Consider the following 549773-nt stretch of genomic DNA (forward strand, 5'->3'; position numbering starts at 1 on the left):
CCCATGTAAAGAAACAGTACAAGCACATATCTCCACCAATTCAAATGTTGAAGTCCTTGCCTCTAATGTGATAGTATTTATACGAGGCATTAGGGAGATAATGGCGTTTGGATGATGTCACAGGTTATGGCCCTCATAATAGAATTGGTGGTCTTATTCTTGTAAGTGATACCAGAGCTTGTTCTGTACTGGTGACAACCATCTGGAAGCAAGCAATGGATTCCTCAACAGGTCAGGAAGAGAATCTCTGTTGAACACCATCATGCTGGCACCCTGATTTTGGACTTCCCAAAACTGAGCAATAAATTTCTGCTTACCTCACCTGGTTTAAGGCATTTTGTCAGGGTAGCCCAAACAGATTCATGCACTATATAAAGACAAAACTGTTCAGACATTCTCCAAGGCAGTTTCCAAGGAAACAATGGAATTCATTTCTACTTTTATTTCCAGTTGAAGGAATTTTTGAGACCCACAATCAAATACAGAAGCCACCAGACACTTGTGTCTCTGGGTCACTTCCAATTCCATTGCTCCAAAATGACTTATTCCAAAAAACAAAACACAAAATATCTCATCACAGTATGTGTCCTTCATTAGATGTTGAAATATTAATACTTGAATATCTTATTCTAAATAAGTTATATTATTAAAATGAATCTTATTTGTTTCTCAATTTCCAAAGTGTGGCTATGATGATATTCAAATTAGGTATGTGATTTGTATTGCATTTTTACTGGACATTGTTGCTGTTAAGATTTCTGAGGTGCAGTTAGGGAAATTGCTCAGTGGGGCAGCATTTCATAGCCACTTGGTTTAATCAACAGTACATATACATGCATACACACACACACAAACATGCACACACACACATTCTGAGATACTCTGCACTGCCCATTCACTTGGCACTGTGTTCCCTCCCTGACTATAAGCATCTGTATAGTCTGGGTACTAGTCTGGCTGCCAAACCTTCTCCCTGGGCAGAACCCTCCAAGAGCTAAAAGCACACACCAAACCAAGGCTTCTATAATTAATAGGAAAGAAATTCAATCAACCTCACATAATTAAGGTTATTGAATTGTTAAACAATTTAACATATTGGATTTTATGCTAAAAACATTGAAAAGTGGATGGGAATATTTAAACAAAACTTTGCTGCTGTTCTCTGGCAGAGGGCTGGCTTCCTGGGTGTGAGAATGGGGATGCAATACAATAAATAAGTAGTCAGGACCTTCACATGTTAGTTTAAAATGAGTGTATAAGTCCTTTTGTGTTGCTATAACTAAATGCCTGAAACTAGAAGGTTTCAAGAGAAGCTTTTACATAGATCAAAGTTCTGGAGGTCCAGAAGCAGGGTGTCAACATCTGCTCAGTTTATGGAAAGAACCTCATGGCAGTTCAACCACTAGTGGAAAAACAGAAAGAGAGACTCTTAAAGGCCCCACTACCTCTCATCACCATTAAACCAAGGACCACAGTCAACATGAATCGGTGTGAGAACAAGCCATGTCAGAATCACAGCACAGAGAATGAGGAATGTGGCCACCTAAACTAACATTTATTGAATTAGATTCGAAATCCTCAGGACACCTTGTGTGCTAGGCACTATTATCAACCCCATTTGACAAGTAAGAAAACTGAAGCACATGAAGGTTAACTAGCTGGTTCAAGGTCCTATTACTGGAGATATAACGAATCAGAGCATAGAAGGCAGTGCCCTGAATTAAAGATATAAATCATCTTTCAGAGGGTCTGTGCCCAATCTCAGCCAATCCCAGCTGATCTGGGAAGTGAGTGTTTCCACACCAGTGACTCCTGGCTGCCATGAAAATCACCCCTGGCATGCTTAAAGACATACTCCTTCCTACACCACTAGCTAGAAGTTCCCACCCATTGGTTGGAAGGCTTATCTGTAAGTATATGGGTGCTCCCAGGACTTCCAAAACAACTCCTATTTGGCAGATAAATGAAGGCAACTCTGGGAAACATACTTATCTGGCTATTAATGGCTAGACTCCAGCTCTATAAATTAAGCAGGACTTTCCCCACAATGACACAAAGGAATTCCCAGGCTGTCTTTTTTAAAGGTAAGTTCTGAGACAATCTGGCTGGCTGGAACCTGAGCTTCTGTAGTCTACAGTGAAGGGTGATGCTGACAGCCAAGAAGTAGACTTCTGGTAACACTTCACCTGGAGGCTCTGAGCCGGGTGAGTTTTCTTGGCCTTCCAGAGAGCCCAAGAGTTCCTGGCTTATTGATCTGGCCAGTTTATTTTGCTAGGGTGCCTGCCCAGCCTCGCGATTCCTGAGAATCCAGGCCTGATGCCTTTGCCACCCACCCAGAAGCCATTTTAGAACGAATGCCTTGGATGTACTTATGGCCCCGAAGCAGAATGGGTTTCCTCTCCCTGAAGCTTAGCTTCAGCCTCTCCGCTCTCAGGAGTCCTTTTCAGCTCCATCTCCAGCTGCTTGGAAGTGCAGAGACCTGAACAAGCAGCCCCGCCCTCCTCTAGCTCTCAGACAATGGGGATTCAAGCATTCCGGTGTGCACTCTCCACACCCAGCGCACTCTCAACAGACTCCCTCTGTCGTGCTCCTGTTTTGGCAACTAGGCAGTTGTGCACGGTTACTCTAGCCCTGCTCAGGGACTTGGTGTGAATGCGTTTGGGAGCCGAAGTTCACACCCACCGAGAGATGAGGACTTTAGATGGACAGATGGACTCAGTAAGCAAGCTGTTTTTTGTTTGTTTTGCTTAGGAGTCTCACGCCTGGCTGTGGCTCTTTCATCCCATTTGAGGAGCTAGTGTGGCCTTCCTCAACCTCCCAGGTGGCATCTCTCAGATGAGTGGATGCCAAGACCCATTCCCCTAAGCGACTGCTGCTCAGGACGCTCTTGGAACCTTAACCGCACTCAGCTGGGTAAGGGTCATGGCTCAAGCTGTGCCAAGAACAGAAAAACTGTTTAAGGGGTGGATCTGAAGTCTTTTTTAAAGATATGTCTCCCTCCCTGCAGAGAGAGAGAAAGAGAAAGAGAGAGAGAGAGAGAGGGAGGGAGGGAGGGAGGGAGGGAGGGAGGGAGGGAGGGAGGGAGGGAGGGAGGGAAGAAGGGAGAGAGAGAGAGAGAGGGAGGGGGAAGAGAAAAGAAAGAAAAGAAGAGAAAAAGAAAGGGAAAGGGAAAGAAATCAGAGCCCTTAGGAATGACCCAGCCACTCCAGGTTCCGGCCCATCAAGTCTGGAAATGAGATGATCCATCAGCACCAGCTCCCAGGAGTGGCACTGGCAGGGTATGCGGCCGAGGCTGCCGCATTTGTGCGCCTGGGCATAGCCGCAGGGGAATAACAGCAGCCGTGCGGGGCTCAGGACCTGGGAGTGACCTGCATTCACTGGCGCGCTTGGCTGGCTGCGGCTTTGCTGATTTGGGCCCCAAGGGCAGTATAGCTTCCGATGAGACACCGGGCTGTGGACGACCACCATGCACACAGACCTGGCGTTTCATTAGGAGGACGGAGGGCAAGAACAACTGAGAACATCCTGAGAGGACATCGATTTGGGCCTGAAGACTGGGCTGGGCAGGTGCCCACCCCGGGCTGCTGGGACCAGAACCTCTTGTACCAGACAGAGCTGAGGTAGCAAACGCCGTAGGAGTCTCACAGGCAGGACATTATCAAATTGCTTTTGAAATAAAAATAATAAAACAAAGATGTGGTCGTCATGGAGGGAAATAAAAATCCAGATATGAAATTTACACACCCTTATTTGGAAATATATATGAATATATATTTATAAATATATATGTGAAATATATATAATCTACATATCATCTCTATGTTATATATAATATATAATATATATATTTATAGTATATATATAATATATACATATACATTTTATATATATATATATATATATATATATTGAGAGAGAGAGAGATAAGGAGTGATTTCATATTGTTTAAAAGGTGTTTAAAAGGGGTAGATCCCCCTCCCACACCAAGTTCTTATCTGCTCCATCCGAAGGGAGAAAGTCTGGACAGGTCACCTTTGGCGCCTGCTGGTTGTAAGCTCCCAGGTACCGCCAGCAACTGGAGAGGCTCCGCATCAGCCCTGCTCAGCTGAGACCAGCAGCCTGGCGCTCCCAGGGCTCCCCAGCAGTATAAGGCTGGAAAATTTTGGCTGAAAGGAGGGCCACTGCTTCTTTCCTGGAGACTCTAATAAAGTGGAAGATCGGGTTTTTCTTTTGGTCGGAGAATGTCCTCTGCTCCTATATTCATCCCCTAGCTATGGCGGCGGGGTGAAGAATGAAATCCTAACTCTCCCGCCCCCAAGCTTCAGCCCCAGAGCCTCCTCTAGCCACGTCTGTGCCCTGAGCCGTCCTCACGCGCTTAGAAACTTCTGCAGTCTCTGCTTCCACCTCCTCTGAACAGAAGCATCTGTTCTTTTGGAAAAGCTCACCCGGGGTGTTCCTACGCACCTGATACTGCAGCGCAGCATTCTCCCTCCTTACCTGGAGTTCGACCATTGGTGTACTCAGGGAAATTCCTAGAGGTAAGGACGGGCAGCTCTGGCGGTTTGGAGTGAGGGAGGAAAGAACTGAAACTTCTGTAACCCAATCTCTTCCTCTCCTCCTCTCTAATGCCCCTAGATGCTTCCTCCTCCCAATCTTCAGGACTTTTCTCCTAGCAGAGGATGGAGAGGCCAGAGACCAAAGAGCTGGGAAGTTGCTTCCCCAATTCTTCCAGCCCCAGGGCAGTTTGTCAGGAGCATAAAACTCCAAAAGAATGTCGCTGAGGAGCCAAGTTTTCTGCCAAGAACTTTCCCCCTCTTATTTCCTCCACGGTGACTCCCCACCCAAAAGACTGTTGGTCCTGTAGCCACCACTGGAACATGGCCCTTGGGAACTAACCTCTCTCCCTGGCCTTGGAGCCTCATGGATCTCACCTTTGTCACTGGCCGAGAGCTTTTTGTCTCCTACCTCTGCACCTGGGAGTGCACAGGTCTTTCCAGGCTCAAGACTTGTCCAGCTGAGAGGTCAAGATGCAGGTTGCAAAGCGCATCTGCCTTCCATGAGCAGGAGCTGTAGAGCCTAGAGTTCACAGGGGTCATAAAAGGGAGTGTGAAGCTTCTAGGCTGAGAATCCCATGCCCAAAGCAATCAGGCCCTCCTAGAGTTGTGAGATTCTCCAAGGTAAGACCATAGACCACAGTCCATGTGCTCTGGCCACTACAAACTTACTTGATGCTCAGTACGTTTTCATATGAAATGCTCAGTACTTTTTCCCTAGAGGAATTGCTCAATTTAAGTCCTTACTAAGGCCATTCATAGATATGGGACATTCAGGCCTGGCAGCATTCTTTAGGAAAGGCATGTGAAGTCTGGGAAGGAAACGCCATTCTTCTTCATTGTTCTTGCAACTAGAAAATAAAATTGTAAGTAACATAAAGCTTGAGGCTTCTCTTCCTGTATCCTTTCTAATATACTCTTTCCCCCTTTCAATGCTTCTGTTGTTACTAGAGCATCTTGCAATGTTTTCACAAAAACAGTCATAAAAAGACTCTAAAATTTCATCATGGAGTACATGAGGTACTTCTGGTCTCCAGCTTCTGGGTCAGAACTGCTTCGGCCACAGCACACAGGCTCTCAGCTCCACTCTTGCCCTCCCTCCCAAGGCCATTGGTAGTATGTTTTCAAGGTAATATATAAATAACTTCAAGGTTCCCTAAGGAAACAACATCTAAGTTTTTAGGTCCTTGAATTATCTCAGAGGTGAAATAGCAACCTATTTTAAGTGAGACAAATATTTCATTCTTGAACTGAGGTCAGATTGTCTAACCTCAGTCCTATAGTGTCATTATTTCTTGAAGATAACTTCCTAAAGGATAATATGACAACAACCTCCTTTAATCCTGGTTTTAACTCTGCTTTACTGAAATGTCTTTTTCCCCAAATGAACAAAGATTTCCTTAAGGCTTCCTTAAGAAGCAGTGTGGATTGTTTCCTACCACCTAAAACCTTGTACACTGAAACTAGGTGCCCCTGAACCCCTCCCTACTTAAGTCAAAACTAGCCAGGATAGATATCTAATCATTAGACCAAAGCTGAAATGATTCCTTTGCTCCTGAACTCTTGGTGAATTGAGCTACTTGGCCTCTCACCCTACACTCGTTCAGCTACAAGGCTCTCATCCCCTCTTCCCCCTGTGTTGAGGGTATTTGTTTTAAATGAATTCATAAAATACATCTCTTCAGGACTTAGTGTAGCCAATGAAAATACCATTATCCTATTATCCTGGTGTCTGATTACCCTCAGCCCTTATTTCATTGGAATTAATGTGAGAAAGACCAAAGACAGTGAGATGAAGGAAATTATACTGAATAGGAATACTGAGTGCATCAGAAGCCCAACTTTGAATTTTTTATTCTTTCCAAATATTCTGGCATTTGGCACCATAAGTACAAAACATTGTATGCACATTTATTTTTAAATTTGTTTTTATTTTGTTATTATTATTATTTATTTTTCAAGGTAGAATCTTTACTCTAGCCCAGTCTAACTTGGAATTAATCTCAGGCTGGCCCAGAACTCACAACAATCCTCCTACCTTAGCCTCCCACATGCTGGGATTAAAGGTGTGTGACACTATACTTGGCTTAACTTTGAATTTTTATTCCAAAGTGTTTTCTGTCCTAGAAAGAATTTAAAAGGCCTGTAATAAAATGAGATAGTTTTTCTGTGATGGGCTGAAAAAGAAAAAATATTGTTAAATAGTTGTTTTATGTATAAACATTTGAACATCTAATTCCATTTCATTGAATTACCTTGCTTCTGCGTGAACGTGGTGGATGCATGAGTAGTGCTGCATTGCACGGTTCCTCTATACGGCTCTGCAAAGTGGGCCAAAGCCATCAGTAATCAAATCTCAAGCAGAACAAAGCCCAGCCTTTCTTTGAAATACAATGATATATCTTTCTAATTAGTTATGTATTCTGAGTTTAATAAGTCTATTTTTGACTCAGCAAGTACAAGTGAATTATGAGCTATCATCTAAAAACTTGAAAAAATTAATTCTATTTATTTTTTATTTGTGTCTTTATTTATTTTGCAATGCCCTATGTGGCTAAACTGACAAAGAAATCACATAGAGGTTATGTAGTATGCAAAGCACTACAGATATGGGGGCTTAATTTCTATTTTATTGCAAATTCATAAGCAATAAAATGTGAAGAGTCACATCTTTGCATGATCTCCCTTATTCAATAGATAGTTTCTATCTGCCTTGTCTTACTTTGTCTTCCCCCTCAAGATAATTTGTTACTTCTGTCAAGATCCACCTTTTCCAAGAACCCACTTGGTCATTTCTAATGTCCATTTTCCCTTTCCCTAAACATTTATGTATATATTGGACCATGACACCTCATCTTCATGTGTGTTTCTCCCATCCAAAGTAAAAGTCCCATATTTGGGCCTTTTCCCCAACTGGTATGATATAGCCATTATTTGATAGCATGAGGTTCACAAGGACTAATGAATTAGTAAGTGCACGAACTGAAAAGAATCAAGCAGGGAGTGGTGGCACACACCTTTAGTCCCCTTTAGTCCCAGCACTTGGGAGGCAGAGGTAAGATGATCACCAGGAATTCCAGGCCACCCAGAGACTATATAGTGAATTCCAGGTCAGCCTGAGCTAGAATGAAACCCTATCTTGAAAAATAAAAAAAAAAAAGGAATCCATTGAAGGATATAGAGAAGCTCTTAAATGTAGTGTGTGTGGCTCATACTTATCCGTGACATTTTGTACTGGCCACCAGCAGCAATGATGAAAGTTGACACAGCTACCATCCACACATGCGCATATGTTTACACCAGTTTTTCCTACCTTCTCATAGCTTCATTCTGAGGAAGTTTATTGCTAATTTAAAGTATTGTTTATTGCCATACTTTCTCTTTTCTCACATCTTTGGTTATTTTAGGAAACTGAATCTTTTACATTCTTAATGTAGGTGGAAGGTGCAACTTTAATGATCTAGTTCCTATTGCAAATAAGAGTCACTGGTGATAAGCTGAATACATTAATGGTTATCTATAGATATAAGCCATATTTAAGTTTAAGCAAAGAAATTTAAGTTAAGAAAAGGTGCAAAAAGTTTCAACTTGCTCTCTGGTGTCAAATAAGAATTACTTACATGAGGGATGAAAAGAAAATGGGGAAATTAAAGCATTGTCAAAGAACCACCATGCACGGCAGGTTAAGATCAACAGTCAAGGCGCCATCCCATCCAGTCTTTTATTATTATTCAAGCAGAGTACCATGAATTAATTCAGTTGATTTTTTGACAACTTATAAGGTGAAGATATCTGCAACAATGTTTCACAAAATAATCACTACACTCTTTTATAGGTATCTCTTCTACTTATATAAGGCTATTTAGCACTTGGCTTCCAAAACAATAAGCATGATACAAGTAATTGGCATTCAATTAAAGTTTATGGACTACTTGAGTTTGTTGTTGAAGTTGAATGACTTTATATTTATTAGCTTATTTGAACTAACTATCCATCCTTTAATTATTACCACAGATAAGGAAAACTGAAAACCTGCACAAGGTCACATAAGTAATGTACAACATAACCTAGTCTGAAATTTGCCTTTTCTTTCCTTATTGAAGCAGTAGTGTGAGGGAGAGAGGAAAGAGAAGAAAGGAGGTAGATGATAAATATTTTATTTTCTATGTTGTTGCTTTATAATTTTGCCAGTACTACAAAAAATAAATTTTACATAATCATTGCTAAAATGACAAAAATGTACGATTTAAATTTTATAACTTTCATTTTGAACTGAGACTTGACCTTGTATCAACCATAATTTTGCCTCCATTATTCTATATAATCATTTATATATAATTCTTGAGAAATTGTTGGGAAAATACTAAATGAAAATATAAAAATAAAGATGTAAAATGTAGCATCAATTTAGCATTTACTTTATAATTTGAATCAATAGTAATTTAGTTATTGATACAGATATGTGTTTCAAAGACAAAAAAAATCACATAGACACCTTGAAACAAATACAGTATCAGAATATGACTAATTAAATGGGTACTCTATACATTTTTAGGAATGTGAAGTTGTGATATTTAAGTTGCAGCTGGTTGTTTGGTCATTTAAAGAAGATTTTAATGGAAGTTGTGGTATGATATGTTTTGGAGTCAAAGCATTAGATAAGGAAATATGAAGATGATCCTTCCTTACAAAGTTGCAGCATGTGATTTTGCTATTTTGATTCTTTCTGAGCATGTGACATTTGGGAAGGTCATTTAGCTTCCCCAAGCTTCACTTTTTGTGTAGGTATAACAATTACCTGTATTTCTCCTTCTAGCATTGTGGAGAAGATCAAATTAGACAATGCAGGGGAAATATTTTGCATTTTGCCCTTTACTGTGACATTGGTTATGGCATTGTATTACCAGGGTAATGGCTGTTTATCCACCTGGTGAAATATCCTCTGATAAAAGAAATATTTGGTCATTATCACAGTGAATAAGGACAACATACCTATTCCCGCAAGAGGTGTATTCTGGTTTATAGAGCAATAATAAAAAATAAGCAAGCTACTCAAAACACAAATACAGGAATTATCCCAATAATGTTTGCTCTTCTGCCTCACTAGAGGCTTACAGTAATACCCGTGTGTTTTCCTTACATAATTCTGTGACACTACTTACCACATAATTCTAAAATTCCTGTCCTACAAAGACCCTGGTCAGATCCATGAACTCATCAGCCCCAGGTTCATTGATAACTTCCAGCAGCCTAATGAGTGAGGGCAGGTGAGCCCAGAGTTCAGTCCTCATGCACCCACAGAAAAAGACTCACAGAACAGTGGGTCCACAGAGATACACTCCACGCCCTGTTTGAGGACGTGTCAGTTTAATTTTAAAGCCTGAAGCTCCTTGCAAGCAGGGAAAGATGTCTCCGAATGCCAGAAACTGTTGCCATAGCATTTTCCTTCTCGGTTTCTGCCTAACAATCCTGCTCCAAGGCAAGCACAACTTGAGCTCTAGTTTTCTTTGAGGACCATATGCCTTTTCACAATTCAGGACTCCAGTGATATGATAGCTACTCCATATACTGACCTGCTGGGTACCTGGTGGGAAGCTTTAAAGAAGTCTGACGATGCCATTAAGTTTCTTAGGACAAGACTCATCTTTGAGGATGTAATTTGCAGAACAGAAAAAAGTCCCAAGGAGGATTTTTACTCCCCCACTTCCAATCTCATTGGCAGTCTAGACGAGCCAAGTCACAACCAGTCTTGCCACCCAACCTGGTTCCTTTCAGCACTCGAAGCGTGGACAGCTCCCGCGCGCTGGGCGCATCCTCCGCAGTGGGCGCCCAGCGGGCCCCCGCGGTTCCACCCGCGCTCGCTCGCTCGCTCCTCCCCGTCCGCCCCCGCCCTGCGCTCACTCCAGCGGCCACTTGGAGGGATTTCCTTTGGGGTGGCCTCTGCAGCAACACACCCGGCTTCATTCGCGGCGACTGTGAGCATGGATCTCCGAGGAAGAGCCCTCCTCAGCAGGGACGGACTTCGAGTTCTCCTGATGCTGTTCCGTGAGTGGTGTTTTGGCCACTGGGAGGGCGGGACGCGCTCTTTGCAGAGCAGACTAAAACCAGTAGCTTTAGATTTGAAAGGGTCCTTTCATATTTTGTAGGAGCTTTGTGGGGCGAATAAGGGTTGGGGGTGGCCTGCCTGTGGCAGAAAGGTCACCTGAGAGCCACACACCTGTATGGCATCTCACAGACAGAGTATGAGACAGATTGGCGTTGTGGGGACCACATTGGCAAGAAAGACTTGATTTTATCTCCCTTCTCCAAGCGTGTGTGTGTGTGTGTGTGTGTGTGTGTGTTTAAAGGCTAGCTGTGTTGCAAATAAGGATTTAAAAATTTTAAAAATTATTTGTATAAATGAATAGCAATGGAATTAGGCTCGTTGGCGCCGCGTTAGGAAAACAGCTTGCAGAGCACACAGCTTGGAGCCCGGAACTTTCCCACTCCCAAGTCTGCAGCACCCAGGCTCTGCGCTCTGGGTCCCTCGAGCATGGGGTCGCCGAGCCCTATCCTGATGGGCGGTTTTGCTCGTTCTGCAGATACAATGTCTCAAATTACGGCAGAACAAGAAGTGGAAAATCTTTCAGGTCTCTCCACGAACCCTGAAAAAGACATATTTGTAGTGCGGGAAAATGGGACAACGTGTCTCATGGCAGAATTTGCAGCTAAATTTATTGTACCATACGATGTGTGGGCCAGCAATTACGTGGATGTAAGGAACATTTCCTCCCCAGCTTGCTCCTAGGGCTCCAGGGCCAAAGGGCATCCTCCCTCAAGGCCCTGCGAAGACCTGGGTCGCTCGCCTCCCCCCTACACCCTTCCAGGCTGTTCCCGAATGCTGCATGGGGGTTCCGGCTTGTAACGCCTCCTGCTCGCCCTGCCTGCTTTAAAAGTCAATGCCCCTCTCTGCTTTCTTCCTGGCGGGGTCTGCACGTGAGTCTAACCGCATGTAAATTCCTGGACCCTGGAACGCTCACTAGCTCGCCTGCCAAGGAGGGAGCGCCCAAACGTGCAGCCAGCCCAGAGCTTGTGCAGGGCCCTTTGCAGCCCCGCGGGGCCGGGCAGGCTGAGCGGGCGCGGGGCGTGTGTATTCCCAGTTGATCACAGAGCAGGCTGAGGTTGGCTTGACCCGGGGAGCTGAGGTGATGGGCCGCTGTGGCCACAACGAGTCGGAGCTGCAGGTGTTCTGGGTGGATCGCGCCTACACACTCAAAATGCTCTTTGTCAAGGTAAAAAGTGGGTGCGCAGAGGGATGGATCCTAAACTCTGGATGGGTGTGGGTTGGAACCTCCCTTAGGTTGCCCCACAGAGAAACCAGCATTTCACCTGCGTCTCCCCCACTTGACAGGAAAGTCACAACACATCCAAGGGACCAGAGGGGACTTGGAGAATGAGCAAGGTGCAGTTTGTGTACGACTCCTCCGAAAAGACACACTTTAAAGATGCAGTGAGTGGTGAGTAGAGTTCAGCCGGGTGGGGACCCAGCCTAGGAAAGCAAGGCGCCGCAGGGAGCCCACGCACAGAGAACACACTCCTTGGGGTTCTGTAAACTCCTGGGCTTTGTCCACCTTGGGCCTGCTTGCTCTCTAGGACCGCTTGCGTCATCTAGGTCTCAGGCCATGAGGATTCCCAGAACGCCCTACCCTTGGGGGCTGAGTGAGTATTCCTCAGTCCCCAAACGTCGAAGGTGTCTGTGACTGGGAAGGAGCCCAGAGCTTTACTGTTTTCTTCTACACCAGGCTTTCTCCCTCGTGCACCAAAACAAGAGGACTTTCCCTTGAGGTCAGGACTGGAGGGCCGGATGGGCTTCTGAATCTTTCTGTGCACAGCTGCATGCTCTCCTCCTTGACTACAGCACAACAGAGCAGACTCTGCGGCCTGCATCTTGATATATTTGCCTTTCGTGCTCATCCTCCGAACTACTCACTCAGATCATTCAACAATATCACAGGCAGAGGCACATACATACCCTAAGTAACAATGTGCCCATCTACAGGCACTATCGAAAGCCAGATCGAGATTTAGCTTTAAAATAAATCATGTCACCTATAATGAGGCCTTCCATCACCCAGGCTCTGAGTTGGGAAATAATTTTTACTGAGGACATAAAAGCATGCCTTGTTTCTCTCTGCTTATCTGTTTGTTTTAAATCACTGCAGTAAAGATGTTTTTTTTCTTTTCATCAAAATACAGAACTTACCATTTTTCCTTTCAAAATAAAGAAGAAAGAAAGAAATTATCAATTTAATCCAGAAAAGGAGAAAAATGGGTTGTGAAATGTGGAACCCTAAATCATTGTTCTTTCTGACTTTAGAATCATTTTTTCTTTTTCAGTCAAAAGGGGTGTGTTTTCAGATATTACTCTTTTTTTGTTTTTCTCTAAAAGGATTTCCAAATTACTATTTAGGAGCACAGGCTCAGAGAGAAAGGTTGACTTTGACTTCTTCCTCCATCATCACGTGATGGCTTTGGCTGAACCTCATCCCTGGGCCTGGCAGCATAGGAGGGACCGGGCTCTAGGCATACAGGAGAGCCCGTTGGGTTGGGAGCAGTGAGGGCGCCTCCAAGCAAGGGCATAACCACTGTCCTGGGCCTCCCTGCAGCTGGAAAGCACACAGCCAACTCCCATCACCTCTCCGCCTTGGTCACCCCAGCTGGGAAGTCCTATGAGTGTCAGGCTCAGCAGACCATTTCTCTGGCCTCCAGTGACCCTCAGAAGACTGTCACCATGATCCTGTCTGCTGTCCACATCCAACCCTTCGACATCGTCTCAGATTTTGTCTTTAGTGAAGGTAAGTTGAGCTGGTTCCAGGAAGGAGCAAAGGGCGTGACTTCAAGGACAGGTGGAGGAGATGAGGGAGCTGCTGGGGTCCCAGAATGCAATTCCAGTAGAATACAATAACAATTTAAAAATAACACTTAAAGGCTGTAAGGTGAACATGTTGATTTTCTACACTGGTGCTTTACCCTGCCTTCCCCCCTCCCTTTTGCTTTCCTTTTTCACTTCCACATTGCCTCACTCCTTTCTATTAGGAAAGTTATTTAAAGGCAACTTGATGTTCTGTTTATTTCTCATGGGCAAAATCTGATATCTTTCATGTGTATCTTCCTGTGGGTTGGGGATCACCAGATCAATACATCTATTTGAATGTTAAGACTACTGGGGGATCACACCTATGTTGCTCATCATCATTTCTCTTTCGTTAAATACAGTATCCTCTCAACTTACACTTAGAATGTAGAATATACCCATTCCTCCTGAGTACTTATTCCTAAGGCACTTAACAAATCTGAAGAGAAATTTTCCTTGAGAGAAGGACTGGTTCCTTTCCTTCCTCCTTCCCTCCCTCCCTTCCTTCTCTAGATGGCATTTAGGCTGTCATCAGAGTGCTCTGAAGCCTAGCCCCCACCCCACCTGATCCTTATTCATTCGTGTTCTGTTAGCATCTAACATAGTATTTTACCTACTGCAGATAGACCGTTAACTGGCTAAATAAATGTTATTATATTCAATTGGTAGGGATTTGCTAATGCTTGTATGCAGACAAATCACAATGTAGTATAGTTAATAAAGCCATGCCACAATTACCTGCTCTTATGTGAGGATAGCTGTGCAGATAGGTGATCACATACCCTCCCTTACTTCCTTTTAGGGTATATTCTAGGAATTGAAACTAAGCTCTAAGTGTCAAGACCTAAACAGTTTTAAAGACTGACTTGATTATAGAATTATTAAAAAATGGAACAGCCACTGTATTTCTTAAACTGAAAATATTAAATGTTATTAAATATATATGACTTATTATGGTTGTTGATGATCCAGGGTTTCATTGTGAGAATACTGGTCCATATAGTATCCTTGCAGAGTGCACTGTAGTTTACATGGGAACTTTCAGTAGGGTTAGTGTTTAGTAGTATTTTCTTCTTTGCTGGCCAGCTGTCATCATTTCTCCTTTGTATCTTGGCACTCCTGGTGCTATAATTGATGATTTTAGAAGCTTCTTATTGCAACATCACCGTAGTTCATTCTGGGTTATTTCTTTTTTTAATATATACGTTCAAAGCAAATTTTATCCATCTCAAGTTTGTAGAAAGCTTTCTGGTAGACATGAAGCATTTGTAAGCACGTATGCTTTCTTAAATACAGATGACATGAGCACAAGCAAATTGCACTTGTCTCACTCAGTCTTTTCAAGCTAGTAATTGGTATGTTCTCCCCCGTGTGTTACCCTGATACTCAGGCCTTGCACTCCTGGGAGGAGGCAAGCCTCATTGAGAATCACTCACTGGATCTTTCACCTTTGTGTAGCAAATGTTCATTTGTTTTTGGCTCCTCCTCTGTGGCTCTTAGCACCTACCTCCCACTGTGTCCTAGAAAAGATCATTATATTCCATTTATTGGAAAGATTCCTTTTTGTGGTGCTTTCTTAGGGTCTAGCATTGGGAACTCAATTCCTTTGACAGAGTTCAAGGGTTTCTAGGGTGTTGTAGATGCCTGTGTGGTGGAAATGGAGCATATGGACTGGAGGAGGGGAAGTTTGGTTATATATCAGCACACCCACTGTGCTTTCGGTTGTGTGGGTGCACGTCTGTGTGTGTGTGTGTGTGTGTGTGTGTGTGTGTGTGTATGTGTGTGAGTGTGTGTGTGTGTGTGGAGTGGTGTATGGAAATGGCCACAGTCCATCACAGCACAAAGATTTTTCGTGAAAAACCATTCCCTTTGTAAGGTGATTTTACCTGATGGGTTTCACAGTTGCCTATTTTGTATGCTCTATGAGAGAAATGAGGAAGGGTCAGTGACATGGGTAAAAGTATGCTCACAGGGGCTGAAAGCAATGAGAAGGTTGATGTCTTTATTAAACATATCCCTTTAAGCACAGTGGGTTTAGCTACATCACTGATCTCCAAATGAAGGTCTCTTAGCTCAGCACATCCTGATTGTAATGTCACATGGACATTGAATTGCGCTGCACACAGCTGTGATGTTAATGTGCACAGCATGCTCCAGTAGGCCTGGAGGTGGAGCATAACATGCTCCATACCTGGGCAGGTGCCAGATGATGCTGATGGTTCATAGAATCCTATAGAAGGCCTGAAGAGTTAGTAGCAAGGACATATGGCTAGCTTTATGAGGTAGGAATAAGGACAGGGTTGCATGACAAGAGAAGGCCCTCACAGTATGACACAGAGGTAGGTTCATGGTGTGAGGACCACCATCCAGATGGAGACATGAGTGAGGGAGATCTGCATGTCTCGGTGGCATTGTTCAGTAGCAGAAGAGTGTGAGAGTGCACAACAGTGTTTATACTTCATGCAAGGGTAAATTCTTCAGTCAAACCTGAAAAGTAAAACTACATTATATTTCAGTGTTATAGAATGTGTAGACCAAAGTCAACTTTTCTGAATATTTAAACCAGTGAAATAAGTCTTCATTACTCAATTTTATATAGTAAATATTATAGATTATATGGCATACAAAGCATTTTGAGTAGTGTTGGCAATACATTAAAGACAATGTTGATGTCCAAATCACATTTTCAATGACATATTTTTTTTGGAATTTGAAAACTTTCAAGCATGAATTTAGTTACTTGACTTATTTCAATGTCAATAAAGTCTTGGTATTTAAACACTTCTTACAAGTATATTTTCTGAAAATATTGGAGGCTGTTATAGCTTAATAATATATTTTCATGCTTGTATGTTTTATTATAGTTTGTTATGCTCTATTTGTTTGAATGTATTATCATTTTTTATTATTCAATTTTCTTAACTATTAACAGATTTTATTAATTAAATGTACAGTTACCTTCTAAAAGGAAATTTCTCATGCATGCATTCACATGACATTTCTGTAGGCCTAAGGAATGGTAAATATTATATATGTCTTATTAAAGTTTTAAGGTTAGGCAACTAAACAAAAAGTATAGGAAGAGTTGGGGGGGTCTCTGGGTTAGTAAGTTTCTGGAGATAATGGTGTCTTGGGACCTTATAACTAGGAGGCTCTCTCTTCTCAATGGGCAACAGCTGTTGGGTAAGATTTCAAGAGCTATGCAAAACAGGTAGGCTCTGAATGGCTAAACATTTGCTTACTTGGGCTATTTAGGAAATAATAGGGTATGCAAAAATTTGAGTTTGGTACCAGCAGGATTTTGAGCTAAAAGGTCTCAGCCCACAGTGAAAAAATAAACAACCAATCTAGAGTTTGCCATTAGCTTGTTGATATTCCAAACACACTTTGAATAGCAACTATCATACTGTAGTTCAAGGTACCCCATGTTTCTCAGTTGGGGTTAATTAAGTTGCCCTTCTGCAATTAATTCATAATGTAACCCCTTGAGCGTCTGGGAGATTTCTTGCTGTGAAAGAATGGGAGATTCCTCACTAGAGGTGAATAAACCTGAGTATCTCAATAGCTTGAATTAAAAGAAAATTTGACATACAATGTCATAAAAATATAATAGAATATGAAGGCTGCCTCTGATCTCCTTTATTAAAGATCCAGGTTTAACAGACATTTAAAACAAATAGGCTGAGTGAGCCCTTTTTTTAATCCTCAGAGGAAAAAGTCAATCAAATCTATAGGAAAATTACTAATGTTTCCATGTGTATTAGGACACCTAAGGTCCAAAGAACCCTAAATTCATGAGTATTTATTCAGTGCTGGTAATGGAGCCCAGTCCAGCAATACTGGACATGCACTGTACCACTGAGCTATATGCTCCAACTCCTCTGAGCTTTTAATTACTTTCTCAGCAGCTGGATTGGGAGATGCTGCCTATGTGAGGTTGTGTTATATTTATTTTAAGTGAATACAACTTACCTTTCTGTATACATCCCCTACCCCTGGAGAAGGGCTTGTAGCATGTTGCCTTGTCACAAACAGAAGGTCTACAGATAAAAAGCATTGTGAAGACCTATGATTTACCTGGCATTTCCCAAACAAGGACCTTGTCATCAAGGATCATTACTCTTCACTGCCTTCAGACTGACTAAACAGCCAGCAGGAGGCAATCCAGGTGTGAACACTGCTGAGAACTGAAAGCAGCATAGGGCCATACAGATCTCGTATGCCAGGCTGCCTCTGGCAGCCAAGACCTTAGAATTTGGAGATCCCAGATGGGATGAGGGAACCATGGCATTTGTCTACCAATGCCATGCATCATTGACGGCTGCTTTGGGGGTATTAGCTCTCTGGGATTTCCACCCTCTCTTATCATTGAAGCTCACTGGGATGTGTGGGAATGGTGAGAGCCAAAGACAGAATGGACTCTGGGCTTGTTTGCTACACTTAGGGGCAAGGATATATGCCATGGTGGTGCTTACAGTCTAACGGGAAAGGGTATATACAATACACACCATGTTCCTGGCATATGATGGCTTCTAATAATAATTGCTTGCATTGGTTTTCATCCCAGTACTTACATCTTGAAGAATATGCCATTCATTTCAACAGCTTCTCAAAGAACAGAAGCAGTTTGCCGTGGTTACGAGAGTCCAGAGCCAGCTTGTACACAATAGAGGAAGAGGGCCAACCCCCTCACTCCAGCTGCTTTGTCAGACAACAAAGGAACACCCAGCTACTGAAAGGCTACCCTACTGTTCACACAGGAACAGACTGGGGGGTAGCAGAGCTCCAGACAGACAGTTTGGCCCTTTGCCCATCCAGCACTGTTCATTTGGGCATAATGAAGCACTCTTCATTGACTCTTAAAAAGTCAGTACAATTTTAAATGCTGTGGTCATCTAACCACATGTTAAACACATACTCAGAACCTGAGATTGGCATCATTTTGAGGGGTGTACTGAATTGATAGTTGAGGGGCTTCAGCAGCTGGGAACTGTAACAGAGGACCCCACATTGTTTATCTTTCTTCATCTGTCTTCTGTGTGCCAGAGCTGCTGTTACCTTTTCTACCCATATGTCATTCTCTTAGGTCCATGCTTTATATGGCAAAACAGGCATAGGGGCCCCAAATCTTGTAGAGGTGAGCACAGATTCTGAGTCCTTGAGTACCTGGAGCTAGATGTGATTTGGGCTGACCAAAGGATTCTTTTCCCCACGGGAAGAACTGTGGCCATTGTGTTTTCTAATCTGTGAGTGATATCGCTTCTTACACAGGATTTTATCCTAGGACTCCACAGTTGAAAAAGTGAAAAGTGTTCAGAGCACCAGTACAATTCACTGGGAAAATTTACATGTATTCCACCAAACTTTGGTTAATATTTAGCATTTCCTTTGGTTACAAATGAAGGCTATACACAATAGTGCTACACACAAAGGTAGCTGTGACTTTGTCACCAGTAGAAAACATTGATATTTTTATCTTAGTTTGTGCAGGTCTTTCAAAATAGCATCTGTGCATTTTAAAACCTGCAATCAGAGCCAAGATATATGTACCAAAACAGAAATGCACAAATCTGCAATTATTCAAAATATTTTGATGGGTGAATTTTGATTTTCTCTGTAATCTTCTACATCTTAAGTTTTGAATTCATAAGAATTGTTCTGAATATGTATTCATAGTTTCTTTTTTCTTAAATTTTTGATTTGTTGATTTTTAAAATATTTTTTCTTTTCTTTATTTATTTGTTTATTTACTTGTTTTAGTTTTAAAATTTTATTTATTTATTTGCAATCAGAGAGAGAGAGAGAGAGAGAGAGAGAATGGGCATGCCTGGGCCTCGAGCCACTGCAAACAAACTCCAGATGTGTATGCCCCTTGTGCATCTGGCTTATGTAGGTCCTAGGGAATCGAATCTGGATCCTTTGGCTTCACAGGCAAACACCTTAACTGCTAAGCCATTTCTCCAGCCCCTATAGTTTCTTCTGTAATACTTATTTATTTAAGAAACACAGAGAATGTATAGGTGTGCCAAGGCCTCCTACCACTGAAAACAAACTCCAGACACATGTGCCATGTTTTGAGTATGGCACTATGTGAATACCATGGAATTGAGCACAGGCTATCAGGCTTTGTAAGCAAGTGCTGCCTTTAACTGCTGAGCCATCTCCCTAGCATTGTTTCAAGTGGCAGAGAATTGAGTATAATTTATTATGTGTTGGCTTTTCATTGCTGAGAAAAAAATGCCAGAGATAATCAAGTTAAAAAAAGAAAATGGGGCTGGAGAGATGGTTTAGCGGTTAAGTGCTTGCCTGTGAAACCTAAGGACCCCGGTTCAAGGCTCAACTCCCCAGGACCCATGTTAACCAGATGCACAAGGGGGCGCACGCATCTAGAATTCTTTTGCAGTGGCTGGAGGCCCTGGCACGCCCATTCTCTCTCCTTCTCTCTATCTGCCTCTTTCTCTGTCTGTCACTCTCAAATAAATAAATAAAAATATTTAAAAAAAAAAGAAAATATATGAGTCTATGGGAGGACAGTACATCATGAATGGAGCATGTGGCACCTCTTCACTTTATAGTGGCTGGAAGCAAAGACTGAGAGACAGGAGCTGTCAAAGACATAATTCCAAGGATCCAGTTTCTCCCCTTTAAGGCCCCATCTCCTGGAGGTTTTATCATTTCTCAATAGCTCCATGATCTGAGGACCAAGTCCTCCATACTAGCCATTGGGGACATTCAAGATCCAAATGCATTAGATGTGGAGAGGACGATAGCATAAGCATTTGTTCTAGTTGTGTGTGTGTGTGTGTGTGTGTGTGTGTGTGTGCTCTGAACTGTACTGTAGAATACTGATTTTTTTTTTCCTATGAGTCATAGGCACAGTTTGAAAGTGCTGATTTATGCTTGTTGAATGCATAGCCTGCCTCTGTGGATTAATAATACTAAACTCATATAAAATTCTTGGGAATAGTTGTTCAGAATGCAGAATATTGTAGACTTTATGAAGACAACATAGTGCATGGTCCACATGTTATGTAAGACTCCAGCAGAGGGGCTGGGGTGATGACTCAACAGTTAAAAGCACTTTGCAAAGACTGATGGCCTGGATTCAATTTAACAGACACTTACATTTCAGCTACATGCAGAAAGTGACACATGTCTCTGGTGTGGCAACAGACCCTGATCTACCTCCCCCACTTGAACAAATAAATAAACAGTAATAACAAAGAGCCTCTGTAGCCATCATCAGGACATCTGCCTCCTTCAGGGAGACACAAGTCTTCATGCTGAGTAGGCTGAATGAGAACAACAAGCAGCCCAGCAGGAGCTGAAGTCAGTGTTTGCTGCCCCATGTATGACATAAAATGCATCTGATTTTCAAAGTCTGTAGGGCTTGGGTCAGTGGAAAGGGGCCACAGATTTAGGAATCACTTTCAATGGATCACATAGTGCATAGGTTGATAAAATGAGGTTTTGATATTTTTCATAATTCTCAATGTCCTCTTAGTCCATATTATTATTATTACTATTGTTGTTGGAGACATAGACTCTTGCTATATATATGGCCCAGGTTGACCCCAAACCTCCCAATTGCTCTAAGTACCTAGCCCACCCATGATTTTTCCTGGCATCTCCATAGTTTAATATTTTCTTATATTCACCCTTCTTGTGGTATTAATGCAGGGTTTTTCCAAAGTGACAAAAAGCAAATTTTGAGAAATCACAATAGTGTTTTAGCCGCCCCCCTACCCCTTCCTTTTCTCTCTTTCCCTGCCTTACCCAAGCTGTGTTGTTTAGTTCATATGAGGTTTCATTCCCTGGGCACAGTTGTTAGCCTCGTGATGCCTCCATTTCCTTGTATGAATAATGTGTATAACAATGCCGCTGTCCTCCTGGAACTGTTACGGCACTAAATGAGAGGCAACCTTTGTGTATGGAAATAAATGTAAGTTTAGGTACCATGAGGCAGGTATGGTGGTACACACCTTTAATCCTCCTGCACTTAGGAGGCTGAGGAAGTAGGATTATAAATTCAAGTCCAGCTTGGGCGACAGAGTGAGATTGTATCTTAAAAGAGAACAAAAAATTAGGAGGCTAGTGACATTCCTCAACAGTTAAACATGTTTGCTTGCAAAGCCTGCCTGTCTGAGCTTGATTCCCCAGCACCCTAAGAGCTGGACACAAAGTGGCACATAGGTTCATGTCTCAGTGTGCTTAAGACAATGGAAGACAGACCAGGAAAAACTGAAACTCATGGGTCACATAGAGTGGCATTGTCTCACAGAAGCAAGAGACTTTGCCTCCAAAAAGACAGAAGAGCCCTGACACCTCAAGATTGTCCTCTGACCTCCATGCACATGCCATGCCACACACATGCCCATATGCACACATATATGTGCAAACAAATAAACAAATACATAAAAATTAAAAAAAATAGGGACCATGCTGATTTTTAAAGCTGTATGTTTAAGTGAAATTTCTCATTATTTCTTTTTGTAAAAGAGGCAAGATTTTAGGGCTCAGGGCCAATCCTTCTGTTTTCTGCTTGTCATATACATGGTGAGAAGACAGAGTGAGTCTACAGGGATTCTAGAAAAGCCTGTAACACAGGAGAGATTCAAGAAATGTTTACTGGGTTTCATAGCATTGAGCTAGTGATTCATAATGAAAGGGAGGAATTTATAACATAGCATATGCAGAAAACTACTTACTAAAAGATAAAAAATTATATAAAGAAATGTTCATGGCTCCAAATTATATATCTATATATGAATACTACATTCTTTTGATAGTTTCACATCTTATTGTTGTATAGAATTGTTTATTTTGTATGAGAAATATAAAAAAGAGATATGGATATAAACTTGCAAAATGTCATCTATTATTGTATCTGTTGAAGACATAGAAATGAAAACCTCAAATAATAAAGAGAAAATGAATATTTAAAAAAAAAGAAATGTTTACTGGGACCTCGATTTGAAACCCTTGTCTTTCGGGAGAGGTATCTAAAGCCATCTAAGGAGACTATCAATTATCTACAAAGTGCAAGTTTTTTCTTGTTTCTGGGGATGAAGTTTCGGTCGGTCCTCCCAACTCTGTGCCCACCAGCAGGTCTCCTGAGAGGTTACCCTATCCCCTTCTAGCTTCATCCTTTCCTCTTCTCTTTTCTTTTTCCTTCCTTCCTTTTATCCTTTCTTTCTTTATTTTGGTTTTGTGTAACACTGGACAGCACAGGGAGCGTACAAAATGAAACAACTCTGGGCTAAGCCTAATACCTTCTCCCTCAGTGAAGACACTGGCTACATGGGGTATGGAAATGTGAATATTTATAAAGCTCTACATGGCTTAAAATATAATCTAATTTGACTATATTAATGTACATGGATTTTAATGCTCATATGTATCTTTAAAGTATAATGTTTAAAATGTAGAGAACTAAAAAAAAAAAAAGAATAAAATGTAGAGAACTTTAAAGCATATAGCACAGCATATCTTAACCTCTACATGAAACCATGTAGATGTCACTTAAAGGTATAATCAATTTCCATCACAGCAGAAAATTTTCTTGGTTGCCCTTCCTGGATATAAGCTCTTTTCTGACTTCTAGGACCATGGACTGTTTTACTAGTCCTTGAACAGATAAATGGATCATGCAATAAGTGCTTACAGAATGTTACTGAAATGCAGATATTTTGTAATGTGTAGCCACATCTCATTCATCTTTAACGTTGACTAATATTTCATTTTTGTGGTATGACTAAATGCAGTTTGTTGCACTTTGGTAGGAATTTTGACTGTTTCTAGTTTTAGACTATTCTCAGTAAAGCTCTATGAATATTTAATTTTCTGTTTCCTTGGGAAGATATTAGGGAGGGAATGCTGACTTATAGAGTAGGTTTATATTTATCTTTTTTAGGAATTACCATAGCATTGTCTACACTTATTGTATAGAGCTGCATGGCTTTAGATGTGAAAATGGTGACTCAAAATGATTGAAATAGATGAGACAACAGCTGAATTATTGACCTTATGATCAGCCTTTTTGAACACTGCATCTTTGTAGACATTTCTGTTATGCTGCCTATATATGATATACTTTAATAAAACATTGAAAATGGAAAAGGTTATAGTGGCTATATCTAATGCTAAAATGCTGGAAATTTGAATAATTCACTTGCATGGTTCTTCAGATAACTTCTAAGAATCTACTGAAATTGTCTTACTAAATTGATATATATATGTAATATATATGCGTATGTATATACTTCACATTATATAGAAATATCAAGGTTAAGCTTTGAAGTTTCTTGGGGAAGTATTATTTCTGGAAAGCAACAGTCCACAAATCCTCAAATGTACTTTCAGAGCCCTTTTCATGTGTATCTCTGGCCTGATTTTGATAGGAGAACTTATGATTCAGAATAGTTTGTCTGGAACTCACTACTCTGCTTCTTCCATTTCAGAGCATAAGTGTCCTGTGGATGAGCGAGAGCAGCTGGAAGAGACCTTGCCCTTGATTCTGGGGCTCATCTTGGGCATTGTCATTGTGATAACTCTCGTGATTTACCACCTCCACCATAAAATGACTGCCAATCAACTGCAGATCCCCAGGGACCGATCCCAATACAAGCACATGGGCTAGGATCCATTAGGCAGGCAGAAACCAAGTCCTGCCCCAAAATGGATCAGGTAGAATGACAAAGGCACTTTTCCACCTTGTATACAGGATATACCAACATAGCTACACTCCGGTAGGCCTGGGCATCTGAGGCTTGCCTGGCCTGTGTCCATGCTTAAATCCAGGGATGGGGGAAGAGCTTTGTATTTGTGGCATGAAGGACAGCTGTTTTCTCCATGCTGGGTATCAGGGGAGGGGACAGCCAGCCTTCATGCTCAGGGTGGCTTTGACTCTCTAAGGAGAGGGTCTGGACCTGATATTTAAGAACTGGGAACACACTCCCCTTGGAGAAGGCTTCCTTAGGTCCAGAGGAATGGGGGGGATGCTTTGTACCCTTGGCCTCTGCTGGCTTTCCTACAGTTTTCAATGCACACAGTACAACCTCATGCTGCCTGCGGCAAGACCCCTGAAAGTGATCCATGCTTCTGGCTGGCGTTCTGCATGTTTAGTGATTGTCTTGGGAATGTTTCACTGCTCCCTGCGCCCAGTGACTGCAGCACAAGAACCTGTTCAATGTAACTATGCACAGTTGTTTGGAATTCATAACATGGCAGGTCCAAGTGAAGGGACCTGAAGAACTAATCCATGTGACTCTGTTAAAAAAATGAATTAAAACGCACTACTCTCTGGCCTTTGGCTACTTTCTTGAAAAAAGAAAAATAAATTAAAAATACAATTTTTTTGTTATTTGGTGGGGGGAATCCAGAGGAGAAACAGGGAAAGGATGAAGACGTATTTTTTCATTTTTTTTTTTTTTTTTTTTGCAAAATACTGAAGAAAGGACAAGGATAAAATGAGAGGGCTATGTTAATTTTCCATCACTGTGCCAAATAAATAACTCACAAGAAGGAAATGTTTTGTTATTGTATAGTGTGCAGGGTTGTCTCCTCTGCCTATGAAAACAGTTACAGTACAGGAAAAAATACAAGTTTCAAGGACTCCTCCCGATAGGAGGGGAACTGGAATCCAACATCCTGGCTTTGATTAGGCGAGGGAGATGTTTCTGCCCTTTCTCCTGGTTGGTTAGCTCCAGCAAGGATGAAGGTGCCGATTGGTTCAAAGAGCATTTCCAACTGCACTTGTCTCAGAAAGCCTGCCAACCCAGCCCACTGATGGGAAAATTCACCCAAGAACCGGGAAGCAGTCCAGCCTTCCCATAATCTTGGGGCATAAGAGTTAAAAAAAAATTCTGTTTACCTCAGGGTTCATCTTCCCTGTCCACCTAACAAGGGAAACGACCGGGTGACCTGATTCCTGTGTTCCCTCAGTTTTCCTAGCTTGGGCTACAGAAAGCTTCAGGCCATGGTGACTTGTCCCTGTTGCTTTGGAAGCAGCGTGTCATGACAGAAGTGTAACGCAGAGGACATCTGTTGACCTCGTGCATCTGAAAAACAAATAGGAGACAGGAAGGGACACATTGGGGCCTCAAGGATGTAGCAGGTCTTGCATCTTAAAGGTCCCACTTCCTCCTGGTAGTACCACAGACTGGGGAACACATAATCAACACATAGGCCTTTGAGGGACTCTTAAAATAAAAACTATACCAAGGGAAAATTGGCTTTTCCAAGTGAAAAGACATAGATTTATTTTGGCAAATACATGCAATTTAATAATGTCACCTGTTGAATGAAAGATCTACTAATGCTTCATGGTCTTGAATTGGGCATCTACTTTGTAGTAAAATGCTGGATGGAACATGGTAGTAGGTTTCTTTTATTTTTTGACTGCAAACAATAATTTACTAAAATTTTTTAGAGGAATGTATATACTGTAAATTGTGTCTACTTAATTGTGTCTAGATAATTTTTTAGGGTCAATGGAGGTAGAGGAAATATTTTCTCTGGATTGTTTTCTATCCCCCATACATATAATCTCCAATAAATGTCCTCATGAGTTCATTTCCCTGTGTTCAGTTGCTTGCAGAGAGACACTCCAGAGGTTTACCAGCCCAAGAACTCTTCCTAAGTACCAGTGACTTACTGATCTGCTTTGGGGAAGATACTTTAACCATTCCATTTTGAAACTTCTTCAGAAAACATCTTGCATTTCTGAAAATTCCCTTTATTTACTATTCAACTTGTGTTCCCAAAACATATGCTCATTGTTCATTTTAGAATTGGCATGTAGTCAGCCAACAATGAGTTTAAATACCTAGTATTGTTTTGAGTATCTATTGGGTACAGGTTTAGTGGAAAGCATACAGAATAATCTTGACAATTTAGTCTGTAGGAAGAAGAATGTCAAGAAAACAAATAACATAAATGTGTTATTGTGAAACAATAGAGTTTCCTGTCTCTTTCAAGATGCTAGCATAGTGGCTAAATTCCTGTCTCTTGGGCTGGAGAGATGGCTTAGCGGTTGAGCGTTTGCCTGTAAAGCCTAAGGACCCCGGTTCGAGGCTTGGTTCCCCAGGTCCCACGTTAGCCAGATGCACAAGGGGGCGCACGCGTCTGGAGTTCGTTTGCAGTGGCTGGAAGCCCTGGCGCGCCCATTCTCTCTCTCTCCCTCTATCTGTCTTTCTCTCTGTGTCTGTCACTCTCAAATAAATAAATAAATAAACAAATAAAATATTTTAAAAAAATAAAAAAAAATAAAAAAATTCCTGTCTCTTAACTGACCAAATCTTCACAGAATCCAAATTCCTTAGTTCAAAAAATTAAGAGGTACTTTTTTTTTGCACCTGTAACATGGTATGAATGAGGAGCTGACACAGGACTTTTGTTTGGAGAGGGCTTGTGAACCCTAACTTGTAGGCTCTTGTCTATTTTAACAAAGAATGGAAAAAAAATGGACTGAGAAGGATAAATTATGAGTTATTAAATTTACTTAAGGTGAAATTATGAATCAAAGGAGGAGGCTGGAATGGGTGTATATGCCCATGTGGAGGCAGAATCTGAGATCCTATTTGTGAACCTGAACATGACAGTCGAGGGAAAATATGAAGAAGAGTCCTAGGGGAAATGCAAAGGGATCAGAGCTTAAAGGAAAACACATGTGTGCGCATGCACGTGCACACACACACACACACACACACACGGGAAGTGGAGCAACAGAGAGTAGAGGCTTTCTCCTTTGCATTAAAAAATAGTGGAAGCTAAGAGGTCAGTTAGTAAAGGACCTTAGAACTTAGAACAGAGTAACAAAATGAGAAGAATAAACAAGTTCCATCCCAGGCTGTGGGGATGGGGTAAGGCCTTACTGGACCACAGACCTAGAGGTTCTGGTAAGGAGAAGTGAACAGATAAGAAGAGCTCACCCACCTAGTTAAACCTTTCATAGCTTATTGGGTGGGCTTTGTTATCAGGCTCACTTGAGTCTGGGGGAGAGCTAAATGGTTTGGGCTCAAGGGGCTGGTTCAAAGGGGGCCAGCATACCTAAATACATCAGTGTTGTACACAGCTTCACAATGCTGGGATGATCTTCCAAACCAGACACAGTGTATGGAAGAAAGGGTTTATTTTGAACTTCCAGATCAGGGGAAGTTCTACTAATGGTGAAAGAAGTTCCTTCTGTATATCCAAGCAAAGAGAAATAACCAAATAGTCAGCAAGAAACAAAAGCAACAAGCACAAATTAGCAGCAAGCAGGACCTCAGAGTTCACACTGCTCTCTTACACCTTTGGGCTGAATATCTGATCCACCTCCTACAACCAGGCAGCTGGGCATCCAAGTTAAAAGCTTAATTAAACACCTGAGTCTATTGGAGACTTACATTTAAACTATCACAGTTAGATTGGGGAAGAAGTGAAGAGCACTGTAAGTGAGGGATGAGATTAGATCAGACACTGAATTCCAGTCTTGCTGAAGCAGGAGGGTTGACATCTCTTCTTTACCTCTCTTTGGGCCTTTCTCTAGTGGTCTACCTAAAAAACATACAAACAAAAAGCTACCTGGATCCTATTTCTCCCTCAGAGCCATGATTGCTATTTATTTGCTAATACTACTATAGTTACTTCCATTATTATCGACTTTGTCATTTTTTTTATCAGCTATCCCAAGATTAGATCTTAGACTAATTTCTTTTGAACTTAGCCTTATTTTCCCCAGCTCTGTTTAATTTTCATCATGAAATGAATGAGACCTTTTGTCTTGGACAGAAGCAGTGCTCATCTATTGGCATTGCTCAGAAAGTGGAAAGAGAAAAGATAAAACCCAGATGCTCAATTACCCCTTTAACCATTGGTTTCTGTTTTTGTTTTTTTTTTTTAACTGGGACTTTAAGCACAAATGCCTCTAGGTATGAAAGGATGCAGTGTCTGCCTGTCTGGGAGTATCAGGCCAGATGAACCACACACCGATTTCTTAGGAGAGAGTGACACTGATTTAAATTCTGCAGATGTGTCTTTGCGAAATTCCCCTATTTCCAGGAAACAACTTCCAAGGAAACTGCCTCAGACAGCAGGGGACAGTTACTTCTCACAGGAGACCAAGCAAGTCTTGCAAACCAGAACTACTTGTTTTTGTCAATGGATTAGTAAAGGCTTCGTAAAGCTTCAGGGTGTGCAGAGTGGAGAAATGTGGAACATGATGTTAGGAATGTCCACCTGGACTGCTTATCCCTGGTGGAGAGCAGAGTGCTTCTTGCATTGGGGGACTTTTTTTGTGTGTGTGCCAAGGTAGTCCACATTATCATATCTGGTCTCTAGACCTTTTCTGATTTGAGAATGGATTTCATTCCTCCATTCTTGCAAAGTTATTCAAGGATGTGTGAAAATCCTCAGCACAGTGCCTGGTACACAGCACACTGGGGTTGCAACACAAAAGGTATTTTAATGACATTTTTTTCTAGCACGGTTCTTAACATGTGTATTCCAGTTTCCTTACCAAAGTTCATGGAAGATGAAGGGGGATTAATTCAGGGTTTTAAAACATGGCATCAGGCTGGAGAGATTGCTTAGCAGTGGAGGCACTTGCCTACAAAGCTAAAGAACCCAGGTTTGATTCCCCAGGAGCCATGTAAGCCAGATGCAGAAGGTGGCACATGTGTCTGGAGTTCCTTTGCAGCAGCTGGAGGCCCTGCCACACCCATTTTCTCTCTCCCACTCTTTCTTTCAAATAAATAAATAAAAGCAAAATACTTAGAACTTGGCATCAACAAGTTTCTGTGCTGGGTTATTCTGAATTTAGAGAATGTTTCTATGCAAGGATTTTCCCTTGCTAGGAGGCTACTCAGGGCTATGTAAATGTCTGAGTCTATGAACTTGGATGGAAAAAACATCACCTTCATTGTTTACTTATCTTAAACAAAAGTTTATAACTATGAACATAGGTTTTCATCCATGGTAGGACTTATGAATTTATCATCAACAGAAACCATTATATCACACTTATATAAATCACTTATATTTATCATTTTAAAACTATGTTAATTATTAAACCCACCAGAAGATGATATTATGTAAAACATAACCAAAGTTTTAATGTTTTTAATCATCTCTGAAAAAGACATATTTTTCTCTTCTTTTTTTTGTTATAGGGTATATTTTTATTTTTTATTAGCTACTGTTATTAATCTGTAAATTAATTTTTACTGTAGCTAACACATGTAGAAAAAATTGTAGTATGTATACAATTTGGCACTGTCAACAATTCCAGACATCCCCACAATGGGATATGGTGTACTCTTTTAATTTAAATTAAATTTATTAGTTTTCTTTTCAGTAAATACAGGCAGTTTCGTACCATTATTTAGGCTCATCTGTGATCTACCGCCTCCCATTAGACCCTCCTTATTAATGAAAATGGGTCGTGCATTGTGGAGTTAGCCCCCAGTTATTGGTATGATAAATGTCTCTGCAAATCATGACCCAACATGTGACTCTGACATTCTTTCCACCCCCTCTTCCGCAAAATTTCCCTGAGCCATGTTGGGTTCATTTTTGGTCTGCTTCAATGCTGAGGTGTTGGGGGCCTTTGAGGCTCTGGCTCTCTGATTTGGTAGGAGTTGATTTTTCTCAGCGTTGATCTCCTTCCCCTTTGTGCTGGTATCCGGTTCACAGGAAAACATCACCCTTGCTTATTTCGCCAGTTGTCCTTAGTTTCAGTTGGGCCCCTTTTGAGGTATGTTGGGGCAGCTCTCTTCTTAGGATCTGCATCTATCTGGAAAAGAGAAGCAGATTCTCCAATGGAGAGTAAGTTAGCACCCAGAAAATTGAGATAACACTTACTTTTTTGATAGACAGTATGGTAGGTTTAGGCCCTCTTATACCCCGTGATTGATGGTAGCTTGATATTGTAGAGTGGGCTTGTGTTTGGGTATAGTTCTGACTTATTTCCCAGCTCCAGCTATAGGTCTAGTACCACTGAGTGGATCAGTTAGCCAAATCAAGAGCAATTGATTCCTCACCATGGCTGTGTACCACTATTGCACTTGTGTGAGCATCACATCTGGTTATTTGTTGCTAATTAGGTTAAACAATGTGTTGCTTGGACAGATCTTGGTCATTTCCCCCAGTCGCCTATGTAGCACCTTCTGGCACTAGACACGCTGACTGTCTGGGGACTGACTCTCTCCTGGCTTCCAGCCATGTCATTCCATTTTACGCGTCAGCTGCGTATGGAGTCTTCAGCAATAGGGTCTTACCACTGGCCTTTGGTGGGTCATTAAGTACTCTGTCAGAAGTCTGTCATTGTTTTGGGAAACCTTGTAGGTTTCTCTGATCAAAAGCTCATTGTGGATGGTAGGCCCAAGCTAGAAGTGGGGGTTACAGGTCAGTGTCCATTAAGAAATTGAGGAAAAAGATAACTAATATACAAGAGTTAGAGAGGAGAGAGATAGAGGGGAGAGGGGGAGAGGGAGGGAGGGAAGATGTAGGAGATTTAGGTCAGTCTTGATCCTACCCTCTCCAGTGTCTTGTGGTTCAGGTGTTTCCTGTAAGGGTCTAGTGAAGGTTCAGCCATTTGGTCTGTCTTTTAGGAAGGAAAATTTTATGGTACAATTGCCGTTTGGGTCCAGATTACTGCTTTCCACCCTTTGATTCCCTCCCTGCCCTCCCATCCATCTTATTGTCTAGTCCATGAGGTGCTTGCTGGGTATGTAAGGCATCTTGGGCAGATTCAGGTTAGGTGTTGCAGATGAGTGAGACTATGTGTCGATTTTTTTTCTGTGATTGGGTTAAGTTCGCTGAGAATGATCTGTTCCAGGTTCAACCATTTTTCCTCAAATTTCTTTATGTCATTTTTTCTTACTGCTGTATAGAATTCCATTGTGTAGATATACCACATCTTTGTTATCCATTCTTCTAAAGATGGACATCTGGGTTGATTCCAGCTTTTAGCTATTACGAATTGAGCTGCTACAAACATGGTTGAGCAAATCTCTCTGGCTTTTGGTTTGAAGGTTTTAGGGTAGATGCCCAGTAATGGTATAACTGGGTCTGTTAGTATTTCTATAGCCAGCTTTTTCAGGAGTCTCCCTATTGCTTTCCAAAGTGGTTGTACCATCCTGCATTCCCACCAACAGTGAATGAGTGTCCCTGCTTCTCCACATCCTTGCCAGCATTTATTTTCATTTGACCTTTTGATGTTGGCTATCCTTATTGGGGTAAGGTGGAATCTCATAGTTGTTTTAATTTGCATTTCTCTGATGATTAGGGATGATGAACATTTTCTTAGGTGTGTGTTTGCCATTTGTATCTCTTCCTCTGTGAATTGCCTGTTTAACTCTGTGCCCCATTTTGTGAGTGGGGTATTTGTCTTCTTATTGTTTAGACCTTTGAGTTCTTTGTAAATTCTAGAGATAAGGCCTCTATCAGTTGGATAACCTGCAAATATTTTCTCCCATTCTGTGGGTATTCTATTGGCTTTGCTTATTATATGCTTGTCTGTAAAGAAACTCTTCAGCTTCATATGATCCCAATGGTTGAGTGACTGTTTAAGAACTTGAGCCACTGGGGTTTTATTCAGGAAGTCTTTTTCCATTCCTATATCATGGAAAGTACTTCCTAAATTTTCTTCCAGTAGTTTTCGAGTTTCTGCTCTTATGTTGAGACCTTTGATCCATTTGGATTTGAGTGTTGTGCATGGTGAAATGTGTGGATCAAGTTTTAGTTTCCTGCATGTGGTTATCCGGTTTGTCCAGCACCATTTGTTGAAGATGCTATCTTTTTTCCAGTCTATATTTTTTGGGCCTTTGTCGAATATCAAGTAGCTATAGTTGCTTGGCCCAAAATCCGGGTCCTCAAGTCTATTCCATTGGTCTATACTCCTGTTTTTATGCCTGTACCATGCTGTTATTATTACTATGGCTTTGTAATATAGCTTTATATCGGGTATGGTGATGCCACCAGAGGTATTTCTTTTGCTGAGGATATGTTTGGATATGCGAGGCCTTCTGCCTTTCCATATGAAATTTGAGATCATTTTTTCTATCTCTGTGAAGAACACTGTAGTGATTTTAATTGGAATTGCATTAAATCTATATATTGCCTTTGGTAGGATTGTCATCTTCACAATGTTAATTCTGCCTATCCAGGAGCATGGGAGGTCTTTCCATCTTTTCAAGTCCTCCTCAATTTCTTTTTTGAGAGTTTTTATATTTTCGTTGTATAGATCTTTTACTTCCTTGGTTAACGTTATTCCAAGGTATTTTTTATTTTTTGTTGCTATTGAAAATGGGACTATGTCCTTTATTTCTTTTTCTGTGTCTTTGTCATTTGCATACAGAAATGCTACCGATTTTTGTGCATTGATTTTGTATCCTGCTACTTTGCTATAGGAGTTAATCACCTTCAGGAGTTTTGGGATGGAGTCTCTCTGGTCTCTTACATATACAATCATGTCATTAGCGAATAGAGCTAACTTAACTTCTTCCTTTCCAAATTGTATCCCTTTTATTTCCTGCCTTATTGCTTGGGCTAGGACTTCCAGAACTATATTGAAAAGCAGAGGTGAGATAGGACATCCCTGTCTTGTTCCTGATCTCAATGGGAATTCCTCCAGTCTCTCTCCATTAAGTATTATTTGGGCCTTTGGAGCTTTGTATATTGCCTTTATTATGGTAAGATGTGAACCGGCCATGCCGATTCTCTCCAATGTTTTGATCATGAAGTGATGTTGTATCTTGACAAAGGCCTTTTATGCTTCTATCGAAATGATCATGTGATTTTTATGTTTAAGCTTGTTTATGTGGTGTATTACATTGACAGATTTTTGTATGTTGAACCACCCTTGTGTTCCTGGGATAAATCCCACTTGGTCAAGGTGGATAATGATTTTGATGTGTTGTTGGATTCGGTTTGCGAGTATTTTGTTGAGGATCGTTGCATCTATGTGCATTAGGGAAATAGGCCGATAGTTTTCTTTTCTTGTGGCATCTCTGCCTGGTTTTGGGATTAGGGTGATACTAGCTTCATAGAAGGAGTTGGGTAGCTTTCCTTGTTCTTCAATTGTGTGGCACAGTTTTAGGAAGATTGGTTTGAGTTCTTCCATGAAGGTTTGATAAAATTCAGCTGGGAATCCATCTGGTCCTGGACTCTTCTTTTTTGGGAGGTCTTTTATTACTTTTTCAATCTCCTTGAATGTGATGGGTTCATTGAGGTGGTTGATCTGCTCTGAGTTTAGCTTTGGTAGCTGATATGCATCCAGGAATTTATCCATCTCCTTCACATTTTCCAGTTTTGTGGAGTAGAGGTTTTTGAAATAAGTCCTGATGATTCTGCCGATTTCACTGATATCTGTTGTGATCTCTCCTTTTTCATTTTGAATTTTGTTAATTTGGAGTCTCTCCTTTTATTGCTTGATCAAATTGGCCAGAGGTTTGTCAATCTTGTTTATTTTTTCAAAGAACCAGCTATTTGTTTTGTCAATTGCCTTAATTGTTTCCTTGGTTTCCAATTCATTAATTTCTGCTCTGATTTTAATTATTTCTTTCCTTCTGGAGCTCTTTGTGTTGGATTTTTCTTGTTTTTCCAATGCCTTTAGGTGGATGGCTAGGCTATTGATTTGGGATCTTTCTGTCTTTTTTATGAAGGCATTGAGTGCTATGAATTTTCCCCTGAGGGCTGCCTTCATTGTGTCCCATAAGTTTTGGTATGATGTGTTCTCATTGTCATTCAATTCCAGGAATTTTGCAATTTCATTTTTTATTTCATCCACTATCCATTTATTGTTTAAGAGTGTGCTATTCAGTTTCTAGTTGCCGTTGGGGTTCTTGTTGGTTTTTTTTGTTGTTGTAGTTGATTTCTAGGAATATAGCATTATGATCTGATATCATGCAGGGAATTATGTCGATTTTCCTAAATATGTGGAGGCTATCTTTGTGACCCAGTATATGGTCTATTTTAGAGAATGTTCCATGGGCTGCTGAGAAGAATGTGTAGTCTGTGGATTTGGGATGGAAAGTTCTGTAGATGTCTGTTAGGTCTAAGTGCTCTATGGTTTTGTTGAGCTCTCTTACTTCCCTGTTGAGCTTCTGTTTGGATGATCTGTCTATTACTGATAATGGTGTGTTAAAGTCCCCAGCTATGATGGTGTTGGTGGTTATTTCTGTTTTATTGTCAAGTAGGTTTTGTTTTATGAACTGTGGTGCCCCTATGTTTGGTGCATACAGATTTATGATTGTAATAGCCTCTTGATGGATTGTTCCCTTTATAAGTAGGAAGTAGCCTTCTTTGTCTTTTTTGATTGTTTTTGGTTTGAAGTCAACTTTATCTGATATTAATATAGCTACACCTGCTTGTTTCTTATTCCCATTTGCCTGGAATATTGTTTTCTACCCTTTCACCCTGAGGAGGTTTCTGTCTTTAGTGGTAAGGTGGGTTTCTTGAAGGCAGCAGATTGAGGGGTCTAATTTTTTGATCCACCCTGTTAGCCTGTGTCTCTTGATGGGTGAATTAAAGCCATTAATATTTAGGGTGATGACTGTGAGATTTGATTTGATCCCTGTCATGTTGTGGTGGTAGAGGTGTGTTGGCATTTCCATGGAATTTAATTTTTTTTTTTTCTATCTACTCTGGGTTTGGTTGCTGTGATCTGCTTCTTGTAGGCATTTGTGTTTGGTTATTTGTTTCTTCTCTGTGGAGAATTTCCTGGAGTACTTTCTGTAGGTTTGGTTTTGTGTTCATATAATTGTAAAGCTGAGTTTTGTCATGGAAAGTTTTCCTTTCACAATCTATTATAAGGGAGACTTTTGCCAGGTAGAGTAGTTTGGGTTGGAAGCCATAGTTTTTTAGAGTTTGGAGAGTTTCATTTCAGGCCCTTCTAGCTTTCAGGGTTTCCATTGAGAAGTCTGAAGTAATTCTGATGGGGTTTCCTTTGAAAGTGGTGTGCTGTTTTTCCCTAACTGCTTTTAGGATTTTTTCCTTGGTGTCAATGTTTAGAGTCTTAATGATAATATGTCTTGGGGAGTTTCTCCTTCAGTCTAGTCAGTTAGGAGTTCTGTTTGCTTCTTGAATCTTGATGGGCCTTTCTTTTAAGAGATGGGGGAAGTTTTCTTCAATTATTGTGTTAAATAGGTTCTCCATGCCTTTGGTCTGAAATTCTTCTCCTTCTGGTATTCCAATGATTCTGATATTAGGACATTTAAGTGTATCCCACAATTCTCTCATGTTCTGTTCACAGGAAATTTTGAACTTACTGAAATTTTTGGACTCTCAAACTGTTTCTTCCATCCTGTCTTCCAGATCAGAATTTCTATCTTCCACTTCGCTGACTCTATTCTTGAGAGCCTCTAGTGAGTTTTGGACTTGTTCAATTAAGTTTGCATTTTCTATACTTTCCTATGTATCACTTCCATCACTTTGTCCAGCTCCCTTTTTGTCTCATTTTCTGATTTTCTTAATGATTCTTGGAAATCATCCTTGCATTTCTTTATATTTTCATTTAGTGTGGCCAGCTGATTTTTAAGGTCCTCTTTTTTTTTCACTCTCCCTCAACTCTCTTAGCTCTCTTTGAATTCCTTCCAGTGTCTTATCATATTGCTCTAGCTTAGTGATGGTAGCATCCATATGATTATCTATCCTTTGTAGCTTTCCTGTCAGTTCTAGCAGTAGTTTGGTCAGGGTTGCATTGTTCATTGCTTCCACTTGATGTTCTGATCCTAAACACTCTTCTATGTTTTGGTTAGTTGTGATCCTTGTTGGACTGGGTGATTTTCTTCCATTTTATTTTTCGTGTTATTTCTTTTGTGCTGTGGTCTACCCATGTCAGTGTATGGGCAGGTAGGTGGGTGGGGCAGCCTGGGATCTAGCTTAATGAGAATCCAAGGCAGCCTGAGGCAGTTGCAAGCAGCCTAGGTTTTTGCTCACTCTTGCCAAAGCTGCCTATCTATAGCCTGACAGGAGCACCAAAGTTGCCTGAATTCTCACCCAGTAATGCACCTAAGCTGCCTGCCTTTGAGCTTGAAAGGGGACTGAGGTAGCAAGCCCTGAAGGTGCCCAGACTCTGGCTGGGTACACTGGGGTCTGTAAACAGTCTGTGCTCTTCCACCTCAGGGGAGTGGGGGATGGGTGGCGATGTACAGGTAGGGGATGGCACCTGCGCTGGCGCTAGTGACTCAGTGTGGACTTGTGTGGCTCTTGCTGTGGGAGTGGGCCCGCTGCACATGCAATTGTAGTGCAGAGGCAGATGATGTGGGTACGGAATCATCAGAGAACAAGGGTGAGGTAGGAGGTCTCAGCTTCAGTGCAGCAGGCTGGCAGGTGTGACTGGTGGGTGCCCGATCAGAGCACACCCACGCAGGACGTGCATTTTTCTCTTCTTGCCTGAATGCATGAAGGCAAAAACAGTATGGTGTATGTATGTATGCATATGCATACATGCATACATAAATATACATATATTCAAAGAACTTGGTAATGTACTCTTTAGAACCAGGAAGACTTAATTTAAATCCAACATAATGATACCAATGGAACAAAAGTTAGGAACAGCAGCACTGCACCTCTAGTCTGGGCCTCTAGTGGGTAGGCTCTGGCAGGGGGTCCTGGGGAAAAAGCCTGAGAAGGCTTGATCCCAGGAGGGGTCTATGGCAGTTAATCACTGGCACATTTCCTGAGATGCCCTAGTAATAAATGAAAAGGCCCTGAATTATAGGTCCAGCTAGCTGCCCAGGTGAGTCTTGGGGCATCACTGCACACAATGGGATGCTGACAGGGTATATGGGTAGTAAGTGACACCAGGGACTTCGAAGCCTGTGTACAGTTCTCTAGCCCTCTGCACTCATAACCCCCAACTCCCTAAACTAAATCCTACCACCCACCCTGGAGCCTGGAGATAAGATTCAAGAAACGACAATTTCATTTCATAAGGTGTCCTCTTACTCTTTTGTGTGTGCTCCTTTGACCCTGAGATGCATGGAGAGATAACGGTTATCCAGTGACAGCCTTTTACATGTGTAGGGCAGGGACGAGGTGAAGGGAGCTGGCACACTGGCGTTGAGGAAGAAGCAAGTGTGGGTTCTAAGGAGCAGCTGTGAAGCCCTGCTTGCCTTTCTTAGGCATGAGGTTCTCCTCCTCTGTGCTTCTCCTCCAAAGGTGCTCACAGTGCATTGACTGTGAGGTCTGGGCAGGCTAGGATCAGAGAGAGGCTTGGGGTGGTGTTCTGGGGACCCTCTGTGAGTATCCTGCTCCTCTGATGAGGTCATGGACCCTCTGTGCTCTCCCTATGGAGACAGGCTGGGAATGGACAGAAGGTCTTCCACTCAGCACTTGTCAAGAACCTCCAAGGCCCCTGCTGCTTCATGCCTCTTCAGGGAGGGAAGCTGGGGTTCTCTGAGGATTGGGGACCAGGAAGATCTGTGCCAAGAAGGCAGTATCATTCTGTCTCTGCTTTCCCTCCTCTTCTGGGCAGCATTTACTCCTTAAGGGGGACTTGAATAGAAGGAGCAAAAAGCTCAGTGTTTTTTTAAGGGGGGAAAAAATAAAAACGCTTCTTCCCTTCTGCAGAAACAAAGGCTGTCCTGCAAACAGAAAGGCTCCTCTGCTCCTCCTGTGTCCCAGATGAGGTGGAAGAGGCAGGAATGCAGCCCATGCCTGCCCAGTGGCAAAGAAGTCTGCTCCATGGATTTCTTTACCATATGTCCAGAGCTCACTGTGGGCCAGGGCCACAAACACACAGTACTGCAAACATGATCAGAGATGGTCGCTTGGCTCTACTCTTCCAGGACGTGGGAAGGACTAATCAGGCTGAAATTCAGTCACCCTCTTAGTAGTGGGGACTTGGGCTAGGTTGGGAAGGTATTCCCAACAGTTACTTCCATGGATGAAAAGGAAGTCCCTGCTTTCAGCCCTGAGGCAGAAGGAATCTGAAGGAGTGATGGTGCTGAGGGAGGTTGCTTAGGGTCCTGCCAACAGGTCTACAACATGGGAACTTGGGAAGTGCCCAGAACCCAACTTTAACAAAAACAAGGGCATGCGAACCTAGAATAAAGGTCTGTAGATCAGAAGTACTCCTCTTAGACAACTGACCCTGAACCTATGTATATATACAGCTCTTGGACAAGTGACCTTAAGCCTGTCTATGTATAAGGCTCTAAGGTTCCTGGAAACCACCATAACTGGGCATGGTGCTTTCTGTTCCCCACCTTCTCATTCTCCAGAAGAAGTTAAAGCCACCTTTCTGCTCTTAAATTGTTATTTTTGGCACTTTGATCACATTCACCTCTAGCCTAGGCTAGTGTTTGTGGATCTTTCTGCTGCAATTCAGAGAGTCAAAGAAAGATAGGAGGGAAGGACAAAAGGATGATATCTTGCAAAGGTGAAGAGTGATACAAAGCATCCACACCTTTGGGTGGAAGTGGTGCCCATAAAGATACCCAATCATTACTGTTTTCCCAGAGCATAGAGCTCTGCGGCTTGGGCCCAGAGAGACTGCATTTCTCACAAGAACAGAGCAATGTCTGCAGCCTCACAGCACAGCTACAGAGTCCTCTGCATGTGGCTCAGGTGCATAATGCATGGATGTGTTCTTTTAAGTGTCAAATAAACTCCCATGGCCAGTGGTTCTAAAACAAAAATACATGTTACAAAGACTCATAGCTCCTATTGGCACACTTGGAGGTTACAGTTTGAGGAGAACTGGGCTGCGTATATCTATGGCTCTCCATGAGAAAGATACTAAGGTGACTGAATGAACAAGACATTGCCAAGAACTGCTGATGTGCTCAAGGCCTGCCTTCTGGACATTATCCTAAGGTGATCTGCCAGACCAAGCTTCCCAATGCTGGAAGGAATTCAACTTTCTGTACTGTATCTTAAGAACCAAACAGTGAAAAAGAGCTGAGATCTGCAAGAGGATCCCCCCCCCCCCTGCACCAGGAAAGGCACCAAGGGCTTAGGAGGGAAGAGAGAAAGTCAAGCATTTACAGAGGGAGACCCACATGACAAATGTGGTGAAATGAGAGGCAGCAGGAATAAGTGAGGAAGCAGGGTCCAGTCGTGCTCCAGCTCCTCCCAGTGTCCCCAGGGAACCCTATGCTGGAGCTGGAACCCCTGCCCTCTGCCTAACAGGGAGCTCAAGGCCCTGGTGAGGTAAATGCCTTGGTCTTCCTTTCCAGGTTATGCTCTGAACATTTATCTGTGCTCATGTCAGAGGGGGAAGTCTGCTTGCTTGAAGACCTCATCTTCACAGTTGCAGAAAACAGTCCCCAATTTCTTTCCTGGGATTCTAATTCCTCCCCATGCTGCCAGTTCCTAGGGCCCAAACCTGGGGAAATGCTGCTATGCTGGTCCCAAATTCCACTCTAGGTTTTAAGTGTTTTAAAACTGCTAACAGCAATGGGGCAAGAATAAGTGATCTGAACATTTAAAATAGTATATTTTTATGTGGAAATCAGCAGCCGACAGGCAATCTCAAGTCTATGTTTTGTGTAGGATACACTATTTGAGTCTGTGGTAGTTTGAATGGATTCAGGAATTTTATTCAAGCTTGTAACTTGATGTCACTGTGGTGGATCCTAGGGTCCATCCCTAAGGTGTGTTTTTTTTTGGGGGGGGGCATCTGAATTCCAGCCTCAGGTATGCAGAGGGCTTGAGCTCAGCCTGGGCTTCCTGGAGTGTGCTTGCTTACAGTGCTGCTGGTGGCATGTTCTCTCTATGTGGACCCTCCTGGATCGGTGAGCTTCAGTCAATTCTATTCCTCCTATAAACCATGTCTGCTTTGGAGGTTCATCCCAGCAACATAAACCTGACTAGGACAGAGTCCTAACATATTCTCTGGTCCTTCCTGGAGATCATTTGCTGACAGTTCCAGTAGCTTCACTGGCCTCTCAGATAGAAGGAAGAAACTATACCTGTGTGCAGGGCAACCTGGAAGTTCTGGGAGTTGATGCCCCAGGGCAACTGTCAGCCAAAAATTGATAGGAGGTGGGTAAGCACCCAGTATCCTCATTGCAGAAGGAGTCAATATTCTTAACCCTTCTAGTAGTGTTTCCCCCACTTCTACAAGCTATTTCTGCTCAAACTCTAGAACTCTTCTTTTCTTGTGCTGTTTTACAGACACTTTTCTAAATCTGTAAGATACTCTAGGGTTAGTGCTATATAATGAAACATTTCTATAGAGGGATCTCTGAAGACCTTCTCTGTCATCCATCCTAAGCAAGTGCCAATATGGGATATTCAGCACCTAGGAAATACTAAAAGCCTAAATGTTTGAAATGTGCCATGTAGTATGAAAAGATTTCATCATTTGTGATGTTTCATCAAAAGGGAAACAAGGGCACAAGGGTATGAATTGGAGGCTCTATCTTATTGAGCCTTGCATAATCCAATCATTCCTCATGAGCCATCCAGCCTCCTCATTCTAGGGTGCTAGCTGGGGTGCTGCCATCTCCTGATGGGGTTGTTGGGGCTGCCCTGTACTGCTTAGCTTGACAAATGGCTCCAGGGTTGAGTGAGGTCACACTCTCATCTGCTGCTGCGCCTGCTACTAGAGGTGGCTTCCTAGTTCTGACACTCCCTGGGCCCTGGATGTGGCTGGTACCTCTCCACCAGCTGCACCTGGATGCTGGAAGCGTCCCAGTGTGGGCAAACAGTCTTTCCCCACAGTACACTCTTGCAGGGGAGAAGTGTACACATCATACTCTGGGGAGACAACTGCCCACCAAGACAAGCTTAATCTTTCTCACTTGTACCACTTTGTCATTCATGCCTTCTTACACTTCTATTGAACTATTGCTCAGTTTTCAAACTCTTCAAGAGGCTCTCTACACATTGGGTTTTCTATAAAATTTTCCCTAGGAACTCTGGTTTGGCACAGATTTTGATTTTGAGTGGGTTAGACAGGTCTCACCATCTGCTTCTTCCCTTTTCTCTCATTGTCTTACAAATGCTTTAACATCTTATAAACCCGATCTATTTTGCTGTCTAAATAATTCAGGTCCTCCAGAACCTCTCCTACTTCATAAAGATTATCATATCCTACCATGAGACTTAGCGATGTCATTAAAGACCTACATTGGTCCTGAGATCCCTGCTGGGCTAACTTAAATCTCCTTTGAGCATAGTCTTATGAAACCTGAAGAAATGAACATCAAGTATTCCCTCTTACATGTTCAGCTCTTCAGTAATGCCCGTCCTTTGTTGTCTTCCAGTCATTAATGGGGACCGCTGCTGGTGATAAGCAAATATCTCTGATGGTTTCTTTGAGACAGTTCATCTGAGACTGATTTCTTCACATTACCTTAAATTATGTAATCTTTATATATAGGCATTATATTACTTGGTTTATCTGCTTTCAGGTCATTCTGATCCCATTTGCTCTCATGTCTCACAAATCAGAATGTGAGAAGCTTTTACATTTCTTTTTTAAAACTTTTGATTTATTTATTTGAGAGTGACAGAGGGAGAAAGAGGGAGATACACAGAGAGAGAGAGAGAGAGAATGGGCATGCCAGGGCCTCCTGCCATTGCAAACAAACTCCAAAATGTGTGCACCCCCTTGTGCATCTGGCTAACGTGGGTCCTGGGGAATCGAGCCTTGAACAGGGGTCCTTAGGTTTCACAGGCAAGTGCTTAACCGCTAATCCATCTTTCTAACCCTACATTTCTATTTTTAACAATACTATTTTGTGAGCAGAGAGAGAGATGAGAGACAGAGAGATGGAGAAAGAATGGACATGCCAGGACTGCCAGCTGTGGTAAATGAACTCCAGATGCATGTGCCACTTTGTGTGTCTGGCTTTACATGGGTACTGGTAAAGAGAATCAGGGTGGTTATGCTTTGTAGGCTCGTTCCTTAACCTCTGAATTGTCTCTCCAGCCCTGGCCTTTTCATTTCTTGTTTAAAGGTCATTCCAGCTCAAGCAGTTCAGTAACAGATTAGCATAGATTTTTCCCTTTCCCTGTATTTAAATCAGATCTGAGTTATATCTTCTATCACCTCACTTCTACTGTGCTCTCTTCCTCCTCACTCTTTGTCTCCTCCCATGAAGTCTAAGTTTTTGGATGCCAGGAAAAGCTTTTTAGCATAAATCTAATTAGAACTCTTTCCCCTTATATCCTACCAACTGTTAGAAACGGCAATCTAACACCTCCACATTATCCTTCCTGTTTCCTGCCAAATAAGAGACTAATGCAGAGGGTAGAATCTACATGTCTTTGTCATGTTGTAAGTTCTCCTTTGCATGCGCATGTTTTTTCTGGGGAGTCAGAAGAGCCTGTTGCATGTCTAAATGCCCATAGCAAAGGCCATGCAATGCTGCCACCACAGTTGGCTTATAATCCCTTTTCATATGTACTTCTTTCAGGGTTGAAATATATTCTTTAGTCTACTAGCCACCTTTGGGGGAACCCCATATTCTTATAGTAGACTTCATTAATCAAGGAGGCATACACCTTAAGGAGAGGTGCACTCTAGGATTCCCAAAGATGATCCATGCTCAGATGGCTTTGCCTTGGTTGCATGCCTGATCTTCCATCACAGGGGCAAAGCAACTTCTCCCTCCCTCATCAGTGATCTTTGGTTCCTACTGCAGTGCTGAATATGTTGCCTGCTTTATCCTGAGGATACATGAACACATCTGTTTATCCCAGATAGGGCACTGATGACAGACCAAACAACCTATTTATCCAGGTCGAGCTTGGTGAACTAATGAGTTTATCAGGGTTACATAAGGAGCATGGATAGTTTTCAGACTGCTATATCACCAATAAGCCCCACCTCTAGCAAGGGTAATGAGTCATCAAAGCTGTATCCATTGATCTCCCTGCTCAACTTGCAGGCAGCTCCTCTTAATAATTTCCTTTCCTCAATAATTATTTATTACTTAAATAACCTTGGGAGACCTCTCCCCAACTCCAGTGTTATAAGTTTATCAGCTTCCTGAGTCTCATGAGCCTCTCTCTTTCCTCCAGCAGGGGATGTTTCAATATGGAGAAAATACATCCCAAGCATTGCCCTGTTTTTTTTTTTTTTTTTTTTTTTTTTTTTTTTTTTTTTTTAACTTTGGCATAACCCAAACTAAGACAATATAACCTAAAAATGGAAATACAACTCAAAACACTCACATAAAAATGAGCAAACTGACTGGCATCTTGCACATTCATGAAATGCTAAGGATTTGTAGGGCATCATGTCACTTTCAAAAAGCTCCCCTACTTGTGCATTTTGTGTCTACTTCAGATACAATCCACCTTTCTCCCTGAAGGTCATTTCTATTTTTTAATGAGACTGAGTTGTTCCTTTGATTAAAAGGTTTGAAATCACTGAGTTGTTAACTATGTGGAGTGATTTTATCCTTTCAGTAGTTGTGACTTTTCCATGTTGTGTGCTTTTCCATGTAGGTCATGGGAACACAACTATAACTTGCTTTCATTCCAGTTTCCTGATCCAGTTTTGAAAAAAAAAAGAATCCCATTCTAATTCAAAACTAACACACCTCTTGTCAAGAGTTCAAGGCCACTTTCTTCTTTTTGAAAGAGGAAGAGGTAGCCCAGGACTTTATTCTAGGCCAAAGACTGTCACTACCTTCTTTAATCCAAGTTTTAAAAATGTCTTTTCTGGAGAGGGTGAAAATCCACAGATAAATTCAACATCCTTGGGATGCAAAGGCAGAGTGGAAGTCCTCTTCCATATATCTGGCTTTCCTTGAACTTGATTTTCCAGAATTTAGCATTTTTGAAAATCTCAAGAGGGCATTTGTATTACAATAATACACTATTCGTAACCTCAGTGGATGGAAGTGCTTGTTTTCAGTATGTATCAGTGTGATGTTATGTATGACTGTAAACTAATTCATTTACATTCCCTAAGATCACAAACAAACCTATTTATCTAGTAAAACAAGTTCAGAAAACCACCAGAATTTCCAATCACATCATAGGGAAAAAGGCAAACATTTATTTTTATTTGCAAGTGCAGTTTCTGCCAATGGTTAGTGCTCACTGATCCTTTTAGGCTACAGTAACTTTTGGTAAACTCAACAAATACTTCAAAATACCCAACGATAAGAAAATTACAGAAAAAGTTTCAATTACACTGTCAAAAATGTTTGCATCCAAAATCCACTATTTTTCCTGAAATGGTTCTTAATGATTATTCTTGTTATAAAAGAATTTTCTTTTGCTTTTCTTTCTACTTCTACATAGTCCTGGTGAAACTATAAAAACCCATTTCATGAATTTTTAGGACTGTAATTTTCTGAAGTCAGATTGCTTTTTTCTTACATACTTATATTAAAACCTTGATATTTTACATACAACTTTGATTTTTCTGTGTTTTATGAAATAAAATTATAGATCCTCTTTCTGGTGATGCATTTCCAGTTTGGGGAAAAACTGAAAATATAACCAGAGAAGGTCATTTTATGCCCCTTTTCCCCTTTAAACTATAATAAATAATTATCAACCTATTAATTACAAAAATTCTTAATTATGCTTAGAGTAACCAGAGAATTTTCACAAATGCAATTTCATGTTTGTTACAGTAAAGTCATTAAGAAAAGCCTCTGGTTTTCCAGTTCGGTAACAAATGGCTTTTGTTTGATGCATAATAACAGAAACTAACGATGACTATGTAGCTCTTCTGGAGTTTTAAAGGCAAATCTACATTGGCCTACACATAACATGCAAATTCATCCAACAAGCAACACAAAATGTATTGTAGTAGTCATTCATTTTTATCAACATTCAAGAAGATCTAGACAGCAGCACAACTCGCCTATGTTGGAAATACATTATAACATGGTCACTGGTGAAGCCAGCTCTTACCTGGTAAAGTACCCCTTACTAATCCACCTGCTAGCATCAGTTCAGACTTCTATCATGATACATGAACAACAGTGATCAATACTGTGGTGTAAAGGTCAAAACAGACAAGAGTTTGGTGTGCTAGCATACAGAGTTTTTTAAATGGTGAGGAACAAAACCAAACATCTTGCCTTGTTTAACTCTCATTTCCCTTTGTGAGACAGGAATTCCCATGGTTTCACCAGAACATTCAACTTGGGGAACAGAGTCCAATGGTCCTAGCACTGAAATTGCTCCTTGGGAGGGAAATTTGGCCACAGGGGGAACATTATACTTATTTGAAGGTGGGCACCAAAGGGAAATATCTTGGTATACCAATATGATTTGGTACAAGAAAAAAGATTTTTTTTTCAAAACATTCAGCATTATCCTAAGGAATAGTTTGATGGTCTACTGTGGCTCAAATTTTATTTCATTATGTTTTTGGTTGGATATGTGAAATGTACACACCATCACCATCACTCTTAACTCTTCTTCCATCACATAAGACACTTGTTAAGATAAGAAAGATATTCTACTAAAGCTGATGGTGATTGAGAGTCATTCAGTATTCAAAGTTCCTAAAGAATTGTTGGTTCTCTGAAAGGGATTAAAAAAGTAGGAAAGGCTTTGTTCAAACTCCTGCTAGTAAACAAGTATTACTTCCACTGATACAATGGCTACATGACGTCAAATACTATAAATTATCAAAACTATCGTACATAAAAATTACAAATTCATTGCAAAATACATTACACTGCTACCATTAAGAAAAAAAGTGCTTTTTGTTTTCCTTTCTTTCTTTTTTTTTTGCCAGAAAAGTATTCTTTCAATATAGAAAATCCTATGCGGTACCCTGCATGTGGCTAGGAGATATCATAACGGAGTTTGTACTGAGTCCTTCTTATTTGCTGGATGAAGGGCTGAAAATATATAGTAGTGACTTGTTAAAGCCATGCTCCAAATGACCATGTCAGCTGTCAGTGGAGAGATGCCTATTTAAGACACAAGAAGATGCCCTGGTCTCTTGAACCCTGCCGGTTGTTGCACTGTCCCACCAGTCAGCTGGTCTAGAATGCACAGGCCTTTGGCATGTTCTGTGGTTTCCTCATGTTCTCCTGAATTAGTCTCATGTCCTTGCCTAGTGTTGTCTCCTGTATGAATCTCTGCTCAGTGATGCCTGTATTGTCTCATGAGGGGAACGATGCAAGATGGTGGACCTGCCAATTTTAAGAATGGATGTCCAAGGAGTTCCTGGGCTGTAGCTCTTTGAGAGGGCTCCCTCACCAGCATCAGATCTAGGAAACCTCGAAGCATTGAAGAAACCTGTGAAAACACACAGACGACATGTTGAACACAGAAACCTAGCCAAGTCTCCTGAAATGATGTCCAAGTCAATTCCATCAACAACTTCAAATTCTAGAATGTTACCTTAAAGAAAAAATGTGGAAGTGGAAGTAGGTATTAACTTCATTTTTTGCTTTCAAAGTTTTAAAAAATGGGATAAAGGATGAGGCTACAAATAGTGAAAACTTATTTACTAAGTAAAATAATAATGGTAAAACCACTGGTAGAAGCAACTATTGTGAAGTGATTATACAGGTGCTGGTCACATGTGTAATATAGTATAAGTATGGAGTATCTTGATTTTTTCCAGCAATGCAACTATCCAGGTTCTGAGGCCTTCTCTTTCATGGAGAGAAATAAGCTTCCACAAGGCTATCTGACACAGACATCATTTTTCTTTTGAATCTTTTGCAATTTACTTTTTTGAGGTATATTGTAGTTATACGCAATGTATATGTTCATAATTGAATAGCCCAGTGGAGTTCAATATAGGCATGCATCTATTTGTGGTTTCATGTATAACATTTCTAGTATTTCCAGAGGGTTATTTGGGCCTCTTCCTGTCAGTATTAGTCTCTCCAGAAAAGACAATGAATGACTCTCCTTACTGCTAGTATGGTAGATTAGTTTTTCCTGCCTCTGAACTTTACTGAGTATACTGTGAACTATTCTGAAGCTATTTCAATCAATACCGTGTTCATGTAAGTCATTTCTGATGTATATGACAAAGGTTTTTTTTTTTTTCATTGCTGTGTAGTATTCACTGTCCAGTTATGTCACACATTCTTTATCCATTTTGGAGACAATGTTGGGCTGTTTCTAGTTTTTGACTATTAGGATTAAGACACTCTTTTATATGGTAATAAGAATAGCAGAACTCACTTCTACTGGGTGTGGGGGTATTTTCATATGGCATTTAGTCATTTTTCTTATTTAAACTTAATAAACTTTAGTGACTAAAGTCTCAAACTCTTAGTGAGTTTTAATGGTTTTCTTTTGGTTGCAGGTCCCCACCACCTATATAAATGAGGCTCTGTTCCCTAAAGTTTAGGTTAGAGGAAAAAGGAGCCTGTGAAATTTCCAACTATTCTCCCTAGGGGCTGAGGAGATTGCTTGGTGATTAAATGTGCTTGCTTGCATTCTGCCCTAGAATCAGCCTCATGTTCTCTTCCCCTGTCATGAACTAGATCGAGGGGAAGCATGGTTGGGACAGGTTGATCTAGAAATGGAAATTTCTATCTAGAAGTGACAGACTAGCAGGGTGCTTCTCAGGCTTACAATCAGCCTGAGCTCAGCCCTCACTGGCAAATCTTGGAAAGTGGAATGGCCACACCAGTCCCCTTATATTTATGTGCCCTTTATCACCCTGCATGAGATCTAGCATGCACTTGCCTCTGTGATACATCCTATCCTTGCCTTCTTGCTATAGCATGACAGCCACCTTTCTTACCTTTAGGTCCTTGACCTTGATTTTTCCTCTTCCAGATCTTTGCATAGCCAGTGCCTTCTTTCTTTTCAGATCTAGCTCAGATGACCCCTTCTAGACAGATCTTCTTTGTTCTTCAATGTCCCATTTCTTACACACTCTGTCTCTTCAAGGTATGTTGTTCCATTTACAGAATGCCCCACTCTCTGGTATTATTTTGTGCATTGATTTATCTATGATTTATTATCTATAGCTCTACCTAGAATGCAAGATCTACAAGAATCAAGAAATCGGGGGCCTTGGGCTGAAACCTAGCTAGCAACTAGAAGTTCCCAGCAGGTAACAATTGCTCAGTGAGTGGGCATTGAGTGGGGCACATGTTTAACTTTTAACTAGCCCTTTAGAAGAAGAGCTGGTCATACTCCATTTGTAGACAAAAACTTTGGAACTGGGGATGCTGAATCATTTGTCCAGTGAATGTATAGAACAAAGATCTTGGCTCCTCCAAAATCTATGTCCATAGACCCGGACTTTTCTTCTCATTGGATTTGATAACCCATTCTTTAAATCAACAGAGAGGCTGAACTATCAAATAACAACTCTGGAACTACAAACACATGCTACTTCTTACCTTGTGTAGGTCCTTTACTCTTGGAGGTAAACTGTCCCGGATCCTCCGCATGGCCTGGAGTGGAGGCTCATTGAAGTAGGGGGGCTCGCCATCAATCATCTCTATCACCATGATCCCAAGGGACCAAATGTCCACCTGTTAGGCAGAACCCATTGGTTATGTCAGGCCAGAACACGGAAATGATGGCTATATCTGTAAATCCCACAAGATCCATTCATAAATTCACAAATTTGAAACTTGTCATAAATTACACTAAGTTGAATTGTGTTGCCAGGATTTTTACAAGTGGTCTTCGTTTGCTTTTTAAAAAGACAGCTTCAGTGAAAATTTATGAATTCAATAAAAATGTAAAGCTTAGGGCTGGAGAGATGACTTAGCAGTTCAGGTGCTTCCCATAAAGCCTAAGGACCCAGATTCAATTTGCCAGAACCCATGTAAGCCAGATACACATGGAGATTCATGCATCTGGAGTTCATTGCAGTGGCTAGAGACCCTAGCATACCCATGTTCTCTCTCTCATAACTAAGTGTAATAAATAAAAAATATGAAAATATGAATGATTTAACACTTTAAAGTTTAGAATTTAAAGTTTTATCCTGTTCGATTCTGTGCTTGAGTGTTTTTCAGGGCAGATTTTAAAAAGCTCAACATTAAAAAAATTATTGTTTCTTTTAATAAAAAGGCTGCACATACAGACTTCTTCTGTCCCACCCCAATTCTACTGAGGGTCTTCTGTGAGGTTATTGGTATTTATTGTGGGGACCAAGAAGCCTCATTCAGTCTCTGCAGGGATGGGAGAAATATGGTATTGCAAGCTATTTCCACCCACACTGAGGCTCTTGCAATTTTTCTGCTCTTTCTTCCTCACTACCCCCTGAGCCTTGGAAGGCAAGATAAAATCCTCCACTGTTATGTGATAAAAATAGAGAAAAAGGCAGGTGTGGTGGTGCATACCTTTAATCCCAACACTTAGGAGGCAGAGGTAGGAGGACTGCTGTGAGTTCAAGGCCGCCCTGAGACTACATAGTGAATTACAGGTCAGCCTGGGTTACAGTGAGACCCTACCTCAAAAAGCCAGAGAGAGAGAGAGAGAGAGAGAGAGAGAGAGAGAGAGAGAGAGAGAGAGAATAAAGTTGCATGTTAGCTATAAAGAATTGAGAAAAGTTTTTGCAAACTTCAGGGAATTACATTGTGCAATATAGAATACTTTGTGAAATGTTCACAAGTTAGGTTTTCGTGAATGTTTTTTTAAAATCCACTTCAGGGTTTTACACTTATGTTTTATCATTTTAGGGCAGTGTGCTTAACCCCCTGCTTTATAAAACTGTTTTCTGGAAGGGGAGGTAGGACGAGATGACACATAGGGTCTTTCCAATAAAGAATTTGAAGGCAGAACAATGAGCAGACATGATGAGCAGCTATAAATTCACAGTCTAGTCACTTTCTGTCATGGCCTCATCACCCCTCTTATCTGTCCTCTGCTTTACTGTTCTATGTCTTGCAGTGACCCTCACTGTCAGGTTTATCTCTTGGGTCACTAAAATGCTGATCGCATTCTCAGTGATACTGAGAGAAAGAAGCCTGGTGTTCAGGGGAGGTCACACAAAAGAGGGACAGTGAGCAGAGTCTATGTTAAGCACACAGACAATCCCCCAAGTCCTGGCCACCTTTCTCCATCCATCCACAAGATAATGTGTAAGCACTCCACAATGAGACCCTTGCTCTCTACTTGTGCCCATGTGCCTGCAAGAGCCTACTTACACCATTCCCTCTTTGGCAGGTCTCTTCCATTCTCTTTGGCAACTCATTTTCATATATCTAAATTCTTCCCCTTCATATGTAATGATTTCCTTCCCATGGGAAACAGAAATGAGTGCTGTAATAGTCACATGGAAAAACCATGAGTATTGTTGCCCATTTAAACAGTGCTTTCTATTCTCTCCAAGCCTCTTTCCTGTCTCTGAACACTATTCTAATTGCCTCACCTTGCACTGTGTAGCCTGTCACTGAGAGTGGGGTCAGCATTTTAGTGACCATTGCAGGGCCCCAATGAAGCTTCTGGATAAATACTGCAATATGGTGGCCAGTGTTCCTTCTGCCACAGCCTACTCTGTGCCAACTCAGTGAGTGGGGTCAATTACAGAGCCAAAAGTCTAGTCTCAAGGCCATTGTGTCTCAGCCACCCTCAAACAACAGCTGCTACCCCCTTACCTCTGTCCCATAAGGTAGCCTGGAAATCACCTCAGGAGCCATCCAGTAGGGGGTTCCCACCAGCGATTTCCGCTTTGGCACCTCTTTGGAAACTTGAGCACAGAAACCAAAGTCAGATAACTTTATCTGGAAATGAGAGGAAAACAATGAATGAAATACTTTTAAAATACTTCCTGCTAGATATAGAAATGTATACATAGACTTAGAAGATGGACAAGGGTTCTAAATCCAAATTCATTAACAGTCCTCAGAAGTATTGGTGAAGAGATTATCAGGCCCTTTTATTGACAAAATCATAAATTTATTTTAATTGAAAAGCTCTTCTCAAGAGTCTACCAGATTAATATTCATCTGTCTGAACTTGTAAGGAGTGTATCTTTTGAAAAATTAAGGGACAACCATTAAGTAACTATACCTCAAATAATGTATTGATTAAATATCAAACTCACAATGTCAAATTCATACCTGATGATGCTTTTAGTATAAGTAAGTTAATTGCTATTCTTCATGTGAATTTTATTTATTTACTTATCCTTCTGTTTTTTCAAGGTTGGGTCTTGCTCTATCCCAGGTTGACATGAAAGTCACTATGTAGTCTCTGGCTGGTTTTGAACTCATAGTGATCCTCTTACCTTTGCCTCCTGAAAGCTGGGATAAAAGGTGTGTACCACCACACCTGGCATCCATGTGAACTTTATACACATGGCTTCATTCAAAATTCTTTGGAGTTGAACACATTTAGATATCTATGTACCATGAGATGATTCAAACTGCCATCCTCTTTTCTGTATTTGCCATATTGCAAGATCTTCATTTCTCTCAGATGCTGAGATAATACTTTCGGTGCTGAATCTCTCTCTCTCTCTCTCTCTCTCTTTTTTTTTATCTCCTTTGCCCATGACAATCACAGTTGTCAATATGAACATTTATGTAAGTGGAAAGATGGGCACAGATACTTTGTATGAGCACTCGGCTATCAGGCATTTAAGGTGACTTTTTGAGGCACAGGGTATGTGTATATTATTTATCTTTGACAACATAAAATACCCTGTGTAGATCCTTGCACAGAGCTCCTGTGCTCTTGAGAATACACTTAAGAAGAACACACTGGTCTGCTTGATACCTGCTGGCTTATGCTTTCCAAATGTCTAGGACTCCATTATGGCTGGGAATTCTTGCTCTGAATTTCAGATGATCTCACTGGAGAGAACATTAATGGGCAGCTTACAGTTGTTAGTGACAACAGAATTCAAAGAAACCAGCAGTCTAGCATGGCTTAGCAATGGTTCAGAATGTCCACCTGAAAACTTCATAATTTTCTGAATTTCCTTCCTCAATCTTTCTTATCCCATCTCTCCTTCTGCTATCCACATCTTAAATATGGAATGTTCCTAGGATTCTAGTTTTAAGCCTCACCTCTTTTTACTAATTCTTGTTGGATACTCTTTTCCTTCTCATGCAGAATTCAGACTACTCTACTCTATCCAAACTTCTATTTTGAGATGGGAATGTAGCTCAGTGCAGGATGCCCAAGGCTTTGAGCTTGATTCCTATAGCACCACAACAAATAAAACAGCAACTTATTACTTCCAGCTAGTATGCTTTCATAAGGATGGCCAGAGAAACTTTCCATCAAACTCAGTACCCCCCCCTCTCTGTTCCTAACACTGACCTCACATTCATCCTACCTGTCCCAGTTAATAGCACAAACACCTTCCCAGGCACTGAAGCTGAACTACTGAGAATCAACCTTTATTCTTCCCATTTCTTCAATAAAGTTTTTTTTTTGGTTGTTTTTTCAAGGTAGGGTGTCACTCTAGTCCAGGCTGACCTGGAATTCACTATGTAGTCTCAGGGGGGCCTCGAACTCACAGTGGTCCTCCTACCTCTGCCTTCTGAGTGCTGGGATTAAAGGCATGAACCACCACACCTGGCTTAGCAAAGATTAAAAAAAATAATCTCTGTAGCGTAAGAGCCAACAATCGTGTTTAGTTCATAGTACTCAAAGTCAAGTGATTGAATGAATGGACAATCCTCAATCATAAGAAATGAAAGAAGCCCTTGGGGATGAAGGACGGATGAAGTAATGTTGCTCTAACATCAGGACTCCGCAGAGAGGGTTGACCTGGAGGCAAGATCCTCTACAACTCCAACTTACATTAGGAAAAGTTCCAAACACATAATGTGGTAGTTTGAATGTATGGCCCCATAGACTCAGCTATTTTGGATTAAGAACTGAGCTTGAAACTTGGGTCTCCAGTAGCCCATCTGGAGGAGGTGTCACTGGGGACAGATCTTGAGTCCCACCCTAAGGTGCTTGGAGAGCAGTTGGAGCTCTGGACATTGATGCCTGGTGGATGTTTGATATTGTCTTTCTGTTATGCATCTATGGAAGTGAGCCATCTTCTTCTACCATTGATGGTGCTTCCTCTGGAATTTGTAAGTCTGGTTGGGTGTTTGTCCTAGCAATGAGAAGCTAACTGTAACACACAGTAAAACTAAAAGAAATCAATGCTTTGCTAAGAGATTTATCATGCACCTCTCTGTCTCCCCACCCCATGTTATTTTTGAAGCATATCAAATATAATTGCTCACATCAGTATACTTCTCTCTTAATTTAGTAGTAACTAGAGTTTAGTGTTTGTTTACACCTGAGAGGAAGTTTACATACAGTAAAATGCACATATCTTGAGTTGTCACAAGTGCACAGAGTTTGCACCTCAAAGGTCTTGGTCACTGATCACTGGAACATACTTTAGCAGGACCTCAAGATGTAGGGGTGATGGAGAACCCCTGTTTAGCTACTGCACAGGAGAAGAAGCTGGTAAGCTTGGATGACGAAAATCAAAACATTACAGGAGACTACCAAGAAAGACACCAAGAAGGGAAAAGACAATAATCTGGGGACACAGAACAAAGCATGGCTCACAGCTGTGATGCAACAGGAAGATGAGAGCCATTTACAACTGGAGTTGCGACAATATTTGACAGGGAGGGTGCCATGCTTGTCTCTAGTCTCAGTAGGAAGGCAGGTCTTAGACTGGGTTTCAACCAGAAGTGAGATTTTGTGTTAATGTAGATAGAAAAATTCCTGTAAGTACAAATGTGACAAAAATGATGATAAGAATAATTATTACTCTACATGGGTTGAATAGTTGTCCTCAAAAGTAATGTCCATCTGGAGCAAAGAAGATGATCCTACCGGAAATATGTGTATACAGGCATGTGTTATATAAACACTGTTCAGCCAATGATGGGCCAATATGCAATGGTAGTCTTATAAAGTTATCTTGTCCAGTACAAAGTAGTGGGAAATTATACTCTAACTCAATCTCACTGAGTGCTTATACATGCCAGAAAATACTTCATATATATCTCATTTAACTGCTGACAGGGCTCCTGAAGAGAGAGGGATGGGATCCAGGACATTGCTATTTAAAACAGCAGTAGCAGCTATATCACCTGGAAGCTGGTTACATTTGCAGAATCTCAGCACCCCATCACCAGACCTGCTGATTAGACCCTCGGCCTTTGATTTGGATCCTATAGTTTAAAATAAAGAGACCACGGTTCATCTAAGAAAAGAGGAAGAAGTCACATCTTATGATCAAGTGTAGAGTCAGGGGCAAGTTTTTTCACAGGACTTCATCTCTTTGGCTTCATGACAAAATCTTTATCACTTTTGCCAGGCATGGGTGTGCCTTTAATCTCAGCACCCAGGAGGCAGAAGTAGGAGGATCACTGTGAGTTCGAGGCCACCCTGAGACTCCACAGTGAATTCCAGGTCAGCCTGTCCTAGAGCAAGATCCTACCTTGAACCTCCCCCCCCCGAAAAAAAATCTTTATCACTTTCACCATGTTTCTTCTCCCCATGGATGACTGGAACACACTGCAGTCCACCCAAATGACTTTGATTCAGCTCCTTCAGCATCGCCAGCCTCCTCCTTCATTGCTCTTCTCACACACTGCCACCTTTCCTAGGAGCCAAACGGGGTTCCTGGGTTGCAGGGATTTTAGTGCTAAAACCTGGAACGGTCTAGGCATTTTAGACAGAACTGGTCATGCTACCATCTGTTCCTAGCTTACCTCTGCTTGCATTTCTTACTGTATTTTCAATTTGTGGGTACAATGCTTTACCAAATCATGTCCTTGGGAATCTTTCTCCAAAGCCCATGTGGACCTCTATATTCCCAAGTTCAAGAGAGGCCAGCCTGCACTCAATCTTGAGCTGTTTCCTAGTGCTAATTGTGTCCCTGTACCTAGGACACTTGCCAGAGAAGCAGCACTGCTCTGGGATTCTAGAGCCTCAGTGTGGTTCTTAAGAGGGAGGAAAACAGTGGATGCTGGGAAAACACCTGCCACTAGATTATTTCATATTGAGGCACAGAAGAGCATATTATGTAGTAGAAGACACACTACCATAGAATTTCCCATGGGCTACATGTTAGTCAGGGATCTGTAGAAGAACAGAACCAGTGGAATGAATTGGTATTAAAAAGGGATTTATTGGAATAGGTTCTGATAGCCCAGAAATAGCTGTCTGTAGGTTTGAGAGTCAAGTGCCTGGCAGGATGCCTCAGCAGTTGTAGTTTAGCACTGAAGGCCTGGAGGATTCCTGGAGAGCGGTTGGTCTTCAGTACACCTTGGAAGGCTGAGACTTGGTTCGAATACTGATGAAGGATAGCCAAATAGGGTAGATATACGTATGGTTGAACATCAGGGGGCAGTCAGGTAAAAGGCACTTACCAGTCCAGGCATCCAGCTAGAAAAGGGGGACTGTGTCGTCTCAGAACTTCTATATAAATATATAGCTCACCAATGGGAGGTCCACACACTCTGGAGGAAGGACTTCCTCCTTCAGTTACTATTTCCTGGAAGCAATCTCAGAAACCTGTCCAAGAGGAATGTTTGTGGATTCCTAATTTGATCAAGTTGACAACAAAACTTAACCACCACAGGGTGAAGAAGCCCCAGTAGCTATGGTAGCTGGTCCATAATCCTGTTGCCCTAGTGCTAAAGGAGTGATTCAAATATGTGAAAACATTACAGGCCGCCCCTTTCAGCCTGGGACAAGTTGCAGAAGGGGAGGTGTGATGCTATTGGGCCATGTCTCATGTTCCTTATATATGTACCTTTTCACCAGCCCACTGAGATGATGATGGGCTTCAAAAAAATCTGTGGCATTTGTGCCCACACAAGCCATGGAGAGAAGGTCTCTGTGCAAGATTTAGAACAATTAATAAACACTTCAGATCAAACAAATCAGGATGTCATCATAAAGTCAAGCAGAGTCTTGGAGTTACTCTTCATTTTTTAATGAGGCTGGGAAAGGCTGGGGTGTAGAGGATACTCTAAGGACTTGAAGCAGTAGCCATAGTCAACTAGTGTGAAACTATTATAGTATTTTAACAGTGAGTTAACAATGAGATATACTGGGGAAAGGCATCGGAGCATGTTTTGGCCATTCCTTGGAGAGAGAGGAGGTGATGGTGGGAGTAGATGTGGACATGAGGAAGAGATGCTGACTTTCATAGTTCATGGCCTATGTTCAGGGATTCAGAAGTTTCTCCAAATCCCAATGAGGGAATGGAGACATCGCCTTGTTCAAGCTATGACTGAGATATGGAGTTAGCCAAAAAGAGAGCATTGAACATTTGGGGGAAATGGCTGGGTCTCTGGCATCCTACATAGGTGTCCTCCTGAACAGCCCAGTTGCTAAGTCTCAGAGGCCGCCAGGCCAGACAGCAGGCATACCAAAGCAAGAACTAGAGATGATAAAGAGGATGAATCTTGCCTCCTTCACCCTGAGATCCCACATGGCACATTCTTCTTCCTCCCAGAGGCCACCATGAGAAAGAGGGAGGAGCTAGTGGCAAGTCTGAAAGGCTGAGCTCTAAAAGTCATCAGCTAGGCTTCATAATAGTGTGGTTGAACTTTATTGACAATGCTTAAATTATTCAAGTGGCTTAAATTTAATTGACTGAATTCAAACAGAGAATTTACAAAAGAATCTAGCCAGTAGAGAGCTTTATGAAGAAGTCTGGGTAAGTTTTAGGAAACTTAGAAACTATACTCTCTCTCTCTCTGTATACTTGTGTGAATACATATACATGTGTGTGAGAGTGATTAGTTATTTCCAAAGCAAAATCGCTAGTATATTTACATCACAGATACAAGGGAGAAACAATCATCTCACTTGCCTATACATTTAATAAACTGGAATGATTAAAGAACATTTTGGTATTGACAGTTTTAAACTTCATTACTGTGGGTTACTTTTTGCTAACATGAAAAAAAACCAAAAATAACTACTCAAAGTCTGGCACCCTAGTAATTATCTCCTGAAAAAATGTAAAATAAGAACTTGAAACTAGACACTTGAAAGTTAGGCCTGTTCTTCTGTTATAGGTGTGTACGTGCTTTTGTGTGATTTTTTTTAACTAATCAAAGTACATAAAACAGACAATTTTCTAAAATAGTACAATTGCACACAACATTTGTCCAAATAAATCTGTAAGTAGATAATGCGAACTCAAGTAATGAGCACAATAAAGCAATGTAGGCATATTTTAAAAGCAAATCACACAGTTGCTGAGAGATGAGCCTTGTTTTAGATGGAATTGTATAACTTGGCTGCTTAGTAAACCAGCCCTTCCTCCCTAATGCAGCTATGCTAAGAAAAATGCAGTGAGTTCATTGTCTGCCCCTCAAAGGAGATGTCAGGTCTGTTGGTTTGTTACACAGGAACCAGATAAGGGTCTAGAGCTTAGAGTTTGGGCAGAACTGAGATCTCGGCCACCTCTAGTGTGTTTTAGCCAGGAAATAGGGACCCCGTGTGGGATGGAAGGTTGAGATATGGACAAAAGAAAGCCTATCCCCAGGACAATTTCAGGTTTGAAATCAAAATATTTTCTCTTTATGTTGCATACACTCTAAAGGATTAAAGGGTTAAAGTGATGGATGGTTGCTTTTGTGTCTAGTTCCTGGGTGCTTCCCACAAGTCATTCCTAATGTGTATGACCTCATCATCCTCTGCAAGCCTGTCAGCAGTGCTGACAGAAGGGGACCAACCAGACTGAATCAGCATTCCTGCAGCCTGGAGGTGGCACCAGGGAATAAGGTTTTTTTGTTTGTTTGTTTTTGCTGATATCCCCACTGTGTTCTGATTCTCACTAAAGTTTGAGAATGTCTGCTTTACTGAGCTCAGTGATCCAGAAAGAAAGAAATTGAATAGAAAGGGGCAGGCTGACGATGCAACAGTGCTTCCAACTCTACTTATGGCCCACCAACTCCATGATAAGAGGGTGTGTATCAGAGACATTAACTATGAGTTGTTCAGAGAACTCGGTTCTCCCAATGTCATTTGCCAGAGCACAGAGAGTGGAAAGAGCTTACCCAAAGCCATACAGCACCATTAAAAGAGAACAAAATCCTGGTCTCCCAACTTCCTGCAGCATTTCCTGTACTGGGACCAGGTCACTTTGTGAAAGCTGGAAGGGAGGATGGATGTGAGTCTAGAGGAGTGTTGGAGACTGATGGAGCAGAATGGAGTTTGGCAAATTATTTCATAGGCCCAATTCTCTTCATTTAAAAAAATGTGGTGGGCTGGAGAGATGGCTTAGCGGTTAAGCGCTTGCCTGTGAAGCCTAAGGACCCCGGTTCGAGGCTCGGTTCCCCAGGTCTCACGTTAACCAGATGCACAAGGGGGCGCACGCGTCTGGAGTTCGTTTGCACAGGCTGGAGGCCCTGGCGCGCCCATTCTCCTCTCTCTCCCTCTATCTGTCTTTCTCTCTGTGTCTGTCGCTCTCAAATAAATAAATAAATAAAATTTAAAAAAATGTGGTACTGGGACAGGAGGGATGGCTTAGTGGTTAAGGCATTTGCCTGCAAAACCAAAGGACCCAGGTTCGATTCCCCATGACTCATGTTAGCAAGATGCACAAGGGGGCACACACATATGGAATTTGTTTGCAGGGGCTGGAAGCCTTGGCATGCCTATCCCCTCTCTCTCTCTCCCTCCCTTTCTCTGTTAAATAAATAAATAAATAAATATGTTAAAATATGTGGTACTTGTGAGATGCTCTGCATTTAAAGTACTTGCCTTCAAAACCTAACAATCCCAATTCGATTCCCCACTATCCATATAAAGGCAGTTGCACAAAGTGGCACATGCAGCTAGAGATTGTTTGCAGTGGCTGGAGGACTGGCATGCCCACTCTCTTTGTCCCCCTTCTTTCTCTCCCTCTCTCTCTTTCCTTACAATAAAATATATTTTTTGAAAAAATGAAAATAGCCCTTGAGTAATAATTTTTCACCTATCTCTTAGTTGTTAGATGCTACTTATCTGAGAGACAGCAAAATAAAAGGGACAAAGGAAATAAGGCTAATGTTAATCATTTAAGTTGGCAGGTAGAGCTAATGAATGCCAGAGAGGAGCTCACACTATTGGAGAAGAGATATTGGTTCTAGCTGATTGTCAGCAACACAGTAAAGAGGCATTGGGGTGGTAACAAAGCCCTGATGTTGGTCTGTATCCATTTATCTTTTATTTTTCCTTCATCTTCTGTGGAAGATGGGGCACAAATGCATTACTTCTAAGCACCATGTTAGCTAGTAACAGCTAATTCCTGAGAAGCACATTTCAAGGTAAGGACTCAAGCAAGTTATTTATTTGGCAGATACAGGAAACCTGGCAGCAAAATACTTAAATATGATCAGGAAGGAAAGGCAGGGATTACCAGGCAATCTATCACTGTGAGCAATTGCATCTCAATGCTACAGAGAAGGCTTGGGTGATTATGCAGAACAAGTATTTCACAGTATTCCATCCAAGGGTGACAGAGCTGGGGTACTTAAGCACCAACTCCTAGCATGTCTCAGGGCTACTGGTATGGAGGTTGAACACTGACCTTTGGACATTCTAGCTTGGCTTGTCCTACAAGAGCAGAGCCCAGTGGCCAGGGAGAGTCCTCAGGCACACAGATGCAGGTGATGGCACTTGGAGTGGAGCTGGTGATCAAGAAAGATGGGGTTCCATGAAACTCTGGGGGGAGCCTTCATAGTACCTGCTATGAGGTATTCATTTATTACTGTACTTCCATTACCTCCATGTGGGAATTTAGGCACAGTGTGGCCAGACTGACTTTTCAAGGAAGATAGATAATAAATATATATACATAGAATCTCCCAAGTTTTAAAGTGTAGAAATAAATTTATAGTAAAAAATATGACATATAACAAAGTCTACTTATATGTATGAATTTTCAATCAATGGAACTACTAGGTCATGGGTGTGAATTCCATGCCATATACTTTGACAAAACTGAGTCACATGTATCTAGAGGCCCCTAAGTATCATCTCTTGAATGCAAGTTCCAGGCCAAGGAAAGATGGGATGATTCTATTCAACACCTACTTTCAAGGGGTAGACGCCCTCTGACTGAGCCTGTTGCCTGGTATCCTTCTGTGGGGCAAGGTTTCACAAATGACATCAATGGTTCTTGAGCTACCTATGTGATGATATTTATTTTCTTCTTTCAAACTTGATACCACACTGCCAAAGGTTACCACAAGTTACAGTCTCATTAGATATTATGCCCATCAGAGACAGTTAATGATTTAGTTGATAGAAAATAACTTATCTTGTAGTTTTGTATAAATCCAGGAAAGACTTGCCCTTTTTTAATTTCTTGATTTTTTTTTTTTTTTTTTTTGAGGGAGGAACTTCCTCTAGCACAGGATGACCTGGAACTCACTATGTAGTCTCAGGGTGGCCTCAAACTCATGGCGATCCTCCTACCTCTGCCTCCCAAGTGCTGGGACTAAAGTCGTGCACCACTACACCCAGCCATATTTTCCTTTTGTATCTGAGCAAGTCACTGATATTTTTTTAAACTTTTATTTTAAATGATGGCTCTATAAAGTACCAAGAAAAAAAATGGATCTAGCTCTTCCTACTACCAGTTTATACAAATGTAGTATAGAATCAAAACCAAGAAATTGTTATTGCTAAATCCTATACGGCTTATAAAGATTCACTCCATTATACACAATATCATTTGTGTGTATAGCATATGAACAGGTGTGTGTATGTGTGTATGTGTGTGTGTGTGTGTGTGTGTGTGTGTGTGTACTGAAATTTTATCATGTGTTGCCTTACAAAACCATCACTTCAACCAAGATCTCAAACTGGACCATCTCCACAATACTTCCCTAGCTTAACCCTTTATTGCCACAGATCCTCAGCCCTTGCCCCTGACAACTGCTTATCTGCTGTGTATCTCTGTAATCGTGTTCTTTCATGAATGTCATTTATGTGGAATCACACAGCATGTATCTTTCAAGACTGTCTTTTTGCCCCCGTGATCACAATGTTCCTGAAGCTCATCTACTTGCTTATATGTGTCAACTGTTTGTTCCTTTATGTTGCAGACTATGGATGTACCCCGTTTGTTTAATCATTCACCCTTTGAAGGATATTTAGATCATTTACAGTTTGAAACAATTGTGAACAAAATTGCTATAAACACTTGTATGAAGGTTTCTTTGTAAATTAAGCTTCCAATTTATCTGGGGTAAGTAACCAAGAGTATCATTGCTGTCCACAAAGTAATTTTGAGAGGAACTTTCAGAGTGGTGAATTTTTTATATTTATATCAGCTGTGTATGAATGAATAGTACTATCACTAGTTTTCATCCTGGACACCTGCAGGAGTGTAGTGATATTGCACTACAGTTTTGAAATGCATTTCTGTAATGCTAATGATATTGAACATACCCAACTGGAAGAGTCCAGTACTTCTTGAGAAGAAGGTAGTATTTTCTGACAATGCCAACAATTAATATCACCTGCATTGTTAATGAGTTCTTCTTGTATGGTGATTTGATTTTGCTCTCACTAGGGAGAAGTCTACCGAATCTGGAAAGGCTAGTGACTATTGTGAAAGTGATGTTATTTGGTTCAGAGGCTAAGTAATGAAAACACCATGTGCTTTCACTTTGTTGACAGACTCTTGTTTTTACCTTGGGACACACTCTTTGAATCAGTTATGATGTCATGAAGAAGCCCAGGTTGCCTGAAGAGGCCACAGAGTAGGTCTTCCAGCTAAGCCACAGTCACCTAGAAGCACTAATATCTAACATGTGAGTGAGAAAGATTCTACATGATTCTATGCACCTAACCACAGGCCAGAGACTAATCAATTCCCAGAGCCACATAGGACATTGTTAAAATGGCCATTGACTTAGGGTCTGAGTTTTGAGTACTTTGTAATAAAAGCTGATGATAATGAATAGTCTTCCCATTATATAATTCCATGCTCTGGTAGGTTAGTATAAAATAGTCACTGAGTCTTTTCTTGTAGTCACACTCCATCTTTGTCCTCTTTATGTTTTAAAATGTTTCCTTCCTCTGTAGAAACCCACTGGAAGCTATATGCATACTGTTCTGACATGAGAATCCAAAAACTTTGGGCAGTGTGTCGAGAAACTCAAAACCCACTTAACATGATGACTGTTCCCTCTGCCTAGAACACTTTTTCCTCTAATAGCTACAGACCCAATCTCCCCAGAGCCTCTAATGTTCCCACCTCTGAGAGGCCTCTTTTTTTTTTTTTTTTTTGATTGGCATCTATACCAGAGCTCTAGCCTCCTTACCTGCTCAAATTCATCACAGAAATCTTACCACTCACCAGCACTTGTCTGATAGTGAGCTCATTCATTTGTTTACTATCATATTCTCATCTGCTAAAAAGCTTAATAAAAAAGTGATTTTTCATCTTTAGAGCCTAGGTTTCTAACACATATCAGGCATATAGAAGGTATTTATTCAATGAAGATAAGAATGATCCAGTAAGATACATAGTATTTGCCATGTTCCTGCCTCTATAATGGGGGTACTGAGCTGCAGGAGATGTTTGAGACAAAGTTTCTGCTCTTCGGCTGGAGAGATGGTTTAATGGTTAAGGTACTTGCCTGTAAAGCCAAAGGACCCAGGTTCAATTCCCAGGATGCACATAAGCCAGATGCATAAGGCAGTGCATGCGCCTAGAGTTCGTTTACAGAGGATGGAGGCCCTGTTGCACTCTCTCTTTCACTCTGTGTATGTCTCTGTGCCTCTTTCTCTCAAATAAATAAATAAATAAGACATTTATTTTAAAAAGTTCTAGTCTTGAGAATGACAACTGAGTGATTTAGTAATCTTGTGTGTTGAGGAGAGTGAAAATCTTTAAGTAAGCTGATTAAACAATAACTCTATCTTAGACCCTGTCTGACTTTGAATCAGATATGTATGTACTTCAAACAAGGAAGCTTATATTACCTATCTCCAAGCACAGAGAGAGAAAACTTTATTTCCCTACAAGTGCCAGGCCCCAGAAGTGATTCACAGATCAGTTTGGTGCTTGCAAATTGTGCACTGTGATTGTGGGACTTTGCCTCAGTATGTTCTTAGGTAGGCCAGGGAAGGATTCTTACCCTCTTCCCATACTTCTCTTTCCCTCTGTGTAATGGGCATATATAAGCGAGGCACATTGAAACAGGTACACAGAAGGAGCACTGTCTTCATCCATCCCAGGGTCATTACCTCTGGTGAGATTCAAGGATGTTAAAAGAGTCTACACTGTGATAATCTATGATTCAAGACTCTTGTGTCTGGGCCTTCCTTGACATGTGAACTCACCAGTTTGTTATGTCCTATATCCTGGTGGCTTCTGCATTTCAATAGAATAACTTGTGCAGGTTCCCATGATAAGACACACAGAAGTCTGGGGTTGGAGGTATTTTGTGATTGAGATATGCTGTGATCCTTTTCTATCTGCCTTTTCAGACTTCCTCTTTTCCTTTCTCTGAATTTTGTGAGGTCAGTCTTCATTGGCCTCACTGTTGGCTTCTGGCTGGGTTGAGCCAATGGCAACTAGAAATTAGGGATTAAATGAGGCAGGGATATTTACTCCTCAGCTCTTTCTGCAGGTTCAATGTGGTCTGACATTGTCCCCAAATCAGAATCCCTGTCTAGAAAACTTGAGTACATCAATCTGTTCTTCCAGATTCCACTGGCCAGTCCCTTACCCCACTTCTTCAGGCATGGGGCAATGGTAGTCTATCCCAGAATACCACATTCATTGTAATGTACTGTTTCTTATGGCCTTCTGCATCTGCTTACACTTGGGTAAACATCCTTTTAATAATGTTTCATCAAATTACCTAATGGGAGTTGTTTATGTATTCCTTCAAGGGATGCAGAGGCTCTGAGTGTATGTGTGTGTAAAGGAAGAGAATAGACAGCCCTAAAACATCCAACTAAAAATGAATGTAAGTAAAAGGAAGATATTTCTACTGTTACCGTCACTTCCCACATTCATCTTAAAGGAGGCAAATTACCCACCAGTTTCAGGTCACAGGTAATTCTGAGTAACAGAATGACACAGAGGATGGGAAAGTAATTTTCTCTTTGTAGGTCCTGGGAAGTGTAGTGGGTGGCTTGTGACTAACAAAAACTATAATTATGAGAAAGTGTTTTTAAGCAAATAATACCATGACAGGAGGAATGAATGGAAGGGACTCCATGTGAAAACCTTACCCGGCCATCACTTGTCAGGAGGATGGAATCACTCTTTATGTCCCTGTGAATCACTCCTTGGTTGTGAAGGTAGGAGAGGGCTCTCAGAACTGACAGACAGACGGTGGCTATCTGTTCTTCATTCATTCTAAAAAGGAAGTAACATTTGAGGAGCAAGACAGGCTTAAGAATATCTTCCTAATGCTCAAGAGGTGCCACTTTCTGGAGTTTTGGGGAACTACTTTCTGATTCCAGCCCATGTTTGGAAAATTTGCAGGTAAAGGAAGGGAATCCCCCTGAGAGAATGATTTCCACTGAATAAAGCCTGAAGCTGAGCCTGGCAGGGGGCCAGCACAGCTCAAAGGAAAGTGACTTCACTTGGCAGTTTTTATGTCATTAATACAAATACACAACCATGGACTCTTATAGTGTTGATCCTGGAATGCCTGATAGGCTCCATTCAACAAGAATTGAAGAATTTTTGTCTCATAGGAGGTTTATTACACTGACATAAAAGTTTAATCCCCTGCCCTTCTCTTCTGTGCTCATTCACATAGAAATGGCATTCCCATTCATGATGATGAACCTGAATGCTATGAAGGTGATGGGAAATTCTGTTATCTGTTAGTAGACCTGCATTCTTGCTAGCTGGCTGATAGTTAAACAATGGGTAGTACCAACTGTCAAATTGTAAGATGGATGGTCATTGAATGAATGGCCTACACATGCATGAAATTATAATGGACAGCCCAGGAAATATAGTAGAAAGGGAAGTTGTGTGTGCTGAGTACAAAGTGCTTATAATTTATGAAGATAGTCATTGAGGTAGTACCCTGAATTATTTGTCTAGATAACAAAGAAACTTGCCTGGTATGAGTAACAATGTCTGTCAAGGCACCACCTTCTAGAAACTCCATGACCACCCAGAGCTCATCGCCAACAAGGTAGCTGTTATACATATCAACTACATTGTCATGGTGGTAATCCCGCATTATCACAACCTGGATGAATGAAAAAGATACAGTTTTATTTGTGAGGATGAAATTTGGCTTCTTTTCACTTGTGGTCGTATCAGCACTTCAGATGAGAGGTACTGATTGTTGTGGGGATTTTTGAGAACGTACTGTAGCCAAAAGGTACCAGGGTAGTTAGTAAAAATCAAAAGAATCAGGTTAGTGCATTTGTGAGAAAACAATAGGCTAAGCCAGACATTAGGGAGTACAGGGGAGAACAATGAGAAATACAAGGTTTGTGCCTAAGATGAAGTTTATTTATCCATTTAGAGGGACATAAGCAGGTACCACTAAGGGTCTTCTGTAGCCTGTACTATCCACATTCCACTGTGGGTTAGCCCAAAAGAGAGTCACCAACTAATAGTGAGTGAGTAGGCAAAGTCAAGTTATGAGAGGAAGTGCTACAGAAGACCCACTTAAATATGCTTGGGAAAAGTTTGGGTTGTATCTGAGAGAGGTCTGAATGCAAAACATATTTGGAAGGTAAAACAAAATTTTCTGTTGGTATAAAAAAAGCTAGCGTGAGCCTGCTTGTTGGAAATGGTATCCAGGCATTGCTGCCATGTGACTGCTTCCACTTTCAGAGTTCATGTTAAATAATAAAATACAGCGTGGTTTTTTTTTTTTTTTTTTGTCATCTGTGACAGATTGTCCTATCTACCCTAGAATGGTGACACTTGAGCCCACTCATTTAGAGGCATCTATGAGATTCGGAGTTTGCATAAGAGATGAGTATGTAATGACAACTGGAGATGTGGGGAAGCACTAGGGGCCACACATGAGTCTCCATGGAGAAGGTGTTAAACTATACTTGAGAAAATTCATAACATGGATGAATCAACTTTTCTAGATTTCTGTGAGAATGAGAATGCTTATAATATAAGGTGAAAGAGGTTAATCAGCAATAGGTCATTCTGGGAGGTAGGAGATGAAGATTGTACTGTCTTTTTCAGAGACTGACATACAATCTAACATCAATATCTTGACATGATTTTTGACTTCTCATCTGCAAAAACTCATCTTTTCCCCAAGTACTCTAACAAAATTCTTAAGGGGATATGAATCAAAAATTCTGTGTTTGCTGACACAGTTACATATGATTTTCCATCTATTTTAGTGCTTTTACATGACATATGTATGATGAATGGGCATAAAAAGGTTCCTTAATATATGTAGCTCACTTGTCAATAGAGATACATGATATTACCATAATTTAAAAAAATACAAAGGACATATGATTTGAGGAAAAATTGTAATAGTATAAAAATCAATAAATTTTGCTCCACTAATAATAAAATAGTGCTTAAAATAGTGAGATTGATTCATGTCTGTAAGATTAACAGAGAAAACATTACAGTATCTAATAATTAGTGAATGTGAAACATGAATGTTATTGATGAAAGTCTAAATTGGCACAAACTTTCTGAAAACAATATGTCATTTCTTTCAAAATGAGATTGACCTGTTTATTCCACTTCTATGAATCTAAGAAAATGGTAAAATATGAGGCTAAAGACTTGGTATAGCAATACTTATTATAGAACTATAGAATAGACCAACTGGAAACAGGAGAAATCAGAGATTGGCTTAGTGAGTTTGTTTCATAAGTATAGCTGAAGATTTTTAGGTCATTAAAATGATGTCTTTGATATATATTAAAATATATCAGTGTAATCATGTTAACTTTTATTAATCATAACTTTATGATCAAATAGTTCGTTTGCAGTGTCTGGAGGCCCTGGCGCGTCCATTCTCTCTCTCTATGTCTCTCTGCCCCTTTCTCTCTCTGTCTGCCGCACTCAAATAAATAAACCAAAAAATTAAAAAAAAATTATCAAACTACATGTATAAAATAATCCCAAATAAAAGATATGTAAATAGAATAAAGTAAAAATACTAAAATATGAATGCAATACTTGATTGTGGGATAAATGGGCTTAGATTTTCCATGCTTTCTATGAGAAGAATATTTGCTTTTATAATTAGGGAAAATATTTAAAAGTTCCTAAAGAGGGCTGAAGAGATGGCTAGTGGCTAAGGTGCTTGCCTGAGAAGCCTAAGAACTCTTGTCTCAATCTCCAGGTCCCATGTACAGCCAGACTCAAAAGTGACACAAACGTGCAATGTCGCACATGTGCACAGGGGGTTCATTCATTTGGAGTTTGTTCACAGTGGCTGAAAGGCCTTGGCATGTCCATTTTTTCTCTCTTTCTTTCTCTTTCTTTGTCCCTCTCTAAAATAAAATAAAATAAAATAAAATAAAATAAAATAAAATAAAATAAAATAAAGTAAAATAAAATAAAATAAAAAATTTCCTAAAGAATAGATTGAGGTAAGTGATAAATTGCCTTATTTATTTTTTTAAGAAAATTGACCAAAAGGGTTAGAAAATTTAGCTAAGATGGTAGAATGCTTGCTTAGCATGCATGAAGTCCTGGATTCACTCTACAGTGCCAGTAAACAAGGGGTAGTGGTACACGCCTGCAATACAGCACTCAGATGACGGAGGTGGGCGGACAAGAAGTTCAAGGTCATCATTAGCTATGTAGCAAGTTTAGGAATAGACTTGTCTCAAAAATGGCTGAGAAGGACATAAATAATATCAAAACTGTAAAACATATATATGATTGGCCCTTTGTGTTGATGAGTTCCATATTTGCGGGCCCAAGCAAACATATAAAGTATTTGTAAAAATGCATCTAGAGCGAATATATACAGACTTTTATAATCACTATTCCAAAACTAAAGTATTATAATAACTACTTACATAGCATTTACATTGTAATCAGAATTTTGAGTAATCCAGAGATGATTTAAAGTGCATAGGAAGACATGCATAGGTTAAATGCAAACACTACACTGTTGTCTGCAAAGGCCATGAACAGTATGGAGTCTGGCAGTAGCAGAAGATGGTGGCATCAGTTCTCCAGACATGCTTAGTGGTGACTGTTATTCCCTAAGGGACAGAGAGCATATGCCATCTGGAATATGGCAGATATGGTTTAAATCCTGGCTCAGCAGGCAACTTGATCTACAACCCTGGGCTAGTCATTTAACCAGTCTCAGTCTCTTTTTTGCAAAACAAAAAAAAAAAAATAATAGCTTATCACCTCTGAGGGTTGCCAAACTAGCTTGATGCTTAGCACTGAGGCTGATATGGTCGTTCTTCATACAAGGCCCAGCCATGCATGCCTAGAGAAGACTGGAGGAAAGATTATGGAGGAATTCTAGTTTTACCTGTCTGTTTGCAGTGTCATTATAATACCCTAAATTATACATGGCTGCACAACTATTTTTTGAATTGGGAAGCAATTGTTACACTTGTGAGGGACTCCGAACGCAGTGCTCACCTCATTAAACAGTAGCTCCCGTCTCTGCTGCTTTCGGAGGTCCATTTTCTTCACTGCCACCTGCTTCCCTGTGTGCTTCTCTGTTGCAATGCACACAATGCCTGTTGACCCTTCTCCAATTTTGATAAAGTTATCCAAGTACTCCCTGGGGTCACCTGGGCTGACTACCAGTTGCAGAGCAGCTCGGAACTGTTCATGGGACACCCGGGATGGCTGCTGGTCTGAGGAAGAGCCCCAGCTGGGTGGGGGGTAGGTGCTGGATGAGATGCTGAGAGAGCTCATATAAGAAGCACTGGAGATGTACTGTGAACTGGCTTGCAAGGAAGGGTGGTGGTAGAGGGTGGCTTTGTGGTACCCAGAAGGGTACTGGTGGCTGCTTGAGGAATAGCCCGCTTTGCTTTGACTTTGAGGTAGTTTGGCAGGACCCCTGGGGTAGGTGTCAGACCCTGACAGTGGAGGGCTGAAGACCATCTGTGCCCGATCGTAATCCACCTGGGAAGACAGACATGGATGGACAGCATTCACATATAGATTTGAATCTGAAACCTACATCTAGCAGAATGAAAAGTACCAGGTGTATCAAAGATCTGCTGGGACAGTCACAGTACCAACTTCCCCTACCACTTTCACCACCCAGGTGATAACTGTATGTGTGTCTTATCCAGCTGTGCTTTCTGTGTACGTGCTATTTTCTTTACCGTGAACAACCCCATAATGAAGGTCATTAGTCTTTGGCCAGCATTTCTGGGAAGAAGTTTCAGGGCAGGAGGCCTTCTCCCAGGTTGTGAACTCACTTATTTGAAAGTTACATGTACATTCATATGCATAACATAGAATATACTTTTATACAAGGGAAAACATGGATCATGGTACCAAGTGGGTTTTGCTTTAATGTGTACCATAAAGAAAATTTTCTTGTGTGTGAGTATAAAGGACATTTGGCCAGCATTCAAAGAGATTCCAGCAAAGATTGTTCTACTCTGATGGTGAGAAAAACTGGTAATAAGAAAGTGAGGGGCTGGCAGAGGAAGGTCAGGGATACCAGTGTCTGGGGGTAATCCCGGCATGCACTATTATGCCTATGTTCTCACTGAGATTATGTGCTCTGGCCTTCTCCAGCTGTGAGGTCATATGGACATGCAAGAACCCAAGGGAGAAGATCACATAGTAAGAAACTGAAGAACTGAATCCTTCCAGGGGTGAGCTAGAAACTGAAGTCTTTATCCAGTGGTTTATGAGCCATCATAGAAGTGGCTCCTCTATCCCCAGTCCATCCCTCAGAAGACTGCTTTCTTGGACAATCTGTTAGCTGAAACCTCCTGAGAGATTCCAAGACAGAATTCGCCCTGGGAGCCTTCCAAATTTCTGACCTACAGAAACTGAAATGTTAAGTGTTTGTTTTATAAGTCTGGGAGTAATTTCTTGAGCATCAGTGAGTTTTGTTTTGTGACATAGTTTGCTACAGAGCAATTTATAGCTGATACAATGGGATAATTGACTCAAGAAATTGAGTGAGACAATAAATGTTTATTGTTTGAAGCCCTGACATGTTGGGATTTGTTAGGCTGCAATAGATAATGAACACATGGGAGAGAATCATAAGTTCTGCTATGACCGCATTAAGTTTTGAGAGTTATTAGACATCATGTCTTTGATGGTGTCACATTTTGCTCAGATGGCCTTGAAGCATGGATAAGTTATTCCTAAACCCGAGTCCTGTCGTGGATACAGAGGACTGTTAGGCCTGGGTATTGATTCTCATAGTTTTAGTCAAATCACTTAGCCTCTCTGAGTATGTTTCCTCATTTGTAAAATGAAATAATATTAAAACATTAATATCTAACTTCTTAAGTTACAACTAAAAGGATGGTATACACATCAGATGATTTGAACAATGAGTGCCTCTTAAATTCTAAATAGTGCCAGTGTACTTAGCATAAGAGTGGGCATGTAAAAGTAAACAAGTAATAACTACCGTGCTATGGAACTAGCTAGCATTTGTTGAAAATGTACAAAGTCCCAGCAGCACATAGATTCTTATAGTTAATCCTCAGAGCAACCAGACAAATGACATTACTTGTAATGTATTAAACAACAAGCTATAGTTAAAATGCCATATTAAAATATAGGCTTTATATTTGTGCTACACAAGGCAAATTCTTGTGTGTGTGCCATAGGAGTAGAGGTAACATCACTATACACCAGGATTCTTGCTTTAGATTAAGCTACCATTAGCTAAGTACAGGCTAACCAGCAAGTTGGTTAGGCCAAGTGAGGTCTATAAGCTTCTATGTTTGAAAGTATGTCTTAATGCTATCATTTTGCTGTGTGTTTCATGAGGGAAATTTGCTCTTTTATTTAAAACAAAAATGCATTTAGTGCTCACAAGCATGTGCAACTGCTCTCTGATGGTGTACTGCAGACAGAAATGCTGTGGCCTGCCAGAATGGCGAACACCACTTCATAGCATTAGGCCCTATTCTCCCGTACCACCTAGGAGCAGCACTGTCATTGTTAGGGTCTCCTCTGAGCAGCCAGCTTGTGCTATAAAGAGGACACCTGCCGGCATGCAGAGGACAATTCCCTACCACAGGCAGAAGGCGGAATCGTTTTCTGAGAGAAATTAAGTCTTTTTGAGAAAAAGATGCAGTTGTCTTTTGTGGCTGCTGGTAAGAGGTGCAGACTCTTAAAGAAGCAACTTGGAACAACCACTACTGCAAGAGACACTTTAGTCCCAAACTCAGTTACTCAAAGAAAAATTAAACATCTGCCTCAGGCAAAGCAGCACATCATCTTTCCTTGGGGCTTTCACCCATCCATTCAAAGGCAAGCTACCAGGCAGACAGATTTTCTGAAGGAGAAAAGAAGAATGTAAGAAAGGTGGTCTTGTTGGAGCCGCTGTGTCACTTAACCATAGCCATCTTTGAGTTTAACTAATTGCAGGCTTCATGAAGATGGACGTTACTGGTCCATGCCTTTGTGAGATGCCTCATTCCTTTTTCCTGTGGGCATCAGGAAGGGTCCCTTTTGCTTGTTGGTCAAACTGAGCCACCTCGGGGAGATAAAACTTCTCCCGAGCCATCCAGGACCAATGGCCCCCTACTTCCGAGAGGACCAGAGGACCTGTTTCTGCTACTAAGATCTGCCCTTGGTTCCCAGTGGAAGGCTTCTACAAGTCCCAGCAGCTTAGCACACTGCACATAGGTCAGCTTTCTTGCCTGCCTTGTCATTTATGCCACTGCTTGTTGTCACCTACCCTATCTGTGTGGTCAAGAATGGGGCTCTTCTCATTTGAAGGCTCTGGCATTTTCCTGGGGCCACGAATGACTACTGTGACTACGCCTTGCAGGAGTAATAAACACTAAAGCATGAATAATATTTGTAAGGGATACAGCGACTGTTATAAGCAATCTATGTATGTTAGAGCTTTTAAACCTCAGTGCAAGCAATGGGCCTCCAGGTTACTGTTTTACAAATAAGGGGATGAGACAAAGGGCTGAAGAAGGTCAGGCAAAGACTTTAAAGCTCCTGAGACAGAAGAATGAGGTTTCATTTTATTACATGAGTCCTGCACAGTTCTACAGATGGACTTCAATGATAAGAGGAGAGGAGGTCAGAGCTGAAGAGAAGACTGACAGAGGGGTGAGCCTGGTCAGGGTGTTTCATCCAGGGCCCAGATGTCTGAGCAGCCTGGAGCAAGCTGTAAGAATTGGACCAGAAAATGATGGCTGATAAGGCCTATAGGGATGGGATGGAAGAAAAAATTTAGGTTGTATTTTTTTCTTCAGTCTTGGCTTAGAGAAATCTGCTCAAACATACAAAAAATATAGTTGTCACAGTGAAATGATCATCTATGTGCGTAAGCCATCGTTTTCAGTTTTGCTTTGGTGGAAGCACAATTTTATGTTTGGGGACACCAGTACACAAGCTTTCTTCTGTATACTCTCTTAAGAAGGAAAACCCAAGCTTTTTATGTGATGAGACCTCCCTCCTCACATGGCTCTTAAACATTTGCAATTATATAATTATCCTACTCTAAACTTGTTTTTCTTGTGATAGTGTGTGTTTGGGAGTGGGTGAAACATAAATGATGACTTTGTCTATATGTACATATTTTCATGTGTCTGATGTGTGTGTGTGTGTGTGTGTGTATGTGCAGGTACAGGTGTATGTAGATGTGTGTGGAGGCCAGAGGACAACTCAGATACACTGCTCACTTTTGTTTTATACAGGATCTCTCATTGGCCTAGAACTTGCCAAGTAGGCTAGACTGGCTGACCATGAATACCACAGATCCACAAGTCTCCACCTCCCCAGTGCTGGGAGTGCAGTTGTGTGCACTACCATGTTCAGCTTTTTTATGTGAGTTTTGGGGATTGAACTCAAGTCCTCATGTGTATAAGGCAATCATTTTACTGATTATACTATCTATCCAGTCCTGTTTATATATGTTTTTATATACACATGTTCATACAAAGGAATGAACTGGACTGTGAGATCTTTCCTAAAATGTAATCTACAAATACATTCTAGAAGAAAAAGAAATCATCATGGAGTTAATATGAGAAGGCTTCTTTAGTGCATTGTATCTAGCTATTTAGTACAACCACAGTGTAGTGGAATTAGATCAGCCAATGGAAGGACATTTAACAAGTGAATCCAATACATTTCTCATTGCCCATGCTCAAGTCATTTCCAAAAGATGTCTGCATGTAGCTTATCCCAGGAGATCTTTAGCACAGGATTTGGGCTATTGATCGTGGTGGAAAGCTGCATGCAGGGGAGAAACAACAGAGATACCACGGAGGTTTTCTCTTATTTCCTTTGTGCTTTGTGCATAAGTAGCTCCTTTGGAATGAGGTCTTGGTCCACAGATTATAAAGGGGGACTCCCATATGGCATCATGTAATAAGAAAAGGCTATCTCAATTATTTTGTCAATCAGCACCCAAGGCTTCCAAACTGCTTAGCTGAACTACAAAGATGTCTCTCATGGTCATTGAACATTGGATGCAAGTAGAGAGGAAATTCTCTGTGGAAATCTTTAAAAAATATAGACAGATGAAAGTCAGTCCTTTATGAGTAGTAGTTAGTTTTTAGTTTTTTTGAAAATTTTTAGTATACCATGTGCATTAATTCTCTAAAAATATGCCTTTTTATGTCTTTATTCAAAATCGCAAGGGAGAAAAGTCTCATTATATGGGAACACATAACTCTCAGTTAACAGTTCAGCTAGAATACCCTTCTACAATGAGTGCAGCATCTCCAAGGATAGGGTCAGACAGAGGCTTGTGATGTATCAAAATTATTAACAATTACAGCAATGAATTCATTTAATCAATCAATTTCAGCAGTGGTGCAGTGGGGTGGACAGGGCATAAAACTCCTCACAGCTATCAATTGCTCTGATTACAGCTGGCTGTCAGCCAGAATTCCCCTGATCCATGTTAGTTAAATGCACATTAATCTGAATTTGGCAGTGTAATCAAGGACCTAACTGAACTGTGAAATTGAATTCTGCAGTAGAACATCATTTGACCATTTTATGCCAAAGCTGGAGGAAAAAAAAAAAAAAAAAACACTTTGCTGAGGGGAGGGCAGGAGAAAGAAAAGGAATAAAATTTTCCTGCAGTTCTTTGTCACCATGGCCTTTTTCCCTGACACGAGGGAGGCCGAGGTTGGATGGTGTTGGACTGCAGGGTGCAGAGAGGCTGTGCCCGTGCCCACAGAATGGTGACTGTGTTCCATGATGGATGGTCAGTGACAGGGATAGGAGGTAACTGCTTGCAGTGCTGAAGTGTGATGCTCCAATCCACCTTTCCGGAGCACAATGAAACAAAGAGATTGCTCATTACAGAAAGGAAACCACGAGGCTGAGTAAGGAAACCACGAGACTGAGTGTTGCTTGCTTGCTCTGTGTAAATCAAACATGGGATAAGAAGGAAGTACAGCCCTCTATTATCTGATCATGGAAAGGACATCTTAAATTTTCCTGACCTAACTCAGAGGAAAATGTTAACAGGATCAGCCTTGGCCAGGGGAAGGGAAGATGGGCATCTTTAAAGGGTCCAGGACCAATAACTAACTTGTTTCCTGTACAAGGTCATTTGAAAGACTGGTAATTAGGCAAAGGTGGTTCATTTAGTCCTGTGCCCCTCTAGTTATACTCCACAATTTTCCACTGTGATGGGAAGGAAACAGTACTGGTGGGGAAACTGCTCCCTGCTGGATCTCATGTGGGCTGTACAGCCCAGCACAAGCCTGCCAGACTCACGCACCTCAAGCCTTGGGTTCTGGGTATCTGCTGCTTAAATCAAGGTGGTTGTGTTCTGGGAGCTCCAGTCTGCTTCAGTGCAGCACATTACGGGATTCCCAGTTGCATCATAATAACAGTCACTGTTGGCCCTGCTTGAGGTAAAATGTTCACTTGTGCTCAGCCAAGATTAAAGTCCTCCATAGTATTTGGTTTCACTTGCAAAAGGAAACAGCCCTTTTACATAGTGAACTTTTCACATTCTTACCGGCTGAATAACACAGGGGCATAGCACAGTGTCAGCTAGTGGCCAGTTTTGATAAAAGTGGCAAGTGTGCTTGACTATTACTGTCAAGGACTAGTAGTCATAAGTAAGTCCTGGTGACACCTTAGGGTGCTGATGCAGGGGTTTGGGAATAGGGTAGGTTCTAGAGGGATAGACATGCTTGTTGCATGTAAGAGGAGCTGGTTAACATGTAGGAGAAGCATATTGCCAGGGAATCTCCTAAAATTATTCCACATTGTTCACATTTAAGCCTGCAGGAATACATATCTCATGACAAGACCTCTGAAGTCATGCCTTACCCATCTTACAAAATATATGGTAACTGTACATTGAGAGAGTGTGAGCAACTGGCTCTGACCTCTGCAGATAGGTAAGGCTTAGTTCTAAGATTAAGTTCTAATGATTAAGCCTGTGATCAGCAGGCTCCAGTACTGTGTGCCACTAAATTGGCATATTCAGTTAACCCTCAGAACTTCCTGCTGCAAACTTGAAGACTGTGTTCTCCCCAACAGCAAGTTGTTCTGTCTTGCCATGCCCCACTACCTGCAGCAATGTGGAGGGACTATGAGTCTGTAAAGACTGGCTCTTTGCTTCAGAATATTGTCCTGGGAGGACTGGGGTGGACAATACAAGCTTAGATTCATGCTGCTTTAAATTTGGTAATAGAAAAGCCCACTCATAAGGACCAGAATACAGCTTACTTTGAATACAAGAGCATGTTTTGGGAGGTGTATGAATTCATATGTAAGACATATGTTAAAGTTGTACTGAATCACCTCTTTGTATTCTCATGGCCTTTAATGAGCATCCCATATGAGCATTTGGAGAAAGGAAACGAATTTAAAGGCAAGGATCATTATGGTAAATGAGTAAGCAACCTTCTTTCAATCCCTCTATTTTTCTTAGATTCTTGGTGCAGTCCTTCAGGCTTTAGTATTATTGTCATTTCATAACATACCAGACCCCTAATGGGTTTCAGAGAGGCATTGTACTAGGATCCTCGGTACAAAAGGAGCTGCTGTTTTCTTTCTGCAGCCATGGCTGAGTCTGGGCACTGCATGTGCCACAAACATAAAGAACAGCAAGTCACTGACCTCCTGATTCAGGAGGATGGAGCACACTGTTACTAGTGATATTTTCCTTCCTGAGAAAGCAAAGTGATAGCTAAGCAGCGAAAAGCATTGCAGGTGGCAGCAAGGCCTGGGGGATTTGTACTCTGAGCTCCTTAATGTAGCATCTGTTTGGGATTCCCAGGGCTACAACCTTGGTCACACCTTTGCTCCCCTGTACAGAGGAGATGGTGGGATGAACTGGTTAGAAATAAATTGGTAGTTCTCACAGTCTCTGGCTTCCATATGAGGGCTGAAAATTTCACTTTCTTTTTAGTGAATGAAGAAAACATTGAGTGGTGGAATTGAGGACCTCAGGCTATTTCACCTGTTCAGACTTCATATGGTATTGAAGAATTATTCTGGCCCTCTGTGACCCACTTCTCTAAGGTGAGGCAGTCATGGGCTGTGCAAAGGGACTGTGTGGGCAGATAGAATTTACATATATATATACACACATACATACTTATCACACACATATATATGTGCATATATATATGTATATGTGAATATTTATATATATATGTGATTGTCCTACCTCTGCCTCCAAAGTACTAGTATTAAAGGCATGTGCCACCATGCCCAACTCTACTCCTATATTTAAAAACTAAGTAAAAAATTTTCAGACATGATATTCCTATGAATGGCATCAGCACATATGACAACCTGTTTTCCAACCAGAAATATTCCTTGGAATAACAGTTGGTGCTGTTGGCATATGTTAAACTATTTTGTTTATTAACATTGCTTCTCACCATCTACAGATGAGGGAATTGAGGCACAGAAAAGATGGAAGATCTAATAAATGATCAATTCCAGGGGATCCAATTCTAGACCTTTTGCTCTTTTACTCTTCTATATATTGGGTGAAAAAATCTAGTTATCTCATCATCTTTTTGAACACTCAGATTAAAGCCATCATAGAGTCTTGGAGATCTAACTTTTCCTTCAGCCTGTGGTTCCAGTATTGACACACTTCACCAGGATTCCACCCTGCCAAGAACAGAGGGCATAAAGAGCTTTCCCTGCATATCCCAAGCCCATCCATGAGTTCTCACCAGCAAGGCAAGGCAAGGATAGCCTGCAGTGTGCATGTATAGGCTAAAGGGCCCCACATTCCAATTTTCTGCCCCACAGTTTTCTTGTTGGAAAATGGGAGCATTCTGGAAACATAGACATTGGAATCAGAGGGGCGTGATTGTGAATCCTGGCTTAGCCACTTGCCTTCATGTGCTTGGATGCTTGGATAAACATAAAGGCTCAGCTTCTAGGACTCTCAGCCTCAAATCTTGACTTGTGATGACTAACTTGGGATGATATCTGCAGAACACTTCTCACAGTGCTTAGAGCACAGTACTTCTTGTATCATAACCACTCTCTGTACACTTGCCACACAGAGACTGAAGTGCAGCCTACATGGACTAATACTGGGCTGTTCAAACTTACCAACTTATTTAACTTTCACACAAAATGATGAGACAGGGACTGCCATTATCTCCATTTTAAAGTGTAGGCATAGTAACTTGCTCACTCAGTTACTAAGCGGCAGTGTTAGGGTTCATACTCCTGCAGTTTATCTCCAAAAAAGAAAAAAACAATGCCACTAACTGTTAAAAAGTACCTGATAGATGTTAACACAATGGTGTTCATATGAAGTGTATTTTGACCTGCCCTGTCGATGAAGTGGGGTGATATATTTTGTTGTTGCAGAAATTTTGGTTATGATGAGTGAAAAAGGAATGCTATCTCTATCTCATTGGTACAACCCACCAATGCTCTTAAATACTCTGAAATACACAGGGCAACCCCTCACAACAAAGAATTACCATATACAAATGCGATGTGGAGAAACCTCAATGCAGAGTGAAACAGGGTGATGCAACCTAATTGTTAATTTAATTAATTGCTAATTCAACTTTATTATGTCAGTATTAAAACTTGTTGTACAAAGGTAGGTTGATTGTTTGCCACCCTCAGAAGCTGCCTCTACTCTGAGGAGATGCATCCCAGGTGATTTCCAAAAGGCTAGATCCCAGCTGAGTAGGAGCTGAATGAACAGGATGCTACTATAACTCCCAAACCCTTTTCCCTAAGTTACAGTGGGGGCAAGAACTCGATGGGGCTGTGCAGCTCAGTAAAGTAATACATCTATCCGATGTATTGCAAGTGCATGGTGAACCAGTGGACTGTTACTATGCCAGGACTTCTCGTGGATTGTAGCCTGAGCATGAATGAGTATGCTGGACTGGCACCAAGGTACATAAGGTGGCAGTGGAGTCCCTGAAGAGCATTGAATGAGCAGCATCAATTACATGGTGACAGATTCTCTAGTTAGGTCCCCTTGATCCATAGTAGACATAGCTGCAGGGAAGGGGAGAAAGCATTCTGTCTCTCCATTTGACAGTTTGTATAGTTTTGTGGAGGGAATAGTGTGATATTTTGTTAGGATTTTCTTTCCTTCCTCAATATTTCATTTTCTCCATTCCAGTGAAAAACATTTACAAGTACAGAGTAAATGTTGTATCAATGGAGTTTATAACACTGTTGATTCCTATCATTATGGCAGAAATATTAGATAGGTAACATCAGAGGAGTGTTTTGTTTGTTTGTTTTTGCTTTACTGTGAATTACCATTAATATTAAAAAATAATTATCAGGCCAAAATATAGCTGGGACCACACACACACACACACACACACACACACACACACACACACACACACTCTCCTCATTTTTGCCCCAATGGGCACTGTATATGCATGGGTTTTGGGCTTTCTTATTCAATATGAACATTATTTACCCTCCTCTAGAAATGTTCTTGAAGCAAAGCCAAGTTATCTGAGTCATGATCACTATTTCTTGCCTCAGCTGAAAATTCAAACATGATTGGTAGATTTTTAAGAGTGCAGTTCTAAAGGCACAGGCACCTAAACCTTTTGAGAGTGATGTTATATTTTTAATCAAGCAAGAATCCTAACTACCAACATGCTTCCCACCTACTACCCTCCCACAAAACCTGCTTATAAATTTCTTGTGGGTTTCCTGGGACATAAGAGCAACCTACTCCTTTGGAGTCATGCATCAAAAAGGTTCCCCCAAACCCTAAGCATTCTCATGTGTGACAATGCTGACACATTTTTTCTGACCAATGCTGGTACCTATGCTGTTCCTGGGTTTAGAAAGGCAGTAGGAAGTCAGGCTGATCTATCTTGACTTACTTTTGGAAGTCTGCAGACATGAAGCAAATCCTCCTTTTCTCTTCTTTCCTTCCTCTTCCTACTCTTGGCTTAAAGTTGGGGTTGGGGAGAATGGATATATGAAGGGTTTTATTAGCAAATACATATGAACCTCTAAAATTCCATATTCCCATATAATGGGAAGATGCTAGACTGGGAGAAACACCAGGCTTAGTTTCTTGACCCTGTTTCACAGGGAGCTGATTATGAAACTGTACATGTGTTGTGTGACTCTCAAGGCCTGGCTTTCCTCTTCCGGAACAGTCGAGATTGGGGTAGCTCTGTTAAATCCTCCAAGCCTCTAGGAATCAGATTGAAGAGAAAAATGAACAAAGTGGGCTAGACATGGCCAGTCCCAAACTGGAGAGCCCATGTGCCTTCTAAAGGGTAGCCTTTATCCCCAGCCAACTCTTTTCTAATATTATGAGACAATGTGAGCCCAGGGATAGTAGATCAATGCAATATTTTTAAAGAGAAGATTGAAATTTAAGAAATGAAGACTTCACAGTGAAATTTGTTGAATTTCTACTTTTCATGTTGGAAATGAATATTTTGTGAGTTAAAGATGTCAATGGGCCAAAATAGCTCCAGGGCTAAAAGATGCTGCCTTTGAGCAACATTTCCTCTGTGTGACTATAACCAAACCAGCTCCTTCAGCTATGTTCAATATACCACAAACTACAAAAATCCCCACAATTCTCCACTCCTTCTCTTCTTCCTCCTTCTCTTCTTCCTTCTCCTCTTCCTTTTTTTTTTTTTTTTGGCAATACTGAGGTTTGGACTCAACCCTTGCATAGCTTAGATATGTGCTCTACCAGTAAACCACATACCTATCCTCTTATTTACTTACTTTTTAATTTTGAGACAGTCTCACTAAATTGTCTAAACTGTCCTTGTGATCCTCCTGTCTGAGCATCCTGAGTGTTGGGGTTAAAGGAAAGTGCACAGCACTTTTTTTTTCACATATAGATTAAATAACCACCAATATTCAAAGCCTGAACACATAACTCAGTTAAGCAATAGACACATTAGCATGTTTATTTCATTCTAGAGCTATGTAGGGGTTTCCTCCACTATGGTAGCCACAGAGAGTGATGTGCACGAAAATTGAATGAAATTTCATGTGTGATGAGGCATGTATACAGCTTCATGTGGCTTTTGGCTACTTAGACTTCTTTCCAATGATCATTCTGGCAAAATGAAGGCTGTAAGGCATTTACTTATGAAACATGGGTGCTACATGCCTTAACATGGTGAGATGAAAAACACTGTGATTATCTGAACTAAAACTTCTCAGGATTTTCTCTCTCTCTCTCTCTCTCTCTCTCTCTCCATATACATATATATATATATATATACATATATATATATATATATATATATATATATATATATATGTATATATATATATATGTATGTATATACACTCACACATAAAATCTTGGAAACTAAAATCACACCTTTATTTTTTCTAAAGTATAGCTTAAGTCACCTAAATAGCTTCTCTTCAATATTTTGGATAAGGTTATTCTTTATGAGAAACAATCAGTGGGAAAAATGTTGAGTATCTATAATCAACAAAGGAGATGACTGAAGGCAGGCTGGCCTTCAAAGACTGGCTGTGCTCCCTAGCAAGCTGAGGATAAGCATTTGGTATGAATGTGGGAGATGTTCCTGTGAGTAGACATCTCCCACTAAGATTGATTTAAAACCTCCAGGTAATCCACATTCCACCCCCAAGTGCTCCATTTCCATGTCTGCCATGCTGATGAGACAAAGTCATTTGTAAGTAACATAAAAACATTACCACTTTCACCTTCTCCAAGTTATTTCCCAAAGACTTATAATCTTGTGGAAATTTCTGTACCTTCAATTGAGGTTTACATTTTCTCAAACTTTGGAGTGTTTTGGGCCAGCCAAATTTCAAAGTACATTTTCAGCAGCCAAAATTAATCACTAATTAATTAATTTCACCAAGAATAAAAATTAAAATAAAATCATAGCAAAGCAAATTTAAAAAATTATGCTATGAGGCAAGAGATGGGTAAGTGATAGAGTGCTGCTGAGCATAAGGCCTGGGTTTGAGCCCCAGCACTGATCACACACACACACGTGCACACACACACACACACACACACACGCACGCACGCACACACACACCCCACACACGAAAAAAACAGCATGTCTATGAACCAGCTACCATTATCACAAAATTTCATAAAATAAGTGCCATTTTAACACAAAATAGTAGAAACATATAACATCACAATTTTCAAAATGAAAGACCATCTATTGAGGTGAATTAAAAATTTCCTCCTTTCATAAGTTCACTTGGACTTTGAAGAATTGCAGAGCTTAGAATAGCCTACAGTTATTTATCCTTCAACAGAGAATTTAGTAAAATATGATTCCATAGTATTTACCAATAGTAAATCAGAAAATTGCTCACTTAAATAAGATACTCTGTATTTTTATCATAAATATTATAGAAGATCTCAAGAGACACTTTGAGTATAGTGTCAAATGGGCTTATGGGCTTATGGGCCTTATCATAAAGCCTTTGACTATGGGCTCATGTGTAAAACAAGGTAAGATTGTGATTTGGATTCTTACTGCAAAGGCAGCAAGCTCTTTCCAGTTCGTCTGTAGAAGAAGATGTACTAGTACCTCCTTGGCAGGGTTGTCACTCGGGAGAAAAGCAAGGGACATTACCTTTGGAATGCACATTGTGGGCTCGGACAAGCGAGGGTAGGTGTAGGAGTTGTATGAGTGTCCTTGAGGATGGGTTTTAAATGCACTTGCTCCGAATGGCATCGTGGGTTCCTGCAGCCCTGAGCCTGACTTGGACCTCTGCCGCATGGCCGGCTGAGGGCTTGTCTGATGCAGGTATGATGACTTTGGCCTCCTGTCAAAGTCATCCAGGCTGGGTCCCCAGTCACTTTCACTGTATGCCAGACTCTCCTTGGAGCACCTGCTGGTCCCTGCTGTTCTAGAAGGCGTTAGTTGGAATGAGTAATCCAAAGGTGAGCTACTGGAGGCTCGCTGATAACCCCACTTGAGGTCACCGTATTCACTTGTTTTACTCAGTGAGTCTAAGTGTGCATGATAATCGACTGGGAATCTGGCTAGGTCAGCTTTCAAAGGCTTCATCTCAGGGTAGTAGGCTTCCCCACGTTTCATCTTCATGACATGTCCATTTTGCTTGCCTGAGTGGCTGCTTCTGTAGTACAGATCCAAGTCATCTCCATAGAAACTCTTTTCTCTGTACTTCTCAGTTGTGTAGTCAGCAGTGGTGTCAGATTCACTGGAATACTGTGAGAAGGTGATGAAGCCATTTTCTTCTGTATGGCCTTGACTGCGGCTGGGAGCCCCTTGATCTGGGGTGGGTGGGCTTTCTTTCCGTAGGGAGTTGGAGCGAGTCACAGAGATGTTGTCGAAATCCTCTAGCAGGCCATTGATGGATGTTTCCTTGCAGGGTTTATTGCCTCTAACGATTGTCTAGGAATAATAAAGGGAAGAGTGCTTAAGAAAACATTTCATGCTTTAGAATTATTACCTTATTTAAAACCACAGAAGAAACCAGACACTAGGAACACTTTATTAAAAATTAAAAAAACTTTCTTAAAACAATTTTGTTAAAAGAAATAATTATCTGATTTTAGTGTCAAAATAAATATTAATTAATAATCTTAGCTCTCAGATTTGTGCTACCTATCTCAACAGAAAGATCAATTCAATATCAGATATTTACTCAGAAGACTGTGTAGACTATCATTGTCAGTGTGTAGTGAAATCAGTAGTCATCTTACAAGGAGCTGGTGATTGTAAATTGTAATAGTCCATAATTATTCAGTTATAAAAAGCAGATTTGTGAATTGAAAAGATTGCTCAGTGTTTAAAAGTGCTGGCTTGCAAGTGTGCCAGCCCTTCAGCTAGAGCTTGAGCCCTCCAGCATCGATGTTAAACTGGATGCAAAGTGACACATATATATCTTTAATCCCAATGCACCTATGGCAATAGGAGGAGGAGCCAGGAAAATTCAGAAACTTGTAGGCCTACTAGACTGGTGTGTGCAACAGCAAAACAATGAGAGGCCTTGTCTCAAAGGGAGGAGTGGATCAACAATCTGAGGTTGTCCTCAACAATCTGTGTGTCATCATACATGTGTACCCATACACACATTCACACACATAAATTAAAAAATTAAAAAGCATAATTGTTGATTTAAATTCATTAATTTTTAATGTCATTTGAATATTAACATAGCTTGGAAACATCTAATTGATGCTATGAGACTTTATAGATGAGGAAGGCATGGGGCAGTTTAATTTGTGATAAAATGTGATGCTATTGTTTTGTATATAAGTGTCACATTTGCCACAGCCACACTTCTGTATGTTAGCATCTCTGATTTTAGGATTGCTTGGGAAAGATGTGATTGTTCTTGGATCTTAGTGACAGATTGTTCAATTTAATAAATCTAAATAACACCAGACTGTGGGGAACAGAGGGAAATAGCAAACCATTTACAAAGCCTGTTAGCCATGCCTTGACAATGACAAGGGTTTGCAGAAAAATATGGTTGGGGTGGATAAAAGAACAAAGTATTGTGACTAGTGAGATTTTAAGAGAAAACTACCTTGGAGCATGCAGCAAGGAGGGTCATACTGTCTTCGTTATTACAATAGGGAACTTCAGTCTGGATAAGAATACTGAGTTATTTTGGTGCTTATGAACTATGGGCTAGTAGTTCTCAAACTATCCAAAGAGGGGTATATAGTTGGTTTTCAGCCAAACAGTCTTGGACTAATTCTATTGGTTTATGCTGTTCTGTTTTTTTTTTTTTTTTTTTTTTTTTTTTTTTTTTTTTTTTTTTTTTTTTTTTTTTGGTTTTTCGAGGTAGGGTCTCACTCTGGTCCAGGCTGACCTGGAATTAACTCTGTAGTCTCAGGGTGGCCTTGAACTCATGGCGATCCTCCTACCTCTGCCTCCCGAGTGCTGGGATTAAAGGCGTGCGCCACCACGCCCGGCTTTATGCTGTTCTTTTAAATAAAAGTTTATTTTAGAGTAATTTGAGATTGGCAGATAAATTAAAAGGAAAAAAATCTAGAGAGTTCTAATAGGCCTCCATTATCTAGTTTATCATGTAGTTAACAACTTTTATTACTATTATTGAAACTCTGTATTTATTAGGATTCCATCAGTTTTCTCCAGGAGTTTCAAGGCTCCATGAAGGAACTTTTAGTTAAAATGCCTTCTCTGATCTGTGACAAGCTTTTCTTGTTATTGGTGCCCTCAGCAATGAGAAGGTATTTTTCAAAATGTCTCTCAATTGGATTTGTCTGATACTTTTCTCATGGTATTCTTTTCCTAGGGGTGGGTATGAAGGCAATAAAACAGCCGTTTCATCACACCATAGCCACTGCACACAGAACTTATTACTGGTGATGTTACCTCCATCACCTAAGTGAGATACTCTTTGCCAGGTTTCTACACTAAGTTATAATTCCCTCCCTTCCAATTGGAAGCAAGTCACAAAATACAGCCTACAAACAGGGATGGTTGGGGTTGAGCCCTACCTCACTACAAGAAACATATCTTTATAAAGTACTTGGAGTTGTTCTGCAGAAAGATTTGCTTTCTTATTTTTTAAGAAAAATGTGGAATGCTTCACAAATTTGTGGGTCATCCTTGTACAGGAGTCACGGTAATCTTCTCTGAATCCAATTTTAGTATATGTGTAGCCAAAGAAATCATGATATTTGCTTAATGATGCCTATTTATTTAGGAAATCATTTATTTGTGTCAGAATGAACATAGGCACAGGCATTTTTTTCAGTTTTTGAGTCATGACCCAATGTTATGCTATTACCTTTGTGGCCCAAACTGCTGCAGCTTTTGTCACCAATGGTTTTTTCATGTTGGCTCCTATGTCCCTTTGACAATTCATCTTTATTTATTTTTTTCTGAGCAAATTTTACTCTCTACCACCATAAGACATTGTACATTCATCTTGCATTTTCTTTCCTCTATCCCCAAATCACACATTTCCCCAGGAATCCCTGGTTCCTTTTACTAAAGAATCATATCAGACAAAAAAGGGGGGGGGGATTTCATGTGTACTCACTCATTACTACTGGATTGTCATTTCTCTCAGGACTTTCCAGTGAGCAGAGCTAGGAAATACACACCTGTATACCAATCCAGGGATATGTAAATAGCTCGAACTATATCCATCCATCGGTATCTGTATCAAGGTACTCACATACCTTGATTAATTGTACTTAATTAATACTTAGGCCTATGATTATAATCTAATACCACTGGTTCTTCTAGCCATCTCTTGTATTTATAACCTCCTTCTTTAGAAAAACCCTGGATCCAACCATCTGCTATCCACTTATTGCTCAGTCCCACTGTAATTGTACAGCAGTTATCAAAGCTCTAAACCACTTTGCTATGGGAAATGCCTTTGCTAAGTATAATAGTGTGTAAACACCATTCCTTTTTTACTTTAGTCCCCCAGTTTCCATTTAAAACCCTGTTTCCCAGTGTTGCTTAGAGTTAATGAGTGGGTTCACGCAGACTTCTTTGGGATATTAGAGTATTAACTATTCCTACATACAGTTAACCTGTGGCCTCAGAACTGTGGAGCCTTCTGTTTCTACGCACTTGCCATGGAATAACCAAAGAGGTATACTTAGTTCACATGTAAAGTTAGGGAATGAACTCAATAATTGGAGTTTTATATGCTGTAATGTAGAAGGAGAATATCAGTATTGTTACGAATCAAATGAAATGCCATTTGAAGAAGTGATACTGTGTATTTGGGAAGGGTTACACAGATTGGGAAGAGGGGGGAGAAACAAAAGTTTATGCTATAATAAAACCCAATTCTCTGTATGTCTGTATGCTTTAAAAAAAAACTTAAAGAAAATATAATGATTGCTCATTAAGTAATAAAGACTTTGTTGTGGACCTCTATCCTTTAGGAACAGACATGCCACGGCCATTACTTTCTTACCTGTAAGAGGTCCTGACAAGCTTGGGGATGCTGCTATCCTCTCATGGATGCAGGGAGGGCAATGCACTAGGCAGTGCAGAAGGCACCGATCCACACTGAGGATCTTTAAACAGTCATTTCTGGGGACTACAAACAGTTCTCTAACAGCACAGCTGCCTGTACATTGCTTATGGTCCTTTAAGTAACCCCAATTAAATTCACTGGTTCCCCAAGCTAAACTTGGCAGAATTGTTTTTTTGTTTTTGTTTTGCATGTGTGTGGTATATATGAGTGTCTGTGTGTGTGTGTGTGTGTGTGTGTGTGTGTGCTCATAGATGTGTGGAGGTATGCGTGCATGTAGAGACCAGAAGCTGACATCTTTGAGACAGGGTATATTCCTGAACTCAGATAGACTAGCTAACCATTGAGTCCCTGTCTTCACTGCCTCAGTGCTGGGATTACAGGCATAGAGTCAAGCACTGCCATGACAGGCATTTTAATGTGGGTGCTAAGTATCTGAACATACGTCCCCATGATTGTGTGGAAAGCACTTTCCCATTGACCCATCTTCCTAGCCCCTGAAATCATTTCTTTGCCTTCTCAGAGGTGAATATGTATTTGTTCACAGATTCCCAGGAAAAATCATTTAACACTGTAAAAAACAATGTGGAATTTATTATTTTTGTTTTTATTTTTAGACTGATAGCATTTGTACTGTGTGACATGAGGCAAAATGGTTCACCTTTTAAGGGTCCATAAAATAGTGAAAATCCTTATGGAACTTATGTTTGATTTTTTTGCTTGATTTTATTTATCTGAAAGAGAGAGAGAGAGAGAGTGAGAGAGAGCGAGAGAGAGAGAGAGAGAGAGAGAGAGAGAGGATGGACATGCCATGGCCTCTAGCCTCTGCATAACTCCAGACACATGTACCACCTTGTCCATCTGGCTTATGTGGGTCCTGAGGAATCAAACCTGGCTTCTTTGGCTTTGCAGGCAAGTTTAATATGATATTCTATATAAAACAGTTGATATGATTCCTGACATGCAGAAAGCATAAATAAATTCTGGCCATTTTCTCAGTAAACTTTTAAGTCAGGAATTTAGGGGGAAAACAAGAAGCACCAAACAATAGAGATTCAATTGCAGTTGTCTAGAAAGGAAGAAACAGGTTTTAAGTAGCAAACAAAAGCTATGAGCAATTTAAGGAATAAACACTAAATTTCTTAAATCTAAACAGAAAATGCATCTCAGGTTAACTATATTGTGATAGAAATAAATATTCCTACTAGAGATAAAAATGAATGCATTCAAATCATAATCAGCATTCTACCTGTGTCCTCATAAATGTAATATATGAATCAGAAAATTCACAAAATTAGACTTTCAAGATTTAAGCAGAAACATAGGCTGAAAAAGAAAGAGTACTAGAAATATAACAAAATATTGACAGAAGTCTTTTCTGGATGGAATAATTCAGAGTAATTTATATTTTAGACCAGGGCTTCTCAAACATTCAAGCACATACAAATCACCCCAAGACACCACCTTTAATTGAGTTTCTGCCTCAGAAGGCTTGAGATTCTAGGGCTCTGTAAAGCTCTCCAATAACACTAGTGCTGCTTCTCTGAGATTCCCATTGTGTCAAAATGCAATTCATGTGCTTTCCAGACCTTCTGCAACCAGCGATACTTTTAAAATGAAAACAAAAATGGACCGAGATGTGAAATATGCTTTCCATTATAATAGAAGCCAGCATTATAAACACATACATGCATCTATTTACACACACATATACATCCATATACATAGGAGTAAATGTGTATCAAACTAACCATATGTAATATGGTGGTAAATGATTTATAGATATTGTTCTCTTTATACATAGAATGATATATGTAGTTTTAACATTACTTGAGGTATGGAGAGATGGTTTTGCAGTTAAGACATTTTTCTGTAAAGCCTAATGACCAGGGTTCCATTCCCCAGTACCCATATAAAGCCAGATGCACAATGGCGCATGCATCTGGAGTTTGTCCTCAGCAGCTGGAGGCCCTGGCAGCCCATTCTCTCTCTGTCTTTCTTTTCTCTATCATTCTCTGCTTGTAAATAAATAAATAAGTAAATCAATTTTAAAAAACAAACATTACTCGATGTTATAGTTGGGTTGAAAGCTAGTCTGTTCAGCACTTTCCTATTCACTAAGATGGTGTAAAGGTTTTTTCTGTTTAACCAAAAATGATGATCTTAATATTTTGGTCTTAGGTTTTACCATCTAGGCTCACATACTTCGTTAGCCTCATGGTCTTACTATGAATCTTATAAACCCAGCTACTACCAAAGTGAATGGATGGTTGCAGATATTTGAAAAGAGGAACTTTTAGTCTATCCATGAGAAAAAATATAACATACAGAAACCCAAGAAAAAGTAAGTATGCTCTAAGGCATTCCTTTTTCCTGGATCTCATGTTTAGCATCTGATTTTTTAATGAAATACATGTGTTATGCGTAACAGAAACACATGCTTTTCTTTGTTTCAATGAAAACTGTTAACCCAGTGTTTAACAAGCATGGTCTCACAAAATCTAAATGTTTGCTAACAACAAATTATTGGTCAGGATAAAAAAGTAAGAGAAGGGAATTATAACTTTCATTGATCAGCAAATTCAGTTAAACCAGAACCCAGGTTATATTTATTTTGCTGACTTGCATTCCACTTACAGAGTCACAACTAACCAAGCAACCATAATGAAATCCAGACAAGTAGAATTTTCCAGCACAGTTTAAATGAGCATCAAAACGGAAGAGCCACTATTCATTGTGTCAGCATTTGATGCTTATTAAAGTGAGATCATGTGGTTTCAGAGAGATCAATAACACAGTGACTGCAAGGGTATCAGTGAATTTTATGCTATGGAACCTCCAGGCGTTAAAAATCAATGCAAGCCAATCTATTTGGGTTTAAAGCTGTGGTTCTCATTGTCTCTCCATTGTACCCTGGACCAGCTCGGCATCTGTTCTGGCTGCCTGTGACAGTGGCCATATTTCATGACGCTCCCTCTGCAGGCTGGCGCCTGGTGATAAGCTCTAATGGGTCTGTCCAAGGGAACAGCTGTCTCCCCTTGTTCCCTGGGAAGAGATGAAAAAGTGCTTCTGTTTGCACAGTTTGTATTAATCTTGACAATAATGAAGTGTGTAATTAACAGCTTTGCCCTAATAGGACCTTGCGTTTCCTTTTCAAAAACCATATCTTCTTTGTACCTTTAGGATGTATTTCATTTTGTCTTTATGGGTAAACATTTCTCAGGAGGCCAAAAAGCTCACAATTCCCATGACTCAGGAATAATCCAAGAAGCTCTCAGCAAGTATCTACTTTTAAACTCCCCACCAAAATTCTTATCCTGCATATAGAGAACAAATTTCCCAGTTTTTATGAAAGCATGAGACTGGAAACATCTAGATCCAAGATCACAACAAAATTATTCTGATATACTTTCACTGTCCTGGAACCACCCTCCCCAGCTTGGTTTTATAACATTATAAGTCCTGTCATCTATGCTTTTTTCCCCAACATATACCTTTTTTTAATTAAAAATTTTTATTAACATTTTCATGATTATAAAATATATCTCATGGTAATTCCCTCACTCCCCACCCGCACACTTTCCCATTTGAAATTCCATTCTCCATCATATTACCTCCCCATTACAATCATTGTAATTACATATGTACATTATCAACCTATCAAGTACCCTCCTCCCTACCTTTCTCTACCCTTTATGTCTCCTTTTTACCTTACTGGCCTCTGCTACTAAGTATTTTCATTCTCATGCAGAAGCCCAGTCATCTGTAGCTAGGATCCACATATGAGAGAGAACATGTGGCACTTGGCTTTCTGGGCCTGGGTTACCTCACTTAGTATAATACTTTCCAGGTCCATCCATTTTTCTGCAAATTTCATAACTTCATTTTTCTTTACCGCTGAGTAGAACTCCATTGTATAAATGTGCCACATCTTCATTATCCACTCATCTGTTGAGGGACATCTAGGCTGGTTCCATTTCCCAGCTATTATAACTTGAGCAGCAATAAACATGGTTGAGCATGTACTTCTAAGGAAACGAGATGAGTCCTTTGGATATATGCCTAAGAGTGCTATAGCTGGATCATATGGTAGATCAATCTTTAGCTGCTTTAGGAACCTCCACACTGATTTCCACAATGGCTGGACCAGATTGCACTCCCACCAGCAGTGTAGAAGGGTTCCTTTTTTTCCACATCCCCGCCAACATTTATGATCATTTGTTTTCATGATGGTGGCCAATCTGATAGGAGTGAGATGGAATCTCAATGTAGTTTTAAGCTGCATTTCCCTGATGACTAGTGACGTAGAACATTTTTTTAGATGCTTATATGCCATTCGTATTTCTTCCTTTGAGAACTCTCTATTTAGCTCCATAGCCCATTTTCTGATTGGCTTGTTTGATTCCTTATTATTTAACTTTTTGAGTTCTTTGTATATCCTAGATATTAATCCTCTATCAGATATATAGATGGCGAAGATTTTTTTCCCATTCTGTAGGTTGCCTCTTTGCTTTTTTCACTGTGTCCTTTGCAGTGCAAAATCTTTGTAATTTCATGAGGTCCCAGTGATTAATCTGTGGTTTTATTGCCTGAGCAATTGGGGTTGTATTCAGAAACTCTTTGCCAAGACCAATATGTTGAAGGGTTTCCCCTACTTTTTCCTCTAGCAGTTTCAGAGTTTCAGGTCTGATGTTAAGGTCTTTAATCCATTTGGACTTAATTCTTGTGCATGATGAGAGAGAAGAATCTATTTTCATCCTTCTGCAGATATATATCCAGTTTTCAAAACACCATTTGCTGAAGAGGCTATCTCTTCTCCAATGAGTATTTTTGGCATTTTTATCGAATATCAGGTGGCTATAGCTACTTGGGCTTACATCTGGGTCCTCTATTCTGTTCCACTGATCTACATGTCTGTTTTTGTGCCAGTTCCATGCTGTTTTTGTTACTATGGCTCTGTAGTATAGGTTAAAATCAGGTATGGTGATACCACCAGCCTCATTTTTGTTGCTCAGTATTATGTTAGATATTCGAGGTTTTTTGTGATTCCAAATGAATTTTTGGATTGTTTTTTCTATTTCCATGAAAAAAGCCTTTGGAATTTTGATAGGGATTGCATTAAATGTGTAGATTGCTTTTGGTAAGATTGCCATTTTCACAATATTGATTCTTCCAATCCAGGAACAAGGGATATTTCTCCACTTTCTAGTGTCTTCTCCAATTTCTCTCTTGAGTGTTTTAAAGTTCTCATTGTAGAGATTCTTTACTTCCTTGGTTAGGTTTATTCCAAGGTACTTTATTTTTTTTTTGATGCAATTGTGAATGGGAGTGATTCTCTGATTTCATCCTCTGTGTGTTTGTTGTTAGCATATATGAAGGCTACTGATTTCTATGTATTTATTTTGTATCCTGCTACATTGCTGTAGGTTTTGATCAGCTCTAACAGTTTGCTAGTAGAGTCTTTAGGGTCCTTTATGTATAGAATCATGTCATCTGCAAATAATGATAACTTGATCTCTTCCTTTCCAATTTGTATCCCTTTTATGTGTGTCTCTTGCCTTATTGCTATGGCTAAGACTTCCAAAACTATATTAAATAAAAGTGTGGACAGTGGACACCCTTGTCTTGTTCCTGATTTTAGTGGGAAAGCTTCCAGTTTTTCCCCATTTAGTAATATGTTGGCTGTAGGCTTGTCATAAATAGCCTTTATTATATTGAGATATGTTCCTTCTATTCCCAGTCTCTGTAGGACTTTTATCATGAAGGGATGTTGGATTTTGTCAAATGCTTTCTCTGCATCTAATGAGATGATCATGTGATTTTTGTCCTTCAACCCGTTTATGTAATGTATTACATTTATAGATTTGCGTATGTTGAACCATCCCTGCATCTCTGGGATAAAGCCTACTTGGTCAGGGTGAATGATCTTTTTGATATATTCTTGTATTCTGTTTGCCAATATTTTGTTGAGAATTTTTGCATCTATGTTCATGAGGGAGATTGGTCTGTAATTTTCTTTTTTTGTTCTATCTTTGCCTGGTTTTGGTATCAGGGTGATGCTGGCCTCATAGAAGGAGTTTGGTAGAATTCCTTCTTTTTCTATTTCCTGGAAGAGCTTAAGAAACAATGGTGTTAGCTCTTCCTTAAAAGTCTGGTAAAATTCAGCAGTGAATCCATCTGGCCTGGGCTTTTTTTAGTTGGGAGATTATTGATAACCGTTCGGATCTCCATGTTTGTTATAGGTCTATTTAAGTGATTAATCTCATTTTGATTTAATTTAGGTAGGTCATATAGATCAAGGAAATCATCCATGTCTTTCAGATTTTCATACTTTGTGGAGTATATGTTTTTATAGTATGTCCCTATGATTTTTTGAATTTCTCTGGAATCTGTTGTGATGTTACCTTGTTCATCTCTGATTTTATTAATTTGTGTCTCTTCTCTCTTTCTTTTGGTCAGATTTGCTAAGGGTTTATCTATCTTGTTTATCCTTTCAGAGAACCAACTCTTTGTTTCATTAATTCTTTGGATTGTTCTTTTTGTTTCTATCTCATTAATTTCTGCCCTGATCTTTATTATTTCTTCCCATCTACTGATTTTTGGTTTCCCTTGTTCTTCTTTTTCCAAGGCCTTAAGGTGAAGCATTAGGTCGTTTACTTGCGACCTTTCTAATTTCTTAATATAGGCACTTAAGGCTATAAATTTACCTCTTAGAACTGCCTTCATTGTGTCCCAGAGATTTTGGTATGTTGTGTTCTCATTATCATTTGACTCTGTAAATTTTTTGATTTCCTTCTTGATTTCTTCATTGACCCATTCATCATTTAGTAGTGTATTGTTTAGTTTCCATGATTTTGTGTATGCTATATAGCCTTTCTTGCTACTGATTTGTAGTTTAATTCCATTGTGGTCAGATAGAATGCAAGGAATTATTTCAATTTTCCTCAATTTGTTAAGATTTGCTTTGTGTCCTAATATATGGTCTATTTTAGAGAATGTTCCATGTGCTGCTGAAAAGAATGTATATTCTGCAGCCTTTGGATGAAATGTCCTGTATATATCTGTTAAGTCCATTCCTTCTATGACCTCATTTAGTCCAGATGCCTCTCTGTTTATTTTTTCCCGGGATGACCTGTCAATTGATGAGAGTGGGGTGTTAAAGTCACCCACCACCACTGTGTTTGGTGTTATCTGTGACCTTAGTTCTAATAGTGTTTGTTTGACGAATTTGGGAGCCCCCATGTTAGGTGCATATATGTTTAGGATTGTAATGTCCTCCTGTTGGAGTGTGCCTTTAATCAATATAAAGTGTCCTCTCTTATCTTTCTTGACTAACATTGGACTAAAGTCTACCCTGTCCAATATTAGGATAGCAACCCCTGCTTGTTTTCTAGGCCCATTTGCTTGAAACACCGTCTTCCAACCTTTCACCCTAAGGTAATGTCTATCCTTTGTAGAAAGGTAAGTTTCTTGGAGACAACAAATTGTAGGATCCTGCTTTTTAATTCAGTCTGCGAATCTATGTCTTTTCGTTGGGGCATTGAGGCCATTGATATTAAGAGATATTATTGAAAGGTGTGTATTTATGTTTGCCATTTTTTTTTTTTTTTGTGATTCTGGTTCTACCTGTGCTCTCTTCTGTTAACTAGTATTTGAGTATTGCTTGCTTTTTCTAGGTTCCTTATATGTGTGCTTTTCCTTTTCTTCAGCATGGAGGATTCTATCAAGTATTTTATGTAGAGCTGGTTTTGTCTTCAAGTACTCCTTTATCCTGCTTTTCTCATGGAATGTCCTTATTTCTCCATCTATTTGAATGGATAACTTTGCAGGATAAAGTAACCTTGGTTGACAGTTGTTATCTTTCAGAACATGGAATATATCACCCCAAGCCCTTCTGGCTTTAAAAGTTTGTGTTGAATAATCTGCTGTAATCCTGATGGGCTTACTTTTGTAGGCAACTTGATATGTATCTCTAACTGCTTTCAATATTTTTGCTTTGGTGTGTGTGTTTGGAAGTTTGATTATAATATGGCGAGGAGAGGTTCTTTCTGGGTTTTGTCTGGCTGAGGTTCTAAAGGCTTCCTGTATCTGTATTGGCACCTCTTTCCCAATTCAGGGGAAATTTTCTTCTATGATTTTGTTGAAGACACCTACTATGCCTTTTGAGTGAAATTCTTCTCCTTCTACTATGCCATGAATTCTAATATTTGATCTTTTCATAGTGTCCCGAATATCTTGAAATTCCCACTCATACTTTTCTATAAGTTTGTCTTTCTCTTTGTTGGCCTGTATTAGATCTGCCACCTGGTCTTTTAGCTTAGATATTCTGTCTTCTCCTTCATCCATTCTACTGGTGAGATTTTCTACAGAGTATTTTATTTCATTAACTGTGTTCTTCATTGCTAGTAATTCTGACTGGTTTTTCTTTATTATTTCTATTTCCTTATTTATGCCTTGTATTGCCTTCTTTATTTCCTGAAATTGGTGTCCTGCATCTTCTTTGATTCCTTTGATTTCCTCTTTAAGTTCCTCTTTGACTCCTTAGATTTGTTCTCTGATTTCTTTGAACATATTTACAATCATTCTTTTGAAATCTTTTTCAGGCATTTCCTCTAACTCGTTCTCACTGGAGGTCATTTCTGATGCATTAATACTTTTAGGTGAATTTATATCGTCCTGCTTTTTAGTGTTTCTTGTGTTATATATTGTATATATTTTTGCATCTTGGATTAAGTTAATGCTTGGATTTTCTAGCTAGCTGGGTATTCTTAGATGTATCAATTGATTTGATGTTATATATTTTAAGGGTAGGAGCTTAAGGTGTTAGGTGTGGCTTTTAAGACTCTGAGAGTATCTACAAAGGTGCTCCTAGGGGTTGTGTTTCCCTGCTATGGGAGTATGCAAGTAGGCTGAGTGGAACAAAACACCTAAAAGTTAACTAAACACCGTACCCATTCAGTCAAAAACAGCCCCAAGTATGTATGCCAGAGTAGTTATTATAACAGCCAGATCCTCTATCAACACAGAGGTTAAGATTTCTGGTCTGTTGAGGGGTCTCAGTCCACTTGTGACCAAGTGAGACCCTTCCCTGGTGCAAACCCATTTACCTTGGATGATTTTGGTCTCAGTCAAGTTGCTGCCTGGGTCGTCAGGCTGCTGTTCTGATTTCTGGAGCTGGGCACTGGCTTTTCCTGCGGGGCAAACCAAGTCTGGCAACTGTGACCCTGCAGATCAGCACCCCCGCTGCTGGAATTGCTGCTGCTTCTGGGTCTGCTGTTGTTGCCGCTTCTGGGTCCACTGCTGCTGACGCTCCTGGGTCTGCTGCTGCTGGGGCTGCTGGTACCGGTTCCGGAGATGCCGATGTTGCTGCCGAACTCTGCTCCTATTTGGGTCCCGCTGTTGGCTCAAGTTGGCGTGGCCTGGTCCCGTGACGCTGCTCTGTTCACTGGAGCTGGGCTCAGGCAGTGGGGGAAGGTAGGGAGCCGCGGCTGCTCCAGTTCTCTCCATGCTCCACGTGTTCTTCTACCTTACGGTCTGCTCCTCCGCTGCTCACTGCTGCTCTCCCTTCACGTTTCCTGAGTTGCGGAGAGTGCGGTGTGAGGGGAAGCACCCGCACCTGGATTTTCCTGCAGCTGGAGCCGAGTCTGGCGGCTTTCTGGTGTGCCACCGCTGCCGCGGTTGGCGGAACTGCCGGGGCCACTTTTGCCGGCCTGTGCAGGCTCTGGATGCTCTGGATCTCTCCTACTTCTCCGCTGCTGCTTCAGTTTCCTATACACCTCACTTTTTAGTAAAAGTGTGTATTTTGCTGAGGTTTTTTGGTCTTTTTCCCCCCAGGCTGCTTTGGCGTGGTACCTACGGCGCCATCTTAACCGGAAGTTCACATATACCTTTTTTTGTGGGTAACCACTTGGTAATTGGGTGAGTAGATGAAAATTGCATTATCGTCCTCCCCATTTAAAAAAATGATAATTTGGGCAGAACATCTCAGTGTGGATGTAGTATTGAAGTTTTCTAACCAAAACCCCTTCCTAACAAGTAAGTAACAACAATAATCACATGCAATCCAAATAAACCAATTCCTTCATTGACTAAAACTTTGTAATTTTCTCACACAAACTTCATAACCAATACGTAACAAAGGTAATCACATGAAATCCAAATGAGCAGGTCCTTCCTTAGCTAAAATCATGCTGTTTTCTCATACATACTCAGGAATGTAGAATGCATTTATGAAAGGTTTTGTGAATTTTGTGGAAATAAAGATTTTTTCATTTATTAAAAAAGTTCTATTATTTGCCTTTTATTTTCCTGCTCCCCAAACCACAGCAATACCAACACAGTCACTGAGCAGTTCTGTAAGACACTGATCCCTGAAAGTGACTTTCTGTTCATTGTTATTTGGCAAAGCGAATGTGCATAGTTGATAGACCTGTAGGTCTTGCTGCTTGAAATATAAGGCTGGTGGACTAAGGTTACTTAGTTCATCAATGAATATAAATACCTCATGCTTGTGAATAAAGTCTTTCTGAGATTGAGTACTGGAGTTGGGAATTTAGCTATTATTTGTTTTGCAGATTTCTCCTTCATTGACTAAGAACCAATGAGGACTATGAAGATAACTCATTTCATTACTTTATTACATTCATTTGGTAAGACAATGTTTTTTAGGGGTAGGAAGTACTCCATGATTAATGAGACAAAAATTAACAATCAATATACCACTTAGTCTTTTGAAAACTGGGATGGAGTTTAGAGTGCAGTACAGAAGAAGGAAGCCTGCTCGAGGTTGTTGTAATTGGCTGGTGATCTGTGGCCAGTGGAGACCCAGTTCTTTTAGATTTGTGAGGACTGTGTCTCAGGATGGATCACTCATGTGATAAAGATGGATGCATTCTTCTACCTTCTCCTTTCTCTGTCTAAGAGTTGAGGAAAGTTTCCTGAACCATCATATAAGAGAACATAGGTAAATGGTGCAACTGAGGTGAGCAGTGTTTTTCTCAGCAACAGCTGGAGTAAAAGGGGTTGGCCTGGGGCTGGAGTGATTGCTCAGTGGATAACAGCATTTGCTGTGCAAGCATGAGGGCCTGAGAAAGCCAGATTTGGATCCCTGGCTTCCATGTAAAAAGTGGGCATGACCATGCACACATGGGAAGCAGACACAGAAGAATTATTGGCACTCACTGGTCAGCCAGTCTGACCAACAAAAAGTAGTCCTAAGTTCAGCAAGAGACTCCATTGCAAGGAAACAATGATGAAGGGTGAGAAGGATACAGGATTTTCAACTCTGGCCTCTGGAATGCATGTGCACAGGGCAGCACATCTGAACACACATGTGCATACAGTATGCATACACACACTACATGCACAAAGGATTGACCTAAAAGGAGATAAAATGGGCTGCAAGAAGTATCCAATACATTCTTTGAGACACATATTTCAGAATCTAAATAAATTTAAAATGGAGACAGGGATCTCTTCTGTCCAATCAATCCACATTGGAGCAGACAATGTGTATTCTCCTCCAATAATGTCAGTTTGCTTCTATATAAGGCATTTGGCCATGGGGAACCACGATGCTGTCTATATCCAGATGGAGCCATAGAACTCATGGAATGAGACCAGGATGTGATATGGCCCCATCAGCTGAAACTACAAAGAATTTCCCCCTCTTGTCTATTCTCCCATCTGTTGGCTGCATGGACAAGATACTTGACTGTATGCATGTAATCCAGCAGGACCCTTAGTTGCTAGGTGTTGCAGTCCGGTTCACATTGCTGTTAGAAATCACCCAACCAAGAGCAGCTTCTGGGAAAAAGAGATTTATTTTGGCTTATAGGCTCGAGGGGAAGCTCCAAGATGGCAGGGGAAAACCATGGCATGAGCAGAGGTGGACATCACCCCCTGGCCAACGTAAGGTGGAACACAGCAACAGGAGGGTGTGCCAAACACTGGCATGGGGAAATTGGCTATAAAGACCATAAGCCCGCCCCCAACAATACACTCCCTCCAGGAGGCATTAATTCCCAAATATCCATCAGCTGGGAACCTAGCATTCAGAACACCTAAGTTTATGGGGGACACCTGAATCAAACCACCACATTCCGCCCCTGGCCCCCATAAACTGATATCCATACATGATGTAAAATACAATGCTTTCAGTCTGACTTTAAAAGTCCTAGTTTTAATCAATCTCAATGATGTTCATACATCCCCATAGTTCAAGATCTTTTAACTGAGTCATAATACCAAAATATAACCTCAAAAAACCCATAATGACACAGAATAAATATTCACACTGCAAAAGATGGCATTGGGCATAGCAAAGAAACATTCAACCAATACAAGATTTAAAACAACCAGGGCAAACATCAAACTCTGTAGCTTTAAGTCCAGCAACTCTAGCCAGTGACAAGTCTCAGGCATTCCAATTCCACCCCTCCAGCTAGGCTACTCACAGTCCTGGAAACTTCATCCAGGCTGGCAGCACCTCGGGAGCCATCTCATGGTCCCGGCATCTCCACTGGGTCTCCACTGCAAGCCACGGTTCATCCTCATGGCCCCATCGGGTCTCTATGCAGGCAACCAGCAAACCCACTTCACACTGCCCATGGCCATTTCCAAAACACAAGACCGTGTTGCAAACTCAATGACCCTCTTTCCAGCATTTCTTATACTCCACGATACCAGGTAGGTGCCAATTTGTTAATCCAGGGGGGAATAAAGCAGACTTTGAAGAACAGGACACTCCTTGAGCACTCAGGCTCCTTCAAAAGAGTCGACATTATTCTTGTTGCCCCAACGCAGGTCAGCTAGCCCAGTCTCATAGGTTGTAATCTCTCAGTTGCAGCTGAACAGGCAACAGTTCACCCAAAGATTTTTCTTTCTGTGCCATATCCCTCTGCACACACCAGTTCATTTCTACTCAAAGCAACCCTGCACAACTTCTCAGGACATGGGCACAAGATCAAGCTTCTCACACAAGCTGCTAGCCCACTCCAAACAAAGCTCTTTCTCGCCCTCATAAAGCCAAACCTCACAGTCCATAGTTCTTACTGCCTTCAGGTCTTTCAGCTCTGACCAGGATAGACTATCAAGCTGTACTTACAGCACTGCAAAGCATCTCTTAGGCCAAAGTTTCAACTTCTTCCACTTTCCTCTTGAAAATCAGCTCCAAAAAGGCTGAAGCCACATAGTCAGGTGTCTAGCAGCAACCCCACTCCCGGTACCACTTTACTGTTGCAGTCCAGTTCACATTGCTGTTAGAAATCACCCAACCAAGAGCAGCTTCTGGGAAAAAGAGATTTATTTTGGCTTATAGGCTCGAGGGGAAGCTCCACGATGGCAGGGGAAAACAATGGCATGAGCAGAGGTGGACATCACCCCCTGGCCAACGTAAGGTGGAACACAGCAACAGGAGGGTGTGCCAAACACTGGCATGGAGAAATTGGCTATAAAGACCATAAGCCTGCCCCCAACAATACACTCCCTCCAGGAGGCATTAATTCCCAAATATCCATCAGCTGGGAACCTAGCATTCAGAACACCTAAGTTTATGGGGGACACCTGAATCAAACCACCACACTAGGGGATGATGGAGCTTTCTGACAAGGGAAGTCCACATTCAGTATGCATAGATGAACTCCTACTGGTTCAGTATACCTTGTCCAATATGTTTGGAACCAAAATATTTTCCCATATTAGGGCTTTGCATATTTTTAAATGTTTGTTTAGATTTTAATATTTGAGCAACTCTCATAAAACACCAAAAAAAAATCTGCTTTCAAGTTTGACAGTACTCTAGATTTTGGGGATAGAAATGCTCAAAGTGTATTTGGTTGGGCTGTTATCACTAGGGTTATATTATAAATATCCCCTAGAGCCTTGTGTGCTGAAGGCTTGGTTCTCAGCTGATGGTGCTGTTGACAAGAGAGGAAATAGAAACAACAGAATAAAGTTAGATTGTTGGGGGCATGCCTTTGAAGGGGCAATTAGAACCTTAACTACTACTTTTCCTCCTCATCTCTCTTTTCTGTTTCCTGGATGTTAGCATGTAAAATATTCTGTGATATCACATGTTCCCTACCACCTTGTTCTCTCTTGACACAGGCTCAAGGGCAATGAAGTCCACCAACCATGGTTTCAAACCTCTGAAACCATGAGCTGAAAGAAACAGTTCACATGGTCAACTGTTAATTTTTTTTCAGGAAGCTTGTCAAAATGATAGAAAACTATGATATCTTAATTAACCAAAACAACAACAATAATTATACAGTAATTCCAAAAGTAAAAAGCAAACCTAGAATAAAAAGCAAGACAGAGCAGTGATACCTGTAATACCAGAACTTGGGAGGCTCAGGCAGGAGGATCATGAGTTCAAGGTCATAGTTAGCTATATAGTTAAATCAAGGCCAGCCTGGGCTACATTATAGGACAAACAAACAGTAAGAGAAAAGGTCAGACTTTATCTAAGCATCCTATCAAGTAAACTCAATTTGATTCGCAATAGTTGGCATTGCCCAGGACTTACATACTAGCTCCATGGATGCCAAAGGGAACAGTTTAAATCATGATCCAGACAAGCACCTGCAGAACAAATGGGACAGAGTGCCCAGAGCCCAAGACAGCTCTGAGGGCTATAACTAGAAATGCTATCTCAGCTTAATTTTTAGGTATCAATATTCATGTGACCAGGTGTGATCAAGTGTTATGATTTTTAGCATTTTGTGATGAGATATAAGCATCCATGGGGTACTGGAACATGGTGTGTTCAATCTTACTATTTGAAATTAGTCTCCATGATAGATTACTTGAAAAATGGACACAAATGCCTCCCTCCACCTTTTCTACATGACTATAGTTCACTGCAATGGGAAGGGGTGATGGAGCACATATCCCTTTTGTCTGAATTTGATGGTTATGTAAAAGAAAGTGGCAGGAGTGGTATTACACAAATTCAGAGTCTAGATCTCAACTCTAGAAGCCTTGTTCTTCTCCTAGATCAAACAAGCTTGGTCTAGCCATCTGGGAGACTGAAGATGAGGTATTTCTTTTAAGGCCATCCAACATCAGCATCGACAAGGCAAATCTATAAAGGCACTTTCCTTCTTGCTGGCCAGAGCAAGGAGTACAGAAGCACAAAGGGAGAAAAACTAATATCTAGGTCCATTTAGACAAGGGCAGATAAACTAGACTTCCAGAAGGGGAAAGGACATGTGTGTCTGTTCATAGGGAATGGTAATATTTGATGTGGCTAGAGTGGAAACTCATTAGAGATGGATGAGTCCCCAGGCTGGGTTCTCTTGAGTTATGAGAATTATTCAGATATTTTATAGTGAGCTACTTTAAGCTATAAAGAATGAATCACCATAGAAAGTAAATAGGTCATGGCCAGGGCTTATGTATGAATTGGGTAAAATTACTCAAATTGGCACAATTTATGGTTACAAGCTATGTTCTTTTTATATAGGATACATAGTTAACCAATCACAAAGCATATTTTAATAATGATGCAGTTTCTATAGTCATTTATGAATTTTTAAAAAAATTATTTATTTTATATTTTTAAGAGAGAAAGAGAGAGAGAGAAAGGGCTTGCCTAGCCACTGCAACTGAACTCCAAACATGTGTGGGACCTTGTGTATCTGACTTATGTGGGTCCTAGGCAATTGAACCTGGGTCTTATGGCTTTTCAGGCAAGTGCCTTAGCCACTAACGCATGTCTCCAGCCCTTTTTACATTCTTAATTCTGACATGAAATGTCAGGTTTCTTTACCAAATTTGATTGCTTTATAAGGCATCTGTCCCTCCTTTTCCTCTTCTGTTTCCTTTCTTCCTCTTCCTTATCTTTTTCCTCTTCCTCCTATGTCTTTCCTTTTTCATTTCCTACTCCTCTTTCTCTTCTTCATGAGTCTTAAGCTTTCTTGATTTTCAAGAATGTACTATATTATGTTAAATGTAGTCACCATGTTGTACAATGGATCTCTTGAACTGGTTAATCCTATTCATTGAAATTTTGTATCCTTTGACCAACATCTCTTCAACTCAGCCTGGATGTCTGCCATCTGCTTGATGAATTTAACTTTAGATATCACATGTGAGTGAGTTCAAGTATCTGGCTTATTTCACTTAACGTAATGTCTTCCAGGCACATACACATTGTCACAGGTAATGGCATTTCTTTCTTATATTAAGCCTGAAAGTATACATTCCTATGCCTACGCCAGTATCTTCATTTACTAATCTGCTGATGACACATGGATTGACTTTGTATCTTGGCTATTGTGAAAAGTAAACACAATAAACTGCAATAAGCACAGAGGTGCACATGCCCCTTTAACATACTGATTTCATTTTCTTTGGATATATACTCACTACTGGGATTTCAAGGCCATATGACAGTTTAATCATTTTTTAAAAAATCTGTCCCTTTCTATAAGAGTTCTGCAATTTTGTATTTTAAAAGCCTTTACAAGATGAGAAGTCTTACTATAACATGAACTTAAAAAATTTTTTTTGTTTATTTTTATTTATTTATTTGAGAGTGACAGACAGAGAGAGAAAGAGGCAGTTAGAGAGAGAATGGGCGCGCCAGGGCATCCAGCCACTACAAACGAACTTCAGATGCGTGCGCCCCCTTGTGCATCTGGCTAACGTGGGTCCTGGGGAATTGAGCCTCGAACTGGGGTCCTTAGGCTTCACAGGCAAGCACTTAACCGCTGAGCCATCTCTCCAGCCCTAGCAAGAACTTTTAATAGCGTGGTTACTAGGGCATATAAAGTTAAACATTTATTTTGTATCTTATTTCTGTTGGTTAATATGGGTCAGGATTGACAAATTGTGGTCCATGGGTCAAATCTGGCCCCTTCCTGCTGTAAACAAACTCGAATTGACACACAGCCACAGAGGCACGCCACAGTGAAAGTCAAGTCATGGCGACAGTCATATGGCCCATGATGTGTAAACTATTTTCTGTTTGCCTTTTAGAAAAAGTATGTTAAACTCTGATCCAGAGTATTGCTGACTGAACTGACTCTTTGGGAGAAAAACTCTCATATGTTTGATACATGGGCTGTGTCAAAAAGAAGCCCTGTCGGCTGGTATGCTTTTGCAGTGGATGGAGTCAGTGGGGTGAGTTTTCAGTCTGCAGTCCTGAGGCAGACACTGACAGGCAGCACACGCCTTCCACTGTAGAAGCAGCTCTGTCTGTGGCCAGTTGACTGGTGAGAGAAACCTAGACTTGTTCCCAGAGGTTTGTCAAATAACAGTAGTGAGAGGCCAAGATAGCTGAGTTCTTACTGGGTGGGCAGCTGGGCCTTACACCATAGTAGATATGATGGCTATAAATAAGAATCTAGCAGCTCTCTGATTCTACAGTGATCTAAACCTGAAAGAATTTGTTTTTCTGTGCTAACATAGATGTCTGCCTCCAGTCCATGATCTGGTTTCAAAGAGCTTCCAGACAATAGCATGGATTAAACACTTACTATGTGCCAATGTTAGTGGAAACATTTCTCTCATTCCTAATATTCTAGACACTTGGATGCACATTGCTAATTATTCCTTTATACAAAGGAAAGACACAATTCTGAGAGGACAAGTAACTTGCCAATGTTACTCAGCTGGTAGGTGAAAGATGTGAAATTACCCCAACTCTTATCATTATAAAAAAAAATGCCTTTTAGGGCTGGAGAGATGGCTTAGTGGTGAAGCGCTTGCCTGTGAAGCCTAAGGACCCCAGTTTGAGGCTCGATTCCCCAGGACCCACATTAGCCAGATGCACAAGGGGGCACATGCATCTGGAGTTCTTTTGCAGTGGCTGGAGGCCCTGGCATGCCCATTCTCTCTTTCTCTGCCTCTTTCTCTGTCTGTCACTCTCAAATAAATAAATAAAAATAAACAAAAATATTTTAAAAATGCTTTTAACCTAATGTGAAAATATAGCACAACCGTAGCACCTTGAATACAAACACTGTTGGGGTGGACAGGGCAGAACATCTGGCAAGAGGTGGCTCTACCCACCGTGCGACACACAGAATGGAGTGTCAGCCTGTGCCATTGCCAGGTCATAGGAAATAGTTCTATCAAACAGTGTTTTAAAAAAAGGATGCTTACAACTCAGAACTTTATTGACATTGAGGAGAAACAAAGCTGTTTGAAATAATTAGCCTTTATAGCTCAAAAAATTTCTTGGTCTGGAGAGATGTCTCAGCAGTTAAGGCACTTTTCTACAATGACAAAGGATGCAGGTTAGATTCTCCAGTACCCACAGACAGCCAGATGCACAAGGTAGCTCATGAGTCAGGAGTTTGTTTGCTAGAGGGCCTGGCAACCCATTCTTCCCCTCCCCTCCCTCCCTTCCCCCCATGCCTCTTTCTTTCATTCTTGCTCAAATAAATAAATAAAATATTTAAAAATTTCTCTCTGTAAAAAGAAAACATTGTATTACACCCAATTTGCTAAATTCTGACACTTAAAAAGCTAATAAAGGGTCGGGCTGGAGAGATGGCTTAGCGGTTAAGCGCTTGCCTGTGAAGCCTAAGGACCCCGGTTCGAGGCTCGGTTCCCCAGGTCCCACATTAGCCAGATGCACAAGGGGGCGCACGCGTCTGGAGCTCGTTTGCAGAGGCTGGAAGCCCTGGCGTGCCCATTCTCTCTCTCTCCCTCTATCTGTCTTTCTCTCTGTGTCTGTCGCTCTCAAATAAATCAATAAAAAATTAAAAAAAAAAAGCTAATAATGGGGCTAGAAAGATGGCTTAGCAGTTAAAGTGTTTTCCAGAAAAGCCAAAGGACCTAGGTTTGATTCCCCAGAACCCATGTAAGCCAGATGCACAAGGTAGCACACGCATGTGGAGTTCATTTGCAGGGACTAGAGGTCCTGGTACTATCTCTCTCTATTTCTCTCTCCATCTGCCTGTCTGTCTGCCTCTCTCCCTCAAATAAATAAAAAAAAAATTAATAATGAAATAGGTAGTCTACATATCAGCTATCACTCTGCCCCTAAAACCAAGAAATTGAGTAAATAATGCTTTATACATTATATATATAGTGCTGGAGATCCAAGTTATTTGCTTTGCTTTACAGACTAAAAAGGTACGGAGCAAATTTATTTAAAATTTGATCAGCAAAATATTACATTTCAGTGTCTAAAACTTAAATTCCTATCACTTTCTTCTTCCAGTCTGACATTTCCAAAAATATTTACAAATGTAGAAGTCATCTCTTAAAGGCATAACAAATGTTAAGAAACTTGTGAATTTTGAAATAAAGCTGCAAGGTGGTTAAGTAACATTTTAAATTATAAAGGTTGCCCTGTAATTATGCATTCCATATTTTAAAAAACGATTATTTTTAGATGCCAGGATAAAAATATGTCCTATGGACAAAAGATAGGACAAAACCTGGGTTTCAAATTTTCCAAACACTTCAGAAACATGAAAGTTTCAAGTTTATTAAATACTAAGGTCACTTTTATGAAGCATTCCTAACAATTTATCATCAAGTTCCTTTCAGAAGCCAAAGCCAGAGTAATAGTTGACCCTACAAAAAAGAGTCCAAGAGAACTTTTTACCTGCTTTCAATACTTTTAAAAACATTTTCATATGAGCTGGGCGTGGTGGCACATGCCTTTAATCCCAGCACTTGGGAGGCAGAGGTAGGAGGATTGCTGTGAGTTCGAGGCCACCCTGAGAATTCAGAGTGAATTCAAGGTCAGCCTGGGCTTGAGTGAGAACCTACCTCAATAAATAAATAAATAAATAAATAAAAGTAAAAGAGAAATTTTATATGGATGGAGGTCACATGACTGTATACACATGCAAAGGTTCAGCAAGGTGTACCGTTATGAATTGTTTTTATTTATTTTATTTAATTTATTTAAATTGAATTTACTTATTTATTTAGGATGAGAGGCAGAGAGAGATGCAGATAGAAAGAGAGAAAGAATGGACACACCAGGACCTCCAGCCACTGCAAATAAACTCCAAACGCATGGGCACCCTTGTGCATATGGCTTACGCAGGTACTGGGTAATTGAACCAGGGTTCTTAGGCTTCTCAGTCAAGTACCTTAACTGCTAACGCCATCTCTCCAGCCCCATGAATGTTTTATAATGTATGGACATATTCCTTTGATTAAATGTATTGGGATGGCATCAAGCCCAATGTCACTTGACTTTTCCAGAAAGTATGCAGTAGCTTAAGGGAAACTCCTGAAACACAGACCCTTGGATACATCTCAGAATGGGTGTCTGTCAGACATTGCCATGGGTGTATGGCAGCAGGCAGGCACAGATCAATCTTGGAGACAGCCTGAAAAGCAGTTCTTAGAGGAGCCAACAAGTGGGCACCCTGCAGCAGGCCCAAGTGTGTGAGGAAGCACCTACCCCGTGAAGGATGAGCACCCTACCTCAGAAAGTCAACCGTAGATATGAGGCTCATCCTAAATTGGCAAATGCAAAGAAGCAAAACTATTCATGCTTTTATGGCTGGGTATCTCCCTTCATCTCCAGTCTTCCATTTCCACCACTGCTCTGCTCACTCAGAGAGACTTGCCTGCTTACAAGGCTCTCTTTCTGAACAGCAGAGTTGCTAACTCTGCAACATTTCTTTGATTTACATACATAAGTATAGAACAAAGTCAAGTGATTTTAATTTTCTTTGCAAAATAAAATTCATCTATCCCAAAGAAATTTGTTTATCTGGGACATAGGGCTCATATTTAATAGAGTTTTGTTTCTTTGACCTAATGAAAAGCTTAAGAATGCACACTGTTGTCTTAAAAAAAAAAAAACAAACTTGTAAGGAGAGAGAGAGAATAGGCATGCCAAGTCCTCAAATGAACTCCAGATGCATGCATCTGGCTTTTTACGTGTGGACTTGGGAATCAAACCCAGATCATTAGGCTTTGCAGACAAGCACCTCAACCACTGATCCATCACTGAGGTTTTCTAATAGCCCTGAGGAATGGCTAAGACTATGAGAGAGTCCACCCTATCCAGCAGATTCTACAACAGTTCTCATATTGTTACACATTTGTGAATGTTCCTGAAATCAGGACCTCTCCCCAGACATCTGGGCTGGTGAACCTGAGTTTATGTCAATGAGCAGCCAATTTGGGTCTGCATTGCCAGAATGTCTCCTCCTGGGCTCAAAATGAGCCCAGAGCAGAAGCAGCAGTACCTGGAAGCCTGTTAGAAATGCAATGTCAGTCCCTTCCACACTGACTCAGTCTGCTGAGAACAAGATGTCCAGGTAACTTGATGAATGCTGAATTCTGAGAAGCACTGTAGGCTATATGTCCTCAATTTACTCCTGAGATTTCTTTTTCCCAAACCATGCTCTGACATCTTAGAAATTTTGAAAACCAATTAATTCTTTCTGTGAGATATACAACGGTAATATATCTAATTGATCAATTTACATATAAAATTAAATACAGACATATCTTAATACATGTATATATATTTATATACACAAAGAAGTCTATTATCAAAGAAAAACATATTTCAGTCATCAAATGCTAATTACTAGGCACATTTTTTAGTTTATTTATTTTTAACACGTGTGTGTGTGTGTGTGTGTGTGTGTGTGTGTGTGTGTGTACAGGTTATACTTTTCTATCCCTTTGCCCTAGCTTCTGTTATCCTGGGGTCCTCAGTAGGGTTATGGTATTCACTGTGAGGTCAGGAAGGCCTCAGTCAGTCCCCCCTGGGGTAGCAGTGGGACTATATCTTTGGCTATTCCTACCTCTTTGTAGCTGTTACAATCTTCCCACCCCCTCTTCCACAATGTTCACCAAGTCAGTGGCAGAACTGTTGGCAGTCTGATTTAGGTGGAGTTGTGTTTTTGCCTCTGTATTTCTGCTTTGATAAGTTTTGATTGATTGACATATCTGTCACCATCACCCTGGGGCTGGTTGTCAGGCTAGCAGTAAGAGCAATATTCATGTCACAGATTCCTTTGCAATTTCTCCTGGGCTCTGGCAGATATGGTAGAGGTAGCAAGTCTTGTGGGTGGGCAGTCAGCTATCTTCTTATCTTATTGATGGATCTAGGCTGTCCTCCATTTTCTCTAACATCTCTAAAATAAAACAGGTTCTCCAAGCAAATGTAAGAGCAGCTTTGGTTAAAGGGATTTTGCAGTCACTTGAGAGATTTGGGGGGTACAAGTTCACTCTTCTTTTCCAGAGAGAAGTGGGGTTTTTCTCTGAAGTCTGGGTTTTCTGAACATGAAATTCCGTCCTGATTTCCATTCCCAGATATGAGTTATCTCCCACTGAGCAGACTTCATTTCCAATGAAAGAACAGTTGGTTTCCTGAATAGGTTGTGTGCCACTATTGCACAATTGTGTACTTCTTGTCCAGCTGGCTGATTTCATAGCATTCAGTGTACCCTGACTACTCATGCTATTGGTGACCATTGTCCTCCAGTGGCTTCCATAGCACTTTCCAACACAGGGTCAGCTAGCCAGGAGTGAGCTAGTTTCCATTATGGTTCCAGCATGGTATTCTCATGTCCTGTGACTTCAACCTGTGGAGTCTTCAATAATAGGGTCCTATCTATCTTGCCTCTTAACTCTGGCAGATAATAAAGTGTTGTAGCAATGGCTAAGATTGTTTTAGGCTCCTTAGACAAAAGCTCATTCTGTGCATGTGGGGGGGGGGTGGTCAGTTCTAGGACTGGAATTTACCAGCCAGAGTCTGTGGTCTTAAGGTTAAGCTTTTTTCCACCTTCTGTCTAGACTCTTTTCCTTCCTCTTTCTTGGTGGTTATTTCTTGCAGGATGCTAGTCAGACTGAGGATTTCTGTGGAACTTATTCATGTTGTCCTAACTCTGGTGTAATTCCCTCCCCACCATCCCTACCCCCTACTCCTGCAAGCCCCTCCCACCCCTGGTATTCTGTCCTTCCCCTAACCTGTTAGGTAACTCCTCCTCCCCTCTTACAGTATTTCTTTTCTCTCCTTGTTTCATTCTAGATGAGGGAGTACATGTAGCATTTGTCTTCCTGTGCCTGCATGACCTTACTTAGAATTTTTTTTCAACTCTATCCATTTTCCTGAAAATTTCATTAATCCTTACTGCTGAGTATAATTCTATTGTGTATGTGTACCACATCTTCATTTTCTATTCATTAGTTGATAGACATTTGGGTTGATTGCAGTTCCTAGCTATTGTGACTAGAGCAACAACAAACATGATTGATCAAGTATCTCTAGTAAAGAATGGAGTCCTTATGGTAGAAGCTCAGTACTGGTATAGTTGGGTCAAATGGTAGGTCTATTTTCATCTTTTATATAATCTCCAAACTGATTTCCATAATGGTTGTACAAGTTTTCACTCTCACCAGTAATGGATAAGGGTTTCACTTTTACTTTGCTGTCATTCAAATTTTTGATGTATGCCATCTTGACTGGAGTGAGATGAAATCTTAAAGTCATTTTAATTTGCATTTATTTGATCTAAAGATGTTGAACAATGGCTACTTGTATTTTTTTCTTTGAGAACTCTCTGTTCAAACCTCTGCTCCATTTTTTGATTGGGTTATTTTATTTTTTATTGTTTAGATTTTTTAGTACTTTGTAGATTTTAGATATTAGACCTTTGTCAGAGGTATAGCTGGTGAAGATTTTTCTCCCATTCTGTGGGCTGTCTATTAAATCTGTTGATGGTTTGCTTGTATATATATAGTAGCATCTTAATTTCATGAGGTCCCAGTGGTTGAGTGTTGATCTAATTTCCTGAGCTACTGCGGTCATATTCAGGAAGTCTTTCCCTATGCCTATCTCATGGGGTATCCTCCCTGTTTTTCTTCTAGTCATATAGTTTCAGGCCTTATATTGAGGCCCTTAATCCATTTGGAGTTCACTTTCATGCAGGGTGAGAGAAGTGGGTTTAATTTAATTCTTTTTTTTTTTATGTGGTTATCTAATTTCCCCAGCACCATTTGTTGAAGTTGCTGTCTTTTCTCCATTGTGTATTTTTGGCTCCTTTGTCAAAGATGAGGTGGTCTTCTATTCCATTGATCTCTGTTGTCTGTTTTGTGACAGTACTATGATGTTTTACTTACTATAGCTTTGTAATATATCTTGAATTTAGGTATGGTGATTCCTCCAGACATTTTTTTAATAGAGAATATTTTTGGCTATATAAGGTCTTCTGTTCTTCCATATGAATTTTGAGGCTATTTTTATATCTGTGAATAATGGCTGAAATTTTTATTGGAATTGCATTGAATTTGTATAATGCTTTCAGTGGGGTGGCTATTTTCATAATATTAATTCTCCCAGTCCATGAGCATAGGAGGTCTTCCATCTTCTCATGTCCTCTTCAATTTCTTTCTTCAGTGTTTGTTTTGTTTTCTTTATATATGTCTTTCATGTCCTTGGATACTGATATTCCAAGTTAATTATTTTTGTGGCTATTAAAAACAGAATAGCATCATTTCTGTCTTTTTTCATATGTTTATCTTTGGTGTATAGGAAGGCTACTGATTTTTGTGTATTGATTTTGCATCCTGCCACTTTATTGAAAGAATTTGTTACCTTTAGAAGGGCTGCTTTGAGTTCTACCCTGTCAATTTGTAACCCTTTTATTTGTTTCTCTTATTGCATGGGCTAATACCTCAAGTACTATGGTGGTTTGATTCAGGTGTCCCCCATAAACTTAGGTATTCTGAATGCTAGTCTCCCCAGCTGATGGAAATCAGAAATTAAATCTCCTGGAGGCAGTGTATTATTGGGGGTAGGCTTAAGGGTTTTATAGCCAGTTTCCCATTGCCAGTGTTTGGCACACTCTTTTGATGTTATTGTCCACCTTATGTTGGCCAGAAGATGATGTCCACCCTTTGATCATGCCATTGTTTTCCCTGCCATCATGGAGCTTTCCCCTTGAGTCTATAAGCCAAAATAAACCTCTTTTTTCCCACAAGCTACTCTTGGTTGGGTGATTACTACCAGCAATATGAACCTGGCTGCAACAAGTACTAAGCTGAAAAGGAATGGTGAGAGTGGGCACTCCTGTCTTTTTCCAGACCTTTCTGGGAACACAAAGTTTTTCCCCATTTAGTATGACCTGGGCCTTGGATACATTATAAATAGTATTTATTATGTTGGAATATGGTCCCCCATCCCTAGTCTCTCAAGTATTTTAATCATGAAGGGGTACTGTATTTTGTCAAAGAACTTTTCTGCATCTATTGAAATAGTAATGTGAATCTTGTGTTTAAGTTTATTTATGTGATGTATTATATTTACTTATTTCTCTATGTTGAACCATCCCTACATCCTTGGGATGAAACCTACTTGATTGAGATGAGGGTATTTTTTGTTTGTTTGAGGTAGAGTCTCCCTCTAGCCTAGGCTGACCTGGAATTCACCGTATAATCTCAGGCTGGCCTTGAACTGATAGTGATCCTCCTATTTTGATCTCCTGAGTAATGGGATTAAAGGTATGTGCCACCATGCCTAGCAAGGTGAATCTTTTGATGTGTTCTTGAATTCAGTTTGTGAGGATTATATTGAGAATTTTTGCATCTGAGTTCATAAGGGATAATGGTCTGTAACTTTCTATTTTTGTTGGGTCTCTGTCTGGTTTAAGTAATAGAGTAATGCTGGCTTCATATAAGGAGTTTTTGGGAGCAGGCCCTCTCTTTCAACTGTGCAAAATAATTTAAGTAAAAGTGGTTTTAATTCTGGAATGACAGTTTGGTAGAACTCAACAGTGATTCCATCTAGGCCTTGACTTTTTTGTTAGAAGTTTTTAAGCCACTTTTTCAATTTCATTAGAAATAATAGGTTTATTTAGGAAGTCTATCTGTTTTGAATTTAGTTTGGGAAAGTGTTATGATCCAAGGAATTAATCCATTTCTTCCAGATTTTCCAGTTTGGTGGAATACAGGTTTTTGAAATATGCCCTGATAATTCTCCCAGTTTCATTCATATTAGTTGTGACATTACCATTTTCATTTCTAGTCTTGTTGATTTGAGTCTTCTCATTTTTTCTTTTGATCAGTCTGGCCAGTGGTTAATTAGTCTTGTTTATTTTATTTTTTTTGAAGAGGCATCTCTGTTTCATAAATTTTTAAATTGCTTTATTTCCAATTCATTGATTTCTGCTTTTATCTTGATAATTTCTTCTTCTCTGGTGCTTTTGAGATTGGACTGCTGTTGTCACCCCAGTACCACCAGGTAGATATTTAAGTTATTTATCTGAGATCTCTGTTTTTGTATTGTAGATATTGAGTGCTACAAACTTCCCTCTTAGAATGGCCTTCATTGTGTCCCATATATTTTGGCATATTGTATTTCCATTGTCATTCAGGTCGATAAATTTTTGGATTTCTTTTCTGATTTCTTCAACTACCTATTCATTGTTTAATAGTGAGTTGTTCAGTCTCCAGGAGTTGGTGTGTTTTCTGTTGTTACTGTTGTTGATTTCTAGTTTTAATGCATTGTGGTCAGATATAGTGCAGGGAATTATGTCAATTTTTCTGACTTTATAGAGACATGCTTTATTCCCTAATAAATGGTCCATTTTGGAGAAATTTCCATGAACTTCCAAGAAGTGTTTTTATTCAGTAGAATTAGGGTGGAATGTTCTGTAGATGTTTGTTAAATTCACTTGATCTATGGTGTTGTTTAACTCCATCATTTCTCTGTGTATTTTCTGTTTGGAGGATCTATCTGTTGATGATGGTGGGGTATTAAAGCCCCCTATTACTGTATTGGGAGAAAGACAGATCCAGGTACAGATGGTGCATAGAACACCAAATAGACAGAACCCAATAAGACACCCGATGGCACACAATAATCAAAACACTAAACATAGGAAACAAGAAGACAGTACTAAAAGCTGTAAGAGATAAAGAACTCATTACATACAGGGATGAACCCATCAGAATTACCTCATTATTTTAAATGGAAACTCTTAAAACCTGAAGAGCTTAGAATAAAGTATTTCAAAAGAAAAATGACCATGGCTATCAACCCAAATTACTTCTACCTAGCCAAATTATCCCTTATAATAGAAGGCAAAAAAGTAAAAATAAAAAAAAACCTTTCACAATATAAACCAGCTGTATAATTACATGTGCACCAAGCCAGCCCTACAGAGAATACTGCATGGAACACTCCATACTCAGGAGATAAAACAACATACAAATGAGTAAGGAAAAAGAAACAATTAAAACTAGAATGGAAATAAAAACATGTAAAGACATAGAAAACATAAAACTCCACAAAACCTTCAACATGACAGGGATGAACACATATCTCACAATTATTACTCTGAATCTTAATGGGCTTAACCCTCCAATAAAAAGACACAGATTAACAGGCTAGATCAGAAAGCTGGGCCAATCCATTTGCTGTCTACAAGAAACTCACTTTGCAATTAAAGACAAATACTACCGTAGGGTGAAAGAATGGAAAATGATATTCCAAGTAAACAGAAACAAGAAATAAGCAAGAGTGGGTGTACTGATTTCTGACACAGCAGAATTTAAATCTAAAGCAATCAAAAGGTATAAAGAAGGCCACCTTATACTCATCAAAGGAAGAATATAACAAGAGAATATTATAATCATAAACTCATATGCACCAAATCCGGGACTACCTAATTTTATAAAGCAAAATTTACTAGACAGTAAAATAGATTTAAATCCCTAATACAATAATAGTAGGTGGCTTCAATTTTCCATTTTTTAGTTTTATACAAAAAGATACAACAATTTATAATGGAACATGGGGGATCACTGATTCAAAGCACACAGTGCACTCTGGGTTGCTATGTTTCTAGCATGTGCTTTGTTCCAATGATGGAGCATGTTTATACAATGATGATTTTGTTCCAATATCCCAGAGGGCAAATTCAAGTCCAGAGTGCAGGGATTTGCAGAGTTGAGTAGATCATCTGGTTCATTCCCTCCAGGAGAGTAACACAACAGCAAGGACCCTTATACCACCACCAAGAAACTTCACTTCTATATTACCTTGCCAATTGAAGCAGAAAGCGATTCTACCAGTCCACTATCAATGGAATATCCCAGATAAACCTGATACCCACATAACACACATACACTAGAAGAGACTCAAACAATGTTATCTTTCCTTCTTCCACAATTGTACTGCGTTGGTTGTGTTTTTTGTATATCTGACAGAAGATTTAACAACAAGACACTGAAACAAGAAATCAGATGTTGCTCTTATGCATATCCTCACTCTTAAAATGTGTTAATAATTTGCCATAAAATTATTATGCACATGTTCATTATGTGTTAGAGTCAACCTTTTGTGGAACATGGTTAACTTTTTTTTTTTTTTTTAATTTACAGTGCTGATTAAATCCAGGTCTTCATGTCTACTAGGCAAGGGCTGTACCACTGTTACATTCCCTGCCCCTGTAACATGAACAATTCCTCTCAATTATCAGTTCTAGTATTTATTTCATCTTTATCTCTCACTGTACTTTAAAATTCTTTTTATCCTACTTCTAACCCTAGAATCTAGAGCAAGTTCACAAGCTAGTCTTTCTGGAGGCTGCATTTCCTCATTTAAGAAAATACTAACCCAGGGCTGGAGAGATGGTTTAGTGGTTAAGTGCTTGCCTGTGAAGCCTAAGGATGTCGGTTCAAGGCTCGAGTCGCCAGGACGCACATAAGCCAGATGCACAAAGGGACACGTGTCTGGAGTTTGTCTGCAGTGGCTGGAGGCCCTGATGCACCCATTATCTCTCTCTCTCTCTCTCTCTCTCTCTCCCCCTATCTCCCTTTTTCTCTTTGTCTGTTGCTCTCAAATAAATAAAAATAAACAAAAAAATTTTTTAAAAGAAAATACTAACCCATTGCATGCAGGGAAAACCTGATAAGAAGATGCCAGCATCTTTACCACTTTAGGAGTAGACTACAGGGATGTGGTTTCTTAGGGGAACTGTCAAAAGTCCTTATGCTTCAGATAGTTCCCAAAAGCAAACTAAGAAGGATTTCTGTGGGGATGCCCGGGTAGCAGTGACTTTAAACTTCTCCCATGTGACCTCAGTGAGCAGTTACCATTGAAGTTTGCTATCCTGATGTGGTACATAAACTCTGCTTTGCACACAAATACCCTGGCCTCTCATGACACACAAACACCTATGAAACAGCTCTGGCATAGGCTTCTAGCAAACTCTCAGGTAAGATTGGTGTTGCTCTATGCATATGCACAGTTGCAAGGTCTTGATCAAGGTCATGTGGTAGCTGAGTGGGGGCTGCATGCTACAAAAAAAAATGAGATCATCATCTCATTGTAGAGAGGGCATGGGATTGTAAACTCAGCAATTGGGATTCTGGTTCAAGTTCTGTCATGGGCAACTATGTAGCCTTTGTCAAGTTAAACTTGCTGAGTCTATGGCTCCAACATTCTGCTGCTTTGAAAGCCATCTATGTCTCAGCTGCTCTGAGCAGCTACAGCTCCTACAGTGTGCTAAGTCTGCGATGTAGCTGGCCAGATTGCAAACTAAGCCAATGGAAGAGGACATGATATGATCTAACTGGGGTCTGTGAATGCTCTCCCTACCTGTTTCAACTCCTAAAAAAAGTATTAACCCTTTCTGTAAACCTGTCCTAGGTTAGATAGATGGTACCATACTACCACAAGCCATCTAATGTCATGACACACTCTCAAGGTCAAATTGACCAGTTAATGTAAAAATGCTTGCACTTTTCCTCTCCTGTGTGTTCAGACACCCTTTTCAACAAGACTCAATTCTTTTGCCTTCAGAAGATGGGGGCTGTTGGCCTTTCTGTTGACTTTGGGTTTAGCGATGTGGTGTTTCCTGACCACTAGGATCCAGGAAAAGAAATGTCCTGCCCATTTCAGCCTGTGCTTTGAGCCCTGTCTGGTTAGCATGTGAACATGGCTGTACTAGCTTGGTGACAAATATAAGACACATGCAGGCTCCAGCAGCTAACCTAGTATTTGGTCAGAGTCAGCACAGACCAGTCTAGAGCACTGCAGGCTGAGCTCAGACCAAATTACCACCTTGTAGGGCTGTGAGAACAATACATGCTTATTGCAAATATCTCTCTCTCTCTCTCTCTCTGTTTGTGTGTGTGTGTGTGTGTGTGTGTGTGTGTGTGTGTGTGTTCAGGTTCATATGTAAACATGTGTGTGTGGTGGTCAGGACAAATTTCGGTGTCACTGTTCACCTTCACCTTGTTTGAGTCAGCGTTCCTCACAGTTCACTGCTCTGTCTACCAGGACAACTAGCCTGTCATCTTCTCAGGATTCTCCTGTCTCTCTCCCCATCTACCTGAGGCATTCTGGGATTCCAGCTACTGTGCCAAGCTTTACATAGGTTCTGAGGATACAAACTCAGGCCCTTATCACTATGAGGCAAAGGCTTCACCCACTGGCCTATCTCTCCAACCCTCTGTTTAAAAACCATGATAAAATTTACCCATTTTTAATATTATACTTTTATGCATTTTGAAATACACAATTTTGTGTTATTAGGTGCATTCACATTTTTATACAACCATGGCCACTGTCTATTTCAGAACTGTCTTTTTATTATCCCAAATCAAAGCTCTGGACCCATTAAACAGTAACTCCCTGACCTCAGTCCCTGGCAACTCTAATTTACTTTCTATTTGAGTGAATTTTCCTATTCTGGGCTCCTTATAGAAGTGAAATCATATAATAGAGTGTTCTTTTCTGTTTGGTTTATTTCACATACGATAACGCTTGCAAGGTTTGTCTATGTTGTCACATGTGCAAGACTTTTATTCCCCTTTAAATATGAATAATATTCCATTATGTAAACATGCCACATTTTGGGTCTCCATTCATCTGTAGATATTTGGGTTGTTCCTACTTTTTAGATATTGTGACTCTGAGCACTGGCACAGATAATCTGTAAAGCTTTCATTTCTTGCAAATAAACTTGAAGAAAGACCATATGGTAAGTCTATGTTTAATAACCCAAGAAACCTCTGAACTATTTTATACACCAGCTGCCCATTTGACATTTCCACCAGCAGTATAGAAGGATTCTAATTTATCCGCATTACTAGAAATAATTGTTATTTTTCATTATCTTTTTAGAAGATACTAGCCATTCTAATGGGCATGATATGGTAGTATCACTTTTTTTTGTGTAGTGCTGGGGATCAAACTCAAGGCCTCATACAGGCTAAACATGTTCTACCACTGAGCTATATCCCCAGCCCTCCAGTCATGGCTTATTGCCCATTTCCTCAGTGACTAGTTATGCTCAGCATTTTTTTTAATTTAATTTTTTTTGTTTGTTTTTATTTATTTATTTAGAGTGACAGGCATAGAGAGAAAGAGGCAGGAGAGAGAGAGAGAATGGGTGCGCCAGGGCCTCCAGCCGCTGCAAACGAACTCCAGACGTATGCGCCCCCTTGTGCATCTTGCTAACGTGGGTCCTGGGTAATAGAGCATTTTTTCCTACACTTGTTGGATATCTGCATGTATTCTTTGGGAAAATGCCTATCCAGGTATTTTGCCCATATTTGAATTAGAGTTTTTCTTCTTGTTGATATATATATATATATATATATATATATATATATATATATATATATATATATATATCTTATCATACATATAAATTATAAATATTTATCCTTTTATGTAGCCTGGCTTTATATCATCTTTATAAGATTCTTAAAAACCAATTTCTCAAGTTTTTTGGTGCCAATACTTTTTGTTTCAAACCTAAAACACCATGCTAAGTCCAATGTGATAAAGTTTCCCCATTTTTATTATAAGGATTTTATGGCTCTTATGATTAGGTCTTTGAGGGATTTTGAGTTCATTTATATATATGGCCTAAGTTAAGGGTCAAATTTCATTCTTTTTCACATGGATATCAGCTTTCAATGCACAACTTGTAGAGAAGAGCTTTTATTACCAATAAATAGTCTTGGCACCTTTGTGGTTTTATTTCAACTCTATTTATTTCCATTCCACTCTATTGCTTGCAGTGCCTGTATTTTTCCAGTATCAAACTAGTTTGGTTTCTGCTGCAGCTTCATAGTAAGTATTGAGATGAGGAGTGTAAACCCTTAGTTCTTTCTCTCAAATATTGAGATACAAGTGCAAACCCTTAGTTTTCTCTCTCAAGTATTGAGATAGGAATGCGAACCCTTAGTTCTCTCTCTCAAGCATTGAGATAGGAGTGTAAACCCTTAGTTCTTTCTCTCAAGAGGGTTTGGCTTGTTGGGGTCATTTGAGACTGTGTATGACTTTTAAGATTTTTCTCTTTTTCTTCTCTCTCTTTCCTTCCTTCCTTTCCCTTCACTTTATTTATTTCCTTCCTTTTGTCAGGTGGTGTACCTATGACATATATCCTACCCAGGGTTGCTTTTCTAATTCTGAAAAAAAAATCCTCATTAATATTTCAATAGATATTGCACTAGATCTACAGGTAGCTTTGGGTAGTTCAGTTCTCTTCATATTATAAAGACTGTGAATCTTTGGATATAAGATATGTTTCTGTTTATAAATGCCTTGTTTAATTTCTTTCAGCAATTTCATAGTTTTGTGTATGTTTTGACCTCTTAAGTTTCAGAGTGCTTTGCTATGCTGAGTTATTGGTGATAATAGGTAATTTATCCACTATTGATATTAGTCCAAGCATTTTGACTCTAAGCCTATTAATTTCTCCACTAGCCAGAACGTTATATAGGTTATATAAGTTATATAGGTTATATAAGTATAGTTATATAAGTTATATAAGTATAGATTCCAACTTTCTAATTTGTAACACAAGTTGTTAGGAAAATTGCCCTTCCTCCTCCTTCTTGTTTCCCAGGCTTTTCTGCTGGAACAGTATTTCTGTCCTCTTGTCTCCTCTACTCACTTGTCTGCTGGTAGCAGAGGCATGGGAGGTGGGGGAAAGGAGAAAGGTCATTGCTCAAAGGATCTTTTCCTCAATGTTTGGAGCATTTTCTTGTCTGCATAGCCTGGGAATTATACTTCCACATGGCAAGGTCCCATGACTCATCTTTTAAAAAATATTGTACATACTAATTTATTTATTTGAGAGTGAAAGAGGCTGATAGGAAGAGAAAATAAGCCACCAGGGCCTCTAGCCACAAATGCATGCACCACTTTACACATCTGGTATTAAGTGGGTAATCCAACTTAAGTCCTTAGTGTGGTGGTTTGATTCAGGCGTCCCCAATAAAGTTATGTGTTCTGAATGCTAGGTTCACAACTGGTGTCAATTTGAGAACTGATGCCTCCTGCAGGCAGTGTATTGCTGGGGGCTGGCTTATGGGTGTTACAGTCAGCTTCTCCTTGCCACTGTTTGGCACATTCTCCTGCTACTGTTGTCCATTTGATGTTGGCCAGGAAGTGATGCTCACCCTCTGTTCATGCCATCATTTTCCCCTGCCAACATGAAGCTTCCACTCAAGTCTGTAAGCCAAAATAAACCCTTTTCTTTGCAATAGCCTCTCTTGGTCAGGTGTTTGCTGCCAGCAATGTGAACCTGACAGCAACAATCGGCTTTTCAGGCAAGCACCATAACCATGAACCATCTCTCCAGCCCACAACTCTTCTTTAAGAGGCCAGGAGTCTCAGTCTAACCAACACAGGCTGTCAATGCATGACTCATACTGTGGTAGCCTCAGTCAAGGTCATATTTGCAGAGCTTTCTCATACATAAGATTCCAGGCTGAGATGGAAGCACATGTTGTGTGAGGCCAATAGATGGGCTCCATAGTCATAAATCTGATGTCCATTCCCAGAGTCTAAACATAGAAAATTTCTACAAAGATAATATAGCCTCAACATCATGTGCAAATATCACAATTTCAATCAGTCCTTGGAAGACAGGAGAGCAGATAGGAGTTCCATGAATGTAGGAATTGGGCGAGAGGAGGTATAACCGGTATGATGAAAAACAGAGAAAAGATGTTTGAAGATATTAAGCTCCAAAACAAAAGGGTTCTGTAACAATAAAATTATTCTTATTACTGTGTGCTATCATCTATCTCTTGCTTTTGTTCTCTCTGACAGCTTAAGGAAACATGTATTATTACCATGCCTCATTTGATGAAGGAGAGAGGAGAAGGTACAATGATTCCCCTGGGGTTCCAAAGCTTTGTTGTGATATAATAGACTGAAAAGTCATTCACATCCCATCCCTTCTGACAATGATTACATAGCCTACTCTTTGCAGGTGACTTTGTAGCTCTTCCCTGGAGAGTATGTTTCCCTGATCCCTTCACCATGAGTTAATGATGAATCGAAAAAAGCCTGGGTTGCTATGTGCAAGGCTAGCTTCCTTGAGTTTATGCCATCTTCCCCTAGAAAAGCCTGTGCTGGTCCTTGAATAGTGTCAGGAAGCATCCAGAACAGACTGAAAGCAAAGAACTTGCAGCCAACCCAGGTAACCCAGACCTTGAAGGAAAAGAACCCAACCTGCTGCATACTCATAAGTGGGAAAAGAAATGTTGTTCTTAAAAGTAACTAACATTCAGAGTTTGTTTGCTGTGCAGATCTTCTTTGGCAGCCAGTTGACTAACTCATGGAAAAAGTTATACATTAAAATGCAGGGATGTTTGAATGTAGCAATCTTGTTCCCAACTTACATAATGCACAACCTGGGGGATAATACTGCCTATGGCTAGCCCTAAGGTGTGCAGGTAGAGTGCCGTGCCTCAGAGTCTGGGACGTGCCCACTGCAAATGCTCGCCTGACATGCACCTGTCACCTTCATGCATAGAGCCTCAGGCTGGCCTTCAGTCAGTTTCTGAGAATTGCAAACTTCCTCTTTTTGCAGCTTAGTATATCCTTATTGCTCTCCTCAGGACTTTTCCAGGCTACATCGGTAGCTAGTAAAAAATCTTGGTTTTCATGCAACGTTTGCCAGTGCTGAGATTCAAGGGTGCTGCAAACCATTCAAATATTACCACAACAAGTGAGCAGCATGCAAAATAGGTTTTCTTTATCCATTCAAGTTTGGTTTCTTTTAGGAAACAATTGGAACCTAATTTGTGTGCCTGGAAAATATATGAAATTGACATTAGAAGGCAAAAATACAGATTTATTCAATCTATTCTTTAACTTGGAAAAAACAAAAGGCAAGCAAACAAAACAAAACAAACAGCATGCCATCTTCTAAGTCACAGATGGTTGGGACAGAGGTAGCTTTGACAGGAAAGCAAAGTTGATTTATTTTGCCTCATTTTACCTTGGCACAGAACCCAGAAATCTACAGGGGATCATTGTCAACACAGAAACACCACAAAGCACTGCACATTGGCAGGGAGGGTGGAGAGAGGCCTGGAGAAGACAGGTCAGAAAAGAAAATGGTCAAACCTCCTGGAAGCTACCTGTTCAATGACATTGGTTTTCTGGGTAGATGGCACTGTCAGGAGCAATGGGAACACATTTGGCCTCTCCTTGGAAGTGCTTCTTAGTGTACAGGGAGGGCATGTGAACAGCAGCAAGCTTTTGTGGCTGGAATGAGGCAGCTATTCATTTCCTTGATCACCATCAATTTCTTCTCCTGATTTCACCCCACTGATTCTACAAGTCCCTTCTATGTGGCTTACTGGTTTCAGGTTCTGCTTAAATCTGAAAATCAGCCCCTCCTAGCACCTGAAGCTTTCAACCTCTATGGGAATGATCTCCAACTCACACAACTTCTGCCCCAGAGGAAAATTTATAACCATCTTTTCATACTGTTCTAGACCCCTGTGTATTATTAATCAGCTTAAACTGCTTGGAATGAACACTCTCTATGACTAGATGGAGACTCTCTGACTAGATGGATACTCTCTCTGACTAGATGGATACTCTCTATGACTAGATGGACATTTAATGACTAGATGGAAATTCTGACTAGGTCTTTCTATGAATAGACAGCTTCTGTTCTACATTTATTCTCCTAGATTTACAGATAATATTATAGTGCTTACAATGTAGAATACGGATGGCAGTGCCCTGTGTCTCAAAATACAATCTTTATAGCAAACCTACAAAGTCTATGCTATCATTATCTCTGTGTTGCTCATATGTAAACTGAGGACAGAACCAGTAAGTAGGAAAGCTATCCAATGCATGTCCTCACATTAATTAGAAAATTGCTTTAACTTCTTGGAGGTATGTTATATTAGTTACTTTCTAACTGTTGAGATGAAACACCTGACCAGAATCAATTTAAGAAAGGAAAGGGTTTGTTTTTGGTTTAAAGTTTTCAGAGGAAGTCCATCATGGTGGGAGAAAGCATGGCAGGAGCAGGAAGCTTGCATCACATCATCAAATCAGTGAGAGGAAAGAAGACAGAATGAGTGGGGCTGGGCTGTAATGCCTCAAGGCATACCCCAGTGACATGCTTTCTGCAGCATGGCTCCATCTCCTAAAGGATCCATAACCTTCCTCATCAGCACTATCACCTGGAGGTTAAAAATTCAGACATGTGGGTGTATGGGGGAATTTTACAATCAAACCAATACATCTGTTATGAAATATATATGAAATATATATATATATATATATATATATATATATATATATATATACATATACATATATATATATATGCAAATACATCTGTTATGAACTATATATAGTTCATAACAGATGTATGGTTTGAATATATGCATATATATATACATGCACATATATATGAAACTTTTGGTGTTTACATATATCTGATGTGTGTGGGTATGTGCATATTAATTTATGTGAGCATGGTTATGTGCATTCCATGGTTCACACGTGGAGCTCAAAGGGCAACCTTGAGTATTGGTGCTTGTTTTCCACCTTGTTTGAGACAGTGTTTCTCATTGCTCACAGCTGTTTGCCAGGCTAGCTGCCCCGTGAGCTTCTACATGACTCTCCCGTCATAGTTTCCGTTCTTGTCCTAGGCCTGCTGGGATTACAGAGACTTACTCTTTACATGGATTCTGGTGATCCAAACCCATTCATTCACACTTGTGTGGCAAGTGCTTTGTCACTAAGCCTTCTACCTAGCTCTATTTTCATAGTAAATAAACCTACCTTTTCCTCCAAGATGACATTCACACACAGATTTTATGCAATATAATTATGCACTGAGTATTTACAATTTTGAGTAGTACTTTTCTTCTGATAAAAAATATGTAAGTTTAAAATCTAGGTAAGCAATGGAGTCCTATCATTTGAGAATTGCCCTGTGTCACAGCTTAAAGAACCAGTCTTTAGATATAATTCAAACAATCAATCTGAGTAACAGTAAATGAAATTCTCTAATTTACTAGAAAAATCCAGTAAATTCAGGTTTCAGTTTAAATGTATTACACAAATCTATAAAAATATTTAAAATCTCCCTAAAAGTAAACAAGAAAGGCAAGCAATTCTTTGGAAAGAGGAACAAGAAGAATGGAATAAAGGAACATAACGTGAGCTCATAGGCCAGGGTAAGTTATCCAAAATACCTTTTAAACAACTCAATACTCTTCCCAAGAGAAAAACTGAAGAATGAAATAAAAATTCTATCACCCTTACTCCATTGTTAAAATCTATTTCAAAAGTGGAATGCAGTGTATCTGTGGGTCATGTAAGATTTTTCTGTCTCCTAGCTACATAGATGGTTTTTAATGACAGCTACATGCTCAAATAAGAACAAATGTGGATAGCCTTCACTGTCACAGTTATCCAACATCATTGTCCCCATTTCTTCAAGATGGCGGTCACTTCTTGGTACAGAATGACAGTTTCCACAGAAGATGTACTTTAAGGAGAAGTTAATTTTAGCCAAGTATCTTCTCATTCCAAAATTTTCTAAGTCTTGGCATCAGGGAACTCCAGGACAGGCGTTATAGCTTTTGCTATAGTCTCAGTCTCACAATCTATCATGCAATCACAATGCACTTTGTGCATATAAACTTGTTAAGAGATCCCTAGAGCGAGATGTCAGGATGGGTGACAACAGCAGCTGTATTACTGAGAAATCCCAGCCCAGCTTGGATAACAACCTCAAGAAAGTTAATCTACTCAGCAAACTGTTAAGAGTGGAAGAGTTATTATCTACATATGATGTGCAGAAACTGAGGTATAAAGTTAAGTCACTTAGTTAAGGTCACATAATTGTTTTAGTGGAGGAATCAGGTTTTAAAGTCAGATCTCTTTAGATGCCAAACTTTTCAACAGCTATAAATCAACATTCATTAACTGTTACATCCAAATCTGTGATCTTGGATGAACCAGCCCGCTTTGCGAATCCCTCAAGCAAACTCTACGCTACCCCTTTGTTAGCCACACACCCAACACCACATTTCTCTTCCTTTCTTGGGCATACTTGAGAGATGAGAGAAAGGTGCCTGGTGTTTTGATTCTGTTTTTATTCCTTAGAGGGGACACAGAACACCAGAGACCAGGCATTCTATGGCTGGGAGGAAGAATTGTAGGACTAAAAGAACCTCTTGTTGATGAGCTACCCAGTGCTGTAGCCTAATGTGAGGCTCTAGGTGTTTCTGTAAGAGAAGCTGCTCAGAAAAGAAATGGACTAATTTGAGTTCTTCTTAATGCAGGACCTGAGAAAGGTCTTCAGTGCATCCTCTTTAATTTTAAGGAGATTGCAGGAAGCTACCTCAAAGACAGATGGGTCCAATGTGAGATATGTTCATAATGGATGTACTGATGAGTTGGTTACCACTGGGAGAAAGTAATTCTAGACTTACTGAGGAGCCACATAGAATGCATTTCAGGATTGTCCCGATAAGGTATTTTCCAATAATCTCTTTCTGGTTTTATGAATGGTTTTCTGTGGTGGATTTAATGCCCTCGAATTTCTCAGAGCCTTTTTTATGCTAGAGGAAGACCTTGAACACAGGAAATATTCCAAGCTATTCTTGTCCATCAGAGCAGCCTACCAAAGCTGCAGGTCAACTTGAGTATGTTCAGAGAGATAGGAAGTAAGGCATCCATGTGACTGCTATAGTAAGCTTTGCATGAGAAGAGATGTAGGTTTAAATACCTGCCCAGCCACCTATGAACTCTAAGGTTTTACTCAAATTGCAGAAGCCTTTCTGTAAACATATTCCCTGCCTGCAAAAGAGAGATAAATATATATATTTCTGGGTTTGCTAGAGGAAAATCCAGTAGGACAAGGTATATATTAACATCTGTTAAAATACCAAACACACAGAGGGCAGTTACTGTTGCTTTCTCATTGGGTTAAAAATGAATGACATTCGCAGAGGTCAGAAGTCATATGCATACCTACCAGTACCAGTTCCAATGCTTAAAGGTTAGATATCTTGTAGGTTTTTGTTAAATTAATGAATACTCAAAATCTAGACAATGACTTGGGAGGGACCATAGCTACCACACAGTAGCATAGATGAAGATCAAAATCATAATCACAAGGAAGAACACTGGAGCAGATACTCTGTAATTCCATTCTAATAAAGTTCAAACATTGGCTAAATCTGTGTTATGGGTGACTGAGAAAGAAGTGAGCATGACAGTTTACATATCTTTAGATTGGAATTTTAAACTCATCACCACACCTTAGGGCTGGACAACCCAGTGACACCTCCTCCAGCTAGGTGGCTACAGATCCAAACTACAAACTAATAAAACATTGAATGTATTGGGGGCCATCTATTCAAACCACCACAGAGGGCAAATGCACAAAATAATTATAGCCTATAGTCTTCAGAAGCACCAAGATCCAAACAGACAAAGTAAGGCAAGGAAAAGTTCCAGATGCATCAGACCTGAGGAAACAAGACTTAATCATCACTAAATGATGAAATAGGTGATTTTCCACTGACTCTACTGAATTCTTATGACAATCTGAGACTTTACCAGGGCCTGTAAAATATGTAACAATCAAGTCTCAGGGGTAATGTCCCCACAGAGATTGTGGCAGATTGCTAGACTGAAAACACATCTTTCTGGTAGTATCCTGGCCCATGTTGGCCTGTGTAGTAGAATACCATAGACAGGGTGGCTTATCAACAGCAGAAATGAGTAAATGTGCTCCTTACCATTACAATGGCTGAGAAGTCCAAGATGAAGGGGAGAAAGCACCTGGCTCATTGACAGCTATCTTCTTGTAAACTCACATGAGGGGACAATGAGAGAAGCTCTTCTATAATGGCAGAATTCTCAGGACCCGCAAAAGGCCCCACCTCCAAGTAATATCACATTGGGGGTTAGGATTTCTACATATGAATTTTGGGAGGACACAAACATTCAGTCCAGAAGTGACAGGAAATACACTGTATGGTGTTCACAATGATGAATCACCTGTCTAATAACTCATTGTGACAAGAGGCCCTTACTACTTTTATGTTAGTTTGAGATAATTTGAAATAAAAACGTAGTTTCCATGAATTCTCTATCAAGAGGCTTCCAGAACCCATAAAAAAGATGATAGAAGAATGTGAGATGGCAATGCTCCTTTGCAGAGAGGATTTAAAGTAGGCTGACATGGTCAGATACTCATAAAATTTAGTAATGTCTTTTTATTTTATTTATTATTTATTTATTTTATTTATTATTTATTTATTTTATTAATCTAGTTTTCAAAATTAGGGGGAGATTTTTTTCCCTTTCCTTAAAATGAGTGTGTGTGTGTGCAGATTCATGTGTTCCTGTGTATGTAGGCCAGAGGGCAATGTTTTGTGTCTTCCTCAATTGCTTGTCACCTTTTTTTTTTTTTTTTTTTTGTGAGTTTCACTGAATCCAGAGTCACCCATTTAGCTACACTGGCTAGCCAGAAATACCCATTTTCTTGTCTCTACCTCCTCAGAACTGGGATGATACAGGTATATCCGCTCTGCCTGGCTCTTATGTAGATGGTTGGAGTCTGAACTCTAGAATGAATTAACTTGTTGAAGCTGTGAAAACACTATTTGAATCACTTAGATTAGGTTTGGTTTTCTGGGTGAGTCACTTTCACCATCCTCTGCTCTCAGTAGCAGACTGGGCCTGACACCCCTAATACATCATACTGTCTGGCAGCAGTTCCTCCTTCCATTCCACTGGAAATGACATGAAGGGTGAACGAAGACAGAGGAATGGCACCAGGGGCCAGACATAAGCTTCTGCAGAACAAGTGAATAAATGAAGCCTTTTCACTATGTCAAACCTGTGACTGCGGAAATCTGGACTCCAGCCCTGAGAGAAGGAGCCTGGATAAAAATGGCTTGCCTTTGCAGTCAGACCCCAGGGCTTCGTGTGGCAGGATGTTAGTCAGGGAAAGGACTGTGCTCTTGTGGTCTCTCCAGTATGAATAGCCCTTGTATCCCAACATGCAGGCCAGTGGCTCAGATGTGGAAGCTCTCTCTGGCCTTCATGTCAGGTCTAAGCCACAAGAATGAGACAGATGAAGAAGTCATGTGCAGCCAGGGCCCCATGGGTGCACCCACTTTACGTAATGGCAAGACTGAAAGACATCACAGTTAACCCTGCTCAAGAGTCCACCCACACATCCCAGCAGAGTGCACAGCAAGCCAAACGCAAAGCATTCCCTTCCCACTCAAGAAAGACTGATGCTGCTAGGGAGGGCCCAACTGAGCAAGAGCCCAGGAGAAAGAAAGCTCCAGAGCTCTGACCCCAGCCCTTAGCCACCAGCAGCCAAAGCCATCAGAGGCAGGGTCATAGGGCTTTCCTGCATTTGACCACTGGGCATGCTCTTCTAAAAGATTTCATACTAGCAACACATAAAGCATTACAAATGACTGCCTTGGCAAATTATCTATTCCAGGAACTTAAAATGATGCCTCATATACTAGCTATATATTTTCCTGTCTAAAATTCAAATGAATCCTCAAACATTATCCAAAGTGGGCAGGAAGAGACAGACAGCAGGACAGATGGACAAGTAAAACTTTCCAATCCATTCGCCAGAAGGCTGGTGATTATCTAATGTCAGTGAAAGAAATGAAATGCCAAATGGCAATTTTCTCCAGAGGTAACCATGTGTACTAGTAGTCGGGTAGCAGTATGTATGTGTCTGTGTCTGTGTCTGTGTGTGTTTCAACCTGGCAGTTGTTTCATGAGAACCACAGGTTTCAAAAAGACGCAAGTCTGCCCCCTGATGTACAGATAGGCGAAAGCAGCTACAAGCACTCAATAGAGGTTTGCCTTCAATTATCAAGGTAAGAAGGATGAACCTCACACTGCGGTATATAAAACTTACTCAGAATGATTTCAGAACTGGGGAGTCAATGTGGGGGACACAGAGAAATGACTAGTAGACACTTTCACTATCTCCTACCTGGAAGCAGTACACAAATGTGGTTTTTACATTGGCATGCAATCACTATCTGTGCCTTATTTCTCCTGATGTCTCCAACAATACTTCTCACTGTGGAGTGATTTTTGTTGTTGTTGTTTCTGTTTTTTGAGGTAGATCTTGCTCTAGCCCAGGCTGACCTGGAATTCACTCTGTAGTCTCAGGGTAGCCTTGAACTCTCAGCGATCCTCCTACCTCTGCCTCCCAAGTACTGGGATTAGAGGCATACTTCACCATGTTTGGCTTGTGGAGTGATATTTTAATGGTGTAGTGTACTTGCAACAATTTTTTAAAATGAGACAACCACCATGCCTCAGATTTGCAACATTCTTACTTGAAATTCATATAATTAAAATGTTTAATGAGGACTGGAGGGATGGCTTAGCAATTAAGGCACTTGCCCATGAAACCTAACAATCTGGGTTCAATTCCCCAGTACCCACAAAAAGCCAGATACGCAAAGTGGCACATGCATCTGGAGTCTGTTTGCAGTGGGTATAGGCCATGTCATGTCCATTCTCCTGTCTCTCTGTCTCTCCTCTTTGCAAATAAATAAATAAATCAAAATTTAAAAAATTTTGGGCTGGAGGGATGGCTTAGCAGTTAAGGTGTTTGCCTGCAAAACCAAAGGACCCAGGCTTGATTGCCCAGGACCCACTTTAGCCAGATGCACACAGTGGCACAGGCATCTGGAGTTGGTTTGCAGTGGCTGGAGGCCCTGGTGCACCCATTCTCTCTCTCTCTCTTTCTCTGTCAAATAAATAAATAAATGAGAAAAGATATTTTTTAAAAAGTTAAACATGTTTACTGGAAAAGCCAACAGGGTGTGTGCCTGATATTTGAATTATAAATAAGCAAGAATCAGTATAAACTCATGACATATTTACAAAATCCTACAACATTTATTTCTTGGTCTTTGCAGCAGATTCCTTTGACCAACTGCCTGGAGTTACTCTTCTGCCTCTGTCCTCCTCTGGGTTCTGTGTTTTGTTTCTAACAAACCACATCTATAACTCATCATTTTAGCATGAAAGAACATAGCCCTTTAAACTTTATGTGCTAGAACTTAACCCAAGTAATGTTGAGAGGTTGGGACTTTCAGAAGTGATCTTATAAAAACAATCTTAGGGCAGAAGAGATGGCTCAGCAGACAAGGCATTTGCCTATGACTCCTAAGCATGCAGGTTCGATTCCCCAGTACCCATGTAAAGCCCCATGCACAAGGTGGCACATGTATCTGGAGTTTGTTTTCAGTGGCTAAAGGCCCTGATGTGGTGCCCATTCTCTCTCCCTCTGTCCCTCTCTCTCAAATAAATAAAGAAAATATTAGAAAAAAACCACACAAAAACTTGACCTTCAAATGGTGAGAAGGAAGGAGACCCTTTCCCCATCATCTCTTCCTTCACTTGGGGACTGTGGTGGTTGGAAGTAAATGGCCCCTTAGCCTCAGGCAGTTTTGATTAAGTTTCCTATTAAGTATCCAGCTGACCAAACCCTGCTGGAAGAGGTTTGTCTCGGGGTGGATCTTCAGTCCAGCCCTAAGCTGTGCTCAGAGCCAGCCTCTGGCTGTTTGTGCTGCTTCTCTCTGCTATGGATGTGTGATGAAGTGATCCAGCTTCCTCTGCCATGATGAAGCTTCCCCTGGAATTTGTAAGCCTGAAATAACCTTTCCCTCCAAAAGCTGCTTCTGGTTAGGTATTTGTCCCAGCAACAAGAAGGTAACTGCAACAGGGACCAACCTTCAAGGCACCGTTTCTGAAGTAGAAACCAAGCTTTCACCAGCCACTTCCTTGATCTTGTGCTTTGCTGCCTCCAGAGCCACATGGAATGAGTTTCTCTTATTTATAAATTGCTTTGTGTCAAGAATTTTTGACATAGGAGCAGAAATAATCCAAGACATTTATCTGCAAAGGACTGTCCTTTGAAAACTGGGGTTATTTTGCCTGTACAGTCAGAGAACAAGAAATGCCTAAGGGTGTGTGCATTTCCTCTGGATCACGGTCCTCAGCCAACAACTCCTGGTTGCAGGTAAGACGGTCCAGTTTATCACCTGCAAAGGACATTGCTGTCCTGCATTGCATTCTGGGAGCCTAAGTAGGTATAAGCTGTAAGAGAATTCATGTCCCAGATTTCCTCTTAGAGCAGCTGAGGGTGGAAATTCACCCCAAATTGTTGCCTTGCTCAGCATCTCCTCTCTACTGTACATCTCTCTCATATCCTAATCCATTTCCCCTGGGGTCACTTCATTCATAAAGCCTTTGTTCTTGATGTGTTGCCCTAAGGGTTCCTTAGGGAGCACAGCCTGAGACAGCCGTGTTCTACTTTTGAACTTCTTTAAGCAGGTATGAAGACTGTTTGCCACCTTCAGGTACAAAGTGACTGGTTAATAATAGAATATGTGCCAGTGTTGAACACTAATTATTATTATTTTAAATTAATTAATTAATTTGCAAGCAGAGAGTCAGAGAGAAGAGAAACACACACACACACACACATACACACAGAAGGAGACAGAGACAGAGGGGGGGGGCATGCTAAGACCTTCAACCACTATAAACAAACTGTTCCACAATGGTCCATATTGTATCTGGCTTTCAATAGGTACTGGGGAATCGAACCTGAGTCATTAGGCTTTGCAGGCAAGTGACTTAACTGCTGAGCAATCTTTCCAGCCCTCACATGGTAATTAAACACGGAATCAGAATGGACAGTGCACTTCTAACCCCACGTTCTCACTGAGGTCCACTCTTTGGATCCTTGTGTCTTGGGCTACTATACTTGGCCACTTGTTTCCTACATTCATCTTTTTGTGCTTAATATCTCTTCTCTGTCTGGACAGCATATTTCTTAGCCACTTCCAGAAAGGCTCCTTCACCCCAATTCACATCTGTGCTGAAATGTCATTGTATCTTCCTACCCACCATGCCACTCTCCCTATTTGTTCTCTTTCTCTGCTTTATTTTTCTTCTTGACACTTACTACCATATGACCTTTACTACTTTTTACTGTGTCTTCCCCTTATTAGAATAAAACATCACAGAAACAAACTTTACATATTAATAGATAGTTATTACCCAGAACAGGGGGTTGTAAATTTTTTGATAAAAGTTCAGAGTTGATATTTTAATTATTTTGAGCCAGATGGCTCTGTGACAGCTGCATTACTTGCCATCACTGCATGGCTGGCATCCTAGAAAATACATAAATGAGTGAATGTGACTGAGTTTAAACCAAACATTTTTGTTTTTTTAATTGGGGATTTCTATTTCTGGTCTTGCACACTGAAAACTTGGAGGGAATGACTTCATTAGAGCAAAAAGCCAAAACCTGAACTAGCCAGGAAAAAAAAAAAAATTAAGGTTTCTTTTCATTTTTGTCTAAGAATTAAGGTCTGGGTTACAGAGATGACTCAGTGGTTAACAGTGCTTCTTTGCAATGCATCCTGACCTCAGTTCAATTCCTGAGCACCGACGTAAAAGTGGGTGCAAAATGGTGCATGTGTCTATGATCACAATGCTCCTACAACAATGGGAGGTAGAGCCAGGGAGAGTCTGAAGTTTGTGGGCAGCAGCAAGTGACCCTGTGCCAAAGAAGGTGGAGGTGGAAGATAAGCACAGACATGCAAATTTGTTTTAAACAAAGTAAAAAAAAAAACAAAACATAAAAATAAAGGGAAATAAGGTCACAAGAATAATGGCTGCTCCCAAACTGGAGCAGTAAGAAGACACCTGGGACCACAGCTCAATCCAGCCGAGGCCTCCACAAGAGCTAGCACGGGCACCCTGCAATTGTCGAATGCCTCGAGGGCAGTGTGCACAAATCTGAAGGCTAAAAACTGCAAGGGGAGTCATTTCTAAGAAAGGGTGCTGACACTTGTGGGAGTTTTACCTCTGGGGTTTAATCAGGTTTCCAGTGCCAAACAGAGAAAAATCCACTCTTGCTTCTGGCAGGCCACTTAACAACATGCCATAACATTCTGTTCTTAACAAGGGTTTTCTTCTAGAAATATGATTGGAATTATTGAGAATTTTAGTTTAGGGCCTAACATGGCTCAGAAGAGAAATACCAATTTCAATATCTTTTAGACATCTTCTCTCTCCTGAGTGGTGTGTTTGTTGGGGGGAACACAATCAAGTTCACAAATGTGCAGACTCACTGAAAGAGTGAGACCTATCATGAGAATATTTCTTGTCTCCCCACCCTGAACTCCCATATTATCAAAGACTTATTGGCCATAGTTCATTTTGTCCAGTACATAGAGTATAGTTAACAAGAAAAAATAATAAAGTATACTCTATGTAGTAGTTTGAATAAATTCCTCCCCCCAATAGGCTGAGGGGTTTATTAACACTTCTTGGATTTCTAGCCACCTGGCTGGAGGAGGTGTCACTGGGTGTATATTCGAGTCCAGCCCTAAGGTTTGGTGGTGGATTTGAAATTCTAGTCTAAAGATATGCAAAGTGTCTAGTTCCACCAGGAGTTCCTGAAGTGTGTTTGTTTGTGCCGTGGCTTTTGGGTTTTTGTTTCTCTCTCTGCTTGATCTTTTGGGAGGGAGCCAACTTCTTCTGATATTATGGAACTTCCCCTGGATCCGTAAGCTTCAATAAGTATCCATTCCTCCATAATGGTACCTGGTTGGAAAGTTCATCTCAGACCTGGAAGCTGTCTGTTATGCTGTATTAGTTATTTTTCTCATTGCTGCTATAAAATACCTGATAAACTCAACTCAGGGTAGGAAATCCATTATGGTAGGGAAGGCATGAAGAGGACAGGAACACCAAGCAGTTGGACACATTCCATCCACAGTCAGAAGCAGAGCGTGATGAATACTGATGCTGGGTTGCCTTTTTCTTTTTATTCAATCTGGGTCTGCTGTGTTTGGTAGAGAAAGGTCAAAGTTCCTGGAAGGAGGCCCTGTGAGGCTATTCTGTGAAGCTGTAAAGATTAACTTCCATGCAATAGAAACCCCAGGATTATGAAGATGCCAGGACTATGGTATACCACCAAGGAAAGCTGCTGCTTTGGGATGGATTCCTTCCAGGAAGCAAGCAGCAAATAGAAGGATGGAGGTCTCCAAGCCTTTTGGAGCCCAAATGATTTTACCACAAGACCTAGGTGCTAGAAATAAAATTTTAGGATCTGATATTTGCCCTGCTGGTTTTTGATCTTGCATCGGTTCAGTCTTTCCTTGCTATACCTCCATTCCTCCTTTTTGAAATGGGACTGTTTTCTCTGTGCCATTATATATTGGAAGTATGTGTTTGGATTCTGCAGGGTTCACAGAGTTAAGAGATTGTCTTGGGTATCAGGAAGAGACTTTAGACTTTAGAAAGGTATGGGGACTGGTAAAGACTATGGGTCCTTTTAAAGTTGGACTGAATGCATTTCTTATCATGAGATAGCCATAAGTATATAGAATCCAGAGTTAGAATGTAATAGTTTAAATATAAAATGTTCACCATAGGCTCACACATTTGTGACTAAGTCTCATCCTAGATCCTCAGCTGTTGGAGCCTTTGGGAGGTTGGGTACTTTCTGGAGGAGGTGTGTCACTGAGGGGTGGACCTTGGGTATTATAACCCAGCCCTGCTTGCGACACTTTTCTTACTACCTGCTGCTGTGGAACTCTGAAGCCTAGTCATTAACTCTTGCTGTGCTTTCCCTACATGATGTGTTGAAGTTGTCTTCTAATTGCTGAGATAAAACACCTGATCCAAAGCAGCTGATGGAAGGAAAGGGTATAGGCTTACAATCTCAGGGGCCATTTCAATATGGCAGGGTAAAGATGGTAGAACATAGGCTGACCATCAATTATTGCCACATTAGCTGGAAGAAAGCAGCAAGAGAATGAGCTGAACTCTTGGCTATAACACTTCTACAATCTGTCTCCAGCAACACACATCCTCTAAGAAGATTCCATCTCTCAAATTATTATTAGCTGGGGATCAAACATTCAATATAATTAAGTCTGTAGAGGACATGATTCAAACCATCACATTGTACCCTTGGCCCCCATAGAGTCATGACCATCTCAAGATACAAAATGCATTCAGTCCAACTTTAAAAGTTCCTGTGGTCTTTACCAATCACAACACTACTTTACTGTCCAAAGTTTCTTTTGAGACTCAAGATGGTCTTAACCATGAGCCTCTAAAATCAAAACATAAGTTAAATACACATGATGGCACAGAGTAAACATTCCCACTGAAAAAGAAGACATTGCAAGGACCAAGGCAAGGGCTAAAAAAGTGGTATAAATAGTCTTACAACTCCATATTTGACATCTGGAACATTTGATGGTATCTCTTCAGTTTAAATCTCACACCTCCTGATGGGCTGATCATAGCCGAGGGAAAACTCCATCAAAAGATAACAGCTCTCTTTGGTAATAATCTACATAGCCTTGGCATCTGAAATCCTGGGGTCTCCATTGCAATCTGTGGTTTCATGCAATGGCTCCTCATGGTGTTTATTCAGGGACTATGACCTTGCTCCATATTGCCTAAGGTCATCTCCAAGAAAAGTGCATTGCCAATTTAATGACCTTGTATTTGTCATAATTCTAAAACCAGTTATACTGGGCTATCAAATTTGTGTGTGTGTGGGAGGGGGGTGTTAGCAAAGCCTACTTTGAAGAATAGAAAAATTCCTTCAGCCTTTTTTCTTTGTGTTCCCTCCTTTCAAATGAGTCAGCACTCTTCCTATTGCCACAACGTAGAGGAGCTGGCCCCATTCACTGGTAACAATCTAGTAAACCCTTGCAGCCAAATTAGGCTGTAGCCTCAGGCCTGAAATTTTCATTTCTTTCTATGCCAAATTAAGTCTTTCATATCCTTCTGTGCTGTGCTTTTCCATGACGAACATATCAGTCCACTACAAGCTGAACTTTGCTTGAGTTCTCAGGACATGGTAAGAGCACAGCCAACATCTTACATGGACTGCCTAAGTCCACTTGAGGCAAAGCTCTCTTTACACTCATAAGCTGAGCCCCCCCAATCCACAGTTGCTTCTGTATTTTAGGTCTTTCAGCTCTCACCACAATGGCTCATCAAGCTCTGCTTATAGCACTGCAAGACTTCTCTAATCCAAAGTTCAAAATCCTTCTGTAGTCCTCCTACAGATTAGATCTAAAAAGACCAAAAGTCATATGGTCAGGTTTCTAGTAGCAATGACCCCACTTACCTGCAACCAATTCATTGTTGCAGTTATTTTTTCTTTACTGGGGCAAACCATCTGACCGAAAGCAGCTGATGGGGGAGAGGATTTACTTTTGCTTACAGTTCATGGGGAAGATTCAGCATGGCAGGAAAAAAATGGTAGAGCAGAGGCTAGCCATCACTTCTTACCATAGCATCTGGCAGAAAGCTTCAAGTAAGTGAGCTGAGCCTTGGAAGGGAGATCTGGCTATGACTCCCCTATGGCTGCCACCAGCAGTACACCTCCTCCAGCAAAGCTCCACTTCCCAAACTGCCACCAGCTGGGGACCAAGCATTCAAAACATATGAGCCTATAAGTTCTTCTGATTCAAACCACCACATGCTATAAAAATGGATGAATGGGGGCATGGCCAGGAAATACTGAGCCATGACAAAACTGAAACCAAGCAAGACAGGCACCAACTCCTATAGCTCCATGTCTGGAATCTGAACTTCATTAAGGCATCATCTGGAATCTGAAGGCCTTCTCTAGCTCTACTCATCCATCTACCTCTGCCACCTGTAGACTGCAAAGCCTCCCTCGTAGGCCAGCTCCACTTTGTGCCTACAGCTTTTCTGGGCAGATGTCCCATGGTCCAGGCACTGCCAACATTCTGAAGTCCCCACTGCAACTTAGGTTTCACCATCACAGCCTCATACAATGACTGCTCAAGGACCTTTTTGAAAGACTGACCTGTCACACCTTACCTGGCCTGACCAGCTTTAAGGATATTAGTGCAAATTCCCATCACTACCTCATTCATAATTGTATTGGATTCTATATGCTGAACCAGGGAAACACTTTTCTATATATTTAGCAGGGAACCCATTCAACTGCATCCTTAGTTTGGGCTCTCTCCCTTCAAATGAAATGAATGTGAATTTTCACAAAGTACAGCCTTTGACTGATGGGCTCTTGTCCTAAAGGCACCTTTCCTCCTTGCCCCAGGAAAGAGTGGCAGGATCTTCTTTAATGGTGCTAGTCTATAACAATTACAGCTCGTCTATAACAATTACAGCTCATCTCTGACCATTACAGCTCATCTCTGACCATTACAGCCAATCTCTAACAATTACAGCTCATCTCTGACAATTACAGCTAATCTCTGACCATTACAGCTAATCTCTAACAATTACAGCTAATCTCTGACAATTACAGCTAATCTCTGACCATTACAGCCAATCTCTGACAACTACAGATAATCTCTGACCATTACAGTTAATCTCTAACAATTATAGCTAATCTCTAACAATTACAGCTAATCCCTGACCATTACAGTTAATCTAACAATTATAGCTAATCTCTAAAAATTATAACTAATCTCTGATAATTATAGCTAATCTCTGACGATTAAAGATAATCTCTGACCATTACAGCTAATCTCTAACAATTACAGCTAATCTCTGACCATTACAGTCAATCTCTGACAACTACAGATAATCTCTGACCATTACAGTTAATCTCTAACAATTATAGCTAATCTCTAACAATTACAGCTAATCTCTAACAATTACAGCTAATCTCTGACCATTACAGTCAATCTCTGACAACTACAGATAATCTCTGACCATTACAGTTAATCTAACAATTATAGCTAATCTCTAAAAATTATAACTAATCTCTGATAATTATAGCTAATCTCTGACGATTAAAGATAATCTCTGACCATTACAGCTAATATCTGACCATTACAGCTAATCTCTAACAATTACAGCTAATCTCTGACCATTACAGTTAATCTGTAACAATTACAACTAATCTCTGACCATTACAGTTAATCTAACAATTATAGCTAATCTCTAACAATTATAACTAATCTCTGATAATTATAGCTAATCTCTGACGATTAAAGCTAATCTCTGACCATTACAGCTAATCTCTAACAATTATAGCTACTCTCTGACAATTACAGCTAATCTCTAACAATTACAGCTGTGACCATTACAGTTAAACTATGACAATTACAGCTAATCTTTGACAATTACAGCTAATCTCTGACCATTACAGCTAATCTCTGACATTTATGCTAATCGTTAACAGTTACAGCTAATCTCTGACCATTACAACTAATTCTGACAATTACAGGTAATCTCTAACAATTACAGCTGCTTTCTCTGCATCCTTCTTGTCCATCCTCATGTCCTTCGTTGTCACACTTCACATTTTTCTTATCTTTCTGCTCTCTCACTACATATCTGAATAAAAGCAGTGAGGAGTAGCCTGAATTCTGTCCTGTCTTAAAATTTCTTTCAACAAACCAATTAGTTTGTTACTATTTAATTCATCCTGTCTCAAGTTCTCAGGACATGAGCAGAAGGTATTCTTTTATTTTTAAACCAGAATATAATACAAATATTCTCAAGCCTAATTCCCAAGAATTCTTATTCCCCATGAAATCTCATGATCTGGACCTCAACTTTCACTTGGCATTATGGTCTACCAAACTTGCATCAGAATGGCCCATTAAGTTCTGTTTACAGAATCCTATGGGATCTCTAGTCATATGAAGAGAGAGAGAGAGAGAGAGAGAGAGAGAGAGAGAAGGTTTGATGAGAATGAAATCATTATAATCAGATGTGGCACATATGTTGGAATGATCAGATCAGGAGTTTCAAACAACTATGATTATTAATATGGAAAGATCAAAGATGAAGCAAGCAGATATATCTAAGAGCAAATGTATAAGAGCAGAGAAGAAAATTATAGGAAGGACGATGCAGATTATAAACAACCTTTAATGGGCCCATTAGTAGGGTGGGAACTGAAGAAATTTTGAGCTTGAGTATATCTTAACAAAAATATTCTAACCCAGAAAACAAAGAGAAAAAAGATAAAAAAATTAAACAAAAATTCCATAACTGAGATAACATAAAATGCATAACTAAAAAGTAATGGGACTACCAAAATTAGAAGAATTGGAAAGAATAAGAATTTTTTGAGCCGGGCGTGGTGGTGCACGCCTTTAATCCCAGCACTCGGGAGGCAGAGGTAGGAGGATCGCCATGAGTTCGAGGCCACCCTGAGACTACAGAGTGAATTCCAGGTCAGCCTGGGCTAGAGCGAGACCCTACCTCGAAAAACCAAAAAATAAAAATAAAAATAAAAAAAAAGAATTCTTTGAAACAACTATGAAGCAATAGTGAATTTGTCCATTTTGTAACACCAAAGAGGACAAATGCAAAAAAACTAAAACCAAACAAACATCTTGAGTCTACATAATGAAAAAAAGAACATCAAAGAAGGAATAAGAAGATAAAATAAAAACTTTCAACCTTGCTATTCATTAATTTAATAGATCATATTGTTGAAATTGCTAGTAATATACTAAATATGCACATACATACTTTGTATAAGGGATCTAGTAGATCATGTTATTGAAAATGATAGTAAGATACTATGTACATGTATGTTCATGCATGTATAAGGCATGTATAAGGGAAATGAATGACACAGAGTATGTGAGGGAAGAACTAGAATTATGTGTAATTGTCAGATACTCACACTTCAAGGCAGTATAGTGGGATTGTTTTTTGAAAATTGACATGGAATAGTTCTAGATGCATATTGTTAATACTAGGACAATTGCTTTAAGGTTTTTTTTTTTTTTTTTTTTCTCGAGGTAGGTTCTCACCCTGGCCCAGGCTGACCTGGAATTCACTATATAGTCTCAGGGTGGCCTTGAACTCATGGTGATCCTCCTATCTCTGCCTCTCAAGTGCTGGGATTAAAGGCATGCACCACCATGCCTGGTGCTTTAACGTTTTGAAAAAGTATAACCAGTTGTTTGAGAGAAAATAGAATTAGATTGATTGAAACCACAAAAGGAAAAGAAAAATCAGTCTTCATTTTGACATAAATGTCATTAAACTCCCAGTCAGGTGATGGGGAAGTTGTTTCTGAAGAGTGTACTCTGCCGGGTCTAGTTCAGCCTCTGTGGTTTATTGGCCTCATGGGTTCTTGGTTTTCAGTCACAATGGTGTCTTCTCTGTTCCACAGTTTGCAAAGCCTGACACCCTCGGGTTCAAATGCTCATTACTTATGCAAAGCTAGATGCATAAAGTGGTGCTTGTGTCGGGAATATGTTTGCAGTTGTAGAGGGTCCTGGCCAACCCAATATCTATCTCTTTCTTCCTGTGTTTGCAGATAAATAATAAATAAAATAGAAAGTAGAAATTATTAAAATGATATCAGACAGGGCAGACTTTTGAGTAAGGGAAGTGACAAGGGATAAAAGAGTGTATTACATAATAGTAAAAGGGTCAACACCCCCACAAAATACCAAGCCTTAACATGTATGAGCCTAAAAACACAGGAGGCAAAAAGCTCTATAACACCAAGGAGCAATAGGTGGACCCATTCTTTTAAATTTTTAAAATTTCAGTCATTCATTTTTTTGTGAGGAGAGAGAGAGAGGGACAGAGAGAGAGAGAGAGAGAGAGAGAGAGAGAGAGAGGGAGGGAGAGAGGGAATATGCCAGGTCTTCTTGCCATTGCAAGCGAATTCCAGATGCACCTCTGAGCCATCACCCCACCTCAATGAACCTATTCTTACAGTGAAAGCCTTTAATACCTTCTGTCCTAACTGGATAAGTTCAACAGGGAGAAATCAGTGAGGACACAGCTGGACTGCATGGCACCCTGAATCACTGGATATAATTCACATCTTCTGGCATTTCCATCCAACAGCAGAGTACAGTTACCAAAAATATTTACCAGATATACCTTGACAAATTTCATAAGAATATAAATCATGTAATGTTTCCTCTCACATAACATTGAAATCAATGCCACAAATATAGACGTACAATGCATAAATATCGAACAATGCAGGTCGAAGTAACACATGGGTCAAAGAAATCTCAAGAAAAACTTAAAATATTTTGAGAAAATTACATGAAAATATAACATAATTTGTGGGATACAGCAAGAGCTACGTTTAGAAAGAGATTTATATTGTTGACTGCATAGATTAGAAAAGAAGGCTCCAAAACACTAATGTTTTTAGGATACGACCCAAATGGGGGCAGGCATCCAAAATAATAAGAAGAAAACAAATAATAATAGTACAGAAACTCATAAAATTAAAAACTGAAAACCAGTGGGAAAAAATCAATAAAACTCAAAGTGGGCATGGTGGTGCATGCCTTTAATCCTAGCACTTGGGAGGTAAAGGTAAGAGGATTGCTGTGAGTTCAAGGCCATCTTGGGGCTACAGTGGGATCCTACCTCAAAAATAAAAAAAAAAAAAGATTGAAGAGATTATGAAATTGATACGCCTCTAGCCAGATAAGTAAGAAAAGGAGTACTCAAACTATCACTGTCATAAATGAAGGACTAAATGCCAGAACAACAAAGTGTGTTGCTGCTCTTGTTGCATAGCCCATGTCTATTTCACAGTAAAACCAAGCAAAAAGAACGGTTTCAATTTGGCTTCACATTGGGTCAGGAATTTGTCACTGTAGTCAGATGTTGACTGGGCCTGAAATCATCTGATGACACAAGGGACAAGATGGCCAGCCGGCAGTAGGTAGCCAGTATTGGCTGGGGCTCTCTTCTCTCTAAAAGGGAGGTTTTCTTACCGGAAATTTCTCTCATAATCCTTATTCTGAGAGAAACAGAGAGTAGTTGTGTGGCCTTTCCTCACAAGGCCTGGCAGTTCAGCAATGCCATTGTCCCTTTTTGTATGGTTAGGATGGGGTCACAAACCTGGTCTGAGTCAAGGGGAAGGGAAGAGAGACATGGCAACTGGTAGGAATCATATTAAACAAATATAAGCCAATATTGAAACTATACTCAATTAGACTTTTACCAGGCAACAGCGAGTAGATGGAAGAGAACCAGTATCAGGGAGAAAGTATCTCCAGGTATCACACAATTGCTTCATGAGTCAGTCTGTAAATATTACAGCTCTTCCCTGCACATAAGGAACAGACACTCAGAGGTGGAGGGGCCAACCCAATGCATATTTGGCATATTCTGACTCTAAAAGCCAGACCTGTCTGATGTCCATCCTTCCAGATTCTTCTGTGGCAAGAGGGCCACAGCAGAGCTGAGTGGCACTGTGGGAAGATAGTGGATTCTCTCTGGCTTCAAGCTTTGTGTTATTTGAAGTGGTCCTTCCCCAAGGTGAATGTGCACACAAATCACCTGTGCTTCTTGTTGACATCCATGTGCAGTGGCTATGGATGGGGCCCAAGAGAAGTTGTTGATCTGCATCCTGCAATTTGAGAAGCAAGACTACATGCACATTGGGATGAATAATTTACTGTGGTGCAAGGTTGGGCAAGGCCCCATGACCTGAGAAAAACATGCCAACTTTCCTGTGGGGCCTGATAACCCCAGCAATTTTCTATGCAGGCATAACTACAGGTGGGTGGTGGGCAGACCACTGCTGAATTCCTGAAGTCTACCACATTGCCTACAGGAAAAGAAAGGAATTGGAAATTGCTATTTTCTTCGGGAAAAGCCTTTTAATTTTTTTCCCTTTTGTTTTTCTGAAGTTATATAAAGTGTGGGTCATTGCACAAAGCTTGACTGTTGCAATTGTGTGTGAGCCAGAGAAAGCAAGTGGCATAAGTGAGTTGGGAAAAGGTTAAATCCTAAATCAACAGGGAGTGCAATCCAGTTATTGCCAGTGAGCTGATGGAATAATATTTGCTTATATCAGTAATGAAAATGCTTCACTAATGAAAATGCAAATCATTGTGAATTTATGAGCAAAATTACTGACAAGTAGAAGCTGCAACTTATTAAGTGGAACTATTTGATATGACCAAGTGAACAAGTTGACTCTAAGAGGCTGTACATACTGATCTTGGACACTAGGTGGCACCGTTGCATGCTTTGGGAAGTTGTTAAAGAGGACATCAATGCAAAGAAATGTAAATTCGAGGTTCTCAAAGACATGGAGTCAAGGATCTGAGGATTCTGCACAGGAAATTTGTGTTTAAATAATTCCCCACCCTAGTAATTGTGTTCTGTACCAGTTGGTCAATCTGCTGACTGTGGAAACAGTGGACACGGACACCCTTCATTGAAAAATAAAGAAACTGCTGGGAGTGGCACAAGCCTTTGATCCCATCTCTGTGGAGGCAGAGGTAGGAGGATCAATGTGAGTTCCAGGCCAGCCTGTGGCTACAGAAAGAGTTTGCTCAAGGTCAGCCTGGGCTAGAGTGAGATCCTATTTAGAAAGAAAGAAAGAAAGAGAGAGAGAAAGAGAGGGAGGGAGGGAGGAAGGAAGCAAGCAAGGAAGGAAGCAAGAAAGGAAGCAAAGGAAGGAAAGAGAGAAAGAAAGAGGGAAAGAAAGGAAAGAGAGAAAGGAGGAGGAAGGAAAAATAAAATGCGGAAACTGAGGTAATTTTTTTAAAACCTGCGTGTGCACATGTGTGTGCATGCTCATGTGTGTGAGTGTGGGTGCCTGCGCACCATGCATAGAGGACAGCTCTGGCTGCTAGTCCACTTCTTCTAGCTTGTCTGAGCAGAACCTCTCACTGTTCACTGCTTTGTTTACCAAGCGAGTTGGTCAGTAAGCTTCTGGCAAATTCTTTTGTCCCAACTTCCCTTCTTGCTAAAGGTAGACTGGGATTCCACACAGCAACAGGCTTTAAACTCAGGAATTCACACTGACACATCAAGAGCTTTATCCACTAAGCCATATCCTCAGCCCCCAAGAGATGTTTTTTACTCAGTCTGAAAAGACAGTACATTTTGTCTTGGTGAATTTGAAAGAAAAAATCCAAATTATGGAAAACAGAAATTAAAAATTTAAGCAAGTTTTGCTGTGAGGCATGAAAAATAGCTTTAAAGTTCTAATTGGTTTCCTAAAATCAAATTAACACAATGGAAGAAAATACTGAGCCTATAAAAAAATTAGGCAGCTATTTAACATTCAATTGAGCTAATACACTAAAAGGTAAACCTAGTTCTGAGATAAGTAGGCCTGTAATGTGGTTCTAGTATCGGTAGAGGGCAGCATGCTCTAAGGAAGGCACACACAGGCATACTCCCGAACAGTTCAAATAGATAAAGCTTTGCTGTACATAGTATGTACTGGATGAACAATACAACAAATTTAACTTTAACATGTAATATGTATGTCTAGTGTGTAGAGTTACTTTATGTACATCAATGAAAATTTTAAAAAAACGTGCCTTCCTTAACAGCCTACTAAATTGTTAAACAAATTGAAAACCCACAGTGTTACTTCATGTGGCTCCAATATTTCTTATGCTAAGATTCCCTGCCTAGTGTTTTTGCTCAGGCATATGCCAATACATATGACAATATATTATTAGCTGGGACTTATTTTAGTTGTCATTAAATATTTATTGAGCACCTGCTGGGCGACAGGCATAGTTCCCTAAGTGGAACATGCAATCCAATTAAAAAGAAGCTCAAATGAATGCTTTCATAACATAGCATATGTTGCTGAGCTGGAGGTGGTGAGGGGAGGTTAAGAAGGCAGAGGGTGGTTCTTTCTAGATTCTCTTTCTCACTGTTGCTTTACTTTTGGAAGATTGGAGAAAATAAATGCAAAAAAGTTTGAGAAACAAAAGCAAGGCTGTATTTGATTTTAAGAAACTTAGATGACAACTAGAGTTTGACAATAGAAAACTGAAAAATAATCCCATTTCTTTCTTCTGCTTGGAGGAGACAAAGCCCTGGTCGCACTCCAGCTCTCATGGGTGTCTCAGCCACTTTTTTTTAAGGGCACCCAATCCTTTACAAATACCCAGACTCCCAGTCCTTCCTGGCTTCTCCTACTTCCCTGTTTTCTGGGTTCAGGTCTCTTTTGTGTAAGCAGCTGGGTCAATACCCTGGCATTCCTAGAGGTGGTGTGCTCCGGGGGGGGGGGGTGGGGAGCACACACTGCATACACACCTGTGGCGCTGGGGTCTTTCTGTGCTCTCTCTACTTGGCACTTCCCATACCTCCTTCCAGGGAATTTTGCATCTCAAGGATGCTAAATTCTGAATTTATTTTCCCCATTGGGCAGCCACTCAGTGTTAGAAAAAAGCCATGCATGTCACCCTCCTCACCTGACAGATCACTAGTTCTCACAACTACTCCTCAGATTGCCTGTGCTCTAGACTTTCCATCTGGGACAATTACTATTTCCCTCTGATGTACTTACTAACCTGTGTCCAAGGATGACATGGGCTGAGATGGATGTCTCCAGAGCACAGGTAACATGGCAGGAGGTTTTGTTGTGACACCAAGATGGCTTTAAAAATGAGACAGAAATGTAAAGCAAAGCATGCTACTTTCCCACAGAACACTTTTTATCCCATCACAACACTCTGTAACTCTAAATCACAGCTATGAGCAATTCCTCTCTTGTATAAGTTACTGTAAGAAATGACTCACATCTGATTCATTCACTGCTATATCCCCTGCATGCAATACTGGGCTCAGTATATGGTATCCATGTATTGGAAGAAAGTGACCTGATATAGAAGAATGGAAATTCAAACCCAGGCCTCTTCAGAAGGACTGCTGGAGGCAGAAAGGATTCCTGACTCATTATAAATTGACGGTCTCAATTATATCTCCCCCATAAACTCATGTGTTTTGAATGCTTGGTTCCCAGCTGCTGGCAATTTGGGAGGTAGAGCCTTGCTGGAAGAGGTGTGTAGTTAGAAATGAGCTTATGTGTGTTATAGCCAGTTTACCCTTTCTAGAATTCAGCTGTTGTTGTCTACCTGATGTTGGTAATTTGGTGATGTCCAGTCTCTGCTCTACCATCTTTTCCCTGCCATCATGAAGCTTCCCCTCCAGACTTAAGCCACAAAATAAATCCTTCCTCTTGCTTGACTGCTTTTGGTGCTTTATCTCAGAAATGAGCAGGTAACTATGACATAACCCCAAACCAGCTCATTTCTTCCTGTTCAAATCCAATGGGTCTACTCTTTTTGGTCAAAAGGCTTCTGGGACTATGGGCAGATAGACATTAGCAAGAGTGGGACACGGAGGAAATCTGAACTCAGAGCTGGTGGGCTTGCTTCCTTTGGGTGGGGAGAGAGTCTGTGTTCTAGCTGTGCTTGGTGGAAGCAAAGGAAGATCCCACAAAGAGCAGCTTGAGGACCTGAGCTAGTGGATTTGGGCACTGTAGTCTTCCTGGTTGTTGAGCTGATCTGTAGAATTGACAAGTGTATAGCCTTTGCCCTTGTGGCTTGGTGAGTATAAGTTATATTAGACAATGAGACACTCAGTAACTCTGGGTTATTTCACTAGTCCTCAGACATAGTTCCATTTTGTCCCCCTCAAGTCATGGGACAATTAACCATGTCTTCTCAGAGAAAGAAAGAGCCAGATTTGGGCATCAACACTAGGATGAGGGCATTCTGAAAAATGAATCTTTAGGTGATGTGGCAATCATGCAGACATCATGGGACAGGCACACAGATCTCGATTGTATAGCCAACATGTATGTATACAGTTTATTGTGAATGGAATGTCTTTAGGTAGTGTTTGACTGTGTATAGTTTATCCCAACTAGGGAGGGGGGGAGGGAGGGAGAGGGAGGAGAGAAGAAAGGGAGAATGGTTCAAAACAAATGAAACTCACACCCTCACACCCTCACACCCAGCCAAGGGTGGTACTTGGAGAGAGAGGTGATAATATCAATATAAAAGGCAGCTAGAATATCTCTGATGATTCATGTATGGCGCGGAAAGTGCCAGGAACTGTGCAGTTTTGTGCATGGCGTGAGAGAAAGGAGGAAAGGCAAGCCAGGATGGGACATAGAACATGAAAAGTAGAGACATATCTTTGAACTGTAGAAAAATATAAAGGGATGCAAGTCATGAGGCAGAACAAGAGACTTATGCAGAATAACAGAAGTGACAAAAAATAAAAATGAGCAGATGGACGACATAATTTTACAAGTAATACATACTAGCTTCTCTGAGCTAAAAACTTAAGGATACATCTTCAAAAGCATCATTAAATTTAGGTCAGAAGTAATTTGGAAAAAAGTAAACTCATACATATCTGGGACAATTTAGCAACTCTAAGAATATATACAAACTTTTCATACTTTCAGGAAAGTAAGAATATTATCTAAACAACACTAAGGACACACTTATACCTAGAGGCTAGATTCTAATTAAAACCATATCTTTATCTAACCCTAGAACATTCTTCTGCCTTATTTTGCTTCCTTCTCTATGAAGAAAAGCTCTTGCATACTTCCAGGGAAGAAAGAAACTGGAGAGTGTTATTGAGTTTATCTAAAAACTTCAAGCTCTAGGGAAGTGAAGTCCTGCAGGGGACTCTGCTGGTGCCTGCCATATCCCTTTTAGCAGAGGCTGAATTTTGTGGTTAACAGCTCATAGCCATTGTCTTAGTCAGATTTCTGTGGATATAACTGAAGACTACAGACTAATAAATTTATAATTAATAAAGGTTTTCACAGTTTATCATCCTGAAGGCTAGGAGGTCCCAGGTTGGGAAGATGTATCTGTTGGGGGTTTTCTTGCTGGTGGAGATGACAGAGCTCCCCAGAGTGGTCTAGGGACTCACATGACAAGAGGAACACATAGACCCAAACTGGCGGTGACACCAGAACAGTTCTCTGGATAACCCACTAAGTTATGAATAAATGGCTCCATCCATTCTTGAGAGCAGAGTTCCCATGGCCTAATCACCTCTCAAGGGTTCCACTGAGTGCCAACTCTTAATACAGAACAATGGAGATTCATTTCCAGTGTGACCTCTGGTGAGGCAATGAAACCACAGTAGTCATCCCTTCTTCTTGAGCACCACCCTTAGTTATGTGGAAAGGACCCTTAGACTCAGCTCCTTGGGGTGCTACACCCTTTACTGAAGTGTCTTCAGACAAGGGTTGGTTCATAAATAGGGAATTAAAGGTCAAATCTGGGCTGGGGAGATAGCTCAGTTGGTAGGCGCTTGCCTTGCAAACCTGAGTTCAGTGTCAGATCCCATGTAAAAAAGCTAGGTGGTGAGTGCTTGTGATGGGGAGACAGACACTGGACGATCATTGCAGCTTACTGACCAGCCTTTCTACTTGTCTATTGGTCTTTTGGCAAGCTCCAAGCCAGTGAGAGAGTCTATCTTACAAAAGGTGAATGGAGTTCCCAAGGAAAGACACCTGAAACTGTTATCAGGCACTCACATGCATGCCTCTATACACATGTGTGCACACATGTATGTACACGTGTGGATGTGCGCACACACACATACACACACACATGAGTTCAGACCTGTTACCTCAAGGTGCGATACTTCCTGTGGTGCAATTCACATACACTACATCAGGGTCTGCTTGAAGCTAAGTCTAGTGGAAGCCACACCTTTGCATAAACTCTAGACTATTCTTCTGCCTTATTTGGCATCTCTTATACTATCTCTCTGGTCTCTTAAGAGGGCTGTAAGGATAAATCACATGCATGAAAGTTCTCACTGTAGGCTCTGACTCTAGAGAAATTAACCTGAGAATCTCTCTCTCTCTCTCTTTTTCTGTCCTCTTTTTTCAATGTATTATACACTGAATCTAGGGCCTCACACATGCTATGCAAGTCTATCCCCACCCCTCCACTGTACTTTTATTTATTTATTTTATGTTTTCTTTTTAGACAAGGTCTTGATAAATTATCCAGCCTAGCCATGAACTCCTTCAGTTTTCTTGGCAGGCCTTGAATTTGTGATCTTTCTGCCTTTGCCTTCTGAGAAAATGAGATCACAAGTCTATACTACCAGGCTTGGCCAGGTTGAATATCTCATCTGGTACCAGAAGTGTTTTCCATATTGGAGCTTTTCAGATATTTGAGTATCTGCACAGAGTTTATTGGTTGAGCATCCCTCATGTCCAAACCCCAAATCAGAAATGCTTTGAAAACCAAAACATTTTGAGTGCTAATATACATTCAAAGAAAGTGTTTCAAATAGTGGAGCATTTCAAATTTTTATATTAGGGCTGTTTAACTCATGTAATTCATATATCAGCAAAACCCCAACCAAATACATACATGATCACTTATCTTAGGACTTATACCAGTGGTCTGCTTGTGCCTGATGCTAGCTTCATCTGGATCTTTAATTTTAAATGAATTACAAGGAAACAAGATAGACTACCCAATTCCTCAATTGTCATTGCTACATTTTCAGAGCTTCACATTGCCATGTGTCTAAAGACCATACAGTTAAACTGCACAAGCATGGGAAATGCTCGAGACTGTAGCAACTTCCACTGTACAGTGCTTATCTACAACACTGGCTTCAGGATGAGGCAAACAAAAGGAAGAGGAGAAAGGCTGCTGTTGTTTGTCTCCCTTGTCCTTAATGGATGGGTAAGACTGTTTGGAATGATGTATAATGCGTTTGTTGATTAACAGTTTGTAATGGCTTAGTGGTTAAGGCACATGCCTGCAAAGCCTGAGGACCCAGGTTCAATTCTCCAGGTCCTACGTGAGCCAAATGCACAAGGTGGTGCATGCACCTGGAGTTGGTTTGCAGTGGTTAGAGGCCTTAGTAAATGAAATGCTTGCTCTTCACAGCTAGGGGTCTCTGTGACAAAATTATTGAGACACCAGAGGCTCTTTGAACCCAGAAAACTTGAGGAATACATGAGAGAGAGAGAGAGAGAGAGACAGAGACAGAGAGACAGAGAGACAGAGAGAGACAGAGAGAGACAGAGAGAGAGAGAGACAGAGATATAAAAATGTACAAATATTGGCATCAATTTTCAGTTACTCTGGCTGTGTGTTTAAATTATGGAGCAAGTAAAATGCAAAATTCAGTAGTAGGAAAAGAGAAAAACTACAGGTCCCTTTACTCCATTGTTTCAGTTTACTAAACTGTTTATGATGAAAAAACCATTATTTTTATATGGTAATAGAACAAGTTATTTATAAAAGGACAAATTGTGGACAAAACCATCTGCTGACCATATTGAAGGTTTTGGTTCTGGAGAAGGTTGAGCAAATCTCTCTGGCTTTTGGTTTGAAAGTTTTAGGGTAGATGCCCAGTAATGGTATAACTGGGTCTGTTGGTATTTCTATAGTCAGCTTTTTCAGGAGTCTCCATATTGCTTTCCAAAGTGGTTGTACCATCCTGCATTCCCACCAACAGTGAATGAGTGTCCCTGCTTCTCCACATCCTCGCCAGCATTTATTTTCATTTGACCTTTTGATGTTGGCTATCCTTATTGGGGTAAGGTGGAATCTCATAGTTGCATCTATTTTGCCCGACATGAGTAGTTCTGGCTATTGAACATAGAGATTTTGAAGATAGCTGTTTCTACAAGTGTCTTTCCTCGTTCTTATTATTTCAATTGCTTCTCCTTCACACAACACCAGCTTTCAGGAAGTGAACTTGGCCTTTGGTTTCTAGCCAATGGGGCTTTTCATCCTTATAGGTAGCATGTCCTGCTGATGAGGCTGGGAGGTAGGACTTGGGGATGTCACAGATGCTTCAAGGTCAACCATTTCTCTAGATACCAGCTTATTGTAGGAACCTTGGTCTGCAGCATCCCACACCTCTGAGATGAGAGGTATCATTGGAAATCTGCTCACTTTCCAAAGTACATCAGAGGTAGAAAGATCTGGGAAAGATCTGTTGAATGTCTTAGAGTTGCTTTTATTATGTAAAATTGCTCAGAAGAATATTTAAAATATAACCCAGCATACACATATAATCTTGTTTTATTGATCATAATAAACAACCCCTCAAAATACAGGTCTCATCCTTAAAAATAGAAATTTCCATCACATTTTGTATATGTAATCATTGGGTTTTCCCTATTAAATTTATTGACTACTAACATCACACATGTATTAAATTGTTCAATGCTGTGAACTGGTATGACTAACTTTAATATTAGTAGATCAGGAATCAAGCACCCAGAGGTTTGGTAACTTGCACAAGGTCACACAGCTAGAATAGCCAGATTTAAGATCTTGCATTTGGTTTATGTCTGACTCTGGAAGTCTTCTAAGGAAGAAAATTAGTTACATTCTCACATAGGGATATATTTTCATTAGGTGTGGCTATAGGATGCTTTTTTTATTAATCAAAAAACATACTTTTATGCATCAATTTCCTTGAAATTAAAATATTCCCTCCTAGAGAGAGTACAGATGGTCATAAGATTTGGGAAGTAAAGGAAACATACAAGATCCAGGAAGTATCTGGAATTTATAAGGCTTGAGAAGCTCCATAAAGTTCTCAGACTCATAAGGTCCCTTCCCATGGTCATATGTGCAATGACAGTTTATGGAAAGGAGGCTCTCAGACCAGCCAATCTGCCCCCACTTGTGTAGGGAGCTCCAGGATGCAGCCTTTGTGAAGTGTGGTGTGGACTTTTCACTGATGTAGCTGTCTGTGAGTTATCCATGCTGCTGTAAGTAACCTCCGTAAACTCATTAGCTCACTAACCTAGACTTGGCTGGAGTAATTTTTTTGTTCTGCCATTGGTGCTCTATTTATAGTGAATACACTTTTGATCATATCTCCCCAGGAAAAGTCAGATGACACATACCTTCTGAAAATGTTTTAGGAGATATAGATGTTCAAAAGTTCTAGAAATATCCTTAACGACCTCTGTTGAAATACTTGTCATGTTATATTATTTTAATTTGCACTTATAAGTCTGTCTGAGCCCCTAACTAGATTATAAATGCTTTAGAGATGGGAGAGGTTTCTCTCTAGAGGTTCATTGACTAGAATATAGTAAGTACACAATCAATATTTAGTAAGGAAATGAAAGCTGATATTTGATGGATAGCTGTTACCATCTGTGTGTGCTTTATTCACTCAGTCCACCCAGAGCTCCCCTGTTGACCTTTCTGTCTATGCTGAAGTTTTCTAGAGTCTGTACTTGAAAATGTATCTGAATGCTGATAAAAGTTTTAATAAATGTAGAGTTGTAAGGTGATTTATTCCAGGAATAACCTACCACCAGTGAGGGACTAAAGATAAGGGATAGGTACCCCAGCTTCCTTGTCCTCACAGAATCTATGCTGAGATGTTTTCTACAGTGTTTCAGAGAGTCCTCATCAGGACTGAACCTGGATCCTATAGCAATTGTCTTGACAGTAACAAACTCATTCTTGGCATCTTTTCAATCCTGGCCTCAGTACTATATTCCTTTAGAGCTACATGGATACAGTTTGCTAGAAACCTAAGTGAGCTTGCACATTGAACCTTTGGATGGGAAAAGAATGGAGAATCCTTATTTCAAAACATACTTATATTAGGGGTTAAAGCCTCAACATGTAAATTTTGGGAGGACATGACAGAGCAAATAGACCAGGAGTACAAAGTCAGTGACAAGTTAAAAGAAAAAAACATGCTAACAGAACATAAGAGATATGTGGGGTGCCTTAAAAAGACCAAACATTTGTATCATGGACATACAAGAAGGGGAAGAAGTATAGGTTGTGGTCATGAAGAAGGTCTGCAATAAAGATATCAAAGAAAAATTTCTGACTCTTATAAAAAAGAGTCCCATCCAGGTATAGGAGGCACAGAGAACACTATACAGACAGGGCCAAAAAAGAAATTCCTCATGTTAAATTATAGTTAAAATACTAAATACAAGAAAAATAAGAAGAGAGTACCATGTGTAAAGCTCATCAGAATTATGATTTTTCAGTGGAAATTCTAAAATCCAGAAAAGCTTGGAACAAAATATCTCAAATTTTGAAAGAGCATGGCTGCCAAACAAACTATCATACCCAGCAAAATTACCCCTCATAATAGAAGGTGAAAGAAAAACTCTCCATGATAAAATTCAGCTTTATTAATCTATGAGCATTAAGCAGCACTACAGATACTGGACAGAATACTGGATAGAATACTTCACTCTGAAGAAAAGAACAAAGCCTTAAGAGGATATAGGAAGAAAAAATTAATAAAAACTAGAACAGATATGAAAGCAAATGGACATAAAGAAAACACCAAACTACACAAAGTCTTCAACTTGATAAGGATTAACTCACACCTCCCAATTATAAATCTGCACAGCAATGGACTAAACTCCCAAATGAAAAGACATAGGTTAACAAGCTAGATTAAAAAAAAATTGGACCCATACATTTGCTGTCTACAAGAAACCCACCTTTGCATTAAAGACAGATATCACCTTAGGGTGAAAGGATGAGGAAAAAATATCCAAACAAATGAAAATAGGAAAGAAGCAGGTGTGCCTATACTAATATCAGACAAAATAGATTGTAAACCAAAAGTAATAGCAATTAGAAGAGATAAGGCCACTTCATACTCAAGTGAACAATTCTACAAGAAGGCATTATACAATCAAAAGCTTATATGCACCAAACACAGATACACCAAGATTTATAAAGCAAAATTGACTAGACATTAAAACAGAAAAAGAAAAAATCCCAGCACAATAATAGTTGAAGACTTCAATACCCCACTAGCATCATTAGACAGATTATCTAAACAAAAATAAACACAAGTAATGGGGCTAAACAATACCACAAATCAAATGGATGTTACAAACATCTACAGAAAATTCCACCCAAACTCTACAGAATATACATTCTTCTCAGGAGCTCATGGGAACTTCTTTAAAATAGATCACAAATTAGGGTATAAAGTAAGTCTCCACTAATTCAGGAAAATTGTCACAAATCATTGTATTATATCTAACCATGAAGCAATAAAGCTAATAATAAACAACAAGAGAAACAACAGAAAATACACCAACCTGTGGAGATTGAGCACAGTATTGAACAATGAAGGGGTTGTTGAAGAAATTAAAAAGGACATCAAAAGATCTGTAGAATTGAATGACAATGGAAACACACATACCAAAAGTAATGAATCACAATAAAGGCAGTTCTAAGAAGGACTCTAAATGCCTACATTAGTCATCAGGGAAATGCAGATTAAAACTACATTGAGATTCCATCTCACTCCTGTCAGATTGGCCACCATCAAGAAAACAAATGATCATAAATGTTGGCAGGGATGAGGAAAAACAGGAACCCTTCTGCACTGCTGGTGGGAATGCAATCTGGTCCAGCCATTGTGGAAAACAGTGTGGAGGTTCCTAAAACAGCTAAAGATTGATCTACCATATGACCCAGCTATAGCACTCCTAGGCATATATCCAAAGGACTTATCTCATTTCCTTAGAAGTACATGCTCAATCATGTTTATTGCCGCTCAATTTATAATAGCTGAGAAATGGAACCAGCCTAGATGTCCCTCAACTGATGAGTGGATAATGAAGATGTGGCACATTTATACAATGGAATTATACTCAGCGGTAAAGAAAAATGAAGTTATGAAATTTGCAGAAAAATGGACAGACCTGCAAAGGATTATACTAAGTGAGGTAACCCAGGCCCAGAAAGCCAAGCGCCACATGTTATCTCTCATATGTGGATCCTAGCTACAGATGATTGGGCTTCTGTGTGAAAAGGAAAATACTTAGTAGCAGAGGCCAGTAAGTTAAAAAGGAGACATAAAGGGAAGAGAAAGGAAGGGAGGAGGGTACTTAATAGGTTGATATTGTATGTAAGTACAATGATTGAGATGGGGAGGTAATATGATGGAGAATGGGATTTCAAAGGTGAAAGTGTTAGAGGGGAGGGAGGGAATTACCATGGGATATTTTTTTTTATAATCATGGAAAATGTTAATAAGAATTTAAAAATTAAAAAAAAAATAAAATAAAAAATAAAATAAATATCTTGGAATATACCTAAGGAAGGAAGTGGAATACCACTACAATGATAACATTAAAACACCACAGAAAGAAAATGAGAAAGACATGAGAAGATGGAAATATATGGATTAGCAGAATTAATATTGTGAAAATGGCCATCCTACCAAGTAATATACAGATTTGCTGCAATGCCAATCAACATTCCATCATCCTTCTTTACAGAAATAGAAAAATAATAGTTTTAAAATCAATATGGAAGTGCACAAGTCTTCAGATAACAAAAGTATCCTCAGCACACAGAATACTACTGATGATACCACCATACCTGATTTCCAGATATCCTATAAATCTATAGTAATAAAAACAGCATAGCACTAGTACAAAAACATACATAGATCAACGGAATAGAAATAAAGAGGCCAAAAATATACACTGGAGAAAAGTCCGCATTCTCAACAAACAGTGCTGGAGAAATTGGATAACTACATGTGGAAGAATGAATTTAGATCCTCGTCTCTCACCCTGCACAAAAACAATCAAATCCAACTGGATCAAGGAACTCGATATAAGACCAAAAACTCTCAAACAACTAGAAGCAAAACTATGGAGAACACTCCAAGACACAGGCCTAGGGAAAGACTTTCTAAATAAGAGTCAATTAGCCCAGGAACTAGACAAACATGTGACCATTGGTGTATGTAGGGCTGGAGAGATTGCTCAGTGGTTGTGGTGCTTTCCTAGTGACTGGGATTTGATTTCCCAGTACCCTTATAAAGATGACAGGTAGCTAGAGGCCCTAGCATGCCCACTCTCTTTTGCTCTTTCTATTTGCTTGCAAATAAAAAAATAATTAAAATTTTTTTTTTGTTGTTGTTCATTTTTACTTATTTATTTGAGAGTGACAGACACAGAGAGAAAGACAGATAGAGGGAGAGAGAGAGAATGGGCGCGCCAGGGCTTCCAGCCACTGCAAACGAACTCCAGATGCGTGCGCCCCCTTGTGCATCTGGCTAACGTGGGTCCTGGGGAACCGAGCCTCGAACCGGGGTCCTTAGGCTTCATAGGCAAGCGCTTAACCGCTAAGCCATCTCTCCAGCCCAAAAAATAAATTTTTTAAAAAGTCTATTGTACAGTTATGCAAACTATCAACAGAATCAATAGACAACCTGTGGAATGGGAGAACATGGTCATGCAACAGAGTTTTAATACTTAGCCTATATGAAGAACTTAAAAAATGAAGCACTAAAAATCAATCAATCCACTCAAAAAAATGGGGCAAGGAACTGAACGGAGAGTTCTCAAGGGGCCAAGCATGGTGGCGCATGCCTTTAATCCCAATACTCAGAAGACAGAGGTAGGAGGATCACTGTGAGCTCAAGGTCACCCTGAGACTATGTAGTGAGTTCCAGGTCAGCCTAAGCTAGAGCAAGACCCTAACTTGAAAAACCAACCAACCAACCAAACAAACAAAAAAAGAACAACAACAACAAAAAGAATTCTCAAAGGAAGAAATATAAGTGGCCAATAGTACCCTGTAAGGAACTATAGGCTTTGCCAGTAAACCCCACTGCCAGCACAGGGTTACCCGCCATAGTGAATTGCTGGCTAGGGAGGCACATGAAGCCTCTATCCCCCCCCCCAAAAAAAAAATAAAATAGCAGGCCATTGCCAAAGCACTTGATTACCCACCAGATCTAAATGCTGTGACCCTGTTGCTGAAGATACCACTTGCTGTGACTGAAGAACATTGAGAAATCATGCTGGACCTCAGAAAGTAGCCAGGTCTCTGTTAGCTAGCCCTCATAGTGCTGGGAAGTGCTACGCAAGCTGATGGTGGACAATGGTCACCACGGGGTGAATAAACAAGGGATGCTGCAAGCTACAAAATCAATCAGCCAGGAAAGATGTGCACACTTGTGCAACAGTGGCACAATGCTCTTAGGGTAATCAAATGCTCTCTAATTGGATAATGAGGCCTCCTCAGTGGGAGCGAGTTCATACCTGGTACTGAGAGCCAAGTCAGAATCCTATGTATAGGAATGTCATAGACTCTAGAGGGTAGCTCCCACTACTCTTTGGCTATGATAAGAGGGTATGTCCGGTCAAAAAGTCTTAAATGATTATGCTTATCCCCTTTGATCCATGCTGCATTCACTCTTGGTTGCAGCATCTGCATTTTAAAGATATATGTGAATATCTGGGAGGCCCGGGACTCATCAGTATGAGAGGAAAAGAAAGCAGACTGCCTGGCATGAAACAAATCATCTTGCCAAGGCCCAGGAGACATAATGGAGGAAATGGTAGGTTAAACATGAATTCTCTCTCACTGCTAGCCTGAGAACCTCCTCCAGGGAGATATTCATGGACACCGAGAAGTCCCGAAACACACCAAAACAGAAAAATCAGTGGATGAAAAGTTCATTGTGGGTGATAGCCCCATGCTGGTACTGGGAGTTACAGGTCAGCGTCCCCTAAGAAAATGAGGAAAAAAGGTAACTAACATATAGGAATTATAGAGGTGAGAGAAAGAGAGGGAGAGGAAGAGGGAGGAAGGGAAGATATAGAGGATTTAGGTTAGACTTGATCTTACCCTCTCTAGTGTCTTGTGGTTCAGGTGTTTCCTGTAAGGGCCTGGTGAAGGTTCAGCCATTTGGTCTGCCTTTTAGGAAGTAGAATTTTATGGTACCATTGCCGTTTGGGTCTAGATTAGTGTTTCCCACCCCTTTGATGCCCTCTCCCCTCCCCCCTCCCCATCCCTCCTAATGTCTAGTCCATGAGATGTTTGCTGGGTGTGTAAAGTATCTTGGGTAGATTCAGGTTAGGTGCTGTAGATGAGTGAGACTATGTGGCAATTTTTTTTTTCTGTTATTGGGTAAGTTCACTAAGAATGATCTGTTCCAGGTTCACCCATTTTTCCTCAAATTTCTTTGTGTCATTTTTTCTTACTGCTGTATAGAATTCCATTGTGTAGATATACCACATCTTAGTTATCCGAATGACAGATTTCTGTCAGAGTACTTGATGACCCACCAAAGGTTAGTAGTAAGACCCTATTGCTGAAGACACCATATGCAGCTGACATATAAAATGGAACAGCATGGCTGGAAGCCAGGAGAGAGTCAGTTCCCAGACAGTCAGCGTGCCTAGTGCCAGAAGGTGCTACATGGGTGACTGGGGGAAACAACCGATATCTGTCCAAGCAACTCATGGTCCAGCCTACTTAGCAGCAAATAACCTGGTGTGATGCCCACACAAGTGCAATAGTGGCACACAGCCATGGTGGGGATCCAGCTGCTCTTGATTTGGCTAACTGATCCCCTCAGTGGTACGAGACCCATAGCTGGAGCTGGGAAACAAGTCAGAACCATATCCAAACATAAGACTACTCTCCAATATCAAGCTACCATCAATCATGGGCTACAAGAGGGCCTACACCTATTAAACTCTCTATAAAAAAAGTAAGGGCTATCTCATTTGTCCTGATGATAACTTACTCTCTGTTGGAGAATCTGCTTCTCTTTTTCAGATAGATGCAGATCCTTAGGAGAGAGCCACCCCATCATACCTCCAAAGGGCCCCGGCTGAAACTAAGGAAAATTGGCGAAACAAGCAAGGGTGCTGTTTTCCTGATGAACCGGATTACCAGCACAAGGGGGAAGGAGACCAACACAGAGAAAAATCAACGCCTACCAAATCAGAGAGCCAGAGCCCCAGAATCACCTCATCACTGAAGCAGACCAAAAATGAACCCAACATGGCTCAGGGAAATTTTGTGGAAGAGGGGGCGGAAAGAATGTCAGAGCTACATGTTGGGTCATGACATGCAGAAATATTTATAGTATCAATAACTGTGGGCTAACTCCACAATGCATGACCCATATACCTCAACAAGGAGGGGCCAATGGGGAGGGGATAGGTCACGGATGAGCCTAATAATGGTACCAAACTGCCTGTACTTGCAGAATAGAAAACTAATAAAAAAATAAATTAAAAAAAATAAAAAGTCCATGTTCAACACTGAAACAAAAAAAAATATCAGTGGACGCAGGGACTCAACATTAAGGGAAACTTACAACATGCCCTCAAAGGCTCAGGAAACACTGTAGAAGTGGGAGTAGAAAGATCGTGAGAGCCACGGGATGGAAGGAACATCCTGAAGCACTGGCCTTGCCCCTGCTCCCAGACTGGCTGGTGCAGTTAGACCTGTCAGTGAATACCAATAACCCCACCGAGGAAGGCTCTCAGGGGAATAAGGGTGGTTGAGAGAGGGAACATAAAAGTATAACTTCAGAATATGATGAATATGCAATATTTTCACACAGTAAAGTTCACAATTAATAATAATTAAAAAAATAAAAATTCCATGACAAAATGGTAAAATATAGGTTGTAACAGTTTAAACAATGAAGCCAAAAGCTGCAGTTACAGTGTCCTGATTTCTATGCGATGCTAAATAGAGATAAGATTATATCTTTCAAGTTCCAAATACGAGTTGGAGTCACACAGAGCCACAGGAGGGCTTTCTTCCCCTTTGGATTTAGAAGGGTTATTTTCAGTTTAGGTCGTCACTACCAGGAGATCAGAGCTGGGGCCCATAAGGTGTTGCTGAGAATATTCTTTCACTTTTTATAGAATTTCTACTTATGAAAGCACAGCTACCCTCAACATCTGGTGGGTTCAGATGTCAGGGTACCTCTCTGGTCTGGACAGAGTCCAGACTGAGCCTTCAATATCATTAGTTCAGGGAGCAGCAAAGCTGCAGTGGAGAGGGGGCGGCTTGTATTTGAAGGTTTCTCATTTACCTTTCTGTAAATGCTTTCATTGGCATTTTCTGTTTAAATATTCTGCCCTAGTCACTTGAGGATACTGTGAATTACACACAAAATGAAAAACTCTACAGGCCCTAAGCACTCTGCAAGTCATACAGCGGTTGTCATAGGAAATCATAGTCAGGCAGTGTTTGAATGATTCCCTTTGTAGGCTCAAGTAAGAATTCACAGGCTAAATCCATGCTGTGACATGTCAGAACCAAAGGTGTCCCTTTCCCATAGAATTCTGATAATCATTTGTTCAATTTCCTTACGAAAAATTATGGTACCTGTCTGAAAACAAGTTCCAATATCTATTGGATGAAAAAGCAGGTCCAGAAAAGGGGGCAGTATTTTTAGTATTTTTTTCTGAGTGTATTATTTATGCATGTACTATTTTTTTATACTTCCATGACCCTTGTCACCAGAAATCAGTGTGATGTGGTGATTATAGACATTGGTTTTAGTTAGATAACTTTGGGGCTTAAATCTGGGTTTCCCTAGAGGTCAACTATGGTAGCTTTAACATATTCTCTTTTTGAGTGTGTGGGACAAGCCCTCATTCTGTTCCCTAGACTTGTTTTGGACTTGTGGCACCCCTGTATCAGCTTACCATATGGATGAAGCTGGGGAGCCTCTGGTCCAGGCAGTAAGGATGCAGGTGGTCTGTGATGATACACTCCAGGTGACCCTCACTCACATGGAATCTCTGAGAGCTTTCCAAGGCTTGGTTTTAAGAAGATGGCAAAAGCACAAATGGAAATCTTAGCTGTCCATTACATGCCTTGCTTCATACCATGCCATTGGCTATGCAAGCCACATGACCATACCCAAAGTCACGGTGTGTATTAGGAGGATATTTAGCCCTTCATGAGGCTGTGGAAAAAGACAGAGGAGGAACATAGAGAAAAAGAAAGGAAGGAAGGGAGATAAAAAGACAAAAAAAAAAAAGAAGAAAGGAAGGAAGGAAAGGAGGAAGAGAAGAGATGGAGGGAGGGATTGAAGATGGGCAAGGACATACAGCAACCAAGTGCAGAGCTGAGTCACACGCTAGAACTCTGTTCAAGTTAGAAATTTAGTGCAGTTGAACAAATCACTTAACCATACTGTCAAAGTTTCTTCACATACACAACTCATTTGACACTATTCATCTGTCATCATATGAATGTCACAAGTAATAAATATTAAACACTTTGTACTCTGTAAGACACTATTTAATATTTGTCACTGGTATTCTCCATTTTGGTAGAGCCTGTTCCTAGGGTATTGGAACAACCACTTTAGCTCCCTATAGATTTGATTGATTTTTCTCCCCCACCAGTCTCTAGCAGTGTGAAGTAGAGCAGGGGTAAAATAACAGGCTGAGGAGGCCACAAGACCCTGTCCATGTTCTCTTGAGAGGAGTCTGCTCTATCACTTCCTCTGGAGTCACACCTGCTGTGATTTACTATGGCAGGAATGCTGGGCAAGGCATTTTGAACTGTAGCAGGAAGTGTTCAGAAATGGACCTAACTATCTTTGTTATAACGCTTTTCCAAAGCAACCTTTAACACAACTGCATTAAAATGGCACGTTTAGTTTTTGTTGACTTTGGTCATAGGGTAATGGACAAGAAGTGTTAAACCTTCTGGTAGAGTAGCGGAAGACATGGAAACATTTCTTCATAGAATCAGGTGGTACAGTTTTAATTGTAAATCTGGGAGCAATGGTCTAGGATATATGAAAATCCAGTTATCAATACTGTTCCTCACTGAGCTACAAGTATAGAGTCACATTTATGATCACAGAACTCTCATACTGGTAACATGCTGAGCCTGCAAAGAAGCCTGGAGAAGGTATGTGGTTAGCCTCCCACTCTCCTGGACATGGAAGGAGAGTAGACAACTCCAGTGAGGATTTCCCTGAAAGGTACCTCCTGTCTTGAAAATGTCCACTTTTATGGCTGAGTCACAAAGAAGGCTAGTAGAGTTTAAGTTTGTTCAGACTTTGAAAGGAAATGTTAAGGTGGCATAAATAAAACACTGCTAAGAACTGCAGTAAAGGAAGATGGTATTTACAAATGGTTGATGTCAATTTTTACCTTTTCTTACCTTTTTACATTAAAGAGGGAGCTACAATTCCTCCCAATACATACCTTGACTTTGGGTATGGCCATGTGGCTTACATAGCCAAGGGCATGGTATGAAGCAGGGCATGTAATGGAAAGCTAAGATTTCCATTTGTGCTTTTGCCATCTTCTTAAAACCAAGCCTTGGAAAGCTCTCAGAGATTCTATGTGAATGAGGGTCACCTGGAGCATATCATCACTGTGAAATGAGTTGACATACTAGCCAGGTGTGCATGCCAAATACTAACATCATTGATAGAGTAGAAAACTACTGTGATGAGTTCCAGATCTAGGGGAAATCACAGAAATGAAGGCACATGATAAACCCAGGTTTCTTGTTTTCCTCTTACTTGAAAATAGTTCTATTTTACCCAGCTTCCTGGATTCAGGCAAGTGACAGATTTTTCACTCAGTCTCTATACTGGTGAGAAGGTTTAATAGGCATTTGGAAATTGAAAGGAGGGATTTTGGACAGTAACAGACATGGAGAAGGTCATGAAAGGTCAAGTCTATTGTCCTCATTGGTGCAAGAACAGAAAAATTAGAGACTGGAAAAAAAAAAACTAATAATATGTCCCCCAGGTGAAGCCTGGATTCTGGACAATTGGAGGCACCTGCCATAGTTCTTTAGACATCATATTTTTTGAAATTATTTATTTTAGAGGAAGAGAGTGAGTGAGAGAAAGAGTATGTATAGGTATGCCAGGGTCTCTTGCCACAAACGAACTCCAGATGCATATGCCACTCTGTGCATCTGGCTTTACGTGGGTACTGGTGAATTGAACCTGGGTCACTAGGCCTTTAAAGAAAGTACCTTTAACCACCAAGCCATTTCTTCAGCCCTAGATGTCATGTTTTTTTTTTTTATTTTTTTGTTCATTTTTTATTTATTTATTTGAGAGTGACAGACAGAGAGAAAGACAGATAGAGGGAGAGAGAGTGAGAATGGGCGAGCCAGGGCTTCCAGCCACTGCAAACGAACTCCAGACGCGTGTGCCCCCTTGTGCATCTGGCTAACGTGGGACCTGGGGCACCGAGCCTTGAACCGGGGTCCTTAGGCTTCACAGGCAATCGCTTAACCGCTAAGCCATCTCTCCAGCCCAGATGTCATGTTTTTAACTAGTAGTTTTAAAATATAGTTAAACCACCTGACAGGTTTAATTTTATAATTACATTCTGTTTTCAGTAAAATAAACTACCTTTAAAGGAACACAAAGAATATTTGTTTTGCTTAAGTATCTTTTAAAAAATATGTAAATATTTTTATTGACAACTTCTATGCTTACAACAAACCATGGCATTTCCATCCCCTCCCCTATTTTCCCCTTCATAACTCTGCTCTTTGTCATATCCCCTCCTTTTCTCCATTAGTCTCTCTTTTAATTTGATGTCATCATCTTTTTTTTTCCTATTATGAGGGTCTTATGTTGGTATTGCTAGGCACTGTGAGGTCTTGAATATCGAGGCCAATTTCTGTTTGGACAGTTGTATGTAAGGAGTGGTACCCTTCCTTTGGCTCTTACATTCTTTCCACCACCTCATCCACAGTGGACCCTGAGCCTTGGAGGGTATGATATTTCAGTGCTGGACACTCCTTTATCCCTTCTTCTCAGCACTATGTTGCCTTTTGGGTTATCCCAGTGTCCAACACCATCTGAAAAGAGAAGCTTCTCTAACCAGAAGTGAGAGTAGCATGAATATATGAATATGAACATTAAGTGTAGTGCTTTCAGGGCAATTTGATGAGAGTAATATATGCATTTATCCAGACAAGAGCAGGCTTTATACCCCTAAGGCTCATGACCTCCCCTGCCATAGGCTTTTGATTAGGTTTTCAGTACCAGGCATGTATTCCCTCCCATAGAGCAGGCCTTTGGTCCAATTAAAGAGCAGTGGTTTCCGCCAGAGCAGACATGCCACTAGTACACTCATTCAGTCATTTGGCTGGTCCCATTTCCTTGCTATTGGGAATAGAGCAGCAATAAACATGATTGTGCAAGTATCTCTAAAGTAGTGAGAAGAGTCATTAGTATATATGACTAGATGTGCTATAACTGTATCATGTGGTAAACCTATTTTTAGCTGTCTCAAGAACATTCACACTTATTTCCACCATGGCTGTACCAGATTACATTCCCACCAACAGTGTAGAAGGGTTACTATTTGACAGCATCCTTGCTAACATTTACTGTCATTTGTTTTCTTCATGGTAGCCATCCTGACAGGAGAGAGATATAATCTCAAGGTAATTTTAACTTGTATTTCCCTGATGGCTAGGGATGTAGAACATTTTTTAGATGTTTATATACCATCTGTATTTCTTCTGATGAGACTTCTCTATTTAGTTCCATACCCCATTTTTAATTGGGTTGCTTGATTTCTTACTGTTCTGTTTTTTGAGTTCTTTTTATATTCTGGATATTAATCCACTGTCAGATATGTAGCTGACAAAGATATTCTCCCATTTGCTAGGTTATCTCTTTGCTCTATTCACAGTGTTCTTTGCTATATAAAAGCTTTGTAATTTCATGAGATCCCAGTGGTTCATTAGTAGTTTTATTTTCTGAGCAATTGGGGTTATATTCAGAAAGTCATTACCTATGCCAATATGTTGAAGGATTTCCCCTACCTTTTCCTTTAGCAGTTTCAGAGTTTCAGGTCTAATATTAAGGTCCCTGACCCACTTGGATTTGATTCTTCTGCTTGAGAAAGAAAAGGATCTATTTTCATCTTTCTACATATAGATATCTATTTTTCCCAGCACCACTTGTTGAAGCTGGCTGGATTAACATCTGGGTCCTCTATTCTGTTCCATTGATCTATGTGTCTGTCTTTGTCCTGGTACCAAGTTTTTTTTTTTTTTTTTTTTTGTTACTATGGCTTTGTAATATAGCTTAAAATCAGATATGTGATACTATCAGCCTTATTTTTGTTGCTCAAAATCATTTTTTGGCTATTCCAGGTTTTTTTGTGCTTTTAAATGAATGTTAGGATTTTTTTTTCTATTTCTGTGAAGAATGGCATTGGAATTTTAATGGGGACTACATTAAATGTATATATTGTTTGTGGTAAGATTGACATTTTCACAATATTGATTTTTCCAATCCAAGAACATGGATTGTGTCTTCTGCACTTTTTCACTTGAGTGTTTTAAAGTCCTCATTGTAGAGATCCTTCACTTCCTTGGTTAAGTTTGGTCTGAGGTGCTTTATTTATGGATATATTTTTTTGAGGCAATTGTGAATGGGAGTAATTCCCTGATTTCATCCTCCACATGTTTTTTATTAGTATATAGGAAAGCTACTGAGTTTTATGTATTTATTTTGTATCCTGCTACATTGCTGAAAGTGTTTTTCAGCTCTAACAGTTTTCTGGTAGAGTCTTCAAGGTCTTTTACATATAGAATCATATCATCTGCAAATAGTGATAATTTGTTCTCTTACTTTCCAATATGTATCCCTTTTATGAGTGTCTCTTGACTTATTGCTACAGCTAAGACTTCTAGTACTATATTAAATAAAAGTGGGGACAGTGGACACCCTTGTTTTGTTCCTGAATTTAGTGGAAAAGCTTCAAGTTTTTCTCCATTTAGTATTATGTTGGCTGTAATTTTGTCATAAAGAGCTTTTATTATGTTGGGATATGTTCCTTCTATTCCCAGTTCCTGTAATAGTTTTACCATGGAAGGATGTTGGATTTTTGTCAAATGCCTTTCTGCATCTATTGAGATGATCATGTGATTTTTGTCCTTCAGACCATTAATTTATGTGATGTATTACATTTATTGATTTGCTTATGTTGAACCATACCTGCATCCCTGGGATAAAGCCAACTTGGTCTGGGTAAATAATCTTTTGATATATTATTGTATTCTCTTTGCCAATATTTTATTCAGAATTTTTGCATCTATGTTTATGAAGGAGATTGGTCTGTAATTTTCTTTTTTTTTTTTTTTCTGTCTTTTCCTGGTTTTAGTATGAGAGTGATACTGGCTTCATAGAAGGAGTTTGGTAGAATTCCTTCCTTTTCTGTTTTATGGGAAGGTTTGAGAAGTGGTATTAGTTCTTCCATGGAGGTCTGCTAAAATTCACCAGTGAATCTATCTGTGCCTGGACTTTTTTTAGTTGGGAAACTTTTTATAACTGTTTTGATCTCTGTACTTATTATAGGTTTATTTAAATGAAATGTTCTTTTGTTTGCTATTTCATTAATTTCTGCCCTGATATTTATTATTTCTTCCCACTTACTGGTTTTTGGTATGGCTTGTTCTAATTTTTCTAAGGCCTTAAGGTGAAGCATTAAATTGTTTATTTGTGAACTATCTTAATTTCTTAATAAAGGCACTTAGAACCAGAAATTTCCCTCTCAGTTCTGCCTTCATTGTGTCCCAAAGGCTTTGGTATGTTGTATTATCATCATCTTTGATTCTATGAATTTATTGATTTATTTTTTGATTTATTCAATATCCATTGATCATTCAATAGTCTGTTGTTTGTCTCAATGAATATCTGTATGCTCTGTAGCTTTTATTGTTGCTGATTTGTAGTTTAATCCCATTGTGGTCAGATAGAGTATAAGGGATTATTTCAATTTTCCTGCATTTGTTGAGATTTGCTTTGTGTCCTAATATATGGTCTAATTTAGAGAATGTTCCATGTGCTGCTGAGAAACATGTAAAACATGTATATTCTGTAGCATTTGGATGGAATATTCTGTAGATATCTGTTAGGTCCATTTGTTCATTGACATCATTTAATTCAGATGTCTCTATGTTTATCTTTTGCCAGGATGATTTGTCAGTTGATGAGAATGGGTTATTGAAGTCACTCACTACAATTGTGTTTATTATTATCTGTGACCTTAAGTGTAATAGCGTTTGTTTGATGAAACTGAGAGCCCCTATGTTTAGGATTGTAATGTCCTCCTATTGCAGTGTTCCTTTCATCAGCATAAAATGATCTTATTTCTCTTTCCTCAGTAATGTTGGTTTTAAGTCTATCCTGTCAGTTATTAGGATAGCAACCCCTGCTTGTTTCCTAGGCTTTTTTGCATGAAATACCATTTTCCATCCTTTCACCCTAAGGCAGTGTGCATCTTTTATTGAGAGATGAGTTTCCTGGGTGCAACGAATGGCAGTATCCTGCTTTTTAATCCAGTCTGCAAGCCTGTGTCTTTTGGTTGGTACATTGAGGCCACTGATATTAAGAGTTATTATTGAAAAGTTTGCATTTATTCTTGCCATTCTTCTTATTTTGTAGTGTTTCCTGTTTGCCCTTTACTCATTTGTTTTAACTGTTATTTCAATGTGGTTATTTTTTCTTATTTCCTCCTATGTGTGTTTTGTTTTCTCTTCAGCATTAAGAATTCCTTCAAGTATTTTCTTTAACACTGGTTTTCTTGTCATAAATTCCTTTAGCCTGTTTTTTTGTTGTGGAATGTCCTTATTTCTCCATCAATTTGAATAGATAGCTTTGCAGGATAAAGTAAATTTTGTTGACAGTTGTTATCTTTCAGAACCTGGAATACATCATTTCAAACCCTTCTGGCTTTTAAAGTTTGTGTTGAGTAATCTGCAGTTATTCTAATTGGCTGCCTTTTTAGGTGATTTGCTTTTTCTCTCTAACTGTGTGGTAGTTTGAATAGATGACCCCCAATACATTCAGTGTTTTATTACTTTGTAGTTTGCATCTGCACCCACCTGATTGGAGGTGGTTTCACTAGGTGGATCTTAAGGTATTGTGGTGGGTTAAGATTTCAATCTAAATATATACAAACTGTGTTTAGCTGGAGTTCCTGAAGTGTACTGTGCTGTGTTGTTTTTAGCTTGTGCTTCTCTCTCTTGGCTTGGACCTGTGAAGGCAGGCCAGCTTCTTCTGCCATTATGGAACTTCCCCTGGATCTGTAAGCTTCAATAAACATCCCTTCCTCCATAACTGTGCCTGGTCTAGAAGTTCATCTCAGCGAACATGCAGCTGTCTGCTACAAACTGCTTTCAACATATTTTCCTTGGTTTGCATGTTTAGTAGTTTAATTGTAACATGATGAGGAGAGGTTCTTTCCAGGTTTTGTCTCTTTGGTGTTTTAAAAGCTTCTTGTATCTGCATTGGCATTTCTTTCACAATTTTGGGAAAATTTTCTTCTATGTTTTTGGTGAAAACACTTACTAAGCCTCTGGACTGAAATTCTTCTCCTTCTATTATACACTGAATTCTTATGTTTGACCTTTTCATAGTATCCTGGATATGTTCCCATTCTACCTTGTCATTAGCTTGTCTTCATCTTTTTTATTTGTTCATTAAACTAATAACTTTACATTTTAATTTGAGAAATAAAATGGGCTTTCTCAAGAGAAAAGATTTGTACAAAATTGACCTTAACTTATAATTAAGGCTCTATAGGTACCAGACTTCTTTTTAAGTTGATATGAACATGGTAAACATAAGTGAATAATTTCTTTTATGTAGTAGCAAAGAGAGTCAATAATACTCTTAGGAAAGAGACTATTTCATTTCCTCCCAACTTGGATTCACCATAAACTCGATCCACAAATGATATCGGAACCTCACCCACAGTGCAGCCCAACTGTTGGGCTTTCACAATCACCTCCATCTGGAAGACATAGCCTTTAGAAACACAGCTTTCTATTATTTTCTGTAGGACTTCTTTTCGATATAATCTGATTAGTTTTCTTTTCAAATCCCAACCATACACATCTCCATTTCCTTTGTAGCGAGTTCCAGAGACAATATCAAACTTACCCTCCTTTTGCTTCCTGATGAATTCAGGAATAAATTTTGGATGGTGTGAAAGATCAGCATCCATAATAATGATGTAGTTTCATGTGGCAGGCTTTATTCCATGAGTGTACGCAGTTTCTAGTACCAGCTTTTTTCTCTTGGTCTTAAGAGAATTCTGTCTGACTCATAGATCTTTTCGAACTATTCAGCAACTTCTCTTGTTCCATCTGGGCTTCCATCATCTATGATTATAATTTCATAGTTGACTGCACTCTCCGAGAAGCTCTTCTCCAGCAGCCACATGATGAGTGGCAGGTTCTCACACTCCTTGTGGAGGTGGGCAGAAGCACCTAGTACTTGTCCAGTTGCCCAGAGCCTGCGGCATAGCACACAGACTCCGCAGACGCCATGGCAGAACCTTGTCTTCCTCTTTGTTGGACTGCATTAGGTCTGCCACCTGGTCTTCCAGTTTAGATATGCTGTTCTCTCCTTCATCCATTCTACAGGTGAGACTTTCCCCAGAATTTTTTATTTCACTGACTGTAATCTTCAGAGCTAGGATTTCTGTCTGGTTTTTCTTCAGCATTTCTTTTCCCTTACTCATGTCTTGTAATGACCTTCTTATCTCATTAAGCTGGTTTCATGTGTTTGCTTTCAGAAGTTTGTTTTCTTCTTTAATTCCTTTGTTTTCTTCTTTGATTTCTTTGAGTATATATTCCATCTTTTTTTATTTGAAAGATTTGTCAGGCATTTCATCTAAAGCAGTCTCATTGGTGGTCATTTCTGATAGATTTATAATTTTTGGTGGGATTACATTGGCTTGATTCTTTGAAATTTTTTATTATAATGTAGTGACCTTTGCATCCTGAATTGATTTGATGCTCTGGTTTTCTACTTATCTGCAGTGTTCTTAGATGTGGTGATCTACCTTTATATACTTTTAGAATATGAGTTGAAGGTGCCAGGTGTAGCTCTTGTACCCCAGTCCAGCTTCAGAAGTAATGCTAGGTACTGAGTTTGCTTGCTAAGCAAATATTCTAGTGGATTGGGTAGAACAATTCACTGGCAAATTATAAACTTCAACTAAGCAATACACATAAAAAAAAAAACAAACAGTACAAAGTATGCAGTTGGGGGGTTAAAACAAAAAGATAATCTTATAAAGCCCAAATCTCTAAGGGTGTGTGTTGTTCTACACCCTTGATCTTGTTAGATGGGGTGTAGAGATTTCTGTTCTGAATTGGGATCCAGGTGGACTTGCTCTTTGATAAGCTTCTAGCATAAACCATAGCCAGGGATAAAACGAAACAATGGTCTTTCAAATGGAGCAGCCAGACCTGAGATTTGCCTCTCTTAATTTATCTGCTTTCAACAAGATAGTTCTATTTTATTTTATTTTTTGGTGTGTGTGTGTAGGTATGCACGTGTCATGACACATGACTGTTGGTTAGAGGACAACCATCAGGTGATGGACCTTGTCTTATTTTTGTGGTAGGATTTCTCACTGTTCTTTCTTTCATTCACAGTAGCTACTGGCTTTTATGTGGGTTCTGGGGATCTCTGACACAAGCACTATACTTATTATTTTATATTTATATTTTTATATTTATTATATTTATTGAACCATGACCACAGCCCACAATAAACTAGTTTTTAATGCAGTGGTCAGTGGCACAAGATAAAAAGAGATGGAACCCTCACTTTGGATGTCATCTTGAAGATGACAGAGATGAACTAAGTTGACTAGTCTTTAGTGTTGACAGGATGACAACAAGGATGTTAAAAAGCTTTGAAGGCTAATGTTGATGAAGGATATTGTGTAAAGAATCCAAAATTATTAGGTTAGAGAAATTATATTTTATGGCAATTGAAAGGACAGGATATTATATTCCATATTCTTTGAGAAAGTTATACAGATTAGAACATTCACAGCCAACAAGAGAAGATAAAGGTCTCGATTTTTTATAAAAATTTAGGACAAAGTGAAAGTAAAATAAAACACAAAATGCATACTGGGTGAGAAGCAATCAGGAGAAGTCACAAATAATCAAATTTGATGTGAACCCCAAATGATGGTGCTCAAGCTTCTTAATTTCAGGAACCTTCACCTTTGTGCTGAGGACCCAAAGGACTGTGGTTCATGTAAAAATTTAAATAGTTATTATAGCATATATATGAGTACTGAGAAACTTTTAAAAGCATAGTTGTATAAAATTCATTTTCAATTAGGAATTAACCAGTCACATCATGACAACTTATGTAGCTTCCTGAAAACTTCACTGTACTTTCAGCAAATAATGAGTGAAAATCACAAGTTATTTCTCAGTATTATCATGAAAACAATTTGATCGTATAGACTTCCTGCAGAATCTGAGGTACCCCTGGGTTTCAAGGCCATACTTTGAGAATTGTGCCCAAAATTCATCATGGGCCCAAGAGATACGTTCACATATGTTCATGGCAATATTCTTTATTATAGCAATTAATAGATGGCATCCCTTAGTAGAGAAAAGGGTAATTTAACAAAATGTTACAATTTGTAAGAAAAGTCATGTCATATATTAATAAGAAATTTTATCTCAAAACAATAAGTAAATAGCAAGTTCAAGCATATTTACCTAGTATGACATTATTTATCAATATTTAAATATACCAAATATTTGCATGACTTCTATAATTTTTATTGAAGAAATAAGACATCTGAAGCAAATATTAAGATGCACTGATAGTTCATTTTAGGTGGAAGCTTTACAAAGATGTTTCAATATAATTCTCTATACATTTTTTAGCTTTTTTTTTTTCCCCAAGGGAGGGTCTCACTGTAGCCCAAGGTGACTGAGACCTTAGTCTGTAGTCCCAGGCTGGCCTCCAACTCACAGTGATCCTCCTACCTCTGCCTCTCAAGTGCTGGGATTAAAGGCATGCTCCATCACATCTGGCTCTTTAGCATTTTTCTAGAATGATTTCTGAGATGTAATGAAGGGAAAGAATACTCATTATGTTCTTGCTTCAGTCCACCGAAAACAGTGGTTTTCTTTTTCTCACTCTCCTTCCTCCTTTCTACTCTTCTCCCCTCCTGTCCTCTCCCTTCTCCCCTCTTCTTCCACTGAGATACGGTTTTGCCATGTAGCCCAGGTTGAAGATCACATTCCTCTTGCCTCTGTCTCTCAAGTGCTGGGATTACAGGCCTGTGCTCCATTCCCAACATGAGCAGTGATTCTTATAGTATATTCTGTCATTCATAAGCTACATCTGAGAGCTTGTTAGAAATGGGGAGCCTATTTAGGATCTGCTGAATCAGAATCTCTAGGATGGAGCTAAGTGGTATGAATTATAACAAGCCCCTCAGGAGATTATGATGAAACAAAAAATTCGAAATAAACAGGAAAAAACAAACCCAGTCTTTCCTTTATATAGTATGTATCTAATTTTGGAGTAATTTTGGTAATACTGTTATATTCTTATGAGCAAATGATATTAGGCATAAAAAGGAGTTTTACAAAGATATTTGTGGAATGCTTTATGAGGGAGTGCTAGAGATGGAGCCCAGGGTCTTCATGCTAAACATGTGCTGAGTCATTTTGCTGCACCCCCAAGCCCCTCTCAAATGTGTTAAAGGGACCTTCCCTTTTGTGGTATTTAGATTACCTAAATCCACATGTGTTTGGCTTTGGGGACAAGAGAATCAACTTCTTAACTGAGTTTAAACTTGTGGCTTCTAGTACAATTTCTGTATTTTGAAAATTTTTACCAGTATAAAGTTCTATATCTGATATATAAGGATGTCTTCATAACTATTTCTTTTGAGGTTTTCCAAGTCTGGCACCCAGAACCACCTGGAAACTTGTTAGAAATGACAATTCTTTAATCCCAGAAGTTCTACTAAATCAAAAACAGGGTAGAACCTCTACAACTATGCTTCATCAAGACTTTTAGGTAATTCTGAGCCTCTATATATTTGGAGATGTAATGCCACCAGTCTATATGTAATAAGCAAGCCCTGGTAGGTGATGGGTAAAACAGGAGAGCATGAGGTTCTGTGTAAGAATGGTGGAAATCCTCACCAATTAGAGAGAGCAGCAGTGGGTTTCCACTCAGATTAGCTTGCCTGAAGCTCACTCAAGTATTAAAGACCAAGTATTCCAGTATTCAATATTGGACCAGTACTCAGATCAGCACAGAATCCAGGACCATACACTTCTTTCCATGTTTCTTTTCAGGCCATGGTCTCTTCCGTCACTTCCTTTGTCTACTTGAAAAGACAGTTTGACCAAATTAGAACTGTTGGTTCTATCCAAGATAAATAATTTTGGAAAAATGACTTTAAGCCAGTACCCATGTACCTTCATCAAGTTTATATAAATTCATACATAACCCCTCATTTTAAAGACTGCTCTAACTTTTCAGATCTATTCTGTAGGATTTATATGTCATTTTAAAGATTCCTATGTATAGGGCATTTATTCTAAAACATGGGATCATCTAGATTGTGTAGCATATTTTGATACTTTAAGGTTTTTTAATTTTGCCTGTTCTTAGGAACTGACTGAGACAACACATTCTCTTTGGCCACTGATATTCTGCAGGGCCCATCAGCAATGCTAATTGTGCTCATGGTATCCGAAGAAAAGTAGAACCACTGTACAAGAATTTACACAGGTTATGGTGTACTAGATGTCCTTCAGTTGAAAGCCTTTGATCAACTCACTCTTCCTGGGAAAGATTCAACCAAGCTGGACTTCCTTTTGTCATTCCTTCTCTTCTTTCTTTTATTTGTCTCCATCATGCCTGAGGTCTTGCTATGGATCTAATGTGAAATGTCTCCTACAGGAGTTTGAACATGTGGTCCTTAGCTGGGAGTGGGGCTTGCAGTGGGGACCCACTGAGAACGTGAGTCACTGGGAGTGGGTTGTGAGCTTTCTTAGCCAAGCTCACCTCCTGTGCTTTCTGACTGTGGAGGCAATGTGCCCAGCTGCCTCAAGTTCCTGCTGCCATGCCTTCCCAGCCACTAAGAGTTGTAAATCAAAGCTAACCCTTCCTTTCTTAACTTTCTTCTTGTCAGGTAAGCATATAGCAAGGAGAAAGCAAACTAATGTGTAGGGCCCATTTGCAAAAATCCAGGGTTGGCTCTAAACTTGAGACATATGATCCAGTTACCACCAAGGGATAACTGAAGCGTCTCAAACAAATATTTTCACTTCATTCAGACAAAATGCTCACACATCTGGTGTTAAGGTTGGAAGACCCATCTAATCAGTAAGAGAAAGACATGGCACAGGAGCTAAGTAGTTAGCAAACCTGATCATCACTCTAATTAGATTGACAAAATTTGTCAGAGAGAAATAAGTCAGCCCAACAGAAGAAGGAAGAGAGATAAAGAAGGTTTCTTTTAGGGCTGGAGAGATGGCTTAGCAGTTAAGCGCTTGCCTGTGAAGCCTAAGGACCCTGGTTCGAGGCTCGGTTCCCCAGGTCCCACATTAGCCAGATGCACAAGGGGGCGCACACAGCTGGAGTTCCTTTGCAGTGGCTGGAAGCCCTGGCGCGCCCATTCTCTCTCTCTCCCTCTATCTGTCTTTCTCTCTGTGTCTGTCGCTCTCTAATAAATAAATAAAAATTTTTTTTTTAAAAAAGAAGGTATCTTTTAGTTCTATGCTCACTGAGCAAGATGGGAACTTCTTTCTTTATTGCCCTGAGAGATCTGAAATACCATGATAAAATAAATGACATTTAGTCCTTTCCCAGTAGTAAACATATTCTCTAATAAGATAGCATACATGGGTCTTTAGGTAGTGTGTCTTCTTTAAGAGTCTGTTTTATTTTTTAGAAAGTTATTTATCCAAATATATGGACTTCTGGTTAGTTCACTTGTAAAGGTTTATTTTATCATGATGAGCAAAACACAGTGTCCATTCCAAGTTTTAGGCTTTGTATAAAAAAATTGAGATATAAGGATACAATAACACAAAAAGTAAATTCATTCTAATATTAACTTCTTGTCAAATATGATACTATTGTTTTGACATCAGTGTCAAAATAGTTAGCTCTTCTATTAGGGAGAAAATTATGTTCAATCATAGGACATTGCATAGTGTTAACTAGTAAGCTGGTTAATTATACAGTTTCTATCAAGTTTTATTCAGTACCTGATCAAAATAGCTCATTTTGTTTGTAAAGATTTCCTTCCTAAATACCATCTTTCCTGCCCTGAACATTTTTAGCCATTCTGAAAAGTTTAAAAACTCATATCAAAAAATCAAACTTAGAAGATGTGGGAAGATAAGAATCTGTAATGATCTTTGGGTAGAATAGACTTACCTGTTCATTAGTAGAATAGAATATGAAACATACAATGAGTGATAACATCATAATTCTACTTCTAATTCAGTAAGCTCAAGTGATATAAGAATATCCTCTAATTTATACAACTATGGTCCTTTTTGAGCATCTTTGAAAAATTCTATGTATATGAACACAATTTATGCACCATTCACACAATACGTATCCTCATAGCACTGATGTCTACTAGTGTGATGTGCAACATGAGAATATGAGCTTTGTGCTTTGTCTGGATTAGAACATTCTGAATGCTCTATGGTGTAACATGATAATAACTTCTATGGTGGTTAAGTTCCATGGAGAGATTTTTGAAAACTTCATAACTTTTTATTCTGAAGTACAGAAAGAAGTGGCAATGCCTGAATCATCTTTGTAGTAATTTGGCATATTTGAAATCTGTTCAGTCTGCATTTTGTTGTTATGCAGTTACTTCCATTAGTATTCCATGTCAAAAATCTACAAGACATTAAGTGATAGTCTATTGAAGGAATCAAAGTATCTGCTACTTTTTGAAATGCCTTTCTCTTTGATAATGAATATAAAACTGAACATATATTTATTACATAAATGGTCTATATGTATGTACATATATGCATGTATTTATATTTTTATAAATATAATTTATGATTATTAAAATCTGTTTGTATTATGTTTTATATAATAGGTACAAATATTTTGAGAGCAAATAGAAAACCATAGAGTTTTTTTCTAATACAATACTTATCAGAGGTTATTATCAATATTAACCAGAAGAGGTCAGTAACATTTTTCAGTAGAAACACTTCAAACCACTATCTAAAGTAGAAATAAAAAATTCCTAAGTTATGGTTGAATTTTACATATGTGATTTTTTTATTTTAATTTTTTTTATTAGTTAGTTTTATACTCAGTGAATATAGTCAAGTTGGTACCATTGTTAGGCTTATTCACGGCCTACTCCCTCCCCCGGGCCCTCCTTGTTGAGGTATATGGGTTATTCATTGTGGAGTTAGCCCACAGTTATGGGTAGAAATGTGTCTGTGTATCATGACCCTAAATGTGGTTCTGACATTCTCCCCACCTCCTCTTCTGCAAAAATTCCCTGAGCCATGTTGGGTTCATTTTTGGTCTGCTTCAGGTGTTGGGGGCCTCTGGGTCTCTGGATATCTGATTTGGTAGGAGTTTATGGTTTTCTGCATCCATCTCCTTCACCCTTGTGCTGGTAGCTGTTTCACCAAGAAAATAGCACCCTTGCTTGTTTCGCCAGTTATTCTTAGTTTCAGCATATATGTGATTTTTAAAAAACAAGCAATACATGAAAGCTAAGTTTCCTTATTATATGCTATAATGGGCAATAAATGAAAACTAGTTATGGTTAACATACGAATGTTGAAAAACATTGTGTGATGTAATCATTTACAGCTTGACACTAAAGATGGCACACTTTATCAGATCAGAGCTTGTTTCATAAGCCAATCTACAAAGCCTCACATACCTTCATGGGTGCCAGCTGAATGGGTGTAATGCAGGAAGGGTCCACCATGGGCTTGGGCCTGTTGGCAGTGTCTGCTAACAGGCTGTGCCATTGCTGGGGAAGGCCAGTAAACTTCTGCTCTTGTGGGTCAAACCCAGTGTGAACCCTGTGTTCAAAGTTGGATGGGCCAGATATTTCAATCTTTTTCTTTTTCTTCCCAAACATGATGTAAAATTCTGTGAAATACAAATTGAAAGGAGAGTTCTCATTATATTATGCTGCTAAAAGACAAGAAAGTTAATTTTCATTTATTTGCTTGACTCTTTTTAGCTATTCCTCCAGATACTAGTTGCAAAAGACAAAATTAGATTTTTCAGGATGTGTAATTGATAATTTCATTTTACATTTTAGTCCTGGCCTTAAACAATCCCTGTGGAGTATAGTTGCCAGACCTGTTGATGCCGGATTTGTCCATGTGACCTGTTTTGACCAAGGGACTCTAGACAACAGGCCAGTTTGGGGTGGAGATGTGTTTCCACCCCCCTTGTGTTCTGGCCATTTGCCAGATACACAAAGTGGTGCATGCATCTGGAATTCATTTGCAGTAGCCGGAAGCCCTGACATGCCATTCATTCCTTCTCTCTCTCTCTGTCTCTCTCTCTCTCTCTCTCTTTCTCCCTTCCTCCTCAATGTGATGGTGCAGGACTTTAATCCCTATTAAAGGCAGGGGAAGGCAGAAGTAGGAGGATCACTGTGACTTCACGGTCAGCCTGAGCCGACATAGTGAATTCCAGACCAGCCTGGGCTAGAGTGAGACCCCACCTTGAAAAAATCCAAAAAATAAAATGAAATAATAACTCCTTTTTCTTCTTTTTAGCCACTTCTTGCTAATTTTCAGGCAGAGTTTGAAAACTGCCTTCCTGGTCTCTAAGTTTCTATCCCTTCCTAGATCTGGATATTCTTTCAGTGATGATCAGGTCCCAGTATTACCATCAAACCTGTCATGGCTTGGATCTGAATTGTCCCAAAAGGCTCTTGTATTGAAGGCTTGGTTCTCATATGATAGTGCTATTGAGAAGTGGTTGGATCTTGCGGGTACAGAATGGTAGGATATGCGGGACCTTACTGGAGAAAGAAGGTGATTGTGGACCTGATTTTAAAGGTGTTTCTTACTATAGTTCTCTTTTTTCTCTCTGCCTCCTGGCCAATATAGAGTGGATTGGCTCAACCATATGCTCTCAGCTTTGTTGTTTTCCCTCATTTCAGGCTCAAAGCATTGGGACCTAGCCACCATGCATGGAGCTGTGAGGCAAAAATAAGCCTTTCTTCCTTCCCCCATCGAGATGATTTTCTCAAGTATTTTGTCACCAGGACTGCAATGGTTAAGTTCTGTTGTCAGCTTGATCAGAATAGGAATCCATAGACATTCTTCTTGGACAAATCTATGAGGTTGCTTCCAGGAAGGATTGACTGAAGGAGGAGGTCCTTCCTTTAGAGTGAGCCCTTCCTCCAGGTGAGCAGCCCTTGTGGTAGGCTTTTTGTAAGGAAGCCCTGAGAGAAAACAGCCCCTTCCTCTCACCTGGCTGCCTATGCTGCCTGCTGGTGAGTACTTCACATGCATGTACATCTATCCTGTTCAGATATCCTTCCTGGGCATTGAAACCAAGTTTCCTTAGACTTCTAGTACAGACTGAAGACCAGAGGTTCTCCAGGAAACTTCCAGACCTTCATTGTTGGATTGGGACTGCTCAGGCATTCAGCCTCATTGACTAAGCAGCTACCAGTTCCTGGACTCTCAGACCTACAGACAGCTATTGTTGGGCTACAGTAAGCTAATCCAATAAATTTCATTTTCAATACAATTTATTCTATTGGTTCTATTCCTCTAAAGAATTCTAACTAATACAGAGACAGAGAAATTTGCTTAACAGAGAAATATCATCTTCTTCATCCTGGTTGTTACTTCAGATTAATCTGTACACTCATAAAAAAGGATAAGAGGGCTGGAGAGATGATTTTGTAGTTAAGGCATTTGCCTGGGAAGCCAAAGGACCCAGATTCAACTCCCCAGGACCCACATAAGCCAGATGTACACGGTGGTACATGCATCTGGAGTTAATTTGCAGTAGCTGGAGACCCTGGTATGCCCATTTTCTTTCTCTCTCTCTCTCTCTTTGTCTCTCTCTCTATAAGCCTATTTCTGTCCATCTCTCAAATAAATCAAATAAAAGGTTCTTTTGATAAAGGAGGCTGGAGAGATGGCTTAGTGGTTAAGGTGCTTGCCTGAGAAGCCTAAGGACCCATGTTCAATATCTCTCACTAGGTGACACAAGTGTCTGTAGTTCAGTTTCAGTGGCTTAGGTCCTGGCATGCCAATTCTCTCTCTCTTTTGCTTTAAAAAAAACAAGGACAAGCTCAAAACACTTTGCTATGTTTTCTGGCTTGGACAAAACAACAATTAAAAAGAAACTCTTTGTGGGATGGGGTGGTTCATAGATGGAACGCTAGCACTTGGGATGCTGAAGTAGGAAGATCATGACCATGAGGCCAGCCTTGGCTACAGAAGGAGTCCCTGTCTCAAAAAAAAAAAAAAAAAAAAAGAAGCCAAATAAATCACATGAAAAAAAACCAAACTAACAACCAAAAAGTACTTTAATATCCATACTAAGTTATGTTTAATACATAAAAGGTGGTGTGGTATATAATTAATAAATACTGGACGGTCTTAACACCTGGACACACACTCAAATTTTAAAGAAGCAAGTGAATGCAGGGGGAGCAGTACAAGGCAACACAGGACCACTGGGTCAAGTTCTTGGGTCAGCCACTCCCACACTGACTCTAGACTTGATAATTTGCTGTGGCCAATGGGACAGGAGAAAAAATGCAATGCAAGCATGCAGTGTGATTATATGTTGGGGCTTGACCTCTTGCTGTCTCAGAACCTGCGGTCTTCAGAAGAATAGACTATGCTGACTTTTAGGATGTAGTCATTTGTCACCCCAGCCAACAACCAGCTGAACTCCAGAGACAAGAGTTGCTTCACTGATCTGCAGCATTTACATGAGCAAGCCTGGCTGAGCTGGACCCTCAGGTTTTGACCTATAGAATCAGTATACAAATGCTCTAGACCATAATTATTTGAAGTAAATTACTGCATAGAGAGAGAGAGAAAAAGAGCTCAAAGTACCTATCATCTCATACCTTACATCTTCAGATTCTTATCATTTTTTTCTCAATTTTTAACTCTGTGAACTTTTAAGTAACAATGACCAATCTGGGTGACTAGATAAGCACAATCACCTTAACTCCAAGAGTCTTGATTATGGTAGGAATGGTTGCAGGCATGGAATGTTTTTAGTGGCAGCAAATTCAATGAAATCAGCAGCTCTTTGTATCTTCTTTATTTAGTGACCATAAAACACATCCAAAAATGCAATTTTGTAATTCATTGACTGAGTCAACTTGACATTTTAATAGACTTTAGCTATGACACTATTTGAAAAGGAGAAAATATTTCAGGAAGCTCATCTGGGAATAGTCCTTTTGCATACGTTCATACCTGAGCAAGCACTGAAAACGCTTGAGCAAATACTTTTGGAATGAGACTAGAAATGTCTTGTTTTCTTCCTCATCATGAATTTCCCAGTGGTTCTGGGCCATTAGTTGAGAGTATACAAAAGAAAATATCAGTGAACTAACACTTCCTGCTTTTAAATAAGGGGATTGTGGAGAGTAATCCCCCTGCTGAATTAATCTACCTATACAGCATCCTGTAACACTATGCTACGTAATTGAAGTGGTGACAAACACAGTTTACATGTTTACTAAGTCTGAGATAAGAGTTATAGAGAAGCAGCTGGGATTGGTGGCATATGCCTGTAACACAGCACTCAGAGGGCAGAGAGAGGCAGTATTGCCACAAGCTTGAGGACAGACTGTGCTACATACTAAGGCTCTGTTTATTTATTTCTTTTTTTAGAGCTGAGAGATGGCTCATTGGATAAAGCACGTGCCACTCAAGCTGGAGTACACAAGTTCAACAATAATGATAACAACAACAATAATAATAACCTTGAAGCTGAGGCAGGTTTCTACAATCCCAGCACACGTGAGGCTGATGCTGACACTGAGATGGGAGATGGAGACAGGAAAAATTTCCAGAAGCCCATGGGGGAGCACAGTAAATAATAACAGCAAATCAAGAATCCAAAGCAAGAACAACTGCCATGAATGAGGTGGAAAGGCAACCAGATGCCAGCTTTCCAAGGTCCTCTCCCAGCGGCCACACAGGGAATAGCTAATTCCAAGTGCTCTGGATGAGAGAAGTATCAGACACCCAGTGCCTGAGGGTTTTATTCCACATTGTTAACATAAGTACCCTTCACCCAAAGTTATGACTCTAGAAAAAAGGAAGGACTGGTGAAAGCCACAGTGTCTGTACAGTGAGCTGTACTTTCTAGGAAATGAATGGTGGGAAACCTTCCTGGGGTCCAGGTTCTCAGGTGCCAACCTTGCAAATAAGTTTTTCTAAGACTCGCAGTTCTAGGCTAGCTTTTCAAATTCTTTTTGCATAGGATGTGGGATTATTTCAAGTTTTACAGAGAGTAAACAAATGCTGAGAGCTGAGATTGCAAAGTGGCTGAACCAGAGATTCAGAATGTCAAAGTTTGTGGTGTTTTTAATCATCATACCTGCAGAGACCCACCTGATCCTTCCTGGGGAGCCCTGTGAGTGGGGATGGTTGGCTTTAGTGAAAGGAATTAGGAGATTCTGAAAATTTTTAGGTTTTTCTTTGTCAGTGGCAGTGGAGGGGCGTAGGGTGCATGGAGCCCAGCACTTCCAGGAGTAGCCTGGGGAGCTCTCCTTTTAGGAACCTCTACTCAGCTAATCCAGATGACTGACCATGCCAGAAAAAACTTCAGGACAAGATGGAATAAGGCAGAATTAGTGACTTATTAATTACAAATAAAAGATAATACATACTTTAGAGTTAAGGGTGGAGAGAGAGAGGGGGGAGGGAAGGGAGGGAAGGAAGGAGGGAGGAGGGACTCAAAGTATCTTCACAATGGCTATATATGTGATTTTGTGGCTTTTAAAGTTATATTGCTCAAAGAATTGAGTTACAGCAAGATTAAAGATTAAGCAAAATTTAAATATTAAATAAAAACTACATTAGTTGGTTTACTTATTCCTCTTGAAGACTTTCCTTTTTCCTCTTGTGGATGACACTGTCAGGTGGTTTGACGAGCTGCGCGGGTTAGAGACGATGCATGTACAGCGACACTCAGGCTCACAAACGAGCCTCCTGGCCCTAAGCAAGCACAGCTCATTGGACTTTTTTTTTTTTTTTTTTTTTTTTTTTTTGGTTTTTCGAGGTAGGGTCTCACTCTGGTCCAGGCTGACCTGGAATTAACTCTGTAGTCTCAGGGTGGCCTTGAACTCATGGTAATCCTCCTACCTCTGCCTCCCGAGTGCTGGGATTAAAGGCGTGCGCCACCACACCCAGCTCATTGGACATTTTTAACATCCTGGTTTGAGATATGTTTACGGAAACAGGATTATTTCTGTAGGAAATATTGGCTTGATCAGTTATGTTGGTTTCAGGGGCTTCTTTACCTATTCACCTTCCTTAAATTTTTTCTCTGTCGTGCCTTACTCTGAAGTCCATCCAGAGAGACCTTTCTTCATTTTTTTTTTAAAATATTTATTTATTTATTTGCATCAGAGAGAGATAGAAGAGAGTCAGACAGAGGGGGAATGGGCATGCCAGGGCCTCCAGCCCCTGCACACAAACTCCATATGCATGTGCCTCTTTTGTGCATCTGGCTTTACATGGGCACTGGGGAATCCAATCCAAATCCTTAGGCTTTATAGGCAAACTGTTGAGCCGTATATGCAGCCCTCAGAGAGAACTTTCTGTGGAACTATAGATTCTGTATCTGAGCAGGTAGAGAGGTTGTTGAAGCTGCACCCAGCCCGACTCTCCTGCTGGAGAATGAAGGGCTCTCACAGGGCAGCTTCTGTGTTACAGCATTTTTCTTGAGAGCCAGCAAAACTTTCAGAACAACTTGGTGGAGATTCTTCTTATGGAAAATTTGCCATTGGGGCTAGAGAGACGGCTTAGCAGTTAAGGTACTTGCCTGCAAAGCCAAAGGACCCAGGTTCAACTCCCCAGGACCCATGTAAGCCAGATGCACAAGGGGATGCACACATGTGGCTGGGGGCCCTTGCATGGCCATTCTTTCTTTTTCTCTATGTGCCTATTGTCCTCTTTCTCAAATAAATAAATAAATAAAAATAGAATGTTGAAAAAAAGAGAAAATTTGCCGTTGGTTTAAATGCTAGTTTAGCTCAGCCTTAACAAAAATAGATTCTTGAAAACAGCAGTGACTTGAATGACAAATTTGAGGGGTGTGTGTGTGTGTGTGTGTGTGTGTGTGTGTATGTTGAGGTGGGAAGTGAAATTACTTTCTTAATTAAGCTTGGAAAAAAAAATCGTGTGACAAAAGTTTCTTCTGTGGGGCTTTCCAAGATCTTTTTGTTATATTTTATAGGTAAGAAGGAAGATAGCAAACAGACCCCCAAGCCCATCCTTGCTTGTGAAGATTTCTTGAAAACTCAGAGCAAACCTTGCCTTCATGGATGGTCTCAGTATCTGTGGTGGTTTGACTCAGGTGCCCCCCATTAACTTAGGTGTTTTGAATGCTAGGTTCCTATCTGATGGAGATGTGGGAATTAATGCCTCCTGGAGAGAGTGTATTGTTGGAGGTAGGCTTATGGGTATTATAGCCAGTGTCCCTTGCCAGTGTTTGGCATACTATCCTGCTTCTATTGTCCACTTTATGTTGCCCAGGGGGCGATGCCCATTCTCTGGTCATGCCATTATATTCCCTGCCATCATGGAGCTTTCTCTCAAGTCTATAAGCCAAAATAAGCTCCCCTTTTCCCCAAAACATGCTCTTGGTCGGGTGATTTCTCACAGCAATGTGAATCTGACTGCAACACTATCTGATATTCTTACATGAAAGTGGAATCTTGGAAATCAAGACAAGGAAATCCAAATTTGCTAACTACAGTGTCTGTTTGTGCATGCCATGGTTTTCTCAACCTTCAAGCTGTCTTCAAGAACACCTCAGCTTTGGACCCTGCCTTGGTAGGTTGTCTCACTTTAAGCACACATCTAGTTTAACAATTCCTGGAGGCAGATGTCTCCCATTTCAGGCTCTGTTAGGAGGGACAGTGAGCAGAGACTCAGAGAGGAACCAGCCAGGTTAAGAAGTAGTACCTGGCACCATGTGAGTTGGTTGCTTGGGCTAGTGTCACAGCACCTTTCTATGGGTCAGAAGATGCCCCTGTGTATCTGGGACAAATCATGTGTCAGATAGTGCTCTGTGCATGAAAACTCAAATATATGTTTCACAGTGAGTAAGCCAAAGCATAGGGAAATTCAAGCATGGGATCAAATTCACATAAGTAGGAAGATGGGGTAAGATTCAAGGCCAAGAGTTCACCTCCTGAGGACAGGCTGACAACAAGTGTTCCATTACCTTGAATACCTATTCTGCCTTCAGTGTGTGACATGTCCCTAGTCAGACAGTCTCCCTGTGACTTCTCTCTAAAAGAGGCGACCCCAGATTTGCCTTGCTCCTGCAATAGTTGGGATAACTAAATAAGGTCTTAGCAGAACACAACAATAAGACACAATACAATTCAGTATAACACAATGCAATGTAACACAATACAATGCATGACAACAATAACAATATTAACTATCAAGAGGTGAGTTCTCTCTGGAATAAGACAATATCTGGTGTAAGGTTGATGGTCATTCTCTTGCGGAATCCTGGTGATTCCATAACACATTTATTTTGCAAGCATGGGATGAGGCTTATGAAGGTGAGCTCACTTGATTCCTTAAGGTTTCCTGGCTAACAAGTGAGAGAAATAGATTCCAATCTATGTCTACTTCATGCTTGGCTTTGAAGTGCTGTCCATGACTGCTGGATTGTAAAGTACTATCTTATCCTTTGTGTGGTATTACATTTACCTAAAAATAACTGTTATCCAATACCAATTATCATGCAAGTAGATCAATTTTGTGGTACACAGGCACATGAGGAGTGGGGGGTGGTCCCTAATATCACTTTATGTCACTGTTTGAAGAAAAAAAAAACACCAAAATATCTGCCACTTTGTAAAATGAAAGTGCTTTAAAAAATAAGTTTTTCAAACAGATCATTACAAAATGAGAAGTATAATAACTTTGGGAAAGACAGAGACTGTAATTGTTCTTGGCTCATCAGTAAACAAGGGGAAAATCACAGAATGGCAAATATAAGGCAAGAGATTGAGTAACAAAGCTAAATTCTTATTTATACTGGAAAGCTGAAAATAGAAATGTTCAAAATTGGTATGATATGGTGTGTGTATGTAAAATCCTCGAAAAAATAAATGCGAATTTAAGGCTCGGTCATGGTAGACTAGAAAGAACACAGGAGCTCAACATGGAGTAGGTCAGCATTATTATATTTCTCATACCTTTTGTAAACTATATGTGTGTACCTCTTTCCCAAAGTACTTTAAAACCAACTCAAACTAATATTTTAAAATATGAACATAATAAGAATATATTAAATACAATTTTTGAAAATTCATCAGAAAAAGATTTATTTTCATGCTTTGAAAAATATTTTCACTGTTTTGAAATCATCTAGCACAGTCACCCCCAGATTTCAATTGCTGCTATCCTTTGGGAAGTATAGCAGATGAGAACTTGGCCTTCCCAAAAGTAGCAGTCCACTAAAATTCAGTTTGACTGAAAGGTGGAAGCCCATAGAGATGAGTGTTCATAGATGTGTCTGAATCTTGTGTTGATTTCTAGTGCTGGGCTCTTCCCTATTTTTCCCACTGCTCTACTTTACTCACTAACACAACGTAGTACTGGCAACCTCCTCCTCACTGCAGTAGCCATGTCCACTGAAGTAGCATGCTGCTTGAGAAAAGAATAGCTCTTCTGAGAGTTGTACTGAACATTTAAAATTGCATAAACTGATGGAAACATGTGAGGAAACCACTGGACAAAAAATAATGCCACCTATGTCTGTCCTTTCTAGAACATGTCATAGCACACATAGGGTATGATTATGGAAGAGTAAACTTAAGGGCACTTTTTGTGTACATGGGAAAATGCACAACAATTTTACTCAGGCAAAATTTAAAACTCTACTTGACTTTAAGAATACTTATAGAAAATTAACTTAACCATTTTATTCTCCTTAGTGTTTCAGGACTATGAATTCAATTTGCAACTTTCTTACCCAAAGTCTGACTTTATATACATAATTTATCAGGATCAGGCAAAGTACAGGGTTCCAATAGGTAGCAAGAGGCTGTTTGGCTTCCAGTTTTTTCTTTAGGACAAAGGACTGACTGATCTGAATTTTGCTTCCCAGGTAGATGAAGGGACAGCTAACAGAGCTTATAATATCTGATTGGAGTAGGTACTGTGATGATCAATCTTGCCACCTTGATGAAATTTAGAATTACAGTAGAAACAAATTTCTTGGCAAGTCTAGGAGGAAGTTTCTAGACTAGGTTAACTGAGGTGGGATGACCCACCATGATATGGGAAGCAGCATGTCATGGACTGGTGTCTTGGACCATTTAAAAAAGAGGAAAAATGTTGAGGACCAACATTTATCTCTCTCTCCTTCCAGACAATGGATGCAATGTGAAGAGCCACCTCAAGCTCTGTTTCCATGACTTCCCCTATATGACGGGCTGTACCTTCAACCTGTGAGCTACAATATGTCAATCTTCCCTCCCTTTTGGCCCCCTTATCTTCTTCCTTCTCTCCCTCCCTCCCTCCTTTCCTTCTTTTCTCCCTTCCTTCCTTCTAGTTATTTTATCTGGTATTTGTCATAGCAACAAGAAAGGTAAGTAACACAGGTGCTTTGCTGATTTATTTTAGTTGACATACTATCACTTCTTTGTGCCTCAGAAGATGATTTCTGTAACCGTATCACCAGCATTTTTCCTTGCTTTTATCATTTCATTGCATTTGGCCAGTAAGCAGCCTTGGGTGGGTGGAGGTTTATGTTTGATTTTTATTCCTTCAGTTTTCTCTATGTCTTGCCTATATTCCCAAAGCTTGCAGCTTCTCTTGGGGCAAAACTATTCCCTCAATTTCTTCAGGTCCCTTTAGGGGTAGGTATGGGATGTTTTCCTACTGGTTCCAGTCCACAGATGCTTCTGCACTGGTAATAGTTTCTCTGAGCCTTGCTTGCATATTCCAGGCAAGCCCTTCCTGCTCTGGTGCTCACTGTGGTGGTACCCTTGTAGGATTTACGGCTTTCACTTATCAAGACTCATCAGAGATTAGAGAATGTTTACTTGAAGCCGCAAACTCTCCAGTATCCATTCAGAGACCTCTGATCCCAGTGTGTTCTCTGTCGTGATTCTATTTTTATTTTTAGTTGTTTTTTTTTTTTTTTTTTTCTGCTTTGATCTTTAACCCTGAGGCTTGAAGCTTGATGTGTTTTAAAAAGCAAGTTAGGCATTTTGTAAAACAGTTTTCTTTATGAAATTATCTAAAAGAGCAAAGATAAAAGAATTTTATTAAACATTTCTATTGCCCCTCAGGCAGCCCAATTTCTCACTTAATGCTTAATGTAGCATTGCAGTGGAAAGCCTGGCTCTCCACCAAGTGCAGTCACATCTGCCAATTCTGCAATTCAGGAAAGTCACTTTTCCTTCTATTTTTTTTTTTTTTTTTTTTTTTGCAAAAAGCTCATTAGAAAAATGGGACTAACAATAACCTTCCTCAGTAGGCTATTGTACGATGCCCGAAAAGTAAGACAAGAGTATATAATGTGAGCTTGGCTCATAGCAAGCAGTCAGCATTTGTTGCTTCTCTCAATTCTGCACTTGATGGACTAGGAAGAATTCTGAAAGGTAGGTAGGAGGTGGTAACTCCACTCTAACCCAGGCCCAACCAGTGCCAGGAGTGCGTCCGCTCATCACGTCAGGTGGATGGCACAGTTTACACAACATTCACTTGGGCCTTACCGCAAGTGATAGGTTCCAGCATTGTGGCTCTTTGACCCAGCCACAGCAGGTCTAAATGGCATGGAAGGTGGTGATGGTGCAAATATTGTCAGTGTACTAAAGGCCAGGGACCTTTGCATTTAAAAATGAACCAATAAGGTAAATTTTATGTTAAGCATATTTTAAAATAACAAAGACCATAAGACATAATGGTACATATATGTTCCAGGTCCTTCAACCTGTGTGAGAGGAAGGAGTTAGCTGACAGGGTCCACACTGAAGATAGGATGGACAGAAGTCAATCTATCAGACAAGTTTCTTGGACATTTCTTTTTCAACGTATCAATCAATGATTTCCAACTTGTGCCATTGACAACTAAACAGGATTATGTTTTCAATTCCTACAGCTGAAATAAGGAGCTAATATAACCATTGGACTATTAATTTTTCTAGAAACACAGACATCTGGAGACATAGAAAGATTAAAAACATAGACTAAAAAAGCATGCCTTTAATGTGCATCTTAAGACCGAACCATTTCTCACTCCTCCTTCATGAGAGGGTTTTTATTTTTTAGCCTCAGATTGAAAAACCTGGCATGTGTAATAATGGATATTTAAGTACTTCAGAAATACCCACTTGTGTTGAGATAATGCAGGTTTAATGGCTATCCTGTCATTGGTAAAAGAAAAATGGCTGTTTCAAAATCACATTACAAAGGCAAAAGTGTGAACCACACATCTCCTGGTTGAGACACAGACTTACCATAGCCTTAGAATCAAGAACTAAAGATGCAATGGGATTCTAGTTATATTAAAATATTAAAAAAATGTAAGAATACAAAATATAAAATCTAGGGGTGGGTTCATAACATAATCTAATAAGTAAGTTGTTTTCTAAGAAATGTCAAAGATGTTTTAACCCTTCCTTGGATTCTTTTAGTACTGTCTGTTAACTAGTCCCATAGGACAATTGTTATGTTCCACTGGGTTCTTCCCACCCCTGAGAAACTGCTTCATGGTTTTGGCTAATCAAAATAAATATTCTTTTAAAATTTACTTATTTATTTATTTACAAGGAGAGAGAGAGAGAGAGAGAGAGAGAGAAAGAGAGAGACAGAAACAGAGAGAGAAAGAGAAAGAATGTGCCAAGGCCTCTAGCCACTGCGAACAAACTCCAGATGTATGTACCACTTTGGGCAACTGGTTTAATGTGGGTATTGGGGAATTGACCCTGGGTTAGGCTTTGCAGGCAAGGGCCTTAAACACAAAGCTATCTCATCAGCCCCTAAATGATTATTCTTATACTTTGTTGCCATTTCTATTGCCCAGGCACTCTTGATCCATTCACCCTATGTTCTGCTCCTACTCTTCTGACTTAAGTTCTAATCCAGCTGTATCTGCCTTCTCTACACTGAAGTCCCCTTTCTTCTCTGTGGATTTGGCCCTGGCTTCTAAGCTCCATCCTTTAGAGGTGAACTCAGCCTTCAGAACTGACTCTTGCTTTTCTCACTTGGCATTTCTATTTTGAGAACTTTTTTAGACTTTAGATCCTTTTCTGTGGACACCATGGGATCCCACTTATGTAATTTCTCCTTCTCATCCAGACTTTCTGGTTTTCTTAATGCTGGAGGACGTAGCATGGTCTGATCTGGTACATTCACCCGTCCCACTCCATGTGGGGTGATTGGCATTACAGGACCTTTCTGTTAACTCAGTTCTTTCCACTGGCTTCAACCCATCAATCTCATTTTCCTGCTACCCAACACTCCGGAACAACAGAAGTCATTCTTTAAGGAAAACATAAATGCTCGGGAGTTCCTATCATTTTTACATTATCAGAATGATAAGTTAACACTGACGAAAGGATGTGTTCACTGCTACAGTTGAAAGCAGCTATTTCACCATAGTTTCGGCTTTGGAGTTTATATCCTCCTTAGGCCAGTGATCCAAAATATGGAGATAGAGTCTGTGTTCCTCTCCTTAGCTCCAGGTCTATTCATCCCAAACTTTTCTTGGATTATTGATTATTCCTGTTCTTGACACTTGGCATCTCCCAAATGGAACTTCTGGTCTTCCCATTGCTCCACCTGCTCTTGTTCTTCAGGTCTCAGGTCACCTCTCTACAGTATCATCTTACACCACATTGCTAAAGCCAGTTCTGGAAATGTACATTGACATACCCTCATCCCTCATTGTGTACATCCAGTGATCATCAATGCCTGTATGTTCCAGCCCCACAGGTCTATACTAATATACTATACTAATTTCTTCTTGTTGCTGGAACAAGCAAATTAACACTAATTTAGCAGCTTAGATCATATAACTTAATAGTTCTGGACACTAAAAATGTAAAGTGAGTCTCACTGGGTAAAAATAAAGGTGGGGCAGTGTCTCTTTCAGAAGGTTCTAGAGGTAACTCCATTTCCATGCCTTTCCCAGCATTCCTTGGCTTTTAGATCCTCACTCCATGTTCAAAGCTAGCAGCACTGCATCTCTCCTGATGGTCCTTGCACTGTTCACCTTACCTTCTGTTGTCACCAGGATCCATCCAGACACAGTTTATTGGAGGAAGGGATTGATTTCAAGTTTACAGATGCAGGGGAAGTTCAACCAGTGGTGGAAGAAGCTGGCTCCCTTTCACAATTCAAACAGAGAGAAGCCCACCAACAGCCAGCATCACAAAACATGAACAACCCAAGCTCAAACTGCTCTCCACATTCCTTTGGGCTAAAATAAAGACCCAAACCTATATACACCTAGGGCTGAACTCCAGTATTCATCCTCAATGATACCTCCTCCAGCCTAGAAGTTAGTGATCCAAGTTACAAACTTATATTTTAATAAAATACCTGAATCTATGGGGCCATACATTCACACTGTCACATTCAAATTACCATACCTTCTGACCCTCCTCTTGTAATTGTAAGGAACTTTGTTATTCTATTGAGCTCACTGTGATAATGACCTGCTATAATATTCATTTATCAGTAATGGTAGCCACAGCATCCTTATGTCCTTTTGACAATTCACAGGTCACAAGGGCATTATTTTGCTGCTGTGCCCACACTGTCAATGCACTATTTGTGTCACCATCATTTCTTGTCTGAAACTACAAATGTATGTTAATTCATTCAACTAAATTTGCATCCTTCTAAGCCTCTTGTGAATCCCAGCATATCTATTTCCTTATGTTCTCCCAATTCTTGTTGTATAACTATTGTGATAGGAAAAAGATCAGATTATATCTGGGGGCAGGAGAGATGGTTCAGCAGTTACATGTGCTTCCTGCTCAAGCATGAATCCCTGAGGGGGCCTGAAACCAAACTCACATAGAAACCACCATAAAACAGGAATGGCTACGCATGTTTGTTACCCCAATCCTGTGGGGAGCATTTCTAGCCCTTGAAAATGTTAGGCTTCAAGTCAGTATGAGTCTCTGTAGCAAGGACAGCACAGGTAGGTGAGTGATGGAAGAAGATACCTGATTTCTCTTCAAGCTGCTGCAGGTGAGCATGCAGGGCTGCAGCAGCACACACATGTGCATGTGCCACCCACCCCCACAGTACATGACAAAAAGTTAAAACAAAAGAGATTATTTCAAATTGTAAGACATGGACCCTTGCTGGCTGTGGAGAAGCCAAACAGAAGTACACAGAGTAGAAGTTCAAAGTCAATTACTCCATTGGCCCTATCACAAGACCCCAAGCTTGACCTTTCTCTGCTTAATTTTGTGATCCTAACACATAAACCAGATCTTCATATGGAATTAAGACTATACTATGTATACTATGTGGGATTTGCTGTTTTGTGCCATTTAAACTATTTAGGGTGTTACACATACAAACACACATCCCGTAAAAGCAAGTAAGCAACTATTGACTATCTTGCCATTCCAGCAGACATATTATAAATTCTTATTTTTTTTTAAATTTTATAACTCCATAGGGCTCTATAACTCATGTATTGATTCATATTTAAGGCTTGTTTTGCTCTTATAAACAACATTCCCATGAGACTCCTGGTGTATCTATCAATCTGCATATACGTGAACATAACTGGGGCATAGAATACCAGTTGCCAAAACAATGTGGTAAATGGCATATGTAGTAGTTTCTTAGGGCCACCTTTATAAAGTACCCTGAGTTGCTCAAATTGAAGTTATCTTTTCCCTCATACATCCAGAGTCTGGAAGTCCAAGATGAAGGTGTGAGTGGAGTTGGTTTCTTCTGAGGTCCCTGCTCCTTGCATGGAGATGACTGTGTTCTTCCTGTGTCTTCACATTCAGACTTCCTCCTTATGTCATGGTGTCCCAACTTCCCTTTCTTATAGCAGCACCAGAAATATTGCATTATGGCTCATTCTCATTAGCTGTTGACAACTAGGGCTTCAACATCAATAAATATTGGTTGAATGGTCACTGGGACAAATATTTACATGATAAAGCCAATCTGTCACTTAACCAGATTGAGCTTTTAAAGATATGATATTTTTTTTGGCCTGGAGAGATGGCTTACTGGTTAATACACTTACCTGAAAAGCCAAAGGACCTCAGTTTGAATCTTCAGTACCCATGTAAACCAGATGCACAAGGTGGCACATGCATCTGGAGTTTGTTTGCAGTGGCTGAAAGCCCTGGCACGCCCATTCTGTCTCTCTCTCTCTCTCTGTCTCTTTCCATCTCATAATTAATAAAATATTAAAAAAATAAAATATATTTTTATCAACAAATCATAATTTTTATACATTTGTAGGTATAATGTGCATATACACATTAAGTGTATATATGTATATACATGTGTGTGTGTGTGTATTTATGTATACACTTAATGTGACTTGAGTAAATTGGGTCATGCATATCCATCATTTTAGGTACTTCCTATTTTTGGGGGGAGAAATTTGAAATTTATTATTTGTTATTCTGAAATGCACAATGCATTTTAAAAATTTTATTTTACATACTTATTTAAAAATATTTAATTAATTAATTTATTTATTTATTTGAGAGAGAGAAAAAGAAAGAGACACAGATAAAGAGAGAGAGAGAGAGAGAGAAAGAGAGAGAATAGGCATACCAGGGCCTCCAGCTATTGCAAACAACTCCAGACTCATGTGCCACCATGTGCATCTGGCTTATGTGGGTGCTGGGGACTTAAACCTGGGTCCCTAGGCTTCACAGGCAAGTGCTTTAACAGCTAAGCCATCTCTCCAGCTCTATTTATTTTATTTTTTTGAGATACAGTCTCACTGTGTAGCCCAGGCTGGCCTTGAAGCTGAGATACTCCTGTCTCAATCTTCCCAGTCCTGATTAGTGGTGTGCACTGCCACACCTGACTTTATGGCACATGACTATTGACATACTCATCCGGTGGTTCACCCTTTTGTTGCATAACCTATTCTATGTACAAGTCTGTACTCTTTGATGGTCTTGACAAGAGGATAAACCACAGGGTGAGATTAGCAGCATGGGACATGCATGCACCAGAATCTCTACCTCAGGCTTCTCAGCAACCCTCATGAACATAGATAGAACTTGACAGCTGCAGAGGAGGATAAAGAGAACTAGGGTCTTTAAATTTTTTCCTCATATGTTTTCTTGACTATGTCATAAATATTTATTAAGAATTTACAACGTACCAAGCATTGCAAGCAAAGTAACAGTAAGTGTGGTGGTTTGAATGCAAAATGACCCCCATAGCCTCATTGTTTGTATAAGCCTCATACTTAACCTTATTTTGAGGAGCCTGCGGAAAGTGGAATATTGCTGGAAGTGGTATGTCACTGGGGTAGATGTGAAGGTTTCATAGTCTAGCTCCTCTCGTCTGAACCAGCTCAATCTTACTGCTGCCTTCCTGCTGATATATGATGACATAAGCCAGCATCCTACTCATTCTATGTTTTCCCCAACATAATGAAAATATTCCCTTGAAACTGTGAGCTGAAATATATTCTTTCCTTCCAGAAGCTGCTTCTTGTCAGGTATTTTGTGCTAGCAATGAGAAAATAACTGCAACAGTTAATGAGACTTTAAGGCATAAAGGAGACAAAGACAAGCATAGTGAAGGCAGAAACCAAGTTTGTTCAAATCCCTGCTCTGCCACTCACAGGGACAACTTGATCATTTCATTCCTGAGTATCTCATCAATAAAGTTAAGCTGATAATTATTATCTTATGTACAAAAGATGTAATATTTAATGAGTTAATTCTTATTAAACCCATCAAACACTGCCTAACAGAATAAACATTTATAAGTATAGATATTATTACAAAGAAAAAATACAGACATGGTGGTGCACGCCTTTAATCACTACATTCAAGAGGGAGAGGTAGGAAGAATGCTGTGAGTTGGAGGACAGCCTGGGTCTACAGAGCAAGTTCTAGGTCAGCCTGGGCTAGAGTGAGATCCTACCTCAAAAAACAATAAAGAAAGAAAGATAGAAAGAAAAAAGAATGAAAAAATTGCCTAGGTAAAGAGTCCATGGGATGGGATCTCATTATACTATAATGTGTAAAAGTCTAAAAAATTGTAATTTTGAAACTGTCATATACATTTTGGTCATTTGAAGTTGGATTTTTTTCCCCCAATTTGTACAATGGCCTTGAGATACATCCCAGTGGTTGTGTGTCTCAAGTTTATTCCTTTGTATTGTTTCATGACTACACTATTGAGGGACAGTTTGGTTGTTTCTAGCTTTAGGTAATTATGAGTAAAGGTAATATGAGCAGTATATACAGTTTTTTTGTTGTATATATTACTAATTTTTATATTGCTTATGGAGTAAATCACAGAATTATGGATAAAGTAAAATAAATAATTATAATTAATTTCATCTTTGCTGTGCTTTAAAATATGATTGATAAAAAATTTAAAGTTTCATATGTCATTTATGTTGCATTTTATGTCCAGCTTGATGAGAAAGTCACTTTTTTTTTTTTTTTGAGGTAGGGTTTCACTGTAGTCCAGACTAATGTGAAATTCACTATGTAGTCTCAGGGTGGCCTTGAACTCATGTCAATCCTCCTCCCTCACCCTCCCAAGTGCTGGGATTAAAGGCATGTGCCACCATGCTCCGCAAGAAAGTCATTTTAAGTAAAGTAATAGTCTATCTACTTGTGGTATGGTTATCAGTAAAAAATGCTTTGTGTTCAGTCTTTACACATAAGAAAGTGAAGGTCTTGTGAAATGTGAGAATGGATATTATAGGGAATAAGAACATTAAAGAAAAAGGGTCACAGGAGAAGGGAAACAGGTATGGCTGAAGCAATGCTGATTGAAGAGAGAATGAGCTTATCATGGTCGAGAAATGTTGTCTGGATAACTCCATATTCTCCAGTTTCCTTTTTCACTCTACCTCACTGGTGCTAATAAATATCACCAACCATTTTCTAAAGGTCATGGGCAGGCAAACTTGATGTAGAAAGTATTTTCCCTGTATGTCTTTATGTAGAGTATGATTTTCAAAATAGTTATCGACCCATGTTTTAATCCCGACAATACCACTATTGTTGTTACTTAAAACTCTCTAGCAGTGTCTAGAGGCCCTGGTGTGCCCATTATCTCTCTCTCAAATAAATAAATAAATAATTTTAAAATGGAGGGCTGGAGAGATGGCTTAGTGGTTAAGCACTTGCCTGTGAAGCCTAAGGACCCCGGATCAAGGCTAGATTCCCCAGCACCCACGTTAGCCAGATGCACAAGGGGGCACATGCATCTGGAGTTCGTTTGCAGTGGGGAAGCCCTGGCATGCCCACTCTCCCCTCTCTCTCTCTCTCTCTGCCTCTTTCTTTCTCTGTCTGTTGCTCTCAAATAAATAAATAAATAAAAGGAGCATAGGGTATAAGACATTTGTTGTAGAATATTAGTCTAGTTATAATTAATTTTGCTGGTGTGTATAAGACTCGAACCTTCTCAGTAGATGAACAGTGCAAAGTTGTAATGAGTATGGGCAAAGAATCATGGTTCTTTGATTTTTGTTTTAAACCATTGGGCTCTGTCTCTGGATTTGCTTTCTCCTTAAACAATCCAGCATTCTGATTAAACAGGAACTGCAGTCATGATGGTGGGTCACCTTCAACTGACAACTCTAGGCACAGAAACCACTTCATAGCGTGTTAGTCCCACTTCTGCCTTCTGTTCACCTCTGCATCTTCAAGATGGTAAGTCAGATGAGTGAGAGGACCATTGACAAATCAATTGTCCTCTGACTGTATCATAACTTTCTTCAAACCTGTAGCTTACTTCAATTGTCAAAGCTTCCAAGATTTTCATTTAATTGCCTGTTGCTTGAAGCACCCAAACCCCAGAAGAAACTGAGGGTGATGTTGGTAACAGTGGAACAAGGTATAACCAGAGCATTTAAGGCTCTCAAGATTGTAGGATGAAGCAGAGGTGCTGGCTGTGTGCAAGCAAAATGTAATTTGCTTTGCATTCTAAGATTAAAATTTATATTAGATTAAGATTATTTAATTTCTCCCCAAACTATTTTTATTGGGCATCTACTAGGTGCCAAGCACAGTCAGAGGTACAAAAGACTTGACAAGAAAGCAGAACACCCTTGCTACTCTAAAGGGGCTCCTGGTCTAGTAAGCAGAGAAAAACAATAAATAAGTAAATTGTTAAATATTCAATGTATTAGAATGTGACAGAGCCTGGGGAGGAACAAAACTAAAATGGGATCCTAGTGAGGGTTAGAACATTCATAGTCTGGAGTAAAATTTTTAAACTTTGGGGTCAAAGAAGAGGTGCTATGTAGTAAGGTGATGTTCAAGCAAAGATTTCAAAGCAGTAAGGAAAAATAAAACCACAAAGTGTATCTGGGTCATGAGTATCAGAGCAAGCAACAGCAACTGTGAAGACCTGACTGTGCCAGGTGTGTTTGGGTTAAGGAAGCTCACTAGTGAGGGGCCAGAGAGACATGCTGACCAATGCAGACAGGAATTCAAGCCACCAGGATCAGAGGTTCTTCAGTTGTGGTGGTCTCCATACAAGGACTGCTTGCATCACTAGGGAGCTCATTTAAAAAAGTCAGGTTTAGGGGAACCCACTACAGCTCCATTGAACCAACTACTGGGGTATAGAACCCAGCCATCTGAGTTTGATGATGTCATCAGGGTGACTGTGATGTACACAGGCTTGAGAAGATGGTGTCATGACTGCAGTGGCAGATGTGACTTCATGGGCTGGAGGGAATTTAAGTACTTTCTGACTTGATCTCAAAAAATGACAGGCTATGATGTTATGAGAAGATGCGATGGGTTCTAGGTATATCTATTTCCTAGACCACAAAGGACAGCACAGTGAGGAGATGGTAATTTAGGATCTGGACCTCTTTAGCCTATCCTTTGTGGGGTTCTCCTTGGTTCCTCTAGGTTCTGGGCAAATGGCAGTCCTGGAAGAGGGACTATACCTCTGATATCAACACTAGAATGGAAATATTGGTACCCTTTTTTGATTCTTGAATCACTTAATGAGAATTTTTTCCTATATCTGCTTGTTTACATTACCATAGAGGATTCCCCCTTATTGTTGAGGGTGACATTCGATGGCCAACAGTGGATATGAGAAACTGTGGTTATTACAGAAATGTGTCATTTCAGGTCTTTTTCCTCTTAAGCATCTTAAGTAAGCAGTTAATTAACATACACAATAGCTATAAATTGTGCAGCTTGAGAAATAACAGAAAAACTATCATGGGTATCTATTTTCTTCTGCACAATTTCATGAATAGATTTGTTTCTACCATATATTTTAGTAACACCATATTGTGATTATTTTCCCTTTCCTTACTAACTAGAGCATGTTCACCTTTTATTTAAAGGAAGTACTTTTCTTTGGCTTAGCTGAACTGCCAGAAACAATACTCTTGAATTTTGGGACCATTTCTAAATAAATTACTTGGACATAGTATTACAATATTGCCAGTCAATGTGATAACTGAGGTCTTCTGAGTGAGTAATGGGTGGGTAGCAGATATGGGGTGGATATACTGGACAAAGGGATGGTTCACATCCCAGGTGGGATGACGCAGAATGGCATGAGACTTCATGATGTTACTCAAAATGGCATGCAATTAAAAATTCTATGAAATAATTACTTTTGGGATTTTTCTTTTAACACTTCGGGACTTTAGTTGACATCAGGTAAATGAAAGTGCAATAAAGGGAGACTACTGTAATTTGGGGACCACAGCAAATTGTGGTATTAGACATGCATTGGGAATTGTCATTTGTAACCATGATCACCGCTGTCTTTTCTAAGATGACATGATGGACAGTTGCTATGTTCAATGCAAATTATGGGAAAGCTACTTTGGAATTAAGAACGGTAGTTAAACTGTCCACAGCATCAACACCACAGCTTTACAAGTTGCATGGATGCCACATGCTGCCCTTGATCTAACATGGAACACATTCTAAAAACTGAGCTCCCTGGGCATTCCCAGCTCCCAGTGTAGGCAGGTATTGCTGCTAACCCATTCTCCTGAGGTAAAGTGAGTCTTCTTCTATAACAAGGATTTCATGCTGATTCAACATAGAGAAGTCCAAAGGGGCAATGGTGTATCCAAGTCAAGGAGCCTGGGTCTTTGAATTACTACAGAGAGGAGACTTGCCAGTTGACCAGTTCAGTTACATGTACTGAACTCCATGAAAGCAAAACACATTCAGTATACTGTGTTGAGCTAATGAAAATTTGAGCCAATGAACCTCTGTGGGAAGCTCTGTGAGCATCAGCCTAATACACATGCTATTTTTCCTAAGCTAACATTATGTTGTTTGCAAATAGCATTAGTCTCACAGGGAGGAAAAAAAAAGTTGAGTATCACAAAGGCCTCAGGCCATTCAGCTGCATGGCAACAGACAGTGGACTCATGTACAACTCCACTGATTTCCAATGTGTAGCTTCACATTATGTTTTGTAAACAAATGCCCGAAATGCGAATATGAAGTTGTAATAAATGGTGATTATCAGCCACTATGCAAAAGTTTTGAGTAACACCATTAGACATGTCAATGAAGTTACTAATGAAACTATTATATTGTTTAGACAATGGACTCTATTGTAATATGTTATAGCAGCTTTTTCTCCTTTAACTATATAAATTAATAAAGGCAAAACCATTGCCATGGTAAAATCTTCAGTGTTTTTGGAACATTGTTTTATTTTCACCCAATCTTGATTTTAGTCTAGAAGCTTCATATTCCTGCAAAACCATCCAACTGTGCAGCTGGCAGCTTCCTGGCTTGGTAAGGAAACCTCAAGGAAGGGAACACTGCCAGAATAATCACTCTTAATTTCTGAGTCTTAAAGCCATATCTGAACTGCACTGAATATAAAGCTTCCAGTGAGGTTATTTAAATGGCATTGCTGTTTCCCTTTCTTTGTTATGCACAATAATAACTCTCTGAATTCAAATCTTTTGAAATATATCGAAATGTATTTTCCCTCCTCAACATATTGCTGCTTTTAAATTTAGGTAGGTTTGTTGGAAAATGTTGGAATCTGGGGGGCTGTTTTAGCGTGGAAAGTGTCCATTGTTCCTATTTGCTATAATGTCCGCATGAAATATGTAAACTCAGCAAAGACTGACCTTCCCTTTGAAAAGGTAATTATGGGCTACACTCTGGAGCCTATATCCATCAGATGTTTTCTGAGCTCTCAAGTAAAGATACAGTGCTTACATGATGACTAAGAGGGTTAATTTCAAAACATATTTTCCATGGGGGATAGGAGCTTTCTGACTTAAAGGAGCATTTAAAGCTATTGCTAAATAAACTACTTTTCTACATACTAGCTTTCACGGTCTACTTGTTTAAGAATTCCACTGCAAGTTAAGCACAGACCCACTGCAGTGGCTTGAATGTAAAATGTCCCCTATACCTTCATGTTCCCGAATGCTTAATCCCCAGCCCATGGTGCTGCTTGGAAGGTTGTGGGTTCTTTGGGTGGTGGAGCCTTGCAGGTGGAAGTGTGCATTGGAGATGAGCCTTGAGATTTTACAGTCTTGCACCACTTGGTATTTTCCCTCTCTCCTTCCTCCCCATTGATGTAGAGATGTGATGCTCATCTGTCTGCCCCTGCCTTGCTTTCTCTGCTACTATGAAACTTCCCCTCAAAACCCCTTTCTTTGATAAGTTGTTTCTGGTTCAGTGTTTTACCCCAGCAATAAGAATGAAACTGATACATCCATCACCAGTAGAAGACATCCATGGTTTGGACTATATGCCACATAGCAATGAGCAAGAACCATATAGAAATGTTTAGAGCATTTTACAAACATAAGGTTAATTAAAGGAAAGACATAGAAAATGAACACATATTATAGGGCTCCTGGGCTTAGTTTTAAAGGACTTGTATTGTAAAATTAGTGCACACATTTCCTTATTTTACAAATATGTCAGACACAGACAGAAAAGCCATATCTATGAAAGTCCCACCTTATAATGGAAAGAGCCCTAGATGGCATTTAAACTGCTTGACATAAAAAAATAAAGAGTCCTGTATTAATTATCCTATCTGTTCAAGGCTTAGAAAAGAGAATGTGTGCCTACTAACCAAGACCATTAAATTAACCAAAGTGAAAGTAACACACACTGTTGTTATCTCTTCAAATGATTAATGTTTTTGTATCCTTTTCTCTATATGAGTCAAGTGGTCACAGAGTGGTTTCCTACAGTAAATCAGATCCCAAACAATTCCTTCCGCTGCAAATTCTTTAATTCTTTTCTCTGCTGTGAATCAGGATATAGACAATTAATTAGGTTCTCTACTGACAGTGGCTATACAATTACAACATTATACAATGTCAACCACATAATCTACCCAGAAACACACATCTTGATTATATTGGAACTTTGTCAGTTCTTTTAAATCTTATGAAACATAATGTTGTTATTTTATATAGGAACCAAGACATTTACTGTTTCTGTTATTTTTAATTATTTAATCCATATTTTCTATAGTTATCATTTTGTCCCCTTGGTAATACCAAAGACAATAGTCATCTATGGATAATAATTGTGTCTTTAAAAATGGTCTTGACTTGAAGCTTCATGTTATGTATCATAGCTTTCTAAATATAGGGCTAAACAATATTTAACATCAGAAAATAATCACTAGGACACAGCCCTGACCCATAAAGGTCAAATAGCTTTCTTAAAGAAGATTTTCTCATAAATGGGCATGGGAGGCACATCTTCAGTATATATTGTTTGGCACAGAAGAGTGATTGGAGGAATCATACTCTTGTGTAACAGTTATCAAATCTGGAGTAAGTCTTTAGGGAAGAAATATGGCATATAATTCACTATCCCATACAACATCTCCATGCCCTTCAAAACTCTTCCTCTTGGCCACACAGATACCTGCCTAGAAATGAATTCCTAGACTCATTTGCGGCTAACTTTAACCACACCATTGAGATCTGTTGGAATTATATATGTGACTTTTAGAAGTCAAAAGATGTAGGGATACTTGCCTTGGTCCTAAGGTTTCCTTCCCAATTGCTTAGAAGTGGGAGACAATTTAAAGAACCTTGGAATTCACATCTTAAAGGCATCATCATAAGAGTCTCAGGTAGGCTGGATCCTGAATTATATTATAGAATTGAGACTACCTCATGTCCTAGGCTACTAAGAAAGATAAACAAACCTGTACTTGTTTGAGGAATTGAATGTTTTAGGACTCTACTAAAATAGCTTAATTAACTAAACTGCTAGGTTATAAAAAGAAGACAGGAAGGAGAAAAAAAGTAGAGTTCAGTACTGTTTTTGAGTAACATGAATGAGAAAGAAGTCAATATAATGTAATAAGGATATTTCTATGCGTGTGCATGTTTAGAGGAAATAGTTTTGAGTTACATAATCGATATCACTTATTTGTAACAAATATGATACAATATCCTAATTCCCCATAGGAAATTTCTAACAGTAAAGTTAGGCCAATGAGAACATTAGAAAGAATGAAGGGCAGGCATCATTCCCCAATATATGGAAGTTTTGGAAAAATAATCTCTTCAACAAAATTAAAATTAAACAGAAAAACTAATAAAAATAAATAGAGGCAGTGTTCTTAATCTCAGCACCTGGAAGTCTGAGGCAGAATTGCCACGAATTAAAAGTTAGCCTGGGCTACAGAGTGAGAACTTCTTGAAAAAATAAAACCAAAATAAAGTAAATGACTGAGATTGTGTACAATCTCAGCATGGGGCAGAAACAAGGAATTTAAGGCCCCCGAGGCCACAAAGTGCATAGGAGGCCAATATCAGCTGCATAGTGAGATCCTGTCTCAAAAACAAAATGGGCAAAAAATAAGATAAAAAAGGATTAGCTTTCTTAAGACTTATAGAATCAATAAACACAAAACATTGATTTTTTTTTTTGAGGTAAAAAATGATCTGATTTTCAACCAGCTTGAAAAGAAGTTCGTACTTGTGCCATAGTGGCACATAGTCTCTGCAGGTTCTCTGACTGAACATGGCGCCCTGTCACTGGGAGAGAAGTCATATCTAGTCCTGGAAACCAAGTCAGAATCCTATTGTCATAAAACTCATAGTCTTTAGAGAGAAGTCCCCACTGCTCTCTGGAAAAGAAGAGTGGGCTTACACACCAAAAAACATCTGTCAAATAACTTTGCATACCCCTTTAACCTAAGCTGCTTTCTCTCACTCTTGATTATAGAATCTGTTGTATTTTACTGGTGTCAGAGAACAAGGAGGAGAGCCAAGTTCATTGATAACTCAAGAAGATAGAAAACTTTCTACCATTAGACTTTCAACCTCTACCACATCTTCCAGAGCCCAGGAGAAATTACAAAGGAAGAAGTGACATGAATACTGCTCATACTGCTAGCCTGAAAGCCAGCTCCAGGGTGATCAATCAAAACCCATCAAAGCAAAAGTCCATAGGCTACAGAGAACTCAACACTAAATCAGAATACCAACAGGACAGTATGGTTTATAGAACATTGTGGAAAAGGGGGCCGAAAGATTGTAAGTGCTACAGAGTGAGTAGGAATCCCATGAGACATGGTTCCCCCACTACCTCACAGGGACTAACTAAGACATTCATGCCCCACAATGACACCATGGGAAAGGGCCCCCCGGGTGGCAGGGGCTGAGGTAAGGGGATGGAAGAGTATAACCTGTTATATATAAAATTAAATTTAAAATATATATTATGAAACAAGATTTGATTTTATGCTCACATTTAATAAAAATGGATTCCCTTGAACTAGATAGCCATCATATTTACTTGCTAAACATTATTTCTTGCATATAACTATATGTGTGACATTGTTATGTACATAACAATCCTTGTAGAAATAGCATAAGAGAACTGAATTTTTTAGTTTTTCATCTATTTTAAGTGGTTATGTTATTTTTAAGGGGATCACACATGCTTTTATTCTATAGTTAGGGGGAACCATATTAAAAGTCTCTAGTCTCCTGAAAGTAGAATTTCTTCTTGGGCTAAAATCTGAATAAGTGTCTTCTAGTTCTTCTAGTGGATTTTATAGAATGTATGCTAACAAATTATCGTGCTTTCTCAAAGAAAGGAAGAGGCATTTCATAAGTTATCATCTAAGAAATCCCCAGGCTAAGAGCATCTTTATTGGTTTGGGTCCAGAGAACTGGCCACAGCTGTTTCAATTTGTGCTTCCACATCTGATCCAAGAGGAGAAACCCAGAGAAAAACAAGTCCTTATGAAGGGCCTCTCCTGTCACAGAACACCCTCTCTTTCCATGCAAAACAGCCTTTACCTGCAGAAAGCTAAACTTGAGAGAGATGTCTTCCTACTCTTTAATCATTGAGACAGTGTCTCATGTAGCCCAGACTATCCCCAAACTAGTTATAAAGGTGAGGAAATCCTTGAAGTTCTGATCCTCTTCTCTCCACTTGCTGAGTGCGAAATTCCAGGTATACATCACCCAGCAGGGCTTTAGTCACAGGCTTTGAATGCAGACTTTGTTGAAGGAAACAACAAAGTAAAGAAGGAAAAACCAGTGATGGAGGAAGAACAAACTCAAATTCTTACAGAGGCCATGTTGGAGATGGTCATCTATTATCAGTTAGATCAGCTTTTGAAGGATGCTTACATGATTCCCTTGGACAATTTTACCCTAGACCATACTTAGCAATCATCAGAGATACAATCAGTGAATACACACAATGTTTAAAAGGTACAAATATAAGTCAACATTTATGGTTATTTTATTTAATACCTGAGAAATCCTGGCACACAATAGATACTCAATGTAAGTTTTAAAGCACAACATTAGAAACAAGTAGTATCTGCTCAAGCTTAACTTAGAGTAATTAGTTTTCTTCCCTCATCTTTGTGTTTATTTGTGCTTTCATGTGTGTGCAGATGTATGTGTGTGTGCAGGTGGATGTGCACATGATTGCACAGGCTCAGTGAGGTCAGAAGACAACCGTAGGTATTGTTTCTTAGTCCCTTCATTTTTGAGACAGGTCTCTAATTAGCCTGGAATTTGCCTAGTTGCTAGCCAATGAGCTCCAAGTATCCTCCTGTGTCCACAGTTCCAACTTTGGCATTAAACGCATGTGGCACTGTGAAAAAAAACATATATAATACACACACACACACACACACACACACACACACACACACACATATTTCTGAGGCCTTTTTTTTTATGAGAGCAAGAGAGAGAGAGAGAGAATTGGCATGCCAGGGTCTCCAGCCATCATAATCAAATTCCAGATGCATGTTCCACCTTGTATGCATGTGTGACCTTGCATTCTTGTGTCACCTTTATACATCTGGCTTACATGGGATCTGGAGAGTTGAACATGTATCTTCAGACTTTTCAGGCAAGTATCTTAACCACTAATCCATATCTCCAGTCCCCAGATATACTTTTTTAAATCTAAGTACTAGGGATTGAACTCAGTCTTCACACTTGCAAAGCAAACACTTTACCAATATAGCTACTTCTCTAGTCCCCAAGTTTTCTCTTTACCTTTTTAAAAAATATTTTTATTTATTTATGTGAGAGTAATGGGGAGAAAGAGGAAGAGAGTGAGGGAGGGATGGTGAGATTGAGAATAGGCACACCAGGGCCTCTCACTGTTTCAAATGAACTCCAGAAACATAAACCATTTTTTATGTCTGTCTTTATGTAGGTACTGGGGCATCAAACTCAAGATTGCAGGCTTTGTATAAAAGCTCCTTTAACCATTGAGCCATATCCCAGGCCTTTTCTTCTCTTTTCATGTTGCCTGCATATTGCGCTGCAATGCAAACAAGTTAATGCATGGAAGATAGCCTATCTTTGGCAAATCTTAAGCAGAAACCACTGCATCTAAGAGGGATCCAGCAATCCAGTAGCTGTATGAAGTGAGGAGGGGTGACTCCAGTCCAAGAAGTCCCTTCTGACTTTAAGGTGCAGAGACTCAAAGAACAATGCTTTCCTCATATCTATTTGTTCATATTTGTGCCAAGCTATTGCCCATGCAAAAGGAAGGTTTATGACATGGTCACACTAAGAGACAGACAATGTTTTTCGTGTGTGTGACATCTTGCTGCATTTAAAATAACTACAAAATACCACTTGTCCTTCCTGTTAACAGATGGAAAGAATCTGGCACCTTATTCTCTACATTTCCAGGAGAGGGACTAAGAGTATATTCACTATCACACTTATCAGAAGAAAATAAAACATACTCAAAAACTGTTGAATTTTTTAAACCTCTTAAGTAAAAAGCCATAACTTATAAACAGGGCTATTCAATAGAATTTCCTTCAATAATATATATGCAGGGTGTATTTCGGTATCTGTCAATAGAGTAGCTATTGACTAAAGGACTAATTTATTTTAATTTAATTAATTAATTAATTTATTTATTTGAGAGCGACAGACACAGAGAGAAAGACAGATAGAGGGAGAGAGAGAGAATGGGTGCGCCAGGGCTTCCAGCCTCTGCAAATGAACTCCAGATGTGTGCGCCCCCTTGTGCATCTGGCTAATGTGGGACCTGGGGAACCAAGCCTCGAACCGGGGTCCTTAGGCTTCACAGGCAAGTGCTTAACCGCTAGGCCATCTCTCCAGCCCTAAAGGACTAACTTTTTATTGTATTAAATTTTAATCAAGTTTATTAAATTTAAGTAGCCATAAGTGTCTACTGAATTGAAAAGCAAGTACATCTCTCAAGTCTTGGACTTTGTTATCTGAGATGACAGATGATAACAAAGGTATAAGTGATTGCTCTATAATTTACCTGCTTGATTCAATGGCAATTTACCCACCTCTTCCAATCCTCAAATATCTGTTCTTATAATAATCAAGCTGAAAACTCCTAGTTCCATTAGTAGACTGCTCATGAGTTCATGATTAACCAGGGCCAGCCAGGGCAATGTAGTTACATAATAAGATACTGTCCCCACCGAAACCAAAAACCACCACCAACAAAAACTTTCCAAATCATCTACAAAAAACAAGAAGCAACAAAAAGCCCAAAGCATAGTAAGTAAGTAGATTAAATAGAAATAGTTGTAATCATTATCAAGTTTTATACAGAATATAATTGCATGTGCTGTACTTTCTTTTGGGAAAGGAAATAGTCTGCTTATTCCAGCTTCCTGAGAAACTTGTGAGTAATGCATGGTGCTAAGATATTACTAAGGGCACAGTACCATTTTTAAAAAATAGTTTATTCATTTTAATTTATTTATTTGAGATCAACAGACAGAGAGAGAAAGAGGAAGAGAGGGAGAGAGAGAGAATGGGCACGCCAAGCCTCCAGCCACTGAAAACGGACTCCAGATGCATGTGCCCCCTTGTGCATCTGGCTAACGTGGGTCCTGAGGAAGTGAGCCTCGAACTGGGGTCCTTAGGCTTCACAGGTGAGCGCTTAACTGCTAAGCCATCTCTCCAGCCCAGCACAGTATCTTTAGACAATAAAATATTTCCAGCTTTGTTACAGTACGCTTGTCTCCATAGTGCATTACTGAAAGAAACACCCATTCTTAAGCTGCACATGTGAAGATGAGGGAAATATGTGCTGGGATATCACAGGTCTGCAGAAAAGAAGGCAAAACCCAACATGATTCTCACTGCCTTGGTTGAGGTCCTCAGAAGTAGAGCACAGTCAGGAGTTTGGATGTTCATGATTTACTTAGAAAGTGCTCTCAGAAAATCAAGGTAGCCAGGAGAATAAGCTGAGCAAGGGTTTGTATGGTTTCAACTAGTGTCTCGTCTCAGCCTAATAACAGCAGTCCAGACCACTAGCTCCCTGCCAGACAAGAGGTCAGCCTTTTGTACTCTTGGGTCAGGCATTGCGTGCGAGCTGAGCAAACTCTTCTATCAATATGAAAATCCTCTAATAAGCAAAAATAAAAGAAATTCTTTAGGAGATTATTGATTATATATAGATTATTAAACATACTTATATACAAATGCATACATCAAAAGGAAATAGTCGTTCCTGGAATAAAATCTTCCTTTCAGTGATAATTCAATTTTCAGAGAAAAAGCAAATTATGCCAATGATTTTTAATTGTGTTTATGGTTCCATATATTTCATATTACTTAATATGAATCCATATTTTTTGATGTATTTGTATTAGGCACTGTGGTTTTTAGTCACATTAGAGAGGATTTTGCTAAGTAGCCCAGGCTGGCCTTGAACTTGAGGCTTCCTCAGAGCCTGGGATTACAGGTATGCACAAAAATATACATTACCACAGCAGCCCTCAGGACTCTTAGCATCTGGTGTGTCTCAATATACTCTGTGCAGACATGTTCTAGAGTTTAGACTAGCTCTTTAAACTGGCCTGCATGACCTGTTCAGGCAGCCAGCCGTGACCTGAGATATCTAGCAATGTCTTCAAATCAAGCTTCCTTCACTGATTAGACAATAGTTATTGTGGGATGTTGGTACCTTTCATGTGGCAGGTACTCTGTCAAGGTCAACCATATATAGATGAAAAAGAAAGCCCTTGTCGTCAAAGGAAATGGGCAATTCTAATTTAGCCAGTTAAAATTATGTCCATGGGAAAACATGGGAAAGACACTGTCTTAGCCTGGATATTCACAAGCATAGACCTAAACAAATGCATGCATGTCAGGCTTTTCTTGGGATATCCCATGAGCAATAACAAGAGTGGGAATAAGTGAGCAAGAAGGAAAAATCAGCCAATGGAGGCTGTTTTTCAAGAAAGCTCAAGAGCATTTGATGAGGGACAGAACATGCTCTAGAGTGGTGCCAACTCAGGGACAAGGCAGTATGGTGCTCATGAAGCTGGTTGGGGTCTATAGTTGGTGCACTAACTTAATTCTTCAGTACCGACTGTGAATAGACTCAGCAAGTTCCTATGTCAAGAGAAAGCCCTCAAAAGAAATTCTCAGTTGCTTACAGAAGGAAGTTATGGATATGGTGAAGAAGGATGGATGCTAAGAGCCAAGAGCAGTATCTGCTCTAGGCAAAAGCCATGGAAGGTTTCCTAGAGCAGATGGGAAGAGGTTCTTTTAAAGATGAGGACTGTTGGCCTGGCCTACAACTGTGTCAGGGAACATGGCATGCATTCTGCACTTATTTGTTCACAGATTCACCTATGTCAATACATCTAATTTTATAAGTTATTATTTTCTCAAACCTTCTTAGGGTCTATTTGGTTTACTAGTAATCAATACTTGTGAATGCGACTAATTTTTTTCTTTTTTCTTTTTTTTTTTTTTTTTTGAGGTAGGGTCTCACTCTAGCTCAGGCTGACCTGGAATTCACTATGCAGTCGCAGGGTGGCCTCAAACTCAGGGGGATCCTCCTACTTCTGCCTCCCGAGTGCTGGGATTAAGGGTGTGTGCCATGATGCCCAGCTATTTCTGTTTTTTTTTTTTTAATTCTATCAATTTTGCTAATATGTGCAGGGGTTACATTACATGCTAAACTTGTTATATCTTTCTGATGAACTGATCCTTTAGTTTTGTGAAGTTATTTTATGAACAATAGTTATTGCATTAAAATCCACTATGGTTTTATATAAACATATCTTTACCTATTGTTCTGTGTTATTCATGGTTTTTCAAAAGTCATATTAACCTTTTATCCTGTCTGTATCACTCTGCATTATTACTGTAAGCAGTACATAGCTCTTATTTTGTCTGTATTTATGGACTCAGGAGCATTACAGATGCAAGAGCCAAGAAGCCAAACTGCAAAGTTATGATCAAAGTGCAAAGCCATGACCCAAAGTCTGCAACACTGAAGTGATATTTCAATGGCCTTATTGGTCTTGGGGAAAGAAACATAGAAATATAAGGACCTAATGTTCTGGAGAGGAATTATACATCCATATCCCTACTTGTCTTCCCCTTTGCAGGTCAAAGGAGGCAAGAGATTGCCACCATGTTGGTCATGGTTTCTCACTCACCGGAAAAACAACATTTTCTTTATGCAATGCTTATGGATCAAGCAAAAGCTCCTAATCATGTTGGAGCTCTGGCTGGCAGAAATAAGGATGCTGGGAAGGAAGGAGCATAATTAACATTTGCCTCTGCTGCATTCTGGACATTAGGGTGACAGGGTTGAAAACTTAGTGCTTAAGTGACATGAAATCTCAGAACACTAGGATACTAATGATTAGGCTGATATTCTTCCCTTTAGGGATGGATGTAATTTTGTATTGTTCATGAGAAACTTGCAGAGGATAGTGCACAAACCCACCAAGGAATGCTGATTAGATATTCACACAAACTCTCTAAAACTCCTATTTAACTAAAAATATCTCATGCTGCAATTTAGGCTCCTGCTTCTAGTTCTCTGTTCTCAGAAGCAATGGAAAAACACACGTCCCCCAGCCTGTGAATAATTATGCTTTTAGAGAGAGTGAGACTCAATTAGCCATTTCTTGGAAATGAAGTTCCTATACAATAACTCATTTGTGATGAACATGATTTGTATTTCTCAGAAATTTTGGAAAGTAAAGCTGCCTGTGTTCGAATCTACATCATAATTTCCAGGAATTCAGGTCCAGAGGAGTTTAAATTGAACTCCTGATATGAGTCTGAGAAACCTGAGAGATATATCTGCATCTGCTGCTTTTGCCTTTCTGTTTTGCTTCCTTCCTTCTTCTTACTCATAATCAGTTTGAGATAGGATGCTGTGACCAAATTCATTTCTTTTTCTTTTTTTAAATTTTTAATTATTTATTTATGAGACAGAGAGAGAGAGAGAGAAAGGGGGGGGGAGATGGAGACAGAGAGGATGAGTATGGGCACACCAGGGCTTCGTGACACTGCCAACAAAGTCCAGATGCATGTACCACTTAGTGCATCTGGCTTTACATGAGTCCTGGGGAATCAAACTGAGGTCCTTAGGTTTTGCAGGCAAGCCTCTTAACCACTGAGCCATCTCTCCATCCCCATTTACTTTTTTCCCTTGGGCACATAGCTAGGTGATGTTTTCCTGACAACTTTGTGGTGAGGAGTGGTCATGTAACTGAGTTTAGACTAATGCAACAGACCATAGTTTATTTACCTCACTTCCAAGCATAGTTCATAAGATCCCTTGACTGATCCTTAGATCTTATTTCTCAGCTTACAACTGAACTGAGAGTTCTCTGAGAACCAGAGGAATCTTAGGAGATGATGCCTGGGTTGCTGACGGAGCATAGGGAAGGCTGACTACCAGAGCTATTCCCAGTAGGTTGTGGCATGACAGAGAAATGCACCTGTTGTTCTAAGCCCTGGGATTGGGACTGCATTCTGTAGAAAGTCCTCACTTGTGAATCTAGAGGGGCTCATACCAGCAGCACAGCACATTGGCTTTCTGGACATAGTTGGTTGCCTCAGATTTAAGCTCTGCCAATTATAAAAGTGATATGACTCTAGAAAACTCCTTAAGGATTTTGGCTCCTAAATGAGAGTATAGAAGGATGCTAGGTTGGAGTATCTGCATTGGACAACAGCATAAAAAATAAATAAACATCTATTTTGTTAAATCACTGAGGATTAAAAAAACCAACTGATAAAATTATTATAACTATACATAAAGTGGAATGACATTCAGCCATAAAGTTGAATGGAATTCTGTTACTTGCAAGAGAAATCCAGACAGAAGATACCATATGCTGATGATATGGAACATAGAGTGACTTGGCTGGAATTTGGAAGAGAGTCAGTCCCCAGAGAGTTAGGTCATCTAGTGCTAGAAAGTGCTACATGAGTGACTGTGGGAAAATAACCAACATCTATCCAAGCAACTCGTGATCTAAGCTACTCAGCTTAGAAACAAACTTCTGATGCTCACAGAAGTGCAATAGTGGCACACAGCCATGGAGGGTAACCAAATGCTCTTCATTTGGCTAGCTGATCTGCTCAGTGTTGTGGAACCCATAGCTGGAGCTGGGAAACAAGCCAGAACCATATCCACAAAACGAGCCTGTTCTCCATTTGAAGTTCCCACAAATTGTGGGCTAAAAGAGGGCCTACACCTATTAAATTCTTCCTGAAGTGATAATGATTATCCCATTTATCTGGTGCTGACTTCACTCACTGTTGGAGAATTTGATTCTCTTTTTCAGATGGACACAGAACGTGAGGACAGAATCAGCTCATCATACCACACCAGGGCCCCAACTGAAATCAAAAGCGATTGGGGAAATGATCAAGAATGCTACTTTCTTTGTGAACCTGGTACCAGCGCAAGGGTGAAGGAGATAGACACAGAGAACATTCAACTCCTACCAAACCAGATATCCAGAGACACAGAGCCTCCCAAGACCTCATCACTGAAGTAGACCTAAAAAAAAGTCATTATAAATAAGATTAAGTCTTTGGGTGAGCCTTCATCCAGTGTGATTTGGGTCTTAAAAAGAGGGAAAATGTGGGTATAGGCATATGTCAAGCCATACTAGAGGCTGCTAGCAAACTACCAGAAACCAGGAAAAGACAATGGACAGATTTCCTCTCACAGATCTCAGAAAGAACCACCTTGATCTTGGACCTAAAGCTCCAGAGCTTGAAGACAATTCATTTCCATTGTTTAAGCTGTCCAGCCTGTGGTACCTTTTCATGGTAGTCTTAACAAAGTATCATAAAGAGTGTGGGGAGAGACAGGAATTTTCATGTGAAGGGGCTGTTTTAAGGATGCCAGGATGTAGTACTCATGATGTTTGTAGCCCAGAGTCTAGCATACCACAAGGGCTCAGTAGATGCTGGTGGTGCTATGACTGTTTCTGCTACGGTGACTCTGCCTGAGCATGTCATCCTTGTTCAGATGGGTAGCATCTTTCTACCTGTGTTACTCCTGTCCCTGGACTGGAAACATTTGATGATAAATATAGTATTTCAGAGCTCATCTTCTTGATTAGCATGCTGTTGTTACATAGAGCAAAAACTATTTGTCCCTTCAGAAAGCGAATCTTTGAGCTAAATGGGCCTGGATTTTTTTCCTTAATGGTTCTTAATGTCTTGACTTTGCAATGATCTCTTCAGCAGTGAGGAAAGGCCATTCTAATAGAATAGCAACAGAATTTAGAGTCAGATGTGGTATCAGCAGCAGCCACAACTTGAATATGACAAATATAAAAACCTTGTGGGCTATATATTCTGTGCCTTTCCAAATCCAGTATCTGCTCTGTCCTGTGCCTTGGAAGTATGCTGCGTGTAGGACTTGATGCAGACTCCTTGGTGACTGTGGTCCCAGTGGACCTGGCTACAAGTAGGCACTGGCAGAGCATGTGAGGTGGCACTGCTGCCTTCTCAACTGGCCTGGGCAAGAGCAGGCTGCTCCAGCTTGTAGTGTCTTCTCTGGGGCCAATGCAACTTGTTTGTTCATTGGTGGTCTCTTTCTCTTCTTCATTTAAAACCAGTGCAGACAGTCTGGGAAACACTGGTCATCTTTCCTGGGGCCTAAGAAAAAAAGTTCAAAGGCACAAGAACAGGATAAAGTTTGAGGCAGGGTAGTCCTGTATTTCAACATTGAATTTGTGCGATTTATTTCCCTTCAGCCAAAATAATACAGGATTGTTGTTATAAATGTTATTGTATGAAAAATACTACCTGGAAAAAATGAGTGATATATGAATTTCAACTTATGTTTTTCTAGTTAGTCCTACTCAGTGACAATTATCAGGTGGCTGGGTATAAAGTTAGATGCATGTGTACAACGTTACAGCACTGTGTAGATGTGCATCATGCAAATGTGTGTACTACATCCTTATGCAATAGCTCCTCACACTAGTAGCTTCATTTATGTAAAAGAAGTGCTTTTTGAAGTTGTTCCCAAAGAACCACACAGCCTTCATTGCCTTTGTTTCTTATAATTAAGGTCTGTGGTTGAAATTTTCTCTCCTCAGGTACTGCTTCATTTGTTTTCTAAGTCAGGAGGTGTCACTCCTCTGCAAACACCCTCCCTTCAGCAGAATCTGGGGGTGGTTATGTCTGCCACATCTCCTGTCTTCAAACTGATTCAGGAAGTCGATGCAGGATAAATGTGACAGTCTTTGGCTTCCTTTCATTCTGTGCCCAGCCTAATTATCTACTCAGCCAAATACCAATTACCTGCATTCAGTGTTACAGTGAGGTTCAATAGCAGATGGACACTCAATTGATTTCAAACCCTCTTAATTGCTTCTCCTCCTTTATCCCCCATCTTCCTTTGTGTCCATTACCTGGCTGCCTCACTCTCTGCAGGGTTTTCTAACCTCCCTTAAAACTTCACCTAACCAATAATTACTAATTTTCCTAGCCTTCATGCTTCAAGTGTTTAATGATTTGGAACCTAGATATGTAACTTCTGATTAAGGAACATCTTTCTGCACACCAGCTTGAAGAAACTTCCTGAAAACTGGTTTGAAGACAGCTATTTTGGGAACTTGAACTAAATACAAGTTTTGGTAAGATACTAAGTATTTACTTGAAATAGATTTCTTGATCCTTTATATCCTATAATTGTTACTTTGGAGCTTGAAGTATATTAGAATTTAGAGTGTTAGAAGTTACAAATTAGAGTGTAGAAATCAAATCCCTCTTGGTTTTCTCTGTGAATGAATGTATAAACATCTAGATCTGCATATTGATTGTCATGTGTTGGCGTAAGTGAACACATTGGAACTTTTGAACCATTATATGGCTATGTGATTGCCAAATTAACCTATAGATTAAAATAGCTTACAGAAACATTTACATGTAGATGTCTTTACACGAACATCAATTTTTTTGTGGGGGTAATAAGGCAGTCCAAATTAGATGTTTTAAAATATATTCCGTACCATACTTAAAATAAAGCAGTCTCTTGTTCTATGAATCAGGTGGAAGTATCATATTGACTCACTTAAGTGAGCCAACTGAAACATCCTCAGAAGTTTTGCCTCTGGTTATGGGAGGAGGAACCAAGATGGCAGCCAGCACCATGCAGAAGTATCATATTGACTTACTTAGGTGAAGCTAACTAAAAATTTTGAGGACTGCTGCCTCTGGCCACAGGAGGAGGAACCAAGATAGCAATGAGCACCATGCAGAAGGCAGGGTGATAACAGCAAAGCATATAATGCAACCCCATGGCTTGGGGTTTGTGCTAACTCTTCCTGTCCAGTATTTTGAACTTCTAATTCCCAGAGAGAATGATCTGCTGGTGAAACGCAAAACTGGTATGTTGTATGATGTCATTTTTGCAAGGGGAAGTATGTTGTCTTAAGTTGGGGTCCCCAGAAAGTAGATCATAAAATAACAATAGGAAATATGAAAACAAATAATTTATTTTGAAGTAGTTGGAAGAATCAATGTAAATAAGTCCAAAAATTAGTCAGAGAATGAAAGTCTGTCAATACAAGGGGATTAGTGAACAAGATACTACTTTGAGAAACTGGGCCTCAATAATGTTGAGGACTTCTAGAAGTCTAGGCAATATACCTCATGGGGATCTGTCATAGCTATTGCCTATATCATCAAGCAGCTGAATGTTTTAGCATTCAACTCTTATTTAGCAAGAGTGAAAGATGCTCCCATGGGTGTTCCTCTGCTGTTTGTACACCCAACATGTAGGCTGAGCAGTCAGAGAAAACTAAGGAATATAGGAAGGGCAGTAATATCGTATGCATTTCTTATAGTTGTTCACTATTTCCTAGAAACATATTCTCAACTATACCTATGATCAGATGCACTTGAAGGGGTTTCAAATGATGCCTGGTTACCAAGATTTACAATGTATTCCATAATATCTTACCAAAAGAAGGAAGAAATGAATATAATGGAAAATTATTACCAAGCTTAGGGTGAATATGACCACATAATTAATAGGCATCTGGAATTGGTTTGTAGGCAATACAGGAAGACTTGGGAACTGTGAGCTAGAGAAGCCCTATGGTATTACAAGCAAAACTTAATTGACCCATCTGGTAAAATGGAGAACAGAATGTGGTGCTCATGAAGTTTCTGAGGGGAAGACGGACTTTAACAGGAAATGGGCTAGAGGCTATTCATACTACATTCTGGCAAAGATCTAACTCGACTCAGCTCATATCCTGAACAACTGAGTGAGGATAAATTAAAAAATAATGTACTAATTTGTTTGCTGAGGGAATTGCCAAGACAGTATGGGATTTAGATGATGGCATGAATAATCTTCACAGTACCTACCTATACTTACAATGAGGAAGGGCTAAAGGTGGAGCACAAAGATGTGAAAGTGTGCAGTTTGGTGAAGAAAGGAGCATAGATGAATTTAAAATATGAGCAAAGCAGCCTTGGACAAAGAGGTAATGATTGCAAAAGAAACTAGCATAGTTTAAAATAAATGAGCATAATTAGAAAAAAATAACAAAATTGCAAAGAAACTATGAACTTTGCTCTCAGGCAATAAGAAAAGTCTCTTGAGGGCATCACAATGTAAACTCATATGGAACATTTTCCATTTAAAAGAGAATGCCAGAAAAATGAGTACCCAGACAGTACCAAAACAATGACAGCATGTGCCTAAAAGGGCCACTGAGGAAAATTTCCTAGATTCAGCTGCCCATGAACAAAGAGGTTGCTGAAGCTATGTTGAAAAGGAACCAAACAAAGCAACATTTTCAAGCTGGCAACAGAACTTCTGTCAGTGTCCACACAGGGCTTTATTTTTAGACATGTAATATGCAAAAGTTGTGGGTTCATGAGGCTTTCCCCAAGGTTACACAGGGCTAGGATCCCCTTCATGAAGCTCATATGTGTGAAGCTGTGAAGAAGGCAATGAAAAGATAAGAATTTGATTAATATGTATGTTTCTGTCCCTCTTCCTCTTGTCCTCCTTTCTCTTCCATCTCTCTTTATCTCTCTATGTTCATCCTTTCTCTGTTTATCTCTCTCATATGTACAGTGATCCTTCCCATGCTATGTAATCATAGTAATCCAGTGAAGAGTAATTATAGTCATTTCTCACACAAGAAGCCATGCTACACTAAATTACTACCGGCAATCTTTCAGTAATGTATGATCTCAAACAAGTAATGCATTTAGATTGGAGGATATGTTGAGTCACATGAGATCAATATTTATGAATTTAGAAGGATGTTCTATTAAACATTAACATCATATGATTATATGGTCTTCATATTTGTTATTTTCAGTGAAACCGATAGGCCCCCAAATCTTACTGTGTTAAATAACTTTAATCAGTCAATAGCAGCAAATGGTTTTAAGACATGGTATCTATATCTGTATTTAAATCATATATCAACCTCTCTCAACTTCTCTCTTTCTAGAGAGAGAGGTTGATATATGATTTAAATACAGATCTCTCTATAGAGAGATCTTGATATATGATTTATATAAATATTTATGTAGAGAGAGTGAGAGAAAGTATATCCTTGCTGTGACACTCTGGTTACTTCATCCCTCCTCCTCTCTTTTTCTCCTCTGCATCCCCCTTCCTCTGTTACTTTTAGGCACGTTCACCGACTTTGTATTTTCTCCCTTTTCCTTGTTAAACATTTCATTGAGGGAATATGTAATGCAGAAATAGTTAAAGATAAATTAATTATCACAAAGGCCCCATTTCTGAAACCACAGTTCAGATAGATTAAGGGAAAAAAATGTACTGGACATTTCCTTCAAATTGTTGATGGCATTTGGATTGTTTACAGTTTTAGATTATTAAATAATGCTACCTTAAATGTTCTTATACAAATAGTTTGGATTTTTGTAATACATGGATGTTGGATGTAAAAGCAGGAGACTCAGTAGTTTCAAGAAAATGTATCTATTAGGATTTATTACAGAGTACTGGTCAGTTTTCAAAGCAATGCTACGTTTTGAACTCCTAGCAACTTATTTGTTCCACATAATCATCTACACTAGATATCGCCGATCTTTTTCATTATTGACCCACTATTAGAAGTATGCTGGCATTTCACTGTGGTTTTATTTTATATGTAATAATAAAAAATTGACTTTGAAGAACATTTGTGTACATTAGCCATTGGCTATCATCTTGTGTACAATATCAGGTCAAGTCCTTTGTTCATTTTCCCATTAGGTTTTATTCCTTTATCTTATTCATTTCATGTAGTTGCTAATACTTTCTAGATAGAAGTCATTTATTAAGTATATACATTGAAAAAATTTCACCCATTTTATTAGGTTATTTTTTATGTTTGATGAGCACATGCTGGTTCAGTCCAATGCTGCTATCTTTTTTTCATTATATTTAGTCCTATCTCCTCTTTAAAAAGTTTCTTCTTCTCCTAAGTTAACAAGTTGTGATGATAAACTTTGTTTGCAAATTTGATGGGATTTAGAATCACCTTGGAAACAAATCTCTAGGCATATCACTGAGGGAATTTCTGGGTCAGCTTAATTGAGATCAGAAGACCCATCATAAATAAGGGTGTCACCATTCCATGGATTGGGACAAGACTGCAGAAAAAGGAGAAAGTTCACTGAACACCAGGACTCATTGCCCTCTGCTTCCTGACTGCAAATGAAATTTGACCAGCTTTGTTTCATGCTCCTGCCACCATAGTTTCACTGCCCCTGAGGGATTACCTACCCTCAAACTATAAGTTGAAATAAATCCTTCCTTTCTTAAGATGCCTTTGTCAGGCATTTGTTACACTAATGATTAAAGTAACTGATATAGAAAATTAGAACCAGAGATTAGGCCATTGCCATGATAAACTGAACATGTTGTTTGTAGGCTTTTAAAACCTGTTTATGCAGTGCATGTGAGTTTGGAACTCTGGAAGTATCCTAGAATTCTCTAAGCAGAACTTAATGAGACATTCTGTTGTTCACTTGGAAGGACAGAATAACAAGAAAAATCCAGAGAGTGGAATATGAGCTATAAAGTTTCAAAGTGGAATAAAGATTCCATTGAGAATTAGGCTAGAGGCAGTTCATGTTATATTTGGTAAACAAACTGCTTACATTCTCCCTACAGCTCTTGAAAGTGGCAGAATTCCAAAGCAATGAACTAATTTGGTAGAAAAATGTCTCAAGACAGGATTGTAGTCAGGCTGGTTCTTAAAAAGCAACTACAACTTTTAAAGAGATTGAGCACCATTAGAGGAAAACCCCCGTCCTGTGAGCTGGGTTTATAGGAAAGGTGTCCCAAGGCAAGCATGTAGCCATTGGAGGTTCCATCTTGTGACAATGCTGAGAGGCTTAACTGTAAGGGTTCCCTACTCAAACACAACTTCCTAGGGAAGTATTTTTCCAAGGTCATCCTGAAAGGCACACAAAGGGCCTGATAGCTATTGTCCAAGGTGGCCAGGCTATATATCAAGTGGTGGAATTGTGATGGGTAACCTAGTTGTCAACATAAGTTTTGAATCACCATGGAAACCAGTCTCTGGGTATGTCTATGAGGAATTTTTTAGGTTAGTTTATATGAGGTGAGAAGACCCACCCTAAATGTGGAGGGCATTGTTTCATGGTCTAGACTGCATAAAAGGGAGAAATCTAGTTGAGCTCCTGCCTTTATTGCCCTCTGTTTCCTGACCGTGGATGCAATGTGGCCAGTTGCTTCGTGCTTCTGCCACCATGTTTACTCTTCCATGATGGACTGTGTTCCCTGAAACTGTTAAAAGGCTAAAATTAACCACTTCTTCTTTAGGTTGAATCTGTCAGTCATTTGTCACAGCAAGAGGAAAAGTAACTGATGAGCATATACTTCCTGCTATGCTTCCATTTCCAATGCATCTGTAATTGATTTATGTGTACTGCAACTGGAGTCCAAATGGATTTGACGCAGGGAACTGCGGTATCTTGTAACAGCATTTGCTTTTGAAGGAGAACATTTCTTAGCTACTCCAAAGAACTAAAGTAAACCCAGGAGAAACTAATTCAACTACAAATTAATGTGTAGAGATAGTGAAGCAACTCTTCAAGGAAGCTTTCAATGAACATTATCTTGTTAACGGGTATTCAAAGTCAACTAAATAAAAATAATATTGTTTAAAAGTATATTTACTTGCAAAGAAAGCATAGATTTTAAAAAATTCTAAATTTTCAGAAACAAAAGAGAATCTTTAGCATACATAACAGGAACATCTCTATAGAGTGCTGTCTCATGACATCTATAATGAAACACATGTGCTTTTTAATTTTTTTTCAAATAGTCAAACTATAAATACAAAAGATCAGGCAAAACTAACTTTAATAACATGTTTTATTTAATGTAAAAGTTCCAAAATATTTTGATACATGGTTGTAGTCATTATTCAAAAGCTCAAAAGTCCTGTGGTGGTAGAGGCTACTATATAAACAACCAGACCTAATCACTTCTTAAATACAGGGCCCTCCTTTGTAAATGTTGCAATTGGATTATCTATTAATTAAACTTGTGTTGACATTGTAGCCACATCTTGATAGAATAACACTGTGATTCTCATCATGTAGCCTGTGGACCATCCTCACAGATATCACCCGGGGTTCTTGGAATACACACTCCTTGTAAAACAGAAACTATACAGTGGGCCTAACCATCTGTGTTTCTGAAGTTCCCAAGTATGCTCTTGTTTGAGAACCCTGGAAGAATACACGCCTACTTTTGTTCCCTACAGTGACATATCTCTATTACAGCAATGTAGAATGCCATCTTACCCAAAGGACAAGCATTTTGGGGTGTATGTAATCTCATAGGTTCTCATCTCTCATATTCCAAATGAGACTTCTCATGGCGTGACACATTGTTTACTACTTTCTCAAACAGATGCATGGAGGAAAATATGTTTCTGCTTCCTTACGATTCTCACTGTATGCATCAAGTCAATTTGCAGTTACAAAGACTTGGGCCCACCCAGTAATATGCAGAGCAAGGAAACTGTACTATAGAGGGAAGCAAATATCTGCTTTCCTTTTATTAACTCAGCATGCATAATGTGAATATGTAAAGAGGTACTGAAAGAACCGTTATTATTTTTAATATTTATTTTCTGTCTTGTGTTATATAAATTATATTTAAAGACCTAATGCTGGTAGATGAATGTATTTTCAGAGGAGGGAGCCTGTTCCATGTTTCTCACTGTAGTATCCCTAGATGATAGATGGAACACTACCAGACACCTAGTGGGCCCCCAACAAACATCTACAGCGTGAATGGATGATTTCTGGACAAACCTCTCTCTATGCTCCAGGTTCTGGCTTCATTTGATCAGTAACTCAGTTGCTGGAGGCACTTACACAGATTTTCCTGGCTTTGCTTTCCAGAAGCACACCCCACCCAACAAAGGCTTCTTGAGATTAAAAATTCTTATGGAGAAGATAACAGATTTTAAGAGAAGTTCTCTTTTATTAGAACATAAGCCTATTAGAATAAAGATGGCACACTGCTTCTTTCCTTCACTTATAGAACATTGCCCAAAGAACAGATGTTCAATACTAATAGATATTTGCAAAAACAATAAATTTTACCTCTTTAAAAGTATGTTTAACATACTTAGCTATCTATCAGGAAAATGGAAATTAAAATCATTTTGAGATTTCATGTCACCCAGTCAGAATGACTATCATCAAGAAAACAAATGACAACAAATGCTGTCAAGGATGTCAGATAAGAGACTGGAAAGATCGCTTAGTGGTTAAGGCACTTTCCTGTGAAGCCCAAGGGCCCAGGTTCAAATCCCCAGCACCTATATAAGCCAGATGCACAAGGTGGCACATGCATCTGGAGTCCATTTGCAGTGGCTAGAGGCCCTGGCATGCCATTCTCTCTGCCTCTTTCTCATAAACAAATAATAAATAAATAAATAAAGTATTTATTTAAAAAAAGGAAGTGAGCTTCACAGCTAGCTGAGAGGGAGGAGAAAGCTGTGAGTTCCGGAGCTCACACTAGCCCAGCCCAACAGCCCACCCTTAGCTTTAGAGATCATGGCTGCCGAGGATGTGCTGGCGACTGGCGCCGATCCTAGCGAGCTGGAGGGCGGAGGACTTCTACAGATTTTCACGTCACCTCTCAAGCTGCTGCTGCTGGGCCTCTGCATCTCCCTGCTGTACAAGATCGTGCGCGGGGACCAGCCCGGGCGGCAGCGACAACGACGACGACAAGCCGCCCCGCTGCCCGCCTGAAGCGGCGCGATTTCACCCCGCCGAGCTGCGGCGTTTTGACTGCGTCCAAGACCCGCGCATGCTTATGGCCATCAATGGCAAGGATGTTCGACGTGACCAAAGGCCGCAAGTTCTACGGGTCCGAGGGACCCTATGGAGTCTTTGCCGGAAGAGATGCATCCAGGGGCCTGGCCACATTTTGCCTGGATAAGGAAGCACTGAAGGATGAGTATGATGACCTTTCTGACCTCTCTCCTGCCCAGCAGGAGACCCTGAGTGACTGGGAGTCTCAGTTCACTTTCAAGTATCATCATGTGGGCAAACTGCTGAAGGAAGGGGAGGAGCCTAATGTGTACTCAGATGATGAAGAACCGAAAGATGAGACTGCTCAGAAAAATGATTGAGGCATTCAGTGGAAGCATAGCTATTTTTGTATTTTGCAGAATCATTTGTAACATTCTAGTCTGTCTTTAAAACTTGGTGATTTCAACATGCTTGGGATTTGCTGTAATTTTTAAATTAACATCACTAGTGACACTGATGAAATTTACTTTTTTCTTAGGATGCATGTTATGTTTGTGAGTCACAAGTCCACAAAATGAATTGTAGTGCTGTAATGCACATGTTAATAAGTTTTTTCTTCTATCTGTAGTTAGAACAATCTGAGTTTGAATTGGTTTTTATTGAGAGGTAGGTAAGACATAGGTATTTCCCCAAACTGCTAAGAATGTTAAATGTGTACCAAGAATGAAGGTTCAACTTTTTTTTCATGATGCTCTCTAAAAACAAGTCCAATTTACTCAATTGACTTAACTGCGTGATTTCTGTTTTATCTACCTCTGAAGCAAATCTGCAATGCCCCAAGGGTTAGGTATTGATTAGAGACAACTGTCCAGTAACAATGAAAACTTGAGTTCTGATAGAAAAAACAATACTGTGTTTGTGGTTTGGTTTGTGGTCCTTGTAGGGACACAGACACTATCACACAGTAATCTACAGTTAGGATTAAAATAACATGTGGACACTGAAAATAGAGTTTTGGAAAAAGATCTAAACAGATGAAGAAGATTGTAGGACTGGCTTCCCAATCCCCATGTTCATGACAGGGCAGGCAGTGGTTATGTGGTAATTTGACAAAATATAAAATGTGACGGGCATACAGGACAGGTTAGAACAGGTGTGTGTTCTCCTAAAAGCCTTCATCCACCCACCCAAAGGATAGAAAATACTACATAGCACTAGCAAGTGGTTTTAAAAGGAAAATATAATTCTAATGTAAGAGTTAAATGCTTCTATTGTCGCAAAATTGTAGCCACTGAAAAAGTAGTATTCAAGTATCTAGGGCTTGGATAATACTCTAGGTTAACACTAAACCTAACTTAAGTAGACTCTACAGTTATATAAATTTGTAAAAGTGGTATATGAAAAACTAGTGATGTTTTAAACTCTTGTAATCATAGTTAAATAGCCTGTCTTTTCTTGTGAACTATGTTTGATGATTTTACCTCAAATCAGAAAACAAAATGAAGTGTTGGGGTCAGTTAATAAAATGCCCCCCCCCAAAAAAAAAAAAGAAGTGACATAAAAGGAACTCATTCACAGTTGATGGGTATGAAAACTAGTGTAGCTACTATAAAAATCAATATGTAGATTTTTCCAAAACCTCTCAATAGAACTACCATATGACCCAGCTATTCCACTCCTGGGTATGTACCTGAAGGACTCTAAGTCAATATGCTGCAGAGGTACTTGCACAACCATAGTCATTGATCCATTATTCAAAATAGCCAGAAAATGGAACTAGCCTAGATGTCCACCAACTCTTATGTTTTCTGGGAAGAGGAAAATGTGGCAAAAGTCCTCAGCTGTATGCACATTGACATTGTTTGTGCTTTTACAGTCTTCTCAGACATGATTTCTTTTGATGCTTACAACATTTTTTCCCAAGTAGATCAGGGTGGTAGATATAGATACTTATATTTAAAAAAATAAGAAAATGCAATGGCACTTGGTAGGCAGGAAGAGAGGCTGGAAGAAAACCTGGTGCTTTGTACTCTAACCACACATCTTCTTTCTTCCTCACTAAGATGCATGTTTACTAGTTATATTTCCATACCTAACAACATCCACTTCTTTTTCCTGTGAAAAAGAGAGTTGTAAAAATCAAGACGCGTTTCCTCCAAGGAAGGTTTACAGTCATCACATGTAGTGTTCTTCCTAAGCACATACCTTCCATTTGCCTAAAATTATACAGTTTCTTAGAATATCTTTAACCTTTTTCACACCAAACTTATGGATATTGGCAGAACAGTTTATTTCACTTTGTTTTATTAAGAGAGGTTAGGGACTGGGCTCAGGGTCATCACAAACTGTAAGTTACACAGTTAACATGGCAAGAGGCCACCTGATTGCTTTGCCAAATGAAAAGAGACTGTCAAAAAGAGTTGCCAAATTCTTGATGTCAAAACTGCCTGGCTATTGTGATAAACTGAACATATGCAATGTGTATCTTTACTTATTTGGATTTGTAAACCAAGCAAATATAATCAGTGTAAAAAAGAAAAAAATAATCTCAAATCTTATTGCAATGAGAATTAGCTTGAATTTCATCACATCAACACAAAAATTGTTTTCCAATTCTTTATATCTTTCCTGCATTATGAATAGTTACATGTTTTGTAGACACTGAGTTGTTTCATGCTTCATGCTCTCAGTAGTGATGTCTGAATAATGTAGAGCTCCAACCGAAGCTTTTGATTAGGATCCAGTCCTCTGGGAATGCTGGAGAGTGTCAGTGGCAGCCATGACAAGGAAATTCCCATCCTCTGCTCTACAGAATTTGGGCAGATGCATTTCCTGCACCATCCCCTACAGAAATCAGCTGCACTCCAGCTCAGTGTGCACTTTGCTTTCCTTCCTCAGCTAATCCTTCCTGTTCATATCACAGACTTGCCTTGATTCACATTCTGCCCCAGAGAACCAATGCCAAATAGATAGTCCCTGAGTTCTCTTAGGTACTTTCCAATCGTTTTCTGTCAAGCCTGCTTACTTGTCCTCAGGGCATGAGAAATAGTCTAAACAGAAACAAATATTCAGCAGTAAAGAAACAGCCTTAGGTGGTATTTCCTTCTTCTCAGTTTGTTCCTCATGAACCTCTGAATAAATACTAAGATTGTAAGTAACAGAGGATGGCTTTCATTGCTACATGCTTTTTATAAAAGTTACAGCAAGGGCTGGAGAGATGGCTTAGCGGTTAAGTGCTTGCCTGTGAAGCCTAAGGACCCCGGTTCGAGGCTCGGTTCCCCAGGTCCCACGTTAGCCAGATGCACAAGGGGGCGCACGCGTCTGGAGTTCGTTTGCAGAGGCTGGAAGCCCTGGCGCGCCCATTCTCTCTCTCTCCCTCTATCTGTCTTTCTCTCTGTGTCTGTCGCTCTCAAATAAAAAAAAAAAACAAGTTACAGCAACTAAGATGCTTGGGGACCGTGAGGGACATGTGTACACAGAAGTACTATAAAACAAAGTACTAAGGCAGGCAGTTGTTACAGGAAACTAAATTTCTGTGGTGGCTAAAAGAACTTGTATTCACAAGAGGAGTACTTGGATGACATGGGGGAAAATGTGGCATTGTAGGAGGAATCAGAATATATTCACCTGTATTTGTAATGGGGGATATCTCAAGAAGAGAAGGTAGAAGTAGTCCTAGGAATACTTGAGAGCCTCTGACAATGAACTCAGCTGTCATCTCTTTAAAGCTAGCATTTAACTCAACATAGGAAACTCATTTTTGGTTTTAGCACAAAAAAATCACCTGTTTTTAAATTTCATGGAAATGGAATAATACATAATTTTTGTGAATCTAGCTGCTTTTGTTCAACATAATATCTGTGAGATTCTTCCATAGTAAATATTATATATACGTATTTATTTAATGTTTGCACAATGCACCATTGGATGAATAAACAAAGCTTCAGTTATCATTCTCTTGTTGATCTTACATCACATTTGAGATTATAATGAAATGATCCATTATGCACTGATTTAGCCTCAGATATCCACTTTGGTGGGCTATTGTTGAATTGTTGCATGGGTAGGTATGTAGTTTTAGAATATTCACCAAGCCTTTACATTTTCCTATAGAAAAAAAAAATAAACCAAACAGCCACTAAACAAACACCACAAAAATAAGCAAGCATAAGCTAGCATATTATAAGAGAGAAAATCTATTATCCTTGAAAAAACAATAGATTGTTATTTAAATAGTGTTTCCTTTTGGAGGCTCAACAATTCCAACCTATATACTGCCTAAATTTGAGCTTATTTGAAGTTCAGATGCAGCTTATAGGTTGCCTACAAACATGTTTTGTTTCTCTGCAACTGTTTTGTTTGCAGAAACAAAAGTTTAAATTAGGAAACTTCCCAGCAGCAGAAGAGAATAAGAGCAAGTAATGGGGGTTGAATATAAGCAAATTACCTGACACACATAATAAAACATTATTTTGTACCTAAATTTAAACAAAGAAGGGAACTCTCCTTTTGAGACCTAAACAATGAGAAAACTAATTTTTTTCAATGCTTGGGGAGGTTGATCCATAAAAGACAAAAGTAAAAATTAGGAAGTTTCATGCCAGAATTAAATTAACAAAGCTTAAGTATATGGTAGATCTGAGCCACGTTCCCACAGAGGAAGAACAGATTGTTGTAAAACAGGAGCTAGTGCATTAAGAAAGGCACACAGCGGCTGGAAAGATGGATTAGCAACAGCTAAGGCTCTTGCCTGTGAAGCCTAATGACCCATGTTCCACTTTTCAGATCCCACATAAGCCAGATGCAAAAGGTGATGCATGCATGCAAGGTGGCACATGTGCACAAAGTGTTGCACCTGTCTGGAGCTCCATTGCAGTGGCTGGAGGCCCTGGTGCACTAATTCTCACTTTCTCTTTCTCTCTATCTCACATAAAATAAAGGCACATGGCCCTGTTTGTAATGCCCCCCCCTCCAATGTTCCTTAAGCTGATCACTATGTACATGCATGTGAATCATGTGTGCTGTCTGACCAAAGTAAAGTTTATTTGTATTTTTCTCATTTATAGTACAGATATTTGGAAATTCCAAAGATGAAAGTATTATGCACAGCTAAAAATTTGCCTTCCTACATGTCAAACTTTGAGATGTGTGATTGTTGTGTGAAAAAAGAACAATCTATTATACATGTTTATGTTAAATATATATACATATATGTTAAATATATGTATACTAACTATATTTATTAAAAAGGACTGAAGTAAAAAGGACCTGCCTGTATGTGTTGAATGTCCAAATTAAATGAGTAAGAATAACTGTGAGGTGAGGAGAATTAGCTGAGCTCCTTTCTGCATAGAGCACCTTCACTAAGGATGTGCGCCCACAGGCCCAGCTTCTGATCAACACCTGCTATCTATGTGAGCTAGATATCTGAGAGGGATGAGAAAAATAGCCTCTCTGATCCATTCAATTAGACACATCCTGGACAGAACACAACTCTATTATGATTGGTATGCTAGGCACTTGTTAATTGCTTCTAGTTATTTTCTTGTTGACAAAGATGTTAGTAAGGTACCAAGTAATTTTATTATGGGAAAATTCAAATATGGCATGGTTATATTTTTCAATTGTGATGGATTTTTCTATGATCATTATTTAGTAAAAGACATATTGGAGCCTCTACTCCCAAAATTCATAACAGTAGATGATATAGAAGTAAAAAAAAAAAAAAAAAAAAAAAAAAAAAAAAAAAAAAAAAAAAAAAAAACAACAAAACCTACATAGGAACTGGCCCAGTGAAAAGGCTAAGATTTCCCTGAGAACATGATAGCTAACTGCAATACAATCTGGACACCAAGCATTAGAACCTTAGTAAGGCAAGACAAGGCAAGGTTGGGCAGCTAAGCATGAAAGTCTGACATTAGAGTGAGATCCTGGAAGGGGACTGGAGCCTCTGACTCCCATAGGAAGCAAAGCAACACCTTGTATAGGAAAACATCCCATGTGGACCCCAAGAAGTAGCACATAGTATCAACCATTATCAGTAACACAAGGGGAACCACCATGAAGAACATTATCTGACAGAGTAACAAACAACTGGTCTGTACCCATTTAGCTTCAGATGTTAGAATTAACAGATGAAGATAAAAATGAGTATGTGTAATTTAAATGCTGTTGCAATAACCATGTGTATAATCTGTCAAAATTTCTGTGGTATTTTATTAAATTACATAAATGTGAAAGCACAGACACCATTATAGCTAATGGTTGTACACTTATTTATAACCTCTTTATTTTCCCCAGTCATCTAAATTATGTAATATGTCAGTAATTTGTCTAGTTATTCTGTCTGAAAGATTTCCAGACCCTTTTAGCCATTATCAGAGTCCTGTGGCTTAATGCAACCTGATTGGTGCTTTTTTTGTTTGTTTGTTTGTCTTGTTTTTTCACTCCAGCCCAAGCTGACCTGGAATTCACTATGGAGTCTCAGGGTGGCCTCAAATTCACAGTGATCCTCCTACCTCTGCCTCCCAGTGCTGGGATTAAAGGCGTGCACCACCACCCCCAGCTAGTGTTTTCTTTTTGCTATCCATTGCTATGTAAGTCTTCCTTGCCTGTAATGGGAAATGTTTTTAAATGATGTCTGCTGTTCTGGTCTTATATCAGATGATTGGGAATTTCAGCTTCCTCACAGCTCCTTCAAATATAACCCCCAGCCCTGAAACAGCAGCCTTCATAATCTCAAAGGCTGAAAACCTGACTGACTTGGTAAAAAAGGTATCCCTTGGGCTCTGTTAACTAGCATTGTTAGGCTTTCATATTGTACTTAAAAGCATTGTAACATGTCTTCTATTACCTCTTATTCCTGACAGATGAGCTCTTTATTAAGAATGTAAGAGAAGTTGAGGTATTTTGTTTGCAGTTGCTGAGGACCATCGTAGTACAGAAACTTTGGAGAACACTCCGAGAAAACTATGAGAACTGAGATTCCATTGTCCTTAACAAAAGGTTGATTCTTCTTCCCTTCATGAATGAGTAAGTACATTTACACTTGAGTACCCCCTGATAAGGCACAGTCAACCCCCCATTGTAATATACTCACAGACTATTCCCAGTGGATGTCCTTGATTTGGATAGCACAAGTATTTCGATTTTTAGGGGATGGAATTTGCTCCTGAAGCATGATTGATACTCCAGAATCTGCAACTTTTTGAGCACCAACAATCAGCATTCCAGACTGGATTTCTGGTTTGGGATACTTACCTTGTCTAAATCCATGCACAACTCTGTTAGTGAGTCTTCAGTCACTTTTTTCTTCAGAGGGAAAAAAGTCACGACACTTTACATCATGTCTTGCCACATACATTTGGCTTTCCACCTTCTCCCCTGCATCATGCTTACACAAACCCACTTTCTATAACTGGAGTGGGCTTGCTTCCTAAGCATACTCATGGATCTTTGTTAATGAAAGATGATATCTTCAAATCTGTTTTTTGTCATTTATCTCTCAGCTCAGATTCTCAAGGGGAATATGCTCAAACACCAAAAACAAAGCAGCCCCCACCATGTTCCATTAGTTCATTAGCTTGTGCATCATGTCAGTGGGCATCGTCAAAGGCCGCTAGTGCTCTTGCCATTTGTCTACATTCTTAGCCTTTTCACTAGACTGCCCTTTCTAACTCTGCCTTGCATTTGATTTGTTGGTTGGTCATTGTATTATTCCTAGAACCTAGAACAGTGTGCAGGCCTACAGAAGTCAACGACTAATTAGTTGTTGAGTGAATAACTGTACTTTTCTGCTTTTAAGTACAATTTAAAGTAAAGTTTAAAAGGGCAAAACCATGGCTCAGTTTATATCCTTACTTTTGTTTTTTTTTTTTTACAGTGGCTGTGGATGAGTTGACGTCTTCAGAAGAGTTTGGCTATTTCTGGTGTGCAACTTTTCATTGGAGTTCTTCACTTTTCATTGTTCCTCAGCATTCATTTTGGCAACAGGAAGAAACATCTCACCACAGTGTCTATCTGTAATGACATGGTACCAATACTACTCAGAACACACCGACATTGTCCTCCATTTGAAAATATGTAACTTTGGGCTGAAGAGATAGCTTAGCAGATATGGCGCTTTCCTGCAAAGCTAAAGGACCCATGCTCAACTTTCTAGGTCCCATGTAAGCCAGACACACAAAGGTGAGGCAAGTGTAAGGTCACACATAACCACTAGCTGGTGCAAGCATCTGGAGTTCAACTGAAGTGGCTGAGGCTATGGTGTGCCAATTCTCTCTCCTTCTGTTTCTCTCTTTCTCAAAAAATTATATATATTTATAAATTTTCACTTACTTTCACTATTCTACCTGTGGGATATCCTTTTAACATTGTTATTACTTCTTAAAGCATATAGCTACATCTGTATATTATTTCCTGGATACCACTCCACTTTGTAGGACAAGGCTCCCCTTAGAACCTTGCCTTCCTTCATACTACTGCATTTTCTCTACTCTATATAATCATTCCACTGTAAATACATCTCTCAAACAGATGGCGAGCCTTGTGAGGAAAAGAAAATTTGTCTTTAGTCCCTGAATCTCTTAGTCCCATCCCAATAACCTCTCTCTCTCTCTCTCTCTCTGTGTGTGTGTATTCATTTATCTTCATTAATGCATATTCATTGCACATGAACTAGGTTGCATAAACATATATTCATATAGGTATATAATACATTGGACCATATTTTCTCCACATATTGCCCTATCATCTTCATTCTTACTCTTCCATACTCTTCTTAATCATTTGGAGAATTAATAAAATTAATCACACCAATGGGTCAATGGATTCAAGACAGAAATCATATGATTATATCCCTAGCTGCATAAAAGACATTGGACAAATACAATGTCCTTTCCACTAAAATCAGAAACAAGACAATGGTATCTATTTTGTCTACTCTTATATATTGACTTGACTAAAGTAATTAAACAAGTGAAGGAAATAAAAGACTATACATAGGAAAATAAGTCAAAGTATTATGAGTTGCAGATGATATGATTGTATGCTTTTTAGACTGTAAAGACTTACCAGAATATGTTGATATGATAAATACTCTCATCAAAGAATTAGGATACAAAATTAACATATACAATTTAGTGGTCTTCCTATATTCAAACAACTAGGATACTGAGATGGAAATGAGGAAAACATCTCCATTCCCAATAGACTCAAAATTACATTGAAATAAATCTATTCAAAGAAGTGAGTGACCTCTGCAATGAAAACTTTAAGATACTGAAGAAGGGCTGGAGAGATGGCTTAGCGGTTAAGCTCTTGCCTGTGAAGCCTAAGGACCCCGGTTCGAGGCTCGGTTCCCCAGGTCCCACATTAGCCAGATGCACAAGGGGGCGCACGCGTCTGGAGTTTGTTTGCAGAGGCTGGAAGCCCTGGTGCGCCCATTCTCTCTCTCTCCCTCTATCTGTCTTTCTCTCTGTGTCTGTTGCTCTCAAATAAATAAATAAATAAATAAAAATTTTAAAAAAAGATACTGAAGAAATGAATTGGAGAAGACACTAGGATATAAAAAATTATCCCAGGCTCATGGATTAAAAAAATTAATATTGTGAAAAGAGCAATACTCCCATAAACAATCTACAGATTCAGTACAACCAACATAAAAATTCCAATGTAATTCTTCACAGAAATAGAAAACAAATTTTTAAAAATATTTTTTTGTTTATTTGTATTTATTTAAGAGTGATAGGCATAGAAAGAAAGAGGCAGACAGAGAGAAGAGAGGGAGAATGGGCGTGCCAGGGCCTCCAGCCACTGCAAACGAACTCCAGATGCATGCGCCCTCTTGTGCATCTACCTAATATGCATCCTGGGGAATTGAGCCTCAAACTGGGGTCCTTAGGCTTCACAGGCAAATGCTTAACCACTAAGCAATCTCTCCAGCCCAGAAAACAATCTTAAAATTAACATGGAAGTACAAAAGAACCCAGATAGACAAAGCAATCCTGACTCAAAGAATATTGGTGGAACTATTACAATTCCTGCTTTCAAGTTATAGAGCCATAGTAGTAGAAACACTATGCTGGCACAAAAGAACAAAAATTAAGTAGAATCAAATAGAGGATACCATACAAGACAATACAACTTTAGCCACCTGATATTTGACAAAGACCAAAAAATACACTGGAGAAAAGACAGCTGGGAAAACTGGATATAGACAAGTAGAAAAATTAAATTAGTTTACTACTTCTCACCTTGTATTACAATAAACTCCAAATGGAGCAAAGATTATAATGTAAGAACTGAGTCTCTAAAATGGTAGGTGTAAATTAAGAAAAATACTTGAAGATATAGCCATAGGCATGGACTTCCTAAACAGGACTCCAGTCACTCGGGAAATAATGGCAACAGTTAACAAATTGGATCTTACAAAGTTAAAAAGCTTCTGTATAGGAAAGGAAACAATTTTGAGTTGTGGAGTGAAGAGGTAGGCCACAGTATGGGAGCAAATCTCCAGTAGCTATACATACGACAGAAAATTAATAGTGAGTATATAACAATACCCCCAAAAAGCAATTGTGTACATTTAACACAGTTCATTTTCAATACTTATTCTCTATAACATCATTGCAAACACTGAACTATGAAAAGCTGAGCTACTGCTCAAAGAGGAAACACAGGTTTCTATAAATCTCTGGACCCAACATTTAAATCTCTCTCTCTCTCTCTCTCTCTCTCTCTCTCCATATATATATATATATATATATATATATATATATATATATATATATGTATATGTATATGTATATGTATATGTATATGTATATGTATATGTATATGTATATGTATATATATGTGTCTGTGTGTATACAAATATATATATAGAACTGTGCTTTATCTTAGCAGATATTGTTGAAATATGCCTTTTTGATACATATTGTTGACTGATTAACCTTAAATTCATAGCAGCAACAGTGTAACTTTTTTTTATTAATTAGCTTTGTACTCAGCGAATACAGTCAATTTGGTACCATTTGTCTGAAGGAAAGTTATAAACATTTGAGCCATATCATATCATTTTTTGCTTAAAATATTAGACAGCATCTCAGTATAACAGGGTGGGATGGCATTTCAAACAGTGAGATAACCAACTCAAAGCACAAAGATGTGGAAAAAATAACAAGGTAGATTTGCATTATGAATCAAAGTTAAATGCAGACCCTATCAGTACTTATCCCTGTTATGTGTCAGTTCAATCTTGACATATTAATAAGTAAGTACTACATATAAGTTAGGATGGGGCTATAACTTTTATAAGCTTTATAAGATATTTAGGAATTGAGAGCTTTCTTTAATTGATTCCTGATACAATCAAGTTGACAACAGAAATTAACTGCCATGATACAGCATCCAGACCAAGTGATGTGAAGGGCTAACCAACATAACCATCTGATATGAACCCATAGTGTACCAGAGGGGAAACCAACTCCCTAAGTCAACCTGGCCAGATACAGTCACCACAGGGCTGAGGAGATGTTTTAGTCATTATTTAACTTGCTTGCAAAGTCTGATGACCTGGGTTTGATCCTTCAGTACCCATGTAAAGCCCAGGAGTTAGCATACTTTTTAATCTGTCTGTCTGTCTCTCAATCTCAAGCATATAAATAATAATATAAAAAAGAAAGTAACCCCAATAGATAACTTGGCTGGTTTACAATGAAGCAATACATACCCCCAAATTGGATGTACAGATTTGAACTGATAGTGCTAATTGTACCTTTCATATAAAGGCTGGTTGCTAAAGCAGAAATACTGATACTGATTTGTTAGATCTTATATACATTAATAGATTTTGATATTTTCCATTTTTAAATGATTTGTGTGTCAGAGTTAACTTTTAACACTTTTGAAATTTCATAACTTTTAGTACCTTATTTATTTATTTATTTTTTCATTTTTTTCCTTAGACATAGACATATTTAGTATGTAAACAACACATGTTGGTACCATTCTTTCCCTCCTCTCTGCCCTTTTTCTGAAGAGACCTTGCTTATTAGGGATGCAGGTCAACCCCATGGGGATTGTGGGTCATGCATTATGAGGGGAAGAGGCAATGTCTCTGTACAAAATATCCCAACTGTGGCTCTAACAATCTTTCCTTCCCCTCTTCTGCAAAATTTCCTGAGCCATGATGTGAGCATTTTAAGTCTACTTCAGTGATGGGCACTTAGGAGCCTCTGCACCTCTGTTTTGGTAGGTGTTGAGTGCCCTCAGTGTCTATCTCCATCACCCATGTACTAATATTAGATTCACTAAGAAAGCAGCACTCTTGCTCATTTCCCCAATACCTCTGTGGTTTCATCTGGGGCTGGGGTGGAGCACTCTGAGTCATTTATCTCCCCATGTCTAGCTCCTGTCAGAAAAAAAAGCAGATACTCCAAAGGAGAATGAAGTCAGCACCAGTTAAATGAGATAACCATTTTAATTTAGAATGAATTTAAAGGGTATAGACCCTCTTATAGCCCAAGGTTAATGGGAGCTTGACAATGACAAGCAAAGTCATTTTTATCTGGGTATGATTCTGACTCATTCCCAGTTCCTGATATGGTTTCCTTTCCAATGAGCAGATCTGTTAGCCAACTCAAGACCAGTTGGTTGCCCACCATAGCTGTGTGTCACTATTGCGCTGGTGTGAGCATCACATCAGGTTGTTTGCTGTTGAATCACTTAGAGTTTGTGTTGCTTGGACAGATGTTGGCCACTTTCCTCCAGTAGCTAATGTAGCACCTTCCAGCACTAGATAGGCTAATTGTCTGGGGACTGGCTCTCCTTCAGATTCCAGGTCTCTCGATGGTCTGTGCTAAGAGCATATGGTGTCTTCAGCAGTAAAGTCTTACCATTAACCTCTGGTGGGTAATCAAGGGCTCTGACAGAAGTCCATTTTTGAGCGGGGGAGATCTAGTAGGTTTTTCTGATCTACAGCTCATTGTAGATGTAAACCATATCTTGAGTACTTTTTTTATTTGAGGCAGGGTCTTATTCTAGCCCAGGCTGACTGCTAACACTGGTAACAACGATCCTCCTACCTCAGTTTTCTGAATGGCAGGATTTCAGGCAAGATCATCCATACCAGATTTAGGACCTTTTTAATTTTTAAAAATGTCTCCATTCATGCATATATAGTTCATACTGATTTTACTGGTATGTTTTTCAGTTGAATGTTGAAATCAGTAAGAGAGAAACACCTAGTCACCTATAAAGCTGAACCTATCAGGATAACAACAAGTTTCTCAACATGAATTTTTAAAGCCTGAGATAATATATTTAAAGTTTTAAAAGACAGTAGCCACCAACCCAGACTACTATTTCTAGCAAAGCTATCTGCCATAATTTAAGAAAAAATAAAAACTTTGCATAATAAGAACAGTCTAAAGGACTAACCCAGCTCCACAGAAAATACCTAAAGGGATCCTTTTCATGTAAGAGAAAGAAAAATACATAAGACCAAAGGAAAGAATAAACCATGCTTGAGTAATGCTTATTGCAAGAGAGTAATGAAAAGATAGCAAACATTACAGAATCAAGATGAGTAACAGGAATTAATATATAATTTTCAATCATAACTGAATATAATTGGTCTCAATACCTCAACCAAAAGACATAAACTAGTAGAATGGATTACAAGACAGAATCATTCTGCCTGTTGCCTCCAAGAAACTCACCTTTCAATAAAAGACACTACCATATGGTGAAAGGATGCAAAATAGAATTTCAAGCTAATTAACCTGGGAAACAATCAGGTGCCTCTGTTCTAATATCTGAGAGGCTAGACTTCAAACCAACATTTTTCACTGAACAAACACTATTAGATGTAAAGTCACAGATTAGCGTAAGCACAATAGTACTGGGGAACTTCAAAATATCGTTAAAAAACGAATCTAAAGAGATCACAAATCAATCAATTACATACTTTAAGACAAGGAAAAAGAACAAGCCAAACCCCAAATTACTAGACAGAAAAAAAATAATGAACATCAGGGTAGATATTAATGAATAGACCCCCAAGAAACAATTCAAAGGATCAGTGAAACAAAGAGTTGAATGTTTGAAAAGATAAACAGTATTGATAAATCCTTATTGAAATTAACCCAAAGAAAGGCAGAAGACTCAATTTAATAAAATTAGTGATGAAAAGGGTACCTTTGGTGTTTCATTCAGGCGTCTCCCATAAACTTAGGTGTTCTGAATGCTAGGTTCCCTGCTGATGGAGATTTGGGAATTAATGCCTTCTGGAGGCAGTGTATTGTTGGGGGAGGACTTATGGGTATTTTAGCTAGTGTCCCCTTGCCAGTGTTTGGCACACTCTCTGGTTCCTGTTGTCTACCTGATGTTGGCCAGGGGGTGATGTCCACCCTCTGCTCATGCCATTGTTTTCCCTGCCATCTTGGAGCTTCTCCCTTGGGCCTGTAAACTAAAATAAACCTCTATTTTCCCACAAGCTGCTTTTGGTTGGGTGATTTCTACCAGCAATATGAACCTGACTGCAACAGTAGCATTATAATACATATCAATGAAATTCAGAAAATCATAAGGATATACCTTCACTAAATTTGAAATTTAAAAGGAATGGATGAACTTTTAGATATATATATGACCTATCAAAATTAAAGCAAGTTGGGATCAACTATCTAGAAAGACATATAATAAGTAATGATATTAAAGCAGTTATAAAAATATCTTCTAAGTTCAAAAAATCCTGGCTCAGATGGATTCACTGGTGAATTTTATCAGATCTTTACAGAAGATATAATACTAATGCTTCTCAAACTATTTTGTAAAATAGAAAAGGAACAATACCAAACTCCTTTTGTGAACCTGCAAATGAAAACCAGATAAAGTCAAAATAAAGGAAGAAAATTATAGACCAATCTCCTTCATGAAGATAGATGCAGGAATTTTCAACAAAATACTGGCAATCAGAATATAGGAACACACCAGATAGATAATTCATGGACTGGAGAAATTGTTCAGTGGCTAAAGAGACTTGTTTACAAAGCTGAATGGACTGGGTTTCATTCCCTAGCACTCATATAAAGCCAGATGCACAAAGTGGCACATGTATCTGGAAGCTCATTTGCAAAGGAAGAAGGCCCTGCAGTACCCATCTTCTCCTCTCTCTTGCTTTTGCTCTCTCACTAACTCTCTTACTCTTGATCTCTCGATGGGCTTGAAAATAAATAAATAATAAATATATTTTTTGAGGTAGGGTCTTGCTCTAGCCGAGGCTAACTTGGAATTCACTGTGGAGTCTCAGGGTGGCTCCGAACTCATGGCAATCCTCCTACCTCTGCCTCCCAAGTGCTGGGATTAAAGGCGTTCACCACCACGCCCTGTGAAACAATAAATATTTTTTTTAAAAGATAATTTATCCTGACTAAGTGAGTTTTATTCCAGGGATGCAGGGATGTAAGAGAACATAAAAATGGACTCAAGGACAAAAGTCAAATGAACATCTCAATAGATACAGACAAAACCTAACATCCCTTCATGGTAAAAGTGCCACAGAAACTGAGAATAGAAGGCCTATATCTCAACATGATGAGATACAACAAACCTGCAGCCAACATTAAGCTAAATGAGGAAAGACTTGAAGCATTTCCATTACAAACAGGAACAAGCCAGGCGTAGTGGCACACGCCTTTAATCCCAGCATTCAGGAGGCAGAGGTAGAAAGATCGCCATGAGTTCGAGGCCACCCTGAGATTACATTGTGAATTACATGTCAGTCTGAGCTAGAGTGAAACCCTACCTCAAAAAAGCAAAACAAAACAAAAAAAATAAAATCAGGAATAAGAGTGTCCCCCTTCTATACTCTTATTTGTGAAGCTTTAGAGTGGAACAAGCACTCTCCTGGAAACTGGGTGTGATGTCTGTGCACACTCACCAGGGAGACAAAACTAAGTTTCCACTTAAATGAAGCCATTTTGAACATTTCATTTTCATATATTCTTTAGTAATTTAGACCTTCAACATCGGGAGTGTAGAACACCATGTGCTTATCAATGGTATATATTTAAAAATACCAAGACTGCATTACAGATGATATGGACATTATTGGGATTACTGGAAAATTACCACAAACTTTAACATTCTACCTTATGTAAAGCAGAGCTTTACTATCAAGCATACTAGTTAGTACAAATGGTTCTAGTCCCCTCTTGCCTCTGTCTTCCTTCCCTCACGCATGATTCATAGCTCTCAGGCAAAGACTGTTTTAAGGTGGTTCCGAGTTGGGTTCATGAGTCCCCATCAACTAGCCAATCTGATAGTGTCTGCTGCTGTGTTCACTCTTTCCTCCACGTTCTGTGTGTGGTACCCTGAGACATGAAACTGCAGATGACAGATGTGGTGTGGTTTGTGCTATTATGTGAGGAAAATAGATTTGCTTTGCTTTTCCTACAGAGGAAAAACAACAGATATTGGTATTATAAACACTGAGTCTTTGACAAATATAGTTGAAGTATTAGGATTCACAAAAGATTATCAATTCTACCAGGTCAAAGTCTTCTAACAATTTGGAGGCATTGGAGAAAGTGACAAAAAAAAAAAAATCAATCGTATAGAGAGAACCTAATACTATTTAATTTTTAAACTTCTTTTTATGTGGATGGAACCACTCATTCTTCCTTGAACTATATATCTTTGCCACCATAGCACCTTCCAGAGGCTTTCTCTTTTTGTGCACCCAGTAACGTGGATAAACGTCATACTCCTCCTTCCATAGGTAAGCTCCAGATTCACAAAAGGGTTTCATTGCCAGGTTTCAGAGTATGAAAGCCTGGGAGACAGCAAGCTGGCAGAGATAGTTTAATGTAAATCTCCCCTGAGGATTTGAAACTACAACACACTTGTTTCCTGCTACTCATCTGTACCCCCTGTGATCTTTGTCTATACACAATAAAATATTTATAGCAGGAGTATGGCATCCTTTCCTCGTTCTTCTTCTGTTAGAATAAGGTGTGCTCTGCTTTCATGGGAGATAGTAAAATAGCAGAAACACTAACACTTTCAATAAGTAATGCTTGGGGAGATAATCTGCTCAAAAATGGATTTTCTTCCATCCATTCAAAGCAAGACAGTGTGACACACAGGACCACGCTTTTGCAGTAATTATGCATACACCTGCGGACAGCAGCGAAGCTGTCTAGAGAAAGTTCTCAGAACCCACAGAACTACATGCTGGGTTTGGATTTCCTCCAGTATAGTTGAGCATTACTTCACTTTACTTTGAAGGTAATCATGAAACTCATGTAAAGTGTAAAATACATGCTCATTTCTTCTGAGAGGAGAATATCCTGTTTGAATGTTTGGCCTCTATTTATGAGTTTTTCTCCTGAGAACATAGGAGGATTGGTTGAGCTTTCCAGGATGATGAACGGAAGCTTTCAACTGGGAGTCAGTTTATTATGGGTTTGCTTTTTTCAGTGAACCAAGGGTGCAAGGAAGGGACTAAAGTTTTTCTATATTAGCTGTCTCAGTTTTAACCCCAGTGAGGGGACTATTTCTGTATTTCCACATCTCAGTTCTAAGGCAACGATAGCACTCATACAATTTCAGGAGATTAAATGAAGCCATTGTATGTATTAGATAAATTATTCTATAGTATTTGGTTTGAAGGAAGTTATTTTTATCCTTGTGTGGAGGTTACATAGAAATTAATTTAAATTTAATATTATTCAGCACATAGTATGAGATAACCACTCAAAGCCTGCTGATAGTGTTTCTCGAGTATGAAGATTCCATAATCTTCACTTTTTAAACAAATTTTTATTTCAAGTAATTAATTCTTTTATTTATTTATTTATTTATTTATGTGTGTTGTCAAGTGTGTGTAGAGGTCAGAGGATGTCTTGAGGTGCTTGTTCTCTTTCTCCATATTTTTTGAGGTGGGATCTCTTGCCACTACAAATCACTGACAATTTAGCTGGCATGTGAGCTGTGGCTTCTCCTGGCTTGGGCTCCCATTGTCACTGACACATGTATAACTTTGTGTCCTACTTGGTGGACACTGAGAAGACTGAACTCTGATAGTCAGGCTTTGAAAGAAAGTAACTTTAATTGCTGAGCCATCTCCCCAACTCCTAATATTCATATCCTATCTAAGCTTAAATTTCCTGTGATATTGCACAAAGTGGGAGAATAGTGGTAAGAAAGACATAAAGAGGGAGAGCTACAGATGTTACCTTGGTGTCCATATTTATAATCACTTCCTCTCTCCAGGATAGAGTTCTTTGTGAGAGGCTTTAACAGAAGATCCCTGAACTCATTTAGATAGAACCCAACACTTCAGTGAATCTGGATGGGAATAAAAATTACAATTTAATTCTCTATGATAGGCAACTTAACCCTAATAATATTGGAAGTACCTATTACGAAGAAAACCCAAAAGTTTTATATATCACATTACAGAGGCTGCATACACCTGTAATAATGACTTGCACTTTGAACAAATAGCAGTAACTAAGTCTGCCATGGATTTTATTATATCACAAAACCAAGAAATACATGTGTTGCTATAGTCCACAATGACTTTGATACTCATTATCAACTTAATTGGTTTCCTTTGTGGCCACATGTATTTTACTTACACATTTTCAAATAATAAATTGTTGCTATGGTAGAACAAATCCACTCCTCAGGGAATTCTCAGAACTGAAAGTAAGTACTTAAAGCAATACTTCTACAGGAATGTTCATACTGGCCCCATCCATATATAGCAAATGGTAAAAAGAACAAAAATACCCAATGGATGAATAAAGTTTGGTAAATTAATATAGTGGAAACTTATTCAGCCATGAGCAAGAATGAAGTATCTATTCATGCTATGGCACGGATAAACTTCAAAATCATTACACTAAACATGGGCATGGTGGTTCACACCTGTAATCTCAGGCCTTGGGGAGATTGAGGCAAGAGGATGGCCCAAGCTTGCAGCCAGCCTGGCTACATTGTGAATTCCAGGCTATCCTGAGCTACAGTGTGAGACTTCAATCTCAACTGACTTACCCTCCAAATCACACCAAGTGGAGCAGCTAGACACCTCAGTCAGCTAAATCATTTCCATTCAAATGTAATGTGAAGTCTAGACAAAGACTTAGGAACAGATAGCAGATTGTAGGTTACCTAGGCTTGAGGCAGGGGGAGAAGGAGGAATTGCTCAGAAGGCATATAGGGTTTTATTTTGGAGTGATTGAAAGCATTTAGGAAGTGGTGTTTATACAGCTTTATAAATTTACTAAGTTCTACGAAGCTGTCCACTTTTAAATGGTTCACATCATCTCCATAAGTTAACAAAACAACCTTTATGTTAAAAATTGGTTCTTGGGCTGGAGAGATGGCTTAGTGGGCAAGGCACTTACCTGTGAAGTCTAAAGACCCATGTCTGACCCTCCAGGTCTCACATCAACCAGATGCGAAAGGTGACACAAGCATGCAAGGTCATGCATGTGCACAAGGTGTCATACATGTCTGGAGTTTGATGCAGTGGCCCTGGTCCACCAATTCTCTGTCTCTCATAAAAAAATACAAAAATATATTAGTTCTTGATCTCCCTGAGACTGCAAAGAAGCCTATATCAATGGAAATGAGAAAAAGCCTTCCTATATAAATTTTTTGAGCACTACATGCTGTCTTCATCCTCTGGTCCATGTATACAGCTGGGTAGGCACCTTAACAGCCATCCAAATTCCAGCTAGGCAGAGTGCCCCCTCAGCCCTGAGGATAGTTAGGAGTGAGCTGAATCAGCTGAAACCAAAGGTAATGTGAGCTAAATAAACATATGGCTAGCTGTTGGTAGCACTTTAATGGCAATAGACACCTAATGCTAAATGATACTTTTCCACCAAATGTTAGCATTGTGGTAGCATCTTATGCACCTAGTACTGTAGGTGCCAAAATGCAGCTCCCATATTGTGTTTGCTTGTGTTTTACAAACAAAATGTTTTAAGAAACAAGGAAAGAATCTAACCATACTTGAATGAAAAAGCCATAAAATCCAGGGTTTCCTACTGCTTGAGAACATTTCCCAAAGACTGACCAAGAAAAAAAAAAACAAAAAACATTAAATTTGTATTTTAAGAAATTAAATTTTTGGTATTGAAGTAGGATATCTTTAAGAATTGCTGTCAAATTTGAGAATCTTCTGTCCAGTGTAAAATTTCAAGCTATTTGTGTCTTTGAATTGCCAGCACTTGGGTATTCATTTGTCACCCACCAGCTCATTGACATGGCTTCTGTCCTGTGCCATGCGGAACAGAGGTACCTGTATCATGAAGCCAGTGAGGTTGCGGGCTAAAGGCCACTCCATGCAAGGACAACAATCATCTGGGAAGATTCTGGCAGTATGTTCACCAGGTCATTTCTTTTGCAAGACACATAAAAGTGAAAATATTTTAACAAAAATTGTCCAGTTGGGGTTGCCACAGTTATTTAAATGACATATAGCTAAGGGGGAAGCTGAATTGGGGATATATTTTCTTTGCAATTAGAGGAACTTATTTATGTGCTTTGCACCAGAGTTGATTATAATTCAGATTCTGCTGGTCATTCTAATGTGTATGTGCTCCCATGAGTTCCACAGTGTGTTCATGAATGACTCATTCTCACTCAGCATCATGGCACGAGGATGCAGGACCTGAGGGCACATTGTTGTGTGTCCTGTAGTTCCAGATGTACATATAAACTGTCTTTTACAACATATTGTTGGCCATGCCTGGTGGCACATGCCTTTAATCTCAGTTACTCAGGAGGCTGAGGTAGGAGGATCATGAGGACAGTTTGGGCAACTTAGTAGACTGTCCCAAAAGAAGAGCAAAAAAGTAAAAAATAAAAATCCTGTGACATGAATACAACTGTGTGTTAAACATGAATATACCATTTAGCTGTAATATGGAAAGCTATTTTGAGGTATCATTAAAACAATAAAAAACCTTAAAACTCCCGTTTTGGATTGTGTAAGGATTTTTTTAGTCATTTTCAAACATACTTATCAAAAAAGGAAAAGAAAATCTAAGCAAAACACTAAAGAAGCTCAAACAGGAAAAACTGACATTGTCAAAGACATTGAACGACAAGAAATCCTTTGTCTCAAAACAAGTTTTAGACCATACCCAAAGCAATAATTCATAAGAAAGAAAAAGGATAGAATTGTGAATAGAAGTAATGGGATTTTCTTGTTTGAAAACTGACTAATGAAGAACAGTGACATATGAACCCAGAGAAATATTTAAATTATTACTGGTTTGACACAAAATACTGACACTATGATAATAGTATAAGTCTCCCGATAGTCATAACAAAGAAGACACTGGTGAGGAACAGTGGGTCACCAGGTTAGAGTATTCAGGTTAGTTATTGCAGGAGAAACTGTAAAATCACTGACATCTGAGAGTCAATAATTATGATTAATATTTTCTAAAATCTGACAGTTCTAAAAATGTTTATGTGGCATAACTAATAATGACAGCTTAAATCAACATTTTAAAATGTCAGTAATAAAACTTTTTCAATCCAACATTCCAGAATGAGCAGTATAATATGTTCCTAGTCTATCTATAGAAGACTGTTTCAAGTACTTTTAACATTTAAGATAAAGAAAGTTAAATAGTCAAAATATATAGGGTGTGAGATATCGAAGAGATGTTATGGATGGGTCAAGAATAAAATATAAATAAAATTCTGATTGCTCCTCTACTGGAATCTGTGACTACCATTATGGCCATATTCTACAAAAGATGGAGACATAAAATCTCTTTGTTGTACTTGTATTTTAAGACTCAGTACAGTTTATTTTTCAAGGTAGGGTCTCACTCTAGCTTAGGCTGACCTGGATTTCACTATGTAGTCTCAGGGTGGCCTTCAACTCATGGCGATCCTCCTGCCTCTGCCTCCTAAGGACTAAAGGTATGCACCACCATGCCTAGTTCTTCTAATATTTTCATTTATTTGCAAGTAGAGATGAGAGAGAGAGAGAGACAGGGAGAGGGAGAGAGTGAGCATATCAGGTCCTCTAGCTACTGCAAATGAACTCCAGATGCATGCACCACATTATGTATCTGACTTTATGTGGGAACTGGGGAATTGAACCTGGGTCATTAGGCTTTGTAGCAAGTGCCTTAATGATTGAGCCATCTCTCTCGTCTTCAATACAGTTTTAAAAATACAGAATATTCAAGAAAAATCCTATTTTTGTAGACTCAGATACCATACTTAAACTACTTGAGGTGGAGATTTGAGGTTCAGGACAACAGTGGAAATACAAGTGGGAGACCAAAGAAAGAATTGAAATAATGGTTTTTAGAGAATTTTTAATGTATTGTGTTCATGCCCGCTCCCCTATATTGTTGAGTACTGCTGGAAGTTCAACAAAATCTCTTTAGAGATGAATTATTTCCTTTGGAAAGAACACTATAAATCTAGCTTCAAACATTATTTCAAACAAAAATGTGAACATCCAGACAACCATTTTCTTAAGCATGTGTAGAAGCCATTTTAAGAGAACTGAAATTTCAAACCAATGCTAAATCACTTCTAAAAACAGTTTGCAAAAATGGAAACATTAAATAGTTGTATATGACATCACGTTTAAGATAATTATGGATAAATCTAATGAGCATTAAAATCTATATTATAGCATATAAATGAAAATATGCAAGAGCAACAAATAGCTTACATATAATTAAAAGTAATGCACCTTGTTTGATTCTGTTATACCACTTTTAAACTAAACGGCAGCTTTCATCAATGAAATTACAATGACAAAAAGATCTTCCAGTTTATTAATGGGACTGTACTGCTGTAAGTAAGATAAATTTAACAGTTACACTTCTCCAATGATGAGTCCCACCTTTAAAAAATATTTTACTTACTTACAAGAAGACAAGAGAGAAAGGAGGGGAGGGAGGGGAAAGGAGAGAATGGGTGCACCAGGACTTCCAGCCACAGCAAATGAACTTCATATACCTGAGCCACTTTGTGCATCTGGCTGTATGTGGGCACTGGGGAATTGAACCCAGGTCACTAGATTTTGCAGGCAAGCGTCTTTGGCTGCTGAGCCATCTCTCTAGCCCAAGCCATACCTTTTAAAAATGACTCAGTTACACAAGAAACTCATGTCAGGTTTATGCTTTGAAAAACGTGTATTTATTATTTCATTCTATATTATAAGCCTTTAACAACAATCAAAAGATGTGTTTCTGTCCTCCAGACATGAGGTGACTGGTGCATTCAAGACCTCAATGATCTCACAGTGGATGTCTTTACATCTCCCCACAAACCAGCACAACAGTGAGCCCATCAACAGTTTCACATACAGGATGGAGGAAAGCAAAAAGAATGAGGCATTAAAACAGAAAAGCTACTTGGAAAAAGGAGCTTTCTAAGTGGAATAGAGGAGGGGGAGGGGGCCAAAGAAGGTAATAGGAGGAGAATATAATCAATTACAATATGTTCATGTATTAAGGTTCTCAATTGCAAGAAAAAAAAATGATCTGCTTTCTTAGGTGTGTTTAAAGCTCTGAAGTCCCCAATAAGTGGCAAAAGCTCTTGACAAGAGTTTGGAGGTATGATGTGGATAAAGGTATGCATATGCATTGTTGGCCCCGTGAAATTTATACACAGCACATACATTAAACTGTAGACAGCGGCAACTACTGTCAGTTCAAGACCTTGATTACTGAATTTAAATTAATTTCAGGTAGTTTTTGCTGCTAATGATTGATTAAAAATTTGGTCCAATACAATGAAAACTGACTTGGACTCATGTGTGCCAATAGTTGGTAGGGAAAAATACAAGAAGAGAGAAAATCCTTGTGCTGGAATATACAGTGAGATAACATCTCATGAGTCTAGTGGATGCTGACATATGGTAGAAAGCTTAGGTAAACACGACTTTTCCAAAGTGCTTGGGGCTTCATTCTCTAAAAAATTTTGGTAGGATATATCTCCTTAGTGAAGAAATCTGCTCTAAACTGGCACTGTCTCTAGTAATCACATAATGGGAGGCACAAATGTGAGTGACATTTAAAATTCTCAATGGCTACATTAAAAAGGGAAAAATAAAATTGATCTTAATAGTGAATTTTATTTTACCTAATGTAAAAATAATGTAATCATATTAATATTTCAATGACATATATTTATAATAGGTTTTTAAAATTTAGTGTGTGCTTTTAGTTTGTGGTACATCTCTTTGACAATCTGTATTGCAAGTTCTCAATAGTCACATGTGATCATGGCTCCTATATTTAGCATTGTAATTCCCAATAAATCTATGATTTATCATGACTTAAATCATAGAATGACAGTCATAAGAGAAGAAAATTATGAGATTTCAAAGACAACAGTAGTGCAGTTTTAATGAATTATCCAACACATTAGCTATTATCAGCTCTTTTTCATGTATGGCGTGTATACATGTAAAGTGTGTAGGTGACATGTGTGGGTCCATTTATGTGCAAGCGTTTATGTATGTGGAGACTAAAGGACACTCTCGGGTGTCATTCCTCAGTAGTATGTACTGTCAACTTTCTTTTGAGACAGAATTTCTTCCATTGGTCTAAAGCTTACCAATTGGGGTAGAATAGCTGGCCGTGAAACCCAGGGATCCTTCTGACTCTCGTTCAGTCACACACCACCATGCTTGGCATGCTTCTCGGGTACTGGGAATCAAATGCAGCTCCTCAAGCTTGTGAGGCAAACACTTTTCCTCTGAACTATCTCTAGACCCTAATCTCAGGATTTAAATATATCTATTTTGAAGCAGATACTTTGCAATGGAAAAGAAATATATGAGTGGAAACTTTCCCATTTGCAACTCATATATTTTGTGTAGAAGAATTTCGTAGTCATTATTATGTCAGGGTAAAGCCTAGTAAGTTTTAGTTAAACATCCCAAGCAAATAATAAAACACACATTTATATTCTGTAACATGAATAATAAAACAATACAGGAAGCTTACAGAGAATATAGAATGTCAAAAAGTTAACAGACAACTTTGTAATAAACTTCCAATTTCTCTAGTAGTCTTTAAAGCAGAATGCATTTACATTAAAGATTGACATCCAAAAGTTTTCTCTAGGGTCAAAATGAACTTATTACAATGATCTATAGATTCATTAGGTTACATAGAAAGTACAGAGATCAGGCTGTGTGTTAAAAAGCTATAAAATCTCTAGACAAATTTAGGGCTATGCAGAAAATATGACAGATACACTTTTATAAAGTTATTTTTTAGTAAAAATTATTTTTAAACAGCTTATGTACTTTCATATCTACAAATCACTTTTAGCATTTAGGCTGCCTAACTATCTGTTTACTCAGTAATACATGTGTTGTGTTCTTTATGTAGATCTTTACCGGCATTCTATGAGTTTATAAACCAAATAATTTATACCCACTATAAATCAAAAAGTTACATATTTAAAAACTGGTTATAAACTGTTCACATTTCCACTATAGAAAAAGCACAAAAACAAAAGAACAAGTAGAAAAACAATCACTTAGAATCTCACATTGGAAAACAATGTTGACATTCTAGTCAACATCCATCCAGGATTAAACTACCATCCTTATTACTACAAGATCTTTGGAACACAATAAATTCATCTGGAAATCTGAGACTCACAATGAGACATGTGTACCCACTGCCCCTCTCCTACATAATCTGCCCAAAGTTTATAGAAAGTTCAATGTCACTCTGACATAGGGCAAATCTATAAGTATCTTCATTTCTGTCCTGCTTCCACTCTTACAACCTCCAATCATAACCCAGCCAGCATACCCACATTATAAAACTGTGGTCTGGATAGATTGTTTTTGACTTAGCGTACATATTTGAAACTGCCTTATTTAGGACAGAAATATCAATTATCCAGTTTTCTTCCCTATAAACCTAGATGAGCAAACTAATCTTGAAAGCAACATCATCTATCGCTTACTCATAAATAATGCTAGGAATGACTGAAAACCATACTCATTGATTGTGTTTTACTGGACTGTAATTTGTGACTCCAAGATCACATTTTCTTAGAAGTAGACCAAAAATAAATATGTATCAAGAGCTTTTTAAAAGGGCAGACACTGGGCCAGGGACTGGAGAACAAATCCTGCATGAGTCAGATGTGGTTCTTTGCCCTCACAGAGGTAATAGCTTAATAAGGAAGAAAATTTGTAATCAATTAAACAAATTAATACATAATTATACACTTGGATGGATGAATGCACTGAAGGCATTAGACACTGATGTTTATATGGTGAGTATATATCTTTTATAAACCTTAGTAAACTACAATTAACAATAGATATTATATATTTTAAGATGTGTTAAAACTTGAAAGTTTCACATGCATATGCATTGTGAATTAGTCACCACAATCAAGCTGATTAATATACCTATAACCTCATCTAGTTGCCATTTGAAAATTTAGAGGTATTTACCCATTTTAGTTATTGGTATTCTGGCTGCACATTTGAAAGACTGGCAAGAGTTCAGAGTTTTCTAGTCATCTCACCAGGAATGAACTTTGCCTATGAATCATATATTATGGCAGGAGACCATTAATCTACTCCAGGTATTCCTACACTGGTTTTGACAAACACAATTCAAAGGGTTTCTTATGGCAGAGTCATATGCTTGTCAATACTCTAAAGAACACAATGACTGAAATTAACAAAAAATATATTTATGGGATTACCACAGTTATTACAGAATAAAAATTAATGACCTTGTATACATATCAATAGCAAGTATTTAGTAAGGAACAGTATAACACCACAAAATTAATTACCTGCATATTACTTAAGTGTGGAACAACTTCCAGTGAGCTAATATGAGAGTTGATTCTCTACTGAAAGGGATGTATAAATAGGAAAACAGAAAATATATTTTAAGATACAATGGTGGATAAACTTTCTTAATTTTATGAAAAATATGTAACCATAGATTTAAAAACCCTCAATGAATACATTTAAAAATAAAATCAGATCAAATTTTTAAAAATTGAAAGCCCAGTATTCAAAGAAAAGGATTGTATATTAATTTGGAGACCTCAAACCAAAAGTAGTAAAAAGTAGTCCAGTGACATGATGTTAAGTACACTGCGTCATGAAGAAAAAATAAAGTTCCTTGAACTTTACAGTGACTGGGTATTACCATGAAGGCTTCAAGATGGTAGAGGACTGGTTGAAAGTATTCACTATATGCCATATTTGGAAGGAAACTTAATATTTGTTTGATTATCTGAAGTACTTAAAAGAAATAACTCAAATTTCATTTATGTTGCCTACCTGGCATTGCCTGCTCAGGAGGGTCTCCATCTTGGTCTGAGGAATGTGATACCAAGATACAATGAGAAAAGGGAGGAGAAAATCTTGTCAGTAGAAAAAAAACCAACCTGACTTACAGGAAGATGAAAATAAGGATTACACATTCATTTCCTCAAACACAGGCTAATAAAAAGATAACAGAACAACATCTTTCTATAACTGAAAAGATTAACGCTGACTAGTGTTTGTAAAAATGTGCATGGTGTTTACATGTCCTCTGTATTTCTTCTGTTGAGAACTCTCCATTTAGTATCATGGCCCAGGTTTTAACTGGGTTGTTTGATTTATTATTTAGTGTTTTGAGTTCTTTATATACTTTGGATATTAATTCTCTGTAAGATGTATAGCTGGCAAATATTTTCTCCCATTCTGTAGGTTGCATCTTTGCACTATTCCTGTTGTCTTTTGCTGTACAACGGCTTTGTAATTTCATGAGGCCCCAGCAGAGATCTGTGATTTTACTTCCTGAGAAATACTTATATATTCAGAAATACTTTTATACTCTCTATATTCAGAAAGTCTTAGCCATGACCAATATATTTAAGGGTTTACTCTACTTTTTCCTCAAGCAGGTTCAGAGTTTCAAGTCTGATATTCAGGTCTCTGATTCATTAGGGCTTAATTCTTATGCATGGAGAGAGATTAGGAACTATTTTCATTCTTCTACATATATATATATATATATATGTAGAATATATATATATATTCTACATATATATTCTATACACACACACACACACATACATACATATATCCAGTTTTCCCAGCATCATTTGCTAAAGAGGCTGTCTTTTCTTCAATGAGTATTTTGGCATTTTTGTTGAGGATCAGGTGGTTATAGCTACCTGGACTTATATCTGGGTCCTCTATTCTGTTCCAATGATATACATGTCTGTTTTTGTGCCACTACCAGGCTGTTTTTGTTACTATGGCTCTTTAATATAGGTTAAAATCAGGTATGTGATACCATCAGCCTTATTTTTTTTATTATTTATTTATTCATTTATTTAAGAGAGACAGACAGAGAGAGAAAAAGGCAGATATATAGAGAGAATAGGCATGCCAGGGCCTCCAGCCACTGTAAATGAACTCCAGTCACATGTGCTCCCTTGTGCATTTGGCTTACATGGGTCATGGGGAATCAAGCCTTGAACCAGGGTCCTTAGTCTTCACAGGCAAGTGCTTAACTGCTAAGCCATCTCTCCACCCCTTATTTTTGTTGCTCAAAATTGTTTTAGATATTTGAAGATATTCTATATCCCTATCCATCAGAAAAATGCAGATTAAAACTACAGTGAGATTCCATCAACTCCTGTCAGAATGGCTACCATCATAAAAAAATAACCATAAATGCTCATAAGGATGTGGAAAAAGAGGAACCCTTCTACACTGTTGCTGGAAATGCAATCTGGTCCAGCAATTGTGGAAATCAGTGTGGAGGTTCCTAAGACAGCTGAAAATAGATTTACCATATGACCCAGCTATACCACTCCTAGGCATATAGCCTAAGAACTCATCTCACTACCTTAGAGAAACTTGTTCAACCATGTTTATTGCCACTCTATTCACAATAGCTAGGAAATGGAACCATTCTAGATGTCCCTCAATTGATGAGTAGATAATGAAGATGTGGCACATTTATACAATGGAGTTCTACTCAGCAGTGAAGAAAAATGAAATTATGTAATTTGCAGGAAAATGGGTGGATCTGGAAAGGATTATACTTAGTGAGTAACCCAGGCCCAGAAAGCCAAATGTCACATGTACACTCTGATATGTGGATCCTGGGTACAAATGATTGGACTTCTATGTGAGTAGGAATAAAACTCAGTAGCATAGGCCAGTAAACTATATGGGATATAAAGGAAATATAAGGGGTGGGAAGGGTGCTTAATAGGATGATATTGTATATATGTAAGTAGGAGAACAGATTAATGGGAGTGAAAAGGTCTAAGTGAGGTCAGGGGAAGAGACTTAGTAAAGGAAAGGTGGAGGGAAGGTGAATCAAAATCATCAAAATCTAAGAGGGTATAAATAAGTCATATGAAAACCTACTTTTTTGGACAATGGAACACTCAGAAGCCATAGGTTGTTACTAGAAAATTTTAAGGGCCAGGGATGGGATACTTTTAGTGAGTTCTTGGCCAGGGCAGTCACTAATTCCCTGCAAACATTACAGATCATTGCCAAGGCTCTTGTTTTCCCACCAGGACTAGATGGCAAGACCCTATTTCTGAAGACTCCACATATTTGGGATGCAAAGTCACTGAGAAGTTCTGCTGGAGCTGAGCTGAAAACTTCCTCTATGTTGACCAGCTGACATAAAGCTGGAAAAAGCTACATTGCATGCAGTTCAATGGGAAAGAGAGAAATTATTAATGGAGATACTCAACAGTGGACACTGCAAGCCTTAAATTTGACCACCCAAACCAAATGAGCCAACAGGTGCAATAGTGGTATATGTGTTATAGGGGAAACCAACTGCTGTCTAATTGGACTGGAGGCCCACTACATGGGAGGGAATACATTCCTCATACTGAAAACCTACCACAGGGGTAGTCATGAGCCCTAGGGGTGTAATTTCTGCTGTTGTCTGGCTAAATGTATATCATATGCTCACCAAGCTGTCCAGTAAGCACTCCTCTTATTGTTCTTACCAATATATTAATGCTACTCTCACTTTTTGTTAGAGAAGCTTCTCTTTCAGATGGCAGTAACCTTTGGATGATTTAGAAGGCACCATGGTGCTGAGAAGAAGTGACAGAGGAGTACTCAGCACTGAAACATCTCTATCACGTCTTCCAAGAATCAGGATCCATTGTAGAAGATGTAGAAAAAAGAATGTAAGAGCCAAAAGAAGGGTAGGACTCCTTACAACGTGCTCCTACAGACACAAGATAGCCTGGATATCCATGACCTCTCAGTGCCTGACACTACCTACACAAGACTATCATAATAGAAGGAAAAGACAATGACATCAAAATAAGAGAGCCTGATTGAGAGGGGAAAGTGGCATGATGGAAAGTGGAGTTTCAAAGGGGAAAGTGGGAGGAAGGAGGGAATTACTATGGGTTATTGCCAACAATTATGGAAGCTGTCAATAAAAAGTTAATTTTAAAATAAATAAAGGAAAATACAAAAAATGTGGATGAACTGAAACTCTTACATGTTCTTGGTAGGAATGTACAATGGCATAAGCCCTTTGGAAAACAGTTTAGCATATTTACATAATAGTTAAGTCTGTGGCTATTATAGGATCCAGTCATATACTTAAGATCAATGAAAACTGTCAGTCAATTCTTGGCACATGTATTCAAAGCAGTGTTACTTGTCCTAGCCCCAAACTAGAAAGACACAAATGTCCATCAATGGTTGATTGTATACACAAACTGGGTACCACTCTGCCTGACAATACTGTTTATCAATGAAATGTGATGAATTAGTTGCATCTCACAACATGTGTGAATCTCAGAATGACTACAGAGTGAAGGAAGCAGAGTCTGTCCTATATGATTTCATTTACATGAAGCTCTGGGAAATGTGGCTGTGACGGTTTTTATTGACTGTCAGTATGACAGGATATAAGGTCACCTGTGAAGGATGAATTTAGCCTCCAGGCATGTCCATGACAGATTGTTGTGATTAAGTTAATTGAGGTGGGCAGCACCATTTACATGGACTGTATAGATCCTGGACTGTATAAAAAGGAGAGAACTGGCTGAACAGCAGTGTTCCTTGCTTTCTGTTTCCTTGCTGAGCTGAATGTGACAAGCTCCTGCTGCCATGCCCTTCCCACCTTGATGGACTGTAACCTGTAACCCGAAGTCAACCTTTCCTTCTTAAGCTGATTGTTTGTCAGGTACTTTGTCCAAGAAATGAGACACTGACTAATACAGCAGCCTTACTCATGGCCATAGATATAGGACCAGTGGTTACCTAGGGACAGATGTGAGGTAGACACTGAGGCATGTGAGTGAGATTTTAAAAGGTCATAAGACAATTGGAAGAGTGATAGGTTCAGGGCTGTTTGCATGTCAACATGTCCAAAATTTTGTACTTTAAATAAGAGAAGTTCTAATTTCATAAAGCTGTGAAAAGAAATCAGAGGATGCCTTTAGTTTCTCAGATGCACTTCCAACATGTCAGGTGCTTGATCACCACCTGAGGAAAATAGCATCTGCTTTGTCAGTGTAGCTCAGACATATTCCACCCTGGAAGCAGGTCTTTGGCTAGCAGTGCCCTCACTCCTGTATTTAATGAGGGTCACATTAAAAAGTACACATGCATGTTCTTCCTCTCACAATGCCTCAGGTACTTACTTCATCCATTATTTGTAATATTGTACAATATATGCAAATCCCCTCAGATACCATGCCTCCCCACACTATCTTTATTTCATTTTTGCAGTCAGGTCAACATAGGTCTTTTCATCACACACTGTTAAAGATCTTAAAAATCACAGCTTGCAACCATTTTCTGAGTTTTCACTAACTTCTCTACATTGCTAGAACCAAATATTATTTCCATCTTTAATGTTTCCTGGTGACTAAAGATAAAAGGAAAATTGAATGTATTTGGAATATTATTCATATTTTAAAATATTTTTTAAATCTCATTTGCTAGAATATCTGATACTATTCTTAGCATATTTTATATACATTGAATTTAAATATTAAAGGTTCAGAAACAGGTAAACCACATTATTTGCCATGCCTAAAGTGTTTAGTCCTAAGAACTAAATGGCATCCCTTTCTAATATGAATCAGTAACAACCTCTTCTCCAATGTATTGTCAGGGATCAGATTAAGCACTTTTATATGTGAATGTGAATAATCAGTACTTTGGGAATATCCAGTAATTATATAAAAATCATATGACAGAACCAAAGACATTCTACCCTATCACAGAAAAATCCTGTTCTAAGAAAATACTCAAGAAAGGGCCATGTCACCACTGTGCTTCAATACGGAATCCATAAAGACTAAGGGAGAAAAGGCCTAAGCCAACTTGGGTGCTTTCCCATGAGAGTGCAGGTCCAGGCTAACTGAAGCCTGTCAGACTTTGCTTCTGTCTACCTTTTGCTCACTTCAGTATCGCATGCCAACCAGAGCTTAATCTGGCAGTTGTCCCTGTTTATATTTGTGAGAAGAAAATAATTATTAAGGGCTCTGGTACCAAACAATATTCAAACAGGAGGTCTCCAGGGAAGATAAATTAAAATTGGTTTTTGTTGGTAAAATGTTGGGCTACTGCTTGACTTTATCAGTAAACACCTCAGTTATGCAGTGGTGCCAAACAGGGATTAGGTTACTGGGCCTCAGAGAAGCTGAAGGGTTTGCAGGAGACTGGCAGCAACCTGGAAGCTCTAATTACCCTATCTGGGGTCCAGGTCACATCTTAGATAAATCATGTGACAGGCATCTGTGGGGAGTTGGGAAAAGAGGCATGGCTCTCTTCTTTTTTATCTGTAACTTGCTAGGTAACTAATTGGTTTAGTAATCCCTCCATTGGTGACCCTTTTTTAAAGCCATGTGATTTACTGTGTTAGTTACTTTACTGTGGCTGTGACCAAATGCCTGACAAGAAGCAGTTTAACAAAAGAAAGTATTTGTAGTCTAGGTTACACTTTTATTTTTATGTATTTATTTAAGAAATTGAGAAGGAGAGAATATGGGTGCACCAGGGACTCCACCCACTACAAATGAACTCCAGATACACGTGCCACCTGTGCATCTGACTTATATGGGTTCTGGGGACTCTAACCTGGGTTCTTAAGCTTATAAGCAAGCATGTAACTTATACTAGAACTTATACTTTTGAAGGGATATATTCCATCATGTTGGGGAAGGTGTGGCAGAAGGAGCAGGTGACTGGTCACCCAGTCAAGAAGAGAGACCTGTGAATACTGTTGCTCAGTTCAGTTTTCCCCTATTTTCTTAAAAAAAAATTTTTAAAAAAATTTTTTGTTCATTTTTTATTTATTTATTTGAGAGCAGCAGATATAGAGAGAAAGACAGATATATATAGAGAGAGAGAATGGGCGCGCCAGGGCTTCCAGCCACTGCAAACGAACTCCAGACGTGTGCGCCCCCTTGTGCATCTGGCTAACGTGGGACCTGGAGAACCGAGCCTCGAACCGGGGTCCTTAGGCTTCACAGGCAAGCGCTTAACTGCTAAGCCATCTCTCCGGCCCTAAAAAAAATATTTTGATTGATCTTTAAGGAAAGAAGGAGAGAGAGAAAAGAGTGAGGGAGAGAGATAGGTAGAGAGAATGGGCATGCCAGGGCCTGTAGCCACTGAAAATGAACTCCAGATGCATGCACCACCAACATGACATACATGGGGTCATCACAATTGGATGCAAGCACACAGAAATGGGCTTGGTGCTTGCCTAAGCCTTTGGTGGCTTCACGGATTCATGTGCTACGCCGTCATGGATGAGGGCACTCTTCAGCACCGCTTGCAGAGCAGTGTTCACGTCCATTACTCCTCCAGCATCAGTGCCTTCCTTGGCCATGGTGGTGGGTTACGGGTGAAGCCAAATCTTGCAAGCACCTGAACCTCTACACAACCCGGCACACAGGGAAAGAGTCACATCCTCCTCTTATTCAGTCCAGGAACTCAGTTACGGTGGGTTCTCCCATGTCACTTAACTAATCCAGAAAATCCTTCATAGACATTATAGGTTCTAAATCTTGTCAAACTGACTACCAGAGATTAACCATCACACTTGATCTGGCCAACAGTTGGATAATAGCTTTCTACTCCAAGGCTATGTCTTGAGAGAACTTGTATGTTTCCTTTTGTGCTTTTGGACTCCCCTTGAGAACAAGCCTAATGAATCCTGCTGGAAGATGAGAGACAAATGGAACAGATTTGAGTTATTATCATCTTCCCAAATGAGGCTGCCTTAGATCACCCAAAATCCAATCATATATAAACAGGTGAGTGACCTCAGCTTAACAAAGATTCTAAGACCTGACAGTCACTGCCAACTTAATCAAGACCCATGAAAAATAAGCATTTCTTCCAATACTCCACTGAGGCTGTGTGGTTGTGTGGAACATTATTATAACAGCAGATACTTGATATATTGCCTACACAATGAAATGTTTGGAAATAAAAGGTTTCAAGTAGATGATCTCCCAGCCCCAAATAGTTCAGCCTTTTGCAATTTAAACACACCAGGCCTTAGGTTTCAAAATCTTATCCCTGTCACTGTACATCTATTGGTACATACTATCCCACAGTTGGCCTGTAGTTAACCTTGCTAATGCAAAGTCTACTGCTAATATAGTACACATGATTTCTGTAATTTATCTCTCAAACTTTCTGTGAAACCAAAAATAAAAAAAGAAGTGACTAATTTTTGTTGCATGTGACCCTATATGGTCCGGTCTTGATGACACAAAATAGAATAGGGTACCAGAACAAGGAAGGTAGCGTGCTGCGGTTCAGATCTTCAGTATTACCACGGCTTAGTTAGTGGCACTACTGGGTGGTGGTGGGACCTTTAGGAGACGGGGCATAGTAGAAGGAAGCAAAGTCATTGAAAGTGTGTCCTTGAAGGGGTATTGGGACCCAAAGCCTCCCTTCCTTCAATTATTCTATTTCCTTTTTGGCCTTCATTAGGTGAACAGCTTTGCTCTACCATGCACCCTCTGCCAAGATGCCCTGTTTCCCCACAGGCTGCAAAACAAGAGGGCCAAGCAAGCACGGACTAAAATCTCCAAAATGAGGCAAAAAAAGTCTTTCCTCTTTATAAGGTGTTCATCTTGGGTATTTTCTAACAATGATGTAAAGCTAACATATATTTCTGTTGAGAATGGCTCCACTGTTTCAGACTACCCAAAGGTCATTACATCATCACCCTAGACAACCTCACTGGATTGTTACTTACATAGTCCCTGTGGGAATTTGAGCAAGTCTGTCATGGTTATCTATAAGAGTTCTGTATTAAGGACTTACAGAAATGAGTTCTAGCCCCAACTCAGGGCATGCCATGAGTTCACAGAAGTTACCCAACCTATCTTAGCTTCAATTTGTTCATCTATGAATTGAAGATCAGCATTTATCAAACTACTCCAGAGGTTTATTCCAAAGAGAAACTATGATAGAATCTACAAAATTGCTTTAAAATCCTGAAGGTGCTTTATAAAACATTAGAGTCTTTCTGGAAGACAGTTGCTGAGGGCTAATATCTTTGTTACAGTAATAATGAGGTAACTAGTTAAGACTCTTGTGCATGGGATCTCTCCTTTACCCAAGTCTATTAACAGAACCTATAAGGATCTCAGTTATAGATCAGAGAATAAACTCTTCCCTCTTTCATTTTTCAAAAGCAAGGCCATAAGCTATTGACATTAACTTAGGAAGTAGCTACTCAGGGATTCAACCTTTTTGTATTCACTTGAAATCCTAATTAGAAAGTTGTAAAGAGAGGTTGAAGACCAACCAGCAATGGCCCTATCACAAGTAGAACTTCAGGCAGAGAGCACAGAAAACTGAATAAAGTAATGCGCAGTCTGACCCTCATTCCCCAAGGGCATTCAGATGCCATGCAGAGTTGACCTTCTTAGAAATAATTCTAATAAGAATCCTCCCCCCACCCACATGCTCCTGTGAATCTGTTCACAGCAAGGAAACCAACAGACAGATGGCACTATAAATATCAGGTGCCAAATGTACACTGTTTCTTTCATGTAAAAGCCAAATAAAAAGGGCAAGAAAATCATTTTATTTTTATTATTGTCTCTATCACAAAGGTTAACAATGAAACAGAAGCAGATCTTCCCATAAATAAAAAGAGAAGCCACATTATTCTAGTCAAGTCATTCTCATTCATCATATTGAAGTAGATTTTAATTGTTTTGATCTTGTGCAATAAAAGCATCAAAATATCCAATAAATAAATTACACACACTGGTGATCATTCCCTTAGCTGTAGTCCCTAAGGCATCTTCAGTTTAAGCAAATATCCCAAGTACTGCTCATATTAGTCCCTTTCAGTTCTGTTGTTTGCTCTAGAAGTCTTTTTCTATAAAGTATACACATGGAATCATCTCAGATTAGCGTAACAAAGTAATGTAAATGTTAGGGTTTATATGCTTTGCCTCAGCATTGTACATCTTGAAAGGCAGTATGAATATCTGGGTGTAAACCAATCCCAAACGAACATTTTCTAAATAGGAAGTATTGATTCATGTTTGGGAAAGAGTTAACAGAAAACTTGTCACTTGTTCCCTCCTCCCTGAGATGTCCCTGGGGTAGGTTCGCCCTTGCCAACAACAGGCCTTGTTGCTGACTTGCTAGGACTCATTACCTGGATAATAATTCAGAAACTTCTTGTCTATGGCACTTGCAGATTATGTCTTGATTGTCACATGGGATTTATCTGGAATTTAAGGATTTAAGAGATACATTATACTGGCAAATAAATTTTAGGTATGTGTATAACTATGAAGTACACAACTGAAAAGTCCCAAATCATCTGAGCTAATCTGAATTATACTTATAGATATGGCTTGTGGATTGAAATGGAAGTTAGAAGCCACATTAGAGGCTCAAGGTTGGCGTTGGGCTCCTGAGGTCACTTATATTTTGCTCAGATTCTTTGTCAGTTATTAGTAAGACTTCATGCTGGGTAAGGCCCTCAGAGCACCACAGTGCACTAGGCACTAACATCTTAAAGGAGGGTACTGCAATTCTTTGAAACCTGGGATTGGTGGTACATGATATTTCAAAACATAGGTAAATCTAGATTCTGGAGTCAGATTGCTACCATTGCACCACAAGGTCACAACAAATCATAACTTTGAAAACATATTAATGTTACTGTATATAGCCAAGACTTGGCTGATGGGATTAAGTCTCTGGAGCTTTGGCAGTTATCCCAGATTATCCAGGTGCACTCTGACTGCCACATATGTGTCCTTGTGTAAAAGACAGAGTGAAGTGACATACAAAGTGAAAAGTGATGTGAAGATAGACCTTTGAAGACACCGGCCTTGAAGATGAAGTGATGTGACCATAGCCAAGGAAGGCTAAGAGCTGCCAGAAGCCAGAAGAGGCAAAGGGGATAGTTTTCCTCAGAGCCTCTGAGAGAGTAGATTCGGAGGATTCCTTTATTTCAGCTATTTATGATGGTTTAAGACTTCTGGCTTCCAAATTGTGAGAATAGACTGCTAGTGTTCTGAGCTGCCAAGGTTGCAGTAATTAGTCACAGTGCAGTAGAAAAGTAGCTAAAAGTTGAACTGATTTACTGAGTCACTGTAAGAGTTAATTGCTGAGGAGCTAAAACTTATCTTTGTCAGCAGATGGAAAAATCCCAAACTGTCCAGAAAGGGCCCAAAGGGACACTAAGAAGGAAAAGATCTTTTAGGCTAAGATAAAGTAAAATGGAGTACATTGTCAGCGGCCCTGACTACAGAAATGATTGATATTCAAATCGGCACATCTTGTTTGTTCACTTACCCCTCCCCTTGGCTATGAAAACAATAAAATGGAAATAAAATTTTAGCTCAGGGCCAGAGCTTTTTTGGAGGGCGGTCTCCAGTGCTATGGCCCCCCCAAAATAAACTCCTCTGCTTTCACTCATACTGGCATTGGAGTGATCCTTCCAGAGAATTTATACAATAGTAGTTGCAGATTAATCCAAGTTCCAAAGATGCCCTAAAACATTAGTTCATTAAATGGAAAGACAAGCCTAAGAAAGCAATATGACTCTTCTGGAACAAATAGCATGTCACTCAACTGGCAAAACAGGCTTATGCTCGTCATGTAAGAACGAGGACATTTCAGCTATGTACAACAAATAGATAAATAAACATATTAACAAATTAAGAGTCTGGAACAAAATATTAGTTCTGAGTGGCTGTACACACAGGCAAATTATAGATTGGATAGAAGATTGGTAGGGCATTTTGACTCTGTCTCTGGCCACATCATGGTAGAAGTCCTTGGCACTTATGAGGTATGTGTAGTAGAATGACAGTCTTGAAGGGTGGTCCTGACCATCACAGTGCTTTTGGTGTAATGGCTTGCACCTCATAAGACCTAGGTTTACTCTTTGAGTTCTTGTTGCTCTTGATTTCAAGTTCTGGTTTCCATGCTACCGAGATTTAGTTCTTGCTTTGTGACTTTAGCAAAATAGGCTTTCTTCAGCTATGCTGACAGGCCTCTTGGATAATGAGCTATTATGTTTACCTTTACTGTGAACTGCTGAATGAGTTTCATTAGCAGGTCAACATGGGGTAAAAGGTGACTGTAGACAGATTTCAGACAATGTTCTTAGCACCTGGATGGGAATGACATACTTTGCAATGAAAAGGTAGAAAATACATTACAAAGCTAATGATGAGCTTTATTAATTATGTGACATTTGGACTTCTTTGACCTTTCTCAATTTCAGCAGTTAATTGAAAGCTGTCAGTACCAAGTTATTTCTTATTGAATTGTCATCATTTAATCAAAGGCTTTAAAATGATGTATTTATCTCTTGCATGTCATCATTCACTCTGAGTGACAATACATCAAAAAGCAATTTTCACTTTTAATATATAAAGCACATTTGACAGACCACACAGACAGAAGATGGAAAATAGCACTGGTAACTCAGTTTCTTTGTGAAAGAGAAATCCCAACAGAAGGAAACAATCATTTATAGCTATTTAACTTGGCAAACAGGGTTAACTTAATATTTACAACACATCTTGGATAATGGCTTACAAAATGAGCAACCTAGTTTATTAGTAAAAGCTGCTCTTATGTCCTCTCCTTGCCAGTGTCCCTGGAAGATGGCCCCTTTCCTGCCTCTGTTTTCACTGCCTCTATTTTAATTTCACTGTTATCAGAAACATTTTTTACTTTATTGCTGGTGCTTTATTTGAATGCATGGGAACAGGAAATCTTGGAAACAATGCCATAGATACCAAAAAGCTGATGTGTTTATTATTATTAACTACTGTCATTATTTATCTACAAATACTCCTAATTCTTAAGACCTCTCTCTCTCTCTCTTTCACACACACACATAATAGAGATAAAAACATAAAACTTTCTGCGCTGGAGAGATGGCTTGGCTATTAAGGCACCTGCTTGCAAAACCAGCAACCCAGTTTCAATTCCCCAGTACCCATGTAAAACCAGGTACAAAAGGTAGCACATATATCTGGAGTTCATTTGCAGCAGCTAGAAGCCCTGGCATGCCCATTCTCTCTCTCTCTCTTTCACACACACACACACACACACACACACACACACACACACACACAGGGAGAGGGGGGGAGAAATAAATAAATAAAATATTTTAAAAATGTAACCTTCACCTATGGTTACATAGTACTCTGGGTACTAGTCAGTTAGAACTGTAATGTGCACAGAGAGCTCTTGTTACAGTGCATGTTCTGGCCTGGTAGGCTTCAGGTGGCACCTATTATTGATCTCCATTTTAACAAGCTTCTTGTGGTATCACTGTTTGCTGCTCAATGGACCACACTGTGCAAAAGACTTTACATGAATGAAAACTGTGTTAGTCAGATCTTTAAAATCTCAAAGGAAAATAATGGGTGGCATGTTCAATCATGTTCCTGTAAGTAACCCCAATAAATCCACTGAATCACTTAGCTAAACTTGGGTAGAATAACTTCTTTGATCTCTTGTTGGGGCCCTGTCTGTGAGTAAATAGATGTATGTGCAAGTCTCCCTAGGAACAGTTAAGGCAACAATCCTGAATCCAAGTGTGTGAATTCTGAAATGCTCCAAGTTCCAAAACTCTTTAGAGCATCATGTCAGTATTCTTAAATGTAGCCACCCTGACTGAGGTACTTACATTTTAATTATATTTACTTTGGTTGGTCTAAATGTAAGTAACTACAATGGTTCATAACTGCAATTTTGAATAGCACATGCAAGCTTCAGAAGTTTCCAGAATCTCATAAGTTGTTATTTTGCCCTCCCCTTGCCAGTGTCCCTGAAAGATGACACCTTTCCTGCCTCCCACAGGTTGTTTTTACTGCCTCTAATTTAATTTCATTATTATCAGAAACATTTTTAGTGGTATTGCTGGTGTTCTGCTTGAATGAATGAGGACAGGACAATTTGGAAACAAATCCATAGAAGAAGAAAAACTGATGTCATTATTATCAGTCACTATCACTTTTATCTACAAATACTCCTAATTCTTGATTCTTCACAGAAAAATATAAAATAGATATAAAAATATAACTTTCAACTCATCATTTATTTAAGATGATCACTGAATGGCATAGAGAGTTTTCTAATGGGATAATGCCTATTAAAAATACTATATTTTATACTCAAAAGATGGCTTAGGGGTTAAGGTACATGCTAGTAAAGTCTTGGGGCCCATATTCAACTCCCCAGATCCCACATAAGTAAGCCAAACACATAAGGTGACAAATGTGCACAAGATGGCACACGTTTCTGGAGTTTGATTGTAGTGGCTAGAGACCCTGGTGCACTAATTCTCTTGCTCTTACTCTTCCTCTCTCTCATAATAAAAGGCCAGTCTGTTGGGCTTGCATCAACAAAATACTATATGTTGCTAGACATGGTGGCATACATCTTTAATCCCAGCACTTGGGAGGCAGAGGTAGGAAGATCATGGTGAGTTCGAGGCCACCTTGAGACTACATATAAATTCCAAATCAGCCTGGGCTCAAGACAAATACAATATGTTGGCTGGGAACATTGCTAAGTGGTTAAAGGCATTTTCTTGCAAAGCCTGCTGGTATCCAGATTGAATCCCCAGTACTCACATAAAGCCATACGTAAAAAGTGGTGCATGCATCTGGACTTCATTTGCAGTGGCAAGAGATCCTGGTGTACCTATACACACATGCAAATGAATAAATAAAAATACTGTATCTGACACTGGCATATGCCATTGTTTTTATATCCTTTCTTACTTAGAAGTTTAGAACATCCTAATAACTGTAGAGGGTGGATGGAAAGAATGTACAAGTTAGAGGGTGGGGAGGAGTGTAGTGAAGCTCTGGCAACTGGGCATGACAAAGCCAATGCACCCTTGAGATCATAACAACTGTGGGCACCTGCATAAGACTGATACACAATGGGGCCAGTCAAAATTCTGTTATAGCTTGGATGGAGGTTTGGGAGACCACTCCCTCATTAATGAACTAAGGCCACTAAAATTTGCTGAGTGAGGGAAGTCACTCTCTTCCAGGGTATAGTCAGTAGTAAATGATGGGAGAAGAAATCCAGTGACTGAGCAGATGGGGTGAGGGTAGTGTGAAGTACATATAATCAAAATGTATGTATATGTATATAAAAATGTCAAAAACAAACGTGTTTCTTTTTAATTAAACAGTCCTTATGATCCTAATCATCTTAGGTATCACTGTAAGTCTGACAGAATCTAGAAAATTGTTTTATATTTAGAGATGTTCATCTTTCATTTATGGGAAAAAACAGCTCATGAAGGTCCTAAAATAAATACTACTTTGAAAGTTTGTTTTGAAATGCATGTTGGTGTGAGATCATCATTTGCTCTTCCATAGTTTGTTATAACCACCTGCTTTCTGCTCTTTGTGTCTTCTATATGTGACTCAAAGTAGTCACTACATAAACCATTTGTCATGATGAGTGACAGCCTCATTTATCAAGAAAGTCTTGTGTGAGAGAAAATGCCAGCTGCATCAAGCTGAATGATATGCATTCTGGCTTGAGTTCCCTATCTCCCTGATGAATAAGAGCTGTGCACACAGCACAGACCTTGGGCCATGCTTTGAGTCGCATTGGCCTGGGCCCATGAGCTTTCCAAAGCTTTGTCTCAAAAAGAAATTATCCAACCATCATTCAAGTCCAGCTCCTTAGCTTTATAGTTCTTGGCTTTTTAGCAATTTTATTTTAGCAGTAAAATATTTCAATAAGTGAATGTTGAGCCACACAGATAATTTGCTTTGACTGTACCAATTTTTATCAATTATTACCCAACTTTTCTACTAGAAAGAAATTATCCTTAGTGGTGGTGGCAAATATTTGCCTCCCTGACATCATGAAACATACAATGAGTATGAACAGACTCAAAAGAAATATTGTGAAAGAGACTAGTTCTATTTAATGACAATCTGTTTAAAAGAAAAGTGACATCTTGTTCAAGAGTGAAGAATGGGAGTATCTAAAGAGATTCAAATTTTAGAATTATGGTTGTTTACAATATTAAAATAATTGGAAAATCTCAACACAACCAGAATGTAAATCTGCCTAAAATAATCTCCTATTTAACATAATTACATAAGGTACTATGTATCTGAAGAAATAGAATTGCCTATTATATGGTATTCATAGAACAGTTGGCACTTTCTATTGGAGTGATTTATAACAAGTTCAAGATTAAGGGACAGAAGACTCAGAGAATGGCTGTTTCCCGGACCCGAGTTTGGTTTTTTTTTTTTTTTTTAACTCAAGGTGAGGTCTGAAGCCAATAGAAAGAGACTTCGGTATGCCCAGTAAGGGGAGTGGTAGGGTTTTCAGGTTTCCTGGGAAGAGAAGGGGGATCTTGCAATTGCAAGGGAGGGGTTGTGAAAGAAGGACTATGTCGTGGAGGATCTTCCTTTTCTGGACCTGTGTTTGATGACCACATATTAGGATTCCCTGGCATATCTGCAGAAACTGCACTGGGGAAGTGAGGCTTGGATTACCACACCCCAGTGGAGGAGGTCACATTCCTCATCTGATCTCTGAGGAAGTAAGATTTAATAGTGCCCATTAACATACTGGGCAATTTGAGGTGCCTGGACAGCTGTGGAGAAGGGGAAAGACAGACAGCTTTCTTAAAATCTAAGTTATGGCTCTAATCTTACTTTATGAAGATGATATGATTTTCTGAAAGGAAAAGAGGGAGCTCATGGCATTTTCTAGGAAGAATGCTGGACAACTACAGGAGGTAAAACAATAGATGAGCTTTGGTTGGCATCTCACCCCAACTGGCCCAGTGAACACATTCACATGCTACCACAGACCATCATAGTTTGCATGTCACCACCATCAGCACAGGTCACAAGCCTACTGACTCCATGACCCCAGTTGCCATCACTTTTAATAACAAAATGGATACTCACTTGTCTTACTGCTTCATACCAGAGTAGGATAAGTTTAACTGAGATCCTTGTTCAGGCTGTATCCTAGTTGCAAAGGAGGCTGGGAACTGTGTGTTTGTCTTTTATAAGCTCCCAAAGCCATGATTTCTTCCTATTGTAAAGGGAACTCAAGGCTGTAAAGATGGCTTAGCGGTTAAGGTGTTTGCCTGTGAAGCCTAAAGCCTGATGTTCAACTCCCTGGGTCACACATTAGCCAAATGCACAAGGTTTCACATGTACATAAGGTGGCACATGCGTCTGGAGTTCGATTACAGTGTTACAGTGGTTGGAGGCCCTGAGGCCCTGAGGCCTTGGCATACTAATTTTCAGTCTCTCTCTCTCTCTAATAAAAAAAAATAAGAAAAGTAAAGAAAAAACAAACAGCCAGTCTGTTGGGCTTACCTCAAATAAAGGGGAATTCAAGGGCTGAGAGATGGCTCAGCAGTAAAGGTACTTGCCTGCAAAGCCCAAGGACCCAAGTTTGATTTCCCAGTGCCTGTGTAAATCCAGATGTACAAGGTGATGAATGGGTCTGGCCTTTGTTTGCAGTGGCTGGAGGCCCTGGCATATCCATTCTCCCCCACCCCCTGTCTTTTTCTCTCTTTCTCTCTCAAACAAATAAATTTATAAAAGGGGAATTCAAATACTTGGCATCCTACAAAGTTACAGATGAATGTTGCAATGTGTTTCCAAACTACTCATGCTAAGAAATGATATGAATAATTATTAGGATATAGATACAAATTATCACTAATGTATAGAGACCCTGTGAGTTAAAAGGTCCTCTGTCATCTTCAGAACACCAGATGTCTCATGTTCAATGACTCAAAACTTTTCAGCATCAATATGTTGAGATGTTATCCACTAGGAAGAACCTCTGCCATAGCTGGCTCTGTCTTCCATCTCTCACCTTCAAACTACATTTTCCAAGACCAGCTCCTAATTAACAGCCACAATTTCTCACAACACAACTGTCTTCACAAAGGTGCTTTCTTCATTATCTTGCTCTGCGCTCCTCATCTCTTCCAATTAACTGCTGATAAATGGAAATCAATATCACATTATATATACATCATTTTCATGATGGACATATTTCATTTCTCTCTGAAGCATGGGTAAGATTTACTTTTAGTTATCTTTATTCTCCATTTGGTAAATAAAACTCTGAGCACTGAGGCCTTTATCTGGTCAAGATCTCTTTCTGCCTGTGTGCTGTGTCATGTCAAGCAGCTCACTACTACATTTCTTCTATATCACCACTATGTACACAATGTCATATGGACCACTTTTAATTCCTTGGACCATTCCTATTCTATTCCTATAACAAGAGGTCATTTACTGTGATAAAGATTTATGATGTATAACTGGGCATATTGCAATAAAGATAAAGAAATTACATTTTAAATGGAAAAATCACAAGGATTCCATGGTTTTGTTTTCAGTAGAAAAAGAAAAATGTCATTGGGCTGGAGACATGGCTCAGCAGTTAAAGGCACTTGCTTGCAAAGCCAGATGGCCTGGGATTGAGTGCCCAGTACAAAATGTTGCATATCAGGAGGCCTTGTCATGTCAATTTTCATTCTCTCTCTTCTCTCTCTCTTTCTATCTCAAATAAATAAATAAAAATGTCATTAGGTAATCTAACACATCAACATTCATTATGTGACTACTATGTACAATGCTGATAAGTTTTTGACTTACAAAGTACACCTGGTAGACAAGACATACATTAAACTTGCAAATCATCACACTGAACAATATTATGAAAGAAGTATACAAAATATGTCACAATAATTGGAGGAGTAGGTTAAGGATGGCCAGGAGTTGAAGCAGTGAGATAAGGGAGAGCAAATGGTGACTTAGCTTACTATTGGTGAGAGGTATATGGATTGCTTAACAGTATTAATGATAGAATGAACAAGAATTACTGATGTAATTTGGGGAATTAGTGTATGGCAGGTTACAAAGTGACCTAATTTCCTTCCCTTTCTGCATGAAAGACCTTGGTAATATTACTTTGAGGCTCTTTCCATCAAGGTGTAGAGGCTGGATTTTATGACAACTTGCTTTGGCCAACAGAATAAAGTAGAAGGAACTCTGTCCTAGGTTTGAAACTCAGTTTCAGGAAGCTTACAGTTTGAACTCTACTTGGGATCCTTTCTCCTAATCTTCTAGATTATGGGCTGCCACTATGTTGAAAGAACCTCCAATTATCCTTCACATCAGCAAAGGACATCCTAGGCCAGATATCACTAAACTCCCTCTGACCACATATGGTGGATCCAATTAGATCAGAGCAAAACAACAATGAAGCCTTGACTCAGCCTATAAATCAAAGAACAAATAAATGCTTATCACTTTCAACTGCTAAATTTTGAAGAAGAATGACACATACAATAGCCTATGTAATATTTGAACACTATAATTTGTAAGTTGTACTACTTTACTCGGAAAGTTTGCATTTATATTCTTATTCTAAATAATATATATGTATATATGTACATATATACATATATATTATTTACATATTATATATATAATATATATAATACATATATATATACATATATATATATATGAATGACAAATTACTATATCATATACCATGATACACAATTTGAAGGTGGGTCTCTATCAAAACCTATGACTGTGAAATTGATTATGACTTATACGATAAATTCTGATTCTTTAATTTTATAATTATAATTATATAATTATAAAATTATAATTATATAATTTTAGCTAATACCGATGAATAATACAGTAGTTTATTCATTATTGAATGTTTTTGAGAAGTGCTTTTTGTAATTCTTGGGGGTCAATTAAACTATAGTTATCCATTTCTTATTTTACCAGAGGCATATTACACACACACACACACACACACACACACACACACACACACTTTTCTTAATCCTACTATTTCATCATTCTATGAGGGAAATCCCATCTAAAAATGGATGTAAAGCATGCAACTTTTCCAGATGGTTGCCAGTTTGCAGATTCTTGCAGGAGAAATAACACTGGAGAAAATACCAAGGCAGAAGCAATTGTGCCATCATGTGCCCTTGGCAAGGTTGCTCCAATTCCTTCCAATGTACTTCATGCATTTATAAAAAGAGTGTAATACTGATGACCATCTCAACACTGAGACGTCATAAGCTGTAATGAAGAATCCTGTGATGTTTTCAGTTCTTTTACATCCTGTTCCACAGAGTCTACTGCCAAGAAAACAGGCAATCTTCCATCTAGTCTATCTATCAAGAATTCATATAGGAAACAACATAAAGGCATTAATGATAACTCCAAAGGTAAATCTTGAAACTTCACTTTAACTTCAGCCAGTCACAGTTTAGTGTACCATAGATTAAAATAATTAACCCAAGTGGGATTGAGGAACAGCTTGATTCTCCTTCCTCAAGTAGTGGTGGTGTGGGCATATACAAGTCCGACCCTCCTATAAACATCTGTTCCATGAGACTTAGGTTTCATTCACCGTGGTTCCATTCACAGGCTTGACAGAATTTTCTCTAGTGTCTGTGTTTTCCATGTCTACAGAGTATTTTTTTCCATGTGCATGCAATGTATGGGATGCATGTCATATAATGTGTGGTGTGGTTTGTGCATGTGTTTGTGCAGAAGAATACACCCTGTGGGTAGACCAGAGAACATCACTTTTCCACCTGTTTCTTTGAGAGTCTCTTGCTGAACTCAGAGCTACCATCCTGATCAGTAAGTCCCAGTGATTTTCTGTCTCCACTCTTCACAGGACTGGGTTACAGCAGTATGTGGCCATATACAGCTTTTGATGTAGGTGTTGAGAATCAAATTTAGGCCATCTTAAGCCCTTATGTTTGCATGGAAAGTGTTTCTACCCACTGAGCCATTTTCCTTGCCCTATGTACTTTCTATAAAATGCCACATTTGGTTATGTGCTTAGAGGGGGTAACATGCTTGGGTTCTACTTAAATAATCCAGAAAATCATAGAAAATCAAAGATGACAATTAAAGTCCAAGTATTTTCTCCCTATGTTATCAGATGTGAGTTTCTTGCTAACAGAATATAATCTTCAACATCAAATTGGTAATTCTACAAAATTGACTTCTGGATCTCTCAGGTTTCATAGTAATAACAAATTGGGATGTCAGAGGTGGAAAAAGAGCCTCCTCAGAAGTGGGTCCTGTAGCACAGCAATGGAAAGTGCTGCTGAAATCAAGAAAGAAGTCTGGTATAGATTGTGGAGTCACACTAACTCAAGTAGAGACTGTTTTACCTCAGTCAAGATAAATATTGATTTTCCTCAATTTCCCTCGCATCAAATGAAACTAAGAACATTTTCCTCATAGAGTATTGTGAAAAAGATATGACATAAGATAAAATATGCAAAATAACTGAACTCCTCAAGTATAAGTAAGCAATGGGATGTTTAAGATCTCATATAACAGTAACACCAAAAAATACATAGCTGCAGTGTTAGTAAACCCAAAAATGCAATGTCACAAATATTCGTCAGCTTCTCAGTGAGTAGTTTGGTTTTCTCTTCATTAGCACACGATGGCTGATATAGCTGCAAGCTGTAAGGCTCTGTTGACCATGACAACATTTAAAGTATGGAGATTCTATCTCTCTCTCTCTCTCTCTTTCTCTCTTTCTCTCTCTCTCTCTCTCTCTCACACACACACACACGAAAGTCAAATATTTCCCAGAAGACTTCCTCCCCACCGCCCCCGAGAATTATATCAAGATCCATTGTCAGAATTAAGTCCAGTTCCTATGTTCTGTATACAACAGGTTTGGGAAAGTCACTATCTGGCAGTTTTTACTTAATATTAGGATTCTACCATCAAGGAGCAAGTGTGGGAAAGTTTCGTATGAAGAGCTAACTAACAATTTCTAACTCAGTTTATGTTATAGCTTAAGTACTTGCTAGCTGTCATGGTTGGAATATAAACTTCCACCCCATAGTCTCTCATGTTTGAATATTTAATTCCAAGTGAGTGTCACTGCTCTGGAAGGTATAGAACCTTTAGAATGAAGAGCCTTACTGGAGGAAGTCTGGCACTGCGGATGAGGGGGAGTGTGCCTTGAGGTTTTATAGCTGGGCCCCATGTGTGGTTCTCATTCTCTCTCACTCTCCCTTCTTCCCCGGCCCTCTTTTCCTTCCTCCTTCTCTATCTCCCTCCCTCCTTCTCTCTCCATGACAATCTGATGCTGACTTTCTGCTCTGGCCTGTCATGCTTTCCCACTCATGATGGACTCCCCTCTTGGGAATTAAACCATTTTTCTTCCATAAGCTGCTTAGGTTGAGCATTTTGTCTCAGCAACTAGAAAGTAACTGATTCACTTGCAAATGAGAAGTATTGACATTTAATTAAAAAAAAAATCTCTGGCTGGAGAGATATCTTAATGGTTAAGGTGCTTGTCTGCAAAGCCTAAGGATCCATGTTAGACTCTCCAGGTCCTACATAAGCCAGATGCACAAGGTGATGCAAGCTTGCAAGATTGCATGTGCACCAAAGTGGTATACACATCTAGATTTTAAATGTAGTGGATGGAGGCCCTGGCATGCCAATTCTCATTCTCTCTCTCTCTCTCTCTCTCTCCCTCTCAACTCTTTTACATAAAAAGGCCAGTCTGTTGGGCTTGCCTCAAAAAAAAATCCTCAATAAAAATAAGTCCCTTATGATTACAATTCTACAAAATGTAGTGATCCTATGCAGTCTCCACATTTCATACTAAGAGTTTGGTAGCCTTTTGTTTGTAAATTACCATTATCTCATTTTTGTGTGGTTTTAGTGGGAAGTAGTCATTACCTTCTATCAATGAAATACAATGGACCAATACTTCCCTTAAATTTTCCTGGCTCAAAAAGGTGGGAATGTGCCATAGGAAGGGTCAAGTTTCACCTTCTCTCAGGATTTGGATTTTGAGTGAGTGATATAAGGGTAGTGAGTGGACAATCAAAGAGAAGGGGTAGCAGTAGGAGCTGCTTGCTGATCTCTACACTCCTGCTATGCGATGCCATTTCCTGAGGTCACCAGCCTCTTGTGCATGTTTCTCAGATCTCCTTAAGCAGGCCAATAAACCTACCCCAAGCTGATGTAAGTGATGACTGTTAACATCCTTCCTCTTTCTCCCAAGAACTGGGCTCAACAAAGGAGAGACCCTTTCTAGTGGATGTATGAAAGAAATTATTTTCTGAATGTAGCTTAGACAGGATCTAGGAACTTCTGTGTGCATTTCTTTCCAACACCATACTCAGGGACTTTACACTAGTAACTCTATATAGGCCATGATGAGAGCATGTACACCATGGAACTTGACAAATACACACCATGTCTGGAGGACATGTTTTACTTAGGGATCATCCACAGTTTATAGCTGAGTCGCATAGAAGCTCTTTGCTCGAAGGGGGAATAGTTTTCCAGAGCTCCCTTAGAATCAAGCTGAGGCTAAATTTGTTCTGAACTCTGGTTTGTATGAACTCTGCATCTTCTGTCTCATCACTCCTGTACAGATTTTTGTAGAAAGCATTTACTTAAACAGCCATATGAGCAAGAATTCATTTCAGATTACTTCTAGAATCCCCAACATAAGATAAGCATATGACACCCTGGCCTTCTGCCTGTTTGCAAAGCCAGATATTCAAAATTGATATCCCACCAATTTTCTTAGTCCCATATTTTGCAGAGTTTCTTTTTGCTCAGAGTCAATATCAGTTTCTGGTTTGCTAGCATTTATTGTAAATTAGGAAACAAAATGTAGAGAAAGGAACTCAGCCTCCTTTGTCCATTGGGAAATGGTTTTAAAAATTTCAAACTGAAAAAAAGGACCCAAAATGCATTATATCTTGGAAAATTAACTCTATGAGAACAAAACACATGTGATGTGTTGACACAGATATGTAAAAGTTACTTTTTTTGTTTACAATTAGTTATAGTAGCATAATTTCAACAGCCAAATGAAATACCCACACCCATTAAAATCATTTATTATGAAATAAAACATTTTACTCAGCCAGTTAGTTACTAGAAGAATCTTCCTAGCATAATAGATAACTTTGAGTAATATATATTTGATAAACTGAACTCAAATCATTGCAAGTGCTATTGCTTTAAGATTATTTTAGTGTATTAAACCTCAAAAGTCAATTATACTTTGAAAACATTAGGTTTAAATTATTAGAAGCCTTCACATTTCCCAATGAATATAATAATCTTAATTAATAGGAAGATCATAGCCTTGTTCATATTACTTAAACAAATATCTCATAGCATATGAATATAGATATGGAAATGCAGTCTTTGACCTGCCTTGCTGGCAGCTACCTTTCAAAGGTCTATACAGCTGACATTCAAAAGACAGCACAGACGGTAATCCAACCATTCATCTGATAGTCCTGCGGGGGCCATGTATTTGAACTGCCTATTCATCAGGCATCTAGAGATACAGTATAGACACCATAACAACACCATTAACCACACTTAGCTTGGCTCAATCCATAGAATGGTAAGCTCCTACAATGTCCCCTATAAATTCATTCAAATCTAGGTCCTCTCTCACTAAAGAAAATATGAGGTGAAAAGTACTAATGAGTGAGGAATTCTCTTTGGAAGCCAATCACCATTATCTAACTTACTTACTTTTACATATAGTGTTTGATTAAAAGAAACATAAAGCCCAGTGGCTTGTTGTTAATACTTGCAATGAACCTATTCTCATAGCACTTACATATTTATATAACATTAGTGTTGGCTGCCTTACATAGCAGCATATATCTACTGTACCATCTCTGTGAAGATATTCCTGTCTCAACACCGAGGTACCTTTGGGCCTATAACTTGGCCAGTTCTACAGAAACTGTTCAACAAAAATCTGGTGGATGAAGTATGAAGTAAAAAAGATAAATGAGAATTGATGTCCCATTAATGACATACCAAACGTACATATTCTCAAAACAAGTATAAATGAACTTGCAAACACAATGTAAATGTTGGTTTTCCACATATAAATATTCTACATAATTGTGTAAACCAAGGATCAAATAGCATTTCTCAGTATTTGTGTCTTTAGAAATCAGAGTAGCTTGGCATGGTAGCTCATGTTGGTAATCCTAAAACTTAGAATGCTGAGACAGAAGGATTGCCACAAGTTCCAGGCTAGAATTGGCTACGCAATGAGACAAAAACTCAAAAAATTCTATGCCAAATCATAAAAAGTAAATAAGAAATTGGAGAACCATAGCCTTGATGATAAAATGAAGCAGTAGTTGCAACCAAAGTTGATTCTATGCATCTGGTTCCCTGATAAATTGGCAGAATTGACTTTTCAGATCACTCAGAGTAACTCTGTCATTGTCCTAAATCTAGTCATCAGTAAGAAAATCACAAGGACATTCCCAACTGTATTGTGCAATATAGCAGCCACCAGCTGTCACTACTGAGCACCTAAAAAAATGGAAAAACTGAATTAGGACATGAGGTGTGCTATCAAATTCAAATTAAATTTCAAAGATTTGAGGTAGAAAGGTGAAATGTTCCAAAAATTTCTATAGTTTCTGCATGTTGAAATGACAATATTTTCAATGTTTTCTTTATGTTTTATATATATTGTTAGATTAATTTTGCCCATGTCTTCTTAACTTACCTTCTGAAATTTTTAAGCAACATGGTAGCCTCTGTTCATGGTTCACATAAACTTTTTTTATATATCATTTAAGAGAGGAATATCCTGACTTTACATGGTGAAGGCTTCTTACTGTAAATACTTGCAGATACCTAGCCAGGGTTTCGATGTGGTTGCAGGACCACACTTACCTCTTGTGCAGAGAAGTCAACAGCCCCAAATTATAAGTGACCCTAGATGTGCCAGTGCTAACATAGTGCTAAGTGAACACACCAGCTTTCTTGCCTTTCCTTTGGGACTATCATTTTCTATGTCACTGAGAATTTACCAGCAGCACTATTAGCTCATACTGATAACCCACTTTAAAACATGTTAATCATTGTCATTGAAAGCTGCCCATCCCTGCATCATTTCTCCTCTGTGGGTTATTTCCAGGGATTGCATCCTCAGGAAACTGTACTTGTATTAGAATTTCCTCTAGTTCTGCTGCCAGAAGAACCCAAACTGAGAGAATGAATCAAATCTTAGAACACATCAAGAAGTTTAATTCCAGCTCTTCATATACTCATAACTTCTCTAAGCCAAAGTGTTGTGCTATCCTTACAACTTTCAGACTTAGTGTTCTGATTTATCTAATATAGATTGATCATAAAACATATGAATAGAAAAGAAAGTGAAAAATATAGATGTCATACCTAATATAGGGTTCACCCAGATACTTTACTGTATTATATTCAGTCCACTTACTTATAAGAAAGTTTTATATCTCTCCCCTTTTTCCTGATCATTCTGAGGCTTTAAAAGAAACCTCCAAGCTTAGAGATTCCTCAGTGCAAGGAGGGCTCTGTTATACTTCCACACAGATTTGAAACCTCAGGCCAAGACTACCATCATCATTTTTTGCTCATAAAATAGCCTGATTTACAACCTGTATATACTAGTGGAGCAAACTTCCCACACTTGAGGTCTTACTAGTGCATTTTAATCCAGTTTTACTGACCTCCTTCATGTGGGTCTATGTTTAAACTTTTTACTTCAATTCCTCTCTTTCCTCTCTTGATACATTGATGGTAATAATAGAATCAGTTCCTCAGATAGAATGCACATACTTTTTATTATGGTGAAGAGAAGTCATCCATCATCACAGTGTTTTATACTTCAAGCCCCATGGTGATAAAAACAATAAAACATTGATTCAAGTATAAAGAAAGGCAAATATGGGTGTTTGCTGCTCTTTGTGTATAAATAATGGGATTTTTCTTTCCTTATTTTTTGCAGGGGAACCTTGGTGCATCCATAAGGTTCTTCATAGCCTTTTGTAATCTGTAGGCTCATTATATTTTTCCATAATAGCCAGCGTCTGCAGTACTAAGTTTCTAAGGCAATAAAGAACTGTGTACATGTGTACCTCTCAATCTTGGGACAGACTTATTTGGTTGGAAATAAGTATAATTCTTTTATTTATTTAAAATTTGAGTAAGGAGCTGGAGAGGTGGGCTCTGGCTCAGTGGTTAAGGTACTTGCCTGAAAAGTCTAGGGACCCAAGTTCAATTCCCTAGTACCAATGTAAAATAGATGCAGAGTGGCACATGCATCTGGAGGTTTTTTTTTTTTTTTTTTCAGTTACTGGAAGCCCTGGAAATGCCCATTCTGTCTGTATCTCTTCTCTCTATCTCACTCTGTTTCAAAATAAATAAATAAATAAAATCACTTTACAAATTTGAGGTATGGAAACTTTTCCCAGATGTACTGTGATTAACTCATCATGTTATTAATGGAATCATTGAATCCAACAATTGGCAGCTCCCTAGCACAGATGTTCAATACTTTAGCATAGAAGGGAATAGTCAAATACAAGTACTTCCTAATCTACTGGCCAGCATAGATCTGCCTCTGTCCCCACTGGCCAGGTGTGGGCATCACAGTGGCTTCTCCTTCCACTTGATGCCTTCCACAACCTACCACTATTTTCGCCAATCACATGTGATAGCCCAGAAGGGAATGCTTTGTGGAGGCCATCTACTCCAATATAAAAGCAATCCAACATGCTCCTCTTAGCTGAGCTTACTACCATGATATTTGAATTGGTCATTATACTCACATCTTGAAAAATAGCTACTGCTAACATTCCAGCCTCTCTATCCCTGGAAAATTGGTGGTTAAATACTTATCTGCATACCACTAAATGTAGGAAAATTAGAATGAAAACAGCAATTCATCCAAGTAAAGTTTGTTCTACTCACAAAGAACTTTCTGTACTGATAAGAATAAGACATGCCTTTACCTTATCCATAGACTCCTGGTTCCATTAATTATCTACTTATAATTCTTTTTCTGAGGTCAGGTATAAGGGATTTCAAGTCATGGAAAATTATAGCAATACAGTACAGGTTCTGCAGCTCCTGTCTCATATTAGCTCCAGGTCTACGTTCCAAAAAGGATCAAACCCTTTGTGACTCCAGCCACAATCTGGTCCCTTGAAGAGTACACACAAATGTAATTTTTTCTTGGCTGTTAAGAACTCTTAATAAGAAAGCAAACCAACATCCAACTTGGAAAATAAATTTAGCAAAGGGGGATTTCACTTAGCACTGAGTCCTTTGAGATAACAGGGACATTCCAGAGAAAAAGTAAGCATGTGGGAGTTGTGCAAGATCTAGCTGAATCCAGCTCTACATTTTCATTTCACTAACTCATTGTTAAACCTCATAATGGCATCATGTTTTAAGCAAATTATTTTGGAACATATTTAAGTTTGTAGGAGACTATTTCTTAAACCACATCTTACAGATAAGTGCTTTTAACATTTGCATTTTGACAGACAATTTTTATCTGGCAGGGTGAACAGCTAATGTTGGTGTGAGTTGCCTCATATCTATTAGAAATCTAGTGTTTATTTCACAAAACCAACCTAGGAGCTGTTTAAATGCAGATTTCTGAGCCCTGTGAATCTAAGTGAGTAGGTGAGGGCCATACATCAGTATCTTTATCAGGCTCTTAAGTGAAGGTGATGCTGTTGGGATTTGGTGAGGACTTACTTTGTGCTATACTGCTGTATATAATACAACACCTGGAGCACTGCAAGAATAAATGATGTGTGTGGTACAAAGGAAAATTACATTTGGGTCTGTACAAGTCATGTTGCTAAATTGTTTAGCCAAACATGCTTAGGGAGTAGCTTCCTCAAGGTAGAAGAGAACATTACCTGGTGGCAGGAGTGTTGGTCATGGGGAGAGAAATTTGTAAGATACCAAGATATTATTTAAAGCTGTGTTTCTAACATTAAACTTAGGATATGTCTTCAATATCTCCATTCTCTTTCAACATCTTCATTTTCTGTTCAAGATCTGCCTGTGAAACGTTTAGTCGAGTACACCACTTCACATTATAATAAGTTGTTACACTGCTAGGAGGTGTTCCCTGCCCTTATTTGGTTTCAGCCTCTGGACGTTGTCAAGAAAAACACATAATTGTTTGAGTTTACTTCTTTTTGAAGTTCATCATTTTTTTTCTTTTGCTGAAAGGTATTTAAATATCTGTAATGAAACCAAATATTGAAGATTCCTTTCTGTGTGGTTTTATTGAGTAGCTTGGGCAGCCTGTGGGTTACAACTACAAGGCACTTTGTGCTGAGAGAGGTGCCAAAAAAGCAGAATGGGAAAGAAAGGGCATGAATGCAGGACTTAAGTAGTTCATCCCAAACTTTTAGAGCTATAACAACACAATTAAAACATCTTAACACATTTATTTCTCTATGTTATGCACACAGAGCTCCAGCATTGATGGCTGAATGGTTAGTTTGATCAAAATCCATTCTGGTAACCACCAAAAAAGCAGCTTTTGTTTTCATTTTGAACAAAATTATCCCACACAAATCTGCAATACTCTTATGAGGATACAATCATAGAAAAAGCAGGCTTTGTGTCAATGATGCTTCTCCAAATGCATCCACTGCTTCTGACTGAACTGACAGAGAGGAAGGCAGATGTACCTGACACCAAGCTTCAGGTTCTGGATGGTTTCTAGATAGTGCATGTTTCCCAGGGTACAGCTTCTTTCTGAAGCTCATTTTCTATGTCAATTCTTCTGGCATTGGAACTCTCGCACAGCATTACAGGGTGTGTTCTAGAGAGACAACTAAACCATTTGGCGCTACACATTATACGGAGTAGGTTCTCCAGCATAAGTATATTAAGTATCACTAGTGACATTCCAGAATTAGACAATGATTTTCCTTTTTCAAGTCTGATTAGCACCACTGACTGATCTACACTGACAGAAGATAATAAAGGGGAGCAATTGCTAGTTTTATTCTTCCAGGAGCTATTTTTTTTTTCATAGAGAAGTAATATTAGCTTTCAGTCAGGTCTATTAAAAGAATGCTAGTGCGAACACACATTAGACTCTGTCTGCTGCTGGTGAACTCTTTCTCTTGTTTCACTTGTCTCTAGGGTTGGACAGAGACTTCTAAAATTCCCTTCTTTCAAAATGTCTGTCCACTGAAAAGTATAAAGAATGGTGAAAAAAATAAAGATACAAATAAATAATAATGTATTCTATTTTAATGGATTAGAAGGATTGGCATCATTAAAATGCTCATGTAGCTACAAATAATCTATAAACTTAAATGATAAAAACACAATAATGGCTAATAGGCATAAGAAGAATTTCTCAATATCACTGATCACTGGGAAAGGCAAGTGAAAATGATGAGAAGCCCAGAGTGGTAATACATGCCTATGGTCTCACTTTTGAGAAGGTTGGAGTTAGGGAGATTGCCTGAGCCCTTAAGTTTAAGACCAGCATAGGCAACATAACACCACTCTCTCCCACACCATAAATATGTGTTGTTACGGTATGTGCTGACAAAAAGGTGGAGAAAAGCAACCTTTGTATAGTGCTGGTAGGAATGTCAAATGTTTCATCAATCATAGGAAAAGGTCTGGAGGCTCTTCTAGAAAATAAGTAAATAAATACAAAATGAATACTTAATAATAGAATGAAGTTAGTTCAAATAAGACTGACATTTTTCTAAAATATTATAGAGGAAATAGAATTATAAGACTACAGAGCAAATGTAATGAGTTGTGTTTTCTCAACTTTAAAAATAATAACCCAAAGAAAAGGTCGAAGAATCCGTGCCCCTGTTAGGTTGATATAGATTGCACAGAGGTTCACATTTTTATACAGTTGCTTTTCCTTCCCCTTTTTGTGTGTACTTGCTATGCCTACATAGATGCGTAATGTCTCATATACCTATTCACTCATGCATATGAATATATTGATACTTTTTCCCTTAATACTTGAAATTACGTGCAAATATAGTCCATTAATACACAGGATATTTCCTCATAAGACAAAGTCATTCTCCCACATAACTAATTACTGATCACATGTAAATTTAATGATTACAGGATGCTATTATAAAATATATAGTCAATAATAAAAATCTTCACTGTATCCCAATATCCTTAATAGCTTAATTTTTTTCTCAGAATTTGATTCAGAATTGAATCATTATGATCCTTCACCTACTCTTCTCTAAGAAACTATGTTGACATTCATTGACTTTAAAAGAAGCAGCTAATTTTTTGGACAGGATGGCTTTCAATTTGAACTTTCCTTATTGTTTTTTCATGCTAGGTTCATATTTAGCACCTTTGGTATAAGTATTATACAGGTGACATCATGTCCCTTTCTTAGTAGACATTGTGCCAATTTGTTCAATTATTGGCAGTACTAAACTTGATAGATTAGACAAGACAATGTCTGGAAAACCTCTACATTTTAGTATAATAAATAATGTGACTTACAAGTTAAAACCTGTGCATATTCTCCTGCCCAACAACTTTTAACCCACCAGTTTTAGGATCTACTGATGACTCTTGCCTATGTCAATTATTACTGTGGTGATCATAAATAAGTCATATTCCTAAGCTATTTCATAGACTAGAGTTGGAATCTATCATAAGAACTCATTAAGTCATGTATAGAAAACATTTTTCATTAAGATTGATTTTGTTGTTGCTTAATAAGGTTTCTTCTATTTTGTGAGCTAGTGTATGGGTATTGGTTAACTTTATGATTAGAGCTATCAATTACTTTTTAAAGATTTTATTTTTATTTATTTACTAGAGAAAGAGAGAGGGAAAGATACTCAGAGAGAGAGGAAGAGAGAGAATGGGCATGCCAAGGCCTCTAGTTACTGCAAATAAACTCCAGATGCATGAGCCACCATGGGCATCTGGCTTACGTGGAACCTGGAGAATCAAACCTAGGTCCTTAGGCTTTGCAGGCATGTGACTTAACTGCTAAGCCATCTCTCCAACTCCTAACAATTACTTTTTAAACCGATCAGATATATGCTATGTAGAAATGTATATAAATGTGTATACAAATGAACACTTAAAAATAACAACTGAGGGCCTGGAAACATGGCTCAGTGGTTAAGGCACTTCCCTGAAAAGCCAGGTTCAATTCCCCAGCACTCGCTATGTAGAACATGTGCTTCGAGTTAGTTTAGCACACTTATTCCCCCCCCCATGTGTCTGTTTCTCTCTGCTTGAAATAAATGAATTAGTTCTGAATAAAAATATTAAAACAATAACAAGTAAATAGTCTCTATGGCAAATATCCATTTGTCCTCATTGTTTACCAGTTATCTTTGAAGGTGGGAAGTACCTAGGAACTAGTTCCAATCAAATCCATGAGTGGAACTGGCCAATCACTTCTGTGATGAAGTTTTTTCAGGCCCATGTATGGCCCTTGTGTCTGCCCTTTACCTCAGTGCTAGCCATGGAGATGGGAAATTGAAACCAAGAGCTACACATGTATACTGCTGAGGTAGATAAACCACTGTGTCATAAAAATAATTTTCAATTAACACACAAAATGTCCCCAGATCTCACAAATGTAATGAGGAAGAGGAGTTCACAGAAGTTAGCAGTGTATGATTCCATCTAAAGATGAAAACTAGTGAAACTAATCTCAGATGTTAGACATTTAGAACAATGCAACTAGTTATATTTGGGTAAGATTGTGATTGTTGTGATTGAGGAGGTATATGGGAGGTTTCTTGGGTAATAATTCCATTCTGTTTCTTTATCAGGATATTTCATATGCTCAGTGTAATATACATACATACACACATACATACATACATATATATATATATATATATGAATGAATGTATATTATTTAGGTTATGTGTTGCAGGTTTTTTTTTTTTCATTAACTGGTTTTGCACATATATGTCTGTATGAGTGTATGTGTGTGGCATGGAAGCCAGAGGTTGACGTCAGTGTCATCCTCACCCATTTTCCATTTTATTGACTGAAGCAGGGTCTCTCACTTGAATTTAGTGCTCCTTGATTGGGTAAGAGGGAATCAAACTCAGGTCATCAAGCTTTGAAACAAGCACCTTTATCTACTAAGCCACCTGTCCAGCCTGAGAAGCATCTTAAATAGTGTTAACCAACATGTGCTGTTTACACACTGAGTATGTACATACCAAATGAAAAAATAACCAAAATATAGAATCACAAATAAAGGATAACCTATGAAGAAACTAGTGCAAAAACAAAACAGCAACTTATTAATCATGAACTTTCAACTAATCAGTAGAAAATCATAGTGAATCATCTGTAATTAACATTTGCTAGCCAAGTGAAAATAGGGGTGTTTGGGAGCATGACTTGACTTGGCACAGTGATTCAACATTGAAGTAGGAGCAGGGCATTGTGGTGCACCTCTTTAATCCTAGCACCTGAGAGGCTGACATAGGAGGATCTTTGTGAGTTTAAGGCCAGCCTGGGATACAGAATGAGTTCCAGGTCAGCCTGGCCTATAGTGAGAACTTACCTCCATAAAAAACCAAAACCAACCAAATAAACAAAAACAAATTTGCAACACTGAAGCAGGGACATGTGCAGGTGAGGAGATGTAGCTGATTTTCTCCTAATAACAACAGTGTTATCTGCAAGTCTGTCTGTGGAAGAACAAGCCACTGGAATAGAAGGTGGAAGTTTTAATAGTCCTCTACATCCCCGCCAGTCTGCATAAGTACACAGGTATCCCTGTGACAGGATCTCTCCCCTTTAGCCATTACTACTAAAAATAATTCATTGCTCAAACTGCTACAGGGTGAAGACTCTGACTTTGACATAATTTATTAGATCTGCTGCAGCCTTCTTTCTCCCTCCCTCCCCTTCTTACTCCCTCTCTCTTTTTACTTTCAATAGTGCTTTGAACCCTTCCCTTTAAAATCGAATCTGACAACTGCAAACTAAGGAGATTGAAGGGAACAAATGGTCTCCAAACTTTCCTTCAAGCCCAGTTAGACAGATTTAATGTACCTTTAGCTCAGCTGTGGGCTAGAAAGTACACCTTAGGTATAGAATAAATTGAAATGCTTCAACAAAGGTGGTCGAACAGAATGGCTTCACCATTCCTATAAATATTTGGCTGCTTTTCTCTCTTCTCTTAATCTGTTTGAAACTGCCAGCCAGCCATTCTCCATTGGATATGACCCCTGGTATTGAAATGAAATATTACAGAAGAAGCAGCTCTTCAAAACTAGATGGGTTATAAAGGAAATCATTAGGAGCTAGTGGAGGAATATAGAGCTAGGAGATTATGCGAAGATGTGATCCTGCAGATGTGTATAAATAATCCCTTTGTATTATGCTCTAAAGTGGTGGTAAACTGGGGGGTAGATGAAGAAGTCTAAAGTCATAAGAATTTCTTCTCATTAGGTGTAAAAATAATAGTATATGGTAAAAATGGTGGTGCATTTTAGAGAGGGAAGTACTGCCAGAATGATGCCTTCATGGAGGCAGGAAGGATGTCAGTGAACTTCAAAGGAGGAGGGTTTGGAGTCACCAGGAACAGAGGCAGTGAATTCTGAGAAAGGGAGTAATGACCTATTCCAATGGCTTCCATTTTCTTATGAAAAAAAGAAGCAAGAACATCAGCTGAGAAAGAAGACATAAGCAGTTATCTTAGGGAACAGCAGAGAGACTAGACTCAGATAACAATCATTCACTTAACAGCTCTAAGGACTTTTGATTGATTTGTGATCCTGAATGAATATAAGTGAAATCAGCCATCCCAATGATATGTTTCAGCTGGGCATGTGTGGCAAGGGGTAGGTGCAGGGTTCAATATGACCAGGTTAAAAGACCTTTACGAAGTGAATACAAAGGAAGAAGAAAAACATAAATGCATGTTGAATGTAAATGAGCACTTACAGTGACAGAGACGAGAGTGTGAGTTGAAGCAAGTCACTAGGACATGGAAGGAATGAAGGATGGCGGAAAGGTGGTGGGATTCACAGACACGAGGTCACAGCAGGAAGAATCTTTACACAGAGGCACTAACAGAACTAAGAATAAGAGCCCCCCCAAAAGTGACCCCTGCCAGAAAGGGATTTGTGCATACACGGAGATACAAGTGGTCAAGGAGAAATATATAGTAAGGAGGGTCATTCTCATGTTAAGGCTGCTATGGGAACAAGCAACCCACGCTGGAGCTGTTTCTAAAAGGAGCTTATTTCCTTAGCAAAGCAGAGATACGAGAAAGCTGCTCAGTGGTAGAGAATGCTTGCCTATCCATACCCAAAGCCCGGGATTCAAGCCCAAGAACCACAACAAAGTAACAAAAAAGAAATTAGAAAAAGGCATGGAGAACCCCTAGATTAAACATCATAAAAACAACAGCAATCATAGCAATGATCCAGATTCATGAAAATAAAAACAATTCAAAAAGTCTTTAGAAAACTCCCAATCAGTTCCGTCTCATAGAAGCAGCTGAGACTCAAAGAGGTAAAAGATTTGCCTAAGAAGCAGAGATATAACATAGTAACTTGCCTCATTTTTTATGCATATGATGACTGGGCCATATGCAATTGATATTTTATTGGCCCAAAATACTCAACATTGCCAGTTGTTTTGTGACTCAGCCCAGTGTGCTCATTTTATTTCCACTATAGTGGAGTGCTAAAGAATGACAGACATCAGTGATTTTTACAACAGACTGTTGCCCACATTTTCCTCATTGGATTCCTGAATTATATTCAGAAAATATTTGTAAGCAGCTCTATGGGGCTAATAAAATGAATCTCCTAAAACTGAAATTAAATTTACCTTCCAGTAGGGAAGTGATAAAGAATTCAAGGCAATGAACAAAGTGGCCATCTGCAGTTGTAAGCAAGGGATTAGTGGTGACCCTCAAACTAAGGTGGCTCGGGAGTAGTATAAGTGGATTATGATGATAAATACAATGCTTATGGATAAGGAATAAAACTGCTTAAGAGAAGGAAGAGGATGACCATCAAGGTGTCTAGCAAAGTTAAACAAAACACAGACACATCCAGGTAAGAGGTTTTGTAAGATTCATATCCAACCTTATGGGAGAAAAACCCTCACTTCTCATGGGATGGATGTCTTTGGAGCTCAGGATACCTACCAGGAGACTCATGTCACCACCTCTGAAAAGCCCCACTTCTCTGGTGATGATATTTAGCTTTTCCTTTGACTATTACCTGAAAGAAAGGCTGCCTTTTGAATTCCTATAAGTTATTTTCTACTTTGTATCAATAAGTCAGCAGCAGCTCTGTTCATATATTAGTGTCTATATTGGTAAGCATGGTGGTGTAACTAGGTTTGAGAAATCATGAAGCAGATGCTGTTAGCACCATGCATATCCCAAGAATCTGCCCCAAAGACTTTCCTCACATGCCAAGTTATTTCTGCTCCTTTGATGAAGAGTTGGGAGAAATGCTCAGCCTATGAGCAGGGTAGGCTGGAAACAGCAAGGATTTAACATCCCATACACAATCCTCAACCAAAGAGGAACAGGTATTGAAACTGAAAAAATATCAACTTCCTCTCCTCTCAATGGCAATATGAGGTCTAATCTAGAGTACCTTTCTGAGGGCCTTTCAAAGGTATTGCTTCTGAGGAGGTTCAAACTAAGCCTGATGGACTGAAAATCCAACTTCCTCCCCCTTCAAAACCAAACCAGGATAGTATAGAATAAGAAATAGAAGGTGTCCCAACAATGGAAGCTACGCCTGCTTTACCTAAAGAGGTATAATGTGCCACAGAGCTCACACACATGCACCACACTACCCTAAACTAATATTAGAGAGAGGTGGCTACTCCTTGCCTTGGTTTTCTAAGTTCTCATATAAGAATTAGTACATGAGAATCTGGAAAATTATATCTTCATGTTATCTCTTAGTTGTCTGGAGATTTTCAAAAATAGAACCCATTCAATTCCCTAGTACCTACATAAAGATGCACAAAGTGGTGCATGCATCTGGAGTTCATTTATAGTGGCTAGAGGCTCTCGTGCACCTATTCTCTTTCTCTGACTCTCTCTCTCTCTGGCTCTCTCTCTTTCTCTCTGTCATTGCTTGGTGTAAGATGATTTTTCTTTGCTAAATTTCTGATTTGTGACTTGCCCTGAAGTTAGTCTTCCAGTTATGTACTTAAAGCCTACTCCCAGTTATCTACTTAAAGCCATGTGACCAGTTTTCTACTGCCTGGTGTACCTTTGGCCTAAATATCAGATTATCAATATTGATAAACAATGTCCACAGATACTGAATGATATTCATCTATGTTCTTTGACCAATTTCGTCAGTGGCCTGGTTGTACTTGTGACCCAGAACAAGCACACATGTATGAGAAATGGTGACTATAACACTGAAGACCACATGGGAAGTAATGAATTACCCACAGAACAGCCACATATTCTATTTGCAGAAGCAGTTAGCCCACTCAGGTAAATAACTGCAAAGATGAATTTTCCTTCTTTTAGTCTCTTCTCTACTCTTTGGCAAACATATCTTAGAGTCAGTTTCTATAATTCCAGGGCTGTGCCTTCCAACTGGGCATGGTATGGTATGGTATGTAGAATGATAGCCTAATTAACAAATGATTATAACAAATCTGGATTAAAACATGTAAAAGAATAATTGAAGCCAGGTGTGGTGGTGCATGCCTTTAATCACAGCACTCAGCAGGCTGAGGTAGGAGGATCACTGTGAGTTGTAGGCCACCCTGAGACTGCATAGTTAATTCCAGGTCAGCCTGGACCAGAGTGAGTGAGACCCTACCTCAAAAAACAAAGCAACAACAACAAAAAAGAATGATTGAGATACATAGCTCTTACTCTGCACACACAAAAAAATCCATTAACATGGATCAAAGACCTTAATATAAGACCTAAAGCTAAAACTGCTAGATAAAACATAAGTAAAATGCTTCAAGATATTAGCATATACTATGCAAATCAGCATGTAATTCTCTCTAAAAGCTAAAAATAGAATGAACAAATGGCCCGTATGTGAATATACTCAAGGCACTTTCCATCCTACTTGCAATCCATATTACCCTTTTCAGAATGTCAAGGAAATAGAGTGAGCTTAGATGTAAATCAACAGATGAACAAATAAGGAAATGTAGTACATATACACAATGGAATTCTGTTCAGCTGTAAAGATAAATGAAATCAAGAAACAATCAGGAAACCAAATCATAAAATATAATAAAAATTTAGTGAAGTTTTGGTGTGGCTCAGTGGTAGAACCTATGCTTCATATGTATAAAACCCCAGCATTAAAAGTACAAAATAAAATAAAATTTTCACTGAAATTTGAAGGAAAATAGATGGAACTGGAAAATATTATATTGAGATTACACTGACTCAGACAAAGATCATATGTTATTTTTCCTATGTAAATCTTAGCTTCTAATTATCAAATACGTGTATTAAGGTGGGTATTAGTATGGATGGAAGCAAGGAAACTAGAAATGGACTCATGAGATGGGGATAAAAAGGCTTCAAAGGAGAGGTGAACAACATACCAAACCAAGAGATATAAAAGTAGAAGGAGAATTATTGCTGGGGCAGATGAGCTCAGTGGGAGACATGTTTGTAGGATGTGTGGGTAAGAAGCAAACAAAACCAAGTGCAATAATTTTCAAAAGAGATTGTGAGCAGGCAAGTACTTTCTGAAAACAGCTCTAGTGGCATGGGAAATAATCTCAAGAATTGACCAGTGGGATTATAAACTTGTTCTTAGCAAACACAAAACAACAATAACACCAAAACACTCACAATTACCACAGAGACAGACTGAATGATGGGAGCAAATCTTTGCCAAATCCACATGAGATAGGGGGTGAATACCTAGCGTAAAGAAATAACTGCAAAAATTAAGCACCAAGACAAATAATATAATCAATAAATGGGCTAAAAAACTGAGTAGACAATTCTCAAAAGAAGAACTACAAATGGCTAAAAAATACTTAAATAAGTGTTAAAAAAGAAAAAAAAAGTTAAATATCTTTAGCCATCAGTGAGATGTCACTATAGAAAAAAGTATGTAGGTTTCTCAAATAAATGAGAATATTATTTTAAATGATCAGGACCAGAAGTGTTTCAGATTCCTACACCTATTAAATTCTCTGGAGAAAAAATATATTTGAATATTGTGTGTACATGTATGTGTGCACACACATGTGCAGAAGCTACCCCCCTCCAGAATAACATATCTCGGGGCCAGAATCCACGCCAAAGCACAAAAATACACCTTATACACAGTGTGAAAGTGAAATTATGCAACATTTTAGTAGGCCTATGTTTCAATTATGACTTTATCATAACATCAAATCAGGAAAGCAGTTTTCAACTTGTAATGTCATATTTATCAATGGGTTTGGATTTTTGAGTGCTAAGAATTTCAGATTTGCTATTAGGGATGCTCAACTTGTCTATTTGTATAGTCATACACTGGGGTTGGTACTGCTTATCAGAGAACAAAAGAACTACTGATGACATACAACAATCTCAGAAGCACATTAATAAGCACAACAGTGCATACTTTCTGTATCAGTCTATACTAATTAGTGATGGCAGATGTCAGATCGGTGGTTGCCTTGGGGGTGATGATGAATGACTTCCAGGAGACACAGGAGACATTTTGGGGTGATAAAAATGTTCTATCATGATTGAGGTATGTTATACATATGTATACATTTGTGGAAACTCATTCAACTATAAAAGTTAGACTCTGCCTTTCACCATGACTCATGGTGACATGAGGAAAGCTGGGTAAATTTGCTGTTGTTCCTGATTTACTTAAAGTTGTGGAATAGTATTCTTCCATACATAGAGTTCACATGGCCTCATCTTTCCTGTACTAAATAATTTCCCAAAACTACCCTACAGACATTTTCCATGGAAATAAATGCAACTGCAGACAAACCCTTAATCTTCCTTCCAGCATGGACTACTATAACATACATTTCCTTTAGACAGGACATCGAATCTAAGTTTTTACAACCTACTCTACAGAGTTATTTTTCCATATGACACATCTGTTAATTTTAGACCATACATGAATATTATAATTATCCTGCCCAGAGTTTAGTGTGAGTAAAAGTAAAGACAGAATCTCATTCTGTGTACAATGTATCTGTATTTTGGCTGGCTAAGAAAAAGAGACATCTATCCATTTACTCATTTGACAGATGATCTGTCACAATGCTCTCTCTTCTCCGCACCCACAATGCAATTGTGAGTAAAGACCATTCCCAGCACTGTTGGAGTCAATATTTTGTTGGTGAGTGTGGAGGTTTCAAATGATGCTGACATATTCTTGTGTGCTTCTCTTTTCAGTAAGTGGAGCTTAATCTCCCTAACTCCAATGTGACTTGGATTTGGTGGGTTATTGGTAGCACACAGAATAAGGCAGAGGTGGTGTTTCAGTTCTGGGCATCAGTCCACACCACACGGCTACTTTCTCATTGCTTAACTTATAGAATCATTTGCCCTGATAGAGATGAGCCACACTCACGTGGTTCCACGGGAAATCTGGACAGGCAGTGGACTGAGACCTTGTGCCTGCAGCCATGTGAATGAACTTGACAACAGTGTCTCATGTGCAGGCCCAGTTAGGCCTTCAGATGAAACTGTAGCCATAATCAATCCCCTTGTTTAACCTTCGTGAAAGAATTTGAGTTAGATAAAAATAACTAAGTTGTTCTTGAATTCCAGAGTCACTTAAACTATGTGATATAAAAGAACAATACTTGCTTTGATTCAATAAGCTTGAGAATAACTTACTTCATATCAATAGACAAAGATATGTCTACTATATACTAATAGCCAATGATGGCTAATATTTGGCTTTCAATTTAACAGGATTTAAAATCACCATGGAAACAAATTTTTGGTCATGTCTGGGAGGGATTTTCTAGATTACATTAGGTGACATGGGTTGACCCATCCTAACTGCGGATGGCATCATCACCTGGGCTGGGCTCCTGGACTACATAAAAAGAGAAAGCTAGCATTCACCATTCTCTCTACTGTCTTCATGCTCATGTGAAGATGTGACACCAGCCTCCTGCTCCAGGATTTCCCTGCCATGATGAAACTCCCCCTAGAAACTGTAAACCAAAATAAATTCTTTTCCTTCTACAAACTGCTTCTGGAAAGTTATTCTGTGCCAACAATAAAGAAATAACTTACATAAGGGTTACCCATCACCAAACAAAATCCTAAAGGAAATGGAAAGGTGCCACCATCATTTGAGATATGGCAACAGTGAGGACATTTCTGAGGGCATAGCATTTCACTTGAGACAAAGGATGAGAAAAGAAACATGTTAATTGGATTTGGTACCATGGTGGTAGCTGAGTTATTCTGGGGTGGGGGCAGGGACCATATATATTTGGGTGGCAAAATCAAAGTCTGGTGAGAGTAAAATAAAGAATAGAATGAAGTAGAATCAGGGCTGGGGAGATGGGCCAGTGAGTAAAAGCACTTGCTGCTCTAGCAAGAGGGCCTGATTCGCCCTGAATGGGACTCCACAGCACCCACATAAACAGCTTGGGGTGGCCATTATGCCTTTAACCCAGCCCTGTGGGGTATGGAGACTCTATTACCTGAGGTTATTTATCAGCCAGTCTGACTGATAAAGCTCCTGGTTCAGTGAGAAGCTCTGTCTCAAGGAAACAACATGGAAGACCAACAAGGGAGAACACTGAGCATACTCCTCTGGCCTTCACACATGTGCACCATTGTGCAGACCATACCATACATACTGCCCACAAGCAAAACAAGGAATGAAAGAAGTTGAATCATTGTATGCATATATTTTCCTAAAATCTCATTTGAAATATGAGAATAGAAATGGCGGGGAAGTTAGCATGCAATATGACAGGTCCATTGATGGTGGTGGTGGCACTACTGTGGCAGAAGAAGGTATTATTGTACACACACATGTAGACAGGAAAAGTTCTGTGCAAAAGAAATGGTGAGATGAAGATTCTGTGCAAGCAGGGCTACAAATTAAGCAATTATGTAGGAATAATATTTCAGTAAGGGATGGAGTTGGCTGAACAAATGGTAGAATTATAAGAAGCTCTGTGGGCAGAAAGATCATCAAATTCCTAACCAGTATTGTTACTAGTAGGGCAAAATTTCCCCTCACATGTACATCTGCATTCTAATTTCCAATTTTGTATCTATTAATTAAAATACTAGCCAAAAGAACCCAAGTCCATGCTTTTAATTTACTAATTTCAGGTTGTTGTTAAAAAAAAAAAAAAAAAGACTGACAATTGAAGCCTGTTCCTTGCACATGGTATGCAAGCAACCACTGAGAAACAGCTCTGGGCCCTTTTTGTAATTTTTTTTTATTTTGAGATAGTATTTAACTAAGTTGCCCAAACTGGCCTAACTGACCTTGAACTCACTCTATAGCTCAGGTTGGCCTCAAACTGGTATTCATCCTTACTACCCAATTAAATGGAAGTACAGGTATGATACAGGGTTTAAGTCTTTCTTAGTATCTTCCATGTTTATGTGAATAACTTCACAGGATTTTGAGTAAAGTCCCCAGTGTTTTATACATAAATAAGTGAGCATAATATACATGCAATTTAAATATTTAACAGATAGAAACATATGTATATATAATATATACAATTTAGTTGCTAACCTGTCTTTTGGTTTGTACATAGAATGAGGCATAGGGCATGAATTATCTTTCTACACACAGTTGTCCTATTATTTGATCATTCACTTTCTCTACACTGATTAGAAATCTTACTATTACTAAATTCTCACATAAACATGATTCTATTTATAGATTATGAAAATTTTCCACAGAAATATTGCCTTATGTGACTGGTTAGAGTCATACTTCTTTTCTATAGTAAAGTATAGAATACACATAAAACAGGCATCTGATTCATGTGGATAATTTAGTGAATGATGTTTTAGTGAGCTTTAGTTAACCACTGCTTAAATTGAGACAGAGAACATTACAAGCACTTTTAAATTCTCTTAATACCTTTTCTAATTTGTTACCTGTCTTGCTTCCTTGTATGTAATCACTGTGCTGGCTTTTCTTTTTCTTTTTTCCTGGTTTTTTGAGGTAGGGTCTCACACTAGCTCGGGCTGACCTGAAATTCACTATGTAGTTTCAGGGGGGCCTCAAACTCATAGTCATCCTCCTACCTGTCTCCCAGGTGCTAGGATCAAAGGCATGCACCACCACACCTGGCCTGAGCTGGCTTTTCTAGTAGTTATTTTTACCTATACAATACAGTTAAATTTGTATTTTTCTCTTAAAATTACTATCTTATATTTTGATATCTAGCTAGGCTAACCTTTTTTATTATTTTCCTTATTTTTTGCATTTTCTTTTCAAGATACATCTTTTTATTTGTGTGTGTGTGTGTGTGTGTGTGTGTGTGTGTGTGTGTGTGAGAGAGAGAGAGAGAGAGAGAGAGAGAGAGAGAGAGAGAGAGAGAGAGAATTGGTGCATCAGGGCCTCTAACTGCTGCAAACTCCAGATGGATGCATCCCTTTTTGCGCATATGCAACATTGCACACTTTTGTCATTGTGTGTGGCTTACATGGGACCTGGAGATGCAAATTTATATCCTTAGGCTTCAATGGCAAGCGCCTTAACTGCTAAACCATCTCTCCAGCCCAAGACACATTCATTTTTTTCAAGATACCTTTTGAATTAGTTTTGATATTTCATAAAAATATTGGCATTTTGATTTGTATTACATTACTAGTTTATATTTTTTTCCATCAGTTCCAATATTTTGACACTATATAGGTGGCTAGAGCCCTTATTACCATCCTTAATATATTCCTTCAAAGTATTTTCCACAATATTTAACATTGTTTTAGATATTTTAATTTTAGTAGCTCCTTTTTCATTAATGCAACAAAGTCACTGGATAGTATTGCCAGTAGAAAGTTATACACTAAAGGATGTTGCTTTTAATTACTAGCAAATGGCAAATCACACACACACACATACACACACACACACACACATATATATATACACACACACACATATATATACAAAATATGTTATTTACTAATATCTTAAAGAATAAAACAGTAACTTTTTAAAATTTTTAATTAATTTATTTTTATTAACAACTTCCATGAATAAAACAGTAAGTGTTTAGTACTCATAGTAAGCATTTATCCTTGTTATTTGTTCCAATAATATGACCTCTGAAAAATGCATGTTTATTATTCTAATATGCTAGCATTAAATAGCACCCTTTCAAAAAGACTCTATCATGGAGCTCTTGACACCACCAGGCACATTTGTGCACACTCTGGAGACTAGGAGTCCAAGCAACCAAGATGGCTTTGCAAGACTTGTGAGAAACGCAGCCCTTACTGAGTTACTGTCAGCATGGGGAGACATCATGTGACAAAATACTTACTAAATAATTCTTAGAGTACTTTTCACTTCTATTTCCCCAAAACACTAAAACAGAACAGGACAAAAGGTAGAACTAGAAATTCATGACACAAAAATGTGTGATTTAGAAAGTTAGGACAATACTTTTTTAAATAAAATCTGTTCACTTTATGCTTCTTGAGCTATGATATTCAAAATATCATTTATCCATCCATTTACTGAATTTCTAGTTTGAAACTAAAATAATATTGGAGTATTAAATTCAGAGATAGACATGGGATATATAATATCAATCATATATGGATATGTGTATATATATGTATTTATTTATAAATGGTATATGTATTAGAACTAATCCATATTATAAAGATATTTTAGTAAAAATATACCACTATATATAGTAGTCATTGTCTCATTCCCCATGTTTTTATATAGTATGGCTCTGTGCCTTTCCTATAGGGTCTGTTCTCAGCACAGCACTCAGATGTTTAAAAATATTTTATTTATATATTTATTTATTGGAAGAGAGGAAGAAAATGAGATAATTTGCACACCAGGGCTTCTAGCCACTGCAAAGGAACTCCAGCCACATGTACCATCTAGTGCATCTGTCTTATCTATGAACTTGGGAATAGAAACTGGGTTCTTAGGTTTAACAAGCAAGCACATTATCTGCTAAACATCTCTTCAGCCCCATGATATTTTTTAAATGGTAAACAAAATCATTTTAAGTTCCTCCTCAGTACCCTGCTCTGACTTTATGCCTCAGAGTATGGGTCTTGACAACGACCCTCAGAGCCTCTGTCTTCTCAGGACATCATCACCTGCTACTCTCCTCTTGTTCTAGCCATCTCATGAGTTGTTCCTTGGGTGTCAAGTGCAATCATGACTTTGCATCTGTTACTGATGGTCCCTCTTTTGGAAACCGTCTTTCCCTCATCTCTGTCTAGTTTCTCTCAAAACTCATCATCTCAATAATCATGCTTACCATGAGACTCTTCTTGAACACTGTAGCAACCCCTCCCTGCACTTTACACACAGCCCATTCAGTTCTTTTTACCTGCTCTTATTGACATAGACCTTACCACTTTTTAAAAATAACAAACATTACTGGCTATAATACACTATCAATTGTGTCATACCATTATCCTGCCATGAGATGCCAAAGTATGATATGCCATCAATTGTGACCTGGATGGAAATGCATGTACTTAGAGCCAATGACATGTGGGTGGCAGGCAGTGCTTATTGGGGAGTATCATTCCTTTGCTCTTACAAAGAATTATAACAGGGTGGTGAGAGGGGAGTCACAGGAGACTCCAACTTCTGACTCCTACTCACATTCATTTATTAATCTGGTCTTTTCTGGGGAACTTACTTTTGCACATGCATTGTGAATACAGAAACAGAGAGGAAACAGATCTCAAGAGAAATTGTCAATCTAATAAGAAGTCTGACAATGAGTCAGAAAGTGAGTTAACTTACTACCCACACTGAGGATGATAAGGTTCCAAAGGAGGCCCAAACAAATGACCATCAAGCACTTCCAGAGACAAAGGCAAAATAGACATGGGTGTCTACTTTTTCTTCTTCCAAAATGTAAGTTGGGAAAAGTCACAGTGATAACAGTGGCACCAAATACACATCCATCTCATCCTTCCAAGTCTACTTCATTGCTAGGAATCTCTCATCTGTTAGAATTCTTCCTGCTACGATATTTTAAAAATATTTTGTTTATTTATTTATTTATTTATGAGAAGGGAGGAGAGAGAGAAAGAGGCAAAGACAACGGGCATGCCAAGACCTCCAGTTACTGCAAACAAATTCCAGATGCATGTGCCACCTTGTGCATCTGGCTTACATGGGTCCTTGGAAATCAAACCTGGATCCTTAGGTTTCACAGGCAAGCTCCTTAACCACTAAGTTATCTCTCCAGTTCTGTATCAATTCTTTGATTTATGTCTTTCAATGTATGAATCAAATAATTTATAGTATAGTATTTTGGCAAGGAATAACATACATCAATCAAAATCTACAATAAGACTATAATTTAAATCTCATTAAAGAATAAAATAGCATTAAATAGTATGTGATAGTGTCCTCATTTTTAGTAATCCATAATGACACAATCAACACTAGGAAGCTTGGATTAATAAAAGTAGTGATTACATTACTTCTTAGTGGTTTACATATTAATCAAAATAATTATTTTTGTGCAATAGTTTTAATTTTATAATGTTATGAAGAGATCATCCCCGTCTGCCCTGGGACTTGTATTGTTGGATATGGGAGATTCTCTTCAAAGAAAAGAATGGAAGGGAGAAAATACATTTAACTTTGAATATATGTTGAAGATATGGTCCATGTGGTGATATCCAGCATAAATTAGAAGATTTGATGCTAGGGGGCTGGAGAGATGGCTTAGCGGTTAAGCGCTTGCCTGTGAAGCTTAAGGACCCTGGTTAGAGGCTCAATTCCTCAGGACCCACGTTAGCCAGATGCACAAGGGGGCGCACACGTCTGGAGTTCGTTTGCAGAGGCTGGAAGCCCTGGCACGCCCATTCTCTCTCTCCCTCTATCTGTCTTTCTCTCTGTGTCTGTCACTCTCAAATAAATAAATAAATTTAAAAAAAAAAAAAGAAGATTTGATGCTAAAAGTAGGTTGAGATTTCTTGAAACCCATTGTAGGATTCTAGGGGACACAGTAAGACTGGGTATGATAATGCAGGGAGAAAGGAACCTATGGAGAAAGGCAGACAAAAATCTCAAACAGAGTTAAGAAAATAATGAGGGAATGGTGCAGTGAGGAAGTTGAGGAGGGAGGAATCTTGAGAGGTCAAAGATATGGCCATTGAAATTATTCTTATCTGATTCGTCACTTTAGCAAGAACTGTGCCACTGGTGGGGTCGCATGTGAAGGTCCAAGAGGAGGGAGACTGAGAAAAAAAACCTTATTCTAAGCAAAAAAGGGGGCATTTAAAACCCATAAATATGCCAAGCAAGTCGTTTGAAGGAAAAGAAGGAAAAAGTGCAGCTGTGCAGGGACAAGTATTGGGAATTTCTCTGAGAGCACATGAAGGTTAAAGGAAGAAGCCAAGAAAAATTTGTTGAATAGACAGGTACAACATGAGTCCAAGTTGGAGAATCAGTGTCTGTGGTAGTTTGAATAGATGGCTCCCAATATATTCAGCTTTTTATTATTTGTAGTTTGCATCTGCAGCCACCTGGCTGGAGGCAGTGTGACTGGGTTTCAGATTTCAATCTAAAGATATGCAAAGTGGCCTAGCTGGAGTTCCTGAAGTGTGTTGTGTGGCTTTTAGCTTTTTGGCTTGTGCTTCTCTCTCTCTCTGCTTGGTCCTGTGAAGGCAGGCTAGCTTCTTCTGCCTTTATGCAACTTCCCCTGGATCTGTAAGCTTCAATAAATATCCCTTCCTCCATAACTATATCTGGTCTGAAAATTCATCTCAGTGAACCTGAAACTGATACAGAACTTGGTACCGAGGAGTAGACTGAGATGAACCTGACCATGTGGATGTTGATCTTTTGGAACCTTTGTTTTGGAGAAATAGGCATGGAGTTGGTGATAGCAAATGAAGATGCCTCCTGCAGTGGTAAGCCAAGTTTTATGGTCTATTATGATGAGAGTTTGAGAATTCTAAGTGTAGACAATATTGAACTTTGAGGCTTGGCTTATGAGCTCTCTAATGGGAAGAAAAGACTGCAAAGGGCATTGTTCAAACTGGGCTACTGGTATAAGGGCTGGCTGCATCCTGCTGCCCAGGTCCAGATAGTTTTATCAAAGTTAAATTTGTAATGTACTGATGTGCTTGGCTAGAGATATTGGACTGAGAGATTTAAGATTTTAAGCTGGAAAACATCAAGCAAGTTAAAATTACAGGCACTGAGACTGGTTTTAGGTTACTTAATCTGCTATTGTCAAACACATTAGCAATCTTAAGAAAGATGGTCCAACTGCTTTACCATGGAAAGGATGCCTGAGGAAAGACTATCATAGAAATGCAAACACTTTTGGAAAGAGTTGACTGGAGAAGGGACCTGCTTTTCAAGGTTAGGATTTATTTTGCCCCTGAATTAAGAATATGGCTGTGTCCTGTACACCTGGTATTGGATTCAGAAGCATGGAAAATGTGAGGAGTGGTCATGAATTGCACACGGTTCCAGGAGCTGCTGCAGAGTTGTGGCATGAGGCAGGGCATGATACCCAGATAGGCTGAAAGAGCCTTTGGAAGATGGACTGTGGGTTGCATGAAGACCTCAAGATGTTTTGGATATACCAGGACTATGCAAGCACTACCATACAGCACACTGTTGGCCTGAGATGGAAGTGTTCTCTGGCTACTCTGCCCAGCTGCAGGGGCGGAACTGGAAAATCTGGAGACTGTCAGCCTTTGGTTGTATTGGACTTGAACTGCAGAAGTTTGATGTTTGTTTGATGGTGATTGACTTTGCATTGTTTTAGTCTCTCCTTGCTATGCATTATACCAGTTGAAAATGTTTACTCTGTACCTTTATATGTTGGAAGTATTTAACTTACTTGATTTTATAGGACTTACTATCTTAAATTGGTCAAGACTGTGGGTTCCTTTGAAATTGAATTGAGTACACTTTACAATGTGTGATGGTTGTAAATGTATTGGGGGCCACGGGAGGAATGTGGTAGTTTGAATAGATGGCCCCCAATATATTCAGGGTTTTTTTTTTTATTGTTTGTAGTTTGCATCTGCATCCACCTGGCTGGAGGCAGTGTCACTGGGTGGATCTTAAGGTGTGGTGGTGGGTTTCAGATTTCAATCTAAAGATATGCAAAGTGTGCCTAGCTGGAGTTCCTGAAGTGTGTTGTGTGGCTTTTAGCTTTTTGGCTTGTGCTTCTTTCTCTTTCTCTCTGCTTGGTCCTGTGAAGGCAGGCCAGCTTCTTCTGCCTTTATGCAACTTCCCCTGGATCTGTAAGCTTCAATAAATATCCCTTCCTCCATAACTGTGTCTGGTCTGAAAGTTCATCTCAGCGAGCCTGAAGCTGTCTGCTACAATGTCCTAGACCAGGTTATGTAAGATGTTTGACATTATTGAACCTGTCTAGGTATAGCAGTGAAGAATACCAGTTATCCCAACACTTGTGAGGCACAGCAGGACCCTCTTGACAAACAAATATAATGCATAACATATATTCAATATATTCTTCATGACAGGAGGGAAGGAAGTAGAGAAGTCAATCACAGTCAATCACTCCATGTTCTGTGATATGTATGACAGGATAATATGCTAAAATCAAGAAAATAAACTAAATATATATATAGTCCATATTGCTTCAAACTTTATTCTTCCTTACCTAAGGTCTTTACTCTTTATATTTCAATAAAGGAATATACTGAAACATTGTGCATCAAACTGAGCCAAATGTAGGTTAGTTTCAAATACATTTTCTTTATTTTTATATAGTCCCTTCTTTCTAATCATTGAGTCACCATATTATATTACATTAGGTTGAATTCAATTCATATATTCTTCTAATTTTTGAAATGCTGTCTTATTGCTTGAGCTAGGACTTCCAGTACTATATTGAAGAGCAGAGGTAAGCGTAGACACTCCTATCTTGTTCCTGGTCTCAATAGGAATTCTTTCAGTCTCTCTCCATTAAGTATTATTTGTGCCTTAGGAGCTTTGCATATTGCCTTTATTATGTTAAGATACTAACCAACCATGCCAATTCTCTCCAATGTTTTGATCATGAAGTGATGTTATATTTTGTCAAAGGCCTTTTCTGCATCTATTGAAATGATCATGTGGTTTTTGTGTTTAACCTTGTTTATGTGGTATATTACATTGACAGATTTCCATATAATGAACCACCCCTGCATTCCTGGGATGAATCCCGCTTTATCAAGGTGGATAATGCTTTTGATGTGCTGTTGGATTTGGTTTGCAAGGATTTTGTTCAGGATCTTTGCATCTAAGTTTGTCAGGGAAATAGGCCTGTAGTTTTCTTTTCTTGTGGCATCTCTGCCTGGTTTTGGAATTAGGGTGACATTATCTTCATAGAAGGAGTTGGGGAGCTTTCCCTGTTCTCCAATTGTGTGGCGCAGTTTGAGAAAGATTGGTTTGAGTTCTTCCATGAAGGTTTGACAGAATTCAGCTGAGAAACCATCTGGTCCTGGACTCTTCTTTTGGGGGAGGTTTTTTAAATTACTTTTCTTCTTTTTCAAAATTTTCTTTTATTAATTAGTTTTGTACTCAGTGAATACAATCAAGTTGGTACCATTGTTAGGCTCGTCCATGTCCTACGCCCTCCCCCTGGCCTCTCCTTGTTGAGGTATATGGGTCATGCATTGTGGAGTTAGCCCACAGTTATGGGTAGGAGAGATGTCTCTGCATATTACTTTTCTTTAAGTGAAAGGGCTTAGTGAGCTGTTGAGACTGGAAAAATCAGAAGACCTTGAAAATACAGAATATGTTTCAGTATTGTTTTAGCCTTGAAACTGGCCATTTGAAAAGCATCACAAAGTACTGTCCAGGGACTGGGGTGATGGCTCAATGAGTTAAGAGCCTTTCCTTTACAAACATGAAGATTTGAGTTTGATTTCCAGCACCCATGCAAACAGTTGGATATGGTCACATGTGCCTGTAATCCCAGTGAGGGCACAGAGACAGAGGGTCACTAGAGCTTGTTGGTGAGCCAGTTTGATGGAAAGATAGCAGCTTCATGCCCAGTGAAAGATTCCATCTTGAGGAAACATTGTGGAAGTGCAATAGAGGAATGAACAGTTTCAGTCAAGAGAAATTGTTCTAGTGGACCAACTATGAAAGTCATAAGGTGACACTTGACATTCTCTGACCTCCACATGTATTGCATATTTGTTTACATATAGGCATGCAACACACACACACACACACATACACACACCCCACACACATGGTGTGCATATATACATGCAGTCCAGTTGGGGTCCTTTCATGATTTTAGTAAGCTAAGTGAAGGCAGACCCTAGTAATGCCAGATGTATTTAGGTCAGAATGTTTTTCTTTTCCATGTTTTTCTCATATTTTTTGTGTGTGAATGTATGTCTGTGTGCATGTCAGAATGCGGGTGCACACATGTCATGGCATGCATGCAGAGGACAGTCCTCATCTTTCCACCTCATCAGAGGCTGGCTTTCTCTCTGTGGATCTCACACTGCTGCTGTTCTTTGCTGTGCTCACTGTGAGCTTACTGAAAATACTCTGGCTCCCACCTCCTCAGCAGCATGCTGGCATTACAAAAGCCTGTCAAAGTTTCCAGCTTCTTACATAGGGTCTGGGGAGGATTGAATTCGGGCATTCAGTCCTGAGCAGTGAGCATTTTATCCATTGAGTCATCTCCCTAACCCTAGGCTGGGATTTTCAGTAGGCTAATAAGGACTTGCAAGGAAGGTATTTAACTATTTTATCACCACCCTTCATGTAGCTGCTAAAGATGACAAGAAATATTATTTTATTTTAAAATTATATTTAAAGAAAGATCCACCAGTAGAGCCATAGGGAGGGTTTAGTTAGAAATTATTGAATTCACACACTCTCTCACCACAAGCATGAAAAGTCTACAGGCAGAAAGTAACTATAGAGGGTCTGGATAGATTCTCAGTGTGGTTAAGGCAATTAATTGCCTATAAAACCCAATGACCAGAGCTCAGTTTCCCAGTACTCACATAAAGCCAGATGCACAAGGTGGCACATGCATCTGGAGTTTGTTAGCAGTGGCTAGGGACTCTGGTGCACCCATATTCTCTGTGTCTGTTTCTCTGTGTGTATTTCCCTAGTTGCAAAATTTTTTTTTAAAGTATAAATAGAATGGTAGATCTCTGGTTGCACAAAGACAGTATTCTGGCCTAGTTCCCTCTACTTTTCAAGTGTTTCTTCCCTTTTTTCCTCTTTTCCAGCTCAAAAGGAACCATGCCGTTAGACTGACTGCCTCTGGCCCTTTGCACTGGCTGACCCCTTCACACATAGAGGAATGTGTGTCCTCTAGAATTTCAAATGCTGTTGTCTCCAATTTCTCTTGAATCACTGCTCTTTAATTCTATGCCCATATAGTTCCAGACTCCAGGAGCATTCTTAATGTTCACTTCTTTTAAATCTGTAAGACTTTGGCAGCTGACATTTGGTAGGCTTCTGGAATTCTTAAGTTCTCTCAGCTTACCTGCATGGCCCTTCATGGTGACAGAAAAGTTGTGTGTGTGCATGTACACTTATAACAAGTGCTGGTAAACATTTGACCACTGGGTTTACAAAAAGAAGAAAATTCCTGATGTCACTAAGTGACATTTGGGACTACTTATGTAGCCACTCAATGTTATGATATAGTAGTTATCTTACACAAGTGCTATAGATACAAATAACCCTAAGAACATAGATAATAGTAAAATGTAGTAAAATGGTGAGTTTTAAGGGCTCATTTGTTTATTTTCTAATAAGACTTATTTAGTTATACATCTACATAACTCAATAGTGGCTAAAATTTATTCATCTGTGCCTTGTATATGTGTGTATATTTTACATATAAGAAACAAAAATCAGTATATTGGCTTTGTTTTCTCTGAAGAGATGTAAATAAAATAAAATATCAACTTTGCTGGGTTTGATCTTATATCAGTGATACAGACCAGTGGCTAACAGCAGTTTAATCACAGCACTACAGCACAATGGTTTGGGTACTAATGCACAGAAAAATCTAAGCCACGTTAAACTAAGAATTGCAAAGAAATTTCAACCAAGGAATCATGGGAATGTGTCTCATGTAGGAATGCAAGGATGAACATTTAGTCACCATAGACACTGACACCTCACCCTGACAGATTTCCAAAAGGTTTATCAGACCACATCCTTATAACATGGAAGTCTTAGGCAGACTTTTGCCAGGGATCAAGTGATTTATTTCTTCCCTAACACTACCCAAATCTTAAGCTGCTCTCCCTTTTGGTATATGACAACTCCAGAAGGAAAACTGGATCAATACAGTAAGAAGTGACTCTGTAGTATTCTCTACCACTTAAGCATTACAAACATATAGGAGCATCTATAAAGGCATCACTTGGGGGATACAGTAGAGAGAAAGATGGTTATCATTTTGCCAAAAATCTTGTATGAAAATCTGTCTTTTTCACATCCCTGTTCACACCCAAACTTCAGTACTTCCTTCTGAGAAAGCCTCATGAGCCTTCCTATCTGAGTTCTATTAGAAGTTCTCAATGTGCTGTTTGGGCTCAGTGAATCAAACCTTTGTGGGTCTGTGGTCAGCCCTTGGTGGTTCATGCACATCTTTATGTTTCCAGAGAATCTCCCTCTGGTGTACTATCTGTCACTCTTCCTTTCTGGAACACTGTATGTGATGGAAGCTATGTCTAATTCTCAAGTCTTAGTCCAAGAAAGTGACATTTTTGCTTCATGTTACTGCCAAGGATATGTTTCCTGGGGACAGACCATTATCAAACTGCTCTTCCTTTCAACATGCACACCACATGCCCTCATGATGCAAAGTGAACACTACGCTCTGAAGGTGGCAGTACTTGTCCTTTAAGTTTAAAAGCCCCCTCAATTCTCAACTCTTTCAAGGGGAAAGGTTTTCATGGAGCCATTCTTTTCAGGTTTTCCCTCAAACATTGCCTGTGTGGAATTTTTACTTCCTATTAGTACTTAGTTTAGTGATGACTTCGAGACCTCTGAAAGCTAGACCTTTTGGGAACTTCACAGGTTTCACTATTTAGTGGATACAGCTAGTGTACAATTGGATACCCTTTCCTGGTTCCATTCGTAGTGGTTCGTAAAGGAAAGTCAAGGAGAAAGCAAACTGTCTCCTGACACTCCAGGAGAGGACAGAATAAAGCGACACTTGTCCAAGTACCTCCAGAAATGGGTCCAAGGTGACTTCTGAGCACCATATGAGCTGACATCAGTTTTAAAAAATGCCCTAGGAATGATATCCAAAGCATGAAATTTCCACTTCCTACATGCATTTTCAAAAAGATGCAGATGAAAATCAGGAAAAGGAAGTGAATAGCATCAGTTAGGCTTTGCAATTAAGCACCTTAAACCATTGAGCCATGTCTACAGCTTAAAAAGCACTGGTCAGATGAAGTTGACAAGGCACTGGGTTTCATTTTAGAGGCCTCATTGCCCAGGATATTTCTACCTTAACCCCTAGGAGCTTCTCCATGACAGGTCTCTTGCTGAAGCAAAGCAGAGAGTATCCCAAAAACTTCCTCTCCTAGTTATGGTATTGCATTTAGAGTTCCTATAGCCAAATTTCTTAGCTTAAGTTTCTAAAAATCATGGTTAGGATTCCAGCCTTACTTGGGGAAGAAGACACATTGCATCACTGCTATAACATCTTGATTAATAACTTGATCTCTTTTGTTTGCCTGTAAGAGCAAATGGAGCAAAAGGGGTCATTGGATGGGTGATTTTTATTTACCATAATAGCAGAAAAAGAGGGAGAACAGGGAGGGAGAACTATTCCAGGGGTGACCAAGGGCAGGAATATGAGAACATTGAACACAGGAAGAATGGCTCTAAAGTAAGTCACCCTACCAAGAACTGTAGTATACATTGGATGGCTTTGAATTGGAAATAAGAAAAGTTAAAGAACATTTCTAAAAACAAGCTTTCAGGGTTACACCTTATTCTGTGTTACCTGCTCTCACTGGCCTCAACATTTCTCTCATAATAAGGTGACCTAATGCCAACATCAGTTGTATATGGTCCTCATCTTTGCTGGCCTCTCTGCAGCCAAGAAAAGGGGAGGGAGGCAGCTTTGCTCCTATGATCTTCCTCTGTTTTTATACAGATCAACTTTTAACACCTGGAATCCAATCCTTAACACAATTGTTTCTACTTTCTTTTCTTCTTATTGTCTGATGTGTTCCTTCACTGACTTTTGAAACTCACTTGTAGATGACTTAATAAAAACTTAACTTTTGGATATATACTCTAAATCCCAAGCTTCCTAGACAGATCCAGCATGGTTCCTCTGGGCACATCACTGACCACACTTCTGTCTACAGCTGATCTCTTGCATTTTCTCACAGACCCACTACATATGCAGCACCTTTAGTAATTTTGGTGATAGGCTCCCCACACACCCAATCACTTAAGAAAAAACCCTAGGGATCATTTTGGATTCCTGGCTAATATATATCATCAAGGTAATTGTGTGCTGTCTCCATATCCATCCCCATCTTGGCCACTTTTCATATGTGGGACATGTAACTGCCAGACTGCACATCTCTCTGGAACTTATTGGGACCACTGAGTCCTTGATTTCCCACAGATACAGCAGGCTGGGCTCTCACCAAGAACAGCAAAGCATCAAGCACCAATGGCCCATCAATGCTTTTAAATATATAGCTTCAAACAGAACACTGATGTCTGAGCCAAGCTATTATGATCAGATTAGGCATAAAACACACATGTGCATTGTCAAGACAATGGACTGAACATCTTCTAAAGGCTGGATCACACCTTCAAGATTTTATAGCAGCTGCTGACTGTGTGCTCTTTGACAAGAGAAACCTCACTTATGAAGTTCAGTTTCTTCATACACCCTTTGAGTTTCTCTTTGATCTGGTGGCTGTCTTTTAACTTATTTGTAAGCACAGAGAGCAGACAGACAAACAAAGATGATGGGCTCTCCACACTTCCAGCAATGCAAACAATCTCCAGACACATGTACCACCTTGTGAATTTGGCTTTACATGGGTACTGGGGAATTGAACCCAGGCCATCAGGTTTTGAAAGCAAGCGCCTGTATCTGCTGAGCTGTATCTCTAACCCAGTGTCTATCTTTTTGAGGATCTATCCATGTAGTTCTTCTTGGCTTGGTGTTCAAATAGGTATTCCTGGTTGGCCTCATATTCACAGCAATCCTTCTGTCTCACCTTCCTAAATGCTAAGATTACAGATGTCCACTACACCAGGCTCTCCATTCTGGTCTTTATATCTCAGAACCTCTAACATATAATTGCTTTTATGTAGCTACTCCTCACCACTATAGGGTCCTCAGTACACCATGAGCGGCAGGCTGGGCTTGATTATTGTGGATCCCGGATGCACACAGTGCACACTCGGCTTGTTTACTCAGTGAATGAGCTCATAAATGAACTAACAATTTAAGAAAACAGTATTTCTGACATCTTTTCATCAACAAGGGAAATAAATACAGATGTGTTGAATACCTAACGGCCATGTTTCCAATATATATCTTTCATTAAATGAAAACAAAGACAGAAAGTCCCTGCATTGGTGAGATAGGGGAGAAACTTGGTGATCATAGTGAACAAACTCCCTAGTCCTGGACCCTTAATTAAAAACATGCTTCCAGTGAAGAAGTCACAGCTGTTCTATAGCAAAGCTATGATTCAATGGCTTTTTACAAGTGCTGTTTGTAGGAATTATTACTCCCCAGCCCATGAATAATAATATAGAACTTATTTTTACATGAGAATGTAACTGAGAATTTCCAAGAACCTTTTAAGTCAGACACTAACTTCTGGTAGATTCATTTTTAACACATTTCCAATTTAATATTCAGGATACATAAATGAAGGCAATCCATTTGAGACCATTCAATAACAGACCTCAAAACATCAAGCTCAAAGAAAAAATATTTGGCTAGAAAGTCAGAGAATAAATTACCATTTCAGAGATGACTGACATTGCATTTCTATTTTACTACATGTTATTTAGTAATTCTCAGCAGCATGCAATAAAATTATGAGAGAAACTCATGAGTTTAAGGAGATATAATCAAGCTCAGAGCAAGATAAAGTTGGCACATGAAATTCTTCTAGGAATAAGGCAGTCAGGCTGCTGGTAGATAGCTAACAGGCAGGTAACTTGGGCAACTGGAAATTGCTTGCTATTGAAAAAGGAAAGAGGCAAGCCCTCTGTACTGTATCAGCAGATGATCCTGGAAACTTAGAGGGTGCTATACTTGAATATGATTAATGTTTCTTTAGGGTTTATATTCTGAAGGCTTGATCCACACAATGGTAATGGTTGGAAGTGTTAAGGACCTTTAAGACATAGTGCCTATGGGGAAGTCTTAAGGTCATTGAAAAATCCTCTCCCTGCTTCCTAGCTCAAGATATCGGCTATGACCTGGAGTCATTCAATCTTCTACTGTGAATTTCCTGAAGCATGAGCATAATTAACTTTTCTCTGTTTTTATGTCATAGTGTTTTGTTTTGATTCTATGTTTTGGGAGGAAGTATTGTGGTTCAAACCCAGGACCTCAGTCTTGGTACACAAGTGGTCTACCACTTAGCCACAGCCACAGCCTCTTTACTTTTTCAGTAGCCTAAGTCAGGTACTTCATTGAAGTGACATGAGGCTAACATTGCAGAAGAGCTGTTACAACCAACTAAAAGAGTGTCTCCTCAGTTTCTCAGCACAATGAGGATACCACTTTGTCCTATATTGGCAAAGCATTTATGAATCACTCCTACCTCTCATTCTTTTAGTAGAATGAATTTTATCCATCTGTTCAACAATTGTTTATTAGACTATTACCTTTGCCATAGATGTGGAGCCAACTTCCTGGGGATATGAACTAGATTCCTAACCTGGGGAAACTCATTGTTTGGCAGGAAATGCAAGACAAATTAGTAAACATATAAATGTTTTAGAAAGCTGAAATTTTGTAGAGAACATCAATGTGTGCTATTACAAAAGAATCCACAAGGCCAGCTATCACACTAATAATCCAAGAGGTTTTCTTACTACACCAGTAAATCAAGAAATAATCTATAGGGTAGGCTCACTACACCAAAAGATCAGTTAGGGTGTCAAGAAAACAGATTCAGGATAGAATGATCTAGAATTATGAGTTTCAAGGAAGAAGACACAAAAGTTGATAAAAATAGTAAAACTATTTGGAGAGATATTTGTTGAATCTCTTTCCATGAATAATGAAGGTTAAGAGTAGAAAGGACAGGGCTAAAGAGATAGATTAAGGCACTTGCCTGTGAAGCCTAATTCCCCAGTACCCATGTAAACTAGGTGCACATGGTGGCACCTGTGTCTAGAGTTCATTTGCAGTGGCTAAAAGCCCTTTTGTGCCAAGTCTCTCTCTCTCTCTCTCTCTCTCTCTCTGTCTCTCTCTCTCTCTCTCACACACACACACACACACACACACACAGAGAGAGAGAGAGAGAGAGAGAGAGAGAGAGAGAGAGAGATAAAATATTTTAAAAGACTAGAGAGACAATGTGGATAGGAAGATTAAAGGTTGAAGCCTTGGTGGAGGAGAAAATCATCAGGTGAGTTTTGACATTGAAAGTGGTGTTTATGGTCATAATTAATTCCAAGATAGGACCTGTGAAACTGTAGAGTTCAGTGAAAAAAAGGGTGATGAAAAGAGAACCTCTGAGAAATAAGAATCGAGGTAAGTGGTACCATAAACACATTATGTTTCTCTGTTTTGTGAAACTTGGTCATAAAGATATTTGCATAAAGTCAGTAGTTCATTTTTCTTTAAAATAACAATTATCATATTTGATTTCTGTTTCACTTTTTTCCTCCAAATATCATACTTTAATGAAAGAATTATGACTTTGGTATAAGACCTTTCTTTGATAGCTTTTCTACTCCCTCCCATTTCTTTCTAGAGATCTTTTTTTTAAAAAATATTTTTTGTTCATTTTTATTTATTTATTTGACAGTGACAGAGAGAGAGGGGGAGAGAGAGAGACAGAGAGAGAGAGAATGGGCACGCCAGGGCTTCCAGCCACTGCAAACGAACTCCAGACGTGTGCGCCCCCTTGTGCATCTGGCTAACGTGGGTACTGGGGAACCAAGTCTTGAACCGGGGTCCTTAGGCTTCACAGGCAAGCGCTTAACCGTCAAGCCATCTCTCCAGCCCTCTACAGATCTTTCTATCCCATGAAATTCAAGTTCTCCCTCCCCCTGCTGGACTCACACTCAACACAAAGAAGCTACAACTCAGATTCTACCACCCAGAGAATTTTTCTTTCTGGATCCAATACTGGCTTCAGTAGGTACCCTCCAGTGTATGTTATACATGTTAACTCATTTACAAGAATGCAGAATCACCCTGAGGTACTCATTTTCCAAGATGAATCCATTACTAAATGATGAGGTTGTGCTAAAGAAGTCAATCTCAAGGCCGACAAAAGCAAGATTGGTGTTAGGAAACCCATGGGGAATAGTCACACACTGCTGAACAATCTCAGCTGTAAGAACTGCACATAGTTTGCTAAACCACATGTATTGCTAAGATGAATGATTTTTCCTATTAAACTGACAAGTACTCAACTGGCTGAGAAAATTGTTCTGAAAATATGAGAATTTTCTCAGCCAGGATTAATGAAATGCCTTTAAAATTAATTATTTCAAAATTCATCATGCTACAATAGAAAATTTGAAACTAAGAAAGTACAATGAAACCTACTCATATCTCTGTCAGAGACCCTCATAAGAGTTGCCTTTTTTTCTGATTGAGATCATGGAGGAAAAAATGGATTTCTCTCAATATGAAATATATGCATATGTGTGTATGTGTGTGTGTGTACATGTATATACATGTGTGCTCTTTAGGAGTGTCTGGTTCATAGTAGATGATAAAAAAAATTGTAGAATGAATGATTGCAACTTTCATAATGTTTTATAGTCCACTTGAATGTCTTTATGCTTTAAACTAAGATGTAATAAAAAGAGCATACAACCACCAACACTTAAAAATGAAACAATTCAGAAATAATTTCTCATTTCATACTGCTATTCTCTGGAAGGAACAGCAAAAAATCCCAGGGTACAGGGAAGATACAAATGTGGACTTGGAACAAATAGCATTAGTGTACATGTTGTTTGGAAATTTTCATCATTCACTTAATACTCTTTAATACCTTTCCATGTCAGAATGGATAAATCTCTCTCTTTACAAAGGCTTTGTAGGAATTGCCCTATAGCTTATGCATTAAGCCAATGCACCTTTACATTGAAGCTAGGCTTTATGCTATTTGAAGCAATAATCTAGTAAACAACATTATGTCTCCCAGCAAACATGAATTGAGCAAATGTTAATTAATAGACATAACTCTTGGGATTTAACTGTTAGCAAAATATATAAGTTCTGTAGCCTCTGAGGATTTAGACATCACTGCAGCTGCAAGTTGTCTAACCTCAGAGTTCACAAACTGCCAGATGCATGAAAGGAGGCAGATAAGCATGGAAACAAAAAGATCATTTTATATGTGAAGTTTTACTATGAGAGAGAAGTAAGAAAGGAAAAGAGAACAATGGGACTTAGGTTGGAAGGTCCCTTCATAGGACACATTAGGTTGGATCCTGAAGAATGAACATGAGCGGGTTGCAGGAGAAGGAGAATACAGCAAATGCAATGTCCCCAGTGGGCCATCTTTTTTTTTTTTTTTTTTTCAGGAATCTTCTTGGTAATAAATGTGGCAACACTGTAGAGAATGCAGGGCAAGGTTAAGCTAAAAGGATGAAAGATGGACAGATCATGTAGGATGCTAAATGAAAACTTTGAACTTTATTCAAAATGTGGAGATAACCTACAAAAAGTAGTAAGTAGGAAGAGGTATGACCTGATTTACACATTTATTTATTTAAGCATTTGTTTGTTTGTTTATCTATGTATGTGTGTGTATGGGTACACATACCACAGTGTGCATTTGAAGGTCAAAGGACAACTTTGAGGCATCTGTACTTACCTTCTATGAGACATGGTCTCTTGCCACTCAGACAAGCTGCCTGATTTCAAAGAAATGTCAGCCTAGAGTCTCCTGGCTCTATCTCCCATTGTTGTAAATTCCTTGAGAGCACATGTGTATGTATGGCTTTGCATGCACTGCTTTATGTGGGTGTTGGGGAACTAAACACAGGCCACCATGCTTTGCAAGCAAGTCATTTTAAAGACTGAACCATATCGCCTGCCCTGATTTTAATTTTTTAAAAATATAACTCTCACAGCTCTGGAGAAAACAGATGGAAAGAGAAGTAAGCAAGTAGTCTTGCAGGGTATTACAAGATTCAAAAAAGAAATTGTTGTGGACTTGGTCTAGAGTTTAGCCATGGAAAGGCATGAAGGATCAACATTTGAATGGAGGTATATTAGAAGTAGATGAGATGGAAATTGCCAACAGACTCCTTCTGGGTTGTGAGCAACTAGGTGGGTGGAAGGGGATCACAGACACTTGCGCTACCTTACCCGTCTATACATGGGTTCTGGGGATTAAAACTCAGGTACTCATGTGTTGTGAGCTGAAGCCTCTCTTCAACCTGAGGAACTGCAGCTGCTCTTTGACCTTTTGGCACAGAGGCAATTAATGTGAGGTGGGCACCAGGCACACAGGCCTTATCGTACGGCCTAAATGAAGCAGGCACCAGACACAGAGACATAAATTACCCTACGGCCCTGGTAAAGATGACTTTAGGCATGTAGGCATTGTCAAGAAAGTTTTTTATTCTGTATATAAGCTTGTGTCTGCCTGAATAAACCTTCGTCTTGCTCAAAACTTGTCTTGGCTCCATTCCTTGTGTTCTTGTCTCAGATCCATTCCCACTCCCTCCTTCGGGGTCTGTTTCAACTCTTGTGCTGCAGGCCGGCACACTCATGCTTGAATGGCCAAGTGCTATCCACCAAGCATACCACCACAAGAGTTTTAACTTGAAAATGAAATACATTTATTGTATGCTTATAGCCTCATTAATGAGAACAAATATTCCACACAATGTCCGGGACATTTCCATTCAATACTGTCCCAGAAAGACTCCTATAGTCCTCTATTTCTGGATAGCATACTTTTAAAGAATTACCATATGAAATTCTACCATAGTGGCAAAGCTTTGCTGAAGTCACTAAATAAGAATTAAGAAATATTTTATGGTTATTAGTCCAAGATAGAGACTTCTGTGGAAGAAAGATAGTAAAGGAGTGAGAGACTAGCATGATACCTAGGAGATATCAGAATAGTTGACAAATAAAAGGAACTGCGCATTTCATGATCATAAATTCTTCATAAAGACATAAGGGTAGAGTTTATAAGGAGACAGCATTACCATCAAGTATCAGACTACCTCATAAAAAGCTGTCTTTTCTGGTCCTCCAGGGCCTTCAGGCTCGGGTTGACTGGCATCAGCTCTATGCTAGACCAACAATCTGCACCTCTCTGAGCTCCACAGTACTCCTAGGCTTCTGAGCTCCATTTTCATAGAGATAAATCACTTTATCTGTTTCACATTTACATTTCTAGCACAGCCTGCTTTCCCAGGCAAGTGATTTGAGTTTAGCTCTAAGCATAGAGTTAAAGGTCATTTTTGTTTTTCTTAAACTTTTGGTTTATGATAGAACTGCTTTTAAAAAAATCTATATTCATGACTACTTACTGTGAAGATTAACAACCTTCTTGAACTTCATGTCTGCACAATAGCAAGAAGGCTGTACTCAACACCTTGTATTTGAAGTAGGACTAATTTTGATAGAATAATAAATATTACCAAATAAGTAAAAAAAAATAAAAATAAAAAATGCAACGGTATAACAGCAGACCTAGTGCTTGAATTCATAATGGCTCAGTTCATTTTGGCTCATTCAGTAGATTTTCTCCCAGCTGCTCCATGGTTGATGAAATGACTGATTATGGCCTGGCATCTTTTGCTCTCACAATCTATTCCCCAAGAAGTCAATCTAAGATTTGAACTGCCAACCTGCTACAAAATTCTTTTCTCTTAAAGATGTTAATCCATATCACAAACATGACTGATGACTAGAGCCTATAAACATTGCCCTAGGGAGAGTCTGGAATTGCATGCTTCATCCCCATCTCCACAGCACGGCGATCATCAGGAGACATAGACAAGAGGACCGCAGGTGAGCAGGAAAAGAAGTGAACATAAACGTCAGAGACAGTGGGGGAAAAGGCTCTTCCACCATGAGTTCAAGTAGGTAAAAGACAGTATCTAAGTATCCAATTCAATCTTGTAAACCTATTGTTCCAGTAAGATACGAAATCAGTAAAAATGAAGAAATATGGACCAAAGTTAACTTTGGTCCCTATGGTAAAAAAAACATGAAAATCTTATATAGAATTTGTCAAGAAGGTTTTTCAGGTCCTGGCTGAGAATAAATAAATGGGTCACTATCATCTTTCATTGTAGGCTGGAAGGAGAAAGGAGACACAAAACAGAAGTATTTACCTGTCATAGAGCATGAGGGCATGACACACACAGAAATATGTACCCTGATTAAATGAATAAGTTTATATAAGTACACATGCAATTTAAATGAACACAATTATGTAAATACATATTTTTAAAGATTTTATATAGTTATTTACTTGAGAGAGAGAGGCAGAGAGAATGAGGGAGCAAGAGAGAGAATGGGCATGTCAGAGCCTCCCACCACTCTAAACAAACTCCACACACATGTGCCACCTTGTGCAACTGGCTTTATGTGGGTACTGGGGAATTGATACTAGACAATCAGGCTTTGCACGCAAGGGCCTTTAAATGCTGACCCATCTTGTAGCTCCCACATACATATTTATAACATTTATGTTTTCAATTCCTATGGAGTTGTCTTATACATTTATAAAAAATTATTAGGAAACCCTAAGAAGCTTTGTCCAAAAAGTTATCATTGAAAAAGTTTGTCAATGTGGCCTGAGGGATTGCTTAATGGTTAGGTTCTTGTCTGCTAAGTCTAAGGACTCATGTTTTACTCTCCAGGTCCCACATAAGCAAGACACAAAAAGTGATGCAAACAGATGAGGTCGCACATGCACACAAGGGAGTGCATATATCTGGAGTTCTATTGCAATGGCTGAAGGCCCCATGGCACCAATTCTCTCTCTTATAAAAAATGACCAGTCTGTCCGGGCGTGGTGCCACATGACTTTAATCCCAGCTCTTGGGAGGCAGAGGTAAGAGGATCACCATGGGTTTGAGACCACCCTGAGAATACAGAGTGAATTCCAGGTCAGCCTGGGTTAGAGTGAGACCCTACCTCAAAAAAACCAAAAAACAAAAAGAAAAAATGGCCAGTCTGTTGGGTGTGCCTCAAAAAATTAAAAAGTAAAAAAGTTATTATCCCTAAGTATTTTGTCCTTGCAGACTAAAAACTTAATATTTACTTAGTATTTAAATTAATACATAATAATATTTAATCAATACTTCTAATAGTATATAATATTCATTCTTATACATTAGTATTTAGCATCTAAATTTTATGCTATAATATTTATATTAAAATATAAAATATTGAAATATATTATTATAGAACTGTTTCATTTCATAGACTATTATATTTATATTTATTCTCTGTATAAGCAGGTAGACTTTTTCTGCCAGCTGGAATAAACTAAAGTTTCTCTTTTTATATCAATTTTCATGATTTCATATACATTTTATTGTAATTAACAAGATTTGTAATTCAACATCTGAGTATAATAAAACCTTACTAATTCACACTAGGAAGATAGTCTGATTTGAATTAAAGTATTTCAAATTTCAGTTGCTTGAAATAAATTAATATTAGTTCCACATATACATCAAACTGATGTCACCAGCTTGTCATGAAGACAGGGTTCTTGGAGGTTGTCTGTGGCTACTGTGTCAAGGAATGCAATCTCAGGAAGAAAGAATGAGTGATGTCTGAAGCAGAAGGTCAGGACAAAAATACCTGTGCCACTGGTTAATACTAAGGATGGCTGCTTCCTCCTTATGTCATGGAAACATTCTGAGAAGCCATAGACAAGCTTGAAAGATCATTCAGCTTAAAAGAAAATGCAGCAAAAAATTGCATATAAGCCAAGCACGGTGGTACACACCTTTAGTCCTAGCACTGGGGAGGCTGAGGTAGGAAGATCACTATAAGTTTAAAGCTAACTTGGGATACACATCCAGATCAGCCTAGGTGAAGCAGCTAGGCAGAGTCTGGAATTGCATGCTTCACTCCCATCTCCATAGCACAGAGACAATCAGGAGGTGTGTGTGTGTGTGTGTGTGTGTGTGTGTGTGTGTGTGTGCATGTGTGCATGTGTGCATGTGTGTGTGTTCATATGTGTGTGGTTGTGCATGCATGTGTGTCTGTATGTGTGTAGATGTGTGTAAATGCATGCAGAGGGCAGAGGCTGACATCGGGAGTCTTCCTCACTTTTCACCTCAATTTTTGAGACAGCATCTCTTGCTGACCTGTAGTTCACACTAATTTGGTTAGAAAAGCTAGCCAGTGAACTCTAGGTATCCCCCTGTCTCTGCTCCTCAGTTTGAAATTTATGGTTGAACAGCAAGCACATTATCCACTGAGCCATCTCCCTAGTCCCCAGAAGCAAGCATTTTTAATTGTTTTTTATTTGTAGTAAATGGGACATTATTTCTAGGTACTGTCTTCTTGTGTAAGTAATGGAATTTCATACAGCCTCATGCTTTGGAGAGAAACAAGGGTATCCTGGGGCAAGAGGCAAGAGACATATGGCACAAGCAGCATGTGATGTGTTCCCAGCTTGTATGGCTGGAGGCCATCCTGAGCTGCTGACCCCTGCAGTGGAAGAGACAATGAGGGCAAGTGTCTCTAAAGGGCATATGCACAGTTCTTATTGTGGACCTTTTGCAAATATCACAGAAGAGAGATAGTGTGTACATGCATAAAATTTGCAAAGGACTCCAGAAGGGATCATACTCATTACCCACTAGATACATGATAAATGAGAGGAAGGGAAAGAAGCTTATATTTTGAATTTTGATTATTTTGAATATAAATGTCTTTCTTATTCAAGTGCTAAATGATTTAAAAATTAAATCTTTGAAGAGAAAAACATATTTAAGCACACATGTTAAATTACATAGAAGAATTGCATAACCTTGAGAAGTAGAGATGCTGGGAGATGAGAAGAGATGGAAAGTTAGGAAAGAGTATGATTGTTTTAACTCTCCTGTTGTGCAGAGTGAAGCTAATAAGAGCTTTTTCATCAGCCAAGAGAGATAAAAGATAATGTTTAAAACTATATGCTTATCAACAGATAAAATGTGAATAAGAGGAAGGGTTCCTTCTGTACAGTTTGATATTTTAAACATGTGCATGCATGTCCTAAGTTAAAAATTACTATTGAGTAAGAAGAAAAGTCCATATTAGAATTTATAAACCATGACTGCAATGCATGCTAAATACAGAGCCACAAAGACATTGCACCAAAATTACTTAAAAACAAACACAAACATCACCCTGATTATATGATTATATTATGGGCATTAAACCTTCCTGACAAGCTTAGAAAACAAAATCAAATGGCAAAAACCTAGTGTTTCTATTCACAAAAGGCAAGTTATGAGAGCAGCATTGATGCCCAAGGACAGGTGAATGTATAATGAAAATGTGGCACATATTCAAAGTGGAGTTGTCCTTATAAAGGAGAATGAAATGACAGCATTTGCAAGAAGACAGAAAAACCTGAGGTCATCATGCTAAGCAAATAAGTCACACTCAGAGAGACAAATATTGCATATTTTCTCTCATATGTAGAATCTTATCTGCAAATTTAGATAGATGACAGATAACAGATTGTGTGTGTACACATGCACGCTCATGTACACACACAAACACACACCCGGCATGAGAACAGAAGAGGGACTTTTTGGGAGGAGAAGGGGGATCAGCAAGAGAGTGAGGCAAAACATGATAATGGTGGTGAATATAATTTATACACACATGAAAATGTCATAATAAAATCCATTATTTTATGAAATTAATATGTGCTAATACAGTTTCTAAATCAAGGACTGACATCTCAGGATGTCTCCAATGTTACAACAGCAAATATTATATAAGAGCAGCTCAGTTTTAAAATATAAATTTACTAGAAATTGGCATCCAGAACAAACAGCTTGGCTTATCTGAAATAACAAAACTTTAACTGAAATCTATGACCACTTATTCCCCCAAGCACAGTTAGAACAGAGAATGTGTAAGGCCCATTCAAGCACACATTTGTGGTCCATAAAGAAATCCTGTAACAAAGTAGCTGTTGAAACAGTAGTTTTCCAGAGAAAGTATAGTGACAATTAAGGGTTTCTTGCATGAAAATGCGTATAGTATAAATCCAAAATTTTAGAATGACTTACTAAAAGCAAATGACAAGAAAAATACAAAAAGCAAAGAAGGGGGGCTGGAGAGAGTTTCCGAGGTTAAGGCACTTGCCTGCCAAGCCTAAGAACTCTGGTTTGATTTCCCAGTGCCCATGAAAAGCCAGATACACAACGTGGTACATGCATCTGGAATTTGTTTCAGTGGCAGGAGGCCCTTGCATGCCCATTCTCTCTATATATTTGTCTTTTTTAAATCTTTTCCAAATAAATAGATAAAATAATTAAAAAAGAAGCAGCAAAAAGGGGAAAACAGAAATAAAGAAAGAGGAAGAAATGGTCTAAGAAAAGCACACCAGTCTTCTAAATAGCTCTTCTTTGAAATGAAAGAAATCAAACGGGTGTTAAAAAAGCGGGTATAATATAGCACCTGAGATTTATCTAAATGGATTTTACTCAAACATGATGCAACTATATATCTGCATTAAAGTGTCAGCTGTAAGAGAAAAAATAATCTTCCAGAAGCCATCTCCCAGGGAAAAGTGTTAAGATAAGTGAGAGCACTGTTCAGAAACAAATCCCTTTACAATCAAGCACGTTCATTATTGCAAACCCAGAACTAAAATATGGAAGCCTTTTCAAAAAACATATTTGACCTGTAAAGCACTGTATATGAGCTGGAGAAATTCAATATCTTCATATTATAAAAATAAAAGAAAGAAACTAATATAGGTCAACTCCTTATATCCAGTTAAACCTGGCAGTGTCCCATAGGCCCTACTAGAAGTACAGGGTTGGACTGCTGTGGGAGACCTCCTGGCCACTTGCCACTAGTTGGGGATCTATGGGCCAACAACATCACCATCATCCAATAACTGGGAAGAAAGGCAGAACTTGGGCCAAATCCAGGACTCTACTGAAATCCACATTTCCCCAAGAATTCCAATGATCCTACCATTGATGAGGGTTGTAAAGCCCTGTCATGGTTGCTCAGTCTTGTTCCCAAGAGTCACCTAATGGTACTTTCATAAAGTAGAAGAGTTCCAAGAGCTTTCTCAGAATTGCTAAATTCCCAGCAATTCTCCATGTAGACATGTTAAACAATAATTTGAAGGAATACCTAAGGTATTCAAATTGAACACAGAGGATAGAAAACACACACACAAATACTCACACCTATGTATTGTCACTATGGCCAATCTTTGACAAAGTTATGAGGGCAATTCAATGGGCAAATCATAATATTTTTAATGAATTGCACTTGGACAACTAAATATCCATATTCAAGAGCATGAATTTGACCACATCCAGCTTATACCATCTATAAAATCCAACCAAAAATGCATCAAAAGATGTAAGAGATGAAAACCATAAGACTCAAGAATAAGACAGGGAAAAACTGGGCATGGTGGGTGCATGCCTTTAATCCTAGCACCTGGAAGGAAGAGGTAGGAGGACAGCCAAGAGTTTAAGGCCACCCTGAGGCTACAAGCTGAATTCCAAGTCAGCCTGGCCTACAGCAAGACCCTACCTCAAAAGGGGAGGGGGGGAGATGGAGAGATGGCTTAGCAGATAAAACATTTGCCTGTGAAGTCTAAAGACCCAAATTTGATTCCCCAGTGCCCACATAAGCCAGATGCACAAGATGCCATATGCATCTGGAGTTCGTTTGCAGTGGCTGGAGATCCTGGTGTGCTCATGCTGCCTCTTTCTCAAATAAATGAATAAATATAGTATTTTTTAAACAATAAGAAATAAAAATAAAAAATTTAAAAGATAGGGCTAAATCTGAATGGCCACAGAATTAGCATTTTAAAAAATGTATTACAGCCAGGAGTGGTGGCACACGCCTTTAATCCCAGCACTTGGGAGGCAGAGGTAGGAGGATCACGGTAAGTTCGAGGCCACCCTGAGACTACATAGTGGATTTCAAATCAGCCTGTACTAGAGTGAGACCTTACCTTGAAAAAACAAAACAAAATAAAATGTATTGCAGGCTTGAGGGATGGCTTAGCAGTTAAGGTGGTTGTCTGGAAAGCCAAAGGACCCAGGATTGATTTCCCAGGACCCACATAAGCCAGATGCACAAGGGGGTGCATGCGTTTAGAGTCCATTTAGTGGCTGGAGCCCTGGTGCAACCATTCTCTCTCTCCCTCCCTCTCTCCCTCCCTCCCTCCCTCCCTCCCTCCCTCCCTCCCTCCCTCCCTCTCTCCCTCTCTCTCTCTCTCTCTCTCTCTCTCTCTCTCTCTCTCCTCTCTCTCTTCCTGTCTTTCTCCCTCTTTTTCTCTGTCAAATAAATAAATAAAAATAAAATATTTTTTAAAATGTATTACATTTACAATATAAGGAATCAAACAAAAGTCAGATAAATATCACTTTGCCCAAATTATAAAGAAGACACATTTGCACCTAAAACTGTATCAAAGAATCCAGAGAGAAGGATCTAACTACAGTTTTCATTATCTCACAAAAGAATAAGTAGAGGCAGGACAGATTTACTCTGGGTCATGGTGGAGAGGATGGAGTCAGTCGTGGGAGGGAAGGCAAGACGGCAGCACTGCACGGTCCTGGGAGCGTCTGACAGCCGCTTGTCATAGTTGCAGAGTGGTAAGTAAAGAGTGCCCGAAACACAGTTAGGCTATACACCTCAAGGCCCGCTTCCTAGTAATTTGCTTGTTTTAACTACACCTGAATTGCAAAGGTTTCACACCTCCCCAAATAGTACCACCAGTTGGAGATCAAACAAACGAGCCAAAACATTCAGCCCCTATACCTCACAAACTCATGGCCATTTCAATGCCCCCATTATCTGAGAGTTCCAACGCTTTTCAAAAGTCCAAGTCAGACTCAACCTAATTTCTTAACTGTGAGTACCTATAAAATAAAATATAACAAAAACAAAAAAATGACATAAGAGTAAATATTTTCATTCCAAAACATAGGAATCAGAGAATCAGAGCACAAGAAAAGATCAAACCATAGCAAGACTTAAACCTAATAGGGTAAACACTAAATTCTTTAGCTCCATTTCTAGTATCTAGGATCATGGTGACATCATCTGGGTACAAGTAGACTTGGGTATCCCTGTGCATACGTTTCTTCTGCCTGAGGCACAGGTAACTTCTCTGTAGGGCTAAGCTCTACTCTGCCCCTGCAGCTTCATGTTTCTAGCATCCACAGTGTTTGTGATCTCCACTGTAATTTAGACAACACCTTCACAGTTTCATGTGCTGGCCCACTGAGGATGCCATACAAAGAGAAATAAACCTGAGACCCCTTGAGAAATAATGTAGTAGCCTCTAAGTGATTGTATGGCTGGGCTGAACCTAAGAAGACACTCCCCTTCATGGTACAGCTGGAGTAGATGCCCTGGAGGGCATCTCAGTTAAGCTCCTGTAAATAAGTTTGCTGCAGCATAAACCTTGGAGACTTTGATGGGCATAATCTTGCCCTAAAGGCACTCCCCCTTTTTATCTAGTATAGGGTGAAGTTTCTCTTCAATCGTTCTAATGTCTTTAAAAAAAATACTGTGTCTATGCTCACAACTCTAAATTCATGCATACTTTTCATCACCACACTGAAGATTTTGTCACATCTTCCTGCACCAATTTTGCTCTTAGCATGCTCTATAATCCTCACTAAATGCAGTAAATAACAATGTCATTTCTTTTTTTTTTTAATGTATTTATTTGAGAGTGACAGAGAAAGAGGCAGATAGAGAGAAATAGAGAATGGGCACGCCAGGGCCTCCAGCCACTGCAAATGAACTCTAGACACGTGTACCTCCTTGTGCATCTGGCTAACGTGGGTCCTAGGGAATTGAGTCTCGAACCGGGGTCCTTAGGCTTCACAGGCAAGTGCTTAACCGCTAAGCCATCTCTCCAGCCAGAATGTCATTTCTTTCTTTTTTATTTTAAGTATAGGTCAACATTTATAGCAGTTCAATGATTTTAAAATACACTATAATAGGCCTAAGAGCAAAACTGTCTTCCAAAAGTCAGAATAATTGTTACCTAATATCCTCTCTCTTGCAAAATAAACAGACATGTTCCAATGCTACTGGTTTTGGTAGATGGTGTGTCAGAATTTTTAGTAAATGGAAATGGGATTGTGTAAAGAAAATGGAATGACTAAAATAAAAAAAAAATGGCTTCATACCAAAATCATGTGAAAGATAATATAGATAATTTCTCATTCTAAAACTTTTATTCATCAAGAAGGTCTTGGAGCTGGAGAGATGGCTCAGAGTTAAGGCTTCTGCCTGCAAGGCCTAATGATGCAGGTGTGATTCTCCAGCACCCATGTGAGCCAGAGGAAATAAGAGGCACATGCATCTGGAGTTTGTTTGCAGTGGCAGGAAGCCCTGGAGCAACTATACTCATTCTTGATTCTCTCTCTTGGTTGGTCTTTTTCACTCTCTGATGAATGATGAATAAAATTTAAACAAAAGTTTAGAAAATACCTGAGACTATGGGAAATTAAAGGTGTGTGCCACTTTGCCTGGCCTCTTAAAAAATTAAAAGAAAAAGGAGGTCTTAATATTGGATTTCTCAGATTTGTTATTAAACAACAAGTTAATACAGTCTTAGTTGTGAAATCTGTAACTCAACAGACCTGACAAACAAAATTAAAATTTCTTACTTTGAAAAAAATATTATGTATTTGTTTTCAAGATAGGGTCTTACTCTAGCCTGGAGAGAAGAGAAGAAGAAAGAAAGAAAGAGAAAGGGAAGGGAAGAAAATAAAAATAAAAATGATCATCTAGAACTGAAGATAAAGGAGATGATGTGGAAGTGAAATAAGAATACTTCATTTTTAAGTATAATTTTCATAAAAGATCTGAAGCCTTGGTGAGAATGTCATTAAACACTTGTTAAATCAGGGTAGTGGACACATAGATAAATATTGTATTTTCTCCATGGCTTCCTGAGTCATTGGAAGTTTTCTACATGTGAAGAGGAATTTTTTTTTTAACAGGAAATGATTTGGGCTTTATAGGTGAAATGTCTGTGAACTCACAGCTAATAAAGACTAATAATATCAACAAGACCAGTTCAGTCAAAAGTGCAATATTAAATATTTCCTCTTAAAAGTAAGAAATTAGAGCTGGGTATGGTGACACATGCCTTGAATCCCAGTACTTGAGGCAGAGATAGAAGGATTGACTTGCGTTAGAGGCCAGCCTGGGACTGGAGAGTGAGGGTCATGTCAGCCCAGGCTAGAGTAAGGCCCTATCTTGAAAACAAATACATATTTTTTTTTTTTCAGAATGTCATTTCTTGAATGGAATACTGTCTTGAAATTTTCTTCAATCCAATTAGTCCACTAGTTTTTTACTTCAACCTCACTCATATTTCAGGACACGGACAAAATATAGCCAAATTCCTTACTATAATGTCACGTGAATGACTTCTAGTCCTTGTTCTTCTCTGAAGTGTTCTAATCCTGATCTCTATTATGCACATTTCTTTTGACATTCTGGTCTTCTGAACTCCCACTAGAATAGCCCATTAACTTCTGCCTACAGTAGTCTAGAGCTTTAGCTCACACCACCAAACTGTTCCACATTCCTCCTGTAAATCAGTTTCAAAAGCCACAAAATCCATGGTCAGGTTGATCACAACAATGGCTCCACTTATTGGTAAATTTTCTCTATTAGTCACTTGTCTCATCATGTGATAAAGTATGTGAAAGATGCATCTTACAGGACAATAAAACTTAGTTTGGCTCAGAGCACCAAGCACTGGGTACTTAATCAAATTTCTCTAACAAACTACTACCTCTTTGTCACATTGTCCACAGCTCATATCTGGATGTGTTCATGTCTGGGTGGTTCAGGAATCAGGGAGAGGGCTGGAAACAAGAATAGACTATAAACTTCAAGGTCCTCTCCATTGACCCACTTCCTTAAGCTAGGCTCCACTTTCGAATGGTTTCACAACCTCCTAAAATAGCATCACCAATGTGGAACAAAATGTTCAAATACATGAACCTAAGCAATTCATTTTCTATTCAAACCACAAGTATAGTACCCAAAATATGACTCTTGTAATTCAACAATAAAATACTAATAAGCAATGTAAACATGGGAAGCACTTTCCTAAAGAAATATACAAATAGTCAATTAACAGATTCAAAGGATGTTGACATTATTCATCAGTGAAATGTAAGTCAAAGCCCAACAACATCATACCTACTAGGATGGCTGAAATCAAGCAGTCAGACAACAACATGGGTGACAAGGAAGAGGGGTTACTACATCTCTGGTGGGAATATAAAATAACACACTACTGTGGAAATCAGGTAAGTTCCACAAAACAGAACTACCGTACAACCTAGAAATCCCACTTCTAGGTATGTATCTAAGAAACTGAAAACAAATATGCACAAAAACTTATATTCGTACATGCATTTGGCTGAAGTGGCACTGAGGGACGTGGCACTGCCTGCCATACCCATGTGTGTTATACCCAGCACCTCCCTCTTTCCCTCACTTTCCCAGAACTTGTGCTGGGACATCTGCTGGGTGTTCTGTTTTTGTTTCTACTTAAAAAAAAATTATTTATTTATTTATTTATTTATTTATTTATTTATTTATTTATTTATTTGACACAGAAAGATAGAGGGGGGAGGGAGAGAGAGAGAATGGGCACGCCAGGGCCTCCAGCCACTGCAAACAAACTTTAGATGTGTGTGCCCCCTTATGCATCTGGCTAATGTGGGCCCTGGGGAATCAAACCTGGGTCCTTTGGCTTTGCAGGCAAACACCACTAAGCAATCCCTCCAGCCCTGTTTTTATTTAAGTTTGAGTCTCTTTAATTGAATTGTGAGAACGCTTTTTAACATCTTGTTGTCAATAAAGCAGAAGATAGCAATTTTTTACAGTTAAAAAAAAAAAAACATGTGTTCATAGAAGTAGCATTATATACAACATCCAAAAAGTGAACAGGATTCATGTGTCCATTGGCGATGACTGGATAAACACAATGTGGTTAATATCCATAATATAGAAATCATTCAGCCAATGAAAAGGAATGAAGGACTTAAACATGCTGCAAATGACTAGATACCAACTCCCTATAAAATATAAATTCCATTCATAAGAAATATTCACAATAGCAAGTCTATCAGAGCTCAAAAGTAGATCAGTGTTCCCTAATTTCTAGGAGGAAAAAAGAGTGGTGAGCTTCTAGTAATAGTATAAGATTTCTCTGGGAGATAATAAAAGCATTCTAAAATTAGATAGTAGTGTTGGTCAGTATCTCTTCACAATCAAAGTCAGGTGAAGTTCTCATAAAACTCCTTTTTAATCAAATAGTTGCAATAACAGTATTATTATGCAGCATGGGAAAGTTTATTAAAGGTTTGATAGCTCAAGCAGAATGACAAGACAAAGAGCTAAGATTTTACACCTGTGTTACATGACAATAGAGATGGATTCTAACCCAAATCCAAGGTTCTCACAGAGAAGGAGATACCATTCCATGGCTTCCTCAAACTCTAATTCTGAAGCTGGCCACCAGCCAAGACTGACTCTAAAGTATATGCTAGAAAGCTCCCTGGAGGAGCTGGAGAGATGGATAAGTGGTTAAAGCACTTGCCAGCAAAACCTGATGACCCAGATTCAATTCTCCAATACCAATGCAAAGCTAATGCACAAAGTGGCACATGCATCTGGAGTTCGTTTGCAGTGGCTAAAGGGCCTCATGTGCCCATTCTCTCTCTCATTCTCCCTCAAATAAATAAGTAAAACATTTTAAGGCCAGGCATGGTGGTGCATGCCTTTAATCCCAGCACTGGGGAGGCAAAGTTAGAAGGATTGCCATGAGATTGAGGTCATCCTGAGACTACATAATGAATTCCAGGTCATCCTGGGCTAGAGTGAGGCCCTACCTCGAAAAACAAAAGCAACAACAACAACAAAAATTTTAAGTTTTAATCTTAAAAGTTCACATGAAAAAGAGTGAATGGTACCATTCTCTATTTTTGTCTCAGGAGATATACTATGTTTTTCAGTTTTTATGCAGTTAGTTTGGGACCATATAACTAGGTTTTGTCCAATGCAAAAGGATAAAATAATGATTCTCCTGTAAAGAAACACACACACACACACACACACACACACACCCTGTGCTTCTGCCTTCCAGCTTAGCATCCACTGCATGCATGCAGCAGGGGAGACAACAAGAACTAGAGAACTGCAGTGGTGCAGGGAGGAGTAGCTGCAATGCTGTCAGTGCTGGATAATGCTCCAGGGTGGGTTTCTAGCTGGAAGCATCAACCTTGAACTTTACACAAGCAAGAACTGATGTATTAAGGTGACTTTGATGCAGTTGCATTTACAGCAAATGGTATTACTTACTCTCACTGAAGATGAGAAAAAGTAGAGGCTAGACAGAAAGCAGTCAAGGTGAGGGTGTCTACTCAGTGAGAGTCTGTCTAGTTTGTCTAGTCTAGTCTAGTTTGGATGCGATACTGTCTGGAAGCTGATGCATTTGAACATGTCCCCAGCAAAGTGATGCTATTTGGAAAGGGTGTGGGACCTTTAGAAGGCAGAACTTAGCCAGGAAAGGAGGTGTGTCAGTGAGGATGGGCCTCATGGAGTTACAGACAGTGCCCACTTGCTTTCCTCTCTTCCTCAGCTTCCTTCCTGCTGATAGGATGATGTGACTTGGGCTTCCTCCTCCTGCCTTGTATTTCTTGCCATGATGGACCCTATCCTGTTGAAATATAAGCCAGAATAAATCCATTTCCTTCCATAAATTGCTTCTGCTCAGGTATTGTCCCAGCAAGGAGAAAGCAGCTGATACAAAGTGAATGAATTAGTCTGTATGTGGCAGGATGAATGTATCATCATCTCAGAATGATAAGCACAAGAAGCTGCAGCCTATGTGTAATACAAAATCAAAGCCTGACATTGAACATAAAAGCACAAAAAACATCGCTGTATGTTTTTCAAAAGTACTAGCACATAGAAAAGTACAAAGAAATGTATGGAAATGATAATCAAAGGAATGGGAGCCTTGGAAAAACATTTGGCAGTAACTCAAAAAGTTAAAGAGAACTAACATATGACCCAGCAAGTCCCCTTCTAGATATATACTCAACAAAATGGAAAACATATGTTCACATAAGGACTTTTGCATGGTTATTCATAGAATTCATAGAAGGACTATTCATAATTGCCAAAAACGAAAGCATCCCAGATGTCCATAAATGGCTTAAGGAGTAAACAAAATGTAGCATAATAATGGAATAGGAGATCACTTAGCCACAAAAATAAAATCCTAGGATAGAGGACCATTTATCCACAGAAATTAAATCCCGAAGTTTGGTTAACTTTGCACACATAATGCTAAATGACAGAAGCCAGCCAAAAAAAGTACATATTGCATGAGCATATTAATATATACTGTCCAGATCAGGTAAGTACATAAAGACATTATTAAATTAGTGATTTCCCAGGGCTGGGATTGAAGGGAGAGCTGGGGTAAAACAGGGAAAGATGGTTAATGCTTAGTGTTGATGAGAATTTCTGACATTGACAGTGAGGAAGGTTGTACAACTCTGTGAGTATTCTCGGATTACATACTTCAATTATGTGAGATATGAATTAGGTTTCAGTAAACCTGCTATTTATGAAAGTGGTATTATCTGAGCAGGGAGAGAAGACAGTTCTATTTGGAAAGAAGTGCACTAACAGGCAACTACATCAGTCATATGCTGTATTACTCCAGATTACGTGGACTTGGGTGCTCTATGTATCATTCTTTTTGTCTCGTAGATGACTTATCTGTAGTAAACCACACGCAAGCCTTGAATGGTGTCTCATGCTACCCCATTCCAGCACTTGGGATGCTGAATGAGGTAGAAGGATCCACATGAGTTTGAAATAAACCTGGGCTAAAGAGTGAGTTCCAGGTCAGGAAAGGATAGAATGAGACCTTGCCTCAAAATGAAACAATAAACAAAACAAATTTAAATATATAAATGATATATGACATGACGCCCCAAGAAGGAAGATGGAGTCATCGCCTTACTCTCCTCAGCCAACACTCTAACTCTTTGGTCTGCACCAGATGCTTCTGTGGTACTTCCACAAGACAAGAGTCTCAGCACTTCACACCAGAGTGCCAGGATCAAAGCTGCTGGGAAGGTGAACAGATTTGGAAAGGCAGCGGGGTGGTTTACTGAATAATGCAGTTAGAGTGACTGATATTGCTCTTCTATTGAGATAACCCAACATTTTTGCCATATTTTTGGCAGCTTAGTCATCATAATGACTCATTATGGGGTTTTGAGTGACTCTTTTTTTATTTTTAAAATAAACAGAGAGAAAATAAGAACATAAAATGGGGCACAAATATATGCTTTTAGCTGATTCTACTAAATATTCATACAAGGAAATAATTTTTACCTCTCATCTGAATTTAATTGAGTACCTCCTGGTTGAAGCCTATACATACATATGTACGTACACACATACATGCATGCATACATATATGTACATACATAGATACATACATACATAATATATATATATATAATGAAGTACAGAGGGGTGCTCAGCACATGAATCTCCATCTCATGTGTTCCTCATCCATGTACTCATTTACCACTTAGCATCCTCTCCCCACAGAGGTAGGATTGTGACCTCTAGTAACTAACTAACTCCATTGCTTATCTTATCTTTACCCTCCTGCGAAGTCAAGGCTGGGAATATTGTCCCTCTGGCCACCATCCTCATCCTCTAGCCTTCTAGGACCCCCTCTGCCAACAGCAGTTGATTAGAACATCAGAGATCCTCTTACCATTAAGGATATGCCAAATGTCTTAGAAGCTCTGTACCAGCAAACAGAATATGAAATGTGAAGAAACAAGTTTAACCTGAAAGATTAAAAAATGCCCTTACTTTGGTGACTCACTATTTCTCAAACATTCTAAAAGTTATTCACATTACACTTTATTTTAGCCACACACCATCTGTATATTCATTTACAGTTTTATTTAAAGCAATTTTCAAATTGACTGGTTTAAAAAAAACTACTCTAATCTGTTGCATGTAAATTCATGAAATTGTCGATTTGATGTGGCATTCATATGTTTAGTACATATAAAAATTATTTTATTTTTATTCACATATTTTCATGCAGAGACAGAGGCAAAGAAAGACAAAGAGAAATGGAAAGAGAAAGAGAGACTGGCTATGCCAGGACTGCTAGCCACTGCAAACAAATTCTAGACCACTTTGTAGATCTGGTTTACTTGGTTTCTGGGGAATTAAACTTAGGTCATTCGGCTTTGCAGGCAAGCACCTTAACTGCTGAACCATCTCTCTATCCCTGTTTAGTACATACTATTTAAATGCATGGCTCAAAAAGAAAAGAATGCATGGCACTTCATGTTTATTAGCTTGTGAACTACCTAACATACAACATGTACCAGAGAGCTCACTAGAGAGCTTGCTTTGAAAGTTTGTAAGGTCTGATTTTATTCTGAGAAGCCTCTGGGGCCTGTGGGTTGTCAAACTGTGGAAAGTCTCTGCCAACAGCTCCTGCTGACCATCCTCATGACCTTATGTTTGCAAGCTCTCCCTTCCCCTGTAAAATGGAATTATTTCTTCTGCCCCAAGCTTCTTCCTTTCCTTTCTCTGCCATAGTCTGGTTGGTCAGAGCAAAGCCATGGCTGCGGATGTTCCTCACTGTGCCTGTCTTTGCAGCAGGCCTTCACCACCTCCCATACCACCTGCTGGACTTCCACAGTCCTGAGGTCCTAGCTTTGCTACAGATCAATCCAACCACATTCACTGGAAGGTGGCTTGGATGTAAGTAATTGAAGACTCCACAGGTGACTCTTGCTTGCTTTCACAGGAAAGCACAAAAAGTAAAGCAATTCAAGAATGTGTCAAAGGCAGTATTTACTTAGTCTTAGTGCAAATGATAGTTGCCTCTTGACATTCCCAGATACTACCAGTATAGATTTATGACACCATAACACCAAATTTTGAATACTTTGAAAGTATCTGTTAAAAATGATCTCATTATAAAATGAAGCTTATCATGATGCCCCCAATGGAGAATCAGTCTCTTCATATACACAAATAAAACATGCATAGTCATGTATCACTGTTTCTTCACATAGAGGAAGATAAGTTAATATTCAACATGTACATATAAGTAAACATCACATGAATATACATACAATCACATACATATGCATGTAGGTACCATTGTTACACATTCAGGAAAGAGGTCTTGTAATAATTCTAGGGATGAGGAAAACACTGACAGTCATCTCACAGAGGCAGCTGGCAGCCACATCAGCAATGGCAGGGGTATAATATATAGATAGCACAACTTGCTACAGACTCTCATATATTCTGACTGCCTAAGCACTACTTGACTATTTTTTTAATGGCTATAGAATATTTAAATTTAGTAAAATAAGTGCCAGATTGTTTGCTGAGTGCTGGTCAGTGATCATCTCCACACAAATTAATCTGCCTCAAAGTATCAAAACTGATTTCTTGAAATGTGGTTATCATTGTGATATTGTACAGTGTCTCACAGTTTTGCCAAAGGGTACTAGTAAATCTAAAATGCTGCTAAAACACACACACACACACACACACACACACACACACACACACACACACAGAGAGAGAATGCATCTATGTGGAAAAATATGTAGTTCCCAGAATTTTGAGAGGGATAGGAAAGCTGTTTTTGGTTTTGGGTTTACAAATGAAGACTAGCCTCGTAAAACATTTAACTGAAGGTCAGTTACACACTGGCACAGGAGGACCGCTTGTTGTTTCAGTGAGAGTGTCATGTCTAACACTGTAAAGAAAAAGGAAGCTATGAACAGAGGCAATTACTCTCACTGTGGAGAAGGCTGCACAACCATGTGGAACTGGATGCCATGGAAACAAAGTAGCAGAGGTGCACCTAATCTAGCTGATCTATACAACTTAAGTGTACACTTGAGTGTAGTTAATTCTTTAATAATATTATTTTTAAATATTTTTATTTACTTTTTGAGATTTATATATATATATATATACATAGATATATATAATTATATATAATATGCATATTATATATACAATATATATTATATGTACATAAATATGGGGGAGAGAGAGAGATAGAGAAAATAGGCATGCCAGGGCCTCTAGCCATTGCAAATAAACTCCAAAAACATGCACCATCTTGTGCATCTGGCTTATATAGCACCTGGAGATCAAACCTGGGTCCTTAAGCTTCACAGACAAGCAAGTTAACTACTAAGACATCTCTCCAGCCCCCAAAATATTAGCTTAAAATAACGTTTTATAAAATTGTAAACATTGTGTGTGCTGTGCATTTGTAGGTGTGAGTGCTGTGTGTTTCACTGTGTGCAGCCAGCTGTTCATGGAGGAGTGAGAAGACAGCCTCTGGTGTTGGTGTTTCTTCACCTTCGACCTTGTTTGGGGTAGGGTCTCCTGTTCGCTGGTACATTCCCCAGCCTAGCTAGCCTGTGAGCCTCGGAATCCTCTTGTCTCCATCTCTCTTCTCACCATTGACATGCTGGGATTCTCATGCTATTTGTTTATCTTTAAAAACCTGGGGATCCACACTCAGATCATCAGGCTTGCACAGAAAGCATGTTACTTACTGAGTCATCCCACCAGCACTGAAAATATTTTAAGTATATTTAACACCTTTAACGTAGTGCTCACCTAGCTGGTTAAACAATATAAACTTGGGGAATGAAAGAAATTGCTCTCTTCCTTCACACCATTTTTCATTACTTCTATATACCTACCTTCCAGGGACTCTGGAGTCAAACTGTCTAGCTCAAACAATAGTGGTATTGGAGCAAGGTATTTCCTTAGCTACTTCTGTGTCCTAAGGCTCATAATAGACCTAAATTAAAGCACCATGTTCATACTTATGTTAATAAATGTAATATATATTGAAGTGGCTCTGTGGCTAGATAAATGGCTTAGCAGTTAAGGTGTTTGCCTATGAAGCCTAAGGATCTAGGTTTGTTTCTCTAGTACCCATGTAAGATAGGTGGAACATGCATCTGGAGGTGTTTTTGTGCAGTGGCTGGAGGCTCTGATATGCCTGTTCTCTCTCTCTCTGCACCCTCTCTCTGTCTAAATAAATAAGTGAGCACATAAATAAAATATCTTAAAAGATTAAGGGTTCTGGAGTTGGTCAAACCTATTTTGGGATTTGAGATATTGCTAGGAGACCACCTTCCCCTAAGATGTCTTTTAAGGATCTGGAGAGATGGCTTAGAGGTTAAGGTGAAGCCTAAGTTCTCATATTAGAATCTCTAGGTCCCACACAGCCAGATTCACAGTGATGCAAGTGTGCAATGTCGCACATATGCCACAAGGGGCACATACATCTGGAGTTCATATGCAGAAGTTGAAGGCCCTGGTATGATCATTCTCTCTCTCTCTCCCCTCTCTCTCAAAATAAATAATAATAATAATAATAAAGATGTCTTGTAGGGGAACGAATTTTGTTCACTAATGTGTCTCAATCACTCATCTACTTACTGAAAAGACAACATTTAAATAAAGGATATTGTTATAAGAATAACTGAAAGTAGATTTGAAGCTTCATTTTAAAAATGAATAGGGCTGGAGAGATGGCTTAGCGGTTAAACACTTGCCTATGAAGCCCAAGGACCCCGGTTCGAGGCTGAATTCCCCAGGTCCCACGTTAGCCAGATGCACAAGGGGGCACACGTGTCTGGAATTCATTTGCAGTGGCTGGAAGCCCTGGCGCGCCCATTCTCTCTCTCTCCCTCTATCTGTCTTTCTCTCTGTGTCTGTCACTCTCAAATAAATAAATAAAAAATGAACAAAAAATATTTTAAAAAAAGAATAAAAAATATTGAACAGACACATCACCAAAGAAGATATACTAACAGCAAGTAACACATAAAATTATGCTAACCATTGCCAGTCATTGGAGAAATATGAGCTATCGATACTTCCATTAGATGGCTAACAAATAGTCTAAATCTAAGGCTCATCATCCAAAATGGTGAGAGCATATTGAGCAATTAGAACTTGCACAACAAACAGTTTGATAGTGCCTTACAAACATACTCCTAGCATATGACTTAACCATTCCATTTTAGATGTTACCCATGGGAATGGAAGCAGAGGCATGTAAGCAGGCACATAAATGTTCACAGCAGAACTATTTGTAATAGTTGAAAATTGGAATCAACCCAAATGTCCACCAATTGGTGAATGGATATCCAATCAGAGTACAAGTGTATAGTGGAATATTATGCATCAATAAATAATAAACTATTGACACAGACACACAACATAACATGGATGAAGTCCAAGATAACTCTACCATAGTATATCATGTAAAACTCCATCTGCAGAAAATTATGGAAAATGCAAAACAATGAACAGTAACCCAAAACACATTAGCAGATACCTAAGGTACAGGATTCACACAAAGAGGAGTGGGAGAGAGGTATGACTAAGCAAGGGTCGATATGTTGAGGGCGTGTTCATTATTATCTAGACAGAAAATTTTGTGAGAATAAACCTATGCTAAAATTAAATAAATTACACACTTTAAATATGTACAGTTTGTTGAAAATGTGTTTAAATAAAGTTAAAAACAAGAAAATGTATAGAACCTATCAAATAAATTACATTTTGGCAAAGTGATACAATATAGAAAAATGTATGTATGAGTCATTTTAATTAGCACAATTAAAATACAATGCTCACCAAAACATATATTCAAGAATGCTTATAGCAAAGCTATTTCCAGTAGCCCTAGGTGGAAAACTAGCTAGTGTCCATCAATAAAATGAATTAAAATTGATGGTACACCACTACAATGGATTATTATGAAGCAGTGAGAAAGAATGAACTCTTAATACAAATAATAGTAAGGAATATTACAACTGAAATTTTGAATAAAAACTGCCAGGCATCAATGAGGACTTCCTCACTGAATCCAATTTTAATCACTACTTGGTGGAGGTCAGACAAGTTACTCTTGGGGGATGGTGACCAGAAGGGTGACAGAAAGGGTGCTGCTATCTATATAGGTATATTCACTGTGGAAAATCAGGGGGTATTTCCAAGAGGCATTTCTTCTTTGTATAAATATTATAAGTTAGCAAATATTAAATAAAATAATAATAATATTACATAGTGTGATAGAAGTAATAACTTTTTTATGTTGGCTATCAGAAACACCTCTCAGAGCAGGAAGTATTTATATTGAGACCTGAATACTAGAATGAGCCATGTAGTTCAAGTTCTTGTTCCAAGGCAATGTAGATAGAGAGAATGGGCAAATGTGCCCACAGAAGGGCTAAGCAGAGAAAGGTGTCAGAAGAAGCAGGAAAAATGAGTGGTCTGTGTCATAAAAGACCACCACAGGCTAAACAAGTGGGTTAGATTTTGTTCATGTCCAATGTGAGTCACTTGAAAGGCTCTACATGGTTGTCATGGAACGCTCTACTTTATTTATGAAATTTTTAGCCTTTAAACAACTTTTCCATGAGTGAGATGTTATTAGTTAATCATACTATGTCCATTAAAGGGCTTAGATTAGTGTCTATCATGTCTTCAAAATGCTTATGGTTTATGATCATGTTTTGTGGGCTATAATATACCAAGACTTACATTACATACTATTTTTCATGAGTCATTAAGAAAGAAAAGTTTCTAATTAAAATGGGCACAGGGACAAGGGAGGATAATGGGACTATAATAAAGTACATTATGTACATGTATGAAAATGAAACCTATTATTATAATGAAACCTATTATTCTTATACAATTAATGCATGCTAATAAAAACAAAACAGAGCAAAAAAAAATCACATCACTTACCACTTAAAATGTTTAGTTCCTGTCATTTTCGGGACTTACTTTTTAAGCAAGAAAATCCAGTTAGATCACCAAGTCCTACAATGAACATCTTTAATCAAAACACAGAAGAAACAGTAGGATCAGAACACCAAAATGAAGCTATGAAAAATGCAACCCTGACCAAGCTACTGGTAGAACTTGCAGAAAAGCAACAAAGCACCAATAATAGTGTGGATGCTACCATCACTAGACTAGACCTAATAGATAAGAAAATGGAAGGTGGGCTGGAGAGATGGCTTAGTGGTTAAGCACTTGCCTGTGAAGCCTAAGGACCCTGGTTTGAGGCTTGATTCCCCAGGACCCACGTTAGCCAGATGCACAGGGGGCTGCATACATCTGGAGTTCGTTTGCAGTGGCGGGAGGCCCTGCCACGCCCATTCTCTTTCTCTCTATCTGCCTCTTCCTCTCTCTGTCTGTTGCTCTCAAATAAATAAATAAAAATGAACAAAAATATTAAAAAAAAACGGAAGGAGATCAAAGAAATAAGAGATGTGAGGGAGAGTGCAAAAAAGGACCTCAAAAATCAGCTGATGTTGCTAAATGAAGGCATAAAAAAATGCAAGGATGAATTCTAAGAAGCATCAACAAAAACAGGAAATGATGTGAAAAGGGAGATTGACAGAGGAATGGAAACTATACATAGAAAAATAGTAGAAAATGCAAACCTAATTGAACAAGTCCAAAACTCTCTAGAACCTCTCAAGAATAGAGTCAGCCATGTGGAAGATAGAAACTCTGATCTGGAAGACAAGATGGAAGAAACAGTTTGAGAGTTGAAAAATTTTAGTAAGTTCGAAAGTTTCTGTGAACAAAATATGAGGGAATTGTGGGATACACTTAAATGTCCTAATATCAAGATCATTGGAATACCAGAAGGAGAAGAAATTCAGACCAAAGGCATGGAGAACTTATTTAACAAAATAACTGAAGAAAACTTCCCCAGTCTATTAAAAGAAAGGCCCATCAAGATACAAGAAGCTAACAGAATTCCAAACAGACTAGACCAAAGGAGAAACTCTTCAAGTCATATTGTCATTAAGACTCTAAACATTGACACCAAAGATAAAATTCTAAAAGCAACTAGGGAAAAACAGCACACCACTTTTAAAGTTAACCCCATCAGAATTAATCCAGACTTCTCAATGGAAATGCTGAAAGCTAGAAGGGCCTGTAATGAAACATTGCAAACTCTAAGAACCTATGGCTTCCAACCCAAACTAGTCTACCCAGCAAAAGTATCCCTCATAATAGATGGTGAAAGAAAAACTTTCTATGACAAAACACAACTTTACAATTATATGAAAACAAAACCAAACATACAGAGAGGATTTCAGGAAATTCTCCACAGAGAACAACCAAATAATCAAACTCAAATGCCTACAAGAAGCAGAACAAAATAACCAAACTCAGAGTGGGCACAAAAAACTTCAAAGTCCATGAAAACACCAAACCACATATACCACCACAACATAGCAGAGTTCAAATCAAATCTCACAGTCATTATCCTAAGTATTAATGGCCTTAATTCACCCCTCTAGAGACACAAGCTAACAGGATGGATCAAAAAATTAGACCCCTCAATATGTTGCCTTCAAGAAACACATCTAACCACTAAAGACAGACACCTCCTGAGGGTAAAAGGGTAGAAAACAATATTACAAGCAAATGGGAATAAGAAACAAGCAGGCATAGCTATATTAATATCAGATAAAATAGACTTCAAACCAAAAATAATCAAAAAAGACAAAGAAGGCCACTTCCTACTTACCACAGTTCATAAACCAAAACCTACTTGACAATAAAACAGAAATAACCACTAACACCACCATAATTGGGGACTTCAATACATCATTATCAATAATAGACAGATCATCCAAACAGAAACTCAACAGGGAAGTAAGAGAGCTCAACAAAACCATAGATCACTTAGACCTAATGGACATCTACAGAACTTTCCATCCCAAATCCACAGATTACACATTGTTTTCAGCAACCCATGGAACATTCTCTAAAATAGATCATATACTGGGTCACAAAGTCTGCCTCCACATATTTAGGAAGATTGACATAATATCCTATATGATATCAGATCATAATGCTATATTGCTAGAAATCAACAACAAAAGACCCATGAAGAATCCCAACAGCACCTGGAAACTGAACAGAACACTTTTAAACAATAAATGGATAGTGGATGAAATAAATAATGAAATTACAAAATTTTTAGAAATGAATGACAATGAGAACACATCGTACCAAAACATATGGGACACAATGAAGGCAGTCTTCAGGGGAAAATTCATAGCACTCAATGCCTTCATAACAAAGAGAGATCCCAAATCATTAACCTAATCATCTACCTAAAGGCACTGGAAAAGCAAGAAAAATCCAACCCAAAAAGCTCCAGAAGGAAAGAAATAATTAAAATCAGAACAAAAATAAATGAATTGGAAACTAAGAAAACAATTAAGACAAATGACAAAACAAAGAGCTGGTTCTTTGATAAAATAAACAAGATTGACAAACCCTGGCCAACTTGATCAAGCAAAAAAAAAGAAAAGAAAAAGGAGAGAGATGCTTCAAATTAACGAAATTCAAAATGAAAAAGGAGAGAACAGAACAGACATAAGTGAAATTGGGAGAATAATCAGGACTTATTTCAAAAACCTCTACTCTACAATACTGGATAATTTGGAGGAGATGGATAAATTCCTGGACACACACCATCTATCAAAGCTAAACTCAGAGCAGAATAATCTCCTAAACAAACTCATGGAGAGTGAAAAAGTAATAAAAGCACTCCCCAAAAATAAGTCTCTAGGACCAGATGGCTTCTCAGCTGAATTCTATCAAACCTTCAAGGAAGAACTCAAACCAATCTTCTTCAAACTGTGCCACACAATTGGAGAACAGGGAAAGCTCCCCAACTCCTTCTATGAAGCTAGTATCACTCTAATTCCAAAACCCGGCAGAGATGCCACAAGAAAAGAAAACTACTGGCCTATTTCCCTGATGAACTTAGATGCAAAGATCCTGAACATAATCCTTGCAAACCAAATCCAACAACACATCAAAAGCATTATCCACCTTGATCAAGAGGGATTCATCCCAGGAACACAGGGGTGGTTCAACATATGGAAATCTGTCAATGTAATACACCATATAAACAAGGTTAAACACAAAAACCACATTATCATTTCAATAGATGCAGAAAAGGCCTTTGAAAAATACAACATCACTTCATGATCAAAACATTGGAGAGAACTGGCACAGTTGGTTCATATCTTAACATAATAAAGGCAATATACAATGCTGCAAAGGCCCAAATAATACTTAATGGAGAGAGACTGTAGGAATTCCCATTGAGATCAGGAACAAGACAGAGTTGTCCACTCTCACCTCTGCTTCTTAATATAGTACTGGAAGTCCTAGCTCAAGCAATAAGACAGGAGAAAGAAATAAAAGGGATAAAATTTGGAACGGAAGAAGTTAAGTTAGCTCTATTCTCTAAGGACATGATTGTATATGTTAGAGACCCAAGAGACTCCATCCCAAAACTCCTGAAGGTGATTAACTCCTAGAGCAAAGCAGCAGGATACAAAATCAATACACAAAAATCAGTAGCCTTTCTATATGCAAATGACAAAGATATAGAGAAAGATATGAGGGACATGGTCCCATTTTCAATAGTAACAAAATAAAATAAAATACCTTGGTATAACATTAACCAAGGAAGTGAAAGACCTATATGACAAAAACATAAAAACACTCAAAGAAGAAATTGAGGAGGACTTGAGAGAATGGAAAGACCTCCCATGCTCCTGGATAGGCAGAATTAATATCATAAAAATGGCAATCCTTCCAAAGGCAATATAAAGATTTAATGCAATTCCAATTAAAATTCCAACAATGTTCTTCAAAGAGATAGAAAAAACGATCTCAAATTTCATATGGAAAGGCAGAAGGCCTCACATATCCAAACATATCCTCAGCAAAAGAAATACATCTGGAGGAATCACCATACCTGATCTAAAGCTATATTACAAAGGCATAGTAATAAAAACAGCATTGTACTGGAAAAAAAAAAAAAAACAGGAGTATAGACCAATGGAATTGACTTGAAGGCCTAGACTTTGGGTCAAGCAACTACAGCTACTTAATATTTGACAAAGGCCCTAACAATATAGGCTGTAAAAAATACAGCATCTTCAAGAAATGGTGCTGGACAAACTGGATAACCATATGCAGGAAATTGAAACTTGATCCACACATTTTTCCATACACTACACTCAAGTCCAAAAGGATCAAAGACCTCAATATGAGACCAGAAACTTGAACACTACTCAAAAAAAATATATAGGAAGTACTTACCATGACATAGGAATGGAAAAAGACTTCCTGAAAAAAAAAAAAAAAACGCAGTAGCTCACGAATGGATAACTAAGAACTGGTATATCTACATAATGGAATTTTATACAGCAGTAAGAAAAAATGACACAATGAAATTTGAGGAAAAATGGTTGAACCTGGAACAGATCATTCTCAGTGAACTTACCCAATCACAGAAAGAAAATTGCCACATAGTCTCACTCATCTACAGCACCTAACCTGAATCTACCCAAGATGCCTTACATACCCAGCAAGCATCTTGTGGACTAGACAATAGGATGGGTGAGGAGAGAGGGGAGGGCAACGGAGGGGGGAGGCACACAAATCTAGACCCAAATGGCAATGGTACCATAAAGTTCTACATCCTACAAAGGCAGACCAAATGGCTGAACCTTCACCAGGCCCTTAGAGGGAACGCCTGAACCACAAGACACTGGAGAGGGTATGATGAAGACTGGCCTTAATCTTCTACAGCTTCTCTCTCTTCTCTGTAGCTCTTTTATATTAGTTACCTTTTTCCTCCTTAGTGGGCACTGACCTGTAACTCCCAGTACCAGCATGGGGCTATCATCCACAGTGAGCTTTTGATCAGAGAGACCTACAAGATTTCCTAAAAGAAAGACAGATTTCTGTCCGAGTACTTGATGACCGACCAAAGGTTCATGGCAAGACCATACTGCTGAAGACACCTTATGTGGTTGACACATAAAATGGAATGGCGTGGCAGGAAGATGGAACAGAGTCAGTCCCCAGACAGTCAGCGCGTCTAGCACCAGAAGGTGCTACATGGGCAACTAGGGTAAAATGACTGATATCTGCCCAAGCAACTCATGTTCTAACCTACTTAGCAGCAAATAACCTGTCGTGATGCACACACAAGTGCAATATTGGCACACAGCCATGGTGGGAAACAAACTGCTCTTATTTGGCTAACTGATCCCCTCAGTGGTACTGGACCCATAGCTGGAGCTGGGAAACAAGTCAGAACCATATCCAAATATAAGCCCACTCTCCGTTATCAAGCTACCATCAATCGTGGGCTACAAGAGGGCCTACACCTATTAAATTCTCCAGAAAAAAGTAAGGGTCATCTCATTTGTCTGGTGCTAACTTACTCTCCATTGGAGAATCTGCTTCTCTTTTTCAGACAGATGTACAGCCTAAGGAGAGAGCCAACCCATCTTACCTCAAAAGGGCCCCGGCTGAAACTAAGAACAATTGGCAAAACAAGCAAGGCTGCTGTTTTCCTGGTGAACTGGGTACCAGCACAATGGTGAAGGAGAACAAAACAGAGAAAACTCAACTCCTACCAAATCAGATATCCAGAGACCCAGAGACGCCCAACACCTCATCACTGAAGCAGACCAAAAATGAACCCAACATGGCTCAGGGAAATTTTGTGGAAGGGGTTCAGAAAGAAAGTCAGAGCCACATGTTGGGTCATGATATGCAGAGACGTTTATCCTACCCATAACTGTGGGCTAACTCCACAATGCATGACCATATACCTCAACAAAGAGGGACCATGGGGAAGGGAGTAGGACATGGATGAGCCTAACAATGGTACCAAATTATATTCGCTGAGTACAAAACTAATTAATGAAAAAATTAATTAATTTAAAAAACTCTCCCACTCCTCATATCTGATCACTCTCAATATCAAATTAAATCTCCCTTTTCCAAAAGATACTTCTGATTATAATGGACTATCTTCAGCAAAAATCATAATGACCCATAATCTCTCTTTCCAGCCACCAATATTTTCCTGCTCCATGACTTGCCCATAGTATTTTGAGAGTTGAGTCCAATCTCTCCTCCTTGCTGCAAAATCCTGTTGACATGTCCACCATACCAATATCTATTGAGATGGTTCCACATAATGTATTTTTCAAAGTTTTAACAAATGTTGATTTTTTTTCCCTTTAATTCGGTCTATTAACAATGTAAGAATACTTCTCAATGCTGACTCTGGGAAGAGATGGGATTCTGCAGGACTCACGAATGCAAGCCACTTCAGGGAAACCAAATATACCTGGACTGATAACCCTAATGTTTCTAGCTAACCTCAGATGTTATCACAAAGCGTAAGTATATATCTGATTATAGTCTATGCATAATATTAGGAAACGTTATGGTCTCAAAGGGTCTGAAGAAAATCATTAGTCAGGATTTTTTAGTTTGTCACTTTTTAAAGAATCTATGAATATTCCAAAATAAAAGAGATGGTTGTATTACTGCTGACACAGAACACAGCTGTGGGACTGCGAAAGTCACACAAACAAGGATGTACACATCATTGTAACTAGTAACACTCACAGTAGCATATAGTAGCTATCAAATTACTTTCCAATGTGTCTTTTATCAAAATTGAACTGATATAACATGAAATTAATCTATAAAGGACATCACAATGCCAAATCGTCTAAATCACTGAGAACAGAAAAGCTCAGTATGAGAAATCCCAAGGGGAAAGGGAGACCCTCAGGATAACTCAAGGGCTTGGGTAGCTCCATTTCATATTAGTTTGGAACATGCACTCACTGACTAACTATAAGTTCATTTCTCTGAGCATTACTCAGTATGCAACTTTGTCACTGATTTTCTTCCCATTAAGTAAGGAGGTTGTGAATATGCAAATGGGGTTTCATTTTAGCTTCAGCCTAAATCAGTATATCAACACAAATCTATTTCTTACCAAGGTTTCAAAATAGAAGCAACAGTACAATGGCAAAGTTAGGACACACAGATGAAAAACAAAGCTCACAAGAGGCTGGGAGATGAATCTATGTATAGTGTCTTTAGTAATTTATAATTTATTTCCAGGAAAGATGGAGAGTTTTCAATAAACTCAGTCCAATAAAGTAGGGCTGCCAAAACTATGACCTGAAAAAATTCACAGGGTAAGAAATCTTTATGGAAGCTAAATTATATTGCTCAATTGTGTCTTTACCCACTGTAATGAAACATTAAAAATTTTTGGCTGGACTTCATTATCTGCTGTTACGCTTCTTATCATGGTGTCCTGGTCTTTTTTCAAGCCTCTCTACTCCCACTCTGTCAAGGTGGTATGGATGAAGGTAATTCCTTTTGAGTCAGCCTCTGTGAGTGGAATTGGACCCAGGTGGTATAAAAAAAAGTACACGTTCCCCAGGTTTTATTACTTGTGCTAGGAAAAAGTATTAGCACACATGTATGGCCCAGAAAAGTGTTAGAACTGGTGAAATTCAGTCCTGAGACTTTTGTTGAACCTGCTTTCTTTATTGATGAATTTTGAAATTAGTGGGATCTAAACCAGGAGCTATAGGGAACCATTTTTTCCAGAAAAAAAAAAGAAAAGAAAAGCAAAAACAAACAAACAAACAAAGAATCCACCTGAGAATGAACCCCACACTGGCATAGACAGAGTCTATAGGCAAGAAATAGCATTGCAGTATTATTTTGAGATACTGAGCCAAATGGATTTCACACTTTTCAGCTATTTAACTAAATCAGTTCCTAGATTTCTTGGTCTACTTGGAACCTCCAAGTAGACCTCTCTAGCAGACAAATGATGTTGAGGCAGGAACTCTACTTTTCATACCACCTAGTTGTACTAGTTTAGTCTATTGGGTTTCCTTCCCACAATACCAATTTTCTCAGAAATGAATCCAGAGATCTAAGCTAAAAGAAAAGAAATTTTACTTTCCTTAAATGCATTTGGTAACAATAAAATAGTGATTAAATTCAGAAGGATCTCTCTTACCTTATTTTAGATTTCATTTAAATTGGGCCACAATTTACATTTTTCCTGATAGTTACAAAGAAAATGTGTACTGTGAATTTTAATTTGAAAGTATGGTTTAAAACTAATGGAACTACACAGAGGTATTGAAGTCTCTGATCCACTCCCCGCATTTCTGGAGACCTTTGCATACCTTTTCCAATATTTTTTGAATGTCTGCCACCAACAACACCATGGTAACACAACCTTCCTCCTCAAATTTTCAGGACAGCTTTGCCACTTTCAAAGATAAAAAAGAAAGACTTAACACTGGATAACACAGGAATTTCTTCAACTTCTCAGCCACCAAATTTCCTAAAATGTATCTCATAGTCTCCTTTCTTCCTTATCTACTAGAACTATCCTCCAGTCCAGGGCTACTCAATTCATGCATCCTCTGGATTCTTTCTCTGAATCTCCTCACCATTGCCAGTGACCCCCTCTCTTAGCTATGCCTTCCATTTCCTTTTCCCAGCCAAACCATTCTAATCTACTTCTAATCACCATCACATTCACTGATGGTCACCTCAATTGCTCCCTCAACTCTCCATGCCTGCCTGCTCATACCTTCCATTCTTCATTCTTTCATGTGAAGATTCTTGAAGGAGTCATCTTTATTGACTACTTCACATAGATTTTTGACTATTCACTTAGATTTATCCATCTCATCTAAGTGAACTCCACGGAGAAACTGTCTGAATTAAGAGAAAATCAGGTAGGATATTTCACACAGAGTCTAATATATGATTAAATGCTAATAAGTACATAGCATTGTTATTCATGCATCATTTTAGTAAAAATTTATTGAGCAACTCTAGTAGAGGGTGATATGTGAGATGCTTTTTCTAAAACACACAAAAAATAACATGAAATCTAGTCTCTTCCCTCTAACATCTTTCAGCAAAGTGGAAAGGAAAAAGAGAACAGAAAATATTGAACCACTAAGTCCAGTAATACCACTGCACAAAATGTGAACTAAAGCAAGGACAATGTAGGTGGGATCACTATAGAAGGTCATTCAGGTTGTGGACTGCTCCATTATAGGAGGTACCATTCACATGGAACAGTTGTGGATGTTTCCTCAAAGGAGTGTGACACAGAGGCTCAGAACATTAAGAAATCAAATAGTGAGCTCTGATGTGCTGACTAGGATATAGCAGGCCCATCTCACTCAGGTTCAACAACTGAGCAACCCAAAATGGGAAAGAAGAGACCAATGTTGCCAATTCAAAGGTATTAAAGACCATTTCTCTTCCAACTCTGATGATGCTCCCCAGTGACTTCTCATCACTCCTTTAGAAACACAGAAATGTTATGAGAAAATTTTTTTCTACTTTTATGTCATTCTGAATGAGAAAGTAGCATCTAAGTTAGCTTTTGTTGTGAAATAATACTCTACAGGTCTCTTGTCTGTAACAATGATGATGAATTTACTTAAACCCACCAGAATCTTAAATCCAAGGCCTAATAGCTATTGGTTTTGTTCAGTTTAGCTGTGTGTAGAGATGCAGTGGTGTGTGTGGTATATGCACATGATGTACTCTAGCAGAGCCACACGTTGCCTGTGCTCCCCTGTGGCAGGCAGGTGGTGGCAACTCACCCATGGTGGCCAGAGCAGATTGTTAAGTGTCCCTCTCTTTGCTTTTCCTTCCATTCTTATGTGAGCCAGAACCTCTTACAGATATTAGAGATTTCTGTTTTCATGACCTTGGGCAGTTCCCTGGTCTTTGCTTTCCTTTTGTGACTGGAGTTATAGCCACACATGATCATACCCAGTTTTTAATGTAAGATTTGAACACAGGTGATTTCAGGCCCCTTGAGGCCCTCATGCTTGTGCAGGAAGTGAACTAAACCACTGAATCATCTTTCCATCTAACTGTTCTTTTTAGAGTACAGTAATTTGGAGCCTGGGAAGCCAGATATTCTATGGGTAATCATTTATACGACCTGCCAACTTTGGCTCCCTTCCTGTCCCAGAGTGCTTGAAGCGTATGGCCAATGTTAAACCACTTTTCTTTACAATCCTAAACACATGGAGTTATACAATCACATCAGGAAAACCACTGGTGTTAGTTTTGTAATACTACCACAGGCTGCTGACTAACAGTATCCATTCCTTCCTTTTCCCTAATGGAGTGTATTTCAACACCTGTTAAGATTTGCTAACATTTACTGTTTATCCACATGTAAACAGAACTAAGAATACTTGTTACATTCTCTTCTTTCTTCATGCAAAATAATTTTTAGTTTGGATTTTTTTAAGGAGGACCATGGTTCAAATTTTTTTTTTTATTAATCATGGAAATGGAGAAAATATTATATACTGAGTACTTTTCTTAACTTTATTTTATATGTTCTTAAAAGTGATCACAGGCACAAATCACATTATTTGGAATCCAGAACTCCATAAATGCCTTGGAAGAGACAGCTTACCAACTGGTCCTCTTGTGTCCTACAAGAATGCAATTGCATTACATGGTCACATGCTTTACTCCAGGGAATTTTCTAGTCTTTCTGTTTCATCACAAGGTCAATTATAGCCTTACTTCTGTTCTGTTCTAGTATTTCAATGTTACATGTACTTAACAGCTGTCTGCTTAATTATCTATGATCCCAATTCTACACCTATACTTATAGTCTTGTTTATTTGGAAATGCCTTTGAATGACACTTAACATTCTGGCTCAATGCCCTGTGACCCCATGTACATTTTGTAATCTTGTCTACCCTCATGATTCAATGGATACACTCATACGTGAATAGCAAATGATGGGCGTTTTGTTTTGTTTCATTTTGCATGACAACATCTCAAAGATCTGTAAAGTTTTGCTGACACATAGTAAGGAGACAGGTATGGTCCAGTTAGCTTCTATCTACATCACAGCTGGTTGTCAACAACCACCATCTGTACTTCTGAAGATTTTCTGAAATCAGAAGATGGAAGTGAAAAAAATTAATATCCCCTGGAAACAGTCTTGACTGATGGGGTTGTTCTGTAAATATCTCACCTCATTCTTTGGATAGACTAATTCTGAAACAAAAGTATTACACATTTTCAAGTTTCCCCAGCATAATCCTCCAGTGTGGGTAGCCTTCTGCTATGACTTGGATGTCTGTGCCCTTTTAATATTTAAATGTTGGAACTTAACCCTGACGATGATGTCAGTGATAGTTACAGCCTTTAGGAGGTGACTGGTTGGTGAAGGCTCTACTTCCATGAAAGGACTCAGTGCCCTTTGAAAGAATCTGGATGAGTCAGTTTTTCCTTGTCCTTCTGCCACATGATGGATGACAAGCTTCTACCCATCCCCTCTGGAGGATGTGGCACAAGTACTACCTTGAAGCAAGCCCAATCTGCTGGTATCTTGTCCTTGGATTTCCACCCTCCAGATCAGTAAGAAATAACTTTTTATTACTTTATACATAATCCAGTGTGATTCATCTTGTTATGCAGCAGGAATGGACTAAGTCATGTTCTTTCCTTGAGTAGCTGTTCCTCTCTATTAATGGTAGCCAATAAAATTTCCAAATAAGCTATTTGTTCTCAAATCCTTACCCCAAGTCCTTTTTCTAGTGGTTATTCAAACTAAAATAGATGAGGTCAAAAGAATATTCTTTCTTATTTCAAAATAAGAAAGTACTTTTATATTCATTTTTTATAATTGTTTCTAAAGTGAAATTCAACTCTAAATAAGAATTCTTGTCACAGCCAGCACATGATTAAAATCCCTTACCTTTTTAGTGATTGATAAAAATCTACCCCAAGGGCTGGAGAGGTGGCTTAGCGGTTAAGCGCTTGCCTGTGAAGCCTAAGGACCCCGGTTCGAGGCTCGGTTCCCCAGGTCCCACGTTAGCCAGATGCACAAGGGGGCGCATGCATCTGGAGTTCGTTTGCAGAGGCTGGAAGCCCTGGCGTGCCCATTCTCTCTCTCTCCCTCTATCTGTCTTTCTCTCTGTGTCTGTCGCTCTCAAATAAATAAATAAATAAAAATTAAAAAAATTAAAAAAAAAAATCTACCCCAAGAGTGAGATAATGACTTAGCAAACAAATTAGTGTAGCCCTTAAAGATTTTTGCATACTCCTTTCTTTTCTTTTTCTTTTTATAAAGTAACAAGTTGCATTGTGACATTTAATTTACATACACAAATCATTGTACTTTGTTCTTATTTTTCCCCCAACTGCCCACTCCTATGTTGTCTCCCTTCCTATCTGAAACAATCCCTGCTTTTGCTATCATGTAACATATATTCCATTACTTTCTCTTGTCTTCCTCTTCCCCTCTCTTTAGACTTAGTATTGCCCTCACAAAGGACATATCATGTCCTACATATATATGTATACATATGTATGTAGGATCTCTATATACATACATATATATTTATATATAATGTATGTATACATGTATATGTCTAAGTATAGATGCTATATATGCAAGAAAACATGATATTTTTTCTGACTGTTGCTTATTTCACCCATGTTCCTACAAAGGTCATAATTTCATTCTTTACAAATGAATAAGGTCCCATTATATATATGCATCACATGGACATCTAGGCCAATTCCCTAATGTGGGTAACCTACTGAAAATAGGGAATAACCTTCCATAGTGATACCACTTTCATTGTCCTTTCTTTAGTTCATACTTTGTAAAATATTACTGAACCAAGTGACATATACATGAATATGTAAGTCTTTAGCCATATGGGAAATGAAAATTAAAACTTTGAGATTCCATCTCAACCTCATCAGAATGGCTGTCATCAAGAAGACAAGGGAAAACAAATGTTGACTACATGGGGAGAGTGAGGGACCTTCATATACCACTGGTGCATTTCCACTGTAGAAATCAGTATGGATGTTCCTCACAAAAGCTAAAAGTAGAACCAAAGGGTTTTTGTTTCATACTGATGTTTATAATCAATTTAAACCCTGGTCTATATATATTTTAAAAATGAAAGCCATCTTCAATGAGTAGGCTGTGCTCCATGTTAAAGATAAAATTGAGGTGTGAAAAGAAATGGAAAGTTATTACTTCACCCAACTTTCTAAGCAAATATAAACTCAAGGAACACCTCTGGAAATATTTTTATCTCATTTGTTTTCTTTTCCCATTATATTTTAGGAAGATACCATGATATCATTAATCTGCATTGCCTTGGTGATTCTAGCATTGATTTTGAGAACTTTCCAGACATTCTATAAAATGCTTGACATGTATAAGGTTTTACTTCACTTTCATGAGCTCAGCTGTAATCTGATTGCTTTATATCTTCCAGATGATAATATAATGAGCGATATTACCATCTTTTAGAGTTTTAATAATCCCTCCCTTGAGTAAGCTCAAAATTATATGTTTTTTTAAATTTTATTTTAATTCAAATGGCATATGACCAGAATTTCGTCAAAATTATCTGTTGCTGAAACAAATATTGGAAGTTAGTTTCTGTAGCCAAACCGTGCATGTTTCCATGAAGCATCACAAATACAACTTTTTAAATTAAACTTCATGCTAGCACAGGGATCTTACTTCTGGATGGTTTTCTTTGCAAAGGGAATTTTAAAATGTGTCTTTTTAAGCCAGGCGTGGTGGCGCACGCCTTTAATCCCAGCACTCGGGAGGCAGAGGTAGGAGGATCGCCGTGAGTTCGAGGCCACCATGAGACTACAGAGTTAATTCCAGGTCAGCCTGGACCAGAGTGAGACCCTAACCCAAACTGACCTAGAATTCACTATGTGGTCTCAGGGTAGTTTCAAACTCGTGGTGATCCTCCTACGTCTGCCTCCCAAATTCTGGGATTAAAGGCGTGCACCACCACCCCCTGCTAAAATATATCTTTTAAAAACTTTATTTTTCCATTTTACATGTCGACCACATAAGGTGTGTTCAGCAGTAGGGTCTTGCCATGAACCTTTGGTCGGTCATCAAGTACTCAGACAGAAATCTGTTTCTTTAGGAAATCTTGTAGGTCTCTCTGATCAAAAGCTCACTGTGGATGATAGCCCCACGCTGGTACTGGGAGTTACAGGTCAGTGCCCACTAAGGAGGAAAAAGGTAACTAATATAAAAGAGCTACAGAGAAGAGAGAGAAGCTGTAGAAGATTAAGGCCAGTCTTCATCATACCCTCTCCAGTGTCTTGTGGTTCAGGCGTTCCCTCTAAGGGCCTGGTGAAGGTTCAGCCATTTGGTCTGCCTTTGTAGGATGTAGAACTTTATGGTACCATTGCCATTTGGGTCTAGATTTGTGTGCCTCCCCCCTCCGTTGCCCTCCCCTCTCTCCTCACCCATCCTATTGTCTAGTCCACAAGATGCTTGCTGGGTATGTAAGGCATCTTGGGTAGATTCAGGTTAGGTGCTGTAGATGAGTGAGACTATGTGGCAATTTTCTTTCTGTGATTGGGTAAGTTCACTGAGAATGATCTGTTCCAGGTTCAACCATTTTTCCTCAAATTTCATTGTGTCATTTTTTCTTACTGCTGTATAAAATTCCATTATGTAGATATACCAGATCTTAGTTATCCATTCTTTTAGTGATGGCCATCTGGGTTGATTCCAGTTCTTAGCTATTACAAATTGAGCTGCTACAAACATGGTTGAGCAAATCTCTCTGGCCTGTTGTTCGAAGGTTTTAGGGCAGATGCCCAGTAAGGGAAGAGGGTCAGTCCCAGACAGTCAGTGCGTATAGTGCCAGAAGGTGCTACATGAGTGACTGGGGGGAAATGGCCAATATCTGTCCAAGTAACTCATGGTCTAACCTACTTAGCAGCAAATAACCTGTTGTGACGCACACACAAGTGCAACAGAGGCACACAGCCATGGTGTGGAACCAACTGCTCTTGATTCAGCTAACTGATCCATAGCTGGAGCTGGGAAACAAGTCAGAACCATATCCAAACATAAGCCCACTCTCCATTATCAAGCTACCATCAATCGTGGGCTACAAGAAGGCCTATACCTATTAAATTCTCTATTAAAAAAGATTATCTCATTTGTCCTCGTGCTAACTTACTCTCCATTGGAGAATCTGCTTCTCTTTTTCAGATATATGTAGATCCTAAGAAGAGAGCCAACCCATCATACCTCAAAAGGGCCCCGGCTGAAACTAAGAACAATTGGTGAAACAAGCAAAGGTGCTGTTTTCCTGGTGAAACAGGTACCAACACAAGGGTGAAGGAGATCAACACAGAGATAAAGCAACTCCTACCAAATCAGAGATCCAGAGACCCAGAGGCCCCCAACACTTCATCACTGAAGCAGACCAAAAATGAACCCAACATGGCTCGGGGAAATTTTGTGGAAGAGGGGGCGGAAAGAATGTCAGCACCACATGTTGGGTCATGATATGCACAGACATTTATCCTACCCATAACTGTAGGCTAACTCCACAATGCATGACCCATATACCTCAACAAATAAAAGGGGTAGATCACGGATGAGCCTAATAATGGTACCAAACAGGCTGTATTTGCTGAATACAATACTAATTAATAAAAAAAATTTTAAAAACTTTATTTTTCTAATAAATTGTTAATTGTCCTGGATTTTCAGGAAGGTTTTAATACCATTATGTTGATGGATAAAATTATACAGATAAAACACAGAGAAAATTTTCTCTTTAATACAAAAGTGACCAATTCAAAAGATTTCAAGGACCAAGAGGCTTAAGCCAGGGAAAAGGCCTGATGGCACCCAACAGGAAGAGGTAGGGAATGTGACAATAAAACTCTGACCTTTTTCTGTTGCAGAAGTCTACTTCTCAGCTATTGTAGATGGTTTCCAGGAGCAAACATGGTGAATCCAGCTAATTTTTCAACATTTGTGATTAAAAAGAATAATAAAATAAATTTCATAGGACCCTCTATATCTTCTAACTTTGAAAAGACAGTCCACTACATTTCAAAGATACATGTCTCCAGTTCCCCAATTGTTAGTTGTTAATGTGATCTAGGTAGTAAGATGTATACCATCTAGATGTTAAGATGTCATACCAACACACGTACCTGAATTGGGAATCCATGCAGAAGCATACATGGTCACTGCCATCACAGACAGTATTAACATACTTCCATTAAGATCCCTTTCCAGGTCTCACTTAGAATCTTTTATCTCCAGGAAAATTCCACTGATAGATCAAGCCAAAAGAGGTCTTCACACCAGGGTATCCCCTGCTTTCACCACTTGCTTTAACTCATTTCCCTCCCAAGCCTTATTAGTCTTTCATTTGATAGTCTACCTGTTACTATGGAAACAATGGTGCCAAAGACTTGGGCAGAGCTAAATAAAACACCGGTATTCAACATAAAAATCAGTTGATGTTCAAACATGAATCATATCACCAATCAGGTCTATTCATGCTGGGTTTGGGAACAACAGGGAAGTAGGTATAAGTTACAAGTAGCAATCAAATGATTATCCTTAATGATTTTCAAGAAGTTAAGTTTATTGTTAGAAATCAGGCTCTTAGCTAGTGGTGTGTTTCATCACTTTCTTTTCTGTCTGTTTAGAATCTCTGCACTCTTACACATATCTAATAATAGGATTTTTGTCTTACTCTAAGAATCGGGTAGGAGGTAATTAATCTTTTCCTCTACTTGTCTTTCATCGATAGGAAATTGAAAACTACAAAATTAGTGAGGAAGTTTCTATTAAAGGAAATATATCATTTCTAGGTTCCATTCTAAAATTTAAATTCAGAGCACTATTCTACTGCATTCAAACAAATTTTTGAAAAATCAAATAAAAGACTGATAAAATACTGTGATGAATACTTGAGAGGGATAATCAATGAGGGGCTGATGGTCAGACTATATATTCATTTTGGGGGTAGGAATGAAGGCAATAATAGAGGCTTACACAAAACCTGACTGGGCAATATGAAGGAGAGTGGAGTGGGGGAAAGGACGAATATATGTAATAAGTTTCAGTTGATGAGATTTAACCTATGTGGCTGAGAAAGGGAAGGAAAGTAAGCTCTGCCTGGAGTTGTAAGGAGATAGGATATACCACTATATTTTAGAAAGAACTCATAAAGGATAAACTTAACTGAGTTACAGAAATTGGTTCCATGACCTGATGCGAATTCTGTGGATGCTCTGGTCTTGTATATAACATAAAATATTTATATGTAACCCACACACATCTTCCATGTGCCTTTAATCATCTCTAGATTACTTGCAATACCTAACACAGTACAAATGGCATGTTAATAGTCTTTGTACTATATTATTTAGGGAAAACTGGCAAGAACATATGTATGTATGTATTCTGTAGAAGGGCATTTTTATTCCAAATCCTTTTTGAACTGTACTTGGTTGAATGCTGAGATCCAGATATCACAGACACGAGGAAGAGGAGGGTTGTTGAACTCAAGACATGAATATATATTTTTCACATCACATTGGAACATTCTTTTGCTGTTTATTTCCCATCTCTAAAACCTCCAGGAGACAACATTGACCTAAAAGGTGGATAATGAGACCTCCAAGTACTATTTCTTCAAGATTTATTTCTTTAACCTCCTTCCTCCATCACTGTTTTTATTTTTAGAGATTGTCATACCCATGTGGCAACTGTTCCTAGTTTGGAGGGAAAAAAAGTCATTGTTTTAAAATTCCACTTTCCCAGGAAATTTCTTTCTTGGGTTAGTAAATGTAATGGAATTTAAAGCTTAGGCAATGGGGCAAAACAACTGACAACTAAGAACAAAAGCTGGAACATCAGTCTTCCAGGAAAGCAGTTGCATGATTTTAACAACCATCTTCAGAAGCAAACACATGAAGTTCTATTTGGAGGACAGCTAGAGTTTCTCTGATGTTGTGTGAAACCTTGTATTTTAATTGAAAAGTACAGATGAGTCTCTCTGATATCTTATATCTGAGACAAAAAGCTTGTTTACTTTTTCTCTCATTCCCACCCTCAAATTTGCTTCTTGCACAAGCCACCAAGCATTGCTTTGTGGTTTTGATCTTGCATTTCATCCTAACAGTGGACACAGTAAGGCAGCCCATACATTTATATTCCCTCTTCATGAGGAAATCTACACAAGCAGAATTTCTGAATCTGAGGATCTGAGTATATTGAAGAGTCAAAGGTAGATGTATTAACCCACTAATTATTATTATTATTATTATTATTATTGAAGATTCAAGGCACAAAATTCACAAAATTCTTTGTATCCTTTGGTACCTGTGTTTATGGAATGTGAGTGTGTCAACATCCAAGACTTGTTTCTTCTCCACAAGTGCTAAGTGCATGATATTTGGCTTTTATTAAAGATTAATTAATATACATGGGTGACATACTTTGATGATGGCTTCCACCCTTTTCCATATGCTATCTATAATCACAGAAGTGTAATCTATTCTTTTTGTATTCTATATTGCTGGTGCATGAGTAGCTAATTATGTGACAAACTAGAAGCAAAGTTTGAATTTAAAAAATATGGCCAGAGGTTCAGGTTTGCTCCTTTTATTTCTCTTTCCACTGACCTCTAGCCCTTCATGTGAATACATGCTTGTGTGTCCATGCACACCCATACTGCTGACCAGCAAGCTTTTGTGCAGCCCCCCTTGGGAGTTAGTAGGCCTATGAGCATAGAATGCACAATGCATCTTCAAACTATACCTCTTGATTTTGCAATGCTAATTCAGTTTATACTCTTCCCCCATCTTCCTACACTATCCATAAGATCTTCCTATCAAACTTCCTTCTCTATAAAGCTCAAGCTTGGGAAAGCTAGTTTTTTCATGATTTGTCACTCCTGACCTCAGGAGGTAAAACATTTAACCTTAGGGCACCCACATTGCACCTTTTATATTATGCATGTCACAGTGAATAAACTATGTGCTGGGTAAACTTTTACACTTTTAATGTTCTTACAAAGAAAGAAGGAAGAAAGGAGGCAGAAAAGGAAGGGAGGGAAGGAGAGAAATGGAAAAGAAGAGAAGGGAAGGAAGGGAGGGCTGATATTCAGCCCTGTTTATTTCCAAGTCCCAGGTAATGGGCATTTTAATTCTGTCTGTGCTTTGGTTTGATTTGGGTTTTGTCTGTTTAGCGCCTATCACACTCTTTCATTTCTTCCATTAGAAAAGCAGTAGAGATTCTTCCAACCAAGACACCTACCCTCTCTGATGCCCACTGGAGTGGACTGGGTATGGATTGGTTGGCAATCATAGCAACCCACGGGTGATTGGCCAGACAGTCTTGTGTATGGCCTGTTACTCAAGTTCATGATACAAGCATCTGCACCCTGGAGCTGACCAGATTCTAGTCTTCTAGTTTAGTTTCTGTGTGTTTTAATTTGGAGGGGGGCTGTCCCTTCCCTAACATGCCTGGCAATTTTTTCTGCCACCTGATACCCTTCTAGTAAATTCTTTTGACTCAAGTTAGGCAATTTCTTTCACTTGCATGCAAACTAAGAATCATTGCTGGTACACCTGGCAGAGTCCCTGACACAAAAGATAATCGATGAATGCTAGTTACGGGAATAATTATGACCTGATTGTGCTTCATCATCAAATTTGTAAAATAGTGAGGTGTTTTTGATTTATAAAACAATGTTACAATGACTAAATTTAAAAATTCAGAAAGGTATTTAAATAAAGAAATAAAGACCAGCAATATTTCTATTCTCTAGAGACTACTGGTCTGCTTTTCAGTTTTTTAATATTCCTGCATGGTACATCAGTGTTGCAAAAACATTAGTGATGCATTCTATGCAGGAATGCTGTTTGGTTATTGCCACTTAAAGTTATGACATCACATAATCTTCAAAATGATCACTTTCAACTCTTATCAGATGGTGTATCACTTGGGGAGCCAAAAATCTCTTAATCAGTCACTCTTAGTTATGTGTTTAGTTTTAGTTTTTAAATTATATACCATAATAATCTTTTAGTAAAATTTCAATGTTATATATTTTCTCATCAAACACTAACTACAAAATAAAATAAGAAAGATAGCTCTGTCTGCATAAGTTCTTCCATATTACTTATTAGTTCCAAACATTTCATGTATGCTTCCTATTTTCCCTAGGTAAATCTATATACTGTGGTTTCATGAATAGGATCATTCTCTGTTCTATTTTTAGCCAGTAAATGTTGGTATTTGGGGTATTTCATTTTTTAACATGTATTTTATAATATACCACCTTACTGAAATCTTTCATTAGTTCTTCCAAGTTTTTTTTTTTTTTTGTGGTAGTGTCTTTCTCTAGCCCAGAAGGACCTAAAATTCACTATATAACCTCAGGCTGGCCTTGGACTCATACTGATCCTCCTACTTCTACCTCCTGAGTGCTAGAATTAAAGGTGTACACCACCACGCCAAGCAGTTCTTCAAGTTTTTATCAATGTATTGTGGACCCTTTACCTTCAACCAAACATCAAGGCATATACTCTCATTTTGGGCTACTTTTATGAACTATGTTACTTTTTTTTTTAACTTTTATGAACTATGTTATATATATATATAAATGGTTTATTATTTGTTTTTAGAATTACCTCTTAAGAGAATAACAAAAGAACATGAGTTGAAGCTTCCCTAGAAATCTAAAACATAAGATGTATTGAATTCATTCATTTCCCTTAGCCACACAGTCTTGCCCAACCAAAAAAGCTCTCAATGAAACATTAAATTACCTTTCCCTTGTGTTAAGTGGGACAAATTAAGCAATAAAGCCATTGAGGATGTTAAGTGAAACAGATCAGGAACTTGTTCTCACCTAAAGAGCAATATCTCTTTCACATTAATTAATTGATTTTTTTTTTTAAACAGGACAGTGCTCACCTAGATGGATACAGAAAGAAAGAATGTTATTCTATTTAGGAACGAATACTTATTTTCCTAAATAATGTTTTGAAAGATCGGTATAATAGTAGTTACCAATGATTTTTCAAATCCTCCTTGTGCTTTTTATATGGGTGCTGCCTGTGTTTTAGGAAAAGATTAGACAGCTATAATGATGCTTATGGGGATAGTGTGAAGGGAGCATGGTTTATAGTCAAAGTTCAATAATTTACCATACTATCACATGTTACATGCTATTTTTATTATTTTTAATTTCTAGAAGACTAAAAATCTAGTTCACTAGTCTCCTTGGGACTGAACGTGGCAAATAGGCCCATGCAACATATATTTGAAGAATATATGTTGATTGATGTAGTCTCCATTGCCTGAAAAATATTTTGAATCAGTTTTTAACTGTTATCCTAAAACTAATTCATAGAATGTGTATTTGTTAGAGCCAAGAAAACTCCTCTTTCAAAGTTAGAATGAGGTTCTAAATTACTCTGTTCATACTAGTGGGGAAAAAAGCTTCTGAAAAAATAAGATCTTGAAATTGGCAAAGAAAAAGTATTATGAGGTAAACTACCAATTCCTTCACTCCTTCACCACAGTTTGAACAACTTCTGCAGACAAGAAACAACATTAATCACCATCAAGAAGCTTATAGATATTAAAACATCCAACAAGTAAATAATGCTACAGAAAATGAGAAAGGGCTTATAAGAGAATTGGGTTGGTGAGGAAGAGAGGCCAAGCAAAGCCAAAGGATAAAGTATAAGTTGGAGTGACAAGACATAAATAGAAGAGCCTGGAGGTGGTCAATAATGGACCATGGGTCAGTGTGATAACAACAACAGAAAGATATGCTCACAGTGAAACTAACCACACACTGGCACTCTGAAAATCTCTTAAAACTGTCACAAGTATATGGGGTAGTATTGTATTCAACGAATAGACCTGATCCTACCTGCTGGAGTAAGAATTGGAGGAGAACCAGAAGGTTTATTAGGAAGTTGCACTAATGATCTTGGTAAGAGATGGTGACCTGAAGTTCAGTGGTAGTGCAAGATCTATTTGGAGATATAGGTAGAGAGTAAAATTTGTAACACAATGTGATAGTTTTGGGTATTGACAACAAAGGAAATGGAGGTGTCAAAGGAAGTTCTTGGGTCTCTGGTTAAAGCAACTCCATGGATTATTGCACCGTTTATAAGAATAGTAAGTTGTTAGGATACCTCTATTGCTCTCCTTTTTGTTGTCTATTTTGCACTATGTTTAGTAGGATAGCAAAAAGAGAGGGTAGCTACTGTTGTAGTTTTAATGATAAATGATCCTCATAGACTCATGTTTTGAATATTATGCTTTAACTGGTGGCAATTTGAGAAAGTTATGGGGTATTTGGGAGGCAGAGGCTTGTAGGAGGAGGTGTGTCACTAGAGGGTGGGATTTTGTGTGATATAGCCCAAGTCCAAGCCCAGTACTAGGATAACTTCCTTGCTGCTACTGAGGAGATGTGACTCCCAGCTGTCTGCTTGTCACATTTTCCCTACCACGATGAAACTTCTCTTGAAAGCTGTAAGCCCTTTCTTACATCAACTACTTCTGGTTAGATGTTTTGTCCCAACTTCAAGACACAGCCACATAACCAAATCTGTTTGGAATACATGTAGAAGACCCTAAGTCCTGGGATTATCTTTTTATCCTGGTAAGTGACATGTAAAAATGAGGTTCTTATAAACCATGATCTTCACTACCATAGTTGGGAATATAAATTTCACAAGGGCTAGTTGGATTAAATAAATATAATGTTTTCTAAACTCATGCTATTTTATCTCTACTATCTACCTTTATGCTGGAATAATATTTTGGTACAATTTTTAGCAATATTAGTCCAATGGCCTGAAACATATCCCCCAAAATTCATAAAAACCCAGAACTTTTCAATGTGACTTAATCTGGAAGTCAGGCCTTTGCAAATACAATCAAACTAAGGTGAAGTCATACCAGATTAGGATGGGTCATAAATCCATTATGAATAGTGTCGTTTATACAAAGAAAGACATTTAGACACAAGGAGAGAGAGGGGGGAGGGAGGGAAGGAGGGAGGAAGGGGGGGAGATGTCATGTTGGAGATTGAGGCAGAGAGAACTCATTGTTACAACAAAGGACTGCCTGGGGTGGGGGAGACCCTCTCATAAAGGTTTCAGGGGGTGTTAATAGCCTCACTGATACTTTGATTTAGACTTTTATCATCCAAATCTATAAGAAAATGAATTCCTGTTGTTTTAAGGTCGCAAGTTTGGGATAGTTTGTTATCAGTCCTAGGAAACAAAAAGTGAAATCACGTATGTGATCTTAAATTATAGGGCAAGAGGCATAGTGTATAGGTTCATTAAGCATACATTTCTATTCTCTTATGAGTTACCCCATTTCCCAAGTTGTTTATATTATGAGTAATGCCTGCAGCTTGTGTTTCTATCTTACTGCTCCTGACCCTATTTGGCAGATGAAGAAACTTCAGCTTGAGAATGTCAAGTAGCTTTCCTAAATTCACAGAACAAAGTACGGAAGAAGTCATAATTCAAACTCACCTCTATCCCCTTACCAAGACGGCCCAACATTCCAGAACACCTGCCTCTCACACCTGCTCCTTGCAGCAAACTATGAGAATGTAGGAGAGACAATGCCAAACTTGGTTTGTCAATACCTACAATTATAGCTCACATTTATTAATGAAATCACAAGTTTTGGGAGACTGGGTATAATCAAACTCTCTCCATTCACAGAAGAGCACAAAGCTCTTATTCTAAGGCCAATTCTGCCAGTGAACTTGCCATCAACTTCTATTGCTCCAGTAGCAATTCTGTCTTGCTCATGTGTACAAGGTGTTAGAGGATGGACATTTACAAATTTAATTTTCTTAAGTGCATTTCCCTCGTGCAGTCCCCATGTTATTTTGATGACACTGACTCATTCTTGCCACCTAACAAGATCATAAAATAAATAGTAAGTACAGAGGGAAGTATCGCTAATCTTCATATTCACAGACAGATGCTTTAAATTATAAAGCAAAAGCCAAAATCAAGGCATGTTCTAAATTTACCTTTCTTCCTTAACTGAGTGGGCCATGCTGCTGAACACAACAGATACCAATGTAAGGTTGTGCAGCTGTTACTGTATCATGTCAGTTTCATAGAAGGTTGGTGAGGGAGGGGCTTCTGCAGGAGCATCTTGCCCATATGGACTCAGGTATGGGAAGTGTGGCCACGCACCATCAAATCGCAGAAGAGAGTAGGATGCCACAAAAATATTCTGGAGCTTCCCAAGATACTGTGTCCAAGTTGCCCCATTTCCCCCAAAGTAGATCCGGCTTTCTAAGCTGTCATCAAGTCTTAACGACAACACTTTGTCCTGGCTGTGTGCAAACTTCTCTTTTTCTTTATTATTTCGGCGTTAAAAACACCACCTGAACTAGACACACATAATGCTAGATTCCTTTAAATGAGATGTGCATGAACTCCCAGCCCATTCCTGTGGAAAGACACACACACACACACACATTTGCAGAAAGGATGCTAATACTTCTTCTCCAAACTGGGCACCGTTGGTCCCTAGACTTTTTCAACTTTACCCTCCAAGAGACTGACATTGCACACAATTTTGACAAGAGTTTGGAAGCATGATTCTCTTCTACGCTGTGCTCACGAGTGCCCACCAGCAGAAGTTCTCCCTCTCCCTATTGCAACCCACCAGGCGCACAGACACACGGAGGCAAATAACAAAGGAAAAACACAGCCTCATAAAGGCTCCGCTATTGCATCTTGCGGTCCACACCTGCCAGCAGACAAAAACCATATGGGAGCCTTGCCCTGGCAGTATATCCAACACTCCCCAGGAGAAGCAGGCACTGTGGCACCTCTGGGCTGGGCGTGCACGGGGAAGATACACAAAGAACTGGTTCTGGGCTTGCTAGCCTTTCAGGGTACCCGCGTGATTGCGGAGCTGGCATCTAGTGTGATCTCCCACGCCCTCCCGTCCAGCAGAAGGAACTATCCTTTATTTGACCGGTAGAGAGTCCAGGCTGGATGGTAGCGCATGGGTTGGGGGTTGGGGAGTGGGCGGTCCCCGAATCCCTTAGGGTCCCTAGCCTTTGGCATCTCCTAGGAGATACACAATCAATCAATCCTGCTGTCACAGAGGTCCCCTTCGCATCCTCTCGGAGCAAAGGAAGATGCCCCGGGTACCAGTCGTGCGCATCCGGCAAGCGCCTCTCCTCGGGTTGCTGTCCAGCCCCAAGCCGACAGCCTGGCCAGGCTCGCCTGCTTACCTGGTGGCCGGCTGTCAGTGGCGACTCCTCGGCTTCTCCGCGGCGGCTACCTCGCTCCGAGCGCCATGTTCCTGCTCTCCCCGGGCGGGCGGGCGGGCGCACGCTGGGGAACTACTACGGCTCGGCAGAGGCCAGGGGGCGGGGGAGAGCCGAGCGGGCGGGGCCGAGCCACGGCGCTCGCCTCCCCTCCCAAATCTCTCGCAGCTACTGAGCATGCCCAGCTGCCGGGCTTCGGCCCCAGGAGCGCGGTCGCAGAGCTAGCGCACGCACCGCTCCGGGTTTTCGTGGCCGCCGGCGGGAGGCAGGCGCAGGGGGTGTGGCGGTGAGTGTGGAGGGAGTGTCCACCCGCCCGAGCTGGAGAAAAAGCAGCCAATCCAATGACGCTGTCCTCCTCCCCTGGGGTGGGATGTGGGGGGGGGGGGACAGCTTCTGCGGGTCCCCTCCTCACAAGCTTGGGCTTTGCCTAATTTTCGTGCGGGACCACTTAGGGTTAAGCTTTGCTGAAGGGTGGAGATGGGGATAGGAGGGGCGGGCGAGCGAGATCGGGATGCAAGCCTCTTGCCACCACCTGAACCGGTGCGTCTCAAACTTTAATGGGCCGGTGAATAACAGGCAGATTCGGATTGAATTGGCCGGGGCCTGAGATTCTGCTATCCAGCTTCCCAAAAGATGCTCTTCCTTCAGCTGAGGATCCTCAAAGAATACAGACAATCCCATCTGTGACCTCCAATCGGTCTCATCCTTCAATCAACAAAATGGTCTGTCATGTCCATGGAAACCCTTACAGCAACGGATGGCCCCAGCTCTGGAGAAGGTGATCCCGGAGTTGCTGCGCCTTTCCAGGAAGGAAGTTCAGCGGGACAGGCTAGGAAGACACAACATCAAGTCTTCACTTTGACTTAAAATTGGACCCTCAAGTGGGTGATGGGTTCTTGGACCATTTCGAGTACATTCTGCTAATTGGCTAGCAAACTGGAGTCAGCTAACCAGTTCCAATCAAGTCTCAACCAGTCTGCCTTTCTGTCCCCTTGTCTATTTATTTTTATTTTTTATTAATTAGAAGCTCTGTGGCATGGACAAATTATGTGTTGGTCTCATTTCTCTCCTTTTAATCCCCATTTAACTGAGAGCCCTCCTCAGTGGGGTTATTCACCATGGGTTTATGGGTTATGAGTTATGAGAGGAGCTGTCAATCATGGGGAAGGCAATGCCTCTGTATACTCCTTCCCACAGTGTGGCTCTTACAATTTTTCTGCCTCCACTTCTGGTATGTTCCCAGCCTTGGTGCCTGTGTTGCAACTCTACCTTAGTGTTAGGCTCTCAGCAACTTCTGGATTTCTGCTTTTATACATTTTAAGTGTTCTCAGTGTCTATCATCATCTCTCTAGTGCAGCTTGTCAGGCTCGCCATGAGAACAGCACTTCTGCTTAACTCACCAGTCCTTCTGTAGTTTCACCTGGACTCTGGCTTATGTGCAGTAGGTGGCTTGTCTCATGATATGGAGTCATCTATCTTTTTTTGTCATGTTGATGAATTTTGGTTTTTCCTGTTTTCACTGTTTCTGTAAAAGAGAAAACAGATTCTCCAATAAAAGTGAGAGTAGCATTAAATGGGTTAAGCATAGTTAATTAAGAGATTTTGAGGGACATGTCCTGTGTTTTGGCTAAAGACTCGTGGGAGCTTCTCACTTGAGTCCATGACTCCGGGATCCACAGGATTCTCACTTGATTCCCAGTACCAGTTATGAGTTCCTTCCCACTAAGTGGGTCTCTTGTGCAATCCTAGAGCCATTGCCTGCCTAGGCTGAGTGCCACTGTTGCACAGGTCTTTTTCTCTTGTCTGGCTGATTGATTGATTTCAACTCTAGAAGGATCCCCTGCTTATTCACAACGTTGGGGGCCATTTTCCCCCAGCAGTTCATGTAGCACTTTCTAGCATTATGAGGGATAGGCATCAGGGAGCTGGCTTCCTTCCAAATCCTAGCATGATCTCTCAGTGTTCTGGGTCAGCAGCTTGTGGTGTCTTTAGAAATAGCATTTCACCTTTGGCTCAGGCTGATAATCAAGTGTTTTGACAGAAGCCTGCCTTGTTTTGGGGACTTCATAGTTCTCTCTAATCAACAGTTCAATGTGAAGTATAACCCACTTCTGTTACTGGAGTTACAAGCCAAAACTAATGGTTTTATAATTTGGCTTCCATCAGCCATCTCTGGGGCCCTTCTGCCCAGAAAATCCCCCCACACTCCTGTTGAGGGTTACATCTTTTAGTTTGCTATTCAAGGGTAAGGTTTCTATGCTACTAATTCATGTTGTCTTTAGTTGTGTGTATATCTCTCCCATCTTTCCTTTTCCCTTCTGCCAAAACCTTCTCTGTTATCTGCCCCTCAAGTTGCCTGTCGGGTATGCCTACAACTCAAGTTCTTTCAGGTTAGGAACCACATATAATGGAGAGCATGCAGTGTTTGTCTTTCTGTGCTTGTGTGAGTTTGCTTAGTATGATTTTCAGGAAAATGGATGGATTAAAAAAAAATCATACTATGTGAACTCCCATTGGCTGTCTTGAGCAGGAACAGAAACTCAGAGTGATCATCAGCAGCTCAAATCAATAACTAATCTGGGTTTGTTCAGTTAAGACTGTCAGATAATGGACAATAAGCATCTGTGGCCAAGAGACCCCAGGCCTGTTTGCTGAGTGATGTTTGGGTTGAAGTTTGCAGTGGTACCTAGTGGTTCAACTGTGATCTCCCTCCCCATTGTCCACTCTTGTCTTAAGACTTAGAAGTCTTCTGAATGATCAGAAATATTCAATGTGCACCAGAAAGTGAGGTAATCACAAAACCAGACTTCAAACTCAGAAATGAGGAAATCACACCCTTATCCATCTTTTTGCTTCCTCCAAAGTACCCCTTTCAGAATATGCTATCCTGTACTATAACTGAGCAGTAGATCACACAGGAAAAGCTCTTATCTCTTAGTCATTATTGGACTCATTGATGTCAAATGGTTTTCTAGTTAATAATGAGTTCTTATTGTTCCCTTGGCTTCCATTTTGTTCATATAGTACTCTCCATGCAGCAACTTCCAAATCAAGAAATAACCATGGGATAGACACATGATAACTTTTCTCCTTTGATGTTTGTAAGTACATGGAGAAGGTCCTTGTGGCATACCATATTCTATTTTTCTATCAATAGGGTCAGATGTTATACCCATCTCCATTCATGAACTTGTTGAAATAGCCCAAACTCTACTCACCAATCCCATTGCTGCTTCATGTTATTTGAATAAATATTTTCTGTTCTTTAGTTTCTTATTTATGTGCTCACGAAGATGCAATGACAACATATTTTATTAAAGTGTAGATTATTTATGATTGATTAGTATCAATTAAATAGGATATTGTTGCTAGTTTCCCTAACTCATTTTGTAAGTAAGCAATGTAAATATTATAGATGAATTGTGTTTCTTCTGTAAGTACCACATTGCACCTTCATGTATCATATTCCTTGAGAGCTCAGCATGGAGAGTTCACTGATGAAAGAGCAACCACACGTGGAAAGGTGTGGAACCATGATGGGCAGAGGCACAAGCCCAACTGTAATGATGCAAGCAACAGTTCAGCCTGATTCTCAATACAGGTGACCCTTTGGAAGTGCCCTGATTTGGTCAGATTTTTCTAACTCCAAATCAGGAAGCAACCGTTGTGTCTGGGATAGGCATGAACTCAAGGTGGAAACTCGCTGTAGCTCTGTCTATCCCAGAAGAGATGAGAGAAAAAAGGTGTTCTATCATCTGAGGTAATGAGCTTCCTTACAGGATATTTGGACAAAATGTATGTATTGAAGATCTCAGGTTTGATTACACAAAGTAGCTCTACTGAATTGTCAGAGGAATTGCTGATAATAAAATTTCCCTTTGGCTCTTAAAGGTTGCAAAATAACCTACAATTGGCAATTAAGAATGCGTTATCCATTCAAAATTCTGACTCTATGAATTTTATTTACTTATTTATTTACAAGTAGAGAGAAAGAGAGAGAAAATGAGTGCATCAGAACCTATAGCCATTGCAAACAAACTCCAGGAGCATGTGCCACTTGGTGCATCTAGCTTACATGGGTACTGCAGAATTTAACCTGAATCCTTAGGCTTCACAAGCAAGCACTTTATCCACTAAGCCATCCCTCCAGCTCATATATGCATCATATGTGAAGGATTTATGATTTATTGTACTAACTTGTATTAATTCTCTACCATTACAGACATGATAAATATTCTCTACTATCACAATTTTTGTTGGTTGTAATTTCAAGAGGGAACTAGTAATGATAAATCTAATAAATTAGACAGTAAAAATAAGATTTTTTGAATAAAAAAGCTATTTTTAGTCAATATCTTATGTGAAACAAATTTCAATCAACATTGTTAATATAAGAATCTGTGAAAAAAAAATCCCTAAGAGATGGAGAACTCAGTAGACTGGTAAAGGGAGATAATTAAGATAAAATGCTAAAATCAAGGTACTGACTGCTTTATTCTACATTTTGAATCCTTTTCTATGCCATTTATCAACAAATAACTGGAATCTCTGAGAGATGAAACCAATAGTAGAATAACCAACATAGTCCCTAAATGTACAAGGCATTTGCTTAGGTAACAGAGGTAGAGAAAGTAGAAACAAATGTTTCAAGAAGCATAAAGACTATTAGTTTCTCCTAGGAAGCAGAAAAATAGTTCAAATAAATATTTTCTCATACCTTCAAAGAAATTAAAAGCAATATAATCTAAATAATTTTCAAATGCTAGATTTTCAAACAAAGACCTAAGGAATAGATAATAAGATTAAAATAAATGAGAAAATGGTAGCATTGGGAGGGAAATGGAAGTTATGAGGCCACTATGATAAAAAAAAAATGAAATAAGGACTAAACACATAGGCAGATGCACAAGTACAGGGGTCTAACAGAATAGAACACTTGTAAGAAAATGATACGGAAGACAACAAGGGGGATCCTATATGTGAACAACCAGCAGCTTGCTGAAGCTGGCTTGCACCAGCTTGCCCTACCTCCATCTTCAGCAGCATCACAAGGAGATTTGAAATGTCATTGTGAAGGTATTCACAAGACATACATGGACAAATAACAATCAGAGTGTTTGGCTTGTTTTCACAGACCTTTTTATTTTTTTCATTTTAACGGGATATCATATATATTATATATATAATTATATATTTATTATATATTATATATAATTATAATTACAATATATAGTGCAATGGGAGAGAAAAAGTAAACAAAGATAAAATGGAAGAATGAATTTGAAGTTCCTGAAATGAAGTATATTAAATCTGTAAACCAAAAAATAAATAAATAAATAGTCTCTGGAAAAAGAAGAATCAATACAGAGCAATTAACTTCAAAATGTAGTCTGGTAAAATTATAGTACCTGACATATGAACAATATTTGCTACATACAGGCATAAAGGTAACTTATGTACAAGAAAATAAAATATGGATATAATTTAGATTTCTTTATGGCATCAAACAATGCCTAACAATGACCCAAGAAAGTTAATCTATCCTAGCTGTTCTTCATGTTTTCAAGACACAGCTAATTATCCTCAAACACAATCAATCAAAATATGTATCAGACATAAATAATTGTGGTTTGGGTGACTATGATTTATCTTTAGTTTTCGCTAAGTGAATTATTTTAATTCAGGTTTATTTTAATTATCTACTTTCATTCTATTTTATATGTTGTAATGTTTTAATAAGGCAAAAGTACTTTGAAAATAATGATCCAATTATTGAAAATACCAACCACAATTATATTGGGAAATAACTATAAAAACAGAAGCCTTGAGCATGATAAGGTAAGGAAACAGCACATATTTATTGTTAAAATATTCAACAACTTAGAGAATATGGGCATATTTTCTCAAAGTGTCAAGATGAAATACATAATTTGAATAGCTCTAAAACTATTGGTAAAATTTAAATTCATAATTTAAAAACCATTCAAAAAGAGATCTCCTGGTCTAGATGGTTTCACTAGAGAAATCTGCCAAGTAATGTCCTTCAGAAAATAGAAGAGATTTTATAGAGAAGGCTTCTCAATTTATTTTAGGAAATTATTATTAGCTTTACAACAAACAAAAATGAACTCACTAGGGGAGACATCTCTACAAATAACGTATCTTTAATATCTAGGTGCAAAAATAATAAAAATAAATAGGAAGGAGAGAAAGGAAGAAGAAAAAGAGGCATACTGGGATTCATGACACAGGCCTGTAATTCCAGCTACTCAAGAGTTGAGGTAGGAGGATGTGGTGGTTTGATTCTGGTGTCCCCAGCAAAGATAGGCCTCCTGAATGCTAGGTTCCCAGCTGATGGAATTAACACTTCCTGGAAACAGTGTATTTTGGGGGGTGGGCTAATGGGCATTATAGCCAGTTTGCCCTTGCCAGTGTTTGGCATACTCTTCTCTTGCTATTGTCCACCTTATGTTGGCCAGGAGGTGATGTTCACCCTCTGCTCATGCCATTGTTTGCTCCTACCATGGTGGAGTTTCCCTTTTAATCTATAAGCCAAGAAAAGCCCCTTTTCCCACAAGCTGCTCTTGGTCATTTAATTTCTGCCAACAATGTGAATCTGATTGCAACAGAGGATCATGAGTTTAAGGCTAGCCTGTGTAACTTAGCAAACTGTCAAAATGGGGTGAAGAGAGGACTGACAGAATTTTTGCCTAGCATAGCATGTATTAATTCCTGGGTTCTATTCCTGGCACCAAGAAAGCAAAATAAATACAGTACTGTATATTACAATGTATAAAATGAATCTTGTATTATTTTCAAGGGTATTTATGCCAAGGGTGAAGGGCTAATTTAATATTGTAACATAAATTAGTATCAGATTGATGACCTAAAAAGTATTATATCAAATGATGTAAAATATTTGACAAAATTCAACACATGTTCATAAGTAAAAACTGAGTAAGTTAGGAACAAAAGGGAATTATTTCACCCTTGTAATAGTCATTTATATAAATGCCAGCTAACATCTAATTTACTGGTGAAAGCCAAAATGTCTTCTTCCTAAGATGTGGAACACTAAAAGCATAAATATTCTTACCAGTCTTACTCAGCACAGGGCTGGAAATTGTAGTCACTGAAATGAAGCAAGAAATATAAATTAAATCATTGGGTGGGAAAGTAAGAAATAAAATTGTCATTATGTGTAGACATTTATTGTGTCCACAAAACGTGTAAAGGAAGATTTAAGACAACTGCTGGAACTAACAAGCAACTTCAGCAAGGTTGCCAGGGCAAGAAAACATGAGCTGTATTTCTAGATGCTAAACATAAATATGTATTAAATTAAATTGAAAATGTGATGCCAAAAAGATAAAATATTAAGAAGAAGATTTAACAAAATATATATATAGAATTTATATCCTCAAAATTGCAAAATACAAATGAAAGCAATCAATACAGACATGTTGTATCAATGCTAGAAGGCACAGTATAGAAAAACCATCATTTTATTAAATTGAATTACATTTTTATTCCTACTAGTATTTATACACACTTTTGTTGGCATAGATAAGTATGTTCTTTTGAAAATGTTTTGTTTATTTGAGAGAGAGAGGGAGAGAATTTACACACCAGGGCCTCCAGATACTACAAATTCCAGATACATATGTCACTTTGTGTATCTGACTTACATGGTACTAGCAAATCAAACATGGGTCCTAAGGCTTCCCAGCAAGCACCTTAATTGCTCAATCACTGTTCCAGCCTGGAAAGTAGGTTCTTAAATATATATGGAAAGGTACAAGCTCTGCAATAAGCAACATAAAACTTTACTCCACAGTTATGGTGATCAAGACAGCACAAGGTCATAAAAGGGAGACATTCAGATCAGTAGAACAAAATAACAGACAACACAGAAAAGAGTTCAATGAGAAAGAATAGCATTTCAGAAAATGGTCCTGCCTCAAAAGGCTGTGCATAAGCAAAGAAACAGATAAACCTTATAGATAATAGTATGTTCAATGGTGAAGTAATGAAAGCTTTTCCTCTAAGACCATAATTAACAAATATGCCAGTGTTTATTACTTCTGTTATATATCATGTTGTAAAAGCTAGGTGGAACAATCTAGTGGCCGAGGGAAAACATCAAAATTGAAAAGCATAATATAAAATTATCATTCTTTTGAGGCAGCATGGTTTTAAGAGTAACAAATCTTACAAAATACACACATACATAGTTAAAGTTACTCAAGATCAGCCAAGGTATAAAATACAAAATCAACCCAAAAATCAGTTCTACTTTGATACACTGTGTACAATCAAAAAGGGAAATCAGGAATGCAATCTATTTATGATTGCATGATAAAGCAAAAGTTAAAAACTTAACTTAATCAAGGAAGCAAGACTTACACACTGAAAACAACAAAATAGTGCTGAGGAATTCAGGTTCACAAATACACATAAAGATATCCCATGTTCATACACTGGAAAATATAATGTTGCTAGCTATTCTACAAACCAAATATAATTCCTGATAAAATCCAAGCAATGTTTTAGCAACCACAGAAAAGTCTGCAATTTAACCAGGCATGGAGGCACACATCTTTCATCCTAGAACTTAGGAGGCAGAGCTAGAGGGATCACCATGAGTTCAAGGCCACCCTGAGACTACATAATGAATTCCAGGTCAGCCTGGCTGAGACAGAGACCCTACCTTGAAAAGCAAAAAAAAAAAAGGAAGAATGAAAGGAAAGAAGTAAGGAAGGTCTATTATTTATATGGACCCTGATGGATCCTGAGCAGCAAAAACAATTTAGAGAAAGAACAAAATTGTAAGGTTTATATTTCCTGATTTCAAAACTCTTCAGACATCTACATTTGCCAACATAGCATAGTGTTAACATAAAATAAATACACAGACCAATGGAATAGAAAAGAGTCTAGGAAAATGTCTCTCAATAACATACCAATTCAGTGGTGAAAGAGCAATCCTTTCAACAAATATTGTTGGAAAAACTCAATATTCACATGCAAAAGAATAAAGGGAAACCTTTATGATACAGAGAAATTAAGGAAAATGAATCACAGACCTAAATATAAGAGCTAAATCTATAAAACATGTCAAAGAAACTATATGGTAAAATCTTTAAAACATTGCTTTGGCAATGACTTCTTAAACATGATGCAAAAGCAAGGACAACAAAAGAAATATTGAACAGTTAAACTTAAGTTCATTACAAATAAACACTGTGCAAAAGATACAACCAGCAGTGAGAAGACCTACTCAGGAGAAAATATTTGCAAGTTATATGTCTGATAAGAGATGTTCAGAGTCCATAAAGAACTCTTAAAAGTCAATAAGGCTGGAGAGATGTCTTAGCAGTTTAAAAGCTTGCCTGGAAAGCCTAAGGACTCATCTTTGACTCCCCAGATCCCATGTAAGTCAGATGCACAAGGTGACACATGAGCAAAATCATACATATGCAAAAGGTGTTGCACATATCTGGAATTTGATGGCAGAGGCCCTGGTCCACTGATTTTCTCTCTCTTTCTTTCTCTCTCTCTCTCTCACACACTCTTGCTCTCATTCTTGCTCTTGCTTGCACTCTCACTCTCTCATAAAAAAGGCCAGTCCATTGGGTTTGCCTCAAAAAAAGGTAACAGCATAACAACAAACTATCCATACAAATATCAATAAGCATTGACAGTGTCACTCACCATCACTAATCAAAACTGCAAGTCAACACCACAATAGAGCTTCACATCTGTCACCATACTTTTGACAAAGGAATGGAAAGTAGTAATAGCTGACAAGAATGTGGAGAAACTGGAAACCTAGGAATACAAAATGGTACAGCTTCTATGGAAAATTATATGACAGTTCTTTAAAAGAAACAAAAATAATATAAGATCTATCAGTTCTATTTCTTAGTATATATTCAAAAACATGAAGTCAGAGACATAGATATTTGCACTCAATATTCATAATGGTATTATATGCAATAAAACTAGAAACACACCAGCTATCTCCTCTCTCAAAACCTTTACCCTAGTCTCCCTCTCTCTCTCTCTCTCTCTCTCTCTCTCTCTCTCTCTCTCTCTCTCTCTCTCTCTCTCATCCCTTTCTAACTTCTTGGCCTCTAGTACTGACTCTTCCTCCATCTTATATTTGATATTGACAACTGGGCAGACTCAAATTCATCAAAGTGCATAGCAAATGCAACAGTAAAACATTCCACATTAAATGAGACATCTTTATCACCCCCATTAAGGTGCAAGGAACAATGGAGGAACAGGTAGCAGAAACACTATAAAAACCAGAGGATGGAGAGAAGTGCTTTGGAATATTGTATTCTGGGCACATATTGGTCACTGCATTCAAGGATGCTGTTATTACCTGCACAATATTGGATCCATCAACTTATTGTCATGAATAATGAAGGAAGCTGCATATGCATGACAGAGAGATAAAAACATTAGAGGGACTGGTTGGAAGGGATTCAATAAGGGTTTGGGGGATAGCAGACAAGAGTGAGGGGAGGGGACTATGTTATATTGATATATATATATATATACATACACATACACACACACACATATATATGTATATATATGATTAAAATATATATTTAATTAAAATGTGGGAAAAATCCGAGTGAGTGTCCATAAGCAGATTAATGCATACATAAAATGTGGTATGTGAAAACACAGGCACATCCCTCAAGCCAAAGGAAGAATGGAATTCTAACTCATAAAGCAATTATGAACCATTAGTGTATTCTACTAAGCAAAGTAAGCAAAATACGAAATGATTAACACTGAATGGTTCCACTTAATGAGACATATAGAATAGTTAAATTCATAATACAAGATGTGTTACCATAGTGCAGTCACTGGCTTCTTTGACATTAGATTCCAACTTAGTGACAATCTGTCCAGATTCATAATTTCTTGCTACATAATTTTATGTTGCTGCTGTAAATATACAATTCCTGTTACCTCTGTAATTCAGTTTAAGTGACCTGGTTTGTGTGGTATAATTTGTTAATAAAGAATGATCATTAAACAAAACAACAACAACCACAAAGCAGAATCCAGGTGTGGTGGTTCACACCTTTAAGCCCAGCACTCAGGAAGCAGAGGTAGGAGGATCGCCATGAGTTCAAGGCCACCCTGAGAGTACATCATAAATTCCAGGTCCACCTGAGCTAAAGTGAGACTCCACCTTGAAAAACCAGGAAAAAAAAAAAAGTAGATTGGTGGCTACATGCGACTAGAAGAATGAAGCAATACAGAGTTATTGTTTAATGGGTACCGAACTTCAGTTTGTGGTGGTTTTAAAGGTTCTGAAGATGGAGAGTGGAGATGGTTACAAACAACGTGTGTAGGGGTTAATGTGGTGGTTCAGTAATAGAGTACTTGCTTACCATGCATAAGGCGCTAGGATCAATCCCCAGTATAAAGAAAGAAAGAGAGAGAGAAAAGAAAGAAAGAAAGAAAGAAAGAAAGAAAGAAAGAAAGAAAGAAAGAAAGAAAGAAAGAAAGAAAAAAAGAAAGAGAGGAAGGAAGAAAGGAAGAAAGAAAGAAAGGATGGGAGAAGGAAGGAAGGAGGAAGTAAAGAAGGGGGAAAGGAAATGAAAGAAAGAGAAAAACAAAAAGAGATATATGTATTGAATGCCATTGAATTATATACTTAAAATAATTCAAGAATTAAATTATTGCTATTTATTTTATTATAATAACAATACAACCAAAGAAAATAAGGTGGGCTTCAGTCTCATACCTTGCACAAAGTTGATTTAAATGGATCATGGACTTCAATGCAAAACATAAATGCTCTTGTGGAAAAAAAAAAAAATCAGTGAACCTGTTCAGTACCTCAGTTGCAAAATTGAGCTCATAAATGCCAGAAGCTTATCCTTTGGAAAATGACATGTGAAAAGAATGAACAGACCAGGAGAAAACTTTACAAACCACATACCTGACATATAAGACATAAAAACTCTCAAACTCAATAACAAAATAAGTAAGCAAGAATACAAATAAGAAATCCAAATAAGTAAGGATCAAAGAGCTAGAACAGACATTCTATTTAAAAGGGCATACAGATGGCAACTAGACATACAAAAAGATGTTTTATTTTATGAGATATTAAGGAAATTTGAATTAAAATGACAATGACCTGTCCCTGGACACCTATCTAGCTCGTTGATTTTTTTTTTTTAATAGTAACAATCCATTGATGAGAATACAGAGAAACTGGATACAGTCATGTGTTACTAGTGGGAGGTGAAATGATACAGCAACCCTGAAAAATGCTCTGGGAGTTTCTTATAAAACTGAATATTCAACTAGAAAATTTAGCAATTATGTCCCTGGGCATTGTTATGGATTGAGTTATTGTGTTCCTCTAAAACTCCTATATTGAATCTAACTCCATAATGTGATGGTGTAGGAAATAGGTCTTTTGGGGAGTAATGCTGAGTAAGTCATGGTGAGTGGGATTACACTCCTTTTACAAATCTTGAGGGAACCTACTTCTTTTTCCATCATGTGAGATGCCTGTGTACAAACCAGAAATAAGGCCCTCACCAGACACTGCGTCTTCTTGGCCTTTGATTTTGAATTTCCCAACCTCAAGAATCATGAGAAGTAAAGTTCTGTTGCTATAACCTAATTAATTTATGGCATTTTACAAAATTACAAAAGCCACCCTGCCCCCCAAAATTAAACATTCATGAATTTATTCTAGAGTAAGAGAAACTCAGGTTCAAACAGGAAAACATACAAGAGCTATCATAGCTGCATTGTAATAGCCCAAGGTAGGACACTGCCCAGAATACAGTTTAGGTGAATGACTATGAGACATGAACACTATGGAATACAATTCAATAAAAAGAAACAAGCTATTGATACATGCAATTACTTGGGGGGCATAATATGTAAGAAACTATGCTTAGCAGAAAAGAATCCTAAAATGTTAAGATTTTTAAAGTAAAATTTCACAAATACTGATAAAAATTTAGAAATACAGAATAGATGTGGTTGTCAGGAGCTAAAGACCGAGTGAAAGGTGCAGCAAGGAGAATGTGTCCCCTCCCCTCACTCTTGTCTGCTATCCCCCAAACCCTTACTGAATCCCTTCCAACCAGTCCCTCTAATGTTTTTCTCTCTCTGTCATGCATTGTGTCCTGACTACAGTGGCAAAAAACACACGTCTAGGCCTGGGAAGATGTCCCAGTGATTAAAGGCACTTGTATTTAAGTCTGCCAGTCTTGTTTCAATTCCAAAGCCACCCACATAAACCAAAGACAAAAAGTGATGTAACCATTTGGTACTTGTAGGGAAAGAGACTTTGGGGAGCACATGCATGCACATGTGGACACACACACACACACAAGCAAATAATGAAAATTCCCCTACACCTATGATTTCACTGCACAGTACTAAAAATACTCACAAATGTATGCATATACACACAGACAGACAAGGAAACCTTGGGACAGTGACATAAAATGGAAGATTGGCAAAGTATGGCAGCACACACCTTTAATCCCAGCATTCGAGAGGCCAAGGTAAGAGGGTTACTATGAGTTCAAGGCCAGCCTGAGATGACATAGTGAATTTCAGCTCAGCCTGGGGTATAGAAAGCCCCTACCTGAAAAAAAAAACTGGAGGATCTTATCAATGTCAATATATTGATTTGATAATGTACTATAGCTTCATAAGATGGGAAAATTAGAAAAAAAGATATACCAATCCCTGTACTATTTCTTAAAACTATATAAACATTTATAATTATTGCAATAAAATTCAATTTGAAATTATTCGCATATTTTATTACTTTATCAGCATTCCTTTTTATCAATACCATCCAAGAGAACTTATAATAATAGAAATCTTCTATGTATGCATTGTTGATCCACCAGCTATGAAGCCACTAAGCACTTCAAATGTAGCTGGTATGATTGGAATTTTAATTTTTTTAAGTCCAAATTAATACTCTAGCTAATACCCCCCACATTGTGTACCATGGTGCTATGCCAATCATTAAGCTTGACCCCAGATTAACATGTAGCTTCTGGAACTTTAAAGGCAGTTAATAATATCAATAGGATAAATGGCATGTCAGAGTCAAGTTGCTCACAGGTATCTTGGGAGCAAAAATTTTGTCTATCTGGGGTTAGAGAAGTCATGAGGAAATGTTCACAAAATGAAACATCCTTGTGCTGAGTCCTCAGGATAATTGAGGTGGGTCAAATCAGTTAAGGCATGATTTTGCCCCAGATATAGGAAACAGGATTTATAGAGGCACATAGGCATGAGAAGGCATTTTAGGAAAAGCAAGTGTTTGGAAAGTGAAGGTGGGCAATTAGTAAGGAGAGATATCAATGAGATAAATGGTAGACGTTTTAAATCAATTGTACTTCCTCACTAAGATTATAAGAAGAGGGCTGGAGAGATGGCTTAGTGGTTAAGACACTTGCCTGCAAAGCCCAAGAACTCATGTTCAAATTTCCAGGTCCCATGTAAGTCAGATGCAATGTAGCACATATGCACAAAGGGGTGCATGCATCTGGAGTTCATTTGCAGTAGCTTAAGGCTCTATTCTTAAGGACCTATTCTCTCTCTCTCTCTCTCTCTCTCTCTCTCTCTCTCTCCCTCTTTTTCTCACTCTGTCAAATAAATTTTAAAAATATTATAAAAGGACATTGAGGCATCTTAAGGATGATATGCAGGTTTACCACTTTAAAAGATTCTCTCTGAAATAAGTTAAAATAGAGTAAGACTCCAGCCAAGTGCTAAGCTAGGGATTAGCTTCTAAGAAGAGTGATCACAGCTTAAATATGGCAATGTAAGTGGATCAGGCAGATGTATCCAAACAGATGTAAGAGATGGGAGTAAGATGGGATTGAGGTTATTTCTAAGTCATTGACTGGATAACTCCATGGATGATGCAATTGACAGGGATACTTAATGAAAGGGAAAAATATGGGTTTTCAACAGAAGATATAAAGCTTAACTTCTGGGGAAACTGTGTGAAGTAAGAACCATAGAGCATGCATCAGGTAAACATCAGCAGGAGGAGTAAATGGCAGGAGAAGGGGACATTAAGAACAAACACCTAGAAAGTTCCCAGAGAGGAAAAACTGGAGGAAGTACTGGGGAAGACAAAAAGGATAGCAGCTTCCCAAAGCAGGAGGGAATCTTCATTCAAATACTCAGAAAAATCTTTTTTTTTTTCTTAATTATAAAACATTTTTGTTTCAGCATATAAGAAAATAGATGAATAGATAAGAAAGAAAAGTCCAGAAATCAACCTAAATACATACGGAAATTTTGTTTATAAGAATGTTGGCATTACATTGGTGCTTTGTTGGTATTACTGAAGAAACAATGAATTTCTTGAGATAAAGTAAAGAAGATGGATAGAGTTCCATACAATTGAGTTTTAAGTTCCAGCAGCTAGAAGCAACAGCAAGTTGGTTTACCCAGTTTAGTGAGCTCTGTCCTTTGACTGAAAGGGAAATCCATGCATCTTCCCTGGAATGCTCTAGGACAAACATCACCCCAGAGCACTGTTAATGATCTTCAATAACATGGCCTGACTTTGGAAAGTTAAAAAGTCACTGCTCATATATTATAGTTCAGGTAGCCTGGAACAAAGAAGCTGAGCAAATGGTACCTTTCACTTCTGTAAGTCACAAGTATACACGTGTATATAACTGCTTTTCTCAAGGGAATCCCAGCAGACTGACAGTTATCAGCACTGGTCTTTTTCTGTAAGAAGGAAAACAACACCATCAACATCAGCAGATGAAGACTGACCCCAAGTGCATTTTCAAACTGTTATTTAATTTTTAGTTTGGAAGACAGAAGATAAAGGACAATATCCCATAGCAGATACTCTAGCATCTTGGTAGTTGTCCCTGGGCTATGCCTAGGTGATGAAAGGGTATGATTTACATGTGCCTTAGTGAAGCTCCCATCATGGAGCAACACATGGGGGCTTTTGGAGAGCTGTTAGGGTGCTTCTATTCACTTTGCACATCGCTGGAGATTCAGAGAGGATCCGAGAGTTGACCAGATTTTTGAAGAAGGTACAATGTTCTCACACCAAAATACAGATTCCCTATCCATTGAGCCCACTCTTGATCATTTTAACTTGCTTTTTCATTTAAGTCCTATCCTTAGTGATGACACCTAAAACTTCAGCTGCCTCTTGGATGAGAATTTAATAGGTTCTCCTGTTCTGGAAAACCCGATTCAGTCTTATGAAGATCTATGGGGATTTATTAAGAGAAAACAGAGTGCTTCAGTTTTTTTCTCTGCCTCTGGTATTGTGAGTTAAAGCAAAGCCTATTGCCAGGATCACAAACTGGCTACTCATTGCCATCTATGCCTGGTAGAAGATAATGAGAAATTGGTATTGTTATAACAGGAACAAATTTTTATAAGAAAGGTCATTGGAAAAGTTTCAAAGGACACTGAGAGTGTATATCTTCTTTTAAAAATAATAAGATTGTTACCATGACAAATTTGAAGTTTATAAGAGAGAGAAAGGCAAAGGTGGGCAGGCTCGGGATGAGTAACATTGAGCAGCTTTGTGACCCTGGGCATGCCATTTATGCTTTGCCAACCCCTTTGCTTATCTGCAACATGCAGATGTGAGCTGGGATTATTTTCAGAATTATTGTGAGAATCAAAGGAAGATACTTTGAGGTAGGAGGAATGCACTATAAGCAAAGATCACATGACTGGCCATTGTCTCATTTTAATGGTTTTAAACATATATTCAAAAGAGTAGTGATCAAATTTCTGAAAAATATTTTGAGAGTTTATTGAAAATTAAAATGTCTGCCTATATTTTGTGTTTACCAATTCACAGTGTAACTTCAGTCTCTCGGGGCCTCTGGGAAATTTTGAAAAATCAAATCTGCTGTGGCAGATGTTTAATGTGCTGTGCAGATATCCCTTCCAGGAAGGGATTGCCTGTGGCCTCCAGGAGTGAGGTCAGTATTTAGTATCTTCAAATATTGCCATAGTCACAGAGAGCTGACCCATGCCAGGTCAGAGTCCTACCCAGGCAGACTGAATTCAGTAACTGACATATGTAGAGTCACCAGCACCCACCTGTCTGGCCAGCCTAGTCCAATTTTTTCAACTCTGAGGACCACTGTAGCTCTAAAGCACTCTGAGAGTTTAGCCAAAACTCACAGTGGTCTGCATCATGGTCATCTTATCCATCTGCCCAGCTGTGATTCTTCCCCTTCCAACCTTGGGTGCTGGGTCCCCAAGGGAGCTCTTTAATACACATCCTCAACACAATGCTGTAGCCCAAGGTCTGCTTCTGTATGAGTCCTTTTACATCTGAGAAATGTGAACTGGAAAGCCTAATTAAATTATGTTCTCTCTCATCCTAAAAGCTTTCTTACTTCCACTCTGGCTACCAATTCCTTCCATGGAAGTTGAGGCCCTTCATGATTTGATACCAATGTTTCTTTTCTGGGTAATTTCTCCATCTGTGTTTCTTAATCCTTTTTCTTAAAAGTCTATTTTAGTATTCTTTTTGTTCATAACTGAATCTCATATCTTACTGAATCTATTTCAAACACACAACAGAAAGCAAGGAGATGCATATAGCTTAGGTGCATTCCATTAAAAATGGTCAAGCAGGGCTGAAGAAATGGCTTACTGGTTAAGGCACTTGCCTGGGAAGCCTAAGGACCCATTTTCTATTCTCCAATACCACAAAACGTGAGGTAAGCTCAAGGTCTCACATGTCCACTAGGAGTTGCAAGCATCTGGAGTTTGTTTGCTGAGGCCCTGGTGTGCCAATTCTCTCTCTCTCTCTAATAAAAAAAAATTAAAAATAAAAATAGTCAATCAAGGGAAACATGATGAAGTAACTGTGAGCTTATGGAGTAATTAGGAAGACCAAAATTGAGGTTAGACACATTGCGGGGTTTGTAGAAAATACTTAGAAACACCTTATGTTTGCTTTAGACCTGACTATTTTCAACATAGCTGATATTTTTTATGATATATTAGTGGCTTTTCTTATTGCTGACACCTGACAACAAGGGTTTATTTTGGTCCACAGCTTAAAAGTTCACCATGGTTTCAGAAGTTGGCCCTATGTCTGAAAGCAGAGAGATAAATTTTGGCTCTCTGCTCACTTTCTCATTTTTTTTTCCTTTTCCTTCAATTAGAGGACACTAACTCATGGAATGGTACCATCATATTCATGGTGGATCTTCTCTCCTCAGCTAAACCTCTCTGCCCTCACAAATATTCCCAGAAGTATGTTTTATAGATGATTCTAAAGCCAGTCATGTTAAATAAATAAAATAAAACAATTAATTAAAATTATTACAATAAAATTTAAACATCAAAATACACTGTCAAGTATACCATTTTTAAGTCATAATATTTCACTGTTAGTCCTCAAAGGTTCATAATTCAAAATATAATTAGTGCAACCCCATAGTATTTAACAGTCTTTATACAAGAAGCTGAGCCAAACTCTTAACTGTGAGACAGATAATTTAAAAAAATACACATACTTCCAATATACAATGATATAGATTTAAACATTCCCATTCCTAAAAAGGAAAAAACAATAGGAAAGCAAATTGGACCAAAGCGAGCTCAAACACCAATAAATTCTGATGCTCCATATTCAGCATCTGAGTCTCTGAATGGCTTTATCTGGGCTCCAAATGCATCGGGTATCCCAACACCTTCATTTCTGCTCCCTAAATCACATGTGGCCTCTCTCTTGGGCCAGCTCCATTAAATGATCATAGCTTTCTTCCAATTCCCCATGATCTAAAATCTCCAACATTTTTGCTCTTCATTGTAATTTAGGCTTTATTTTCATAACTTCACCCAGTGGCTTCTCAGAAGAATCCAACCTTGTAGAAAATTTCCCTGCCTGAGTTGCTTTCTGGAACTTTGGTACAGGCCTCCACTACCCTCTAACTCTTATATTTTGCATGTGTACAAAACCAATACAATATAGAGGACATTGTCAACTTCTAGTGCATTTTTAAAAATGCATTCTAGGTCCCTCTGTCACAGTTCTAGAGGTCTCTGGGCAGCTTGGTGCTTGAACTTAGGAAAACATTCCCTTATGCAGTTATTTTTGAGAGGGGAACCCTTTGGGGGTACTCTTAGTTCAGATTTTCTCCTTTAAGACAAATTTACATTTTCACAAGTTGGAGCTTTCAATCAATATTGTGTTGTGCTTGGAACAACTTTCTTATTAACCTAGCCCAGAGACTGAGTTTTTTCTTTAATGACATTTATTATGTTTTCCACAATGATAGCTACTTTTCCTCACTTACCCTGGCTACATTTTCCTCTCAAGCAAGCATTCTAGACATGGGCTTTCCATATATGTCCCTGTAATTAATAGCTAGAGAAGGTGCATCCTTGAGTTCCTGAGCTCCTCATAGATGGAGCCAAGAAAGCCTTTAGTAAACATTCTTAGCCATTTTGTGAATGTGAAGTGGCCTCTTGGTATCTCTCAGGTATGGGTTCCAAGACTCTCTCTGGGCACAAAAATAAGTGAATGTTCAAGTTTCTTGTATGAAAAGTTGGTATATTGCATTCAAATTACACAATCCTCCTGAATATTTTATATCATCTCTATATTACTTATAATCCATGATGCAATATAAATGCCATCTAAATAGCTTCTATACTGAATAGTTTAGAAAATTATACTAAGAAAAAAGTCTGTAGTTGTTCAGACTCAGTGAAGATGTAATCATGTTCCAAAGTATTTTTGATCTGTAAGCTCTGTAGCTACAAATTTAACCAATGGATGACCAAAATTTTGGGGAAAATATAACTGTATTCTGTTCTGTTGCCCATATGAATCCTTTGCTAAAATAAATCTTAGCCATGAATGTAATTTTATGTTAAGTTCTGTTAGTTTTTCAAGTAAATCCCAAACAAATGAGTGGTCAAGGGAATCCCAAAATTACCAGAACTTCAGAATCGTCCCCCACTAATTCCTTGAGTAGATTCTCTTCTTTTCAAAACAGCTACTGTCCTCATTTCTAACAGCATAGAGTACTTTTGTCTTTCTTTTCAACCTGGATGTAATTCAATCAATGTGTTTAATGTGTGACTTGTTTCATTTAAATGTTTGAGTCATAGGTCTTGCTATATGCAATTTAGTTCATTTTCATTGTAGTAAAGTAGTTCACTAACTAAGCCATGATTTGTTTTCATTCTTCTGTTGTTGATGGACATTGAGTTATTTCCAGTCTGGGATGATTATTAAAGCTGCTATATATATGCTGATCCATGTCTTTTGGTAAGCATGGGAATGCTTTTTTATTGACTACATACCAAGGAGTGGCACTGGAATATATATGTTGTGTTTTATTTAGTCAACACTGCCGAAGGATTTTCCAAAATTTACTCTTCTACTATCAAGGTATGAGACTTAGAAGTATCTTTGCCAATACTTGGTATAATCTCTTTATTTTAAACCAGTTTAGCTAGAAAGTATGGTACCACTTTGAGGTTTGAATTTGCCTTGCCCTGATAACTAATGAAACAGAGCACACTATCATATATTTATTGACCCTTTTGATTCAGCTATGTGGGCTTTTGGTTTTGCTACTGTACTTGATTTATAATTCTTTATACATCCTGGATTAGATTCCCATATTGAATATGTATTGCAAATATATTCTGTAACTCCTTGGTTTGCCATTCTTTCCTTTGATCAATAAGTCTGCTACCTTTACTCCAGTTACCTCTGTACCATGCTTCACTCAACAAATATTTATCAAATACTTATTAATTACATGCTACATGTATGGTCATTTGTAGCTATTTGGGGAAAATAATACATAAGCTCAGTGGTTTCTGATCACAATATTCTGAAATAGATCAATTTCACCCCATTTAAAGGATGTGGGAACAAAGTCTGCTCAAGGTATTAGAATTGTATTTTCAAACATATTACTTTGAAATCAGTTTTTCAAGATATTTATCAAGGCTTCTTTTTTCTATAATTGAGAACTGGAGACAAGAGAGAAACAAAGAAACTATTAGGTGATTTTCAATCCTGTCATGCCATGGCTTATATATTGTGTGTCTGAACAAAATGCATAGTGTCTTGTTTTCAGCACCACAGAAGCTGATCCTGTGACAAAGATTTATGTGAAATAGCTTATTTAAGACAGAATCCCAGGAAGAATGGGTTAAAAAAAGTGGAAAAGTTAAAGGATCTGCTATGCAGCTGGTCGCTACTCTGGATAGCAGTATGGTAACCACAGTGCAGAACCCTGAATATCAGTGTAGAATAGATGCCTCAGTGAAGCCATCTCATCATGCAAAAAGCTGAGTGTTTATACATGGTCTCTTTTCAATCACTGTGTAGGGCTTCTCCTTAATTGGGAACTGTGTTAATGACTTATACTTCCTGCAAGTCCTGTCCTTGGGAAAAATAGTTTCCATTGCCAGGTCAAGCAAAAAAAAAAAAAAAATGCTGGAAGCTGGAAATTGAATTTGCTGGTGTCAAGTTATACAAATTTAGTTTGATGAGATGGAATGCAGAAGAAAAACTTGCAAAAAGAAAAATATCTTATATAACATGCATTTTTTTTTTTTTTCCTCCCAAGGTACAGCCTTACTCTAGACCAAACTAACCTGGAATTCAGTATGTAGTCTAGAACTCACAGTGATCTCCCACCTCTGCCTCCTGAGTGCTGGGATTAAAGGCATGGACCATAACACTTGTTAACAGAATTCATTTACTTTTGGTGTTTTTTGATCTAAAATGATTTTGGCTTCCCATTGGTCATATCAGTGTTCCTAAATTTTTCAATAGAAAGTACAATATTACTATTAGAATCTTAGTTTGAAATGACATCTACTATCTGCTGGAATTATCTTTCAGTAGGAGGCTATCAGATATACATATATGAATGTATATACATATGTATACATATGTATATATACACACATATGTACATATGTATACATATGTATATATACACACATATGTATATATACACACATATGTATATTTTTTTTTTCCAAGAAATAAGGCTATTAAAAAATGCTTTGCTCTCGGCCAGGCATGGTGGCACATGCCTTTAATCCCAGTACTCAGGAGGCAGAAGTAGGAGGATCGCCATGAGTTCAAGGCCACCCTGAGACTACATAGTGAATTCCAGGAAAGCCTGAACTAGAGTGAAACTCTAACTTGAAAAAACAAAAAACAAAAAAACTTTGCTCTCAAATTTAATTGTCAGATCTATGACAACCTAGAGTGAAATGGTGCTTCTTGGAATAAAAGACCTATGGTATGATTATCTCACAGCTTTGAAAAGCAAGGCTTCTTTTCTCAGCATTATCTTTGGTTCGGGATTGTTGCTGGAGTTTCGTTTGCTCTAATCTCTCACTATTGCCCAAAGGAAAGAAGGTGGAGAGAAAAAAAAACAAAAAAACAAACATACAAACAAAAAAAAAAACCAGAAAGATGCAGGGCACCTCTTAGGAACTGCATGCCTTACTTCAGGTTGTGTAACATGGGAAAGAATTTGGACACATGACCAGATCCAGCTGCCAGGGCAGCTCAGCAAATAACTTTATTCCAAATGGCTACATTCCCAATTAGAACAGATTAGTTATTTCTGAAGAAGTGGGAAAGGAGTTTTATTTGGGACAATTTTCTTCATAAGCTTAGAAACAGAGAATGTGAATTTAAAAAAAAAATTAAATGTGCGTAGCCTCTAACAGAAAGCTTTAGCTCAAAATAGTCATTAGGATGAAAGAGAAGAACAATGTTTTCCTTAGACTTCCTCTGAACTCATATTTTGGTCAAAATCATTCTATTTAAACAAAGAAAGATGTAAACTCAAAATATGGTTGGCAAATTACATGATCCTATTCCAAGGAGTATGAGGGGGTGTGGTATAGTGTGTGTAGCTGTGAATACATATAATCTAGAATCCTATATGGAGGCATTTCTTTTTATATACAGAAATAGTCATATAATTTTAACCTATGTGCATGAAAAGTGAGAATATAGGGGAAAATTCTCAAACATGAATTTGCTTTTATAGATTTATTCCCATCAGTGTGGCTTTCCAAACGAAACCATTTATTTGGCTCTTGAATCTCAGGTACTCTTAAAGTCCTCATAATATAATAAGCATGTTTAAAAATATTTTGTTTTGTTTGTTTGCAAGGAGTGAGAGGGGAAAAGAGAGAAAATGGTCATGCCAGGATGCCAGGGCCTCCAAACCAACTCCAGACACATGTGACACTTTGTGTATCTGGCTTTTACATGTATACTGAGGAATCAAAGCCAGGTCGTTAGATTTTGCAGGCAAGTGCCTTAACCACTCAGCAATCTCTCCAGCCCTATTATAAATACTTTAAGTCCTATAAACAGAAGTGTAAACATTCCCTCAGTAAATACAATAAAAGATTTGTACAGGAAAAGAGGAAAGATATTTTATACATCAAGTCTCCTAATCCCATAAAAAGCAACTCAATAAGAAACATACTACTGGCATTGTTCGTGCCCAAAACTTCAGAAGTGTATTTCATGGTTAAAAATAAAATCACAGGTATCTTGACAAGAAATAAAGGTAGAAGCAGAAAAGTATGCGTTTCTCCTTGGGTGATTGTGATGGAATAGCAGACACAGCTTTTTCATGTTGATTGGCCTCAACTTTCTGGAGACCAGAAATGGAATCCATCTGGACATTTGTTAAAGGATACCAGATGGAGCCCTACCATGTGACACTAAACTCCACCAGTGGTTCCCTTTGCCAGAATTTCTGTAGATCTGAGAATCCTTTTTCTCTTATGATTTAGCTCCAGATTTGTCAAGACTTAACTTCTTACAGCAGGAGAGGAAGTTTCTTAATCGTCCTTGAGACTTTTCTCTTCTAAAATTTAGAAAAATAAGCAGGGTGTGGTGGCCTTTAATCCCAGCACTTGGAAGGCAGAGGCAAGAGGATCGCAGTGAGTTGGTGGCCACCCTGAGATTACATTGTAAATTCCAGGTCAGCCTGAGCTACAGTAAAACTCTACCTCGGAAAAAAACAAAGAAAAAGAAAAAAAAAGGAAAAATAAGCAGAAGCCAGGTAGCACAACTTTATAGTTGGGAAGATTCTGGAGTAATTCATTAAAGGTTCATCTATAGGCGCTGTGAAAAATTAACATGTTAATAACTAGCAAAAAACAATCATTATTATTTGAAACATACTAAACAAAGCAAATGAACTGTCACAACTGTAATACGTTATTAGTCACATGTAAAATACAATGATTAATTTCATCATCTTCGACTATCACTCACAAATATCCATCCTCATTAAACTTAGATTTATATTTATGTTAGTCTTGAAGACCTAGTTAATATTTTTTCCTGTAAAATATGCCTTTGTCATACTTATCTTAATATTGATCATATTGTCCTTCTGTTTCCTGGACATCCATCTCCAGTCAACATTATATACTTAGCAAATAGGTCAGTCTTGTGTATCCTAAGTCTCTGAATGAGTTTCCTCCAAGTATTAGATGAGAGCCTCTTGACTCTATTTATTTCCTGAAGAAGTTTATTTAAAGTTCAGCTACCCACAAATTTCATAAAATATTTATTCTTTGCTTGGAACTTCCCTCCCAGGCTGACCAAGAGGGCCACTCTCAGTTTCATTTCTTCATTCAGAAAGGTTAAGTTAAAATAAAATACATCATGCAACCTATAAACTGCATACATGCAAGGAAGTAGATACAGGTGAGGCTGGAGAGGTAGCTGAGAGTTTAAAGGTACTTACTTGCAAGGCCTACCAGTTAAGGTTCAATTCCCCAGTACCCACACAAAGCTAGATGCACAAAGGGACACATGTCTAGAATTTGCAGTGGCGAGAGGCCCAAATGTGCCTGTATCATTCTCTCTCTCTCTCTGTCTCTCCTTTTTACAATTTTTATTTATTTATTTTGAGGAGCTCATTCTGTAACACAAGGCTGAGCTTGAACTCATTTACCTCTGCCTCACAAGTGTCAAAAAAAAAAAAAACTGTTTTATGTTTTGTTTCATTTTGTTTTGTTTTTTGGTCAGGCACAGTGGTGCATGCCTTTAATCCCAGCACTGAGGAGGCAGAGTGAGGAGGATCATGAATTCAAGGCCACCCTGATACTACATAGTGAATTCCAGGTCAGAGGCTAGAGGAAGCCCCTACCTCTACCTGGAAAAGCCAAAAATAATTTTTTTTAAATATTTTATTTGACAGCATGCATGAGAGTGAGTACATACCAGGGCCTCCTGCCACTACTGACAAACTCTAGACATATGCACCCCCTTTTGCATCTGGCTTACATGGTTGCTGGGGAATCAAAACCCAGCTGTTAGGCCTTTCAAGCAAATAATTTTAACCATTGAGCCATCTCTCCAGCCCTCAAACTCTTTTAAATATTTTTTATTTGCAAGCAAAAAGAAGAGAGACAAAAAGAATGGGTGTTTTAAGGCTTCTAGACACTGCAGACTCCAGATGTATGCACCACTTTGTACGTCTGGCTTTATGTGGATACTGGGCAACTGAACTCTGGTCATTAGGCTTTGCAGACAAGAAAGACCCTTAACCACTGAGTAATCTCTCCTGCTCACCTGAAAAAAATCCTTTGTATTGGCTAAAGACTCTCCCTTTGCAAATAAATAAAATATTAAAAAAACAACTTTTGGTAGCCAGACATGGATGGTGCACACCTTTAATCCCAGCACTAGGGAGGCAGGGGTAGAAGGAATTGCCATGAGTTCAAGGCCACCTTGAGACTACATGGTTAATTCTAGGTCAGCCTGGGCTAGAATGAGACCCTACTTGGAAAGCACCATCTTCCCTCCCCACCAAAAAGGAAAAAAAAAAAAAAAACAGTAAAAAGTAGAGATTTCCTGATGACATGGTGTGGTACAAGCCTTTAATCTCAGCTGCTCTGGAGCCTTGGGCAAGAGATTCCTAAATTCAAGTCCAGGCTCAGCTATAACATATCAAGGCTTTGTTATGGATAAATAAATCAAACTATGCAGTTCTGTGAGTCATCACAGCAAATTATCAAGCCTAGTAAGGAGGTCATGAGAATCACCCACATTTCTAGTGGAGTTGAATGGCAGTATAGATTGAAAATCAAGGCTTGCATCTCTCTGAGGTGGTTCACTCTATGGGACTGAGCTCTTCAAGCTGTTGAGTCTGACACTGGTTAGTGTTGGTACATTAAATTCTTGTACACTGTTGGTATACAGAGGGAAAAAAATCACATTTTTTGGTGTTAGAAACAACATATATTCTTTATCCCTGCTCAGATCACATAAAACTACCCATCTTCGACAGTATCTGATCCGGTGATTGCACTGTAGGTGCTAAGAACAATAAAGTTTTGCCCAAGTGACAATGTTCTGTATTTAAGACTATCCCTTTGGCTATATCTATTTTACCAGCTAATAGAAGTAACCTTTCTGGCCATGCATGGTGGCTTACACCTTTAATCCCAGCACTTGGGAGGCAGAGGTAGGAGGGCTGCTGTGAGTTCAAGGCCAGCCTGAGACATTCAAGGTCAGCCTGGGCTAGAGCAAGACCCTACCTTGAAAAACCAAAAGAAGAAGAAGAAGGAGGAGGAAGAGGAGGAGGAGGAGGAGGAGGAGGAGGGGGAGAAGAAGAAGAAGAGGAAGAAGGAGAAGAAGGAGAAGAAGAAGGTGAAGAAGGAGAAGAAGAAGAAGGAGAAGAAGAAGAAGAAGAAGAAGAAGAAGAAGAAGAAGAAGAAGAAGAAGAAGAAGAAGAAGAAGAAGAAGAAGAAGAAGAAGAAGAAGAAGAAGAAGAAGAAGAAGAAGGGGAAGAAGAAGATAAAGAAGGAGGAGGAGGAGGAGAAGAAGAAAAATAGCCTTTATGTTATTGTTTGAAATATAGAGGTTGAGTGGCAGTTTTATTTAAGTTTATAATGAAGTTCTTGTTATGCTAAGAGACTGGTGTGCAAGCATCACCAGTCATTTTATTTGAGAGAGAATGGGCACGCCAGGGCCTTCAACTGCCGTAAATGAATTGCAGATGTATATGCCCCCTTGTGCAACTTTGTGCTCTTGTATCACTGTGCATCTGACTTACATGGTACCTAAAGATTCAAACATTAGTTCTTAGGCTTTGCTTGCAAGTACCTTAACTGCTAAAAAAGAAAAAGACACAGGAAACAAAGTCATTATTAATCACAAATATAGAAACTGGAGCTTGGTGGGAAAAACAGCTTTAAGCTTCTTCTTTTACTCTTGGTGAGTAGTAGGTGGTCTGTTTCATTCATGTTTTTCCTGTCCCTTGCACTTCTTTTCTCTCTATTTTTCCATGTTTTAAACACTATAGTCTCACTTCTACATTGACAGGTTTTCTCTGGTCCAATATACACCTTATAGAAATGGAAATCTTTGTGAGTTCATGTAGACACTGTGGAGCATTGGAAAACGGCTTCTGTTTCTCTGGAAAAAAAAAATCCCCAACAAAATATTATCATATTCATATAGATCAATTCTAAAATACAACTTATGGTGATTTTTATGCTTAATGAAAGAAATTTCCCCAGAAAGGGGAAAAGGAAAAACATTCTGAGAATGGTTTGTATAACATCCAAACACACCACAGGCTACCAATGGCTGTATTCACTCTACCAGCATTGGATAGTCAGCTTTATTACCACCCTGTTACCAGACTGCTGGGGAAATTCAAAACAAGCAAGGTTATTTGGCTTAAACAAATATGATCTATTCTATGGTCTTACTGATGCAAGGGTTGAGTACTCATGCAAATAGACACAGAAGCTTATCCATAATGCCTTTTTGCTCCTCCAAAGGTGTTTTCTTTTTCTTTTTCTCATAAAAGCATGCTGTTGTGCTTTGAATGCAAAATATACCCCAAAGGCTTATGTTTTTGAACATTTGGTGGCCAGGTGGTGGTGCTGTTTGGAAAGGTCATGGACCCTTAGGAGGTGAAGCCTTGCTGGGCAAAGTAGATCACTGTGGGAAGGCCTTGAGCTTTTGCATCTGGATCCTACTCCCTGTTGGCCCTCTGCTTCCTCACTGCAATGTTATAAATTGGTTTTGTATTCCTGCTGCCATGCCTTCCCCACCATTGAATTTCTCCTCAACTGTAAGACAAAATAAACCCTTTCCTCCCTTACAGGCATTTACTCACAGCAATTAATGATACACATTCATATTTACTTGTTTTTTGGTTTTTGCTTGCTTTTGTGAATGTGTGTGTATAATGTGGGGGGGGGGGAGGGGCATGGTAGATACATGTCTATGTGCCCTTGCACCCCATGCACTTGCTTGCTCTTGCCTGCAGAGGTCTAAATAAAAACATCAAGTGATCCTCTCCATTGCTGTTTGCCCTGAAATTATTTGAGCCACTGTCACTATTGACACCAGAGCTTGCTATTTTGTTCCCAGCAAGGCCAGCTGTTTACATGGTGCCTGGAATTCATACTCTGGAAGTTTTAGGGACTCTTCAGGTCCTCATGCTTGTGCACTGAGCCATCCCTCTATTCCTCTCTTGTATTTCTTACATTTTTTACATGTGTCTGTATATGTACATGTATGTGCATGTTTGTGTTTCTGTACATGCAAGCATATACATGTGGAGGCCAATTGCAGATGCTTTTCTCAATCATTCCCCATACTATGCTTTGAAAAAGGGCCTTTCATTGAACCTGGAGCTCACCTGATTAGGCTAGATTGGCTGCCCAGCAAACACCTAGGATCCTCCTGTGTCTGCCTCCTTGGACCTGGATTATAGGCATACATTACCATGCCCAGCCTTTATATAGGTTCCATGTGAGTCATCTTCCCAGTCCCAAAGCATGCCTATTTCTTAAAGAAGAATATAGTCTTACCAGACATACATTCAATAGCTTATCTTCACTTTTATGCTTTCAGAACATTGAATAGCTACTAGGTACAAATTACTATGCTAAAAATTTAAGAAATAGAAAAGTGAGAAAGGTAAAAGTGGTATGTAGAGGAGTGTGTTAAGAAAGGATATATTATATACAATAATATTGACTTTAATACTTAGTTATATAAACATAAATATTTTAATGATCAAGGCAAAGTTAAAAGACTGAAAAGATGGATCAGTGGATAAAACCCTTCATATATAAGCATGAGTACCTGAGTTCTAAACCCTACCTCCCAGATAAAGCCAGGCACTATAGAAAATATTCATAATCCCCACAGCTATAGGCAAAAAGGGAGGTAGAGACAGGAGAACACACCAGAAGTTTGGGACACAGTATCTGGGTGAAAAGGCAATGGTAAACTGTGTAAGCCCTTGTCTCAAAGAATGTGAAAGATGAGGACTAACAATTGAAAATTATCCTTTGGTATCACATGTATGCTGCAGCATGTATGCATCCACACTCTCACATATGAACACACACACACACACACACACACACACACACACACAAAGTGAATGTAGCTATATCACAGTCTATAATCATAGGGTTATCTTAGTAAACAATGTTTGGAAACTTCAGAGAAAGAGACTGAAGTTGAGATCAGAATAGTCATTAACTAGCCAAGGTATCAGAGAAGGGGAAGATTGCAAAATATTTATCTTTAAAAAATATTTTGTATAATTGCAAACATTGAGAGAGAGTATGGACATGACAGGAGCTCCAGCCACTGCAAACAAAACTCCAGATGTGTGTGCCCCTTTGTGCAGCAGACTTATGTGTGCTGGGAAACGAATCCAGGTCACCAGGCCTCGCAAGCAAGCATCTTAATTGCTGAGCCATTTCTCCAGACCCCAAAGATTTATTTTTAAGACAAGCTTCCTGTGGTATAAACAAATGAGAAATTTAGAGGAATTGAATAAAAGGACTGGATGACTGGAGGGTTGAAAACAAAATGGAATGTAACTTAAGGTGAAACTGGAAATGTGGGAAGTGGGAGGGATCTAGATCCTATAAAATCTTTCAGGGTGTTAAGGGGTGTTGGCTGTAATGTAAGAGATATAAATCCATCTCAAAGATTTAAGAAGGTGCAAAACGCTTGACTCTGAGAAGTTCACATGGGTATTCTGAGTGGAGAACAGATTGCTGGTGGACAAGAATGGGTGAAGAAGATAGGAGGTGCACGTAAAAGTCCAAATGGGAGATGAAGCAGTCTGGCCAAGGGTCAAACATAAATAGAGAAAAGTAGCTTGAAGTTATCCTGAAGGTAGAGTTTTCTAAACATGCTGATTTGCATATAAGAAAGAGGAAATTGCCAAAGATAAATTTAAGGTTTCTATCCTGGAGAATTAGGTAGATGTAATTGAAAAGAATGTGGTTTACAGGCAAGATAGAGTACATGTTGGTGGATTCTATTTTTCCTCCCCTCTTCTGTTGAGAAATTTGGCTTCACTCCATATCAAGCTCAATTCTACTGCAACAGACCTTAAGACAAGAATTTGAATCCAAGTCATTAGTCTGAAAAAAATGTGAAAAAATACATAAGGATGGGCTGGAGAGATTACTTGGTGGTTAAGGCAAAGGACCCAGATTCAATTCCCCAGGACCTACATAAGCCAGATTACAAGGTAGCACATATATCTGGAGTTTGTTTGCAATGGCTAGAGGCTCAGGTGTGCCCATTCTTTCTCTCTCTCTCTCTCTCTCTCTCTCTCTCTCTCTCTCTCTCTCTCTCTCTCTCTGACTCTTTCCCTCTGTCTATCTATCTCAAATGAATAAATAACATTTTTAAAAATACATAATGAATAAAATGAAGGAAGAAGAGAAATGAAGAGTTAAATACTTGTTTATGACCTTGCTATCACTGAATGCAACTAATGCTCAGCTATTGGTGTCAAAAAGATGGGTATGAACTGATTTTTGACTGGTTTAAACTGGTAGTGATAAATGTGGAATATTTTGTGCCCCTTATTGATTGAAGAATCATTCAAGGACAGTATCGTTGTTGAACTTCTGGCTTGCCAAGTGCCTTAGCCAATGGTACTCTGGAAGCCAGAGTAAACACACTTTGTCAAATAATCCATCAGACTGCATTATAGCCATGGATGCTGAATGGGCATTAGCATAGCATGCAGTGTTACTGTCTAATTCTCTCCAACAGTAGTTTTAATTTAACCATTTCTCTAAGTTTATTTATTCTGTCTTGATCCTTCTGTCATTTTTCCCTTTGCTTCATATTTCTATTTATGTTATTGCCCCATTTCAATTAAGTCATTGATCTACATATTCTTTGAATTTCAAGTCAAAATATTCTTTCCCATACTGTACCACACTCATATCCTCTTATCTTATTAAGATGAGACTAAAATATATTGTGAAATCATACATGATTTTATGCAAGTTGTGATGAAAATCTAAAAAGAACTCATAGCCAAGTATGTTCAACATAGGTCACAATGAAACAACACTATAAATAAGGTTGACTTGAAATATAGTTCTCAGTGCTGTAGTCTTTCTTTTTTAAAAAATTAATTTTTATTTATTAGAGAGAGTAGAAGAGACAGGCAAAGAGAGCATGGGCATGCCAGGGCCTCCAGCCACTGCAAACAAACTCCAGACGGACGTGCCACCTTGTACATCTGCCTTACATGGGTCCAGGGGAATAAAACCTGGGCCCTTTGGCTTTGCAGGCAAGTACCCTAACCACTAAGCAATCTCTCCAACTTAGTTCTGTAGTCTTAAACTGGAAACACAGCAAGTTGAATATCCTAGAGTTCTAAATATAAAATTACTCCATATTTTTATTAGTGACTCATGACGGGGTAGGAAACACATTTTATAACATTTGCTGATATTGCCAAGTTGGCATCAACTGCTGGCATTTGGAAGGCTGAGTTATAATATCTCATACACTACTGGGCAAAGGACTAGATACTCTGTATTTGGATTGATGGATTAAAACCTAGTATAGCCTTTGGCATCCTTCACAGATCCTATGCCAAATATTTCTACTCTCTTGGGTTCCCATTCTTACCCCCACTTCTTTGGATTTGACATCATGTCCAAGTTTATTAACTGCAAAAACATCTCATTTTGGCCAATTCCATTTCCACTTTTTCTACCAAAAGACATTCTATATGACAGAATTCTGTCTCTCTAAGTGTCACTCTCCTCCCTCCATCAATTCTTTTCTTTACTTTTCCTTCAGGTACTGGCTGGAAACTTGCCTGCATCTCCTCGATGAAAAAATCACCTGCTTTTCATCATGTTTCCTTGAACCTATCAAGTGTATCTCTGGGGAAAATAGCCTCCACCCACACCTTAAAGTTTTTCAGATCAGCACGTGGTAGAACTGCAGCCATCACACATGCAGTGACCAGATGTTTACTGAAAGACAGACAGCTAGCAATTTGCAGGTTTGCTTCTTTCTACCCCAAAACCTTTTACATGTCTCCATGGTTTACTTCATGCTGCTGGTTCACAGCCTTCATGTTTAGCTTTTTTTTATGAAACATTTGGAAGTTTATTTTTCTTTCATTAAACTCTTCTTTTTATTTCCAAACACCCACAATTTACAACTCTTCCTATTTAATAAGTTTGCCATGATTTTAAATTCAAAGGCTTCCTTGCTGCCTCTGAATGGATCTACATTACTTACAAGAATGATGAGCCAAAAATGCCTCAAACCTTCCCCCAACATTTTCTAACTTTTTAATAATTATTTATTTGCAAGGAGAGAGATGGGGCAGGGCCTCCAGCCATTGCAGATAAACTCCAGGTGCATGTGCCACTTTGTATATCTGGCTTTATGTGGGTACTGGGGAATAGAACTTGGATCATTAGGCTTTGCAGGCAAGCACCTTAACTGCTGAGCCGTCTCTCTAGCCCTTCATAACGTTTTTGATTCCAAATTAACATAGGATGGTCACAAGAAAGAGATAAAATCCTCTTGAAGCCAGTCAAATTCTGTTTATATTTACTATTTCCATTTTATAGTAATTTATAAATATGATATTTTAGTTAACCTATTAGTTTTTGTATAATAAATGCCTGAAGCTATGAGATTTAACATAGGGTATTGTTAAAGAGATAATAGCAAAAATGTTATGCGACTTAAGGAAAACAACTTTTATAGGGGGCTCGATACAACAAAGGGATACTTAGAGTGTATGCAGACGTCAAACTTCTTAGTAGTCATTAGGAATAGAATGTATTCTCTAATAGCTGCATGAAGTTATTGCATGAAGCTACTCAGATAAATCCACTGGAGACCCCAGGATTCTGAAAATGCTAAAAGTATTGGATGGCAATCAAGAAAAGCTGCTGCCTAAGGATGAATTCTGCCCTGGAGATAATGCAGGCTACACAACTAGAGGGGTGGAGCTGCCCATGTCTTTTGGAGAAAAGAGAGTTTCATCATGAGTCCTAGGAGATGAATATTATGCTTTAGGATTTTACATTTGCTGCTGGTTTCCAGCCTTGCTTTGATCCATTCTTTCTGTGCTATGACCATATTCCTCAATTGTTAAGTGGGAATGTTTGTTCTGTGTCATTATATGCTATAAGTTCAAAGCTTATGTTTGATTTTACAAAGTTCATGGTTAAGAGATCATGCTGGGTCTCAGATAAGATTTTGCACTTTGTTCTTTTGAAGTGTTGAGACTGGTAAAGATGATGGAGATTTTCAAAGTTGGAGTGGATGCATTTTACATCATGAAGTGGGTATGAGTTTATGAGGACCAGTAGAATGCAATGATTTGAATGTTAAATGTTCCCCCAAACCTCATGTGTTTGATTCAGTTCACTTCCTCTAGTTCCTCCCTACTGACGTGGAGATGTGATACCTGGCTGCCTTCTCCTGCCATGCTTTCTCTGCCATGATGAAACTTCCCCTTGAACTGTCAGCCAGAAATAAACCCTTCTGTCCATCAGCTGCTTCTAACTATGTATTTTGTCTCAGCAATGAGACAGTAACAGCTACATGTGGGAATATTCTGAGTTCTACTGTCTGGTACTAACCTATACCTAAACTTGTCTCTCTTGTATTTCTTCCATTGTTCACATAATGCTATGAGGTTGACATGGAGAGTAACAGACATGGTTCCTATAATTAATAGAAATTAAAATAATATCTGAGGGCTGGAGAGATGGCTTAATGGTTAAGGCAATTTCTACAAAGCCAAAGGACCCAGGTACAGTTCTCCAAAACCCACATAAGCCAGATCCACAAGGTGGCACATGCATCTGGATTTTGTTTGCCATGGATGAAGGCCCTGACATGCCCATTCTCTCTCTCTCTAATAAATAAAATAAAAATAAAATTATTTAAAAAATAATATCTGGCATATATTAAACAGTCAATTATGCATTCCTTAATACCATCAATGGGTATTTAAAAATATCAAAGAATCCAAAGAAAAGGTTTCCTTCTTCAGAATTTTATCTAGCAGAACACTTGTGTAGGGTCTCTCCCATAGCCATAATAAAATATGGACCACTATTTAAAATAGTCAGACACCAACTTGGTGTTTCAGGTGCTCAGGCACTTTTGTGTGTATCCCTTGTCTATGTCCTCAAGGTCTGCCCCCTTAGCTGTGGGTGGCAAAGAAAGGAGTACCAATTTATTTTGTGTCAGAACTAAAGAAAATAGTTGGGGCCTCTCAAACCAATGGCCAGAAGTCATCCCCTGACTGTAACTAGATGAAATAGAGTCTGCAAATACGTAGAGGAACATGGACATAAGTAGGCATTTGCAAGTATGCGTACACACCTGCTCTCGTGATCTAGGGACCCACTGCCATGCTCATCACAGGAAGCAGCAAACTCATGCACACAGTGGACTGTCACACATTCTCCATCCCATGACCTTTGCCTCACATGCTATTGGGGGCCTGCTAGGAGTCCATGAGTGTAGAAACACGGTACAAAAAGAAGAGGTTTCTTTTTTCTCAGTTGTTAATCAACATATGATTGCGGAAGAAGGCCTGTTTAAATGTATGCATATGGGTTCTGACCATGAAATTGAGCAATGAGTACTCAAAAGGATAAGGTGAGACAATGAAAATGTGCTGACTCTTTTGCATTTAAAGTTCTTTTTTTTTATTTTTTATTTTTATTTATTTATTTGAGAGCAACCGAGAGAGAAAGAGGCAGAGAGAAAGAGGGAGAGAGAGAATGGGCATGCCAGGGCCTCCAGCCACTGCAAACAAACTCCAGATGCATGTGCCCATTGTGCATCTGGCTAACATGGGTCCTGGGGAATCCAGCCTCAAACAGGGGTCCTCAGACTTTACGGGCAAGCGCTTAACTGCTAAGCCATCTCTCCAGCCCAGAACTTAAAGTTCTTGATTTAGAGTGCTGAAATAATTCATCTGCTATTTTCAATCTTTACTGCCTGATACTTTCAGAAGTACCAATTAGAAAAAATAACAGTGAAATCTATGGGATCACATTTGAAGCTAAATTATAAATGCATATATACAATTTGGCTTGGCTTTATGAAACTTGACATTAAGGCAAACATTCATTTTCAGTAGTAGTATTTTTATTCATAGAGAAGTACTTATGGTAAGTAATGCTACTTATAGTTGAGACATTATTAGAAATATTTTGTCTATATAATCACATTTCATTTTAACAATTATTGTGTAAACTAGGTGTCATTATTTCCATTTTACAAATAGGAAATTATCCTTCAGAGATGTTAGGAAATTTTCCCAAAGTCACACAGCTGGTAATAGGCAAAGTAGTTATTCTATCTCAAGCAATCTTGACCCAGAGTCTAAATATTTAACTAATTTCAGTTCTAACTCTCCTCTAATTCCACCAAAAGTTGAAATTAATTACACACAACAGGGAATGTTGGGGGTCAATGGAGATACTCTTGACTTTCCTTTTACTACTTCTGAGATATTCTATTAAGTTATAATAGTGGATGTAAAATATATTATATAAAATATTCTGATAAAAAATAAAGTACATGGTGTGTTTGGAGTAATAAAAATGTTTGTGTCATTCACATGAAGATGCTGGGATATTTTTTCCCTTTATTCTTGAAAAACAAGTTAACATCTGTTATCCAAAGTAGGGAATTTAGTCAGCCATGATGTTTCCCAACAAACATGTTCTGGAAGGTTTTAAGAATATATTTATTTTGGAGGCTTCAGAAAGCCAGAGTAAGCAGCTGGTGATGCCTAACAAGGCCCTCTCTCCCCTTATTCATTCCTATGAAATGATTCTCTAAAAGAATAATTCCTATGAAGAAAAACAGGAAACAGTTAAAATATGGATTTATCTAGTCCATGAGGTGCTTGCTGGGTATGTAAGGCATCTTGGGCAGATTCAGGTTAGGTGTTGCAGATGAGTGAGACTATGTGTCGATCTTTTTCTGTGATTGGGTAAGTTCGCTGAGAATGATCTGTTCCAGGTTCAACCATTTTTCCTCAAATTTCTTTATGTCGTTTTTTCTTACTGCTGTATAGAATTCCATTGTGTAGATATACCACATCTTTGTTATCCATTCTTCTAATGAAGGACATCTGGGTTGATTCCAGCTTTTACCTATTATGAATTGAGCTGCTACATACCCAGAAAGCACCTCATGGACTAGACAATAAGATGGATGGGAGGGCAGGGAGGGAATCAAAGGGTGGAAAACAGTAATCCAGACCCAAACGGCAATGGTACCATAAAATTCTACTTACTAAAAGACAGACCAAATGGCTGAACCTTCACTAGACCCTTACAGGAAACACCTGAACCACAAGACACTGGAGAGGGTAGGATCAAAACTGACCTAAATCTCCTACATCTTCCCTCCCTCCCTCTCCCCCTCTCCCCTCTATCTCTATACTCTCTAACTCTTGTATATTAGTTATCTTTTTCCTCAATTTCTTAGTGGACACTGACCTGTAACCCCCACTTCCAGCTTGGGCCAACCATCCACAATGAGCTTTTGATCAGAGAAACCTACAAGGTTTCCCAAAACAATGACAGACTTCTGTCAGAGTACTTGATGACCCACCAAAGGCCAGTGGTAAGACCCTATTGCTGAAGACTCCATACGCAGCTGACGCGTAAAATGGAATGACATGGCTGGAAGCCAGGAGAGAGTCAGTCCCCAGACAGTCAGCGTGTCTAGTGCCAGAAGGCGCTACATAGGCGACTGGGGGAAATGACCAAGATCTGTCCAAGCAACACATTGTTTAACCTAGTTAGCAACAAATAACCTGATGTGATGCCCACACAAGTGCAATAGTGGTACACAGCCATGGTGAGGAATCAATTGCTCTTGATTTGGCTACTAGTGGTACTAGACCCATAGCTGGAGCTGGGAAACATGTCAGAACCATACCCAAACACAAGCCCACTCTACAATATCAAGCTACCATCAATCACGGGGTATAAGAGGGCCTAAACCTACCATACTGTCTATCAAAAAAGTAAGTCTTATCTCAATTTTCTGGGTGCTAACTTACTCTCCGTTGGAGAATCTGCTTCTCTTTTCCAGATAGATGCAGATCCTACCTCAAAAGGGGCCCAACTGAAACTAAGGACAACTGGCGAAATAAGCAAGGGTGATGTTTTCCTGTGAACCAGATACCAGCACAAAGGGGAAGGAGATCAACGCAGAGAAAAATCAACTCCTACCAAATCAGAGAGCCAGAGCCTCAGAGGCCCCCAACACCTCAGCACTGAAGCAGACCAAAAATGAACCCAACATGGCTCAGGGAAATTTTGCGGAAGAGGGGGCGGAAAGAATGTCAGAGTCACATGTTGGGTCATGATTTGCAGAGACATTTATCATACCAATAACTGGGGGCTAACTCCACAATGCACGACCCATTTTTATTAACAGGGAGGGTCTAATGGGAGGGAGTAGATCACAGATGAGCCTAAATAATGGTACCAAACTGCCTGTATTTACTGAAAAGAAAACTAATAAATTAAATTTAAAAATATATATATATGGATTTAGTCAGGAAAAATAGGAGACTGTGCTGATGCATGTAGTAAGATTATGTTATAAGATTTGGATTTCACAGCGATTTCTCTAGGAAAGCCAAATTACTTGAAAAATTCCAAGATTTATTTTGCCAAATACTAGATACAGTTATTGAAACATGTACCCTGAGTTCTTAAGCAATGTGACCCTTCTCTTATCCCATTGGTACCACAGAATAAAATAATTATGTCATAAGATAGCCATCCTTGGTTGAGTTATTTTGCAGTTGCATCTGTTTAGACATATATAGGCCATGGGAGGAAACACAAGTGTCACAGGGGTGAAAACAGATGCTAAGCTTTTTTTTTTTTTTTTTTTTAGGCAAGCCCAACAGACTCATCTGGCCTTCTTTTTTATATATGCAAGAGAGCAAGAGTGTGTGAGAGAGAGATAAGGAGGCCACAGCCTCCAGCAGTGGCAATTAAAGTCCAAACATGAGTCCTCTTGTGAGCATGCACAACCTTTCACTTTTGGGTCACTTTGTGAATCCGGCTTATGTGGGACATAGAAAATTGAACATAAATCCTTAGCCTTTGCAGGTAAGCGCTTAACCACTAAACCATCTCTCCAGCCCAGATGCTCATTCTTGAAGGATCAAAGAAGGGAAAAAGAGAGGGAAGGAGGGAAAGGGAAGGAAAGGAAAGGCAAGGCTAACTATGCCAGATCTAGACCCATCTTCATATATGTTGGTTGTCTTCTGTTAGACTGTCAGTTTTGTTCTACTAGGAGTAGACAGAGGTGAAACACAGATTAGATACTTGTGGATGTGCCAACCAAGCTCTGTTGGCATTTCACTAGGAAAGGCAAAGGCAGTGCTCACAGTACTAGGAAAAGTATTGCACTGGGTTTTCTCATGTAATTGGGATGTCTTACTGTGTCCTGTACAGCTCCAGCTTCCCAGCCCATACTGATACCCTAGATGCTCCTGTCCCTTGAGATCCAGCATCACTGTCTCCTCCTTCTTGCCCTCTACCCTAGGGATCATAGGAGCTCCCTGCTGAGGCTAAACTCAAGGTCATTACATATTCCTTGTATCTCTACCATCTTCATCATTAATAGCAAGCAACTTAGGCCAACCACCACCAGTGAAATCCTGAAGTGAGTCTCACCTACCATCTTAATTAGCAATACCACATGAGAAACTACGTTCTATACTTATAAGTGCAAATGTGTAAATGGATATATATTTGTATAATTCTTTGCAATATTATCCATCATAGCAAAAAAGAAAACAGGAAACTATTAATTATGGTGTACTCATAGCATACAATGTTGTGTAGGCTTTAAAAAGGACAAGGTAATAGAAAGATGGCTACTTGTTAACTCACTTGGCTGTGATGCCTAAGGACCCAGGTTTGATTTCCCAGTACCCATGTAAGCCAGATGCACATGATGGTGCATGCATCTGGAATTTGCAGGGTCTGGAGGCCCTTGAGCACCCATTCTCAATCTCTCTCTTTCTCTCTCTCTCCCTCTTTTTGTCTCTTTCTCTCTGTGTCAAATAAATAAAAATAAAACATATTTTGAAAATGATGAAGTAAAATTTTATGCCTTTGATCTATAAAAATCTCCAAGACATATTGATAAATGATAAAGCAAGTTGCATATTGCAGTATTATTTATGTTAACTAAACAAGTATACACACATGTGAATATCCTTATATATGAGAAAATATCCCAAAATGATTCATTTCAAATAGAAGGAACTCTGAGTGACTGAGAGATAATACCCCACCCATCATTTGGTACCTGTATTAAGTATAGGCATCTAGTATCCTTGTTCTATGTCACAGAAGGAACAAGTACTTTTGTGACATAGTTCCTCTCCTGCCAAATTCATTGACACATGATTAACAAATAAAAGTTCAGTTAAGATATGAAGTGTGGTCTTTTTACATGAACATACCTTGTGTAATGGATCCTACTATTAAACTAATTGGCATACATTTAACTAACATAATTAGCATTTGTGTTTGTTGTGAATGCCTAAGATACACTCTCATCAAATTTCAGGTTAACCACATATCACTAACTACACTTACTGTTTCCCATACATTATTGCTAATTATAGTTCCTTTGCTGTTCTTTAGTTCCCCAGAACATGTTTTTTTTTTTTTTGGGGGGGGGGTTTGAGGTGGTGTATCACTCTAGCCAGGATGACCTAGAACTCACTTTGTAGCTTCAGGTTGGCTTCAAACTCACAGTGATCCACTTACCTGTCTCCCAAGTGGTGGGATTAAAGGTGTGCACCACCATGCCAGGCCAGAACATGTTTTGTACTTGAAAGTTTGTACCTTTTGACTAACATCTCCTATTTCCTCTATACCACCTCAGTCCCTAGAATCCACTTTTATCCTCTATTTCTACAACTTTCATGTATGTCACATATACATGATACCTTGTGACATTTGTCTTTCAAAATATGCCTTATTTCTCTGGGAGATACTTACCAGAAGAGTTCATCTTATTCAGGTGCCTAAGGACTCATTTTCATTTTTATTGTATACTTCACAAAGTCATGTGTTGCTTGGCAGAAATATTGGAGGCCATGTCCTAGCTATGAGGAAGTTTGGTGAATGTCATCTTCATTAGCCATGTAAAATGTATCCCATGGGCTGGAGAGATGACTTAGTGGTTAAGCACTTGCCTGTGAAGCCTAAGGACCCTGGTTCGAGGCTTGATTCTCCAGGACCCACGTTAGCCAGATGCACAAAGGGGCGCATGTGTCTGGAGTTGTGTTTGCAGTGGCTGGAGGCCCTGGAAAACCCATTCTCTCTCTCTCTCTCTCTCTCTCTCTCTCTCTCTCTCTCTCTCTCTCTCTGTCTGTCTCTGTGTATGTGTGTGTGTGTCTCTGGCTCTCAAATAAATAAATAAAAATAAACAAAAAAAATTTAAAATGTATCCCATGAACCTATGATAGATTGTGTAATGTTTATCAGTTGTCCATAAACAGGTAGACTCTAAAGTTAAGAATATCTCTTGAGACCAGATATGGTAGCACATGCCTTTAATCCTAGCCTCAGGGAAAAAGAGCCAGGAGGATCGCTGTGAGTTTGAGGCCAGCCTGATACTACATAGCTAATTTCAGGTCAGCTTGGGCTAGAGTGAGACACTAGCTCAAAAAGCCAATAATAATAATAACAACAATAATAATAATAATAATAATAATAATAATAATAATAATAATAAAAAGAAGCCGGGCGTGGAGGCGCATGCCTTTAATCCCAGCACTCGGGAGGCAGAGGTAGGAGGATTGCCATGAGTTTGAGGCCACCCTGAGACTCCATAGTGAATTCCAGGTCAGCCTGGGCTAGAGTGAGACCCTACCTCGAAAAATCAAAAAAAAAAAAAAAAAATATATATATATATATATATATATATATATATATATATATATATATATATATATATATAAAGAATGTCTCTTTGGGGCTGGAGGGATGGCTTAATGAATAAGGACTTTGCCTACAAAGCCAAAGGACACATGTTCAACTCCTCAGGACCCATATTAGCCCGATGTACAAGGGGGCACATGTGTCTGGAGTTCATTTGCAGTGGATGGAGATTCTGGCATGCTCATTCATTCCCTCTCTCTCACTCTTTCTGTCTCTCTCTCTCTCTCTCTCTCTTTCTCTCTTTCTCTGTCAAATAAATAAAAATTTAAAAAGGATGTCTCTTTAGAAATCTTTCATTTATTTGACAGAGTAACCTTATGTCTGGACATGATAATCATAAAATTTGGTTATGTGTTTAGTGTTTTAGATAATTTTACTGTATTTTACAAAACTGAAGATCTGTGGCCCATTGGAAAGAAACTGAAATGAAGCACAACTGAAAAACTGCTTTTCATGATTCCAGCCAGTAAACTGGAAGGAAGATGAAATGAATGTATTAGTACATATGACATGACATGATATGTGTTGTTATATATGTAGCAAGTACAAATTATATGGAATGATGTGAAAGAAAAAGTTAGTCAAAAAATTGCCTCAGGATTACAGAAAAGCATTTGTAAAATCATGACTGTGAAAGTAATGACATGAAATATATAATGAAGAATGCTTAAACCAGATAAAATAATTATATAAACCATTGAAAGATAAAGATTTTTAAATTCATCTTTTTCTTTGTAAATGGGTGCCATAGGCCAGTCTCCATAATATAAGTTCAAAATTCTCACAGCCTTGTATTTATGCCTTTGCAGTTCTCTCCAATATAAAATATGGGCTTCTAGAACCTATAGGCTATTGAGAACATCATTGCACACAAATGTCAAGGCTAGTCCCTGATGCGCTATACCTTCCATCTTGTTCTCTTGGATCACTGGCCCTGAGAGGAGCCAGCTGCCTGTTCTGAGGACACTCATACAATCCTGTGATGAGGCCATGTGGTGACGAATAAAGACTTACAGCCAACATCTGGCACCAACTTGCCAGCCAAGGGTGAGGGCCCTTGGAAACAGCTCCCCTACCTAGTCCAATCCTCAAATGTCTAACTGACAGCTTGGAAGATCTCAAACCAGCACTGACCAGCTAAGGCTTCAAAAATTCCTGACCCACAAAAGCTGAGAAACAGTCAGTGGTTGGTTTGTTAAGAATTGCACATAATTTACTGAGTAGCAAAACATGGGTTTTTTGAGGGAATATTTATGCAGCAATAGATAATGGGAATCTTTGTTTAATTTTATCTTATGGTATATTAAATAACCATCAAATAAATAAATTTCCCAGATTAGAGTTGATTTTACATTTTAGCTGAAAGTTATATACACATATACTTAATTTTACAAACCTATAGTCATAGCTTTTAGTCTCCTTAGTCTCTACATTATAAAAGGAGACATAATTAAAGAAGGAAGGTTAGGAGAATTTGCCTTAATATGTGTTCTGAATAGGAAAATTCTATAGCATAGGACATAGAAAAGCATAATGTTCTGGCTTTCTTTTTAGTGAAATATTTGAGAACACTTAGGTCCAATTTTATTATTTATTTATTTATTTATATGAGGGGGCAAGAGAGAGAGGAAGAGAGGAGAGAAGAGAACAAAGATAAGAGGAGAAAAGACAAGGAGAGAGAACAGACATTCTCAGGTCTCCCACCACTGCAAATGAACTCCAGAAACATAAGCCACTTTTGTGTACCTGTAATTAAGTGAGTACTGGGGACTCAAACCTGGGCTGCTAGGCTTTACAAGCAAGAACTTTTAACTGCTAAGCAACCTTTCCAGCTCCCAAATTTTTTCTGTCTTACTTTTTACATCTTTTCAATTTAAAGTGTACAAGATATGGGGACACCTAAAAAATTACCTGAAGGTAAAAGAACAAGTGGAAAAAAGAAACCACCCTATAGTTACACTGCCCTAAGCCTAAGCAAATTAATGTGAAAGCAAGAATTTTCCAGTCACTGAAGCTGATGAATAGTTTCTAAGCTGGGTGCATCCTGAGGGCATAGAATGGTGTTTTGGATAAACGAGCTGGAATAAATGGGCTTCCCACTTGTGATGCCACAGAGCTGAAATACTGACATATTCATGAATGGACACATGCATATTGACAAGGGGAGGACTGATGAAGCACCAAATTTCTCAGGAAGCACCAAATTTCTCAGGGTTGAGTAAGTGCTTTTCACCTAAAAGCATTTTAATCTTTTGAGTTGTTATTGAGTATCCCAACATAGCTCTGCTTGTTTTCTATGAATTTAGGTACGCACGCATGTGTGCATACACACCCACACCCACACCCACACCCACACACACACACACACACACACATACACACACACACACACACACACACACGAAATTAATAGCTCAGCAAGAAGCAAAAAATGTTCTATTTTATACACTCTGTACTATGTCAAATACTTTTTCTATTTAAAAAACTTCTTTTTAAGAATAAAAATGAAATCAGAAGGCATGTGGAGATCAGGCACTGCTGACAAATTAATTTTTTTCATGTTAACAGGAGCAAGTTATTTCTTGGTTCTTTTTTTTTAAATTTTTATTTATTTATTTATTTGAGAGCGACAGACACAGAGAGAAAGACAGGTAGAGGGAGAGAGAGAGAATGGGCGCGCCAGGGCTTCCAGCCTCTGCAAACGAACTCCAGACGCGTGCGCCCCCTTGTGCATCTGGCTAACGTGGGACCTGGGGAACCGAGCCTCAAACCGGGGTCCTTAGTCTTCACAGGCAAGCGCTTAACCGCTAAGCCATCTCTCCAGCCCCGATTTCTTGGTTCTTTTAAAGTTTGTCTATATTAGCTATAAGCTTATTTCATTTCACTAATTTAAGCATTTGCTCATTACAAATAGTACCAGAGAAAAAGGAGAAGCACAGAAATTACAGGTATCATGTTTAAATACTAGTAATGAAAGAGCTTATAAATAGTTTCAACTGGGCCATTTGGAAAGTTTCTGAGCACTATTATTATAAAGCAGTTTGGCAGGAAAACATTAAGCCACGCCAGCTTCTCTATGTTTAAGGGGTCAGTGTGAAGCAGTATTCCCACAATCTAAGTTTTAAAACCATTCTACCCTTTGCAGTAAAACTGACTTGAAAGAAAAGCAGAAGAAGGCTGTTTAAGAAAGGCAGGCTTTCACCATCCTGATGAAAAATGTTCCTGAATATTAGTAACAAGAGATCACAAAGCACCACATCCCAGCTACTCCCTCATTCAGATCTCAGCACACAGAGAATTCTTCAAGGAATCCCTAATTCAGGTCAGGAAACTGAAATTTAAGAGCTAATCAATTAATAGTAGACGAATGGCCCCATGTATGAATCAGAAGCTCATTTTTCTAAAAGTGTTTCTTTGTGCTTATTAATATTTCAACCACTTCTTAGGCATCTGAACAACACTTATACTTTTATACCCCATGGACAGATCACTTGTCCTGTGACATTAACTCTTTGAGGCTATTACTATCTCAGAACCAAGGTCAGATATTGCCATAACCTAGTTGCATCTCTTCTTACTGAGATTGTGAGCTCCTGAAAGGTAGAGATAGATGATCAGATGATCACTCTGTCTCTTTCCCTTTCTTTTCTTCTCTCCAAATTCCCAGGATCTAAGAAAGTCAGAAGCTTGGATCATAATAAGAACTTAATGAATGTTTGTTGAATTTATTTATTTAATTTTACATATATTTCATGTGTATAACTAGCTCTATGACTTCTATACTCCCATGATATTGTATTAAAATATTTCTGGGGCTGGTGAGATGACTCAGTGATTAAAGGCACTTGTTTGCACAGCTTAATGGCCCAGGTTAGATTCCCCAGTGCCCACTTAAAGCCAGATGCACACAGTGGCACAGGTGTTTGGAGTTCATTTACAGTGGCAAGAGACCTGGTGCATCCATATTCTCTTTCTCATAAATAAATAAATGAAAGCATTTTTCAAAATTAAAAAATAAAATGTTTCTGTGAGCCTTTATTTACATAGCTACCTTTTTATATACATGATTAAAAAATAGTATACTGGGCTGGAGAGATGGCTTAATGGTGAAGCGCTTGCCTATGAAGCCTAAGGACCCTGGTTCGAGGCTCGATTCCCCAGGACCCATGTTAACCAGATGCACAAGGGGGCTCATGCATCTGGAGTTTGTTTGCAGTGGCTGGAGGCCCTGGGATGCCTATTCTCTCTCTCTCTATCTGCCTGTTTCTCTGTCTGTCACTCTCAAATAAATAAAAATAAACAAAAAATTTAAAAATATTATGCTATTTTTCTACCTTTTATGATAAAGCTATTGAAAATGTTATATAATGTTGTTGACCATGGAGGACCCTGAAGCTCCTAACACAATACAGGCTATTGTCACTGCTCTTGTTTACCCATAACAAAATAACAAGACCTTATTGCTGAAGATACCACACCATTCATTTGCAAGACATAGAAGAAATCAAGTTGGAACTGAGAAGAGTGCTGCCTGCTGGCTAACTTTCATGGTGTAAAAAGGTGCTATGCAGACTGCTGGAGGAGAAAGGCCATCAATAGTCTGTCCTTGCATGAACTCTGCATGCTAAATAACTGACTAGGCAAACAAGATGTGCCCATTGGTGCAATAACGTATGGCTGTTATCAGGGTTACCAACTGCTCTCTGATTGGCTTTGAGACCCACTCCATGGAAGTGAATTCATGCCTGAAACTGAAAACCTAGTCAAAACCCACAGCTGGGGAGGTCATAGACCCCTGAAGGGAAGCTGCAATTGTTTGGCTAAATGGATAGTTGTGTATATGAAATTACCTCCTAAATACTTATCTTTATGAATATCAATAGATCAGTGTCACTTTCAGCTTTGGGAAGGGAAGTTTCTTTTTACAGATGATGGTGACTACAGGGAAGACCCAAGACTCATCAAAGTGCCCAGGCTCCATTACTATTGCGTGCTTAGTACTAAATGAGACATTTATATCAGCCCCTGCAAGGCTGAGGGAAGATTGTGGAAAAAAGGACAGAAAGAATGTAAGAGCCAGAGGATGAAGAGTGTTACGGAATACTGTCTTCTGGACACAAAGTGGTCGTTGCTTTCATGACCTGACAATGACTCTTGCTACTTACACAAGACCTGCCCAACACTAGGCCTCCAACATTCCATCATGAGGCTGGCATGAGGCGTTGTTGGCTTGCTTGAGGACAGGGCATGTAGCCTCTGGTAAATTGCACATGCTCATTTAGGTAACCTTAATTAAACTTAATTAAAGGGTATGGTTCCCCTAGTGGGTTACACATGCACAAAAGAAAAGAAAAAGATAACAAAGTAGAAAGAAAAGTGACTAGTTTGAAAAAATAAGGGGTTCAGTAGGAGGGAGACAAGAGACAATATCAAGAGGGGATTAAGAACAAAATATCAAAAAATTACCAATAAATAAAATAAAATTTAATATGAAAATTAATTTAAAACAATCTAGGCTGGCTCAGTTTATTCTGTTGCCCCAAGGTGATTGATAGACATTTGAAATGAAGATGATCCACATAGCACCCTAGGAAAGTCAACCAAGAGCAAGCACCCCCAGACAACACAGTCATAGCAAGCTCAGATGACATCAGCCACACCCAGCTACATTTAGCCTGCTTCCAGCCTCACCACAGCAAGCATGCCTCATGATAAACAAGCCAGGAGAGAGATCATCACAGTACTTAGATCATTGAAGACTTGAACTCTAGGGGCAATGAAAACAACCTGTTCAAGAATGATATGGAGACTGGGGATGAACCTAGTGGTAAAGCACATGGCTATAGTATGCATGAGGCATAGGGCTCAATCCCCAGCAACATGCACATAGGAACACCCACACGTGCACATGTACACAAACACACACAGGATATAGAATGTAGGTCATAATGATTTATTAACACTTTTTTGGTATGAATCTGAAGGATGGAGATGGAGTTTAAACTGTGTCACAGATTTCAGAGATGGATGACAAAACTAAAACGTAGAAAAGGTAGAATTTCAGGGCTGGATGGATGGTTTAGCAATTAAGGCATTTGCCTGAATAGCCAAAGGATCCAGGCTTCATTCACCAGGATGTACCTTAGCCAGATGCACAAGGGTGTGCATGCATTTGTAGTTCGTCTGCAGTAGCTGGAGGCCCTGACAGGCCCATTCTCTCTCTCTCTGTCTCTCTCCCCTCCCTCTTTCTCTGTCAAATAAATAAATAAATAAAAATAAAATATTTTAAAGAGAAAATGTAGCATTTCAGTCTCTTAAGTGACAACATAATATTAATATCAGACCTACAAATCATAGTCTTCTTTCCAGAAATATCAAGATGTAATGAATAAAGTCATCTTTCCATGCAAACATAAGAATTTAAAGAGAATACCCCAATGATTAACATATTTATGAGGTTCATCAGAAACAATAGCAAGCAGTCCAGACCTGTAATTTTTGTGGATATATCTGATCTCTATTTTATATGATATACAGTATTGAAATTTGGGCATTTATAGGTTATGAATGACTATCAAGTTAAGGGTCATACTATCAATTTGCAATTAACAGTCTGATACGGAATGGTTGTCTTGGGTATTTTCTCCCTTTATATTGCCTAAAATAAAGTTGTCTGTTAAATTAAATCAAAATCTAATTAAATGAGAAGGAAAATAAACTTTTGGGTACTGTGCCTAATTTTCAGATTCCTCTAAGAAATTAATGCATCCCCTTTGCCTTATTTTCTGCTTCTTTTGAGTTATGAGAATTAGGAAGGATCTATAACTATGTGAATCTTCTTTGACAACTCAGTCCTTATGTTCTCAAAATGTACATGTAGATCTAGGGCAAAGACCAAGAATGGGGCAACTTTGATGTCAATTGAGCCATTTGGAAAAATACACTCACTGAGCAACCATATGGGCATGGACAGGAGAATTTCACATGTGTCTGAATTTTGTCAGTTTGAGTGGGAATTGAAGTCATAAAGTCAGGCCAAGGCACAATGGAAATATGTTAAACGAATGCAAAAGAGATCCCAGAGACACTAGTGTTTTATTACCAAAAGAAAAAAGGTCATTTAGCTAGAAGTAAGTTTGCAAAATAGTGGTTGAAAGCATTGCAGGAGAATTGGTAGCTTGTATTTTCTTGGAAGTCATTCAGAACTTACAGACAGTAAGAATAGCTGCCCAATGCTAAATGTCATGACAAAGCCAAGAATTATATTAAAATAATATAAATAAACTGTGGCACATCCATCTGAGAGGGCAGTACAGTTAGGGTGACTAGACCCCTGAAGGTAAAACGGGCAAGAACATTTGCACTTGCTAGAAGTCAAAGATGATTTGACTTCTTATTTCTTGCCTAGTTGCCTGGACCTGTTTTGCCACAAAAAAACAGGATCCCTCCTGGGAGGGAGGCTTTCATAGGATTTAAGCATTGTGATTGGTCAAGTTCAGCCCCCAAAACTTGGTGTCAGGGCTAACCTCTTCCTGAGATAGCCCCTAGTCCAATCCAATCAGCTGTCCCTCTGGTTTACCTGAGCCAGAAGACAACCCACCACCATAAGGTTATAAATACCTTTGCAAGGGAAAAGCAGGCTGTTAGACCACCTGGGAATTTCCAGCTATGGGTTAGTTTTTCCCTCAGCTGGGCCTGGACTGGCTCTGTCAAGGGCCATACAGGAAAGCCCCCTAGCCCTTACTCTCCACATGGGATCCTTTATCCCCTCCAGCTCCCCATGTAGCAGGAGCTCCTTGAACTTCCTTTTCTGTTTTCTTTCGATAATTTTTTCCCAGACCCTCCTCATGGTATCTTTAGCCATGTGGGTGCCTTTCCTTGGCTCTGTACTTCCCTTAATAAATATAATAACTTAACAATTATCCTTCTCAGTCTTCTTTTGTATTCAATTCTTTGATTAAACTTCAAAACAAACCTAGAGTTTGGAGTTCAATGGCTTTTCTGTACTCCTAGCACTTCGTTACACATCCAAACATGATTTCTAGTCCAAATTTGATTCATGCAGACAAGTTATTATTATGTTGTTTTACAGAAAAGAAAAGTAGGGCTGAGAGAGATTAATTCACAAGCCCAAGATTGCACTACTTCCAAGAAAGTGTTTCAGTGAGGATTCTGACCTTGTCCTCAGACTCTAAGTTGTTTTCTGTCCTAATAGCTAAACTGAAAGAACTATTCAATCTGGAGATTTATGGGTACATTTGCTGCTAAATAGTAGAGTCAGTAGACAGGGTTGGACTTGTAGTCAGTAGACAGCCATTGAGAGGTTCAAACACTCCAAAGGAGAAGGGGAATGTCTTGTGGGATGCAGTGTTATATGAGGGTCTTTTGAGGATAACAAAGAAAAGGACATATTTATAAAATAAGAGGAAGAGAGAATCAGTTCAAAGGGATTTGTGAAATTTATAGAACAAATGGAAAGGATCCATTCCCAACAGGAGGAATGGAGAAGCAGGACATGGACACACATGCCTGGAATCTGAACAGGCAGCAGCTGGAGTCATTGTCTCCAAATCCGATGGAACCAAAAGAAAGGTAGCATGGGAACATGGTACAGTCCAGGATGGAGAAGGAATGCTTCCTGTCTTGGGAACGCAGGCAAGATGATGTGATGAAGCAGATTTGGGCAAAGGAACCTTGCATGAAGGCCTCCACAAGTTGTTTTTTTAGCTGATCAGCAAATTCTGAAAATGGCAATGATTTAAAGAAGCCAAGAGAGGAAACTGGTCTAAAGTAATGAAAAGGGGTACTGTCCTACACTCAGCCTTTAGCTGTCTGATGGTATAGTATACACAGTGGCACTACAATTGTTATTTTGTTTTGTTTTGCTTTCCCTTGTTATTCTGGATTTTTTTTCCAACTTAAGTAGATGAAAACACCAGTGAGAACAAAACATTATCTTCCTTTGGCCTTGATCTTGCTTCAACACCTAAGAGGCATTTCAGACATTTGAAAGTATTGAGAGAAAATTCTACCTTTTCCTGTTTCTCTCTTGGTCTGACATACAGTATCTGTTAAGCCAAATGACTGCCCTCAGGTACATATTACTCCCCTGGTCATCTCTCCTGGGACTAAGATTGTCACGGGTCCTGTGTGTTCCCTCTGCCTCTTTGTAGTAAATCAAGCAGGGCCGCCTCATCCCAATGGGAGAGGTAGTGATGGTCCTATCAATCTGCCAAAAGCTGGAAAATGGATTCATTCCAATCCAATTTTCCCCATAGTATTCAAACAGATATGCAAACATCCTTACTGTATCTAATATTTTAAATTGTGGCAAACTTACGTACAATGAAATGCATAAACTTTATGATGGATTTTGAAGTACCCCACAACTCTCTCCAGATAGAACGTATTTCCATTCCTTTAGACAGTTTCCTCCTTTCCTGACTCACTCCCAAAGCAATGATTCTGATTTCTTCCATGATAGATTTGTCTAGCCCAGTCTGGAACTTCACAGAAGTATATCTGTTAGCATGGACTCTTACTTTCACTTGGTATGCTGAAGTTAAGGTTCACCAGTGGGTTGACATTTGTTTGAAACTCCATTTATTTTTATTGCTATCTACTCTTCTGCTGATCATTCAGGTTTCTTCATGTTGAGTCCATTGTAGTAGTTTGACTGTTTGTCCCGCAATAGACTCAGGTGTGTTTTAAAGCTTATTTCTAGCTGCCTAGGCCAGCCTCTTCCACTACTAGATCTGTAGGTTCAAATAAATCCCTTCTTCCATAAACTGTGACTGGATTGGATATTCATTCCAGCAACTGAAACTGACTATAACACCCATGAATAAAGCTTCTAGGAGCAAAAATTACATATCTTTTTTGTGGCCAGCTGTTTTGATCTCCCTTGGAATTTTTAGGTAAAAGGGTTATGTGTTTAAGATTTTAGTAAACTGCCAAATATTTTTCCACACTGTGCCACTTTATTCTCCAATCAGCAATTATAAGAGTTCTTGTGGTCTTTCATGATCATCAACATTTTTGTCAGTTATTTTATTTTTATAGTCTAGTGGGTATCTACTCAAGACAAAGTTCATCTTCCAGGAAGCTTTTTTTTTTTTTTCCAGAAAGGCTTTGGAGAATATCATGCCATGGGTTATTGTGTATTCAAAACAAGTTTTACCCTTTATTCTTGAAGGACAGCTTGAGTTGTTAGAGTGAAACAGCACTAAAATTAATGAAGGTGAAACCATTGCTGCGGGCACAGGATGATCAGGTGGCAAAGGGCCACTGACCTTGGAGAATGCCACACAGAGCAACCCTGGGCATAGCTCTGATGTTTGTGAGGCATAGATGCCACTTATTAATACTTATCAACCGCATCCCCGGATGATATAGATTATTGAAATAGCCTAAATTCTTATCATCAAGTCATCCTTTTGTGGTGCTGAGGACTGAACTCAGTTCCTGACAAGTATTCTGTCACTGAGCTATATGCCCAGGTCTCACCATCCCATCTGTAATGTATACTTGGATCCCTCCCCATGTAGATGAGGAGGTTTTGTGATTTATCTTAGTCAACATAATGCAGCAAAAGTGACAAAGTACGGTAGTTCTGGCACTAAATCATCATGCTCCTCTCTCTCTCTCTCTCTCTCTCTCTCCCCCCCCCCTTTCTGTCTCTCTCTCTCTCCTGCCATTAGAACAAGCCTCAGCTAAGATATTAACCCCAGCTACTCTATTTCTAAGCAATAGCCAGCCCAATTCCCAATTCCTAGACAAGCAAATGAATGCTGGCAATCTTAATGTCTGCTGAGGCCTGCTCTTTCCTTCAAGAAGTTGTCTGGCTGTCATGTCCTCATATGACAGAAGAGTCAGATTACCAAAGTTGCAACAGGCAGTATGAAGGGTGCCTTTTCTCACGTCAGCCATTTTATAAAAGACAATGATACCATCCATAAGAGTTGGACCCTCATTCCTAATCATTTCCTAAAACCTTCACTTCTTACAACTATTGTGCTAAGGATTTTCAGAATTAATTTGGACAGGCACATCCAGCCAGACCTCAGCCCTAGCTCAGCTTATTTATTTATGTTTTTACTGTGGCTTTGTCCATGTAGCAGTGGCAAGACTGCTTAGTCTGTACCTGAGACTTGCTGACCTGCAATGCTGAAATTTTCCTCTTTGAGCTTACACACACACACACAAAAAAAAAAAAAAAAAAAAAGAACTGAAAATTCATCCTTTGACTCCCGCTTTAAGTTGTTGAGCGTTTGGTGGTTTGTTATCCAGCATTAGCTAACTGATAGACATAGTGTAAATCAAATAAATAGTGAGATGATTTTAAATAGATTCCACTAAAATAGGATTAATGTATTGGTTATTTATCACATAGACATTAATGGCTCACCATTTATCCAAACAAAAGGAAGATATAGCTCTTATCCTTCCTGAGTTTACAGCTTCGTGAAATAGGCACATGAAGACACAGGGCAGCCAAGTGGCTCAGATATCCATGAAGAGGATCACACAGCAGTTGGTGAGAATGAGAGATGCCACGGGCATGAGCATGAACTTCATGAAGTTAGGATCAACATGTCTAAAATATAGACCACTGGCTTGAGAGACATATAGAAGTTTCTCAGGAAATATGTTATGGAAACAAGAGTGCTTTTTAATCCTGGTGTTATATTTACAAATGTTAAAACTCATGGAACTACATAGCACAAAAAGAAGTGATTCTTGTTTGATCCTCTCCCAAAAGATGTGCCCAGAACCAGATAAGTTCTATCTACTGATAAGAAAATTGACTAAGCCTGACTTTCCAAGTCTTAGATAAGGAAGGAAATTTCTTCCCAGCCACTCCCTGTGGCCCTGGGCAGGGAGGTGTCAATCCAAAACCTCACTTCCCTAGAGAGCTTCTGTAGGTACTCCAGAGAATTCTAAAAAGCGGTCATAAAATCCAGACCCAGAAAAGAAATGCTCCCATCACATAGGCTGGAGTCACCTTGTGTCATAGGTACTTAGCTCCCCTCCCTGGCAATGTACTTCTCCTCTCTGCTCCTCCTGAAACATCCTTAAAATCACTTTTTTCCTCTTACTCAAGGTTTCTGGGCATCCCTGTTTTTTGCTTCAGATTACACTGGTTTCTCCTGGACCCAAGATACTATCTGTCTCCATCCTCTATTGTGAACCCTGAATCTGATAACTTTACCCTGTTAATTATTTAACATAGTATACAACAGGTTAAAACAACCTATACCAAGTATGAGTAATGAAATATTCCAGAACCTGATGAAGAGGTAGCCCATCATTTTCACATAAAAACAAAAAACAAAACAAACAAAAAATAAACGGGTGTTATGTGCTTACTTTCTCTGGTCACTTTTTTTTAACTTCTAGGGGAGTATTCAGAAAATTAGAAAATTCTAAATTCAACAAGAAGCTTTCATGGTCCCAGAAAGATGACTCTTACTGAGCACAAGCGAGAAGGCAAAAGTTTTGCAAACAGTTTAAGTGTTTTGTAATTGATTATCAAATGTCCCACTCCATCCTAGACAATGTTCTAATATAGGAAGTTGGGCTATAACTCAGGAGTTAGGGTGCCAGACATTCATGCGCACACAAAACTTCCACTGACTCAGTGGCCTCCAGGTTCTTGTCTTATGCATTTTAAAGTATGAACTCTACAGACCATATAGAGTGAAGTTTAGAAAAAAATTATTATACAGTTTAAGAGAAAGAAAGAAAATCGAGTTCCTGTATAGCAGGAGGGGTGATTCCAGAAATGACAAAGCCCACATGGTAACTTTGATCAGAGCTTTTGTGGGAATTTACCGGATGGGGTCTGAGCTGGTCAGTAATTCCAGAATCCATGCCAGGTGTCCAGGTGTTTCCAGGTGTTCAGGAAAGGGAATTATCCTTCTTGGAAGGGGTAATCTTCCAGAAATCCTTTGACACTTCTGGCCTCTCTAGCAAGGTGGAGGCTGTAAGGACTTCTATAAGGAAAGAGAGAAAAGAGAGCCAAACCCCTGTTTCCTCCAATGTATAGGCTCAATGACATTTGTGGTTTGGAGTACCACCCCCTTCTTCAACCCGCCACCAAACACAGTTTTCAGGATATCATTTTATCTGCCTAAGTTGAAGTCATGGTTTCTTATAGTTGGAGCCAGCTTTGTATTTCCTGAACAATAGGCAAAATATTCATGTGTCTGATAAAATCTTAATCTATGCTTCATAGTTTGTTTCCTGACAGTAATGTTTAAGTAGGTTTTCTGTTTTCAGCATACAAAAAGACCCCTGTTGCCATAGGATCTTCTGAGTGAGGCATGCTGCCTCCAGGTAACTCCAGGTGCTTTAATTGGCAGTGTGGGAATCTAACCTGAAGCTTCTAAATGAGCTGTGAATGTGTTAAAGTTAATAATTTTGGTCCCAGAAAAAGGAAAAATGAATATTTAATATGCCCAGTGGCACTGGCTGCCTCCCTTGGTTTACATGTTAGATGGTTACATGTCATATGTGGGCCCAGAGGAAAGCCACCTGTCATGCAGCTGTCCAAGTTACCAAGAGAAGAAAGAGTGAACACAGCACAGCCTAGGACTGGATAGGAATCTATTTCAGTTCAGACATTCAAGCAGTTTTGTAGATGATCTTGGTGTATCAAAATAAAACCATGAAAATGAATGAGTGGCTTGACCATTTTTCTTTCAGGAAACTTAAATTTGACATCATGCAAATGAAGCAGATAGAAACTATCCGGCAAGTGCTGTAGACAAGCAGTATTGTTAGAGATCATTGAAGGATGGGCCTACTTCTTTCCATGATAACATTGTCCAGGAAAACATCACAATTGCCCCTCTATAGGATTTAAGATACCATATGAAAGAGAGAAGGGTGGAGGTATCAGAGCTGTGGTCTCTCCCTTAAGAGTTAATTCAAGCACTAGAGAGATTGCTCAGTGGTTAAAAGTGCTGCTAATAAATCCTGCTGTCCTGGGTTCAGTTTACATAGAGACAAATGCATATAGTAGCAGATGCTACCAGAGTTTATTTGCAGCTGCAAGAGGCCTTGACATACCAATTTTCTCCCCCTCTCTCCTACTTTTAAATTTTGAGCCTGTCAATCACTTACCTGGTCAAAACACTACCCTTTACTTCAAGACATGCTAGGGGGTTGGGAGAAGAAGTTCTCCCCTAATGACATAATGTACTAATCCCCCACCCTCAATCCCATGTAATGTACTACACACTTTGTAGGAACTGTTGCTTGCAGACTTTCACTGCCAAACCTGTCCTTGTGAGTTCTAACTCTGACAACCTAACTATTTCTCTTCTTTAGATGCTGTCCAAAAATGTAAATATGCTTGTCCTGATACTTTGGGTACTTTTCACCTTTTTTAAAATAAATCTCCTTTGTTTTACTCACTCCTCTTTTTCCACCTATTTTATTTATTAATTTGAGAGAGATACAGAAATAGACAAGGAGAGAGAGAGAGAGAGAGAGAGAGAGAATAGGTGTACCAGGGCCTCCAGCCATTACAAACGAACTCTAGATGCATGTGACCCCTTGTGCATCTGGCTTATGTGGGTCCTGAGGAATTGAACCTGGGTTCTTTGGTTTTGCAGGCAAGCATCTTAACGGCTAAGTCAGCTTTCTAGCCTTTACACCTAATTTTTCATGGTTGGAAGACAAAGAACTCCAGGGTAAGAAAATCAACAACTGAAGGACCTAGAATTCCTCTTACTTTTATGAATGAAATTTCTCCAAAAGACAATTTCCCGGAAGAAGCGTAAGAAGTCTCCCTGGACTGGGAGCTGGTGCATGTAAGAGAAAAGACTTTTTTATATACAATAGGAAGAGAATATAGATGGAGTAAATGCTGCAAGCTGCCAGAGGGAAATGATGCACTTCTCAAAAAATTTTTTTTAAAAAAAAAGGTATATTAGGAGACAGACATCAATGAAAATTCTGTCAGATGGATTTAGCGTCAAGCCCTTTGTTATCCTGAAATCACTTGAAATCACATGTGCATTTATTGCTAATTTTAATGGGCTTAGGTTTTCTATTTTCTCCACTATTGTAGGATGGAGTAGGCATATGCTCTATACTAGTATTTCTAACATGGAGATCAGACAACTCAGAGGAATCCCCACACACTACAGACTCTGACTCAGCAAGTCTGGGACGCAGCCTGAGAATCTGCATTTCATTCTAACCCCCTATATGAGGATGGAGATGCAAGTGCACATGGGCCACTCTGAGTGACACTGATCTACTCTAGACTGATCTGTCTATCAGGACAAGAGAGCACACACATGTGTGTGAAGACTTAAGCTTTTTCTGTGTTCACCTGCCACTCTCATTTCTTCTTTGAAGAGCTCAGAGAAAATACAAAGCAACCCTTTCTTCTCCAGTGTAACACACAGCTAAGAGCTGACTGGAAATATATATGTAGACTCCATAAAGTGGCTGTATGCAGACGGAGTTGTTATCAGCAAACTATATTGCAGGCATAAGAAGCCTTTTTGGTTGGTTTGTTGGTTTGTTTGTTTTGAATGGTACCATTGAAGAAATTTGAGGGCACCAAATTTTTCTTGTTTCTGTATATCCCACCTGCTTTGAAGGACACAGCTGAATCCTGCTCTTTTTGGACCCTTATCATAATTATGATAATCACTTGTCCTATTGATTTAGAGCTGGAATCGTATACTGAATTTCACTACCATTTATATAATTCCTGCATTTGTCTTTCCTCTTCTAGAAAATATTTTTTCAATGACTGTAATTATTTATGTGTGGGGGGGCAAGGGAGTGCATGTGGAAGTCAGAGGACAACTTTGAGATGCCTTGCTATACATTCTTTGAGAGAGGGTCTTTTGCTCTTACAAATGAAACTGCCACACTGCAAAGAAAGCATCAGACACCACTGGTCCTTGAGGATCACTTGTCTTGGCTCTACTTCCCATTGTCTTAGGAATAGTGGAATCAAAGATGCATGTATGACTTTTCATCTGGCTTTACATAGATGCTGAGGAATTGAACCCAAGCTACCCAGCTTTTCAAACAAGCACCTTTAACAACTGATTGATCTCTCTAATTCTGTCCTAGAAAATACTAAACTCTTTGAAGATCAAAGATATTCATAATAAAATAACAACTACATCAATTAGCACATATCAGACATTTACTCTATCAGGCACTGTATCTAGACATTATTTTACATAGTACTTTCAATGACTCGATTACTCTTTTCACAGATGAGAAAACAGACTTAAGAAAATTAATAGGTTATAAAGTGCTAGCCAGTGCCCACTCTCCATTTCTTTTCATGTAATGAGGTTAGTTTTGGTTTTTGGGGGGATAGCAATGATGTGCCCTACCAGGTTACCCTTGCTGCTCTCTTGACACTAACTAGATGAGTCCAGGGTCTAGCGAGTAGGCAGTCTATTGTAAACAGTATGTTGAGTTTGAGGATGTAAAAAGGGAGCTGAGACAAGTAGAAAGGAATTTGATTAGGAAATCACTCATCCACTTCTAAGTTTCTTCCTTCCTTGGGCTTTCAACAATCCCTGGTGGTTTAAGACTTCATCACTTGCTGGGCATGGTGGCACACGCCTTTAATCCCAGCACTTGGGAGGAAGAGGGAGGAGGATTGCCATGATTTCGAGGCCACCCTGAGAGACTCCATAGTGAATTCCAGGTTATCCTGGGCTACAGTGAGACCCTACCTCAGGAAAAAAAAAAAAAAAAAGACTTCAGCAGCCATCTTGGACCATAAGGTGACCTTGAGGATAAAGGTCATATGCCAGGATGATCAAGCCAAAATGTACAAAATGTGTGGGTCCTTGATGATATTGACATTTCCTTCTACTGCAGAACTATAGTTCCAGTTTTCTGTTACATGAGAAAAAAAAAACTATATGTATGTATAATTTTAGTCATTTTAGATTTTTTTTCTCATAGTGGTTTCATTTATCCTAACTGAAATGAATCTCACAGCTGATAAGAGATATTGCCAAGATTCAGTCTTACACAATTTAGTGTTGCTACTTCAGTGCCTAATATCACAGTGCACACACATGGTCTGTTTGATTTCCATACACAAATGAACCCATATATTTTGTTTTAAGATAACTTTCTAGAATTTTCTTGTCCAGTCTACTTTGCATATGTACAAGAAAGCATCTCTTTAAATAATCTGAACATGTGTAAGGATGTTTTTTAATCTACAAATTTTTTTAGGGTCCTTCTGTTTCAGACTTTCATATTGTTGAATTCTTTGCCTAATGACCATGAGAAACTAGGCACATATCAAGGAAGATTGAGTAAGTCCAAGGACACTTATTGAAGAAAAGGTAGTGTGGTGGTTTGAATCAGATGACCTCATAAATTCATGTGTTCTGATTGCTTGGTCCCAAGCTGGTGACAATTTAGGAAGTGGCACCTTGCTGGAGGACATATGCCATTGTGGGCTGGTGTAAGGGTGTTAAACTCCCTCTGCCTAGTTTGCTTACTTTCTTGTTCTGTTGTCTGTCCATTGGCAGTACAAATAATGTCCAGTCTCTACTCATGCCGTGCTTTCTTCTGCCATCATGATGCTTCCCCACAAGCCTGTAAACTCAAATAAGACTTTTAGCACCATCACCTGCATTTGATCAGGTGTTTTATCCCAGCAATGCAAAGGTAAACACAGTAGGTAAAAAAGCCTCAAGTTTCAGGGCAAGCACGCTTAGGATATCAGCCAGCCTCCAAAGATGAGAAAGAAAGGGAAAAAGAGAGACAAGCTTATGCTTTCTCAGATTCCACACTGAAGATCTGTGCACACCACACTGAGGGAGGGACTTCTGGTGGTATTATTTTATTAAGTGGATGACTGTTTCTTCTACCCCCTTAGCATATCTTTAGGTAAGAAGTGGTCTCTTGACCAGATCAGTGGTTAATAGGCTTTATTGGATTAATTCTTAAGGAAGGGGACAGTATTCTCCAGCTATGGCCAGAGGATTGTCTTCTTCTGGTAAGGAGGAAGTGGCTGTTCTCTTTCATAAGTTACTTTAAGTCCTATGGAGAAACAATTGTGATATTTTCCTTTCTAATGTTGCCAGGGAAATAGGAGGGGTACTCTACATTTTCCTCATTCACAACCAATATATCTGAGGTTGATATTATAATTCCTGCATCCATTTGGTAAATACTTATAAGTATTAATAACAAATATCTTTATAATACATGTTAACAACCAGTTCAGTGTCTGGCATCTGAAGAGTGAATACAGCAGACATTATCCCTAATCTATGGAAGTTATATTCTTGGAAGATGGAGGTAAATGAAGTAAAAGAGATCAAACAATAAATAAATAACAAATTAGGGATTTATTTACTTTATGGAAAAAATTAAAGCAGAGAAGTAGGTATAATATTGCCATGAATGGCAAGAATGAAACCTTTGGGACCCTAGTGGGGTTGCCATCATGCTTTTTTATTTTAGAAATGGACACAAATCCTGGTGACAGATGATTCATGTATGTGTGGGTGGGGGATGCTGGATATTAACTCCAGTGCTTCAAACATGCTAGGCAAGCACTATATCACTGAGCCATGGCCCCAACCCCTAACCATGAAATACTTCTGAAAAAGTTCTACATTGTACTTGAAAACTTAAAAACCTCTCTATAGACTTGTCCAACAGCACCAATTAAATAATGGCTGATTAGATTTTCTTTTCTCATTTCCTTCTGCTATCAGATCATTCCATTGGAAGTTCAACTGCTTCTAAACTCCAGTAGGATTATGCCTTTTAAATCAAAAGAACATATAAATGAATTTACACCAGGGGAGAATATAAATCAATGAGCACTAGGGTGTGTGGAGAGCTGAGGTCCACTCTTGTGATGGTTAGTCCTGATGGTTAATCTAATTGGATCTGGAATCAACTAAAAGACACACCTCTGAGGGAGTCTGCAAGGACATTTCCAGGAAGGAGGAAGGAATTTACCGAAGGGGGGATTGACTGGGAAGCCCTTCCAGTGCTATCACAGGTAAAAAGAGACCTGGGGAGATAGCAGTGCTGTTTTTTGCTGCCATTGCTTCTTGCTGGCATGTCTATCCATTTTTGCTTCTGCCACCATCCTTCACTGACATTAGAATCCAGCCTCTGTAGCCTTCCAATATGGCCTGAAAACCACTGTAATAAATATTGATTCTGTTGGTTCTGGTTCTTATAAAACCCTGACTAATGCAATGCCCTGGCCAGCAGGGAGTTGAACAAGGACCCGAGGGGAAGTTAACCTGAATGGGAGAAGGCAAACAGACACAAGAAGGAGACCATGTGTTTGTCAAGGCCTCAAGAGTTTATTCTTACAAGTAGGTTTATATAAGGTTATAGGGGGAAGGAGATGTAATCAGGCCAAAGATCACAGAGTTACTGGTTAAGCCGCAATGCCTTTGTTTCTTCATCAGCTACTGGCAGCATGGGGGAGTATTCAGCCAAGCATACGATCCCTTTGTTTCTGGTAGTTGAATATTAGGTGAGGAAGTAGAAATTTAACTTGCTATATGGCAGTCTTTGTTTCTGGTAGTTGAGTATTAGGTGAGGAAGTAGAAACTTAACTTGCTATATGGCCGAGGTTTGGTTCACAGCTCCCAACAATACAATGCCCCAGATGTGCAAAGATACCAAAATCAGGGACTAAAACAGACAATATAATCCTGATATTTATTTGGTCAAAAGACTGAAATTTCTCTTTATACTTAATTCTCAGTATTTTCAAAATGCAAACTTGCTACCAGTGTCATGTGGTCTATACAGTGAGTGCAAGTGAAAAGGGAAGAAGGAGGAAATTGGAAAGCAATAAGACAGAAACAGAAAGAGGCAGCAGCTAGTTTTTGGACACAGATAGGAAAACTTCTCCTAACGTTTAAAAACACAGCCTTGCAGGAGTTTCCATTTTGATTTCATTTTTCTCACCTATTGAACTAATGAGAATCTGAATAACCTGTAAGTCAAGTGTCTTCTGGAAATAAGAGGTGCAGAGTTAGTAGCTCTTGGCTTTACCCTAAGGCTGAAATCCATCTCCCAGGCACAAACCAGAAGAAACAACTTTCCTGTCATTATCATTCACAGGAAGCCTCCTGAAGCCTAAGGCGACTGGCATTATTTGTCACTAGAACTAAAATCAATAACTTCTCATTGCTAATGTGACTACGTACATCCTTCTGTGAAAGCACTATCTGTAAAGGAAGCTTCAAATTTAATTCTGTCATATAAATTATGCTACAGTCGACGGGTCCATTAAACTCCATGGGTCAAACAACCTCACACTAAAGACATTAAAACATATATATCTGTACTGAATATGCACAGGCTTATTTTCTTTTTATTATTTCCTAAGTAATATACTATGACAACTATTTTCATAGTATTTACACTGCACCAGGTATTATAAGTAGTCTAGAGATGATTCAAAGTATCAGGGAGAGCCAGGCGTGGTGGTGCATGCCTTTAATCCCAGCACTCACGAGGCAGAGGCAGAAGGATCACCATGAGTTCGAGACCACGCTGAGACTACATAGTGAGTTTCAGGTCAGCCTGGGCTAGAGTGAGACCCTACCTCAAAAAAACAAACAAAGTATCTGGGAGAACTTGCATAACCTATAACAAATACTACATCATTATATTAAAAAGGGTCTTGAGGGCTGGAGAGATGGCTCAGCATTTAAGGCACTTGCCTGTGAAGCCTACAGACCCATGTTTGACTCTCCAGATCCCATGTAAGCCAGATGCACAGTGACACAAGCACTCAAGGTTGCACATGGACACAAGGGTGTGCACATGTCTGGAGTTTGAATGCACTGATTGGAGGCCCTGGCAAGTCAATCCTACCTCTTTCATTTTCAATCTCTCTCTCTCTCTCTCTTTCACACACACACACACATACAGTCTCACTCTCCCATTAAAAAAAAGGCAGTCTGATGGGCTTGACTCAAAAAAAAAGGTGGGGGGACTTAAACACTGGTGGATTTTGGTGTCTGTGGGGATTCTGCATTCAACAATCTCCTTGGTATTCTGAAGAAATCTTTGTTGTGATCCAAGTTCACAAAATCTAGTCACATGCAAGAATGTTGATACTTTACTATTCTCTCTGAATGATACAACCAGAAACAAATACAAAGTCTTTGTGTGTTGTTATGATTAGAATTGCTTAAAGGCAGAGTTGCCTATAGAGATTCAGGCAAAGGTAGGGAATTGAAGAAGGGTTTGCAGAAATCAAGTGAAGGAGCGAGGTTACAACTGGGGAGAGAAAATCTAAGCATGCTTGTGGTTCTAATAGCCAGCCTCATACCACATAAGCTCTCCAGGATAGCAGTCACATTCTCATTATTGGTACAAACACCCTATCAAAAACAGTCTATAATCACAGCATGTAGGTGGCCTACGACAAGAGGAATCCTGTGAAGTTTAGGTCACTTTGGGCTACAGGTTTGTTCCAGGCCAGCCTGACTCTATCTCACAACCCTGCACCCAAACAACACACACACACACACACACACACTGGTTGAGGAGAGTTTTAGATGGGAGGTGATACCAGGAAGTACCAATAAAGGAGACAGAAGTGAGGTAGTGAATCGAAGGAGTTTATTAGAGTGCGTGCTGTCACTCCAGTTCCTACTAAAGAGCGCCATAACACAGCATAGAGCAAGTTCCGTTACTGCAACTCTCGGAAGGCTGCTGGGTGTCACTAGGTAAGGCTTAAAACAGAAAATGAGGATGACCCTCAAGAGATGAGTCTTAGCGACTCCAAATAAATCTCCTGACTATGGAAGGGAACATGGAGGGACTGTGGGCAGGGCATGTCACTTGTACCACAAAATCCTAAATGTAAGGATTTCTCTGTCAAAATATTCAACCACACATAATCCCAAGGATGAATTCCAAACATGTTTCTCACCCATTTTCAGTTAGATTCCTGTCTTTTATGTTCTTCTATTGACCTGAGATACCTTCTTTGAATAGAGTGACTACATAATTAAGCAATTACTTATTAATAGATACCATGAGTAAGGCATGATGCTGGGTAGTGAGAGTGGAGCAGTGAAACGGTGGGGAAGGGGCAACTGTTCAGGTACAGGTGGGATGAGCATCACATGACCAGGTAAATGGATCTCTAGTGTAACCCCAGAGCCTGGCACAGTGTGGGTATTCAATAGGAGTTTACCAATGGCTACAGGCTGCATGAAATTCCTGAGGCTTACTTGGAAACTTCAAGCAGTAGGAAAGATTCCAAGGGGAGCTGTGTGTTTGAACTCCGGAAGCAAAGATCGAGGAAGATCTAGAAAGCTGTTGCTCTTGCCTTGGGCACTCGGGTGAGGTAGCAATGCTGGTCTAGCTGTCACTCGTGACAAGTGTGTGCAATTCCTAATAGTATGCTCTTTCTTCGCAAAGTAGAAGTGAGCCATTTCTAAAACAGCATCACTGTGATTGAGTAGATGTAATTAAAACCATGCCTAAGAGATAGACTTTTTTTTTTGTATTTAAAGTAGCAATTTGGGGCTGGAGAGATGGCTTAGCAGTTAAGCACTTGCCTGTGAAGCCTAAGGACCCTGGTTCGAGGTTCTATTCCCCAGGACCCATGTTAGCCAGATGCACAAGGGGGCGCACGTATCTGGAGTTTGTTTGCAGTGACTGGAGGCCCTGGCAGGCCCATTCTTTCTCTCTCTCTGCCTCTTTCTCTCTCTGTGTGTCACTCAAAAATAAATAAATAAATAAATAAAAATAATAATAAAATAAAGTAGCAATTTTATTTAAATTAAAATTATTTACAAAAACACAAAAACATACTTCATGAAACTGGTACAAACTATTTTTTTCTCTGCCATTGGCTTTTGCTCCAAAGATCACAGCGAGAAATACTGTATAAAATAAAAATAGGATTGGATTCAGAAAAGTACTCTAATGTTCTAGTTTCCAATTGGTAGTATTTACAGAAATATTTACAATGGAATAAAAGGTTACCTTAAAACTTTAGTTAATTTGCAAGTCAGCCTCAAGTACCCTAAAATGCGAGTGCTCTGAGGGCTAAAAACACACAAATGCTCTGCAGTAGGTGAGGTGGTATCTTCCCTGCCACTCCCACCTCTCCAAAATCTGCATATAAGAGATGGACTTTGGCTGGCGTGGTGGCACATGCCTTTAATCCCAGAACTTGGGAGGCAGAGGTAGGAGGATTGCCGTGAGTTCGAGGCCACCCTGAGACTCCATAGTGAATTCCGGGTCAGCCTGGGCTAGAGTGAGACCCTACCTCAAAAAACCAAAAAAAAAAAAAAAAAAAAAAGAGAGAGAGAGAGAGAGAGAGAGAGAGAGAGATGGACTTTTGCTCCTTGAAGTCAGTCCCAGTAGAGAATCAGTGGGGTGAAAGAGAGGAGAATGAAGCACTTCCTGACATTTTGGTGAAGACAAGGGCAGTGTAATGCATAAAGCATTTGCTTGATCATTTTATGTGGATACAGCTTAGTTTTACTTAAGAAATTTATCCAAAATTCTTTTTTCTAATTTAAACAAAGTCTAAGGAGGTATTTTCATACTCAGGAATGGAAGTCTTTACATGCTTATGTAGAAAACTTGCTGGCAATCACAAGTTCAAAGATCTTCACAAACAAATGGATTTTTTTTAATTATTCAGCAAATTAACTTGAATCTCTTTTTGCGCTTGCTTTCCTGGAAATGGTTTGTAATGAAAAATGAACTGTGTTCACAAGTGTGATCAAGGGAGCCATCTGTTGGCCACTGCTATAAATTACACCATGATTAAGTTCTATTGGTATTTTTTTTTTTCTTTCCATGTGGACTCCTGCTGAATTATGCCAAAGATTGTAACTACTAAATCCAGAACCATCTGGAGAACTAACAAAGAACACATCCCACTATTTCCTGACACTGGACAAGGCAGAAGTTGTTGGATCGTCATCCAGTTCTGACACCCCCTGAAGGCTGAGGATTACTGCTACAGATGGTCCCACGCAGATTTTACCACCTTGAGAAATGACTGCAAGAAAACCTAGAAAACGTTAAATCTTTATCATTACAAAAAATAAATGACATCATAATAATGTGATAAACCAGAGATGCATACAGTGCATACAGTGCATTTACAATTTCAGCTTCCTTGGCTTTTGATTATCAGCAGTCTACTAGAATCCAAAATTATTGTTTGGGAAATTCTAGGAATTTCCAAAACTCATAAGCTTCAACTTGCCATTCAAGCTGTGTGGTGAAATCTTGTGTCCTCCTGTTCTGTCCTGTCCCCTATCCGGGGTGTCTACTTCTTCTATCTCTCCTGTTCAGTAGTGTCACATCATCTGTGTCACAGAGCTGGTGTTCAAGGAATGAGAGACGGACCATCTCTGCCTAACTTTTATTATAATATGTTATAATTATTTTATTTTATTATTAGTCACTGTTAATAACCATGCATAATTTATAAATCAAACTTTTTCATAGATACTTATTTATGGGCAAACACAATATATAGGAAATTTGATACTACCATCCACTGGGTGGCTTGCAACATATTCCTTATGGATAAGAGAGGTCTGTTGTATTATAGAAACCAAAGGAAAGAATTTAAATATTACTCTAGTGAGGAAATAATATTGCATGTTCTTCTGATGTTGAACCAGTAGAAATTTAATGGTGTAATGCTCATGGAAAACCAGTAAGTTATTCTCAGCACTGTGATTTGTCAAGTACTTATCTAGACTATCATTCCTATGCAGTTGAAGAATAGGTCAAAACTAATATATGATGAGAGAAAAGGATAGAAGTTAGTTATTCAATTGACTGAAGTGAGGTATAAGGACACTTTCTAAACAGATGCAACTGTTTTGTATGGGTAGTGTTACAACTATCTGAAGTCATAGCATTGTATACATAAGTATGATGAACAAGAACTTAAGTATAAAAATGCATAAAAATGGCTCCTTGAGTTTCTTAGTGTAGCGTCTTTAGAACCCAAATCACAGGTGGTTACTCTTCTATTGATAAACCAGATGATGTTCTACAAGGTAGTGGTAGATAAGAAAAATCAGTTCTCAGCAGAAATTGTGTCGTCAGTGGGATGGTGGGTAGCATATTGTCAATTTTAGTGAAGCACTGAATGCACCATGTTTAGGTAACTAAAATGATTATCAACCCTGGCTTTGCTATAACCATGAGACCCATTAAAAAAGACCAGTCCCTAAGCCCCACTAACAGACGTTCTCATTGAACAAGTCTACATAGGGTCCTTGAATTCTAATTCACACCCAGGATTGATCTCGAAGACCAGCAGCAGCAACATCACCATCAGTGATTTTAATCAAAAATTTTAGATAGACCTCATCTTAAATATTCTGGGTCAGAAACTCAGAAGGGATCCAGTCATCCTTTCTCAACAAGCCTTCTAGGTGATTCTAGTGCATGATATAGTTTTGTCTGTTAATTTATAAAGTATCCTTTTCCTCAACTTAGAGATGGGATCCCCAGGTTTTTGAAGATTCCTCCTTTTCATATAATGGCATTATTGTGGGTCATAAGCAGATGGCTTTCTTACCATGAACTGCATTTGGGCATTGCCCCCTCCAGCTCTTGAACTTTTGTTTGTACATTTTCATCTCCTCTGCAGCTGGTTGCTTTTGCTTTCTCTTCCCATGTATTCTTCTCCTGCATGGGCTTTTTTCAGTGCTTTTCCGACATCCATTCATTTTGCTGCAAGGTTTTATGTTCATCTTCCAGTAGAATTTGACTAGACTCAGTGAGCAAATCTCATGTTCTTTGTTCTTCCAACCTGTGCTGGGTTGACACCTCATCACTCAGTTTGGATGGGAAATGACCTCAAACTTTTCCAGCTATTGTTAATGAAGATTGTATCCAAGAGTTATATATCATCTGTCATCTCTGATTTATTTTATCTCCTCACACTGGTGATTTGCATTATTTCAGCTACCCGGTGCAATTATTCAAAAGCTTCAAAGTTGTTTATTTTCTAAATAAGAATTTCCTCTGAGTGTCTTCTGAGTTTTATAATAATCTGTACTTTTATTGGTTTTCCCAGTTAAGTGTTCTCTTTATTCTGGATCTCTATGTTCTGCTTCAGGCTTTTCTTAAGTCTTAATTATTTTTTTTCCTCTTTATTTAACCTTTCAGAAGTTAGACTTTAATCTTCTCTTGGATGAGTTTAGCATCACTAAGAATTTCTTCACATTGAAAGTTGCTGAAAATATTTGTAATGTTTCCTTGGACCACTTGCTTTCCAATACCTTTTTCTGTTTTATTTTCTTTCATGTACTTATTTTCTTGTTTTACACCCCTCAGTACCCTTTATACATCATTTCATTTGTTCATTAATTTTTTATAAAAGATACTGGTAAAAATTTTGTAGTCCAATTGTCAGAGGGATTGATAATTTTAAAAAATATAATTTCATTTATTTGATAGAGGGTGGGAGATAGAGAGCAAATGGACACACTAGGACCTCCTGTCACTACAAACTTTAATGTATGTGCCACTTTGTGCTTCTGGATTTACATGGGTACTGGGGAATCAAACCCATGCCATCAAGTTTTTCAAGGGAGCATCTTTAGCCACTTGGCAATTTTCTCAGTTCAGAGTGGTTGCGTTTTGCATCTTGATTCCCATTCCCTACAAAATATCTTGGGTTCTTTCCTGACCTGTTCATATTTTACAATGTTCTAAAAAGAATTCAAGGTATTTTTAAAGTTCTTTAAAACAATTGTCCTAATTATGTTCTTTTTATAGAAAGAAACATTCTTAAGATAATTACCAAGGAACAATTTCTCAATAAATTATTGTTAATTATTGGTTCAAGGAGCCATACAAAAATTAGACTCTGGAGCTGGAGAGATGGCTTAGCCGTTAAGCATTTGCCTGTGAAGCCTAAGAACCCCAGTTCAGTTCGAGGCTCAATTCCCTAGGACCCACTTTAGCCAGGTGTACAAAGGGGCACACATGTCTGGAGTTCATTTGCAGTGGCTAGAGGCCGTGGCACACCCATTCTCCCTCTCCCTATCTGCCTCTTTCTCTCTCTGTCTGTGGCTTTTCAAATAAATAAATAATTTAAAAAAGAAAAAAAAATTAGACTCTGGGGTTTAGCAGTTAAGGCACATGCCTATGAAGCCTAAAGACCCAGGTTTGATTCTCCAGGTCTCACATAAGCCAGATGTACATGATGGCGCATGTGTCTGGAGTTCATTTGCAATGACTACAGGCACTGGATGCCCATTCTCTCTCTCTGTGTGTGTCTCAAATAAATAAATAAATAAATAAATAAAATCTTTAAAAAAGAAGACTCTGCCTAGAATATCCAGAGAATGAAGCTTATGGAATCAAGAATTCCAGGCCTAAAAGGAAGAGCCACATATTCTCCGGGTACATGTAGTGGGTCTTTCTTATTTATGTGTAGCTATAATTTTTGGCTCTCAGTTTGTAAAGAATCAAACAGTTTTTTCTAGTAGATCTAAACCACTGTGACAGTTAATCTTATCAACTTGATAGGATTTAGAATCACCATGGAAGCAATCTCTGGGCAAGTTTATGAGGACATTTCTAGATTAGGTTTATTGAGGTGAGCAGCACCATTCTGTAACTTACCTGGCATGAAGGACTGTATCCTAAAACTGTGAACCAAATAAACACTACCTTCCTTTAATTGTTCTTCTCAGAAACAAAAAAAGTAACCAATGCAACCAACTTTCAAGTAGTTCCTCACTCCATTTTTGCATTCTCTAGGAGCCTCTACTTTCTCTCTGATGGATAGTTACCTTCACTCATGTGACACATCAATTCCAGCCCTCCTGGGTTATCAGTGACCTATTCCTCAGTGACTGTAAAAGACTTTTCTTTCAAAGCATGAATGAGAAAAATATTCCTGATAAAACAAATCTGGCTTGGCAGCTGCTTTGCAATTTGCAGACCTCTGCTTGGGCATTTTATTAATGGCAAGTGCAACTCTGCTCCAGTGATGAGAGTGACCTCTCATGTATCTCAGATTCTGGTATTGAACAAGTTTGTTCATTTCCTCCCTAATTTCAACTACAGGATGTTTATTCAGACATGGTTTATTTTGTTCTTGTCCTCACTCAAATCTTAAACCATCTCCCTTCAATGTATCAAAGCCTCATTTCCTTTAAGAAAACAAACCCACATTTTATCTGCTGGCAACACTGACATGCTTAGAATAAATGCTTGCATTAGGTGGACACTGAACAGAATGAGAATTACACCATGTAATTATTGATTTTCCACACTTTGCATCTTTCAAAGCACATTTTACTCTAAGTATGCATAAAATATACTAAGAAATTACTGATATAAAAATAAAAAGTTCCCAAAATGTCAAAAGAAAATGAAATGTATTCTGTGGTTATGATTCACTATATGACAAAGTGGTCTTAATACTTTCAGCCTTCCTGACCCACTTTTTTTTCCCCAAGTTGGTATTTTCATTCTTCCCAGAGTTTCTCCTGCTGGTGATTCTCCCATAGGATTGAGGTTGGCTTTGGATGATCAAGTACAACCAAAATGAGCTGTCAATTCTGAGCCTTGGCTCTAAGAGGTGTGAGATCATGGCTACAACTGGGACAACAAGACCACAACATCTTGCAAAGGATGAGCATTCATGAGAAAGAAGCCTGTGTTTCCCAGGGCAAAGCCATCCTAGAGCAGCCAGCCACATGTGGACTGACAGACCAGTGGGCCAAATTCTGTGAAGATTTTTTAGCCCAGCTCATTGGAATCATCTTTTCAATCTGGAAACACATGAGAAATACTCAAAAGCTACAACATTGTTTTACATTACATTTTAGATAGCTTACTACTCATATTTAACTAATGTGATGATGTTTTTAGGGAGTCATTAAGTTATATGCTAAGCCAGACAGGAAACAACTTTGAGTCCATTATACATTTATGTTTGGTGTTTACATTTCTTCTCTAATTAAATAGTAGTTATACAATGACCGCTAGTCAGTTTCCCCTATTTTTTTTTCACTTCATTGTTCACTCTCTATTCATACTAAGTTCTAAATGATTAATAGAGAATTAAGGCAGAATTCTTAACAGAACTCTATATTTAAACTAATATTCTAGATTTATAAACTTTAACCAGATATATTAATGGGTAACAGCTGCTATAACAAAGTACCAAATGCTAGATGTAGTAAACAACAGAAATTAAGTGCTACAGTTGTTCTGGTAGTAACAAGGTTCAGTTCTGCTGAGGTGTCTTTGTTTGGCTCTTAGGTGGCCAACTTCCCCTTGTGCCTTCATGTGGTCTTCCTTCTATGCATGTCAGTGTTCAAATTACATCTTCTTATAAGGATATTAGCCATATGGGATTAGAACCTCCCTTAATGACTCATTTTACTTAATCCCCCTTTTCAATAAAGTGCAATTGCATTCTAAGGTATTAAAAGTTAGAGGTTCGACATATGAAGGGGAAGCACCATTCATCCCATACAAGGGCTTCAGTAAAAGCCAGACATCAAATATGGGGTAGAAGAAAACATCAAAATAGGGATGCCCTATAAGGACAAACCAATCAGTATAGGGAAAGAATATAAGACTAGAAACTTCACCCAAGCAAAGCAAGCAGGTTTTTGTTTTTATGTTTTTTTTTTTTTTTTTTGTTGTTGTTGTTGTTGTTTTTCCAAAGCAAGCAGTTTTCACTGTAGACCTCATTTGTTTAGTGCTGGGCTGAGCATGTAACTGATACTTCACAGCAACTTTATTAGGAAGCCCTGTTATTTTTACCATCAGAATTCTTTCTAAGTTATACAATGATGTAAGTGACAGAGCTGGGATTTTAAACCACTTTATGAGACTGTAAAAGACATGTTCTTTACTCTAGAAAACAGAGCGAAGTCATTAAAAGATGCTTATGAATCTTACTCAGGAGCAACACTTGAGACTGGAAGAACTCTGCAGATAGAAAGTGAAGTCAAATGGGACATACTATCAGAGTGTAATTTGCAGAAACATCAATAGCACTGTACTGTCATAAGCACATATGGCTTGTATGTCAATCTATAACAGAAACTCATGAACAGTAGAAAAAAAAGGATGGTAAAGGTAGATTGAATGGGAGTTTAAAGATTGACATATGTATTAGCAGCACCAGAGAAAATGTTGAAATAAGGTTGTTAATACTATAAAATCGGTTAATAAACTGCAGGATAATAAAATGGTTTTATTGCCTTAAAGCACAAGATAGAAATCACCTTCAAATAACCAATCTTCTAGAAGTTAATATTTAATTTTGGAGAGGATAGGCCCTAATCAAAAGTAAACAGTGAGTCAAACACAGATATATTGTGTTCAAGATACTCTGTCTAATATGGTAGCCAAGTTGCATATAGCAGTTTAAATTTCAAGTTAGTTCATTAAAGTGGAATGAGTTAGACATTTGATTTTTTTTGTTGTATTACCATGTTCCAATTGTTCAAAAGACACATAGAACATTCCCATCACCAAGGGATGTCCTATCAAATCACAACACCCTACAACATCAGAGGAATTGTAAATACATTTGTTAAAGATATTCTAGCAGAACACATCAAAGTAAAATTTTGGATGACTTCCCTAATTGTAGGAGCTATGGTTTGCAGGAACTGAAAATTTCATCAAAAGTCATGAAAGTTGAAAAATGTGGTTAGACGTGCTGGTAGCTATTATATCAAAGTTTTGTGTTTTTTTTCCCCCTCAATGTATTTACATAGACTTTTACTATGGTCTGTTCCATGTGATCTGGATACTCATATATCGTACTGATGTTGCCCTCCCTTGCCCCTTTCTCTATAAATAACATCCTACAGCTGACTTTATATATATATATATATATATATATATATATATATATATATATATATATATGGAGAGAGAGAGAGAAAGAGAAAGAGAGAGAGAGAGAGAGAGAGAGAGAGAGAGACTAATTTTTTAAAGATTTTTCACTCCTCAAAAATTTTAAATTGGATCCAAGAATGTAATAACATGGTTAAATCTTATATAACTCTATACAGGTGAATATAAATATATCCAAAGGAAATTAAGCACGATTTTTAAGGTTTGAATTATTCATTAAAAAGAACAAATTCTCAGTGATACTAAGAAAATCCATATCTTCTTTTTTACTAAAATCAAATTTTATTATGAGTCCCCTATAGAGTATTATCTTGAAGTAATTTGTTTTAGAATGGAACATTTTTGTTCCATTTGAATGGAACATGATGTAAGTAAGATTTTTCCCCGCTCACTTATTGATGGTTAATAAAAGGATATAAGTTCTCATTGTAAAAAAGACATGATGATCATATGATCATGAGGTCTATATCTAGTCTTTTAAAAACATGTATACTTGCTATAGAAGCTTGTTTTTATAAAGAAGAACATAGAATCAGAAGTGATTTATGTGTGTGTATCTGTGCATGTGTATGCCTTTGTGTGGGGGGCACACATACACTATGGTATGGGTATAGAGCTCAAAGACAGACTTATGTGATGGTTTGCCTCACCTTTGCCTTGTGTGAGCAAAGGTCGCTTTGTTTTCACTGCTGCATACACCAGAATAGCTATGCCACGAGCTTCTGCAGATTATCATGTTTCCAGCCCCCACCTTGCTGTAGGCATGCTGGGATGACAGATGCATGCTACTGTGTCCAGCTCTTATGTGGGTCCTAGAAATCTGAACTTAAGTCTCATTCTTGTCCATTATAAGTGCTTGGTCCACTGATATAACTTCCTAGCCAAGTGGTTTTTATTTTTTATATTTTTTTTTTATGTATTTGCAAGCAGAGAGAGAGAAAGAGAGAGAGGGAAAGAGAGAGAGAGAGAGGAGAGAGGGACAGTGAGAGAATGGACATGCCAGGACCTGTAGCCACTGCAAATGAACTCCAAAAGCATGTGCTCCCTGCCAAAGCCCTTCGCTCCCCCTGCCCAAGTGAAAGCCACACCACTCCCCTCTCCCACCTCGACCTCAGTCCCATTCTCTCTGCCGTTACACTGCTTTGGGCAGACCACAGTGCAAAAGGAATCACATAAAAATCAAATGCAAGTAAATCCAATAAGATCTCCTAGTCCTACAGTGGATGTCTCCAATCAAAACACAGAAGACATACCCAGCAAGCATCTCCAGGACCAGACAATAGGGTGGGTGGGGAAGAAGGGGACAGCAAGGGCAGGGGTGGGGGACACAAATCTGGATCCAAACAACAATGGTACCATAAAATTCTACATTCTAAAACACAGACCAAATGGTTGAACCTTCACCAGGCCCTTACAAGGAACACCTAAGTCACAATGCCCTGGAGAGGGTATGATGAAGGCTGACCTTAATCTTCTACTCCCTCTCTCTCTCTCTCTCTCTCTCTCTCTCTCTCTCTCTCTCTCTCTCTCTCAATCTTTCTCTCTCTCTATCTATCTTTTTCTCTCCCTCTTCTCTCTAACTCTTTTATGTTACTTATCTTTTATTTTCCTTCTCTTAGTGGGCACTGACCTGTATGAGCTATTGATCAGAGAGACTTACAAGGTTTCTCAAAAGGATGACAGACTTTTGTCAGAGTACTTGATGACCCACCCACCGAAGGTTAGTGGTAAGACCCTACCGCTGAAGACACCACATATGGCTGACATACAACATGGAGTGACATGGCTGGAAGCTGGAAGAGAGTCAGGGTGCCTAGTGCCAGAAGGTGCTACATGGGTGTGGTGGTTTGATTCAGGTGTCCCCCATAAACTTAGGTGTTGTGAATGCTAGCTCCCCAGCTGATGGATATTTGGGAATTAATGCCTCCTGGAGGGAGTGTATTGTTGGGGGCGGGCTTATGGGCTTTATAGCCAGTTTCCCCTTGCCAGTGTTTGGCACACCCTCCTGTTGCTGTGGTCCATCTTATGTTGGCCAGGGGGTGATGTCCACCTTCTGCTCATGCCATCGATTTCCCCTGCCATCGTGGAGCTTCCCCTTGAGCCTGTAAGCCAAATAAACCTCTTTTTCCCAGAAGCTGCTCTTGGTTGGGTGATTTCTACCAGCAATGCAAACCGGACTGCAACAGTAAAGTGGTACCGAGGAGTGGGATTGCTGCTAGACACCTGACTGTGTGGCTTCGGCCTTTTGGAGCTGATTTTCAAGAGGAAAGTGGAAGGAGTTGAAACCTTGGCCTAAGAGATGCCTTGCAGTGCTGTAAGTACAGCTTAATGGACTATTCTGGTCTCAGCTCTAAGACCTGAATGCAGTAAGAACTATGGACTGTGAGGTTTGGCTTATGAGGGTGAGAAAGAGCTGTGCCTGGACTGGGCTAGCAGTTTGTGTGAGAAGCTTGCTCTTGTGCCCATGTTCTGAGAAGTTGTGCAGGGTTGCTTTGCGTAGAAATGAACTGATGTGAGCAGAGGAATATGGCACAGAAAGAAAAATCTTTGGGTGAACTACTGCCCGTTCAGCTGCAACTGATTACAACCTTTGAGACTGGGCTAGCTGACCTGTCTGGGGCAACAAAAAGAATGTCGACTCTTTTGAAAGGGCCTGAGTGCTCAAGGAGTGTCCTGTTCTTCAAAGTTTGCTTTATTCCCCCCTGGATTAACAAATTGGCACCCTACCTGGTATCGTGGAGTATAAGAAATGCTGGAAAGAGGGTCATTGAGTTTGCAACACGGTCTTGTGTTTTGGAAATGGCCATGGGCAGTGTGAAGCAGGTTTGCTGGTTGCCTGCATAGAGACCCCATGGGGCCATGAGGATGAACCGTGGCTTGCAGTGGAGACCCAGTGGAGATGCCGGGACCATGAGATGGCTGCCGAGGAGCTGCCGGCCCCGATGAAGTTTCCCAGGACTGTGAGTAGCCTAGCTGGAGGGGCGGAATTGGAATGCCAGAGACTTGTTGCTGGTTAGAATTATCGAACTTGAAGATTTGTCACTGGCTAGAGTTGCTGGACTTGAAGCTACAGAGTTTGATGTTTGCCCTGGTTGTTTTAAATCTTGTATTGGTTGAATGTTTCTTTGCTATGCCCAATGTCATCTATTGCAGTGTGAATATTTATTCTGTGCCATTCTGGGTTTTTTGAGGTTATATTTTGGTATTATGGCTCAGTTAAAAGATCTTGAACTATGGGGATGTATGAACATCATTGAGATTGATTAAAAACTATGGGGACTTTTAAAATGAGATGAATGCATTGCATTTTACATCATGTATGATTATCAGTTTATGGGGGCCAGGGGCGGAATGTGGTGGTTTGATTCAGGTGTCCCCCATAAACTTAGGTGTTGCGAATGCTAGCTCCCCAGCTGATGGATATTTGGGAATTAATGCCTCCTGGAGGGAGTGTATTGTTGGGGGCGGGCTTATGGGCTTTATAGCCAGTTTCCCCTTGCCAGTGTTTGGCACACCCTCCTGTTGCTGTGGTCCATCTTATGTTGGCCAGGGGGTGATGTCCACCTTCTGCTCATGCCATCGATTTCCCCTGCCATCGTGGAGCTTCCCCTCAAGCCTGTAAGCCAAATAAACCTCTTTTTCCCAGAAGCTGCTCTTGGTTGGGTGATTTCTACCAGCAATGCGACCCAGACTGCAACAATGGGTGACTGGGGGAATATGACCAATATCTGTCTAAGCAAATCATGATCTAACCCACTTAGTAGCAAATAACCTGTCATGATGCTCACACAAGTGCAATAGTGGTGCACAGCTATGGTGGGAAACGAACTGCTCTTGATTTGGCTAACTGGTCTGCTAGTGGAATGGAACCCATAGCTGAAGCTGGGAAATAAGTCAGAACCAGATCCAAAAATGAGCCAGCTCTCCATTATCAAGCTACCATCAATCTTGGGCAACAAGAGGTCCTACACCTATTAAATTCTCTATAAAAAAAATAATGGGTATCCCATTTGTCTGGTGCTAACTTTACTCTCCATTGGAGAATGTGCTTCTTTTTTTCAGATAGACACAGATCCTAAGGAGAGAACTACCCCATCGTACCTCAAAAGGACCCCAGCTGAAACTAAGAATAATTGGTGAAACAAGCAAGTTTGCTGTTTTCTTGGTGAATCTAGTACCAGCACAAGGGTGAAGGACATTGACACAGATAACAATCAACTCCTACAAAATCAGATATTCAGAGACACAAAAGCTCCCAAGACCTCATCACTGAAGCAGACCTAAAATGAACCCGACATGGCCCAGGGAAATTTGTGGAAGAGGGGGCGGAGAGAATGTCAGAGCCACACATTGAGTCATGACACACAGAGACATTTCCTCCTACCCATAACTGAGGGCTAACCCTACAGTGTAGGAGCCATATATCCCAACAAGGAGGGGCCAGGGAGAGAGGGGAGGACAGGGAGAAGGCTAACAATAGTACCAACTTGACTATATGTACTGAGTACAAAACTAATTTGAAAAAAAAATAGAAGAGAAATTAGTATCAGATCCTCAAAATGAAGTTATGAGCAATGCAACTCTGACCAAGTTAATAGCAGAACTTGCAGAAGAGCAACAAAGGACCAATAATAGTGTGGATGCTGTCAGCACCAGACTAGACCAAATAAATAAGAAACTGGAAGGGATTCACAGACAGCTAAAGGATATGAAGGAGAACAGAAAAAAAAGAGGACCTCAAAAATCAGCTGGCTAAGCTAAATGCATAAGGAAATGCAAGGATGACTTCCAAGAAGCATCAAGAAAATCAGAAAATGATGTGCAAAGGGAACTTGACAGAGGGATAGAAACTGTATATAGAAAAGTAGTAGAAAATGCAAACCTAATTGAACATGCCCAAACTCTATAGAAGCTCTCAAGAATAGAGTCAGCCACGTGGAGGATAGAAATTCAGATCTGGAAGGCAAAACAGAAGAAACAGTTCAAGAGTTTCAATAAGTTCAAAGTTTTCTGTGAACAGAACATGATGGAACTGTGGGATACCCTTAAACGTCCTAACATTCAGATCATGCATGGGAATACCAGAAGGGGAAGAAACTCAGACCAAAGGCATGGATAACTTATTTAACAAAATTATCAAAGAAAACTTTCCCACTCTCACAAAAGAAAGGCCCATCAAGGTACAAGAAGCTAATAGAATTGCAAACAGACTGGACCAAAGGAGAAACACTCAAAGACATATTGTCATTAGGACTGTAAACATTAACACCAAAGATAAACTCCCAAAAGCAGCTAGGGAGAAACAGCACATCACATTTAATGGCAGAGTCTTGCTTAGCATGCACAAGGTCCTGGTATCAATCTGCAGATCCACCAAACAAAGCAAAACCCATTAATAATTATAACTAGTAGCTATAAGCTTCAATTTTCTCAAGCTCTTAGAAACCTTCATACTTGTAGAAGTGTTTCTATTCCAAACACTGGAATTTCTTAATACCTCAATTTCTAAGAAGAAGAGAAAAAAGACTTAACCTAGTACTATAAACTAAGTGTATTACTCTTTCAATTAGTGGATATACTCTGAATTATTTAAAAAAAATATGATTAATTTCTACACACTTTGGAAAATAATGGTATAAAATACCTTCAGATATTATATGTCTTAAATACATTGTTTTTTTTTATTTTTTTTTAATTTTATTTATTTATTTGAGAGCGACAGACATAGAGAGAAAGACAGATAGAGGGAGAGAGAGAGAATGGGCGCGCCAGGGCTTCCAGCCTCTGCAAACGAACTCCAGACGCGTGCGCCCCCTTGTGCATCTGGCTAACGTGGGACCTGGGGAACCGAGCCTCGAACCGGGGTCCTTAGGCTTCACAGGCAAGCGCTTAACCGCTACGCCATCTCTCCAGCCCTGTTTTTTTTTTTTTTTTGAGGTAGGGTCTCACTAGTCCAGGTTAATCTATAATTCACTGTGTAGTCTCTGGCTGGCTTTGAACTCACAATGATCCTCTACTTCTGCCTTATAAGTACTGGGATTAAAATTGTGTACCACCATCCCTGCTTAAATACATTTTTTTCTCATCAAACTCTCTGATCTATAAGTCAATAAATGGAGCAGTCTCCTGAGTGACCTAACTGACTAAGTCAAGCCTTGTTTTTAAATAACTTATTTTAAATAAATAAATTTAAATAAATTAATTATATAAAATAAAAGTTTGGCATTATTTATTAATTCTAATGTTATTATTACAAATATAAAAAAATCCACTACACAGAATACCTTATGTAAGACATATTACTAAAGCATGCTAAAACTACCTATTTCATGATGCTATAAAAAGAAATGAAGCAATATGCTACTGCCAATTATTTAATTCGTAATTATTCAACAATGATAAAGTGATAAATGTGTTTTGAAGCTTTGACAAGGAGCAAGGTGTTTCTTTGAAATATACATTTATTTTTACTTGTGTGCTTGTGTGCACATGTCAACTCTGATGTTTTCTTTTGCAGACTCATAAGACTCAAATGATAAGGTAGAAAGAGCTGGATGTGGTGGCACACTTTTAATTCCAGCCCTTGGGAGGTAGAGGTAGGAGGATTATTGTGATTTTGAGGCCAACTTGGGACTACAGAATGAGTTCAAGGTCAGCCTAGACTAGAGTGAGACACCCACCTTGGAAAAACAAAATAAACAAAAAAAGTAGAAGTAATTTTTTAAATTATGGTAGATTTTATTCTCAAACTATATCTATAATTTAATAGAAAAGCATAAGCTGCTAAAAACAAATTGCCTTGACAGCTAGCATATAATTTAATTTTGTAATTGAAGAAAAGCAGTATGATATTTATAGGATCACATCAGATAAGGTTACTGTAATCAAAATAAATGCCAGTGGAATTATTTTACAGTGAAGTCTGTAATTTTTTTTTCATTTAATAGCAACAAATGTGAAAGAAATCTCATGGAACTTTGTCCTCTGATTTTTATCCAGAACAAGAGAATAATCTTAGAAAAATAGCCCAGTTAAAATTTAAATAAATCCACATCACCAACCTGAAATCGTTTTAAAAATGCTTTATTATTATCTATTTATTTATTTATTTTATAGAGGAAGACAGAGAGAGAGAATGGTCATGCCAGGGCCTCCAGCCACTGCAAACAAATTCGAAATGTATACACCTCCTTGTGCATCGGGCTAAAATGGATCCTGGGCAATCGAACCTGGGTCCATTGGCTAACTGCTAAGCAATCCCTCCAGCCCCCAACCTACAGTCTTTTATCTAAAGGTTCTTTTTTCTGCCTTTTTCAGGACTAACAATAAACCAAAATGTTACTTATATATAGTAAATTCCCTACATGAAAAATATAACTATTACAGCTTTCAATATTTCTTATCAACTCCATTCTCTTTTCTTATAGACCCTACCTCAAGAGACATTCCTCCTTTGACAGGAATCAAAGATGTGGAATTTTTGTGCATTCATTGTCACTTCCTCACACATTTGTACACATGAATTAAGAAATGTTTAGAAATGAAGGCTAATGACTTCTGAGCTATGCAAAAGCAAAGCAAACAACTACTAATAGGAAAATGCATATTGAAGGTATAATGATGTCTATTAGGTGCACACATCAAAATAATTATGAAGAGTAAAGGAAAAAATAAAATGTGAACTAAACATCCAAGTAAAGGATATAGAAAGATATCAGAGACTGATTTCCATAGACCAAGGACAAATGAAATATAGAAAGATAGCAGGAGAGTTATTTCCACAGCCCAAGAACAAATTTAGGTAATGGCAAATATATATAAGATGATGAACAATAAAACAGGAGTAAGTGACTGGAACTAAGAACAGATCTCTGGTGAGATTGAATAGGTAAAAGGGGTTTATAAATAAAATATACAAAATTAAAAAGAAATAATACATACGTTTAAATTTTTTATTGTTTTTTAAATTAGTTTTCTATTCTGCAAGTACAGGCAGTTTGGTACCATAATTAGGCTCATCCATGACCTACCCCCCCCCCTTGGCCCTTCCTTGTTGAGGTATATGGGTCATGCATTGTGGAGTTAGCCCACACTTATTGGTATAATAAATGTCTCTGCATGTCATGACCCAACATGTGGCTCTGACATTGTTTCTGCCCCATCTTCCACAATTTCCCTGAGCTATGTTGGGTTCATTTTTGGTCTGCTTCAGTGATGAGGTGTTGGGGGCCTCTGGGGCTCTGGCTCTCTGATTTGGTAGACATTGATTTTTCTCTGTGTTGGGCTCCTTCCCGCTAGTCCTGGAATCAGGTTTACCAGGAAAACAGCACCCTTGTTTGTTTCACCAATTTTCCTTAGTTTCAGCTGGGGCCCTTATAAGGTATGATGGGATGGCACTCTCCTTAGGATCTGCATCTATCGGAAAAAGAGAAGCAGATTCTCCGAGGAAGAGTAAGTTAGCACCAGGACAAAGGAGATAGCCCTTACTTTTTTTTATGGAGAGTTTAATAGATGTAGGCCTTCTTGTAGCCCATGATGGATGGTAGCTTGATATTGGAGAGTGGGCTTATGTTTGGATGTGGTTCTGACTTGTTTCCCAGCTCCAGCTATGGGTCTCCTACCACTGAGTGGATCAGTTAGCCGAATCAAGAGCAGTTGGTTCCCCACCATGGCTGTGTTCCACTATTGCACTTGTGTGGGCATCACACCAGGTTATTTGCTGCTAAGTAGGTTGGACCATGAGTTGCTTGGACAGATATTGGTCATTTCCTCCAGTTGCCCATGTAGCACCTTCTGGCACTAGACATGCTGACTGTCTGGGGACTGACTCTCTCCTGGCTTCCAGCCATGCCGGTCCATTTTATATGTCAGCTGCATATGGTGTCTTCAGCAATAGGGTCTTACCACTAAACTTTGGTGGGTCATTAAGTACTCTGACAAAAATCTGTCATTCCTTTAGAAAACCTTGTAGGTTTCTCTGATAAAAAGCTCATTGTGGGTGATAGCCCCATGCTGGTACTGGGAGTTACAGGTCAGTGCCCCCTAAGAAAATGAGGAAAAAAGGTAACTAATACATAGGAGTTAAAGAGGAGAGACAGAGAGAGGGAGAGGGAGGGAAGGAAGATTTAGAGGATTTATGTTAGACTTGATCCTACACTCTCCAGTGTCTTGTGGTTCAGGTGTTTCCTGTAAGGGCCTGGTGAAGTTCAGCCATTTGGTCTGCCTTTTAGGGAGTAGAATTTTGTGGTACCATTGCCATTTGTGTCTAGATTAGTGTTCCCACCCCTTTGGTGCCCTCCCCTCCCTCCCCATCCCTCCTAGTCAATGAGATGCTTGCTGGGTATATAAGGTATCTTGGGTAGATTCAGGTTAGGTGCTGTAGATGAGTAAGAATATGTGGCGATTTTTTTTTTCTGTGATTGGCTAAGTTCACCAAGGATGATCTGTTCTAGGTTCAACCATTTTTCCTCAAATTTCTTTGTGTCATTTTTTCTTACTGCTGTATAGAATTCCATTGTGTAGATATACCACATCTTAGTTATCCATTCTTCTAGTGATGGACATCTGGGTTGATTCCAGATCTTAGCTATTATGAATTGAGCCACTACAAATATGGTTGAGTAAATCTCTCTGGCCTGTGGATTGAAGGTTTTAGGATAGATGCCCAGTAAGGGAATAACTGGCTCTTTGGTATCTCTATAGTCAGCTTTTTCAGGAGTCTCCATATTTCTTTCCAAAGTGATTGTACCATCCTACATTCCCACCAACAGTGTATGAGTGTTCCTGCTTCTCCACATCCTTGCTAGCATTTATTTTCATTTGATTTTTTGATGCTTGCTATCCTTATTGGGGTAAGGTGGAATCTCATAGTTGTTTTAATTTGCATTTCTCTGATGATTAGGGATGATGAACATTTTCTTAAGTGTGTGTTTGCCATTTGTATTTCTTCCTCTGTGAACTGCCTGTTCAGCTCTTTGCCCTATTTTGTGAGTGGGGTGTTTGACTTCTTACTGTTTAGACTTTTTAGTTCTTTGTAGATTCTAGAGATTAGGCCTCTATCAGTTGGATAACCAGCAAATATTTTCTCCCTTTCTATGGGTAATCTATTGGCTTTGCTTATTGTATGCTTGTCTGTAAAGAACTCTTCAGCTTCATATGATCCCATTGGTTGAGTGACTGTTTAAGATTGTGAGCTACTGGGGTTTTGTTTAGGAAATCTTTTTCCATTCCTATATCATGGAATGTACTTCCTAAATTTTCTTCCAGTAGTATTCGAGTTTCTGATCTTATATTGAGGTCTTTGATACATTTGGATTTGAGTGTAGTGCATGGTGAAATGTATTGATCAAGTTTCAGTTTCCTGCATGTGGTTATCCAGTTTGTCCATCACCATTTGTTGAAGATGCTGTATTTTTTTACAGCCTATATTGTTTGGGCCTTTGTTGAATATCAAGTAGCTATAGTTGCTTGACCCAAAGTCCAGGTCCTGAAGTCTATTCCATTGGTCTATACTCCTGTTTTTATGCCAGCACCATGCTGTTTTTATTACTATGGCTTTGTAATATAGCTTTAGATCAGGTATGGTGATGCCACCAGAGGTATTTCTTTTGCTGAGGATATGTTTGGATATGTGAGGCCTTCTGCCTTTCCATATGAAATTTGAGATCATTTTTTCTATCTCTGTGAAGAACACTGTAGGGATTTTAATTGGAATTGCAGTAAATCTATATATTGCCTTTGGTAGGATTGTCATCTTCACAATGTTAATTCTGCATATCCAGGAGCACAGGAGGTCTTCCTATTTTCTCAAGTCCTCCTCAATTTCTTTTTTGAGTGTTTTTATGTTTTCATTGCATAGATCTTTCACTTCCTTGGTTAACGTTATTCCAAGGTACTTTTTTGGTTGTTGTTGCTTTTGAAAATGGGACTATGTCCCTTATTTCTTTCTGTGTATCTTTGTCATTTGCATATAGAAATGCTACTGATTTTTGTGCATTTATTTTGTATCCTGCTACTTTGCTATAGGAGTTAATCACCTTCAGGAGTTTTGGCATGGAGTCTCTCGGGTCTCTTACATATACAATCACGTCATCCGTGAATAGAGCTAACTTAACTTCTTCCTTTCAAATTGTATCCCTTTTATTTCCTTCTCCTGTCTTATTGCTTGAGCTAGGACTTCCAGGACTATATTGAAAAGCAGAGGTGACAGAGGACAACCCTGTCTTGTTCCTGATCTTAATGGGAATTCCTCCAGTCTCTATCCATTAAGTATTATTTGGACCTTCGGGGCTTTGTATATTGCCTTTATTATGTTAAGATATGTACCAACTATGCCAATTCTCTCCAATGTTTTGATCATGAAGTGATGTTGTATGTTGTGAAAGGCCTTTTCTGCATCTATTGAAAGGATCAGTGGTTTTTATGTTTAACCTTGTTTATGTGGTGTATTACATTGACAGATTTCCATTTGTTGAACCACCCTTGTGTTCCTGGGATGAATCCCACTTGGTCAAGGTGGATAATGCTTTTGATGTGTTGTTGGATTCTGTTTGCAAGGATTTTGTTCAGGATCTTTGCATCTAAGTTCATTAGGGAAATAAATGGCAGTTTTCTTTTCTTGTGGTATCTCTGCCTTGTTTTGGAATTAGTGTGATACTAGCTTCATAAAAGGAGTTGGGTAATGTCCCCTGTTCTCCAATTGTGTGGCACAATTTGAGGAAGTTTGGTTTGAGTTCTTCCATGAAGGTTTAATAGAATTCAGCTGAGAAGCCATCTGGTCCTGGACTCTTCTTTTTGGGGAGGTTTTTTTTATTACTTTTTCAATCTCCATGGGTGTGGTGGATTCATTGAGGTGATTAATCTGCTCTGAGTTTAGCTTTGATAGATGGTATGCGTCCAGGAATTTATCCATTTCCTCCACATTATCCAGTTTTGTGGAGCAGAGGTTTTTGAAATAGGTTCTAATGATTCTCCCAATCTCACTTATGTTTGTTGTGATCGCTCCTTTTCCATTTTGAATTTTGTTAATTTGAAGCCTCTCCTTTTTTTGTTTGATCAAATTGGCCAGGGGTTTGTCAATCTTGTTTATTTTTTCTAAAAACAAGCTCTTTGTTTTGTCAATTGTCTTGTTTCCTTGGTTTCCAATTCATTAATTTCTGCTCTGATTTTAATTTTTTCCTTCCTTCTGGAGCTCTTTGGGTTGGATTTTTCTTGTTTATCCAATGCCTTTAGGTGGATTGTTAGGTTATTGATTTGGGATCTTTCTGTCTTTTTTATGAAGGCATTGAGTGCTATGAATTTTCCCCCTGAGGAACATCTTCATTGTGTCCCATAAGTTTTGGTATGATGTGTTCTCATTGTCATTCAATTCCAGGAATTTTGCAATTTCATTTTTTTTTATTTCATCCACTATCCATTTTTTGAGTGTGCTGTTCAGTTTCTAGGAGCCATTGGGATTTTTGGTGGGTCTTTTGATGTTGGTTTCTAGCAATATAGCATTGTGATATGATATCTTTCAGGGAATTGTGTCAATTTTCCTAAATATGTGGAGGCAGTCTTTGTGACCCAGTATATGGTCTATTTTAGAGAATGCTCCATGGGCTGCTGAGAAGAATGTGTTGTTGCAGTCGAGTTTGCATTGCTGGTAGAAATCACCCAACCAAGAGCAGCTTCTGGGAAAAAGAGATTTATTTTAGCTGACAGGCTTGGGGGGGAAGCTCCATGATGGCAGGGGAAAACAGTGGCATGAGCAGTGGGTGGACATCACCGCCTGGCCAACATAAGGTGGACCACAGCAACAGGAGGGTGTGCCAAACACTGGCATGGGGAAACTGGCTATAAAGCCCATAAGCCCGCCGCCAACAATACAGGAGGCATTAATTCCCAAATATCCATCAGCTGGGAACCTAGCATTTAGAACACCTAGGTTTATGGGGGACACCTGAATCAAACCACCACATGTGTAGTCTGTGGATCTGGGGTGGAAAAGTTCTGTAGGTGTCCGTTAGGTCTAAGTGATCTATGGTTTTGTTGAGCTCTCTTACTTCCCTGTTGAGTTTCTGTTTGATCTGTCTATTACTGATAACGGTGTATTGAAGTCCCCAACTATGATGTTGTTGGTGGTTATTTCTGTTTTATTGTCAAGTACGTTTCATTTTATGAACTGTGGTGTCCCTGGTTTGGTGTATACAGATTTATGATTGTACTATCCTCTTGATGGATCATTCCCTTGATAAGTGGGAAGTGACCTTCTTTGTCTTTTTTGATTATCTTTGGTTTAAAGTCTATTTTATCTGATGTTAATATAGCCACACCTGCTTGTTTCTTATTCTGATTTGCTTGGAATATTGTTTTCCACGCTTTCCCTGAGGAGGTGTCTGTCTTTAGTGGTGAGGTGGGTTTCTTGAAGGCAACAGATTGAGGCATCTCATTTTTTGATCCATCCTGTCAGCTTGTGTCTCTTGGTGGGTGAATTAAGGCCATTAATATTTAGGGTAATGACTGTGAGATTTGATTTGATCCCTGCCACATTGTGATGGTAGATGTGTGTTCCTGTTTTCATGGGCTTTGATGTTTTTTGTGCCTACTTTGAGTTTTGTTGTTGTGATCTGCTTCTTGTAGGCATTTGAGTTTGGTTATTTGTTTCTTCTCTGTGGAGAATTTCCTGAAATGCTCTCTGTAGGTTTGGTTTTGTGTTTATATAATTGTCATAGAAAGTTTTTCTTTCACCATTTATTATGAGGGATACTTTTGCCAGGTAGAGTAGTTTGGGTTGGAAGCCATAGGTTCTTATACTTTGGAGTGTTTCATTCCAGGCCCTTCTAGCTTTCAGGGTTTCCATTGAGAAGTCTGAAGTAATTCTGATAGGGTTACCTTTGAAAGTGGTGTACTTTTTCCCTAGCTGCTTTTAGGATTTTCTCTTTGGTGTCAAAGTTTAGAGTCTTAATGATAATATGTCTTGGGGAGTTTCTCCTTTGTTCCAGTCCAGTTGGAGTTCTGTTGGCTTCTTGTATCTTTCTGGGCCTTTCTTTTAAGAGACTGGGAAGTTTTCTTCAATTATTTTGTTAAATAAATTCTCCATGCCTTTGGTCTTAAATTCTTCTCCTTCTGGCATTCCAATGATCCTGATATTAGGACATTTAAGTGTATCCCATAATTCCCTCATGTTCTGTTCACAGGAACTTTTGAACTTACTGAAGTCTTTGAACTGTCAAACTGTTTCATCCATTTTGTCTTCCAGATCAGAGTTTCTATCCTCCACTTTGCTGACTCTATTCTTGAGAGCCTGTACAGAGTTTTAGACTTGTTCAATTAAGTTTGCTTCTTCTACTACTTTTCTATGTATCATTTCCATTGCTCTGTCAATCTCCCTTTTCACATCATTTTCTGATTTTCTTGATGATTCTTGGAACTCATCCTTGTATTTCTTTATACCTTCATTTAGCATGGCCAGCTGATTTTTTTTTTTTTTTTTTTTTTTTTTTTTTTGGTTTTTCGAAGTAGGGTCTCACTGTGGCTCAGGCTGACCTGGAATTCACTATGTAGTCTCAGGGTGGCCTCGAACTCTCGGCGATACTCCTACCTCTGCCTCCCAAGTGCTGGGATTAAAGGCGTGTGCCACCACGCCCGGCACTGGCCAGCTGATTTTTAAGGTCCTCTTTTTTTTCAGTCTCCCTCAAACTGTTAACTCTCTTTGAATTCTTTCAAATCTCTTATCAATTTATTCTAGCTTAGTGATGGTAGCATCCATACAATTATTAGTCCTTTGTTGCTTTCCTGCAAGTTCTACCAGTAGGTTGGCCAGGGTTGCACTGTTCATAGGTTCAATTTGATGTTCTGATCCTAATGACTCTTCTATGTTTTGGTTAGATGCATTTTTCATTGTAGGACTGGGTGATCTAACTGGATTTTTTGCATTTGATTTTTTCATGTTATTTCTTTTGCTCTGTGGTCTGCCCATGACAGTGTATGGGTACATAGGTGGATGGATCAGCCTGGGCTCTAGCGCAATGGGAATCTGAGGCATCCTGGGGCAGTTGCCAAGCACCTGGGCTTTGACTACCACTTACCAAAGCCACCTATCTACTGCCTGACAGGGGCGTCAAACTTGCCTGAATTCTCAAGTGGTAATGCGCCAAAGCTGCCTGAGCTTGAGCTTGGAGGGGGACTGAGGTACCAAGCCCTGAAGCAGCCCAAACTCTGGCTGGGAAAACTGGGACCCGGAAACAGTCTGCATCCCCCCCACCCCCACAGGAGAATGGGGAATGGCCCAGGACACGTCTCACTAGCCAGCTCTAAGAAAAAGAACAGGTGAAAAGGCTAAGGGTATAGCTCAGTGTTACAGTGCTTGCCTAGCATGAGCAATGCCCTGGGTTCAATCGCCACACTACGGGGCAACTCAGTGGGGCGTGGGACAGGGCACCGGATAGGGGGGTGATACAGGCCTCTGCAATGGGGCACAGGACGGGTGAGGGACTGGGCACCACAACAGGGCATGGGACGGGGGACGGGATGGGGCTCCGCAATGGGGTGTAGGATGGGCATGGGACAGAGCACCATGACGGGGCATGGGGGGGCACCCAGTTATTTGGTGGAATGGGTGTTCTACCCACCTGCGAGGTGATCCATGATTCCCTGTCCCCCCCCCCCCCCCCGAGCCCTGCCACTGACAATAAGACCCAGAAAAACCTTAATGTCTTGCCTGTCTTTCCCCAAGATTTGCAGCACAGCTAGGCGGTCGCCATCTTGGCCGGAAGTCCACATTTAAAATTTTAAAAATCGAAATTACTTCATCCATAAATTGGAATATCCAAATGGGTATACATTTATGATGTGAAAACATAATTAAAATTAGGCATAATTTAATGGACCAGTAAGAATTAAAGAAGTTAAAGTCATTGGCAAAGATTTCTTCCAAAACCCCTGTGTTCTACAGCATTCACAAGTATAATCACCCAAGTGTTAGGGAATATTTCCAATTGTTTACCGCTTTTTCCAGCAATTAGCAAAAGAGGTTGTGTCTTTGTGTGTAATAAAAGAATTTAAACATTCACCATGCAGGCAGCATTAAAAGAATCCAAACATCAGAGTGATGTGAGCTGGTTCACAATGGAAGGTCACCTTCCTGCTCTGTGGTGTGTGGTTTAGAAGAAGTTTAAATTATGGGCATGAGGAGGACAAGTCAGGAGAATACTGCAGCAGAAGGTGAGAGATGATTAAAACCCAAAGAAAATAACAGCCGTGGAAGAGGAGATGGATTAAGGAGAGAGCTTGTAAGGGACTAGAATTGACAGTTTTTAATAACTGATGAGCTATGGGAGGCTATGGTGAGGGGACTATTACCATAACTTCCAGAAATCTGGCTCAGGAGATGAAGATTGAGGGAGATGCATTTCCATTAACTAGGGTGGAGGTTTGAGTAGTAAGTGGAAGGGAAGGTGTTGTTAGACAGTGTCTGAACTAGATGAGGAACAGGAACAGATCTGGTAATTTTAAGGTGTCATAAGCATCCAGATCACAAAAGGAAAGTCTGAGCCAAAGACATGCAAGTTGTCAGCATACTGAGAAGTCACTGAAGTCATAGGTATAGCTATGATAGATACATCAGCCAATGCCATGTGGGGAGTCAGAAGGGCAATGGAGATACTTTCTGTGCTCCTTGTATCTCTGCCAACACTTACACCATCTACCTGAAGCTTGTGTGTGTGCATGTGTGTGTATGTGTGCGTATGTGTGTGTTGAGTATGTATATGGTATAGTATATGGTATATATATATGTGTGTGTGCAAATGCCCCAATCCTATGAGCATATGCAGAGGACAGAGGACAATGTTGTGCAGCCTTCTCTTATGGCTCATCTGCTATACATTTGTGATGGGTCTTTCCCTCAACATGGACCTGCTATCAGTGAGCCCCAGGGATTCTCTGGTCTCCAGCCCCATGGACTGGGGTTACAGACATACATGGCAATGTCCAACTTTTTCTGAAGATTCTGGGGAATAGAACTTGTCTGTCTACAGAGAGGCCTTTACACTTAAGTGGCTGGCACTCTTCACTGCTAAGCCATCTCCTTAGACTAATAAAGCTGCTCTTTCAGTGGAAAATGACTGCCTATGCAGTGGGCAGCTGGAAATGTCACTGACTTGGTTCTCTCAGTCATTGAGGACTAATGAGCTATTGGTAGTAGGTACTCCAGCCTCCTACCTGCTCAGCTAGAGCAGTTCTGAGCTGCTTTTATATATCTCTCAAAGGCCTTAGTGTGATCATTTGACTTGCCTATAATACATCTTTTATTAATAATACATTTTTATCAGCATTGTCTCACTTCTCCACTCCCATAACATTGTTTCTTGTGATCACCTCTAATCATTCCATGATTTGGTGGCCTTATCTCAGCATGTGCTGAGGAAACTCAAACCAACACAGGAAAGGACATACCAGGGAAAAGAGAAATTTTAGAATATAAAGAAAAATGAGAAGACACACTCTGATGTCATGGAAAACAAAGGGGAAAAATTAAAAAGGAAATGATCTGAGCATGTATATTGGATCTAGTGTACTAAGATTCCCAGAGACAGAGAGTAGAAATATGGTTGCCAGGGGCTAAGAGCAGGGAAAATGCAAAGTTGTTTAATGAGGATATAGAGTTTCAGTTTTTCAAGGTGAAAACAGTCTGGAGCAAGATTATACAATGTTAGTGTGCTTAACACTCAGAGAAAGATATAGACACAGAGGGAGAGAGAAAGAAAGAAAGAGAAACAGAGAGAGAAAGAAAGAAATAAAGAAAGAAGGAAGGAAAGAGATAAAGAAAGAAAAAGAAAGAAAGAAAGAAAGAAAGAAAGAAAGAAAGAAAGAAAGAAAGAAAGAAGGAAAGAAAGAAAGGAGAGGGAATTTGGTGAAAACTATCTGTACTCCTAGATCAAGCTATGAATGCCATTCACCAATTTCTCAATGGCATGAGCATCAATTTTTTAAAAGTCAGTTTTAGGACTGGAGAGATGAATCAGCAGTTAAAGTTGCAAGTTTGTAAATCCTGATGGCCCAAGATTCAGTTCCCCAGTACCCACGTAAGGCCAGATGACCAAAGTGGCACATACATCTGGAATTCCTTCACAGTGGTGGTAGGAGACCTGGTATACCCCCATTCTCACTCACTCTTTCTATCTCTCAACTAAATAAATAAATAAATTTTAAGTTAGTTTAAATCATTTTCTGTTTTTTTTTTACCATTCAAAAGGTTATTCTTATGGATGTGGCAACAATCACAGTTCTTGTACTCCTCAAAGAGAAGAATTTACACTAGGAAACAAGTCAAATAAGAAATCACTGCACATTTATTTTAGCAGCTAAGAAAGTAAGAGCAGAAAGTAGCCCCTCCACAGCGGAATGCAAACAGCAAAGGGCTACCTCTAGGATTGGGACTTAAAAGTCTTGATCTGCTATTTTCCCCTTGATGGCCCTGGGGTAGTCTGCTGCAATCTCTTTCCTGGAATACCTGGAGACTTTCTTGAAAGTCTTTTTAGACACAAATAAATCTGTTAAAATTAGGTGCATTAGATGCAGAGACATGTATAGTGGTGTGAGTACAAATAAAGTTGAGGAGTTCACTACAGTAAAGGGCTACAGTGCTTTATATATGCTTTTCAAGGCAGGGCTTCACAGGAACCAGCTGAAATCTGCCAGACTGGTTTTGCTGTTTTTTCAAGAGCCCTGCCCTTCCTCTTAGCTGGTCAGCTTGTCTATCTCATACCCACCCACAAATCTTTTTTTATTTATCTAGCATTCCCAGTTTTCCTGGCCTTGCTGTTTTAACCCTAATATTTTGTATTAATCCTGACACTCCTGAATGACACATCATACTTCATGCAAATCTGGTTTTTAATTTCAACCAGTTGAACTATTACATCTTTTCCCTAGGTCTGAACCTCCTTACCTAAAATGACTGAAGTGGACATGATAGTTACTATGGCTCCATCTCTTCTCTCATTCCATGATTTGGTGGCCTTACATATAATTAAATTAATTGTACTTAATTTACTAGATAACTTTTAAAATAATCAAACAACATATGATTAAATTATTTTACATTCTATCCTTGTTTTATCCAGATAGTTGGAGTCATTCATTCTTTTACTACTTCCTTGATCATAACCATTTATTATTCCTACATAATGGAGCCAACAGATGTGAAAAAATACAAAAGGAAGGCATAACGGGTGCTATTTTTTTAAGAGTTTGATTTATCACTTGGTGATATTTTTAATAAACTATAAAGTATAAATAAATTACTTAAGTAAAAGTCATTCTCGGGCTGGAGAGATGGCTTAGCAGTTAAGCGCTTGCCTGAGAAGCCTAAGGACCCCGGTTTGAGGCTCAATTCCCCAGGACCCACGTTAACCAGATGCACAAGGGGGCGCACATGTCTGGAGTTCGTTTGCAGTGGCTGGAAGCCCTGGCTTGCCCATTCTCTCTCTCTCTCTCTCTCTCTCTCTCTCTCTCTGCCTCTTTCTCTCTCTGTGTCTGTTGCTGTCAAATAAATAAATAAACAAACAAACAAAAAATTTTTAAAAAGTAATTCTTTCCAAAAATAGTTCAGATGGTAAATTGTTAATGTATATCTACTACAAATAAATGTTTTATAGCTTATAGAATAAGAGAAAACTGGGCTGGTCTGATGTGGTGAGGCATGCTATAATTCCAACTCTCAGTAGTGACTAAGGCAGGATTAAGGATATAAAAAGTCCAGCCTAAAGCTGGCTTCCAACTCAGTGTGTGTCCCAGGGTGGCCCCAACCCTGCTCCTGTCTCAGCTTCCCGAGTTCCAGGTTGTAACCACGTGCCACTGCAGCTGGGTGTGTATTATGTTTCACTCCCCTCGTATTCAAATCCTTAATACTATTTAGCCATAAACTCAGATGAGCATGTCACAGATCTCTTTAAGGAAATGGGACAGCTTCCACTAAAGATTTCACAAAGTGTTTGGTACCAAATTACAGCCCCACTTCAGCATGGTGTCTATTCAGTTCAACTTGGACACACTGGTGTAGCCCCACCTATTACCATACATATCCAAGCAAGGATCATGTGTCCATCCACGCTAAGGGGCCATCCTAAACCTCCAATACTCGTGCCACGGTGACGAAATTCTACAATGTGATAATCTCTCCATCTGCAAAGGTGTGCCGCTGAAGCAGAAGTGTCAGGTAATGACAAGCGACTAACGGTGTTCAGATGAACATGTTTCTTGACAGTGGCCTTTTGGTTGGCTTAGCTGTCTCTATGGACACTCTCACACAACTTCCTTCAGAATAAGGCTTCATGGGAAGGGCGCTCTCGTGATTGTATTTAGAAAACTCACTGGGCCATGGGAAAAGGAGACTGTGATAAACGGAACGCATCACCCGATGGAGCATACCTGCTTTCCACATCACATTAAAATTTCCTGCAACCAGTAAAAATAAATAAATAAATAAAAGTTAAAGAAATGTCTTTCAAAAAAAAAAATAATAAAAAAAAAAATAAAAAGTCCAGCCTAGGCTGAATAGCCAGACCCTGACTCAAAGGTTAGATGGAGGGGAAAATGAGAATGACAGTGGTGTCAAAAGTCTCTAAGGACAGACTATCTAAACACAGGAAATGAAATAAAGCTAGGGGTTGCCAAAATCTTACTGCAGATGAATGTTGAAGTGATATTCTGCTATTGTGTGGTTCAAGCTGGACAGCTGTGGATTGAGCTATCTTGGGGTAGATTCATATATAGAGAAGAAAAGGCAAAAGACCTATAGAAAATCAGAGAAAACTTTCTTGAATAGTCTTTCATTCCCATGAGCAAATACAAAATGAAGTATTTCTCCACTTATAAAGAATCAAAATTATATTGATATTGTGACATTTATCCAGTTAATGGTTATGGAGAAAGATGGCAAGATAAAGAGCTGATGGGTACTGTGCTGGCACCTGACTTCTTATGGGGTGGAATTCCAGTGAGGTGAATAGAGAGTCCTTGAATGCTCATAAAAACTTATAGCAGAATAGCAGTTAAGGTGCTTTCATGCAAAGCCAAAGGACCTAGGTTCGATTCCCCAGGACACACATAAGTCAGATGCACAAGGTGACACATGCATCTAGAGTTCATTTGCAGTGGCTGGAGGACTTGGCATGTCCATTCATTCCTTCTCTCTCTCTTTCTTTCTCAAATAGTATTTAAAAAACTAATATCAAAAAAAAAATAATCCCACTGAAGCAAATATCACTTGTGGTTCATGTTTTGAAAACTAATGAGGAAAAGAGTGCTAAGACAGTAGAGTTCAAGTGGACACATGCAGGATTGCAAGGTCATAATCCAGTGGTGCTTTCTGGGGTGGGGGTGGAAGAGGATTGAACACAAAGAAAGGCATATGCAAAAAGTTTCTAAGACTTCCATTTAAGATGGTGGCATAGGAACCATACCAAAGCACCCTAGGGGAGAAAAAGCCAAAAAATAAAAATAAAAATAAAAAACAAAAAATACAGAACATACACTCTTCTACTAAAAAGTAAGGTGTATAAGAAATTACCAATGGCAGCAGAGAAATAGGACAAATCTGGAGCATCTAGAGGCAACATAGGCAGGCAGAAGTGGCTCCAACAGCAGTGGCACCAGGTCTGCAGCAGGAACCACAGCTGCAAGGCTTGGCTTGAACTGCAGGAATAGCCAGGTGAGGAGATTTTCCACTCACACCTGCAGTCATCTTAAACTCAAGAAAAGTGAGCAGACCACGAGGTGGAGGAACATACGGACCAATTGGAGAACTAGAGCAGTCATCCACAGCCTCCCTTCCCTCACCACCAGGGCATGCACCAGGAAGCAACAGAGACCTGGAGAAGGGAGCTCACAGCACCCAGAACGGGTGAGCAGAGTGGCAATCCAGCAACCCAGCCAGACTACGTGAACCCACGGTGCATCATAGAGGACCAAAATCATCCCAAGAGGGACCAAAGCAGGAGCACATCATAACGAAGACCAAAATCATCCCAAAAGGTAACTGGGATTACACCAGGTCAGTACCTGCCAAATAAACCTGGTATACAGGCTTAAATCAGAAGTGCTAATTGCACCTTCCATATCAGGATGAATTATATGTTAAATCTGATGGATAGTCAGATTTGCCATTCTTAAATAAGCTATATTTTGGACTTGTTATTTGTTGCTTCCTGATTTATAGTGGCTATGTTTCCTCTTCTGTTGTTAATTAAGGAAGGGTCTCATTTGGTCACAAGCTGACTTGGAACCCTCAACAGCCCAGAAATCTTAACCACCTAATTGACAGGATTAAGGGTGTGGGGCAACACACACCCTAAGGAACTGTGACTTTGTTAGAGGATCTGATTGTCATAATACCTACTCTTGTATAAACACTGTGTGGTTTTACATTGAATGTGTACATTGTTTAAATTTTAGACTCTGCCTGTATTCTGTTCCACTCAGCCTACTTGAATACTCTCATAGCATGCAAACCCAGCATTAAAGGTCTCTTTGGAAGATACTCTGAGAGTCTTAAGAGCCACACCTAGCACCTTAAGCTCCTACCCTGAAGATATATAACATCAGATTGATTGATACATCTAATAATACTGCAGCTAGCTAGAAAACCTAACCATTAAATTAATCCAAGATGGAAAAATATGTACATTATAACACAAGAAACACCAAAAATCAAAACAATATAAATCCACCAAAACTATTAATGAATCATAAATGACCTCCAGTGAGAATGGGCTAGAGAAGATGTCTGAGAAAGATTTTAAAAGAATGATTATATGTATGCCCAAAGAATTCAAAGAGGAAATCAAAAGAATGAAAGAGGAAATCAAAGGAATCAAAGAAGACACAGGAAACCAATTTAACAAAATAAAGAGGTCAATACAAGACATAAAGAAGAAAATAGAAATAATAAAGAAAAGCCATTCAGAATTCTAGCAATGAAGAACACAGTCAGTGAAATAAAAAACTCTGTAGAAAATCTCAGCACTAGAATGGACAAAGGAAAGGACAAAATATCTAAACTAGAAGACCAGGTGGCAGATCTAATACAGTTCATCAAAGAGAAAGACAAACTAATAGGAAAGTATGAATGGGAATTTCAAGATATTCAGGACACTATATAAAGATCAAACATATGAACTCAGGGTATAGTAGAAGGAGAAGAACTTCACTCCAAAGGCATAGTAGGCATTTTCAACAAAGTCATAGAAGAAAACTTCCCCCAAATTGGGAAAGAGATGCCAATGCAGATACAGGAATCTTTTAGAACACCAACTGGATGAAACCTGGAAAGAACCTCTCCTCACCATATTATAATTAAACTACCAAACATACAAACCAAAAATATACTGAAATCAGTTAGAAAAATCAAGTTACCTACAAAGGCAATGCCATCAGGAAGGATCACAGCAGATTACTCAACTCAAACTTTAAAAGCCAGAAGGGCTTAGAGTGATGTATTCCAAATTCTGAAAAATAACAACTGTCAACCAAGGTTACTTTATCCTGCAAAGCTATCCATTCAAATAGTGGGAGAAATACGGACATTCCACAACAAAAGCAGGTTAAAGGAATATTTGAAGACAAAACCAGCTCTATAGAAAATACTTGAAAGAATCCTCTGTACTGAAGATAAAGAAAAGCACAAATATAAGAAACCTGGAGAAAACAAACCATACTCAAATACTAGTTACAAGAGAGCAAGGCAAAACTGGAAAAATGCCAAAAATAAATACACAGCTTTCAATATCTCTTAATATCAATGGCCCCAATGCTCTTACCAAGACATGGGTTTGCAGAGTGGGTTAAACAGCAGGATCCTTCAACTTGTTGCCTCCAAGAAAATCACCTTTCTAGAAAGGATGGACACTATCTTAGTGTGAAAGGTTGGAAAGTGGTGTTTCAATCAAATGGGCCTAGAAAACTATCTGACAAGGTAGACTTCAGTCCAACATTAATTAGGAAAGATAAGGAAGGTCAGTTCATAATGATTAAAGGCACATTCCAACAGGAGGACATTATAATCCTAAACATACATGCACCTATTAAGGGGGCTCCCAACTTCATCAAACAAATGATATTAGAACTAAGGTCACAGATAACACCAAACACAGTTGTAGTGGGCGAGTTCAACACCCTCCTTTCATCAATTGAAATGTCATCCTGGCAAAAAAATAAGTAGAGAGGCATTTGGATTAAATGAGGTCATAGAACAAATGAACCTAACATATATATACAGGACATTTCATCCTAATGCTGCAGAATACACATTCTTTTCAGCAGCATATGGAACATTTCTAAAATAGACCATATATTGGGACACAAAGAAAATCTTAACAAATACAGGTAAATGGAAATAATTCCTTGCATTCTATCTGACCACAGTGGAATCAAACTACAAATCAATAGCAAGAAAAGCTATAGGGGATATACAAAATCATGGAAACTAAATAATACACTACTAAATGGTAAATGGGTTAATGATGAAATCAAGAAGGAAATCAAAAAATTCATAGAATCAAATGATAATGAGAACATAACATACCAAAACATCTGGGACACAATGAAGGCAGTCTTAAGAGGGAAAATTATAGCTTCAACTCCATACACAGCTGACACGTAAAATGGAATGACATGGCTGGAAGCCAGGAGAGAGTCAGTCCCCAGACAGTCAGCGTGTCTAGTGCCAGAAGGTGCTACATGGGCGACTGGGAGAAATGACCAATATCTGTCCAAGCAACTCATTGTCTAACCTAATTAGAAACAAATAACCTGATGTGATACCCACACAAGAGCAATAGTGGCACACAGCCATGGTGAGGAATCAATTGCTCTTGATTTGGCTAACTGATCCACTCAGTGGTACTAGACCCATAGCTGGAGCTGGGAAACAAGTCAGAACTATACCCAAACACAAGCCCACTCTCCAATATCAAGCTACCATCAATCATGGGGTATAAGAGGGCCTACACCTATCAAACTGTCTATCAAAAAAGTAATTGTTATCTCAATTTCCCGGGTGCTAACTTACTCTCCATTGGAGAATCTGCTTCTCTTTTTAGATAGATGCAGATCCTAAGGAGAGAGCTGCCCCAACATACCTCAAAAGGGGCCCAACTGAAACTAATGACAATTGGTGAAACAAGCAAGGGTGATGTTTTCCTGTGAACTGGATACCAGCACTAGGGGGAAGGAGCCCAACACAGAGAAAAATCAACTCCTACCAAATCAGAGAGCCAGAGCCTCAGGGGCCCCCAACACCTCAGCACTGAAGCAGACCAAAAATGAACCCAACATGGCTCAGGGAAATTTTGCGGAAGAGGGGGCGGAAAGAATGTCAGAGTCACATGTTGGGTCATGATTTGCAGAGACATTTATCATACCAATAACTGGGAGCTAACTCCACAATGCACAACCCATTTACATCAACAAGGAGGGTCCAATGGGAGGGGTTAGATCATAGATGAGCCTAAACAATGGTACCAAATTGCCTGTATTTGCTGAAAAGAAAACTAATAAATTAAATTAAAAAAAATTATAGCTTCAAATGCCTATATTAAGAAATTAGAAAGGTCTCAAGTAAAAGACCAATGTTTCAGCTTAATGCCTTGGAGAAAGAAGAACAAGGAAAACTGAAAATCAGGAGATGGGAAAAAATAATAAGGATTAGGGCAGAAATTAATGAAATAGAAACCAAAAAACAACAACAAAATAATAATCCAAGGACTCAATGAAACAAATAGTTGGTTCTTTGAAAAAATAAGCAAGATTGATAAACCCTTAGCAAATCTGACTAAAAGAAAGAGAATTAGGCACAAATGAATAAAATTAGAGATAAAAAGTTAGCATCACAACAGATACCAGAGAAATTTTAAAAATCATAGCAGCCAGGTGTGGTGGTGCACACCTTTAATCCCAGCACTTGGGAGGCAGAGGTAGGAGGATTGCCATGAGTTTGAGGCCACCCTGAGACTCCTTAGTGAATTCCAGGTCAGCCTGGGCTAGAGTGAGACCCTACCTCAAAAAACCAAAAATAAATAAATAAATAATAAAAAATCATAGGGACACATACTATAAAACATATACTCCATAAACTATGATAATCTGAAAGAAATGGATAATTTCCTTGATTTATATGACCTACCTAAATTAAATCAAGATGAGATTAATCACTTAAATAGACCTATAACAAGTATGGAAATTCAAGTAGTTATCAAAAATTTCTCAACTAAAAAAAATCTAGGGGCTGGAGAGATTGCTTAGTGGTTAGGCGCTTGCCTGTGAAGCCTAAGGACCCTGGTTTAAGGCTCGGTTCCCCAGGTCCCATGTTAGCCAGATGCACAAGGGGGCGCACACGTCTGGAGTTCATTTGCAGAGGCTGGAAGCCCTGGCATGCCCATTCTCTCTCTTGCCGTCTATCTGTCTTTCTCTCTGTGTCTGTCGCTCTCAAATAAATAAATAAAAAGTTTTTAAAAATTATTTAAAAAAAAATCTAGGCCCAGATGGATTCACTGGTGAATTTTACCAGAACTTCAAGGAAGAACTAACATCATTGCTTCTTAAACTTTTCCATAAGACAGAAAAAGAAGGAATCCTACCAACCTCCTCCTACAAAGCCAGCATCACCCTGATACCAAAACCAGTAAAGGAACAAAAAAAAAAAAAAAAAAGAAATTTATAGACCTATCTCCCTCATGAACACAGATGCAAAAATTCTCAATAAAATATTGGCAAACAGAATATAAGAATATATCCGAATGACCATTCACCCCAGCCAAGTAGGCTTTGTCCCAGAGATACAGGAGTTGTTCAACATATGCAAATCAATAAATGTAATACATTATATAAATGGACTGAAGAACAAAAATCACATGAACCTCTCATTAGATGCAGAGAAAGCACTTGACAAAATCTAACATCCCTTCATGATAAAAGTTCTATAGAGACCAGGAGTAGAAGGAACATATCTCAACATAACACAAGGTATGCAGGACAAACTTACAGCCAAAATAATACCAAATGTGGAGAAACAAGCTATTTATGACAAACCTACAGCCAACATATTACTAAAAATAGAAAATCTTGAAGCTTTTCCACTAAAATCAGGAACAAGACAAGGGTTTCCACTTTCCCCACTTTTATTTAATATAGTACTAGAAGTCTTAGTCATAGCAATAAGGCAAGAGACACACGTAAAACAGATACAAATTGGAAAGGAAGAGATCAAGTTATTATTATTTGCAGCTGACATGATTCTATACATAAAGGACCCTAAAGACTCTACCAGCAAACTATTAGAGCTGATAAACACCTATAGCCATGTAACGTGATATAAAGTAAACACACAGAAATCAGTAGCCTTCCTATATGCTAACAACAAACACACAAAGGATGAAATCAGAGAATCACTCCCATTCAAAGTTGCATCAAAAAATATATAATAAAGTACTTTGGAATAAACTTAACCAAGGAAGTGAAGGATCTCTACAATGAAAATTTTAAAACACTCAGGCACAAAACTGCAGAAGAAAGTAGGAAATGGAAAGACATCCCTTGTTCTTGGATCAGAAGAATTAATTTTGTGAAAAATGGCAATCTTACCAAAATCAATCTACACATTTAATGCAATCCCCATCAAAATTCCAATGGCATTCTTCATGGAAATAGAAAAAATACTCCAAAAATTCATTTGGAAGCACAAAAATCTCAAATATCTAAAACAATACTGAGCAACAAAAATAAGGTTGATGGCATCACCATACCTGATTTTAACCTATACTACAGATCCATAGTAACAAAAACAGCATGGTACTGGCACAAAAGCAGACATTTAGATAAATGGAAAAGAATAGAGGATGCAGATGTAAGTCCAGGTAGCTATAGCCACCTGCTATTTGACAAAAATGCCAAAAGTACTCATTGGAGAAAAGACAGCCTCTTTAACAAATGGAGCTGGGAAAACTGGATATGTATCTGTAGAAGGATGGAAATGGATTTTTCTCTCTTTCCATGCACAAGAATTAAGTTCAAATGGATCAAAGACCTTAATATCAGACCTGAAACTCTGAAGCTGCTAGAGGAAAAAGTAGGGGAAACCCTCCAACATATTGTCTTGTCAAAGACTTTCTGAATATAACCCCAATTGCTCAGGCAATAAAGCCACAGATTAACTACTAGGACCTCATGAAATTACAAAGATTTTGTATGGCAAAGGACACTGTGAATAAAGCAAAGAGGCATCCTACATAATGGGAAAAAAGTCTTTGTCAGCTATACATCTGATAGAGGATTAATATCTAGGATATACAAAGAACTCAAAAAATTAAATAAGAAATCAAACAAACGAATTAAAAAATGGATTATGCAACTAAATAGAGAGTTCTCAAAAGACGTAATACAGATGGCATATAAGCATCCAAAAAAAAAAAATGTTCTAAATCCCTCGTCATCAAGGAAATGCAGGTTAAAGCTATGTTGAAATTCCATCTCCTGTCAGATTGTCTACCATCATGAAAACAAATGACCATACATGCTGGAGAGGATGCAGTAAAAGAAGAAGCCTTCTACACTGTTGAAATACAATCTGGTCCAGCCATTGTGTAAATCAGCGTGGAGGTTCCTAAGAGAGCTAAAAATGAATCTACCATATGACCCAGCTATAGCACTCCTATGCATATATCATAAGGACTCATCTCATTACACTTGCTCAACCATGCTTATTGCCACTCAATTCACAATAGCTGGGAAATGGAACAATTATACAATGGAGTTCTATCAGCAGTAAAGAAAAATGAAATTTGCAGGAAAGTGGATGGATCTGGAAAGGATTATAGTAAGTGAGATAACCCAGGCCCAGAAAGCAAATGTATGTTCTCTCTCATATGTAGATCCTAGCTAAAGATGATTGGACTTCTGTGTGAGTAGGAAGAAAACTCAGTAGCAAAGGCCAGTAAGCTAGAAAAGAGATAAAAAGGGAAGAGAAATAAATGGAGAGGGTAATTCATAGGATGGTATTATATATATGTAAGTAGAAGAATAGATTAATGGGGGGTGAAAAGGCCCAAGTGAGGTCAGGGGAAGAGATTGAGTAAAGGAAAGGTAGAGAGAGGGCTCATCAAAATCTAAGATGATGTAAGTAAATTATATGGAAACCTACTTTTTTGGACAATGGACCACTCAGGAGCTTTAGATTGCTACTAGAAAATTTTCAGTGCCAGGGATGGGATACGTTTCAGTGAGTTGTTGACCAGAAAGGTCCCTGGTGCCTCCTAAACATTTCAGGCCATTGCCGAGGCCCTTGGTTTCCCACCAGGAATAGATGATAAGAACCTATTGCTAAAGACTCCACATACTTGGGCTGCAAGGCCACTGAGAAATCCTGCTTGAACTGAGCTGATAACCTCCTCCATGTAGACCAGCTGACAGAAAGCTGGAAGAAGACATTCTTCATGCAGTTCAATAGGTGAGAGAAAAATCACCAGTGAAGATACTCAGCATTGGACACTGCAAGTCTTATAATTTGCCAGACAGGCCAAATGTGACAACGGGTGCAATAGTGGCACATCTGTCATGGTGGAAACTGACTGCCTTCTAATTGGACCAGAGGCCTGCTCCATGGGAGAGAATATTTCCCTGATACTGAAAACCTAAAACAGGTAGTCATGAGCCCTAGGGGTGTAACATATGCTGCTGTCTGGTTAAATGTATATACTATGCTCATCTAACTGCCCAGTATGCACTTCTCTTAATGTTCATACCCATATATTAATGCTACTCTCACTTTTGGTAGAGAACCTTCTATTTTCAGATGGCAGTGACCTTGGGATGACTCAGAAGGCACCATAGTGCTGGGAAGAAGTGACAGGAGTGCTCAACACTGTTATATCTCTATCAAACTTTCCAAGGCTCCAGGTTCGTTGCAGAAGAGGTGGCAGAAAGAATGTAAGAGCCAAAGGAAGGGTAGAACTCCTTACAATGTGTTCCTCCAGACACAAAATGGCCTGGATATCCATGACCTCACAGTGCCTGACACTACCTACACAAGACCATCATAATAGGAGGAAAAGATGATGACAACAAAATAAAAGAGAGACTGACTGAGAGGGGAAAGGGGTATGATGGAGAATGGAGTTTCAAAGGGGAAAGCGGGAGGAGGGAGGACATTACCGTGGGATATTGTTTACAATCATGGAAGTTACTAATAAAAATAATAATAAATAGGCTGGAGAGGTGACTTAGCAGTTAAGCGCTTGCATGTGCAGCCTAAGGACCCCAGTACGAGGCTCGATTCCCCAGGACCCACATTAGCCAGATGCACAAGGGGGAGCATGCGTCTAGAGTTCATTTGCAGTGGCTGGAAGCCCTGGCATGCCAATTCTCTCTCTCTCTCTCTGTCACTTTCAAATAAATAAATAAATAAAATGAACAACAAAAAATTAAAAAAATAATAATAAATAAATACAAAGTTCTAAGGAACAACACTATAACCCTACATATGGGTTCATCACACTTTATCCCTTAGATATTTATTATTTATTATCCCTTAGATATTTATTATGGTTCCAAGTGATGTATTAAAGTAATTCTCACCCTTAAATTCCAGGGGGTGGGATTTTTCTCATTAGGAAGTATGTCTATTGATTAAGCCTCCATCATGCATGTTCTATCATAGGGAAAGGCCTGTAGACCACCTGCTATGAATTTAGTTCTTTCATTTTACATTATTTTTACACAGTTATTACTTGAAAAGCTGATGATCACTTAAGCAGGACAATGGAAATTTGCTAAAATGTTTATTATTGATCCATAAGCACTGTTTTTGATCTGTAGTTTTTAAAATAATGACTTTAAAATGCCTTTTAAAAAATAAAACAAATTGAAAAATCAGAATCCACCTCTCAGTACAAAACTAACTTGCTATAGGTGTCCATCATATGAAGATGAAATCTGAGTGAAACTGCTCAAAAACTCCATTTTGGAGGAGATTTTATGTTGCTTATTGTCAGGTTAGTCCTGCTTATACTGCTAGGCTGATTTGATTACCTTCCTAAGGCAAAGAGTCCCCAATATAATATAGAGTTCTTTAGGTATATACTTCAGGGTGGTATAGCTGTATAATAAGGTAGTTCTACTTTTAATTTTTTTTTTAATATTTTGAGAGAGAAAGACAGAGAGAGAGAGTGAGAATGGGCATGCCAGGGCATTCAGCCACTGTAAACAAACTCCAGACGCACATGCCACTTTGTGCTTCTGGTTTACATGGGTCCTGGGGAATACAACCTGGGTCCTTAGGCTTCTCAGGCAAACGCCTTAACTGCTAAGCCATCTCTCTAGATCCTACTTTATTTTTTGGAGGAAATTCCACACCGGTTTCGATAATGCCAGGACTTGGATAATAAGACCTCTTTGCCTATAAGAAAATAAGCAAATAAAATAAAATATAAATATAAAATATAAACAATAAATACAAAGAATAAAACAAATAAATAAATAAGAAAATTGTCCATTGTTTAAGACAAAGAACTTCTTACATTTTTCTATCAGCTTTTATTGTTTTGAAAAACAGCCTGTCGTACAATAGAAAAAACTAGGCAATTGTTAATGTAAAAGAAAGGAATGAGTTATCAACACTTTTTCAGTACAAAAAAGCAATTGAGGCTGCTTGCCAGTCTTGCACATTACTTTTAAAGGAAAGATTTAAAAAACTATTCATATTGGGTCTTGACTCAATAAAAAACTAATTTGCAATGACACCTTTCAGCCTAAAAGTACAAAGCCATAGGCAAGCTTTCAGGTTCTGATTCTAAAAGTGTGGCTCACATACCCTCTTGGAAGTGCACTGTGATGGATATTGCTGCAAAGACATCACCCTGACCTTAATGGCTTAAAATAATAATTAGCATTTAGCTCATGATGTATGGTCAGAAATTTAGTATAGATTCAGTTGGGGAGGTTCATTCTTATGTGAATGAAGTCAGCATTAGTTCAATTGGGTGGCTTTGATGGTTATGGTTGGCTGGTTGCTGGCTATTCAAAAATGAGGATGGATGAGTCAGCACCAGTTCACATAGGGTCAGGGAGCCAGGCAGGCAGTAGAAGCATAGTCTACTCTTGAAACTAGGAGAAAGGGTTTTTGTCATATTCTACACAGAGACACAGATAAAAGTGATCTTAAGGAATGGAGAAATGATTTATCCCGTTTTAGTGAAAGATACTCCTAAGTCACTTTGCAAGATGCACAGATTGGTTGTATCAGTTACTTGCTCATTATTGGGACAAAATACCTAATCAGAAGCAGGAGGTTGTGGAAGGGCAAGGGTTATTTTGCCTCACAGTTTTGAGAGGACATTTCTATAATAGTGGGGAAAGAGGAGAATTGAGGCCATTTTCAACCTAATGTATCACACTTACCCAGGCAGTTGCTGTCACCTTTACTTTCATGAGATTACACTTTCAAAACTTCAAGGGCATTAATGCTCAATCCAGAAAATGTGGCTTGGAGGTAGAAAGCAGCTTCTTCTTGCCAACCTTGCCAATCTAAGTACTATACAGACGAAGGCACTCTAAAGATTTATTAGGCTTCTTCAGGAAGATCATTGAAATGGAAATGTACATGTATCATAAACTTTGAGCATATTCCAAGAAGTTGAGGCAAGGAGAACTTTTTTAGAGATGAAATGAAGATGTTTGCATAAAATATTGGAAGCAATAATCCTTTGCTACAAATACCAATAATAAGGATGGCATCATTCCAGGTTTAAGCAGACAGTCGATGTTCGCATGGAGATAATTTTTCTCCTTTAAAAATATTTTATTTATTTGGAAGAGAAAGGAAGAGAGAGAGAGAGAGAGGGAGAGGGAGAGAGAAGGAAAATGAGCATTCCAGGGCCTCTAGCCACTGCAAATGAACTCAAAAGGGTGCACCACTTTGTAGATCTGGCTTTGGTGGGATCTGGAGAGTCAAACAGGGGTTCTTAGGCTTTTCATGCAAGTTCCTTAAATGATAAGCCATCTCTCCAGCCTGGAAGTAACTTTTACTGAAAAGTTGTGGTGTCCTTTTTGAGGCTTTTATGATAGTGGTTGTCAGAATATGTGCATGTGATCATTCATAATCTGGGTTTGTTTAATTAATTAGTTAGCCAGTGAGTTAGGGCTTGACATCTTCATTCTGAAGACTACTAAGAACATTTGCTGAGATGCAGGCTGCAGTAACATAGTTATCACATTAAAGAACACAAATAACTAACTCTGAAATCTACCTCCTTATATTTCCTTTTTTTCCCTGATTCTTCCCTTATTTTGTGCCTTTGTGTCCCCCAATTAAAAAAAAAAAGGAAAGTATAACTTGGCTATTGTTGCAGTCAGCTCTTTCTTGCTGGGACAAACATCCAATCAGAAACAGCTTTTGGAAGGAAGGGGTTTATTTCATGTTTGCAAATGCCAGGGGAACACCAACCCTGGCAAAGGAAGCTGGCTCATCTCCATAGATCATATGAGAAGGATGTCACCAAACAACCAACAACACAAAACCACCAGAGCTCCAGCTGCTTTTCGCATACCTTTGGGGTGGACTCCGGATCCACCCCTAGTTACATACCCCCTGTAGCAGGAATCTGCTTGTTCCAGGCCGCTCGAGTTGTAAGATCAATTTTAATAAAACACCTGAGCCTATGGGGCCAAACATTTCAAACCATCACAGCTCTATAACACATTATCCTAAAATATAGTAATGTAGTGACTTAAAAGAGCACACATTTATTATGACCATCGTACTGTAGTTTGGCTGTTTGGATTGGGCTTAGCTGGGCAATGCTCCTGGTCTTCACCAGCCTCATACACATCTACCTCTGGTTGCTAGTCTAGGATACCTGGTTTATTGTTGTTCCACATGGACTGCATCCCCCAGCAGGCTAAGTTAGTGTGCTCTTATGGCAACAGATAAAGGTACCAAGCAAGCAAGCAGAGGCTTCTTAAGACTTGAGCTTGGAATCACAATATAACTTTCATTACATTTCATGGGTGCAAGCTAATAATAGATCCCATGGGTTGGGGTGTGGATTTCAACCAGAGATGAGAAATTACGACTTCATGTTTCAGATGCAGGGATAGGAGAAGGAACAAAGAGTACTGGAGGCATTTTTGCAACCTTCTATAAATGTTAGCATATGTTTGGCCTCAGGCTTTATTTGCTATGGGATTCAGGCTGTGACAGTATTTATTACACTAAATTCATTTTTAAACCTCGAATAGGCTTCCTTTTATGTAAATATTTTTAAATTAGTATTAATTAAAATACCATTACAATCATTGTAATTACATTTATACAATATCAACCTATTAAGTATCCTCCTCCCTTCCTTTCTCTACCCTTTATGGGGGAGGTAATATGATGGAGAATGGAATTTCAAATGGGAAAGTGTGGGGGTGGGGAGGGAGGGAATTACCATGGGATATATTTTATAATCATGGAAGATGTTAATAAAAGTTAAAAATAAAATAAAATAAAATACCATATACAGCCCTGTCACAACCATACCACCTCCTCTACTATTGCCATTTGTGAAGTAAGCTCTTGACCCAGGATCTGTGGTGTCTCCAAACTGGGTGTATGTACATCTTATCCATGATCCTAGATTAGGCAGAGTATTCATATCTCAAATAATTCAGAAATATGGTTGTGACCTTCCCACTTCTGAATGCTGAAAGCGAATTGGAATTAAAGTTATGCAAGACAACTCATAGTACCCAGAAAGTCCCAACATATGAAGAGTTTTTAGTGAATCAATAATGAAAGGGTGATGGACTGCTTATCAAAAAATAGTCAGTAGAGAGAGAAATAAAAACAATTAGGCCTTTACAAAAGCATGTTTACCTTTACTAGCAGTTACCTTATATCATTTATAAAAGAAAATAAGATTTGTTAATGTTAACATTAGAATTAACTAATATTGGCAGAACTATCACAATTGACTTAGGATGAGTTTATAAATTTATATAAGGTATTTAAAGGATTTTTTGATATTTTCCATTATTATAAACAATACATTACAATCCCATTGTCCCCTCACAAATCCACCCTCCATCGTAATCCTCCCACTCTCAGTCAGTCCCTCTTGTTTCTATGTCATCCTCTTTTCCTCTTTATCGTGAGCATCTTAAGTAGGTAGTGCCAGGCAATGTGAGGTCATGGATATCCAGGCCATTTTATGATTAGGAAATTGCATTGTAGATGGCTACACACATTTTTTGCATATTGGTAGGTTTTAACTTTCTTAAATTTAATAAACTATTATTAGAAATTACTAATTTGAAGAAAGAAGTACCAGGAAGAAGTTTGTTATGCTATGATTTGATCTTCTTACCTCTGCCTCCAAAGTGCTGGGATTAAAAACATGTGTCAAGATTTTGAAAGAAGTACTTTTTTATGGAGCAACCTCAAAACAGTCCATGAATTTAGTAGATATAAAATTGCAGAAACAGATATCACATTTTAGAAAAACAAAAATACATAAATAAAATGTACCCATTTTCATTTTCTCTGTAAAAGCTTTAAGATGATCTATGTTGCTCATGTGTAAGAACAATTTTGGAAGAATACACATTACATTGTTAGCAATGCTGGCTTTGTAATCATGAGATTGGGGAGAAAGAAAAACTGAATTTTTGTCCTGTACATTTTGATAATGTTTGAATATTTTACAATGAGATAAAATGTTCTCATATCTAAATGTATGTTACACCAAAAGAAACACAGTTAACATCTGTTCAAACTGCCAGCCATCCCTTTATTCTCTTCCCAGGACTGGCTTGATGGCTTAGCAGTTAAGGCACTTGCCTGCAAAGCAAAGGACCCAGGTTTAATACCCCAGTACCCATGTAAGCCAGATGCACAAAGTGATGCATGCATTTGGAGTTCATTTGCAGTGGCTAGAGGCCCATGTGTGCTCATTCTCCCCCTCTCCCCCTACCCTCTTTCTCTCTCTCAATAAATAAATAAGATAAATTTTTAAATTTATTTTTATTTTTATTTATTTATTTACTAGAGAGAGAAACAGAGGCAGAGAGAGATATCGAGAATGGTGGTGCCAGGACCTTTAGCCACTGCAAAGGCACTCCTAATGCATGTGCCTCTGTGTGTATTTGGCTTATGAGGGTTCTGGGGAATTGAACCAAGGTCTTTTGGCTTTGTAGTCAAGAACATTAACTGCTAAACCATCTCTCCAGTCCGTAAACATGTTTTATTTTTAAATTTTTATTAACATTTTCCATGATTATAAAAAAAATAATCCCATGGTAATTCCCTCCCTTTGCCCCCACACTTTCCCCTTTGAAGTTCCATTCTCCATTATATTACGTCCCCATCTCAATCATTGTACTTACATATATACAATATCAACCTATTAAGTACCCTCCTCCCTTCCTTTCTCTTCCCTTTATATCTCCTTTTTAACTTACTGGCCTCTGCTACTAAGTATTTTCCTTCTCACACAGAAGCCCAATCATTTGTAGCTAGGATCCACATATGAGAGAGAACATGTGGTGCTTGGCTTTCTGGGCCTGGGTTACCTCACTTAGTATAATCCTTTCCAGGTCCATCCATTTTTCTGCAAATTTCATAACTTCATTTTTCTTTACCGCTGAGTACAACTGCATTGTATAAATGTGCCACATCTTCATTATCCACTCATCAGTTGAGGGACATCTAGTCTGGTTCCATTTCCCAGATATTGTAAATTGAGCACCAATAAACATGGTTGAGCACTTACTTCTAAGGAAATGAGATGATTACTTCGGATATATGCCTAGGAGTGCTATAGCTGGGTCATATGGTAGATCAATCTTTAGCTGTCTTAGGAACCTCCACACTGATTTCCACAATGGTTGGACCAGATTGCATTCTCACCAGCAGTGTAGAAGGGTTCCTCTTTTTCCACATCCCCGCCAACATTTATGATCATTTGTTTTCATGGTGGTGGCCAATCTGACAGGAGTGAGATGGAATCTCAATGTAGTTTTAATCTGCATTTCTCTGATGACTAGTGATGTAGAATATTTTTTTAGATGCTTATATGCCATTCATATTTCTTCCATTGAGAATGCTCTATTTAGCTCCATTGCCCATTTTTTGATTGGCTTGTTTGATTCCTTATTATTTAACTTTTTGAGTTCTTTGTATATCCTAGATATTAATCCTCTATCAGATATATAGCTGGTGAAGAATTTTTCCCATTCTGTAGGCTGCCTCTTTGCTTTTTTCACTGTGTCCTTTGCAGTGCAAAATCTTTGTAATTTCATGAGATCCCAGTGATTAATCTGTGGTTTTATTGCCTGAGAAATTGGGGTTGTATTCAGAAAGTCTTTGCCAAGACCAATATGTTGAAGGGTTTCCCCTACTTTCTCCTCTAGCAGTTTCAGAGGTTCAGGTCTGATGTTAAGGTCTTTAATCCATTTGGACTTAATTCTTGTGCATGGTGAGAGAGAAGAATCTATTTTCATCCTTCTGCAGATATATATCCAGTTTTCAAAACCCCATTTGCTGAAGAGGCTGTCTTTTCTCCAATGAGTATATTTGGCATTTTTATCGAATATCAGATGGCTATAGCTACATGGACTTACATCTGGGTCCTCTATTCTGTTCCACTGATCTACATGTCTGTTTTTGTGCCAGTACCATTCTGTTTTTGTTACTATGGCTCTGTAGTATAGGTTAATATCAGGTATAGTAATACCACCAGCCTTATTTTTGTTGCTCAGAATTATTTTAGACATTCGAGGTTTTTTGTGATTCCAAATGAATTTTTGGATTGTTTTTTCTATTTCCATGAAGAAAGCCTTTGGAAGTTTGATAGGGATTGCATTAAATGTGTAGATTGCTTTAGGTAAGATTGTCATTTTCACTATATTGATTCTTCCAATCCAGGAACAAGGGATGTTTCTCCACTTTCTAGTGTCTTCTGCAAGTTCTCGCTTGAGTGTTTTAAAGTTCTCATTGTAGAGATTTTTTACTTCCTTCGTTAGGTTTATTCTAAGGTACTTTATTTTTTTGGATGCAATTGTGAATGGGAGTGATTCTCTGATTTCATCCTCTGTGCATTTGTTTTTAGCATATATGAAGGCTACTGATTTCTGTGTATTTATTTTGTATCCTGCTACATTGCTGTAGGTTTTGATCAGCTCTAACAGTTTGCTAGTAGAGTCTTTAGGGTCCTTTATGTATAGAATCATGTCATCTGCAAATAATGATTACTTTATCTCTTCCTTTCCAATTTATATTCCTTTAATGTGTGTCTCTTGCCATATTGCTATGGCTAAGCCTTCCAAAACTATATTAAATAAAAGTGGAGACAGTGGACACCCTTGTCTTGTTCCTGATTTTACTGGAAAAGCTTCCAGTTTTTCCCCATTTAGTAATGTGTTGGCTGTAGGCTTGTAGCTTTTATTATATTGAGATATTGAGATATGTTCCTTCTATTCCCAGTATTTGTAGGATTTTTATCATGAAGGGATGTTGGATTTTGTCAAATGCTTTCTCTGCATCCAGTGAGATGTTCATGTGAATTTTGTCCTTCAACCCATTTATATAATGTATTACATTTATATATTTGCGTATATTGAGCCATCCCTGCATCTCTGGGATAAAGCCTACTTGGTCAGGGAGAATGAACTTTTTGATATACTCTTGTATTCTGTTTGCCAATATTTTGTTCAGAATTTGTGCATCTATGCTCATGAGGGTGATTGGTCTGTAATTTTCTTTATTTGTTCTATCTTTGCCTGGTGTTGGTATCAGGATGATGCTGGCCTCAAAGAAGGAGTTTGGTGGAATTCCTTCTTTTCCTATTTCCTGAAAAGCTTAAGAAGCAATAGTGTTAGCTCTTCCTTAAAGGTCTGGTAAAATTCAGCAGTGAATCCATCTGGGCTTGGGCTTTTTTTAGTTGGAAGATTATTGATAATTGTTCGAATCTCCATGTTTGTTATAGATCTATTTAAGTGGTTAATCTCATTTTGATTTAATTTAGGTAGGCCATATAAATCAAGGAAATCATCCACTTCTTTCAGATTTTCATACTTTGTGGAGTATATGCTTTTATAGTATGTCCCTATGATTTTTTGAATTTCTCTGGAATCTGTTGTAATGTTACCTTTTTCATCTCTGATTTTATTAATTTGTTTCTCTTCTCTCTTTCTTTTGGTCAGATTTGCTAAGGGTTTATCAATCTTGTTTATCCTTTCAAAGAACCAACTCTTTGTTTCATTAATTATTTGGATTTTTTTTTTGTTTCTACTTAATTAATTTCTGCCCTAATCTTTATTACTTTTTCCCATCTACTGACTTTTGGTTTGCCTTGTTCTTCTTTTTCCAAGGTTTAAGCTGAAGCATTAGGTCATTTACTTGCGACCTTTCTAATTTTTTAATATAGGCACTTAAGACTATGAATTTACCTCTTAGAACTGTCTTCATTGTGTCCCAGAGATTTTGATATGTGTGTTCTCATTATTGTTTGACTATATAAATTTTTCTTTTCCTTCTTGATTTCTTCATTGACTCATTCATCATTTAGTAGTGTATTGTTTAGTTTCCATGATTTTGTGTATGCTCTATAGCCTTTCTTGCTACTGATTTGTAGTTTAATTCCATTGTGGTCAGATAGAATGCAAGGGATTATTTCAATTTTCCTGAATTTGTTAAGATTTGCTTTGTGTCCTAATATATGGTCTATTTTAGAGAATGTTCCATGTGCTGCTGAAAAGAATGTTTATATTGCAGCCTTTGAATGAGATGTCCTATATATATCTGTTAGGTCCATTCCTTCTATGACCTCATTTAGTCCAGATGCCTCTCTGTTTATTTTTTCCTGGGATGACCTGTCAGTTGATGAGAATGGGGTGTGAAAGTCACCCACTACCACTGTGTTTGGTGTTATCTGTGACCTTAGTTCTAATAGTGTTTAATGAATTTGGGAGCCCTCATGTTAGGTACATATATGTTTAGGATTGTAATGTCCTCCTGTTGGAGTGTGCCCTTAATCAATATAAAGTGACCTTCCTTATCTTTCTTGACTAACATTGGACTAAAGTCTACCTTGTCAGATATTAGGATAGCAACCCCTGCTTGTTTTCTAGGCCTATTTGCTTGAAATATCGTCTTCCAACCTTTCACCCTAAGATAATGTCTATCCTTTGTAGAAAGATGAGTTTCTTGGAGACAACGAATTGTAGGATCCTGCTTTTTAACCCTGTCTGCAAACCTATGTCTTTTCGTTGGGGCCTTGAGGTCATTGATATTAAGAGATATTATTGAAAGGTGTGTATTTATGTTTGCCATTTTTTTTTTTTTTTTGTGGTTCCAGTTCTATCTGTGCTCTCTTGTGTTAACTAGTATTTGAGTATTGCTTGTTTTTTTTCTAGGTTCCTTATATGTGTGCTTTTCCTTTTCTTCAGCATGGAGGATTCTATCAAGTATTTTCTGTAGAGCTGGTTTTGTCTTCAAATACTCCTTTAACCTGCTTTTGTCATGGAATGTCCTTATTTCTCCATCCATTTCAATGGATAGCTTTGCAGGATACAGTAACCTTGGTTGACAGTTGTTATCTTTCAGAACTTAGAATATATCACTCCCAGCCCTTCTGGCTTTTAAATTTTGTCTTGAATAATCTGCTGTAATCCTGATGGGCTTGCTTTTGTAGGTAACTTGATTTTTCTCTCTAACTGCTTTCAATATTTTTTCTTTGGTTTGTGTGTTTGGAAGTTTGATTATAATATGGCAAGGAGAGGTTCTTTCCAGGTTTTGTCTAGCTGGGGTTCTAAAGGCTTACTGTATCTGCATTGGCACCTGTTTCCCAATTTGGGGATAATTTTCTTCTACGATTTTGTTGAAGATGCCTACTATGCCTTTGTAGTGGAATTCTTCTCCTTCTACTATGCCCTGAATTCTTTTTTTTTTTTTTAATTTTTATTTATTTATTTGAGAGCGACAGACACAGAGAGAAAGACAGACAGAGGGAGAGAGAGAGAATGGGCGCGCCAGAGCTTCCAGCCTCTGCAAACGAACTCCAGACGCATGCGCCCCCTTGTGCATCTGGTTAACGTGGGACCTGGGGAACCGAGCCTCGAACCGGGGTCCTTAGGCTTCACAGGCAAGCGCTTAACCGCTAAGCCATCTCTCCAGCCCTGCCCTGAATTCTTATATTGGATCTTTTCATAGTGTCCCGAATATCTTGAAATTCCCACTCATACTTTTCTATAAGTTTGTCTTTCTCTTTGTTGGACTGTATTAGATCTTCCAGCTGGTCTCTAGCTTAGATATTCTGTCCTCTCCCTCATCCATCCTACTGGTGAGATTTTCTACAGTTTTTTTATTTCATTAACTGTGTTCTTCATTGCTAGTAATTCTGACTGGTTTTTCTTTATTATTTCTATTTCCTTATTTATGTCTTGTATTGCCTTCTTTATTTCATGAAATTGGTGTCCTGCATCTTCTTTGATTCCTTTGATTTCCTCTTTGATTTCTTCTTTGATTCCTTTGATTTGTTCTTTGACCTCTTTGAACATACTTACAATCATTCTTTTGAAAACTTTCTTAGGCATTTCCTCTAACTTGTTCTCACTGAGGGTCATTTCTGATGCATTAATACTTTTAGGTGGATTTATATCATCTTGCTTTTTAATGTTTCTTGTGTTGTAATGTATATATTTTTGCATCTTGGATTAAGTTATTGCTTGGATTTTCTAGCTAGCTGGGTATTCTTAGCTGTATCAATTGATCTGATGTTATATATCTTCAGGGTAGGAGCTTAAGGTGTTAGGTGTGGCCCTTAAGACTCTCAGAGTATCTACAAAGGTGTTCCTAGGGGTTGAGTTTCCCTGCTATGGGAGTATTCAAGTAGGCTGAATGGAATAAAATACAGGTAGATTCTAAAAGTTAACTAAACACTGTACCCATTCAATCAAAAACAGCCCCAAGTATGTATGCCAGAGTAGTTATTATAACAACCAGATCCTTTATCAACAAAGAGGTTAAGATTTCTGGTCTGTTGAGGGATCCAAGTCAGCATGTGACCAAGGGAGACCCTTCCCTGGTGCAATCCAAGTTACCTTGGATGATTTTGGTCTCTGTCAAGTTGCTGCCTGGGTCATCAGGCTGCTGTTCTGATTTCTGGAGCTGGGAATTGGCTTTTCCTGTGGGCCAAACTGAGCCTGGAAACTGTGGCCCTGCAGATCAGCACACCCACTGCTGGAACTGCTGCTGCTAAAGCTGCCACTGCTGGGTTGGTCACTGCTGCTGTTGAAGCTGCTGCTGCTGGGTCCACTGCCACTGCTGCCTCTGCTGCTGCTGCTGTAGCTGCCACTGCTGGAGCCGCTGCTGCTGCTGAAGCTACCACTGCTGGGTCCACTGCCACTGCTGCCACTGAAGCTGCTGTTGCTGGATCTGCTGCTGCTGCTGCCTCTGAAGCTGCTGGGTCTGCTGCTGCTGCTGGGCCTGCTGCTGCTGGGGCTGCTGTTACTGGTGCTTGAGCCGCTGATGTTGCTGCTGAACTCTGCTCCTGTTTGGGTCCCACTGTCAGCTCAAGTTGGCGTGGCCAGGTCCTGGGACCGCTACTCTGTTCACTGGAGCTGGTCACAGGAGGTGGGGAAGGAGAGGGAGCCACAGCTGCTCTAGTTCTCTCACTGTTCCATGTGTTCTTCTACCTTGTGGTCTGCTCTTCTGTTGCTCACTGTCCTTCTCCCTTCATGTTTCTTGAGTTGCGGAGAGCTCTACTGTGAGTAGAAGCTCCCCTCACCTGGTTTTTCCAGCGGCTAGAGCCGAGCCTGGAGGCTTTCTGGTGCACCTCTGTGGTTGATGGAGCTGCCAGGGCCACTTTTGCTGGCCTGTGCAGACTCCAGATGCTCTGGATCTCTTCTACTCCTCCGCTGCCACTTCAATTTCTATACACCTCGCTTTTTAGTAAAAGTGTGTATTTGGCTGAGTTTTTTTGGTCTTTTTCCCCCCTAGGCTGCTTTGGCCTGGTAGCTACGCCACCATCTTGCAAGAACCGGAATAATCTTTTCTTAAAAAACAATGATGTCATCATGTCACTGTTATGTTTTTTTTTTTTTTAATCCTCTTTCTACAGCCTGTCAACAATCATTTCAAGGTTTATCATCAGAGAATATACTTAAGGTCTGACAAACTTGCCTGGTTAATCTGAGATTGTGTCTGATTACCATCCAAACTTCAAGTGATATTAAGTAACTTTGATATTACTGACAGGGCTTGCCACCCCACACACAATTTTTGCCATCTGAACCCTCTGTTTCTGGTTTGTGTTAGATGTTATGTGATGAAGTATGTGACTATGGAGTTACAATCTAATAAAACCCTACTTGAGACCTCATCCCAAATAGCATAGATCTGCCAATGAAGTTGTGTTGGCCACCCTTTTGCCTAAGTAAAAAAACATGAACTAAAACTGTGCTAGACATTTAGAATGAATATTAAAAGTTGATGTTTATATAAGGGTGTGCTCTCACTTTGGGTAGAAAGTCTTCTCTTTTCAGATGGCAGTGACCTTCGGAGGACTTAGAAGGTATCATAGTGCCGGAAATAACTGACTGGAGTACTGAGTAACATCTGGATCACACTTTCCAAGGCTCAGGGTCTAATGTGGAAGAGGTCGTGGAAAGAATGTAAGAGCCAAAGGAAGGGTAGGACTCTTTACAACAAGCTCCTTCCAGACATAAAATGGCCTGGATATCCATGACTTCACAGTGCCTGATACTACCTACACAAGACCATCATAAGAGGAGGAAAAGATCATGGCATTAAATAAAAGAGAGACTGACTGAGATGAGGAGGGGATATGATGGAGAATGGAATTTCAAAGGGTAAAGTGGGGGAGGGAGGGTATTGCCATGGGATATTTTTTATAATCATGAAAGATGTTAATAAAAATTGAGAAAAAAAGTTGATGTTAGTTTGAACTTACTTTTTCTTTGTATATATATATATATTTTTTTATTTATTTGAGAGAGAAAAAAAGGCAGATAGAGAGAGAATGGGTACACCAATGCATCTAGATACTACAAGTGAACTCCAGACGCATGGCCACCTTGTACATCTGGCTTACATGGATACTGGTGAATAGAACCTGGGTCCTAAGGCTACACAGACAAGTACTTTAAACATTAAGCCATCTCTCCAGCCCTATTTTTACTTTATGAAAGCTGTTTGGTTTCCATGAAGTTCAGCTCATTTATTTTTGGCTTCAAGTATTTATAAAGTATGAAAATGTTTGTGCTTTTATGTTTACCAAATAAAGACACCAATGAACAGAACGGCATCATAGGCAAATATCTTGCTTCAGTAAGAGCCCATGTAGGTTAAAACAAACAAACAAACACACAATGCATACTTTAATAGAGTCTTCTCCCTGGTAGACTGAACAAACCTTTATTCTAAAACTGATTAAAAGATGTCCAAACCAGTTTAGAATTTAAAATATACTGGCATAATGATAAGTCCACCGGTATAAGCCTAAATGGAAAAAAAAAAAACTCTCAATAAATTAATTTCTGACTTGTTGGGACCACAAAATATATACCATGACAGATAATTCCATAACAAATAAAAGTGTAAAATTTAAGAAGTTAATTATATTCCCTGTAATTCTTCAATTTCAGTAAACATATTCTCTAGAAACAAATGTTCAAAGAAATTTCTTTTCCTCTTTTACAAATGATAGTCATCTCAGGCAAAGAAAATTGAATTAATCTATTTCCTGACTTTGATTTATGGAAATATCAACGTAAAAACTAGTGATAATTCTCAGTCTCAGGTTTTGTTTCTTCCTGTACCAATTTGGGAGGAATGTTTTCATATGATCTCACAAATGAAGGTGTGAAAATACATAGGCAAAAAGTAGTTAATTGGGAGTTTTCAAAGTAATGGGTGTAATTATATAGAATTACTAGAGGCAAAACATGTTGGCCAAGAAAGAATGCTGAGATCCTCCACATACTCTGGGTTCTATCAGGAGTAAGTACCTCTGCAATCACACACATATCTTGTAGCTTCATTAGCTTCCTCTCTGTCACCAGAATAAAATGTTGGATTTCTGCCCACTTCCCAACTCTTCTCCTCCTCAAAAATCCAATTCCCACTCTTCATTTAAAACTAGTTTACATCCAACCAGTACTTGCAAGGCTTCTCTATCCATTCCGGTCTTGAAATATTCTTTATCCGTTATGATCTGCAGCCTTCCCTGGTGGGGTGGGGGCTAAGTTCAATTGTGCTAATATTGTTTTCCAGCAAAACTGTTTGCTCTATCAAAATATATTGAAATTTCTTTTAGCTTCAGGTCTCAATTCTAATACATTTTCTAGTTTAAAACCTTAACATCTGATTTTCCCTTCTGTGTGTCTCTGTAAGTTTGACAGAGAATGCTTGATTATGCATGTGCCTATACCAGCATTTGTCCCTTGACTCCAAAATTGAAGGGGCTGAGTTATTTATAGTGTTTGGTAATTATGAATGTGATAACCTAAAAACATTTAAGTAAAGATATTTTAGCACACATGGGTTTTCATTTCATTTAATTTGGTACCTGGGAGTGGGACTGTTGGGTCATATACTGCATGAAGGCTTAGCTTATGTATTTTCTTTTTTATTTATTTTATTTTTTAAAAAAATTGATATGTTCATACATGTATATAATGTATTTTGATTGTATCCCCCAAATTACTCTCTCATTCCCCTCCCCTGCCTTTTATAGAACCCTTCTTCTTCCCAACTAATCCCTATTCTACTTTCATGCCTTTCTTTTTTGTTTGTCATTTTTTTGTTTGACCTTCTGAGTTAAATTGGGGTTGCTCGTGTGATCATGAGGAGGAGATTATGTACTGGAGACTGGACACCTTACCAGTGGCTACACCATCGAAGAACATGACTCACTGCTCTCAGCTACTTTCTGCTGCTATTAGCTACTCTCAGAGGTGTTGGGGCCTGTGCTATGTATACCATAATGTGACATGATTAATATGTTATGTAATTGAGATATATGGGGTCTTAACAAAGCAAAGTTACTTAGATCACTAGCAAGGTCTTAGCAAGTTTAAAGTTTTCTTTGGATGTAAGTTTAATGTACAGAAATTTTCAGTTTAAAAGACAACAATGCATCTGATTCCTAGGACATTTCATGGTATCCTTCTTCACCAGCCTATAACCTCACTAGAAATATCCTGGATGTGAAATATACAAGATTTCCCAATTACTCATATACTGTCCAGTCTCCCCAAAGTACGAGTAAACATAGGTTTATTTGAAAGTTCATGGGAACATAAGTTGCATGGGTGAGTGTTATATTTTATACTCCATAGGAAAAGCACTAAAAACATTATATCTTGGGACTGGAGAGATGGCTTAGCAGTTAAGGCACTTGCCTTTGAAGCTTAAGGACTCAGGTTAGATTTTCCAGCACCCACTTAAGCCAGATGCATAAGGTGGCACATGTGTCTGGAGTTGGTTTGCGTGGCTAGAGGCCCTGGTGTGCCTATGCTCTATCTACTTCTCTCTCTCTCTCTCTTTCTCTACCTCTTTTATCTCTCTCAAATAAATAAAACAAATAAAAATATTTTTTAAAAATTGCATCTTGAACACCCTTGCTCTTTAATGGAATTCCAGTATCAACAATTACTGCCCTGGCTTATTTCTACTTTTCCCCTTTAGGGGCTAGCCATGTTAGGCTGTCTCCAACTCTACGGTGACCCTTTTAATGTAAACAGGGAAATAGCTCTTAAGGTGCCTGTGCATTCATGAAAGACCACCCACAATATAAATGGGGAAGAAGGTGGGGATGGTTTATTAGAAAGCTTCATGATAGTTTCTTGTTACAATGATTTTTAAAAATTTCTTTCATTTTCTTTTTTTATTAAGTTTTAATTATTTGATATTTGAATTTTTATTTACAGTATAAGTTGCTAACTATTTGAATATCACCTAACAGGTACTGCGTCACAAGCCAGTACATGATTCAATGATTTAAAGAAACAGACATTACTTAGTGTGTGTAAAGTTCTGAAGGTCAGTTGTGTTGCTCTGTTCATGCCCAGTGGTCAACAGTCACTGGGTGGAGAGCTTTGCTGATCTAGACTAGGCTTCTTGTGTATGGCCAGAGAATGTTTGAACATGGCCTTCACTAATACTGCTACGTTCTTTTTTTAAAAAAAAAAATTTGTTGTTTATTTTTATTTATTTGAGAGTGACAGATGGAGAGAGAAAGAGAAAGAGGGAGAGAGAGAGAGAGGGAGTGCACCAGGGATTCTAGCCACTGCAAACGAACTCCAGACACGTGTGCCCCCTTGTGCTTCTGGCTAACATGGGTCCTGGGGAATTGAGCTTTAAACCTGGGTCCTTAGGCTTCACAGGCAAGTGCTTAACCACTAAGTCATCTCTCCAGCCCACTGCTACGTTCTTAGTAAAGGTCTCATCCCCAAGGCACTGGTGGGGATCTCACAGGCGATGGAAGTATATACGTGTCTATTAGAACTTCACACCAACACTTCCATTCTATTCCAGTGGCCAGGAAATCACAAGACCAGCCAAGACTCCAAGGAGGGGAAGTAGATACCACCTGCCAATGTCAATGGGAAACACTACATAGAGAGAGGATGCATCATAAAAAATAAAGAACTAGGGACTTTTAAATTTTATTTATTTTTTATTTATTTGCAAGGAGACAGAGAGAGAAAGAGAGAGAGAGAGAGAGAGAGAGAGAGAGAGAGAGAGAGAGAGATTGGGCATACAAGGGCCTCTAGCCACTATAAATGAACACCAGATGCATGTGCCACTTTGTGCATCTGGCTTTACATGGACACTGGGGAATCAAACCCAAGTCTTTAGGCTTTGTAGGTAAGTGCCTTAACCATTGAACCATCTCTGCAGCCTGGCAGTTTTTTTTGTTTTTCAATCTACTACACTTACATGATCAGAATATTCTGTTAAATAAATGATCTAATTTGCTTATAATTCTTAGAAAGTAAAAAGTTTACTTTATTCCACTCATGAACACAAATCAAATTAAAGATGTGTTACTTAAAAATGTTTTATTTTTCTCCAGTGAAAACCTAAATTCAAACTATTGGATTTATTTCAACTTAATAAATTACATATCACCAATAAGTAAAATAGTACCACTGTGGTTTTCTCTTCATTATTTTAGTAAATGCTACTGGATCTATTTAATTTTCTAAATCATGGACTTAATTTTTAAATATTAAATTATAAAGTGGGTTATAACTTAGAACTTCCATAAGATGTCCTTGTTTTGGAAGGATTATGTCTTTATGAAGGTGAACATGCACATCATTCAGAGTACTTGGTTCTCTGTTTGTATGGAAAGCAGTAGCCCCCCTGCTTCCCTTCACACATTACTTTCTTCCAGCAGACAAGTATTTCCCACCTTTGACAGCTATTCTTTTTTATTTGCACAACTGTACTGCTTTTGACTGTGTGCTTATGCTATAGCTTCTTGCTTTTCCTTCTGGTTCAAGCCTTAACCTACCTAGTGTTGTGATCACAGAAAGCTGACACAAGAGGCTTGATTTTTTCTTTCTCCTCTTCCTCCTCTAGTTCTTCTTGGCGTGTGATTCTTCTAAACTAAAACTTTTTCTTTTTCTCTTTCTTCTTCCTACTTTCCATTTCTATTCCATTCTTGTTGACTCTTGGCTTTACTAGAGGAATAGCTAAGGAGTATTTATGAAAGCTCTCTGGGTAGATTTTTAACATCAACATTTTTAGTTATTTCTTCTATGGTGGTATGGTAGTTTGAATAGATGGCCTCCAATATATTCAGTTGTTTATTTGTTTGTAGATTGCCTCTGCAGTCAGCTGGCTGGAGGCAGTGTCACTGGGTGGCTTTTAAGGTGTGGTGGTAGGTTTCAGATTTCAATCTAAAGGTATGCAAAGTGTGCCTAGCTGGAGTTCCTGAAGTGTGCTGTGGCTTTTGGCTTTTAGACTTGTACTTCTGTCTCTCTGCTTGGGCCTGTGAAGGCAGACCAGCTTCTTCTGCCATTTATGGAACTTCCCCTGGATCTGTAAGCTTCGATAAATATCCCTTCCTCCATAACTATTTCTGGTCTGAAAGTTCATCTCAGCGAACCTGAAGCTGTCTGCTACAGGTGGCTTAAATTCCAAGAAGACTTCCAATTTCCTACCTGGAAGACCTGCTTCACTGATATCGTTATCCACACCAGAGAAGACCTGATCCTCACTCTATTTCTAGACTACTTATTGGAATTCATGCCCAAGTGGCCCAAGCCTGCTTCCAAGGACTACATGGTCTCTTATGTCAACCTGTCCTCCTTACATGGTGAAGAAACTTCCTTTAAAAATACTATGCTTGAGGGCTGGAGAGATTGGTTAGTGGTTAAGTGCTTGCCGTAAAGCCTAAGGACCTGGTTGAGGCTTGAATCCCAGGACCCACTCTAGCCAGATACACAAGAGGGCACACATGTCTGGAGTTAGTTTTCAGTGGCTGGAGGCCCTGGCGGCACATTCTCTCTCTCTCTCTCTTTCTCTCCCTCTCTGCCTCTTTCTCTCTCTGTCACTCTTACATAGATAAATTAAAAAATATATACTATGCTTGGACCAGATATATTGCTTAATGGTTAGGTTACTTGCCTGCAAAGCCAAAGGACTCAGGTTTGATATCCCAGGACCCATGTAAACCAGATGCATAATGTGGAGCATGTGTCTGGAGTTTGTTTGCAGCCATTGGAGGCCATGGTGTGCCCATGTTCTCTTTAGCTGCCTCTTTCTCTCTCAAATAAATAAATAAAAATAATAAAACTGTTGAAAAATACTATGCTTAGCCTTGGAGATGGCTCAGCAGTTAAAGGTGCCTGGTTAAAATATCATGTTTGAGGGATGGAGAGATGGCTTAGTGTTTAAGGTGTTTGCCTGCAAAGCCAAAGGATCCTGGTTTTATTCTCCGGGACCCAGGTAAGCCAGATGTACAAGGGGGCACATGCATCGAGTTTGTTTGCACTGTCGGAGGCCCTGGCATGCCCATTATCTCCCTCTCTCTCTCTCTGCCTCTTTCTCTCTCAAATAAATAAATAAAATGTATTTTTAAAAAAAATATCATGTTTGGGCTAGAGAGATGGCTTAGCGGTTAAGGCACTTGTCTGTAAAACCAAAGGACCTAGGTTCAATTCCCCAGGACCTATATAAGCCAGATGCACAAGGTAGCACATGCATCTGAAGTTCATTTGCAGTGGCCAGTAGCACTGGAGATTCCATTCTCTCTCTCTCTCTCAAATAAATAAGTAAAAATATAAACTGGAAAAAAAAAAAACATGATTACTACAGATGTCTAACTTTTGATGTAGATACCAAAAACACATAATGGTTATGAAACAACATCTTCAACAAACAATGCTGAGAAAACTGGATATCCACAAGCCGAAGAATGCAGTTAGATACTTACCTCTCATCTTGTACAAAAACTAACTCCAAATAGATCAGAGACCTTGGTATAAGACCCAAATCCATGAGACTGCTCAAGGAAAAGGTAGGGGTGTACTACAATGTCTAGGCACAGGTAGGTTTCTCTGAACAGAAAGGTAATCCTTCAGGAAATAAGGTCAACAAGTGACAAATGGGATCACAGGAAAGTAAAAAGGGTTTTGCAACACAAGAAATGCTCAATTGAGTGAGGAACAGCCTGCAGACTGACAGAAAGTCTTTGCCAGGTATACATCTAGCAGGATTATCTAGAATATACAAAGAGCTCAAAAAAAAAAAAAAAAACACCTAGATAGAAAATGAACAAACCCAATCTAAAAGTGTGCTACGGAACTGAACAGGGAGTTCTTAAAAGAAGAAATACAAATGGCTACTAAATCTCCTAGAAACTGTTCACAATCCTTATCTATCAGGGAAATGCAAACTAAAACCACCCTGAGATTTCATCTCACTCTGATCAGAATGGCTAACAAATATCAAAAGAAAAATAAATGACAATTGCTGATGAGGATGTGAGAAAAGGGGACCCTTATTCACTGTTGGTGGGAATGTAAACTGGTGCAGCCATTATGGAAATCAATGGAAATTTCTCACAAAGCCAAAAATTGATCTAACACATGACCTAGCTGTACCACTCCTGGAGATACAGCTTAACGAGTCTACACTCTACTTCAGAGATACTTGCTCAACCATGTTTATTGCTGCTCTCTATTCATAATAATTAGGGTATAGAACCACTCTAGATGTCCATCAGCTGATGAACTAATTATGAAGCTATGGCACATATACACAATAGGGCTTTATTTGTTGGGAGCTATGAACCAAACCTCAGCCATGTTGACAGAAAGTGCCATATAGCAGGTTAAGTTTCTATTTCCTCGTCTAATGATCTATTACCAGAAATGAAGAAGCCGTTCGGTCTGGGTGATAGCCTCTCCTGGTGCTGCCAGTAATTGATGAAGAAACAAAGAAATTGCATTTAGCCAGTAACCCTGTGATCTCTGGCCTGATTATGACTCCTTCCCCCTACAACCCTATAAAAACCTGTGTGTAAAAATAAACTTTGAGACCTTGACAAATACCTAGCTTGGTCTCCTTCTTGTGTCTGTTTGCCTTCCTCCATTCAGGTTAACTTCCCCTGGTGTCCTTGTTCAACTCCCCGCTGGCCAGCGCATTTATTCAGCTGTAATTAAAAAATTGTAGGAAAATGGATTGAACTGGAAATGATCTCACTGAGCGAGGTACCCAAGGCTCACAAACACAAACAAAACAGTGTGTTCTCTTTTATGTGTGAATCCTAGCTTCTGATTTCTTTATGGATGGGTATAAGTCAGAAAGAGTGTCTGTAGAGACCAGGAAGATAGAAAATGGCCAGGGAGGGGCTGGAGAGATGGCTTAGCAGTTAAGCACTTGCCTGTGAAGCCTAAGGACCCCGGTTCGAGGCTCGGTTCCCCAGGTCCCACATTAGCCAAATGCACAAGGGGGTGCACGCCTCTGGAGTTTGTTTGCAGTGGCTGGAAGCCCTGGCGCGCCCATTCTCTCTCCCTCCATCTGTCTTTCTCTCTTTGTCTGTCACTCTCAAATAAATAAATAAATAATGAACAAAAAACAAATTAAAAAAAAAAAAAAAAGAAAATGGCCAGGGAGGGGAAGGCAGGGCAGAAGAGGAGAGGGTGGTGGAACACATGGAACGCAAAGCAAGGAGGGTGGCAATAAAGAAAGGGAAAGGTTTGAATAGGTAAACTTTACTCATAGGGCACAAATAATTTAGATATGTGAAAAGACCTTCCTGGTTAAACAGACATATCTCTGACTGTCATGCACCCTACTGTTATGGCATAAATGTGACATGCCTCCCATAGGCTTATGTATTTGAACCCTGGGTCCCCGGTGAGTGGGGTTGTTTGGGAAGATTATGGAATTTTTAGAATGTGGGGCCTTGCTGGATAAAGTAGGTCACTAGAGGAAAGAGGGGGTTTTGAGGTTTTATAGCCCATCTCTGTGCCTTGTTCATCCTCTCTGCTTGGTTCCAGACTGGCTGCAATGTGACCAGTGGCCTCCTGCACCTGCTTCTGTGCCTTCCTAGCCAGGATGGAGAGTGTATTGTATCCCTTCAAAATTGTCACTCAGAATAAGCTCTTTCCTTCCTTAACTTGCTTCTCTCAGGTATGTGTCTTAGCCATGGGTAGAGTAATCCGGTGGTTAGTGTTGTCTTCCAGTAATTCATGTGTGAACTTTAAGTTCATGTTTCAGTCAGTTTAAAAAAAGAAACCTACATTTCTAGTATTTTATATACTTGAGTGTCGAACCCATTGGTCCTGAGAAGTTTTTGTTATGAAGTAAGACAAGACATTCTTGAGTGAATTTTTTTCTAGAATTTTAAAATTTCTTGTTAGCTTTTATTTGTAAAACAGTGTAATTATGTTGAACTGGATACCAGAAATGAACCTTTCTAGACTACTTTAGCTTAGTTCTCCATAGGAAAGACTCCATTAAACCACACTTGAATACTTTGGGTTTCATTAAAAGTCAGTATGAGAAACAGCCCTGTGGTGCATGTTTCTGCTAATTCTGCAAAAACTTTTTTAGATGGCATTTCTTATGTAAACATCCATCTGAACTCTTCTCAGAAGAGTTTCTCTAAAAATTAGATCTCTAGTTTTGGTTCTTTGTTTGTTGTAATTGCTAAAGCAACTGTGTTAAATCAGACTTATAGAACATTTCTGCTGTAAAAAGTATCCCTCATTCATCTCAACAGTCACGTTTAACAACCTGTCTTGTGTCTTGAAAATCATGCCATTTTGGGCTTAAGAGATTACTTAGTTGTTAAGGTGCTTACCTGCAAAGCCTGAGGACCCAGATTCAATTCCACAGTACTCACATAAGCCAGATGCACAAGGTGGCTCATGGATCTGGAATTTGTAGTAGCTGGAGGCCCTGGCATGCCCATTATCTCCCTCTACCTCTCTCTCTCATAAAGAAATAAAATATTAAAATTCTTCTAAAAATCATGTCACTTCAAATTCTTCTTACTGAAAGAGAGAAATATAAGTTCAAAATTAGAATATAAATTACTATTCATTATTAAATAGTTAATAAATTTATACTACAATGGAATGATTATATAATCTTTTAAGGTCACAAGAGCATATATGCAGATGTTTCCACATATTTATGTTCAAAAATTTATGCTTATTTGTATGCATATTATATACATGCTGTATTACATGTTACAAAGAGAAAAGGATAAAATAAGTGATAAAAGTCATTCATAAACTCTCTTCTGGAAGAAAAGCCACAAATTGCCAAAGAAAGTGATTATGGCTTTGGCCATTAGTTTAATTTCACGGAATCTTGTTAAAGTGATTCTGTGGTTTCTACATTGTCTTAGGCAATCCCTCTGTCCTTTCAGATCAGGGTGGACAAGTAAATACATTATAAAACGATGCTATCTGCAAAATACTCTAGGTGCTAAGGGGAATCCAAAGCTGATGGGATTTGGAGAGGTAGAAGGTAATGTCACCAAAATAATAGTGGAGAGCAGGATAATTTGGATTTGATTTAAAGGACAATACACACGCCCATGTACTTAAAAGACATTGTTCATAGAAAACTAAATAGGTATTTACCCCCAATAAGAAACATACACATAGTACTAAATTTTATTCTTTTCAATTTTCTCTTTGCTATCTCCCTGTTAACTTTTGCAAATTCTTCTTTTAATATGTATGTGTGTGTGGCTGTGTGCTTGGAAGAGTGCATGTGTAGTATATGATATGTGTATAGAATAATTCTTAATGGAAGCAAATGGCAGCTTGATTCTAACATGTCCCATTTGTTTGTTCAGTCCCTACTGTAGCTATGCAATGGGAGTTTTTAGCCTATGGGCTAAATATTTGAGTCTTCCCAAAATTCAGATATTGAAAGCCCTTACATCTAGTTTTGGCCTTGTGTCTAGTTTGTACCAATGCAAAATAATGCAGTGGTAATGTACCAGGTCTGATCTAGGCCTCAAGAGAACTGACACTATGCTTTTGGTCTTGGAATCCAGCTCATGCCATGGAAAAAAGTACAGGCTCATCTGCTGAAGGGCAACTTTGAAAGATTGCACTTAACTCAGAGAATGATTCATGCAAGAAACTTTGAAATCAGAGACGGGCTTGGTGGTGCATGATTTAATTCCAACACTTGGGAGGCAGAGGTAGGAGGATCATAGAGAGTTCAAGGCCAGCCTGAGACTACATAGTGAATTCCAGGTCAGCCTGGAATAGAGCAAGACTATACCTCAAAAACAAAGCAAAACAAAACAAAAAAGTATTGATAGACTACAGTATGGATGATCCTGTAAATTAAAATGCTAAGTGAAAAAAGCCAGACATACAAACCTACAATGTATGGAATAAGCAAATATGTAAAGATATATCCATGGGTCATCCATCCTCCAAGGACTAGGAATCTGAGGGAATGAAAGTGATTGCAAACATAAAAAGTTCTTTCTAGAATAATGGAAATGTCTTGAAATTGGATAGGATGCCTAGCAGAGGGGGAAGGGGCTGGTGTATCTGGATTTACGTGGGTACTTGGGAATTGAACTCAGGTTGTTAGAATTTGCAGGCAAGCACCTTAACCTCTGACTAATCTCTCCAGCACCATGGCTCACTTTGAAAAGTAAAAAGTCATGAATACTGAATGAGTTTTTAGAATAATTCATTATGGAAGTTTTAATGATGCTTTGAACAACTTGTCTCAAATGCCAAAGGTAAATGCTGATTCTTACTAGATGCACAGAATCTCCTACCGGCTAAGCAACTGCTTCCTAAGTTGGAAGTAGCCTGACATAAATGTTCATTGTCTCATATGGAGTTTACAATAAACATATCCATTATTGAATCTTGGGCTTCACCCCAGTGAGTTTGTCTAATAGCTTCCACTTTTTTTAGAAAAACAAGATTGACTCTTCATATCAGCCCATGTTCTTCAGCCCAAACTGACCTTAGTGGAATTTGTAGACCTGCTGAGTTTGGCTGCTTTAAGCTAAATGGGAATCATGAGTTGGAGGGAAAGATAGAAGTTAATATGGGCCAACTCCATCATTATTTCTGCACTCTGGTGACTACTCACTTCCTTCACCATTTGGGGTGCAGCCAATCTCACATTTCATTATAGTTCTCCTACATTCTTATTTTTGTGCATATCCCCTTTTTAACAGGATTCCTTTAAATAATCTTATTTTGAGTATTTCACTGGGTTTCTGTTGGGGCACTAGTTAATACAGCTTTCTTATATCCTAATTTTATCCCTAACCCTAATCTTTATATCCATTTTAAAGAGCAGAGATAACAAGCAATTCTAGTTGTAAGAGACATGAATTTATGCTGACTTGCCTTCTCTCCTAGGATTGGACTTGTCCAGGGTTAGCTTCCAGGTGAAACACCTGAGATACCTGCTTATGATTATAATCATCTGGGATTACTAAGTTAAAATAGAAATAAGCTTGCAATGGATTAAATAATTAGATTAAATAAATTAAATTCAACATTAAAAAATCTAAGTGCTGGATTATGGCTAGATGTAGTAGAAAGGGTTAGAACAAGGATACATAGAATTAAGAAAAAAAAGGAAAGAGGAGGAAAGATTAGGAACTGAGTGTAGACTTCACACTGCAGCAGAATAAAACTGAGATATTGTGACAGGCTGCATAAATGCACTCCATGAAAGGATACAAAAGAGAATTGAAAGAGAAGAGAGAGAAAAAAAGAGAGGAAGAAATATTTGGTGAAGGAGATTGCATAAGAACATGTCATTCAACCTTTGCCAAGAGCTTGTGAGCACAGAAGTTATGGTCAGATGGCACACTAGAGAAGCACAGCTTTGGAGCCTCATCCACATGCCCTTTATTGAACCATAGTGTTCAGTTCTCATTTACTGTGAATATTAGATACTAGTGGATTCCAGCTGCTCTCCTGCACACTGAGGACAAGATTCACAGTCAATGCTGACTGATAGGGATGTGGCTTATGCTCCAGATTTCTAAAGTGGAACATTATGAGGCTGGGCCTCTCCTGAGAAAGACCACATTCTTGCCATCCTGCTTCATTCCTTTCCTTGGTGTTTTACTGAACAATACTTCCTCGTACCGTCTATCACCCACATGGACCTTATCCCTGGTGATGCCTCAAGCCTGACTTTCAAGCGTTATGGTTTTTTTTTGTTTGTTTTTTTTTTTACTGAGTAAATTTATTTATTTATTTATTATTTATATGTGTGTGAGAGAGAGAGAGAGAGACAGAGAAATAATTGGGTGAGCCAGAGCCTCCAGCCAATGCAAACAACCTCCAGATGCATGCACCATTTTGTGCATCTGGCTTATGTGGGTACTGGGGAATCAAATCTGGGTCGTCAGGTTTTGCAGGCAAGTGCTTTAACCACTAAGGCATCGCTCTAGCCCTGGTTTGATGGTTTTAGTACTGACTTCTTCCCTCTCCTTTCAAATAATTGTTAATCTCTTATTGGGTATGAGCCATTGCTTTTAAGTACGCAAACATGAAACAACTGTCAAAAGTCAGTATTTTTCTGGAGATCATTGTACCTAACTGAAAACAAACTTGATCATGAACTTCACTTTACAAAAATATGAATGAGTTAGAACCTCACCTTTTCTCTGAGATCTTTAAATGAATAAACTTCTTCCAAGATCCTATTCCAAAATACGACTTACGTACTGTATGTCCATCTGAAAAAGTAGCTAATATAAATCTGCAGCTCTAGGTTTACACACATACATACTTACATACATATTTTGTGAAAGCAGAAACAATACTTAAGGTTAAGGAAATAGAAGAAAACTAAGTGAATTAATTAGCCAGTGTTAGTAAATATTTAACTTTGTGTCTATGTGTTTTCTAATATGGTTCATTTATTCACACCGTACTGTGACAGGAAAACATATAAGAGTGTTATTTCTATTTCTTACATAACTTGACATTTTGAAGAATAGCTGGTGGATGAGCTAAGATATAATTTATTCTAAAATATTTGTTAACAGTTATGGTACATAAAGTAACCATAAAGTTTCAAAGAGCAAAAGTATTCAGTAGCATAAGACTGAACTGCAGTCTTCATAAATCACAAAATCTGCCTGACAGCAAATCAGCGGATTATATTGGCCAGTAGATGGCGCTGTGGCTTTGTGAAATGCCAGGAAAAACACTGAAAACGTGTGGAAAATATTGCGAGAAAGAACATGGGAAAAAATAAATAAAAAAATAAAAAATAAATAAACCTTAACTTATGCTTTCTCTAACAGATGGCAGGATCGTTTCTTTTTCTCCCTTGCCTGAGCTCCATCGTGTATCACTGTCTCATTGAATTAACTTGAAGAATTCGATTTTTGTGTTTCAGGACAAAAGTATGTCCAACGTGTCATTTTCATAGGCAGGTAGTAAGTAGTCAGTAGACTGCGGACATTTTTCACTCAATTTGAAAACACATCTGGCCCACATGCAAAAGAGGTGAGTCACCCCAAGACAGCGATCTTTGAAAACACAAGACGAAGACCGTAGAAACTTCCTCAGAGTGCAAGTGATTTCTATAGCTTTTGTGAAAATCTTTCCAGTGTTATCTTAGAAAAAAGAATTACAGTGACATAATTCTTTGATTACTAAAGTAAAAGACAGAAGATTTGCAATAGGGTAAAATTCAAACTGACTCTGAAAAGGAAAATAAGTTATGTAAAAGGAAAAAGGCACAATATGGGAAGTTCATAAATAGTGGAGTCTTTCCAAAAACATGGCTTCAGGTATGGAGAATGGATTTTGTTCCTATTTCCTCTGTGATGGATGGAATTTATTATTCTAGAATATGCTTTGTAAAAAATTAGTCTTCATGGTTTGAAAAGAGGCCCAGGTATAGAAGGGAAATCACCTTGGGAATGAAACTTTGACACAAATAACCAAGTTCCAAAGACTTTACACCACTGGATATGCATTTTAAGACTGATTTGTGAAGAGAAATTCGTGATGACTCCAGGGTACTTATCAGAAGGTACTGGTCTAATAAAACTAGTCCATTAGCTCTTAAATTACTGCTGCCTTCAAAGAACCACAATCAAATGAAAAGTGAGTTGTATAGTAAGCTAGAAATCAGGCTGGAGAGATGGCTTAGCAGTTAAGGCAAGGCACTTGCCTGCAAAGCCTAAGGACCTAGGTTCAATTCCCCAGGACCTATGTAAAGCAGATGCACAGTGTGACACATGCATCTGGAGTTTATTTGCAGTGGCTAGAGGCCCTGGTGTGCCCATTCTCTCTCTCTACCTCTTTCCGTCTTTCTCAAATAAATAATAAATAAATAAAATATTGAAAAAATGGTAATGTATCATGCTTCATAAAGATTAAAATTCTTTTTACACAACTGATAGTGTTGATGATATTTTCAGCAAAGCATTTATAGCTGCAATGATACACTGAGTATTCTTAGAACTGTTTTGGACTTTATATTGACTAATTTATTTTATCTTTACAATGACTAGATGAGGTACATACTATTGCCGTCACCCACTTCCAACAGAAGACACTCAAGTAGAGAAAAGCCAAAAAGATTCTCAAGGATATATGACAAGTAGACTAACTGGAATTTCAATCCAGGCAAGATGAAATATTCATGCAGTTATTGCGTCATTGTTTTAAAGATAAAAATGGACACTGAATTTCATATAAGCTATGAAAGAAAGGAAGAGGTAAATTTAGAACTATGGTCTTAATGATTTGTGGTCTCTTGATCTTCCATGCACTACATTCTACTTTGATTTGGGTAATTCTGACTTGCTCAGGATGACATTTCCTTGAAGATAGGTCCCTTTGAGATTGTACAGGCTAGCCGCTCCACCACAGATATCTCCCTGTACCTGGCCAATATGCTGCTTGGAATTCATGCTCACTCATGGTTGAAGGCTCCACTGTAAATTCAGACAGTCTGCTTTCCAAGACTCTTCTAAAGATGCAAGTTTTCATCTGAAACATCTACAGTGACTGGCTTAATGGCTGACCACCAGGGAAAAGGAAAGAGAGAGGTCCCTGGATTCAATGAGTCCAAACCCACATTTATGCTGACAAGGAAGAACATCACCAGATGCGTTCAACCACAGACTTCAGATTCATCAAGGATCCATAAAGATAATAAGCCAGGAGTGTAGAAACCTTACTGTTACAGTCCAGTTCACATTGCTGGTAGAAATCACCCAACAAAGAGCAGCTTCTGGGAAAAAGAGATTTATTTTGGCTTACAGGCTCGAGGGGAAGCTCCACGATGGCAGGGGAAAACGATGGCATAAGCAGAGGGTGGACATCACCGCCTGGCCAACATAAGGTGGACTACAGCAACAGGAGGGTATGCCAAACACTGGCATGGGGAAACTGGCTATAAAGCCCATAAGCGGGCCCCCAACAACACACTCCCTCCAGGAGGCATTAATTCCGAAATCTCCATCAGCTGGGAACCTAGCATTCACAACACCTAAAGTTTATGGGGGACACTTGAATCAAACCACCACACTTACCTCTTAATATCAATCCTCATTGGCAAAGTTCTGACTTTCCTTGCTTTCTTCTCTTTCAAGCAGTTCTTACAGCTCCTGGAAAGGAGGCTGATTATATCAGTCAGTTAGTACAATATAAAAAGACATCTCTCCTAAATTTCCACAGTGTGCAACAAGAGCTTTCTTTCTTGTTCATTCTACATCAACCATAGACCAGCTATAGCTGTTCCACATGGAACCCACCCAGGCTCTATGATCTCTACCACCCAGGACCCTTCCACGCAAGGACTATGCTAAAAGAAAGATGGTGGATCCACACAATCCTTCCAGCTTTTGCTAAGAACTAGCTGTTGATATTCTGGCCACATTCCATTGGGTCAGAGCACTCATGTGATCAAGTAGAATGTCAATAGAGCAGGAAAGCTTGCTCTTCTTATAAGCCTAGTGGACCATTTGATACTGGGAACAGCAATAAAAGCATCAGACTCAATTATCTTATATAGCCTAGGAAGGCTACAATTGAATAAATTAATAGTTTAGTTGCAAGTAAGATCTCTTCAAAGTCTATAAAATACATATTAAAAGTGTTAAGGCACTGAAGCTCCTCTCAACCTTTCTCATCAGTAGCATCTTAGGAAAAGTCATTTCAGGTTAGGGAGTTAACTGGAGAGGGCAAGAAGCAGAACTCGGGGACTGCAGGGTCCACAGTGGTGTCACTCCTCCATCATCAGCTACACAGCATGCTCCAGGTCACTGCAGCTTCTTATTTTGTAACATTGTAAAAGATTGAGTCCTCATTTATAACTCACCACACTGCAGTTCTTTTCAAGTATGTAACCCAGACTTTTAGAAGCTGGTGGAGTGCAGAGAAGCCATTAGGTTGAAAGTCAAGATACACATAAATCATGTTGTAGCATCATTTAATTCAGAATGATTCTGCCCATGTCACTTTGGGTAGAAGTGGAGAGATTTATAGTGAATCTTATCAGATTTAGTCTAAAAATTGAAAGATATTACATGTATGATTTAGCTGCAAGATTAACTGGAGCAGTTTTAAATTCACTAGAGCCTTGATTGCTACTGGTTTAAAATGCATTATAAAAATTGGAAATATATTTTCAGGGGCTGATTAGAGAGAAGCTTAAATGTGATTTTTTAGCAGTCAGAAATAAGAAATTATTTACATACAGAAAAAGGCTCATCCATCAATAAAATTCATGGTAGCAAACCTCTTTATACATTAAAATATTATTTTCTTTTTTCTTTTTTCAAATATTTTATTTTTATTTCTTTATTTCAGAGAGAGAGATATACAGAAGTAGGCAGGTAGACAGAGAGAATGGGCACGCCAGGGCTTCCAGCCACTACAAACGAACTCCAGATGCGTGCACCCCCTTGTGCATCTGGCTAACGTGGGTCCTGGGGAGTCGAGCCTCGAACCGAGGTCCTTAGGCTTCACAGGCAAGGGCTTAACTGCTAAGCCATCTCTCCAGCCCAAAATATTATTTTCTATACATCTAGTTCTAGATCTAGAAAATTTTATAAACATCTAGGACAAAAATCATGACGAGGCTAGAAAAATGGCTTAGTGGTTAAAAGTGCTTGCTTGCAAAACCTAACAACCCAGGTTCAATTCCCCAGCCACTGAAAGCTAGATTGGTGTTGTTTATAGTGGCAAGAGACTCTGCCACACATGCGCGCGCCCTTGTACACACACACACACACACACACACACACACACACACACACACATACACGAACCCATGGTCCTTGTGACTGATGAAAATCATTTCACTGATCTTTTGCTCTTGAGTTACAAATGTATTGGATTGAAATAATCAGTTTTTAATCCAGAGTGACATGAAAAGCCACTATTCTAGTTATACCTTAAGATCCCAGTTTAGGTAGGGACACTGAGTTATAAATATGCCAAGTAGATGAGATTTGCCATAATCTTCACTAACCTCATCTCTCTCATGATGTTCCATAATGCCTCAGTCTGTGTTTTTCCCTTTTCTACCATAATATGTTCTTTAAGTTTTTTTTTTTTGTTTTGAAACTTACAAACAGGGATTGGGAAAATGACTCAGCATGTAAGAAGGTGTTTGCTATACAGGTATAAGGTATTAAGCTAGATCCCCAGCAACCATGTCAATAGCTGAGCATGTTAGTAACCCCAGTCCTGAGTCAGACAGAAACAGGAGGATTGCTGGGGCATGTTGGTCAGCCAAACTGACCAAAATATTGCATCTTAAGGTTCAGTGACAGACTGTGTGAAGGAAACAATGTGGAGGGGCAAGAAAGGGCACCTGCTATTTGACTCTGGCCTCTGCAGCAGGCACACACAGCACTTGCAGCTAAGCGCACACATGCATACACTAGACATACACAACCCCCACCACACACAAAGCTTAACAACAGGAACATAGAAAACTGGAGAATTTCAACCTGGTAGACTATGTGTGCAACTATCAATAGAAAACAATATTTTAACAAAAGCAATGATGGTAGAGGAAGACAAAAGGAATGAGACAAGAAAAGAGGGAGAAATACTAAGAAAAAGCAGAGCCCTCAGTGGTATGAGGGGGAAGGCGAGGGGACAAAAGAGGATAACATGGTAGGAATATGATCAAACTACAGCATGTTCATATTTCAAAGTTTTCAATGAAAAATAAATTAAAAGATAGAGAGATGACGTAGTAGTTAAGATGCTTGCCTATGAAGCCTAATGACCCAGGTTCTATTCTCCAGGTCCGTGTAAGCCAGATGCACAGGGTGGCGCATGAGTCTGGAATTCATTTGCAGTGGCTAGAGACCCTGGCTCACCCATCTCACACACACATACACTCTCTCTCTCCCTCTCTATTTATTTCTAATAAATAAATAAAAACAAATAAAACAGAAAAAAATTAAAGACAAATATTGTGAACATGAGATGTATACCTCTCTTTTGTGAAATCATAGACTGGAACAAATTTAAAAGCAGTGATTCAATTTGTTTATGTTGACTTTATATTTCTGCTCATCTCCTTGAAAATTTTCTTGGCATTTTTGATGGAACAAGTTCTTAAGGGAACTATAGAAGTTTACTCCTCAGTATGACCTTTAAAATTTTACTTTTCATTATGATCAACTTAATTCAAAGTTTTCCCAATTAATAACTTGTTAAGTTAATTTGCCATAATCAATGTGCTTGAGGAATGTTAAGCATATATTTGATTTTATTAAATCCTTTGTGTGGATTTAGTTTTATCACATTTTCTTTAACTGCAATTAGAAAAATGGAATTATTTCCTTGTTTTACTATTTCTCTAGAAGCTTTCCAATCAAAAAGTTGGTATTATGAGAAATATGTCTTAAAGTCAGTTTTTCATTGCTGGCAGACATCATGCAGCCAAGAGCAGCTTGTGGAAAAAAAGAGGTTTATTTTAGCTTACAGGCTTGAGGGGAAAGCTCCACAAAGGCAGGGAAAATGATAGCATGAGCAGCGGTAGACATCACCCCCCTGGCCCACATAAGGTAGATAACAGGAACAGGAGGGTGTGTGAAACACTGGCATAGGGAAACTGGCTATAACATCCATAAGCCTGCCCCTAACAATACACCACCTCCAGGAGGCTTTAATTTCCAACTGCATTCAGCTGGGGAACCTAGCATCCAGAATACCTAAAGTGATGGGGATACATGAATCAAACTACCACATTCCATCCCTGGCCTCCATAAGCTGATATCCATACATGATGTAAAATACAATGCATTCAGTCCAACTTTAAAAGTCCCCATAGTTTTTATCAATTCCAATGATGTTCAAACATCTCCATAATCCAAGGTCTTTTAACTTAGCCATAATACCAAAAAATATCCCCCCAAAACCCATAATGGCACAGAATAAACATTCAGACTGCAAAAGATGGCATTGGGCATGGCAAAGAAATACTCAAGCAATACATGATTTAAATACGGCAAATACCAAACTGTAGCTCCAAGTCCAGGAACTCTAGCCAGTGACAAATCTCCCAGTCTGATAACTCTAACCAGCAACAAGTCTCTGGACTTTCAATTCCACCCCTCCAGCTAGGCTATTCAAAGTCTTGGAAAACTCAGGGCCAGCAGCTTTCCTTAGCAGCCATCTCGTGGTCCCGGCATCTCCACTGGAATCCATGGTTCATCTTCATGGCCCCATGTGGTCTCCATGCAGGCCACCAGCAAACCTGCTGCGCACTGCCCATGGCCATTTCCAAAACACAAAATCATGTTGAATACTCAATGATCCTCTCTGTCCTGCATTTCTTATAATCCACAATACCATGTAGGGTGCCAATTTGTTAATCCGAGGGGCAGGGGGATAAAACAGACTTTGAAGAACAGGACACTTCTTGAACACTCAGGCTCCTCCAAAAGAGTCTACATTCTTCCTGTTGCCCCAGTGCAGGTCAGCTAGCCCAATCTCAATAGTTGTAATCTCTCAATTGCAGCTGAATGGGTAACAGTTCACCCAATGATTTTTCTTTCTGTGCCATATCCCTCTGCTCACACCAGTTCATTTCTACACAAAGCAACCCTGCACAACTTCTCAGGACATAGGCATAAAGGCAAGCTTCTCACACAAACAATCCAAGCAAAGCTCTTTCTCACCCTCATAAGCCAAACCTCACAGTCCATAGTTTTTACTGCACCCAGGTCTTTCAACTCTGACCAGAATAGTTTATCAAGTTGCACTTACAGCGCTGCAAGACATCTCTGAGGCCAAGGTTTCAAATCCTTCCACATTACTCTTAAAAATCAGCTCCAAAAGGTCAAAGCCACAGAGTCAAGTGTCTAGGAACAATCCCACTCCTCGGTATCACTTTACTGTTGTAGCAGGTTCGCATTGCTGGTAGAAATCACTCAAACAAGAGCAGCTTATGAGAAAAAGTGGTTTATAGGCTAGAGGGGAAGCTCCATGATGGCAGGGGAAAACTGGCGTAAGCAGAGGGTAGACATCACCCTTGGCTAACATAAGTTAGACAACAGGAACGAAGAGTGTGCCAAGCACTGGCAAGGGGACACTGGCTATAATACCCATAAACCCACCCCCAACAATACACTGGAGGCAGTGTATTGTTGGGAAGCATTAATTCCCAAATCTCCATCAGCTGGATACCTAGCATTCAGAACAATTGAGTTTATGGGTTCATCAGAATCAAACCACCACAGTGTGTCTATATATTTCAGTTCTAGGGACTGAATTCAAGCCTTCATACATGCTATATCTACCATTGAACTGTGTTCATAGCGCACAGCTCTGAAATTCTTTGACTTTAGGACAAGCTTCTTTAGTAAAATGAGCAACTACAAACAAGTTAATTTCTTTGTTAAACTAGACCATGTGTGTATTACTTAAGCAGAAAGCTTGAAACGCCTATGTTAACCATCCTAATGCCATAATGCATCAGATATCTACCATTTACTATTAGCATAATATGAAAAACTACACAATCATTCTTTTTTATATATTTATTGAGCATGCGTTTGTGGTACACAGATGTGTATATGCATGCTCATGCACATATGAGTACACATGTGTGGGGGTGCATGTGCATATATGTGCAAAGCCTGTGGAGGCCAGAGTGACTTACTTGTGAGATCTCTACATTGTTCTTTGAGAGAGAGTCTCATGCTCACCAATTCAGGTAGATTAGCTGACCAGCAATCCTCCTGGATTCCCCGTCTTCTCCTCAGCAGCACTCTCACACAGGGACTGCGGATCCAAACTCAGGTGGTTATGCATGCATGGCAAGTAATTTATCCACTAAGCTATCTCTCCAGCCTCTAATGATTTTTAACATTGAGTTTTAAACTTAGATGTGCACTACTAATCAATATAATACATTTGTAACCTTTAATCTCCCCATATTATATACAAACAATCTCTCAACAGTATGTACAAATACAATTACCATTTACTTTCGCTCTTCCTGTAGGTGTGCCATTTGTACTTTTTATCTAAGTTGCTCTTTCACTTTTACTGTTTTGATTTTTGTCACCAATACACTCATACAGTCCATGCTTTAAAATATATCTGATTATTGCACATCATTTTTTGTATCATTAAACAATTCCTTAGAGAATAATCAATGGACTTGGTAATAAAAAATACTGAACTACAAAAACAAAACTATTTGTTAACTTTTTTTTGGCTTTTTGGTGATTAGCTAGAAAAATTCCAGAAACATGCTGTTTAGCAGAAACATAAAAACTATGATAAATCTGTCTGCTAGCCATATTTTAAAAAGTAAATATGTGAAATAAGTAATATTTTATTGAGCATATACTTAGTATTTACCATTTATGATGTCATCAAACAAAATATGAGTATTTTCCATTCTTTTCTGCCTAAATCGCATTTCATGTTTATTGCACATATCAGATCACATTATTACATTTCAAGTGCTCAATAGCTTCAGTGGCTGATGCTCCCATACTTGCTTGGGCTCATCTAAAGAAAAGTCTTACCAATCTACTTTGACAATTGACAATATTAAACATGCCATGAAAATTATAATTTAATGTTCTCTATTACCACTTTTGTCTTATAAGTTTTGTTAAATTTGTTCTTTTAGCTATCTGACTGGACATCCTTATGAATTTTAAATCTATTTCTTATTAGACAATGTCCCCTAAATGTCCAGCTATGTAAAACATAGAAATTAATCTCCTTTCATTTTTCTTCACTTCTCCAGCTATGCCTTCAAACTATTGGTAGCTATGCTACTACCTTTAACTTGTTAAGTTTGTCGTCTATCCATTCTGTTCTATGACTGTAATTAAGCTGCTGTGTGTTGCTGCAGAACAATGAAATATAAACTGAGTAGCAGCACTTCAAAGACTCAGAGTTTTGAATGTTTACTGTACAATCAAGCTGTGTGATGGAGCCATTTGGAAGCACAACCTCACACTTTTAATCTCTGCAGCTTGAAGGAAGATTCTGAGTATGAAGGACAAATGAATTCTCCTTTTCTGTATCCCATCAATTTCTCAGAATTGTGCTTCAGTTTAGTTCGTTTCATTTGAAGACCATGCTCATTACTCAACTTTACGTTCTTCCCGGAGTTTTTTGATACCTTGCATTGACTTGTTTTTTTTTTTCTAACTAAGATGTGTCTTGGCCATTGTATTTTTAAATTATCATGCTTTTAAATCATAAAACTTAGTATGGGAAATTGACAGTCTTCTTACCAAGTCTGTCTGGTACATCTCTAACTTGCTTTGTAATTGGAATTTACTACCTTTTGTATCTGCTAGGACTTGTGATTTTTGGCATTTAAGTTCCCTATCCTATTGATTAAGGTGACAATCTCTAACATGTTAAATATTCCTCTTTAAGTAAAGGAAGATGTTTATGGGATTATACTTTTTCATAATTTAATGAAAAAAGAAGACACAAGAGAAGTAAACTTTTTGGATATTTATTTGCATGATTAAAATAACTTATTTTCTTTTCATATTGAACTAATAAATTTTAATTTTCTGTGAACATAAGAATTTTATTTATTTATTTATTTTTGCTAAGTGGAAACTTTGTATGGACATACCATATTTTGGTACCATTTCCCTCCTCCCTACCCCATTCCACTGAGGGTCCTCCTTAGTAGGATTGCTGCTATCCACCATGGGTTTGTGGGTTATGAGATGTTATGAGATGTGAGAGCTGCAGTCAGTCATTATAAAATGTGTGGGGAGCAATGCCTATGGACATTCCCTTCCACTCTGTGGCTCTTACAATATTTCAACCATCTCTTCAGCAAAATTTCCTGAGCTGTGATGGGTGTGTTTTAAGTTTGCTTTGGTGTTGTGCACTCAGCAGATTCTGGATTTCTGCTTTGGTACATTTTGAGTAACCTCAGTGTCTCTCTCCATCACCCTAGTACTGGTTGTCAGGCTCATCATGGAAGCAGAACTCTTGCTCATCTCTCCAGTTCCTTTGTGGTTTCATCTGGGCCCTCATTGATGTGCAAGGGGTGGTTTATCTTTTTGGTTCTCACTGCCTTCTGACAAAGAAAAACAGACTGTCCAATGAAGAATGAGGTTAAGTAGGGTAAATGGGATAATCATTGTTAATTGAGACAGATTTTGATGGGTGTAGCCTTTCTTTTTGCCACAGACTAGTGGGAACTTCTTGTTGGAATCCATGATCTTGGTCTCTCTTAGTTCCTAGTTCCAGCTATGGGTTCTTTTTCACTGAGCAGATCTCTTAACCTATCACAGAGCCATTGGTTACCCACCCAGGCTGAGTACATCTATTGCACAGGCATGTACATCCTGTCTGGCTAGTTGCTTTCACATCACAGTGTCCTCTTAGCTAGCGCAAGACGTCATTGGCCATTTTCCATCTGCAGCTCATGTAGTGCTTTCCAGAACTATACTGGCAGACCATCTTGGAACTGGCTTGCTTCCAGATTCAGCCAGATCTCTTGACATTCTGAGTTGACATCATGTGAGTATCTTCAGCAATTAGGTCTTACCTTTTACCTCAGGAGAATAATCAAGTGCTTTAGTAGAAACCTGTCTTTGAACATAAGAATTGTACAGTAGCTTGGCATGTTGCAAAGACATGGTGTGTATTCCAACCCTTCAGAAGTATAAAATCCAAGTGACTCAGTTTACACAATTAGGGCACAAGATAGACTTGTGCACATATGTGGACAGCAAGCCTCCTTGAGTCCCTGTCACCTCCTCATCAGCATTTTTTCATGGGGACTGGAAATCCAAACTCAGACCCTTATGCTTGTATGCGTGAGAGGATTAGTGATGAAGCAATCATCCATTCTTGACTTTTAGCCACCGTTTTGTATTAGTTGGGAAATTGAAAGTTTCATTGCACAAGACCATCTGACAGACACTGATTACAACATACTTTAGCATATTTTGAAATATCCTTTTCCCTACCCACATACTTCAGACTTAGTTGCTTAGTGGGTGCCTTTGGGGAGTTTAAAATACATCCTACAAGTGAAGAGAAATGTAGACATGTTAACCAAGCTGGTCATTTTCATTGTAGACTGTATGCTTACTTTGGCCATCATTGGTACCCTATATGCGGTTTACTTAATAGCAGCAACAGGGCTATTTATCTTAGCCATTTTCTACATTTTCAAAGGAGATGTGGAAAACAACTATGATTTCAACAAGGACAGAAGCTTGGTACCAGATTCTAACCATGCTATTGGGAAGCCACAGGCTAATAACATAGAGAGAGTCAGCGCCAGGATGCTTATGGTTCACTTTCCAGGTGGGAGAGAAGGGGCCTTCCTGGCCAAGGAGAATGCATCTCTTTCTTAAAGAGCAAGAGGGTGCAGTGGAACAGCCTCATGGGACGACTTGCCAAAGCATTATCCACAGCTCACCATAAGGTATTTTTTTTAAGGTGAGTTTGTCAGATATTCAGCTAATTTCTTCATTTTTTGTGACTGAAATGAAATAATTAGCATGCATTCTCAAGGTAGAAGTGTAAATACATTTTTAAAAATTCCTTCCTTCTATTTCTCAAAAATAGTGTGGGTTGCCTCTTTGTCGGATTTCAGCTGTGAGTCTCATTTATCTAGAAACCCAGGCAGTGTTATAATCTCTCTCCTGTATTGATCAGACCAAGACAAGAATGATGGGAGCTTCTATTTCAATCTTCTCTATAAGTTTAGCTTTAAAATTTGATAGAGTAGAAAGTGGGAGAAAATGGATGCTTTTCCCATATTAGGGGAGTTTTTCCCTTGAGTCCAAATGATAGAAATAATTATTTGTTGCTTTCAAGTGGGCAATGTGTATTCAGAAAAGGCTGTGGTACAAACCAATGTCTGAGCCTGTGAACATGTAGAAGGGAGACCTACTCTCTTTTAGCCATGGGGTCTGGAAACACTTGACATTGTAAAGAAAAAAATTCACAGTTTAATGCAATTATACTTCAAACACTGAATTTATACTTATTTGCAATTCTATTTTCCTATTTCTACTTTGCAGCTTTGGTTCAATGAAAGCAAATATATTGTCTTTTGTCATGTTTTTGTCAGATAACTGGATACCCTAGATGATTTGGTTTGAGTTTTGTGCAATAAGTTGGTTATTTTATGGGTAGTGCACATGCATGTGTGCAAAACACTAATTAAGTTATTCCATCTATTATGTGATTTTAATGTCTTAAGTACATCATTCATCCCAACATTTCATTGTCATTAACACTTTTTGATTCTTTTTTTAATTTTATTTTTTATTTAGTTATTTGAGAGTGACAGACAGAGAGAGAATGAGGCAGATAGAGAGAGAGTATGGGCATGCCAAGGCCTCCAGCCACTGCAAACTAACTCCAGATGCATGCGCCCCCTTGTGCATCTGGCTTACATTGGTCCTGGGGGATCGAGCCTCAAACTGGGGTACTTAGGCTTCACAGGCAAGTGCTTAACTGCTAAGCCAGCTCTCCAGCCTGGTTCTTCTTATAAATAGTTATGTACACAGTGTGTATACAGCCATGTTGGTACCATTGTTAACCTCCTCTCTGTCCTCCCTTCTCTGCAGGGACTCTCCTCGTTGGGGAATGTGGGTCCCACATTGTGGGGTTAGCCATCAGTTATGGCTTTCTCTGTGCATAATGTCCCAACATGTGGCTCTAACTAACTTTCCACTCCCTCTTCTGTAAAGTTCCCTGAGTCATGTTGGGTTCATTTTGGGTCTACTTCAGTGCTAAGGTCTTTATAGCCTCCATGTCTCTGGATATCTGGTTTGGTAGGAGTTGAGTGTTCTCTGTATCTATCTCCTTCACCTTTGTGCTGGTGCCAGGCTCACCAAGGAAGCAGCACTCTTGTTCATTTTCCCAATTACTCTTGGTTCCAGCAGGAGCCCTGGTGAGGTATGATGGGCTGATTCTCTCCTCAGGATCTGCATCCATCTGAAAAAGAGAAGCAAATTCTCCAATGGAGAGGAAGTCAGCACCAGATAAATAGGATAACTACTTTTATTTTAGAGAGAATTTTAGAGGTGTAGGCACACTTGCAGCCCATGATCAGTGGGAGCTAGATAATGGAGAGATTGTTTGGATATTCTGACTTGTTTCCCAGCTCCAGCTATGGGTTCCATTCTACTGAGTGGATCAGTTAGCCAAATCAAGAGCAGTTGTTTACCCACCATGGCTGTGTGCCACTATTGCACTTGGGTGAGCATCATGTCAGGTTTTTTTGCTGCTGAGTAGCTTAGACCATGAGTAGCTTGGACAGAGATTGGTCATTTTTCCCCTGTCATTCATATAGCACCTTCTGGCACTACATGAGCTAACTGTCTGGGGACTGACTCTCTTCTAGATTTCAGCCAGGTCACTCCATGTTCTGTACCAAAAGCATATGGAGTCTTCGGCAGTAGGGTCTTACCAGTTTGGTGGGTCATCAAGTACTCTGACAGAAATCTGTCTTCTTTTGGAAAACCTTGTAGGTCTCTCTGATCTTTGTGGATGTTAACCACATGCTGGTACTGGGAGTTACAGGCCAGTGCCAAGGAAAAGAAGGAAGAAAATGATAGGTAATGTAAAAGCGATACAGAGAGAAAGAGATGAGGGGGAGAGAGACAGAGGAGAGAGAGAGAGAGAGAGAAAGAAACAGGAGAAGATTAAGGTTAGTCTTCATCCTAGCCTTTCCCGGGCCCTGTGATTCAGGTGTTCCTTCAAAGGGTCTGATAAATGTTCAATCATTTAGTCTGTCTTTTAGGATGTAGATATCTTTCAAAGATATTTCTTCCCAATAAATTGAAAAATAACTTTAGTTTCTATGTAAAATAATACATATAAACTTCTTGCATAAAAAATAGAAAACCCATACTCAATAAGAAAAATTAATAATGGAACCCAACTAGTATTAAAAGCCTAAACTTCCAGAAAACAATCAATCACTTTTAGTGTGATGTTTTCCACATTTCAGTCATGGTGTTGATTGAAGAGTACAAACGTTCCATCATAAAAAATATGCTGGTAGCTGGGCGTGGTGGCACACGCCTTTAATCCCAGCACTAGGGAGGCAGAGGTAGGAGGATCACAGTGAATTTGAGGCTGCCCTGAGACTACAGAGTTAACTCCAGGTCAGCCTGGACTAGAGTGAGACCATACCCCAAAAAACCAAAACAAGAAAAAAAAATGCTGGTAAACTATTGTTGAATGAGTATAGATTCCAACTATAGATTTCAAAATCATCCTTATTACATAGTTTCCAGATTTCTACAGATATGGAAGGTGGTAGTATTTCCTATGAGAGATGGGGTACACAGCCAAACCATACCTTAAACTATTGGCTTTAATTACTGACCCCTTGCATAGAGTTTACAGTTCCAGAAGTATAATCTTATAGGACAGGTCTTCAGTTGCAGAAAACCTTAGCCACCATACAAATTCACCATTCATGGATAAACTGAGGTGTTTCTTTAAATCTTGCCATTAATTCACTCCATGATATCTAGCAAGGAACAGTTCAATTCAATTCAGAGAAAGCAGAAGTCCTGAATATGAGGGGCTGACCTCAGGTCAGGGACCAAGGAAAAACTGAGGGTAAGTGGAAGGAAGAGAAAAATGAAAGGGGAAATGTGACACAATATGTCAGTGTGCAAATGACAAATCTGAAGGCTGCCAAAGCCTTCAAACTGGGCTTGAAGGAGTTTCTGGATCCCTAAGAAAAGATCATTGTCTCCTGTGCTGACATTGAGGGATAATGGCCCTCTCAGTGTCCTAACAAAGGGTCCTTTGTGTGTTTCTTCATCTTTTGTCCCAGAGCCCTTTTCTCTCCCAAGCCTTCTTATGAAAGCTCAGTGGATGGTAATCATCTGATAAGAAGCAGACCCAAACTGCTTTCTGTTTTGAATTCTCTGAAATCAGCTTTCAAGCCCCACTACACTTCTATTTTATCTCCATCTTCAGATAACCAATGTGTCACTCCTGGCTTCTGAGTTTGGATAGCCTCAGAGCTCCTCTACTCTGCTCCGAGCCGGTTATGCAACCAGAGCTGTGACTGTGCCTGTATGGTTTCCAGGGATACACTTTTAGTCCTATTCAATTCTAAATGCAGTTAGGTGAGGAATAATTTTTCAAGATATCTTATTTACCAATGATTCTGCTAGGGAAACTTTGTGAGTCATTAAGTGACTCACAAAAAATATTATGTGGGGCTGGAGAGATGGCTTAGTGGCTAAGGCATTTGCCAGCAACACCAAAGGACCCAGGTTCAATTCTCCAGAACCCATGTACAGCCAGATGCTAAGACAGTATTTTTTTAAACCACACTAAGCACTGTGCTGTTGACTTCTTTATAATACCCTGTAGAAATCTGAGACCCTGCATTCCCCTTCCTTTGTCCTAATTTTTCTGTTAAGCAACCCAGAAAGCAGTTGACTAAAGACAATGGCTTCACTATTATCACAAATTCTGAGAAGGAAGAGGAGTTTCATGAATTTTCTACTTGCTACTCAAAGTACTGAACAAAGCTGTCTATTAATGTACAAACAGGACCCATTTAAGATCATAATGTAAGATAAATCTAGTACATTGTGGGCTTAATAGAGGATTTTTGATTTGCCTTTTATGACTTCTTGTACAGATTTGTTAATCAAAAATTGTGAAATTCATTTCTTCAAAGCTTCTTCAACACTGGGACTATTGCCAATTTTCCCTAAACAACATTTTATTAGCACATTCAACACTATTAAAAAGTAATTCTAATGCACTGACCCAATTTCATAACATCAGAAATTTAATTTAACCCCAAGTGGCTCTCACAGTTGTTCAATAATTTTCCAGTGAAGGTTGTTCTTTCAAAGATTGGGTAAATTTAAAAATTTTAGAAAATTGTTGCAAGAAACTTTCCCTGGGGACACAAGCATGCCTATTTACCCTAGCTGGGGTTCAGATGACAGACAAAAGGACGTTTACACCAAAACCAGCTTTGGTAAATCAATGAGTCCATTGGGCTTACATACAGAGCAGGGTGAGGCATTGCTTTACAAGAGTAATGGATGACTCAAAGGCAGTTACATCACCAAAAAGCCTACCTGAGAGTACGTGATGACTCAAGGAAGCTGCATCTGGGTGCACTGCACAGCCTGCAGGCAGTTTGTATGGCAGGAGAGCTTCCTAAGTAGTTGTTTTCCCTTCATACAGAGGGTTCTTACAACCTTTTCCCCAGAGTTGGTAACTCCCCGAGACTCCTGAACTTCCTTCCTCACCCCACTCAGGGAGGCTATGTTTCAATTGCTACATAAGGTTGGTCAAAGTCTGTACCTCAACAGTTATTTGTCATTCCTATAATCTTGGGGTGCAGTCATGTGAGCTTTCAAGTTTCAGCTCTCTGAGACAAACTCTCGAGTATCCAGAGCCTCCCTTTTTCATTCAGTTGAGAATATTTCAATTCAGAGGAATTTTCTATACAATTGTCACTCTTGCTAATACATTTTGTTTCTTGTGAAAACTGAAACAATGCTTTCAGTAACAAGTTGTGCTATTTTTATAGAAGAAGTTCCTTTCATCAAAGGTAATTTTAAGTGGAGAATGTTGACAAGTGGTCTAGCCACTCCATGTTTGGTCTGTATGACTAGCCAAAAGGGAACTAGAGCTGGAGATGGGGAGTTCCCATGGCTAGAATCTCCTCTGACTTTGATACTAGGCTTGGGAAAGTTTCTGCTACATGTTAAAGATTTCCTGGTGCTGCAGATAAGAGAGAGAATGAGAAAGATAAAGAGACAGAGAAAGAGAAAAAGAAATAAAGAGGAAGAGAAAGAGAGAAAAAGAGAGTTCTCAGATGACAAAAGGGAAGGCAAATTCAGTCATTTAGAAATCCTGGCATGCACACTGCTTTTCTTTTTGTGTTTCTGCTATGGTGACTTTGCCATAATATACCAGCTTTTGGATCGGGGAGTTACATTAAGGTCTCAACCACACCACTCACTAGCAACTTATCTATGTCAATGCATTGCCTCCCCAGGCCTCCATATTTTCTCATCTGGAAGGAGGACATATGCATCCAATAACTTAAAAGGCTCCTTAACCTAAACTGCTATACATTTTAGCAAGCAAAGTAAGTTTTAAGATGCAAATCTTGGTCAACCAATATGTTGGTTTACTCAGCATCTTGCTGCAGACTTTGACAATACCTGGGGAACATGGGGGACAATGTGGGAAGCTATCGAGGACAAAGTAGCAGTTTTCAGGGTATTATACAATTAAGAAAGAAACTTGGTATACATTTTGGGAACTCAATATTTATTCCTATGTTTTTCTTGCACCACCTGCTCATAACTAAAAGGTATAACTTTCCCACCAACATCTCTCTAGTTCAGAAATTTTGGCTGTACCAATTCTCAAGTCCATGAATATTTATTTGTTCTATGCCGAAGCAAGGCATCTTTGCATACTCAGTATTGATCACTGAAATTATTTTCTCTTAGTGATACTGATTTGTTTATCCATAAATGTAGACCAAAGCCAGACAGGTAACACAGCTAGAAGTGGCTATAGTCCTAGCCACTTAGGAGGCCGAGACAGGAGGATTGCAAATTCAAGTCCTGCTTAGGCGATGGAATAAGTTCAAGGCCAGAATGGTTAATTTAGTGAGACCCTATCACAAAGAAGAAATAAAAATAAAAAGTAAATAGTAGGGGAGTAAAAAAGAAGGGTGGTATATAGTTCAGGGGTAAAGTGTCTGTCTACTTAGTATATGTAAGACCCTACTTCAGTGCCCCCTGTTTTATCACACACACATAGTGTAAATAATGTCATTAGTCACTTTTGGTTAATACTATATCACTTTAAGAGTATATTAGGAAAGTAAGTTTTAATTTCCAAAAAATTCCTACTGATTTTACTTTGAAGGAATCCACAAAATGCACAAGAATTAGATGCTTCAAGGTAAATCAACTAGTGAAACAAATAAAATTGAATACTTTTTGAAAAAAAAATGGTGTTTCAATAAAATCCTAGAGTTTTCTAGTGTGAATTTTATTCATTTTTAATATAATATTCTGTATTTTGAATGAGAAAATTAATCCAGGCTGTCCAACCGATTTACATTGCAAATCATCTTCTATGCCTTGGAAAACAGATTTTTGTTAAAAGCAAATAGATAGCTTGGCAATGACTTTTTGGACAGTACACCAGAAGCACAGGAAAAAAATACATAAATAGATAAATTGTGCTACCTCAAATTAAAAACTTCTGTGCATCAAAAGACAGTGAGAAGGCAACCATATCATGGGCACACGTATTTTTTTTCCAATTGACTACCTGAGAAGGGCTCATTTCCAGACTATATAAAGAATGCCTAAACCCAACAGCAAAAAAAAAAAAAAAAAAAAAAAGGCTGACTACATAGTGGGCACAGGTCTTGAATAGTCATGTTCCAAAAAACAAATATACACATGGCCAGTATGCACATAAAAAATGTTTAATATTAACCATTATGGAAATATGGATTCAAACCACAGTGAGATATCATCCTATAACTATTTGAGTAGTTACATTTTTAAAAATAGATAAGAACAAGTATTAATAAGGAAATGTCAAAATTGGCACACTTGTGTACTATTGGTGGGTATATAGAATGATTTAGCCACTAGAGAAAACTAATTCTTCAAAATATTAAAAAGGGAATTGCCATGTGATACAGCAATTCCACTTCTCAATACAAACAAACAAAAAAAAATAAGCAAGGTATTGAGAAGGAATTTGTTCAGCTCTGTTCACAGTGTCATTTACTATAGCCAAAGGGTAAAAGTAACTGAAGTGTGCATAAACAGGTAAATGGATTAAATATAGTATTAAACCTTAAAAAGGAATCTTATGCAAGCTACAACATGGACCAATCTTGAGGATATTAAAGAAATTATGTCACATCAAAGAGGCCTGCCATGAAAAAGATAAGTTCTTTCCTGTAATTCCATGTACATGAGGTACCTAGAGTTGTCAGATTCATAGAAACAAAAGGTAGAATGGTGGTCATGGGAACTGGAAAGAGGAGGGAGTGAAAAATCATTGCTTAATGGGTATAGGCTTTCAGCTTTACAGATAGTGTTTTTTGGGATGGTGATTATGATAGCACAGTAATGTGAGTGTACTTAAATGACACTTACCTATACACTCAAAACAGTAGATTTTATATTATGTATACTTGAACAAAATTAAAAATCAGAATACAAAGAAACAAGATGAATTTCAATCTTACCAAAACTTCCTTTAGTGTCTGAATCAACATACAGAATAATGTACATACCAAAGCAAACTTTTATTTTTGCCTAAATTATAGGGAATGATGGGGACACTTTTCATAGAAAAGAGTTTCTCAGTTATCTAACTTTTTAAAACTTGTGTAAAGGGCTATGGAGATGGCCTAGTGGTTAAAAGTGATTGCTTGCAAAACCTGCTGGCCTAGGTTTAATTCTGAATACCCATGAAAATCCAGATGTACAAGGTACAGATGTACATGCTTCTGAACTTTGCAGCGACAAAAGGTCCTGGCATGCCCATACTCACATCCTCTGGTCTCCTCCAAAAAATAAAAAAATTAAAACTTATATATGACATTATGCCCAATTTCCACCCAGGCTGCACAGCAAGCTTTTGATTTTTTTTTGAATTGGCATCAAAGCTTTAGGTATTTGTTACAGCTTTTCAGACACTATTTGCTTGAGCTGATTTTCTTCACCCATCTTCACCCATCCCCTCACCCTCCTGTTTCCCTTGTATCCTCTCCACTCTCTTCTCTGTTTACACATCACACATGTCCTTTTGCTCTTCATGCACCCTCTTTTCTCACCAGATCTTTTTACCCTCTCTTGGTCACCTTTCTTGCTTTTTAGGATTTACCCATTTCCCCCTTTTAAATATATGATATAACAAGCTAGGATCCACATATGAGAAAGAAAATCCAGTTTTGGATGGAGTTGTCATCCCCTATGTAATATACTTCTCTCCAGATCCACCCATTTTCCTGAATATTTCATTTCATTTTCTTCACTGCTGACTGTGATTCCATTATGTGCATGTACTATATTTTTTTTTTACTATACGCTCATTGATGAGTATCTAGGCTGCTTCCATTTCCTTAGGCTTGCTCAGGGAACTTAGAAGACACAATCAGTCTGGTTAGGGATGATGGCCTGGCATTACATATTTGGAAAACATCCTTATATAGGTGTACTTTGTAGGCAGAATTGAAAACCTCTACCCTAGACTTTCCACCATCAAGTTATGATCATTACACTGTGATTGATTTGGTTTATTCTTGGTGTGACTAGCCATGAGGTATCCTCACTAATTACTTAGCTTTTAAAAATTATTTTTATTTATTTATTGGAAGGGATGAGAGAAAGAGAGAATATGAATATGGGGGTGTCAGGGCATCCAGCCACTGCAAATAAAAACCAGACACATGCACCACCTTGTGCATCTGGCTTATATGGGTCCTGGGGAATTGAACCTGGGTCCTTTGGCTTTATAGGCAAATGCCTTAATCGCTAAGCCATCTCTGCAGCCCATTTAACTTTTGATAATGAAGAATTCTATATATTGATAAGCCTCATTGTTGAAGTTCCATAACTATATCTGTAGGGTCATAGGCAGGTGGTAAATAGTCTAGAACAAGATTCAATAACACAATTGTTAAATTTGATTTCAGTTTTGAACATTATGAATCAATAGTTTACTTATGTTCCAATGTCATTCTTTTATTGTCTGTTTTTTTTTCAAGGTAGTGTCTCACTCTCACCCAGGCTGACCTAGAATTCACTATGTAGTCTCAGGCTGGCCTCGAACTCATGACAATCCTCCTACCTCAGCCTCCAGAGTGTTGGGATTAAAGGCATGTGCCACCATACCCTGCAGAGAGAGAAATAATGGGTACATCAGGGCCTCTAGCCGCTTTAAATGAACTGTAGATACATGCTCCACTTTGTGCGTCTGCCTTTATGTGGGTACTTAGGAACCAAACTCAAGTCCTTAGGCTTTGTAGGCAAGTGCCTTAACTGCTGAGCCATCTCTCCAGCTACCAATGTAATTCTTAAGACAGTCACCCAAATATTCTCAAGATAATATAACAATGAAATGAATATTTTACCCAAAGGACAACAAGGTGAGGTAAACAGAAAATACCTGTAGAACTTGTTACAATTTGATTCTGACTCAAAGAGACTCTCAAAATAAGTGACAATCTGAGATGAATAATTTTCACTGTCACCTTGCTGGGATTGAGAAATGCTTATGAGATTAGTGAAGCACATGTCTGTGTGTGTGAGAGAGGGCATTTCCAGAGATGATCAGATAATGATGCTTCTAGCCTCATGAATGGCACTGACTAATATAAAAATTGAATCACCTGATGAAGGAAATAGGTGAATGAGTGATGCGTTCCTGAGTGCTGTATCTTGCTCTTGCCTCTTCCTGCTTAGTTCTATTTCATGTGCATGCTGACATGAGTTGCTGTGCTCTGCTTCTCCATCAGGATGGACTGAAACCTCTGAAAAAGTAATAAATCTTTCTCATTTTGTTTCTGTCTCAGCAATAATAAAAATTTACAAATACTTGAGCTTATCATTTCCTTTGAGCTTTAGGCCACTGTGACCTAATTTTCCATTTTTAACAACTTAATGACACAAAGAAATCAGGACCACTTTCAAGGGAAAATGCCTTGTAGCTGAGTCTGCCCTTTCTTCAGCCATTTTTCAAGACTGTACATTAAACAACTTAAACAGGTAAGTTGTTTCCATTTTAAACAACTTAGATTACTGACAATTTTTATACACATGTGTAGAATATTTTGAACATTAGGTTCAATTCCCCTGGCCCATGTCTTGAACCACTACCCCTTGATCCTTTCATTGAATACCTTCTTTCTCCTAACAAGTCCCTCTTCTACTTTGATGTTCTTTTTTGGTTCTATGTGTGTGGGTGTTACCCACTGAGCTTCATTAGGGTAGTTTTTCCATTATAAATCCTTTCATTCCACATGCGTGCTCAATATATTATCACCAATGTGAAATCATAATTTCCTTCTGTGAAGGGTAGATCAGCAGATCCATTGAAAATCTCTGCCCTCTGTCGTGTACCTCACTGTCAACAATCTAGGCAAGCACAATGCGGACACTTGTTTTCTATCAGATCCGCATGGCTCCCATTCTCCTGACATACTGGTATTCTTGGTCTTCTGCACACTATCCTTACAGTCCACCACAGGTTGTTTTCATCTGGCTAGGTTAGAATCTAAGGTGCAAGTCAGATCCACGTCTGGACCATTGGTCCCTCATCTTCCTTGGATTCACAGCTACGTGAGATGTAATCTTCTTGTGGATATAGAAGGGTGGAGAACAAGCAGATACAGGAACATGGATTCTAACTGATAATATGCAGGCTCATCATTGCTTTGGTTGCATTCCATTGGCAAAAGTGTCTCAAGACTGTGCCCAACATCAGTAGGAAAAAGAAGTGCATTCTTTCCTTAGGTGTCACTAGGATGGAGGTATTTGCTGAATAATAATTTGGTATTTCTGGAGTCATAATGAGAGAATAAACACTTATAATCATTAACATTCTCAGCATTATTAATTGGTCCTATTTATGTGAAATAAAACTTGAAAATGTGAATTCCTTTGAAAGGAAAAGGCCTGAAGAAGTAATGCTGAAGGAGCTCTATGTTCCCCAAGGTCAGAAGACAGAAACTGTTCTAGCTCCATTATGGGCACCAGGCCTCATCCTGATCTGACTGCAGAACTTGGCAGCATTGCCCATGTGATATTGGCTTTAGAAGAGTGAAATATACAATACATAGGGGTCATGGAATAGTTCACCACAGTTCCAGAGAGCCACTGAAGCTAATCAAGGCAGGTTAGAGCCCCTGCATGAGAGAGAGGCAAGTGTGTGAAGCAGTGAAGATGAAGTTGCAGTGGAGTTCCCAGGATGTTGGAGATGTCAGGACTAGGGATATCTGTCCAAAAAAGCTGCAGGCTCAGGCCACACCCAGCCCACAAGAGGGACTGCATGCAGCATTTGGGAGAGTGGCAGAGCTACTTGAGCCCAATGGGGTCCAAATGAACCCATCACAAGCACCAGATGCCAGACATAGAGCTACAAGATTTAAAGTTTGCTCTGCTGGCTTTTGTTTTATTGCTTTGGTTTATTCCTTTTTATGCTCCTGTTATGCTCTTTTGAATGGAGAATATTACCTTGTGCAGATATATATAGGAAGTATGTAACTTTGATTTTATAGGAACTCCCACCCAATGTGACCAGTCTCATAAGAGACTGCACTTAAACTTTTAAACAGTGTTATGACTGGTAAAGACTATGGGGACTTTTAAAGTTGGACTGAATTCATTTTGCCCTATGACATGGCCATGAAACTGTGGGAACAAGAGGTGGAAGGCTATTGCTTAAAAGTGTTATTTGTAAAGATTAGGAGATATGTAACTTTTTTTTTTTTTACAGGCAATGAATCAGGAACACAAGGCCCAAAACAGCATAGATGCCAATCTGCCCTACAAGATTGAAGTGGGAGTTGTGGAAAATGAAGTCCCAGAGCCCCTCTATGACCTACTTCAGCCTTGAATTGTCACCTATCTCCTAAATAATAATAGGGTCTTAACTCTTGAGGGGAGAATATACTAGGAAGGCTTAAAGGTCATTGAAAGGAGGAACCCACTTCCTGCTTCCCTGGTATCATTAGAAAGAGAAGAGATACTTCTTTTAGACCACAGGATCAGAGTGGCTAGTCCTGGGAGCTGTCATTCACTCATCTGGTCAAGAAACCACCTCTCACCTGCGGACATGCTAATAAGGCGGGAGGAATAGTTATCCCTCTAATGAGGTAATAGACTTCAACCTAAAGAAGCCCCTTCCTCAGTACAGTTGTTCACATGCGTGTCAGCTTGAGTCTGCATGCTTTCCTGAGGTCTGCCTCAAACAGCATAACTTTCCCTCTTTTTTTCTTGCCCTTTCTTGCTTTTCATTGGATACTGGTAGAAATCTTAAGCATGCTGGGCATTTTCCCAGTTTCTAAGCCCCTGATCTGGCAGCCCTCTTTTTCTTTCTTATAGAAAACAATCCCACTCTCAGAGTTTTTTTTCTATATTTTCTGTCATAAACCCTACTTTAACCTGCCTCACCTTCTTGTCTGCATTCTTTAATTCTTCTTCGGGTTGTGACATAAACTCAAACTTGAGAGTTTTAGCCACTCAAGTCCAGCCTATCTGGGCTAAGAGGCCCCAACAGTATCAAAATGCTACAATGTTAGGTTGGAACAGCAAGTTGGAAAGGGTGGACTTGTGAAGACAAATCTCTGGTTGTCTACTTGATAGGATTTAGAATCACCATGGAAACAAATCTCTGGTCCTGTCTTTGAGGGGTTGTTTAGATTAGGTTAGTTGAGGTGGGAGGACTCACTTTAACTGTGGGTGACATCATCCCATGACGGGGTTCCTGAAGTGCATAAAAGCTGAAAGCATGCTAAGCTTTCAGCATTCATCTCTCTCTACTTTTCCTGCTGATGTGAAACTGTGACTCTGATATCTCCACCATGATGGACTTTCCCTTAACACTTTAAGGCAAAACAAATCCTTTCCTTCCCAGCAACAAGAAAGCAACTGATATACTTTGGTTTTCAGGTTTTTCTTTCTTTTTTTCCCCCATAACTTAATTAAAGAAATGAGGTCCACTTGCTGGGGAGAGTGCTTTGAAGCCAAGTCTGCCCTTTCTGCAGCCATTTTTTAAGACTAGAAATTATTCCATTGAGTGCAATTTCAATGCTTTCCTCTGCATATGTCATCCCTGATACTGGCTAAGCACTCCCAGAAGTATACTGTTGTGGCTTTAATCAGATATACCCCATAAACTGATTTGTTCTGCATGCTTGGTCCCCAGCTGATGGCAAGTTGGGAGGTGGAGTCTTGCTGGAGGAGGTGCATTGCTGGGGTAGGGGGTGGACCTTAAGGTTTATTAACCCCTAGCTTACTAGCGTTAATTTGGCTCACTTTCCTATTGTTTTCCACTTACTGTGGCAGAGGTGATGTCCAGCTTCTGTTCATGCCATACTTTCCCCTGCCATCATGAGGTTGCCCCTGGAGACTGTAAGCCAAAATAAAAGCTTTCGTCCCATCAGATGCTTTTGGTTGAGTGCTTTGTTCCAGCAATGTGAAGGTAACTACAACATATATACATATTAGTCAAACACCAGTGCTGTATTGAATAGAGGCTTTGAGGCAGGTAGCACTCTGGATCTCTGACTAACAGGCTCTGAACTTGGGCAAGTTCTAAAATCTCACAAGACCACAATTTGCTTAGTGAAATGTACCTGAACAGACTAATAGGTTGTTGTATTGATTGATGGAACTAATAATAGCTCAAAATACTAATCAGAAAATAACTTGATTATAATTTTCTGAACTATACTTCCCAAAGCTTTAGTTCTTTCCCATTCTTTAATTTACCCACATTGATTTGTCTTTAGTTAGTAGTCAGGTGCCATTAAGATTAGAGCAAAAATTTTTCCTTCATGGATAAATGATGAATGGCATACCAATATCAATTAACTGTCCATAGAGACTACCAACTGAAATAGATTATAATGAATAAAATCATTTATCTAATCATTTAACTTCAGGTTTAATAATTTGGGATGCCTTAACTATTGCTCAATTTCCATTTTTATAACATCACTTAATAGACATTAACCATAGAGGAGATAAGGTACTGAACTAAGTAATCAAGTATCCCAACAAATATCTCAAAGCTTAATAAGATTTCATCAAATAGCACTGTTAAAGCAAGAATTGTTAAAATTCTCCATTTCAGTTTATCTGTGGATGGTTTGCTTAACAGGAAAAAGAATGACTGATGTATTTATTCTGGAATTTTTTCATCTTTACCATGTTTGTTTCATAAAATATTTATGAGCCATTGTGATTTCTTGTCATTGTTCATCCTGACAAGTTCAGAAGGAGCAAATCACAGATTTCTTTTCAAATGACATGCATGTTTCTGAAGGTCTGTCAAGTTTAGACAAATATATTGGGAAAGATATTTTATTGCTAGAAATTATGTACTTTATAGCTAGATTTATTTAAATGGAGAGTGTTTACAGTGTGATAGGAAAAAATAATATAAACATAATTTTAATGGGATCAAGGTACTGTGTTTAAATACCCACAAATCTCCATAAACAAATTATTGAGAGAAATTGAGCAATTACTGAAACCTGGACATGACTATAGTAAAACTTACTAGTAGCTGTATAAATTCTATTGTTTAAATTCATACTAGTATTATGCAAACACCAATATGAAATTCAAATGTAAATAATTATGAATTTTCCCCCAATTTTTTTGAAACTATGACAAATAAAGACCTGCAAAGTTCATAAACTGCTAAATAAACATATCCAATAATCCCAGTGTGCTTAAAATGCCAGTATTTCACAGGAGTGCTGGCTTCCAGTCATAGGGCAAAACAGCAGGAGACTTTCCAAATGATTTGTTGTTACATAACAGACTTCAGTCTCTCTCTTTTTTGAAATAGTCTTGTCCTTCATGAAAAACAAAGTTTGAGCCTTTGACAAAACTTAAGGTGTATGAGGCAGTAGGCATGGATGGAAAAGGATTTTAATTAAAAGTACCCAAGCAAACCTGATCCAAAATGCTTGAGACCAGGAATGTTTTGGAGTTGAGATTTTTTAATTCAGATTTTGTGATATTTACATATATGTAAGGAGCTATCATGAAGATAGGCTGTAAGACTAAATAAAAGTTCATTTGTGTTTCATGCATACCTTACACATCTAGTCTAAAAGTATGTTATGTAACATCTTTGGTTCCATGCATTAAAGTTTCACAGTGTGGGATTTTCCACTTGTGTCATATTGGTGCTCAAAAACTTGTATTTTGGAACTGTTTTAAAATGCAGGTTTTTACATTCAGGATTTTAAGACATGTTAACAAATGAAATGCTCATCACTAATGTGTGTCAAGTTTTCCAACTGTACTTAGTCTTTGCAATGTTACTCTATACTAAAAGGTGTCTCTCCATCACTTGACTCAAGGCTGACTTCTAGACTTGGTTGGTCTGATAAAAACAAGTCAGAAATAATACAAAAGCTGTTTCCCAGCCTGCTTCTGGGTATGGAGGGTTCTCACATTTCTGCTCTCTTTTAGAGTCCTGCCAGCACCATGGAAACAAGCCCCAACCAGACCTTTACAGGATGGGAGCCCACAGAGAGCAAGGGAGGACACCTAAGCTAGTCTATACCTACCTGTCCCCCAAACATATGACAGAATAGCACCTGAGGATATCAGAAGTGCCCCTTTGACCACAAACACATGAGTGTCCATCCTCCTAAGATGAAAAGAATCATCCAGCTGACCCAAAACCCAGGAGCAGTAATACCTACTCATTATTTATAGCATTATTTTTTCTTACTTTAAAAGGTTAGTATACAGGGTAGTGGTTTATACACATTGTCTTTGTGAATCCTCTTGCTTTGCTCCTCACCCATCTCATCCCCCTCCTGCTGGTCTCTTCCTCTCTCTCCCTAGAAGCCTCCTTTCTACATTCACGTCCCTTGTATTCTTACGTCCTTTTTCCCCATCCCCAACCCACCCTGAAGACCTCTTTTTCCTCCCTCATAGTTTCCTTTATATATATATATAAACATGTACATATACATATATATATGTACATCTACATACATATATATATATATACATACATATATGTGTGTATACATATGCATACAAATAAACAAAAATTAAAATCTGTGCTCCACACATGAAAAAAACCCCCACAATGCTAGTCTTTCTGAGTCTGGAATATTTTGCTTAACATATTTCTAGGTTTGTCCATCTTTAAGTTTGCATATATTCAACTGAATTTTCCTATCTATACATTTTCTAATCTGTCCATTTGGTGTTACACATCAAGCCTGGTTCCATTTCTTAGCTATTATGACCAGTGTCACTATAAATATTGATGTAAAGTATCTCTGAGGTAGAACTCAAGGCGTTTTGGATATATACTGAGAAGCTGTATAGCTGAGTCATATCATATGGTGGTTACATATTTTGGTTTTCTGAGGGATCTTCTTACTGATTTCCATAGTGGATATACCTGTTTACATTCCTAGCAGCACTGTATAAAGGGTTACTATTTCTCTACATCTTCCATTTGCTGTTGTTTTCTTGATGATAGCCATGCTAACTTGGGTGAGATGAAGTAACTTTAATTTGCAATTTCCTAATGTCTTAACCGCTGCTTTTGGGTTGTAACAATTCATGTTGGATATACAATTTTTTAGAGTATCTCAATGCATTTGAAAGATAATTTAAATTTTTCTCAAAAAAATTGAGATTTTCTTGGTAGATTGCTCAAACTCATATTGGTTTTACAGTACTAAGAGGAAGTCAGGTAGCTTTGTTAGTTTAGGGTGACTGAGCCCCAAAATAAAGGCAAGAATGTCTGTCCTCCCAATCTTCTCTTTGTTAGAGATCAGAGAAGCTGGTTTGTTCCCTTTTCCAGAATTTAAATCTAATCTTGACATTGTGATTTGTCAAGTTGGGCCCCCAGAATTTGGTATCTTGGCTGGCCTCTTTCTGAGCCAACACCTAGCCCAGACCAATCAGTGCAAGGTGAACCCCCCATAATTAGGTTAGAAATAGATGCGTTCCAGGGGACAAGCTTCTCTCTTTTGGTGGCTTGTTCATCACTCCTGAGCCTCTAAGTTCTGGTAGTCCCCTTTATCTCTTTCTATGCCCTCCTACCCTCTCAGTAGGAACTGAAGTTCTATGTTTATCTCTACTTTGGCTGGGATATGGCTTGAGTGTGTTTCCTGGGCTATGGGCTAGAAGCTGGGTTCCAGAGTAGGAGTGCTCAGAGGTGGTGGAAAACATACGAGGGCCTATTACTCAATGATGTATTTTATCCAAATTATCATCAAATCAGGTAGAAAATTTTATAAACTTTAAAAACAGTGTATCTTGCTAGCATGCTTATTAAGAATACAACATTTGGAGTCAAACAGACCTGCCTTCAAATTTCAGCACACCTCTCCTAGCTGTGTGACCTGGGGTTTGTTTCTTAAATTTTCTAAAGTCTAGGCTTTAGAAACAAACAAGCCAAAAACATGCTAAATAGAACTACAACTCACCAGGGCGCTGGGATTTAAAAAGCTGGCACATATTGTATTTAGTTCACAGTAGGAGCTGAGAACTTCACAGTTTTTAGCCATACCATTTTAAAATCATGATAAGCAGTTAGTTTTCTTGATTTTTAAGGCTCTATACACATCTATCATATATGCTTTGACATGTACCTATATCCTGCTAAATATGTATTTTAAAAGGAAATAATATACTCAGTAATTCTTAGCACAATATAATTTAAGAAAAAATTTCAATATATTACAATAAGTCAAAATATAATAACAGCAGTTAGCTCAGTGGGAAAGCTCTTGCCTAGAAAGCACAAGGCCCTGGGTTTGGTTTCAACACTGGAAATAATAATGGTAATAATAATAATAATAATAATAATGGTTATGCACTATATTTTGTCATTCTCTTAAATATTTTTGACTTTGATTCTACAGTTACCTGCATATTTTGACACTAATGAGTTTAGTCAAGTTGCGAATACTTTTCCAGATCTTTAAAAACCTTGTAGACCTAAAGTATAGTTGCTGTGGTCCTCAATGGATTAAAGTGATACCCTGTTGTCAACATTACTACATTTCACTTTTGCATTGTGTTTATGGCTATAGGAGATTTAATTCTGAGGCTCTTCCAAAATAGGCTTAACTATTTTCTATTATTATACAGGTTATTTCCATTTTCCCCTATTATAAATGACACTGTAATATATAATCTTTAAATATGAATCTTTTTTAATGATACAGTAGCCAAATAATTGTTTGCTTTAGGATAAATTTCCAGAAGTGGAAGTTCTGCATCTAAGTATATGAAGATCAGTGATGTTTCTTAACATACATGCTGCAATTATTTTCCAAAATATTTGAACCAACTTATACTTTCATGGATACTGAGTGAAGTAAGTGTTCATGTTAGTGTCTAAGCACCAGAAAAAAAAAAAAAAAAGCTGATGTCTAGTGCTGGGGGTGCTTGAAAAAGATGGACACTGGTCTCATTGAGTTAGTTCTTATGAGGATGAAATGTTGGGAAGGGAGCCCAGCCCATGCATTGACTCCTTCTCCATGAGGACACTCCTTTTTGTGTTTCTCTAGCTTGTTGTGACTTAGGTCAGCAAACTCTTGCCACAGAGCAAAGAGATTAGGCTCCCCAATCCTAGACCTACAGCTTCCAAAATTGTGAGCTAAACAAGCCCCTATTCAAGTAATTAATTTCAGATATATTTCCATAGCAACCGAAATGGATTAATGCATTTTTATCAATGAAAATAGCAAAAAAGAATAAAAGTGATAGCCATGAATAAACTACACAAGGTACAGGCTCAAAGATTAAGGCCAGGTAGGATAGTATATTAGGGTTCTCCAGAGGAACAGAACCAGTAGAATGAATGTGGATTACAAGAGGTATTTATTAGATTAGTTTATGGGATGTGGGCTGTGAAATCCAACAATGGCTGTGTGCAGGCTGATAGAAAACATACTATCTTCTCAGTCCATGAGGCTGGATGCTTCAGCAGTTCTTTAACACTGAAGGCCTGGAGGGCTCTTAGAGAACTGCTGGTCTTCACTACAAGTTGGAAGGTTGTTGAAGCTGGGTTCCAGTTTCTTATGTTAGCAGCAACAGGGTAGATAGACGCATGTGCTAACAAATATCATAGGAAGTCAGGCAAAAGGCTCTGTGCTCTCTCTGAGGTTGTGATATATGATTCACTGTTGGAAGGGTCACCCATTCTGAGGGAAGGTCATCCTCTCCCTGTTAATACTTCAGGAAATACTCTCAAAGACCTGCCCAAGAGGTATGTCTCTTACTTGATTCTTGTTCTAAGCAAGTTGACAACTGAATTTAATCCTCACAGGTAGTGATTGGAGCTGGAGGAAAGGACCTAGAGATGTCTTCTGGTCAGAGATTACTAGGGACGGGCCGAGAGTTCCAGTCTAAAGGAAGGGATGGCTACCAAGAGAGTAGGAATAAGAAAAAAGAAAAGAAGGAAAAGGACCTATGTCTTCTCAATACAATTTCAGCAGCATAAAAATGGGAATACTTTTGAGTGCCCAATTTGGACTGCTTCATCCCTGCTAAGCTTCTCAGGTACCCCACTGGCATCACTCAGAATTTCTTGTAGTCCTAACAGTATACTGTGCTTGGTCTTTAGTATCTATTTATATTTGGAAAAGTTGCCAAATAGAAGCCTTTTCACTCAATTAAAGATTAGAACTGGGGCTTGAGAGATGGCTTAGTGGTTAAGGCACTTGCCTGTGGATCCTAAGGACCCAGGTTTGACTCCCCAGTACCTATGTAAGCCAGAGAAAGATTAGAGCCATTAGCTGTTCACCAGTTTTGGACATTCACAGTACTCCCACCAGATAGTTCTCAATGCAAATATGTTTGTTCCCTCTACAACAGAAAATTAGAAGGGCAGATTCCTCATCCAGAAAGAAACAAGAAAATTACAAAATACTGTTTTGCTCTTTTATTTGAAAATACTTATTTAATAAGCCAAATACATACCAAATGGCATGCTGGTCATTGGACATTGAAGAACAATCCTTTACTGGTATTCTACCTTTAGTTATCACACATCTTCCTTGCTCTTTCTCATGTCTTCATTCACTCGCCTTGTTACACCAAACTAAAAGACATGTATAAACTAAAGAAGTTCTTTCTTAGGTGACCTTCTTTTGTAAAAGGCTTCCTCATTAACCTTGACAAAATGAATCCCTTCATCGCTGGGAGTTCATATTGGATTTTGGCCACACCGCTGAGCATAGAACCAAGTTTGTAGAATATTCATGTTATTTAATTTCATTTATTTGAGAGAGAAAAAGATAGCTAGATGATAGATAGATAGATAGATAGATAGATAGATAGATAGATAGATATAGATATAGATATAGATATAGATATAGATATAGATATAGATATAGATATAGATATGTAGATAGATGATAAAAAATATGCATGCCAGGTCCTCTAGCCACTGCAAATGAATTAGAGAGGCATGTACCACTTTGTACATATGGCTTTACATGGGTCTTGGGAACATGAACCTGGGTCCTTAGGCTTAATAGGCAAGCATCTTAACCACTAAGCCATCTCTTCAGCCCTTTGTGGAATATATCTTTAAAATTTTATTTTTTAAGGCTGGAGAGATGGCTTAGCAGTTAAGTACTTGTCTGTGAAGCCTAAGGACCCAGGTTCGAGGCTTGATTCCCCAGGACCTACGTTAGCCAGATACACAAGTGGGCACACGCATCTGAAGTTTGTTTGCAGTGGCTAGAAGCCCTGCCGTACCCATTCTCTCTCTCTGTTGCTTTCAAATAAATAAATAAAAATAAACAAAAAAAATTTTAAAGCACCTTGCTTAGAAAATTAATTTTACATTGTGTGTGCGCACGCATGCACATGTCAGGGTCCCTTACTGCTACAAATGAATGTCCATCCAGATTTATGTGGGTGGATAGCAGGAATACTGAACTTGGGCCTGCAGGTTTTGCAAGCAAGATTTTTTAACCCCTGAGCCATCTTTCCAGCCCTGATTCAACTTTTGATCAAGATTATATCTTTGTAAAAACAACAACAACACTTTTTTATTTGTGAATTAGAACTAATGGAAGAAAGCTGGTTTCAAATGCCACCAGTCATTCATTCTATCCAGCACACAAATTTGAGTGACAAATAAGCAAACAGAGAACAGACTCATTTAATGAGGAGGAGAATGAATCCTATCACCTCCTGCTGCTCTGGGCCTGTCATGGTCACTAATGCAGCTTTCTTGTAATAGAAATCCCATGGGAATAAGAAATTCGGGCTGGAGAGATGGCTTAGTGGTTAAGCGCTTGCCTGTGAAGCCTAAGGACCCCGGTTCGAGGCTCGGTTCCCCAGGTCCCACGTTAGCCAGATGCACAAGGGGGGGCGCATGCATCTGGAGTTCGTTTGCAGAGGCTGGAAGCCCTGGTGCGCCCATTCTCTCTCTCTCCTTCTATTTGTCTTTCTCTCTGTGTCTGTCGCTCTCAAATAAATAAATAAAAATTAAAAATTAAAAAGAAAAAAAGAAATTCCCCATTAGCATGTTCCATCTAAAATCTATTGAAACCACCCACAACTTGAACTTGATTTCTTATTTCTCCTGTATGTATAATTAAATAACTTTTTCACATAAAATTGTGTCATGTGTTTGCTCACTAATCTTTACAACCAAAAGCATTTATTAGGGGCATGTTGATTGCTTATGTTAGAGACACATAAAGTCTATAAGCAAGTGTTTTAAAGAGCCAGAGTATTTACTCATTCATTACTTCCTTACCTAAACACCCAGACCTCTCCTTCCCCCATGAAGGCTTGTAACTTATCTGTGAAAGAAAAGTCTGCAGGGTCTCTCTGGTGGTTGTGAATATAATGTCCCCCATAGCCTCAGCCATTTTTGATTAAGGTTAAGGTTCCTGCTAAATGTCACTGGGAGCCAGATCTGATTCCAGATCAAAGGTACGGAGCATTTGAGCTTTGACTGTGTTCGCTTGCTGCCTCCTTCCCCCGCCCCTAGTAGCCAGCTTCTTCCACCATTGATGAAACCTACTTTGGATTTGTAAGCTGAAAAAATACCTTCCTTCCATTAACTTTGTTTGTAAATTTGTCCCAGCAACATGGGCTGACTACAACAGTCTTTCTATGATATTGATACACTTAGCTTTTCTGATAGCTAATAAGTTATTTTTATGTGTATTTTGTTGCTTCAGAAGAGGGAGATTAACTTTGAACCCTAATCATAACAAATAAATAAACTGACAGAGAACATTTTCTTGGCATGAGTGTTCTGATATCAGATTATACTTGGGTGTTAGATCATGCAGGCTCTCACCTTCTACTGGTATTTTTCAATGGTGGATATAGCAAGGATCATCTACTGGGGGCTGTTGGGTTCCAGGCTAGGTTATATGCATTTCTGATGTGATAATCCTTGAGAATCCTTGAGTTAACATGCACAGTCACAGTTCCTTGAGAGTGAATATAGAAAATGTACCAAAGCATGAACCCAGTTTAGCTATTTCTTCATTCTTTTTTAATATATTAGGAAACTAAAAGGGTTAAAATATGCTAGACTTCTTCCAGTCTTTAAGATACAGGCACTGACTGTGTTATATGAATCATGATCCTGGCTAAGCATTCTTGTGCCTTATTTTTCATAGCTTCTGATTCAAGTACCTTACTTTCTAAAGCTTTCTTAAAGTTCAAAGATCCTATAAGGAAAAAAAGCCCAACAATAAAACTCACAATCATGTCTTTCAAAAGAGTGTCATTGGGCTGGAGAGATGGCTTAGCGGTTAAGCGCTTGCCTGTGAAGCCTAAGGACCCTGGTTCGAGGCTCGGTTCCCCAGGACCCATGTTAGCCAGATGCACAAGGGGGCGCACACATCTGGAGTTTGTTTGCAGAGGCTGCAAGCCCTGGCGCGCCTATTCTCTCTCTCCCTCTATCTGTCTTTCTCTCTGTGTCTGTCGCTCTCAAATAGATAAATAAATAAAAAGAGTGTCATAGATATAGCATTTATTGTGGATGGTAGGCCCAAGCTGGAAGTGGGGGGTTACAGGTCAGTGTCCACTAAGAAACTGAGGAAAAAGATAACTAATATATAAGAGTTAGAGAGGAGAGAGATAGAGGGGATAGGGGGAGAGAGAGGGAGGGAAGGTGTAGAAGATTTAGTCTTGATCCTACCCTCTCCAGTGTCTTATGGTTCAGGTGTTTCTTGTAAGGGTCTAGTGAAGGTTCAGCCATTTGGTCTCTCTTTTAGGAAGTAGAATTTTATGGTACCATTGCCGTTTGGGTCCAGATTACTGTTTTCCACCCTTTGATTCCCTCCCCCCCCCTCCCATCCATCTTATTGTCTAGTCCATGAGGTGCTTGCTGGGTATGTAAGGCATCTTGGGCAGATTCAGGTTAGGTGTTGCAGATGAGTGAGACTATGTGTCGATTTTTTTTCTGTGATTAGGTAAGTTCGCTGAGAATGATCTGTTCCAGGTTCCACAATGAGCTTTTCATCAGAGAAACCTACAAGGGTTCCCAAAACAATGACAGACTTCTGTCAGAGTACTTGATGACCCACCAAAGGCCAGTGGTAAGACCCTATTGCTGAAGACTCCATACGCAGCTGACGCGTAAAATGGAATGACATGGCTGGAAGCTAGGAGAGAGTCAGTCCCCAGACAGTCAGCGTGTCTAGTGCCAGAAGGCGCTACATAGGCGACTGGGGGAAATGACCAAGATCTGTCCAAGCAACACATTGTTTAACCTAATTAGCAACAAATAACCTGATGTGATGCCCACACAAGTGCAATAGTGGTACACAGCCATGGTGAGGAATCAATTGCTCTTGATTTGGCTAACTGATCCACTCAGTGATACTAGACCCATAGCTGGAGATGGGAAACAAGTCAGAACCATACCCAAACACAAGCCCACTCTACAATATCAAGCTACCATCAATCACGGGGTATAAGAGGGCCTAAACCTACCATACTGTCTATCAAAAAAGTAAGTCTTATCTCAATTTTCCGGGTGCTAACTTACTCTCCGTTGGAGAATCTGCTTCTCTTTTCCAGATAGATGCAGATCCTACCTCAAAAGGGGCCCAACTGAAACTAAGGACAACTGGCGAAATAAGCAAGGGTGATGTTTTCCTGTGAACCGGATACCAGCACAAAGGGGAAGGAGATCAACGCAGAGAAAAATCAACTCCTACCAAATCAGAGAGCCAGAGCCTCAGAGGCCCCCAATACCTCAGCACTGAAGCAGACCAAAAATGAACCCAACATGGCTCAGGGAAATTTGCAGAAGAGGGGGCGGAAAGAATGTCAGAGTCACATGTTGGGTCATGATTTGCAGAGACATTTATCATACCAATAACTGGGGGCTAACTCCACAATGCACGACCCATTTTCATTAACAAGGAGTGTCTAATGGGAGGGGGTAGATCACAAATGAGCCTAAATAATGGTACCAAACTGCCTGTATTTACTGAAAAGAAAACTAATAAATTAAATTAAAAAAAAAAGAAATAGCATTTATTTACTCATAATCTATACCTCTCAGAACAAAGAAGACAGAGTTGTGTATCTTTCACATAGTAGGGCTATCCATGCTCCTCAGTGGCATCCACTTGTAATGAAAACCAAAGTATCTTTCCAATACTTACTCCCTACTTGAGAAGTAATCAATGCATATTTCTTCCTTACAAATTGAATTATCATTTCACAAGCCACATTAAAAAGTGAAATTTTTGTTTACATATGTTTTCTTCTATTATAGGAAGAAGACAAACTAGAAGAGCTTTAAGAAGTACAAAGTTCTGAGGTATGTTCTTAAGTAAATGAATTCTGCTAGTTCTCTTTATGCTTCTTCAAGATTTTAACCTAGTGAAATAATAGAAAACAATCATTTAAAAAATATTCTAGAGAGGAAGAAAGAAGAGTCCAAACTCTGTTCTTGGAAACCCCTGCCTGAGTGGTTATCATGACTGCTCTTATTCTTTCCCTATATCATATGTTTGCTCTGAAATATGTTTTAAGTACTTATAAAATAGCCTCAGTCTTGAAACTAGTGTCTTTTTGGTACCTGACTCTGGGGAGATAAGGGAAGGAAGGCAGTGGCTTACAAGTAGGAGGTTTTTTTAGAATGGAAATGGTGGGAGTAGGAATGCAGGATGGGTGGGTTTGCCTTTGGGAAGGGTGTTAACAAGAGAGGTATTTACTCCCTACTATTAAGAATGAGCTAACTCTGTTTAACTCCCTCCAGAGTCAGCAAGGCCAGATACCAAAGCAATGGAATGTAATAAAAGAAGCTAGGCATGGTGGCACATGCCTGGAGTTACAGCAATGTGGCTGAGGAAGTGAGATTAGGAGGTTAAAGCCAGCTTGGGCTAGACAGCTAGATTCTATCTCAGAAAAAAAATCCCCCACAATCAGAACAAACAAAACAAAATTGTAAGGAAGAGACACATGGTTAATACAGGCCTGCTTTTACCAGGTTTTTTTTTTTTTTTTTAATTTAAAGAAACAGCCAAAGTTTGCTCTGTTTCAACTTGATAAACATCCTACTTATGTGAGATGAATAATATGTGAACAGCCTGTTAGAAGAAATGGAACATCTGTAGCACTTAGAAAATAAAACACAGTTAATTAGGAATGGCATGAATTATGTAATCGTTATTTTTATGTTTAGCTTTTTTCTAGGTCACTCAAACTGCCATCTACATATGAACAACAATGGAATTGTCATAAACAAACAGAAATACCCAGGAGGCATGGGAAGAGTCATAATGCTTCAAAACTACATGTTTAAGACATCTCAGCCTTAGGAAAAACAGACCTCATAACTCTGAAAGCTAAGCCTGGGAGAGGATAAATATTGTATGTGATGACAGTACTAAAACTTGCTGAAATGCTCGCAATATCTAGCTAGAGCTATCAAATGTTCTAAAGAATGAAGTTGAAGAATATTTCTTTAAAATTCATTAGCCAGCCAAACACAAGCATTTTTGCCACAGTAGAAAAAAAAATGGCATTGCCTTTGCTGGTCTCAGCATGGTTCCAGAGGAGCACCCTGCACTACTTGAAAACCAGTGGGGAGCATGTGCTTCTTCCCAGTTGTGACTTCTCCTCAGTCAGAACACCATGAAAACATGTCACTGTTTTGCCCAGTTCTGGGCACCCCCAGTGACCACCAAGGAGAACCAAACACGTATGCAAGGGCAAGGAGCTTTAATTCGGGCTTAAGTTCGGTCTCTTGACTTCACCAGCGCAGTGGATCCTTGTAAGAGACCAGAGTAGTAGGAGGGTAGGGTTTTTATGGGGATTTGAACATAGAAGAAGGGGATGAGTACGTGATTGGTTGATTTAAACAGTCTACTCTTCTAGTTGGTTTAGGATTTTGGAGGCAAAGTTGGAGGGCTGGAGCTAGGGGAATTGAGCTCATCCATGACTACGGGAATGTCTCATGACTTCAGGAATGTATGCATAATGTATGGCATAATCAGTTTAACTATTAAGCCTACCCTTACGGCAAGGTCGGTGGGCTGGAGCTAGGGGAATTGAACTTTATGACTTCAGGAACGTATGGCATAATCAGTTTACAGTAACTGTTAAGCCCATCCTTACTGGAAAATAAAAACTTAGACTTTGCTGGGAAACAGAAACTGAGGCCTACTGAGGACTCTAAAGCCTGTCATGGCATCCATCTGGTTCCTGAGTCCTTCAGTCACTTGACTCATTTATCACATTCTGTATTTCACTTCCTTTAGCTACCTGTGAAACTCTTCCTACGTTCGCATGGTATTGTCCTTAAATTTTATTGCTTGCTTTTGAGTCATCCTGTAGTGTTAATTCTATTTTATTTTTTATTTGTGGGGGTATGTGTATGTGTGTGTGTATTTAATATGTGATTTGTGTGCTATTAGGTCAGGAGAGGCTCCCAAAATGGAGTTACCAAGGACAGCAGGATGGCAGAAGAGCCAAGGAAGTGGATTATCCACAAGAAACTGCCTAGCCATTATCCCTTCCTTGCCTAACAATGCCCCCAGCTCATGGTTTACTGCCTCCTTATCTTGTAAGTGCCAAATAACTTCTGGTCTCACACCCAAGCTATTTGAAATGCAAAGAGAAAACGAGTTCTTTTCCTTCCTCACCTTCCCCCAAGTGAAAAACCCTATAAGGCCCACTATCTGAAAAAAAAAAAAAAAAAAAAAAAAAAAACACCTCAGGTTGGCTCTGCTCCTCTCTTGTGAGCCAATCATGGCAGCTTGTGTTTTCCTAAATAAATGATTTCATCTTTGCCTCAGAGTGGTTTGCATGGTCTTGGTCACTCCCAAACCTTACATCTGGTGCCCTGGCTCAGATAGCAGGCTTCCAGTTACCCTCTGGAGCTGCCGGACCTCCTTTCCCCCAGACCAGACCACTGAGCTGCCTTTGACCCTCTGAAGGCTCCAGACCATCTCTGCCTGATAAGGGCTTTCACACCCAATACAATTTAGCCTCACTCTTCTTCCCTTTGTCTACTCTTCTTCTAGGGAAGTGGTAAGTGTCCCTCCTGGCTTGGCCTGCTATCCTCCTTGTGGAAGCCATGCAAGCACTTCAGGATGCACCCCTTGCCCACTTCTGGGCCCCAAACGCAGGTCTCAAGAAAGATGCACTTTCAAGACCTCGGGTCTTCCTCTCTCTCTCTCTGGTCTACCATACCATAAGGGGTACCTCTTGGTTTTGTTGCCCCATCCTGGGACACTCTCCCCCTTCCTCTTTTCTTTCTACTTCCTGAGGTCGTGTTTTTCACTGCCAGCTACTTACGCCACTGGGAGCACAGTCAACCGCCTTGTCTGCTAACAGGCTAAAAAGCTGACAGTTGTGACCTGTATGGCCTCTGCCTAAGTGGGAGATCCAGGCCCCATTCTCCCTAACAGGCCAGGGATTCGTATTGGTGTTCTGTGTAAACCCAGCTTAAGCTCTGGCTCTTTTCTCTCACTCTTGTTTTGCTCTTTCCCTGTCTCCTTAAGAACTTAAAGCCTCTATGACTCTTGGAAGACATCTTATCTTTCTCTGCACAATATAAGCTGGACAGTGGGTCCAAATGGCCTGAGAATGGTACTTTGACTTCCAAATTCTCAGTAATTTAGAAAACTTCTGCCAATGTACAGGCAAATGGTCTGAAATACTCTATATTCAAACATTTTTCACTCTGCATGCATGGCCTTCTTTCTGTCCTATCTGCTCTTCTCACTAGGTCCTTCTAGCCAAGGTCTCAGAAATGGACTCTCATTTAGCCCCTCCCCCACACTCATCCTCACCCTCTGCTTTTGACCTGGATGCCAGAGAGGCCCGCCCCCAACAGCTCCCTCAACCTCCTGCCTGGTAACAGGGTTTGATTTCAGTCTCTGGAGTTGTAAATAGAATAGAACTTTAAAATGGGAATGCATAGCTTCTAAATGAATGAATGAATGAATGAATGTGTTAAGAGGAAATGGTTGTCTAGAATCTGTATGAACAGTGCACTTAAAATGAATTCCAAAATCAGTAAATGATAAAATTTATGTTTATTCTAGATAAATAGTATAAGTCAAATCTGGTCTACTCTTTTATTAAAACATTATTTCAAAAAGCCTTTTATTAAAAGTCTTATGGTAATGACAATGAAAGTTTTTGTTGGTAGTAGTTATAAGATGAACTGACAAAAGATAAACTGGAGGGCTGGAGAGATGGTTTAGTGGTTAAGTGCTTGCCTGTGAAGCCTAAGGACCCCGGTTCGAGGCTCCACTCCCGAGGACCCACGTTAGCCAGATGCACAAGGGGGCGCACGCGTCTGGAATTCGTTTGCAGTGGCTGGCGCGCCCATTCTTTCTCTCTCTCCCTCTCTGTCTCTTTCTCTGCCTGTCACTCTCAAATAAATAAATAAAAATAAACCAAAAAAAAAAAAAAGATAAACTGGAGAGAAAACTTTAAATGTTCAATGTTAAATGTTTGAAAAAGATTGTTACAGAGTGGTTACATAGATTGTACAGTAAAAGTATGTAGATGAAGGTATAGTAAAGTATGTAGGTGAAGGTTTAAGTAAACTTAAACGGAAGGTTAAAGACAGAGTACTTGATCAGATTACAGAGTTCTTGAGATATAAAATGACTATTAGCCTAGGATTTACATCAGACTAACAAAGGAAGGCCCTGGCTGGTAGCAGGTTACTATAGTATTCAGCCTGTAACCTTAAAACTTCATGAAATACTGAGTTTAGAGTACCAAACCCAGTTAGCTAAGTTCTTCTTTTTGTCAACCTTTTAACTAAATTTTAAGATTAAAACTTACTAATTAGTATTTAATTCTCTCCTAAGATTATTATATCTAAGACCCTGCCTCAAAAAAAAATTCTCACAGGAATTATTTACTCTTTTCCCCCCCTGTTTTATATGGTAAATAGACCACATTTGGAGACACTTAACAATAGTTATCTGACATACACTTGAAAACTATTTACTTCATGGTGAGCAGTTAAAGAAAATTCTAAATAACGTTATATTATAATTTAAAATGCAATCCCTCAATTCTTCCAACAATCAATCTTAATACTTTAAAGTTAACTTACAGGGGCTGGAGAGATGGCTTAACAGTTAAGGCATTTGTTTGCAAAGCCAAAGGATCCTGGTTCAATTCCCTAGGATGCATGTAAACCATATGCACAAGGGGGATGTATGTGTCTGGAATTCATTTGCAATGGCTGGAGGCCCTAGCGTGTCCATTCTCTCTCACTCTCTTTCTCTCTCTCAAATAAATAAATAAATAAAATCTATTTTAAACAAACTTAACTTACATTATTATTCAGCAAGTTTACCAGAGTGCCACAGGCAGAATTACGGAATAGATTAAGGACTGAGTAGTTATAGATTGTGTCATGAAATTTTGTGTATGTATTGTGTATGATTTGTATATGACTTGGAGGAGGTTAAAAATATTTCTTTCTGATTCAGCACTTAAATTTGCTTGTTTACAAAGCCAGATGCACATAGTAGACCATGTATTTGGAGGTTGTTTGCAGTGGCAAATGGCCCTTACATACCCATTCCCTCCCTTTTACATGAGACTTGTCTCCTTTTTTAAATTAGATCATGGCAGTTTCGTCCAGTTCCTTTATTCTTTGGGTATGATAGATATAACTGAATTAATTTCAGAAACTGACTTATAGATTGGGTGGACATCTAATTTAGCTTTTAAAAGTACCATATCTCCAATTCAATAAGCTTTAAAAATTATAATTTCATGTCTTTATATTTAAGCCAAAAATGTTACTACAAAATATAGATTTCTTGTTTATTTTTAATTCTGTAAACAGATCTTTTGTTCATAGTTTACTCTTAGTAGCCTCATGTGCCTTAAATATGTAAACTCTACTTTTTGTTAATGTCAGACTCTTCCAGATATCAGAATATTGTAATTTGGTTTATACAAAGTCCATGATGTTTGGTTATCAATAACCATACATCACCATGCCTGGCTAAAACTCTACTTTTGACATGGTTCTTGTCTTATTCATGCTGGTTTTGCTATATGATTATCACTGAGATTATAATCTTAATCTTATAAAAAGTGATTTCTTTGGGGCTGGAAAGATGGCTTAGTGGTTAAGTGCTTGCCTGTGAAGCCTATGGACCCCAATTCGAGGCTCAATTCCCCAGGACCCACGTTAGCCAGATGCACAAGGGGAAGCACATGTCTGCAGTTCATTTGCAATGGCTGGAGACCTGGTACACCCATTCTCTCAAGATCTCTTTCTCTATCTCCCTCTTTCTGTGTCACTTTCAAAAAAATAAATAAAAATAAAAACAAAAAAAGGGATTTATTGTGATTTTGTTCTTAGGAAAACTAAGAAAACTACCCATATCTTAGGGAAATCCACTGTATACAAACAATGTTAATATAATTTGCCTAAGTTTCATGTAACAGTCATAAATATTTCTTTAGTTAAGCCTTAATATTGTTCAATAGTAAAAAGAAATTACTTTGTGTCTGTCATATTGTCTCTAATGTATGTTAAATTTGGGCTTGCTTAACTCAACAATGACCAGGTTTTATTTTATTCTTAAGCTATGTATAATCAGTTTCAGTCAAAGTTTCACTTAATTAATTGTCTCATTTCTGGTATCTTAAGTTCATTGCTTATAGAGATATTGATAAATTAAAATACTGTTCTACTTCCAGTTTGGGGGGTAATTGATATTTGCTTTGATAATCAGACTAGCCAAAGTTGTTTTCAATCACAGATGCCAAGTTTTTATACTGTTTTTGTCTTTTTCTGGCATACAATTTCTAGACTAAATAAATTGGGTTAAAGTTATTGAAAAAATAATTGGTAAAATATTGTTTTCGGGGCTACTGAAATGTTCTGCCTAAACTTATAACTGACAGATACTTAAAAGATAAAATATGTATGCTGTCTATGGTCTAGATATAGTTTGCACTGTCACCTGACAACTGTACTTAAATATTAATCTGAATAATTTCCAACTATTGTGTCATTCTCTAACCAGATCTGCTTTGCCAACCAGATATGTTCTGTAGGTTTTTAACTAATCTGTTCTGCTAATCATATATGTAAAGCCTCTCGTAGTGATTAATAACCATATATAGAAGCCAAGATCAGTTGGAAACATTGGAGTTAAAAAAAATAACCAATATTTTGGTTCCTGCTCCGAGGAAAGAAGGCCACAGGAGATGATGGGACACTTGCTCACTTCTGGCCTCTGGTAAGTTACATGTCTTCTTGATCAGAGAAGAAATAGAGACCCAGAGATGAATTCCAAGTCAGTATATCTGCAACAGGAGAGTCACATCAAAGGAAAATCAGTTCTCCAGGCATGCCAAAAGAGGGAGGACTACCTGGTCAGCACGTTCTTGATTTATCCTAGCAGATGACAATGCTTAGAGTCATAGAACTCCTCACAGATCCCCAAAAGTCTCTTACAGTGCCATTATTGACCTCCAAAATATACAGTTAATTCTGGCAGCCTACATGGTCTTAATCACCCAAGGCCTTTACAAACACCTAGCATGGACTCCTTCTTGTGTATGTTTGCCTTTTTCCACTCAGGTTAACTTCTACTTGGGTCTTTGTTCTACTCCCCGCTGTCTGGGGCATGAATCCAGCTCAATACAGGGATGGTACAAGAAAATATGTTTTGTTCAGGACCAAGTAGTAACAGCATGCTACACTGCCACTGACAAAGGGTTCTCATTATCAATCTCAACATTCTGTCCCCTGTAGCCACATGGAACTGCCTCCTCATCACCTGCCCTGAAGGGAGACCCTTAGACCATGTTACCCTACCTCTCCCATAAGAACTCATTGCCCCTACAGCCAACATGAAGAAATTAACCTGCATCTTAAGACATTAACAAAAGGCTGGAATGTTAGGCTGGGGACAGGCTCCCAAATGCAGTCACCAAGGACAGCAGGGTGGTGACAGAGACAAGGAAGTGGATTATCCATATTCCTCAAGAAATGACCCAGCCATTATCCCTTCCTTGCCTAACAGTGGCCCCAGGTCATGGTTCCCTGCCCCTATCTCTTAAGTTGCCTGACTGTTCTGGTCTCACACCCTAGCTATTTGAAATGGCTAATATAAAGAACAAATGATAATCCCAGCACTCGGGAAGCAGAGGTAGGAGGATCGCCATGAGTTCAAGGCCACCCTGAGACTACAGAGTTAATTCCAGGTCAGCCTGGACCAGAGTGAGACCCTACCTCAAAAAAACAAAAACAAAAAAAAGAAAAACAAACAAAAAAAAGAACAAATGAGTTCCTTTCTCTTCCTCACCTTACCCCAACTGAAAAGCCCACTATCTGAAAAAAACTCAGGTTGGCTATACTCCTCTCTTTTGAGCCTGCTCTGGCAGCTTTTCCAGAACAAAAGCTTTCATTTTTGCCTCAGAGTGGTTTGTGTGGTCTTGGTCACTCCCAGACCTGACATGTGCATGTGTGATCAAATATGTGAAGATGGGCATGTCACTGTGTGCATATGGAGGTCAGAAGAACACTTTGCAGCTTGTTTTTGAGACAGGGTCTTTCGTTGCTCACCTCTGTGTTTGCCACGTTTGCTGGTTTGTGAGCTTCCAGCAACTTCACTCTCTTGTCTCTGCCTCCCTTCTCATCAAAGCTTCTGGCTTTTACACAGGCCCTGGAGATACAGGCAGTCAGTGCTTGTGTGAAAGAGTTTCATCCACTGAGCAATCTCCCCAAGCCCCCAACCAATATTCTCTTTTAACTATTTTATTTATTTGTTTATTTGAGAGAGAGAGATAGAAGGAGGGAGAGAGAGAGAGAGTGAATGGGTATGCTAGGGCCTCCTGCCATTGCAAACAAACTCCAGATTTATGAGCCACCTTGTGCATCTGGCTTTACATGGGTACCAGGGAATTGAACCCAGGTCCTTAGGCTTTGTAGGCAAGGGTTCTACCTACTGAGCAATCTCTCCTGCCCCATACCCAGTATTCTTAATAGAACACAATCACGTACTGGGAATATGAAGACCTGTTTTCCAGGATCTGTTAATCCTCATACATGCATACATTCATACCATCAGATGTAAATACCATAGATTCCAAACAAAATTGGAAATCATTTAGAAATGAAAAAGGCCATTAAAGTTATAAAAATTTTGACAAGAATATTTAGATACTAGGTTTATAAATATTTGTTCATATCATTAGTTAATACTAACAGCAGCAAAATTTTCATTAGAAAATTCATTAGAAAACTTTCACTATTTTGTTCATTTTTAAACCAAGACGTTGATATTAGAATAACTGCTCTGGGGAGATATTTGAAGAGTTGGAAAGGAGAAGAAGGGAAATGTGGATATTGGCAGCACCAGGTCCCCCCCAACACACACACACACACACACACACACACACACACACACACACATGCACAAAGTTGAGTGGAACACAAGAGTGTGTGTGGATGCAAAAAGTTTCCTTTGGACAGTTTCATCCCCAAATCCAAACTGGGGGAATGGGCTGAGCAAAACCAAGATTTTTCATGAAGCCCAATAACTGCATGACCAATGGGACTCCTAGAGACACTCTAAGCAGCAGCACAGAATATACCTCAAAAGTGTGCCCAGCCAGAAGGACAGATGACACCAGAAATGGCCTGTTAGCTTTCTTGTTCCAAGAGTTTCCCAGGAGGTGTTCATAATTCTGCAGTTGGAGGACAGACATGATTCAGAATGGCTGAGTGGTTTCTGGAAGGAAAATGAGGAAGTGGCAACAGAGAAAACCCAGGGAAGCAAGCAAAAGTCAGAGGTGCTCTTGGTGATGTAAGGTACCATTGATGACACCTTCATGAGGATGGTTGACATTAAAAAAAAAAAAAGAAAAAGAAAAAGAAAGGTGGGGCTGGAGAGACGGCTTAGCAGTTAAGCCCTTGCCTGTGAAGCCAAAGGACCCCGGTTTGAGGCTCGATTTCCCAGGACCCACGTTAGCCAGATGCACAAGGAGCACACACATTTGGAGTTCGTTTGCAGTGGCTAGAAGCTCTGGCGTGCCCACTCTCCTCTTTCTCTCCCTCTCTGCCTCTTTCCCTCTGTCTGTCACTCTCAAATAAATAAATAAAAATAAACAAAAAAATTTAAAAAAAAAGGAAAGGTGGTCAAGAGGATGTGAGCTAAAGCAAAAGAAAGGTTGACCTCAGCTTAGAAGAATGTGAGTCTGGTTCCAATTTTTCTGTGCTAGATGTCATGGGAAGATCCATGTATATCCCTCTGGACAAGAGTCAGAAAAAGGGTCTCTAGAGCTAAGGGCAAACACAAAGAGGATGGATGTCATGGAACTAGTTGGAGAGAGGAAGAAACTAGGGCATCTGGTATTGTCTTTGCCTGGACCAACATGCCGCCTCTCTGTGCTTCAAACACAGACCAGTTAGGAGTGTGAGGAGAAATTCAACAGCTGGTTTTTGTTTTTTTTTTTTTAACTTGGATCTTTCATAGAGCAACGCCATCTGTTGGCCATTTTATCTATACCTAAATGAAGTTTCTTTGTTGTTTTAGGTGCTCTAAGTTCTGGACATTAGGGAGAGCCCTCATCTTCTTGGTCTGTAACTTATTTTAGTTTGGATTCCTCCAAAAGCCATTCTTGAGACCAAACTAGGGGTACATGTACATCAATTTAGAGTTGATCCAAGGAACTCATGCAAGGGAGTAAGGAGTGAGGCACAGAAAAGAAGGTATAATTTTTTAAAATAAATTTCTAAAGAACATTTTTGTGGTGCTGGGATTAAATTCAGAACTCATACATGTTAAGTATGTGCTCTACCACTGAGACATATTATTAGCAAAGGTGTCTAATAAAAGGTGTGTGTATACAAGCAGGTTGCTGCTGATCTTTCAAGAAGCGTGCCTCATGGAGTAACAAGGAAGCTTGAGTGTTTCTGCATAAACTCCTGTTAGTCACTGAAGGATGTGGCTGGGGACCATTAAGCCTGTTACACTTGTAGGGTGCCCCGAATGTCACAAAGCAAACACCCTTAGAACCAACAAAGCCTCCAAATAGAGACAGAAGGACCAGGACATGGCATATCTATCAGCTGCAGTGGATTCACAAACTGGCTGAAGGAGTACGTCAAGGTATGAATTGCCCTGTTATCCAGTGGGAAATAATGTGTCACAGGGCAATATTTCAGCACAGAGAAAGCAGCACCAACCTCCTTTTGGCCTATAATTGGAAAGTAGAAGGTTTGACTCCTGAAGGGTTACAAACAATTACAATTATTAAACTGAGATGGTTAGGGGTAAGGATATGGTTCAGGGGATAAAGCACTTGCTATGCAGCTGTGAGTACCTGAGTTCCCAAGCCCAGACTCTATAGAAGTCAGAAGCTGTGGCAGGCTTCTGTAATCCCAGTTTGCCACCTTTAAGAAGGGAAGTCAAAACAGAGTTTCTCAGACTCTCAGAGATCAGCTAGCCTGGAAAACAAAAGACCCTGCCTCAAATACCAGAAAGCAGACTTCTTTCACACATGTGCTGTGTGGCACATGCACCTGCTCACACACACCAAAGATGTTTTGTTTTGTTTTTGAATGAAATTGTCTGCTAAGCTTTGCAGACCCCAAATTCCATTTGACATTAAGCTTTCTTGAAGCAAATCTCCTTTACTGTTTTGGCAAACAAATTTGGAAAGAAACCAACATGTTTATTACTTTGGTAATTGAAGTATGTTAAGTAGCAACTATTTGGCTTTGTTCCCATGACAATCACATGGAAATCACTAGAATTTTATTTTAATTTTATTTCATTAATTGTTGCTGTGATCCATTTTCAAGTTGGAGACACTCAAAGATGAACTTCCTGATGGGAGAGCCAGATGCCAAAGTTAAGAAAACTTGGCTTGGGCTGGAGAGATGGCTTAGCGGTTAAGCGCTTGCCTGTGAAGCCTAAGGACCCCGGTTCGAGGCTCGGTTCCCCAGGTCCCACGTTAGCCAGATGCACAAGGGGGCGCACGCGTCTGGAGTTCGTTTGCAGAAGCTGGAAGCCCTGGCGTGCCCATTCTCTCTCCCTCTATCTGTCTTTCTCTCTGTGTCTGTCGCTCTCAAATAAATAAATAAATAAATAATTTAAAAAAATAAATAAATAAAAAGAAAACTTGGCTTGAAAACATAGGTTTGACCAAGGGCAGAAACCTGGAGAGGACCCAGAAAGACTATAAAGGGATTTGTCTCAATAGTGTTATATACATGATGTCATCACTTTTCTTTCTTTCTTTCCATTGATTTATCACCATATACTTCTTCTGGGCCTTAGAGTGGACTGAGTGCATGGTCTCATCCTCAACCCCAGTTAGTTTCCTTTTAACAGATGTTAGCAGCAAGACATAGCTGACATGTGGGTTTAGCTAAGGTGATAGTCCCTGGGAACCTAGTCTCTACTCCTCCTTTAGCCCAGGGCCTGGAATGAAACAGAATGACCTTAATGAAGAATTAGGGAAATAACCTACCACTTCCTAGTGTTGTAAGTGAATATGTCATATTTCCTCAGTTGAAAAGGAGCTTTTAGTTTGCCATGATTCTATAAACATACTTGTAAGTATACAAAAATCTATGTAAAAATGCTTGCAATTTTCTCAAAGTAAGAAATGCAACTAAACACAATACGGAATAGTACACAATCACAAAATTAAATGATACTGACATGGAAAGACATCTACTTAAGGTTTAATTGTTAAAAACATGGCAGAAAAAAATTACTCACGATACTTCTTTTGATTTTATATGTATGAGTCTGTGCATGTGTGTGTGAATCCACTTCTAAATGTACTGTAACACTTATCAATAAAGACCAAAGTACTCAAAGTGTTTTGTAAACCAAGAACTTTTATTTTCAGAGTAGAAATATATTGAGATGGGTGAAGAATAAAGATAGATTTTGTTACTTCATATATTTATTTTTTAATATTTTATTTATTTATTTTTATTTTACAGAGAGAAAGAGGGGGAAAGAGAAAATGAATGGGCATGCCAGAGCCGCCAGCCACTGCAAATGAACTCCAGATGCATGTGCCCCCTTATGTATGTGGCTAATGTAGGTCCTGGGCAATCAAACCTGGGTCCTTTGGCTTTGCAAACACCTTAACTGCTAAGCCATCCCTCCAGCCCTTCATATACATCTATAACTTGAAATTTTATAACTATATGCTTATGTAATTTAGAAAAAACAAATCTGTTGATAATTGTTTTCACATAAAAAGAAAAGATCATGAAATAAAAATATTGTGTTAGCTCAACATTCAACTACTAAACTGCCTTTTTGATAGTTATAATGAATTAAAGTCTTGCTACTCAAAATGTCAAGAGAGCACCTGGGAGCCTGATGAAATATAGAACATCAGGCTCTACCTCAGACTAGCATAACATTACTGTGATTTAACAAAACCCCCAAATGATTCTCAAATACATTAGACATTCCTCAAAACTGTGAAGCATTTTGTTTTCTGTTTCAATCAGTGAAAAAAAAAAAAAACAAACTTTGAAACCTAAAATGCTTTACTTAAAATTTTCTCCTAGTATTTGGAAAAGATCTTTAAAGTTTCTTCAAATATCAAAAGATAACATGTGGAGATGAGCTTTTCATAATATTAAATGTTTTTAATGTTAAACACAAAACCAGAGTTTTTCAGTAATTAGGGAAAAATGACGAAAAAAATGATGCTTACCTATTTTGTGAACTGTATTTTCCTGTTGTAGTTAAAATCACTGTGCCCTCATTTCCTAAGTGAAAGTCACACAAGCCCCAGCTGTCTGGAGTCTCAATTCCCAGGTTAGTTCTTCAGCACCTCAAGAAAGAACATGGAAAAGTGGACAGGAACACCAACACCAGACAATGTAGAGAGGCTCAACTTCCTACTTTCACATAAACTCTATTCACTGTCTTTGAATATTTGCATCCTCTCAGAGAAATCTCCTCGACAGACATTCCTTTTCCTCTTCTTTTCCTCAAAGGAAGTTCCCTCACCAGGTAGGACTCCATCTCTAATTACTTTATTGCATGGGCATGGCCTGTAGTTTTCCTCACTGAATTATTAGCACAGGGAAAGTACTCCCGTTACCCGGGCAACCAGAAACAGCACAGCCCTGTGCCTTTGCCTCTGATCCTGCCTCTAGTTACTATTAGGCTTTTGATTCCTCAATTTGCGTTCAATAGAATCCAATTCTTAGTTCTACTGCTTTTCTCTCTCTCTCCCCTCTTTCCTTGGTTCATCCCTCCATTCCTTCTTTTCTTTTATATTTCTTTCTTAAATTTGCATGATAGATATTCATTATACATATTCATACTGTGTTACAAAAGGCTATTTTCATTCAAGTATACATCGTACTTCGAAAGAATTCTCCCTCATATCTCTCTGGTCCCTTCTCCCTTTCCCTTCCTATTAATCTCCTGTTTCCCTAGACAGTACTGTTCTGCTCTCATGCCTTCATACATATCTTTTATGTATGAGAGAAATACATGAGAGAAACATATATTTGACTTTCTAAGACTGACAATTGTTTTAAGACTCTATAATGCCCAGATTTGTCTAAGTTCTCTTAACTTTATTACCTTAACTTCTCTCATTTCTATAAATTACCATTGATGTCACTCCTTCCCCTGAGCAGACTCTCCATTTAAATGGTCCTTTCTGCTCAATAGTTTGCTCATCTTTTGATGTGTCTTTCTAAACTATTATATTCACCATCACAAAACAGTCCCAGTTATAAAATTTCCCTTTCTGTCTTTCCTTCCTTTGTTCTCTTGCTCCAGATATTTTGCTCCTCCCAGACAAGGCTAATGGAAAGCTGATATACTCACAGCATAATTCTTAATAGTAACTTAGATTACCTGCACTGCGCAGTATCTTTTCCTGAAAGGTTTTCTTTTTGGAGGGGGGCCGGGGGCTGCATGCTGCAATTTTCTGCATTATTCTAACAAGTACTAAAGTTTGGAAGCCACTTCCAGTGACTCATTCTGATTGGCTTGAGACACAACCTGGGCAGTGGACTTTAAATACCTTGAGTGATTACATTGTGCAGCCAAAGCTGGACAGCACACAGGGAAATCGCTTTTGTTGGGACTTTCCATTCCTCCTAGTAGGCACTTACAATATCAAATTATATATTTACCCTCCTCCATTAAGAGTTTTAGGCCCAACTTTTTCTCATTATTCTGTTCCATTTTTCTCCTTCCAATGCTCTGCCTGTACATTTCAGAGGGGCTGATACCCTGCCTGAGGCTGTGTTTCCCAGCTCATGAACAGCTGGTTTCCAAAGCCCTTTAGCTAATGGACACTTCTTCCAGAAACCTGAAGTGGGGAGAAAGGGGGAAACAAAGGTGTTTCTTTTCCTCTCTCACTGCATGGTGTCTCCAGCTATATCCTATTCCTATCAGATAGACTTGCTGTACTTTCAACTTCCTCGGTATAACCTGGCTGATGGACTTCATTGTTATATAGCTTTTACCCTTTGACCATCCACTGCAGGAATTAGTTCCCTACTATAGCAAAATTCTTAGGCATCTCACCACCCAACTTGGCATCACCATTCTTCTACCACCTGTATAACCAATGCCCAATAAAATTGCCTTTGTATAAAACAGTTAGAAAGGGGTTTGTTTCCCTGGTAAGGCACTGCTTAATGCAATTCTTTTTTTTTTTTGTATTTACATATCTTTTAATTATAAAGCATGTAATATTTAAAAATTCTTTAGCTTAACAAGAATTAGTCATTTTTAAGAAGGAAACCATGTAATGTAGAGCTATTGATTTTAAGGCTGGTCAACTTTATCAATCCAACATGTTAAATTTCTAGTATAAAAGCAAGTTGAATTTGTAAACTGGGAAAGCAGGTTTTTATTCATAATATAATACACTATTCAAGTTATGCTAATCCACTTTCTCAAGCTATGTTTAACTACTAGTATGCTGTTTTGTCAAGCTATATTAATCCATGGGATGGATTGTGATCGTTTTAAGGCAAGGTATAGCACCAGGATATTGTGTGTAGTATCACAACCTTTCATGGGAAGTAAGTTGTTGTTGCTGTTGTTATTCATATTGTAATTTTAGCATTTTCCAGAAATTGAATTTCAGAGATGTTATATATTTTGCCAATATTTTCAACTGGCCATTGTAAATCTTGGGTTAGAATCCACATAAGTCTTATAATGAAGCCCATTCTTATTCCAACAAGAATAACAGGCAAGGGGAGCAAATAATAGGGAAATGGGGAGCTAAAGGAGATAGTTCTAAAGAACTGCTTCATGCTATACACTAACAGGAAAACTCTACAAACCGACTCAGAATGCCAACCTTAAACAACAAATAGAATTATGTGAAAATACTAATTTCCTACTGATATGTGTACCTTGTGTTTTTTTCATAAATTTTAAAAATGAAAAGGTAAATTTTAAACTACATTTAAAAATATTTTAAAAGAATACCGTTTATTTTAGAGTAAGAGGGAAAGAAGGGGAAAGACAGCAAGCTCCTTCTCCAAGGGCCTCCCAGAGCTAGAAAAAAATCGCCACAGTACCTGTGGGAACTGAACCTTTATTGACAGGGGAAAGCCCACCAGGCTGGAGTGTGTGATTGGTTAGTTTGAGTAAAGGTGGGAGGCACTAATTGGTTACCATGCAAGTAATTTGCCGGTCTAAGGAAGCCCATCAGGCACATCCTCCAAGGCAGCGCTGTAGAAAATTTGTACAGGCCAGTGAGAAACGGAAGTCACTGGAGAGCTTAGCCTTTCGTTCTGTATTACCATGGGCTCCTTTCCCTATAAGTCTAACCCAGAAAGCTGTTTCCTCCAATATTTCAGTCCTGGCTCTCAGAAGCCTTGGGAGAATGAGACCATGACTGCTTTCTTTACTTGATCATCTAAGATTCTTGCTTTTTTTAAATTTTTTTTCTTTTTCTAATTTTTATTAACATTTTCCATGATTATAAAATATATCCCATGGTAATTCCCTCCCTCCCCATCCCCACACTTTCCCATTTCAAATTCCATTCTCCATCATATTACCTCCCCATTACAATCATTGTAATTACATATATACAATATCATCCTATTAAGTACCCTCCTCCCTTCTTTTCTCTTCCCTTTATGTCTCCTTTTTAACTTACTGGCCTCTGCTACTAAGTATGTTCATTCTCATGCAGAAGCCCAATCATCTGTAGCTAGGATCCACATATGAGAGAGAACATGTGGTGCTTGGCTTTCTGGGCCTGGGTTACCTCACTTAGTATAATCCTTTCCAGGTCCATCCATTTTTCTGCAAATTTCATAACTTCATTTTTCTTTACCGCTGAGTACAACTGCATTGTATAAATGTGCCACATCTTCATTATCCACTCATCAGTTGAGGGACATCTAGGCTGGTTCCATTTCCCAGCTATTATAAATTGAGCACCAATAAACATGGTTGAGCAGTACTTCTAAGGAAATGAGATGAGTCCTTTGGATGTATGCCTAGGAGTGCTATAGCTGGGTCATATGGTAGATCAATCTTTAGCTGTTTTAGGAACCTCCATACTGTTTTCCACAATGGCTGAACCAGATTGCATTCCCACCAGCAGTGTAGAAGGGTTCCCTTTTATCCAATTCCCCTCCAATATTTATGATCATTTGTTTTCATGATGGTGGCCAATCTGACAGGAGTGAGATGGAATCTCAATGTAGTTTTAATCTGCATTTCCCTGATGACTAGTGACGTAGAACATTTTTTTAGATGCTTATATGCCATTCGTATTTCTTCCTTTGAGAATGCTCTATTTAGCTCCATAGCCCATTTTTTGATTGGCTTGTTTGATTCCTTATTATTTAACTCTTTGAGTTCTTTGTATATCCTAGATATTAATCCTCTATCAGATATATAGCTGGTGAAATTTTTTTCCCATTCTGTAGGTTGCCTCTTTGCTTTTTTCACTGTGTCCTTTGCAGTGCAAAATCTTTGTGATTAATCTGTGGTTTAATTGCCTGAGCAATTGGGGTTGTCTTCAGAAAGTCTTTGCCAAGACCAATATGTTGAAGGGTTTCCCCTACTTTTTCCTCTAGCAGTTTCAGAGTTTCAGGTCTGATGTTAAGGTCTTTAATCCATTTGGACTCAATTCTTGTGCATGGCGAGAGAGAATTAGTTATGTACACAGTGTATACAGTTATGTTGGTGCCATCATTAGCCTCCCTGCCCACCCTTCTCCACAGGGACCCTCCTCATTTTCAGAATGTGTATTGTGTATTGTGGGGTTAGCTATCAGTTATGGGTAAGAGGCATTGTCTCTGTGCATAATGACACAATGTGTGGCTCTAACATTCTTTCCGGACTCTTCCACAAATTTCCCTGAGCCATGTTAATGCAATTCTTTTTTTGTTTTATTATTTATTTATTTATTTGAGAGCAACAGACACAGAGAGAAAGACAGATAGAGGGAGAGAGAGAGAATGGGCGCGCCAGGGCTTCCAGCCTCTGCAAACGAACTCCAGACGCGTGCGCCCCCTTTGTGCATCTGGCTAACGTGGGACCTGGGGAACCGAGCCTCAAACCGGGGTCCTTAGGCTTCACAGGCAAGCGCTTAACCACTAAGCCATCTCTCCAGCCCTAATGCAATTCTTAACAAATACACATAATATAAGCATATTTTCTCAGATGCAAACATCACTGAGGTTCCTTCCACTAGAGCCCACTATAGCTGACATTCAGGACCAGCCAGGGTTAGTGATAAGATGCTGGCATACAACATCCCGAAGTAGCCAGATCCATATCCAGTCAGGAGGTATTCACATCACATATTGACCCAAGATCTGTTGTTTGGACTTACCACTTTCACAATGAATGTAAAAGGGGGACTTCTCTTTCTAGAAACATATGACCTCATGTGGGCAACATGCTCAGAAGTGGATTGTTGTTTACCCTGTCTGAACCTTGGAATTACTTCTCTAAATCCATGCTGTCCCAAGTGCAGTTTGTGGACTACAGGACCAACATCACCCATGAGCTTTGAGAAAACCACAATGTTGAGACCCACTCCAGGGTTTAATCCTAAAAGTTCAAGCTATGTCACATTTCATAAAAACTGCCCCTTTAAGTTTTGTGATCCAGTGGGATTTCCATATATCTACAGCACTGTGCAACTATCACCACTAATTCAGAACATTATCGTAGCTCCACAAAAAATCTCTTGGATCAATAAGCAGCCACATCTCACTCTCTCCCTTCCCTATACCTAGATAATCACCAATCAATTATCTGTATGGATTAGCCTATTACAGACATTTCATAAAAATTCATATAAATTTCACATAAGATGCATCACATAATTTTGGCTTACCATATTGCAAACATTTAGCCACATAATTCCATGTTATCAGTACTTTATATTTTATAACTGAATAATGACTATACCCCATTTTCTTTGTCCATCCCTCAGTTGATGGACATTTGTATTGTAATGACAGTTTTGACTAGTATGAATGATGCTGCTATAAACAGAAATATAGAAGATTTTACACAACTATTTTTAATGGGGGAGTATGTACATCAGAGTGTAGTTTCTGGGTAATCTGATAACTCTATGTTTAAGTTCTACAAAATGGCCAAACTGCTCCCAAGTGGCTGTACCACTTTTCATTGCCTTCAGCAATGCATAAGGGTTTCAGGTTCTCCACACCCTCATTGACACTGGCTATTGTTCACATGCTCTTACCATAATTACCCTAGTAGATACTAAGTGCTAGATCATTATAATTTGGATTTGTATTTTCCAAGTAACCAATGATATTGAACTTTGATTTTCATGTGCTAATTGATTATGTGGTATCTTCTTAGGAAAAGTGTCTATTCAAATCCTTTGTTTTCACATTAAGTCCCTTGCCTTTTATTGTTGTGATAAGCTCTGAATATAATAAAATTACCAACGTATGATTTTATAATGTTTTGTACTATTCTGTGGGTTAATTTTTTGATAGTACCTATTATAACAATTGTTTTCATCTTTATCACTTTTGCGGTCATGTTTGCATTGCTGGCTAGCAGAAAACACCTGACCAAGAGCAGCTTGTAGGAAAAAGGTTACTTTGGCTTGCAGACTCGAGTCGAAGCTCCATGATGACAGGGGGAAACAACAGCATGAGCAGAGGGTTAAGATCACTTCCTGTCCAACATCAAGTAGACAATAGCAACAGGAGAGTGTGCCAAACAATGGCAAGAGGAAGCTGGTTATAAGAGTCATAATCCCACCTCCAACAATACTTTGTCTCCAGAAGGCTTTAATTCCCAAATTACCATCAGCTGGGGAGCTAACATTCAAAACACCTAAGTTTTTGGGGGACACCTGAATCAAACGACCACAATAATGTTTTCTTCATGTTCTTTTTCTTTGTTTTTAGACTATGTGTCTTATCAAAGAAATAATTACCTAGCCCAAGGTCATTAAGACTTACTTCTGTGCTTTTTACTAAGAGTTTTATAATTTTACCTCATATATATGTCTTTGATTCACTTGAGATAAGTCTTTTTTTTTTTTTTTTTCTTGAGGTAGGGTCTCACTCTAGCCCAGGCTGACCTGGAATTCACTGTTTATTCTCAGGGTGGCCTCGAACTCACAGAGAGATCTTCCTACCTCTACCTCCTGAGTGCTGGGGTTAAAGGTGTGTACCATGACAGCTGGCTTATAGATAATTTTTAAATAAGATGTGACATAGATGTATAACTCCATTCATTTTTATATAGATATCCAGTTGTCAGCACATGACTTATGGAACAGAATTTCTCTCATTAAATTATCCTAACAACCTTGTTAAAAATCTATTGACTGAAGAGTGAGGTTGAACAAACCACTTAGTGTTTATAACATGACAATATCCTACTGATTGATGAAAAACTTGGACAAATTTGTCTGGTGTGATTCTGTTTTGGCTCTGTGTTAGATAACTCTTAAGTTTAATTGTGTGTGTTATTGTGTCAGTTATAACTAATATAAACTAGGACTCTGGGATAATGCTGTGAGGTCTGTTCAACAATTTCGTACATAGTTACATAGGCCAAGTTCCATACAGCATTTATAGGATCTTCATCATATTCTCCTTACTTATAGTTTTAGGAAGCAATAGGTAATGAAAAAATTAAACAAACAAAAATCCCTTGAAGTCAGTTAAAATGTTATTTATGTAGAAGAGCTAACAAAAATAATCTCCTATACATTTAACTCATTTCCCACTCCCCTGTGGTACACAAGTGTTTTTTAAAAATATTTTTGTTCATGTGCATGCAGAGAAGGAAAGACACAGAGGGAGAAAAAGAGAGAGAAGGGAATAGGCACTGCAGGGCCTCTTGCCACTGCAAATGGACTGCAGACACATGTGCCACTTTGTGCATCTGGATTTAAATAGCTACCAAGGAATCAAATCCAGGCCATTAGGCTTTATAAGCTAGTGCCTTTAACGAAGGAGCCATCTCTCTAGCCTAAATGTTTTTATACAAATCAATGTGTAAATTGCTATACAAGCATGAAATGTGATACTTTCCAAAGCTGTAGCAAACATTTTCGTCTAACCCAACTTCCACAAAGACTGACCGATACATTTACCACTCCATGGTGAATACCAATAACCCCACTGGGGAAGGTTTTCGGTAGAATGGGGGTGAGGAAGAGGGGATATGAGAGGATAACTCAAGTGCAATGGAAACAACACATAATTTGTTCATATAATAGAATTCAAATTAAAAAAAACCACAAAGCTACAGGCTATTAGTATTCATTTTCTTAAGTGTTGTAAAAAAAAAAAAAAAAACCCTATCCCAGTGGATGAGATCCGGCTCCAACATGCCATGAGACAGAAGAAAGAGGCAAACAAATGCAGCAGGGCAGAGTACAGGATGTGGGAGGCCTTACCTAGAGGAATGTGGTCCTGAGTGCAGCATGGTCAGTGGATGCTCGTGATTTGAATGAGAAGTAGGCAACTTGGGAGGTGGTCCAGGCAAGAGGGATTTCATTCAAGTTGAAATGTCTCTGTTCATCTTAAGCAGATAGCAAAGACATCAGGCATTTTCCTGCTGCCTAAAATCCCAAAGCTCCCACATTAGTCTCATAGTTTAATTTATCTACGTATAAAAAAATCTGCAGGGAAAATCTGCAGGTGAAGTTTGCTTAGGGGCACTTGTAGTTATGTTCCAAGAAGCTGCAAACAGCCATGTTAGGCTGAATCCCCACATTATCACAATACCTGCCTGGAAATTTGACTCTTGACTGTTGTTACTTCAGTTTCTTAGAAATAGATACTGAGACAAATAACCCTGTTCAGTGATCTGCTGATGGAATGTTTCAAAGGAGACCTGTACACAGCTGTGGGAGACAGAGGGGCAAGAGCAAGGAACTAAGCAGTGTTGAAAGTTGAACTGAAATGTGACCTGTCTGCTCACAGGAGGAGCTCTCACCTGTGAATTGCACACAGAGATGTTCATTTTCAGGCAGGGGTCTGTCCATTTGTTCACTGAGGGATGAATTAAGGGACTCTGACCTCCAAGGCATCTCTGGCAGGTGTGTCCCACAGGGGGAGGGTAGAACACAGGACAGCAGACTACAAATTATTAAAAGCAGCCATCATGGCAGCAGTGTGTCTACAAAGCACCATTGCCAGTTCAAGGGCCAGCAACTACTACAGCCCAGTTCCATGCTGAGTGAAGAAGAGTTAATGAAATCACCCTAAAACATTATTGGGTTTCCAGCTTTGCTGACACAGACCTGTAATCCTAGCTATAAGAGAGGTTGGACAGGAGGAGATCACATGAGCCTGGGAATATGAGGCCAACCTAGGAAAAACATCAAGACTCCATCTCAAAATAATGATCATAAATAGTTATAATAAAACAATAGTAATTGGGCTGTATGATTTTCACATATTTTCATAGCAGAGTGGCTAAAGAGAAAGAAGTCTTTAAAAATTTTTTAAGAAAGCTCTCACTCTAGCTCAGGCTAACTTGAAACTCACTCTATACTCCCAGGCTGGCCTTGAACTCACATTGATCCTCCTACTTCTTCCTGCTGAGTGCTGGAATTAAAGGTATGCACTACCATGTCTGACTGAGGGGCCAGTTTTTAACTTTTATTTCCCTGCTCAGATCTTCAGCAAAGGCAGAACTGATATTTCTTTCATAAAGAGAAAACTTACTTTATAAAATTGTGTATGATGAAGGAAAAATTTACTTTATGATTTTGATTTTTTTTCAAGTTATAATATATTGACCAAATATTCACTGTGGATTCAATATCCATCTTCTCTGTGGTCATTCTTTTAGTTGCCAACTTTTCACCATTTTCATGACTGCCAAGTGTGCTAAACAATATGACAGGCACAATGAAACTTTTCTGTGTCACAGCTTCCACTACATGAAAGTTTTATGAGCTGAGTCTCTGCTAGCTATCACTGGGTTCCCTCTTATGCTGAGTATCTCCTATCTGGCTGATTTAGGCTAGCCCCTGCTGAATAAACAGTATATTCTGTATGCTACAAAAATCAGTCAGGTAAGATGTACCCATGGGCGCAATAGTGGCACATAAGTTGTGGGAGTAAACAACTGGTCTCTGATTGAATGTGAGGCCCACCCAGAGGGAGGGAGTCATGCCTGGTACTAAGAATCAAGTCAAGACCCCATGGCTTAGAGGGAAGCTCCCACTGTCCTTTGTCCTTACAGAAACAATATAACCATCAAACTCTTCTAAATATGTATGTTTAAGCCCTTTGATTAATGTTGTTCTCACTTTTGGTTAGAGAATCTTTTTACAGATGGAAGCAAGTACCATGGAGACCCAAGAGTCATCAAAGTGACAAGAGGAGAAAGCCCGGGTCTTAGCACTGGAGAAGAAGTCATCTCTCACACTGGCAAAGGCCCAGGGAATATCACAGAAGAATATGAGTGCTGCTTTCACTGCTAGGCAGAGAATCATCTGCTTGTAGCTGGTGGTAGAAACCAATGAAACTCAAAACTCACCAAAGTAGAAAATACTAGGCTGTCTAGAGCTCAACACCACCAGAGTTACTAACTACTACACCATCCAAGGCTCAGGGAACATTGTAGAAGAGGGTGCAAAAAGAATGTAAGAGCCATAGGGTACAAAGATGTGTTGTAGGAAGTATTGTCCTCCCAACATTAACTGGCTGGTGTATTCATGATCCCACAGCAGTTACTGACATCCTCACAAAACCGTTCTGAGTCCATCAGCATTTTTGACATGGAAGGAGGAGAACAAAGGAACCAGCCAACAAAAGAGAGGATTATCTTGAAAGAGGAGGGTCCTCAGAGGATAGGGGTCAGGGTAGAGGGGACAAGAAGAAGATGAAGGGATGGCAACATGACCAAATTTACTGTATCTCCATATACTAAAGTTGAAAAAAATACAGTGATTGAATTTTGTTTATGCAAGATCTTTACTGAGCTGAGCATTTTCTTTTAGCAAGTCTAATTACTGATTTGAATATTATAATATTTTAATTATCACCGGCACAGAAAGAAGAACTAGCTAAAGATGTATTTAGTAAAAATACATGTATAATCATCTTGAAGTTGATAAATTACTTGTTTTTTTCACAAAGTTCTAATTTTTTGAACAACTTTGTTGATACTTTTCATAGGTATATTCCTATATTATGGCCTGCCAGGCTCCTCCCCAGTGGGTAGGTAGTGCTGAGGAAGGACCAGGCCAGCTGGTTCCTCCCAAGGGGTTGAGGAGAAGGGTAGACGTCAGATGACTCAAAACCTCTCCTATTCACCAGAGAAAAACCACACTGAGTCGGGAGTCTTGTGGAGGCAGGAACTCACAGGAACTCGCTTTATTGTTACATGCCCCAGCCAGTAGGGAGTTGAACAAGGACCCGAGAGGAAGTTAACCTGAATGGGAAGAGGCAAACAGACACAAGGAAGGAGACCAAGCCAAGTTTCTGGTCAAGGCCTCAAGAGTTTATTCTTACCTGTAGGTTTATATAAGGTTGTAGGGAGAAGGGGACATAATCAGGCCAAAGATCACAGAGTTACTGGCTAATCTCTGTTTCTTTTCAGTTACCAGCAGCACGGGGACAGGGGAGCTTATCACCCAAGGGTATGATTTCTTCATTTCTGGTAACTGAGCATTTAGATGAGGAGATAGTAACTTGCTATATGGCGGTTTCTGTCAACATGGCTGAGGTTAGGCTCATAGCTCCCAACAGTTACAAGCAGTTGCCTATATAATGTTGGGGACGAAGGTGGGGATTTTAGGATGGGGAAGAGGTAAGGGCCAATAGTAAACTGTGACTATTGAAATGATAATTACAACTCCTGTGCAGAAGTAGCAGGCCAGAAGCCATTAGGCATTTTGCTGAGTCCTAGCTGGCCAGAGACAGGTCGCCAAACTTTAGCTAGGCTCAGGAAGTTCCATTAGGCCTCACGGCCAGGCCTCTCAAGGCCCAACAATGGCCTGCATGATATACAAATCTTTTTATTAAAAACAAAACATTTACATTGTATTTATTTATTTATTTATTGGGGAACAAAATAAAGGCAGACAGAGTGAGAGATTTGGTGCCCGAGGGCCGCCAGCTACTGCAAACAAACTCCAAACACATGCACCACCTTGTGCATCTGGCTTACATGGCTACTGGGAAATTGAACTTGGGTCTTTAGGCTTCCCAGGTAAGCCTTAACTACTGAACCATCTCTCCAGGCCTGCAAATCATTTTATAATTACACTAGTTTATTTCAACAACTTTTCCAGGGAATTCTAAGTAGAGAGAAGGCTTCTGATCTTCTATACTTACAGTAAATGTATGATAAGCATTAACTTTCTGATTTCACAACTAAGTTGTTTCTAATCAACATGTTGTAGATTTATTCCACATATATAAAATAGCAAAGAAGTTTGGTGAGAAATAGCCATCAATTAATATAGCCCTTTAGTCATTATAGATTGCAGGTCAGCTATAATTTCTGGGTGTATATTTAAACTACATTACCATTACATGAAACAGACACAGACATCAAAACTTATTTAAGTAGATGAGCCAAGTGCTGGTGAATATTTAATAAGATACCAAAAGGATGTGTATCAAGAGAATTAAGCTATAAGGAACTCATCTCAAAATGGTTTAAAAACATAGAAACATCCATGTGATTTGTTTTTCTAGCTTGAG

At 39.0% G+C, this 549773-nt stretch overlaps 2 protein-coding genes and 3 pseudogenes across 5 annotated transcripts; 2 read left to right on the forward strand and 3 right to left on the reverse strand.

The window, feature by feature from the left end:
• Positions 1-10439: 10439 nt before the first annotated feature.
• Positions 10440-24750, forward strand: Lamp5 (lysosomal associated membrane protein family member 5). The gene is made up of 6 exons (XM_004661516.2): positions 10440-10598; positions 11135-11307; positions 11693-11824; positions 11944-12049; positions 13199-13387; positions 23907-24750. The coding sequence occupies exons 1-6, from the start codon at positions 10535-10537 to the stop codon at positions 24083-24085; spliced, it is 843 nt and encodes a 280-aa protein (XP_004661573.2). The 5' UTR covers positions 10440-10534; the 3' UTR covers positions 24086-24750.
• A 19622-nt stretch (positions 24751-44372) lies between these two features.
• Positions 44373-357143, reverse strand: Pak5 (p21 (RAC1) activated kinase 5). Of its 4 annotated transcripts, XM_045157197.1 has the most exons (10): positions 357054-357135; positions 228741-228899; positions 176344-176558; positions 82414-83199; positions 68819-69310; positions 65323-65456; positions 64477-64603; positions 50898-51023; positions 48687-48821; positions 44373-46608 (listed from the first exon to the last, which is right to left on the reverse strand). In XM_045157197.1, the coding sequence occupies exons 3-10, from the start codon at positions 176545-176547 to the stop codon at positions 46453-46455; spliced, it is 2160 nt and encodes a 719-aa protein (XP_045013132.1). In that variant the 5' UTR covers positions 176548-176558; positions 228741-228899; positions 357054-357135; the 3' UTR covers positions 44373-46452. The 4 variants fall into 4 exon arrangements, with proteins under 4 accessions (XP_045013132.1, XP_004661575.2, XP_045013133.1 ...); XM_004661518.2 differs by lacking the exon at positions 228741-228899 and having other exon boundaries at positions 357054-357143; XM_045157198.1 differs by lacking the exons at positions 228741-228899; positions 357054-357135 and adding an exon at positions 228141-228227.
• LOC123463147 lies at positions 85356-85456 on the reverse strand (annotated as a pseudogene).
• Positions 168240-168943, reverse strand: LOC123462755 (annotated as a pseudogene).
• On the forward strand, positions 220615-221364 carry LOC101595349 (annotated as a pseudogene).
• Positions 357144-549773: the final 192630 nt, after the last annotated feature.

The sequence above is a fragment of the Jaculus jaculus genome, chromosome 8 (genome assembly GCF_020740685.1).
Source record: "Jaculus jaculus isolate mJacJac1 chromosome 8, mJacJac1.mat.Y.cur, whole genome shotgun sequence".
NCBI lineage: Eukaryota > Metazoa > Chordata > Mammalia > Rodentia > Dipodidae > Jaculus > Jaculus jaculus.

Excerpts from the sequence above, each read along its gene's own strand:
- Lamp5 (XM_004661516.2), top strand. The coding sequence starts at position 10,535 with ATGGATCTCCGAGGAAGAGCCCTCCTCAGCAGGGACGGACTTCGAGTT. Across the intron at positions 11,308-11,692 it reads GGGCCAGCAATTACGTGGAT|TTGATCACAGAGCAGGCTGA; the intron begins GTAAGGAACATT and ends GTGTATTCCCAG. Across the intron at positions 13,388-23,906 it reads AGATTTTGTCTTTAGTGAAG|AGCATAAGTGTCCTGTGGAT; the intron begins GTAAGTTGAGCT and ends CTTCCATTTCAG.
- Pak5 (XM_004661518.2), bottom strand. The coding sequence starts at position 176,547 with ATGTTTGGGAAGAAAAAGAAAAAGATTGAAATATCTGGCCCATCCAAC. Across the intron at positions 83,200-176,343 it reads TTCAGCTGGCACCCATGAAG|ACAATCGTTAGAGGCAATAA; the intron begins GTATGTGAGGCT and ends TATTATTCCTAG. Across the intron at positions 48,822-50,897 it reads GGCTACCTTATGGGACAGAG|GTGGACATTTGGTCCCTTGG; the intron begins GTAAGGGGGTAG and ends TCTGCCTAACAG.